Source organism: Dunckerocampus dactyliophorus, chromosome 19 (genome assembly GCF_027744805.1).
Source record: "Dunckerocampus dactyliophorus isolate RoL2022-P2 chromosome 19, RoL_Ddac_1.1, whole genome shotgun sequence".
Taxonomy (NCBI): Eukaryota; Metazoa; Chordata; class Actinopteri; order Syngnathiformes; family Syngnathidae; genus Dunckerocampus; species Dunckerocampus dactyliophorus.
The window spans coordinates 16,835,314-17,342,089 of NC_072837.1; the positions used below are offsets into that span (position 1 = coordinate 16,835,314).

Consider the following 506,776-nt stretch of genomic DNA (forward strand, 5'->3'; position numbering starts at 1 on the left):
AGACAGTGGTTGGCTGGGTAATCCGACCGATTGACGGATGATGATGATCGTTCCCAGAAGTTACTTTACTGTTTAAAGATAATTTATGACATTTATCCCTCGTTAATATTGAATATATCCACTCAAAGCTATGTGTGTGCGCGTGTTCAGATCAGCCATGTAGTGAGGAAAGCCTGACATCTAGTGGCTCCTAGCATGCAGTGCAGCTGTGCTCAACTGTAGTCGTGCCTCATCGATGTATTTGAAAAGCTTTCTTTAGACTAAAATATACATAACAATATAGAGTTTATAATATAAATTACAGTCGTCCATCGCGGTTGGAACATTGCTCCCTGACTCTATTGTGTTTTTTCAAAAATTAATTAATAAATGATCGCTGTTTCGTGGTTGACTACATACAGCCTATTATTAGCCCAACAAAATTCACATTTAAGCAAATGTTGGGTATTGTTGGCTTAAATTAAGCATTTGCGAGTATAAAAATCTTCTAAATGAACTAAAATACAAATGCAGTTTAATGCACAGGTGTCAAACTCAAGGCCAGGGGGCCAAATTGGGCGGGTCGTATTTTATGTGCCCCGCAAAAGCCTGGAAATAATGCACATCAAGGACACTTTTAAAAAGATATATATATTGTATTTGTATTGATTATTTCATTTTTTTCATTGTTTTATATACGTATATTACATGAAAAATCATTTTAAAAACTAAAATAAAAAAATGTAAAAACACTTACCGTAATTGTTCATACTAAATGTGTGTTCCGTCAATTTTTTGAGAACATTTGATCTGTTTGCAATTGGAGTCTATTATTTTTATGTTGTCAAAGCCCATTTAAAATTAATTATGCAATACTTGTATACTCCAATTTCTGCGTGGCACCTTGACTTCTGATTTCAAGTCAGTAAAAAAATAATATAAGTGTTATAAGTGTAAGTGTGTAATAATATCATGAGGCACTTATACTTACACATATGCAGAATATGCTCTTACAGTTACAGGCAGCCTTCAACCGCCCTGGTTTGAAGCAATACAAGACATTGATGGACTACTTTGGCCACTAGGTGGCACTAGAAACGCACCAGAATTGACTGCCAACGACAGGCGTTTATTATTTTATAATCATTTATCTCATGACATGGCTCGCGACCAGTCCAGGGTGTAGCCCGCCTCTCGCACAAAGTCAGCTGGGATAGGCTCCAGCATACCCGCGACCCTAATGGGGATAAGCAGCATAGAAGATGGATGGATTTCTCTCACAACAGACGCGATAATATAATAATAATAATCATCATCATGACACCGGCTCCTGTTGTAGCCGTACTCCAGCTAAAACACAACCGAGGTCACTTCCTGTCCACATGTCCAGAAGACGTTTCTAGGAGTGCAAAGGTGACTATAGGGGTGTTACTTCATGTCGAGAGGGCTTTCATGATGGTAAAAATTAGGGGTATGGGCCGATATGAATTGTGACATCATACTGATGAATCCGATATCAATGAACTGATAATAAAAATTTAAAAAACCTTCCAATGAGGCGAGATTACCCATACTGCGCAGGTGTGTAAATCCAGTGCTACTTTTTTCTCCTGCCTGTGACGTTAACGGCCTGTCGTAACTTCCCCTGAGCTCACTTGTAAGCAAACATTGACTTTAAGAGGAAGGACGTCGTACCAAATGCTCCGCCATGAGGGGGGAAAAAACCCATCGAGCACACAAAAAAACCTTATCAACCACCCCAAACGCCAGCGCTGCGGCTTTTGAAAGATGCAAAAGATTTGCCAGAGATTTCCATGGCATCAGACTGGCTGCTCGGAGCGTGTGCCCGAATACATTGCACCTTCCTGGACCACAGCAGGTGGCTCCCTCCGCTCTACACTCTGGTTCTCCTGATAGTAGTGATGTGGTAGTAGTAATGTCATGATATCTGATTAGGACAAATCAACAGGTAAAGTTGGTCAAATCCTAATTAGTTCCAGTCCTTACCTGCAGGTGTGCACAAACTACACTTAAAAAAAAAAAAAGTAGATTTAAAAAAAAAAGCTATCAGCTATTAGTCTTGAGAAGCAGAAAGTTGTTGGTATCAGTTCTCTAGTAAAAATGACATTTAGAAAGTCATAAACAGGGTTTCTATGCTCTACGAAATTACAAAAATATCCCATTTATTAACACGGAATTGTGAAAATTGGCTTATTGTGGTCGGGTCTGCAACCAGTTAGGTATTACTCTGCTCACTCAAGTATTTATCATATTATTTTGTTCAAAACACTGCAAAGGTCATCATATTTGTGAAAACAATTTAATAATTACAATATACATGACACACGCACATCGTAGTAGTAGTAGTAGGAAGTACACGTTAGTCCAAAATACAAAAGCAGGATAAAAAAAAAAGCTAGTGGAGAGGACAAAGTACATCTTTCATACAGTACATGTTGAGCTAAATTGCCAGATTTCTTGTACAAATCTTTTGCTGACATCACACAACATCTGTGATGCTCTGCAGCAGCAACGACCGAAAAACAGCTCTTAAATCTCCACATTACCATCACAAAGACCGACGTGGCAGTTTCAAGTCCAAGCGTGGTGTAAACATCATTGTTCTCCAGCTCCATCTTTCAGCACAATCATCTAACCTGGCTTTCACACTCTGTCTGGGGAGCGTTATTTCACACAACACACACACACAAAAAAGACACGCATCAGTCCCACGTCCTTTGGTGAAGATCAAGCTCTTTTTCACGTGGTTTTTGGCAAATGAGCTGGCAGTTTAGCAGAGTTAGAGGCGAGCCGTGACAGCCGTGTGAGTGGGCAGCTTCCCTCCTGCTCGCAAACGTGACATATGGAATGAATACTCATGAATAAACAACATAAACATGACTTTTACTAACATGCTTCTTACCCAAAGTGTCTTCTAGAGAGTTGAGCATCACCTTGTTGACACTCAGGGAGTCCTGCTGCGCTCTGAAGAAACACAAGGGGGCATCACTACAGGAAGTACTACTTAATATACATACTACTTAATACACTAACCTTTCTCATAATGCTACTACTGCTATTTAATAATATTATCATCTCCTGTACCACATGCAATGTTAAAAAGTCTCAAAAATAGCCTGCATCCAGTCTAATGATATTCCAATCTATCTATCTATCAATATGTATAGATCATATATTTCGTATGTTTTTAGGGATGTCCGATATTGGCTTTTTTGCTGATAACCAATATGTTGATATTGTCAAACTCTCAATTTCCGATTCCGATATCAACCGCTACCAATATGTGTACCATCACATACTGTATATCAGGACTTTTTCTGACGTCGTCGGGGAGTTTTTTAATACGCTGAAAGCACATATTGTTCTGCATTTTGTGTTCTCACTGAGCAGCGGCGGGTGCTGTTGACAGGTCCGCACCCGCCCTAAATGAAGTCACAAGCCATGATGTGGAGCTCTACCATCCAAAGTGCAAATGAATTGCTATTACACATATTCACCAGAAGAGTGTGCTATACCAAATGGGACAAAATGAAATAAACAAATCTTTAAATAATTAATTAAATGTGCCATTAATTAAATATTTTTTTCACAATAATTAAAGATCTAATTAATTAATTAATTAAATAATTAAATAATTGATTGATAGTCATTAATAATAATAAAAAATACCAGTTCATTTAATGTAAAACCGTATATAATTATTTCACTATATAGTTTATGATTTCTGTAATTATTTCACTATTTAATTATTTCATGGACTTGTGTGTGCAAATTCATGAATTAATTTTATCTGGTCACAACCACCCATCAAAGTCTGTGGGCGGGACTATCCCGAATCTAGTCCAGTGATTGCATTGGTTGAAGCTCCGAAGTCGGTTAAATTACTCCAACTTCCTCGGGAGTTGGTGTGAGATCGTTTAAACCTTGCGGAGTACGTGGAAGCGGGATCTGCTGCCCCAGAGCATGGGGCAATGTGATTTAGTGTCAGGTATTCACACCGTCATGATCTCTTGGCGGCAAAGGCAAAAAAGCTTTCTCTCTTTGAATACGGTGGGATTGTTGAGCTGCATAAGCAAGACCTCTCACAGTGCGCCATTGCTGCTGAGGTTGGACACAGTAAGACAGGCATTTCAAACTTCTTTAAACATCCTGAGGCTCATGGAATAAAAAAGTTAAGTGGTCGACCCAAAAAAATTAGCCGCAGGATCCCATTGGCTGTCCGTCAAGACTCGGGACCATCCTCGGTCCAAATGAAGGTTGTTACTGGTGCCGAGTGCAGGTCAATAACCATCAGACGCCATCTGCCAGAGAAGGCTTTTAAGAAGAAAAAAGCTCTTCAAAGGCTTCGTCTGCTTCAGGGTTTGCAATTTGCAGGAGAGCACCAAACATGGGACATTGAAAGGTGGAAGAAAGTTTTATTCTCCCTTGATGGTCCTGATGGCTTCCAGCGTTACTGGCATGACAAGGAGATCCCACCTGTGATGGTTTCCGCCATCATGATCCTTCAATGGAGCAATGGAGCATGAGGTTGTGCAGGGGCGTCAAGTGGCAGCCGGCTATATAGAGATGTTGCAGGGGGCATCTCTTCAGACTGAAGGCCATCATCTGTGTGGTAATGACTGGCTTTTTCTACAGGACAACGCTGCACAAAGGACTTCTTCCAGAGCAATCAGGTCACTCTTTTGGAGCATCCTGTGTGTTCCCCTCATCTAAATCCAATGGAGAACATTTGGGGATGGATGGCAAGGGAAGTTTACAAAAATGGACATCAGTTCCAGACAGTGGATGCCCTCCGTGAAGCCATCTTCACCACTTGGAGCAACATTCCCACTAGCCTCCTGGAAACACTGGCATCAAGCATGCCCAAAGCCATTTTTCACCTCATTAACAAGAATGGCACAGCTACTCATTACTCACTCCTTTTCTCTACATTTTATTTCTATTTTAGGGGGGTTTCAGGCTTTTTTTGAGCTATGGTCTTAAACTTTGGATCGGCTGATGAACAGACTATTTCACTTCACTGCACCTTTGCAATAAATAGTTTTTTTTTGTCTCACTCCCATTTCTTCTTTTTGCATCTTTAAGCTCTACTTAGAACCTCCTTAAGAGCCAACAGTTTTTTATATTTGACATTTTTCCTGCACATTGACGTATTATCTGCCTTATTAGATTATGTACATACAAATAGTTGTGTGTTAAATGTCTTACTGTATTCTTTGAATGCTTTGTATTTTAGTTAGGGTCTGGGCTGGTTGTGTTGTGTGTTACTGTATGGCCCAGGGAGACATGAGGGTTGTGAAAACAAGCGCACCTGTGGACTCTGTTTATGGCTTTTAGTCTTAGCAGAGCTGCCAGAGCGTTCTTGTGCAGGTCCGAAGACAACACCTCCAAGTGTCTTATCCTACCTACCAAAAAGATACACACATATGTACTGTCAGTCATGATGTGTGTGTGTGTAGTCGTAGATTATAAGATGCCGTATTAAAAAGCCAACCTGCCAGCAGCTGTTTGATGATGAACTTGCGTACAGCTGGTATGAAGGACTTCTGTGTCAGAGCCTCAGTGGCCTCCTCACACAGGAAGCGACAAACCACCTGCAATATGTTTGGCATTATTATTTGTCATAACCATACATCAGTATGACTGACGCGACCTGGTATCCTTGCAGGAACGGCTCCAATGCCCCAGTGAGGAAGTTGAAGGTTCTCTGCCCACCTTCCATCACGAGAACCTCCTGCCGAGTGACCTGCAGTGCTCCAGTCTTCTCCAGCAGGTAGCAGGCCTCCTCAAAATCCTACCAGCGTGACACAATTGTTTGATTTATGTTTGACATTTCAAGATGTTCTCGTCTTCCACCCCCCCCCCCCCACCTGCACGGTGGCTCCGGGACACAAGATGAACTCGTTGGAGAAGACGTTCCTCAGGAAGCTGAAAGTGTTGAAGACGTGCTCTGGAAAAACATCATCAAACATCAACACCATTGCAGGTTTAATCCACTCATGCACTGACTGGTCGGGACAACAGGCTGCAGAATCCCAGCGTTTTGTCCAAGAGGAGAAGAATTACCCTGAATTTACCCTGTACACCTGATATACAGCATGGAGTGTTTTTTTGGAAAGCCCCTTAAATGAGCAGGCTAGGGCCCCTTTAAAAGGAAAAGTGCACTTTCCACAACCCTTATGTGAGGCCTGAAGACACATCTTTCTCTTTTCTGTGCGTTCTAAAGATATAAAAACAGGTAAAAAAGCGGCAGGTAATTAATACGTAATGGGACACACCTATCCCGCCTAGAAAGGCTGCTATTAAAACACCTCCAAAAATCTCCAACAAGATTTTATGGTTTTCTATCCCTGCTGTGAGCATGTAGTAACAGGTACATTCATGATAACATGGAATACTTACAGTATTTTGGGAACTTCCTTCCTGGGTGCATTGATTTCACATAACAACATAGAAAGGAACGCTACACCTAGCTTTAACTTCTCCAAAAACACAGCAGCAGTGGCGGCAGCTCCAATATGTAGCGTTACCTTTCGCTAGCGGCCTGAGGCATTGTGAGTGAGTGTGTGGTGAAGCTAGTCGCTAGCCGGCTAGTAGCTAGCCAGTGTGGTGTGGTGTGGCGAGGTGTCACTACGGCAGTAACGTAGTTCTTGGACATAACAATGTTAATAACAATAATAAAACTATGTGGCTGTAGCTTGGTTAATATGCAGGTCATATTATGGAAATGGAGCGTTGTTGGCGCTTTTTGGAGGTTTTTTCAGAAGGCTTTATCAGCAGAATAGGTGTGTCCCATTAAGTGCATTAATTACCTGCCTCTTTTTACCTGTTTTTATATCTTTACAACACACAGAAAAGAGAGATGTGTGTTCATGTCTCACATAAGGATTGTGGATGATGGGCAAAATAAAAAATATGGACACTTTTCCATTTAGCACCATCTCTAATATTATAACTCTCTCACGTTTTTGCTTGGATGCGGCAAGGTGGACGGCTGAGGCGAGCAGTGCTGGCCGCAGGAAGATGTGCAGCGCCTGGTTCCTGTAGGAGGCGCAGGAGAGCACCAGGACTGCCCGGCCCAGAAGATCCTCCTCCGGTGAGACAGCACGGCCAGGCTCAGCAGGATCTGAACACACGTATGGAATATGACTGTTCTGTCAACTGTCAATTAGGGATGTCCTGAAGAATATGCGCTCATGAGAGTTCGTTAAAAAAAAAAAAAAAAAAAAAGTCATATATTCTAAATCACACCACAAATGAATCTGTAATTCATCTGGCGTCACAACGGCTGTTCGGAGTGTGTGCCCGAATACGGTGCACCTTGCTGGGCCACAGCAGGTGGCTCCCCCCGTGCTATACTCTGGTTCTCCTGACCTCCGTAGCGGCACACTGGCTGTTCGGAGCATGTGTCTGAAATATTCTCCTGATAGTAGTGATGTGGTAGTAGTAATGTCATGATATTTGATTCAGACAAATCAACAGGTACAGTTGGTCAAATCCCAATTTGTTGCAGTCCTTTCCAGGTGTGCACAAACTACACTTCAATCTTTTTTTCTTTTTTTTTTTTTTTTTAAGTAGTTACAAAAAAGTTATCGGTACCATATCGATCTTGAGAAGCAGAAAGTTTATATGAAAAGAAAGATATTGTGAATCTCTAATAAGAACCATAACAAACCAGTGCAATTCCATTAAAATTGAAGCACATAGCCCTGAAGATGGTGTGTGTGTGTGTGTGTCTAAAAGAATGTGTGGGCGTGTGTGTGCACGCATGGAGTATTTGGAAGTGGGGCACCGGTCCTAGTTGTGTAAACTACTGACTCTTTCTATTTTTTGTAAGTTATCTATTTTAGGTACAATTGTTATCGAGAAAAACTGCTATCTGCAATGTGCCTGTGAATATTCTCATTTATCCAGGTGATTGTATTCTCAGAAGACATTTTGCCTCTCATCCGAGCAGGCTTCATCAGTTCATACTCAAAGACTTGGCGGGACACACACCAGCTCTATTTATTTATCTGTTTATTTATTTATTTAACTATGGACGAAAGGTGATTAAATATGTTTAATTGATTGACAGCCCTAGTCTTTATGCTTCACTGATAACATTTTGATCAGGTGATAAAAATAGACATTTTCATGAGCATATCAATAACTGCTGTGAAAAGCGGGTCTCTACTGTACATTCATGCGCATAATGAAGACAAGTCCTAAGAAAAGTCAATTCATTCATGTGATCGTGTCTCCTGAAAGCAGATGAGTGAACCCTTGTAGCATCTGTTAAGCTACGTGCTCGTTCGACTGCATTTGTCATGGGCACCGCTGATGACTACAAAAAGGCCAGATATGACCTGAGGAGGTCCATACGGGAGGCCAAGAGGCAGTACAGACAGAAGCTGGAGGGCTACTATTCCACCTCAGACCCTCGGCGCATGTGGGCGGGGCTCCAGCACATCACAGACTATCGACAGCAGAGTAGCGTAGCCACGTCCAGCCAAACCACACTTCCAGATGAGCTGAACGAGTTCTATGCCCGCTTTGACACCCAAACTCCTGATGAGCAGAGAGGGTGGCTGAACCTGGGGAGCACACAGGACTCACCTCTCATGGTGACATCAGCTGATGTGCGCAGGGTTCTAAACAAAACAAACCCACGAAAAGCAGCAGGGCCAGACAACATCTCAGGACGTGCACTTCGGGTTTGCTCATCAGAGCTAGCTGATGTGCTTGCTGACATATTTAACCTGTCGCTTGCACAAGCATCTGTACCGACCTGCTTTAAGTCCACCACCATAGTGCCCGTACCCAAGAAGAGCAACGTGACCTGCTTGAATGACTATCGCCCTATAGCACTCACTCCTATTGTTATGAAGTGCTTTGAAAGATTAGTCATGACCCACATCAAAAAGAGCATCCCGGCGGCAACCGTGGACCCTCTACAGTTTGCATATCGCCAGAACCGGTCCACGGATGATGCAGTCAACACTGCCATCCACACAGCCCTTTCTCACCTACAGGGCCAGGACACATACGTCAGAATGCTATTTATAGACTATAGCTCTGCATTCAATACAGTCAGCCCCCACAAACTCACAGATAAGCTCCTCACACTTGGCCTGTCTCCCTCCCTCTGTAACTGGGTGTTTAACTTTCTCACAGGCAGGCCCCAGTCAGTCAGAGTCCACAACCGCACATCCAGCTCAAGAATTGTGAGCACTGGGACCCCACAGGGGTGTGTGCTGAGTCCACTCCTCTACACGCTCTTCACCTACGATTGCGTGGCCTCCCAGAACAACACCAGCATCATTAAATTTGCAGATGACACTACAGTCATCGGACTGATCACTGGTGGTGTTGAAACATCATACAGAAGAGAGGTGGCGGACCTCATAGCTTGGTGTCGTGATAACAATCTCCTTCTCAATACAGATAAGACTAAAGAGATGATCATCGACCCAAGAACAAGGGAAAAGGAGCCGCATAGACCCCTGTTTATTGATGAGACTGAGGTGGAGAGGGTGAAAACCTTCAAGTTCCTTGGCACACACATCAGCGAGGACCTCACCTGGTCTCACAACACCCAACAAATTCTGAAGAAGTCCCAAAGGAGACTGTACTTCCTGAGAAGACTGAGGAAATTTGGCATGTCCACCACAATCCTGAGTTGCTTCTACAGATGCACTATCGAAAGTGTCCTTACCGCCTCCATCACTGTTTGGTACGGTAACTGTACAACACGTGATAGGAAGGCACTCCAGCGGGTGATCAAGACCTCACAGAACATTGTTGGGGCAGCCCTCCCCACACTGCAAGACATTTATAAATCTAGAGTCCTACGAAGAACACACAACCTCATCAAGGACAGCACACATCCACAACACTCACTATTCACACTCCTACCGTCAGGCAGACGCTACAGGAGTTTGAAGTCCAGGACCACAAGGCTGGCAAACAGTTTTTACCCACAGGCCATCAGGCTCCTCAACGAAGCACTCGCACACGCCGCACGCAACACACGCACACACTCATAGCACTTTATTTATTTATTTATTTGTATTATTTACTTGTATTAATGTCTCGTCTGTTGTTGTTGCTTAATTTATTGGTATATATGTTTATGTGTTTATGTTTCTTATGTTCTTATTCTTTCATTTGTTTTCTTTCTTTTCTTGGGAGAATGAACAGAATAAGATTTTCATTGCATGGTATAACTGCTGTTTTACCATGCACATGACAATAAAACTCTCTTGAATCTTGAATCTTGAATCTGTTGGTGAAGCAGCTCTTTATAAGGCAATGCTGTATTTAGAAATGCTAAAGTGCTGTTAGTGTCAATTGATACGGCATTTTTTGTGTGCAGCCCTCATATTTGTCCAATGGAGGTCCGTGATCCTGTAGTTGCAGTGGGAACAGAAAAATGCTCCTCCCTCGAGTGTTCCCACAAAGTTGGAAGCATCCAATTATCCAAATGTCTTGCCAAGATGAAGAAATGACAGCAAAGGACTTGGGTCCAACCTCTGAGTGATTCATTGATTAAGCTGTGTCCTGATACTTTAGTAAAAAAAAACAAAATAACAAACCTTGTTCCAACGCCAGATGGACTCTCCCCTCAGAGACTCTCACCAGACCTCCATGCAGGGACAAGCTGGAGGACACAACCTCTAAAGGAGCTTGGTGGTCTAAAGGAGAGAAAAAGTTGTGAATCAATCAGCTCAATGTCACCATGACAACAAAGCCCCATTCTGTACCAGGCCAGTGGAGGAAGGCTCCGTACTGCCGGGTGAGGTCGCGGAGCCACACGGCTTTGTCCGTCAACTCATCCAGCGGCATCGCCGCTTCCTGACTCGCCGCCCCTGCCGCTGCCTGATTCTGGAGCAGCAGCGACGCCAGCAGCACCCACGGCTTCAGGACAGCGTTCTCCTCCTGAGCCCTCACCAGGCTGTAGGCGGCGTCGTTGACGAAGCGCTGAGTCTCCTCGCTGGGCCTCGCTGGGATGTGTCTAAAGAAAGGACAAAAGTATTGGGACACAGCTCGTAATGAGTCAGTCAGAGGTTGAACTAAACTCCTCCATCTTATTTCTTTATCTTAGCGAAAGACAGTTTGAATAACTGCATGCGTCCAAGAATATGCACATAGATGCGGCCAAATCTTACAGAAAGTTAAAGCTGTAACACATTTCCTTCATTTTTCACCTCCTCTAGGTGTCCCAATACTTGTGTTCTGTGACTAAGACAATGAAGGCAGGAAAAACTGCTGAACAAAACTTGTTGTGTGACATATATTTTCATCAGTGTCTAGACTGGTACCTTGGTGTCAGGTTGAACTGGCAGCGGTCCACTCGGCCGTGCGCTAAACTTCTGACTGACACAGGCTGACCAAAGTAAACATGGATGCTGCCGTAGTCTTTACGCAGGATCTTTCTGGCCTTAAAGAGACCCTAACAAGGAGAGCCAAGTCAGCACAGTTGTTCCATACAGGCAAATGAGTGCAAATGCTTTCAACTTGAATGGTACAGTAATTCCTCTTTATCTCTAATAATAATAATTATCTATACCATTGTCATACATTTTGTATCATGAAATAACACCTTTAGACACCTTTACCCTCCTAGTACCCAATACAGTAGACATAATCGAAGAAAATAAGCCATTTAAGGCTGTTTACCTTGTAGGGGAGCAGAATATGTGGCAATATGTGAGGTCGGGGGTCAGATTGAGTTTTATCTTGTTGTGGGCTATGGCCTCTACAGTAGCCCGTGTTATTGGATGGATTAGAGTTTATATAGCGCTTTTCAAGGCACCACAACCTAACATTCATTTACATTCATACACCAGCGTGGGCCGCAGGGTGAAGTGTCTTGCCCAGGGACACAACGACAGTGACTGGGTGGAGGGAGCGAGGATCGAACAGCCAACCTTCCGGTTTCTGGACGACCTGCTGTACCTCCTGAGCTACTAAATTAAATGTCTTGTATTCTTCATGTTTTGACATGAAATAGACAACCTTTTCAAATTTACCAGGCACAGTTGGCGATTTTGCACAAAGTATGGGCATCACGATACCAGCTTGAACTTTAGCAAACAAAATCAGCGGTATTATGCTAACCAGTAGGCCACCACGTGTGCCCCTTCCCTCTACCTCCTGAGCCACTGCCGCCACCATGATGACTATGATTATGTATTTGTATGTATATTATGTTTGTTATTATTATTGTGCCTGTTGTGACTGAATTTAAACCTGCAACAAAAGTCACTTGTTCCATTTCTGGTGCTTGTGTCACTGAACAATTGCTGGCACTTGGTGACCAAGAATACTACATTCACAGGTGGAATGGCCGTCTTAATGCCTTATGTTTGTATTTTACTTCATGAGCCTTTTTTATGCTTGAAAATGCTTCATTTGGGAAAAAAATACATACAATTTGCTTAAATATGCATATTTATTTACTAATAATAGGCTGCAGCCAACCACTAAACAGCTATCATTTATTAATGGATTATTTTTTTGAAAAAGCGTAGTATAGCGAGGGAGCGATGTTCGAACCGCGACAGACTGAAAGATTTCCAAAGTTGAGGTGTTTTTGGGGGCGACTCACTGAAGTGGATTCTTTGGGTTTGGGGACGCCGAGAAGTTCCCGGGCGTACAGCGCCTCCTCCAGGATCCTCTCATAGCTGATACTCACCGGGACCAGACACACGTCAAACACCTCCCCTTTGAGGAAAGGCTCCATCACTGTGGTCAACAAGCCTGCGGCAATGTGGGACGATTCACGGTGAAGCCGTAACACAGATGATTTATTCCATTGCTCGTTTTTCCTCTCTTCTGACTTACCTAACTTTGGCGTTAAAGACTTAGCCGTTCGACTTCTCGTCCCCTCTAGGAAAAATTCAACTGGAGCATGGCCATTCTAGGGAAAAAACAACAAACAAGGTGAATCAGGAATGTTCAGACTTTTTCTACCGAAAATTAAAGGATGCGGGGGTCACTTTGCTTCTGTCCATGAAAAGATATTGCTAAAAGCAATCCAGTACATGCTAAGCTATCTGAACTATTTATCTCAACAAATTATTTCTCACACAACATTCTTCCACCACATGCAGTGTTGCCAACTTGGCGACTTTGTTGCTAAATGTGGCGGCATTCCAAACCCTCTGGGCAACATATTTTCTCAAAAGCGACTAGCAACAAACCTAGCTACTTTTTCTGGTGTCATTGGAGAGTTTTCTGGTATTTGGCAACGTAAAAGTGAAAGCACGTATTGATCTGCAGTTTGTGTTCTCACTGAGCAGCAGCGGGTGCTGCTAAGACGTCCGCCCCACCCCCCCCAAAGCAGTCACAAGCCGTCAGTGCACTGTCAGCTCCCGTGGCACACAGAGGGGCTATCCACACAGGAACATTTTCAGGTCAAAACAGCAAAGAATTTGATGGTTTCAGCCTCTCATCCACACAGAAACGGCCTTCTGGGCGCCCTGAAACTGTTTTGTTTTGTTTTTTTAAACGGCTTCCAGAGTGGGAAAATCTGAAAACGCCGGCTTGTCGTTTTCGTATAGACAGCCACACTTCTGCTTTTCAGAAACGATGACGTCACCGAGCCGTCAGCCACCCTGTCGCCGTCACGTGACCAGAGGTGAGCTTTGATGACAAGCCAACATAATATCTGACGATCTGGACGGACATGACTCAACCCAGTCATCATTCTCCTGATATTTTGTCGTCTTATTCTCCAAAATGACTCTTAGAAGTAATTCCATTTTGTTGTAAATCTAGATGAGCCTTGGAAAGTGGAGGATGACGGACTTTCACGCATGCGTTCGTTCTTCTTCTATAGTTTGGTGTGTCACGTGGTTCTGTCTGCGTGTGTGCCTTGTGTGTTACATCCTTTTCACCCAGTGATCCGTTCCCATCTGGATGCAGCTATTTGCTAATCCGGCACAGTGTGGACACACATTTTTTTCAACCCGCCCAAAAAATACAAAAATCCCAGGAACGTTCCCGTGTGGACAGAGCCTGACAGCATAGTGGAGCTCCACGCATGCATGAATCACACATGCACGAGGCGTCGAGCCGGATCTAAAATGTCAAACGTTTTCTCATCTTCATTAAATGGCTACTCGTTACACTCAAGCCTCACTTACCTGTCAATGTGTGAGAACGTGTGATGGAAGAACGCTGTTGTGATGAGTTAAATAAGTAGTCCTAACTACAAGATAAAAGGTGGAGCCTGGAGGGGGTCCGGATGTAATTATTTCACGCTGTCTAGAATTTGAGAGGCGCTAGCTGAGATATTAATGAAAATTATTTTATTTTTATGAAGTGATGGCCAATTTTAAATTAACAAACTAACAATCAAGTTTATTTGTAGTTCTAAACATGATGGTGTTTTTACTCACTTTTTTTATCTCTTGTACAAAGTTATGCTTTTTTCCTACAGCATCTCTTACATCATATGCAAATAATATGCAAATTAGCCAATGATATCATCTAGCGACTTCTAATGAGGCTTGAGTGTAACGAGCAGTAATTTCATGAAGATTAAGAAACATTTACCTATTAGATTCCGCCCTGTGACCCGCCCCGGCGGCATCGCACCTTGTGGTGTGGCGTGATTCATGGATGCGTAGAGCTCCACTATGCTCTCTGTGTGCCGTGGGAGCTGACTGCACTGACAGCTTTGTGACTGCTTTGGGGCTGGGCTGACCAGCGGAGCAGCACTCACTGCTGCTCAGTAGGAAGAGAAGCTCAGAACAATATGTGCTTTCAAGTATCGGCACGTGCCAATACCGCGCTTTTTCACGGAAATCGGCCGACTAACACAACAGATGAAATGCTAGTAACGTCACCTTGACGATGGTCTTGACGTACTCGGAGAAGATGGCCCAGTAGAGTTTGTCGCCACCAAACGAGCGCCGGATGAAGAAGGCGCCGGACATGCGCAGCATCTCGCCCACAAATTTCATCCCCATGAAGTCTGCGGGACAAAAAAAGGCGGCCATGTTCAGTGCTATGATGCGCTTCCTGTATTCGAGTTGCCATTACTACATGGTTGACTTTAAGTTTTGCCTAATTGTAAACACAAAATGGATGACTTTTTGTTGCTATACAAGTTGTCCTATAAATAATGGTGGGGAAGCTAGTCGCTAGCCGGTGTGGTGTGGTGAGGTGTCACTACGCAGGTAATGTAGTTCTTGGGCGTAACAATGTTAATAACAATAACACTGTGGCTGTAGCTTGGTTAATATGCTGGTCACATGATGTAAATGGTGCGTTGTCTGAGGTTTTATCAGAAGGCTTTATAGACGGAAAAGGTGCGTCCCATTACGTGCATTCTTAGCTGCCTCTTTTTAACTGTTTTTTATATTTTTAGGACGCACAGAAAATAGAAAAAGGTGTGTTCATGTCTCAGATGAGGATTGTGGATGATTGGCATAATTCCAAAACAAGTGCACTATTTCTTTAACAGCTGATGCCACAATTGATGGTTGGTTTTCTTTGAGTTAGCACACTGCAATTAACAGCAAGCGTACTATGTGTGGGAAATAAATCTTCAAATTAAACGTACTTGAATAAATAATACCTTTATAATCACTCCAATAACTTCATGAATTTGTCAATGTGGGAATTCACAGACTCCTTAGAAATAAAATAGTGTAACCAGCAAGGAGGATAAACTGTAAAGACCTTGGCGGAGGTACACACGTGGACAAAATTGTTGGTACCCTTTGTTCAATGAAAGAAAAACGCAGAATGGTCACAGAAATAACTTGAATCTGATAAAAGTAATGATAAATAGAAATTCTATGAAATGCAACCAATGAACGTCAGACATTGCTTTTCAACCATGCTCCAACAGAATTATTGAAAAAAAAACTCATGAAACAGGCCTGGACAAAAATGATGGTACCGCTAGAAAAGACTGAAAATAATGTGACCAAAGGGACATGTTAATTCAAAGTGTGTCCACTAACTAGCATCACAGGTGTCTACAACCTTGTCATCAGTCAGTGGGCCTATAGATAGGACTACAGTCAGTCCCTGTGCTGTTGGGTGACATGGTGTGTACCACACTCAACATGGACCAGAGGAAGCAAAGGAAAAAATCGTCTCAGGTGATTAGAAAGAAAATGATGGACAAGCATATTAAAAGGTAAAGCCTATAAGACCATCTCCAAGCAGCTTGATGATCCTGTGACATCAGTAGCACATATTATTCAGAAATGTAAGATCCATGGGACTGTAGCCAACCTCCCTGGACGTGGCCGCAGGAGGAAGATTGATGACAAAAGAGACGGATAATACGAATGGCAACAAAAGAGCCCAGAAAAACTTGTAAAGAGATTGAAAGTGAACCTCAAGCTCAAGGAACATCAGTGTCAGATCGCACCATCCGTCGTTGTTTGAGCCAAAGTGGACTTAATGGGAGAAGACCAAGGAGGAGAAGACCAGTGTTGAAAGCAAGTCATAAAAAAGCCAGACTGGACTTTGCCAGACTACATGTTGACAAGCCACACAGCTTCTGAGAGAATGTCCTATGGACAGATGAGACAAAAATGAAACTTTTTGGCAAGACACATCAGCTCTATGTTCACAGACGAAAAAAAGAAGCAGATCAAGAAAAGAACACTGTCCCTACTGCGAAACATGGAGGAGGTTCTGTTATGTTCTGGGGCTGCTTTGATGCATCTGGCACAGGGTGTCTTGAATGTGTGCAGGGTACAATGACATCTCAAGACTATCAAGGGATTCTAGAGAGAAATGTGCTGGCCAGTGTCAGAAAGCTTGGTCTCAGTCGCAACTGGAGACAACTGGAGCAGTTTGCTCATGAGGAGTGGACCAAAATACCTACTGAGAGGTGCAAAAGTCTCATTGACAGTTACAGGAATCGTTTGATTGCAGCGATTGCCTCAAAAGGTTGTGCAGCAAAACATTAAGTTATGGGGTACCATCATTTTTGTCCAGGCCTGTTTCATGGGGGTTTTTTTCTCAATTATTCTGTTGGAGCATGTTTGAAAAGCAATGTCTGACGTTCATTGGTTACATTTCATAGAATTTTTATTTATTATTACTTTTTTCAGATTCAAGTTATTTCTGTGACCATTCTGAGTTTTTCTTTCATTGAACGAAGGGCACCAACAATTTTGTCCACGCGTGTACCTATTAGCCAACAGCAGTGAGTAACAAACAGCTACGACGTACCCATGCCGGCAGCAATGACTGGCAGGGCGAGGTCGTAGGTGTACAGGATGTACGACATGAGCAGGAAGTCCATGTAGCTCCTGTGACTCGGGAGAAGAACCACTGGGTGCTCCTGGATGGCCTGCTGGAGCTAACAACAAGGCGGGTGATAATTGTTAGCACAGATAGCAGCGTTCGAGTAGCACTCGCAAGGTCGGCGTAAAGGCTCACTCGCTGGATGCCCTCCTCGTTGACGCAGATGCTCCTGAACAAGCGTTTGAAGACCTTGCTGAGGGTGAAGGCGAAGAAGCGAATGGTGCTGAGCTGCAGGCGGTGAGCCATCTCCTCCACGATGGCCGACGCCTCTGCTTGGACGTCCGCCACCTCTTTGCCCGTCTCTTTGGAAACCTACCAAGGTGAGCAGAGAACATCAGAGTGGTGTGCAGGTCTGTCAGAAGCCCCGGGGCCGCTATTTACCTGATGGATGACAAAGTGAACGTGATCCGAGTGAAGGGTGGCACTCTTCAGCACGTCTGCTTTGCAGGGCGCCAGTCCTTTGTAAAGGACGGGAGTGAAACACTTGACAGCATATCTGAGGTCACTGGAGTGCCTCCTTTCCTCCAGGATGTCTTCAAATTCATCCCTCTTCTTCAGCATCGGATCCCGATGCTTAGAGGAAAAAACAGTGTTGGACACAGGCAGGCTTTCTATAGTTCTAAATTTGCTGTCTGAAGTCTCCCTTCTAATAAATGCCTCACCACAAGTGCCAGGTACTCTCTGAAATTGAATAAATAAGTATATGGCTGGGGGCAATGTGAGGAAACAGTAACCACCTAGACTACATAAGAAATACACCTACATAAAAAATAAGTAACTTTAGTACAGTATCACACGAAGTACAGTGGTTGCACGTTTGTAGTAGTATTTAAAAATATGCAAATATTTGTGATGAATCACAGGAGTCCTCGCCAACTTGCAGACCAAGTTCAGATTAACAGTACACATCGACAGAAGTACAGCTGCTCCCCCAACAAGTCGTTAAATGGCGTTATTAAAAATACACGACCTGCTCAATGAAGACGCAAGCGGAATTCTGGATCAAATGTCAAATGTCACAGGCTACTGGGAGTGCTAGCTTAACTTCCACGCTAATCGAAGAATACATACCGAATAAACCGCTGTGGATGCCATACTTTATCCCGCAAGCACGCACGCTGCATCCAGCGAGGTAAGGGACGTGTTTATGACGCGGGTGTTGTTAAAACAATAAAGCGACATCAGCTCCAGACTTGAAGGAACTTCACATGGGCGTTAGCCGCGACTTCCGGCATTTTGACACACTGCTACGGGAAGTCGGGAAGGACAAAATTTTGCGACGACGTCGCCATCATGCACGCGATTCCTTCTAGTGATTCGATTCTACTATTCTACTGACTGGATTTCTTCTACTATGAGTCACTCACTAAAGTCACTCAGTAAAGCAAACACCTCATTGAGATGGTTATTCTGTTGCTTTTTCCACGGGGCTGATTCATACAAACGCAGTTAGAGTAACAGTTGCACATTGACTGCAATGTTACCAGCGTTCCTTATTATGCATATTTAGCTAGTGGCAGTTGGCAGCAGGGTAAGTGAACGCGTTAACAGAGACGACTACTCGCGAGTCCCGGTTCAGTAAAAAACACTCGTGAACTACGAACGACTCGGTCAATACTCGACCATTTCTAGGTAGCACACCGTAGCACACGTGCGCTCCAGTTACATTTGTTGTCATCCTAAAAGACTATCGCCTCCGTCCACAGTTCATGTAAACCTGCTGGAGCATTTAACTTGAAATGAATCCCAAAGTGAACAAGGACGACGACTGTGTGTTTCTGGAGCAAGTTTTGGACACATTGTACGACTTTGGTAAGTGTAACTAGCTTGTTGGCTACCTTCTGTATCATTTCTGTCACTAATAAGATAGTGTAACTGTTGCAAAATGTCTACATGTAGTTAACGAAACTATTTGTCTTTTAAATACGGGAAGATAGAACAGCTTCCCTAGCTAACTAGCAAGGCTATGTGTTCTGACTCAAAGTCAATGGACGATGGATGGTGGCTAATTGCAAACAGCTAACCGTTGTGGTTAAGATTGGCCACCCGCCTGCCACAATATTAGATACGCCAACGATAGCCAATGCAAGAACTGCCTTAAGCAATACAAATATAGTTTTAACCTAATACCTCTAATAGTGTCCACTTAATCACCATACTAAAAAAATAAATTAGAAGACTGGAATAAGAAGTGTTGTGTGTCTGTCATCGTTTCTGCAGGAAGTGGAACCAGATCGAAAACTAGGAAGAAAAAGCAAAAAAGTTGCGAGGAAGAGGAGGTGCCAGAAGGTGATGTAAATGTCTGCGGTGTCGTAGAGGAACATCCCTCAGAGATGAACAACACTGTACAGTGTGACGCTACCATCAAGCCAGTAAGGCAGGTTGAGGTTGTGACCTTCCAGGATCCTTCAAAGAAAAAAAAAAAGACTAAAGAGAGCCCAGCAGCTGATGGCACGTCTGTAGGTTTATTTACTTCCTTCCGCCTTCCCAGTGGCTGCCCTACTGGTGTTAAATATGTTTTTTCTCTGTTCATCTCCTGCCATCTTGGTCACCTTTGGCTGGCGTCGCGTCCAGCTGCCACAGACATCAGAGAAGAAGCAAATTGGTCCACATGGTGATCTGGATTTGGAGAAGGTAACAGCTTTTTCTCAGGTTTAACGCTGTGTTTTCGGTTGTGATTTTGTGTGCTTGTGTTAGGCTCGCCTGGAGGTGCATCGCTTCGGAATCACGGGCTACAAAAAGGAGCAACAGCGTGTTTTTGAGCAGGAGCGTGCCATCATGTTGGGAGCCCATGTAAGAACACCTGAGTGACGTATAGATAAATAGTGTGTCGAGCGGATCCCCGCACATCCGCCATTCAGCATTCACGGCCCCGCAATTTTGCCGACTTTTAGTAAGACCATTTTTTTCTCCTCCGAAATTACACCAGCAGAAAACACATCTCATTTACCATAAGCTCGCGATCATTTGTAAACATGTGCCACTGTTAAAAAAATAAGTCTGTTTTTTTACATTTTTTAAAAATCAATTACTGCCGGGTTTGTTTTTTTTGTTTTTTTGCAATGATCTACTGTCCTTGCTAAAATTGTGACCTGGCTCATTGTGGTTGGTCCTGCTGTCCCGCTCAGCCCCCAACAAAGGACTACGTCAACTACAAGGTGCTGCAGCAGCAAATAAAAGACAAGAAGAAGAAGGCGAGAGAGGAGGCCCAGCCGGTAAGACCCTCAAGCAGTCCAAAAATGACAGTTAAATTCACGTTATTCACTTGTTTTTGTTCGTTTTTTTGCTCTGCAGGATCTGAAGAGAAAAAAGAAGAGTCAAAGGTGTGTAAATAATTTCACTCCTTAGACATTTTAAAGAATTGAAATGATTGCGAGCACTGTTTTACCTTGTAGTGCCAGTTTTGTAAGATACTGTATAAATTAGGGATGCTCCGATCAGGGTTTTAAGCTGCCAATGCCGATACCGATCATCCATGAGTGAAATCGTCTGATACCGATCACATAAAGTGTCAATTTTTCAATTTTGTTCATGATGAGTGCTATTGGCCAAGGGTGCCTTATAAGTGGGGAAAGTTAGGACAAGTCAAAGGTCCTCTGACTGCCATGGGGGCCCAAAAATAGGGCATTATTAAAAAATGAAAAAACGGAGCCCCAAAATGAGTTTTTGTTTTCTTTGGGCCTAGATTTCCTGGCTGCACCCCTGCTATTGGCTATATGATACAGAAAAGGGAACCGTAAAATCATCTTCATTTAGACAAAAACCTACGTTTTCAAGAGAACATATATCACTGGTGAAACTTACGGAGGATGAGACGCCTTCTTTAACTCATTCAATCCCAGCCATTGTTGGCTATGTAAAGATAGAACCTACCAAAAGAAAGGTTAGACTCCCATCTTTCATCAGGAAAAAAAAGTTTGTTTCTACCTTTTTCCGTTCTTTAGTAATCAGCAGTAAAAGATAGGCAAGTTTCAGGAAAATATCAGTTTGAGACTAGAAAAGGGAAAAAAACAGCTTTTTGTGAAAAGATACATTTCAGCCATAACTTTTCCTTTTTTTCTTGCGACAGCTCAAATATCTAAACAACTAGGCTGCAAAAGTACGAGCCAGAGGTTATCTGCTTTTGTGATCGCCGTTGAAAGGCATTTATCAGCATGCGCTGATCACGTGGTTTTCACAGAAATCAATACCGGTCGGTGGCCGAACGATCGCAGCATCCCGAGTAGGGATGTAAATCTCTTTACGACAGACGACTCGATTCAAATCTAGATACACAGGTTACGAAAAGATTAAAAAACGATATATTTTGAAAAACAACAATTCAATTCTACGGTTCATGTTTGTTAATGTAGATATTGATCTTACATTACAAAATAAAAGTGGCATTCTTACAGTATTTTCAAATTGTACGTAATTTTTGCCCAAATTAAGCCTTTTCAAGTATCAAAATGGCTAAATGAAGCAAAATAAAAATACAGCGTAAGCCAATTAAGATCCCCAACCTGTGAATGTAATATTCTGCGTTGGTCACTAGGTGTCAGTAATTGACCACTGAAGCACCAGACTTGGACAACCGGCTTTTATGGCAGGCTTAAATGATCTCACAACAGGCGTAATAACATAACAATAATCATAATCATAACACGGGTTACTGTTGCAGCTCAACTCTGCACCCCCAACACCACTTCCTGTCCACCAACAATTCTGCTCCCCTCCAACGTAAACTGTCTTAAATGTCTTATTTTCTCTGATTATGTCTATTTTATTAGGTAATACGAATGTAAAGGTGACAATAGGGGTGTTATTTCATGTCTAGATGGTAAAGTTTTCTATGACATTAATGTGAAAATGTTCCATTTATAAAGAAGGAATCCTACTTTGTGGAAATTCACTTATCACAGTCGGGTCTGGAAGCAATGAAACGCCATAAATGAGGGTTTACTGTACACGTAATGTTTACACAAGACCATTTTAACTTCATTGTTGTGTATGTACAAAGTGGCATCGCCACCTGTGGGCCTGGCATGCACATTACAGTGTTTGGAGCTCCCCAGGCCTTTTGTCGTTTTGGCATTGCCGTCTCTTTAAAAACAGCAAAAACCTCCAGTTTGTGTGCATCATGTTTCTGTTCAGTGACATTGCCAATGACTGGCTTGGCGTGCATATTACAGCATTTATCTACTTGGTTGTCATGGGAACATATCCTAAAGTGCAGTAGTACATCCGTTGTTGACAGAAACCAGTCAATCTCATTGGCTAAATCAAACATACATATGCGTCCATCTCCAGCAGGGACAAGAAGACCACATCGGGTTCTTCGTCGGCTCCCACGGGACAGGTGGGCCGCTTCAAAAATGGCATGCTGATCCTCAGCCCCAAGGAGATCCAGACCATCAAGGGCAAAAGGGGAGGCAAATAAGGTGGGTATGTCACGGCGGGTTAACGCCATTGGAGGGGCGGGGCTTCTGCACATCGTGGTCTAACGCCCCATTCGGGAGACGTCACAAGTTGTTGACATGTTTGTCCAGTGTTGGTCACGGAGAGGAAGAACAACAGACACGTTCACCCTGCTGTGACTAGCGTGACTGTGTGAAACATCTCATTAGGACGATGATGGCGTAAACGCCCCGCCACTCACCTAAACCCAGGTGAGATGGCATCTGACACGGACAACAATGGGGGGGGAACACTGGATACACGTCACAGTGGGAGCCTGACATCCAGACTCAAGCTCGTTTTACCCCTCATCTGTTTTTAAATACACTCACCTCAGTGGCTATGATGAATCTATGGCTCTGATGAATCATCATCACAATATGGAAAATGGAGACAAACAAGTGTGACTAACATGCTAAAGACTCAACGAACATTATGTGTGGACTCCTATTCCACAGTGGATGCTGTTTCAAGCTTTATCATGGACATTGGAGGTGATGTCAGTGCACCACGACAGACACGTTTGTCATCACAGGTCATTTATTTCTGTTTTACAAAGGACCAAAAAGAAAACGTGTGTGTGCGTGTGCGTGCACGCACGGTGTTTGTTCATTAAATGATGCTCATATAGAAACCATGTAGTCGTACAAAACATTCACAGCTTGGCAAGAAGGGTGGAGGGCTGAAGGGGGGGAGGTTGTTTATAGGAAAAGTGCAATTTTTTTTGGGCTTCTGCCCATCATCCACAATCCTTACACATAAACACACATCTTTCTCTGTTCTGTGCATTCTAAAGATATAAAAAGAGGCAGGTGAGAATACACGTAATGGGACGCACCTATTCCACCGATAAAGCTTTCCGAAAAAACCTCCAAAAAGCTGCATTTCCATAATGTCACCTGCATATTAGATTATATTATATCAGGCCACCAGAGAAAGGTAACGCTACATATTGGAGCTGCCGCCACTGCCGCTGTGCTTTTGTTTATGAGTGTGGAAAAGTTAACGCTAGGTGTAGCGTTCCTTTCTACGTTGCTCTGTGAAATCAATGCACCCAGGAAGGAAGTTCCCAAAATACTGTAAGTATTCCATGTTATCATGAATGTACCTGTTACTACATGCTCACAGCATGGATAGAAAACCATAAAACCTTGTTGGAGCTTTTTGGAGGTGTTTTAATAGCGGACTTTCATGTGTGTCCCATTATGTGCATTAATTACCTGCCTCTTTTTATCTGTTTTGATACCTTTACAACTCACAGAAAAGAGAGACACGTGTTCATGTCTCACAGAATGATTGTTGTTGATGGGCTAAATTTCCAAAAAAACAAAAGTACAGTTTTCCTTCAAAGAATGAACATACAGTAAATGCTAATTGAGCTCCTTATTTACATCACTTGGTTAAAAAGAAAGTCATCAATATCAACAGCAGCAACTTTATAACAACAAACAAACAAGTATTCATAAATATATGTACATACTTGCTAAATAAATGACTTTTAAAGTTAGATAGCAGTGACATGCACCATCTCCCCACCCCAAGCACCATAACATAAATAATACATATATGTCAAGTTTAAGACATTCACGGGTGGGCAGGTGTGAGGTAAAAGGGACATGCTGCACAATGACTCCACGTTAATTATGTAGCATCCACACCACAGTCAACATGTCAAATCAGCATATTATGGGCTGTTCTTGAGTCGGAGCTGTTTGTAAAGTTTGGAGACGTGATGTCGTAAGCCCTTTAATGAAGGTGGTATCTGGCAGATCACATTCAGCCCCGCTCAGCAAATAATACACTGCACGGACACCTGCAAGAAGTCAACGTGTGTGACCTGTGTGGTTTTTAATGGACTTACTAAATCATAGTTTATATTCCAATGTTTGACCATCATAGTGTTGATTTAAATTATATATATATATAAATATTAAAAAAAGCAAATATAATATATTGATATATGTATTGGGGGTGCACGATAATTATTGGACCGATATGAGGGATTTATGGCATCATACCGATAAATGCAATAACATTAAAAAATAGCTCCGATAACCAATAATTTCAAAAGAACACTCAAATGAGGCGAGACTACCTGTACTGTGTGGGTGAGCAATTCAAGCGCTCCTTTTTTTCCCCTGCCTGTGATGTTAACAGCCTGTTGTAACTTCCCCTGAGCTCACTTGGAAACAAACATTCACTTTCCGAGGAAGACAAATCAACAGGTACAGTTGGTCAAATCCTAATTTGTTTCAGTCCTTCTTACCTCCAGGTGTGCACAAACTACACTTAAATCAATTTTTTTTCAAGTACATTTTAAAAAGTTATCGTTATCGGTTTGGAAAAGATACCGTGCGTCTCTAAAATGTATGTAGAAGATGTGAGTGTACAGCGATGGCTTCGTCACATTTTATGCCGCCTGACTCGGAGTCGTGATTCCTCCGTCGGACAGCAGAGGGCGAGTTTTCACAGCAGTTGGCAGTAAACAACACAATAAATGCACAAACTATTTTCAATGCAGCTTGAGAAGATTGATGCTCAGTTCATGCTTCACATTGCACATCATTTGCATTCATTTTTGTATTATTTGCATTTGTCCCAAACACACGGCCCGCATTGTAAGACTTCAACCCATTAGTGCACTGGGATAACAGCACTTGAATCTGTTTGGCAGGGCAGCGTCTTGTAATATTATAGGCCGTTTGTTGGGAAACTACCATTCTTTCCCAGCGCCTTCCTGTTTTAATAGTTTCTCCTATTTCTCAATATGAATCTTGATAATGAGCTAAGTTGGTCACAGTGATCGTTCATGGCAGCGTGTTTACCCGATGCCACTTCTTGTTGTTTGAAGGCAACACTCAGAGAAACTAAAAGAGGAGAATGCTATAAAATTACCATGAGAGAAAGCTCACTCTTCTCCCAGACATTACATATAAAATATTCACTTTGTGTCTCCAGAGACAACAAAAAAAGCTCAGTTCCTTTGCTTTTTCTGCTTCATCCCCTCACGCTGAAGACATTTGTGATTCTGTTTGAGATGCTCTGTCTTGTTACTTCTCTTCTCTAGCATGACTGTTGTTTTGCCTATGTTTCTTCTTTGACTGATTAAGCTTAAACTGTCTCATTTCACGCGGTCAATCAGTCTATCCACGCTCATAAACGACAACAAAGGAGGGTGACAAACATGTCTTGTGTTTACCACAGCAGGGCAACAGATGTTATTCAGGAGGAGACTGAGGGCAGCAAGGAAACGGATCTGGTGTCAGCTCAGCACACTTTGTAACTTGACTGGCTGGAAATAGTACCTTGTAGTACCTGCTTTGGTAATGGATAATCAATAGCGAGTAGTTTAAACTAAACACACGGCTCATCTGTCATCCTCATGCTAAATGAAGCTAAGCTAACCGTCAAGCTTCTGGTGTGTCGCAAAACTGCCTTTTTAAGAAAAACCTGAAGTGCTTATGACACAAAAAACAATCACAAAATGAAAGGACAGTTGCCACTCACTATATCGCAGTTTTGCCCCCAAAAAAGTAATAAATGATGGCTGTTTCATGATTGACTATGGCCTATTATTAGTCCAAAAACATTGAAAGACAAGTTATACGTAGTATTCTACACTGGTCACTCGGCATCAGTTAGCTTTCACACTGCATGGAGAGTGGCTACTGAGCCAGCGGTACCGAGCCAACATGCCATGGCTGAGACGGACGTGCCATGGCTGAGACTGTACTCCGTGTGGAAGTGGTAAGTTTTTGGCTTCTTTGTCCTTCCTGCCCACTCCTGTGGAAACACTTAAGTTTATAATAAGTACATTGGAGAGGCTAACTAGTTAGTTGGGCAGCTTGCTATGTTAGCAACGGCCATCTGTAATGTCCCTGCATTGATCCCATAGCCTGAGCAATGTGATGTAAACAAAGAATAACAGGAGTGTAAAGATGACTATAGGGGTGTTATTTCATGTCTACAGGGCTCTAATAATGATAAAAAAATAAAACTGCATTTAGAATATCATAAACAGGTTTTCTGTGCTCTCACTACAAAAATATTCTGTTTATTAATATTGAATCCTATTTCCTACTTTCGAAATTCACTTATCGCAGTCTGGTCTGGGACCAGTTAACCGGCATAAAAGAGGGCCGACTGTATTCACTTAATAAAACATTTTTGTCAAACTGCTGATGAACAACTATGGAATACGAGTGACTTGAAGGGGTGATTTTGACACGGCCCCCTTCAACTTTTCGGAACCGACACCATCTTGGCTTTCACGTCATGACCAGAACACGCTTCGGGAACCAGATGAAAACACATGCTTCAGCTAGGCCTGTCACGATAATCGATAAAACGATCAATCAAACGATAGAGAAAAATAGTCTGATCATTTTGTTGCGTCGATAAATTGACATGTACGTATGCTCGTTCCATTTCCTCGTCTCGCTGTAGCACACAGGCTGGATAACAAGAGGGTTCACTCTGCTTGTATCTGAGCACATTGGTTGTATAGTCAAATGAAGAGAAAGAGTGAGCCTTCCGTCAGCTTTTCAGCGTTTTAGTACAGTACGTGGCTAGCTACTGTACGTAGTGATTGAATACACTGAGTGCTAGCTGGCAGTTAGCAACAAACGCTAATATGCATGAAAGCAGAAAAGTGATCGTTTCTAAGCAGAATGCCACAGTTCCAGTGTGGATGTTCTGTGGGGCATTCGTTCCGGCGGTTGGCGCTTGCTGGGGCGTTTGATCGGCTAAGTGAATGTAAAGTGCCGGGCGGCGCGAGCTTGCGATAGCCAGCGTATGTGACGTGAAGAGAAAGCCCATACTATTATACTAAGATTCCGAGAATAGATGTAGTCAAAAAATATGGATTTACTTACTGAAACTGACGCATGGACTGCAAAACAGGCTAGAAAGATGAGTAACTGCAATCCATGTTTTGCTAACAATTCAGGTCTAGGACACTTACGGGTGACACCGGCAACCAGTTGCAAAGAAGCACAGCCATGAATGTGTGACATATTGACAACAATAACAACATTGGCTAATATTGTGTTGTGAGGACTACGATATGTTTTACTGGCAGTGATAGCCACTGACGACTACCAGCTAACTCTTAGCACACCGCACAGAGCTAAAAAACCATAGACAATCGGCGTTTAGCAAGCAATTTCCCATGAAAACCAATATTATTATTTTAAGATTTGTAGTGACGCTGCAATCAGAGACAACGTTTTGAATTTACAGTACTGTTGCGCGCTACAACAGATAGCACATTAACCACTAAGCTAGCACGTCATAACAAACCAGATAGGAATTAGCACTGCATTAGCCACCATGAGTACTAGACTGCTTCCAATTGAGAAATGGTACAAGAAGTTTGGATTGACTTACTGCCACCTTGGCACGCTTTTCCAAACTCCGTCTTTTTACTTTATTTCCATCTGCGGGGCAGTATGGAAACATTTGTCCCACGAAATTTGCCAATCATCTGATGAGGCGAATGGTGTCTTTGGAAATGCGAACAAGCTCACTCCATCTCCTCGAGGGTTCCAACAAATCCTTCAACTCAACAAGCGGGCATGATATCAAAATATATAACAAACAACACAAGTTCATCCAGAACTAGACCGTAACAGCGGCGAAAGCATTGCAGTGGATGAGAGCTTCCGGGTGGGAAATTCTGGTGTAAACGCCACTCCTCCTCCTCCTCCTCCTCCTCCAGTCCCGGAAAAAGTGACGAAAAGTGTACAAAAATGGTAAATATTTCAACATTGGAGCACACATCTAACACAGGAAATATGCCTTTCAATGTTATTTTTCAAGGCGAAAATAAGATTAACGTGCTTTGGTGTCATGAGCACTTTAAGAGACGTAAGTGTAGACAGCCGTGATGCAGTAAAGTAAACAAAGGTCACCGAGGACAAAGCCTATAAAGAAGGATTAACTTTTGCCAAGCGACTGAAACAACTTCGAAACGGTCTTTCTGCTACCTGGGCTGCAACAACGGATGATGACACTTCCATGCTCAATCCAAAGTGACAGTGCTGCTGCAGTTGCACTCAGTATGTCATGGCTGCAACAACCCCAGTCGCCTCTTGAACTCCTGACAATAGTAGAGTCTGCTCTCTGCTTGCCGTTTTGCTAGTCCACATTCAGGGGAAACGATCAAGTCTGAGTGGTAGTGTTAGAAAGGAAGTTAAATCAACAAGAATCTCTTTGGGGAAGTCTCTGACACCTAAATAACGGAGCATACACGCTGAGGGGAACCTGTAGAGGACAGTGTTGTTGAAATCTTTCGCACCAGTCGCCTATTGTTTGCGGTTTTTCGGCAACTCCAGACCTGTTGATAAGGTCACCTGTAGCGAGACAGAAGTTAACGATTAGACCAGGCTGCTTTCGTCTAGCATGAATCCCGTCATAAAATGGCCAGTGAAGCCGAGAACCTGCACGTTTCTGTTGAGGCTGACGGCGGGCATGAAGACCCCGTCCAGGCTCTCAAAGGCAGTCGGCCCGTGTTGTTCCTTGTTGATGAAGAAGGTCAGTGTGTGCTTGGTAAGGTCCAGGAGGACGCCCACGGTTGAGCCCTTAGTGATGCCTCCCTCTGCCCTGTGCACACAAAACGTACAAAAATCAACTGAATGCTTCTTTGTGGGAACCATTTTACCCAAACTGCACTAAGTAGGGTTGTGAAGGATAAAGCTATTCGACCGGATATCTGGTTTGACAAGCGAGAGATACGGCTGCATCTGCATCAGCCTCCTGGATGGATAAGAATCAGCCATAGATGAATGGATTGTAGAGACATGCACCAGGTATCGCAAGACTAGCAACCGACAGTCCGTCTCTTAAACAACGTGAGAGCCTGGGCTGCCGGTGAAGCGTAGCTCGACTGAAGACCAGAATGGATGTAAACAGCATTAGCAGCGGTAGTGTCTGGTGGTTTAATGACAGCATTATCTTGTATGTGTTGTAGAACTCCAAATGTGTTCCAGGTATGTGAGGTTCTACTGATGAGTTCTACCAGCAGCGTGAATAGTAAGCAATATTCTATCAGTTTTAGACAGCATAGTAAATCCGGTGCAATAAAACCTCACATAGACACAAAGAGTGACCTCTGGGAAGAGGGTCCCATGAGACCCACTATAGGGTTTTAGTGAGGCCCCTGCTCCTTTTTCAGGCTTTCCAGATGTGGGCAATGTTTGGGGAAAAGGCCCAAAGTCTCAAAGATGCTAGACTGATTGGTGCCATGATTCAATAGACGTGACAGTTGTTGGTTAACATCAAAACAACATGTGTCTTTACCATGTAAGGAAAGAGCCCAACCCCGAGACAGCAGGTTGACGTAATGGTTTGCAAAACCTAACTTCTGATCTGACCTAGCCTTCTCACAGGGTGGCCGACCTGTCACGATGCGCTCTAGTTGTAATAAAGTTGTCTTTGTTCAACTGGTTTGCCTCATCAGCTCTGCTTCTTCATCACAACATCATCTTCTAGTTTGGGAAGATGGAAGGCCTGAACACACATCACAGCGCTAGCATCAGCAGCGCGCTAGTTAGTGTGGGCAGATGGTCAACACATCTGCAAAACATATGTACATTATAGCGAGCAAATTGATCTCATTTATTATGCATGGTGTAAAACTAAGACAGGAGCAACATCAAATTAAAAACACTTAACGAATACAGAGCCACCCTCCACCAGTACCAGCCTGGACTTTGTTTTTCAGAGAGGTTGTGTACCGAACAGATTTGCACATTAGCACTCAATAAGGTCATGAAATCTTACCGTTATGCATTCCCACATAGTATCAGCATTTGGGAGCAAATATGAGGTGAAAGAAAAAGGGTAAAAATACAGTATAGTAGTCTATTTGTGCTGTGTGGGACAAGGCCAACTCAATGGTGCGTTCAAGGACCAGTGAACAAAGTGGGACAAGTCGCCACTGGCAAGAAACAACATAAATTTATTTATTTATTTATTTATTTGTATTATTTGCTTGTATTAATGTCTCTTCTGTTGTTGTTGCTTAATTTATTGGTATATATGTTTATGTGTTTATGTTTCTTATGTTCTTATTCTTTCTTGTGTTTCCTTTCTTTTCTTGGGAGTATGAACAGAATAAGATTTTCATTGCATGGTATAACTGCTGTTTTACCATGCACATGACAATAAAACTCTTGAATCTTGAATCTTGAATCTAAATATGCAAAAACTGGGGGATTTCTAACTATATTATTTTTGAATAAAATAATAGCCCAAGATGCGTATGGAATCAACCGTCACAAAGAGATTTGCATCCCGAGTACTAAGCAGTACATACCTGTTGGTATGTGAGTTGTTGTGCATGAACCAGGAGCGGTTGTTGTCCACATACATGGCCCAGGCCTTGTCGTCCTTGCCCAGCATCATGTCCTTCATGGTGTTGATCCTGGCTATGCCAAAGGCGGGGTCCGGGTGGTTGTCGTAGCGGTCGATACAAACCTCCCAGTAGTGGACGCCCTAAGATGGAAAGGATTACGGCGTGTTGTCGTAACACTGCTTGCTAGCATATATCCTCTTGGTGGTCACCTTGGAGAAGGCGGCGGTCCCCAGCACCACACGATCGTCGTAGCTGTTACATGACACCGTCTGGTTCTCGTTGGACAGCACAATGTCCCGGTGCGCTGAGGTGGGATCAAAGGCAAACCAAGCCACTGTGGGAGGAAAGAAACACACAGTCGTCATGATGCAGAATCACTGCCTACTTGCACTGTTTGGGGAGAAGTGAAATCAAGAGTCTGGCGCTTGCCATGAATCAATGAGCCATCTAGTGGGAATATTTTGCCGCGGGAAGGACTCACGATGTGGGCGCGAGCGTCAGAGACACATTTCGTGATTGGGCCTGAGGACGGAAGCGCTTCGTCATCAGTCATCACACACAGGCTGGACGATTAGTACGCAACACATCACATCCATTCACCTTCACTGCTTATGCTCCGGAGGCTCACAGGGAAGCTGGAGCTGGTGAATGCATCACACAGATGCTCGTTTGAAGTTTGAAACACGACAGGACATGACCCAATAATCCAGGTTGAAAAAATAGTAATAATGGTCAGATTTGGAGAAAATGTCTCATTAGCACTGACGACTAGATAAGTAAGCAGCCTACACACCTTTTATCTCAGTTCCCTGCACGTGCAGTGCCGGGATTGGAACATGCAATATCATGCAGCCCTGTGACTGCGTTTTCAGGTTGGGACAAAATGCACGTGACAGCTGGTGAAGTGTTTTTATGTGGACATACATTTTTTTTAAACTTCACTCGTGTGGATGGACTTTTTTTTTATGTGGGTGTGGGGGAAATGTGCTTTTTGTGTCCATTTATTCCTGCTTGAAATATCCTATGGTTGCTATGGTTGCTTTGGCGTAGCAGTTCATTTCAATCAAGTGATTGTTGATTTTTAATTATTTTGACTTTGGTCTGAATCTGGCACCCTTATTATTAAGAATGGTTGTGAATTTCGTGCTATGTACAATATTGTTTACACTTTTAAAATTTAAATACCAGAGGTGTAGTTTCTAACGGAGGAATCGCTTTTTACGCTGATCGCTGTAAGCACTTTGTTTGATAAGGTCCGTGAGGCGGGCCAACTCAGTTCTATTTTTAAATAGTTCCACGGGCCGGATGAAATTGCAGCAGGGGCCAGATATGTCCCCCGGGCCTGAGTTTGACACATATGCCTTAGATGAATAGATTGTAGAGACAGGCACCACGTATCGCAAGACTTGACAGTTGACATTTTATACAATTGGATTCTTTATTTTATAATGTAAGATTCACATCTACCAGGGGAGTCACGAGACACCCAACTCATGAGACGAGGCGATGCACGAGATAGGACGAGATGAGACAAATTCGGGTTCACTTTGCTCATCATAAATATAGCCACACGGGGGCTGTGGCATTTGGCTTTGTAATCATCTTTTTTCCTCCTAACTTCCAGTACATTACCAGACATTGCTCCTCACGAAGCTCCCTTGCTGCAGTCTGTGTGTGTGTGTGTGTGTGTGTGTGTGTGTGTGAGAACCCCCCTTCTCCGGTGCATCCAGGCCTCTTATAGTCTCACAGAGAAAGAAGGACTTATGATGCGTGTTGGCTTAGCGAGCGCCATGGCAACAAAACTGCTTCCTATTCCGTACATGCAAGAAAGAAAACAATTTCCCACTACTTTCTTGTGAGCCCATCATCTTAGTTAACTCCATCCCAATTGTTAAGTAGTTTGTCTGTAGTTTGAGTGATTGTGACCCCCCGAAGGCAGCAGAGACTTCATACCGTCAGAAGTCTTGAGCACCACCGTCTTGCTGTACGGTCCCACTCCGATGGCGCTGTAGGCCTTCACTCTGGTGTTATAGGAGCTGTTGAAGTGGAGTCCATCCACCGTGCACACCGTCTCCTTCCCCACGTAAACCTCCTGTGCGTGTGCACACACACAACCAGCTGCATTACGTATAATACTACAGTATGTTCATAGTCTGTGTTTCAGTGTGTGCGTAACGTTCCTTTACAGCATAATAATAGTACATTTTAGAGTGTTTGATTTGAGTGTGTGTCTGCGTGTCATACAAACCCTGTACTGTCCTCCGTTGCCGTCATCCAGCTCCAGTATGTAGCCTTCGATGGGATTGGCTTGTGCCGCAGTTACCCTCCAGGCCAGGGTGGCACTGTTGTTCCTGCTGCAGCACTTCTCCAGCTGCAGGAGGGGTGCCGGCGGCACTGAGGGTCCGGTCTCCACTGAGATAATCAGTAGAATGTAAGCATATTAGAGGAAATGGACGGGACAGATCAAAGGCAGAGGGCTTGATCCCATCCCCTGGATTGTCTTTCAACAAAACGGTACAGGAGCTTTAGTGTGGATCAAGCGGATTATTAAAAAAAAAAAAAAAAAAAAGGTTTCAAGGAATCAGGATCCAGGTTCATTCATGTGGCAAACATTGGAAATCAGTGGTGGCTTATACCACATCTTGTAAGAGTCCACGACAAAGGTTGTCGGATATCATCCTTTTCAACTCTAGTTGTCCAATTACGCCAGAACAAACTATGGAGGGTCGTTTCCACCACTGCAAGAAAACAAATATCCCAATTGTAAATCATAATTATGAAATAAAAAGGCATCATTATGAGATACAATGTGCGCATGTGCCGAGTGCCATGTGACAAAGGCTGAAGAATGCATGTAGGCCTATCTCTTCATTTCCACTTTCGTATTGAGTTTTGATCTCATTATGACTTTTTATCTCGTAATTTAGACTTCTTATCTCATAATTTAGACTTTTTTTAATCTTGTAGACTTTTTTTATCTCGTAATTTCGACTTTTTATCTCATAATTTTGATTTTTTTTATCTCATAATTTTGACTTTTTTATCTTGTAATTTTGACTTTTTATCTCGTAATTTTGACCTATCTTATAATTGACTTTTTATCTCAAAACTTACTTCTCGTAATTTAGATTTTTTATCTCATAACTTAGACTTTTTTTCATCTCGTAATTTTGACTATCTCAAAATTGACTAATCTCGTAATTTAGATTTTTTTAATCTCAATTTAGACTTTTTTTAAATCTTGTAATTTTGACTTTTTATCTTGTAATTTTGACTTTTTATCTCATAATTGCCTTTTATCTTAAAATTTGCTTCTTGTAATTTAGACTTTTTTTTAAATCTCGTAATTTTGACTTTTTATCTAATAATTATGACTTAGCTCATAATTTAGCATTTTTATCTCAAAATTTACTTCTTGTAATTTAGACTTTTTATCTCATAATTTAGCATTTTAATCTCAAAATTTACTTCTCGTAATTTAGACTTTTTATCTCATAATTTAGGCTTTTTTCATCTCGTAATTTAGACTTTTTATCTCAAAATTATGACTTTTTATCTTGTAATTTAGACTTGCGATTTGCGATATTGCAATTGGCTGGCAACCAGTCCAAGGCGTACCCCCGCCTCTTGCCCAAAAGTCAGCTGGGATAGGCTCCAGCATACCCCCACAACCCTAGTGAGGATAAGCAGCATAGAAAGTGAATGAATCTCGAATTTTTATGTTATGTTTATGATTTTCTTATCTCATAATTGTCTTTTTTAATCTCTTAGTTTTTATTTTTTTCTCATAATTTAGTTTTTTGTCCTCATAATAATAACCTTCTTGACTTTATGTCATAATTATGACTTATTATCTTGTAATTTAGACATTTTATCTCATACGTCTGGCTTTTTATGTCATACTTATGAATTCCCATTGGGGTATTTTTCATGCTTGCATAAGAAAGTGACATGTTTCTAAGAAACATGTCATGTTGTATGGGGACCCAAACGACCACACAGACACAGGGAGGGGAGAAGGCAGCAGTCAAGACAGACAGTCAGGTGGTCCTCGTGCTACGACGTTTGGTGGTTAGGACGCACTGCCATCCATTATTAATACTGTACAAAAAGAAAAACAACTAGTTCTGTGCGTGCGGCGGAATAATACACAGTCACACTTTGCTACACTGACGAGGGGCAAAGTCCCTTTTTTCTTTTTAGTTAACTTTGCCCCTTCATTATGTGTCCCCAGCGTGAGGCAGACTCTTCTTGTAGAAGTGCGTCAAAAAAAAGGAAAGTGAAAGTGATGCTCAAAGTGGAGAAAGGCCAGTCGGCATCGGCTGCATGCTCCATGCAAGCCGCTCAAACACTGCGACCGTCATGAGGGATAAAGATGGGGTCTGCTCCTATGAAATGGACAGTGATAACTAAGCAGTGTAATGCTGTCGTTATTGAGACTCCTCCTCCTACTTAGCCTGTCTCCCTTCCTTGCAACGCCCTTACCAGTGACAACCACACTCTATTTTTTTTTATTACTTTTAATTCTTGTATTTAATCTTTTTGTGTGTACTGTGTATGTCCTTCATGTGTTGTGTATACAGTTTGAGTGACTTAGGTGTTCATTTCGGTACAGTATAAGTTAGGACTTACACTAAAATTTGACTTTCATCGCTGTTGTAGGAACGGACCTAGTACGTATACTGAGGACCTCCTGTATTTGGATATTTAAAGGAACAGTGCACTTTTTTTGGACTGTGGCCCATCACCCACAATCCTTATGTGAGACATGAACACACATGTCTTTCTCTTTTCTGTGCGTTCTAAAGACATAAAAACAGGTAAAAAGAGGCAGCTAAGAATGCACGTAATGGGACACACATTTTCCTCCTAGAAAGTCTGCTATTAAAACACCTCCAAAAAGCTCCAACAAGGTTTTATGGTTTTCTATCCCTGCTGTGAGCATGTAGTAACAGGTACATTCATGATAACATGGAATACTTACACTATTTTGGGAACTTCCTTCCTGGGTGCATTGATTTCACATAGCAACATAGAAAGCAACGCTACACCTAGCGTTAACTTAACAAACTCAATAACACAGCGGCAGTGGCGGCATCTCCAATATGTAGCGTTACCTTTCGCTGGTGGCCTGAGGCATTGTGAGCGAGCGTAGCTAGTAGCTAGCCGGTGTGGTGTGGCGAGGTGTCACTACACAAGTAATGTAGTTCTTGGGCATAACAATGTTAGTAACAATAATAACAATGTCGCTGTAGCTTGGTTAATATGCAGGTCACATTATGGAATTATGGAGCCTTGTTGTCGCTTTTTGGTTTAGTTTGCTTTTTTCAGAAGGCTTTGTGGGCGGAATAGCTCCGTCTCATTACGTGCATTCTTAGCTGCCTCTTTTTATCTGTTTTTGTATCTTTAGAACGCACATGAAAGAGAAAGACGTGTGTTAATGTCTCACATAAGGATTGTGGATGATGGGCAAAATTCTAAAATAAAGTGCACGTTTCCTTTCAGGCTTTAAGGATAACATTAGCATTTATAGCCAAGGTAGTTGTGTGTTGTTGCAACCATGACAGTTTGTTTGCTATTTCTGGTAAAAGAGTCCTTTTTGGATCCACATTTCAATGGTTAAAAGCTGAACAGACAACAACTTGAGGCTATAAATTGCATTACTGGAGGATCTTTTTGGTGCCTTCCAGGGTAGGAAGTGCCATCTTGAATTCATTGATTGAAGAGGAGCTTAAAAATAACAAATCCATGCGTAGGTGGTAGCAAGACGGGCATATTTCCAACCGGGATGGCTTCCGGAGGGGGAGTGATTGATAAAGGACTGACTGGAAGGGAGTGGCCAAGTCAGTTTGGGGAAAGGAACGGAGAACAGAGGATTTCTATAACATGTAGGCTCTCTCAAATACCTCCTGGGCTTTCTGTCTCGCTGTCAGCCTCACCACTGCCTGCTGCTGCCTGCTGCATTTGTTTCAATAAGGGGCTCTCCTGCACATCTGGAAATACCACGTCTTAATGGCACACATCACGATCAACATGCATCACTTACAAGTCCCTGAAGTGCATCAGCTTCTTCTTAACAGCCTCAGTTAGTGTCAGCATCGGCGTTCCCACCGTGTGTTTACCTACAGAGGACTCCACTGCAGCAACTCTTACCACAGGGGTGTCCAAACGTTTTCCTTCCATTTTTATTGTTGAGTGTGTTAGATGTAGTTACACATAGGCCTGTCTTGGCACACGTTAGATAGCGTGACCGGAGCAGACTCGTCTATCCACTCTATCTGTATCAGTTGCTTTTGGCCTTATCTTATCCTTTATCACAACCTTTGGCACACTTAGTATTGACCGGCTCCATCCCGCTATGTCACACATAGACATGCGACAGGATGGCCTACCCCCATACGAGGCGGGGCTAAGCTGGGTCAAAGGACTTGCCCTGTACTCATGTAGAAGACGAGTCCTCGCAGCTGTGTATCATTCTTCCTGCTATTCAAATTGAGCTATCGTTACTAAGACTTATTTGGAAGAATTAAAGATAGCGAAAAAACTGCAGTGTGACTGCTAAATGACTCGCCACGGGGCCAAAGAAAGTTGTAAAAATTGCCTCAGTTTTTGCATGTTTCGCTTTTTGTCCTTGATCCTTTTGGAACAAATGAATGATGAAAACGGTGGTTCCACTTTATTTGATGTATTTAGTGTGGCACAAATCCATTTTCCTTTGTAATGTTCTAATGCGGGCCGTGGTTAATTATACTTTTGGACTTTGGACACCAGTCTCTCACCAGTTGATAACATAATATCCATATTTAAAATGTTCTTTTTGCAATGTAAATCACAACATGGTCTTAAATATTGCGAGCCTGCATTTGGCAGCGTGATTAAGTCAACCAAGTGTTCTTTTTTGAAAGAAAATGGGAGGCATTTTTAGCCTACAATCAACCTGGTGCATTATCACTGCCAGGTCTCTTATTATGTAACATTTAATTACACAGCGATGAATTTCATCTCTGGCGCTGGCAGTCGTAGTGGAATATGCTTTAAAGGAAAAGTGCACTTTTTGGGGGAATTTTGCCCATCGTCCGCAATCCTTATGTGAAACGTCTGTCATTTCTAAAAAGATAAAAACAGCTAGCATGAGGCAGCTAACAATGCACTTAATGGGACACACCTATTCCGCCTACAAAGAAAAAATAAATGTAGCATAAAGTTCAAAATAGTCATCGTCGGCTCTCACGAAGTCTGCCATTAGTGATAGCAAACGCTCTCTCTATGTTGCTTTGTGAAATAGCCGCCTTTCTAGGCGGGATAGGTGTGTCCCATTACGTGCATTAATTACCTGCCTCTTTTTACCTGTTTTTATATCTTTAGAACACATACAAAAGAGAGACGTGTGTTTGTGTCTCACGTAAGGATTGTGGATGATGGGCAACATTTCCAAAAAAGTGCACTTTTTCTTTAAAGGGTCCCTGACATGATTTATCAACTTTGCTTAAATATCTAATATATTGTTTGTAATTCTACATTGTTCCATTTTTTAAAAGCAAACAGTAAATTTGCGAAAATGACATTTATAGTTGATAGCACCGGCCACGACGAGCTCGCTCTCGCAGTTCAGCTTCATTTCCGGAAGTGACGCCATCAGGGTGACACCTCTCAGCTAAAGCAGAGTAAACAAACGCTTCCCGAGGTAGATGGTCGATAGGCCTGTCACGATAAGAAATTTTGCTGGACGATAATTGTCCTACAAATTATTGTCGATAATTTTTTGAGACCATTTTTTCAGGATTTAAATGGCATAATAATTATAACAATGAGAGCACATTGTATCAAGAGCAATCATTTTAATTTCTCAAGAGTATTTAACATTGGAAATGGAATGTAAAGAGCTTTTAAATAAACGAAACAAAAAAAGACGAAAAATAACTCAATGAAAGAGTCACTTTTAGCAAAAATTGCAATTAAATAAAAATCAGTCATGACAAAAAAAATAGACCCTGTCTCTGTTAAGAAAAAAAAACACTACAATCAAAACCACACACATGCACATGCAGTTGCGTAGTGCATTGTTGAACAAGTGTAGGGGGTCATATTTGAGCTGGGCCACATATCTGGTGGCGGAGTGAAATGCAGTGTTTCCTATGTCCTTCAACACGTCTTCTTTCACTCGGTCATACGGTTGAGGAATTGCTATTTGTGACAAGCACATGCACGTTCTCCCTGGCAATTCCAACTGCCTGTCAAACATTTCTAACATTTCCACAAATGTTGGCTTTTCAACCGTATTGAAAGGTTTCATTTCTTGTCCAAAGGCGGACTGGAGGGTTCTTTCAGTTCATTCCACTATAGAACCAATGCGCACAGACACATGCAGAGTGAAGCCTCTTGTCATCCAGCCTGTGTGGTACAGAGAGACGAGGAAAACAAACATGCGTACATGCACATGTCAATTTATCAAGGCCGGCAAAGTTGCCGACTTTGTTTTTTTTAAATTGTTAGATGAATCGATTATCGTGACAGGCCTAATGGTCAACTTGTTTCAGTATATTTTTAATCAAAATAATAGTCATCCCAAAATGTTGTGTTGCTGCTGGATGTTTGTAGTATCCGAGTAAGTTTGTTTTCCTGTCCAAAAGAGGAAGTCTTAAGACAACAAGTGCAGAGAACGAGAGACAGATGGATGCCCACTTTGAGTTCTGTTCTTTGCAGTGATCATTTCACTGATGACTGCTATGAAGGTATATAAACGCATTTTGAAAAAGGATGCTATTCCGCCAGTACACAGGAAAAAAAACAAGAACGATCAACACTTCAAAGTTGGCACAAGAGAGTAAGTCACGTCTTGTCTACATGATGTCTAAACACTATTCCATGATAGCGACAAGGCTGCAAAGCATTTTGCATATTATATAAACATCTTTTCACAGCCACATGTGTACTGTGGGGGGCGGCGACAAAATATACAATCAAAGAGGCTATAAAAAGCCCTTAACGCTCATTAAGCAGATTTAAAATAATAATTGAAGGATAAGCAACTCCAGAGTAATTTACTTACCATTTTGTGTTTTCAAGGCCTTAAGGTTTAAGTCCATGTTCTGCAAGTTCTCGATTTCATCTCCAAATGTTTATTGCTCCTCCAAAACTATTGACACATCGCTCAAATCTTTGCTATAATCACTGTAAACATCCTCTGTCTCGCACGCCGCCATGTTTGTTTACCTGAGTGATATCACCTCGATGGCGTCACTTCCGGAAATGAGGCTGAACTGTGACAGGGAGCACGTCATGGCTGGCGCCATCAACTACAAATGGAATTTTTATGAATTTACCATTTGCTTTCAAAAATGGAACAATGTAGAATCATGTCTGGGACCCTTTTAAGTATAATTATTATTACCATGCACTTCCAAGTCATTAAGGGTATTATTTACACTGCAAATGGCAAAATCCTCATAGTGAAATGTCTTAACGCGTGCACCAAGATGCTACACAGGGCAGGATTATCGATATTTAATGTTGCAGTACCTGATTGCTACGGCATTTTGGTGCTTTAAATCTGTCCTGTGAGCGTGATGGTAGTATTAGTGCAAAAAGCGTAAAAGGCGAGTTTGAAAGGTCCACTTTACCTTTGCCCTGGCAGAAGTCCAGCTGCAGGATGGTCTGGAGCAGCGAGTCGGTGTTGAGGGTGAGATGGAATTCGGGGCCGACCTTGGCTTCCAAGTTACCTTTGACCCACTGGTCCTGAGACGACGTCACCCGCTTGATGAGGGCGTCCGAGATCTAGAGTGAAGATAAGACATTAGAGAGAAGGGAAAAAACACAGGAAAGGAAACGAGAGCATTTTCATTCAATATTCATATTCAAATACGGCTGGCAACCTCCATGAATGCCAAAAAGCTCCTCTGTCCTGGGATACGCTCCATTAGTATGACTTCATTCCATCTTGCAAGGCACTGTGAATGTGAGCCTCTCATTTGCACATTTCAAATATTTAAGGACACAAATAAAACACATACCACTACAAAAGCCATTTTCATATCAAACACAGCTACACAGCGACAAAATAAAATGTAAGAGGCCAACGCAGGGGCGTCAAAGGACGTGGGGGGCCATTTTGGTATTTTTAGTTTTCTAAAACGCCTAAAACCAATCCAACGTAGATATACTAAATACGGCTGTCAAATGATTACAAATTGTAATCAAATTAATCACAGTTTTCAAATTAATTAATCATAATTAATCACCATTTGCAACATGCCCGTTTTTACCGTATTTTATGACCAAAAAGATAAAAATGACAGGACAGGATTATATGCATACAGTGGTATGAAAAAATGTTTGCCCCTTCCTGATAACTTGCAATGAGTCTCTTACAGCGCTGTGGAGGAATTTTGGCCCACTCATCTTTGCAGAATTGTTGTCATTCAGCCACATTGGAGGGTTTTCCAACATGAAGTGACTTTTTAAGGTCATGCCACAGCATTTCAATAGGATTCTGGTCAGAGGTGGACTTGCTGGTGTGTTTTGGATCATTGTCCTGCAGCAGAACGCAAGTTGGTTACAGCTTGAGGTCACCAACAAACGGCCAGATATTCTCCTTCAGGATTTTTTGGTGGACAGCAGAATTCATGCTTCCATTTATCACAGCAAGTCTTCCAGGTCCTGAACCACAAAACAGTACCAGACCATCACACTACCACCACCATATTTTACTGTTGCTATCATGTTCTTTTTCTGAAATGCGTTACTTTTGCACCAGATGTAATGGGACACACACTTTCCAAAAAGTTAAACATTTGTCTCGTCAGACCACAGAGTATTAACCCAAAAGGCCTTGGGGATCATCAAGATGTTTTCTGGCTAAATTGAGACAAGTCATAATGTTGTTTTTGTTCAGCAGTGGTTTTGGTTTTGGAATTCTGCCATGTGGGCTGTTTTTGCCCAGAGTCTTTCTTATGGTGGAGTCATGAACGCCGACCTTAAATGAGGCAAGTGAGGCCTGCAGTTCTTTGGATGTTGTCGTGGGGTCTTTTGTGACCTCTTGGATGAGTCGTCACTGCGCTCTTGGGGTCATTTTGGTTGGCCGGCCACTCCTGGGAAGGTTCACCCCTGTTCCATTTGTGGACAATGGCTCTCACTGTGGTTCGCTGGAGTCCCAAAGCTTTAGAAATGGCTTTATAACCTTTTCTACACTGATAGAGCTCAATTAATCTCAGTAATGTTTTAACAGGAGGGGCAATCACTTTTTCACACAGGGCCATGGAGGGTTTTTTTTGTCCGCTTAATAATAAAATGTTGCATTTAAAAACTATATTTTCTGTTAGTTGTGCTGCCATTGACTAATATTTAAATTTGTTTGATCTGAACATTTAAGTGTGGCAAACATGCAAAACAAAAAGAAAATAAATTTTTGACACCGCTGTATGTGTGAAATACGTATGCCCATTTTTGCTGTATTTTATAAACAAAAACATAACTGACAGCACAGGATTTTATATATATGTTTGTACGTATTAGCAGCTCCAGATGAACTGAAAATGTAACTTGTGTGCTAAACAATAACACATATGTCTGGAAAATCAATTTGCCTAATGCTAGTAGTGATGTGCTGACACTGAAGTATCGATACTGCTGGTACCAGCCCTTCATGCTCTGAAATTGATTCTCAAATCGAAATATTGATACATTGAAACATTTGTCTGTTGAAAGGATGACCGATCGTAAACAGAGCCATATTTGTGAATTGTGATTAAAGTCTTCATTTTAGTTCTTAATAATTCATCATTTAGCGTTTTTTTTTTATTTATTGTTTATTATTTTATTGTTTAAAATACAAGTTTCACACACTTTATATGATTTTGCCGTTTTTTCTCATGTTGTGTATATTAGCTTGGCTATATTGTAACTCACCCTGCTACATCAATATACATCATTGTTTAAAAAGCAGGCTTTATTTAATTAATTAGTTAAATATCTTGTATTCATTATGCTATGATATGAAATACATGACTTTAAATTTACCAGATACATTCGGTGAATTTGTAAAAGTATCTATTACCGATACCAGCCTCAATTTTACTCAGTATCCGATCGGAAAACAAATCCTTGGTATCGCACATCACTAAACGCTAGTCTCTTTAATAGTAGCACAGTATTTGACTCAAACTTTAACCGTGTTATTGTGAGCCATGAAGAGTTGCCTTCAAATACACCAAGTAATGTAAGTTGAATTCACACGTTTTGAGTGTAGATGTATTTTTGGGGATTTCCGAGCATACTTAAATGCATCAAGTTATACTTCTGCGGTAAGTGTTACGCTAGTGAGTGATAAGATTGTTTTTCTTTGTCTTACTGTTTATTTAGACCACACATACGCGCATAACAAGGACGTTGTTGTGATGTTCGGCGTGTCAGTGAACGCGTCTCGCGGCCGTCTTGTGACAATGAGGAAGTGTCGTTCCCGTGACGAGCTGAATAGATGCCGTGTTTGTGAGTAGGAGACCCATGCAGTATTTGGTGCTGGAATTGCACTGCTGGTGATGTGCTCAGGTCAGAGTAAAGTTATTAAAAAGCGTCACACTCTGTGTGACTCAGTAAGGACGCTGCCATCAAAACAGAGGGCTGTGGCTTGACATGATGCACATGCGTTAATGACGCTAAACATTGAACATATTAAATTAAATGGCCGTTCACATGCTATTTTTGACAGCCCTAATACTAAAACAACGTGCTCTCAGCTTTGTGTTAAAGGTGTACAAAGCGTATTGTTATTATCATGATATAACAAGAGCGATATTTTGTCCCATTTTTGGGAAAAAGCTGCAGGTATGAAATGGGCCACACTTCTAATGAGATGCAAACATCCTAATGCTCAGCTTTGATTGACACTGTCAGCGAGGCCCTCGCATAACGTTCTTGATATTGTGCTCGTGCAGAGAAGGTAACAGGCTACAAAAACATTAACCGCATTAATAAACGTTGTTAACTGAATCGGTAATAATTAGGTCTGTCAAAAATAACGCGTTCACGGCGGTAACCAATTTACAGTATTTCATTCATTACGTGTTTTTGTGTAAGTGACGCACGCGCACCAGAGCCAGCACGCCGCTCTGTTATGGCGGCAGACGGAAGCGCAGTGGAGCGTCCCCACACAGTCACACAGAGTCGGCGCTCTTTTATAACTTCATTCTGACCTGAACACATCCGCACACCGTACACCGTATGTATCTCCAACTCACGACACTTCCTCATAATTATAGCAAGAACGCGAGATGCATTCAGGGACACCCCGAACATTACAAAACGGCTTTAGAATGCTTGCGTGTTTGTGTGCGTGTGTGTTGTAAATATTCTTATCACTTATTTCGTAACTTTTAATTCCGGTGTACAATTAGCTACATTTAAGTGTGCTGGAAAATACACTGAAAACAAGTGCATTTACCTTAAATGACGCGATGTCTTTGAACGCAACCCCTCATGGCTCATAATAACGGGGTTTAAAGTGTGATTCAAATGTTCTGCTGCTATTAAAGAGACTAGTGTTAGACAAATAGTCTGGTATCTTTTAGCTTGATTGACATATTGAGTTGATTTGGAGCTGTTAATACGTACAAACATATAGAATCCTGTCCTGTCGTTTATCTTTCTGTTCATTAAATACAGTCAAAATGGGCATATTTCACGCATAGTTGCTAATGGTGATTAACCATGATTAATTAATTTAAAAAATTGTGATTAATCTGATTAAAATTTTTAACCATTTAGTAATAATAAAACAGCATTATGATCTTTGTCAAGGACAGATTTTAAATATTTGTATTGCATCTCATTATTAGCCTGTGCCAGTGTGGCCATTTTTGAATGTTTCTGACATCTTGTAGGAGTTTCCAGTCACTTTTCAGCGTATCAACATGTCATGAATTATCCAGGCAAACTATGTAAATGATAGTTGGTGCGTACCCCTCAGGAGAGTATTTTGATCTACACTTGAAAATTCCCGCTTACCACCTTCACTCGGCGTTTGACTACCGTGACTGAAGGAAACTTCATGCGACAGTTTTATTCCTTGCAGGTTGCAGTTAACCATCTCAGTGGGAGCCGCCCTGTAAAAATCAATGGCTATCAAGTCGCTAAGCTTGTCATCGCTCTGTAAGATCAATCTGTAGTGCAGACGCGGGCTCGTCACTTGCTTGATTTCTTCTTCTGGCTTTAAACTTCGGTGCACATGTTTTGTAGTGGGGAAATATTTCACACAAACGCCACAAGCGCCTACTTAGAAATTTGACAAGACTTTGATGACAGCGTACACATGTACAGTATCCTCAGCATCCAAGAGAAAAATGGTGCCTTCATAGACACGCTAACGACGTGGGCTTACCTGGAGGAAGCCGCTTGGGTCGTTCTCCTTGAGCACCTCCAGGCAGTACTCCATCATGCCCGTGGTCTGGCGCAGCTTCATGGTGCAGTGGGTGATCTGGTCACGTGCCACCTGGTAGTGTCAACACAGGAAGTGACATCATTGGCTTTTCAGTAATAATAATTGTAACTAGAACAATTTCAGTCGTAATTTTGAATGGACCTGTCTTTGCAATTACCCCCGTTACGGCACTGTATTCTTGGGTGTCACTATGTTATCACATCCTCCACACTGGGATCAATTTGCTCACTGTATCGGTAATGTCGACATTGGGATTGTTCCGCCCACTTAGCATACTAATGTTAGCATGCTAGCAATGCTACCATGCTAACGGTAGCACGTTAACCCCTACCCAGCTGTCCACCTATGAAAATGGCATAAATGATACTATGCTAGCATGCTAACACCAAGCAGGATAGCGTTAAGTGTCTGCTTAAGTTCATATTCACGAAAATGGCAAGAAATGCCAGTCTGTTAATGTTAGCATGCTAGCAATGCTAACACCTAGCATAATAGTGTGTACCTTTTGAAAATGGCTAAAAACAATATTATGCTAATTTTAGCATGCTAGCAATGGTAACATGCTAATACTAGCATGCTACCACCTAGCATAATAATGTGTACCTATGAAAATGACTAAACATGCTAGTATACTAATGTTAGCATGCTAGTAATGACAAGGTTAAGAGATTGCAGTGTGATGTAATGACTAAATATGAACGTTTTAAAGAGTTGTCTGTTAAAAGCAGTGCAGAACACGTGTGTTTTTAAGTCAGGCGGAAGTGAGTTCCAAAGGGAGGGGGCGGCAACAGAGAAGGCTCTGTCCCCCCGGGTTCAGTACTTGGTCCTAGGGACAGTCAGGAGGTTTTCGTCTGGGGAGTGGAGGGTACAGGAAGCAGTGTTGGGGTGGAGCAAGGCTTTAAGGTCAGAGGGGGCCTGGTTGAGGAGTGCTTTATGGGTGAGTAAAAGGATTTTGAATTCCAGAGTTCCACCTCTTACTGGGCCATTCATTGAATAGAAGGTGTGTCCCAACACTTTTGTCCATTAAGGCCCTGTCCACACTGTGCCAGATTAGTAAATAGTTGCATCCAGATGTGAACGGATGACTGGGTGAAAAGGATGTAATACACAAGGTACACCGACATGTGGCGCTGTACACACCAAACCATAGAAGAAGAAAGAACGCGTGCGCATACGTCCGTTGCCTTTCGCTTTCCAAGGCTCAGCTAGACTTACGTGAAGTGGAATTATGCAAGTGGAAAATATTTATGGTACATTTGTTTGCTTGTGGTGGTCGGCCTTGTTCGCCCTCACTGATAAACACATTAGAATGGGACTCTGTGACTGTAGCTTGTCATTACAACCCTGTGCAGCAGGTGGCGGTATGGATGGCGACTTAACACACCTCAATCACACCTGGTCTGCCAGGGAATAAGAAGGTGTAGCAGGAGGGATTGATGTTGCAAACTTTGTGACCTTGTTGCTACTGTGGCGAGTCACAGAGGAATTAATCAGAGGAAAACTTGGGCTTTCTTAAAGGAAAAGTGCACTTTTTTAAAATTTATTTTCCCCATCATCCACAATCCTTATGTGAGACATGAACACATGTTTTTCTTTTTGTGCATTCTAAAGATATAAAAACAAGTAAAAAAGAGGCCACAAATGAATGCACGTAATGGGACACATTATGTCCCCATTATGGGACACACTATTCCACCTATAAAGCCTTCTGAAAAATCCTCCAAAAAGCGCCAACAAGGCTCGTTTTCCATAATGTGACCTGCATATTAACCAAGCTACAGCAACATTGTTATTATTATTATTGTTATTGACATTGTTACGCCCAAGAACTACGTTACTGGCGTAGTGACACCTTGCCACACCACACCGGCCAGCTACAAGCCGGCTAGCGACTAGCTTCACCACACACTCGCCACTAGCGAAAGGTAACGCTACATATTGGAGCTGCCGTAACGCCGCTGTGTTTTTGTTTTTGAGTTTTAAGTTAATGCTAGGTGTAGCGTTCCTTTCTATGTTGCTATGTGAAATCAATGCACCCAGGAAGGAAGTTCCTTTGTTCAGTTATACTGCACAAAGCACCAGGAGGTCACAAACCAAAGACCAACCTCACACATGGCGCAAACAACAACAGCCTTATCTAATAAACACCTACGCACAAACACGCAAAATAACACCCTTTACACACCACAAGGTATGCTTGGTAACCAGATGTAGCAAGTAGTCAGACCCTTCTACATGCTCTGTTTCAAAAAGGCAACTCGCGACAAATCCAGCAACTTTTTCTGGTCTTCATGGACACTTTTGGAGACTGACATGAAAGCACAAATCGCTCTTCTCGATGAGCAGCGGGTCCCGTTGCGGCCCCACCCCGATTTTAAAGCATCTAAAATTTTGTGTGTGACATTTGGGGGGGGAAAGAATGGAAAAAAAGAAGCGACAGAAGAAAGTTCATTTGTGCATGCGTCATGGCCAGTTATGCAAATTAGACAATGATGCCGTGGCCCCCGCTGCCACAAATACATTGCAGTCCTGTGGGAAAGACTGCATGAGCAGCCGGTCTCAAACCACGCACGTTTTTAAATGCTCGGGAAATCTGATTTGAGGTTTTCCACACTGTCAGACGCTTTAGGTTCGATTTGGACGCGTGTCAGAGGGTGTTGGTGTGGTTTGTGGTTAATTATCTGTCAGCCCGATCGCAGCACAGCACATCAACGTGACTTTTTATGACAAATGCAGGCTCCAAAAAATAAAAAAAAGAGCTTTCATCTTCAATTAATTGCGGTGGTAACAAGCCGTGGCCAAAACATAGCAGCGATTTGAATTAGCTGGAGTCACGGCCGTTAATTGGCCCACTAATGAGATGGCAGCCAAATGATTCACCTGTCAGCAAGAATATGACGAGCACCGTGAAAGAGCTTCAGAACTATCTAGCCGTCTTTATTCACCCTCGTTGGCCGGAAGTGCTTAAAACAGGGGTGCAGCCCGTGGCTCTCCCTTTTTTTTATTGGGCCGCGGCACATTCAAAAACTAAAAAAAAAAAAGCAAAAATGGCAAAATCAGCAGTAATTGTACAAGTATGAAGTCAAAATATTAACAAACGAAAAACAGTTGTAATTTTATGAGAATAACGTGATACTGTGAGGAAAAGTAGCGTCATTTTAGTAGCATAAAGTGGTAGTTTTGGGGAAATCAGGTTGAGGAAAACGTTCTAATGTTACGAAAGTAAAGACTAAATATTGAGAGAAAAAAGGTTACATTTTAGAGCGAATACAAAGACAAAATTTCAAGTGAAAAGTCGCAATTTTACGAGAATAAACTTGTGATATTATGAGGAAAAATAATGTCATTTAAGTAGCACGGTTGAAATATTAAAGAATAAATTGGAACAATATTTTTTTTAAGTTGTAATATTATGAGAAACAACGAAATCTAAATAAAGTTGTCATTTTTGGAAAATTAGGTTGGGGGAAATAAAGTCCAAATATTATGGGAATAAAGTTATAATATTTCAAGAAGAACATGTACAAAGATTATTTAAAGGCTTTCTGACATGATTCATCAACTTTGCTTAAGTATGTTACACATTGTTTGTCATTATGTTCTGCACTGTTCCATTTTTGAAAGCCAACGGTAAATTAGCAAAAATAACATTTATAGTCGATTGCGCCAACCATGACAAAAGTAGCTCGCAGGTCAGGCTCATTTTCGGTTCCATTTTCTCAGCTAACACAGTAAACAAATGCTTTTCGAGGTAGATGGTTGACTTGGTTCAGTATATTTTTCATCAAAATACTGCATAATTTTTGACATGCCAAAATGTTGTGTTGCCGCTGGATGTTCATAGTGTCCGAGTGATACTGTTTTTCTTTTCCAAAAGAGGAAGGTTTAAGACAACAATGACACTACTGACACGTCACTCAAATCTTTGCTATAATCACTGTAAAGTGATAGCGGTTGTACTCCAATGAAATGAGGCTGAACTGCGAGAGCCTCATTATGGCTGGCGCCATGAACTATAAATGTCATTATTGGCTTTCAAAAATCTAACGATGTAGAACATAATTACAGTACAAACAATATAGAACATATTTAACAAAGTTGATGAATCATGTCAGGGACCCTTTTAAGAAGGAAGTTGAAATATTTGGAACAAAAACAGTAAAAATGGGGGGAAAAAGAGCAAAGAGTGAAGTTGATATTAACTCATTCAATCCCAGAATTTTTTTCAAATGACAACCCCTTTAGTACCAACCATTTTAGATGATTTTGACTCATTTTTCAAGGCACACCGAATGTTGTTGTTGTTTTCTATGGCTATATAAACATGCAACCTACCAAAGCATAGATTATACTGCTGTCTTTCAGAAAAAAAAATATTTGTTTCTCCTTTTTTCAGTTAGTAATCAGCAGTAGTACATAGGTAAGCTTCAGGGAACTATCACTACAAAAGGGAGAAAAAGATACTCAAGCATAACTTTCAGCATAACTTTCACTTTGACACAAGTCCTTTGCTTTTGTGACAGCTCAAATATTTAAACAGCTATACCACAACATAAACAACACAAAAAAAGGGTTGTTTTACATCAAAATCATTTATTTACAAATATAGCACCATGAACTACAGTCAAACCTGTCTTAGCGGCCACCTTTATAGAAGGGCCACCTGCCTATAGCAGCCACTGAAAAATCCCCCCCCCAGCAAATTTACATGTTATAGACCCTGTGTATAGCAGTCACCTGTCCAACACAGCCAGCAGCCACCCATTTTGTCTCCCTTGGTCAATATCTGACTGCATATAGCAGCCAAATTACCGAAGCTTCATGCACGAAAAAGTTGTGTTTTTCAATCAATGAAGGCGTCGTGTGTAGACACTTTAATTACTGAGTCCTAGCTCAGTCACAATCATTCACAAGATCCACACAAACTGTCAGTTGTTCCACATAAAAAAGCCGTCTTCTTTTGAGCTTGCTATTTCCTGGTCAAACATGTAACTTTAAGAGCATTTGCACCAAAACATGGCTGGGAACAGGACGTGCTCCCAGCGACGCTACAATAAAAAAAAAAACCATATGCTAGCATGCATGCGGCAGCGGGAGCAAAACTGAGTTTGGTTGTACTTAACTGAAGTATTTTATCAGTTATCAGTTATTATTAAGCTTCTAGCTTCCTTTTAGTAAGTAAAAACCTTGGCTATGATTGCACTACATTGTCATGTAGACCTACAAAGTACACTTGGAAGAACAAGAGGTGAATAAATGTATTGCAACTGATGTGAAACTGATGAGGGGTAGGATTAAATAAGCTTTGCTTCTTCCTACTCCTTTTTGGACATGCAAAATTGTGAATTGTACTATGTGATGTGCTACTGTTTGACTCATGCATGTTCAGGATTAAAACCATGAACCATGATAATAACAAGCCTAGTAGTGCTGTACAACTTTTATCAGCAGGCCGCAGTGCCATCTGCTGGTCAACATTATTATTATTTTTTTCCCTTTTTTTCTTTTTTTTCCTCTACTGGTCAACATTCAAACTGGACGCCAACCTGTCTATAGAGGCCACCTGTCTATAGTGGCCACTTTTGCAGACTGCCTCTAGTGGCCGCTATAGACAAGTTTGACTGTATTTACAATTTTCACATTTGGAACTAAACTGTGTGTATGCATGTGTGTGCACACGTGTGCGCGCACATCCGTTAAAATTTCCCTACAACGCGTAACCTTCTGCACGCTACACTCCACCACGCTCTTCCACTTCCTCCTTGCTGTCCAGCGTGTTTTTACAATGCAAATGATCCATGCCGAGCTCTGATCAAACGCACTTCTGCCACCTTGTGGCCGTTTTTTATGGCTTAAAACTGCTTAAACAGTGACATCTATTAGTGTGCAGTTGCGTCATCCCCTGTTTTTGCCTCTCGTATAAATAAATAAAACGTATAAATACATATTTGGGATTGGGCGTTCTGGCTTGCGTTAATAGGCTTTTTCACCGATATGACAACACTGAGATGCAGTTTTTGTTGAAATATATATAACTTGTTAGCATAGCTCAGGGGTGGCCAACTAGTCAGAGACTAAGAGCCACTTTTTTTCTGTGTTACTGCAAAGAGCCACATCATACACATGGGTACACATGAACATCATCTTTTAATCATGTTTGCACGCATACACAGACCTCTGCTCAGCCAGATCTAATGAAAATAACCACACCAACATGATAATATCAGTAATTTTCAACAGTTAACATTGTGTGCACTGTCTCACACACACACACACAAACTCTCAGTTCAAGCAAGTCCACAAACAATAAGAGAATAATTTTCAATAACATCTTTCTCTTACTATGCTGCTTAGTGAGACTTCTGGCATTCCTTATCTTGAACAATCCTCTTCAAATCTGGCTTGTATTCTGTTGTTGCCACTCTAAGCAATTCTTTCAAATGAGTGTCAGTCAGAACAGATCGATGCTTTGATTTCACATGTTTCAGGGTAGAAAACACAGACTGGCAGACGTACGTTGACCCAAACATGGACAGTCTCTTAAGCACAGCTCGTTTGATGTTGGGGTATTTTTCAATTGGCACACTTTTCCAGAACTCAACGGTCCCTTCCCTTAAAACAGCTTTCAGTTGATCCTCCTCACAAAGTTCGATCATCTCCAACTCAGCCGCAGCCTCATCTGTGACGAGCGGGGCTTTCAAACAGTCTGTCTCCGCATTAAATGGGTCCACGATATGATGCAAGCGTTTCGGTCTCCGAGTGTTTCGTAAATTTTTGGAAAAACTGCACCTGCTTTTCTGCTTGGCTTTTCAAAGCGACCAACTTGTTCTTGTGAAGTTCAGTCCCTTTTGGAAATTCCTGTTCGATGTTAGGGTGGAGTGAGCTTAAGTGATGCTAAAGATTTGAAGCTTTGAAACGCGCTAATGCTGCGTGACATATAAGGCAGATCGGCTTGCCATTACGTTCAACAAAAAAATATAAACTCTCCCACTCTGGCAAAAACGTCCTGTGTTCTTCATATTTTCGTTTGGCTGTGCTTTTTTTCCCTGCCATTTCAAGAGGTAACTTGACGGAAATTGTTTACAACACAAATGATGTCACACCAAAGATTCTCTCGTCGCTCGTTTGACGTCACTCAAACAGGCTTACATGGTCAGTGTGCCATCTAGCTGTAGGGGGAGTGAATGACAGCGCCAGCCAAGCATTTTTGACGCATGTCATGTGACAGCTCCTGAAGAGCCGCATGAAACTAGTTAAAGAGCCGCATGAGGCTCGCGAGCCGCGGGTTGGCCAGGCCAGGCATAGCTACATGTGTTGCCTTCCAAAATCTCAAAGTGGCGAAGTTGCATCCTTTCATTTTTCACTCTGTGGCCCTCATTGGAAAAACCTTTGGACACCCCTGGCTTAAAATGATGATCACACGCATCATTTCCTAATTTCACCTCGTTTAGACAAAAAATGACTCAATCTGGAACCGGAGTTACCATTTGTGAGTGCTCTTTGAAAGAGGAAAGTGTTGGCTTTTAAGGGATTAGCTTCCAGCTTGGCTGAATTCTGCAAACATCTGTCTGTTTTTGCCACAATTTCTTACGTCCACAAAACAGTACGTGAGCGTAAAGGCCGTGCAAGAAAACACACATGTGGTCAAAATGGATGTTACAGCCGTTACATAACCACCAAAGGCAAGTTCAGCCGTGACACGGGTCCACAGAGGGACTGCAGCGAGGACTTGTGAGGACTCGTGCGACGCTGAAGTGTGAAAATAAAGTGAACCCGACTGACGCGCTGCTTGGTAATTAGCCTGATGGCCTGCTGTCATTGGAACGAGGGAATGCTCTAATGTAGAAACGGTCTAAAAACCACAGCACACAAAGAGCTTTTCTAGTCGGCACTCTAGCAGTCACAATGATCAACTAGATGGTGGCCATGTCACAAGACATTGCATGTGAATTAATTGAGGTGGAAAGGCACAAATGTCGAAATGCGGAATGAATATAAGAGTAGTTTGGAAGCAGAAGAGCTGGAGCCGTGCTGAAACGTAAAATGAATGAATGTATGGATGACACCTAGTATGATAGCAAGTGTTTATTGCAGGCAAGTTTCTACTTATGAAAACAGCTAAAATGCTACATTGATATGTGTTAGCATGTTAACATGCTAGCAATGCTAACATGCTAAAACATATCAACGTATCAGGAATGCTGAGTTGTGCATTCTGGCTTTGGAATGGTTTAAATCGGTTGGGAACAATTGTTACATTTTTACAGAAATGTGTGAATTCAGCGTAAAGCAAACATTTTAGTGATGTGAAAAAGGTGGCAGCTCGAATGTCCGGAACACATTGGACAGTTTGATGTTGGAATGGCTTCAGTCGGTTGAGAAATGTGGTAGTAGAAACAACTGATAGGTTTTTACTGAAAATGGAAAATTTTGCGTAAAACGAAAATGTTTGTCATGTGAAAAATTGGTAGCCTGAATGTCCGGAACAACAGTTTGATGTTGGAATGGCTTGAATGAATTGAGAAGTCTGACATTGAAAGAAATCTTAGAAGTGGGAAAAAGTGTGAATTTTCTGAAAAATAAACATTTTTGGAATGTGAAAAATGGTTCGTTTGAAAGCCCTGAATGAGTGGAATGGTTTCATGGTGGAAGGATTGGAATCAGTTGAGAAATGTGCAAATGGTGGTCCAAAATAAGATGAACATATACTGTATTCTTTATTTATGTAGTCCATATGAAAACCTTGTAAACACTTCCTGAATCTCTGTTTCTTCAAAGCTTTCTATGTGTAATCCTGTCCTGTCCTTTATCTTTCTTTAATTAAATGCAGTAAAAATGGGCATATTTCAGACATTGTTGGTAATGGTGATTAATCATGATTAATTTATTTTAAAACTGTGATTACATTTTTGATAGCCATAGTTAATACCTAGTCATGATGCCCAAAGCGATGTCTTCTAGTCAGCAAATCCCTTTCCCACACTGTCTGTGTCTTTTTCCTTTCTAGTTTATTGCCTCCTCCCTGCTCTTTGCTCATTCTCTACCTGCAGCTGCGAGAAAATCCAGACTTACCTTTCTTTACGGCATCAGCTTCTTCTCTGGAGCTGAATATCTTGCCGGTCCCTTGCGAATGGAGGAATTAATGAAGCCATGGGGTGATGCTTTCTGTTGTGTGGTGTCCCGCGGGACCAAATAATGCCAGGACTGCTTCACGGATGTGGGAAGTGGTGGTGACAGTGCATCTCCATGCGGGAACAATGCGTGTCGCACATGCTATTGTCGTACACTGGACATAAACACTACTTGACGAGGTGTAAATAAGTTGTGTGGGAGCGTGGTCATTTTCGTCATTTGCCATTTTTGGTCACGGCTCGCCTGCCAAGTGCGGAACTTATTCATAAACAGCAAACAGTGCACAAACTAGTCTCCACGCTTTTCAGGTGTGCCATTAAGAAATGACATGTATTGCCGTGGCAAATCGAAAGACAATACGGAGGCAAAATGCGTGCAAGTGTAAGAGAGAGTGGTGTTGTTTCCCTGCTGTTAGGTGTTGTTGTTGTCAGTGCAGACGTTGATGTTGTTACCTTAAGTTTGTACTCCTTCTCCTTGGTGACTTTGGTGAGGAGTTTGGCTTTCTGACGCGTCAACGCCTCGATCAGCGAGTCGCACTGGGCCACCAGGCAGGCTTCAAACTCCACGCCGCTCTCCTGACATCACACAAACACACACACACACACACACACACACACACACACACACACACACACAAAAACATGCATCATCACATGTGAGCTACTGATTCAAAGTGGCGTGACTTCACAGTGAAAATCTCCTCCAGTGGCTTTCTCTCACAGCTCAACTGCATTTCATGGGACCAAAATGCATCTTTTACAGAATATTCTCATTCGTCCTTTCAGGAGATTGTATTGATTGCAGTGCGACTATTCCGGTGTTTGCTCCACACAGTGTGGGTACAATGTAGACAGCAATGTGCAATATACTGTATTTTTATTTGGTATGGCTCAAAACAGGGCCGCACGGTGGCCGAGTGGTTAGCATGTTGGCCACACAGTCAGGAGATCGGAAAGTTTGAATTGAATCTCCGTTGGGCATCTCTGTGTGGAGTTTGCATGTTCTCCCCTTGCACGCGTGGGTTTTCTCCGGGTACTCCGGTTTCCTCCCACATTCTAAAAACATGCATGTTAGGTTCATTGGCGACTCTAAATTGTCCATAGGTATGAATGTGGGCTGGCGACCAGTCGAGGGTGTACCCCGCCTCTCGCCCGAAGCCAGCTGGGATAGGCTCCAGCATACCCCCACGACCCTAATTGGGCGAAGCGGCATAGAAAATGGATGGATGGCTCGAAATAAAGAATTCTGAATATGAATCTGAGTCATAGAAGACGTTTGACCTCTCATCCTAGCAGGCTTAATCTGTTCATGCTCTAGCACTAGGTAGGACAGCTCTGTGAGGGGTTGGTACAGGATCCAAAGTATTTATCCTCTAAAGGTGGAGGCAAGTTCAATCATTTTTACTTTAAAAAATGTTTAAAAGGATGGGAAATTACACAGAATAAATGTATACCGTGTTCCCTCATTTATCATGCTTGAACTCAGACCGATTCAGTCATTGATTAAGATGCATGTTAGTTACTGCAGTGTTGCTAACAGGATACTGAGAGCTGCTGGTGAAGGACAATGGTCTGCACACAAATGCGGAATCACTCTTTTATTTTTAGCTTGTGTGTGTGTGTGTGTGCGTGTGTGTGTGTGTGTGTGTGTGTGTGTGTGTGTGTGTGTGTGTGTGCGCGTGTGTGTGTGTGTTTTCCCTGTGGACACCATGGCTGTGTAGCTGACCTCCTCCACAGCATCTGCCATTCATGCGAAAGGAGGCAGTAAAGTAGTACTGTACTGTACTACTGTTCCCTCAGTAAAGTAAGTAAAGTAGTACTGTACTGTACTACTGTTCCCTCAGTAAAGTAAGTAAAGTAGTACTGTACTGTACTACTGTTCCCTCAGTAAAGTAAGTAAAGTAGTACTGTACTGTACTGTACTACTGTTCCCTCACTCAGGTCAGGGAGCACGGTGGAGTTAGGAACAGAAAGAAAGACAGAGAGAGAGAAAAGGACTACAATGTAGACGACGTCTTTTCCTCTGGGTTCTCTCCTTCCAAAAAGGCGTCCCAGAGGAGCGTTGCCTCATTAACTTCCTGCTTCTTGGTGTGCATGGAAATCAAGCATAGCTCAGCAGCAACCTCTGCAAAAATGGACAAAATTCCACACTCCAAAATATGATAGAAAGTCTTCCCAGAAGAGTGGAAGCCCTCATCACTGAATGTATCCCATTACTTGTCTGAATGTATCCCACTACTTGTTTGGATGTATCTCGGTAATGAAGCGTGAAGTGACTTCTTTAGAGTCTGGGTTTGTCACATGACTTTGTACGTGGAATCGCATACAAATCGGTAGTATGGTGTCAACAAAAAGCCTTGTGTGCCGCTCGTCACACAACGCCCTGAGGCAACCACAATAATACACGCAATACACATATTGTATTGTTATGTCTTTGGGATGCACCCAAGTAAGCGTGGCGCTTACCTGGATCTGTTGCAGCATGTTCTTCAGCTGGACCAGGAACTCTTTGGCGTCTTTGGCTTTGTCCGAGACGCCGTTGAGGGCCTGCGAGAGCTGACACTGCAGGAAAAATACAATCATAAACGTTAGCCTCTCTCTCTCCTGAATGCCCCAAAATAAACTACAGTCGTTTATGGTGGTTTCTGGCGGTTCATTGGTTCCACACCTGACCATGATAAGTGAATTTCCGCAAAGTAGGCTTCAATAAATAGAATAAATAAAATATTTTCATAGTTAGAGCATAGAAAACTTATGTAAGAAATCTGTTTTTTAGCATGATTAGAGCCCTCTAGACATGAAATAACACCCCTATAGTCACCATTACACTCCTATTACCCAATATAGTATATATAAAGGAGCAAATATATCGAAGCCCGTTTCCACCACTAAAAGAAAAAAAATATGCCAATGGTAAGTCATAATTATGAGATAAAAACTATATAATAGTACATAAATAATACTATATATGTGAAATATACCATTGAGACATTTTTTTCTCTTAGTGGTGGAAACGAGCTTCTGTAATAAGATATCTTAGACATAAATAAGACTTACACGTTAGCATTGACAGCATACTTGGTAGTCACATTCCTGACACCTAGTGGCCGGTGTATTAGAATACTACTGCAGTGGTGCAGCGAACATTCACACAGGAGCTGCTGTCGGCCACAACTCACACCAGTCGCTGGCACTCTCCACACGTGCAAAGACTCTACGATAGCTAGCTGATGTAACACACGTCACTCCCCAGGCCCCGCCTCTTAAAGGTGCACACAACATCACAGATGTTACACTAAATAACATGTCTTCTAAATGCCTAATATATGGATTTTCCATTTTTACCATTGAAAATGCTTAATTTGGGCCAATAATATGTACTATTTGCTGATATAGGCATGTGTTTTGACTAATAATAGGCCATTTTCTAACAGTGATTATTAATTAATACATTTTTAATCAATATAGCGTAGGATGACTGTTGTGTATAATATGGAAAAGGGCAAACCACTGACACTTGGTTTTTGTGATTTGGGAACATAGGTGCGCATTTTGGTTACTTTGCAGTGTACAGTACATTAGTGTCCCCTAAGGAACACAGATGGACTCCTAGGAAGATCATCAACTTCCTTTTAATGAATCAACAAACAATATTGCCCAACGGGGACGCATCTTTATGAATGAAAGCAACCCTCCTTGTCTAGTCAGCTGGTATTGATGCTAAAACAATAGTCAGTAGATTTGCTGGATTTATTGACACATTTATTGTTCACAGGAAAAGATTTGGAAGAAGCGCACAGGGACCCTTTTGTGTGTGAATATTCATGACACTTTAAGGCAAGACAAAGGAAACACACACAGCTACACACACTGGGGCCCACCCTGGCCCCGCCCACATTCCCACCTGCTCCCCTTTCTCCAACATACTCGCACACACAATAGACGTTTTTATTCCCGAACGGTTTCATACATTTGCGGCAACAATGAATGCCTCATTGTAGAGGAGCCCGGCAAATTTGCACATTTTTAGTTACAAAAAAATGTAAAACATTTTTTTTTTCAACAAAAAGTCCCTTTTTTCCATCGAAAACACATCTCATTGTATAAATGATGACTGTTTCGTGGTTGATTACGGCCTATTATCACTCCAAAAAATGCATATTTAATAGAGGTGTGACGGTTCATTCACTACATCGATGCATCGATTTATATTCCTATGATTCAACTACATCGACCTGCGTTCAGCAAGTTTTTGTTTTTATATTGATCCAACATCGTTTAAAAGGCAATCGATTGAATCCATACTGGGAAATAAAGCATTGGATTTAAGCCCGGCAGCCTTTATATGGATGTGTGGGTTTTTTTAGCACTTGTAATGATAAAGACTCTGTAAAGACGTTCGGTCTGTGTCGGTGACGTGATCGTCTTCCGGCTATGTGGTGGTGGATTATCAGCACGAAAGAAAAAGCCCCTGCTTCCATCGGCCCGTACAGGTGAGTAGGTTTCAACGCCTAATTGAAGACAGCATACCACATTCATTTCACATTCATAATTCATCATGGCAAGCTATACCACCCTCTGGTCATCCTGATTTTGTATTGCATTTTTAACTCATTTTTCTGTACTTGTTGATAATTTATTCTTAAGTATGTCAGCATTATGAATCATTTATACCCGATTCCTGTACAGAAAAGCGGGAATCTAGGAAACTTCGCCTGGGCTGTCCAGTATCCAGGTATTTATTTGACACTCACGGTGGTTGAATTTTTGGCCAAAAAGTTACTGAATCGATTTAAGGTTACTGAATCTTTTTTTGTCTTTTTTTGTCTTTTTTTTCTTTTTTTTCTCAAAAAAAAAAGTTACTGATTCTTATTGTTCTAAATGAACCAATATCGTCCTTGAATTGCATCTACAACCACGAATCGTGATACGAATCGAATCATTATTAAAACCAATCGTTACACCCCTACTATTTAAAACAAATGCTAGGTATTCTTGGCCTAAATGAAGCATTTTTAAGCATAAAAATGTTGTAAATGAACAAAAATGCAAATACAGTTTAGGGCAATACAAGACGTGGATTAACTATAGTCTACCAGCCACTAGGTGTCACTAGTAACACGCACCAGACTTGATCGCCAACGACAACAGGCACAATAATAATCATAATCTGCTGTGGCCGTAAAACTCAACTCTGAATCCCCAACGGCACTTCCTGTCCACACGTCCGGAAGACATTTATTGAAACACACACGAGTCCGAGTCATATTTATGTCTTAAATGACTTACTTTCTGTCATGATGTCTACTATATTGGGTAATAGGAGTGTAAAGGTGACTATAGGGGTGTTATTTCATGTCTACAGGGCTCTAATAATGTTAAAACAAGTATTTACAACGTCATAAACAGGTTCTCTATGCTCTAAGTGTGAAAATATTCTGTTTATTAATATTGAATTCACTTATGGCGGTTGGGTCTGGAACCAATCAACCGCCATAAACGAGGGATGACTGCACGCGATACAGTAATACAGGCCAAATGTACTGCATACATGTACCACCATTTGATATCAATGTCTAGGTCCCAGGCCATCCTACTGTACAGTGAAGTATTTATGATGTAGATGTTATGTTTTATTGATCATCAACGTGATATTCCCCTTCCCCACACGTGCCCTCCCAGCAGCGGCATCCCTCCCCCATGCACATCCGGGATGGCTCACAAATCACCCAAGTCCACCCTTCTGGAGCTCGTTGCCATGGAGACCATCTGGCCCAACAAGCTGTCGGCCGGCGTGAGGTTCCACGCCAAGACGATGCTAACGAGGGGATGACGGATGAGGACTTTCCTGGATCATCATCATCATCATCACCATCATCATCACGGCTGCCTCGCCTGGAGTTTGTTTGATTTGTTGACCGGCGCCACCTGCTCGCCTGTACTCACTCATTCATTTATGTTTCCTTCCTCAGTGGCAGCGGACAGGAGGGGGAGGGGGAGGCGTCCCATCACGCACCAAGGAGGAGGTCATACATTTCCTTCTTCTTTTTTTATTGCTGCATTAGCAAGCATCATTAAAGCAGCGGTGCCAAGGAAAACACACCACTCATTCTAGACCAGTAGGGTTCTCAACTGGTGGGTCATCCATGAGTGAAATCAGTGTACATTTTTCAATTTTATTTATGATGAGCGCCATTGCCCAGGGATGCCGTCCCCCTGACTGCCAGGGAGCCCAAAAAATAGGTCATTATTTAAAAAATAAGGCCCAGCGTGATTCTTTTTTTTTCATGGGGCCCAGAATTCCTGGTTGCACACCTGCTATTGGCTGTATGATATGAAAAAGGGAAGCATAAAATCACCTTCCTTTAGACAAAAACATATATGACTGACTTTCTCAAGAGAACATATCACTGAGGATGAGACAGTGGGAGAGAGACACTGGCTACAGGCTGCATGCTGCATGCTGCAGTAGTACCAGCCACAGGTGATCGCCGTTGAAAGGCATTTATTGGCACATGCCGATCACATGATTTTTCACGGAAATGGGCCGATTTTGATCGGTGGCCGATTGATTGGAATCCCTGCTTAAAGGTATTAAACATAAATAGAAATAAACGGAGGAATATATAAATAGAAATATATAAATGACTGAAATAAGTGTTTAAAAAAAAACAAACAAATGAAAATGACTAAATAAAAGTGTAAAAAATAAAAATGACTAAAATAAAAATGTAAAAAAATAATACAATTTAAAAATGACTTCAATAAAATTGCAAAAAAATAATACAAATAAATGAAAATGAAAATGACATAAATAAAAGTGGGCCGTGACTTTGACCATTTGGAAATGTGCATGCCAGGTTGACACCATTTCAGAACCCCCTGTTCTAGACCAAGCAAATCATTTAAAAAAGGAGCAAAGCAGCAGCAAAAGATTAAACTGTGCTATTTTTAATCCCCTAAAATGGGTTCTCCGAGACCAACTGTGCTTGTTGACACTGATCCTAAATAATGAGGAAAAATCCTCACCTTCCTTTTTTTCTACTAAGCGTGTCAGTCATCCCACAAGCTTCAGCCATCGTCATCCTTTCATTCTTGATGGGATTTCATAGCCACGTTTACGCTACTTCATTCCACATTTCCTCTCTCAGTGACCTCATAATTGACTCATTTCAGACCGAGACACCAATGAAATACTGTATGGCTCAGGAAGTTACCCTGATACCCTGTTACCCTGGCAATATTAAACTTTTGGACTGTTTTTCACATTTTATGACGTGCTGAATTATTTTTTTTTATTAGCTGTCAACTATAATCAGCAAAATGATAAATATATTTTTTTGCAAATATTTCACTCTGTATGAAGTCAATTTATAGAATATAAGTTTCTTTTTTTTTCATTGAACTACTAAAATTAACTTTTCACAAATATTGTAATTTATTACTTGTAGTAATTATTAGAGATGCACAATGCCTTTTTTTTTTTCAAACCGCTAACTTTCTGCTTCTCAAAACCGATATGGTATTGATAACTGATAACTTTTTTTATATCTACTCTTTTAAATTTAGATTTAAGTGTAGTTTAGACATTACTACTACCACATCACTACTATCAGGAGAACCAGAGCATAGAGGGGAGGGAGCCACCTGCTGTGGCCCAGCAAGGTGCACTGTATTCGGGCACACGCTCCGAGCAGCTGGTGTGACACCACAGAGGTCTCTGGCAAACCTTTTGCACTTTTCAAACGCGCAGCACCAGACTTTCAGGTGGCTGATAAGGTTTTTTGTGTGTTCAATGGGTTTTTTTTTTCCCCCTCATCGCGGAGCATTTGGTACAACTAGCAAACGAAATGTCTTCCATGGAAAGTGAATGTTTGTTTACAAGTGAGAACAGGGGAAGTGACGACAGGCTGATAACGACACAGGCAGCAGAAAAAAAGGAGTGCTTGATTTGCTCACCCGCGCAGCACGGGTAATCTCGCCTCATTGGAGCGTTTTTTTTTTAAATTGTCGGTTATCGAAGCTATTTTTAATGTTATTGGATTTATCGGTTTGATAATTATTGTGCACCCCTAGTCATAATAACCATTGATGTTTCAAAAAAGTCTTTACAATACATCATCTTTGTATAATATTGTTAAAGTGAAAGCCACTTTTAAAGCCAGAAGCCAGATGTGTACACAAATGAGGTATAAGCTGAAGAAACAATGTACCTATTTTAGAGCTGTCAAATGATTCCAATTTTTTAATCAGATGAATCCGTTTTCAAATGAATTAATCATAATTAATCACCATGTCACACTATGTGTGAAATATGCCCATTTTGACTGTATTTCATTGAAGGAACAATAAATGACAGGGCAGGATTTTATATATGTATGTATATATGTATATGTGTATATATATATATATATATATATATACACACACACACAGTATATACTGTAGACCTCCACCAAGGCCACATCAGCCTCATTTGTGAATTCTATCATGACAAATGAAGGACAATTGAGGAACAATATGTGCATCTTTATCTGCACCAAAAAATCACTCGAGATTTTTGTTTTTTAGTCGTGCATCCAAGAATTCACTGGAAAAAGTAAGAATTCTATCGATTTTGAGGGTACCGGTTGATGATGATGATGATGACCACAATCATCATTTAGGTGTGACCCCCAGCAGAGTGCTGAAAGGTAACAAATCTTCACTCCTTTGTTCTCCTCCTCCAAGCTGGAGGAGTCCTTTCTCTTCCCAATACTTTTGTCCGTATGGTGTATTTGTCAAGACGAGTCAGTGTGAACCCCCCCCCCCCCCCCCCCCCCCAAAAAAAAGACAACCACAGCACAACAAAGGGCTGTCTGACCCCCGAGTGGTTAACCTTGTCCAAACGACCCCCGAGGGACATCCACATGAGTGGAAACGGGGGAGGGGCTGCACTCCTCGTCTTTTACACCCCTGCCCCTGGCCCCGCCCCCTTTTGTCTCCCCTATGGTGCGTCTTCACACCCCACTGTCCTGGCTGGTCCACCTCTCATGTCAGTGTAGCGTCCACACGCTCTTTGAAACTACAACTTCTACGTATTGTGTCTTTGTTTGTCTGCACGTGACTTGCTGTTCAGCTGGATGACGTCCCGTCCTCAGCCAGCTGTGTTTTGTTTTTTACGAGTGTTAGCCGTTCACATAAAGCCGGAGGTCAAAAACAATCTGCTTCCCCCTTCCCTACTCTTCATCCTTTCATTTGGCCTCGCCTGGCAATCCTCCGCCGCTGTGTCAGCATCGACGTACGCACTGTTGGCCTCCATGTTGACCCGTTTAGTCCTCCCAAATAGACTTCGGTTAGCACGTCTCGCCTACATTTTGTGTTAGTTTGCGTACATTTTCTGGTAAGCGTACAATACGGCGAGCGTCTTGTCGTGTTATTAATACACTGCGTGAGTCCAACTGTGTTCTTAATGTATTTTTTATGACAAAACATTTGTAGCTTCCAACAAAAAGGCTAGCTTGCTAGTTTGCAATGGAAGTCAGCTACGTCACCCATCTATGATGTCATCATCGGTTGACTCTGAAGAAGCTAACACAAAACAGGTTTTTATAGTTTTACATGCATTTAAATGATGAATGAAAGGGATAAATGAACATTTAAGTTTACTTTTACCTTCAATGAAGACGTGAGTCTTAATGTGAGTGTTCCCAAAGACACCACGTGGCAGGGAGACGCCACATGGACGCCACCTTATGGCTTATTTCCTCAATTCAACAGTGTTTCTCACCTTCTTTACCAAAAAGTCGGCACTGTGGCTCCATTTTGGGTTATTGAGGTCAGAAACACAATTGAATTCGGGAAACAACTGTTGGCAAAACAGGAAGGTGGTGTCTGTGTGGTGTCTCGCTGCCACATGGTGTCTTTGGGAACAATCGCGTCTTCAGTGAAGGTAAAAGTAACCTTAAATGTTCATTTATCCCTTTCATTCATGTATTTGGGACGGCTTACTACATGTAAAATTGTAATTGTAAAACTATAAAACATGTTTTGTGTTAACATTTTTGGCTTTCTGGAACGGAATCGTTGGATTTACGTGATTTCTTATGGGAAAGACGGATTCACGTAGCGTCCGTTTCGGACCTTCTGGAAGGAATGAATGACGCTAACCAGCCATGAACTGTAGAAAGTCAACTTCTAGAGGTGTGTCACAAGACACCGAGTTCACGAGACGACACGATACACAAGATTGGGTTTAAGGGATGAGATTTTAGCATTACTTTGAAGAAAAGTACAATGAAAAAATATTTAAAAAATAGATACTTTATTAATATATTGCAATCTACTCGTAGAAACGCGCCAAGGTGCTGAAACCAGTGCAAAGAGTGAACCCTCCTCCTGCCTGTTTGGAGGCGAGCAAAAACAGACACGCACGCACATGGCAATATATTGAGGCGGGCAAAATGATTGAGTTCACTTTCGTTTACTGTGTGATGAATTCATGACTTTATTATCGCCCCACAAGACGTGTGACACCCGTAGTAGTCAGTGTACAGCTTGTGTTGCGCCAGTGCTATCGAGCACTGTCCTTGGAAACGGGTTGTTGCTGGAATCTTTTTTCATCCCTCCTCCTAATGACATCACTGGCGGGGCTGCTGGATGTCACAGTGCATCTTTCCCTCCATGAACCGCAGCTGTCCAGCACCGGCAGCACTCGTGCACGCCACCAGCAGCATGCTTGGCTGTGGGCAAGGCACAGCCATGCAGATATTTACACAGTCATGGCTGTGTTGACTCATTCTCACGGGATACTTAGTAAAGATAAGTCTTTACTGCTATCCAAGCTGGACACTGACTGCTCTGAAGTATATCTTTGTGTCGTACCGTCCCCTGACAAGATAGACTGACATAAAAATGCATGATGAAATGTGAGGGGTACTCATTAAGTATGAAATAACCTGAACCCAGCCTTCACGAGTGACTGGATCAAATCTTCTCAACAGGTTTCACTCCCGTGACGAGAGCCTTCGACGCCTTCGCGCCGCGAAAGCCAAACGGCGTCTCTCGGATGAGGAAGAGTGACTCACACTTTTTTAAACAAGCAAGCCTTGACTTCTTCCCCAGACATCACCACGGCAACAGAGGAGCACTAGCAGCTCCCCCCGCCCCCTTCTATATGTATGCACGCAGGAGCAGGAGGTGGGTGCTTTACGAGGTTGTCATTCTCGTCATTTTGCCCAACTTTTTCCAACATATTCATTTATTCCAGCCTCCTTTGAAACGCACGGTGGCTCGTGTCCATGGTTACGCGGCTCATTGTCCCACCACGGGATGCTCCTCCTACACGGTCTGGCGCACACTTGCCAAAAATAAATCTCACACACGCGCTCAGCTATATTTGGTTGGTTACTCTTACACACACACACACGCAAGCACACACGCACGCACGCACACAGTGTTTCCTGTGTAACGCGCTGGTTGTGTACAATAAAGGACAGGAAGCGCATTAACCTACATACAGTGTTCATATCCAGCAGCACAACTTTCACTTACGCAAACAGTGCGTGCACGTGTGTGTGTGTGCGCACGCGTGTCGTTGCAGAAGTCCTCAAAAACCTCCCCCTCAGCATTCTTTTCAGATTTGATAGAATAATATCATGACTAAATGGTGCATTCCGTCGTTTGCAGTCGTCCTCGCTCCATCTCAGTTTGAAAATCGCTACCTCGTCTATGGCATTATTTCCTAAATTAGTCTGGTTTTAGTTTGGTTTACTTTAGTTTATTTGAACATGAAGGTTACAATGGAATACATCTCATGAATCATCCTTTCACACTTCCACATGTCCAAAAGGAGTAGGAAGATGCAAAGCTTATTTAATCCCAGCCCCATCCATTCCACATCTAGTACAGTACATATTGTTCACTTCCTGCATTCCATGCAATATAATTCCATATAATAATCAGTGTAATAATAAATGAACAAATTGATAAAATGATGACTGTTGACTACTGCCTTTTATTAGTCAAAAAATGTGTATTTAAGCAAATGTGAGGTATTCTTGGCCTAAATGAAGCATTTTCAAGCATAAAAATGATCGAAATGAACTAAAATACAGTTTAAAGGAAAAGTGCACTATTTTTGGAAGGCGGCCCGTGATCCACGATCCTTCTGCGAGACATGAACACACGTGTCTTTCTCTTTTCAGTGTGTTCTAAAGCTATAAAAACAGGTAAAAAGAGGCAGCTAATTAATTCATGTAATGGAACACACCTATTCCGCCTAGAAAGTCCGCTATTAAAACGCCTCCAAAAAGCTCCAACAAGGTTTTATGGTTTTCTATCCCTGCTGTGAGCATGTAGTAACAGGTACATTCATGATAACATGGAATACGTACACTATTTTGGGAACTTCCTTCCTGGGTGCATTGGTTTCACATAACAACATAGAAAGGAACGCTACACCTAGCGTTAGCTTAACAAACTCAAAAACACAGCAGCAGTGGCGGAAGCTCCAATATGTAGCGTTACCTTTCGCTACCTCCAAACTGCAAACCTCCTCACGTTTTCATCTTGCGAGATCTCGCGACCTCTGTGAAACACGCAAATCCCTCACCAAGCAAAGCTTCTCTCTCGACAAGTTTTGCTGAGCGCCAGGCTCAGCCCACCTTTACATTCTCCCTCACGGTGCACAACTAACCACACACACGCCCAACGCCGAGGTCACAGGCGGGAATCACACATTTCTTATCACAATCCAGCTTCAGCTAAGCCTCTCGGCAGCTCGGTCAGCCGGACGGCCATCGTGAAATAAGTCCACTGGTACAAATTGTGTGTGTGTGTGTGTGTGTGTGTGTGTGTGCTTTAAATAGATAGCAGTGTGTTTTCTGCTCGACTGATCAGACAAAAGTGGATCAGTGTGTCTTGTGCAAATGAAAGTTCATCTGCTTCACTTTTGAATATTTATGCCCTCTCTCCGTGTGTATGCGCCTGTGTGTGTCTGTGTGTGTGTGTGTGTGTGTGTGTGTGTGTGTGTGTGTGTGTGTGTGCGTGCGTGTGTGGTTCCAAACCGTGAAGCTGCTTTCCTCATGTTTGCTCCAAACATCTCCTTCCAAATGCTTGACATCTGTTTGTGTTGGTAAAGTTCCAAATAGGAGCGTTTGTCCTTCATTAATCAAACGTGTCATCTTTCATGCTAAAACACATGCTAAGGACACGCACACACACACACACACACACACACACACACTGCATGTTGATCATTCATGCTAAAACACAAGGACACACACACACGCTGAATGTTGATCATTCAAGACTGTGAAATGATTACAGTTTTTAATGAAATCAATCAGTTTTCAAATTAATTAATCACCATTTTTCCTGTATTTTATGAAGAACAAAAGAAATGAACAATTAAGAACATTTAAGTGTGACAAACAAATAAGAAATCAGGAAGGAGGCAAACACGTTTTCGCACCACTCAATGCCTTTTTTGTTTTGTAATATTTTGACTTTATTCTTTTTAAACTACAGATAATATTACAAAATAATAATTGTGACTTGGTTTCTCCTTTTTTCTAATATACTTTTTTTCTAATATTTGGACTTTATTGTCTTTAACATTACAGCTGTTTTCCATTTCTGCTGAGTTTTTTTTTTGTTTTTACATTTTCCAATTATTTCATCTTTATGCTACTAAATTGACGTTATTTTTCCTCATAATATTACGACATTACTCTCGTAAAATGACGACTTTTTTGTTAGAACTTTTTTCTCTTATTGCATTGACTTTATTTTTGTAAAATTACTGCAGATTTTTCCATTTTTCCTGTTTTTTTTTGGGGGGGGGGGGGGGGGGGGTTGTTTTTTTTTGTTAAATTCTAGTCTGAGCATGTGCTGCGGGCTGCAAATGGCCCCCGGGCCGCACTTTGGACACCCCGCCTTGTAAAATGAAATGATGTTTTGGGGAGAACAAGCATTAGACCTGAGAATGGACCACCCGCTATTAATTTGGAAATTGTGCTAAACGAAGGCCGACGCAATTGCAAAGATGGACCGTTGAGACGTTTGTCACTTGATGAAATGATGGACAATTCACTGCTGCTGCTTGTCCGTGTTATTTTGAGAATGTCATTTGTGTCTGAAGAAAGGAGGAAACGTGTAACTAAAGAGGCGAGCGTGTCTTCTTCTTCTGCTGCTCATTTACTTATCGCCGCCCCCTCACCCGCCCCCTCGTCCCCTGATGGGATTTTCACGGTCCATTTATGGGAACGTCTGGCGTGTAAAGAAGGGAGGGGGTGGGATTGGGGAAGGGGTGCTGAGGGCAAAAAGGAAGGTAAACATGGTGAATGGATGAAAGGTGAGGATTTGTCCCACTGACCTATTTGGCTGCTAGGTGGACAAAAAAAACTGCAACTTGACTCATACTGACCAGGATGAACCTCATTTAACCAACAATTAGAGCAACAATGGAGGACAAGGAAGGTCTCCCGCAGGCTAAAGAGATTTTGTTTGGGCAGATGCAGGAATGTGGAGACTGTGGACTTTAATATTGCAGTGTTATGCGGCATTAGCATTAGCATGCGTGGTTATTTCAAGCCATGTATCCTCTCATGTTACAATCACGCTTGGAATCTCCAATGCCCACGCACTACAAAAGTGCCTCATATTCAGGGGGCGGATAGTATCTATCTATCGCTAGTCCTCCCGGAGCCACACTTGGTCATTGTCATCAGACAACCGCAAGATGCATTCACAGACACTCCGAAAATCACAGTGTCTTTATTATGCGTGTATGTGTGGTCTAAATAAGCTCATTTGAAGCAGTAGCGGAACTTCCTTCCTGGGTGCGTTGATTTCACATAGCAACATAGAAAGGAACGCTACACCTAGCGTTAACTTAACAAACTCAAAAACAAAAACACAGCAGCAGTGGCGGCAGCTCCAATATGTAGCGTTACCTTTCGCTAGCGGCCTGAGGCATTGTGAGTGAATGTGTGGTGGTCGCTAGCCGGGTAGTAGCTAGGCGGTGTGATGTGGCGAGGTGTCACTACACCATTAGCGTAGTTCTTGGGCGTAACAATGTTAATAATAATAATAATAATAATAACAATGTCGCTGTAGCTTGGTTAATATGCAGGTCACATTAGGGAAATGGAGCCTTGTTGGCGTTTTTTTGGAGGTTTTTTCAGAAGGCTTTATAGGCGGAATAGGTACGTCCCATTACGTGCATTCTTAGCTTCCTCTTTTTATCTGTTTTTATATCTTTAGAACACACAGAAAAAAGAAAAATGTGTTCATGTCTCACATAAGGATTGTGGATGATGGGCAACATTCCCAAAAAAATTGCATTTTTCCTTTAAGTTTCGAAGAAATACATTGGAGGCTAACTAGTTAGCTCGCTCACTAGCATGCTAGGCTTAAAGTCGTGGCGGCCTCTTGCATCCCTGCAGTGATCCTGTAGCGTGTGCATTACAGTTGAGCAATGTGACGTAAAGAAAGAATAATAGGAGTGTAAAGGTGACTATAGGGGTGTTATTTCATGTCTACAGGGCTCTAAAAATGTTAAAGATTGTATTTAGAATAATGTTCCATTTATTAACATTGAATCCTACTTCACAGAAATTCACTTATCGCGGTCAGGGCTGGATACAATTAACGGCCATAAATGAGGGATTACTGGCCTTGGAACCATTTTTCATAGAAATGACCGAAATGACTGTGTGGATGAGCATGTATGTCGGTTTAAGCGGGCACTTTTTAGTAACAATAATTACAGAGTGGACCAGGACTTGAGGAGCTGTTGGACAGAGACGGGTTGGCGTCATAAGCAGGATCATCTGCTGTACCATAACCAGTTACAGGATGCCCACTGGGATACATTGTGGTTGCCTTTCTTCACGTGGCCTGTGGAAGTTGGACATGCAAAAAGGTGATAGGTGAGGGTGTAGTGTGCGTGCTGGCTTACTTTGTGTTGCTTCCACATGAGGGCCAGCGGCTTGACGTCGTGTTTGGCGTGCCTTCCCTCCTCCACGCACTTGGCGCACACCGGGGCTCTGCAGCTGCAGCAGTACATGACGAAGTTCTCCGCTTCGTGCTCCACGCACGTCGCCGGCTTGCGAGCGGTGGCCGGGGGCTGCCCGGCCGCCGCCGAGGCCGCATGGCCCGGCTGGTGAGTCGGCGGCGGTACGAGGCGGTGCTTGGCGAGCGGGCCGCGGGACGGGTGGCACCGCTGCTGGCACGCGTTGCAGTAGAAGACGTCGCACTGCTCGCACATGACCGCCGCGTCCACCGGGTTGCGGTCACACAGCTGACACTTGGGAGCCCCGGAGGAAGAGGACGAGGAGGACACGGCTCGGTGCTGCTGGTACCGCGACACGATGGCCTCCAGGAGCCGGTTCCGAGGCAAGCCCCGCAGACCGCGCTCGTCCAGCGAGACGCTGCGGTGGCACAGCGGGCAGGTGAGCGAGCAGAGGCGCTGCGCGGCGGCGGCGGAAGAGGGGAACACCCGGACGCCGTTGGGCGACTTGAGCTGGCAGGGCGTGTACGAACCGTAGCCGCTGTCCGTCTCGCTGTACAGGCTCATCTTGTCCACGTCCAGCAGGTAGTCGTAGTCCGAGCTGGCCGAGGCTCGGCTCTGTTGCACCGGGGGCTCGCCGTCCGGGGTGTGCACGCTGATGCTGCGCGCACACGCCAGACACACGTTGTGCGAGCAAGGAAGCAGGATGGGCTCCTTGAACACAGAACCGCACACTGGACATTTTAACTCTTCCTCCATTGTGTGTGTGTGTGTGTGTGTGTGTTCTGTCCAAACACTCCAGCACCGACTGTCTTTGGACAGCTCCCTGGAAGGCTGCCGTACGCATGCGCCAGAGAGAGGCGGAGCTTGTAGTGGTGTTGATTGGTGGATTTGATTTAAACACAGCTGCAAGGAAGATTATTGTATAGCTTCCTTTGAGGATATTCTATACATCGTAGATCTATCTCACGCCTACTTCCAACAAAATGGGCCTAAATAAAAAATGTGTTTGTAATCTCTTTGCAACACATGAGTAATATCCTCCTCTGTGTTTCCTTCCTTACTTGCGTCAATTCCTTTGCTTCTTTTCCCACTATCATCCCGGGAGGGCTGCACCGCCTCCGTGATCGTAACCAGATGAGCTGCGAGGCGGAATTACGTGCTGCATGGGCGAGTAGAGACTCAAAATATCCACACACACACGCACACACGATGCCACGGTCACACAAACTCAGCCTTTGCTTCTTCTCAATGAGTATCTTCAAGTACTGTAATAACAAACAAGAAGGATATTTTATTTGTGGACAAAACAACCATTTTAATGGCCCTGTGAGAAAAACCACAAACCATTATCCACAAATGGGGGGGAAACATGAAACAGTGTTGAACCTTCCCAGGAGTGGCCGGCCAACCAAAATGACCCCAACAACACAGCGACGACTCATCCAAGAGGTCACAAAAGACCCCACAACAACATCCAAAGAACTGCAGGCCGCACTTGCCTCAGTTAAGGTCAGCGTTCATGACTCCACCATAAGAAAGACACTGGGCAAAAACGGCCTGCATGGCAGAGACCAAAGACCAAAACCACTGCTGAACAAAAAGAACATTAAGGCTTGTCTCAATTTTTCCAAAAAACATCGTGATCATCCCCAAGACCTTTGGGTAAATACTCTGTAGTCTGACAAAAGTTGAACTTTTTGGAAGGTGTGTCCCATTACATCTGGCGTAAAAGTAACGCCGCATTTCAGAAAAAGAACATCACACCAACAGTAAAATATGGTGGTGGTAGTGTGATGGTCTGGGGCTTTTTTTCTGCGGTGAGACATGCTGTGATAAATGGAGCCATGAATTCTGCTGTCAACCAAAAAATCCTGAAGGAGAATGTCCGGCCATCTGTTGGTGACCTCAAGCTGAAACCAACTTAGGTTCTGCAGCAGGACAATGATCCAAAACACACCAGCAAGTCCACCTCTGAATGGCTGAAGAAAAACAAAATGAAGACTTCAGAGTGGCCTAGTCCAAGTCCTGACCTGAATCCTATTGAGATGCTGTGGATGACCTTAAAAAGGCGCTTCATGCTGGAAAAGCCTCCAATGTGGCTGAATGACAACAATTCTGCAAAGATGATTGGGCCAAAATTCCTCCCCAGCGCTGTAAGAGACTCATTGCAAGTTATCACAAACGCTTGATTGCAGTTGTTGCTGCTAAGGGGGGCCCAACCAGTTCTTAGGTTTAGGGGGCAATCACTTTTTCACACAGGGACATGTAGCTTTGGGTTTTAATTCCTCCTTCAATAATAGAACGTTTCATTTAAAAACTGCATTTTGTGTTATGTTGTGTTATCACTGACTAATTTAAATTTGTTTGAGAGATTTAAGTGTGACAAACATACAAAAAAATAAGAAATCAGGAAGGGGGCAAACACTTTTTCACACCAGTGTATAAACTGTAGTCAGAAGGACTGGAACAAATTTGGATTTGACCAACTGGACCTGTTGATTTGCCCTAAGCAAATATCATGACATTACACTAGACATTACAGTATAGAGCAGGAGGAGACACTTGGCGTGGCCCAGCAAGGTGCACTGTATTTGGGCACACGCTCCGAGCAGCCGGTGTGACGCCACTGAGGTCTCTGGCAAACCTTTTGCACTTTTCACACACCGCAACACTGGCGTTTCGGGTGGCTGATAGGGTTTTTTGTGTAACATTCACTCTTAAAGTGAATGTTTGCAAGTGAGCTCAGGGGAAGTTACGACAGGCCGTCAACATATTTGCTCACCCGCACAGTACGTGTAGTCTTTCCTAATTGGATCATTTATTAAAAATGATTATTGGTTATTGGATTTATCGGTATGACATCATAATTCCCTGATATCAAACCGATAATAATCATGCACCGCTACTAAAAATAGTTGTGAGACTCAAAGTGTCGTCTAGCATCAGCACTGACCAGAAGAGGAAAGATTTGACGTACAAATGCTGCATCACTGGCTGACATTTAAGTTGAAATTGGAGCACTGTTGACAAATCATTTATTTCCCTGCGCATTTGATCAATACAGCATTTAAATATGCATTCACTTGTCAGTCATCCCTTTTGATCCAATGATAATCTAAGCATCCAAAATAATAATAAATGTTACATTGTTTGCTGCTCAATAGTTTGAGAGCGAGTGTTCAATTGAGCAGACGTTTGGCAGCAGTTGGCTTTCTTTTACACCTGACATAAGCAGGTGTACCTAATGAAGTGGTGGGTACCTAATAATATGGCCAACCAAAATGACATTGTTTCAAACGAGAGATGTGGTGCTCTCCGGGTTGATCCGTACGGGCCTAGTGCTCTTCCTGAGGTCCTGCAGCTGCTTGGCGGGCTTGCCCACGCCCTCCTCGAAGCGGCGCTCCACCTCGGGCAGCACAGTGTCGTGGAGGAAGGCGGCGTTGAGCACGATGAAGGCCTTCTTCTCGGGGTCCTGCTCGCAGCGCAGGCTGTAGTCCACGTGCTGCACGGCCACCAGGATGATCTCGCGCAGGCTCTCCAGCAGCACCATGTGAAGCTCGGGGATGTAGAGCTTCAGGCCCTCCTCCAGGAAGCTCAGCATCTGCTTGGTGAAGGCCACCACCGTGTAGCTCAGGTTCACCCAGCAGTCGACGCCCGTGTACATGTCGAACGTGCTCATGCCGCTTGAGCGCATCTCGTCCTGCGTGGGAAAAGAACACACGGACAACGGTTACTATGGGGAAAAACTGCTTGGTATTTTATTTCTACAGTAGTATTTTTTCGCTGAGTGTAATTTAGCAGCAGACTGCACTTCTGCAGTAAGAGTTACTGTATGTTCGTGAGCGATAAGAATATCCACTTACTGTACCACACGTACACGCATAATAAAGATGTCTTTGTAATGTTCAGAGTGTCAGTGAGTGCACCTCGCCGTCGTCTAGTGACAATGAGGAAGTGTGGTCCCGATGCTGAGCAAACTCGAGACGTGTTAGTGAGTTGGAGGTACATACAGTATATGGCGTCGGAATTGCACTGCTGTTGATGTGTTAAGGTAGCAATAAAGTTAGCGCTAGAGAGCGTAAGACTCTGTGTGACTGTGTGAGGACGCTACTCTATGCCCTACTTTTCCCATTGAGTCTGTGAGGCGTAATGGATGTCATATATCACACACAACAATCTAACATTGAGGAGGACGCCAACGTTAGCGATGGCTAGCATAGCTCTGTGAGCCACATGCTATCATTACAACCGCATCTTAACAGGAACATCATGCTAGGTGAGCTTAAAAGAAAAACACACGGATCAAACGTCCTGCCCCCACGTCTGTAGCAGGCTGACATACAGTTGGCAGCGATCCATGCTGTATTTTAAGATGTGTAGCGAAGCCTGGTTTTCGTACAAAATGGTAGGTTCTTATTAAATATATGTTCAGTTTGTTATCTCATATATTATATATATTTTTAGATTCTTGCTAAACGACAAGTAAAGTCATGAGAAGACACCCTTCTAAGTGAAGAGCACCAGCGTGAAGTCCAAAGGGTTACCTTGAGCTTGGCCAGGGCCTCGGGTGTCATGAGGTTCATCCTCCTCCACATCTCCTCAGAGTTGCGATGCTTGGTGGCTTCCATGATGATGTCCTTGTAGCTGAGGAGCGCCGCCTTGATGTCTTTGACCAGCAGCGATTGCAGCGTGAAAGTCAGGTCCAGGCCGATCTCCGTCAGCTGCTGGCAGTGCTCCTTGGCCACCTTGACGCACTCGGCCGCCGTCGACAGGCTCTCCTTGCTGTCAAACACCTATCAGAGACGCAAGTTGGACTTTTACACGGACAACCACACACGCCGCGACTGTTCTTCCCGTTCCCTGCCGTCGTGTGCCCACCTGCTTGCTGAAGGCGTCCACAAACATCCTCATGGCGGACCTGGACCAGACCACAAACGCAGAGTAGCAGCCCGTGTTCCCGGCAAAGTCCATCTCAAACTCCTTGGCGGTCTCCAGCAGGCTGGTGAAGAAGATGTTGCACAGCTTGTGGATGTAGAGCAGCGTGGCCCCCTCGATGCGAAGCTGGCGTATGGCCGTCTGGACCGCCACTGCCCGGTTCTTCAGGAAGAGCTCACAGGCCTTGGTGGACTGGCCTGGAAGAAAAGATCACATTGAAGGCACACTTCTCCGCACCAACACCACATTTAATAGGATCAGAACCTAGTCTGATGAGCTGGGACACGGCCCGCCTGGTGGCTTTGGGTCCACCTCGAAGGGATCGATCAGGAGACAACTCAAAGACCAGGACCTCGGTCAGCTGCCGCACACGCTCGTCCACCTTGTTCCTGAGCTCTTTGACTTTCTGCGTGATCGGCTGGTCTTTGAGGTACTCGTTGAGCTTGTCCAGCAGGTCCACGGCGCCCTCAAAGTCCCTCTGGGCGATGCACACGTCCAGATCCTCCGGAAGCTCCTGGATCCACTCCAGACTGAGGTCCACACTCTCCCCAGTGTCAGCTTGCTCGCTGTCGTCCTCGTCAAAGGGGTTGGTGGACACCTCGGCCCTCACGGGGGACGTCGGGACCTCCTCCTCTTTCTTGCGTCTGTCCTTGCTGGCTTTGTTCTTCTTGGTTTCATCCAGGATCTCCAGCCACTCCTTCTTGATCTTGCTGTTCTCCGCCTGGAAGATGCGACTGTCTGGGAACATGAGGATCTTGAACATGTCCTTCATGGGAGGGTTGTCCTTCACATTGACCACAGCAAAGCTCTCCAGGTCGTACAAGGCGTTGTATTTGTACTTGACCGTGCCGCGCCGGTTGGGCAGCCAGGTGGCTATCAGCAGGCAGTCGTTCATTAGAAAGGCGTGCACCTTCTGGATGGGGGACATGTTGTCCACATCGTACTCCACAAGGTCGCCATTGTACACCAGGTGCCTTCCAGGGGTGTCCATGATGTTTTTACCACCCTCCACTTTCTCCAACAGTGATGTCAGGGTCCTCTGCTTCACCTCCTCGGTTTCTTTGGGGAATGCAGCCTGCATCTCCTTGGAAGTCTCGTCCTTGTCCGTGGACAGGAGGGCCTGCGTGACGCTCTCCATAATGCTCTTCTGCTCCGTCAGGATGTGGCTCAGCTGGTACATCTCGCTCTCCAGGTACGATATCTCCTTGGCTGTCTCAATGAACTGCCTGTAGTTCTTGTAGACATTTTTCTTCAGGTTTTGAGCCGTTTCGTCGGCCAGGTTTTGGATTTTCTGCCTATGCTCCTGCAGGTCTCTGTCGCCATCGGACTGCTGGGACAGTTGCTTCACGTAGTTCTGCGGGTCGAAATTGGGCGACTCGAGCAGCCTTCGTAATCGATTTCCCGTTTCCGACATCTTGCTCGGCGTTTAACTTTAACGTTCTGTAAAATTAACGTTTGACAGAACAACCGATAACTATACACTAAAATAAGCAGAAGACAGTTCATCCACGTCTACTGGCAAACAAAAACAGGAAGCAGTAAACTGGGTGACACCCTGTTACGTCACAAGATTTGGATGTGAGGGGGGAGCTGGCCAACAAAAATATATACAAACGTTTTTCCAAAACGGACACAGTCGCACAAGTGTTATCACCAGTTGACTGGTTAGTCTGTTTCATTATATTATATTATAAAATGGCCATTAAAAGCACTTTTCACTTATTATTATCACAACTCGTAATCGTCGTGTTACTTTTTAACTGCAAAGCAAATTTCCGACAAGATTAGATCGGAAAAGGAAGTGTGTCTACCAGAGTAAATGCAAAAAATGTTTACAAATTACTCCCATTCAAGCTAAGGCAGGTGAACATTGAGCAATTGTTCCTCGTGTATGCAAAGTAGAAAATAATTGGCTTAATTATCTGATACCTGCTGAATCACGATAAACGCCGCCTCTGTGTTTAATGAGTTGTATTTCGAAATAGACACCGGAAGTGTTTGGGGTGTTCCGCCATGATTACGCACTGTGGCGGCAACAGACATTTGGTCAACACAGCATATAGACGTAGTCGTAAATGTTCACATAAATCCGTTATGCCCACGCAGCATACAGCTGACAGACACTATCCGGGCTGCGGTGGCTGGCTCACCTTTGGGAGCACTGCACAGACTGGAGTTGTTGACCGGTTAGCAGCAGGAAGCTAACTGCTATTAGCCTTTTTGTGATGGATGAAGACTACCTGCTAGCCCTTCATCTTCAAGAACAGTTCAACAACGAGTACGATGCTCCTATTTTGGCATCCAACGACGTCGGACAAAGTGCCAATAAACGGAAAGTGGAAATCAACGGCGGCGCACTTGTGCCCTGGAAGCGAAGTGTGAACCCTGAGAGGCCACTGTCCATCGTGGATCCGTCGTGGGAGACGCTGGACCCGACTCCGGATGTCAGGGCCATGTTCCTGGAGTTCAACAGCAGGTTCTTCTGGGACAAGCTCAGCGGCGTGGAGGTTAAGTGGAGCCCCAGGATGACACTGTGAGTAATTGACCTACAGTCAATGAGTGGTGAGTACATCGCAGCATATCATACAAGTACCTGTGTCCCCAGACAGATTAGGGGGTGGGTAGGTAGGTGTCATGAACTATAAATGTAATTTTTGAGAATTTACCGTTCGCTTTCAAAAACCGAACAATGTAGAACGTAATTACAAACAATATATAACATATTTAAGTAAAGTTGATGACTCATGGGGGAAAAACGAGCTCTGAATGAGCTTCATTGCTTTTTGTTTTAAGACAAAATGTCACTGTGGTTAAAAAAAAACAAATCTGGAGGATATGCAAATTGTCATTATTAAAAACTGAGATTTCAGATTTCACAGGCAGTTTTTCATTCTCATGCTAATACGGGACATCCCTTGTCAACTCAATATGGGACGCATACTTTTATCTGGTCGCACTTAGTCACAAAATGCGACTATTTAGTTGCAGTCTGGAGCTCTGTAATGCTGGCCTGGATGCTGCTAAGCCTGTCTCAATGTGTCCTGCCGTGTTGTGCTGCAGGTGTGCGGGTGTGTGTTCATACGAGGGGCGAGGCGGACTGTGTTCTATCAGGCTCAGTGAGCCTCTTCTCAAGCTCAGACCCAGGAAAGACCTGGTGGAGGTGAGCCGGACCCTTGCACTTGGGACTTTAATCCAGTAGATGTAAACCTTCAAAGACCTGCCGTTGTCCTCACAGACTCTCCTCCATGAGATGATCCACGCTCTCCTGTTTGTGACCCACAACAACCGAGACCGCGAAGGCCACGGGCCCGAGTTCTGCAAGCACATGAACCGCATCAACAAGGACAGCGGGACCAACATCACAGTAAGCGTCTCGTTCGTCAACCTTTTGGAGCTCTACTGAAATATCCCCCCAACCCCACCCTTCCCCAGGTGTACCACAACTTCAACGACGAGGTGGACGTGTACCGCCAGCACTGGTGGCGTTGCGACGGGCCCTGCCAGAACCGAAGGCCCTACTTTGGCTACGTGAAGAGGGCCATGAATCGGGCCCCCTCAGCCCTGGACCCCTGGTGGGGGGACCACCAGAGGACATGCGGGGGCACCTACACCAAGGTGAAGGAGCCTGAGGGGTACGGCAAGAAGAAAGGCAAGAAAGAGGTTGAAACAAACGGGAAGACGTCTGCCAGGGAAAAGCCTTCAGGTAAGAAAGGCTTGATTGGAAAAGTGACTTTGTTGTCAAATTCCATATCATAGTCAGTTTTCAACATCATTTTATTATGCATCATTTAATGCGGGGGGAATCACACAGTAAATAACTTGGGGCAGTGTTACCAAGTTATGGCTCGGGGTGCCATTTGTGGCCAGCGCCTCTTGTTTTTATTGGCCTGCAGCATATTGTAAAAATGGAAGAATACTCGTAAAACTGTAAAATATTAATAATGCTCCCTGCTGTTATGCTTCTTGAGACATGTGTATAATAACTTTATGTAAATAATCACTTTTTTACCAAAATAAAAAATATCCCAAAGGCCCCCACACTTTCATTTTTTAATATTTTTTTGTTTGTAAATAACTTTTTTAATTGTCTTTCATATTTTAATATTTTATTATAGTTATAATGTTTTACATTGTATATATAAATTTAAAAAATTCTCTAATAATAGTTGTTTTATTATAATTGTTTTTAGAGATACACAATATATTAACAATATAGTAACTTTCTGCTTCTCTGGACCGATATGGTAAAGATGACCAATAACTTTTTTTTTTATATCTGCTTTTTTAAATTTAAACACAACTTCTATAGATTTAAGTGTAGTTTGTGCACACCTGATGGTAAGGACTGTAACTAATTAGGATTTGCCCAACTGTACCTGTTGATTTGTCCTAATCAGATATCATGACATTACTACTACCACATCCCTACTATCAGGAGAACCAGAGTGTCGAGCAGGAGGAGCCACCTACTGTGGCCCAGCAAGGTGCACTGTATTCGGGCACATGCCGGTGTGACGCGACGGAGGTCTCTGGCAAACCTTTTGCACTTTACAAACGCAGCACTCGTGGTAGCGATGTTATCAGGTGGCTGATAAGGTTTTTTGTGCGCTCGATGTCCCCCCCCCCGGTCGTGGAGCATTTGGTACAACTAGCACACGGAATGTCTCTGAAACAGTAAATGTTTGTTTACAAGTGAGCTCAGGGGAGGTTATGGCAGGCCGTTAACATGACAAGCAGGAGAGAAAGGGAGAGCTTGATTTGCTCGCCTGCATAGTACGGGTAATCTTGCCTCATTTGAACGTTTTTCTAAATTGTCGGTCATCGGAGATATTTTTAATGTTAGCGGATTTATTAGTATTCCCTCACATGGGCCTGATTGATCATGCACCCCTAATTATTTTCTTAAAATTAAAGCTAAATGAATTTGTTTTTTTATTTTTGACAATTTTTTCCCATTTAGCAATATTTTTTTCCAATGTATTTTTCCTTTTATGTATTTTTAAAATACCTTTCTTTGATTTTGCTATCTTTTTTGTATATGTTTTTATTGGCTTTATTGCATAAAAATTGCTTTGGGGGGATATTTAATAGTATCTAGGGCTGTCAAATGATGAAAAATGTTCATCAAATTAATCACAGTTTTCAACTTAATTAATCATGATTAATCATCATTTGCAACCCTGTGATTAATGTGCCCAGTTTTACTCAATTTTCTATTTGATCATTATTATTTTTTATTTTCTGAAGAAAACGATAAATGAGCAGATACATTTGTGTGTATTAGCAGCTCCGAATGAACTGAAACTGTAAGTCAAGCTGAAAGATAGCACACATGTCCGAAAATGAATTTGTCTAACACAAGTCTCTAACAGTAGCACAACATTTGAACTACACTTTAACCGTGTCGTTACGAGCCATGAAGAGTTGCGTTCACAGACAGTAAGAGTCAGTAAGAGAATATGCACGTATTGTTTTTCTTTGTGTTTTGGTTTACTTAGACCATACATACACGCATAATAACGATATTGTTGATTATTGATGATTTTCGTAGTGTCCGTGAATACATCTCACGGTTGCCTAGTAACAACGAGGAAGTGTGGATCCAAGGAAGACTAGAGACGTGTTTGTGAGTGAGATACATATATGGCGCTGGAATTGCACTGCTGTTGATGCGTTTAGGTAGGAATAAAGTTATAAAAGAGCGTCAGACTCTGTGTGACTCTGTAAGCATGCCGCCATCATAACAGACATAATGCACATGCGTTAATGATGCTAAACATTTCACGTAATTAATTAGTCAAATTAATTAGCTATTTTTGGCATTAACACTAATTTGTTGTGTCTCTCAGGGTCAGGGTTTGTGTCTCGGGATATTCGGGACATCATCCCATTCAGCGGAAAAGGCTTGGTCCTCGGCGGGACGCCGTCCAAGGGCTCAGCCCCTCCACCTACCTCCTCATCTGGCCCCGCCTCCTCTGGCAGTCCTCCCCTGAAGCGTCCTCACAACATGACAGGAGGAGGGTTGTTTCCCTCGCTGGACCAGAAGACGCTCCTAAAGAAGTCTGTAGCAAACACCAAAGTGTTCGTCAGCATCAACGGCTCGCCTGTGAGGATCTCCAAAACTTCTCGTGGTGCTGATAAAAGTCAAGGAGCAGAAAGAGGCACGCAGCCGTCCATTGAGGATCTTTTCACCAAGTCAGCAAGACGCTCGTCCGCCGCAGACTCACAAACTGATCTTCGCGCTGCCGCTTGTAATGGCAACAATAACAGCATCCCAGTGTCCTCGGCGGGAACATCACAGCGTCCCAAATGTACTTCATCCATCCCGAGCGGCAGCACCACCACCGTCGCCGAGCCACCCCAGTCCAAAAAGAGGCCGCCGGAGGACTCGTACAGCATCTTTGACGTCTTCAACAAGAGGCTGAGGATCGAGTCCAAAGAGACGCTACCTGCCTCAGCGCCGCAAGCTAGCTCCGCCTCCTCCTCGTATTCCTCTTCTGTTGTGGTGATGGTCAACTGTCCCGTGTGTGAGGCCAGCGTGCAGGAGACAAACATCAACCAGCATCTTGACTCCTGCCTCTCCTGAACCAGCACCACTCCGGGATGTCCACTTCATTAGGTACGCCCCTGTCACTTTAACGTGTATCCTTGTGCTTAGAATATGTGCTATTTTATACAATGTGTACTAATTGGGTATAAACAATTTATTTATCCACTATTTTAGCTGCAAATGACCCAAGAAAGTAGCAAAATGAGAGAAGACCTTGTCTTAAAGGAAAAGTGCACTTTTTTTGGAATGTTACCCATCATCCACAATCCTTATGTGAGACATGAACGCACGTTTTTCTTTTCTGTGTGTTCGAAAGATATAAAAAACAGGTAAAAAGAGGCAGGTGATTAATGCACGTAATGGAACACACCTATTCCGCCTAGAACGGTCGCTATTAAAACGCCTCCAAAAAGCTCCAACAAGGTTTTATGGTTCTCTATCCATGCTGTGAGCATGTAGTAACAGGTACATTCATGATAACATGGAATACTTACAGTATTTTGGGAACTTCCTTCCTGGGTGGCACATAGCAACATAGAAAGGAATGCTATACCTAGCGTTAACTGAAAAGCTTCCTGCTGCTCTGTTAAAAACAAAAACACAGCAGCAGTGGTGGCAGCTCCAATATGTAGCGTTACCTTTCGCTAGTGGCCTGACGCATTGTGAGCGAGTGTGTGGAGAAGCTAATTGTTAGCCGGCTAGTAGCTAGCCGGTTTGGTGTGGCGAGGTGTCACTACGCCAGTAACGTAGTTCTTGGGCGTAACAATGTTAATAACAATAATAATAATAACAATGTCACTGTAGCTTGGTTAATATGCAGGTCACGTTATGGAAATGGTGCATTGTTGGTGCTTTTTTGGGTTTTTTTTTCAGAAGGCTTTATAGGTTGAATAGGCGCGTCTTATTACGTTCATTCTTGGCTGCCTCTTTTTATCTGGTTTTATATTTTTAGAACGCACAGAAAAAAGAAAGACGTGTTCATGTCTCATGGATGGTGGATGATGGGCAACATTCCCAAAAAAAGTGCATTTTTCCTTTAAGAGATGTTCATTATATGAAACACGGTAGAATAATATCTAGTATTCTTAATGTGCCGTTGATTAAAATGCTCTACATCACACTTTTCAACGCAAGACCCCAACTGAATCTCCTCCCAGGGCGCAAATAAGAGCACATGTTGCTGCAATATTAATATTTGCTGCATGTGAACACAAAAGGCAAACATGAAAAAAGCAATATGATCTCATTTCCAGTTTAAAAAACCCAGATGAACTTGAAATTGTCAGAGTAAGGATAATGTGTGTCCATGAGAGGGGTCAGTGTGATAAGCGCAATCGTCAACATTATTATTAGTGTGAAATAAATGCATACTTCTCATTCATTTAGAAAGCCTGCCGTAGCTTTGGAATGGAATGAATATGTCAGCACAACTTCTATTACACTCTTTTTGACACTTTCCCGTGTGCAAAATACCAATTGCACAAATAAAAAGTAATTGTTTTTATCCAGATTAAATAACGATTCAGGAAAAAAAGGTGTCAGTATGATGCGCTCCAAACCACAAGCACAATAATTAACATTACTACTATTAGTGTTGAATGAATGCATATTTTTGCATTTGTTGCAGGGGTACCTAATGAAGTGGCAGGTGAGTTTTGCTCCAGAGTGGTTTTTATAGTGCAATGTTTGCCCACTGAGGATTTTCAAGTGCTGTGTGTTTTATAGCTTGGAAACAAATCGCCTTCATTCCCAGTCAAGTTGTGCCTTAGCGAAATTGACTTTTGACTTGAAGCCCGTTTCATGTGTGTTGTTTTTTTTACTGCTGTTTTAAAAGACTGTTCTGCTTGTTCTACAAATAAAGCTATTTCTATTCAAAATATATTTGAAATGAACACTTATCGTTAGGTACGTGCGTCTCGTATACAATTGCATTGAAAAGCCCAGACAGGAGCTGTTTTTTTTTTTAATCGTTATTTGCTAGCGATGCTAACTGCTTGTTCTTTTTGGATGAGCAGAAGCCTGCCGGGGTTGCGTGCATCCCCTCCACTCCGCGGGGGGTCCCGGCACACATTAATCTCCTGTGCGCTGTCAGCGTACAGTGATAAAAGTGATGCGGGTCCTGGATTATCCCCTTCACGCTGTGCAGCTAATTGTTCCAACACCAGGAAGATTAGTTTGGCTTTCAAGGACATAAAACAAAAACAAAAACGCTGTCGTAGAAAGTGCGCAGTTCCTCACCAGGCCAGCAGGGCTCAGACATCAAAGTCAGAACATGCATGAATGCACTTGATGAAACTAATAAATGATATTAATATATCATAGTAGTTTGTGCACACCTGGAGGTAAGAAGGACTGGAAGAAATTAGGATTTGACCAACAGTACCTGTTGATTTGTCCTAATCAAATATCATGACATTACTACTACCACATCACTACTATCAGGAGAACCAGAGTATAGAGCGGAGGGAGCCACCTGCTGTGGCCCAGGAAGGTGCACTGTATTCGGACACACGCACCGAGCAGCCAATGTGACGCCACGGAGGTCTCTGGCAAACCTTTAGCACTTTTCAAGCACCGCGGCACCACAAGCCCCAAGCGTGGTAGCGATGTGGCGTTTCAGGTGGCTGATAAGGTTTTTTGTGTGCTCGATGGGTTTTTTTTCCCCTCATCACGGCGCTTGTGGTACGACTAGCATACAAAGTGGCTTCCTCTTAAAGTGAATGTTTGTTTACTAGTGAGCGCTTGATTTGCTCACCCACACAGTACAGGTAATCTCACCTTATTTTTTATTATTATAGTTATCGGAGCTATTTTTAATGTTATTGTATTTATCTGTATGTCATCATAATTCCCTCATATCAGCCGGATAATTGTGCATCCCTAATTTACATATTATTCAATATGTATTATTCAATTATTCTGTTAATAGTCTTTCTTGGTGCTTAACTAGTATAGTAAAAGTAGTTTATATGTATTTAATTTTTTGTGCAAGTATCAATACTTTAACAATTTTTGTAGTTTTACTTTCTGTGTTAACCAATCAGTGGCATGCATTGTTTCTAGCTCCGCCCCTCTCCAGATGCTACAACAACACTAATGTGCCGGAAAGTGAAATTAGACGTCCATGTTTTCAGTACCCCTTCACACTACTACTACTTTGGGAAGTGAATCAGATTTCGCATCAGATTTAAAACAGAAAAACATCTCTTTAGGTTTCATGCGTCTGACTGTGTGTGTGTGCTGCTTTCATTGTTATTGTTGCGTTTATAGTCGTGACGGGGCTGCAGGCGGGGCTGGAAGTGAAGCCCACCATCTGTCCTTTGTACCATTGTCTCTCACACACACACATTAGAGGAAAAGCTATCCATTTGTTTTATTGCTTGGAGTAACTTTGCAGACATGAAGGATTATGTATTTAAAAAAAAAAACATTATCAGGATATCAACTCAGATTACAAATAATGTTACTCTTCCAAAAAAAGGCAGATTAAGCAATAATTGAAAGTGGATTAGAATGCAGGGTGGGATGGTGGCCTCGTGGTTGGCATGTCTGCCTCACAGTCAGGAGAACAGGAAATTTGCATGTTTTTCCGCGTGCTGGTGTCGGTGTTCTCCTCCCACATCCCCAAAACATGCATGTTGTGACAGACAGTATGTTGCGTGTGATTGACAGGTGACCAGTCCAGAGTGTACCCCGCTTCTTATAGCCAGGCGGGATCGGCTCCAGCTCTAGCCTAAGTGCTAGAAAAAATGAATGGCTTGATTAAAACGCACTACTTTATCCTTCATGTTGATATTTTGGTGCATTGTAAGGTGTCATAAAACACTTTTTTAAGGCTGTTTAATTTGTTTAAAAGACAGTATGGTCATAATAACAGAGTGAATTGCCACATGGTTGAAAAAACGAAATGTTCTTTTGCTGCCTGCAAGGAGACGCCCAGAAGCCACAGCATTAAAAGACCGGAAGTTGATTTAATTTCACAGCCACAGCGTCAAACGTTACAGAAAGGTCGACAACAGCACCAGGGACGTCGACTTCAGAATAAAAGTAAAAGGTTTGTAATAAAGTAAATTGAAGAATGAGAATGAGTGAGTTAAATATGTTTTAATTTGTACTGGATCACTCTTCGTAAGGAAATACCCATCGGCTTTTTAAAAATGTTTTCTTTTTTTTATTTTAGATTTGTGTGGCTTTCCCAGCAGTTATTTGTGTGAAGTTCACACCGGAAGTAGCTCTTTCTGCCTCCAGTCCGGAAGACTTGACATGGCGTCTCCAGTGTCCCCAGGCGGAGGCAGTTGCTGCGTGTCCCACAGAGGTGTCTCCTTGTCGCCGTCTTTTGTGTGACAAACACAACAGCGCGACTAACAGACAGGTGTTAGTCACAAAAGGTGACGTTTTTTTTTACTGTGTCGCTGGGCCGCTACACGTCGCCATGAACGGGAAGTCGTCCAATGGCACGGCGGGGGGAATGGCGTGCATCGACGGTCTGCCACCGCTACCCAAGAGCCTGAGCGGCTTACTCAACTCCAGCGGCGGCTCCTGGAGGGACATGGAGAGGATGTACGTGAAGAAGACCATGATCCAGGACGACCTGAGCCGAGGCAGGAACAACGCCGACAACCTGCTGGCCAACAAGCCCGCCAGCCTCGACGCCGCCCTGGCTCTCCTGCGGAAAGAGATGGTAACGTATGCCAGACTCCCTTAAAGAAAGTCACACTTTTACGTATCACCCTACTCTTGCACACTTTACCTTCCCTCACAGCATAATCGATAGTATTAGCTCATGAATAACATGTTCTGTTATATTCGGCTTCATTATTATGTGTAATTCACACTCTTCATCAAATCGAATGAGCAACTTTCCAATGTGTTCGGAGTTCATTTTCACTGCCAGGCGAACAATCGACCAACCCTCAAATTACATGTTTTGTCATTTAATCTTCATTAACACTAAACGTTATAATAACTACACTAGTTTTGCTGTCGATTGGTTAAAAGACCCCACGTTCTTCACGTCAACCGCTTAAAATACGTTTCGTCATGTAATCTCGTTTTTTTTCCACATGCTTGCGTTACAAACTTGCATTTGTTAAGCGACGTCTGGCACACGACATGGCTTGAGGCTTGTGTTCCTCCTGATACGTTGTAAAAAATGTATACATATATACATATTTGTTTCGCTATCAGAAACCAGATTCCTTCTGGCAGCTCTGGTCAATGTGTAACATAACACTTGACGCCAAGCACCAGATGCCTGCAGAAACATCATCTCTTCTTCTCCACGCCGGCAGAGCTTTGTTAAATCCTCTTCCTGCTTTTGCGTCCTCGGGTCGAGGCTAATCTGGGAGTGTTTTTCACTTGAGGCTGCAGTCTTAAATTGTCAGCGTGTTTTCCAAAGAGTCCCTTCCCAGTTGACCAAGCGACTAGCTCTGTTTGAACAACTCTGACTGGCGCGTCTGTGATTTGTTTATGCAGGGAGCGCAGTGACCCTGCGGTCAAACAATGTGCATTGTCAGCTGGGTGGCGTGCAGCAGAACGGCATTTCAAGCTCCTCTGCGCTCTTGTTTGCGTACACTAATGGCATCCATTACAATGGCTTCGTCAAACATTCCGCCTTTGACTGACACAGTCGGAGACGTGTTAAGTTGTGGTTATTCCTCATTAAAACAAGCAGAAAAGACGGAAGGCCAATGTTTTTTTGCATTCAGATGCACAAGTCGGGTATCGCAAAGTTAAGTTGTAAGCAAATGTATTCATGCGCCAACTCCAGGACAGATTCCAACCAAGTGGTGGCGCATTTCACACACATCCTGCAGAACACAGCAAAGTGGAAGATAAGTGTGTGCTGGCGTTTTAAATACTTGTCGGACAATGTGGGGTGTCGAACGTCCCGTCCTTGTCCTACCTTTTTGGCGTCCCCTTGCACACAGGCACCATCCCACATCTGGTACTACCTCCAGAGGTGCAAAATAGCCAGGTTCAATTCGTCTGTGGAGGTGCCATTCGTACAGGTTTTACCGGCTGGCATGTTGTCTGTTAGCGGGTCTTTAATCGGGTTCTCGTGGCCGCCCCCTGTAGGTGGGCTTGCGCCAGCAGGACATGTCCCTGCTGTGCCAGCTGTGGTCGCTGCACGAGTCCATCCAGGAGTACAAGGGCAGCTGCCAGGACCTGAGCGCCGCCTCCAGCCTCAGCATGATGGACAACGGATACTTCGACGAGGACGACGAGTACTACCCGGACGCGGGCGCCACGCCCACCGGGGACCAGCCGGGCGCAGAGGCCGGGAGCGAGATGACGGCGGCGGCAAAGAACGGCGGGAGCATCGGCAAAGACGACAGCTGGGAATCGTTTCGTGTCACCATCTGAGGCCTCGTTGTGGAGAAGCGGTGGTTGTTTGGACGGCAGAGGGAAGGACCGGGACAACCTGTGGAATCTTCTTCCCGTCCTGACTGGGAGCGCCTCCTCTGGTGTCTGCTGGTCCTGCAAGGGGCGTGGCTTCCACACCTGGCGCTAACAGTGCCGCCAAACATTCCCAACGGACTATCTATTCTTGGAGACTCGTTTACTAAAACAAATTAGTAATATACATTTTTTGAATTTTTATAAACTGCTGCCTCATCCAGCGTTTTTTGCCGTCTTATATCAATGTATCAACAAAGTTTTATTATTTATTATAAAGTATAAATAACACAGCAGCCACTCTTCTGTCGGGCTGCAAACATCAGGAAGAGTTTGTGGCCTAGAATGAATTTATTTAGCCAAACAACGTACAGCGCCGTCGGGTGATTTGGTTAGCTGCGCAAATGTAGCCCCGCCCACAAAAAGCAGCAGTGGAATACGTGGCAAGAGGTCGCCGACCGGGCAACTGCGCGGCCGCGGACGCTGCAGTGCTCGCCGAGTACAGGGTCTTTTTCCTATCTCACGTGAATGTGCGTCATGCTAGCGACACTTTTCATCCGATGCGGGTGCGCTGTTAGCACTCGAACCATCCGCTTCTCATCTTCCTTCCTTCCTTGCATCCGTCGATGTCGTGCGTGTGTAATACGTGACCAAAGAGACGCTCGGCACCAAATGTTTCCTCCATGCCGAGCGCCTGAAATAATCCAGAGCTACTCCAGCAAATGTAAAAAATATCTATAAGAATGTCTCCACGCCGTCTTGCACTGAGCCAGAACATCTTCACCGCAGGGTTAGCTGTGCCTTTAGCTCACGTTAATAATAAACGCCTGGCGTGTTCACCTTCAAACGCATGCCACTGTTGTACAAAAATCTGATTTACATATTGGTAATGGACACTTCATTGGGTACACCCCGTCCATCTCAACATGGGCCAGAAATGGTATTATTATTATTATTAATATTAATATTATTATTATTCGTTTTGTTGAAGTTATGAGTTGTGCATCGGTCTATACAACCGGAATTGACCACTGGGTAGAGCAACGTCTGTATTTGGACAGCATGGGGACGGTCCAGAAGCTGCCCGATAGGATGCATTGTGGTGATCTTTTGAATTTGCGTGGCGTTTTCTGGTGTACAGCCGTCCCTCGCTACATTGCGGTGTTTCAAAAATGCTCACGGTTTCGTGGTTGGCTACGGCCTACTATTAGTTTAAAATGTAGGAAAATTGTACTTACTCTTTGCCCAAATGAAGCATTTCCGAGCATAAAAACGGCAAAGTGAACTGAAATCCAAGTTAAAACCAGCATTCAACTTGTCAATGTAGTGTTCTACATTGGCCACCAGGTGTCAGTAATTGTTTGGTGAGACAAGCACCAGACTTGAGCAACAGGCTTTTATTGCAGCTTTATATGATCTCACAACAGGTGCAGTTATAATAATAATAATCATAATAATAATGCGGGCTACTGTTGTGGCCATAGCCCACAAGCTAAAACTCAACACTGAACCCTGATGTCACTTCCTGTCCACCCATTCTGCTTCACTACAAGGCAAACTATCTTAAGATGTCTTTACTATATTGGATAATAGGAGTGTAATGGTGACTATAAGGGTGTTAGTTCCTGTCTAGAGGGCTCTGGTAAACAGGTTTTCTATGCCTTAACTACAAACATATTTCATTTATAAATATTGAATCCTACTTTGTGTGAATTCACTTGTCGCGGTCGGATCTGGAAGCGATTAACCGACCACCATACAGGAGGGATTACTGTACCTCATGAAGCGACAATTCTGTCCACAGATACTGACCTTGACTGGCCCGGCGAGCCACCAGACGCCAAAACACGAGTGAATATCCTTCCAGAAAATCACATTAAATGACTGTAATTCATATGAAAAACAGTGGGTATCACACTGAGAAACTTCACAATGAATGACGACGCCATCACGGATGTGTTATTGAATGTTTTGTCGTACACGTGATTGAATTTGACCTGTGCAGTAAAGCTGACTCTTACCAGTGATGCAGTTCAAACACTGATGATGATGATGATAATCATAAATTAGGGGTGCACGATAATTATCGGGCCGATATGGGGCAATTACGCTGTCATACCGATAAAGCCGATAACATTAAAAAAAAACAAACCCTCTCCAATGAGGCGAGATTACCCGTACTGTGCGGGTGAGCAAACCAAGCGCTCCTTTTTTCCTCCTCCCTGTGACATTAACGGCCTGTCGAGCTCGCATTTAAACAAACATTCACTTTCCAAGGAAGACATTTCGTGTGCTAGTGGTACCAAATGCTACACATTGGGAGGGGGGACATCAAGCACACAAAAGACCTTATCAGCCACCTGAAACGCCAGCACCGCGGCATTTGAAAAGTGCAAAAGATTTACCAGAGACCTTCGTGGCGTCACACCGGCTGCTCGGAGCGTGTGCCCGAATACAGTGCACCTTGCTGGGCCACAGCAGGTGGCTCCTCCTGCTCTATACTCTGGTTCTCCTGATAGTAGTGATGTGGTAGTAGTAATGTCATGATATCTGATTAGGATAAATCAACAGGTACAGTTGGTCAAATCACACCTGTTTACCTCCAGGTGTGCACAAACTACACTTAAAACAAAATTAAAAAGAAAATAGATATAAAAAGGTTATGGGTACCATATCAGTCTTGGGAAGCAGAAAGTTATCAGTGTCGGTATCGTTTAAAAAAAAAAAAAAAGCTATCGTGCATCTCTAATAATAATGATAGACTATCAGTGCCTTGCAAATCATCAGACTTAATTGACGACGAGGACACGTCACAAGCGACGCTTCACAAGACACGTGCTTTGCGTGTGAATTGCTTTCCTTCGGTGCAAAGTTAGGGAAACAAAGCAGTCATGTAGCGCAACACTCACAATGTCCACGTTGAAGCTCGTGAAAGTTCTGTGTAGCATCTTTTGGTGCGCCTCAGGTACAACCCTCCCGAAATAAACGACCTCGACGAATGCACAGACGCAGCGCGGCTCCAAAACAACAGCATTGCTTGGAATGATACACCAGCTAAGTGCTAACATGTTAGCTCCTGCTCGTATCAACACATGAACTATGTTGTCACGTGTATCCCGTGTATCAGTGTCATATGTGATGTTTTTACTCTGATGCTGTTTATGCTAAGTCTTAATATGAAATATCTGTGTGGTTAATCCACTGACAAATTCCACTTGAGCTCACCATACAGCTGCTGTCGTAGCCCCGCCCACACGTTTCGACCACGCCTTTTAATAATGCTCTGAAAGTCATCCTCCACACCAGTAGAGGGCAGCCTGCAGTGAAAGGCCGTCATTATTGTGCTTTCCTCACTACAAACTGTTTGTACTTTGGCTGCAAAGTGCTTGTTTGAAATCTGTCTCATGTTTCTGTCCAAAAAAAAAATCCAAAATAAAATATGTGAGTTGAGTTTGAGCTTAGAAATGAGCCTTGCAAATATGTTGGACATGTACTATATTACTACATGTACTACAAATGTTGGACATGTACTATATTACTACATGTACTACAAATGTTGGACATGTACTATATTACTACATGTACTACAAATGTTGGACATGTACTATATTACTACATGTACTACAAATGTTGGACATGGACTATATTACTACATGTACTACAAATGTTGGACATGTACTATAGTACTACATGTACTATAGTACTACATGTACTACAAATGTTGGACATGTACTATATTACTACATGTACTACAAATGTTGGACATGTACTATAGTACTACATGTACTACAAATGTTGGACATGTACTATATTACTACATGTACTACAAATGTTGGACATGGACTATATTACTACATGTACTACAAATGTTGGACATGTACTATAGTACTACATGTACTACAAATGTTGGACATGTACTATATTACTACATGTACTACAAATGTTGGACATGTACTATAGTACTACATGTACTACAAATGTTGGACATGTACTATATTACTACATGTACTACAAATGTTGGACATGTACTATATTACTACATGTACTACAAATGTTGGACATGTACTATATTACTACATGTACTACAAATGTTGGACATGTAGTATATTACTACATGTACTACAAATGTTGGACATGGACTATATTACATGTACTACAAATGTTGGACATGTACTATAGTACTACATGTACTATAGTACTACATGTACTACAAATGTTGGACATGTACTATATTACTACATGTACTACAAATGTTGGACATGTACTATAGTACTACATGTACTACAAATGTTGGACATGTACTATATTACTACATGTACTACAAATGTTGGACATGTACTATATTACTACATGTACTACAAATGTTGGACATGGACTATATTACTACATGTACTACAAATGTTGGACATGTACTATAGTACTACATGTACTATAGTACTACATGTACTACAAATGTTGGACATGTACTATATTACTACATGTACTACAAATGTTGGACATGTACTATATTACTACATGTACTACAAATGTTGGACATGTACTATAGTACTACATGTACTACAAATGTTGGACATGTACTATATTACTACATGTACTACAAATGTTGGACATGTACTATATTACTACATGTACTACAAATGTTGGACATGTACTATAGTACTACATGTACTATAGTACTACATGTACTACAAATGTTGGACATGTACTATATTACTACATGTACTACAAATGTTGGACATGTACTATATTACTACATGTACTACAAATGTTGGACATGTACTATAGTACTACATGTACTACAAATGTTGGACATGTACTGTAGCATCTTTCAAGCAGACCGATTAAATATGAATCCATGAAGTCATTCATGTCCAATGAAGGTTTTTTTTTCCCCCTGTGGCAACGACAAAACCATTTATCAGCATTGTTTACTGTTGTTTCTCTGTGGAAAAAAAAAAAAAAAAAAAAAAAGATTGAATAAGAGCAGTTGAAAATGTGAGGAATCTACATTTTGCACTGTTGGATCTAAGTAGAGCAGGGGTCACCAACGTTCTTCCTTGTGAGAGCTACTTTTACAAAATGAAGATGGCCAAGAGCTAATCATTTTTGTAACATTTATTTTCAGAGCTTATTTTAAACCCAAACAAAGCGAATATGCTTGTTTTACCAGAACATGAACAAAATGCTGGTGTCCACAACTCACATGTTGTATTTCACAATGCATTTCTTTCTACTGTTCTTTCATTATTAACTGAAAACCTGAATGAAAAGCAGGCTTGCGGGCACCTCATGTGGTCGTGGGGGGCTACCTGGTGCCCGCGGGCACCACGTTGGTGACCCCTGAAGTAGAACTTCAAAATGCAAAAAGAAGAAATGGGAGTGAGACAAAAAAGTAATTTATTCCAAAGAAGCATTGAAGTGAAATAGGCTGTTCATCAGTTGATCAAAAGTTTTAAGACCATAGCTCAAAAAAAGCCTGAAATCCCCTAAAATAGAACTCAAATGTAGAAAAAAGGAGTTAGTAATGAGTAGCTGTGCTATTCTTGTTAATGAGGTGAAAATGGCTTTGGGCATGCTTGATGCCAGTGTTTCCAGGAGGCTAGTGGGAATGTTGCTCCAGGTGGTGAAGATGGCTTCACGGAGGGCATCCACTGTCTGGAACTGATGTCCATTTTTGTAAACTTCCCTTGCCATCCATCCCCAAATGTTCTCCATTGGATTTAGATGAGGGGAACACACAGGATGGTCCAAAAGAGTGACCTGATTCCTCTGGAAGAAGTCCTTTGTGATGTGCAGCGTTGTCCTGTTGAAGAAGCCAGTCATTACCACACAGACGAGGACCTTCAGTCATGAGGGATGCCCCCTGCAACATCTCCACATAGCCAGCTGCCGTTTGACGCCCCTGCACAACCTCACACTCCATTGTTCCATTGAAGGATTATGACGGTAGAAAACATCTCAGGTGGGATCTTCTTGTCATGCCAGTAACGCTGGAAGCCATCAGGACCATCAAGGGAGAATAAAACTTTCTTCCACCTTTCAATGTCCCATGTTTGGTGCTCTCCTGCCTTTGAAGACGTTTTTTCTTCCTAAAAACCTTCTCTGGCAGATGACGTCTGATGGTTATTGGCCTGCACTCGGCACCAGTAACAACCTTCATTTGGGCCGAGGATGGTCCCTCCGGCTCATTTTTTTGGGTCTACCACTTGACTTTTGTGTTCCATGAGCCTCAGGATGTTTGAAGAAGTTTAAAATGACTGTCTTACCGCGTCCAACCTCAGCAGCAATGGTGCGCTACGAGAGGCCGTGTTTATGCAGCTCAACAATCCCACCGTGTTCAAAGAGAGAAAGCTTTTTTGCCTTTGCCGCCAAGAGATCATGACAGTGTGAATACCTGACACTAAATCACATTCAGTCCACATTTTTAACAACATTTTGCTTTTTTGATCAACTGATGAACAGCCTATTTCACTTCATTGCTTTTTTGCCTCACTCTCATTTCTTTTTTTTTTTTTAGCATTTTGTATCTCTACTTAGAACCTCCTTAAGATCCAACAGAGCAAAATGTACATTCTTGACATTTTTCAACTGCTTCCTTTTAAGATTTTGATCAGGAGTGTATGCTTCCAGGCAGTTTTGGTTTATCTTTTCGTTGCACAGAAGGCTGCTAGTTTACTGGATGAATGAAAATGCGTCTTTTCCTACCACGGCGATGCTAAGTTGTATTTTATCATTGAACAATATGCACTGTGTCGTACCGAGGGCTGCTTGTCAGGTTATATTTTGAGCTCCCTGTGAGAAACATCGGTCCACTGCAGACTACAACAACAGTAATAAAACTTATATTTGTGGCTTAAAGCGATGAAAAAGACGACTCCACGTGAACTGTGCATGATGTTCTCCTCTTCCTTCATGTGCATCTCTGACCTACTTCTCTCCGCTTCCTGTTCCCCGAACGCATCGCAGCCTGCCTTGCATTTAAATGCGCCAATTTGCATGTTGCCTTTGAAGTTGCAGCCTCTCTTCACGGGGGGGGGCGCTTCTTCTTCCACCATCCACGAGACACGTTGTGAAAGCCAAGACACAAAACAAGTGTTGTGTCGCAGACGATCCGCCATCTTTGCATGGTACAGCATTGGGTGCTTGCGACTGGAGGCTGCTTTTAGTGACTCGTGCGCTCGTGCGCGTCTGTCAGCAGATTAGAGCGGATTAACGTCATCTTGACCGGGAGAGCAAATCCAAGGTGCGTCACTCTCTCTGCCTCTGCGCATGAATAAAGGATTTCCAGTTTGAACCAGAAAACACTGATTATCAAGAATATGTTCCCCCTCGTTTACTTTCCAGGCGACCTGCAATCAAGCAAAAACAAAACAAAAAATGCCACAAACAACATGACAAAACACAAAAACAATACAACATTTAATACGACTTTTCTGCAGAGCTTTGCCATAGAAAGCTTGCTTCTCTGTCCCCCTCCGTCACACTTTAAACAAACCCCCGCTCTGCTTTGTATCAAGGCCTCGTCTTCCCGGGGCGGCTGTGCCGCGGTCGCTATGATTACCGTAATGCCCCGTATGTCGCTGGAAAGCACAATCAGAAACGCTCGGAATCATTTACAGCTTCAAAGTCTTTGGCTCATTTGAAACTAGCATCGCATTTCCTGTTTCCGCATCAAAAAATCATTAGTTTAGTAGTTTTTCTCCACGTCTTGAGCTAGCATGTATGATATAGTAAGTAGGGGTGTCAGTAGACACCCAACTCACAAGACAAGCCGTTGTTCTATGAAGCGTTAAGGTGCTGAAAGCAATGCAGAGTGAACTCTCGCCCTGCCTGTTTGGAGGCGAGAGAGACGCGGAAAACGGACACGCATGGCAATATATTGAGGCAGGCAAAATGATCCAGTTCATTTTCATTTATTGTGTGAACAATTTATTATTGTGAGACTTATTTTTTTCTGAAGGAGAAATCTCGTCATGTTTTAATCCTGCGAGGTCTTGTGACACCCTCAATGATAAAACAAAGTAGTGTTGTTTTTCTGGCATGCAGCCTAGCAAGTTTGTTTATAAGTCAAACCAACTGGTTGTGTGACTAAATGCAATAATGAGCTGCTTTTTTCAGCAGTTAGCTGCACTGGCGCCCCAACCTGATAAATGGCTAAGTTGTTGTTGCAGTAATCTGATTAAGTGGGATTAAACCACTGCATGCAAGCCACAGTGATGGACCAGCACTCTCTAAAAGAGTCTCTCAGGGCTTCCAATATTTGCTCTTGGACTCTCAAGCACGCTCGTTTCTGCTATAAAAGTGCTTTTATTTCTGTTTCACTCCAAAATAAGAGCTGTGCTGATGTAATGGTGTGTTGTATCAGGCCAGCGTTCAGCTTGGGGATCAAACCTGCTGCCTTTTGGTCAGAGGCCACATTCTAAACCGCTCAGCACCTTTCGATTGTTTCACGTCACAAGGACAGAACGCTCACGGCCCGAAAGGAGAGACGAGCTTGGGGTAAGGCAGGAACAGGTCCTCCCAGGGTGAGGACGCTAAAAAAACCCAAAAAACATTCCACACGTGTGCGCCGTCATCCGCCACGCGTGGACGGACCTGCACCGACACGCACAAAACACACAGCAGGCCTGTTTACATTTTATACATTTCACATTGCTTGCTGGTTTATTTCATTTTGATGTACTTTTATATTTTGGATTACTATTTTTAACATCTTAGTTTTATTGAATCAATGATTTCATGTCTTAATACCGTGAATAGCTTTGTCTTGTAATTCCACTATGCACCACGAGGCAAACCTAGCGTTCTTTTGGTAAACCACTAGAGGGTGCTGTTTCACACGACAGCGTATTAGGGCCACATTGAAAAAAAATCTTGAGATTTTGAGAATAAATCCGTTAATTTACGAGAACAAAAGCCGTAATATTATGAAAAAATAAGTCGTAATATTACAAGAAAAAACTCATAAATTTTCGAGAAAAACCTTGTAATATTGTGAGAATAATGTCCAAAATTTACAAGAAAAAAGTTGTAAATTTATGAAAAAAAGTCATAAAGTTACAACTTTATTGTTGTAATATTTTCACTTTTTTTCTTGTAAAATTACAACTTTTTTTCTTGTATGACGACTATCGTAAATAAAACATAAATTTATGAGAAAAGTAAAAATGAGAATAAAGTTTTTCTCGTAAATGAAAAAAACGACGATTTTTTCCGCGATAATGTAGAAGTATTGCGCCGTTTTACTGATTATTGTGGCCAAATGTTTCGTCCACAATAGCAAATATATCAGTAAAAGAACAATTTAAATTTATTTCCTCAAAGATGTTGAGCAATATATTCAACTTATAAACAAATCGTCCAACAAAAAGGCTCCCAGGACTTCAACAATTTTTCTGATTTAAATGTTTTTATTTAACGTAACCCGTGGCTATGTTCTTTGGTTTCTGTTATGTGTACCTTTGTTGAATACGTTATAATATATAATATACTGTTAAAAATAAAAGATTGCGACGTTTTATGACCCCATATTTGGTATGAAGTTGTTCCTCAACGACATAATTACATTATTAATTATAACATTCTCCGATTCATTGGGCAATTATCAGATGGTATACATTAGATACTCTTAACATGTAGGGATTAAATGTGATTAAATGATGCTGCGTCAACCTCAGTTAGTAGCGGATGTTGACACTGAATCTTCAAATTAAGAGCAGTACATTCCTTAAGTTCCTGACATGACGATGTTTACTTAAGAGGACAAGCACTGAACACATGTGAAAGCGTCTGATGAATGGCTAATTCCTTTCAGGTGCCCTAAAAGACGTGTTTCCAACAACACTAGCCACGACCGACCGGATGTTAGCATTTTATTTTGAAAAGACGAGCCGCACAACCACCGCGGATTGAAAACCTGTTCCTATAGTTACAATATCACCTTATACTTCTACGGTTGTGCAGTATGGGGTGCCCAAATGCTTAAAATGGAAATTAAATTATTCATTTCCAACCAATTTTCGCTTTGTGGAAGCAAGCTGTTACCGGAAGTGTTGTAAAGCTTCACAACAAGAGTCGTACAATCATCACAATACATTGCTAGAAATGCCGTAATGTTTTACAGCTAAATAACACGGATTAGAATTTCGTCCCCCCCCACCCCCACACTGGGGCTGTGTAGCAAAGAACTCTCGGTGTACTCACTTTTGTTGCCAGTACTCTTCAGTGTTGACTCAAAAAAGAAAGTTGCAGAAATGTGACGGGTGTATCGCAGTTTGAACATCATGCCCTCACTCTACGGCGGGTTTTAAAAGATCAGTTAAAGTTGTATGTGGTCTATTATTAGGATATAAATATATTCATAGTTAAGCAAATTGTACATATTCATGGCCTACGTTTAGCATTTTCAAGCTTAACAATGGCTAAATGTGTGACTAAGATAGCTGGAGTTGACTGTAGCTGAGTGCTAGCAGCAGGTTAGAAGTGTACAAACCGGCCGACAGCAGCTCCTGTGTGAATGCTCACTGCATGTGTTCTCTGCTTGTTAATAAAGCCATTCAAGTGCTTTGTGAGTCTCTCCTTAACCACAAACAGTATTCTACGCTGGTCACTAGGTGCCAGTAATGCTACATTGATGGGCTAATAGCACCTCAGGAAGCATGCTGCCAATGCTAATGTGTGAGTCTATCTTATCTTATTTATGTCCGAGATGGCTTATTTTCTATTATGTCTACTATATCGGGTAATTAGAGTGTTAAGGCAACTATAGGGGTTTTATTTCATGTCTACTCGGCTCTAATAATGGTAAAAAAAAAAACATATTTAGAAAATAAACATGAAAATATTCCAATTATTAATATTGAATCCTACTTTGTGGAAATTCTTATTACGGTCGGATCTGGAACCGGTCAACCGCCATAAACGAGGGGCTACTTTACTGACATGTGAGGCAATGTATGGCTGTCAAAGTTCATTGGATCGGGTCGTTATTTGGTGTGTTTAGTGGTGCAAATGTCAACTTTTCAATTCAAGGAAGCAAAATGTCAATTGAAAAAAATCATGTACCAGCATGATTTCAGAGGGGAGAAAAGTCTGTGCTTCGCATTTGAAAGAAAATCCATCAAGATGTTCCCAGTGTCCATCCTCCCTGAGATGAATAAATAACGTGTTCAATCAAACATGGCCTCCGTGTCCTGGATGCTCCACGCCAGCCTCTGAGAGGCCCGAGCGGCCAACATCTCTGACAGCAGCCCCACGCCGACAGCCACCAACGCCAGACGCCTTCTGCAGTTGAGGATCACTGCGGGAGAGATGGCAGAGTCAAGCACACTTCCCGTTGACCAATCACGCCCTACTTGCGGTGCGTTCGCTGACCTCGGACAGCCTGGCTGTTGGAGGTGAGCACAAAGAGCTTGATGAGGCCCAGGCAGAGCGGCGAGAAGTCGTGCTCCCAAATGACGGCGGGGACGAGGAGCGCCTTGCCGTAGCAGGACAGCAGAAGCGCTCGTAGGAGGAGCCGCACATGGTGGCCCCGGTGACGACCCGGCACGGCCCAGAGGAAACACAGCACGCCGCCGCAGAACGCTGACAGCTCTGTACAGAAACCACAAGAAATGCGGCAGCTGGACTCTATTTATATTTACTTGAATTGGTCTCATTGTCTTACCCAGTGATGCTAAGGCAACCATGCCGTAGAATTCCCATTCCTTGGTGTACCTGATGATGTCAGCAGGGTGGCCGCTCGGCTCTGAACTGTGCAGCAAAGACCACCGGAGGTAGGCCTCGCACAGCACGCAGAACGCGCACAGCTTCCAGTGGATCTACAAGAAAGTAGTCCAATCAGTATTAACAAACACTTTTCTTCAATCCGCATTTCTGGAGACGTTTTCTTTCCCCCCCTTGCTTGACTTACATCCAAGCTTGTGTTGAACAAAATGTGTCTGAACGCCTGCGTCTTGCACAAGATCGCATCAATCAGGATGATGACTGGATCATATTCTATGTACTTGTCCACGGGCTTCTGACAAGACCCCTACAAGCAAGGACAGTTAAAAGAATGCCAACACATCAAAGAAATGGCACATGTTTCCTACTATTATAAAGTCAATACATCATATCATACATCACAGTTTGCCTTGCCAATTTAAAGTAGTGTCAAGTCCGGTTCTCGACTGTGTTCTCAGTGTGTGTTCACATCAAAGGTGGCGTTTGACGTCTTATTTATTCTACTTCTGCTCAAAAATGGAGCCATCCCGGCTGGTGCAGTTTACAAAAAATGAGGAAGTCATTATTATACGAGGAGTACCCTAAAGATTATGACGGCTAAAAACAAAGCTGTCGCCGCCAATAGAGCGAGGGAGGACCGCTGACTGTAATGTTAACACTGATTTATGATACTAACTATACCCTACTAGTCTTTTCATTTATCAACGCTCAACACTGCACAACTTTGACATTTTAACACTTATCCTTTTAAAAAAATAAACACACTGGAGCCACAACTGTCTTTTTATAATCTTTGTCTTATTGTTGTATGTCGTTATGACCACTAGATGGCAGTGCTGACATGTTTTGTGGAGACCTTTTTTATTTTACAATTTTGTCCTTGTGAACAGTAACAGTAGGCCTGTTGCAAAAATGGATAAATCGATCAAAAGTGTGTGAACCCTCCTGTCAGCCTCTTTGTCCCCCAGTACGTGGAGGCGGGGCTGCTAGTGAGTGGATACACAGACAGAGTGCTAGCAGCAAGCTAGCAAGCAAACGCTAATATGAACAAAGGCACAAAAGCGATGGTTTCAGTGAAGGTGCAGCATAGCCTTCGTCCCGACAGTCAACTCTTACTGAGGCGTTTGGCCGGCAAAGTAAATATATCATTAACATTTCATATTGCATTTTATTCCTTGTGCTCGTGTGAGCACATCTAGCGTATTCCCTCATCTGAAATAGCTATGTGTCGGTCGCGAACGAATCGGCTCTAATAGCCGGCTCTTTGAAATGAACAACAGGAGCCGGTTCTCGTCGTTGGGAGCCAACTGGGAGCCGATTGTTTTTTTCTGTTCAAGGCCAATGTCATTGGTCAAGATGTGTGGCGACGTCTCTGTGTCCACACTGAGCAGGGGGAAGGGCGGGAATGACCTGCAATTTCCACGTGTTGCGTTTGCATTGTTGTCCTATTTTCAATATAGATGCCTTGATCGTAAACATAAAAGCAAATAAAATATGGATCATTTTGATATCCATCCGTCCATTTTCTATGCCGCTTCATTATAAGTCAATCATGCTAAAAAAAACATGGATGGAGTGGATGTCGGTGGATTTTATACATTCCTGTCATCGATGATAGCTAAGTGGTTAGTGTGGGGTGAAAACGAATACACAGGAGGCATACACATGAAAAATATGACACGTTATTTTCTTCCCTGGACTTTTTGATGATCAAAAAATGGCAATGCCTACTCTGTTAACTTTTTAAACAGATTTTCACAGCCTAAGTTATGATATATTTTGTAGTACGGTTGTACTTGCCAAGGTCAGTGAGTCGACCACAGCTTTTGTCTTGACTCAATGTTAAACCAATGGGGACCAAAGGAAATCTGCTCAAACTTCTTTAATATTTGGGGTAGAGAAGTGAGTGAGGTATCAAATTAGAGTTCAGGTCATGCTTTATCCGACAGAAGTGATCAATTTTACAAATTTCAAAACTTTGTAACATTGCTACAGTTTACTTTGAGAAGTCTGAGCAGTATCGGATTGATCCCAACATTTGCTGTATCGCCCACCCCGACAGAGTAGCGACACTTATTTACTGCATCCGGCTAGCGTCGTTAGCTAACTCCAAATCGACAAGTATGAAAATGTAACTCACACATAACGTGATCTTCAGTATGCCGTTCCTGTAGTCTCTGTGCAGCTCCGTCGCCGGTTCATTACATTCTATGCACCTGAAGTCCGCTCGCCCCATTCTTTCCAGCTAGCACGCTGCACCGGAAGTAAATAGTGTGCCCAATGAGCCACCACCTCCAAAATAATAGCACCATTCTATGTTGCCCATTGAAATTCCCAATAAAGCGTTCCCATTTTGTCATGTCGAAATCAAAGTTACAAACTAAGATATGCTTTTTTGTGTTTGCTTAATTCTCATAAAACAAAAACTATGGTGCCCGATAAGTGCAAAACACGTTCACAAAAAACAAAATACATACAAATTACATCGCCTGGAAGGGGAATGTACCAAATCTCAAGAGTTATAGGAAGTGATAACGTTCTCACCCATCAGCTCCGAGGAGTTGGTACATTCCTTGTACAAAGGTGGCTCTCTTTTAAATCAGCTATATCACCATGGTAACTTTATGTCCAGACTTTCAGCTTCAAATGGGCTAAGAAAGCACCGCTGCTTCCCTGTGTAACGCATTCGGAGATGGTGTCAGTATTTATGGAGAAGCCGGTGGATGTAGGACTAAGAATAATTTGGGCAGCACTACGATGAGAGTGGCTACTTTGAGATCACACTGATTCGCTAGCATTCCCTGATGAAATTCTCTATAAAGATAAAGATCTTCAGCCGAGAGGATATGCTGCATTTGCTCACTTTTTGAGCCGAGCATCAGGAATGAAATGTAATATGAAATATTAATTGGGCCAATGTTAGTATACGTATGTCACAGCAGTCCTTGTGTGAGGACTCAGCCCGGTAGTCTTAAATTGCAATATTTTAGCACTCTTGAGGCTTCAATCAGGTGGAAGAAAACACTTTTTTATTAGAACGCAAAAGAAAATATTGGCACAAAGAAAAAAGTCACCCCAAACTTTATTCGAACACAAAGGAAGATAATGTCACAAAGAAAAGTCACCACAAAACGCCAACACTGCCACCTAGTGGTCACCACGAAATCTTTTTGAATTCCCCGTAACGCTCCATAATAAATACTTGCTCATCTTGTGTAAAATACACCGGCTGGGGTCGCTTCATTTTTGTGCGGAAATAGAAAAATATGACGCCAAAAGCCCACTTTCACTGAGCACAAAGCCGAGATCCGGCCTATAACCACCGTCGCAGTGCCGTTTAACTCTGGGGAACTTAAGTTTTGTTCATCACAAAGCCCGGGTTTGTTGAGCCGTTTTCACAGTATACCCCCTTCGTTGAAGTTCTTTATGACACATGCAACACATATTTGCCAACTGCAAAAGGGCTGGCGGGAAGCAAAGTACGTGTCAAAGACATCAAGGAACTGCAAAAAATATTAAAGTGACACGTTCCCGGACAAAAAGACACGACTCATAAAGACTTCCGTTGGAAATATTAAAGATGACATCCTCTTGAATAAAGGACACACCTCACAAAGACTCATAATAACATTAAAGATGACATCATCTCGGGCCGCACAGTCAGGAGATCGGGAAGACGTGGACTCGAATCTCCGCCTGGGCATCTCTGTGGAGTTTGCATGTTCTCTTTGGGTTTTCTGCGGGTACTCCGGTTTCCTCCCACATTCCAAAAACATGCATGTTAGGTTAATTGGCGACTCTAAATTGTCCATGGGTATGAATGTGAGTGTGAATGATTGTTTGTCTATATGTGCCCTGTGATTGGCTGGCGACCAGTCCAGGGTGTACCCCGCCTCTCCCGGAAGTCAGCTGGGATAGGCTCCAGCATACCCGCGCGACCCTAATGAGGATAAGCGGCATAGAAAAAGAATGGATGAATGGATGACATAATCTTGACAAGGAAATAAACAAATCCACTGTGCTTCTTCCTACTCCTTTTCGGACATTGTGCAAATGTAACTACGTGATCTTCCTTCATGTAACTTCCTAAGCATGTTTGAAACAAATGCACCACACTATAGTTTTGAAAATGACCACTACAAAGGAAATATGACGTTGTGCATCACGTGATTATTGAAAGGGCGGTTTGACAGCCGCAAGGGATGCTGGGAGAGTGGGCGTGCTGCGGCAGCTCACTGTCGGCGCCACTCATGACATGTAGCCCAACATGGCCCCTGCCAGCCGGGCTGTTGTTGTGATTGCGCTCTCGCTGCTCTGCTGCCCTCGTCGGCCGGTCCTCGCCACCGAGTTGTTCTCCACGCTGAGGCTGTTCAACAGCGAGCTCCACAAGCAGGGATGCAGCTCGCTGTCCGAGTGGGAAGAGTACGCTGCGGACTGCGGTAAAAGTCTTGCTGTTCCTCCGCCACGTCCTCCCCGTTCAACCGTTGCTAGCTAACACACTTGCATGCTTACACAGCCAAGCTAATGACAACAAAGCCTTTGACAGCTCTGAAGCTACTCACTCGGGTGTTTCCATATGTCTTAAAGTGTTGCTCTAACGTTTGTCATTAAGTGTCAACGATGCTGTAAATGTAAAAAAACCCAAAACTTAAGAAACTCGATATGTCCCTATTACAAGTGTCAGTTAGCTTAACCCTTTGGGGGTCAACGCCAAACTCCATTCATAAAATTCGCAATTTAAGAGCTAGCGTTGCTACGCTGAAGTGACAGGAATCAGTCATTATCTTGTAGTTTTGTAAACGTTACCGTGTAATTTAAGACAAATCAGTTCAGAATGAACCGGTTTTACAAGTTGCTCATCCCTGGAATGATTTACTGGCAAGTTGTGGTGATCAGTTGAGAAATATCAACACGATCCTTTTATTTGTGCTTATTTGACAGGGACATCGCACAATACATATATTGCACTGTTGTCCCTGGTCAAAGGCAAAATGACCACAGGTTAAAAATACATTCCATGACTCTAATCCAAGAAATTAAATCAAATTGAAATCAGAATGAAAAGGACCATGAACAAAATGTAAAACATGGATGAATAGAACAACACCCAGTAACAAGTGCCAGCAGAAAGATCAGATCATCAACAGTCATATATTTACACAGCAGAGACAGGACTAATAACGACACACGTGGTCAGCCTATAACCATTTATTTACTTTAAGCTTAAAGTGTTTTAAAGTACTAGGGTCTCCAACACGTGATGGTAGAAAATTCCACATCCCTGCTGCTCTAATTGAAAAACATTGGATGTAAAATTAACATAATAGTCTCCTCTAGAGGAGGTTCTGGCGGACCTAACACCTGCTTCAAACACATGGCACATCTTATACAACAAACTAACAATGGCCAAAAAAAATCAACTCGTTAAAAGTTAACAATTTGTATTTTTCAACAATGTTACAATATCGGCAGGAAGGGGGGGTTTTGTGCAGAGCCTTGAGTGCCTGTTTATACAGACTTTGAAGTGGTTGTAGTGCTGTGTTGCTTGAATGAGCACAAGTTGTTATGCAATGTTTCAAATGAGAAAGCAAATCCCAGAATGCATATAGCGCTTGGCCGCATTTGTACTCATTTGATGGCGAATGAATGGAAACTGAGCGAGATTGAGTTTCACGGTTTGAGAAATATGCTCAGTGTTCTGTCCAACACCACCCGTAAATATTTGACACATTCTACTGTTAGAGTTGACGAGAATGAAACGATAGAAGTACTGTTATTTGAATCGTGCTTGGTAACCTTATCTGGCTGCAGCAGCGTGCACACATAGAAGGTACACGCCTACACCCTTGAGTGACACAAGTTGGTGCCAGTAAGATGCAGACACATAGCCACACACCACTGATCCACATAGGGGGAGGGTACCGTGCATGTGTGGGCGGGACTTGAGCACAGCATAACAGAAAAGGCCCTTCCTAGTTTGAGGCTTCTTTGTTGATGGACTGAAATCCAGCACTGAGCTTTGTGTCATCTTGCAATTACTTTGCTAAATATTGAAAATACGGAGAAGAGTGTCCAACTGCTCTCTTCTCAGGATGAACAAACTCGTACGTTTTCACTACTTCCCATATATTTTGCATATTGTCTCTGTCATACTACAGGTGTTTTTTCATATAAAGCATAACAAAGAGTATTCAGATTTAGTGTTAGACATGAATGCATCATCAAGGCCTGTGTGCATGTCTTTGAAATTAAAGGAAGTTTACTGGAAAAAGGATAAATTCCTCCCCCCCGTTACCCAGAAGGGTCGTAAGTGAGATTTTCAAAGTAAAAATGTTTGAAATTAAGAGTCACCGCGTAAACTTTAGTTTCAAATTTGTTAGTGGAGGTCCGCCACAAATAAATGAATGTATAGGAAACGCTGCGTTGTCATTGGTCTCCTGTGGAAATGCTGGTCATGTGAGCTCTTCCCACCGCAAGAAACGCTGACGTTTCCTTTCAGATTCGTCTGTTTTGCAGTTGGACGACCCAGACTGCGAGGAGGGAAGCAACCCAGCCTGCCAATCAGTTTTCTCGCTGAACGCAGAGAAGATTCTTGTGAGAACACGCATGCTCAGAACCTGTTGTTTGCTGTTGCATTGTGTCAGCATCGTGTATCTTCCCATCTGGTTGGTGACAGAATCAAGCCAGGCTGTTTATCGAGCAGAAGAAAATCCCCTTCCCTGTCGAAAACGCCAACACAAATGAGGAACTCGGTAGGTTCTCGCCCGGCTAACGTGCGATCAATCATGAACCCTTCTTGGCAGTCTGCTTAATCGCCTCGTTATGTGTCTTTGCAGCCATTGGCTACGTCCTGATCGGCAACGGCCTTTATGACGAAGCAATAAAACACTTGTCGCTGCTGCTGCAGGTGCATCTGAACCTCATCTACTCATATTATCATCATCATAACCTCTAAAGCTGAATGATGCTATGTGCTTTTGGGGGCGGTGGGGCTGCAGGGCGACCCAGAGCTGGTTAGCGCCATCTACGGCCGAGGCATCGCCTACGGAAAGAAAAGTCTCCAGGTGAGTGCCACAATGATAAGTCAGCACCAAAGCACCTCTTCCAAGCTTTCTTTCCAAATGTTGAGGTTTGTCTTGATTTGCGTTGATATTAGAGATGCACAATAAGACCGATAGGACACCGACAACCGATTTAATTTAAGTGTAGCTTGTGCACACCTGGAGGTAAGAAGGACTGGAACAAATTAGGATAGTGACCAAGTGTACCTGTTGATTTGTCCTAATGAAATATCATGACATTACTACTACCACATCATTACTATCAGGAGAACCAGAGTATAGAGCAGGAGGAGCCACCCGGCATTGCCCAGCAAAGTGCACTGTATTCAGACACATGCTCCGAGCAGCCAGTGTAGCACCACAGAAGTCCCTGTTAAACCTTTTGCACTTTTCAAACACCACGGTGCTGGCGTTTCAGGTGGCTGATGAGGTTTATTGTGTGCTTGATGGGTTTTTTTCCCCTCATTGCGGAGCATTTGGTAAAACTAGCATGTGAAATGTCTTCCTCTTAAATTGCATGTCTGATTTCAAGTGAGCTCAGGGGATGTTAGGACAGGTCGCCACAGGCAGTAGAAAAAAAGGAGTGCTTGATTCGCTCACCCGCACAGTGTCTGACCTCATTGGAGCGTTTTTAAAAATGACCATAAATTCCGTTGTATAAGCCGCAGGTGTGCACGTCATAAAATGGAATATTTAATGCACAGAAAGATGTTGCACAGAAAGATTTTTTTTTTTCCTAACTTTTGAGAATTTTTTTTTTTCCCCCAACAGTGCCTGGCGGACAGAGCAGAACAGTACACAGCTAGTTAAACAGTGCATGATGTAGATAGATAGATACTTCATTCATTTCCAAGAGAAATTCAGATAACAATAGCCTACCAAAAGAGTTGTTCATTGCCGTCCTCTTGGGAACTAAAACCACTAAAGCCTTCCTCTTCCGTGTCAGAATTGAACAGCGTCCTAATTCCTTCATCACCAACGTCTGTCTTTCTCTCTGTTGGCAGTAGTTGCAGCCTTTCGAAACCCGTTGAAAATAGTGTTTTAAGGGTTTGTACGAGACTTGTGCAAAAGTTTTCTGACAGTCAAATCCATCACCTTTAACTTGAAAGCAGCATCATATTCATTTCCTGGTGTGTTTTCTGTGATGGAAATATGTGACGACCAGGCATACCGGTACGTGCACAACGTGCTTGCATTCCGGTACAGTAGATGGCGGTATGCACCTAAACGTTGGTTGCGACCCGCCATAAACAAAAACAAGAAGCACGCGGTCAAATCCTAATTTGTTCCAGTCCTTCTAACCTCCTGGTGTGCACAAACTACACTGAAATCTAAATGTAAAAATATCTATCAGTTAAAAAATAGATAGTTATCAGTTGTCGGTGTTGATATTGGTCTGGAGTATCAAAAAGTTATTATCGGCTTGGAATTTAAAAAATTGTGCATCTCTAATAATAACCCGAGCCACATGCCACAAATGGCTCCTGGGGCCAGACTTTGGACACCCATGATTTAAGCTTGGAGCTGTGTGCGGTGAGAGACACATGTCTCCATTCACTGTTGTATTATTATTCCCTTCTTTTCAAGTCCGGGACCCGTAATAACTGCTGTCATGCAATCCTCTGGCCCTAACAGGACATCAAAAATGCTGACCTGGCGTTGTATGAGCTCAACAGAGTCATCACCCTGGAGCCCAACTGGCCGGAAGTCTATGAGCAGAGAGCAGAGGTGAGGTCACACCAGACAGGTCCAGTTTCCTGCTCTCAAAAACGAATTTTTTTTTTTTTTTTACCCATGTTCAGTTACACTAGCATTGGTGCGCTTGTGTGTGTTTAGATCCTGTCTCCTCTGGGTCGCATCAGCGAGGCTCTGGCCGACCTGACCAAAGCCATCCAGCTGCATCCGTCTGCTCGTCTCTACAGACACAGAGGAACGCTGCTCTTCATCTCAGAGGTTTCAACCATCAGTGCATGTGTTTGTGCGTGTGTGTATCTTCATCCTGACCTACTGACTGATCTAAAAGGACTATGTGGCGGCCTCAGAGGATTTCCAGCAGTCCTTGGAGCTGAAGAGGAATCAGCCCATCGCCATGCTCTACAAAGGCCTCACCTTCTTCCACAGAGGCATGCTCAAGGTGGGAGAATCTTTGTATCCATCAGTTTCATGTGCCACTTGCTCCTTTTGTGACATGTTTGTCCTTTGGCCAGGAGGCCATAGAGACGTTCAAAGAGGCGCTGAAGCTCAAGTCTGACTTCATCGACGCTTACAAGAGCCTGGGACAAGCCTACAGGTACCGACCGCTCCCTCATGTCCTCTTCATGTTTGCCCTTGATGTGTTTTACATCTTCGTGCAGAGAGCTGGGCGACTTTGAGGCGGCCATGGAGAGCTTCCAGAAGGCCCTCTTGCTGAACCAAAACCACATCCAGTCCCTGCAGCTGCGGGGCATGATGCTCTACCACCACGGCTCCCTGCAGGAGGCCATCGGCAACTTCAAGGTGGAGATGCTTCCTCTAGTCCTCTTCTGAGAGCTTTACTCATGCTGCCAATTGGCTGAAATTATACAACGATAAGATGATAAAAACTCCAATTGATAGCGCCAGCTTTTTTCTTGGTGTGCACATGACAGCCTGCAAATTGAAGGAATTGACTGTTGTCTCCTCGTGGGTTGGTGTGCAGAGGTGTCTCCAGCTGGAGCCCTACAACGAGGTGTGCCAGTACATGAAGGGCCTGAGTCACGTGGCCATGGGTCAGTTCTACGAGGGCATCAAAGCTCAGACTAAAGTCATGCTCAACGACCCCCTGCTGGGACAGAAGGCCAGCTCAGAATACCTCAAAGTCAAATACCTCCGAGGTTGGTGCCGCCAGTCTGTAGTCAGATGTTACACATGATTCCAAGTGACATCTTTTCCCACCAGAGTACTCTCGCTACGTGCATTCCCACCTGGACGTCCCGGTCGCCGAGTACAACGTGGACCAGGACTTGCCGGGGAACTTCAAGAATCACTGGGCCAAGAACCTGCCCTTCCTCATAGAAGACTATGAGGAGCAGCCTGGCCTGCAGCCGCATATCAAGTACGCTCGATACTAGGGGTGCATGATAATTATCGGGCTGATATCAGGAAATGATGTCATAACGATAAATCCGATAACATAAAAAAAAAACGATAATTAAAAAAAACTTGAACAGCCTGTCGTAACTTCCCCTGAGCTGACTTGTAAACGTTCATTCACTTCCTGAGGAAGACATCCTAGTTGTACCAAATGCTCCGCAGTGAGGGGAAAAAAAAAACATCGAGCACACAAAAAACTTTATCAGCCACCTAGAATGCCAGCGCTGTGGCGTTTCAAAAGTTCAAAAGACCTCAGTGGCGTCACACCAGCTGCTGGTAGCGTGTGCCCGAATACAGTGCACCTTGCTGGGCCACGCCAGGTGGCCAATCCCTCCTATATTGTGATTCTCCGGATAGTAGTGATGTGGTAGTAGTAATGTCATGGTATTTGATTAGGACAAATTATGGCTGGGCGATATATCGATATTTCTTTTCAGCACGATATAAAAAAAAAAACATCGTTATAGACTGGATATGCACTGTAACTCCGGAGAAGCTACACTTCGCTACAGGTGTCAACTCCCACTCCCACAGAGGCTAGCACCGTGCCCCGGAACAGGTACCCATTGCACCAAGAGTGGCTGTGGCTAGCTAGCACAGGGCTTCAGAGAAGCTACGACTGGCAGCGGCTAGCACTGTGCTTCGGAGAAGCTACACCTCTCACCAAGCACCATCTGCGGCAAACACCGAGGCGTGGCTACATTTAAGCCACATTTAACTGACCGACAACATTTGAGATGTTACCGAAAGGTAAACCTAAGAAAACTACAAAGCCAGTTCATGTAAATGGTGGTGCAGCATCGTTTCCTGTGGAAAATGGAGACAATGTGCTAATTGTAGCCTTTGTGCTGTGAAAGACAAACAAAATGCCAAGTATTTTTGAGTTGCTGCTGACATTTAAAAATTTCCTCTTGAGAAGGGCACTGATGTCATATTTTGTTCTTTTGTGCTTTTGGTATTAAACTCATATGGTGGACAAAATATTGGGTTATATATCGTATATTGATAGTCAGCATAAATATATCAGGATATGAGTTTTGGTTAATGTCGCCCAGCCCTAGGACAAATCAACAGGTACAGTTGGTGAAATCCTAATTTGTTCCGGTCCTTCTTAACTCCAGGTGTGCACAAAGTACACTTAAATCTAAAAAAATGTTACTGGTTATTAGTATTGGTTTGAAAAAAAACACAAACATGCATCCCTACTTGATACCAAAGTAGCAGCTGAGATGAAAATTTTCGTTTCTAAAATGTCTTTTCCCCGCTGGCAGGGATGTGCTGCTCCAGAACTTTGAGAGCTACGGCGCCGACATCCAGAAGCTGATCTGCACGGCCGACCACCTGGGTGCACTGATGCAGTACGACACGCCGGGCTTCTTGCCCAACAGGAGGATACACAGAGGTGACCCACAATGCATGACCCCCAGTGTTTAGTGTCTTTCCCAAACAAGCACTGGGGGCGGGGTTTATTTGCTTGCTTTGTGCAGCCATGGGTTTGGCCACGCTGGAGGTGATGCAGGCCATGCAGCGCACGTGGAGCAACGCCAAAGTGCGAGTCAACGGCAAGACCAGGCAGATGCAGTGGAGGGACATGTTTGACGTCGCTGTCAAGTGGAGGAGGTGGGAACTCCTGATGTGGTTATTTTAGGTACACAGGGGAACAGGCTGTTCCAAATAAGGAAGAATGACACTGTATAGTAACAACCAGGGGATGACTAGTGGATGTCGTGGTTGTCTACAGCAGGGGTTTCCAAATGGTTTCCCAGTGAGGGACACGTAGTGTAAAGGATGCAGCTTAGCCACTTTGATATTTTGTGGAGAGGGTCCAGTTTGGGGGCCTTAGGATCTCTTCTCTGCTATTGCAGACGATGTGGTCCTGATGGCCTCATCGGGCTGTGACCTTCAGTGTTTACTGGGGCGGTTTGCAGCTGAGTGTGAAGCTTCTGAGATGACACTCAGCACCTCCAAATCCGAGGCAATGATTCCCAGTCGGAAAAGGGTGGATTGTACACTGCGGGTTAGTAGCAAGGTCTTGCCCCAGGCGGAGGGGTTCAAGTATCTCGGGATGTTGTTCACGAGTGAGGGAAGGATGGAGCTTGAGGTCGACAGACGGATCGGCACAGCATCTGCAGTAATGCAGTCTCTGTACCGGACAGTTGAGGTGAAGAGAGAGCTGAGCCGGACGGCTTAGCTCTCAATTTACCTTTTGATGGCCATGAGCTTCGCGTCGTGACTGAAAGAACGAGATTGCGGATACAAGCGAAACGTACGGTGAGGAGCTGAGTCATCCGGGAGAGGCTCAGAAGAGCCACTGCTCCTGCACATGGAGAGGAGCCAGTTGAGGTGGCTCGGGCATCTAGTCCGGACGCCTCCCGGGTGAGGTGTTCTGGGCATGCCCAGCCGGGAGAAGGCCCCAGAGCAGACCTAGAACACGCTGGAGGGATTACGTCTCACAGCTGGCCTACTATTAACTTTGCTCTCTTTTTTTCCATTTTTTCATTTCCATTTTTTTTTTTTTATTTAATTTAATGTTTCAGCTTTCCTCTTCTTAAATTGTCTTCTCGTAATGTTATGGCTTTATTCCTATGGTACAACTATTGCCAAAAATTCCAACTTTATTGTTGTTTTATAACTCATTTTAATCAGGGCTTTCAAAAATAGCATGTTAACAGTGGTAACTAATTTATTTCATTAATGACGTTAACATTTTAGCGTCATTATCACATGACGCATCAAGCCACATCTCTGTTTGACGGCAGATGGAGCCACAATAGCATCCCCACACAGTCACACAGAATCTGCTGCTCTTTAATAACTTTATTCTGACCTGAACACATCAACAGCAGTTGAATTCCAACACCATATACGAATCTCCAACTCACAAACACCTCTCTAGCCCGCTCATCCTCGGAACGACACTTCTTCATTGTCACTAGACGACCACGAGATGCAGTCACTAACACTTCGAAAATCACATCAACGAACAGATTAACTGGATCCATGATTTTCTGTGGGAAAAATTGCCTCATGAATCGTTTTTTGTTGAACCTTTTAGAACAAATTAAGAACAAAAAAGTGTTTCCACTGTACTTTGACATAAGTGAAGTAGTTTTGTTGCTACTATCAGCGTTATCAATCATGTGATGCAATGATTTTGGAATATTTGTGACGTCTGGCAGGATTGCTGATCCCGACCAGCCGGTTCTGTGGTTGGACCAAATGCCCGCGAGGAGTCTGAGTCGCGGATTCAACAATCACATCAACCTCATCAGGTGACCTGACAACTTGGCTACACTCGGGCTGTGCCACTTAATCTTAGATAATCACTTTTCAAGGTGTGTGTTCCGCCCGGCGCCACGTTTCATTCATTTCCTTTCATTCCTTCCCTCAGGGGTCAGATTATCAACATCAGATACCTGGCGTACTTTGACAAAATCCTGGACTTCATCAAAGACCGAATCCTGGTCTACCACGGGTACTCCCACTCGCTCACATTTCATATTCCTTTGTGTCCCTTCTCTCCCACCAGCCGTATCATTTCCACGCCACAGCTAGCACACGTCTGACAGTTGTGTGTGGGTGTGCGTGACTCACTTCTGTGTCCATTTGGTCTTTCCCAGGGCGTACAACCCCAGAGGACTGGTAGAAGTCCGCCAAGCCCTGGAGAATGTGAATAAAGTGGAGGACCTCCTTCCTATCATGAAGGTAAAGATGAAAAGGAACTTTGGAATTTCAAAGAAAAGATGCTCTATGTTGGCTTTCTTATAGCGTAATCCTTTGTTTATGGCCGTTAATTGGTTCCAGATTCCTAACTTACCAATGGAATATTTGTATATATTTTCTTGCAAATACGTTTTTTTTAAACATTGTTGGAGCCCTCTAGACATGAAATAACACCCCTATAGTCACCTTTACACTCCTATTAGCCAATATAGTAGACAGAATAATAACAAATAAGACATTTAAATGGATATTGGATACTGATAGTGATAGATGGCATCTTTGAGATGAGGGCTGCACGGTGGTCTCGTGGTTAGCATGTTGGCCACACAGTCAGGAGATCGGGAAGATCTGGGTTTGAATCTGTTGGGCATCTCTGTGTGGAGTTTGCATGTTCTCCCCATGTGTGCGCATTGACTGGTGACCAGTCCAGGGTGTACCCCGACTCTCGCCCGAAGTCAGCTGGGATAGGCTCCAGCATAGCCGCGACCCTAGTGAGGATAAGCGGCATAGAGGATGGATGGATAGATGATCGGATGCATCTATGAAATTCAAGGCTTAATGAGCTCACAAAACCCAGTGTGTTTTCCACTTAACCAGTGCTAGGTAGATAGAGATATTCAAATCAACAAAACGACGGGGGTGCCCAGAATTCTACACCTGTCTAATTTTGTTTGGATGCATATTGCTTGTGTTAATCCAATTAACCTCATTTCACACCTGCAATACTACTGTGTCCATCACAATGACGTGATTTATCAAAATGAAATAGCAGATACAAACACCCAATGTTTTATTCATGAAAATGATGGAAATTGTCAGGGGTGCCCAAACCCCCGACAACTAACTTCCCCCCCCATATGGTGCCCCTGGCCAATAGCACTGATAAATACATTGAAACATTTACAGTTAGTCATGTAGATCGGTATCAGATGATCTCACTCATGGATGATCGGAGTCGGCAGCATAAAACCCTGATGGCCGCATCAGGGCTGTCCATTCCTTACCCCCACCTGTGCATCATCAACCATCTTCTCTCCTTTTTTAACAGTGAATTACAACCACCGCACTTGGTCCTTCTGCATTTTACTCTCCTTGTCAGTGTGAACGCATTCGTGCACTTAAACTGCAGCCTTTTTCTGTTTTGTTTCCTGAAGCAGTTTAACAGTAAAACCAGAGATGGCTTCACAGTCAACTCCAAAGTGCCCAGTGTGAAGGATTCTGGGAAAGAATATGACGGCTTCACCATCACCATCACTGGAGACAGGTATGTAGCGGCCGCTTGCATGTCAAATATCAGCTTGCACACCGATTCATGGCCTGCGTTTGTGCTGGGCCTGGCAGAGTGGGCAACATGCTGTTCTCAGTGGAGACGCAGACCACAGAGGAGCGCACACAGCAGTACCAGGCAGAGATAGAGTCCATCTACAGAGAGCTGACGGCCAAAGGAAAGGCCTTGATGCTCTCCACCGAGCTCGGGGTGATTATCCGATTATCTCATGAGAGATTAGACTGACTACCTTGTGTTCCACCAGAGAGAACATAAATTGTTACAAACTAGGACCGCCTGTCTGACGTCTGACTCTGTGCAGCAGAAAACAAAATGAAAGATCAGATTGAGGCTTTACTGATCCACAAGGGAAATTGCTTGGTTTATTGTTCCAGAAGAAGGTGTGCTTTTTTTTGGACTGTGATGACCTTTGCTCTTTTTTTTGTTTTAGGATGCAGATGCTGTGTGCAACTTGATCCTCTCTTTGGTTTATTACTTCTGCAACCTCATGCCGCTCTCCAGAGGCTCCAGGTAATCATCTACCAGTGATGTAGAAAAAAAAGACACACATCTTAGCAACTATGGCAGTCGTGTCCAAAGTGCGGCCCACACCTGTTTTTTTTGTATTGGCCCACAGCACATTCTAAAAATATAATTTAACAAGAACACTAAAACAGCAAGAAGGGGTTGTTTTACATCAAAAGAATTTATTTACAAACATAACACCATTAACCATTTACAATTTTCACGTTTGGAACTGAATGTGTGCGCATGCGTTAAAATGTCCCTACAGTGCGTAATCTTCTGCACGTTTTTCTGGCATAAAAGTGCTCTGAAATGTGAATACATTAGTGCAGAGTTGCATCATCACCTATTTTTGCCTCTCGTGCAAAAATACATAAAAGACGTATAAATAGGTTGTTCAGGATTACGTCTTTGGAAATGAATGAGTTAAGAGGATAGCCAAAAAAAAAAAAAGAGTAATTTACTTTGGTTCAAAGAAATGTTTCGAGTTTATTTTTGTAATAAAACTATTTGAAGTACATGCAAGCCTTTTCTTCTCCAGGAAAAGTTCTGGTACTTAAAGTCTGATGTAATGCTCCATCTTGGCAGTCACATTCATTCATTCATTCATTCTTTCAGCAGAGCATAAGAATATGTTGAATGCATGTGCCCCCACCCCATCAGGATGCATGTGTACTGCTAGTGCCTCCCGTATGACATTTCTGTGTATTTTGTGGTCTGATTAGCCAGAATAATAATGTCACACTTCCATAAAAGACATTGCACAGGCTGGTGTATAATAAATGTTTCTGCAAGATATTATAAGATATTATGCACTCAGACGGTAGGCGGAGCTTGCACACTAACCCGAGAAGCCACACTCACAGTGGCCTCATCTTAGGTTCTGCAATCTGCAAATTAAGAAAATGTATGTTTCTAAATTTGTTCTGTTCTGCTAAAAAGAAAATGTTAAAAACGATTGGAGGCATACTGAACATTAATAATAATAATATAGTTCAGTGGACAAATATTGATATTTTGTTATTTTTTTGTTTTTGTGTTTTTAATCATGAGGTTCACCTGCCTCACCTGACCGCACATCACGTCTGGTCAAAGTATATTCCTGCTGGAAAACCTGGAGTGAACTGCTGGATTCATAGCCGCAGCACTCTTTACATTGCAGATAGTGCCGTCAAGCGGTCAAAATGAGTTTTCTCCGTAGGGCGGCTGTGCTCTCCCTTAGCGATAAGGTGAGAAGCACTGTCATCCGGGAGAAGCTCGGAGTAGAACCGCTCCTCCTCCACACTGAGAAGAGCCAGATGAGGTGGCTCGGGCATCTACAGTCAAACCTGTCTTAGCGGCCACCTTTATAGAACGGCCACCTGCCTATAGCAGCCACTGAAAAATCCCCCGCAGCAAATTTACATGTTATAGACCCTGTGTATAGCAGTCACCTGTCCAACGAGGCCAGCGGCCACCCATTTTGTCTCCCTTGGTCAATATCTGACCGCATATAGCGGCATATAGTGACTCAAGTAGAAGCTTCATGCACGAAAAAGTTTGGTTTTTCAATCAATGAAGCCGTCGTGTGTAGACTTTAATTACTGAGTCCTAGCTCAGTCACAATCATTCACAAGATCCACACAAACTGTCAGTTGTTCCACATAAAAAAGCCGTCTTCTTTTGAGCTTGCTATTTCCTGGTCAAACATGTAACTTTAAGAGCATTTGCACCAAAACATTACCGCAAAGTAGGCTGGGAACAGGACCTGCTCCCAGTGACGCTACAAAAAAAAAAAAAAAAAACATACGCTAGCATGCATGCGGCAGCTGGAGCAAAACTGAGTTCGGTTGTACTTAATTGAAGTATTTTAGAATGTACTCACGTTATTTTTCATCCATCCTCATCCACAAATCCATCAAAGTCCTCATCTTCTGTATTCGACACAAACAAAGCCGTCTTCTTTTCCGTTCGCTACTAGTCTGTTAACTTCCATCCATCCGCTTCATCCTCATTAGGGTCACGGGGGCATGCTGAAGCCTATCCCAGCTGACTTCGGGCGACAGGCGGGGTACACCCTGGACTGGTCGCCAGCCAATCGCAGGGCACATATAGACAAACAACCATTCACACTCACATTCACACCTATAGACAATTGAGTCGCCAATTAACCTCACCTGCATGTTTTTTGGGAATGTGGGAGGAAGCCGGAGTGCCTGGAGAAAACCCACGCGCACACGGGGAGAACTCCACACAGAAATGCCCAGGGGAGAATCAAACCCAGGTCTTCCTGATCTCCAGGCTGTTCCTGTATTGGCCAACGTGCTAACCACTAGACCACCGTGCGGCCCGTCTGTTAACTTGTCAGTGTTATTCAGCTCCGAAGCAAAGAAGGAAACTTCTCCTGTTGCTTCTGCCAACTTTATTTATTGAACGCGGCCACCAGACAGCAGCTCAGAACACACACACATCTCTCAGCATCGTCTCTCCTTCCTGCTTGCCCACAAGGCAAAGGTTAAACAAGCCCTACTACATAGCTGTCCAGCCAATGCCTGTAAGAAATGACACCGTTTATTTCCTGGTGTGCACTGGTCAATACTGTAATGCCGCTTGTTGTGGGGAAGGAGAGACTCACGTCGCCGATGCACTTTAATGGCTTTATTAACAGCGGAGAACACTGCAGGACTTTACATCCACGCCAACATAAACACACTTCCCAACTCTCTCAAAACTCACAGCTAGCACTGAGCCTAGCTCTCCTGCTCGGGACGCCCACCATCACTTCCTGATGAACTAAAGCTGTAATGACACTGCCGTATAAAAAGTAAAATATTAAAAACAAGCGTAAGACATTACTAGCACAGCTTTGTTCTGTGGGTCGTGGATATATTCTATCAGTTATTATTAAGCCTCTAGCTTCCTTTTAGTAAGTAAAAACCTTGGCTATGATTGCACTACATTGTCATGTAGACCTACAAAGTACACTTGGAAGAACAAGAGGTGAATAAATGTATTGCAACTGATGTGAAACTGATGAGGGGTAGGATTAAATAAGCTTGGCTTCTTCCTACTCCTTTTTGGACATGCAAAATTGTGAATTGTACTATGTGATGTGCTACTGTTTGACTCATGCATGTTCAGGATGAATTAAAACCATGAACCATGAACCATGATAATAACAAGCCTAGTAGTGCTGTACAACTTTTATCCGCAGTCCACAATGCCCTCTACTGGTCAACATTATTATTATTATTATTTTCCCTTTTTTTCCCTCTACTGGTCAACATTCAAACTGGACGCCAACCTGTCTATAGAGGCCACCTGTCTATAGCGGCAACTTTTGCAGACTCCCTCTAGTGGCCGCTATAGACAAGTTTGACTGTAGTTAGTTTGCCTCCCGGACGCCTCCCTGAGAAGGTGTTCAGGGCACATCCAACCGGTAGGAGTCTTCGGGGAAGACCCAGGACACGTTGGAGAGACTATGTCTCTCAACTGGCCTGGGAACGCCTCGGGATCAGCTGGGAGGAGCTGGACAAACTAGCCTGGGAAAGGGAAGTCTGGGTTCCCCTGCCAGCAGATAAGATACCCGACCTCAGATAAGCGGTAGAAGATGGATGGATGGAGATTAGCGCCATCACACCATCAATATGCTGAGCCATGAATGTTTACTCTATACAGTCCCAGCATGAAGTGAAATGAAGTGTAGCTATAAGTGTATAACAGCTGGTGTGTGTGTGCGTGTGCAGCGTGGTGGCCTACTCTGTAGTGATGGGGTCGCTGATGGCCAGCGGGAAGGAGGTCAGCGGTCGGATCCCCAAAGGAAAGGTAATGTCACTTTTGTCTTAAATTGGTGATATATCTATGAAAGCGCTAAGATGAGCCTTCATCATCTACGGGTGCTCCCTGAACATGCAGTGCTTCAATCGCTGATTTAAAAAACAAAAATGGTGTCGACCCAACAGTTCTTGCTAAATACAAGCCAGTCTCCTATTTGCCTTTTTGTTCTACAATCTCTTGAGAAGATAGTTTACAGTCAATTGTTAGCCTTTCTGGAAGAGGTTTTCCAATCTGGGTTTAAAACATTGTACAACACACAATCAGCACTTGGCAAGAGTTTTGAAAGATAGATAGATAGATAGATAGATAGATAGATAGATAGATAGATAGATAGATGTATATGTGTACAAACTCTGGTGTGCTTTTAGACTTAGATAGATGTATATGTGTACAAACTCTGGTGTGCTTTTAGACTTAACTTCAGCTTTTAATACAGCGGACCATGAGTTGTTCTTGTCCGGCTTAGAGCGGTTGGTGGGCATCAGGGGTACGACACAGCTCTTACTTGGCAGATTGTTCTTTCCGCGTCCGCCTCGGTGAGTCCGTATCCTGCTCTGCACCTCTCTCGTGTGGAGCTCCTCAGGGCTCAGCGTGAGGCCCTCTTGGCTTCTTTATCTATCTGCTCCCACTTGGCTCAAAACCAGGGCTGTCCAAAGTGCAGCCTGCCGCTGTTTTTTGAATTGGTCTGTGGAATATTCTCCAAAATATCAGTTAAGAGGAAAACTAAAAGAGCAAAAATGAAAATATTAGCAGTAATCTTACGAGGATGAAGTGAAAATATTAAGTGAAATTTGTAATGTAGAAGAAAAGGTCGTAATTTTACAGGAATAATGTCATAATATTATCAGGAAAAATAACATTTTAGTAGCGTATACTGTAGTTGAAATATTAAAGAAAATATTTTTTAAGTCCGAATATTATAATAATTATTATACCTAATTTTTGGCAAATTAGGTTGAGGAAAATTTCTAATATTATGGGAATAAATTCCAAATATGATGAAAATAAATTCAAAACCGTATGGGAATAAAGTCATAATACTGCGAGAAGAAAATTTACAAAAAGTTGAAGTATTTGGAATATATAAAGAAAATAACAGCACTAATGGGGAAAATGAGCAGTAATTTTCCAAGAATAAAATGAAAATATTAAGAGACAGAGTCATTGTATTACGAGAAAAACTACAAGAAGAAAATGGAAATATTTAGAAAATGTACAGCAAAATCTTATTTTAGAATAGGGATGCTCCAATCAGGGTTTCATGCTGTCGATTCCGATACCGATCATCCATGAGTGAGATCGTCCGATCCCAATCACATGGATTAACTGTAGATTTTTCAATTTATTTATGATGAGCACTACTAGCCAGACAATTCCAAGGGCCCCTGGCAAAAAGATAATTATTAAAAATAAATGGGCGGGAGTGAAAAAAGACAAGAAGTGCGTTTATTCTTGCACACAGCTCATCTTAGACATTCTCAACTGTGCTTGTTTTAAAGTGCTTCACCAGTAAAGTTGGTTTGGGTGAGGAGAATATGTGAATTTAGCAATTTGATTCTCTACTTGGGGACAGCGCCTCGGCCTTACTTGATGCTCCATGCGTGCGTCACGACAGCCATGCGTCCTTTGCGCATTTGCTGAGAATGCATCCCTTCCGCAAACTGGGCCCCCCACCATGGATCGTGGGGCCCTACGCACAGCATGTGTCCTACGTGTATAGTTGGGTGGGGGGTGGGTGGATGGGAGGGGGAAGATGGGGGGATCACTGTGCCAACCCGCCCTGTCTGCTGTGCCTGCAGCGCCATGTTCCCATAGTTACCAAGGCAACATGCAGCAATAAAAGCAAGAAATAAGCAGCTGTCAATCAGCCCATTATACTGATCAGCCCATTGGGAAAACTCCTGATACTCCCGAGGGCCAATACTCCCCATCTTGACCAAACGGAGGCTAACCAGAGCATAAATGCCAAGTGTGAACGCACTCTTGCTTTCTTCTGATTTTTGTTTTGGTGTAGCTGGTGGACTTTGAGGCCATGACCACGCCCAGTCCAGACGGCTTCAGTAAAACAGCAAAGAGCTGGATGAACCTCAGGAGGTGAGTCATTTATACATTCAAGGTTGTTTTACTATATATACAGTACACTCCTGATCCAAATCTTAAGAGCAGTTGAAAAATGCACTGTTGGCTCTGAAGCAGATTCTAAGTAGAGCTGAAGGATGCAAAAGAATGAGACAAAAAAGTAATTTGTTGCAAAGAAGCATTAAAGTGAAATAGACTGTTCATCAGCTGATCAAAAGTTTAGGACTATACCTAAAAAAAAAAAAAAAAAAAAAAAAAAACTGAAACCCCTCTACAGTGGAGATAAAATGTATAAAAAACGAGTGAGTAATGAGTAGCTGTGCCATTCTTGTTAATGGGGTGAAAAATGGCTTTGGGCATGCTTGATGCCAGTGTTTCCAGGAGGCTAGTGGGAATGTTGCTCCAGGTGGTGAAGATGGCTTTACGAAGGGCATCCACTGTCTGGAACTGATGTCCGTTTTTGTAAATCCATCCCCAAATGTTCTCCATTGGATTCATATGAGGAGAACACGCAGGATGGTCAAAAAAAGCGAGCGTATTCCTCTAGAAGAAGTCCTCCTGTTGAAGAACTCATTACCACACAGACGAGGACCTTCAGTCACGAGGGATGCCCCCTGCAACATCTCCACATAGCCAGCTGCCGTTTGACGCCCCTGCACTACTTGAAGCTCCATTGTTCCATTGAAGGATCATGATGGCGCCCCCGCCACTGTGCTGCGTGGTAAACATCTCAGGTGGAATCTCCTTGTCATGCTAGTAACGTTGGAAGCCATCAGGACCGTAAAGAGAAAATAAAACTTTCTTCAATGTCCCATGTTTGGTGCTCTCCTGCAAATTCCAAACCTTGAAGGAGCCTTTGAAGAGCTTTTTTCTTCTTAAAAGCCTTCGCTGGCAGATTAATGGCGTCTGATGGTTATTGGACTGCACTCGGCACCAGTAACAACCTTCATTTGGGCTGAGGGTGGTCCCGTGTTTTGATGGACAGCCTCTGGCTCATTTTTTTCGGTCTACGACTTGACTTTTGTGTTCCATGAGCCTCAGGGTGTTTGAACAAGTTTCAAATGACTGTCTTACTGCGTCCAATCTCAGCAGCAAAGGCGCGAGAGGCCTTTGTTATGTAGCTCAACAATTCCACCGTGTTCAAGGAGAAAGCTTTTTTGCCTTGGCATCGAGAGATCATGACAGTGCCTTTTTTTTTGATCAGCTGATGAACAGCCTATTTCACTTTAATGCTTCTTTGCAATAAATTGCTTTTTTGTCTCACTCCCATTTCTTCTTTTGCATTTTGAAGCTCTACTTAGAACCTCCTTGTCTCACAAGGAAAAGTACACTTTTTTGGAGTGTTGCCCATCATCCACAATCTTTGTGAGACATGCATTCTAAAGATAAAAAAAATAAAAAGAGACATTAATGCACATAATAGGACACACCTATTCCGCCTAGAAAGGCTGCTATTAAAACACCTCCAAAAAGCTCCAACAAGGTTTTATGGTTTTCTATCCATGCTGTGAGCATGTAGTAACAGGTACATTCATGATAACATGGAATACTTACACTATTTTGCTCATTGTATTAGCAGAAATTCCTTCCCTGGTGGATTGACTTCACATAGCAACATACAGTAGAAAGGAATGCTACACCTAAAGTCAAAAACAAAAACACAGCAGCAGTGGCGGAAGCTCCAATATGTAGCGTTACCTTTCGCTAGTGGCCTGAGGCATTGAGTGAATGTGTGGTGGTAGCTAGCCGGTGTGGTGTGGCAAGGTGTCAATACACTAGTAACGTAGTTCTTGGGCGTAACAATAGTAATACCAATAATAACAATGTCGCTGTAGCTTGGTTTACATGCAGGTCACATTATGGAAATGGGGCCTGTTGGAGGTTTTTTCTGAAGGCTTTATAGGTGGAATAGGTGCGTCCCATTATGTTCATTCTTAGCTGCCTCTTTTCATCTGTTTTTATATCTTTAGAACGCACACAAAAGAGAAAGACGTGTTCATGTTTCACATTGGGATTGCAGATGAGGGCAAAATTGCAAAAAAAAAAGTGCACTTTTCGTTTTAAGATCAAAATGTAAATTCTGGTTTTAAAATCTTGATCAAGAGTTGAACATTCAAGTCATAAAGTTATTTTTCATTTTATATAAATTTTACAAGCTCTTTCTGGCCCCGCAGTTTACCCACTTGGTACCAGAATCTTCCCTCCGTGGCAGAGACCTTCCCGTCCACCAGGACCATGATCGAAGTCCTCAACACGGACTCGTCTTCGCAATGTTCAAAGACGTCTTAGCACAAGAGCTGAAGTCTCCACAGGTGGTCGTCTTCTGGAGCAAAGCCACATTCCACAGTTCATTCAAAAAAAAAAAAGTTGCACAGTGGAACCTCTAAAGTCCGACACAATCCGTTAATCTGCCTCTCCTTTGTTTGGAAGAAATAATCAGAAAATGAATTAAGGAATCAAATAAATCCTTACAAATAAATCTCAAGTCCAGTCAAGCTGTCCCCTTGTAATGAAAAATGAAGTGGAGGTCAAAGTGTAAGATGATCTTAATTATTGCTGTTCCAGTCTTGGTGACAGTCACACATCTTTTAACATTTGGAATATTATAAGTCTTTGAAATGAAAAACAATACTGGTGCTTTTGCTGAAAACGACGAGTGTCCCATTTTTAGAGTTTCCGCTGTTCGCAATGATTTGGTTCCCCTTAAAGCTGCAGCACATGTTTTGGTTCATAATCATAAAAGCTGCACAAGGACAAGGAGGCTGACGGCACGGGTAAAGTTCTACTTGGTTCAGTGTCAGCTTGAACATGTGGTACCAGTGGAACCACCTGACTTGGCTTTTCCTGACGTTTGAGATCGCTGGCACATCTCCAGGCTGTCGGAGACAAAGCACAAAGTAAAAGGAGCACACCGAGTGAGGAGCACACATCTTTCTAGAAAAAAGCAGAGCGTTGCGTCATCGCCAACGTTTACCTTTGATTGTCATGCTCATATAAAAAACCTTTTAGTTGGGAGGTTGAACGTGTCAAAAAGTGGAAGCCAAGCGATGACATTCAGTGTATTGTGAACAAAGAAGTGATGTTTACATGCGGTTATACTCCAGCTGCTATCAAGGTTGGTTGAAGCACAGCAACCAAGAAGTGTTCATTGCAATTCAATTTGTTTTTTGACGTCTAGTGTGAATTCTCCTCTGAATGTTTCATTTCCACAGCAGCGGCTGACAAAGAAGTATTTATTGTTGTTTTGTGCATTTCCATACAGCACTTAAAAAGTATCAAAGATTGTGTGGTTATACCGCAAAAGAGAAACTTGAAGGAGTGAATGTTCCCCAGCCAATAAAGTGCTTAACCATATTTACTGATCTCACGCTCGCTCTCTGGGATTTCATCTAAAGCAGGAAATGCATAGCAGAGAATGTTAAAAAATGTTTCCAGCCAGGTCCACATAGTGACAAATGAATGTACAGAAATACGCTAACAATTGCATCTCAGCTTTGTGATAGAGCTGAAAAAGCCTACTAGTATCACCCCCCCCCCAATTCTTTGCAGAATTGTCATTCAGCCACATTGGAGGGTTTTCCAGCATGAAGCGCCTTTTTAAGGTCATGTCACAGCACCTCTATAGGATTTAGCTCAGGACTTTGACGAGGCCTCTCCAAAGTCTTTTGTTTTTCTTCAGCCATTCAGAGGTGGACTTGCTGGTGTGTTTTGGATCATTGTCCTGCTGCAGAACCCAAGTTGGTTTCAGCTTGAGGTCACCAACAGATGGTTGGACATTCTTCAGGATTTTTTGGTAGACAGCAGAATTCATGGTTCCATTTATTACAGCAAGTCTTCCAGGTCCTGAAGCAGCAAAACAGCCCCAGACCATCACACTACCACCATCGTATTTTACTGTTGCCATGTTCTCTTTCTGAAATGCGGCATTACTTTTACGTCAGATGTAATGGGACACATACCTTCCAAAAAGTTCAACTCGTATCTCTCTGGCAAAATTGAGACAAGCCTTACTGTTCTTTTTGTTCAGCAGTGGTTTTGGTCTTGGAACTCTGCCATCCAGGCCGTTTCTGCCCAGTGTCTTTCTTGTGGTGGAGTCATGAACGCTGACCTTAACTGAGGCAAGTAACTGAGGCCTGCAGTTCTTTGGATGTTGTGGTGGGGTCTTTTTGTGACCTCTTTGATGAGTTGTCGCTGCGCTCTTGGGGTCATTTTGGTTGGCCGGCCACTCCTGAGAAGTTTCACCGCTCTTCCATGTTTTCGCCTTTGGTGGATAATGGCTCTCACTGTGGTTCGCTTGAATCTCAAGGCTTTACAAATGGCTTTAACCTACTTCAGTCAATTTGTGTCTGCTCGTCCTGACTTGGTCTTTATGATATTTGAATTTCGTTTTTTTTTTTTTTCGTTTTTTTTTTTTCTCATTTGAAAACAATGGTTTATTGAGTGGCCTCTTTTTATTTTGAAGGCCAGGCTAAGCAGACCGAATGCTGTGCTTTTCCGATAGAAACCAAGAGATTTTTTTTTCATGAAAGTTCCAAACAAGGAAACTATTAAAACGAGAAAGAAGAGCAAAATACGGTCTTGTGGAAAACGGGAGGGTTGACAGGTGTGTCCCTGGCCACTGTTCCGTATACCATAAGAGAAATCTGCTTAAACTCAAAACTGCTCATCTTTGTTCGTCAAATTGAATGTGAAAACGCTCATTCTAAATATTTTTCCACATTTATCAACAACTTAGTCCTTAGTCCTTAGTCCTTCTTGCAATTGTTGCCTTTCACCACTAGAGGGACCAACTCCTGACGTTTGACTTGCAGCTGCTCTCCGATCACATGATTAATCCGGAAGAGCTTGATCTTGGACTTCGGACGTGTTTTATTTGAAAGCGTCCAGAAGTTCTTCTTTGGACATGGATGAAGACGTGTGCCAGGAGGTGGAGACCCTCCTGGTCGGCCTGAAGCAGCTCGTCAACCTGGGCAAAGTTCTATTGCAGCAGGCCAAGAAGGACTCTGAAGGTAAGACAAACTTTGTTTTTACGCCATTAAATGTACAATAAACTCACTGTATATTGTTGGGACACTTTTGGCTTCATTCGTCGTAATGGAGGACACAAATAAATAAATAATAAATGCCACAATTACCGATAATTGTGACTGACAGTGCTGGTTGAGTGTTGACCGAGTTGTTCAAAACTCGTGAGTTCTTCACTGAACCGGACTGGCGGGCATTAGTCTCTGTTAACTCGTTCACCTACTCCGCTGCTGCTAGCTAAATTAAAAAAAAGCAAAGCATATAACATTACATTGATTGTGCAACTTTTACTGTAACTGCATTTGTATTAATTAACCCCGTGGAAAGTAACCGATCTGCTTCTTGGCTTAAATCAACTCTCCTTTGCACGTCCTGTTCCAGCCTGAGCTGCTCGCTCGCTAACGCCGAGACGAGCACTCGAACCCGGGAACTCACAGAGACTCTCTCGCCAATGGCGGCATGAGGGCTCACGGGTTTAGTGCATCGGGTAGGTGGACTTGTTGCGCATGTGCAAGTTTCTCGAGTGACCCAGACGCCGCACTGAGCGCTGAATCTTACGCGGATGTCACCTCCATATTGGATGTGGCAAGAGAGAACGGGGAAGATGCCTCATTAATGTTCTGCATGGAATTATACCAACCGGTTTACAGTCCAAACAAAATCTCACGGCATTATCTTTTACAGGTATGGCTGAAAAAACACGTTTGATTGTATCTGGCCGTTATCATTTTACCAACAGAATTTGTTGACTTTGTGGCATAATGCTGCGGTGAAGCCAGCCTCCAAAAACTTTGTAGACAGGGGCTTTATTACGTTCGGTCCATTTTCTTGCATTTGTTAAAGTGGCAGATCTGCCAAGCATATTGCTGAAACAGGCCAACCATCTCAATGAGGTATTTGTAAGGATGTCTATCAGTGACATGCGGATCGATACTGAAATGTCGATACTTCCAATAAAAGCTCTTCATGCTCTAAAATCGATTCTCATATCAATACTTTAAATACTTCAGTCATTTGAGGTAATGTTTGTCTGAAATGCCTGTCTCTTGAAACGATGACCAATCATAAAAGGAGACGGAAACTTTATTGACAATTCACACATGTGTGAAAGCGATCACACAAGAGGAAACACGGCAGTTTGGCATGAAGAAGATTGATTGACAAAGGTCTACAGCCAATAAGGATGCAGAAGACAATGGGCTTGTTCTCCCTTGGCCAATAAGGACGCAGAACACGATGCGCGTTGTTACTTTTCTTCCCTGTCCAGTGATCTCCTAACTGCAGTACAGAGGCTGAACAAGCATAAGATGTCGTCTTATTGCACAAACCTTATTAGCCCCAAAACAGACACATCACTCAGAGCGTCGCGGCACTGCAGGCGGTGCAGACAGAAGAGAGAGACACACAGCCACCTCGCGCTAAAGCACAGAACTACAACACGAAACTTCCCACAATGCAGTTCTTCTGAAAGGGCCAGCCTCTTGTAACAGCGTTCATATGCTGTGTAAAAAAGCTGCGAGGCCGCGAAAAGTGAACCGTGATGGAGCAAGGGAACACTGTATACGCTTGGGTTTTCTTGTTTAGTCTAGTGTTGTTGTTGCTGTGGGAAACTAGCGGAAACCTGCTGAAATGGCAATGTAATTTGGGTGTCACTATATCTCTGGTTTTAGACAAGCAACAACATACTTGTTGCATTTATTAAAATGTCATGTGTCATGTAATGCTCGTTTTCATTCTAGTGTGCACAGTGACTTTGCAAGAAGAGCTAAAGCATCTCTTTGTTGTCATTCAGCCTCGCTGGAAAAGTTTGTCCCTCACAAAATCGCGACTTTATACGGCCTGATCGCAGCCGGAGCAGACTTCTACAAGAGGTAAAAGAGGAGATAAGAGGGGAGATACACTTTTGCTCTTCAGTGATGAGAAAAAAGCAGTTGTGTGCACTAATTAGTGGCGTGTTGTGTTCCTGCTGAACAGCATCGGCGTGAAGAAGAAGACGGAAGCCGAGGCCTTGTGGAGGAAGTGGTACCAGTAAGTTAGCTTTGCATCCCTGGGTAGCTACAAGCTAATGCCTGCTCTTAGCACGAGGGACACGTCGCAGCAGTCCTTGCATGCATGATTACTCGTCCAATTGGCCTTCTGATATTTCAATATTTACTGGAAGAAGCAGCACACTGGGGTATCCGTCAACTCAGGGGTGTCATTTTCCAGCGAGCGCCACAAAGTGGAAAATTAAAGGATATGCAAAGAAGTTACAGTGGTGTGAAAAAAGTGCACCCCTCCTGATTTCTTTTTTTTTTTTTTTTTTTGCATATTTGTCACACATAAATGTTTCAGATCATCAAACAAGTTTAAATATTAGTCAATGACGACACAAAATTAAGGGAGAAAAAAAATTTACAGCTACATGTCCCTGTGTGAAAAAGTGATTGCCCCCTAAAGCTAATAAGTGGTTGGGCCTCCCTTAGCAACGCCTTTCTTCTTACCTTTCTTCAGCCATTCAGAGGTGGACGTGCTGCTGATTGCTGCACAGTGAGAGCCATTATCCACGAATGGCAAAGGCATAGAACAGTGGTGAACCTTCCCGGGAGTGGCCGGCCAACCAAAATGACCCCAACAGCACAGCGACGAGTCATCCAAGAGGTCACAAAGGACCCCACAACAACATCCAAAGAACTGCAGGCCTCTCTTGCCTCAGTTAAGGTCAGCGTTCATGACTCCACCATAAGAAAGACTCTGGGCAGAAACGGCCTGCATGGCAGACTTCCAAGACCAAAACCACTGCTGAACAAAAGGAACAATAAGGCACATCTTAAAGAACATCTTGTTGATCCCCAAGACCTTTGGGAAAATACTCTGTGGTCTGCTGAGAAAAAAAATGAACTTTTTGGAAGGCGTGTGTCCCAGTAGAAAACACACCAGCAAGTCCACCTCTGAATGGATGAAGAAAAACAAAATGAAGACTTTGGAGTGGCCTAGTCCAAGTCCTGACCTGAATCCTATTGAGATGCTGTGGCATGACCTTAAAAAGGCACTTCATGCTGGAAAAGCCTTCAATGTGGCCAAATTACAACAATTCTGCAAAGATGATTGGGCCTCCCCAGCGCTGGAAGAGACTCATTGCAAGTTATCACAAACGCTTGATTGCAGTTGTTGCTGCTAAGGGGGGCCAACCAGTTATTAGCTTTAGGGGGCCATCACTTTTTCACACAGGGACATGTAGCTTTGGATTTTTTTCTCCCTTAATAATAAAAAGTGTCATTTAAAAACTGCATTTTGTGTTCAGTTGTGTTGTCATTGACTAATATTTACATTTGTTTGATGATCTGAAACATTTAAGTGTGACAAACTAAATATATTAAAAATAAAAAATCAGGAAGGGGGCAAACACTTTTTCACACCACTGTGTGTATATAAGAACAAAACTGCATTTCAGCTTTGTCATGTAGGTGAAAAAATTAATATCAGCTTCACTCTGCCCGTTTTTGCTGTTTTTTTAATTTTCCAAATATTTCAACTTTCTTCTTATACAATCTTTGTAAGTTTTATTTATTAGTCATAATATTAAAACTTGTTCCCCAACCTCATATTTTCTTTGTTTTGTTTCTCATAATATTACGACTTAAAAAAGCATTTTTATTTCTTTAGTATTTCAACTAAATGCCACTAAAATGACATTATTTTTCCTCATAATGTTACAAGTTTATTCTTGTAAAATTCCAACTTTTTTCTAGTTAGATGTTTTTTTTCTCTTAATATTTTGACATTATTCTCATAAAACACAATTTTTAAAAATCATGTTCAAACTATTTTAACTTTCTTCTTCTAAATAATCTCTGTAAAGTTTATTTTCATAATATTATGACTTTAGTCCCATAATATTCAAACTTTTTCCCCAACCTCATTTTTTAAAATTCTGTTTTGTTTCTCATATTACAAATTTTCCAACTGTTTCAACTTTCATCTTAGAAATGTTCTTCTAGTTATGACTTTATTGCCATAATATTTTGACTTTATTTTCATCACAACTTTTTCCGCAACCTAACTTTCCAAAAATGACAGCTTTATTCATTGTTTTGTTTGTTGTATCTTCTTCCCATAAAATATTGACTTTATTTCAATAACATTATAATTAGATTTTTCCCCAACCTCATTTTCCAATAATTCCAAGTTTATTTTGTTTTGTTTCTCATCGTATTACAGCCTTTGAAAAATAACATTTTTCCTCATATTTCAACGTTATTCTCAACACTGCCAACTAGTGGTCACCGTGAGGTACAGCATGTGAAATCACAAAAGGGATGCTAATGTTTAGTGCTGGGTGACATGCTAGCTCCGTCAGTGACTGGTAATGTGCTTTTTGTGTTTTTGCAGCCGTGCAGAAGTACGGGAGCAGGTGGACGAGCTGCTGCAGCTCGAGGTTTGTACAAATAAACGCGCCTTTTCAGTGCCATTGCTCCATTTTGGTTTTGTTGCTGGTCCGGACCTAGCATCTGCTCTCACTTCGTTGTTTTTAATTTCACTCGTCTTGTTTTGTTGACAAATGCTCAAATTGTCGTGCATTTTTATACCGTAAATGTTGTAACTCGGGGGTGTCCAAAGAGTGAAAAATGAAAGGATGCAACTTTGATATTTTGCATAGCAACACATGTAGATATGCTAACACATTATGTACAGTATATGGCATCCCAGCTTTGTCATATAGGTGAAAAAGCCCATTATTAATATCAACTTTCACCCTTTTTGCTTTTTTTCCCCCCATTTTTGCTGTTGCTGTTTATTTTGTTTAATTTTCCAAATATTTCAACTTCTTGTAAATTTTCTTCCCATAATATTTTGACTTTATTCTATGATATTATGACTTTTTCCCCAACTTAATTTTCCAAAAATTACAACTTTTATTTAGTTTTCTCAGCATATTATTACATATTATTAATTGGCTTTGATGCACACGCAAAAAGTGAGTAAAAAAAAATCCTGAAAAGCAAAAATGTTCAGAACTACAAATGAAAACTTTATTGTGTCGCTTCTTTGAGGGGAAGGAGCCTCGTTGAGAAGAGCCATACGTGCTTTCGTGTCACACTCTCCAAAAGTCTCTTTGCTGGATTTGTCGCTAGCTGCTCTTTTAGGGAGAGAAAAAAAGAAAGTCTCATGAGTAGGGCCCGATGATTTCCATGGAACTGGCCAATAAAAACGGACGGAATTTACTGTTAAACACTGTAAACGTTTGTGTCGGGAAGTATTTCCTTGGCGGACCTCCATTACAAACACCAGCCCGCCCCCTCCTGGACTAAACATGTCGAAATGGCGACCTGAAACACCAGCCAAAGTTGGCAGAAAACACCTTTTTTTCTTGTTTTTTTCTCGTACATTTCCGACTTTATTTCTCGAAACCTGTGATTTTTTAATTTTTTTTCCAATGTAGCCCTAATACTTCCTGTTTAATGCCAGAATGTTGTGGAAGAAGACACTTTGTATTGTATTGTATTGTATTGTATGTACTTTATTTATCCCACAGCGGGGAAATTTACTTGTTACAGCAGCAAGACAAGTAAAGAGAACAGTGTAAAGAAAGCATAGTGTCTACAACATGGTTCAGGTGGTGCAGGTGTTGTAGAGCCTGACAGCGGTCGGTATGAAGGACCTGCGGAACCTCTCCTTCTTACACCGTGGGTGTAACAGTCTGGTGCTGAAGGAGCTGCTCAGGGAAACAACAGTGTCATGTAGCGGGTGAGAGGTGTTGTTCATGATGGATGTCAGCTTAGCCAACATCCTTCTCTCCCCCACTTCCTCCACGGAGTCCAGAGGACCGTCCAGGACAGAGCTTGCTCTCCTGATCAGCCTATTGATCCTGCTCCTGTCCCTGTCCGTGCTGCCCCCTCTCCAGCAGCCCACAGCATAGAAGATGGCTGAGGCCACCACAGAGTCATAAAAGGTCCATAAAAGAGTCCTGCACACACCAAAGGACCTCAGTCTCCTCAGCAGGTGAAGGCGACTCTGGCCCTTCTTGTAGAGGGCGTGGGTGTTGACGGACCAGTCCAGCTTGTTGTTAAGGTGAACACCCAGGAATTTGTAGCTGTCTACCAACTCTATGTCCGCTCCCTGGATGTTCACCGGTGTAAAGTGAGATGTTTTCCTCTGGAAGTTAATGATCATCTCCTTTGTCTTGCTGGTGTTGAGCTGCAGCTGGTTAAGCTCACTCCAGCTGACAAAGCTGACGCATCCTGGTGTGTACAAACACATCAACACGCATTTTTTTGGGTGGTTGTGACAGATAAAATTAATTCATCAAGTTGCACACACAAGTACGTGAAATAATTAATTCATTAAATAATTAATTAAATAAAAATAATTTAGTAGTAGATCATTAAATAAATAAATAAATAAATCTTAATAATTAAATAGTAAAGTAATTATATATGGTTTTACATTAAATGAACTGGTATTTAAATTATTTAATGACAATTACCTAAAGAATAATGTATTGATTTAATTAATTGACACATTAATTAATTATTTAAAGATGTATTTATTTATTTAATTAATGACACATTTAATTCTTTAAAGATGTATTTATTGATTTAATTAATTAATGACACAATTAATTTAAAAATGTATTTATGTAATTATTTAATGACATTTAATTATTTAAAGATTTATTAATTGATTAAATTTATTAATGATACATTTAATTATGTAAATATTTAATGACACATTTAATTAATGATTTAAAGGTTTATTTATTGATTTAATGAATGACACATTTAAATAATTATTTCATGATGTATTTATTGATTTAATTAATGACACATTTAAGTAATTCTTTAAAGATGTATGTATTGATTTAATTAATTAATGATACATTTAACAAATTATTTAAAGATTTATGATTTCATCAGTTCATGACACATTTAATTATTTAAGTATTTATTTATTGATGTAATTATATAATAACACATTGAATTCATTATTTAAAGATTTATTTATTCATTTCATTTTGGCCCATTTGTTCCTCCGTACGGGCCGAAATCAAATTGTTTTTTTCGTTGAGCTTCAGCAGGTCGCTGGTTAGCTTGTCTTACTATCAGCTGTCGGCGCTTATAACTTCATTTATTTCGGCGAGTTCGTGCCTCTCACCAGTTGGAGTGGAAGTCAGAGATGGCAGCGCACTATTCTGGTTTTGTGATCACCAAGTGTGGCCAAGAGGATGCCAGAATAGTTTCAAATGGACGCGTTACAGGCTTTATTTGCATGATGAGGTGAGCTTTCACTGCTTGTCCATCGTCTGCTTTTCTACTATCTGATGTTGTCATGCATCACACCATGTGCACACACAACTGGAGCAAATCATTTCGACCACATGCGTCGTTATTCGCTTTCAACTCCGAAATAGTCGTAGCTTATGCTTGCCCCTCATCTGCCTCTAGGCCGCGTGCTTGAAACCCAGCAATAACACAGCAGCAACACAACCCATGTGGTCATAGCCGTAATCACAGCCCCCGCCCGTCATCTGCTTACAGAGCGAGTGGGACTCCTTCCTGCAGTTTGTGGACGAAGGCCTTCCTCCGTCGTGGAGCGCCGCAAATGCGGGGGTAGACATCTTCAGCCGTGAAGCTTTGCTTACCGATGGACGCAGCGGGAAGTAAGTTTACTCTTTCAAAGGTACTGATGCGGACGTTTGATGTTTCATGTTCCAATAGGAGCGTGACGCTGGACCAGTACCGCTCTCAGGGCCAGAAGCTTCTGCTGGTCCTCATCAGACACTTTGGATGACTGCCGTGACGCGACCACGTGGCCGAGCTGGAGGGCAGCCTGGTCAGTCTAGCCCCCACCATTTAGGAGTGGAACGCTTTAAAGCAGGGGTGGGCAAACTGCGGCCCAGGGTCCACATCCGGCCCGCCAGATGTTGCTAAAGTAGTTAATAGAAACTTGAACAAGCTTGCAATATGACTTGCAGGTAGTCTGACACAACAACCTTTTGATGGCTTAAGTAGCTTTTCACACGCAGCGATCCAGACAAGTACCTCACCCACGGTGCCAAACAAACAAGTCCACACGTACAGAATGTGACACACAACTTAACCTGCACACGGCGCTGCCTGGGAAGTCAAAAAAAGGAGAGACGTTCACATAGTCTTAAAGGAAAACAGCATTTTTTTAATGTGAAACATGAACACATTTATTTCCCTTTTCCGTGAGTTCTAAAGAGGGAAATCGAGTTAGCATGAGGGAGCTAACAATGGACGTCATGGGACGCACCTACATTACCTGTACGTTAAAAAAAGCTATTGTAGCAGCTAACACCAAGAAGTATATGTATCTGGCGGAGTAACACAACGCCTCGCTAGTCTCAGCCTCACAACGCCTCAAGCCAGCCTCTCGTGATGGAAAGTGGCTCCTCAGGTTTTTTGGTTGTCTCAAATTAATTTATTTCCAAATTATTGTCTTGTGTAAAAAAATACATATCAAATGTTTGTTATTTAAATGGATTTATTTAAACGTCAATGAAAAGCTACAAAAATATATTCTAATGTAATGTTATATGTTATATTATAAAATACAAAAACAAACGGCCATCTCAATAGACATATTTGGTCAAAATAGGTCAAATCTCTTCCTGCAAATTTCCCACGAACGAATCGTCCTCTAAGAGCACCACAGCGTGTTCAACCCCGCCCCTCCCCCTGCTCTAGTGTGGACACAGAGACCCCACCGCACATCTGCCAAAGTCTGCCATGATTAGTAATAGCAAACACTCTGTTCCTATGCTGCTGTTGTTGACGGACGTAATGTTAGCTCCTACCGGCTACATGAAAACAATGCACCTAGGAAAGAAGGTCCGGTAATGTTTACAGTGCTCCTGAAAAAGGGACACAAGCACATATAGCAGATGCTATGACACTCCAGATAAAATAAGACAAATGATTCCAGGTGCACTGTTATCATACAGGTAGCTGTAAAAAACAATGTGTGTGTATCAAATATATAGTCTGGCCCCCCGCACAATTCAATGCAGCCCATGAGTCAAAAAGTTTGCTCACCCCAGCATGAAAGGAAAAGTGCACTTTTTGGGGGGAATTTAGCCCATCATCCACAATCCTTATGTGAGACATGAACACACGTCTTTCTCTTTTCTGTTTGTTCTAAAGATATAAAAACAGATGATAAAGAGGCAGCTAAGAATGCACGTAATGGGACACACCTATTCTGCCTGTAAAGCCTTCTGAAAAAAACTCTAAAAAGCACCAACAACGCCCCACTGCATAGTAACCAAGCTAGAGCAACATTGTTATTATTATTATTATTATTATTATTGTTATTAACATTGTTACGCCCAAGAACTACGTTACTGGCGTAGTGACACCTCGCCCCACCACACAGGCTAGCTACTAGCCGGCTAGCAACAAGCTTCACCACACAGATGCTCATAATGCCTCAGCGAAAGGTGACGCTACAAATTGGAGCTGCCGCCGCTGCTGTGTTTTTGTTTTTGAGTTTGTTAAGTTATCGCCAGGTGTAGCGTTCCTTTCTATGTTGAAATCAATGCACCCAGGAAGGAAGTTCCCAAAATAGTGTAAGTACTCCATGTTATCATGAATGTACCTGTTACTACATGCTCACAGCAGGGATAGAAAACCATAAAACCTTGTTGGAGCTTTTTGGAGGTGTTTTAATAGCAGCCTTTCTAGGCGGGATAGGTGTGTTCCATTACGTGGATTAATTAGCTGCCTCTTTTGACCTGTTTTTATATCTTTAGAACACACAGATTAGAGAAAGACGTGTGGTCATGTCTCACATAAGGGTTGTGGATGATGGACAAAATAAAATAAAAAGCACTTTTCCTTGAACGTACTTTTTATCTTGTGGGCAGGCTGCCTTGGAGGCTCGGTCCGTGAAGGTCTTGGTGGTGTGTTTCGGCTCCCAGGAGGGGGCTCAGCTGTGGCTGCAGCAGACGGGATGCACTTTGGACATGGTGCTGGACTCCCAAAGAAAAGTATTTGGACATTTTGAAGAGTTCATTCATGTCAGATATTCTGATGCACGTCTTCTCTGCTGCAGATCTACAGGAGTTTTGGGCTCGTCTCGTCCTACGCCAAGGTCTTGAGCTTTGGCACCCTGCTCCAGTATTCCCAGTATCCAGTTGTGGACAGAGATTTCCCTGAATTCCCCCTGCACCTCCTGGAAGACCTCTACCAGGTCAAAACCCAAGGAGCTTTACATCTGTGAACACGCTGACGTGGCGACACGTTTATGTGCTACGTAATCCTGCTAACATTGTGAAAAAGTTACGAGAAGTTGTTGCAACTTAACACAACCTGATCATTTTCGGTACAGTCATCCCTCGCCACTGCGCGGTTCAAACATCGCACCATCACTCTATCACGGTTTTTCAAAAATGAATGAATGAATGACGACGGTTTTAGTTGACTACAGCCTGTTATTAGCCCAAAATAAGCTTATTAAGCAAATCTGATGTATTCTTGGCCTAAATGAAGCATTTTCAAGGATTAAATGAAGTTAAATACAAATACAGTTTGAGGCAGCGTTTCCTAACTTTTTTTGTGTTGTGTACCCCAGCCCCCACTCGTACTCCTACTCATCAACACAACTGATCACACGTTTTGTCTCCCTGGGGAAGCTAGCTGTTCTGCACACGTTCCATTTTATTGTCTGGCTTAACATGAAATGACGGAAAGTATTTACTTTTCACCTTGGAAGTTATTTCTTAAAAGAAAAGAGCACTTATTTTGGATGTTGGACACACGTCTTTCTCTTTTCTGTGTGTTCTAAAGATATAAAAACGGCTAAAAAGAGACTGCTAATTAATGCATGTCTAGAGGGATCTAATAATGTTTAAAAGTGTATTTAGAGGGTGGCAAACATGTTTTCTATGTCTTATATGTCTTATAATATCTATGATATTGTGTAATAGTGTTAAGGTGACTATAGTGGTGTTATTTCATGTCTAGAGGGATCTTATAATGTTAAAAAGTGTATTTAGAAGGTGGTAAACACCTTTTCTATGTCGTGTATATGTCTTATATATGTCTTATGTCTACTATATTAGGTATTAGGAGTGTAAAGGTGACAATACGAGTGTTATTGCCTGTCTAGAGGGATCTAATAATGGTAAAAAGTGTATTTAGAAAGTGGTAAACACCTTTTCTATGTCATATATGTCTTATGTCTACTATATTAGGTAATAGGAGTATAAAGGTTACAATAGGGGTGTTATTTCACGTCTAGAGGGCTCTAATAATGGTAAAAAAAAAAAAAAAGTGTATTTAGAAGGTGGTAAACACCTTTTCTATGTCATATATGTCTTATGTCTACTATATTAGGTAATAGGAGTGTAAAGGTTACATTAGGGGTGTTATTTCCTGTCTAGAGGGCTCTAATAATGGTAAAAAGTGTATTTAGAAGGTGGTAAACACCTTTTCTATGTCTTATATGTCTTATTTATGTCTTATTATGTCTACTATATTGGGTAATAGGAGTGTAAAGGTGGCTATAGGGGTGTTATTTCAAGTCTAGAGGGATTTAATGGTTAAAAAAAAATGTTTTTAAAAGCTGGGGGTTTTTTTGCACTAATTACCACAATATTTATTTGGATTTTTAAAAAAGTAATATATTGTGATAATGTGTTCCTGGTTTGTGTTGTTCCAGATGGGAGGAGACTTCCTACTGAGCGACACCAACCAGATCCTCCTGTTCCACCAGTGCAAAACCCCGATGGACAGACCCTCCATCAGCCGCATCCTGCAGGCGTGCGACTCCGCCAGCTAAGAAAGCTCACATGCAGGCCTGCCAGATCAGGTCAGACCACTTTCAACACGAGGTGAGCGGCGCTTTGACCCACCTTGATGACGTCACGCCTTGCCCTCACGCCAACGTGATGAGGCGCGACCGATGCCGAAGAGTGAGGCGAAGATGTCGACTCCTTGTTGTTAGGTCAGTGCTTTGATCGATCTGTTTTTATGTCCAATCATTGATTTGAAAGTGGAAAAAAACCTGAGGAGTTGAAGTTTGGCGACCCCGTGTGGTCATGACGGGTAATACAGATTGTAAGACTTGATTTGCAAATGAAATACGATTTGGATAATCAACTGTTTTGAAGTCAAATGATATTTGAAGTCAATGATAGTACAATTTGTCTGGGCATGACGATATTTAATAATGACTCATGCCAAGGATGCATACTTTCATCTTTTATTGTGCAATTGTTACATCATGGGCAGAGCTGAGTCAGCCGTCCAACACGAGAGTCACGCCCTGCAACCGACCTTGCTGAAATATTTGTAAATATCATCTCAGCCCTCAGACACCCAAAAGCCACCTTTTAGCAAGAAAAAGTGTGTGGAAGTACAACATTGCAGGTTAACATAATCAGAGAAATACTAATATGACATTGCTAGAAAACAGGCTTTAAAATCATTTATTCAAAAAAACTATTAAAACATTCTGTGGTGCATAAAAAAGTGTCCTAAACGTGCATTACTTTTTTTTTTTTTTTTTTTACTGCATGATGAGCAGTGTTGGGAATAACAGTGTTAAAAATAATAACTAACGGCGTTATTGTTTCCAGTTATTAAGTACTATTTAATAACAGTGACATGTGCTGCGTTTATCATCATGCACTGATATCAAGCATCTGGATGTGTCTTCAGTCGCCATTGTTCACTACTACTACTACTACTACTACTACTACTACTACTACTACTACTACTACTACTACACAGGAAGCTACTTAAACTACGTAGTCAACCAGACTTGTGGTTGCTCACACTCAGGAAAACACTGCCGCCCTAGCGTATTGGCAAAGAACTGCAAGTCACAAGCTCAGCCCTCAGCCGTCATCTCACCAAACACTCCACATACAGTACACATACTGTATACACAATAAATACTTCCTGTGCTAACTAATCACGAGGGATGTAAATCTCTTTGTGGTAGGCAATGCATATATTTTAAAAACAGAATGATTCGATACAGTGTACAAACGATACAGTTTGATTCAATTGTTACATTAATGGATGTAGACGGCAATTAATGCCAGTTGTGTAAAAGTGTCATTCTTACAGTATTTTCAAATGTGTAAAAGAACACATCACATCCCCAAGCATGCTGTAAGGCAGGGGTCCCCAACCACCAGGCCGCGGGAAACCTTCAGGCACAACGATTCAAAGAAAACACTTAAAATTAAAATAATTAGTAAATAGCTACATCGGATTTTATGTAAAGGGATAGCAATTTTGGAAATATGGGCCATTATTTTATTTAGAAAATAATATACCGTTTGAAATCCCACAGTTTTTGCATTTTTATGTTGTTTGTTGAGAGCGGCGACCCATGAACACAGCATCTAACTTTGTCCCGCGCTGCACAGATAGACTACTATACTGGATTTCACCCTTTTTCCTTTCACCTCATATTTGCTCCCAAATGTTGATCCTACTGCGATTGGCTGGCGACCAGTCCAGGGTGTACCCCGCCTGTCGCCTGAAGTCAGCTGGGATAGGCTCCAGCATGCCCCCGCAACCCTAATGAGGAAGAAGCGGTATAGAAAATGGATGGATGTTGATACTATGTGGGAATGCGAAAAGGTAAGATTTGATGACCTTACTGAGTGCTAACGTGCACATTAGCACATTAGCTAATGTGCTAATGAGTGTAAAGTCATTGAAAAAGAAAGTCCAGGCTGGTACTGGTGGATGGTGGCTCTGTATTCATTTACTACTTTTAATTAGATGTTGTTCCTGTCTTACTTTGACACAATACACAATAAATAAGATCAACTACATGGCTATAATATACGTATGTTTTGCTGATGTGTTGAACATCTTGCTAATACTATTTACATCCATTCATTTAAGGATTTATGGCTGATTCTTATCCATCCAGGACGCTGATACCGGTCACATGGGTTCATCCTTCACAACCCTAATGATTACATTTATGAAGGACTCATTCCGCTACTGATTTTTGGGAAAGTAACAAGAATGACGTCTTGGAAGTAATTTGCCCAACACTGATGGGAACTACTCAGCTACTGACGCTTTTCCACTGGCAAAAGCAGGTACTATTTCTAGTCCCTGGTCCCTAGCTGGGGGGGTGCTGAGCTGATACTACATGGGCCACATAAAGCAGTGCTGGGAGCAGATCGTAATAAATGTAAGCCGCACGGCGAGAAAGCTATCGTTAGCTTACCTTGTTGCTGCAGTATTCTACTCCTTCCCCATTGCTGCCCTCAGTCTCCTCTTGGATAAAATGTCTCCTTACTAACTACAGGCGCTGCTGGTTTCCCTCCATTCTATGTTGTATGGGAGCGTGTGTGATGTGCAGCGGGCCTACTGTTTGAAACTTGGTGTTGGGATGCTAGCATTGCGATAAATGTTGAAATGTGTGCTGCCATCTTGGCTTTGTTGTTGCCATGGTTACGGACGTGTTTACTCATGGAAAGCCTGTGAACTCCATCATACTAAGTGGGGGTCGACGTCTGTCCGTGTCAAAGTCCAAACCTAGAGCGCCACCCTGTCGTCAAACTCGCACAGATAGTTCATGGCGCGATCGCAGTAGTGGTCCCACCAGTCTCCGTCGTCCGACGACATGGCCACGCAGTTCTCGCGCTTTCCGCCGTCGGGCTGGCTGGACAGGAAGTGCTTGCGCCACTGGAAGTAGGAGACCCGCGTGCCGTCGTCGTAGATGTACTGGCCCTCGGCGCTCAGGTCGTTGACGCCCAGCCACACGGGCCAGTTGCCCGGATGGAAGAAGGACTTGACGTAGTCGGCCAGCGCTTCTTGCTCGCGCCGGTCGCGGGGCATCGCCATGCGCCCCCCGCGCTCCTGGCACTTCCTGGACGCACCGGCGTAGTCCTCGTAGCTGTTGTAGACCAGGTAACACTTGTAGCCCACCCTCAGACCCTTCTGGCAACCTGATTGGCAGATAACAAAAGCGTCACAAGTGAGGCATCCTGGTTGGATTGTATGGTCCCAGTGCTGGGGGGCACACCTGCCAACCCCATATTTGAACTTTCATGAACACTCAGGTAACCTAATGCATGCCATAGCCGGTAAAGTCAGACCTTCAAAATAAAAGAAGCACACCAGTTGGCATAAATGGCCGACTGCCTAACTTGGTGCAACCCATTATTGTACTTGTGTCCCGCTTTTATTTTGAAGGCCTGACTTTGGATGCGTTGTGTCAATGTTGCAGATCTGTTGGAAGACCAAGATTTCCCTCAATTTTTGAAAATTCTGTTGTTGTGGCTCCAAAGAACCCTGAGAGAAGATTGGGGCGGAAGCAGCAGTGAGAATAAACAAGCTACCTTCCAGTCTTCCCATCTGCTTGCGGTTGTCTTTGCTGTGCTGGTAGACGTCCCGGATTTTGTCCTCCAGCTCCACCACCTTTGCTGCCATGTTGGAAAGGAAGAATGGCAAAATAGTTGTACACTAAAGCCAACCCTCCAGCGCAGGAACCTTGTTTGGAGGTTCCTTACCGTCCATCCTGGACAGATGCTCCATCAGCTGTCCCACTTTGACATCCAGGGTGTAGTGCCCCACGTTGAGTTTGTGGATGGCCTGGTCCATCCCGGCCAGCCTGGACACTGCGGGACAGAAGAGACGCCCAAGTAGCATGTGATGCTAATAGTGTGTCTGAGAGGACGTGAGGACGTACAAACGTAGTTGTAGGAGTTCTCAAAGTCTGACGTCAGGTGGGTGGGCTCCGGCTCGTTCACGGGAAGGATGTCGGGAACATCGCCTCGCGCCTTTTTCACGTCCGGCTGAGACGCCTGACAGAAACGGTGTTTGACAGGCAGTTGAAGAACACTTGAAGGACATTCAGCCAGTTAACGTGAGCTAGCCGTCTAGTTTGTCGGTGTCAGTGTGTGGCAGCCATGTTGGAGAGGTATAGTGTACTGTAGGTCACCTGTGGCAAACAAACTCAAATCCTTAACCAGAACACGTCAACGTCCGAGGTCGGAGCAGCTTTGTTTTGGGACTGGGGCCAGTGGGAAATGTAAATGATGTAGATATCATGTACACTAATCCATCGTTGACGGTGGTTCATTGGTTCCAGACCCCACGTGGAAGTTTTTGTATTTATGGCATAGAAAACCCTTTTACAATCTTAAAAGTACGTTTTTTTAACATTATTAGATCCCCCTAAACATGAAATGACACCCATAAAGTCTCCTTTACACTCGTATCACCCAATGTAACGTATCAAAAGACAAAATAATACAGTTTACCCTGTAGGGGAGCAGAATGGGTGGCGGACAGGAAGGGTGGTTCTCGAGGGTTCAGAGTTGACTTTTAGCTTGTTGTGGGCTATGGCTGCAACAGTAGCTCGTCTTATTATCATGTTTGTTATTCGGGATGCTCCGATTGATCGGCCACCGATCAGTATCAGCCGATTTCTGAGAAAAATCACGTGATCGGCATGTGCCGATAAATGCCTTTCAACGGCGATCACAAAAGCCGATCACCTGTGGATAGCACTATTGAAGACCGCAGCGATCCATGCGTGCAGTGTAGTGTCGTGACCTAACAACGTCTTGGGCATCATGCTCCTCCCACTTTCCTTCACAACAAAGACATCATGTCTGCCGTGTGGAACGTAACTACCAACACACGCCACCAAAACTACCTTGCAGGGGCAGCACGTTCAAAAGCTGTCATTTAATACGGCAATTAAGGAACAAACACTTGACAGAGTACGGTGACTTGGAGGCTCACGGCGTGATCATCAGTGAAACGGCAGCTAGCGCAACCATGTGGACACTCGCCCGTGTGTGTGTGAGAAGGCTAAGCTAATAACCCGAAAAATAATTGAATTCATCGGACGAGATGAGCAGCCTTTCACAGCGGAGGATGACACTGAGTGCTCTCTCACGCGCCTGGAAGTCCTGCTGGGGCTCCACCGATGTACTCTCATCCAAAGTCTCCTTAAGAAGGCGTCTCATCCTCTGGAAGTTTCACCACTGACGTGTGTTCTCTTCAGAATGTAAGTACATTATGTTTTTGTCTAAATTAAGTTTTTTTATGCATCCTTTCTTTTATATCATATCATATATAGACAATAGCACTTATCATGAATAAATGGAAAAATATATAATTAAACCATGTGATCGGCAGGATAGAACCCTGATCGGTGCTTCCCTATTATTAGGGGGGTCACAAGATCTCACGAGATTAAAACGTGACAAGATTTCTCGTTCAGAAAGAGCGGTACCCTCCAGGGTTTGCCCAACCGGTCTGCATGTGTTTGGAGACTCAGAAAAGGCATTGGACCGTGTCCCTGGTATTGTCCCGGGTGTACGGGATTGGTGGCGCATTACTATGTGCCATTCGGTCCTTGTACAAGCGGAGCAGCAGCCTGGTTTGCACCGTCAAGGCTGCCCTTTGTCACCGATTCTGCTCATAATTTTTCATGGACGGAATTTCTAGGCGCAGCCAACGCATCGAAGAAGTCCGGTTCGGTGGCCTTAGGATCTCGTCTCTGCCATTCGCAGACGAAGTGGTCCTGATGGCCTCATCGGGCTGTGACCTTCAGTGTTTACTGGGGCGGTTTGCAGCTGTGTGTGAAGCTTCAGGGATGAGACTCGCCACCTCCAAATCCGAGGCCATGGTTCTCAGTCGGAAAAGGGTGGATTGCTCCCTCCGGGTTGGGAATGAGGTCTTGCCCCAGGTGGAGGAGTTCAAGTATCTCAGGGTCTTGTTCATGAGTGAGCGGGAGGTCGACAGATGGATCGGGGCAGTGTCGGCAGTAATGCGGTCGCTGTACCGGACCGTCGTGGTGGAGAGAGAGCTGAGCCGGAAGGCGAGCTCTCAATTTACGGATCGATCTATGTTCCCACCCTCACCTATGGTCATGAGTTTTGGGTCGTGACCGAAAGGACGAGATTGTGGTCACAAGCGGCTAAAAAGAGTTCCCTCCGTAGGGTGGCTGGACTCACCCTAAGGGATAGGGTGAGGAGCTCCGTCATCCGGGAGGGACTCAGAATAGAGCCACTGCTCCTTGGCACAGGCATCTAGTCCGGATGCCTCCCGGACGCCTCCCAAGGTGTTCCGGGCATGCCCAGCCGAGAGAAGGCCCCGGGGCAGACCTAGGACACGCTGGAGGGATTACGTCTCACAGCTGGGCTGGGAATGAATGCCTTAGTGGAAGAGGTGGGGACCGTTAAGTCTGGACTTCCCTACTGAGACTGCTGCCCCCGCGGCCCGGACCAGGGTAAGCGGAGGAAAATGGACAAACCGTCTTGTGGACACCTGGCCTGGCACAAGAATAAATAAATGAATCCGTCACACAATAAATAAAAATGAAGTGGCTCGTTTTCAATATGTTGCCATGTGCATGCGTGTCTGTTTTCCTCGTCTCTCGCCTCCAAACAGGCAGGAAGAGCAGCAATTACTGATTAATATTTGAAAAAGCGTGCTAGAGTGAGGGATGACGGTATATTTATTCATATTTAGCACATTGCTGCTCCTGAAGCCAACATACTGACCCTTCGCAGGGCCTCCACTGCTATGACAGGCGTTGGACTTGTCAATATTACTCAGCAATGACGAGCCAACAAATGTTCTCCTTCAGCGCCTTCATTTGCATTTTTCAGCAACATTTTCACCCCCGCCCCCACCGTATTGTAAGTTTAGCACGGTGACTGCAACCTATGATGGCAAAGCGTTTACTTGGAGAGAACTCCTAAAGTCCTGACCTGGGTTGGTGGCGGCGTCCCGGCAGGAACACACGAGCCCAGCGAGCATAAACACAGGAGTGCAAGCGAGGTGGTGACTGCTCCCATTTTCAGCCTCCCGACTCCTGAAGGAAGGAAAGAAGAAGAAGAAAAAAACCACCCACACTTCTCTCTCTCTCTCTCTCTCTCTCTCTCTCTCTCTCTCTCCTTCCTTCCCGCCTTCTTCCCTCCTAGCCAGCGGGCCTCCCACAGAGACGTGATCCAGAACCTGCCCAGGCCGCAGCAGAAATACTGGAAAACATGATCCAAACATTTCATGCTAGCAACCCCTTCTCCTTTATTTGCTTTTTTCAGGGCGTCGCTTCAGTCTTTGCCAAACAGGAAAGCCCTCCATGCTACCACCCCCCACCCCCACGCCACCACCACCACACCCCCCAATCTCATTTCCTTTCCTTCTCTGTTTGAGCTACGCTTTCCCCACATGCAGGTGCTGCCAACTGGCTCATGGGAACTAGCTGGTGTGATTCCACTTGAACGTCAGCCGCTTCATCAAAGCTAACCAGCGTGGAAGCTAAGAGTGCTTATTGTTACTCTTATTTATTTGTACTGTGATTACTGTCGGACCAGTATGCTCGTTGTGTTCATTTATCTTCAGCTCTATCGTATTAAAGCACAGGTGTCAAACTCAAGGCCCAGGGGCCGGATTTGACCCGCCATATCATTTTATGTGGCCCGCGAAAGCCTTGAAATAATGCATGTCAAAAGGACACTTATTTTAACATTATTTTAAAAATATTTGTATATATATATTTGTATATATAGTCAAACTTGTCTATAGCGGCCACTGGAGGGAGTCTGCAAAAGTGGCCGCTATAGACAGGTGGCCTCTATAGACAGGTTGGCGTCCAGTTTGAATGTTGACCAGTAGAGGAAAAAAGGGGAAAAAATAATAATAATAATAATAATGTTGACCAGTAGAGGGCACTGCGGACTGCTGATAAAAGTTGTACAGCACTACTAGGCTTGTTATTATCATGGTTCATGGTTTTAATCCTGAACATGCATGAGTCAAACAGTAGCACATCACATAGTACAATTCACAATTTTGCATGTCCAAAAAGGAGTAGGAAGAAGCAAAGCTTATTTAATCCTACCCCTCATCAGCTTCACATCAGTTGCAATACATTTATTCACCTCTTGTTCTTCCAAGTGTACTTTGTAGGTCTACATGACAATGTAGTGCAATCATAGCCAAGGTTTTTACTTACTAAAAGGAAGCTAGAGGCTTAATAATAACTGATAACTGATAAAATACTTCAGTTAAGTACAACCAAACTCAGTTTTGCTCCCGCTGCCGCATGCATGCTAGCATATGTTTGTTTTTTTTATTGTAGCGTCGCTGGGAGCACGTCCTGTTCCCAGTCTACTTTGCGGTAATGTTTTGGTGCAAATGCTCTTAAAGTTACATGTTTGACCAGGAAATAGCAAGCTCAAAAGAAGACGGCTTTTTTATGTGGAACAACTGACAGTTTGTGTGGATCTTGTGAATGATTGTGATTGAGCTAGGACTCAGTAATTAAAGTCTACACACGACGGCTTCATTGATTGAAAAACAAAACTTTTTCGTGCATGAAGCTTCTACTTGAGTTGGTAATTTGGCCGCTATATGCAGTCAGATATTGACCAAGGGAGACAAAATGGGTGGCTGCTGGCCACGTTGGACAGGTAACTGCTATACACAGGGTCTATAACATGTAAATTTGCTGGGGGGGATTTTTCAGTGGCTGCTATAGGCAGGTGGCCGTTCTATAAAGGTGGCCGCTAAGACAGGTTTGACTGTATATATGTATGTATGTGTATATATATATATATATACATACACATATACTGTATATGTGTGTGTATGTGTGTATATATATATATATGTGTATATATGTATATGTATATATTGTAATTTTGTTATTAATATAAATTTTGTCTTTTACACTATTGTAAAATTAGATTTATATTATTGTATTTGTATATGTATGCTGTAATTTCATTATTTTGACTTAACATAAATATATTTAAATAAGTAAAAATGTTAATATAAAACATATTTTTACAATAATATAAAAAATGTCATATTTAAAACCTATTTTTACAATAATTTAATAAACATTTACCGTTACATTCACAATAAATAATAAAATAATATATTAAAGTCAAAACAAAATTAATATTACTAACACAAACAACATAAAAATATATATTTTTAAATCAAAAAGACAATCTTTCTTGCTAAATGTATTTGTCAATATTGACAGAAAACCTTATATTTTTTTGTTGTCAAATCCAATTTAAAATGACCATTTTTTTAATTAGTTATTAATGTAATAATTATTAACGAATTTCTCAAATAAAATCCTAAAAAGAGTCCCTCTGAGGATGAGCATAATAGCGATGTGGCCCACGGTGAAAACGAGTTTGACACCCCTGCATTAAAGTGTACTAGCTAAGATGCTGTATACTTACCTTTTTATTGGTTTATCAATTGAACATTTTACACAAGAACTCTCGCAAAAAGATGCTGAAATAATGATTAGTGAAATCCGCAGACCTGTTTGGAAAATAGCATTGAAATTGCTCGCCTCACGCGCCTCATCAAACTCAGTGCTTACAGCAATCGGCGTAATTGACTGACTCCTCTGGCGTTAACCGCTCCTCACTTCAGTTTTCAAACACGGATGCTTGTTTGAGGTTGCCAACACGACAGGGCATGACCCAATAATCCAGGCTGGAAAAACAGTAGTTGCTGTGGGCAGGCTTGGAGAAAATGTCTCAGCAGCACTGCTGAATAGATAATAAGTAAGCAGCCTTCACACCTTTTATCCTGGTTCCCCGCGCGTGCGGTGCCGGGATCGGCGCATACGACACAATGCACCCCTGCGGTTGCCTTTTCAGGTTAGGGTGAGACGAAACGCACATGACAGCTGGTGATGTGTTTTTATGTGAAATGTGCGTTCCTTTCATCCGTTCATTCCTGCTTGAAATTTGCACTTTGGGACCGTCCGCAGACATACGACTGTGGTTGTTCGTTTCCATTACGTGATTGTTGATCGACCACCTCTTCGTCATTCTCTCCATTTCCGGGCAAAAGCTGCATTATTTTATATCAGCACAAAATCGAATCTCTGTTGGGCATTTGTGTGTGGAGTTTCATGTTCTCCCCGTGCGGGTACTCCGGTTTCCTCCCACATTCCAAAAACATGTTAGCTTCATTGGAGACTCTAAAGTGTCCATAGGTATGAATGTGAGTGTGAATGGTTGTTTGTCTATATGTGCCCTGTGATTGGCTGGCGACCAGTTCAGGGTGTACCCAGCCTGTCGCCTGAAGTCAGCTGGGATAGGCTCCAGCATACCATTCCATTTTCCTCCGCTTATCCCGGTCCAGGTCGTGGTAGGTCTCAGTAGGGAACTTCCCGGTCCCGCGGCCACCCCCAAGGTGTTCCAGGCCAGCTGTGAGACGTAATCCTTCCAGCGTGTCCTAGGCATGCCCGGAACCCCTCACCAGGGGGGCGTCCGGGAGACACCCGGACTAGATGCCCTAGCAGCGGCTCTACTCTGAGCTTTTTGGAAGATTTGTTGCGTAAAATGTTCAATTTATAAAACAATAAAAGGTAAGTATGCAGTAGATGAAGTTACACAAAAAAAGGTAATACACCTCAATACTCTACAACGGAAGACAAATAAACAACTGTTGGATGAGTATGCTAGTTATCATAGTTAGAGTAAAAGAAGAGTAAGGATAAGCGCTCTTAGTCCAGTGCTAGCCGTGCATGAAAGATGTCACCGACAGACACAGACTTCGTATGGGGACTCTTCTCCTGGAAGCTGGCAGGAAATATTTTGTCAATTCCCGTAAAAGTGTTACAGTTTCAGTAAATACTCTCATTTTCTGTAAATATGGCAATATAACACATGCTCCTATATATATATATATATATATATATATATAGATGACCTGAGAGACCAATGTCACGTTTGTGGGGAACAGGAACACAAGTCAGATGTAAACGGGGTAACCTCAGCAACTCACTAACAAAGAAGTGATTTGTAAATGTGGAATGGAATGCTGTCAGGATTATTCTTTCATTTCTTTCAGCACACGTGAAATAATACTTGTTGAATCCTAACAGCCTAGCTTGAAAGCCTCGATTCCATGTCTTTCACATTCAGTGGGATGTTTGCCGTTGGTGGTTTCATCAAGTATGCACAGTATTCAAGGCCCACCAGCACACATGGAATTTGTCTGTCCTGCTCGTTGGAGTCCTTAGCAGTAGCGGAAGAGCGCTCCTCGTTGCTGTGACTCTTAACTTGAGCTGTGATTAATGTCGCTACTCCTCATTCACAAGGTTTGTCCTGCATGATGACAAACATCGACAGAATAATCCACCTGATGATCGTAATAAACCTGAGGGTCGTCAGGCGCAGTTAACATAACGTATCCCATAGCTTCGACTGTGGTGAAGGAAACTACTTGTACTCCTACTTCACACGCTTCGTCATTTATGATCACAAGCAGCTGCACGATCATCTACATCAGGGGTGTCCAAACGTTTTCCACCAAGGGCCACATACTGAAACATCAAAGACTGCCGGGGCCACGTTTCCATTTTTTAAAGCAGCCCATGTAGCTACACCACGTCTTTTCATTTCACCTAAACCGCTTGCGTCTCCGCTTTGTGTTGTCACCGACGAAGCGCATCACAGGTATGAATTTGTTCCGCTTTCATTACCCTTTTTCTTCCAAATATCTAAACTTTTCTTCTTGTACTTTTTTTTGCGTAGTTTTATGACTTTATTCTCATGTTTTGACTTTATTACTGTAATATTCGGACTTTTTCCACACTTAATTTTTTCAAAATGTCAACTTTTTCTTTGCTTTGTTTGTTTCTCACATTACCATTTTTTACCCTTTTCATTTTTCAACTCTATACCATTTTTTCTCTTAATATTAGAACTTGAATGTCTTAATTATATAATTATAATAATTACTGCTCTTTCATTTTTGCTGTTTTTTTTTTTTTTTTTTTAGTTTTCTTGTTCAATTGTATTCTTTGGAATCGGCCCAGGGCCATTAAAAAAACAGCTGCGGGCCATAAATGGCCCCCGGGCCGCAGTTTGGACACCCCTGATCTCCACGATGATGGTCATAAATCTGAGGATTGGAGGTCTGTACAAAGAGTAGAATTGCAACGATTCCTCAAGTAATTGGAGTACTTCGATTACAATAAATAACCAAGGTTTTTTTTTAATTTTTATTCTGGCAAACCTTTTGCACTTTTCAAGCGACATGGCCCTGGCGTTACAGCTGGCTGCGTGCGCTCGATGGGTTTTTTACCACTCATGGTGGAGCATTTGGGACAACTAGCACGCAAAATGTTTGTGTACAAGTGAGCTCGGGGGAAGATGTGACAGGCCGTTAACATCACAGGCAGGAGAAAAAAGGAGCACTTGATTTGTTCACCTGCACAGTACAGGTAACCTCACCTCATTGGAGCGTTTGTTGTTGGGTTTTTAAAATATTGCTTATCGGAGCTATTTTTAATGTTACCGGATTTATCGGTACAATATCATAATTCCCTCGTATTTTACCAATAATTATCGGCCCCCCCCCCCAGGTCCTAATGATGTGCGCTGGCCAGCATGGCTTTCTGACATGATCAAGAAGTAAAAAATGACAACTTAAAGCAGGACATTTCTTCCTTTTATTCTAATGTGTGACTTGAAAATGAAGTACAATGCGAGCACACGTGTGGAGTGTAAACCAGCTGATTTATAAACTGGAGCAAGATAGCGTTTATATACGCATCACAATTGCCTACAAAACCTTCAACATTAGGGTTGGGCATCAAAACCGGGGCTAACGTTCCGATTCTCCCGGAATCGTTCATATTTTTTTTATTTCGATGCCTGCGTTGGGTGATTGACCGGCCCGTCGACCGGGAAAAATGGTGGCATAACAAACGATTCAAACGATACCCAACCCCACTGAACATGTCGCAGCACTTCATCTTCTCGCTGGTAAATTCCAAACATACAAAAAGATGCAGATGAGCATGCGCCGTGATGATAGCGTGCGTGTGTTCTGTACCAGCTAATCCAGGGGTCTCAAACTCATGGGCCATTTGCGGCGCTCCGAGTCACATTTGGAGGCCGGCGAGGTCTGAGACGAGCCAACGTTACTCGTAGGAGGCTCGCATGAGCCTACGCTCAGCTAAGACCAAGGGAGTCACTTCAAAAATGTGGTCACTTCAAAAAATACTAATCGTAGGCCGTAGTCGACCACAAAACAGCAGTCATTTATTCATGAATTCATTTTCAAAATAGAGTGAGGGGGCGATGTTTGAACAGCAAAGTGGCGAGGGACGACTGTACTCATCTTGGGAACAATCCAATATAAAAAGAGTGGAATTAGCAATACAAGCCAGCTGGTTGTTGATGCTGTTTGCTCCCATTTCTGCTAGAAAAACTTCATAAAGTCAGATGGTTTGCTGTGCTGAAAACTCTACCTTTACAAACATGAATGCTTTTTCGTATGAAAGACTTTCTGCACTGAGAGCTGTTGATGTTTTCACCCTCTAATGTAAGCAAGTATACTAAATAACACCACATGGATTTCCTTGTGAAGAAAAGTGCAGCGATAGCTTAGCATCTGGCTAGCAGGCCACGTCAACGCAGGCTTGGCGGGAAATTGTAGGCTCACGCAAAGCAAGCTAAGGAGCCATCACTGCTCTTGGAACGCTTCGTTCATTTACTCTCCAAGCACAAGGCGCTTCCATTGGTGTCACTGCGACATTCTTGTCTGACTGTGATGACGACGGGGGAGGAGCAAGGACCGTGTGATCTGAGTGCTAACGAGGTGGACGAGACAGCAAATTGGGAGAGGTCCTAAGAGGAGTCCAGGTGCAGGAAGTGTTCCAAGCTAACTGGGGAGGGACGATGATGCGGCAGATGAATCTGGCTGTGGAGTCGTGAAGTGGTGCTGACGGCGTCTTTCACGCAGCAGCTCGACTCAGCTGCTGCTTACCAGTTGTCCAGGAAGTCAAACCCTGTCTTCAGGATGTTGCTGCTGGTGTTGAACTGCAGGGAGAAGGCAGGGAAGCCAGGATCAGACACTCCAACTTTTACAGTGAAAAATGCAACTTTGCCACTTTGGTATTTTGTAAATATACAAAATATGTAATATATTTTTTTACATGTTTGTCGTGTGTGTCCCAGTACATCTGGTGTAAAAGTAATGCTGCATTTCAGAAAATACATGATCGTAACAGTAAAATATGGTGGTGGTAGTGTGATGGTCTGGGGCTGTTTTGCTGCTTCAGGACCTGGAAGACTTGTTGTGATAAATGGAACCATGAATTCTGCTGTCTACCAAAAGTCCTGAAGGAGAATGTCCAGCCATCTGTTGGTGACCTCAAGCTGAAACCAACTTGGGTTCTGCAGCAGGACAATGATCCAAAACAAAGACTTTGGAGTGGCCTAGTCCAAGTCCTGACCTGAATCCTATTGAGATGCTGTGGATGACCTTAAAAAGGTGCTTCATGCTGGAAAACCCTCCAATGTGGCTGAATGACAACAATTCTGCAAAGATGAGCGGGACAAAATTCCTCCCCAGCGCTGTAAGAGACTCATTGCAAGTTATCTCAAACGCTTGATTGCAGTTGTTGCTGCTAAGGGGGGCCAACCAGTTATTAGCTTTAGGGGGCAATCACTTTTTCACACAGGGACATGTAGCTTTGGATTTTTTTTCTCCCTTAATAATAAAAAGTTTCATTTCAAAACTGCAAGTGTGACAAACATGCAAAAAAATACGAAATCAGGAGGAGGCAAACACTTTATCCCACCACTGTGTGTATGCTAAGAAGTTATATTTCAAGAAAAAAAGTGCATCTCAGTTTTGTCATATTGGTGAAAAACCATATTAATATCAACTTCACCATTTTTCCCATTTTTCTAAATATTTCAGCTTTCTTAATCTGTTTTGTTCTGTTTTGTTTGTTTCTCATAATGTTGCAAAAATAAAATATCTTCCCTGATAATATTACAAGTTTATTCTCATTAAATTGAGCCTTTTTTTCTGGTTGGAACACAATTCTTTTCTCTTAATATTTTCACTTTTTTCCATTTCTGCTGCTGTTGCCTATTTTTTTTAATTTTCAAAATATTTCAACTTTCTTCTTATAATAGAGATGCACAATATCTTTTTTTTTTCCGATACTGGTAACTTTCTACTTCTCAAGACCGATGCGGTACCGATATCTAGTAACTTTTTTATATCTACTTTTTAAAATTTAGATTTACGTGTAGTTTGTGCACACCTGGAGGTAAGAAGGACTGAAACAAATTAGGATTTGACCAACTGTACCTGTTGATTTGTCCTAATCAGATATCATGACATTACTACTACCACATCACTACTATCAGGAGAACCAGAGTATAGAGCAGGAGGAGCCACCTGCTGTGGCCCAGCAAGGTGCACTGTATTCGGGCACACGCTCCGAGCAGCCGGTGTGATGCCACGGAGGTCTCTGGCAAACCTTTTGCCCTTTTCAAAACGCAGCAGTGCTGGCGATTCAGGTTGCTGATCAGGTTTTTTTGTGTGCTTGAGGTATTTTTTTTTCTTTCCGCTCATCGTGGAGCATTTGGTACAACTAGCATGTGAAATGTCTTCCTCGGAAAGTGAACGTTTGTTTACAAGTGAGCTTAGGGGAAGTTCGGACAAGCTGTTAACGTCACAGGCAGGAGAAGAAAAAAAAAAGGAGCGCTTAATTTGTTCACCCGCCCAGTATGGGTAATCTTGCCTCATTGGAGCATTTTTTTTAATTAGCAGTTATCTGAGCTATTTTTAATGTCATCAGATTTATTGTTATGAAGTCATAATTCCCTCATATCGACCAATAATGATGGTGCACCCCTACCTTGTAATTATGTAATTATTCTTGTCATAATATTTAAACTTTGTTATAACATTAGAACTTTTTCTGCAACCTAACCTTCCAAAATGCCTTTGTTATTCTTATATTAGAACTTTAAAAAACTCTCATTGTTACTCTTTATGCGACCAAAAGGATCTCATTTTCCCTCATATTACGTCAAAAATTACAGAAACTTCAAATTACATTACTTTATTATTAATTATTACATTTAATTGCTCATTACATTAGTTTTGACTTCTCTGTCAAAAAATTACTGCTGATTTTTCCACTTTTGTTGCTGTTTTTTTTTTTTGTTAAACTAGATTTTTAGAATGTGCTGCGGACCAATAAATAAACAGCCGTGGGCCGCAGATGGTCCCCGGGCCACACTTTGGATACTTGAACTAACAACTTCCCTTTTTCTTGTTTTAGATGGCATGTCTGTATGATTTTGATACGCTCTGCTATGTGCGGAGATGAGCGGCCGTTCTGTTGCATCGATCGTTTGTTGTCTGTTGCTGCGTTCAAGGTCACCTGGGAAAAGACGGGACTGCTGGGCGAGGCCTCATCCTCCTTCTCGAGGGCGGGGGACTTGGAGAGGATGTTGGAGGAGTACACCTCATCCACGGTGTAGCCGACGACCGGCAGCGTGCTCTGAGATCGCTCCCAGCCCGCCACCGACGACGAGACGCTGACCGGAGGGGCGGGGCTGGGCGTGATGGAGATGGACGCCGGCGTGGCGCTCACAACGGCAGGAGGCTGCGGCGCCGGGGGCTTGGGCGCTCGCTGCTTGGCCGGCCTGGACGGAGGCGGAGGGTGGGGATCTGCCGCCGCCTCCTGCTGCTCTTTAGCAGGGAAAGATGATTCCTGTGGAGAAACACTTTCACGTTAAGCCAATGGAGGAAAACCCATGTGAGCGTCGCTGAAGGCTCACCTGGCGCAGGTAGGAGGGCAGTGGCTTCTCTCCTTTCTCTAGGGATTTGATCTGACTGGGGGTCAGCGACTGGAAGTCAGCTTGCTCCCCCTCCAGCCTGGAGCGTTCTGCACTGATCTTCCAGAAAGCAGACTCCTCCTCAGGCCTCCTGCTCTCGCTGACGGACACCTTCACAGACACACCATCATCAGCTTCACCTTCACCTTCAAATGCTCAATAGAAGGACACCACTGCTGCTAATGTCACCGTGGGACGTCTCATCTACGAGGTCATCCAACTCCACCATCCTTACCTTTGTTGCAGCCGTACTCTTGCCAAGATGATTGGAGTGGGGGGTCTTTGCAGTTTTTGGGTCCCCCTGAGAGACCAACACTGCCGGGTCAGCAGCGCCTGATGTCAAGCTGAATTCCAGCTGGCTCTAAAAGACAGTATTAACTCATTCAATAGCGAAGACGTATTTATAGCGTTTTTTAAACCCCAACGCTCGCTCCCAAAGACGCATTTGTACGTCTTTTACGTTTTTTTTGCACGAGAGGCAAAATTGTAAATAGTTTGTGGTGTTATTTTGATGTAAACAGCACTTTTTGTGTTGTTCATGTTGGTGTTGTTTAGATATTTGAGCTGTCACAAAAGCAAACAATTTGTGCCAAAGTGAAAGTTATGCTTGAAATGTATCTTTTCACAAAAAGCTGGGTTTCTTCCCCCCCCCCCTTTTTTTTTAGTCAGGAACTGATATTTTCCTGAAACTTACCCATGTTCTACTGCTGATTACTTAAGAACGGAAAAAGGTAGAAACAGACTTTTTTCCCTGAGAGTCTAATCTTTCTTTTGCTAGGTTCCATGTTTGTGTGCCTTGAAAAATCTCTCAAAAATGTCCGGTACTGAAAAATGGCTGGGACTAAATGAGTTAATAACAAAAGGTTTTCATGACAGCACGTAACGACCGTGGAAATATAGAACTAACGAAGCTAACCAAGGACGCTCACTTCTCCTAAAGGCAGAACCACCAAAGTGAAGGTGGAACTGACGTAATGAGCAGTGCGAGTGTTGGTCCTGATGGTCTGTTTTTGGTCACACTTCATGTGAAAACATTTTAGGTAAGCCTGCCTTTACTTGACACTCACTGTTTTATTTGTGAAACTTTTATTCTACAGTCATGGAAAAATGATTAGAGCACCCTTGTTTCTTCAGTTTCTCGTTCATTTTAATGCCTGGTACAACTAAAGGTACCTTTGATTGGACAAATATAACAATGACAACAAAAATAGCTCATAAGAGTACATTTTTTGGCAGTACAATGCTATAGCTATTCATGTAAGAACTTAAGTGATTTTGGTTATTATCAAGAAAACCATAGAAGCTGCTGGATATCAGCTCTTCAATGGATCTATATTTGTTATCATCGTTATATTTGTCCTAAGAAATGTACCTTTAGTTGTACCAGGCATTAAAATGGATCAATAAACTGAAGAAACAAGGCTGGTCTAATCATTTTTTCCATGACTGTATTTGTGAAAGTGCAATAAAAGCACATTTACATGTTTTTTAAGCACCTAGTCCATATTAGACCTGCTTCTGTTCGAAAGCCACTAGACCTAGACTTTTCAAATCTGGATTGGATTCATCTACGGATTAATCTGTTTGTGAAAATGCAATAAAGGCACAACACAGAGAAACAGAGAAATGCACCCTTGTTGCATTTTCACAACCAGAATAAAGGTTTACTGTTTCACAAATCACAAACTGTTTTTTATGAACCTTCAAGGTCTGGAGATGAATCCAGTCCACATTTGAGAGGTCTATGTCTAGTAGATTTCCAAGTGGACCACATCTAATATGGACCACGTGCTAAAAAAAAAGGCCTTAATGTGCCTTTATTGCACTTGCATGAATAGAAACAAGGTTTCACAAAAACAATAGCGGGTGCCAGGCAAAGGTAATTTTTTACCTAAGATGTTTTCACATCCACAAGTGGCAAAAAACAGACATTAGGTTAATACCACCTTAATATCCAATCACAAGTAGTGTTGCCAACTTGGCGACATCCAAACAATGTTGGCGACATATTTTCTCAAAAGCGACGAGTGACAAATCTAGCTTCTTTTTCTGGCATGGTTGGAGAATTTTCTGGTATTTGGGGACTTAAAAGTGAAAGCACGTCATGCTGTGCAGCTTGTGTTCTCACTGAGCAGCAGGGGGTGCTGCTGAGACGTCCGACAGCTCCTGCACACTGAGAGCATAGTGGAGCCCTACGCATCCGTGAATCACGCATGCGAGGCACCGTGCCGCTGGGGTGGCTCTCACCCTGTTTTACAGAGCGCAACCTAAAACGTAAATGTTTCTTAATCTTCATGAAATTACTACTCGTTGCACTCAGAAGGTGTGATGGAAGAATGATGTGTGATAAATAAACAAGTAGTCCTAACTACAAGATCAAAGGTGAGGCTGGAGGCAAGTAATTATTACTCTGTCGAGACGTTGAGAGGTGCTGGCTGCAATAAATATTGAAATGATTTTATTTTGATGAAATGATGGCCAATTTTACATTAACAAACTAAAAATTAAGTTTATTTGTAGTTCTAAACAGAATTAATGTGTGTGTTTTTACTCACTTTTCTGTCTCTTCTCGGTGGTTATGTTTTTTTCCTACAGCATCTCTTACATAATATGCAAATTAGCCAATGACGTCATCCAGCGACTTCTAGGACAGCCAATAACTTACTGAGGAGTTGGCAACAGTGATCGCATGCCAACGTCAACGTCATAAAATCAGACAGTATTCATTTAAGGTCATGTTTACCTTGGTTTCCCATGAGAAGGGGGCTGAATGTTCATCTTGCCACGTGATATCCTGGAGACACATGCAAGACTGCTTTATTTCACGATATTTGTCATAAATATTTAATAAATCAAAACGCCCACAAGGACTGTAGCAATGGCATTGCTACGTAGCTAGTCGTTAGCAGCATAGCCAGCAGGCGATTGTCAACGCACTCATAAAACTCACAAAGTTTCCATTTACACTGTGACATCTTTATACTCACCTCTTCCCCGAAATGGACAATCTTCTGCCCGGTTTGTATGAGCAGTTTAGGGTAGCAGACCACCTCCTCTCGGTCTACTCTGTGCATCGCGTATCGGCCTCGTATGTGAGGATCCATCATCCAGTTGTCGATGGCGCTGTCTTGTTCCTGCGGCGACATTTTCTCCCACGTCGAGCCATGCTGGCTTTTGATTTTCTCCCGCTCCTGCATGATCTTCTTGGCCATGGAGTTGATGGACGAGAAATATTCGAATTTCTTGTCTTCCATATTGTGGGCTTCGAGCCCCGCTGTGGTCGCAGCGGCCATCTTGGATTGCTTCCAGATGTTTTTGTTGTGTGAAGGCGGGGCGTGTGGCATTCCATGATCCCGGAGACTTTGGGAGTTGGTACTGCGTCGTCCCGTCTCGTTGTTTTTTCGAGCGGCGAGAATGAAAAGGCTAACTACTAAACGATTCTGACATTTTTATGGGATATGTTACGGTTGAATGTTCTTACTTTTAAGCTACAATTTCTTAAATCCTCCGCGTTTTTCGGTAGTGTCTCAGATTTACGAATGTAATGGAACGCAACATTTGGCATCGGAAACGCGACGTGTCATTCCTGTTAAACCGGAAGAGACTCAACGCTCGTCTCCTGTGAGCTGGTGAAAAGTCGCTTTCAATCAAATTGATTAAAAAAAGCCAATAACGTAAGTAACCGCAGCACTAAAGGAAGTCAATGTCGTCTTAATTGTGCTTGTTTGTTCCAATTTTTAATGCGTGAATTGCTTGTGGTGTTTACTAGCCAGCTAACTAGCTAGCTAGCTAGCGAACCGTCCAGTTTTCGTACGTTTCCCGACCACGCGTTTCTGTCTGCATAATAGCATTGTATTTGTTATCATGTTTCATAGAATGGTGACCGACGTACAGCTGGCCATCTTTGCCAACATGCTCGGCGTGTCGCTGTTCCTGCTGGTTGTCTTGTACCACTACGTGGCCGTCAACAACCCCAAGAAGCAGGACTAGAACCGGACCTGGGAGGTAGGTGCATCCTTAGCAGACACAATCGTCTAATTTACATTATTGGACGTGGTGCATGTAATTTATATGGGCACTATGAGAGTCAAAAAGTGAGCAAGAAACATGAAAAGCAGTTTCAACTTTCTGTTGTTGCGGTTTGTTTTTTTGTTCCAAGCAAGATGGGACCACGTGAGTGCTTCACTTCACCTCAGAAGGGTTAATGGGAATGGAAAAGAGATATCTTGCTTTTTTTAAAAGGAAAAGTGTGGGGTTTTTTTGAGAATTTTGCTCATCATCCGCAATCCTCATGTGAGACATCAACACACACGTCTTTCTCTTTTCTGTATGTTCTAAAGGTATAAAAACAGGTAAAAAAAGAGGCAGTTAATTAATGCGCATAATGGGACACACCTATTCTGCCTGGAAAGGTTGCTATTAAAACGCCTCCAAAAAGCTCCAACAAGGTTTTATGGTTTTCTATCCATGCTGTGAGCATGTAGTAACAGGTACATTCATGATAACATGGAATACTTACAGTATTTTGGGAACTTACTTCCTGGGTGCATTGATTTCACATAGCAAAAAGAAAAGCCATTTATTCAGGAGATCTCTCAGCACGGGCCGCACGGCGGCCTAGTGGTTAGCTTGGAAAACATGCATATTAGGTTAATTGGTGACTCTAAATTGTCCATAGGTATGTATGTGAGCGTGGATGGTTGTCCATATGTGCCCTGCCATTGGCTGGCGACCAGTCCAGGGTGTACCCCGCCTCTCGCCTAAAGTCAGCTGGGATCGGCTCCAGCATACCCCCGCGACCCTGATAAGGATTAAGCGGCATAGAAAGTGAATGAATGAATATCTAATCACATCAGTGGTGTTTCTTCTCTTCCACAGATATTGGAATCACCACCCAGGAATCAACAACATTCCCTCCCCACCCTAAAAATGATTTCCCAAAGATCGTGCAGTAGTTTCTTTAAATAAAATGTAAGTACTCTGATGTTTGAGTGATTTTCTCTACATGTGTGTGAAGTGTCGAGGTGTGTAGTGCTGCTTACAATACGCTGTGTGCACAATTATCAGGCGTCAGTATTTTGACCATATTCTCGTTTTTATGCATGTTTTCCAACCCCAAGCTGAATAAACTTGAATGCCTGTTGGGTTTAAGCATACCAGGTGATGCGTATGTGTGCACTGAGGGAGAGTATGTTTTAGGAGATCAACACCCTTTATTAGGTGTGCACAATTATTAGGCAGCTTCTTTTCCTCTGGCAAAAAGGGCCTGAAAAGTAAAGAACTGTAAAACATCTTTCATAGGGATGCAGCACTCTTGAAATTACCAAGATATTCGGACGGGACGACGGAACCATTAAATGTTTTGTTGCAAGTGCACAAAAGGATCGCAAGAAACGTGGCGAGAGAAAAACATGCAAATGAACTACCAAATATTTGAGAAAAATCAAATGTGAAGTTACCAGGAACACATTATCCTCCAGTGCTGTCATATTCCAGAACTGTAATCTACCTGGGGTGTCCAGAAGTACAGTACATGGCGTTCAGTGCACAGAGACATGGCCAAGGCAAGACAGGCTGAAACTCGACCACCACTGAACAAGACACAAGTGGAAAGGCTACGACTTGGCCAAAAAATATCTGAAGAAAGATTTTTCGCAAGTTTTATGGACTGATGAGACGAGAGTGACTTGATGGACCAGACAGATGCGTCAGTAAGGTGGAGGAGGGGTACTGGTAATTATTAAGAGATGAGCTTGTCGGTCCTTTTCAGGTTGAAGATGGACTCAAACTCAACTCCCAAACCTGCTGCCATGTTTTTTCACACAGTTGTACAGGAAAAAGTGTGCATCTTTCAAGAACACCATGATTTTTATGCAGGATAATGCTCCATCTCATGCATCCAAGTACTCCACTGAGTGGCTAGCTAGTAAAGGTCTTGAAAAATAATGACATGACCTCCATGCTTACCTGACCTAAACCCTATGGAGTACTTGTGCACCCTTTAAACGTAAGATTTACAGTAAAGAAATAAGGTACACCTCTCTGAACAGTGTCTGGGAGGCTTTGGTTGCTGCCGCACAAGAAGTTGATGGTCAAAATGATCAAGAAACCGACAGACTCTATGGATGGGTGATTTTCTGTGTTATTGAAAAGAAAGGTGGCTGTACAGGATGTATACAAAAAAAAAAAGTAGACTCTCCAAAAAGTAGCCACGAAACTCATAAATGAGTATTTTCATGACATTTCATGAAATTATTTTTCATTAAGGGCATCATCCTTTGGTCCATACCTAAATTTATTGCATAATTGCATGCATGACCGAACACAGGCCCGTTTTCTGGTGGGCAAAAAAAAAAAAATTCCTCCAAAAAATTTAAGTGTTAAAAGTTAAGAAAAAGTCACACTGTGAAGCAAAATGCAAATTTTAGTTCTACGCTGCGATACCCAGATTATTCCTACAAGATTGGTTTAATTGTTGGAATGTACTTTTTCCGCTGCGCTTTCGTCTTCAAGGGAATGGTCGGTTGGCGCGTGCTCGGTGGGCCCAAGAGAGCGCTCCACCACACCGCCGGAGAACGATATTGTTTTGATCCGCCTGATGGAACGGCCCCCACGGTCACCCAATTTGACACTGCTGGACTTTTTTCTGTGGGGCCATCTCAAATCAAAAGTGTAGTATGTGACACCAACACATGACCTCGATGACCTTGAACAGCGAATCAGAGTTGCAGTTACGGGAATGAACAAAAATTCTCATTTTGCATCACATTTGATGACTTTTCTTAAATTTTAACCCTTTAATTTTGTGGATTTTTTTAATTTTTTTTGCCCACCGGCCTGTATTCAGTCATGCATACAATTATGCAATTCATTTTAGTATGGACTAAGGGATGATGTCCATACCAACATATGCAAATAAAGACATTTCATGACAATATTCAATTGTAAATAGTGGCTTTTTTTTTTTTTTTTTGGAGACTTTTTTTGATATACCCTGTATTGGTCACCGATTTATTTTTGGAAATGCCATAGACATATTTGTAAAGTTTGTGTTTATCATTCTGACTTTAAAAAAGTGAAAATAAAAGTAGTGAGATGGGAATATTTTTGTTTTTCTTTCAGTTGCCTAATTGTGCACAGAGATTTTCTCAACAAAACCTCACATTCACTTCCTTAAATATTCCAGTTTGAGATGTATTAACATTTTTGGATTGACCAAGAGCAGTTATGGTTAAATAATAAAACTAATCATGCAAATTGCCTAATTGTGCACACTGAAAACATTCAAAATCACAACATCCCAAAGTTTGCTTGACAGAATATTTTAATAGCATAATATGAAACATTTATTGGTCCACACAGCAGTTGGTACGTACGGGAGTGTACTTGTACAACCTTCACACGTCTTTCATTACTTTCAGTTGACAAGTAACTTGTTTCTTATTGGCAAAGCCTTTAGAATAATACGAGACGCTGATAGGCTGCTCATCAGTCACAACAAATGGTGTGGTGGATATTAATGTGGTGCCTGGCTGCTTGCTTATACGTTTGCTGTGGTGAAGGCACACTGAGTAGGTAAGAATAAATAACGTACAGCCACTTCATTACAAACACCTGCACATCTAACGTCCACAGATCTATCAAACTCTGCATTTATATCATGACAGCTAAAATACAGGAAACTACAACCCCTGACAAGACTGATAGAATCACCAGTCAGGGAGGATCCTCATTCATTTTTCATTTAGTCGAAAAAAAGCACATCACAGACTCTAGACTAAAGACACTAAACTAAACTCTCTGGCTTTAACCCTCAGGGGTCCCTGAAGACTTTTTTTTTTTTTTTTGCTTAGATCTCTCAACTTATGTTCTCATAAAAAAATACTAAACATGTAAATATTTGTATTATTTTACTCTTCTAAATGCCCTTTTCATTCAATGTCAGTTTTTGCTTGGAAAAATACATAATAGATAATACATATAATAAATGTTGGTGGGCTGGGGTTCTATGTCAAAGATCAGGCTTAACTATGCATACCATTAACAGTAAAATTGATTTTGATGCTTTACTTTTTTGCAGGGTCAAATTCCAAAATTCCCACCCTTTTGGGTCCCTAGAGGACAAAAAAGTCCCATTGACTTCCATTATAAGCACAAAATTGGACAATAGAAATATGCATTTTTCTCATTTCAGGGTTTGCAGGGTCAGTAAGTTACTTTTTGACACCACGCAGGTGGAAAAAATGATGGAATCATGAGAGACAAAGCAAAGAACACTTGAACACACCACTAGTACTTTGTTGCACCACCTCTGGCTTTTAGAACAGCGTGTAGTCTCTGAGGTATGGATTTAATGAGGGACAAACAGTACTCTTCATCATTAATGAGGGACAAACAGTACTCTTCATCAATCTGCTGTTGCCACATCAGCTTTGCAGGTTGGACCATTTTCTTCAACTTCCACCAGATTTTGCATTTGCTTGAGATCTTTGTTTTCAGTTTTTTGCTCTATGGTAAGATGCCTTATCGTCTCGAAAAAAGATTTCATCGTCCCCAAACATCCTTTCAGTTGGTGGGTTAAGAAAAGTGTCCCAAATGCGAAGGTAGACTAGTTTCCTATTTGTTTGTTTTGCTGTACATTTTCTATTAAGACCTACTGCTTGAAGTTACGTCTTGATGCTTTGATGTCTTCCTTAGTGTGTTTGCCTTTAAAACCTTCCCGGTCCAGACCTTCTTGATAATCCTCTCCTTTGTTCCAAGTGACATCTGTGGCGTTGGAGCCACGGTTCACGTCAGTCCACTTGGTGCAACAGCTGTCTACGGTGTGATCACTCATTTGTAACTGCACATCTAATCGGATGCAGGTGGTAGTTTTGGGAATGAAAACTTCCAGGGTGATTCCATCGCTTTGTTCTCAGAATTGAGTGATTCTAGAATTGTTTTCTGCTCGGTCTAAAAAAGTAACCCGTTACTGACAACCACAATTTTTTTTTGTTTCTTAAAGCCACAAAGTTTTTGCTTATGTCTGTGATCTGCTTTTTTTCTGCACAAACAACTGAAAGAAGATCCTCCAAGATTGGTGATTCCATCATTTTTGCCAGGAGTTGTAATAAAAGGGGGGAGTAATGGCAAAATACGGGAGTTTCCTGGGGTGAAATGGGAGGGTTGCCAGGTATGGTACCCAATGATGTGGTCAGTGAAGGTCACTGGGTTGCTATTTTACAACATGGGCTCGGGCGGTGGTCCTCTTGAGGGCTTTGCAGGCCTGCGGCTTGGCTCGCTCGTCAGCTGAAATGTCAAATGTACAACTCAGATGTATGCATCCAAATGATGGCGGATGCTACAGTTTGTCATTTCTCGCTAGAAACATGATCTTATCGTGTGACTTCATAAAATGGAGACCTGACCTTGAAGGATTAAATTAGGGCGGGTCTTGCTGTGACGTGCGGCGGCACTTTCAGATGACACCGCCTTCCTGTTGGAGGCGCGGCCCACGTGCGGCGGCAGCTCACACCTGCAAGGGCGACACGTTAATCCGAGTGACTATAAAAAAAATGTCCCTGAGAATCACGGGCTGCTTCTTCAGCCGTCACCGTTTGTGTGATCATATTTTTATGTCATTACGATCAATCTGCCAATTAAGTATGAAAATGCTGATAATGAGATAAGATGTTGGACTCACTTGCTAAATTTGAGGGAGGCCAGGATGTGCTGGGGCCCACAGTCTTGCAGAGTCTGTGACAGATGGAAAGCAGCGTAAGAATCACTAAAACAAGACAACCCTTGTATGGTTGGCGAGGGAGTCAGACCGCTGTGGCGCGATGGCCCGGGTGGAGGTTAGGATTTCGGCACCCTCGCCCTCCTCGGCCGGGGCGGGCGGTGAAAGGCGCTTTGGACCGAGCCGCCGTAGTGAGCGCGCCCGCCTGAAAGTCTGCACAGCCGAGGCCTGCCGAGCACACGCAGGGACACACACAGCAAAGCGTGGGTGACACAGGAAAGAATACGACAGGAAACGGATGCTTCACAAACACGTTGATCTTTATTGAAGAGCAGCACAAACAACGTCTGTTCCCACATAAAAGCAATCTTTTATTCCTCCTACTTTATTATCCACCATTTAAAAGGAAAAGTGCACATTTTGGGGGGGAATTTTGCCCATCATCCTCAATCCTTCCTCTTTTCTGTGCATTCTCAAGATAATAAAAGAGGAAAGTAATAAATGCACATAATGGGACAACACCTATTCCACCCAGAAAGCCTGCTATTAAAACACCAAGGTTACTCTAACTAGCCATCTTACACTCACTGTTCGGCACTCCTTGGGGAAAAAGCAATTAATTTAATCAAAAGTTAAACAGTCTGTGTAACATCTTTCTGTCTACTAAATATCCCATGTTACAAAACGGACACCTGCAACAGGCACATTAACACTACTGAGATGAGGCAGCGCTGAATTGTCTTCAACTCTCACATGAGCATACAACACCCTCTACTGGTAGCAGTAGTAAATACAATAACAGACACACAACATAGCACTGATAGATCACTAATACGCCACAAGAACGCAGAATGCAAAGCACGTTTATACACTGTTAAAAAATATATATGCTAAAGTGCACTTACAAAAACAGCAAATTCGCCAAAAGTAAACAGCAAGGTAGAGAGGGAACACTGTACTCTATCCTCCTGTACTGTATCCTTCTGTACTCTATCCTCCTGTACTGTATCCTCCTGTACTGTATCCTTCCACAGAAGTGCCCAGACAAAGCAGACTACGTGTGGCTTACGATCCGTGCATTTTTTTATTGAGTGGGACTGCTAAATAACCTGCCATGGGGCCAAAGAAAGTTGCAATTGGCATCAATTTCATCAAGATGGACGGCAGTGGCTCGGGAGGTAGAGCAGCTTGTCCTGAAACCAGAAGGTTGGCAGTTCGATCCTCGCTCCCTCCATACCAGTCCCTGGGCAAAACTTCACCCACCTTGCCTCCAGTGCTGCCCACACTGGTGTATGACTGTCAATCCGTGTTTAGTGGTGGTCGGAGAAGCCAATTGGCGCCAATGTTAGCATTGCTAGCGTGGTAACATTTGCATATTAGCGTTTTTAGCCATTTTCATAGCTGGACGCGTCTATAAACATCACCATTATGCTATGCATTAGCATGCTAAGATTAGCAATCTAAATACGTAGATAAAATAAATGTAGGACTAATATTTATGGTGTGAATCACAATATGGGGGGAACTATGGCGCTTGGCGAAGTGCTTTTCTAGTAAGAAGTTGTATTGATTGTATAGCACCAGTTTAGTAGACAACATGTTAGCTGACAAGTCCAGCAGTACCGTAGCTTCCTGCATATTCACCAATGTCTGTCCAAATTCTTAATACTTTTTAACGGTTACTTTTTAAAAGTTAAATAGAAAGTGGTTTGATGGGTGCTGTGGCTCAACATTTTCCAGCAGGAAGATGCTTTGACAAGACATCGTGATGCACAATAGCAAATTCTGTACTACTACTGCCTCAATGTGTAAAAGTCAACGTTATAATGTGGTTAAGCATTTTTAAGGCATTTTCAGGATTATTCAAATTTTTTCGCCATTCACGGAGGAATGTAACCCCTGCATATAATATCAGCACCTTTAGTGGACCCTTACGTAACACGCACACCCAAGTCAGATTAGTCCCGCTTCTCCCCAGCAGAGGTGTTGGCAGCTGGCAGCGGCGCCCCCTGGAGGAGCTGTGGGCTGAACTTGGGCAGCAGCCCTGGGCAGGGGAGGGCCTGTAGGGAGGGGAGGAGGGCGGACAGGCTGGGGGTCTGGAGGGAGTACACACCTGCCATACTGATGGAGGACGGGAGAGGACAGGAGCCTGCTGCACACACTGACGAGGAGGAGGAGGAAGAGGAGAAGGAGGAGGGGGGTGAGGAGGGCGGAGGAGGAGCGCGGGTGGGCACATGGCTGTTGCCGGGTGAACGCAGGACGGTACGCTGCTGAGGCGGGCGCCACTTCTCCGGAGGTTTAGTGTCTACGGAGACAGACACACCTGCTGAGAAACATGCGGGACCCATGGTCGGGTGGGGGCGAGGTCATGCCAGTGGAGGCGGAGTCATGCTTTTAGGGGCAGGCAGGGGTTATTCATGCAACAGCAGACGAGGCCAATAATGGTGACTCACCCCGCACGGACCCGAGGGACTTGTGGCCGCCACGCACGCCGTGGTTCTGCGTGTTCACCATGGGTGGGGGGCACCCGAAAGTGAAGCTGGGCGAGTTGTGCATCTTTGGGGAGGGTGTCAGGCTGCCGCTGCTCTGGCTGTTGCAGCGAACGCGACAGAAGGAGCCCTCGGCGGCCAAACCGCTCAGACCGCTGCCCGCCATCACCAACACAAGAGGAGTGAAAACGGCGCTACAAGGCACACGCGTCTTTTGTGTGTGCGTGAACTCACTTGTGGAAGATCTTGGGCGGCGACGCCTTGCCGTGGTGGTTGGCGGTCTGGGTGGCGGTGCTGCGGACGTGCTTGAGGACCCACGCCCGCAGGTTCCCGAGGCAGCTGTGCTCAGACAGGACCAGACGCGGCCACGGGTTGCACTCGGCCATGTCCAGCGCCGAGATCGCCACGGCGCGCCCCACCTGGTGCCACAAAGCAGTTTCAAGTCAGACCCCTCCCCCAGTCCTCTTTCTCACCCGCCTCCACTGTGAGCCACACTTTCAGTCCGGTCAAGCAACCTTCAGCTTTGACGGGAGCAAAGACTTTTCTGACCTGTTCGAATATTTCTGGCGTGTACTTGGGTGGGAAGGCGGGCATGGGAGGGGGCGTGGCCCTCCCGTTGTCATGGCAAGCTGCAGGGATGGTGTTCAGAGCTTTCCCGGTGTTGTAGTTGCATTCTAAAGTGTAGCTAGCAGACAGCAAGGAGACATAAGGAGCGTGATTTGATGATTTGCGTGTTTTGAGCGCGTCTCACCTGTGAAGAAGCCCGATGGCTTTGTGGACGGCCACCCGCCCGCTGCCTTCTTTCGACTGACCGTCACGCTTGTCCCGCGCGTACATGTTTTTCTCAGAAAAGTTGCACCCCACAAAGTCAAAGTGTGGTGAGTTGATGGCAATCAACCTTGGGTACAGCATGTTCTCCACCTGCACGCACAGGAAACACAACGCTTGACTTCCTCCCTGGGGGCCAACACCGCTGCAAACAAACCTCACCTGCTGGCTCTCGTCGGGAAGATTGTTTCCATACATGAAGCAACCCCGCTTGGAGGCGTGGCCGTGCAAGTCCACATAGTAGGCCACGCCCCCCTCCTTTGGCGGAATGGACTCCCGCTCCTCGTCCTCCTCTGGCTGCGCTGGCGCCGGTCCCTCCGGTGGCGGCACGGAGACCGTTTCAGAGGAGCTGGACAAGCTGCTAAGGTCCTCCTTCGCCGCCTCGACTGCGGCCCCCCAACCGTTTTCTTCCGTGGCCATTACGACCTCGGGCTGCGCCGGGCTCGCGTCCTTCTCCGTGTTGCGCTGGTTCAGGCTGACTTCCAGGGCGGTGAGGGGGAGGGGGGTCTGGCGCTGGTTGGCAGCCTCGGTGTGGCTGGGCGGGGCCTGGCCGTGGGGGCTGCTGGACTGTGTCCTGTGTGCACTGTTGTGCACGTGATGGTACAGCAGCAGCGTTTTGGCCGCATAGATGGACGGGTGCAGCTCAGGGCTGGGCTTCAAGTACTGTCTGTTCAGGTTCACGCCCCGAGAGTCCGTCCTACACGTTCAAAGCAAAGAATGGAACACCTTCCACATTTAAATCCAACAAAACACTCTACTCTAATTGGTCACAAAATGTTCATGTTTAGTTTTTACTAAATGTAATGTCTTTTTTTGTTGTTCAATTACAATCTTAAAATTGTCTTAAAACTTTAAAATTACAACTTTTTTTTGGTTGAGATCATTCATAAAAGATTATGACTTATTTATGCTGGTAATATTTTGTACGCTGAAACAAAATGCATCTTTTCATTCACAAAATATCACAGCCTTTTCTGTTATATTACAACTTCTTTGGCTACAGAATATATTCAGGCTTTTTAATGGCGAAATGACCTTTAAATGACCTTTATTTCTCTGGCAGAATTAACTCTACTTGTCATTAAAAATATGCCTCATTTATTCTTGTAAAATGAAATAAAAATGCACCTTTTATTTCACAAAATAGTACAATTTTTTCTGTAATATTACAAAATTTGGGGGTGGAAAATTACAACTTTTTATTGGTAAAAATGCCTCTTTCTGGCAAAATTAACTTTTCATAAAAATGATGACTTCTTTTGTCTTGTGGAATATCACTTTTCCGTAATTTTTTATTTTTTTTTTTTAGATATTTTTATTGCTTTTTCTTGTGAAATGACTTCTTTCTGGCAAAATTAACTGTATTTGGTGTAAAAATGATGACTTCATTCTCAAAATTTAAAAAAGCAACTTTTTAATTCACCAATTATTAGAACTTTTTGTGTAATATTACAAATTTTTGGGGGTGGAAAACTACATCTTGTATTTTCTTGAGCTATGAAGGTTTTTCTGGCAAAGCAAACCACTTTTTGTAAAAGTGATGGCTCGTTTATTTTCGGAAAAAGTAAAAAATGGACCATTTCCAAACGCTTCCAACTTTCGGGTGATATTGGGACCCCCTACTGACCTGTAGTGTCCTCTGACGACGCCGTCGGGGTTGAGCATGGGGATGAGCTTGAAGACAAACATGTTACGGAGCGCGTGGGCTCGTGGGTCGTCTCTCCTCAGGATGAAGCTGAGGAAGCCGTTGAAGACAAACGAGGACGGGGTCTCGCCAGGGTGCACGCGGCTGCTGAGGAAGAACACCTGCCAGGGCGGCGTGTCAGATTATGGCATTGGTTAGGTGGACAAGAGTAGAAAAGCATTTTGTGACGTACTTTTTTGTCAGCGAAGCGATGTGGCCGCGGGGTGTCGGCGTCCGGAAACAGCTGAGGCAGACGAGGTTCCCGCTCGTCCTGCATCCCTCCGCAGTTGGTCACAGTGAGCAGGTCCACCCTGTTGCCGTCCAGAGAGCGGCACAGCAACTCTCTGTGATAGTACACAGTGCCAGGGGGGCTGAGGCGAGAGGCGGGGTTAGCTAACCACCAAACCGCTTGGCACCGCCGTCGTCTTACCTGCCGGGGCTGAGCTCAGCGCCGTTTTGGTAGCTCTTGTCCAAACGCTGCATCATCTCCTGGCACTCTGTGTACGAGAAGGGGAAGCAGAAGGAGAAGAAGGTGGTGGCACCTCGCACATCCGGCAGCCGGTGAGTGAAGGACAGTATGAACTGGTTCCGTACAATCTTGAAAAGCAAAAAAAGAACATTGAGGATGTTAGGACACCTCGGAAGCGTCAGGGCCATGAAATGTTTCCGTACCTCAGTCGTCGGCCTGTCGCGGACCCTCTCCCACCTGTTCTTGCCAGGTACGGTGCGTACGAGAGGCGCCATGCCTTGACTGTAGAGCTTCCTCTGGTTGTTCATGTTCATCACGTTGACCTTTAGCAGCTTGCCAGCTGCTACACCCTGCACGCTAAAGTGAAACCAGGACCTGAAACACACAAAACACAACGTCCATTTTTACTATGTTCATTGTTAAATAAAATAACTCTCTTTACAAAAGTATGAAGGAAAAAATTACATTATACTATTTTCTTCATTTATTATTATTTATGTCTTATTTATGTCAAATTGCGATTTTATTCTTGTAAAATTATGACAGAACACTCTTGGAGCTTGGGGCTCGAGCTAGGTTTAGTGTAGTGTAGGTCAATGGCTGACGGTGGGGGTGGGGGTAGGTCTATGGCTGCGGTTGAGAGTAGGACTATGGCCGAAGCTGGAGGTGGGGGTAGGTCTGCTGCTGAGGCTGGGTTTGAGGGTATGTATATGGCTGGGGCTGGGGGTAGATCTACGGCTGATGATGGGGTTAGGTCGATGGCTGAAGGTGAGGTTGGGAGTAGGTCCATGGCTGGGGTTTGGGTAGGTTTAGTTTTGAGCTGGGTTAGAGGCTACTCAGCAAAACAGGAAGCAACACGTGAAGCTAGGAGAATAATATTGCTTAAATACTGTATATCGTGTAGCATACCACAGGGGTCAATACTGGGACCAAAACTGTTCACTGTAAATTCCCCAAAGATCTAAAGGTACTATTATTTGCAGACAATACAATACATTACCACTGTGTACATACAATACGATGTCTAACCACTACTATTAATTTTTGGTGAGTACCATCATCTGTAGTCACTCATTATCCAACTATGTTTCTGTCAACTGTTAACCCTTTTATCAGTTATTATCTACTTATTATTATCATTAAGCCTGTTGTATCATTTCTTTACAGTAATTATACACTTTGACTGTCATTGCACCACATTGTTATATTTGGACTACAGGAAGTGAATAAGTGTACTGCAATGGAGGGGGGGGAGTAGTAGTATTAAACACGCTTTGCTTCTTCCTACTCCTTTTTGGACATGTGGAACTGTGAATTGTGCCATGTGATGTACTCCAGTGTATCTTGCATGCATGTTCAAAACGAAACTATGTAATATTTTGATTTCATTACAGTAACATTTCTAAATTCTCCTAAAATTGCAACTTAAAAAAAAATATCACATTGTTAAAATGATGAGTTTATTCTCATTAAATGTAACTTTCATTCCCTATACATTGCACCCTGTATGTACAGTGGTATGAAAAAGTATCGGAACCCTTTGGAATTTCTCACATTTCTGCATAAAATCACCATCAAATGTGATCTGATCTTTGTCAAAATCACACAGATGAAAAAACTGTGTCTGCTTTAACTAAAACCACCCAAACATTTCTAGGTTTTTATATTTTAATGAGGATAGCATGCAAACAATGACAGAAGGGGGAGGAATAAGTAACTGAACCCTCTGCCTAAGGAGACTTAAAGAGCAATTGAAACCAATTTTTACCAAACAATTCAAGTCAGGTGTGTGCCCAATCACTGATGAGTGGTTTAAAGCTGCCCTGCCCACTATAAAACACACAGAATTGCTAAGAATTGTCTTGATGAGAAGCATTGTCTGATGTGCACCATGGCTCGCTCAAAAGAGCTGTCTGAAGACCTGCGATCAAGAATTGTCAATTTGTATAAAGCTGGAAAAGGATACAAAACCATCTCTAAAAGTCTGGATGTTCATCAATCGACAGTCAGAGAAGTTGTCTACAAATGGAGAGAGTTTGGCACCGTTGCTTCTCTCCCAAGGAGTGGCCGTCCACCAAAGATGATGCCAAGAGTTCAGCGCAGAATCCTCAGAGAGGTAAAAAAGAACCCGAGAGTGTCTGCTAAAGACTTACAGAAATCACTGGCACAGTCCAATATCTCTGTGCACACATCAACTATATGTAAAACAATGGCCAAGAATGGTGTTCATGGGAGGACTCCAAGGATGAAGCCACTGCTGTCTAAAAAAACATTGTTGCTCGTTTAATGTTCGCAAAAAGGCACTCGGACACTCCACAGAAGTTTTGGCAAAATATTTTGTGGACTGATGAAACCAAAGTTGAATTGTTTGGGAGGAACACACAACGTCATGTGTGGAGGAAAAATGGAACAGCTCACCAACATCAACACCTCATCCCCACCATGAAGCATGGTGGAGGGTGCATCATGGTTAGGGGCTGTTTTGCTGCCTCAGGGCCTGGACAACTTGCAATCATTCATGGAAAAATGAATTCAAAAGTTTATCAGGATGTTTTGCAGGAAAACCTGAGGCCGTCTGTCAGACAGTGGAAGCTAAAAAGAGGATGGATGCTGCAACAAGACAATGATCCAAAACACAGAAGTAAATCAACTTCAGAATGGTTTCAGAAGAACAAAATACACGTTCTGGAGTGGCCAAGTCAAAGTCCACACTTGAACCCCATTGAGATGCTGTGGCATGACCTCAAGACAGCGATTCATGCCAGACATCCCAGGAATCTGACTGAACTACAGCAGTTTTGTAGAAAAGAATGGGCCAAGGTTAGTCCTGATCGATGTGCCAGACTGATCTGCAGCTCCAGGAAGTGTCTGGTTGAAGTTATTGCTGCCAAAGGGGGGGGGCACAAAATATTAAATGTGAGGGTTCAGTTACTTATTCCTCCCCCTTCTGTCATTGTTTGCATGCCATCCTCATTAAAATATAAAAACCTAGAAATGTTTGGGTGGTTTTAGTTAAAGCAGACACAGTTTTTTCATCTGTGTGATTTTGACAAAGATCAGATCACATTTGATGGTGATTTTATGCAGAAATGTGAGAAATTCCAAAAGGTTCAGATACTTTTTCATACCACTGTAAAATTGATCCTTAACCCCCCCAAAAATATTACAGCTGTATAAAATAGATTTTTTCATGAAATATATTTTTCTCACAACAAGTATGTAAAATTCCAACATGATTCCTTTATTGTCATAAAATGTTACCTTTTTATCTTGTAAAATTGCCGCTTTATGCTGAAAAAATGCTATAAAATGTGGGGTGTTTTTATTAAAAAAAAAAAAAAAAAAAAACTTGTGCCAACTCCCATCCCACTTTCAGTACGTGTAGTCCATGAGAATAAAATAGTGTTTATGTGTCACTGATGTCACCTGTTGCCGTTCTCATGCTCCGTGCCAGCACAGTCCGGCTGCGTCCAAACATTGAACTCATAATCGGGGATGTTTGGCGCTGATGCGGGCCCCCCTACAGCAGCTGTGGTGGTGGCATCAGGAATAGGGCTGGGGGTGGTCTTGTTCACCCTCTCCACACGGGCCAGGTTCCCCGAGTCAAACTTGGAGCTGAAGACGATGCTGCCAAAGCGGACCTCCATGGTGAGGAGCCCACCCACCCCTCAGAGGCGCTTAGTCAGCTTCAAGTTGTTGTGACGTCCCAGGCCCTACATGGACACAAGATGTTGGGAGTTCAGAGGTCAAAGCACACCTGTATATCCAGCGTTGCGTGTCATAATACAGACAACAGCGACCCTCTGTGGCAAACACACGAACTACAACCAAGCGGATCAATTTCACACATTTTTATCGCCAACATGACCTAATTGTCCATCAATCAATCATTGAGATACATATGTGAATGACACGTGTGTGATGATTGATCACTAACCAGCTCATGTTTACGCAGTTGTCCTGCAGGAAACAACAATGGAACAGCTGACCCAGAAAAGAGGCGCACACATCCGGAATGGGAATAAAGCCTCTCCCACCTTTGTCACAACCACTGGTCAGTTTCAAAATCGATACATTGAGGCTTCATGTGATGAACGGCTGTTAAAGCTAACAAGACGTCACTAGGCTACATGAGGACAGCTAGCGGTCGTCGTTAGGAAAAGGACGCCGCTTTGTACAAAAATACACGACGTGTCTTCGTCACTTTGCGGTCGGAATAAAACCCGAGCAAGTCTTACTGTTCGACACGATCGATTGCGCGCTTTGCAGATTGTGTCCTCGATCGATATCCGTGCGTGTTTGTTGTCTTCGTCCTCGTTTTTAACTCTTCACTTGGTCACAGAGCCTGCCACGTTCAGGGGCATCACGTAAAAATGAGTACTATCGCATTTTCACGTATAAACTATTGCTGTATATTTGTAATCTTTGTCATGAAAAGCTGTTACGTTAAGTCATGGATCAAATTGTCTTCAGAAGGGTATCGCTCGTAGAAAGCATTTTAACGTCTGTTTTCTCACCTTTGTCCTCTCTGGAGACAAATTGGGTGAGGGGTGTCTTCTGATAACAAGCTAACAATTGCAAATCTTATAACTGTGGTGCCAATGCTTTATGACACCCACGATCCAGCAAACACTACACGCCGAAAACGTTTTTCCTTTGCGCCGGTTGCCAAGGCAACAAGGTGATGCTTTATGATGAAACGCTGCCCCCTGCTGATGAACCTGTATTTACATGAGTATCTAAATAGATGCAAATTCAAGTCAAACGACATGAGTTGAATTTGCTGCTCATTATCAGGAGGGTTACTTTTCAAGCAGAATTTAGTAAAGGAAACCAACCAAACCCAGGCTCTCGGGGGCGGACATCAGTCTCGACTCTTGGGTTGAGCTGGAGAGCTAGAGCGGATCGACATCATAATAAATATAAAAACAATTTACTACTACTAGGGGTGTCGCAAGATCTCGCAAGATTAAAACGTGTCAAGATTTCTCGCTCAGGAAAAAAATGGCTCGTGGGCACTAGGCCTGAGACGATAATAAAGTAATTAATCAATCACGCAATCAATGAAAATGAACTGGATCATTCTGCCAACCTTAATATACTGACATGTGCATGTGTGTCTGTTTTCCTCGTCTCTCGCCTCCAAACTTTCAGCACCTTGGTGTGTTTGTTCCATGGAACAACGGCTTGAACAGAGCGAGCCCTTTTGTCAGTCATAGGCTACGTTCACACTGCAGGTCAATTCCGATTTTTTTTTGCTGATATGTGACCTGTATCTGATTTTTTTTGAACAGTACAATTCCCATTTTTTTCAAATGTGACCCAGGCCTCGTTGGTATGTACTGTAGATATGAATCCCATATGTATCTGATGCACTGCAGTCTGAACGGTCAGGTTGCATATATCTTACCTATACGTCATGGAAAAGGCGTGCTTCATCATGTGAGACTTTATGGGATAAAGCACGACGGATTATTAGAGCCACATTGAAAAAAATAATAATCTGAGATTTCGAGAATAAAGTTGTAATATTCCGAGAATAAAGTGGTAATATTTGGTGTCATACGTGTCAGAGGGAAAATAGAGCATAGCTCTTCAGGAAGGAAAGAAACTTTCCTCTTGCTTCAGGCAAGCTTTTATTTGTAACGTGGCAGCAAAACAGGGCAGTTGAGCACAAACAGATTAGCATGTCTAGCCCTTCTCACTTCCGCCTTCCTTACCCCGACCACTCCACATGCCCAAGGTCAAAGGTCACATAAGTCCCACCTTTTCATAGCTGTCTCAGGCAATGCCTGTAACATGAATCACCAGTTTTTTCTCGTAAATTTACAACTTTATTCTAGTAAATGTACAACTTTATTCTAGTAAATTTACAACTTTATTCTAGTAAATTTCCGACTTTATTCTTGTAATATTACACGTTTTTTCTCGGGAATTTACGACTTTATTCTTGTAAATACTCACATTCATACCTAATTCATACCTATGGACAATTTAGAGTCTCCAATGAACCTAACATGCATGTTTTTGGAATGATCTCCTGACTGTGTGGCTAACATGCTAACCACTCCTTTTTGTCTTTCCGTCAGCATCGATTATTGACATTTATGAATTTATTAATAATCGTCAATGTCAGCATTGCAATGCATCTGGGAATCGATTCTCTCTCTCTCTCTCCCCATATATATATATATATATATATATATATACAGTATATATATATATACGGTGCTGAGTCAGGATGCGGACGATTACCAACTCGAAGTCGTGCATCAATTCACATACCTGGGATCCACCATCTGTGACAACCTGTCTCTGGATGCCGAAATCAACAAGCGCATCGGCAAAGCTGCGACAACAATGGGAAGTCTCACCACCCGCGTCTGGGAGAATCAAAAGCTGACAATTCCAACAAAGATGGCAGTATACATGGCCTGCATTATCAGCACGCTCCTCTATGTGAAACATGGACAACATACTCCAGGAGAGCAAACTCAACAGCTTTCACGTGCGCTTACTTCGTAGGATACTCGGCATTCATTGGCGTGACAAAGTTTCCAACGCCCAGGTTCTGGAGCGTGCAGGACTTCCCACCATGTTCACTCTGCTTAGACAACGCAGGCTTCGATGGCTTGGTCATGTTCGAAGGATGGAGGAGGGACACATTCCAAAGGACATTCTTTATGGAGAACTTGCCTCCGGCAAGAGAAGTGTTGGTCGGCCCTACCTGCGATTCAAAGATGTCTGCAAGCGTGACATGAAAGCCCTGAACATCAACACCGAGAACTGGGAAGAGGCAGCAGCTGACCGCAGCAAATGGCGTACGATTCTCCAGAAGCAACTCAAGATCGGAGAAGAAAAGATACACGCTGCCGCCAAGGAGAAGAGAGCCAAGTGGAAGGCATGTACTCCAGCGATGCCATCAAGCCACATGTGTTCCAGATGCAGCCGAGATTGCCACTCCCACATTGGTCTTGTCAGCCACAACCGGAAGTGCCGATAATAAATGACTTTCTCTAGTGCGCGAAATCCATAGTCGACTTCGACTGAAGGAGGCCTAGTAGTACTATATATACGGTATATATATCAGGGGTGCTGTGATTGTTCGGCCGCCAATTTCCGTGAAAAAGCACAGTATCAGCATATGCTGATACTACTTTTTAATGCCGATCACCTTCGCCGATCAGCTCTGCCCCCATTGCAACATCCAGCCTGTAGCAACCGCCCGCTTTCCCCCCACAAAGCAAAAACAAACATGTCTGCCGCGTGGGACTTCCTGTTGTGTGATAAAAGTTGTAAGAGTGATATAAGTTTTGCACCCTGCAAAACATGCCACGAAAAATATCTTGGTGCCTTAAAAAGCTTTAGTTTGGTGCGGCATTTGGGTGTGGTGAGATGTGATCATCGCTCGGGTGATGGCTACTGAGCCAAAACGCAGGACACGAGCCCGTGTGCACGTGGCGGCAGTCGAAGGTCTAAGGCGGATAGCCTGAAAAGTGTTAGGATTTGTCGGACTGGATGGCCGGCCGTCGTTTGCGGACTCCTGCTGGAGCGCCATCAAACGGCTCGCACACTCTTAAAATAAGCTCCTTAAAGAAGGCGACTGATCCTCTAAGTTTCACCAGTGATTTTGAAAATGTAAGTCAAATATGTTTTTGTCTAAATTTTGTGGTTCCCCTTTCATATCATTTAGCCCAGAGGTCACCAATGTGAGCCCCCCACATGAGGTGCCTGCAAGCCTGCTTTTCATACAGGTTTTCCTGGTGGCCATCATCCTCCTGGCCTTCATCTTTGGACTCATCTTCATCCTCACGGCATCGGCACCGCCTAACCTGCAGAACCAAACAGAACCCGTGGACGAGCAGCACACTGATGAAGCAACAAAAACTGAGGAACCTCAGGTAAAAAAAACACATAGATACTTTAGTACTTTGTGTACATGGGCAGGAAGTACTAGAGCAGGGGTCACCAACGTGGTGCCCGCGGGCACCAGGTAGCCCCCCACGACCACATGAGGTGCCCGCAAGCCTGCGTTTCATTCAGGTTTTCAGTTAATAATGAAAGAACAGTAGAAATAAATGCATTGTGAAATACAACATGTGAGTTGTGGACACCAGCATTTTGTTCATGTTCTGGTAAAACAAGCATGTTCGCTTTGTTTGGGTTTAAAATAAGCTCTGAAAAGAAATGTTACAAAAATGAGTAGCTCTTCGCCATTTTGATTTTGTTAAAGTAGCTCTCACAAGGAAGAACGTTGGTGACCCCTGTACTACAGTATTACTACTACTTGTGCTCCTACAGACTCTGAAAGCACACGAGGAGAAGCTGGTGGTGGTGTCAGTACAAAAAGAACTCTGAAATGATGATCTTGGACGTAGTGTATTGTTTGGTGAGGGTGGGAACGTAGATCGACCAGTAAATTGAGAGCTTTGCCTTCCGGCTCAGCTCTCTCTTCAGCACGATGGTCCGGTACAGCGACCGCATTACTGCAGATGCTGCGCCAATCTGCCTGTCGACCTCACACTCCATCCTTCCCTCACTCGTGAACAAAATGCCGAGATACTTGAACCCGTCCGCCTGAGGCAAGACGTCATTCCCAACCCGCAGGGTACAATCCACCCTTTTCTGACTTGAGGTGCTTACTCTCATCCCAGAAGCTTCACACTCAGATGCAAACCGCCCCAGTAAACGCTGAAGGGCACACCCCGATGAGACCATCAGGACCACATTGTCTGCAAATAGCAGAGACGAGATCCTAAGGCCACCGAACTGGACTCCCTCGATGCCTTGGCTGCGTTCTGTCCATGAAATTTATGAACAGAATCAGTGACAAAGGGCAGCCTAGGTGGAGGCCAACGCTCACTGGAAACAGGTTTGACTTACTGCTGGCAATGTGAACCAGGCTCCTGCTCCGGTTGCACAAGGACCGAATGGCACATACAGTAGTAGCGCGCCACCAATCCCGTACTCCCAGAGCACCCCCCCAAAGGACAACCTCTCCCACAATTTCGGGTTCTTTCCCCACCAGAGAAGTGACATTCCATGTCCCAAGAACCAGATTTGGCCACCGAAGACCAGGTTGCCCAGGCGCCCGCCCTTGACCGCCACCCAAAACACACTGCACCGGCCCCACGAGTGAAGACCCGACCACCAGGCGCTCACCTGGGAGCCCCTCCCTCAGGCCTGGCTCCAGGGATTTCCGGAGTGTCTATGAACGCATCTCGCGGTTGTCTAGGCTTGACGTGATGCGCAAGCGTTACACTAAACATTAACTTTCAGTAATTAATGAAATACATTAGTTACTACCGTTAACACAATATTCTTGACAGCTATAACAATTAGTAAATAGAACAATTGGTGGAATACGTACGAATACTGGGCCTCATTCACGAACATCTTCTTAAAAGTCTTCTTAAGAAGTGTACTTAAGGCGCGGGTTGGAAACTGCGCCACATTCACGACACGTTCCTAAGTAGGGATAATCGTTCGCACCGGTGTTCTTAGGTTGATGAATGCCAACTGCGATGGCCGTGCATGTGAGCCCTAATTTGCATAGGTCACCGCCTATTATTTCCTATATAAGGTAAAAAATGTGCCGTGCGCAACAGGCAGCTGGAGGCGGAGATGGCAACGCGCAAGGGCAAGACTGAGAAGCAGCTGGACAACAATCGAAAGAAAAACTTCAATTCTACTGAAATAGAGGTGCTTTTACAAGGAGTGAGCGAACACAAGACCACCTTATTTTCACGTGTATCCACCGCTCATCAGGCCATCCAAAAAGAGTCGGCATGGAGCACCATTGCAGGAAACATAAATGCCGTTTCCACGGAGAAACGCACCACCACAGAGGTTAAAAAGAACTGTTTTGACTTAAAATAGACTCAAAAAAAAGATTGGACTGCACCGGAGGGATCTGGAGGAAACGGGAGGCGGGCCATCAATCAGAAACCAAACCATTTCGGAAACTCTAGAAAATATTTACACAATCATGATGGAAAAATAAAGTCAAAATACATAGTTTGTGTGTGACAATGTATTTTTTCTGTGGTTACATTTGATAAGACGCTGCCGAATTAATACAGCAGCCCCGTGCTCTGGCTCAAGACGTGGCTGGGGGCGCATGTCGTTATCTGGGGGTGCTAGGTGCGCAATAGACACACCACGTTTCATTGCGATGTTATTCTGATGATCCTGCACACCTGCAAGAACAGAGAGGGACGCCTGAAGCCTGAAGCAGGACATCAAATATTCGTCGCTTTCAGTAAATAAATCTAATGGTCCCTTTACATTCTCTCTCTGCGCAGCGCACGTCCAGCCAGCCTTTTTTTATGAATTGGGATTTGAATATATATTTATCCATGGAGTATATTTTAGTTGTTTTGATGATAAATAATTGTTGGGATATTTTATTTGCACTACATTTTTGGGGATCAGGTTGCAAAATCCATCATGAGGGCGATTGTGCATTAAAAGTGCAAGCTTTGCTTGTGCGTAAGAGTCCTCCTGAGCGTTCGTAGAATTTCTTCTTAGATTTAAGAACTGTGAGTTAAGAACATGTTTCGTGAATGCCAAAAATCTTCGTAAGAAGGCTTTAAGAACACATTTGTGCGTAAGAACGTTTCGTGAATGAGGCCCACTGTCTTCTTGTGTTTCTTCGTGGAATAGTGTGTGGAAATGTGTGTGTGGTCCCTTGAATGAATGGTGGATGTGGTCATCCAGGCCGGAGGCGGCGGCAGAGAGCGGATGGGGGCGTTCATGGTCACCCATGCCAGAGGTGGCGGTAGTGAGCCAAGGTGCTCTCCTTGTCTGCAACAGCAGGAGCGGCTCATCCGCCCCAGTGTCGAGCGAATGTGTTGAGTGTTCGATAGAGTCCGCCGGTGTGGCTCCATGATAACTTGACATCGCATCGGCGGCTACACCTTCAACATTTTCACCACAAAAAGGGAGTAATCGGCTGTTTATCGTTATCGCGGCGCCGGACTGCTCCACAATGGCTCTGTACGAGTACGTGACCCAGGAGCAGCTTGCGGGCTTCGACAAATACAAGGTGTGTGACTTAGCCTCGCAAGCTAGCCGCTATCCGTGTATGTGTATGTGAGCGTTCACAATCTGCACGTCATTTTTTTTAAATCAAGACGACGAATTAAAGTCATACCGGACATTATTGTACTTTTGAAAAATAACAAAACATAGTTTGAGGTCATACGCGGACTGAAAGTTACTATCTACTTAGCCACCAATGTATGTAATGATTACATCCACGAACCATCGTCGTTTATTGTGTGTGTGTTTTCTTTTTGGAGCTGAAGGTTCGTTTGTTTGAGTTTTATTTTGCAGGCGTGTCCCGGAAGTGCAATTTCGTATGTCATGTTTCGCCTGACTTGTTGGTCCAAATGCTAACAGTTAGCTCGTCTTTTGACTATGTGTCATATCTTTTTAGACTTTCTTTCTACTGTTAGACTATTTCGACGCTCAAGACAATGTTGTCCCTGCCATACAAAACGTTCAACTGCTGGAAAAGCTTTAAAATGGAATGTTTGTTGTGCAGGCACACCCCGAGAAGTAAATGGGGTGTGCACCTGACAGCAACATTAACACACAATCTTGTTATTGAATGCTTTTAGAACCTTACGTTATTATTGTGTTTTATTGCCTGCACCATCGAGAAACCCTTGAAAATTGCAGGTAATGTTTTTAACATGTATTTACCAGTCAAACTCTTATTTGCATTCAAGCAAATCTACATGCGCCCTAAGCATGATTTATTTGGCTAGTATGTGCACTCAACACAAGGATGGGGCGTTCAGGTTTGAATAGTGTTAACAAGGTCATGGACTTAGAAGATGCACATGGTTAGTTTGCAACACGACATGCAGGCTGAGAGGGAAGTGTGTCTAATAAAAGTCATACAAGAAGTACGTTCTTTTTTTAAAAATGTGCTATATTAAGGCATAAGGCAGCAGTTTGATGCTGAAGGTGTGATCACATGATGGCTGTACTGATAATAGTGTGATAGTAGTGTGGTTTGTCATTCTTCCGCTTTGCATGATTAGCATAGTGCCAGCACGCTTCAGGTTTGTCTAGTAGTGAATAGGAAAATAATTGCTGTCACACGCCACCGTGTTAGTCTCGGTTGACTGAGCTTGGTAAGGCAGTTAACACATGTGCTGACTGTCATGTGTTTGTGTCTGCAGTACAGTGCCGTGGACTCCAATCCGCTGTCCGTCTACATTATGCACCCTTTCTGGAACTTTGTGGTTAAGGTGAGAACTGTACGGTGGCCAACGGGCGCAAACGTGTCCAACACTCCAAACACAGAAAAGAATGAAAAACCAAAAACACATGCAACTGGAAATCTCCACTTCAACATTTTGTGCCGTTAAAGTGATCTTTAGTCATTATTTGACCTTATTATGATCATTTTAAGACTCAAGGTCATCTGATGGTGTTTCTCTTTCTCTAGTTTCTACCAAGGTGGTTGGCTCCAAACCTCATAACCTTCACAGGCTTCATGTTCCTCGTGGTGAACTTCCTCATGTTGGCCTTCTATGACTTTGACTTCAGTGCCTCAGGTACGCTTCAGCAGCAGTAACACCACACCAGCTCACACGATCCGTTGAAAAGACACTCCCTATAGTCAACTTTACACTCCTATTATACATTGGTTACATTGCTAATGCACATGCTACGGGATCACTGCTAGCATAGCAAGCTGCCGAACTAACTAGATAACCTACAGTTTGTTTATTCTATACTCAAAGGAAAAGTGCACTGTAAAAACACATCTTTCTCTTTTCTGTGTATTCTAAAGATATAAAAAAAGAGGCAGGAAATTAATGCACGTAATGTGCAGCACTTTGGTCAACCCTGGCCTGACTTTGCTTGAATATGCATTTTGTCGGTTTCAGTTTCGACCTCAGTCTCTACAGGTAACGTGAGATGCAACTCCAAAGATGTAACCTCACACGACGGTGCACTGGACCGTAAAGGCTGTGAATGGTTGTCTTTTTTAAAAATTATCATTTCTATAGTTTCTTGTATATTATACTCCGTTCAAAGGGCGCGGGCAGATTTCAGATCTACAATTGCAATGAAAATGAGTGTTGCAACTAGGGATGCCCCGATCCACATTCTTCTGATTGGATCTGATTTTTTTCTATAGTCTTGCTGATCCGATCTGGTACCGTTTTATTTATTTATTTATTTTTAATAATAAGCTTTTGTTACAAACATTAATTTGTGGAATTGAATATGGTTATGAAAATAGCTCTTAAAGCATTAAAAGTAATGCAACCAAAGTATTGCTGTACTTTTTTTGTTGTTGTTGTTAACACAGCAGACCAACAATATTGTTTGGCTTTTGTAAGAAACCTCTGTGAGTCAGCTCCCTAACCCAATAAAAGATCAAATTGGAAAAAATGGACGTGCAAAATACTTTTAGGGTGGGACTAATCATTTGATGCGGTGATAGACCAATTTGTAGTGTGATTTAGAATATGTGACAACAAACTGTCTTCAGTGCAATAGGTATTTATTGACGGTCCCTAGTATAAACAACCAGCGGTCAGAGCAGCACTGCCCGTACGAGCAGTGGCGGAGCCAGAAATGTTTCATTGGGGTTCCCAGGTGAGACCATTACTCACATGGGGGTGACAATAAGTTGACACCTGACATGTCTAGATGGCCAGTGAGGTGGTCAAAGAGTGATCAAGCGATCACGTGGCCACCACGTACAGTAGCTCCCCGCACAATGACACAGCAGTACGGGCACAACGAGGGGGAACCACGGTACACCGCGGACATGTCTGCATGGCGCTGTTGCGTTTGCTTCTTCTTGCGGGTGGCGGGAGTCGAGTGGCGACCAGCTTTGAGGCGCATTACCACACCTGCCATGTTGGAGTGTGGCTCAGAGTTACGAACGTGATATGGTAACCGGATTGGCCCGATCTCGTGGCAGATATGGCCGATATTATTCGATCTTCAAAATACAGCAGATCGGCAGTTGATCCCAATCCCGAACATCGGATCGGGACATCCCTAGTTGCAACGCATGCTACAATTGTCCCCTTCTCTCTTTAATTACCTCTGTTTGCACGCTACAAACAAAGCTAACAAGCTAAATGGTCAAGGATCTATAAAAGCAGTTAACGTCTGTTGAATGAGGGCAAAGTGTCCCTGAACACATCAGTGATGTTATGGAGCATTGTTAAAATGTGTTGAAGTGTGCATGATAGGACGTTATACGGATTCCTGCAGACACGCTATCACTTACAGTAGACTTTGTTGTTTGAAGACAGCAGTCATTTGTTGTCATTGCTGTACATACAGTCTGAGTACACAAATTCTACAACCCTGCAAATTGTGGATTTTTGGTCACAGAAATCACTTTCCAAAATGTTTCCTCCCTGAAAATACGATGTGTTTTCCGCAGAAAACACATCACACTCAAATATGTGATAATACAGGTGAAATGTACAGCCATTTTTACATGTTTTACAGTATTGAACTTCTATGTGTTCATCTTATTATTGTTAGTGGTGAGTTGCTGAGTGCTTGTGTTTCACAAGTGTGTGGGGCATATTGAAGAGCTGAATCTAATTCAATGATTACAACTACAGATGCACGATACCTTTTTTTATTTTTTTTAAACCGATACCAATAACTTTCTCCTTAGCAAGACCAATATGGTCCAGACAACTTTTTTTTTTTATATCTGCTTTTTTAAAATTTTAGATTGAAGTGTTATTTGTGCACACCTGGAGGTAAGAAGGACCGGGAACAAATTAGGATTTGACCAACTGTACCTGTTGATTTGTCCTAATCAGATATCATGACATTACTACTACCACATCACTACTATCAGGAGAACCAGAGTATGGTTGTATAGTCAAATTAAGGGAAAGAGTGAGTCTCCCTTCAGCTATTCAGCGTCTTTGTCACAGTACGTGGAGGCGGGGGCTAGCTACGTAGTGACTGAATACACTGAGTGCTAGCTCGCAGTTAGCAAGCAAATGCTAATATAAATGAAAGCACAAAAGCGATAGTTTCTAAGCCGAATGCCACAGTTCCAGTGTGGTTGTGCTGTGGGGCATTCGTCCCGGCGGTTGGAGCTTGCTGGGGCGTTTGATCGGCTAAGTGAATGTATAGTGCCGGGCGGCGCGAGCTCACGATACCCAGGGTATGTGACGTGGTGACGCCATGCGATTCGTAAGTGCTATAGTAGGCATCTTCTGTGCCTCACAGAGATACACTACACTTTAATACCATCTCGTGGCTCAAATGTGACATGACACAGTGATCACTGAGTGATAAACTTAATGATAATATGGTCTAAAAAAGGTGGAAATGATCGATTATCGTCGATAATTTATAGCACAATTATCGACCAGCAAAATTTGTTATCGTGACAGGCCTCGTGATAAGATTTTTTTTTGTCTGCTCGATGGGGTTAACGTCACAGATAGGAGGGGGGTAATCTCGCCTCATTGGAGCGTTTCTTAAAAATGATCGATTATCAGGGCTAGTTTTAATGTTATCGCATTTATCGGTATGATGTCATAATTCCCTCATATCGGCCCAATCCAATAATAATCAGTCCGATAATGATCATGCACCCTAATTATTAATCATAATTATTAATATAACACTTTATTGCAAATGTTGATCCAAAATCAGAGGAGATGTGAAGGTCAAGCCAGCAGGAGGGTTTGAGGATGGACGGGGAGTGAACCATGTGTTATGTGCATGTGTTTGTCATTGGCTGGTGGTCCTGGAAGGTAATCCCTGCAAAAAGCAGAATCTGCTGTCCTAAAAGGCAAAAGGTGCTTGGCAACATGAATGTGAATGTTGCAGCTGACCCAATATTTATCTTCTCGCTGTGGTAGATGTTTTGTGCTGCTCGGCAGGCAGACGGGTCAGGAATGTAGCAAGATGATCAAACGTGTGATTAAAATTTCAACATTTGTGTTGCAGCCGCTGGCCATCAGCACGTGCCTAGCTGGGTGTGGGTCACTGCAGGGATCTTCAACTTCTTGGCCTACACGCTCGGTGAGGAGCGTAACATGTTGTCATGTACTCTGACATGAGCTGGCCCCTACGTGACGCCGCCTCTTTGTGTCGCACAGATGGCGTGGACGGCAAACAGGCACGCCGCACCAACTCCTCCACACCACTGGGGGAGCTGTTTGACCACGGGCTGGACAGCTGGGCATGCATCTTCTTCGTGGCCACGGTTTACTCCATATTTGGGCGCGGGGAGAGCGGTGTGGGCGTAGACACGCTCTACTACATCCTGTGGGTGGTGCTGTTCTCCTTCATCCTGTCACACTGGGAGAAATACAACACAGGAATCTTGTTTCTGCCTTGGGGATATGACATCAGCCAAGTGGTACGCACGCACACACACACACACACACACACTGTTGCCATGTGAATGCCTGCCAACACATCCCATCTCCTTCCAGACCATCTCCCTGGTCTACGTGGTCACCTCCGTGGTCGGTGTCGAAACATGGTACCAGCCGGTCCTGTTCCACTTCCTGTACAGAGACCTTTTCACCTTCATGATCATTGGTGAGCTTTGATGGCAAAATACATCACATGTAGCACTTTAGCGCTTTAAGTCACCCATCTCCTCATTTTCAGCCTGTTCCTTCACTGTGACCTTACCCATGAGCCTCTACAACGTCCTCAGGTACCATTTTCACCTGTCGCCAATTAGCATGTAGCTGTAGCACTAACAATGTCATCTTGCTTATGTACGCATGTATTGATTATGTTAGCATGTATCTGTGGCACCAGTAATGTAATTTCACTCATGTTAGCATATACAGTAGTTGCTACACTAATGTAATTTTGCTTAATTTGACATGTAGCTATAGCACTAAAAATAAAATGTTGCTTATGTTAGCATGTTACGGTAGCACTAATAATGTCATTTTGACTGTCACCATGTGGCTGTAGTACTAACGTAATTTTGCTCAAGTTAGCATGTAGCTGTAGCACTAATGTAATTTTGTTTATGTTAGCATGTAGCTGTAGCACTAATGTAATTTGCTTATGTTAGCATGTAGCTGTAACACTGATCATGTAATTTAGTTATGTCAGCATGTAGCCGTAGCATTGATAAGGTCATTTAGTTGCTGTAGCAGTAACAATGTAATTGTGCTTGAGTTAGCATGTAGCTGTAGCAGCAGTGTGACGTTGTGGTCTGTGTGTGTTCAGGGCTCATCGCAGTAACTCCCTGAAGCACAGCAGCTTGTATGAAGCTCTGCTGCCTTTCCTCTCGCCCACACTCCTCTTCCTCCTGTCCACCACGTGGGTGCTGTTTTCTCCATCCAACATCCTGGAGCTGCAGCCCAGGGTCTTCTACCTCATGGTGGGGACGGCCTTCGCCAATGTCACGGTGGGTGTCCACCTCCAAGTCCAACAATTAGAGGAAAAGCTGCATCTAAGTGTGTGTGTGTGTGTCGCAGTGCAAGCTGATTGTGTGTCAGATGAGTAACACGCGTTGCCAAGCGTTCAGCTGGCCGCTGCTGCTGCCCATGGCCGCCGTGGTGGCGCTCGCCCTGTCCGGCTTGGCGTCCAACGAGGTGCTGCTATTGCACCTGTGGACGGCCGCTGTTGTTGCAGCGCACGTACACTACGGCGTATCAGTGGTGAGATTTTTGTCTGTTTTCAAAGTGAAATGCGTGGTGGGCTACGTTGTGGTGGTCTGTGACCGTGCATCCCACCTTCCTGTTCCATCTGAAGGTCCAGCAGCTCAGCGGCCACTTTGGCATCTCAGCCTTCTCTCTGAAGAAGCCCAGCAGTGACTGACAGGAGGAGGAACGAATCGGCCTGAAAGGGGCAGAGGTTTAGACTCCTCCCCCTTTCTCTCTGCTCAGTGACGCGTCACTCTCGTCACCACGGAAACCGCATCCTCTCCATCTGTGGAGGACCAAGTGGAACTACACTGTGCCCCACCCACCCTCACACACACACACACACACACACCTCTCGTTTCTGTGATTGGGCGAGCTCAGGGGCTCTGGCTTCCTTCATTGGACAATTGGTGCACATTGTTGAGCCAATGAGGTGCAAGTGTTTCCTAGGGAAATTACACACACACACACACACACACACATGCGCGCACACACGCAGATGATATTAAGAATGTATAAAACGCCACATTTAAATGAAATGTAATTTTTGTGTTGGGAAAGCAGACATGACTAATGGATCTAATGATTATTCCCTCTACGGTGTTTTCTCCAACCTGGGCAAACCTTGACCAACGTGACCTCTGACATTTTTCAGCTTTCCCCCACACCCCCTCCCCCTACGAGGTGTCGTGTCTTCATGCTGATTCGTCCAATTTCTTTGTTGTTGTTTACATGTTCTGTTGCCAAGGCGATTGCGTTTTAATGAAGAGTGCGTCCAAAAGCCGTACGACGGAGCGGATTCACTCTGAGGGGAACAAGCCGACGCACGGGACACAACGCCAGCACTCTGTCGCTGTCACGCGTCTTATCTCCTTTTTTTTTTTATTTGACATTTTTGTAATTTTGTCACTTTAACACAAAATATTTTCGTCGCCGGCGAGTGATTGTGTGCCCTCTGCTGGCCCATATGTGAACGGATGGAAATCTATGTTTTGTGGTGCAGAGCAGCTAGTAATGTCTGCATGCGTTTCAAGCACATAAACAGGAGAGGGCGCTGTCCGGGGGTGTACGTGTGGGCTACATCAATCATCTTTACGTTAACTTCAGCGTCTCACCTCCTCTGCTCACATGGTGGGTCAGAACCGGGCCTTTTGTCCTGGTTTTGCTTGGAGCCATACAGGAAAGCAGACCAAGAAAAGATGAACAAAAAGTTAATTAGCACACAGACTTTGTTGAGATGATGAAAATAAACAACTTTATGATCAACCGTGTAAAAAAGGTAAAAGTAAACTTTGCGTATGTGTGCTTTTATTGTGAAGACGGAAACGGTAAAAGGAAATACTTTTCTATAGCAACGGTGAAGAAAGTTAGGACCAAAAAGGCTCAAAATGTGTATTGAAACGAGCAGGTTGGTTTTCCCAAGACGAGATCAGGCAGACACGCTTTTCTGTCATTTTAAATCTTTTAAATTAGAGCATGCTGGACTCCTGCTCACGTCAACAGGTCGTGATGAAAACCAGGAAGTGTCTAAGTGCTGCGTACTCCTTCCCGAGTGGATCAGATGTGATTTATGTGTTTGCATCTAACTGGTCCGGGCTTGTGTCAATCGAGGGCGCACGGCTGTGGTAAGGTGGCCTCACCCCCACCCTCGCAAAGAAAGGCGGGCAAGCTTGTCTCGCCGAAGGTGAAAGCGAAACCAATGCAAGCATAGAATAACTAAGAATGCTTTATCTAATACTATCAACTCTTACAGTATCTAAATGTATTGTTTCTTCTGCACACTTGGCCTTCAGCTCTAACGTTGGTCATTGGAGCCACGGGTGGTTCATCATCTGTCGCATTTCAACCAAGCCGCAATGATGCTCCACGTGCTCTAACGCATTACGTCCAGCAGGTGGCAGCACTTGGTCTGGAACGGCACGGCACATTAAAAACATAAAAACTGAGAATAAAGGATATTAAATGAGCAAATTGACTCTATGTCAAAGGATTTTTAGCGATACAAAAGATTCCTTCATAGTGTGACTGAAAATAGGCAAGATGTTAAAGTGGCAAACAAAAAATGTTGGCTGAACTAAAATGTAGAGATTTGTTTGCCTATAAAAGATTAGATGAATGAAAGGGGAAGCAAGTTCATCAGCTCATATGAACAAGACAGGCTTAAAGGAAATTTAAAAATTTTGCCCATCATCCACAATCCTTATGTAAGACATGACACACGTCTCTCTTCTGTGTGTTCTAAAGACATAAAAAGAGGCGGCTAATAATGCACATAATGGGACGAACCTATAAAGCCTTCTGAAAAAACTGCCAAAAAGCCCCAACAATGCTCCATTTTCATAACATGACCTGCATATTAACCAAGCTACAGTGACATTATTATTGTTATTAACATTGTTACGCCCAAGAACTACGTTACTGTTGTATGGACACCTCGCCACACCACACCGGCTAGCTACCAGCCGGCTAGCGACTAGCTTCACCACACACTCGCTCACAATGCCTCAGGCCACTAGCGAAAGGTAACGCTACATATTGGAGCTGCTGATGCTGTGTTTTTGTTTTTTAGTTTGGAAAAGCTAATGCTAGGTGTAGCGTACCTTTCTATGTTGTTATATGACACCAATGCACCCAGGAAGGAAGTTCCCAAAATACTGTAATTATTCCATGTTAGAAAACCATAAAACCTTGTTGGAGCTTTTTGGAGGTGTTTTAATAGCGGCCTTTCTAGGAGGAAAAGATGTGTCCCATTACGTGCATTGATTAGCTGCCTCTTTTTACCTGTTTTTACATCTTTAGAACACAAAAGAGAAAGGCGTGTGTTGATGTCTCACATAAGGATTGTGGATGATAGGAAACGTTCCAAAAACGCACTTTTCCTTTAACCACAAACACTATTCTAAAGTGGTCACTAGGTGGCAGTAACGTTACATTGATGAGATAATGGCCACCACAGGACGTACACTTTTAATGCTAAGTGTGAGCCTGTACAGTATTATGTATTATTCATGTTTAAAGGGATAGATTGAATTTTTTGACATGAAGTTGTATGACAACCCCATCAGCATTGTAGTCCAATAACAGCGACTTACCCCCCACTTGGTCTCCTAAGTCCAGTTCTGGTCAGATTTCTGTGATGAAGAACGTAGTTCCGCTTAGTTCCTGGGGACATTAAAGTAATAAATGAATTAAAACAATATGCGTTGAAAAGAGTAATACATCACAAAAAAAAATCAGACCTCACAGATCGCTCGCCGTTATATTTGTCTCCTGCCGTCTCCCTGCGGACTGTCGCCTGTGCGTTCTTGCGTATGAGGCGAAGATGCTTGCATCTTCGTCCGCTGTGGAACACACGTAAACAAGAGGGCCGCGGCGCTCTGTGACCGCCGTAAAACAGATGGATGGATGACGTAGAGCAGTGGTTCCCAAACTTTTCAGTCGCGTACCCCTTCAGACATTTAACTTGAAGCCATGTACCCCCCACTGCTGCACACTTAAACGCATAAAGCATTTTTAATTTTCATGAAATAGAAATATTAAGCATGATTAATTGGTTAATTCATTTTTATAGTAAGCAAGTAATTCTCGTTCAAAGTTTTACATGAGCACTGATGAATAGATAAGATGTGAATTTCCCTTGGAAATGAATAAATTATCTAAGTATTGGTCCAACATATCAGCTGGGATAGGCTCCAGCATACCCCCACGACCCTAATGAGGATAAGCGGCATAGAAAATGGATGGATGGATGGATGGATGGATGGATGGTCCTACACATCATTTATTCCAGCCAGATGTTGGGATCCTTCTGTTCCAGTGGGTTGAACTTGAGCTTCACTTTTGTCCACTTGCAATGGCTATGATTTCAGTGTGCATGTTAATTTGCTACCAAAATGGAAGGGAAAGTTGAACAAACATGATAAAGCAGTATCCAAAGCGCAAAAATACATCCAAGCAGCGATAAAGCTTCATTTTCCGGGGAATCTCCACGCTCTCATGCTGACAGCACGTACACTGACAGCTTTTCACAGTGCGGGGATTGGAACACCAATATAAATTAAACCTTGAAGATTAAACACTCTTAATACACAACGGAATTATCAAATTGATTTACTTTTTCATACAACTCACAATGAAGAACCTCGTGCCGCGTTTCCTTCCTTCTTTCCGCTATGACCATGCGCTCTGTGCTATGAGGCATTCAGGTGCGCTCGTAATTGCGAATGTTAGGCGCTAATTGTTTTTCATTTTTATTCAGTACCCCCATGACAATTGGCGTACGGCTAGGGGTACGTGTACCCCACTTGGGCAACGTAGGACGTAGAGTTCACATGCGTAGTACAACTTGGCTTGCCTAACACATGATTACCGAAAAAAGGCCGACCGGATGTAGACGCAATCTGCACATGCGTAGAACCGATCCATAGTGGCAGTCACTATGGAAGGCCAGGAGGAGAAGCAGCAAAGAGGTATGAAACAATGTCTTCACCTTCAAGGAAACTCATAAACACAAGTCACACGTTTAGGAATACTAAAATGTTTTTAACTCTGGTACACCAGCAGATGGCGTAGTAGATCTATCTTCCGTGTTGATTGATGCTTCTTGCCCACATGAGATTAAATCAGGTTATTCAATCAACGTTTTTCAATTGACTTTTATTATTTAGTAGGGGTGTCACCAGACACCCAACTCACGAGATGAGACGATGCATGAGATCAGGCCCACGAGAGCAAGACGAGATTTTAACATGAACTTTAAGAAAAGTACAGTAAAAAAATATGACTGGACCAACAAACTTTTATTTACCTGCTTCGCAAAACAAGGCAGGTGTGTTTTGAAATGGTTATTGGCCCACAAATTGATGCTAAATGATATTTTTGCCAACATTTTTGGAGACCAAACGAACAAATAGGGGCCTAACGATTCGTTTTAATAACGATTTGATTCGTATCATGATTTGTGGTTGACGATACGAGTCAAGGATGACGTTGGTTCATTTAGAACGATACGATCCGAATCGATGCAGTAACTTTTTAGCCAAATATTCAACCAGCGTGGCTGTGAAGTAAATACCTGGATACTCGACAGTGCAGGTGACGTTTTTTAGATTCCCGTTGTTTGTTTTGTAAGGGAATCAGGTGTAAATGAATAATGGATATAAACAAACAAGTAAACAACAATTAATCGCAAATGCTTTCACATTTTATTTGAATGAAGTGCATCCAACATCTCTTCAGGTTGAACAAACGGGAGGTTTCCCTGCTACTTCAGGGAAACCTGCGTTGTGTGAAATCCCATGGCGCCTTAGGGGGTGGTTGGAGACATTTGTCGTGTTGCCGTGGTATTTTACTTGACCTTTACATAATCTTACAAACACTTATTTACAACACCTCCCTCTTTACCAAAGCCAAAGTGTTTCCACAAACTGGGCCGCAATGGCGGCTTAATTATTTCTTTGCTCTGCCGTCCGCCATGCTACGTTTTGTTGTCTGCTGGCGCTGACGTCACAGACAGGCAGACTCAATCGAGTAACGTGTAACGTCTTTATCATTAAAAGTGCTAAAAAAAAACCCAAAACACGTCCATATAAAACCTGCCGTGCTTAAATCCAATGCTTTATTTCCTAGTATCAATGCAATCGATCGATTACCTTTTAAACGATGTTGGATCGATACATGCCATCCGGAATGGATGGCAGATCGATGGAGTTGGATCATAGGAATATAAATCAATGCATCGATATAGTAGATTAATCGTTACACCCCTAATAATAAATCATAATAAATATGTCATTTTTCACACTTGTAAAGCTGTGGAATTGTCGCTTGTGAAATGTGATTGTGTATATTGTGTATTTTGTGTATTTTGTGTATTTTCTCACATTTCTCACAATAAATGATTACGTGTTTTGGCCCAATTCGAAGACCTCGTTAGCTGCACCCACGCCAGAGCATCACAATTGCGAGGGGCGGTGAAGGGGTCAAAAAGGCGTTGTGACCTTCTCCCCACGAATTAGCCGCTGCAGATGTTCATCGGATCACACAGAACAGCCGCGGGCTCAGGTTGCTGCACGCCAGGACATCATTTTGTGTGCCGCTGACCCTCTTTGACCTAACACCGTCACGCCAAGTCAGCCAAGATGGCCTCCTGGAGCTAGCTTGACCCCTACGCCCCCCTCACCCCCCACCGCACCTCAATTATGGATGAGCGTCATTAGAAAGCAGACACGCTCTGCAGTAACATCATCCACTTTATTGAAGGAGCGCCACACCTGCAGTCATGTGACCACACGCTCACTGGCCACTTGATTAGGTACACATCTACGAGCTGAAGCTTGCTGATAAGTAACTCACTCAGTCACATGTCCATGCACACCTTTTAAAACCTTTTTCTTCTATTTTTCCAATCTTATTTTAGCAATAATACAATTTTTCCCTCATAAAATCATTTTTTTCTCATTTTATTCTGGCTTTAATCTTCTAATGACATTTTCTTTCTGTAAATTCAAACCTTGTTCTCCTTACATCAATCCTTGCACTGGATCGGATGACTACATTGTCATAATCTTAAAGGGGACCTATTATGCTTTTGCTCTTTCCTGACCTATAAATGTTGTTACAATGTTGTATTCTGGTGTTAAACGATGCCAACACGTCAGATAATGACGTTTGCACATGTGGAAGTGAGACCTGAAAGCAGTTTTGGACGGCTCTGCACGCTGTGTTTTACAGTTTTTTTTAAACATCGAGTTCCACCGACGTCAACGCAACCCAGACTTCCTTATATGGGCATGCCCAGCACCCCCGCCCTGTTAGCACATCGAGCAATGGCTCCCAGGGAATGTTTGTTGGGGTGTGCCTGAAGAGGCAAGCATCAGGAAGAAGTGGTCGGAGTTGCTGATTCTCGGCCAGCGAGAGAAAAATATGCTCATCATCGTTAACGGCATTTCACACGGGACTGTTTAGTGAACATGGGCCAATACGAAGCCGGACCATCCGCTTCTTGCTGAAGTCCGACGCCTTTCCAACGTTACTTGGTCGTGTTGAAGAGTCAGAAGAGCGAGCCGTAAGTAAGAATTCATCAGTGTCCTAACTGGGTTTATTTTGAGCAAGTAATCGGACAAAAGGGGTTCGGCGGCTGTCCCGAAGTCCTCGGGAGCGCTTGGGAGTGTGACCAATCACAGCGGAGTGGGATCGGCGGGAGGAGGGCCGGGGGTGGAGTAAATTACACAGACCGTTTGGGCGGGAGGCAGGAAACACCGCAGGAAGAGGTGCTGAGTCTGGAAGATCTAGGAAGCTTTCTGTGCGGGTTATGGTGCGTAGCTGCTCTATATAGAACTCAATGAAAAAGGCCCGAAAATTAGTACAATAGGCCCCTTTGAAGATTATTTTGTCATAAAATGTTATTTTAGTAATAACTAATTGTTTGGTTGTATTATGACAACTTTATTCTTATAATCACAAATTTTGTCTAAAAAAAAAGAAGACATTTTGTTGGTAATATTTGACTTTCCCCCCTCCTACTATTATAAATTTGTTGCTGTAAAATACATTTTTTTGGTATTTTTCTGACTTTATTTTACAAATGTTTCCTCATCAAATAAAATAATTCCAGTATTTTCCAAACTTTATGTAATAAAATTCCATCCATTCATTTTCTATGTCGCTTATCTTCACTAGGGTCTGGGAGGTATGCTGGAGCCTATCCCAGCTGACTTCGGGCAAGAAGCGGGGTACACCCTGGACTGGTCGCCAGCCAATCACAGGGCACATATAGACAAACAACCATTCACACTCACATTCATACCTATGGACAATACGGGAGTGGCCAATTAACCTCACCTGCATGTTTTTGGAATTTGAGAGGAAGCCGGAGTACCCGGAGAAAACCCCCCCACACACGGGGAGAACATGCCAACTCCACACAGAGATGCCCAAACGGAGATTCCAACCCAGGTCTTCCCGATGTCCTGCCATGCTAACCACTAAGCCACCGTGCAGCTGTAATCACCTTTTTTTGCAAATGCGTTTACGTTTTTTTTATATTTCTATTTGATATTTTGCATTCTTGCAACTTTATTTTCTGAATGTAGAATTAAGATGCTATTTTTGTAATAATATTTTTTCTTATAGTGTACATTTTAAAATAATATTTCTACATTTTCCCCCTCCTAATATTATGATTTATGCCTGTAAAATGATGACTTTATTCTTGTAATATCACAACTTTTCTCATAAAAAACACTTTATTTTGATAATACAGTGACTTTATTTTATTTCATCATTAACAATAGACGTTCTTACGACTAACTTGTAATATTACCATTTTTGAATGATGAAAATCATGACGTTTGTGTTAAAAAAGTCATTTTTTGTTGGCGTGACATGCAGTAAAAACCTGGAAAAGATTCGCAAAAAGGACATGAAAAATGTTTGTTTGTGACCTTGACATGCCCTGCAGGAGGACCCACGTTGATGGTTCCATGCTACGAGTGCATGATAAGCTGCCTCATGTATAATGGACTGCTTTTCCACTTGTAGTAGAGTATGTACAGTACATGCACATGCAGAGTACCTTGTGAAGCCTTCTTTAGCCACAAGTGTGTGTTTGAGAGGTAACTGGAGTGTGCGAGGCTGGCGGGGGGCGGAGGTGAGTATCTGGTAGCATGTTGAATTATTGAGGAGGAGGAGGAAGGTCACGGCCAACAATGCGGCGTTAAGGCTTGAAAGAGACGAGAGGGCGCACGTGCGAGTGGAAAATGGAGATTGTGTGGTGGTTTCATAATGACGAGTCATCCAAGCCAAACAAACACCACAAATAGCAAATCCATTTTATTCCAAGCAACAAGTCATTTTATGTTGGGAATATTACAAAAGCAATTATCTGGCGTAGTCTTGTTGACAAAAGTAGGAAAACAGCTTTTATTGACATAAATAATGTTATATAATAAATTATATACAAGTTTGGCTAGAATTATACATATGTATATATGTATGTGTGTGTATATATACATACTGTATATATTAGTAGGGATGTCCCACAATATCGTCCCACCGCATATGTATGTGTGTATATATATATATATATATACTGTATTAGTAGGGATGTTTGATAATATCGTCCCACAGCATATGTATGTGTGTATATATATATATATATATATATATATATATATATATATACTGTATTAGTAGGGATGTTTGATAATATCGTCCCACAGCATATGTATGTGTGTATATATATAGATATATATATATATATATATATATACTGTATTAGTAAGGATGTTTGATAATATCGTCCCACCGCATATGATGAAGTCATCAAACCATCTCTCAAGTGTGTGTAAACAACTGTGGGTGGCTAGTTGCTTATCCTCACTAGTAGGAATGTAACAATTCCCGGAAGTAAGAGACGGTCAAATCTGACACTGTGTGTGCGCGCGCTAGGAGAGTCCGTTTGGACGTTTGTGAAAATGTTGCTTTATCATGTGATATTGGGTGTATTTTCATTCGTATACATGTTTATCAGGTAGATTACTTCTTCCTCTTCAATTGTGATTTATACAGAGTGTTGGACCACCTCGACTCATACGAGTGCTTCAAATGCTGTTGCTGCCGATTCCAATGCCGATCATCCATGAGTGAAATTGGCCGATACCAATATTAATCACATTAAGTGTACATTTTTAAATGTATTATCGGTTATGTGATATGAAAAAAGGAAACATAAAATCACCTTCATTTAGACAAAAACATATTTGACTTACTTTTTGAAGAGAACATACTGTACTGTAGAGATACTGTACGTATATCACTGGTGGAACATCCAGAGGATGAGACGTCTTCTTTAAGAGACTTTGGATGTGAGAGCACATACTTGGATGGCGTTCTAGCAGGACTTCCAGGTATCAGCAGCAGGGTTCCAAGTGAGAGAGCAGTCGGCAAACCCGGCGCTGGCCAAGGATGGTCATCTGGTTCCATGAATTCAATAATTTCTTGGATGATTAGCTTAGCCTTCTGACTGTCACGCACATACGGGTGAGTGTTTTCCAGCATTTTGGTGATATCAGCTGCCGTTTGACTCATGATCACATCGTGAGCCTCCATTCTCCTCACCATACTCCGTCAAGTGTTTGTTCTTCAAATGCCGTATTAAATTCAAGCTTTTTAACGTGCTACTTGGCGTTGAAAAGCATTTATCATGTGCTTTTTCACAAAAACTGGCCAATTTTTATTGGTGGCTGATCGATTGGAGTATCCCTACTATATATACATATAAATAGATATTAGAGGTGAACAATATCTTTACCAATTCTGATAACTTTCTGCTTCTCAAGATCGATATGGTACCAATGACCAATAACATTTTTATATCCACTTTTTTAAAGTGTAGTTTGTGCACACCTGTTAGTAAGAAGGACTGGAACAAATTAGGATTTGACCAAGTGTACCTGTTGATTTGTCCTAATGAAATATCATGACATTACTACTACCACATCACTACTATCAGGAGAACCAGAGCATAGAGCGGAGGGAGCCACCTGCTGTGGCCCAGCAAGGTGCACTGTATTCGGGCACACGCTCCGAGCAGCTTGTGTGACACCACGGAGGTCTCTGGAAAACACTTTTGCACTTTTCAAACATCACGGTGCTGGCGTTTCAGGTGATGATAAGGTTTTTTGTGTGCTCGATGTTTTTTTTCCCATCATTGCGGAGCCTTTGGTACAACTAGCATGTGAAATGTCTTCCTCGGAAAGTGAGTGCTTGTTTCCAAGTGAGCTCAGGGGAAGTTACGACAGGCCGTTAACGTCACAGGCAGGAGAAAAAAAGGAGTGCTTGATTATCTCACCAGCACAGTACGGGTAATCTCGCCTCATAGGAGCCCTTTTTTAAATTATCGGTTGTCGGAGCTATTTTTCATGATATCGGCTTTATCGGTATGACATCATAATTCCCTCATATCACCACCCTAATTATCGTGCACCCCTAATATGTATATACTGTATGTATATATTATATTTGGCATTAGAGCTTATAAATGCTGGTGATAACAATATTTACTGCATGGGAGGCTCATTTTAGCAGATTGACTAAAATGTATGGAATGAAAGGTATTGCCTTGTAATACCATTTTATTCCTAGGGAGGCGCCAGTGAGTCAGGATCATCGTGAAGATGTCACCGCAGTAAACGTAGTTAGCATCGCTAAGGAAGTACAGTAACTCGCCCCCTGCTGACTTCGCGTGTAAACGTGGAAACCTTCAGTTTGGTTGAGAGTTCTAATAATTCAGAATAATAGTTAGCATCATTTTCTAGCCTGCTGTAAACTCACCTTTTGTTGGTATTGTAACTATTTTCCACGCGTCCCTTCTAGTCTTTGTCCCCACGAGGACGGCGACGTGATGGTTAGCATCGCTACGTGTGTGTCAGTAGTTCACGCTGTGCAGCTTCCTGTCCGTCTTCCTCTGCAGCGCGGCAGGAAGTAGCGGCAGATTGACGTCCGTTACCCGTCGGCGTGGGGTAGAGCGTAATTGGCCAGAGTTCCTCTTGGACCCAACCGTTGCCGCCGTCCTCCCTGCTGGCTCCCCCCGCTGTCCCCTCACCACCAGAGGGTGCCTCTCCGAGGGAAGGGTTTTGGAGCCGTTCACCTGGAGTCCAGTGGAGCCAGAGACCCACACCACCTTCCTGCCATGACCTTCTTTCAGCCCTTGATGGCGGAGGCGGGGCAGCGTGGTGGGCGGGGCTCTCCGTGCGTGGTCGTCCAGGTGCATTCTGGGAGGAGCGCCGCTTTTCTCCAACGTGTTCAACCTGAGGAGGCCCTGGGCCGCATGGTGGCCTCCACCACCGTCTGAATACGTTGTCCGGAGATGCTGCGTTTGTTGGACAGCTCCTGAGGTGCCGCTGTCTCCAAATGGCTCAGCAGGTAAGGGGGCGGAGTCACAGAGGTGCGATACAGAAGTTTTAGGAGGAGAAAGATGGATGACTTCCTTGTCTGGCAGAACAAGATGGGACAAACACATATCAGCATCATCAGGTCTGTTTTATGCAAAGGTGACTTGTTACTGATGCTAACAGTAAAACCTGAGGAAAATCTATCGACTCCTCACTTGTTTGCTCCACTTTTGAGAAAAGAGGCACTCAAATGCTCGCTTCTGAAGTAGCAGCGTGAAAAAAAAAAACTCCTTCAGGCTTCGCTACACATCTTACAATGATGCATGGAGCTCTGCTAATTATTATTAGGCTAACCTAGCATGATGCTGCTGTTAAAGTGTAATGTTATCAGTGTGTAGTCGTTCAAAACTCCCAAGTTTTTTACTGAATCGGGACTCGCGGGCACAGAACTCCGTATATTTATAAACATGAGTATTAATAAGGGGTGCGTGCACTTTTTCAGCATGCAACTTACAAGTCGACATGATCGATGTATAAAAGCGGTGAAACTACTCTACTGAATACTAATGATTAGTATTTCATAGTCGTGTAACGAATCATCTACTACATCGATGTATCGATTTACTGTATATTCATTCCTACTGTATGATCCAACTCCTTCAATCTGTGTTCAGCAAGCTGCCATTCCAGACGACATATATCGATATAACATCGATTAAAAGGTAATCAATCGGTTGCATCGGTACTAGGAAATAAAGCATTGGATTTAAGCATGACAGGTTTTATATGGACGTGTGTTTTTCTAGCACTTTTAAAGATAAAGACGTTAGACGTTACTTGATTCAGTCTGCCTGTCTGTGACGCCATCGTTACGCGCCAGCAGACAACAAAACGTAGCATGGCGGACGGCAGAGGAGAAGAATAATTAAGCCACCAATGCGGTCCAGTGTGTGGAAACACTTTGGCTTTTGTAAAGAGGGAGATGTTCTAAATAAGCGTTCGCTGTTTGCAGGATAAAGTAGAGGCCAAAGGTTTGGAGACACCTTCTCATTCACTGCGTTTTCCTTATTTTCATGACTATTTACGTTGTAGATTCTCAAAACTATCAATGAACGCATGTGGAATTATGTACTTAAAAAAGTGTGAAATAACACTAAATATGTCTTATGTTTTAGGCATATTTTATACATATACACACACCAGGTAAACATAGTCATATACAGGTATACACAGTGTGTGTATATGTCTGTCTTATGTTTTAGACATATTTTATGTCATATAGTTTATTTTTGATAGCGCTGCAACCCTTTGGTGTTCTCTCAATGACGCCTCACAGGTGTGCCTCGTCAGGGTTACTTAGTGGAATTTCTTGCCTTATTAATGAGCTTGGGATCGTGGGGTTGTGTTGTGTGTGTCCAACCGTTTGGCCTGTACTGTATGTAAAGCTCAAGTAAAACACCACAAATCTCTCCGACCACCTACTAAGGCGCCATGAGATTTCACACAACGCTGCCCGTCCAGGGACCTCTCGTTCCCTACAGTGTGGTTGAAAATCCGGAGTCCTGTGAAATGACTCAAAGATTGGAGCCACGGTACCAGATACCGAGCCGACCGCTCTTCCCAGAGAAGGTCATCCTTGCATTGCAGGAAAGTACTAAGAATGATGTGAAGCTGTCGCTGAAGGAGGAGCGATAACGACGGATGGCTGGACGTCACGCTCAAATCAAGGGTATGTGACGATTACCTCTCATCACATGGATATTAATATTGTCTTATTTTTATGGTGAAAAACAAAAGCAGAAGTAGCAGGTAAACTGTTGAATGTTGGTAGCATTAATTGTACCTGGATTGAAAATGTATTGAATGTTGAAAATGACAGCAGAAAAGGTTAACCTGTTAATTCAACCTGAAGTGTTGGTTGCACTTTATTCAAATCAAATGTGAACACATTTGCCATTAATTGTTGTTTACCTGTTTGTTTATATCTGATTCCCTTACTAGGAATCTAGCAAACCTCACCTGTACTGTCCAGTATCCAGGTATTTATCGATTCGGATCATATCGTTCCAAATGAACCAATATCGTCCTTGAATCGTATCGGCAACCACGAATCATGATAGGAATTGAATCGTTATTAAAAGGAATTGTTACACCCCTAGTATTTCACATTCACACTTTCAAACGATTGCAGGTAATCAAAATAGTTGATATCATTCACAATTCAATTCAATCTGGCAATGGAGATGATCACACGTAATTCCTCAATAGCGGTGTACATAGCGGTGTAGTAATACGGGCTTCATTAGACACACACTTCATTTGTTACGTCCAGTTTGCATTTGAAAGAGTGAATCAGGAGGGGAGCTTAATGTTAGCTGACTGATTATCATATGACAAAGAGAAGTTTATGCGATGCGTGATTGACCATTAGCTTGCAGTCGACGTAATGGGCACCCCTGCTTTAACAGCATTGGTATAAATGTATCAACCTTGTGGAAAAAGCAACACATCTGCTCGTTGCCTCAAATCAACTCTCCTTTCCACTGCTCGCTTGCTAACGCCAAGCCGAGGACTCAAAGAACCCGAGCGCTCGCAAACATCTACTCACTAGTCACTCGCCAACGCCGGCATGAGGGTGCTGACAAGCGAATCGTGAACCTGACGTGGACTCACGAGTTTAATGAGTCGGGTAGGTGGACTTGCTGCATCATGTGTGAGTTTCTTGGTGACGTGGACGACACATTGAATGCCGAATCATACGTGGACGTCACCGCCATATTGGATGAGGCAAGAGAGAAAGGGGAAGACTCCCGATTCATAACACCGCATTTCAGAAAAAGAACATCACAGCAACCATAAAATATGGTGGTGGTAGTGTGATGGTCCGGGGCTGTTTTGCTGTTTCAGGACCTGGAAGACTTGCTGTGATAAATGGAACCATGAATTCTGCTGGCTAGCAAAAAATCCTGAATATATGTCAGTTTACCTGGTGTGTATATATGTCTAAGTTTACCTGGTGTGTATATACAGTATGTCTATGTTTACCTGGTGTGTATATACAGTATGTCTATGTTTACCTGGTGTGTATATATGTCTATGTTTACCTGGTGTGTATATACAGTATGTCTATGTTTACCTGGTGTGTATATACAGTATGTCTATGTTTACCTGGTGTGTATATATATGTCTATGTTTACCTGGTGTGTATATACAGTATGTCTATGTTTACCTGGTGTGTTTAGTATGTCTATGTTTACCTGGTGTGTATATACAGTATGTCTATGTTTACCTGGTGTGTATATATGTCTATGTTTACCTGGTGTGTATATACAGTATGTCTATGTTTACCTGGTGTGTATATATGTCTATGTTTACCTGGTGTGTATATACAGTATGTCTATGTTTACCAGGTGTGTATATACAGTATGTCTATGTTTACCTGGTGTGTATATACAGTATGTCTATGTTTACCTGGTGTGTATATATGTCTATGTTTACCTGGTGTGTATATACAGTATGTCTATGTTTACCAGGTGTGTATATACAGTATGTCTATGTTTACCAGGTGTGTATATATGTCTATGTTTACCTGGTGTGTATATACAGTATGTCTATGTTTACCTGGTGTGTTTAGTATGTCTATGAGAGTCTCCCTGTGGGTTTTTTTGAGTATGCACACCGTTACACCCAAATTGAGTAAACTGAGCATCCATTTCACTTTTGAGAGTGAATCATAAAAAGTGGAGCGAGTAAAAGTGGACTCTTTGGAGACAAAGCAGCTCATTAGCATTAAAGCTGCAGACACACAAAAGTACTTGGAAACTGGCTAACACACTTCCAGCACACTTCTTTCAAATGATTTCAAAAACTAATATTGGACCTTGAATGTTGTGTTACCGTCAGGAAGCAGAGCCTCTCTGGTGACCAAGATGGCGGCCGTCTCCTCGTCAGTGGCTTCCCGGGAGGCGGCGCAGAGGAGAGGAGGAAGAGAGGGAGACGGGCGACGATTGTCATCATCTTCTCGTTCATCCTCATCGTGCGGACGCTCTGGTCTCGTCCTTACGCGCCGGCTCTCCGCCACTTGGCGAGCCTTGGGGCGTCTGATTGGCGGCTTGGAGCTGTCACTCTAAAAGGAGGAGGCGCATGAGGGTGTTTTTTATACACCACACCTTCACTGGTGCGTCTGCTGACCTGGTGGATCTTCACCCCTGCCAGGCTCCTCTTTTGTTTGGCCAGCAACAGGTGATAGGACGCCATGATGGCGGAGGGCCGGTTGGTCGTCAGCGTGTGCGTGGTTTCCGAGCGCGAGTAGCCCAGCTCATCCGTCATGTACGCCAGCACGGACGCGTCCAGATCCTCCTCGCGCAACCTGTGAACCAAGATGAAGCAGTCTCGTGTAAATGTTACTGACAAGACCGAGCAGTTCAGAAATCTAACTTGCAAACTGTTTGAAGTTGACACAGATGTTATCTCAGCTCGTTAATTAAGGGTGATTGTATCTGCCAGCAACTCAAGCAGTGGACTGTTCAGATAAATAAATATAATCAGGATCCTATCATATGATATCGGTGGCCTAGTGGTGAGCATGTTGCCCACACATTCAGGAGTTTGAACATCTCTGTGTGGAGTTTGCATGTTCTCCCCGTGTGTGTGTGTGTGTGTGTGTGTGTGTGTGTGTGTGTTTTCTCTGGGTAATCCATCTTCCTTCTACATCCTAAAACATGAATGCTAGGCTAATTGATGGCTGTAAATTGTCCACAGGTGTGAATGATTGTTTGTATACAGTACATATATAATATATAATATATAATATATAATATATATAATGAATGTTTCTTTATATGTGTCCTGCGATTGGCTGGCAACCACTTCAGGGTGAGCCTCGCCTCTTGCCCAAAGTCAGCTGGGATAGGCTCCAGCATACCCAGCAACTCTATGAGGACAAGGACTTGCAAAAATGGATGGACGGATAATGGAATAAATATTAATAATGCAATAATGAATACTATTCATATTATTGTGAAAACGATTCTGTTCCCTAGTGGGGCATGACAAAAAGAATTGAGAACCACTGCTTTACGTATTCATGTTAGCATCATATTGAAAGTCCCATTTTCACAATAGTTGTTTCACTGTTTTACTTTTTCTTTGGCTTTTTGCTCTCTTTGGATGCCACCAGAGAAGGCTGTTCGCGATGGTGAGGAAGAAAAGTGTGATGATAACCACAGAACATCTCTGCCCTGGCTGCTCAGTACAACAGTGGCTATCACTGAGGCAAACGTCATGTTTTGAGATACAAAGTATGCTAAAAGTGGTCCTCACTGAGGCAAACGTCATGTTTTGAGATACAAAGTGTGCTAAAACTGGCCATCACTGAGGCAAATGTTATGTTTTGAGATACAAAGTGTGCTAAAAGTGGCCCTCACTGAGGCAAATGTTATGTTTTGAGATACAAAGTGTGCTAAAAGTGGCCCTCACTGAGGCAAACGTCATGTTTTGAGATACAAAGTGTGCTAAAACTGGCCATCACTGAGGCAAATGTTATGTTTTGAGATACAAAGTGTGCTAAACGTGGCCCTCATTGAGGCAAATGTTATGTTTTGAGATACAAAGTGTGCTAAAAGTGGCCCTCGCTGAGGCAAATGTTATGTTTTGAGATACAAAGTGTGCCTTGCTGATGTAAGAGTAGAAAATGTGACAGTGATGGTATTTCCACACTGCATGATAAAAGGCCTCCAAGTCATAGTTTAATACACAAAAGTTGACCACAAGAATTTTCATTTGCTTTCATTTCCCGGCTGGAAGGTCTGCAGCAGCGTCTCACGTTGCAAACATGCTGTAAAGTCATAACCTGTTATTGTGTGAGAGTGCGTTTCGCAGCCTCTTGGCGTAGCCCTCGTTGATCCATCTCGCCTGCATGGCCGCCCGGACGCTGGGTCTCTTCTCGGGGTCCGGCTCCAGGAGAGACATCACAAACGTTGCGGCACCTGCGGGATGGAGGTGGAGATTTTAAGGATGAAGAATCCTCACGACATCATAACTTGAGTGCAGACGTCTGCCAAGACCAAACAATCTTAATCATCGGACAAATCACGACGAGTCGCGTAATACAGTCCCACTCCGGTACTGTAGGTGGCGGTAATGCACATTACAAAGCTGCTGACAACATCGCTGCCTCACTTGGCCCCAATGCAAGCAGACTGCAACAGCAAATTGTGAACCAACCATGCACCTTTATCCAGATCAGCACCGAAACTTCAAGAAAGTTTTGTGAAAATCAGAAGTGTATCAGAGTGATACATCATCTCGCTGAGACCTGTGCTGACGTCGTCGGGGATGCTGTTGATGTCGCCGGTGACCATCTTGTGGTGCAGATGTTTGATGTTGAACGGCTCCACGGTGAAGGGCAGCGTCCCAGTCAGCATGGCAAACATGCTCACGCCTCTGTCCGCATATGCGCACCCACACGCACACACACACACACACACACACACACACACACACACACGCAGACCACTGTATTAGTACAAGTAATGAGTACCACTGTAATGAGACCCAATAGAAGAACTGAAATGGTGTTGGGTGTTGTGTCAGAGATGTGAAAGCGTTTCCCTTACATGGACCAGACGTCCACCTTGGGTCCGTACTTCCTGTGGGCGAGCAGCTCGGGGGCGGCGTAGGCGGGGCTTCCGCACTGAGTGGTGAGCAGCTCAGAGGACAAAGACTCCGCCTTCAGGGTGTTGCTCAGGCCAAAGTCTGTGTGGGAAAGCGTGTCATGTGAACATGTTCCGATCCATTTGAACTCAAAAGTGCCCCAGTGGTGGGGCTTCCCGTACGTACCGACGATCTTGATGTTGTTGTGCTCGTCCAGCAGGAAGTTCTCAATCTTTAAATCTCTACCAGGCAGAAAAAGAAGCTTTTATATTGGAAGGGACGTGGAAATAATGCAGAAAAACACTTTTTCTTTTTGGCTGTTCTGGCACAAACGGTGCCTCATGAATTCTGCCCAGCAACAACTGGCCACATGCCACCATAACTACCATTGCTGAATATGTTTATAATTAAATCTAAATGTTTTTATGTTGCATTGGAAAGATATATACTGTACATATGTTGTTTTTTATTTATTTATTTATGATTATTATTTTAAACTGAATTTTCCTTTGAGGATTACAATTTTTATCATTAAAAGTAGAAATGCAAAATAGCTTTTTTTTCAAACCGATAGTGATAACTTTCTGCTTCTCAAGGCCGATGTGGTACCGATAACCCATAACTTTTTTGTATCGACTTTTTAAATGTAGTTTTAAGTGTAGTTTGTGCACACCTGGAAGTAAGAAGGACTGGACCAGATTAGGATTTGACCAACTGTACCTATTGATTTGTCCTAATCAGATATCATGACATTACTACTACCACATCACTACTATCAGGAGAACCAGAGGTCAGAGCGGGAGGAGCCACCTGGCGTGGCCCAGCAAACTACACTATATTCGGGCACACGCTCCGAGCAGCTGGTGTGCCTCTCCGGAGGCCAGGAGAACCAGAGTACAGAGCAGAGGGAGCCACCTGCTGTGGCCCAGCAAGGTGCACTGTATTCGGGCACACGCTCCAAGCAGCTGGTGTGACGCCACGGAGGTCTCTGGCAAACCTTTTGCACTTTTCAAACACCCTGGCACAATAAGACCCAGGCGTCACAGCTTTGCTAGCGTTTCAGGTGGCGGATAAGCTTCTTTGTGTGCTCCTCGTCGTGGAGCATTTGGTCTTCCTCTGAAAGTGAAGGTTTGTTTACAAGTGAGCTCAGGGGAAGTTATGACAACGTCACAGGCAGGAAAAAAAAAGGAACACTTCATTTGCTCACCGGCACAGTACGGGTAATCTCGCCTCATTGGTGCGTTTGTTTAAATGATCAATTATCGGAGCTATTTCTAATGTTATTGGATTTATCAGTGTAGCGTCATACTTCCCTCATATCGGCCCTATAATGATCAGTCTGATAATTATTGTGCACCCCTAATTAAAGGTAATGAAATGAAAATGATGTCATAAAAATGCATAGAAAAGGTTTAGATTCCTGAAAAACATCTTAAAGTGTCTCTGAGGTGAGCAGGCGAAATGAAAATGTGCGGCTGAGTGGGTGATCCCGCCTGGAAATCATCTGCGTTCCCTTCAAGTGCCTTCATCCAAACAGCAGATGCCCAAAAATCCAAACAGGAGCCATCGGACAAAGCCAGACTGAGGACAGAGGAAAGCATTAAGAATCAGAAATTAGAAAACGTTTGTGGTAAACGTGGGAGGGGGGGGCACTGATGTTCCACTGATTTCATTTGGATCATCATCATCATCTGTCTGCGTGCGTGTGGGAGAGGAAGGTGCACTGGAGAGCGTCGGCGTTGAGGGACTTCATTAGAGAGGAAGTCTATGATGTCGTGATGATGTGTGAATCATGGCGCCGGCCGGCGCTGCGTGATGAGGTCATTGCCTGGTAATCACATTCCCACCTTCTGAGGAGCCAAGCGAAGCCCACTGCTGTGTTTGTGTGTGTGTGTCTCACACCTTCCACTCCCACACCACATCCACATTCTGCAGCACTTTCCTTCTCTGTGGCCTGTTAATATCCTGTCAACTCCTTTGTGTGCGCACGTACGTGCACAGTGCATGTGTGTTACACTGACGGACACACAACTTTGCACAATACGTGTTATTACCGTCATGTCGATTATTGTCCTTGTTCAATAGCACCAGAATGAGGGGTTCCTAATATTTGGGCCCCCTGAGTGGCCAAATGATGAGGAACCACTCTGCAAACCCCAAGAACAACAGTAAAAAAAACAAAACATAAAAAAGTATCTCAGGGCATTCAATCGATCGCAACTGGACTGCTCAGGTTGTCTAAGATGTCGCCTCTCATCCGAGCAGGCTTCATCAGTTCATGCGCAAAGACTAGGTAGGACACACACCAGTCGGACTAGATAGGACAGCTCTAGTCTAGTTCATGCTCAAAGACTCGGTGGGACACACACCAGTCAGACTAGATAGGACAGCTTTGGTCTAGTTCATGCTCAAAGACTAGGTGGGACACACACCAGTCAGACTAGATAGGACAACTCTAGTCTAGTTCATGCTCAAAGACTAAGTGGGACAAACACTAGTCAGACTAGATAGGACAGCTTTGGTCTAGTTCATGCTCCAAGACTAGGTGGGACACACACCAGTCAGACTAGATAGGACAGCTCTAGTCTAGTTCATGCTCAAAGACTAGGTGGGACACACACCAGTCAGACTAGATAGGACAGCTCTAGTCTAGTTCATGCTCAAAGACTAGGTGGGACACACACCAGTCAGACTAGATAGGACAGCTTTGGTCTAGTTCATGCTCAAAGACTAGGTGGGACAAACACTAGTCAGACTAGATAGGACAGCTTTGGTATAGTTCATTCTCAAAGACTAGGTGGGACAAACACTAGTCAGACTAGATAGGACAGCTCTAGTCTAGTTCATGCTCAAAGACTAGGTGAGACACACACCAGTCAGACCAGATAGGACAGCTTTGGTCTAGGTCATGCTCAAAGACTAGGTGGGACACACATCAGTCAGACTAGATAGGACAGCTCTAGTCTAGTTCATGCTCAAAGACTAAGTGGGACACACACCAGTCAGACCAGATAGGACAACTTTGGTCTAGTTCATGCTCAAAGACTAGGTGGGACAAACACCAGTCAGACTAGATAGGACAGCTCTAGTCTAGTTCATGCTCAAAGACTAGGTGGGACACACACCAGTCAGACTAGATAGGACAGCTTTGGTTTAGTTCATGCTCAAAGACTAGTTGGGACAAACACTAGTCAGACTAGATAGGACAGCTCTAGTCTAGTTCATGCTCAAAGACTAGGTGGGACACACACCAGTCAGTGTCCTCCTCATTCAGGGAACGAACAGCCTGAATTAGGTGGTCCGTGTCCAGGCGAGGGAAAACTTGGTCCAATGGTTTTCCTCTTCATAGAGGTCTATTGAGCTACTCTTTGGCTGGTCCCTTCCCAGGACCTGCTTGTCATGGGTGACCCTGCCAGGGTCATGAAGGACAATTTTCAACACAATTCTAAATTGTACAGGTAACCAGCGCAGTGATGCTAGTACGGGTGAAATATGATCTCTTCTTCTGGTTCTGGTTAAGACTCGTGCAGCAGTATTTTGGACCAACTGAAGAGTCTTCTTAGGGTAACTTACTAACAGAGAGTTACAATAATCCCACCTGGAGGCCACAAAAGCATGAACAAACCTTTCGGCATCTGGTCGTGCCAGGAAATTTCTGATTTTTTGAATGTTTCGTTGATGAAAAAATGCTGTTGTTTGGGAACTAAAGGAAAGGTCCTGGTCAACGATGATGACAAGATTCCTGACTATGCTATCGGGGTGAGTGCAAGACCATCTAGGATAATGTTCTAGGATAATGTTCTAATCTCTGTATTAGAATTTGGTGATCGATTACATCGAATGCTGCTGTAAGATTGAATAAAAATAGCACTGAGCCTTTTTAACCCTTCCTGTTTCCTGCATCACAGCCACTGAAGCGCATTTGAACTTGATGAGCTCATTTAGTGGAGTGCTGATGTTTAACACAGAAGCTGCAGAAAGCGCAGAGAGGAGGAAACCAGAAGGAAGCATCAGCCGAGTATGTGTGTGTGTGTGTATGTGTGTGTGCACGTGCACACTCTTACCTGTGCACAATGCCGTGCTTGTGCAGGTGCTCCACCGCCGAGAGAATTTGCCGGGCGTAGCGGCGCACCTCCCTCTCCTGCAGCCTCTTCCTCTCGCAGATGCGGTCCATCAGGTCCCCCCCGGCGCACATCTCCATCACCATGTAGAAGCTGTTCTCCGTCTCCAGAGTCTAATGTACACACACACACACACACACACACACACACACCGTGTCAGGAAGCATGCTGGGAAGATGGAGCTCAGGCCACAGGAGAACCAGGTGAGCATTACTATCAACAAGGGTTTACTTCTTTTTACACTTACTAAGATTACATTTTAAAAAATCATAAAGCTTTTTTCATGCTTGAACAGATGATTTCTATTCATGATGTACATAAGGTATGAGATTGTAGAACATATTAGCGGTTGTGCAGTCAAAGATAAAAGTAGAAGCCTTTTACCTCCAGCAGGACGACAATGTGAGGGTGTCGGATCATCTGATGGACGTGAGGTTCTCTTTTCATGTTCTTTTGCACATAAGCGTCCTGGCGGGCTTTCTTCTTGTCAATCACCTTGATGGCCACCTGGACACGTGCACACGTTAGGGTTGTGAAGGATAAAATAATGTGACTGAATGTCCGGTTTGACAAGCGAGAGATGCGACTGCATGGGTATCAGCATCCCGGATGGGTAAGAATCAACCTTAAATCCTTACATGAATGGATTGTAGAGACATGCACCGGGTATCGCAAGACTAGCAACCGCTTGATAGTCCGTCTCTTAAACAACGTGACAGCGAAAGGAGTGTAACGCATGCTCCGTAGCTTAGCATGACTGAAGACCAGAATGGACTTAAATAGCATTAGCAGCGCGATAGCTAGTCACTGGGAAAGATGTTCAACACATCAGCAAAACATACGTACAATATATAACTATAACTTTACATACATTTGATGTAGTTATTTACATATTTTACATATTTGCATATGTGAAAATACTGTAAGAACGCCACTTTTATACAAACTTTTATACTTTATTTTGTAATGTAAGATTCATGTCTAAATTAACAAACGTAACCGTAGAATTGTATCGTATCAAATGGTTGTGTGCTCTGGTTTTTGAATGATATCGTAACCTGTGTATCTAGATGCGTATGGAATCGTAAACCACAAAGAGATTTACATCCCTTGCACACGTGCACACAAATACGCTGAACACAACTTCATATTCACATGACAACATGGAGAAGTGCGTCCTTGCTCTGGATTAGAAGATCACACTCATAGTCTGCGATATTAGCAGATGCCATCTTCGGCTAGTCGGCCACTTTCATATTTACATTTTTTACTGCTAAAAAATGTTATATTTAATATAGAAAACAGCCTTTGTGCTGTTTTTTGTGTTTGCAGAGGTGAACAAATCATACATTCAAGCTGCCCAATCACAGCCTTTGGGGGTGCACGTCATGCTCGGCAAAAGGGTTTGCAGGCAGGTGGCAGAGCGAGGCGGCGTAGTCTACGCTGCCGCCTCCACGCAGGAGCAAAATCCAGGTTTCAGAGACTGAGCTCAAAACTGAAACCGGAAAAATGTAACAAAATGCATACCTGGCGAGCTGGGAAGCGCGCATGCGTATTGAAGGGAAAAATGTGTCAATGTTGGCAGGTCTGCGTGACAAATAAATAAATAAAAATAAATAAATAGCTTCCATCCTAAAGAAAAGAGCTAAAACTGGAAGATAAAAACTGTAAACTGCGAATCTACAAGTTTTAGAACAAAAAGGACCTAATTTCCTCTTAACGCTTTGCTTGTCGCCATGGCAACCATGTCCCAAACATTCCAACTGGGATTTTGTTTGCTGTCATTTAGCTGCATGAGCCCGCAGTAAAAATAAACAAACACTTTTGGATTGTATTAGGTGTGCCTAATGAAGTGACCAGTCTCTGTGTGTGTGTGTGTGTGTGTGTGTGCGTGCGTGTGTGTTGTTATGAGCACAGACAGACCTTCTCTCCCGTGCCGAGGTGGAGCCCCTCCATCACCTTGGCGAAGGAGCCCTTGTTGATCATCTTGCCCACCAGGTAGGAGCCCACACGCTTGGAGTGTGGGAAACATTGCAGCAGCTCCCGGGGGGGCGCCAGCAGGGGGACGCGGCCCGGCAGCGACGCTCCTCCGCCTTTTTCATCCTCTGTGGTCTTCTTCCCCGCCAAGGAGGGCTTCACAGCGGCGGCCGGCATCGGGACCCCATGCGGCAACCCCACTCAAACGGGGCGAGGGCAGGGGTCAAAGGTGGATGCGGTCTCTCCCCGCTAAGGAGAGATCCAAAGCTGTGGTCAGTCTGCTTGGTGTTCTCATAGAAACTTTGAGCTGCTGGTGGATCATTAACTCTTCTTTCTTGGCTCGCCTTCAATGATGACCATGACATTCTACACCATAATTACCCCCCCCACACACACACACACACACACACACACACACACACACACCCAAAGCAATCCCTCCCTCACTGTCTCTTCTGAAGCGCTTAGTCACAGTTACACAGGAACCAGTCCACTTCCTTTCACACCTGATGTTCACATCACACATTCTACACCCTGGAACCTCACGTTTCCTTTTTCATTGCAAAAGGAACGATGGAATGAATGGATGGGTTTTGACTGACTGACTGAATGAATGAATGGATGAATGCATGAATGAATGAATGAATGCACGAATGAATGAATGAATGGATGGATGAATGGATGACTGCATGAATGAATGAATGCACAAATGAATGAATGAATGAATGGATGGATGGATGGATGGATGGATGAATGAGTGCACGAATGAATGAATGAATGAATGGATGGATGGCTGAATGGATTAATTCTAAAAGGTCTGACGAAAAGCAAAATGTACAAAAAGCGAAGCAATTTCTCCCAAACGAAATCATGCAAATCCAATCAATCCCTTCCAGATTAGGAAAAATATGAAGACAAATGTCATTTTACAGAGAATAATGATATTTTTATACGCAGAAAACCACGCCAAATCATTCAAAATGAGGGATGAGATGGATACATGAATATTTCACATAACTTTTACTTCATTGAAGACTGGTGAATGATGAGGAGCGGAGAGGGAGGAGTGAAGTTCTCTCTGGAGTTCAATCGTGTTTCTCACCTTCTGCATCAAAATGCTGCCACCTGCAACTCTCCTTGGCCCCATGGTGGGTAATTTAGCAGTTGCACTCTATAAAAAATGCACGGATGCATGTTTGACATGGAACCTTACAGCACAGGGCAAATGGAGTTTGTTACGTGCAATATTGTACCACGAGACAATGTACGAAAACCAAAGCAATATTTGGGGGAAATTTATTTGTCAAAAAAGGTATTGTACAAAAACTGGGGCATTTGAAAACCAAGGTATAACTGTTATCCAAAAGTACGTCATAAGTTTCTATAAAACCTTGTACAAGGGTGGGGCTCTACTTTTAAAAAGCAACAACATTTTAGTGCATATTAGCATTTGACATGATTGTGGTGGAGGAGTTTGCGTGTCCCGACCATCCTAGCAGCTAAGTTGTCGGGGGGGATCAGCCATGACAAACAGGTAACAGGTGAGGGACTCAGCAGACCCCTATGAAGAGAAAAATCATTGGAACAAGTTTCCCTCGCCCGGACGCGGGTCAGCAGGGCCCCCCTCCTCGGCTGCAGTGGCAGTGGTATGCTGTGGCATATTAGTGACGTTGTTTCATGTTTCATTCATGGAGACGTTTGTTCCTTTCAGCTTCCTTCCTTGTTTCAGCAGTGCAGCCTTGAATTTCCTGTTAGTGAACTTGACGATGGTGTTCCTGCCATGCAGCGGGATGGGTACAAGTGTCAATAGTTTGGATGCCTACGTCCACCTCCTTAGCTTGCAAAAAGTGACTTGTTGCTCCGTTGAGGTGATATCCATTTCGTCTGGTTCGTCCTTATTGGCCACTGCCCTGGCAAAGGACCTAGGCTTGACCCGAAGCCCCGTCACGACCACATCATTCATTCGTCTGTGTAGGCTCTCAGTCGTACAGGAGTTGTCCATCGAGGAAAAGGCTTCTTGAGACGTCATCTGTACGTGGATGACACCTTTGTCATAATCAAAAAACAAGAAATTCAGTCTTTCACAGATCACATCAATGCGGTGGACACCAATATCAAATTTACTCGCGAGGACACTAAAGAAAACCAACTAGCCTTCTTAGACTGCAAGGTAATTATAGGAAAGGACAGACAGCTACTTACAGAGGTCTTTAGAAAGGCCACACACACTGACCAATACCTGCTTTTTGAATCAAACCATCCACTACAACATAAACTAGGGGTTATTAGGACCCTCCAACATAGAGCGGAACAAATACCAACTAGTGCTGAGGGAAAGAAAAAGGAGACACAACATGTCCAGAGAGCGCTCTCAACCTGTGGGTACCCACGGTGGGCTTTTAACAAATGTCAAAAGAAGAGAGTAGGGAAAGAAACCCAAAAGCCCACAGAAGCTAAAAGGAGAGGAGTGGTAGTCCCTTATGTAGCGGGGGTCTCCGAAAAACTCCAGAGGATCTTATGGCAACACAAAATTCCTACCTATTTCAAACCAGTAAATACCCTGAGACAAAAATTAGTGCATCCTAAAGACAAGGCTCCAAACCAGAAACAGAGCAATGTGGTCTATTCCATCCACTGTAAAGATGAGGAATGCAAAGAGCACTACATTGGGGAAACTAAGCAAATGCTCCAAAAAAGGCTTTATCAACATCGCAGGGACAATGCTAGTGGTCCTCAATCAGCAGTACATCTACACCTGAAAGCTACCAATCACTCTTTTCAGGACAGCGAGGTAAAGATTTTGGCCAAAGAAAACAGATGGTTTGAAAGAGGAGTAAAGGAAGCTATTTTTGTCAAACAACAGAACCCATCATTGAATCGGAATGGTGGTTTGAGGTTCAATTTGGACCCTGTGTTCAGCAGGTTACTGAGACCAAAACCCACAGCTCTTAGTCTTGCAAATGAGGTGAAGGCAGGGCCGAGCCAGAACAATAGATGCTAACAAGCCAGTATCAGAGTCGTTCATACCCAATTCAGGGAGCGACACTTCCCTTTTATCGTAGGTGTGAATAACAGGATAGGATTATACCACTGTAAAGATGAGGAATGCAGGCTTAGTGTAACGAACCAATAGGAGGAGGGTGTTGGCACACCAATTCCGCCCACTCTTACTGTATTTAAGGCCTAAGCTACCAGCACTTATTAGTTTGCTGACGAAGCTCTTCGGATGAGGAGCGAAACGTCCGACACCTTCTACACAGAAGTACAGATGACGTCTCAAGAAGCCTTTTCCTCGATCATTCATTCGTGTGTTCTGATCCATGTCATCTATGGAGGTTTTCAGTTGCTCGATGATTTCATCTTTTTCTTCAGTCTCTTTTTTGTGAGTGGTTCTCCGTGCTGCATTCATTTCCTGTGACTCTTTGTTCTCCACTCTCAGACTTTGAACTTCATCCGTCAAGTCCTGGACCTTCTTCATTCAGGAGCCCGTGTTTTGTTGCAAGGGGTCCAGCATCTTTACCTTCTCCTCCGTGTGCTCCAGCCTCTCAAGCTTGTCAAGTTTCAGTAGTTTTTGCGCTATGGTATCTTCTTGCTTTCCTGTGATCTCTTGCTACTTGTACAAAACCTGCACCTTCCATGCTTATAACCGAAACCGGAGCGCTTGGACCCGAACTGCTCGAGCCACCATCAAATCCTCTTCTTTTCGCTTTTATTTTGGCAAGCAGCACCGTCTCGCTGTGTTGCCAATTAGCTGTTAGCTTGTTTTACACTGCCTTCGTTGTTTAATATTCGATGTAACAGCGAGTTTGTGTCTCTCGCCAGTCCTTGTTACAGCCGGAGATATCTCCTCAAAAACACTCCAAGGTACTTTAAGAGTCCCGCTTCGTGAGCAGCCGTCGACACAAAGCCGCGGCGAGCCTGATGGCTTGCCTGATGGCTTGCCTGTAACGGGTGTCGGCTCCTACTATTCGTTTGTTTTGGTGAGTTCAGTCCTCTCGCTGGTCCGAATTAAGGCAGAGATGTCAGCACTCACGTCTAGAGTTGTAATCACAAGCTATGGTCAGGAATAATCCCAAAAAGTTGAAAACTCCGATAATAAAAAGCGGAGGTCTTTCCGTGAGCGTCCTTTCCGTACAACAGGAAGTGACGAGAGGGCTGTAATAAAAATGCTGTTCGTAATAAACATCCCCTCCAACTTTTACCATCGTGAGACAAATATGCTCAATGACTTATGGGTAATTATTTGCTATGTCAAAGACGTTTTGCTTGATGGCGGCCATGTTTGTCAACCAATCTTGCTCAAATTTGTCACGCAGGTGCTCGCCAGTCCCCTAAAGGTGTGTTCCTAATTTTGTGGCGATTTGGCTAAACACCCAAAAGTTGCAGTGGTTGTGTTATGTAGAGCATTGAGCTGTGTGAGTCCGACTTACGGGGGTCAAACTTTGGGGTTTAATAACCACCATGTGGTGCATTTCCCATACAAATAACAGCAGAGCAACGTAGTACAGGTTCATATTTTTGCACACGTTCACCCTTTAGTTGACATGATCAACAACATCAAATAGTGGAAACACACTCGCACCTGCCATCCTACTTGGGCACAGTCTGTGTGTGTGTGTGTGCGTGTGTGTGTGTGTGGCTCAGATTGCAGTGTGTCGTCCTCACTGAGCTTCGAGGCTTCTATCCGCTATGCAACATGACACACGCACGCACGCACGCACGCACGCACGCACGCACGCACGCACGCACGCACGCACGCACGCACGCACGCACGCACGCACGCACGCACGCACGCACACACCGTAGTCTCTTATTCTGTGTGATGTGGTCTACTCTGATTGGTTACTCAAGCAGAAAACATCATTAAGAGCCAGCCTATTTCATTCTTTTTAGTTTGTCAGTTGCAATGCCTGCTTTTTAATTGGCTGATGGGGCAGCTGACATTGAGCCCCATGAAGTCTGCTTAGCAACAAACAAGTTGCAGTTGCAGTCTTGCACACGTTTACACTTGATGGCTACCACTAGATGATTACATGCTTGACCTTGTAAGGGTCAAAGGAGGACGACAAGGGCTCGGAGGATGTCCCATACTTCATAAAGACCTGGACAGGAAGTGAGTGAACAACTACTCTACTACAAGAAGCTGATTAAGTGAAGTTTTTTAGTGTGCGCCTGTTTAAATATATAAACACCCTCCATGATGCAATTCATCATCACAGCAACTCATTCCACACACCAAACCATAGTCGTCATCTTCATATATCGTTGTGTAATTACTTTTCTGTGTGTGTGTGTGTGTAGGACTTGGCAAGCGGCTCGGCCGGCGGCGGTCACATGAAATGAGAGGAGAAAAACCTTCTCTGCTTCCTGCCCGCACACGAATGGATCCCGGGCAGCCATCAGGGGCGTAGTGTAACACCAAATAACTCCACCAAACCACACGAGCACAGAACACCCCAGCGTCTAGCCCTGCTTCTGTCCTTCCTTCCCGTCCACGTGATGAGATGAACATGTCACCTGACGCGCTCAAACTCATTTCTGATCAAAGCAGAAGAAAAAGAGGAGCTTTGATGATGCTGACTGTGACAAAAACCCATCTCATGTCATAATGGCAACAATGTTTTTTGTCTGAATGTTTTCCTCTTGTCGTTTGTTCTTCAATCACGTGGCACTGTCCCTGCCGCCCTCTAGTGGACGCAGCACAACGGTGCAGTAAAAGAGCAATAAAAGAGGAACGTGAAAGAGGAGGTGAGGAAGTGAATAAGGAAATGATTAAGTGCACTTAATGATGCCGCTGGAGAGAGAGAGAACACTTAACACTTGGGTCACGAGACGATACACAAGATTGGGTCTACGAGAACGAGACGAGATGTTGACATTACTGTTAAGAAAAGTACAATGAAAAAAGACAATATATTGCAACCCTCTAATGTAATTTCTACTATGTAACACTCTTCCACGCTCTGTGTGTATGCCAGCGGCCCCGCCTGCACCCACCGCGACAAAGAGACTGTATGACTGACAAAAGGGCCGTTTTTGGGAGGCAAGAGACGAGGAAAACAACATATTGAGGCCAACAAAATGATTAAATGACAGAAGACATCATTTCCGTTGGTTTTGTTGACAGGACAACATTTATGTTTAAAGTGCTCATGGCCACAAAACACGTTAGTCTCGTTATTTCCGCCGTGAAAAACAACATTGGAAGGCATATTTCGCGCGTTAGATGTTGAATGTTTAAATATTTGTCATTTTTTATCATCTCCGTCACCTCTTCCTGGTGTGGGGGAGGCGGAGCAAGCGACGTCAGGTCCCAACAGCCCCACCCGGAACTTATGCTTCACTACAACGCATTGTTTGATATTGTCCTCCACTTTTTGGTGAATTGCTGTTGTTTTTTATTTACATATTATTTTTTAAATTATGCCTGCTTGTTGTGTCGAAGGCGTTTGCTGGAACACTCGAGATTGAGTAAAGCTTGGCCACATTTCTGAAAGACACCATCGGCAGACTTAGCGGGACAAAGGTTACTGTCCCGCAGATGGAAACAAAAAGTAAAAAACCCACAAGACGTCGGGCCGTGGAAAAGCCTGCCAAGGTGACAGTAGGTCAACCTACATTTATTCTACTAATATTCTCCATAGTAGCCATTCCAAAATGAATGAATGAATGAATAAATGAATGTTGACTGACTGAATGAATAGATGAATGAATGAATGAATGTTGACTGACTGAATGAATGAATAGATGAATGAATGAATGAATGAATTTTGACTGAATGAATCAATGAATAGATGAATGAATGAATGAATTAATTTTGACTGACTGACTGAATGAATAGATGAATGAATGAATGAATTTTGACTGACTGAATGAATAGATGAATGAATGAATGTTGACTGACTGACTGAATGAATAGATGAATGAATGAATGAATGTTGACTGACTGAATGAATGAATAGATGAATGAATGAATGAATTTTGACTGACTGACTGAATGAATAGATGAATGAATGAATAGATGAATGAATGAATGAATGAATGGCTGGCCGACTGAATTCCAAAAAATCTGACCAAAAGCAAAATGTACAAAAAGCGAAGTGATTTCTCCCAAAGGAAATCATGCAAATCCAATCAATCCCTTCCAGTAACAGAAACATATGAAGACAAAATGACAAATGTCATTTTACACCAAATCATCCCCAATGAGGGGTGAAGTGGACACATGAATATTTAACAGAAGTTTACCTCACTGAAGCCTGGCGCCAATTCCTGTCTGGCTTGTCTGCTTGAGGGTCGCTGGTCTGTGATTGCAGCGTCTACTGCCAATCTTAGAATAATAATATCGGCTTTCATGGCAAAATGCTTGCTAAAGAACAACGGTTGTCTGTGGGCTTCAGCTCCGTGCAGCGTGCAAAGAGCTAGCTGATGGCCGTCAGTGGCTATCACTGCCAGTAAAACGCATTATACTTTTTGGACTAGATCTATTCTAGGAATCTTAGAACAATAGTAGGGGCTTTCATTCCAGGGCTAGATAAGCACCGATCTGGTCTTTTATTTTGTGTCACTTACTGACAGTCAAAGAAAACACACTTGTGGCCCTTTTTGTGTGTGTGTGTGTGTGTGCGTTATATCACAGTGATCACAACACAATATCAGTGAATGGTATTATTGTCTTATTGTTGTCAGTATGTCACTTTCTTGGCTTTGGGTGGGTGCATGTGTTTGAATCTGGTTCCCGGAACCTCGTCAGTCCGTGATGGCGCGGCCAAGATGGCGTCGGATCAGAAAGCTCGCCACTTCATTTCACTCCTTTTTCATAATTGTTTTATTTATCTGTGACAGACGTGTGATAAAAATGTTTTATTAAGTGAGTACTTTCATTTTCTTATTGGTTTTTTCAACCTTTTTTGGTGTCGTGACCACTTTAAAGTTGCTGCTTTGTGTTGCACGAGCAACGACAGTATTGCATCATAATACAACTTCCTGACTTACTTATAGCAGGCACTTCATTAGGTACACCTGCACGGCCTCACTTGTGAGTTGTGGGTCACTAGGTGTTGTTCCAGAACTTCCCTCCTGACAGCAGTGTGCGGGGCGGAGAGACCCGAAGAAGTGAGGAAAAAGAAGCGGAACCAGCAAAAGCAAAACAAGCATTATTGCTAATGTAGACCGTGTGTGAGCACACATGTGCGCATTGTGCGTGCGTGTGTGCGTGCGTGCGTGTGTGTGCGTGTGTGTGAGTGCTGCCTGCTGTGCCGCTCCCAAATTGAAAGGTGAAAGAAACGTGTTGGAAGGTGATGACAAGAGTGAAGTGAACCAGTCATTTCCTGGCGGCCCGACCCAGATGTGTCTCTCTCACACACACACACACACACACCTACACACACACACCTACACACACACACACACACACGCACGCAGAGCTCACAAATCTGCAGCACATTTTGCTTTAATAAGTATGGGATGGGGGCGGGGTCTGTGGCCGTGTGTGTGTGTGTGTGTGTGTGTGCGCACAAATGTTTGTGTTTGCTTGTGGGCGTGGTTGAGGACTGTAATTGGATTTTTCACTGCAGAGGATGAAGGACGCAGAGTGGGAGGAGCCTCGGCCACGCCTCCTGTCACTGCACACACGCACACAGGCGCGCACACGCATACACACACGCGCGCGCGCGCACACACACACGACCACTTCCTCCAGCAGGCTTTTTAAACAATAACAAAGAAAATATGCACTTCCGTAAGGCCATGAAATGTCATGATTAGCGATGATTGATAGTTGATGATTGATGATCCTTGGATAACCCAATTATCAAACATCCAAAGCAGAATGAGCTTGTAAGATTTGACAATAAAAGAATCTCACCAGAGTACAGTTCAGAGAGCAGTATTCTTTTTCTTTGGCTTTTTCAAGTAGCTGATACACAGGAAGTTCCAAGCTGTAGGATAAGCTAAGGATAAAATGTGACCTCAAACATTGCCTGTGCTTGGACTAGCGGCATAAAACTGAGGTATGGCTAGCAGCCTGCTAGTAAGACTAGCGGCGTAAACCGGAGGTATAGCTAGCAGCTAGTTAATAAGACCACTGGCATAAAACTGAGGTATAGCTAGCAGGGTGCTAGTAAGACTAGCGGCGTAAACCGGAGGTATAGCTAGCAGCTAGTCAAAAAGACCACTGACATAAAACTGAGGTATAGCTAGCAGCCTGCTAGTAAGACTAGCGGGGTAACCCGGAGGTATAGCTAGCAGCTAGTTAATAAGACCACTGGCATAAAACTGAGGTATAGCTAGCAGCCTGCTAGTAAGACTAGCGGCGTAAACCGGAGGTATAGCTAGCAGCTAGTTAATAAGACCACTGACATAAAACTGAGGTATAGCTAGCAGCCTGCTAGTAAGACTAGCGGCATAAAACGGAGGTATAGCTAGCAGCTAGCCACAAGGACTAGCGGCATAAAATGTAGGTTGTTTGGCAGAAGCCTTCAAGTATTTGAGTGTTCTGCTGCCAGCGTGTGGCGGCTTGTGGCGTCCGTTTGGGGCATGAAAGTCTACTTTGTGAACTTTGTGCTGCCACCAGAAGAGTCGCTGCTTGTTGGGGCCGAGAGGAATGGCGCTATTGACACGTCGACGGGTCTGCAGTGCCGTGTGCTTAATTGCTTTGGCTTGTGTGCGCGTGTGAACATAACGACGCTACGTTTCTTCTTGCCAGCGTTTTAAGAAGGGAGCGTTTGTAAAAAAAAAAAAAAAAAAAAAAAAAAAAAAACACCAACGCCAAACATCCCCCCTCACTTCCTGCGCTCACCTCCTTTGTGGCAGAATGGACCAAAGTCGTCCTTGCCTTCTTGTCTTTATGTAAGTTGTGTAATGTTGTCACAAATGCTTGCCAATGAAGTGCTAAGTGTTGCTTTTATGGGGAGGAAACATACTGAACAGTGAGTGTGTGTGTTTTCTCATGCCTGCGACACACGCACACACGCACACACACACTAATAGTGCAACACATGAAGGCTAATGACCTACTGAGAATAACCTGAAGGGGCATCCCGTCAATCAACAACTTGTAACTCCTTACATATTCAGCCTGCGTGTGCATGTGTGTGTGTTTATTTGCGTGTGAGTTATAAAAACAAAAAGTCTGGTCCCAATTGTTCCAATTGCATTGCTAGCAGTAAAGCTAGGTCAGGATGCTACGCTCATGCAGGCAAGTAGCGATGGCAAACATCAAATTCAGCGCCTGAACACGATTTGATTTTTAAAGTAAAGCATTCGTACGGGTGATATTTATGGTGTTGAAAAGCACAACTAAATACGCTCTATGTGCACGCCGCATGTGCTGTATTGCGTTTAGTGACTGCGAGCCGTACTTGGTGCCACGTCGTACACGTCACGTGTGCGTGGATGTCCGTTTTTGTGGCCACCTTGAAACTGACTTTTTCGCAGTTTGGAGGCGGGACCCGCCAGAAGCACAGAGCTGCCTGGGATTGCTTGATTTCCAGGAAACGCCGTCCCCATGATCGACACCGACAGCGAGCTAGCTACCTGCGCCATCGTCAAAGCAGAGGAGCGGGAGTGGGGTAAGGGTGTTTATTAGGGATGTCGAGCTCTTTGTGATGCATGATTCGATTCCCATCTTGATACAGGTTCTAATACAATTCAAAAACGATCTATTTTAAAAAACAGAATGATTCGATAGGATTTGATACCATGTACAAACCATACGTTTGGATTTGATATGATTCTACAGGAACAATGTTGATGTAGACACAATATTCAGTTAGAAATCACACCGTTTTGCATGTTTAAGCTGTTTGTTGGGCGGTCCTTGAACGCACCATCTAACTTTGTCCCACACTGCACAGATAGACTACTATACTGTATTTTTACCCTTTTTCTTTCACCTCACATTTGCTCCCAAATGCTGATACTATGAGGGAATGCGTAAAGGTTGTCCAGGCTGGTACTGGTGGATGGTGGCTCTGTATTCATTTAGTGCTTTTAATTGGATGTTGTACATAATCCATAATAAATAAGAGCAATGAATTGCTAGAATTGCTACTATTTGCATCCATTCAGGTATTCAGTCATGCTAAGCTATGGAGCATGCGTGGCGATCCTTTCGCCGGCAGCCCAGGGTCTCACGTTGTTTAAGAGACGGACTGTCAAGTGGTTGCTACTCTTGTGATAGCCGAACCGGAAGGTTGGTGGTTCGATCCTCGCTCCCTTCTGCCCACTCACTGTGGGTGTGTCCCTGGGCGAGACACTTCACCCACTTTTCCTCCAGTGCTGCCCACACTGGTGTATGAATGCAAGTGAACTTTTGATGGTGGTTGGAGAGGCCGCAGGTGTGAATTGGCAGCTGCCTATTTCAGTGGTCCACGGTACCAGGCCGCACAGAAAGAAAAAATTATTTCCATGATTTCATTTTTTTTAATGTTTTATTTTGAAAAGTGGCTGTTACATCCGTCTCACTTGACGCACGTCCATTGTGGGTGTGCTAACTTTCTCCCGCCGCACAGATAGACTACTACTGTATTTTTACCATTTTTCTTTCACCTCATATTTGGTGTCAAATGCTGATACTATGTGGGAATGATAAAGGTAAGTTTTGATGACTTATTGAGCGCTAATGTGCACATTTGTCTCAAGTTAATTCATGCTAGCACACTGCCTTTTACCACACACTCAAACAGCCATGTAATCATCTCTTGAACTGGTGGATGGTGGGTCGCCATTCATTTTGTGCTTTTAATTTGATGTTACTCATGTCTTAGTTTTACACAATACATAATAAATAAGATAAATTAGATCGCTATAATGTACGAACCCCCCCCACTGGTCCGCGGGAGATTTGTGGGAACACAAGCCGGTCCGTGGGGACCACTGGTCTATTTGACTACCGTCAATTTCTGTCAGACTACCCCAGGGCAGCTGTGACTACAGACGTAGATTACCACCAGCAATGTGTGACTGAGGAGTGAATGAATAATGGCTGCTTTGGGTGCCTTGAAAAGCGCTATACCAAATGTAATCTATTATTATTATTATTGCTGTGATGCGGACTTCCCGTACATCCTGGTGAGATGGAATCTAATCGTGCTTCTCACCTTCTGCGTTAAACTGCTGCCACTTGCTTGGGCCCGTGGCGGGTTATTTAGCAGTCACAGTGCGTCAGCAACGTGTCGCGTGCTTTGTTTGGGTGCTCCGTTTAGCAGAACCATTCACACTATTGTACCAAAAGGGAGGCTAAATTTGGACCCAAACCAGTGGCTGTGTTTTCCGTGTCACACCACAAGTTTGTAAACAATCCTGCTCAGGGTGGAACAAGAACACTATTGATTTACAGACCCGTGCGTGTGTAGCGTGCGCAAATGTCAATTCAACGACAGTTATTGGTGTGAAATTAAACAACGCAGGCAAAGCTGGCAGCCAAGTGTCATCTTTTCTCTTTTCCGTGGGGTGGTGCTTGCATGAGCAGGGCGGAGCGGAGGAGGAAGAGGAGTGACAAGCGTTACGTCGCGTCACTTACTGCACGGCTGCTTTGCGGAACGTAAAGCAGATGTTGAGCAGGATGGCGCTCTTCCTCCTGCACAGACAGGAAATGGAATTAGAGCAGATTATATTCACACACCTCACTCACTCTCACACCTTTCTTGTGACACGTCTCGTAAAACGCCACCGTGCGCTACGGACGAGTGTTGGCTGCTAGTAAAGTGCGTTGGCCTTCATTACTGTGTGTGCGTGTGCGTGTTTGACCGCCTCTGCGTTAATTGGCTGTGTGTGTGTGTGTGTGTGTGTGTGTTCATTAAGCATGTGTTATGTTGTTAATAGCACACCTCGTAGGCTGGCAAAGTCAGGTCGTTAAAGTGGCGCACAACTGTGCTTGTGTGCACCGCACTCCCCAAAGACAGGCCTCTGTGTGTGTGTGTGTGTGTGTGTGTGTGTGTGTGTGTGCGTGTGTGCGTGCATGCGTGTACAAAAACATGCAAGCCGAGTCCACATGTATTTTAAAAATGATATTTTTGCCCCATTGCAGCCAGAATTGTTCTTTTTGACAATAAGAAGACATTTGCAGGCTGCTAAGAAGGTAGCAAAGCAATGGGCGGTGCTCTACCCGCCACCGAGGAAGGCCTTTTCAGCCAATCACAAGCTGGAAGAAAGTCATTCCAAGAAAAGGCAGAACAAGAACAAGAACAAAGTACAATAACCAATAGTTCATAAAAAGCAAACAAAATCATTTTAAAAAATGTCTCACGTAAAAGAATAATTTAATTATTTTTTGTTCAAATCATAAAATAACGACCGTAAATAAAAGAGAAATAATACAAATAAAGATAAACGCAAGAAAAAAATCTGCTTTTTCTCCTGAAAAGTTGAAGAAAGTAAAAGATTGTAAAAAAATAAAATACAATTAATGTGGACAAACCTGATTCCACATGGTGTCCTTCTGCTGCATCACTCCATAACAGTCCTACTTTACAATAATAATCACCATCATTATTGTTATTATGATATTTGATTTCATATGTGTTAAACTACACCTACCCTGGACTTGAATTGTAATATACGCTGGACCCCTGCACACTTGCAACCCCCAGCTTTGCACATTTGGTCAGACAATTAATAAATTGCATTTTAGTTCTCCAAAAACAGGCCGTTTTTTTCCACAGAAAACACGTCTCATTCACATGGAGTCAGATGGGGAGCCACAAGCAGGAACACATATTGATGAGAAATGGAGAAAGGAAACGTTATTTAAACGGTACGTTTAGCTTCAAATGTAACACACTTGGGAAAGAGTTAGGCACCAAAAACAATGCGCTTGTTTTTGTTTTTGTACAATGTGATTTTGATTGTTTTTGGCAGCTAACTGTTTCCCGAGTACATTAGCGCGTGTGTGAGGGTATAAACCACAGGGATTAACTAAAATGTTATGAAACTTTATGAAAGGAAGTACATTTACTTGTATTCATTTACAGAGCAGACTTTACACGTTCCAATATGGCGGCGATGCTGCCGTATCGCAGCAGTGGACAAGCCCGCTCGATGCGGCGTCCATCTGTGTCTGTGGACATCGCTGTCTCGTGCTAAAGCGCAGAACTACAACGCTCAACTTCCCACCAAGCAATTCTTCTTAAAGGGCCAGGCTCGGCACAAACAAAATCTGCGTAACAGGAAGTCCGTGGAAGGTGAACAGTGACGGAGCGAGGGAACACTGTAATACAAATACAATGTACAGCCCACACTTTTTAATGTTTATGTCTTTATGCTTCACAGATCATATTTTTCTGTTGAGCACTGAGATGGCGCGCTTTGTTTGGCAGTCCTTGAACACACCATAGCTATGTGCTGTGACTGTCGTATCGATCATCTTACATCTTACGTTATCATCCACGCGTAATGAATTACATCTGCTACTTCCAATGTGTTTCATATGTGTTGCAAGTGAACAATGGTAGGAGGATTTGGGGGGGGAGGAGTGAGCCGTTTCTGAGGGCGTCTCAATTGCTCGCATTTTTTCGCCATTTTCTGGTGAGTCTGGAAGAGAACACCCGCAAAAAGCGAGGATCTACTGGACTCATCATTTGTTCCAAATGTGCTAGTAGAAAATAAGGTGCAAGCAATATCATAGTAATACAACACGTGCAAAAAGTCAAGTATTAGTATCTACAGTATCGTAGTGGAAGCAGTGAGATCTTTCCAAAGCTACGTCAGCGTCTATTGAAGGTTTTTCGGGAGTTTTACACACAAGGCATTTAATAAGTGTCATAAATGCTTTCCCAGAATGGACGCAGCTGGTGGCAACGCTGCGGTGTGGAATATTTGAAAAGTTATGTATGTGAAAGGTTTTTGGATTGCAGTATTAGTATTGCAGTAATTGCGTGTGGAAAGTGGCATCTCTGCTGGATTTTCTTCATTTTTCACTTCAGACCACAAAGCGGCCGGGCTCCAACGCTGGAAACCAGAACCCCCCACCACCCCCCCAACCCCCATGTGAGTGTGGGGGTATTTTCTACAGTGTAAAACTTGCTGCTGGCGCAAGCAAAAAAACACACGTCGTGCATGGGAACATATAACTTTTTACAGCGTGTTAATGAAGGCGGATGGAGCTCGTCTTTAATTTAGCCACACTTTTTTACGTTGGCAATCCTGCATTTGGCGCTAAATGTCTGGCCTTTCTTGTGGTGCCTGCTGGCCCGACTTGCCGTGCTAATGTGCTAATCTGCTGTTTAGTCCAACCAGATGGGCCTCGCCCCTCCTAAACACGGGAGGTGGAAGCAGGAAGTTACCTGTGCAGATCTACAACACCACATGCACCAAAGTATTGGGATTAGATGAGCTCCATATTGCTTATCCAATATGCTGATATCAACCAACACCAATTCCCTCAAACTAGTGTCATGTATTGAAGACATGATGCTTCTTTTGTTACTGTGATGCCAGTACTACTACTACTACTACTACTACTACTACTACTACTGTGATGCATTCCAAATAGGGGTGCATGATAATTATCGGACAGATATGAGGGAATTATGATGTCATATCAATAAATCCGATAACATTAAAAAGAGTTATGATAACCAATAATTTTAAAAAACGCTCCAATGAGACGAGATCCGTATTGTGCAAGTGAACAAATCAAGCGCTCCTTTTTTCTCCTGCATGTGACGTTAACGTTAACGTTAACGTTAATGGCATGTTGTAACTTCCCCTAAGCTCGCTTGTAAACAAACATTCACTTTAAGAGGAAGACATTTTGCTTGCTAGTTGGACTAAATGCTCTGCGATGAGGGGAAAAAAAAATAAACATCGAGCACACAAAAAGATCATTATCAGCCACCTGAAACGCCAGCGGCGTTTGAAAAGTGCAAAAGGTTTGCCAGAGACCTCCGTGGCGTCACACCAGCAGCTCGGAGCGTGTGCCCGAATACAGTGCACCTTTTTGGGCCACAGCAGGTGGCTCCCTCCGCTCTATACTCTGGTTCTCCTGATAGTAGTGATGTGGTAGTAGTAATGTCATGATATCTGATTAGGACAAATCAACAGGTACAGTTGGTCAAATCCTAATTCCTTCCAGTCCTTCTTACCTGCAGGTGTGCACAAACTACACGTAAATCTAAATAAATCGGTTATCGCTACCATATCGTTCTTGAGAAGCAGAAAGTTATCGGCATCAGAAAATAAAAAAAGATATCGTGCATCACTAATTTCAAATGAAAGCAATGTTTGTGCAAAATACAACATACTGCAATATGCAATACAAGTTGTGGAAAAAGTGGCATAATTGTTTCAAACATTTTGTTGGATCAAAATGGTCATTCAAAAAAACTATTTCCAATCGTCAATTACCGTAATTTCCGATGTATAAGCCGCAACTGCTAAATTTAGAGGAAAAAACAGATTTGTTCTTATATAAGCCGCACCGGTGTATAAGCCGCGCGTATCCGCGTCATAAAGTGAAATACTGTGGCGCTCACGAGTCCGTGAGGACCAGTCAGCTCTTTATTTGACATGAGCCAATCATGAGCTATGAGTAAACTCACGACGAGCTCGTCAGCGCATTGGAAATGGCAGGAGCTCATTACGCAATACAACAGTCTCACTCAGTTTCATCTTACAAGCAACATTAAACTCATCACACAGCAAACAACACTCAAACGTTATACCTCAGAAATGTAGAAACATGTATCAATACGAGTTTTAGATGAAACAAAAACAACATTTTAAAGTGTTCCTGTAATGCATGTCGGTTGAAAAAAACATTTCACTGGAGGAGAGCATAGAACGCATACTTGTAGAAAATGGCTGCACTGCTGCCAGAGGAAGCCAGAGGACCAGAAGACAGGTAAACGGTGACGGAGGGAAGGTGACGTCACTGCAGTCGCCCAATGAATGCCTTGCTCAGCCGCAATGCATCATGGGAAACCTTTAAAATGTTGACTTTTTCTTTATTTTAAAGTCACACTGGGACATGTTTCGATATTTGTACATACAGTGTCCCTCGTTTATCGCAGGGGGAAATCCCATTTATTTGTGTTCAGCGCTCATCAAGTCAGGATGTGTGGCAGCGCTCTCTACAGGCTGGGCACTCACACCGCCAGACGTCATGAAATGTCCACCACGTGACCAAACCAACCAGAGCACGGGGGTCTCACTTCACCGCTGTGCCTCAGCCCTCAGGTTAATTGTATGGTTCTAAAAAGTACATTACAACAGTAATTGCTCAAAAACAAAACATATTTCATTCTTAATATCATATTATATTCATTATACCGCAGAGCAAGAGTCTCAAACATGTTATTTCACTACTAAAATGTGAACTCAAAAAGAGGGAATTGTGAGTCAATGAGTTGGTTTAGCCTTGACTGCAAGTTGAGTGACGGTGGGAGATGACAATTAAGTGTCGTTATTTTTGTCAACAAAACATCAAAAAGAGAAAGTCAAAGCCATCAGTCGCACAATTTAGAAAGAAGAGGAAAGAAGAAGAGAAACGGGGGCCAAAGGTGTAACTTTATAGTTACAAAAAATAGTTTTTGCAGAGTAAATGTGTCGGCAACAACGTGTTACATTGAAGTTGAGGTTTGTAAATTGCATAAAGTGCAGTTGTCATACGGTATAGCATACTATTTGTCTGTGCTTAAGTATTCTTCTTCCTTGTACTTCGTAAACATCAACTGCTTGTAGTGTTTCATCAAATGGATCATTTTAGTGCATTGTTGGACTTCGTTACTCAATCCGTTTCATAATTTGATTCCACATGCTGATATGCTGAAGGTTTTTAGCATTGTGAGGGTTTTAAGTTTCATTTTTTACTAAGGTCATACAGTAGACGCCCCTACAACGTAAATAATCCGTTCCGAGAGCGTTTACGTTTTAGAGTTTTTACGTTATACGAAGCGTAAAATACATTTAAATAGCCTAATCCGTTCCAAGATGTTCCCAAACTCACCCCTTTGGCCCTTCAAAATATTCAAGAAGAGATTTCAATGTGTGCAAAGTAATTTAAGGGCGACTACGATTTGGAAGGTACGTTGAAGGGAGAAGCCTGTCTCTCACACAAACTCACGTACGCGCTGTATAAGTCAGCCAATGAGATGAGAGCGTAGGCGGTGCCCTGATAATCAGCCAATGAGGGCGTGAAGCGTCAGAAAGCGTCACCAAGTGTACTCTGTTAGTCATGGAAAATGTTTCCCTCTGTCGTGCGAGCTATTCAAATCGAATTTCTGAACTTGCACCGACTTGATGCTTTACGTTATATGGAATTTCTTACGTAATACGATGCAAAAACTTTACATAAATTCTTTACGTTCAGTGGAATTTAAGTAAAAGGAGGTTCACGTTATGCGAGGTACTACTGTCTCTTGATAAAAAAAATCGCATTACGCTTTTGGGTAGCAGTTGATTTTTGGCTTTATTCATAATTTTAGCTGTTTGAAGGCTTACCAGGTCAACAAATTGGAATAATTGTGGGGGTTTGTGTGTTCTCTATAAGCGGCATTATGGATGATTTTTTTGTTCGTATGAAGTTTTTTCGTACCTGACAGTTTCGACTGCCCACTTGCAGTCTTCCTCAGAGTGGTCACGTGATGTTCCTGTGACTGTCATGTCAGCTGACTCATATAGATGATGTTGCTGTCTTCCTGTCAGTGAAGGCAGGGCCACAGCGCCATCTGCCTTCTTTCGGACCACATCCCAGGTGTGAGAGTGCAAAGGTCCCCTCTTCCCGGATTATGGTCCTGTGGGCATGTTTCCCATTTTCAATTGCCTCTTTGATGCATCGGTGGTGTTTGTTGTCCTCTGTCCCAATGATGTTTGCTCCATTCCAATCTTGGTGTGGTTCTCTCTTTTGCAATGGTCAGAAGTGACGGATATGAGTTGTTCCAGCTCTGCTTTGTGTTTGGTTGCTCGTGTGCACGCCTTCGTTGTTTCCTTCTCACATTCTGTCCTATGTTACTTTATTCTTGTGTTCAATTCCCTCCCTGTTTCCCCAATGCATGTTTTATTGCAAGGAACATCAGGAACATCACGTGACCACTCTCACATGACCACTGCAAGTGGGCAGTCCAAACTGTGAGGTATGAAAAAACTAGCTAACTCTGGTCTGTAAAAAGAAGAGTTTAGAACGCATGAATGTTAGACCACATGAACCTCATTGGACTGTTATGGATGATCCTAACCGTCTGTAGTACAGTGTTCCCCTGTTCATGGCGGGGGATAGGGTCCCAAAATAGCCCGCAATAAGTGAAGTAGCCAACTTTATTTGTTCACAGTTATTCAAAATGTTTTAAGGTTGTAAAAGCCCTCACAATACACTTTATACACAGTTCTTGGACAGGCAGACATTTTCTCACATTTCTCTCTTGTTTAAACACTCTCCATGTTCAAATTTCGTTTGAATTTTAATGATCTCTTGCATACCAGAAATTATTAAGTGACTCACTGTATTCACTCCTCTGACGTGCCTCGTCCCAGCTGTAGCGTTTTTGTATCCTTGTTAAGACGTATTTCTCCTGTTGCTCCGGGAAACACGGCAGTGGTGCGCAAAGGAGATTGGTTAACAATGGTCTACGGCCAATCAGAAAGCAGAACACAATGGGCGGGTTCTCCCTTCAGGAAGCCAATCAGGACTGGCTCTATATTTAGCAGGCTAAGGATGTGGAGAGTAATACAATAACAGACAGGTACAACAGAGCATCGATCGATCACTGTAATACACCACAAGGACGCAAAAAAAAAATAAAATGCAAAATTGCACTTAAAAAACCCGCGAAACAGATAATCCGCGAAAGGTGAAGTACGATTCAGCGGGGGAACACTGTACAGTTAGTGAGTGAAGGCTGCTTTTAGAGTTATTCCCCACATCTCCACACAAGTTAGAGTTGGTAAAACTCGAGGACAATAGAGACTATGGAGAGATTTTTGTTTTTTGCTTTTCCATTACCATTCATTGAGTACAGAAGTATTTCTTGCCACTATATGTTGTATAATTGTAATGTCGGATTTCCAACTTATTCTATCATCTATTATAACGCCTAGAAATTCATTTTCATTCACTCTGTCAATGCCCACGCCCTCTACTTGTATTTGCGCGTGGGCATTCTTTCTGCTGTTACCAAATAGCATTATTTTAGCGTCCGAGGTTTGACATCACACATGCTGCCAAGGAAATTCATCCATCCATCTTCTATGCCGCTTGTCCTCAGTAGGGTCGCGGGTACGCTGGAGCCTATCCCAGCTGAACTGGTCGGCAGTCAATCGCAGGGCGCCAAGGAAATTGTAACTATTTTTATTCATAAAGATAAAGTAACTTCCATACATCAGAGTAATAAGAAAATGTGTTTAGTATGACATACTAAAATACAAGCACATAAACAAAACATTAGGGAAATGATGTCACCTACAGTGCTGTAAACAAAGCTGGAGTTTCACAACTGACACTTCTTCCCCGGTCGCTGTCCTCACCTTCCCTCTCCTGGACACCATCCTCACCCTCCTGGGTGTCCTCACACTGATGTCTGTCTGATCACACGTTCTCATCCTCATCACAGTGCACCTTCTAGTTTCACGTGACAATGAACCAAGAGATTCACTTATGGTGTCCATGGCATGACACTATATCACTTTTGACAATGGAACAGACTATTGTGCATGTGATGGCTTATACAATGAAATGGTGCCGACCATTTTTATACACCGGTATACCAGTATAAATTCTTCCAATGATAAGAAAATGACTTGTAATGACGGTATACATGACGGTATACATGATAAAAGGAAAAAAGCAAGGCTGATGACTGCGCGTCGCATGAACCGCATGTGAGGCCAGGCCCCCTCGCAGGCCCAACATCAGTGACCTGTGACATCACAATAAAGCCCCACAGACACACTCCCAAATCTTGGAAGAGAAGAAGCCGGGGGAACAAGTTAACATTTTCTTCACTTTCTCTACTTTCTGTCCATCGCGTGCAGCCTGAGCCGTCGTCTTTCCCGCCTTGGGCAGGGTGTTCCCCATGGATGGCACGCAGATAGCGTGCTCATAGCTTGGCATGGACACCACACACCTTCACATTAAAGTCGCACAGGCGCTCGCCGGCCCACCACGACAATAGAAATCAGAGCTGCAGATGAAACACGACGAGATTGGAGCGCTCGGATGCAAGAGGAATTCTCCGCTCACTCCACTTGCTAATCGTCACGGCCATCACGCACCGAAGATGGGAAAAATCCCCCAGCATCACGGGAGCAACACAACAGCCTGATATGAAAGATTGAGCTTGTGGAGGAACATGTGACCAGGATGGCCACTCTCGCTCTCTCTCACACACATGCAATTTTTCATCACAAGACAATGAACTCTCTTCTTGGAATGTCTACACAAGTCCAAACCAAAACCACCAAACTAAAAAAGGCTGCTCGTGATGGTCTATTAGGCTCCCTTTTATTGTGTAAAAGATGCTCCACTCCACGCTGGTCATGACAACTTTGCTGTGAAGACATCCACAAATGTCCAGCTACATTTGTCACGTGACATGTCCATTTTCATTCCTGTTCCGACAAAGAGGCTCGATCAATGTTTGTTTTAAGAGCTGAAGTCTTCCACCAATCAACTCTCTCCGTCAGTAGCAGAAGCAATGAAAGATCACATGACACATTCAATACACATATGCTTAAGCCCTTATCATCAGTACACTAACGCTCTATGACTCAAGCCCACTTATGGAATCATTAGCTGTGCAACAGCAACAGCATTAGCAAACATGGTTTTCATGGACGTCTCAGTCCCCTCTTAAAGGTGTTTACCACAGTTTCAAATGTGTGTACCACATTCTAAACGTATATACCACATTTTAAATGATGGTCTGTACCACAAAAGGTGTGTACCACATTCTAAAGGTGCCACAAAAAGTGTGTACCACATTTTAAATGGTGTGTACCATATTTTAAAGGTAAAGGTGTGTACCACAAAAGGTGTGTACACTAGATCCCCAACTCACGAACACCCGACGAGCGAACGCTCGCGGATACGAACACTGGTTCACCGACTGGTCTATATTTTATTTTATTTTGCCTTGTAGTCAGTGGCTCCATCAGTATTTCTACTGCTATTGTACATGCTAGACCAGTAGAGGGCACTGTGACACTGCTAATGCAGCCTTAGAGCTAATGGGACCAACAGAGGAAGAGTTAGGCTGGGGAGATAAAGCTAAATGGAAAGCTAAATTGTACAACCCGGACAGAGCGTGTGATTAAAGTTTATGAAGAGTTAATAGGCCTGCTTAATTCTACACCACCCATAGAACACTACCTCTTTTAGAAGAGTCTAACGACGACGATTTGTCCTTTTTTTCAATATCTCCTCCTCCAACTCCTCCACAACAAGGTATGCTCGACCACTCCTCTTCAAAGGTAAATAACATTTATCATTACCTATTATTATAATATCATTTTTATTATTGTGTTTTTTCATTCATTATCCTCGTTTAATATTACTACTGCATCCAAACTCATATTTCCATACATACGCATATACTGTATATGTATACACGTACATGTAGTACCTATATCATTGGTAATATTACCTTTTCCCCGACTTAAGAACAATTCGACTTAAGAACGGTCGTCTGGAACCAATTGTGTTCGTTAGTTGGGGACTTAGTGTACCACATTTTAAAAGGTAAATGTGTGTACCACATTTAAAATGGTGTGTACCATATTTTAAAGGTGTGTACCACATTTTGTGGTTATTTCACGAAAGAGCCCAAAGTTCCAGTGGGTGTTTTGTAGAGCGCATTGCGCTGGAGCTGTGTGAGAAATTTCAAGTCAATCCAACCATGGGGATTCCGCATTTATGGCTCGGCAAATTTGTGGTCCAAAAAAATACACGTTATATTTTTTCCTCTAAAAATAGGCTTTTTTCCCCACAGACAACACACCTCATTCACCAGAAGTCAGTCATCACTTGTAAATAAATGATAACACAACGACCTCGTCACTTCACACTTTGAATTGCGGTACTTCACTCTATCACGGTTTTTCCAAAAATAGATGAATTCATAAATGATCACTGTTTCATGGTTGCATACGGCCTATTATTATTACAAAATATCCATATTTAAGTAAATTGTACGTATTTATACTTAAATTAAGAACTTTCAAGCATACAAATGGTTAAATGAATAAATAAATAAAATACAAATGCAGGCATGGCCAAAAATATTGGTATGCCAAAGATGCCAATGGTTTGGTCGTGACTGGATGAATACTCCATGGCCGTGACCGCATGAGTACGCCAATGTTTTGGCCGTGACTGCATGAATATGCCAATGTTTTGGCCGTGACTGCATGAAGACTCCACGGGCATGACTGCATGAATAGACCAATGTTTTGGCCATGAGTGCATGAATGGATTAGGCTGATTTGGTTTTATTCCATACAGGCGTGGCCAAATACGTTGGTATCTTTGGCATGCCAATATTTTTGGCCATGACTTTTTCAGGCATTTGGAAAACGCATTCAAAGGCGTTGTGATGATGTAGTATTCTACACTGGTCACAAGGTGCCAGTAAAGTTACATTGATGAGACAATAGCCACCAAAGGAAGTACTGTACAGAAACAGGAAGTACAAAAGGAACAAGAAGAAGGAACTCTCCCAGTGTAATGTGTATTATTTATGTCTTATTTTCTCTTATTATGTCTACTATGCTGGGTAATATGAGTGTAAACGGTGACTATAGGGGTGTTATTTCATGTCTTGAGGGCTGTAATTATGTTAAAAAGCATATTTAGATGATTGTAAATAGGTGGTCTATGTCTTATTTTCTTTTATTATGTCTACTATATGGGGTAATAGGAGTGTAAAGGTGACTATAGGGGTGTTACTTCATGCCTAGATGGCTCTAATGTTACAAAGCGTATTTAGAAGGTTGTAAACAGGTCTTCTATGTCTTATTTTCTCTTATGACGACTATATTGGTTAATAGGAATATAAAAGTGACTATGGGGGTGCTATTTCATGTCAAGAGTGCTCTAACAATTTTTGAAAAAATGTATTATTATGTAGAAGGTCATAAACAGGTATCCTATGCTCTAAAACATGTATAAATACTTCTTAGTGGAAATTCACGTCGGGTGTGGAACTGATGACCCACCATGAACGAGGGATTACTGTGCTGGTTAAACTCCAAAGCATATTCCCTGCAGGGAATTCTTCATTCGTGATATCGTTTCTTTAAAAGGACGGTTCTTTGCCGCCTTCGCCGTCCACAGTCGGCATCTTTTACAGTCTTTTTGGAGCCCGCCCCCTTATTATGCAAGAGAGAAGATTTGGCACGCAGCAGCAGGAAGAGAAGGATGGAGTCAAAGTTGGAGGACGACACAAAAGCAAGATTTTTCTTTTTGTCATCACTTCATCCGTTCAGTGTGGCCCCGCCCACTATCTCCCTTTCACCTTTCATCGTGCAAAGAAATAAAGGGGGGGTAAACAATCCTTCTTCCCCTCGACGCATCTTTTATGAATCTCAGCAACTTACCTTCCGTACTCGCTGCACCTTGGATGCCTCCTTGCATGGCTCCTTGGTGGCGACCCCTGTCTTCCCGTCAGTCACACAAGCACGCAACGTGCACGCTCGCAGGCCAAGCGGGTCTTCTGGGTGTTGTTCCAGGTGTGGAGTCATCGGGGTCTCCATGCTGTGACCCTGTTACCCCGGGAAGAGAGGAAGGGACGCTCGATCCAAAACACATTTAGGACCCGAGGCTGTATCACTGCTGTTTAATAAGCTTCCAGACGAACCAGGCCAGGAAAATAAGGTCCTTTTGTTGTCTTCTGGCCGTTGCTGGGGTTTGGCAACGTCCTCCATCGCATGATGTACAATGTTCACGTGCAACCGCAGGAAGGTCAAGATGTTGGGTCTTCCAGCCTTTGACTTTAAAAGAACATACAAAGATATTTTTTCATGGGATATGTTGTACAAGATCATGTTTTCATGACAAAATATAAGATTTTAATACAAAGATATGGTGTGCAAAATACATATAGCGCTGTCAGGGCTATATAAGGGGCTTTTGTGTGAAAATATAACATTTAGAAAAAGGAAAACGGCGTCTTGTTAAAATATATACATGTAAAAATGTGTTGTTATCTTGATAAAAACGCCTTGTGTGGTAAAATGTGCCAAAAAGTGAAATATGATGCTGATGTGTCAAAATAGAAGCTTTTGACACTTTTAAAAAGTGTATTACTGGCAAAAATATGGCAATTTTAACGACAAAATATGTTATTTTCTTGACAAAAAATATCGTGCTTGTGATAAATATATGCCAAAAATGTGTTTGCATGCCGAAATATGACGCTGAGGTGTCAAAATATGACATTTTGAAAACTGCATTCTTGGTCAACTATAATGTAGAGTAATACTGGACGCGTGTATAGTATGCATTATTAGAGAAATAAAATGTGTTCATGTTAAAATGGAATATTATAATGGCATTTCAAAGACCAAATATGGCGTTTTACAGGGCAAAACAAAGGAAAATATGACTTTTAAATATGATTTCATGGTGAAATGTAGTAAAATGTGATATTGCTATGCCTTTGTGGAAAAAATGATATTTTTCTGAATGACAAGTTGTTGTAAAATAGCTCCTTTTGGTGTCAGGGCACTGCATTGCAGAAAGATTTTTTTTTGTTTGAAAAGCTGTCATTTTAATCTCAATATATAGTGTTCTCATGTCAATATGTAGAAGCAAGAGTAATCCATGCATTGATTAACAATAATAATAATCTCAATGTATAGCGTTGTAATGTAAATAGTAAGCAATCAATCCGTGAATATAGTGAATATGTTAAGGCGCGTTTTTGTGCTTAAACTTCAAATGGAGTCATTGTGTCAAAATAGGAACTGGCGCGCAAAGCTGGAACACATGTTTTTTTTTTTTATTCCCGAACCGCGGCAATAAAATAAGCGGGCATTCCTTCAATGGGCGCGAAATGCCAGTCAGCGGCGGCCTGCCAATTCTGCCTTTTTAACCACTTTGTTCTTTGATTAAAAAGCACTTAAACGTTTCCAGATCAAAAATAAAATAAAAGCCGACATGTGAAGGATGAAAATAACTTTTTTTTTTTTTTTAAGGCACGTGTGCCCCCCAAAAGCCTAAAAGTTTACGAGCTGCAGATGTTTGCTCGGTTTTGGCTGATTGGTGTTACTTTCAACAATGAATGTTATTTTGCCCTGATGAGATTTACCCTCGTTAAAAAAACAAACAAACAAAGAAGGAAAGCAAGTGTTTGCCTTGAATGAATTCGGCTTTGATGACGCGCACGCACATTAATGTGTGCGCCTTTAGCAGCTCATTAGGAAGCCCACTGACAGGAAACTATGGAGGTGATTACACACGCACATCATCAACACACACACGCACACACACACACACCTTGGCAGGGAAAATGGAGGGGGGCAATCAACCCCTCTCTTCTAGACTAAATTCACATCTTTGTGGGCTTTTTACGACTTATGAGAGGAGAAAAAGTTTTCACCTCCATAAAAACAGCACCTGCTTGCTCTCAAGCACACCCCCGTCCCCCATCCCCCGTTTTTGAGGGGCATGATGAGGCAGTGGCGTCATCACGAGATGAGCTGATGGAAGTGTTGCAACCACACATGTACACCCTGTAGTTAACATCTACAGCAAATACGGTGGTGCCTTGGTTAACACCCTTCATCCCTAGCGTTCCATAAGGTCCGACTCAAACCAAAACGGACTCTAACCAAGCAAATTTCCCCATAGAAAATAATGTAAATCCAATTCATCCCAAAAATGTGAACACAAAACACATTTTATAGACAATAATTATAGTTTGACATGCAGAAAAATATGTGTCACAGCGTGTGTTTGTCATAATATGTCGAAAACTGTAATTTTTCTAGTGTTAAACACTTGCAGCAAAGTGTACGGTGATAATACGACAGCAAAGTATGGTCTTTTACTGGCACCACCATATTTTGGATGGTGGATTGTACAGGTGTACCTAATATTGTGGCCAATGAAAGTGTATGGGTAGATGTGTTGCATTACGCTACTGACTTTTATACTTCTTGTTTTGCCTGAAAGCCACAAGCAAATCTGTTACATCTATTTCTAGCATAATTGAAGGACGACTGAACTAAACAAGCGACTGCAACTCAACACTAGAATGTATATATATCATATGTGTCTGTATATATATATATATATATATATATATATATATATATATATATATATATATATATATATATAGCATGATATGTGTAGAGCTGATATCCAGCAACTTCCATGCTTTTCTTGATAATAACCAAAATCACTTAAGTTCTTACATGAATAGCTATAGCATTGTACTGCCAAAAAATGTAACTCTTATGAGCTATTTTTGTTGTCATTGTTATATTTGTCCAATCAAAGGTACCTTTAGTTGTATCAGGCATTAAAATGAACAAGAAACTGAAGAAACAAGGGTGCTCTAATCATTTTTTCCGTGACTGTATGTGTATAGCATGTGTGTGTGTATGTGTATGTATAGCATGTGTGTGTATACTGTATGTATAGCATCATATGTGTGTATATGTACAGCATGATACTGTATGTGTGTATATGTATAGCATGTGTGTGTACAGGTATATGTACAGCATGATATGTGTATATGTATAGTATGGTGTGTATGTATAGCATGTGTGTATACTGTATGTATATGTATAGCATGGTGTGTGTGTATATGTATACAGTATGTATAGTATGATGTTCGCATATGTGTAGTATACTGTATGTATAGCATATGTGTGTCTATGTATATACACATCTATGTATATACACGGCTGTGTATATATACATAGACACACATCCTATGTGTGTATACTGTATATGTGTATAGCATGATATGTATGTACTGTATATGTATAGCATGATGTGTGCATATCTATAGCTATACATGTCTATAGCTATACATATACATATCTATGTATATGTATAGCATGATACTATATGTATGTATATGTATAGCATGATATGTATGTATATGTATAGCATGATACTATATGTGTGTATATGTATAGCATAATACTATGTGTGTATATGTATAGCATGATATGTATGTATATGTATAGCATGATACTATATGTGTATATATATAGCATATGTACACCTGTATGTATATGTATAGCATGATACTATATGTGTGCATATGTATAGCATGATATGTATGTATACCTGTATGTATAGCATGTGTGTATATGTATAGCATGCTATGTGTGTATATGTATAGCATGATATGTGTGTATATGTATAGCATATGTGTGTATACTGTATGTATAGCATGATACTATATGTGTGTATATGTATAGCATGATATGTGTGTATATGTATAGCATATGTGTGTATATGTACAGCATGATATGTGTGTATATGTATATCATGATGTGTGTACAAGTATAGCATATGTGTGTATATGTATAGCATGATATGTGTGTACATGTATAGCATATGTGTGTACATGTATAGCATGATATGTGTGTACATGTATAGCATATGTGTGTACATGTATAGCATGATATGTGTGTACATGTATAGCATGATATGTGTGTACATGTATAGCATATGTGTATATGTATAGCATGCTATGTGTGTATATGTATAGCATGATATGTGTGTATATGTATAGCATGCTATGTGTGTGTAGGTATAGTATGGTGTGTGTGTGTGTGTGTGTGTATAGTATTGCGTGTGTGTGTTGAAGCAGAATAAGAGCCGATGCACACAGAAGTCCAAATGAGTCATGAGCAGATGCAGATCCTAAAAAAATGTGAATAAAAGGGTCAAAGTTCAATCACGCATCACCTCATTTTTCTCAAGGTGGGGGTCACTTTGCTCGGATGGCGAGGGACCGCAGGGACTCACAAAAAAAAAAAAAAAAAGGAGGATGACGCTCCACCGCATCATCTTCATTATGAGTGTTGGCACAAGTGCAAGCGGACACCGTGTTCCAGCCATGACGCTCCCGCTGGAGCCGTATAAGATGGACGCGGCCATAAACGTCAAAATACGCTGCAAGGCTGTGACGCCAAAACATACACATGTCTCTGTTATTACTCATAGCTGCTTTAGTACTTCAACTATTACTGATATCCGCTTTAGGAGTTTGATTATACAGACATGTGCTTTAGTGTCTCAGTTATTACTGAAATGTACTTTAGTCGCTCAATTATTATTAGCATGTGCCTTTGTTGTTCAAATATTACTGACATGTGCTTTAGTAGTTTAATTATTACTGATATGTTCTTTAGTACTTTAATTATTTCTAAGATGTGCTTTAGTACTTCAATTATTACTGATATGTTCTTTACTAGTCTAATTATTTCTTTAGTAGTTTAATTATTTCTAAGACGTATTTCAGTAGTTAAAGTATTTCTGAGATGTGCTTTAACAGTTCACTTATTACTGAAATGTAATAGTAGCTTCATCATTTCTGATATTTGTTTCAGTAAGGAAATTATGTATGTGCTTTAGTAGTTTAATTATTACTGATGTGTGCTTTAGTTGTTTATCTCTGGCTTGTGCTTTACTAATTAAATTATTCATATGTGCTTCAGTAGCTCAGTTATTACTCATACGTGCTTCTGTTGCTCAGTTATTCCCGACATGTGCTTTAGTTGCTCAATTATTACTGATACGTGTGCTTTGGTACTTTTTCTGACATGTGCTTTAACACTTTAATTATTACTGATATGTGTTTTAGTAATTCAGTTATCATTTATGTGCTTTAGTAGTTTAATTATCACTGATATGTGCTTTGGAAGTTCAATTATTTCTGAGATGTGCTTTAGTCGTTTGACTATTTCTGATATGTGTTTTATTAATTCACTATATTATATTTACATTGATATCATTATATTAATATATGTGTTTATAGCACAATTATTACTGATATGTGATTTTGTAGTTAATTTCTGACATGTGCTTTAGCAGCTCAGTTGTTACTGATGTGTGCTTAAATAGAGGTTGGAATGGAAAGGAATGAAATGAAATGTGCTTTGAAATAAACTCACTGGCCCTTATAAATGAGGTGCACAACCTAATGAGATCCAACACGATCAAAAAAGATGCTGAAAGTGACTTTTACGGTATGAATTTAACAATCAGTTGATGATTTGATTTGCCAAAGCATGCTGCAGCTAAATATGAGAGAAAGCTGTCAGAAGTTGGAATACAAAGTGCAACAATTACAATATTGGATCTCATTAGTGTAATTTTTTTTTACAAGAACATATTTATCGACACGTGCTGTACAGCATGCCGTTAGAGTCACTTGTCTTATTGCCGATATTTCACGATGTTGAGGCAGGCATAGAAGAAATCAGCATCATAAAGACGAGGTGTTGCATCTTTAAAGAATATTTCATGCAAAAGCAATGAAAACAAACTGTTTTGAGAAAGGAAGACGGTCCTGGCATGCCGTAAAAGGCCCTGATTTCACGTGACCATTTAACACGTGCACGCATCCATAGACTTCATTTCTTCAAGTTTGTTTTTTTAAGCAACTTGTTCGATTCTGATTGGCACGCAAATACAGGTGCGCAAACATCCAAAGTACCCCCCCGCCCAGGGAAATATATTTAGATATGTTTGTTGGAAATATATAAATACACGTGCTTGTTATTAATTCGTCATCAAATCCCAATCAATGAAAAAAACATTTTCACGACGGGGAAAAAAGTCAAAGAAGAGTTGAGTTGAATTGAATTTTCTTTAAAGCCACATTATTAGTGGAAAAAAACTGTTTATATATTATATTCATAATTAGCAATGTGTTAGACAGATTGTAATCATAACAGAGCACCGGTCGTGATCCTAAATATGTGATATGAGCAAGAAGAAAACGAATAGTTAGTGACCTTCTTTTCAAATATGGATATATGTGATGTTAATATTTACATAAGCAAATATACTAAATATTACATACAGTCAATTATCTTTAAAGCTAAAAAAATGATTTACATTGCAACACAAGAAAGGCGAGGGGACAAAGACAAAAACATTTTGAAAATTTGACTTAAATCACTGAAGTGGAATGACGAGACCATCTTGTTTAATGTCAGCAAACTATTTCCTGTGAAGCAAACCATCAGTGACAGGATAGCCCATTTCGAATCGCAATATGCAAATTGAGTAAGACAATGCAATGACGAGCCAATCAGAAAGCTCATTTTACTTTCACTGACATCCACATTTCGCTTGAAATCCTGCTTTCAAGATACTGCATGTCCACAACCACTACTGCTGCCTTCAAATATAGCCTATTCTTTCACTGCGGGAAACATCATGTCATACTGCATGTTCATTTACTACTACTACTATTACTATTACTACTTTCAAACTGTCTATCCCGTACATACTTTCATTGAGGAAAAACTTGCAGTATATTTATTCCAAAGTACCTGTCACCTCTTTGACTTGAACTTGATGGTGGACTCACACCGTCACCGCAGCGTGACAAGGAGCAACAGCAACACCACTGAAGCAAAAAGAAACTAAACAACTCATTAAAACCTGATTTCAAATGCATATTAACGTACATGTTAAAACACGAGGACGACTGCTTTGTATTTACTAAACACTGCAGGGAATTGAAAGATATTTAGTACTACTTATGTCATATTTTATCACACATGCACATTACTTGAACTATATGAATTGCTAATGTGATATTTGATCTTGATACTTAGATGTACAGTACTTGTGCAGTAATATAATGATGTGTGACATTTTGCATGTGTTATGTGCAATATTGCATAACTAAATGTGTATAGACATAATAATAATTGTGATAATAATAATACAATAATTATGACTTATACGAAATGAAGTTGTTAAATTTGGCCATTGAAGGATTCTTACCTTCTTTACATTTTGATGGAATAGCTCATAATTCATTCGTGGCAAGGCGTGCATGTAGCGTGCACGCTGGGGTGCACGTGTAGCCGCAGCGCGTGAAAAAAGGCCACAAATAAAGGGTTGGATCCACTCATCATCATCGTCATCATCTTCATCATCTTGCTCCACTTGTTGACCGCACAGGTCATCATAAGTGGGCGGGGCCAAAGAGGGAAACGCTTCCTGAGGGGACGCTGTGATGACTTCTGATTGGCTGTTCCGTGCTGTGATTGACAGATCCATAGAGTTCCTCCCCCCCTGCAAAAAGTCTCGCTGGTGGGTGACTGAGACGTCAGCCTGGTTTCCTCGCAGGCTCTCAGACGGACAAACTTGCCGAAGAGAACACTTCGTTTTTGGGACCCGTCTTCTGCGTGACTCGCAGACCACCGCCACTTCCCCGGAACCGGGTCGGAGCCATGGCCGTCGAGAAGCGTCGCTCGCCGTGCGCACTCAGCGTCAAGGCGCACGCCTTCTCGGTGGAGGCACTCATCGGGGCGGAAAAGAGACGCCGGACGGCCGGGGAAGACGTGACGTCCGCCGGCTACGACCACGGAAGCGATATCCCTCCAGTGCCCGACAGCCCGGAGCCTCTGGCGGGCAGAGCGTGTGCCAGCGACCGCTGCGGCGAGGGGGAATGTGCCAGTGACGGATCCCGTAAGTCAAGTATCACAAATAAGGAGTACTACCACACACTGTAACCCAAGATGGACCAATATCAACAAAAACTTGCACACGTATAGAACGTCATCCACAATCACCATCGGCTAATACTAATGGACACAATGTACACATTTAACTTTAAACATTTCTTGTTAGTGAAACGCAGCAACTTATTATTATTACTACTAAACCTCATTATTGCATGCAAGTCTGCAGCTAAACAAAAGTGCCGAGGTTCTGGCTACATAGTGTGAGTGTGTGACTATGACTTCATTATTACTCTGACTGCTTTATGGGTTTGGGCTGCTATCATAAACACGCCAATTAGCAGGGAATAAATGCATGCATGCACCCTCCATTGCAAACTTTCAAACTGCAATGCTTCTGCGCTCATTCTGCTATGTGCTAATAATACCTCAGAATAAGTGCACTATGCAAAACATTTACTGTATATGATACATACAAATACTATGTCCTGTCAGTACTATTCAAGCTATAAGAAATATCAAATTTAAAGAAAAGTACAGTGATAAATGTGCAATAAACATCACATTTATCACTGTATATGTAATATTTTATTGTATGGATATATCCATACGATGAAATATTCTTATCATTTAAAGAAAAGTACAGTGATAAATGTAAAATCCATACGATGAAGTATTCTTTCAGTAACATTTTAAATAAAGGGCTTGGTGTTCAGTCACCTTTTTTTATGCAACAGTTAGTTTTGATCATGTAAAGTGAAGTGCAACAGTAAATAACATTATATTAAAAAAAAAATATTGTTATATTTTAAAATAAAGACTATAAAGTTAATTGAAGTCTTAGAATCACGAGGCTTGTTGTGTTGCGTCTTCCTCTGATTACATGCAATGAACGAGACCGTTATAATGCTGTACGTGTTTGTGTGCAACAGAGAGCGAGGACGCGCTGCCGGAGAGCCCGCGGCCTGCAGCCGTGCGCGGCAGCGGCGAGGACACACGCGTGGACCTGCAGGGCTCCGAGCTGTGGAAACGCTTCCATGAGATTGGCACGGAAATGATCATTACCAAGGCTGGAAGGTGCATTTCTAGACATTTTTGTGTCTTTATTTTTACAAATATCATAGAAATGACAAATTATTATGCTCATCTTGGAGGAATTTTTTGGAACGTTTTTTTTTTTTTTGCGTGGTTGTAGTTTTTAACGCGTGTAATATTTTGGTTACGTAGCTGTGCACGAGGAAGAATAATAAAGACATTGACAGAATATTTTTAGCTTTTCTTTCTATTGGATTTAAGGTACCTAATGAAGTTTCCTGCGCGTGTGTCCTTTTTTCTACTTTTGCTGTGCTGTGTGGAATACTGCAATATCAATATTGCATGCAATATTAATATTGCTATATTAATATTGCATGTTTGCAATCGGTTCCGGCAGGTGCTGTGTAGTGTCAAAGGTGTTGCTGATGATGTGTTTCGGTTCCAGGAGGATGTTCCCTGCAATGCGTGTGAAAATCTCTGGTTTGGACCCACATCAGCAGTACTACATCGCCATGGATATCATCCCCGTGGACAACAAACGATACAGGTAAGCTGCAATGTGATTCCATACACGCTGGAAGTAGACGTCAAAAAATATCAGGCGCTGTGCACAAACGGCGCATGGCACTGTTGTTTAGTTGTTCCTTTTGGACAAAAATAAAAGCCTTTTGGACTGTTAACCTCTCCCTGTTGGAAGGTCAACGCGGCAAATGTCGCTGGAACGCGCCAAAAAGGCCTTTTGCGGCCTTTTTTAAAAAGCAGGTTCTCGAGTCAAGATTCTAGAGGGAAGTCTGGCCACGATGTTTTCGCAATATGACTTCACTTAAACCCAAATGTACAAATAATGCACTGAAAGAAATACATGCATAACATTTCAGTGATATATATACTGTATATATATACTGTATATATATATATATACTGTATATATGTATGCTATCTGTACGCGCGCACGCGACGTCACAGTAACACGCTATTTATTTGATTATTGACTTATGTCACAAAAGCTGCTCACGTAGGTGTTTGTGCCGTCCGTGCAGGTACGTGTACCACAGCTCCAAGTGGATGGTGGCAGGCAACGCAGACTCTCCGGTGCCGCCGAGGGTGTACATCCACCCGGACTCGCCTGCATCGGGGGAGACGTGGATGCGTCAGGTGGTCAGCTTCGACAAACTCAAACTCACCAACAACGAGCTCGACGACCAGGGACATGTAATGTATTATTTATCATTATTATTATTATTATTGTTCTTCTTATTATTATTGCATTACATCATGCATGCCTTGTTTTGTATTTTCAAGTTTTAATAGCATAATTTATTCTCATTTGGATCCGCACCAAAATGTATTTTGTACCTAGCCTGAATTAAAAAATAAAAGGCTTACTACACTGAAAAAAATAAGGAATAAAAATGTATAAGCATAGAAAAAAGGAGCGTGTTCTTCCTTGGCATCCCGTTTTGTTGGATGGCTCCCCCAAAAAGGCTGTATTCATATTTCCATATTTTTCCTCACGTGCAAAATGAAGATAATGGTACTATTCACTGAGATAAAAAAAAAAAAAATGCATCCACACCTAAATGTAATGTGTGCAAAAAAAAAGCACTGCATTCTAAAGACGTTACAAAAAAGTCAAAAGTAAACATTTGCAGCCTAATTGCTACCATTGTGCTCCTGATTCAGATCATTCTGCACTCCATGCACAAGTACCAGCCACGTGTCCACGTCATCCGGAAGGAGTGTGGTGAAGAGTTGTCCCCAGTGAAGGCCATCCCTGGTGGGGAGGGAACACGCACCTTCTCCTTCCCCGAGACCGTCTTCACCACCGTCACGGCGTACCAGAACCAGCAGGTAAGCATGAAAACACTGGTACATGTGACTGAAACATGATTGGCTCAAACTGGAGATAACACGTCCACATTCTCACATTTCAAAAAAAGAAAAATGAATTTCCACTCATTTCCACTCTATGTCACAATTTAGTATTTAATGCAACAATAAGGACATGTTTTGGTCCAGAAACAAGAAAAAAAAATCATGTTTATTAGCTTGCTGATTTTTAAAAGATGTCAAATGATTTTCTGCACAGAGCGATGATAAGGTTTTGTGTAATTTTTGTCATGATCTGACGTGAGTACCTTGAAAAAAATGTATGAGTGCAAATGTTGATCTGAAATTGGAGGCGAATGCGTTGATGGAGATGTGCTGCACGTCCTCCCAAAGAGTGTGTACACGCAGGAAATAAGGTTCAATCACGGATCAATCACAGTCTTTATGGTTTGCAGGGTTAGATGTATTTTTTTTTGGAGGTGCCCGACTAAGATGGTTTGCAGGGGGAGGAGTGAGCCGGTGTCGCGTACGATGGTGCTTCCACACAGGAGCATAATCCATCCCATTTTTTATGAGTGGTATTGGCCCGGGGCACCGTTAGACAATTCCAAGGGCCCCTGGCAAAGGTCATTATTAAAAAAATCCACTTTCAGGTGGATTGCCTTTATTTTTGTACTATTTGACAAAAACCTGAATTTAATTTAATGTTTTGGAGAAATACCAATACATGGCAAGTAAACTGTTCAATAATGATCTTTTGGCTCAAGGTAACAAAATGAACAGACGATCACAAAAGCTGATCGGCGTGCGTCAGCAAATCCTACACGTGTGCCGTGTCACGTAGGGTTGCCTACCAAATGAGGCCTCTCGTATTTGGGCTTGACACACGCTACACCAATCCATGCCGGCGTGTTTGATCACTCCCTTATCAAACCTATTGCTCTACCACTTTTCTTGCACCTTTCGTTACACGCTTTGCCTAGCTGTCACTAGCTAGCTGGCTAGAGTTATCCGCCTAGCTCAGGGGTGGGCACACTGCAGCCCGCGGGCCACATAAGGCCCCCCCAAGCGTCTCAATTTGGCCCACCGGGCATTTCCTAATTATTTTTTTTAAACCTCTAACATCCAAACTGTAACCTGCGACATGACTTGCAGTGCTATTGTGGCACGCTTCAGTCGTCAAAATAGTCAGATGCAATCTATAGCTTGTACAAAAAGCAATCCAAACAACACGTCCACAGACACGACGCACAAAGTAACCTACCTACTGCACCAAGTGAGCATACAAATAAAAACCTACACACAATACCCATGCCAAAAAACAACCATATGTTCAAGCCTCAAGGCATGCTGGGTAGCTTGTGGTACTCTCTCAAGTACACAAGGAGGAGTTAACATACTCTTCATATCGAATGTTTTATTGTTCATAGTTCATATTGTTGTTGCAGCCGGCCTACCCAGCATGCCTTGCGGGCATTTGGAAATAACCGTTTTAAGTTACATGCTATGTTTAGCACTTAGTTGTTGTTTATCACCCGCTGAGTAGTAGTAGTTCATTTATGTGATGCGTTGCTGTGGATGTGTTTTGTTTTGTTGCACCGTGAGCAAGTATGTCATTCTGTTTGAGGATCACCTATACAGTATATAGACGGCCCCTCGGCCAAATTTTAAATTTAACCCAATGTGGCCCACAAGTCAAAAAATTTGCCCACCCCTGAGCTAGCTTCTGGTTCTCGGACTCCAAATGTGACTTTTTAGCACAGTGACATTTTGTTTTTAAAACAAACAAGCAATGCGGTTAGTTGGGAGCGACTTCTTGTCCCACGGAGAAGCGGATATCACGTTCATGGGGTACGTACTAACTTTTTCAAGTATCACTGAACAATTTAGCTGTCTTGTTGTCATGATATTATAACGATGCTTTGTCCTCCAAACACTATTTGCGTGTGTTTGTTTAATGAAGATAAAGCCTGATGATGGTGATGCCATTACAGGCGTCTCCTAGCTGATTTTGAGTAGCACACCAAAGCCTCAAAGAATATTTGCTTCAACTCTTAGTAATTTTTGAATTAATTAAGTGTTGAAGTCAGACTTTATGACTTTATATCATGACAAATGAGCACAAAATAGCATAAAGACTGTTTGATCTGCTTGGTAAATAAAGTAGTGCACAATTGAAACGTTGCCAGTCAGAAGACAAATAGTTGACAGCTCTAATAGCGATGAAAGTTGGACACCCCTGCAACCTGGACATCCTATTTATTCAATCTCACTCATGTATGATCGGTATCGGAATCAGCAGCATAAAACCCTGATGGGATCATTCCTAAAGTGGACAAATACGTATATATTAGGGCTGTCAAAACTAATTTATTTCATTAATTACATTGAATTTTTTTAGTGGAATTAATGCATGTGCACCAGAGCAAGCATGCCTCTGTTATAACGGCAGGTGGAAGCGCGGTGGAGCGTCCCCACACAGTCTCTTTCATAACTTCACTCTGACCTGAACACATCAACAGCAGCACAATTCCAACACCGAACACCGCATGCATCTCCAACTCACACACGTCTCTAGTCTGTTCATCCCGGGAAAGACACTTCCTCATTCTCATTACAAGAACGCGAGTTGCATTCAGGGACACGCCGAACATCACACTGCGTGAGTGTGTGAGTGTGTGTAAATAAATAGGAAGATAAAGAAAAACATGAAGTGGATATTGTTATCCCTCACTTCATAACTCTTAATAACTCTCGGATGTACAATTTTCTACATTTAAGTATGCTGGAAAATACACTGAAAACAAGTACATTTACCCTAAATTACGTGATGACTTTGAACGCAAGCCCTCAGTGCTCATAATAAGACGGTTTAAAGTGTGATTCAAATGGTCTGCCACTATTACAGAGACTAGTGTTAGACAAATAGATTTTTAGACTTGTGTGGTATCTTTTAGCTTGATTGACATATTCATCTCATTTGGAGCTGTTAATGCATACAAACGTATAGAATCCTGTCCTGTCAGTTATCTGTCGGTTCATTAAATACAGTAAAAAATGGGCTTATTTCAGACATAGTTGCTAATGGTGATTAAATCTTGATTAATTAATTTAAAAACTGGGATTAATCTGATTAAAAATTGTAATCACTTGGCAGCCCTAGTATATATAGAGTTGCCCCTTACTTACAGAAATATGATTTCATGACGAATATATCACTCATTTTTGGTTCATCTTGCTAATAAATATGTCACGTAAACCTAACTTTGCTAATTGGAGATAAAGTTTGAGTGCAAGATGGCCAATGGGAGTCACAAGGTCAGCCTTGGACGCCACAGTCCCGTCCGAGTGCTGAGGAACACAGCACACTTTAGTCTACTAAAAGGCAGCAGACAAAAAAAGCCATGCTGATGTGTACCAGTGAGCAGTACACAAACAGAACGCTATTTCTCCTGGCATGCCTTACGTGTTAAACATTTTCTGGGATTTTTGTGGGTTTTTTTCAGATAACGAGGCTGAAAATTGACCGAAACCCTTTTGCCAAAGGCTTCAGGGACTCTGGCAGGAACCGGTGAGTTGAGCTGGAGAGTTTCACATCATCTGCTGCAAGTGGGTCATGTTTGATATTCTTGCACGGTTGTGGCTTTTTTGTCACGGCTGTTTGAGTGGGGATATTACGGGAAGGGAAACGCATTTATTTATCCTTCTCTCACAGGAAGCGCATGTGCAAACTGAAAATCCACCCAGAGTGGAACTAATCAACTCTTACCACAGTATCGAGCAGATTTAATCTGGAAGTGTGAGTCATTCTGTCACTTGGCGTCGTTACGGGAAACATGGGCCACAGATCCAAACGCAGCGTCCAATCCCAGCCGGGCCTCTGAAACATAAAGCAAAATAAGAAGAAGAATCTGTACAAGGACATTTGTGGACGTAAAGCGTATAAACACAGCATTAAAACAACACTGCAGTCAACCCCCAACACTTTCCAAACAGCGGAGGGGGTGGGAAAGCAGCGGGGGACCCGAAAGACGAGCCTGTCCGACTCAGGGAAGAAATGAGTATGAACTATTACAGGAAGAGTTAAGCAGTTTGCTAAACAAACGTGCACTCTGATAGGCTGCTTGCGGGGCAGCTTGTTTAAATTATCACCGTGGCTACGACCCCATGGGTGTGTGCGTATGTGTGGGAGGGGGATGCCGGGGGGAGCGACTTTTATCGTCACGCTAACGAGGGCTAACAGAGGACTTGAATTAGGCCGCCGTTCCCCACCTTAAGAGGACGCGGAGAGTGGTGAGGGCGGGTGTGGGGGACGGGGTGGGGGTGGGGGGTTTAGTCCCACCTCATAAATCCTCCCTGTGGCTTCCTGCTCCTTGGCCCTGATTGGCCCGTAAAAGCCGTGTGAAAGCAATTACCTCTGTGCGCCTGGCCAGCAAAGCCAATGGCAATGTGGCGTTTATGCCGCTCATTACCTGCGGTCTCCATGGAGATGGAGAGAGTGGGGGGAGGGTTGACCAAGATGGCTGCCAGGTGGTTGGCGTACAAGCTGGCGAGGTGGGGTTAGAGTACAGATGTATTCACGTGATGCGTTTGCAGGATGGGCCTGGAGGCGCTGGTCGAGTCCTACGCCTTCTGGAGGCCATCTTTGCGGACACTCACCTTCGAGGACATCCCCGGCATGGCCAAACAAGGTACTGGAGAGTCCAAATTCTTTTGTCTGTACAATCAGCCAGTGAGTTCTCACAAGTGGTCCTGTTTCTGTAGGAGTCCCAGGAGCTCATGGAGGTGTGGGCGCGTCATCTCACCTGCTCTCCCCGCCTCCCTGCTCGTCGCCCTTCCAGGTTTGCCCTCTCAGCCCGAGCGACTTCACCTGCAGCCGCCCCGCTCTCCCCCTCCACCGCTACAGCAACCCACCTGAGCCATTCCCCCCTCCCCGAGGCCCGCCGGCGTACGAGGGCGAAGCGTTCTGCTCCCTGCCCCTCTCGACGTCTCAGCTTGGCTACCTGCCCGCCCCGCAGGGCTATGCCGGCCTGCGCCTGCACACGCCCCCTTACGGCCTGTACGGCTACACATTCCCACCGTCGCCACGCCTCGCCGCCAGCCCTGACAAAATGGCAGCCGCCAACCAGCAGAGCGCCCTCTTTGGTACGCCTCCAAGCGGGACGCTAACGGACAGTCTGGGCGTGCTTGCCACGGGACAGCAGGGCTTCTTGTTTGACTCTCGGACTTTGGGGCTTGGTGGGAGTCAGCCAGGGGGCGGTGCCTCACAGGTCACCGCCCACATGGGCTGAACTCGGACATCTACAATTCTGCAGTCTCCAAAATCCAAATGCCACTCGGGAATGGATCCGGGTGGATGAAGCTATCGGGTGATGTGATAATACACCACGTTCTGATCCAACAAGAACCTTCTGTCACATGTCCAGCCACACAGGAAGTGAGGTCTGGATGTTTTGACTGTGGCCTGACTGGAACTGATTATGGATGAAGGGAGCCCAGAGACTTCAAGTGAGCACTTGAGCCACTTTTTCTTGGAAGGTGATCTCTGTGAACTCTGCCTTGTTGTCAAGGAGGAGCCCGGCACGCCTCAGATGATACAAAGCTACACATTCTTCTCCGCACACAACAAGAACCTTTTGGACTTGCATTCATCACCAGCAGCCTGTTGCATATGACGTGAAGGACCACGAGAGGTCATAGGAAATGTTGCGGAAGGGAAAAAGAGCAATATGATTTGCTCACTCTGTAGCGGCAGGAGGCGGCGTGGAAGGCGAGGATATAACGGGCACTGCGACCCTTCGCACTTATGCACCTGCTTGGGCTCTCCAGATCAGGTCAAGTAGCGCCGACCTTAAACTTTGTGGCCGAGGAACTCTCTCGCTCTCTTTGGCCCCGCCCCTATAAATTTTATAAAGTATATGTATTCACGCTAGAGCTTTTGTACGCAACTAATTTAACTGACTGCACGCGCTGCCATTACACAAGAGCAGCTTTGTTTCATCGGAACCAATGAGAAGGTTTAGCACATACTGTAAACGGATGCTAATGGTCTGTCTGTGCAGTGATAACCAGTCACACCACTCACCACTTATTTCATCACTTATGCAAAACCTTTTGAAAAAATGGATTCAGGTCAATAAAAAAATATTGTCACTGTTCGATGATGTCACACTTCCATTTTTTTCCCCGGTTGCTGTAAAAGTCACATTATCAAGCAAATGATTTCATAAAAACCCACCACAGAAAAAACCCCCCACCAGAAACCTAAATCTATCTTTTTGCAGACTTCACAGTATCAAATGATTCAAATGCTTACAAAAACATCCAAAGAACAACATACTGTGTACTGCACCACACCTAATACACCTTTACAGACTCTATACTGTAATACACCTAATACAGCTTTACATACTGTATACTGTAATACACCTAATACACCTTTACATACTGTATACTGTAATACACCTTTACATGCAAAGAACAACATACTGTGTACTGCACCACACCTAATACACCTTTACAGCCTCTATACTGTAATACGCCTAATACACCTTTACATTCTGTATACTGTAATACACCTTTATGTACTGTATACAGTACTACACCTTTACGTACTGTATACTGTAATACACCTTTACATACTGTATACTGTAATACACCTAATACACCTTTAGATACTGTATACTGTAATACACCTAATACACCTTTACATACTGTATACTGTAATACACCTTCACATACTGTATATTGGAATACATATACTGTACTACACCTAATACACCTTTCCAAACTGTATACTGTAATACACGTTATACACCTTTACATACTGTATACTGTAATACACCTAATACACCTTTACATACTTTATACTGGAATACATACGGTATACTGTACTACACCTAATACATGTTTACATACTGTATACAGTATACTGTAATACACCTTTACATACTGTATACTGTAACACATGTGATATATCTTTACATACTGTATACTGTAATACACTTTATACACCTTTACATACTGTATACTGTAATACACTTTATATACATTTACATACTGTATACTGTAATACACTTTATACACCTTTACATACTGTATACTGTAATACACCTTTATATACTGTACTGTATACTACAATACACACAATACACGTTTACATACTGTACCTGTATGTGTAAACGTAATACACGCAGGCATCAAAACAAAGACATCATGTCTGCCGTGTGGAACGTAACTACCAACACATGCCACCAAAACTACCTTGCAGGGGCAGCACGTTCAAAAGCTGTCATTTAATACGGCAATTGAAGAACAAACACTTGACAGAGTATGGTGACTTTTGGAGGCTCACGGTTTGATCATCAGTCAAAGGGCAGCTAGCGCAGCCATGTGGACACTCACCTGTATGTGCGTGACAGTCAGAAGGCTAAGCTAATAACCTAAAAATAATGGAATTCTTCGGGCGACATAACCAGCCTTTCTCAGCAGTGGAAGACAACAGGTTCACTGAGGGTTCACTGAGTGCTCTATCACTTACCTGGGAGTCCTGTTAGAGCTCCACCAATGCACTCGGTATCGGTATCGGCCGATTTCAGTCCTGGATGATCGGAATTGGCAGAATAAAACCGTGATCGGAGCATCCCTTCTGAAAACGTAATATACAGTATGTTTACATACTGTCGTGTGTAATACTCTACATACTGTATATGGTAATACATGTTTACATACTGTACACTGTGATACACGTAATACAAGTTTACATACTGGAGGTGTAAACATAATACACATTTAAATACTGTACACATTAATACACGTCGTACATGTTTGCATACGGTATGTGTAAACATAATAGACGTTTACATACTGTATGTGTAAAACTAATACATGTTTACATACTGTATACTGCAAAACACGTAACACATGTTGACATCTTACATGTTTCAATGAACTTGAGAGCGATGCCATCAGGAGTTTTCATGGGCCTAGGCGGGCCACCCGTGGCGTAAAGGTCGAGGGGGAGGATCCAGTGGAGGACAACGGCTCATTACGATTGGGAAGGTAGATGAAAGGCTGCAACAGGGACGTGTCTCCAGTTGGCCTGGACTCCATGCTACTGGATCCAGACCCAGAACCGTGCGGTGGCTGACCAGCCCCCACACACTAAACCAATCCACGCACAAGTATCCTCTTAAAGGAATCCACCTTAACATCCCGGTTCATGTCCTCCGGTGATCACTAAGTGATCCAGTTTGTGAGATCTGGAAGCCCCTAGTCATTACCTGGCACAGACGGCGGACAGAACTGTTGCTGGGCTGTTGGGACAAGGCAGGAGAGCCCTTCGGCAGCTACACCCAGCAGCCCTATTCAGGATTCACTCTGCTAAACCCTCCTGTGGAAGGGGCTAGAAAAGGTGCCCTACAAATAGTCTGCCTCTCACATCCTGTCTGGATTACAGAGTCCAGAGGGATCAGTACTGTACATGTGGTCGAAAACACAATACAATTCATTTTGGAGCCTGGAACTTTTGCATGCTGATTGACAGTGCAACGAGTGAATGAACCCAGAAGAGAACTGCCATCATCCCCAGAGAGCTAAGAAGATGCCAGATTCATGTGGCACGCTCTCTGAAACCTGACCGGCAGGTGAAGGGCATCTAAAGGAAGAAAAGGGGGGGCTACACCTTCTTCTGGATGGGCAAGCCTGCTGGTGAGCCCAGAATTCAGGGAGTTGGTTTTTCCATCTGGAATGAGCTCATCAGGCACCTCTCTGAGCTTCCAGTGGGAATCAGTGAGCATCTTATGACTCTCCGTCTGGCACTAACCAACAACCAGATGGCCACTAACTTTAGACTCCGATGAGGAACTAAAAGAAACCTTCTATGCAAGCCTTGATAAAGTTCTGGCTGAAATTTCTAAAGAAGACATGATCTTGTCTTCCTGCCAGGGTCGGCAGGGATCATCACATGTGAAAGGGCACCATTGGGCGAGAGAGCACTGGGAAGACCAACTCCAATAGAGCTCTGCTTCTCAGCAAATGCGCTCATCATGGCCTCACCACTAATACTCTCTTCTGGCAGAGGAAACACCCTTACTCCAATCACTGGTATCTCATCTTATTGCGAGAACTAGAGATAAGCGAGATGCGAACATCAGAAGGGCCATGTCTGCACAGAAGACTGCTAGACAGACCATCGCCTTATTCGTTCCACCATGATCCTCAAACTAAAGAAGAAAAGACGGATTCAGAAGACGCAGATCAGACAAAGGCTGAACCCTGATAGCCTGCAGTTACCTGCCACCCAGCAGCAACGCCAGGCCTCCTGAGGAAAAAGCCGCCAACAGGAGTATCTAGACAGCATTGAAGGCCATTGGAATGCTCTCAGATGCACCATCCTTAACATCTGTAAAAATACTCTTGGCTGTCAGCATAGGCAAGAAACATCAGGACTGGTATGATGAAAATGATACAGAAATCCAGCAAATCATTCACAAAAAAAGAGAAGCCTTTCGGTCATGGCAAAACAACGTCTGCTATACGGCCAAAAGAGTGGCTCATACCAGAGTCAAAGCAACAGTCCAGAGGTGGGTAGGAGATCTCAAGAACTCCTGGTGGAAAAACCAAGCACTGGAGATCCAGAGACTGGCAGACACAGGCGACACCAGGGGTTTCTTCAGTGCGACCAAGGCCATTGCTCAAAAGGATGGCAAGCAGCTCCTGAAGGATAACAACTCTGTAAATGCATGGTGGAGGTAGCGCTTGCAGCCATAACAGCACATCTGAATCTGATATCCTTGGCCACATACCCCAGAGCCCTGTAAGAGAAGAGATGGGGGAACCTCCTACCTTGACACAAGTGCAAAAGGCCATTAGGTCTCTCAAAAACAACAAGGCGACTCGTCCTGATGGAATACTCGAAGAGATCCTAAAGGGAGGAGGACTTGAGCTTGAGAGCCGTATGTAAAGGTATTAGTGTACATACTGTACATAAAGGTAATAGTGTAATACTGTACATAAAGGTAATAAGCAGCAGCAGCAGGGCCAGACAACATCTCAGGACGTGCACTTCGGGTTTGCTCATCAGAGCTAGCTGATGTGCTTGCTGACATATTTAACCTGTCGCTTGCACAAGCATCTGTACCGACATGCTTTAAGTCCACCACCATAGTGCCCGTACCCAAGAAGAGCAACGTGACCTGCTTGAATGACTATCGCCCTATAGCACTCACTCCTATTGTTATGAAGTGCTTTGAAAGAATAGTCATGACCCACATCAAAAAGAGCATCCCAGCGGCAACTGTGGACCCTCTACAGTTTGCATATCGCCAGAACCGGTCCACGGATGATGCAGTCAACACTGCCATCCACACAGCCCTTTCTCACCTACAGGGCCAGGACACATACGTCAGAATGCTATTTACAGACTATAGCTCTGCTTTTAATACAGTCTGCCCCCACAAACTCACAAATAAGCTCCTCACACTTGGCCTGTCTCCCTCCCTCTGTAACTGGGTGTTTAACTTTCTCACAGGCAGGCCCCAGTCAGTCAGAGTCCACAATCGCACATCCAGCTCAAGAATTGTGAGCACTGGGACCCCACAGGGGTGTGTGCTGAGTCCACTCCTCTACACGCTCTTCACCTACGATTGCGTGGCCTCCCAGAACAACACCAGCATCATTAAATTTGCGGATGACACTACAGTCATCGGACTGATCACTGGTGGTGTTGAAACATCATACAGAAGAGAGGTGGCGGACCTCATAGCTTGGTGTCGTGATAACAATCTCCTTCTCAATACAGATAAGACTAAAGAGATGATCATTGACCCAAGAACAAGGGAAAAGGAGCCGCATAGACCCCTGTTTATTGATGAGACTGAGGTGGAGAGGGTGAAAACCTTCAAGTTCCTTGGCACACACATCAGCGAGGACCTCACCTGGTCTCACAACACCCAACAAATTATGAAGAAGTCCCAAAGGAGACTGTACTTCCTGAGAAGACTGAGGAAATTTGGCATGCCCACCACAATCCTGAGTTGCTTCTACAGATGCACTATGGAAAGTGTCCTTACCGCCTCCATCACTGTTTGGTACGGTAACTGTACAACACGTGATAGGAAGGCACTCCAGCGGGTGATCAAGACCTCACAGAACATTGTTGGGGCAGCCCTCCCCTCACTGCAAGACATTTATAAAACTAGAGTCCTACGCAGAACACACAACCTCATCAAGGACAGCACACATCCACAACACTCATTATTCACACTCCTACCGTCAGGCAGACGCTACAGGAGTTTGAAGTCCAGGACCACAAGGCTGGCAAACAGCTTTTACCCACAGGCCATCAGGCTCCTCAACGAAGCACTCGCACACGCCGCACGCAACACACGCACACACTCATAGCACTTTATTTATTTATTTATTTGTATTATTTACTTGTATTAATGTCTCTTCTGTTGTTGTTGCTTAATTTATTGGTATTTATGTTTATGTGTTTATGTTTCTTATGTTCTTATTCTTTCATTTGTTTTCTTTCTTTTCTTGGGAGAATGAACAGAATAAGATTTTCATTGCATGGTATAACTGCTGTTTTACTATGCACATGACAATAAAACTCTCTTGAATCTTGAAGTGTACATACAGGTATTAGTGTGCATACCGTACGTAAAGGTATTAGTGCAATACTGTACATAAAGGTAATAAGTGTACATACAGGTATTAGTGTACATACTGTTCGTAAAGGTATTAGTGTAATACTGTACATAAAAGGTAATAAGTGTACATACAGGTATTAGTGTGCATACTGTACGTAAAGGTATTAGTGTACATACTGTACATAAAGGTAATAAGTGTATATACAGGTATTAGTGTACATACTGTACATAAAGGTAATAAGTGTACATACAGGTATGAGTGTACATACTGTACATAAAGGTAATAAGTGTACATACAGGTATTAGTGTACATACTGTACATAAAGGTAATAGTGTACATACTGTACATAAAGGTATTAGTGTACATACTGTATGTAAAGGTATTAGTGTACATACTGTATGTAAAGGTATTAGTGTACATACTGTATATAAAGGTAATAAGTGTACATAAAGGTAATAGTGTACATACTGTACATAAAGGTATTAGTGTACATACTGTATGTAAAGGTATTAGTGTACATACTGTACATAAAGGTAATAAGTGTACATACAGGTATTAGTGTACATACTGTACATAAAGGTAATAGTGTACATACTGTACATAAAGGTATTAGTGTACATACTGTACGTAAAGGTATTAGTGTAATACTGTACATAAAGGTAATAAGTGTACATACAGGTATTAGTGTACATACTGTACATAAAGGTAATACGTGTACATACAGGTATTAGTGTACATACTGTACATAAAGGTAATAGTGTACATACTGTACATAAAGGTATTAGTGTACATACTGTACGTAAAGGTATTAGTGTAATACTGTACATAAAGGTAATAAGTGTACATACAGGTATTAGTGTACATACTGTACATACAGGTATTAGTGTACATACTGTACATAAAGGTAATAAGTGTACATACAGGTATTAGTGTACATACTGTACATACAGGTATTAGTGTACATACTGTACGTAAAGGTATTAGTGTACATACTGTACGTAAAAGTAATAAGTGTGCCGCTACTGAGGTCAGGAGAACCAGAGGAGAGAGCGGGAAGAGCCACCTGGCGTAGCCCAGCAAGGTGCACTGTATTTGGACACATGCTCCGAGTGGCCGTTGTGACGTCACAGAGGTCTCTGGCAAACCTTTTGCACTTTTTTTTCCCCCTCATCTCGGAGCATTTGGTAAAATGTGAAATGTCTTCCTCAGAAAGTGAATGTTTATTTACAAGTGAGCACAGGGGAAGTTACGACAGGCCTTAACGTCACAGGCAGGAGGAAAAAAGGTGCGCTTGATTTGCTCATCCACACAGTACAGGTAATCTCTCCTCTTTGGAGCATTTTTTAAAAAATGATCGGTTATCGGAGCTAGCTTTAATGTGGCATACAAAATGAATGAATGCCAGATAGATTTCTGTCGTGTTCCTTTTCCTACATTTCTGTTTTGTGTTTTTTTTGCTGTGGAAGTGCTGCTAACCTCGCTGGAAAATAACCCAGTTAAGAAGGTCATATATTGCACAGCTTTTGTACGATTTCCTATCCACTAGTTCTAAAACATAGGACCTACACGTGATTGTTTTCCTTGCTGTACGGGGTAATTACTGCAGGGAGATCAAACTGATTTACACACTGACAACACGGGGAATACCTCGCACATAGATGCCCATGCATGCGCGCGCGCACACACACATGCGCACACACACACACACACACACACACACTTGGCAGGGATGTGATACATCAACCTAAACCTTGACATCACAAGCGGACTCGCCCTAACACTGATCTATTTCTAAGCCCAACGAGGTCTTAAACCAGAAACAGCAACGGATCAAACTTTAGTGTTGCATAACTGCGTAAACGGACACCCCCCCAGATCACATGAGAGCGGGCAGACACCCATGCTTCATGTGGGTGTGAAGGTGTGAATGTGTGTGGCAACAGGTGGTTGAGACGTCAAGGAGCAGGTGACCTCATCGTCTCCAAAGGTCACGCTCATCCCAGAAAATCCCAAAGAAGCCTCGGCACCCCGCCCCCCCTTTTACTTCTACGCAGGCATACCCCTCTGATGACAGAACCAGTCAGGCTTGCGCTAAAACATGTTCTTTGATTAATAATGTCACTCCTGCAGCCAATAACACGTTTTGGACATGCTGACATTCTGGAAGTCAGTCTGACTGCTCCAAATGTGAAACACCAGACCCCACCATGACAAAATGACACCTCCAGCTTTTTCATACTTTATTCTTACTGTTGGAATCTAAAAATGGACATTTGATTATATTTTCTGGATTGATTCATTGCAAGATGAGTCCATTTAGCAAACTCTTGAGACAGAAACAACAGTGCCTCTGCTGGGGCAGCCCAGTATTGCACTCTCACTCGACTTCGCTGCAGTTGCTTCAAGATGCCATTCATCAACAAACAATTTCACCAAACATTCAATACTTAAAGGAAAAGTGCACTCATGTGAGACATGAACACACGTCTTTCTCTTTTCTGTGTGTTCTGAAGATTTAAAAACACATAAAAAGAGGCAGCTAAAAATGCACGTAATCGGATGCACCTAATCCGCCTATTAAGCCTTCTGAAAAAAACCTCCATAATTCCATAACATGACCTGCATATTAACCAAGCTACAGCAACATTGTTATTATTATTATTATTATTAACATTGTTACGCTCAAGAACTACGTTACTGGCGTAGTGACACTTCGCCACACCACACCGGCTAGCTACAAGCCGGCTAGCGACTAGCTTCACCACACACTCGCTCACAATGCCTCAGGCCACTAGCAAAAGGTAATGCTATATTGGAGCTGCCGCCACTGCTGCTGTGTTTTTGTTTTTGAGTTTGTTAAGTTAACGCTAGGTGTAGCGTTCCTTTCTATGTTGCTATGTGAAATCAATGCACCCAGGAAGGAAGTTCCCAAAATACTGTAAGTATTCCATGTTATCATGAATGTACCTGTTACTACATGCTCACAGCATGGATAGAAAACCATAAAACCTTCTTGGAGCTTTTTGGAGGTGTTTTAATAGCAGCCTTTCTAGGCGGAATAGGTGCATAAATTAGCTGCCTCTTTTTACCTGTTTATCTTTAGAACGCACAGAAAAGAGAAAGACGTGAGACATGAACACAAATGTCTTCCTCATCCACAATCCTTGCTGCACAAAATTCCACAAAAAACTTTTCCGTTAACCACTGTATTTGTTTTTTCTGCATTTTACTGATTTTGATGTCCAGCCCTTTGTTTTCAACTGTGGTTAAAGGGCTTTATAAATAAAGTTGCTATGGTGTGGTATGGAATGGTACAACATTATTCAAATCAAATCAAAGTTTATTTGTATAGCACCTTAAAACATCCCTATGGTGCCCGAGGTGCTTCACAAGACTAAAAACAAGTTATAGCAAATAAGAACAGGGCAAATCGAACAAGATATAATAAAAACAATACAAATACATGCGCAGAATCACATCTAAAGTACATATAATCATCACGTGTCGAAAGCCAGTCTGAATAAAGAAGTCTTTAAATGAGATTTAAAAACGGATAACTCTCTAGTAGATCGTAGTGCAGGTGGGAGGGAGTTCCAACGTGTGGGGGCAAACGCAGCAAAAGCACGATCCCCCCATTTTTTGTATTTCATCCTCAGAACTTCTAATGTTGTGTGTTGAGAAGAGCGCGAAGAGTGGTGACGGACAGTTAAAAGCTCAGCCAAGTATGCTGGGGCAAGGCCATTAATGACCTTGAACACAAGTAAAAGGACTGATTCTCGACTGTACGGAGAGCCAATGGAGATAAGGGAGAACAGGAGTGGTATGGGCGTATTTTGGAGCATTAGTAAAGACGCGAGCAGCTGTGCTTTGTACCAACTGGAGCCTGCGGAGGAGGGACTGATTTACTCCAGTGTAGAGGGCATTACAATAAGCAAATGATTAAAAGTACATTTTGAGCAAAAGTAAAAGAAAAAGCACAAGGCCTTGCTGGATTGCGGATTCTTGCAAGTGTCATCAAATAGCCGTGAACAAGTCAAGTAGCAGACGGTAAGGTCCTGTCCACATGAAAACGTTCCTGGTATTTGTGTCCACACTGTGCAGGATTAGTAAGTAGTTGCATCCGGATGTGATACACAAGGCACACCTATGTGTCGCTTTCTAAACAGACACACAGACGGCGCCACATGACACACCAAACACACCAAACAAGTCCGTCCTCTTCCGCTTTCCGAGACTGGTCTAGACTTACGATGAAGTGGAATTACTTCTATGAGTCATTTTGGAGAAAAAGACAACAAAATATTAGGAGAATGTGGACTGGGGTGAGTCACGTCAGTCCAAATATTCACGTGCTATGTTGGCTTGTCGTCTCAGCTCACTTCTGGTCACGTGACGATGACATCATCGTTTTTGTAAAACAGCGGTTTCGGCTGTGTCCATGAAAACAACAAGCCAGCATTTTCAGATTTGTCTAACCACTACTACACTTACTACTAACCACTGTGTACATACAATACAATACTATGTCTAACCACTACTACACTTACTACTAACTACTGTGTACATACAATACAATACTATGTCTAACCACTACTACACTTACTACTAACTACTGTGTACATACAATACAATACAATGTCTAACCACTACTAATTCTTAATTTCTGGTGAGTACATGGTCTCTCATTCATTATCCAACTATGTTTCTGTCAACTACTAACCCTTTCATCAGTTAATATTATTATTATATATTTAGTATGATCATTTACTATGACAGTTATATAATCTACTACGGTGACAAGAACCTTGCCAACTATTGCACCACCTTGTTACATCACCTCATCATTTTCCTATGTATTTAAAATAGCAAGGAGTACATTTCAAGATTCAAGATTCAAGAGAGTTTTATTGTCATGTGCATGGTAAAACAGCAGTTATACCATGCAATGAAAATCTTATTCTGTTCATTTGGAATACAGGAAGTGAACAAATGTATTGCAATTGATGTGAAACGGATGAGGGGTGGGATTAAATAAGCTTTGCTTCTTCCTGCTCCTTTTGGACATGCGGAACTGTGAACTGTTCAATGTGATGTGTTCCAGTGTAACGTGTATGCATGTTGAAAATGAATGAAACCATTACACTACCTTTTGACTTGGAAACGTTTCTGTGTGGCCATTAAGTGAGCTGGGCTGAGCAACGTCCTCTGCACACCCACCATGTCGCTGGCAACATACCCCCCCAAGAAGAGCACAGGTGCACTCCCAGGCACGTCTTGAGACCTACACTGAGTTTTGGTCTTGAAGACTTTTTCATGTATGCGTGTAAGGTCCTAAAGCTGAATTACTGAATGCTGAATTCAACCGCATTTGAAATTCAGAGTTGACCATTTCTGCGCTCCTTCCTTTCACCAAACTTCGCTCCGTGCCCACAGAAACGTCCAACTTGCTGCCCACTATGACCTCATCTGCGGTTTTAATGCTCAGTCACGGACCTTCTAGCCGCAACCGCTCCGCTGGGCCCACTCCACCGCACGGTCGCGTCCGAGGCCCGCAATGCTAATGTGCACGTCAATGCCAAGCGATGCTAAAAACCGCACAACTGGCCTCTATGCAAATGCTAACTACTGTGTTGAGAGATGAGGTTAGCGGCTTCCCTTAGGGGGGATGGGGGGGTACATGCTAAATCCTTTTGGTACACATTCTATTCTCACTGTTTCAGAGCTTTTGCATTTGATTGAACTTTTGATAGGAAACACTGACATTGACACACTCCTATGTGTGTGAGATAAACAAGCTAAATATGTTTATATGCTGTTACACGTGGCTTCTAACCGGTTTGATACCATTTCCGTCATATCTTAAAAGTTCATTTTCATGGAACTAACACAGTAGATGGTGCGCGCGCGCACACACACACACACACACACACTGACCGTGGCTGTGCAAACCCCCCGCCCCCGTGTCAGATGTGTCACATCGGCACCTGGTAGTGAACAAGTGTCAATGTCCCCCACCCACCGACACACTCTATGGAAATGTATGGCCGTGTGTGCGTGTGTGTGTGTGTGTGGGGGTGTGTGTGTGTGTGTGTGTGCGTCCGTGTGTCTGTCACCGCAAACTTCATAAAAAGATTCTTGCATTTTAAACCAACCCCCACTTGTGTGTTTATGTTCTCTGTGTGCGTGTGTGTGGTACATACATATAAAGCATGCTGGAGGGGGGGTCCGTCCCCTGTCCCTCAGGAACAACAAGGCAGTCATTCCTGCCTGCTAAAATAAGCTCCCCACCCTCGCCGCTCCTCACATGTGCTCCTCTCATCAGCGCCTCACGCCCCCACGCTGACAGCGGGCAACTGGAGAGCGAAGGAGGAAGCGAGCGATGAATTCCTGCGAGGATATCTGAGGCCATAGACATTCTTTAACTTGGCAATTTGGTAGGATTTTTCATTTTTGATTTGTGCTCATTTAACCATTTTTGGCTTACTTGAAGAGGCTACAATTTGATTGTTATATTTACAAAAAAAAAATCATTGAAATATTTTATTCTAATTTTTGTGATATTGATGTTAATAAGTGAAGGGAGTATTGTCATTTGTATTGATTTCCAAGTCATTGGTATGAGAGTATATGTTTATATATTATATCGACATATAATATTTATGTTTATATCAGGACTGTCAAAAATAGCACGTTAACGGCGGCAACAAATTTATTTCATTAATTCTGTTACATTTTTTTGCGTAATTAACGCATACGCATCACGGCAAGCCACGGCTCATTATGACGACAGACTGCGGCACACTGTATCTCCTCACACAGCGCCCCTGACGCTCTTTTTAACGTTATTTTTACCCGAACACATCAAGAGTAGTGCAATTCCAACACCATATATGTGTCTCCAACTCCAAACAAACACGCCTCTAGTCCATTCGTCATTGCAACGACACTTCCTCATTCTCACTAGACAGGCCGCGAGATGCATGTGCATGTATGTGCGGTCGAAATAAACAGAAATGCAAAGAAAAACACTCATCTTGTAACTCATAATGTGGAAATACAATTTGCTGCATTTATTTATGCCCGGAAATCCCAGAAAATTCACTCAAAACATGTGAATTCAACTTAAATGATGTGTTGCCTTTGAACGCAACTCCTCATTGCTCATAACTGAAGCAGTTAAAGTCGGATTCAAATATTCTGCTATTATTACAGAAAAAACAGTGTTACGTAAATAGGTTTTCAGACAAGACTGCCATCTCTTAACTTGATTGAAATTTTCTGTGAATTTAGTGCTGTTAATACATCCAAATATATTAGATTGTATTTTATTTATCCCACAACAAGGAAAATTAGATGTTCCAGCAACAGAATATATATATATATATATATATATATATATATACAGTATATACTGTGTATATATATATACACTGCTCAAAAAAATTAGAGGAAAACACATCAGATCTAAACTGGGGGGAAAATGATGTTGAATATGTTTCCTGATAATAAGTGGGTGATGTATTAGTAACAAAATGATGCCACATCATTTGATAGAAATGAAAATGATCACCCTACAGAGGGGGGAAATCAAAGACACCCCAAAAATGAAAGTGAAAAAATGATGCAGCACACTGGCCCATTTTGCTAAAATGTCATTGTAGCAACTCAAAATGATTGTCAGTAGTTTGTGTGGCCCCCACGTGCTTGTACGCATGCCTGACAACGTCGGGGCATGCTCCTAATGAGACTACGGATGGTGTCCTGGGGGATCTCCTCCCAGATCTGGACCAGGGCATCCATGAGCTCCTGGACAGTCTGAGAAGCAACCTGGCGGCGCCGGATGGACCTAAACATAATGTCCCAGATGTGTTCTATTGGGTTCAGGTCAGGTGAACATAACATTTCCCCCCTCTATAGGCTGATCATTTTCATTTCTATCAAATTATGTGGCATCATTTTGTTACTAATACATCACCCAATTATTGTCAGGAAAGATATTCAAGATAATTTTCCCCCCCAGTTTAGATCTGATGTGTTTTTGAAGTGTTCCTCTAATTTTTTTGAGCAGTATATATATATATATATATATATATATATATATACACACACACAGTATGTATAATCCTGGCCTGTCATTTAGCTTTCTTTCAATAAAATAAAGTAAAAATGGGAATATTTCAGGCATACTGTGATATGATGATTAATCATGATGAATTAATTTGATAATTGGGATTAATCTGATTGGAAATTGTAATCATTTGACAACTCTAGTTTATATGTATAATAAGGCCTTTGATCTTCTGAAACCAGTGTTTTTGGCAGCCATTTTATTTGTAGTCTTAGTCTTTGGTCTACTTTTTAACCACATTTTAATCATTTGCATATGTGAGTGATGATTTCTGTAGTTTTAGTCCAAATTTACTGGACAAAAACGCAACAAAATATTTTTGCCAACAAAAACTGAAAACCTTTTAGCCTAGTTTTAGTCCGTTTTAGTAAAAAAAAAAAAAAAAACTAATACAAATATCTAATTGGATGAAATTGGATGAGGAAAAAAAAAAAAAGAGGGTATGTTGTCACGCTCCGCGAGGTAGCCCGTGTATCAGTTTGGTTTATTTTCCCTTTTATGTCTTAGTTCCTGTTTCATGCCCTTATGAAACCTATGATTGCGTGGCCTCCCAGAACAACACCAGCATCATTAAATTTGCGGATGACACTACAGTCATCAGCCTGATCACTGGTGGTGTTGAAACATCATACAGAAGAGAGGTGGCGGACCTCATAGCTCGGTGTCGTGATAACAATCTCCTTCTCAATACAGATAAGACTAAAGAGATGATCATTGACCCAAGAACAAGGGAAAAGGAGCCGCATAGACCCCTGTTTATTGATGAGACTGAGGTAGAGAGGGTGAAAAGCTTCAAGTTCCTTGGCACACATCAGCGAGGACCTCACCTGGTCTCACAACACCCAACAAATTATGAAGAAGTCCCAAAAGGAGACTGTACTTCCTGAGAAGACTGAGGAAATTTGCCATGTCCACCAAAATCCTGAGTTGCTTCTACAGATGCACTATGGAAAGTGTCCTTACCGCCTCCATACATTCTGCTATTTATTTATAATGAGTGCTATTGGCTCGGGGTGCCGTATATATAAGGGGGGAGGTCAGGAGAATTCCAAGGTCCCCTGACTGCCACGGGGGCTAAAAAATAGGTTACTAATAAAATTAGTAATTAATAAGTTTTTCAAGAGACACCTTCTGTGAGACTTTGGACATGAGATTACGGTACATTGATGGAGCTCTAGCAGGACTTCCAGGTAGCACATAGGTGGGTTCCAAGTGAGAGAGCAGTTGGCTAACCCGGTGTCTTCCACCGCTGAGAAAGGTTGGTCATCTCGGCCGATGAATTTAGTTATTCAGTTTTGGGTGATTCGCTCAGCCTTCGGACTGTCACGCACATAGGGGCGAGTGCTGTCCAGCGTTTTGGCTGCATTAGCTGACTGACGATCACACTGTGAGCCTCGGAAACTCACCTTACTCTGTCAAGTGTTTGTTCTTCAAATGCCACATTAAATTAAAGCTATTTAACATGCTACCCCCGCCAGATACTTTATTTGTTGGCAGGTAAGTTCCACACGGCAGACATGTTTGTTTTTGTTTTGGTACGACTGCGCAATGTGAAGGAGGGAGGACGCTAGCCAAGACACTACACTTCATGCAGGGATTGCAGTTTGCAATAGTACGAGCCACAGGTGATCGGCTTGTGTGATCGGCGTTTAAAAGCGTTTATCACCATATGCCGATCACATGATCTTTCACGGAAATCGTCCCATACTGAACGATGGCCGATTGATCGGAGCATCCCTAGTTTACACTTGTAGGACTGCTGATACACAGTACAGTTAATTCAGGCTTTTTGATGGCCACAGTTTAACCTTGGGACAGATCATTTTTATTTACGTTACGTCCTACGGAAGAAATTGTTTGGAAATACGTACAAATATGTCTACACATGTCCCGTAATGGATCACAGTGTCAGAGGTTCTGCAGTTAAGCTAAAGCTGAACGGAAGGCTAAAATAATGCAGATATTTCTTCCAACACCATTGCCAACATCCATAAAGCCATGCCATGAACCTCCATGTGTTCATGATGTCGTCTTCTGGTTTCCTATCTCAACAAGCAAGCAAAGTCATCTTTCCAGAAACCAACACAGTTTGCACACTCAACTTGAACCAGGTCCAGGGCCGGAACATTCCTGGGCCCGTCCAGCTCCAATGCATCGGCTATTTTTAGACGGCAGATACGACGGATAAGGAAGAAACCGCACTTCACTCAGCAGATAGAAGCTGAAGTCACGCGAGTGGCAAGACAGGAAATGAGCGCGAGTGGCGAGCTCGGCTTTCAAATAAAAGCATTTGATGATTAACCTGCAAATTTCCATCAGATAAAATATTGGCGCAAGAGGAGCTGAATTTCATGTGACCATACCAACTTTACTGATAAAGTAACTACAGCTGAAAAACATCAAAAATAAGTAAAGCATAGGAAAAACATAAAAAAAGCAAACAAACATTAGAGTTCTGAAACCTAACCCTAACCCTAAATATAAAAAGGTTCTATAAAATATAAAGTGAAATAAAATCAATCCAAAAAAATTAAAATGAGTGAAAAGCTAAGAAATAAAACTCTGGGTTAGGCCTGTCACCATAACAGATTTGCTCGGCAATAATTGTTCTAGAAATTATTGCCAATAAACGATATTATTGTAAACATTATTTTTTGACGATTTTTTTATGACTGTAATGATAAAATATGGCATATAACTCGAGTACACCGTATCAAAAGCAATACATTTTCATTTCTCAAGAGTAGTTAACATTCAAATTAGAAATTCCAAAAAAAGAAATTAAACAAACAAAGACAAAAAAAAACACGATGAAAATAAAAACGATTCTCAGCAGTGTTATTTTCATCAGTGATGACGACAACAAAATTATTTTGTGGACGAAGCTTTTTTTCATGATGAAAACGAGACGGTGATGAGCGAAACATGGCGCTTTAATGACTAAAATGTGAAGAGTCCTGTGTGAGTTTTTGTTGACGAGATGAGACTGGATGAAAATGTTAGTGTGTGGTCTCAGATTTTTAAAATGCATGACATTTCAGCCTATTTTGTGTGTAATCTTTCAGTCAAAAACTAAAATGTAGCAATGCATCCTAGCTTAGCTTGCACCGGCAACGGGAGCAATTTTGGTGTGAAACTAAGCACTGATTTATGGATATTAGGGATGCTCCGATCAATCGGCCACCAATCAGTATCAGCCGATTTCTGTAATGCTCATTTTTCCGGATTGCTGAATACCTTTGATCTAATTAGCAATTATCTAATTAACAATTTCCACATTTCTCAACAAATTCCAACTGTTCAAACATGAAACCATTCAATAATTCAGGACACTTGTGCCATTATCCACATCACAGCAATTCTTACTTTTTCCAGACATTCTTATTTTTCCAGTATGATGAATGCCTTTGATCTAATTAGATCAAAGGCGTTCAGCAAATACCTCCACATTTCCAACCGTTCCAACATCAACATGGACACTTTCCTCCTCATTTTTGTTTTTGTCCCCACTGACGAAGCTCACATGTTCACACGCAATGTCTGCTGACATTGCAATTGTTTAGTTAATTACTAATTTTTATTAGTAATTACTTATTTTCGGGGCCTCTGGCAGTCAAGGGACCTTGGAATTGTCTTGACTTATCTCCTTTATACGGCACCCCTGGCTAATAGCACTCACAAATACATTGACAAATATCTAATTAATCCATGTGATCGGTATCAGCTTATAGATTGGTGCGGTTTATGTAAATGCACAAATAATTTTTTTCCTCTAAATTTGGGGTGCACTGCACACCGAATTTATGGGAAATAAAAATCACAATTAATCACAATGTTTCAGATTTTGAATCAGTGTCACTTTCGTTATTGTGTGAATATTAAAAAAAACAAAGAAATAACCCGGAAATACTGTGAAGTCGACATTGTGTGTCAATGCAGACGCCAGCTCATTTGCATATACACTTCCTGGATTGATGTTTGACTGAAATTGACACTAGATGGTGTTTTTTGCACAACCGTCACCAAGAAAGTATTCCATTGTCTGGCACACGACACACACAGCTAGCGAGTGCATACTTGCTCGCTCCCCGCCTCTCCCCATTGGGACAAAGAGACTGAATGACAGGAGGGTTCACTCACTCCATTCATTCTGCTATAGAACCAACTCGCCCAGGCGTTGAGTCAGATGCACAGAGTGAACCATCTTGTCATCCAGCCTGTTTGGTAGAGAGAGGAGGAAAACAAACATCCATGCCTGTGTCAATACATCCATTATCCACCTCCGTTTTATTTATCATGTGGTTCATTGATTTATTGATTATAGCGACAGGCCTATTCTGGGTCAAAGATTTTAACTGCTGACCACTGCAACAGGTAGACTATATGGGGAAAAATATTGGGGACACCTTCATGACATATACAAGTACAAGGGAAAACCCACACCAGTAGATGGCTGGATCTGCAATTGAAAAAGACGACTTACTTTACATCTGCATCAGAGTGGCTTTGTTTGGATGCGTGACGTGTTCTGTAACCAAAACACAGGCTTATCACGACCGCATCACCTGTCAGTGCGTGCGTGCGTGTAGCGCTAACACGTCTCAGTCATTTATAGCCAAGCAGCCCATCAATCTCAATAGTGGAGAGCAGTGCAAAGAGCTGATGAAACGACAGATATGATCACTATTCGGTGGTCGAGTGAGAGGGGGAGGATGGAAGCAGGGAGGGTGGGGAGGAATGATGATGATGATGATGAGGAGGAGGAGGCGGGGTGAAGGACTGAAATTAGGGAGGGCAAAAGAAGGATGGGGTGAGACAGTGCGGTCACAACTTGTTTACCCCTGAAGGTGATGATATTGATGTGTTTGAGGGACAGCTACGTCTTAAATCAACGGTCCTTTATGTGTAATATGATATATATATTTCAAGTTGTCAATAGCTATAACACACACTAGTTTTAATGTACACACACACACCAAAGATGGGTCACATGCTGGGGCAGATGACATTCTGTGACTGCGTGTGTGTGTGTGTGTGTGTGTGTGTGTGTGTGTGTGTGTGTGCGCGTGTGTGGGCATGGGGTCGTCCAAGAGGTGGGGAATGAGGACGGAATATTTGTCAAGGAGCTGTGAAGCAGTGCTGACACAGGACAATGCATCTTCATACGACAACATAAGCATCTCACTCCCAAGGTGCACAATGGCTTCTCTGCGCAAACATTCATAAATATGGACAACTTTTTTCTATCTACTTTTTAAAATTTAGATTTAAGAATAATTTGCGCACACCTGGAGGTAAGAAGGGCTGGAAGAAATTAGGATTTGACCTGTTGATTTGTCCTAATCAGATATCATGACATTACTACTACCACATCACTACTATCAGGAGAACCAGAGTATAGAGCGGAGGGAGCCATCTGCTTTGGCCCAGCAAGGTGCACTGTATTCGGGCACACACTCCGAGCCGCGGTGTGACGCCACGGAGGTCTCTGGCAAACCTTTTACACTTTTCAAACACCACGGCACCCACGTTTTCCAAACTCAAAAACAAAAACACAGCAGCAGTGGCGGCAGCTCCAATATGTAGCGTTACCTTTCGCTAGTGGCCTGAGGCATTGCGAGCGAGTGTGTGGTGAAGCTAGTTGCTAGCCGGCTAGTAGCTAGCCGGTGTGGTGTGGCGAGGTGTTACTACGCCAGTAACGCAGTTCTTATGCGTAACAATGTTAATAATAATAATAATAATAATAATAATAACAACAACAATGTCGCTAGCTTGCTTTTTCAGAAGGCTTTATCGGCGGAATGGGTGCGTCCCATTATGTGCATTCTTAGCTGCCTCTTTTTAGCTATTTTTATATCTTTAGAACACACAGAAAAGAGAGACGCGTGTCTTTCTCATGTCTCACATAAGGATTGTGGATGATGGCAAAATTTTTAAAAAGTGCACTTTTCTTTGAATGCCACAAGACTCAATGTACCAATGGATAAAATACAAACGCAACAGCCAAGTGAAAATGAAAATCGAGGTGTGTATTTTACTCTGGATGCCACGTTTGGCAACAACAACCACAGAGCCTTTTAGCAATCGCCATCTTGAGTCTGTGCCAACGTTTTGGTGAAATAGAAATGGCTTCCTAGTGTCCCACTACTGGCCGGTAGAAAGCATTTCCAGCACACGGTGTGGTCAAGTCAGGATGTGCGTCACGGCCGAACAGCGAGCACCAAATTCTGACAATCAGACATCAAAGCAGTTCAAATACTGAAAATCCGAGCCGTCTTCTGTATATTTTGCCTGCAGGTCCGACAGACGGGTGGTAGAAGCGCTAGAAGTTGATGGCAGCTGCAAGAAAGCGTCAGATGTGCCATTCCTCACACTTCAACAGCCAACAAGACAGCGATTTATGGTGGCCGGCGTGGGACAGACGAGGGGAGGGGGAAAAAAAGCAAGGCGGACATGGGAGAAGGAGACATAAACAGACAGCAAAAGAGGGAAAAGCAGTGAAATAAACAAAGGGAGAAAGAAAGAGATGACAGGAGGCGCCATAATGCCAACAAAGTGAAGGGAAGAAGGAAAGATAAATAGACACCAGTAGGAGAAGAAAGTGACAGTGAAAAGAAAAAAGTAACAAGTACGAGACAAAGTTCTATTAAGTGATATATATTGACTCATCTTATCACTTTTTCACATCAAGTGAAAAAAATGCACTTTTGGCAAAAAAACCCCCAACAAAAAGTCAATCACTCGGGCACTATGGGTGTCATGAGACACTCAGTTCATGAGACGAGGCCAGTTTTTATCATTGCTTTTAAGAAAAGTACAATAAAATAATATAACAATATATGAAAATATATTGCAATCTACTAATATAATTTCTACTACTGTATATTACACTCTTCCGCACTCTGTGTGTATACTAGCAGCCCCGCCTCCACCCACTGAGACAAAGAGACTGTATGACAAAATGTTCCCTCCGTTCATGCCGTTGTTCAATGGAACAAAGGTGCTGAAACCAATGCAGAGTGGACTGTCTTCCTGCTGATCCAGATGTTGTGACCCCCCCCAATGGGCACGCTTTGCTTTTTCTTTGGCTTTCTTGCAACACTTTTTCCAAAACAATGTACAGTCGTCCCTCGCAATATCGCCCGATTAGCAAGATTACTCTATCACTGACAGACATGACCACAGACACACTGAGGTGCGACTGGCTGGCGGCCTGTCCAGGGTTTGTACCCCGTCTCTCGCCCGAAGTCAGCTGGGATAGGCTCCAGCATACCCCTGCGACCCTAATGAGGATAAGTGGCATAGAAGATGGATGGATGGATGGATGAATGGACACAGTGAGCACCAGTGTGTGACTGAGGAGTGAATAAATAATGACTTCACTCCACGGTGAAGCACTTTGGGTACCTTGTAAAACGGCGCTTTATAAAATCAATCCATTATTATTATTATTAGTAGTAGTAGTAGTAGTAGTAGTAGTATTATCACTCCCTTGCTATACCACCGTTTTTTAGAAATGAATGAATGAATGAATGAATAAATGATGGCTGTTTGGTGGTAGTCTATGGTCTATTATTAGTCAAAACATATGTGAATACAAGTGATATGTTGTATTCTGGTCACTAGGTGGCAGTAATGACACAAAACATTGATGAGACATTAGCTTACATGACACTGTGTGAAGTCAGGAAGTTCTCCTCCCATTGTGTGGAAGCGGTACGTTTTTGGCTTCTTAGGTTTAGAAGAAATAAATTTGAGGCGCAGCATCAGAGGTGTGCAATGTGGTGTAAACAATGAATAATAGGAGTGCAAAGGTGACTGTGGGGTGTTATTTCATGTCTACAAGGCTAAACAGGTTTCCCATGCTTTAACTACAAAAATATTCCATTTATTAACATTGAATCCTGTATCGCGGAAATTTGTTTATCGCGGTCGCGTCTGGAACCAATTAACAGCTATAAACGAGGGATTACCGTATGTAGAAATGTGTTCAAGTGCTCACGTCACCAAAACAACAAAATCAAAGTACTCACTTCATAAAAAGATCATGTTCTGCGTCCTTATTGGTTAAGGGAGCACCCGGCCATCGACTTCTGCGTCCTGATTGGCTGTAGACCAATCAATCTCCTTCGTGTCGAACTGACGTGTTTCCTCTTGTCTGATCGCAAGCAAACCACTTGCACGGACTCTGAACTCGGTATGTTTGCACGTTTTTCTCCCCGACAAAACCCACCACGTCGACAAAACGTTCTGCATCCAAGAGGCAGGGGAAGATGCTAACTGTTGCAGTTGGACTTCTGGACATGCTGAAGGAAGGTAGACGCTACGCAGCTGTAGGGCGCCGTTAAGGAATAAATGACTCTTCGGTTGGAGGAGGAGGAGGAAAATAATTATACCTGTATATATATTATTAATAAAAATCACGGATTTCACTTATTGCGGGCTATTTTGGGAACCTATCCCCCCACGATAAACTGCGGAACACTGTGTGTGTGTGTGTGTGTGTGTGTGTGTGTGTGTGTGTGTATATATATATATATATAGCTGGGTCCAAGGAGCACTCTCCCATGACATTCATGTCAATGATCCAAAGACGGAGTGGACAGAGGACCACAGCAACTCAACACGTATAAATATATACAGTATATAAACATATGTGCATGTGTTCAGCCCGTGTTGTGATGGATCCCCAGGGGCGCTCGCTGATCACCTCGCCAGCCTGCTGTGTTTGTTGCCACAGCGACTGTACTGTCGCTGCCTCACTGCCACCCAGGTAGAGCTGTCAATCATGCCGGATGCTCACACCCCCGGCAGCCAATCAGCACATCCAAACCACTGCACCTCTTTCAAGCGACTTAGCGTGAAGGTGGAAAGAAAGCTAAACTCAGTAAAGACAAACTGAAAGCAGACATTGCTTCATCACATGTTGGCATCTGCGGGGGGAAAATGATCCGTATGGAATTTGGTCATGACGAGGATCGTCCTAAATCATCTCTACCTCTTTGCTGCCGCGCTAATTTACGACATCGGCACTCAGAGAGTGCGTTTGCAAACAATTATTTCCATACGTGCTACTTGTTGACGAGTTTAAGAGATGAATATGTTTAGAATGCACAGCATCCACCATAAAAATACATCTCGTTCGCTGTGATTACTTGACATTTACTTTGTTACCAAGCGTCCAATACACCAGGGCGACATCAATAATCTTAGGCCATGTCCACGTGAATACGGATTTTTAAAAAACGCATATTTTGCTATGCGTTGTGGCCTGTCATTCACACGCAAATATACGTTTAAAAGCAGTGCTTTTGGAAAAGGGTGAGGATTTTGGAAAACGCCCCCTTCAGTGCATGCGTGAGGACGGCGAAGACGGAGCTTTTGGCTCGTTGCTGACAGATGACGTAATAATTATGTGCCGTCATGTCCACATTAGATAAGTAGGATTGAATGTGTGCAATGGCAAACATTACATTGCTGCCTTTAAGCATGCTGAAATGACTTTGTGTGTGTTCAACGCCCTGTCCACACAAGTACGGATATTTTAAAACCGCATATTTTTCAATGGCCTCACACACATACAGAAGTTTTTGTCCTTAAAAACTGAGCTTTTGCAAAACGCCAGCTTCAGCGTATTCGTGTGGATGGCGAAAAGTGAGCTTTGTGGGCTTGTTGCCGACAGATGACGTAACGATGTGCTGTTATTTCCACATTGGATAAGTATAATTTCATGTGTGCAAAGGCAAACATATTTTTCTGAATGCTCGCTAAATGGCTACGACACCCTCACCAACGATGGCAATTTGGGACAACACGCGATCGGACTTCTAGCTGGTGGGACAACTTTCACAAGCGTGTCGTTATTTTGGAAGAATGGCGTGGGAATGTTAGCGTGGCAAGAAGATGTGGTTGTGTGTGACTGAGCTGCTTTGCAACGCGCATCGAAAGCTTCCCTGTTAAATATGCCTGCATAGCGATTGTCGTGGAGGCAATTAAACAAGGACAATTATTTCAGCGATGATAGCGTCACAGCCAGTGGAGTTCTTTCTTGATCGATAAAATGAGCTACACGTCACAGCATGGTAGTGCTGACAAATGTGAAATAACGCACTGAAAAGTAATGCTACTTCGCTAGCAGTCCACATGTAGCACGTTTGTTATGATATGTCGACGGAAATGATGTCATCGGCGCCTCTGATTGGTTGAAATTGCCTTAACAGACCATGGCTGCAGCGCCCCCTTACTTTGGCATGCGCATGACAGCTGCGTGTGCGTATTGGTGCGGACAGGAATAGTTTTAAAACGTCACCGTGTGGTTGGACAGTTTTTGGACACCGGAGAGGGACAGATGTGCATTTTTGAAAACATCCATGGCCTAGGAGTAAACTTTCCCTTTACACTGACAAACAATGGTGCCTGCTGCTGCTGCTGTTTTGCTCTCTGTAACTAAAATTGCTACGAGGTTCCCGCCAACAAGACCCGATCGGACCTCTAACTGGTGGGACAACTTTTAAAAAAAACTAGTATATACGTAAGTATTGGGTCAAATATTAGAACAATCCCTCAGCATGATGCAGGGCAGTTGTGCACTAATACAAATTACAATAACAAAATAGTATTTATTGACGCCTTGCTGACAAAGCCAGTCTGATTCAAGTAGCGCCCCAAAATATCTGTTAAGAAAATGATTACTTTTTGTGCAAAAATCCTATTCAACTCCTGTGCAAAAATTACTGCTGACTCCAGACTTAAAATAATATTCTTTCATTGGGAATGTGTTTGTTGACATTTGTGTGTGTGTGTGTGTGTGTGTGTGTGTTTTGTCTTAATCCTCGTCCTTGCAGACCAGTCACACACACACACGTTTGTCCCCTGTGGGCTACAGTAGTTGCTGCAATGTGTTTGTTGAGCACGTGCTCAGCTGAATACAGTAAATCCCGTCCACTGTAATCACCGATCAATAGCAAGTGATCAATTACAGACACACGCTTCCATCTGTTGGCTGTTTGCTCGTAGAAAATAGGAAAACAAATATTTTACCTTTACAGCTGCTGCTTCAAAGGCTTCATTTTGACAATGAAAACACACACACACACACACACACACACACACACACACAAAGTCTACATTAATGCACTGATCCGGATGTTGCTGTGACCTTTCTCTTTTTAGGCGTGACCCCAGCAGATGACCCTGGAGAGGGATTAGTGCCTGATACCCTAATTAGCCCACCCAACACCCCCTTTACCCCCACAGCACTCACTATACTTGTTCCTTAGGCCTCAGCACTTCCTTGTTGTAGAATCCAGACAACACACACAGGTCACTTTATTAGGGACCAATCGTGCCGGATCGTACCTCCGTCTTCACCCGCTCTCCGCTCTCCCCTGCCTCGTGTTGTTACTCGCTTTGTGAAGCATCTTTCTGGTCACCTGTTTTCCTGTACAGTGAGTTATTTCCCCTGCTTGGCTTCTCCAAGAGTGGCGTGCTCTGTTGTACCTTTTGCATAGTAACGTTTCCTGCTCGATTTGTCAGCAGCGCCCTTAGTTCTTGTCGTGCTAGTTGTTTTTCCCTGCCAGACTTTTGTGTTTTTCCTTTTTGTGTGGCTTAGCCCTGTTCTTAGTTTTGGGCTCCGTTTACCTGCATTTTCCTTTGTTAGTGGTTCTTACTCTTTTTGTATTAAGTCTTGTTTTGTACCAGATTGTGCCATCTCTGCATTTGGGATCCAATCACTGGCTTACGCCACCTCGTGACAATTAATCCGCTCCAGAGGGTCCAACTCAAACCAAAACGAACTCTAACCAAGGCAACCTGTAATTAATTCGTTCCAGACACACAAAAACATCAACACAAATCACAACCATTTACATTTTTACATGCAAAAAATGATGCAAAAATAATGGCAAATGAATGGACAAGTGCCACAAACATGACGTATGAAATGGAGAAATGAACATCTAACATAATTTTACCTGTAGTGTGCGCCCTTGGCTAAGTTTGGAGGCACGTTTGTCTGCACTTGCATACTCGACATGCCTGACGACAATGTGTATGCCTGTTCTTTTTTCATTTTCGAATCAGCCTCTGCTTGCTTTCAATTGATCAACAGACTCGTTGCAAGCAGTGATGTGCCATACCACTGATTGCCTTTCCGATCCGATACTGAGTAAAATTTCAGGTTGATATCGGCAATACTGATCCGATACTGATACTACAAATTCACCGTGTCTGGTAAATTTTAAAAGGCTGGCTATTTGATATCATAGCATACAGAATACAACACATTTAATTATTTTATTGATTACATTATTTTTAAAATACAGTCAAACCTGTCTTAGCGGCCACCTTTATAGAAGGGCCACCTGCCTATAGCAGCCACTGAAAAATCCCCCCCAGCAAATTTACATGTTATAGACCCTGTGTATAGCAGTCACCTGTCCAACGCAGCCAGCAGCCACCCATTTTGTCTTCCTTGGTCAATATCTGACTGCATATAGCAGCCAAATTACCAACTCAAGTAGAAGCTTCATGCACAAAAAAGTTTTGTTTTTCAATCAATGAAGGCATCGTGTGTAGACACTTTAATTACTGAGTCCTAGCTCAGTCACAATCATTCACAAGATCCACACAAACTGTCAGTTGTTCCACATAAAAAAGCCGTCTTCTTTTGAGCTTGCTATTTCCTGGTCAAACATGTAACTTTATGAGCATTTGCACCAAAACATTACCGCAAAGTAGGCTAGGAACAGGACGTGCTCCCAGCGACGCTACAATAAAAAAAAAACATATGCTAGCATGCATGCGGCAGCGGGAGCAAAACTGAGTTCAGTTATACTTAACTGAAGTATTTGATCAGTTATCAGTTATTATTAAGCCTCTAGCTTCTTTTTAGTAAGTAAAAACCTTGGCTATGATTGCACTACATTGTCATGTAGACCTACAAAGTACACTTTGAAGAACAAGAGGTGAATAAATGTATTGCAACTGATGTTAAACTGATGAGGAGTAGGATTAAATAAGTTTTGCTTCTTCCTACTCCTTTTTGGACATGCAAAATTGTGAATTGTACTATGTGATGTGCTACTGTTTGACTCATGCATGTTCAGGATTAAAACCATGAACCATGATAATAACAAGCCTAGTAGTGCTGTACAACTTTTATCAGCAGTCCGCAGTGCCATCTACTGGTCAACATTATTATTATTATTATTATTATTTTCCCTTTTTTTCCCCCTTTTTTTCCTCCACTGGTCAATATTCAAACTGGACGCCAACCTGTCTATAGAGGCCACCTGTCTATAGCGGCCACTTTTGCAGACTCCCTCTAGTGGCCGCTGTAGACAAGTTTGACTGTACATTAATTTAAATAACTTCATAATTAATTTAGGTATTGATTTATTTATTTTAAACCCTGAAGTATATTTAGGTAGCGGGTTGATTTACAATATAGCCAAGACAATATACACCAAGAAAAAAAACAAAGGACAAAATCATGTAAAATATGCTAAACTTGTATTTTAAACACTGAAAAAACACCAGTAAAATAACAAAAGCATTAAAATAATGAATTATTAAAGGGGACCTATTATGCTTTTCCTCTTTTCTGATCTACAGTATAAATGTTGTTACAATGTTGTATTCTCGTGTTAAATGACGCCAACACATCAGAGTTCCATTGACGTCAATGCAACCCGGACTTCCTTATATGCACTCTCGCAATGCTTCGCTCTGTTCACGGTGTTCGCACGTCGAGCAATGGCTCCCAGGAAATGTTTGTTCGGGTGTGCCTGAAGAGGCAAGCGTTGGAGTTGCTGATTCCCGGCCAGCAAGAGAAAAATATGCTCATCTGTCAACGGCATTTCACACGAGAATGTTTTGTGAACATGGGCCAATACGAAGCCGGACTGTCCGCCAAACTGTTGCTGAAGTCCGACGCCTTTCCAACGTTACTTGGTCTTGTTGAAGAGTCAGAAGAGCAAGCTCTGAGTAACAATTTATCAGTGTCACTCACAACCTTCTTTGGACTCATAGTGGCTTATTTAGAGTTGGTCACATTCAATTAAAAAATGCACGGACAGTAGTCATCAACGCCGAAGGTCCATTGTTTGTCTGGATGCCTTACATGTGCAGTATGTGCCTTACAGGCTGCCGTAGTCAAGAGTGAACTAAGATTTCATCTTGAGCATGTGATCCAAGACGGCTGCGTAAACAAACCGAGCACAAAAACAACAGTTCCCTACACGTGCCATATTGCACGCTAAACAGGAGGGCAAACCCAAACCAAGGCAAAATTTGGAAAGGCAACACCACCCTTACATTTTTTGTCCACCTGCTAAATACATCTCAGAAACCACTACACATTGAAATATGTGTCACTAGCTCTCCAGAAGTACCCTTCACAACCCCCTCCCACCAACCTTGTTGTACCATTTGCTAATACAAGCGCGCGGGTATAACCTGTCAAATCCCTGCCAAGCCTAAACACGTCTATTTTGACTGTGGTTTGAGGAGAGGAAGCTCAGATTGGATTTCCACCAGGGCTTTAAAACAGACAAAAACATCCACGTTGGAATGGGCGGGAGTGATCCTGTTAAAAGCACACACACACACACACACACACACACACACACACACACACACACACACACAAACACAAACACACGCACACACTTCCACTGTGCACTGGAGGAATACATTCATGAATCAATTTCTTAATCAAGAAAATAGATTGATGTGTGAAGGAAAAGCAGTTCCACCTTTTTCTTCTTGCTGGGGTGCCACAGTGGTGACATACAACACGAAAACTACATAAAAAGTCCATGCGGTGATCATGTAGTTTCGTTCAATGCTATATATATTATACTAAATACTAATGATTAGTATTTCACATTCATACTTTCAAAGTTTGCAGGTCATCACAGTAGTTGATATTCAATAATTCACAATTAAATTCAATATGATTCACATAATGACACATAATTCAATAGTTGTGTACACAACCTAAGTTATATGTCAGTCAAAATAGCTATGTAGCGTTCATTACACACACTTCATGTATTATGTCCAGTTAGCATTTGCTATCAAACATCACAGATGGACAAGAAATGAAAATGATGATGCAAAATAATGCAGCCCAAGTCAAGGCAACGTATTAAAAAGCTTTCAAGCAATGGGCGCGTTTTCCAATTCATCATGAAGTAATAGTTCAAGAAACCGAAGTGTAGAAAACACGCATTTTCTATAGTGGAGTTCATGAGGTGAAGCAAAGCCATCAAACAATACACTTTTTTTCTACATAACTAGCCGCTACAAGCGAACGCTACCGGGCAACGCCTCCTCAGGCTTTTATTTTGAAGAGAAGAAAGTAGTGCAGTATTTTACTTGATCTGTTAGAAAGGTGTCTCACATTACTGCAATGAATTCATTATTTGACACGTGCCAACTTCAAGCCTGTTCCCACTTCCTGATTTGTCACTGTGTGTGTGTGCGTGTGTCTGTGGTTGTGTGTTGATGTGAGGGGGAGACATTTTTTTGAATGAATGTTTTTTTTAGAGCATTTTTAGACTGTTTACTTATTTTGTGGCAGGGAGGTCAGTGAGCTTTGTTTAATTTTGTTGTTGTTGCTGTATTAAAGACAGCACACGACTATGTCCTTATAGCTTCTCAGCTTCTGTGTGCGCGCGTGCGTGTGCGTGCGTGCGTGCGTGCGTGCGTGCACGTACCTCCTCAGAGACAAACCTATGGGTGCCTCCCTACAGCTGCAACTTCTCCGAACATGTCATTTTCTTTTGATAACAAATTGCTTGTGAATGAATTTCTTTGTACGCCAGTATTTAGTGTGTGTGTGTGTGTGTGTGTGTGTGTGCGTCCGTCACACAAGTGTAAAGAAAATAAAAAGAGCTGCTCACAGGCATGCATATACTGTATTGCTAGTGTGTGTGTGTGTGTGTGTGTCAAATACACTCAAATACTGTAAGTGGTTCTTACAGGCAGATGGTTGAACAGTGTTCAGAGTAACACAGCAAAAGGCTGTAAAAGACCTATGGGAAACCCATGTGGAGACGACCCCCCCCCCCACACACACAAATGCATGTAGTGTAAATACAGTATTTGTTAAGTGGGGGATCAACCACAAGGACACACATGGATATGCTGTCATGGGTTTTTTTAATATTATATGGCATATTATGGATTATTGTAGCATAAAAAAAGAACAATAAAACCTTTTCAAGTGATCCAAAAAAGTCATTTTTCAACTAAAACAACAGCCCACTAAGTTGCTGACAAAGCTGCCTTGGGAACTTGGGAATGGAATCAGGCTGAAAATGTGTACATTGCCGTACATTGTCGTCAAGTAAGAGTACTGTTACTTTAGAATAATATGACTCATGTGTAAGTAAAAAACAGTCCCCAAATAATGACTTCAGTAAGCGTAAATATTCAGTGAAAAACTGCAGTTTTTAAAAAAAAAAATCAGAGCATGAAGGTGAAATACCCAAAAATATAAAATAGTAATGTTCCAATTCAGATATTTAGTAGATGGACTCTTCTGAACGTATTCACACATTCAGATGGTGACTGAAAGCAAGCCAACGTGTGGAAGAATAGCCGGCAAGCTGGTGGATCTAAATGTTGGATACAAACAAGCAATGTGATGAAAAGCTGAAGAAACTTAAAAGGAAAAGTGCGCTTCTTTGTGGAATTTTACTCAGCATCCACAATCCTTATGTGAGACATGAACACACGTCTCTCTTTTCTGTGCCTTCTAAAGCTATAAAAAGACTGCATGTAATGTGACACACCTATTAAAGCCTTCTGAAAAAAACTCCAAAAAGCGCCAACAACGTTCCATTTCCATAATGTGACCTGCATATTTACCAAGCTACAGTTATTATTATTGTTTTTAAACATTGTTACGCCCAAGAACTACGTTACTGGCGTAGTGACACCTCGCCACACCACACCAGCTAGCTACTAGCCAGCTAGCGACTAGCTTCACCACACACTCGCTCACAATGCCTCAGGCCACTAGCGAAAGGTGACGTTATATTGGAGCTGCCGCCACTGCTGCTGTGTTTTTGTTTTTGAGTTTGTTAAGCTAACGCTAGGTGTAGTGTTCCTTTCTATGTTGCTATGTGAAATCAATGCACCCAGGAAGGAAGTTCCCAAAATACTGTAAGTATTCCATGTTGTCATGAATGTACCTGTTACTACATGCTCACAGCATGGATAGAAAACCATAAAACCTTGTTGGAGCTTTTTGGAGGTGTTTTAATAGCAGCCTTTCTAGGCGGAATAGGTGTGTCCCATTACGTGCATTACTACTACTTCTTTTTATCTGTTTTTATATCTTTAGAATGCACAGAAAAGATGACGTGTGTTCATTTGTCACATCCTGCATGTTCCCTTCATCTAAATCCAATGGAGAACATTTGGGGATGGATTTACAAAAACGGACATCAGTTCCAGACAGTGGATGCCCTCCGTGAAGCCATCTTCACCACCTGGAGCAACATTCCCACTAGCCTCCTGGAAACACTGGCATCAAGCATGCCCAAAGCCATTTTCACCTCATGAACAAGAATGGCACAGCTACTCATTACTCACTCCTTTTTTCTACATTGTATTTCTATTTTAGGTTTCTTTTTTTAGCTATGGTCTTAAACTTTTGATCGGCTGAGTGCTAAGTGCTAAGTGTAAAATTGAGAAGCATGTTGACAAAAAAAGCTTTGGGTAAAAGGATTTCCAGGAAGTTCAGTAGAAATCCATGAAGTCAATGTTGTGTAATCCTGCTGACGAGCAAATAAATGGAGATTAACCCACCGAGTAAGATGCCTCCTGTCAGCACCCACAGCGTTTGGGTGACACATCAGCTGTGCAGCCACAGACAGGCGCCAAGGATGGAGCTAATCTGATTACACGACTCTTGCGTTGATGCGCGCCGCTCACTTGCACGCCGGCAGCGAGGCTTATCAGCCGCCACATTGCATCAGATGTGGTTGGCCCTCGAGCAGGAGGAAGAGGAGGAGGGTCATCATTTGTTTCCTGGGTAACAAGTCAATACGTGATGGTGGTTGTTTTGGTTCCTGGTGGTTCCTCTGGTCTATTTATACAATGTGTGCGTGCGTGTGTGTGTGTGTGTGTGTGTGTGTGTGTGTGTGTGTGTGTGTGTGTGTGTGCGTGTGTGTTGTCATCAGGGTTAACTGATGACACTATAAAACACCTCCATAACGATGAAATATAGATTTGAGATCATTTATATCTCCTGTATTTTTTTTTTTTTTTTTTTTGCACGCCAGCTTTCACCTTTAAACGCAGATGACTTCCTGCCTGCCGCCATTCCCACACCCGACCCACTGCAGGGAAGGACACGGCGTTCGGATGCCAATGTAGCATGAGCCCAGCATAACCACCACACTGACACTTGTGTGTGTGTGTGTGTGTGTGTGTGTGTGTGTGTGTGTGTGTGTGTGTGTGTGTGTGTGTGTGTGTGTGTGTGTGTGTGTGAGTGTGCGTGTGTGTGATATCATCTCCCAGTGCTGCCGTTGCCTACACCTTTCTGTCCGGTTGAGACCCCATGACCAAATAAACACGCTTCACACTCCGTTTCAACGCACATGTACACACATGGATGCACGCGTACGTGCACACGGTGATTGAAAGAAAAAGGTGTGAGCAAAGGTTCCACTCCCTGGCATTGCCACCGCTTTTGTGACTTATCTGCAATGTGCAATGCATCATGGGCGACATGGAAAATGGAACGTCACTTCACTTGCTGCAGGAAGTTCCACATAGAGAATGAATCCAGTTCTTCAACCCAGATGGATCCTATCAGGCCATTGCCACTCTGTTAAGCTATTCATGATATTTGAAATAGAAAGAACTGGAAATACGAGTCTGTCAAAAAGGTCCATCATGTCTCCGAATCCAAATCAATGGTGCTCTTGCAAGGACAACGCTTCAACAAGCAACAGCGCCATAAAACTCCTCCACATGCAGAGAGGAGACGTTCCCATGCATGTCACCTCTTCATCTTCTCGCTCGTTTGTTTTCTCTTCCAGCCAAAATCTAAATTCCTGGTGAACGTCTTCCGTCACACTCCAGACGATCCGTGAAAACATCCTCCCACCCCCTCCTTGCAGACAAAAGCTTCATCGCTCCTGTGACACACGCTGGCATTCAACGCACAGCGGCCGTGACCTCTCATCCCAATCGCCATAATTCCACCACCTTTGCGTCCCCCTACACGTACGCACATTAGCTTTAAAAGGAAAAGGGCACTTTCCCTTTAAGTCTCACATAAGCAATGAATGTCTCTCTGTCTGTGTGTGCGCTATTCACATGCTATGCTAGCAGGCTGTGTGTGGTCACGGAAGCGCTCCCCTGTGACACTTTTACTGAATTTAGGAGCGTTTAAGAGCACCAACGACTCCCTGGGCTGCAATCAAGGATGCACACAATGTATGCAAATAAACAGTAAAATAACAAACAGGGCCACGAGTGAGGAGACATGGCTAACAAACTAAACAGTCCCTAAAAAGTGGAAGCTGTCATATGCTGGATCATATGTCCCAATACTTCCCAGTACAACGCATTTGTGCACTTACTCAAAATGTTCATTAAACAGTCAACTACAGTCAAAACAGGAATTGGTACATTGGTTTTCATTTTTAATTCTCATCAAAAGGTCTTGATCGGATTGATGGGCCACGTGCATGCTATTTTCACACTTTGTGATGAGGTCTTTCTTGAATTTGATCGTGTTTCTCACCTTCTGCATCAAATTGCTGCCACTCATAGCCATTCTTTGGCCCCATGGCGGGTTATTTAGCAGCCGCACTCAAAAAAAATGCTTCGATGGTGAGTGAGAGACACGTATGGTACTTTGTTTGGGCACGCGATTGCGTGGAATAATAGATTACAATGCAGACTAGTTTGTTAGCTCAATATCGTACCAAGACATTGCACGAAGAATGAGTTAGGTAGCTTTCTTAGCTAAAATTAAACACATTCTAAATATAGTGTTCCCTCGTTTATCGTGGGGGATAGGTTCCCGAAATAGCCCGTAATAGGTGAAATCCACGAAGTAGCCAATTTTATTTTTTTACAATTATTATATATGCTTTAAGGCTGTAAAACCCCTCAGCATACACTTTATACACTTTTCTCAGACAGGCATTAATATTTTCTCACATTTCTCTCGTTTAAACGCTCAAGTTCAAATTTCGTTTGAATTTTTAATGATCAACCAGGTTGGACAGAAGAAATCATGAAGTGACTCACATGTATTTCACTCCTCTGACCGTGCTGACAGTGATTACTTTATTCCGTAATGGCACCCTACAGCCTAAAGGCCAGCTTCCTCTGCCTTTTGGGTACAAAACGTTTTGTCTTGTGGATTTTGTCGGGGAGAAAACTTGCAAACCTACAGCGTTCAGAGTCACACGGTTAGCTTCTTCTTCTTGTTCTATTCTTTATTGCAGGTTAGCAAGCAGCTCACACGGTTAGCTAGTTTGCTAGCGATGACCACAAAAAGGATACAGCACAAAGGGGATTGACAAAGGTCTACAGCCAATCAGGACGAAGAAGACAAGAGGCGGTGCAGACAGAACAGAGGGAAGAAAGAAAGACACAGCAACCTCGTGCTAAAGCACAGAACGACAACACTCAACTTCCCAGAATGCAATTCTTCTTAAAGAGCCAGGCTCGGCCTGTATCAGCGTTCATACGCTGTGGAAAAAAAAACAATACTAAAATTGCACTAAAAAAAAATAATCTGTGAAAGAGCGATGGAGCAAGGGAACCCTGTAGACTAAATTAGCCGACACAGTCGGGTGTAACTGTGCAATAAAATCCCCAAATAACCTTATTCCACATATCCTAACCTGTCGCCTCTGATGTCACGTCAAAAGACCAGCGAGCTCGCATGTGCGACGCATCTGTCGTCCTGTGTGAGCATTGCGGCGAGTCCTCGTAAACACTAAACATAGCGGGGCTGAGGCCGGCGTGCTTGTGATTAGCATCTTACAGCAGCGCGATCAGAGAGCGCAGGGCCAGCGGAAATGGGAGAATGTATTGGCTTTTTTGTTTATTTTCACAAGAGCCCCCGTTTTTAGAAAGAGCGACTCCAAATTAGCTCTACTTGCGGATGGCCTAATTTCAGATGAGGGGATATAAACACTAAACATAGCGTCAGCAAACATCTGATTCAAGGACAAGTAGGTGATAAAAGGCACATTAGCAGATGCATGGCTGTCTTTTAAAGAAGATTGACAGCATAAACACAAACAAGCGGGTTGGCACGTGCGGAAAACATGCAGGCTTGTGTTGGGGCCAACGCCAGCCTTGAAAGGTCTAAAGGTGCCTCATTATCACGTTCAGACAGCAACACTTCCTAGCATGCAGAGGTGCCAAGCGAGGTGGTGTGGACCATCAAAGCAGAACCTCCACGTACGCAGCCCATTTGAGGAAAACACAAGCACACAAAGAAAAAACAAAGTAGTGTCCCTCTGGTATTTAATTACATTCCAACCTCCAACATCAAAGGCATCATTTGGAATTAAAACCAAAATTTTGGAGTAAAAAGTCGCACAAACCTTCTTTTACTGTGATATTAACAGAGGTTAACTTCTTTATACACTTCATTTGATGAGGCTGCGACGCAAGTCATCGTAGCATTACGGCTTAAACGAGCATTTTATTGATTTTATGTCCTAATATTAATAGCACTCATCTTGATTTGATGCCCGAATGACAATCAAGAATATTAAAAAGTTACAAATGGCGTCTTTCACCTGGGGTTCTCCCATGAGGAACAATCATGAAGTTAAATAATTTAAGCTATAGTGAAACAAACGTAACGAGTGATTGACCGACTCAAAAAGATTCTTAATTGAACTCGGTGAGCGTCCATCTATGTCCCATTTCTTCCCAGCACAGCAACATTCCACATATTGTTTTAGCATTTACAGCCAGCTTTTATGACGCGTGATAACCTACACACAGGAATCATAGGTAATTGAATAAAAGCTTTCCCTAAATGCAAGTATGGGGGCTTTAAGGGCTGATGTATTCTTTATGGGCCGGAGCGAGGCTTCGTAGACCAGGAAGAGGGAGATGGAGCAAAACTTCCTGGGCAAGTGGACCTTAAACTCCCACGCTTGCCTTGCTCTACGGTGCTCTACGGTGCTCTAGGGTGTGTGCGTCACTAGCTACTGTCTACGTGAATTCATATAAACAAACCCTGCCACATCTGCAACTTGCAAGCTATTTAGTCCAGCACAGACCTTTGCTCAGACCATATTTCGATCAAATTTAAGCTTTGATACTTTCAAAAAGGCACATTTCCATCACTCCAGTGTCATGCAAAACTGTCATGCACTATATGACCAATCAGAAGCCTGGAAAAGCAAGCACAGTTGACTAGTTTGCACATTCTAACGCCACTTTTCATCAACATAGTGCCATAGAATTACATGTTCAATGATGTGCACATTATCTTTCAAATTAGGGATGTCCCGATCCTTTCTTCAGGATCGGGTTTGGCTGCCGAGCCGCTGTATTTTGAAGATCGGATAATATCGGCTTCCGCCATGAGATCGGGCCGATCCGGCTGAAGTGTAACGTTCGTAAGTCTGGGCCACACTCCAACATGGTAGGTGTGGTAATGCGCCTCAAAACTGGTTGCCACTCGACTCCCGCCACCCTCAAGAAGAAGAAAATACAAAACCGCCATGCAGACGTGTCCGCGGTGTACCGTGGTGAAGTTAGTTTCAGTTGGACGTTGGATATTCGACTCCGTAGCTACAGCGTTAGTTCCGCGTCACTGTGCTCGGACTGCTGTGTCATGGTCCCGGAGCTCACACGGGAAGTGCTGCTGTACAGCGCAGAAGTCACGAGGCGGCCATCTGGACATTTCAGTTATCAACTTATTCCCACCCCTATTTGTAACGGCTGGTTGTTTATACTAGAGACCATCAAAAAATTACTATTGTCATGAAGAGAGTTTGTTAAAAAAAAAAAAAGAAGTAATACAGTCATGGGAAAAAATGATTAGACCACCCTTGTTTCTTCAGTCTATTGATCCATTTTAATGCCTGGTACAACTAAAGGTACATTTGTTGGGACAAGTATGACGATAACGAATATAGCTTATAATGGTTGAATTTAAGAGCTGATATCGATATCAAGCAACTGCCATGGGTTTCTTGATAACAAGCAAAATCACTTAAGTTCTTACATGAACTACTGTACATGGTCGGCAAAGTAAATCCAAACGGAACAACGCAAAAAGATGCGTGCTCACAGAAAGTGTACTATGCAACGTGGCAAAAGAAATGCTGCTTTGTGACACAGTTGAAAAGTCAGCATTTCCAGAAATGCTGCAAACGTTTGACAGACAGTACAAATTGCCTATGAGATAATGTTGTTTATTGTCATGAATTTGTGGGAAAATCAACATTTTGAAATGCACCTGCATCGTTTTCTGTTAAATTTAAGTCTAAATAAGTCTAAGAAAAGTCTATCCAGTCATACACTTTTTAAAAGCAATATTAAAATCTCATGTATGTGTCTTGTAATCTAAAAGAGAATCTAAAAGAGTTTTTTGAGTGTAAATGAAGGTCAGTTTAAGTCACTTCCACTTCCTCCCACCCTCCACACCTCCTCTACATTCTCCCAGCATCCTTATCACGCCGCTACTCCTCCCCGACCCACGAGAGGCCAGCGTATCTTCACAACCTTCATGTGAGCTGGCAAGATAAGCGCCCGCTGGTGTGCATGCGTAATTAATGGGTCTGCGGGGGTGAGGACATTCCGTCAGACGTCTGTCTCCGGGCGCAATCAGCCGATACCTGAGAGACGCCTGCGAGGAAAAGCATAACCGCCCTCGACTCCAGCAGTCCAGCATTTTAGCCCATCACTGACCTCTTACAGGCGCGCAAGGCAGAATTATCACGGAATAGACGCCAACTTCCTCCGCGTTGGGAAAGGCCAACCCCGGGGGCCACTCAAACCCTCTTTGTAGTCAGTTGGATTCGGTCCGGTTTCCGTCCGCTCAGCGAGGCGGCGGTTATTTATCACGGTGAGATGGAGCAGGCGCTCGCCAGGCGCCCAGACCTTATTAGTCAGATTTACAACGTGTGCGAGGAGCTTCTCAAGCATGAGCGCCATCAGTTGTTCATCAGAAGATGGTGACGCACAACTATGATAACCTGTTGCCTTGAATTATTATTATTAATACCTCCAATAAAACACTTGTTTTTTCCATTGCTTTTCTTCTTTTGTTTGTCTACACCAGTGGTTCCCAAACTTTTTACCGTTGTGTACCCCTTCAGACATTTGAACTGAAGCCATGTACCCCCCACTCGTACACACTAAAAGAAAATAACCCTTTTTATTTTCATTCAGTTCAAGTACTGAACATAATTAATTGGTTCATTCATTTTATAGTAATTCTGGGTTAAAAATGTGTATTTTGCATGGTGACATTTTGATAAAGTGGTCACACTTTGCAATAAGGTACACAAAACTACAGTAGTTAATGAGGAACCAACCTACCTAACACTAACCACTACTCATTAGTTACTCGTTAGGTCATCAGTAACGACTGTATTTTTGTGTACCTTATTGTAAAGTGTGACCGATAAATGTTCACATAGATAAGTACTCATCCTACATACCGTATATTTTATTCCATCTATATCTAGTATATCTTCCCTTTGAATGCCTTGAATTTTAGCTTCACTTTTTTTGTCCACTTGCGATGGCTGTGGTTTAAGTCGACATATTTAACAACGATAAAGCCTCATTTTCAGGGGGATCCCCACACACAGTGACAGGTTTTCACTGCTGATGAAACACTCTTAATGCACAAAATAATCATCAAACTTACTTATTTGTTGATATGATGCACACTTCATGCTGTCTCCTTTCTGCTCCGTTCTCCTTGCGCCGTGAGGCGTTCAGGCACACTCGTAATTGTCATTGTAACTGATCTTCATTTTTATTCACGTACCCACTATGACAAATGGCGTACCCCTGGGGGTATGCGTACCCCGCTTTGGGAACCCGGGGTCTACAGAATCTGCTAAGCAAATTTATTTGAAAATTGAAACTCAACTCCATTTGAAAATTTGAGGTTAAAAATTAAAAACCAAAACATTCAACAATGGGCGCTACTTTTTTGTAAACAATGCCACTGAAAAATAAACCAAGTTCACATTTTTTGGCCTTTAATTGAGACTCTGAAACGCTTTTTTGATCGGAAATTCTTTTCTTCCATTCCCACTGTTTTATCAGTGTGCATGTCAAATACACAGTCTGGATTGTCTTCAAGGAGTTTTAAGTCCCTGTACACACAGAAATGTTCCTGGAAAAAAATGTGTGTCCACACTTTGTGGGATTAGTAAATAGTTGCATCTAGACGGGAACGGATCGCTGGGTGAAAAGGATGTAATCCACAAACAGACACACCGACGCAACCACGTGACACACCAAACTACAGAAGAAAGAACCCATGCACATAAAAGTCCTCCGTCTTCCGCTCTCCAAGGAAGTAGAATTACTTCTATGAGTCATTTTGGAAAATAAGACAACAACATATCAGGAGAATGTGGACTGGAATGCGTCATGTCCGTCCAAATATTCAGATATGATGTTGGCTTGTCGTCAAAGCTCACTTCTAATCACATGACGGCTCGGTGAGGTCATAGTTTTTAAACATCAGGGGGTTGCTTGTCTACTTGGAAATGACAAGTTGGTGTTTCCGGCTCTGGAAGCCGTTTCCAATCAAATTCTGTTTCAGGGCACCCAGAACGGCGTCCGTGTTGATGAAAGGCTGAAATCAAGGATGCACTGATCAGGATTTCATGCCGATTCCGATCATCCATGAGTGAAATCGACAGATACCGATCACAAAGATTACTAAGCGTAAATGTTTACATTTGTTTATGATGAGTGCTATTGGCCAGGGGTGCTGTATAAGGGGGAAAAGTTAGAACAATTTTAAGGTCCCCTGACTGCCAGGGGGCCCAAAAAATAGGTCATTATTAAAAAATAAAAAGGGGTTGGGCACCAAACCTGATTTTTTTTTTTTTTTTCCCATGGGGCCCAGAATTCTTGCCTGCTATTTATTGGCTGTATGATGTGAAAAAGGGAAGCTTAAAATCACCTTCACTTAGACAAAAACATATGTAACTTACTTTCTCAAGAGAACATACTGTACATCAGTGCTGAAACTTCCAGAGGATGAGACGCCTTCTTTATGGCTTCCGTGTGGATAGACCCTAAAACCTGAAAAAGTTGTCTGGGGTTCTGCTGAGTCTTTTTGAAGTAAAATTAGTATACAATCAAAAAACAGCCTTGAGGTACTGTTTGCTGTGATAAAACCTAGGATTTTCATAGTCGAATCTGATTAGTTAGACTTTGTCCACAGCTGAGGAATATTCAAATGTATTTTTTTAAGAGTAGCATAGTGAGTCGTAATGGCGATCCCAACAAACAAATCTCATTTGAGGCTTTTTCCACCTAAAAAAGGAACGGGCTGAAACACTCAGATAAATAAATATGAAATCTGTTTTATTTTTTCCCAAATTCTGTTTTATTATTTCCAAATTCCACTTTTTCCATTTACATTTTTATTCTGTTTGTTATCTTTTACACTTATTTTACCAGCATAGAGTGTGTGCTTTTATGGTTAGTGACTAAAATGCCTGTGAATGAAATGCAAACATTATTATATTTATTGATGCAATACATCATTGGACAATTTTGCTCGGTAATTGAGAAGCGGATGTAGCTTTGCTAACTTTTCTAATGTCTGCCAACATTTCTACAAAATCTTCAACAAGTTGTACTGCCCGTGCTTGTGGTTAAGGATGACATTCTGCCACAATTGAGCAGTCCGCCGGGGAAATAGTTCCCAAAAAGGTTCCTTCTCGCCATGATGGCAGCATTTCATTCGCATGATGGCGAGATTGATGGTTGAATCAGACTCCTGCTAATTGAATTGTCAAATAATTGACTATCCTTAATAAAAACATTAATTGTAAACGGCTAGCATCACACCTGCAGTACAAAGTTCTCCCATGAATGCACTGCTGCCGGCCTCCATTAAGCCGACGGTGTCAAAGCTGACAAGAGTGCTCGTCATATCTTGTCACTATTAGATGTAGGCTCTTATCAGGCCTCTTAAGCGCTGGAGAGGGCGAGAAAAGACAAGCGAGGCTCTCTGTCGAGTGTCTCCGTCGCAAACATTAGCATCTGGTGTGATAGCGATAGTCGATGGCGTCATTAGTCACGTAGTTGATGCACGAGTGTCGCTTGATTTATGGTGCTGTTCAAGTTTTTGTGCACATTTTAATTTTTATTTTGCCCATCATTCACAATCTTTATGTGAGACATGAAAATACGTCTTTTTCTTTTCCGTGTGTTCTAAAAACATAAAAACAGCTAAAAAGAGGCAGCTAAAAATGTTGGTAAATCGACGCACCTATTCCGCCTATAAAGCCTTCTGAAAAAAAATTCAAAAAGCGCCCACAACGCTCCATTTCCATAATGTGACCTGCATATTAACCAACCTATAGCAACATTATTATTATTATTATTGTTATTAACATTGTTATGCCCAAGAACTACGTTGCTGGAGTAGTGACACCTCACCACACCACAGCGACTAGCTTCACCACACACTCGCTCACAATGCCTCAGGCCACTAGCGAAAGGTAACGCTACATATTGGAGCTGCCACCACTGCTGCTGTGTTTTTGTTTTTGAGTTTGTTAAGTTAACGCTAGGTGTAGCGTTCCTTTCTATGTTGCTATGGGAAATCAATGCACCCAGGAAGGAAGTTCCCAAAATACTGTAAGTATTCCATGGTATCATGAATGTACCTGTTACTACATGCTCACAGCATGGATAGAAAACCATAAAACCTTGTTGGAGGTGTTTTAATAGCGGCCTTTCTAGGCGGTGGGTGTGTATAGGTGTGTCCCATTACCTGCATTAATTACCTGCCTCTTTTGACCTGTTCTTAAATATTTAGAAGGCACAGAAAAGAGAAAGACATACTGTATGTGTTCATGTTTCACATCAGGATTGTGGATGATGGGCAAAAGTCCAGTCCTTTAATTCGTCACCAGTGGTGACCAATCTAAAATGACCACACTATTTCCAAACCTGTAATCAGATTAAAGTCACTCATCCAAGTCACTGTGCATTACTATTGTTGTTGTTTTCCGGAGTAAAAACAAATACTGTATTGTATTTGCTTTCTGAGTGACGTTTACGACAAGTCCCGAGGACAATTCACATGCAGCAACACAGAGAAAGCAACACAGCGGAGAGAGGACAGAGATGGGCATTTTCTGGACAGAAACACAGACATTATTTTCAGCAGGGGTAGCCAACGTGTTGATCTTTGGAACTTTGTGAAAATATTAGTATAAATCATTATCGCATCAGTGCCCTCCCCTCATTGACAGTGGCAGGCAACACTAAACAGACCCGTATGCCTCACCGCTCAACAGGCACACACCCCGCTAGCCCACAAAGCCCAGCCAGAGGTGGAAGCACACGCCACACAGGTACACATCGCCCTATAAGCAACAAGCATTACGTGACGTGCGCCTCCAAAACAAATCTTGCGGACGGTTAAGGCTGACTGTTGTAACACATCAATCTCTCTCAACCACCATCACTCGCCCTAAACAGTAAACCATCAACCATTTAGAGCTGACGACACGCACCCAACCCCAAAAAAGAGCCACAATGGTGGGTTGCCCAAAATTCGGCCCAGGGGCAATCCGTGACCCGTGGCTCATTTGTCATTGGCCCGAGGCAAAACTGCAGCAACAAAATGAAACAAAAACAAAGCAGCAACTAGTAAAAACACAAAGCTTTGTCTTTAAATATGTATCACTTTTTTAAAAACCTTTCAACAAAATTAAAAAAAAAAATCAAAACCATTACTTTCAGGAAATATATATATAATATAATATATTATATATATACAGTATTATATAATAATATATATAGTATAGGGCAGCCAGGAGCCAATCAGACTGAACTATGGCACGGATACTATGAATGATAATACGATAATATGGAAGTGGCAGTGTTGGAAATATTATTGGAATTTATGCACACCTTGCAATCCAACCCACCTTGGTGTGCACAGCATCATCGAGTGACGTGTGGCTGTTTGTTCCATGGGAGTTAAACAGCTGCTTGTTACTTGCTGATGCTCAAGCACAAGCTGGAGTAATTCTAGACCAGGGGTGTCAAACTCGTGCCATGCAGGGCTGAGATACTGCGAGTTTTCTTTCCAGCTGGTCACCAAAGCAGGTGATTTTAATGATCAACACCACCTTCAATTTGAGGTAAGACTTTGGACACACTCCTCCATCACTTGGCAACACCTGCTGGTGAAACACGCATGGGTGTCCAAAGTGTGGCACAGGGGCCATCTGTGGAATGTGGCTCATTGCAGAATTAAAATAAACACAAACCCATCAAAAGTGAAAAAATACAGCAAAAATAATCATGTAACTAGAAAGAGCTCAAATGTTGATACTAATAACTCATAAAAACACATAATTTTATGGTGTTTAGCCCAAATACCATGAAATTTGGTATCTTTAGGGGACTGTCAAGCACGTGTGTAAAATTTCAGTAAGATTGGTTGAAAAACATGGCCGCCATCAATCAAGACGTCTTTGCAGGGGAGACAAGGTGGGACTAACTGTCCATAATTCATGAACCATTTGTCTAACAGTTATAAAATGTATGTTAGCATGCCTTCCAAAGCATTTCTAATTCTTATACGGGATATTAAGAATGTGTCTACAACACTAATATAGTGTGTGAAAACCCTTCCTGATTTATTATTTTATTTTATTTTTTTGCATGTTTGTCACACGTAAATGTTTCAGATCAAACAAATTTAAATATTAGTAACAACAACTACTGAACACAAAATGCAGTTTTTACTTTTTATTATTAAGTCATTCAATCCCAGCCATTTTTCAAAAGAGAACCCCTTCAGTAGCGGCCATTTAAGACGATTTTGACTGATCTTTCAAGGCACACAAAATATTGTGCTCTACGGCTGTGTACTTTAGATGGAACGTACCAAAAGAAAGATTAGACTCCCGGCTTTCATCAGAAAAAAAAAAGTTTGCTTCTTCCTTTTTCTGTTCTTTAGTAATGAGTAGTAGAACATACAAATATTCACACTCACATTCATACCAATGGACAATTTAGAGTCGCCAATTAACCTAACCTAACCTTTTTGGAATGCGGGAGGAAACCAGGGTACCCGGAGAAAACCCACGCAAGCACAGGGAGAACAAGCAAACTCCACACAGAGATGCCCAACGGAGATTCAAACTTAGATCATCCCGATCTCCTGACTGTGCGGCCAACATGCAAACCACTCGGCCACCGTGCGGCTCCCTTAACAATAAAAAGTTTAATTTAAAAACTGCATTTTGTCTTCAGTTGTGTTGTCATTAAATATGTAAATTTGTTTGATGATCTGAAATATTTAAGTGTGACAAACATGCCAAAAAATAAATAAATCAGGAAGGGGGCAAACACTTTTTCACACCACTGTACATCCTACAAGGCGAAATCAGCCGTGGGCTGGACGTCTTCCAGAGAGGATCAAAGCCAGTGATGTTGTTGTTTGAGTTCCCTTTTATGCAAGAATATGCTTAAGTGTGAATATTTTAGAGCGACTTCCTGTGCTCTGAAAGGGGCAGGAAGTGCGCCACCAAGATAGAAAACCACAGAGGAAGTGTCCATTGTTTGAAGTGCAAATTTCGGTGTCTTAATAAAACAGTGTGTGTGTAAAAAAAAAAAAAAAAAGAAAAAGATGAAACCATAAAAAATGTCTTCATGGTGGAGGTCCTTCATCTCATCCTTCTCCATCTTGACTTCTTTCACTACTTGTCTCATAGCAGCAGAATGATGAGGCTCGCCGACTCCAGCGCTCATAAATTTGATAACGCAGTCTTCTTCGTTAATGTGATAACGACTCTTCCCCTAATCTCGTCATCCACGCGTCCATTAAGACTGTCTTCGCTCTTATCTCACGCACGTACAAGCGGGCCAGTGGGCCAAAGATTACGTAAACAAAACTAGCTGGAGGGAGCCAAAGATAAATGGAGGGGATGATAGCGCAGAAGACGAAGTCTCCATGCTGGAGAGGGTAACTAGATCCAAGGGCTCATCCTGGAAGACCGCACAGGTGTTCCTAATGTCGCGGCTGCTGTGCGAGTGTCAGCCATCAGTCACGACCGCCATACTTCCCCCTGTGACCCCACCCACTTTACATCATCCTGAGGGATATTCCATAAAATACAGTGCAGGTTTTTCACTAAACTAAAGACGTCTTGTAATATATTTACAGATAGAGACAGAGCGAGATGGACAGATGGAGCCTGGATGGAGAGGAGGGGAGTCGGATGCATGGCGGTCATGTCTGAAAGGCTGACATCCCCCCACCCGATAAAAGACCAAAGCTGGTTATTCTCAGCAACACTGGGAGGACATTCAGTGTGTGTGTGTGTGTGTGTGTGTGTGTGTGTGTGTGTGTGTGTGTATTAAAGACACTGCAGTACAGTGAAACCTCTAAAGTTGACATTTTCAGGAAAATAAGTAAATAACCCCGTCTTCTTTCACTTTACTATGACAGCAGCAGTAGCTTTACAGTTAAGATTGACCGTCTAATTGTTTTTACATGTTAATAGTGACACCGGCTAAGAATGTTAAAATGTTACTTATACCATTACCTGTAGATTAATAAATGTTACAACACAACGTCACCCTGCAAGTTTATTTATTTCTATGTACATTTCCAGTGGGAACAATTATTTTTGGGGGTGTCATGAGACACTCAGTTCACGAGACGAGACTTTTAAGAAAAGTACAATGAGAATATGACAACATATTGCAATCTATTAATTTCATTACTACTACGTTACACTCTTCTGCACTCTATGTGTATACTAGCAGCCCCGCCTCCACCGACCGAGACAAAGAGACTCTATGACTGACAAAAAGACTCACTCCCTTCATGTCGTGCCAACGCGCCAAGGAGTGAATCCTCTTCCTGCCTGTTTGGAGGCAAGACACGAGGAAAATAGACATGCATGCACATGGCAATATGTTGATTATCCACTTCATATTTTCAAATGCAAATATTGACAGGTATGTACAACACTAGGAACAGTGTTGTACATACCAATAATAATGTCATTAGGCACACACAAGCCATTGCCTTGGGCCGCAACACTTCCAGGGGCCGTCAGGGGGGGCCCTAATAAAAACTGACCATTGTTATTTCTTTCTTAGATTTCAAGCACGTGTTACTGTTTTAGTCCTCGTTCCTGTGCTTAAAACTACATGAAAATGTGTCATCTATCATGATCGTTTCCACCGCTCCCCCCTCCCTTCTCATGCTATGGAGTATTCCAAGTTACTGTGCATGTGCACATTGAAGATTCAGGAAGACGGTAGGTAAACAATCTTGTTGGCGCGGTTTGAAAAGTGAAGCCGAGTTACCCCAGTTCAGCGGAGAAGAGGAGAAGGCGAGAGGAAAACAAACAATTTTTATCATAACTGCCAAAGATGTCAACCTTTTTCACAGCCATAACAAACGTAGACACACGAACACAGCAGCACTGCTGCAAGTGTCAGCCAGGGAGAATGCAGTAGTTCTAGAGACGAACGTGAGAGTCACGCTTTTCGTCACAAAGATGTGAGCATTAAAGTGGTCATCTCTATTAAATGTTGCTTCATGTTCTTATCAATGACAGTAAAAGTGTTCAGTTGTTAGGTAAATAAGAATCCCCAGGAGGATTTTAAGGACTTTACTTAGCTCAATCGATCAATCAATCAAAGTTTATTTATATAGCGCTTTACAATAGCCCACAGGCTCCCAAAGTGCTTTACAATAAAACGATACATAAGAACACATAAATAAAAACAGAACATAAACACAAAGTAAACACAAAAAAAAAAAAAGCTCAGGAAATCTGAAAATTTTCTCATGTTCCAACTTGTTAGTAGATGATAAAAATATTTAATTAAATACAAATTACTAATAATAACTAAAAAAAAATAAAGTAAAATAAGATAAATGCCTCAAAAATAGAAAGAAGAAGAAGAAGAAAAATTTTTGTCAGTACAAAACAAGGATGTGGAGGGGCCCCAAAGACTGGGTTTGCCTTGAGCCCCCAAATAACTAAATACACCCCATAAATACCAAGATTATTATAAACATCCTGCCAGCAGAACCAAGCAAGTATTGGAGGGATGCTAGTAAGTGAAGGAAGAAAGAATCAAGGCAATGAAGTTCAGAGAGGAAAGCCCATGCAGATTGTCTTTAAGAAATAAAAAGTCTTCCAAAAAGAGAGACTCTAAAATGGCAATGATCCGGTTGGCTGCACCACATGAAACACTTGTCATTAAGTCAATCTCCCGCCCTCTTCCAGCCAATAACATGTTTTAATCCTTGCCTCACTTGGGCGGCGATGCGATTAAAAGAAAATCTGACGACAGTCCAAACATGTGTATTGTTTTTAAAAACTTTAAATGTGTTGGTCAGATTGTATATCCCATCCGGCCTGATGGCTTCCAAACTTTATGTCAGCGTGCGGTCTGGAGGTCGGGTTATTTCTGAACACAAATGCAGCAGAACAATTTGAAACATTTTAACAGGCGTTCTTCAAAGGAAGCGGACTCTCTGTTGAAGCTCATTAACAGACACAATCCACGTTGGCCGCAAACGCTTTGGATTTTTATGGGCCTTTTTCCCCAAATGGGCCAAATCTTTATAAATGTAATCGGGATATTTTTGGTCTGCTGGCATTTTTGCACCCAAAAGCTTGAATCTGGAGTTTGTGAGAGGTTGGGATACAAATATAAACATCTGATTAGTATGTATTTGAAGTAAATTCACAGAAATGCGGTTTCGAATCTCTGCTTGGGCATCTCTGTGTGGAGTTTGCATGTTCTCCCCGTGAGCGCGTGGGTTTTCTCCGGGTACTCCGGTTTCCTCCCACATTCCAAAAACATGCATGTTAGGTTAATTGGAGACTCTAAATTGTCCTTAGGTATGAATGTGAGAGTGAATGGTTGTTTGTCTATATGTGCCCTGCCATTGGCTGGCGACCAGTCCAGGGTGTACCCCGCCTCTCACCCAAAGTCAGCTGGGATAGGCTCCAGCATACCACCACCAACCTAATGAGGATAAGCGGCATAGAAAATGGATGGATGGACGGCACAGAAATGCACAGCGGGAGAATTTTTTTTTTATGATTTTAGGAATCACCTGCAAAATGATGAGATAAATGAGCAACAAAAGACAACATATACAAAACTAGAGATGCTCGATATTGGCTTCATAGCTTTTTGCGAACGAAGATTATGAAGGGAGATGTCCACACCAACTGCAGGCCCGCTCACGGATGACAAGGCTGAACCAGGACACGCAGGCTCGCGTGCAATGGTGGCATCTGAAGGTCTGATCAGGGTTTACGTACCCTGAGGCAGCAGCAGCTTTGGTTTTTATTTAAGGGCTCCATGAAGTATGGGTTCAAAGTTTTTGACAGCTGTGTGGACTGTATGGCGTCAGTCATCTCGCTCGGCAGCGATGGTTGTCAGCTGATGGGAGTCGATGTTGCAGGGTTTGAGTGACTTCTTGAGGCAGTCCTTGTATCTTTTTTCCGGTGCCCCTCTGTCTCATTGGCCAGTTGACAGTTCGCCATACATGATGATCTTTGGAAAGCAATGTTCCTCCATTCGAGTCACATGCCCAGCCAATCGGAGCAGGCGTTTCAATAGCATGGCTTCAATGCTGGGAACTTCAGCCCGTTCAAGGACCTCGACATTGGTGACAACGTCGCTCCAGTGGATGTTAAGGATGGTGCAAAGGAAAGTTTACCAGAGAAGGACAGAAGGGTGATCCCCCAATAGTTGCAACTGTCTGATTCTTCTCCCTTGTTCTTGTACAGCGTGAGGATGACTGCGTCTTCAAAGTTTTTGTCGTTTCTGGTTCGCCATCTTCAACTCATTCTATACCAAAGACGTATTTATACGTTTTTATACACCCGAGCGGCCGATCCCAAAGACATATACATCTTTTAAGATTTTTTGCGCAAGAGGCAAAAAGAGATGATGACACAACTGCAGACTAAAATAAGTCACTTTTCAAGCAGTTTTAAGCTTTAAGTTTTAAACAGCCACAAGTTGGCATAAGTGCATTTGATAAGAGCTTGGCATGGATCTTTTGCATGTATTTACACACGTGGAAGAGCATGGAGGAGTGTAGCGGGCAGGACGTTACGCATTTTAATGCATGCACACGCACACATTTGGTTCCAAATGTGAAAATTGTAAATAGTTCATGGTGTTGTGGTATAGTTGTTTACATGTTTGAGCTGTCAACGTGAAAGTTATGCTTGAAATGTAAAAGCTGTTTTTCTCCCTCTTTTTTGTTGGGAACTGATATTTTCCTGAAACTTACCTAAGTTCTACTGCTGATTACTAAAGAACGGAAAAAGGTTTCTACTTCAGCCCCCCTATCGCACAGGAGGGGGTGGCCATCCTGCATGTCTTCTATGTGTGACACAGAGGTCTTAGCTGGTTGGTGCGGGTAGCTCCTAAGTGTGCCAAAGGTTGTAATAACAGAGGAATCTACCATGCACCAAGAGAGGCCTACAAGACATCTAACAATCCCCCTGTCAACTAAGACCTGAGAGCGTGTAAATTTAGCATCTCCCCCTGTGAAACTGGCCTAATGGTCAGTTCACAAATCCCTCCCCGTTTGTGTGGTGCGAGTCCTATATGTGATAACATGCAACCACCTACACGCCAGAAACGATCTCACCTGTCCCCCCTCAGGTGTGGCCAATGACTGTATAGACAGAGAACTAAAATAGCAGCAGGTGTGAGAGACAAGTGAAGCAGACAAACGAAGAACGGAACACAGGAAAAAGTACAAAATAAGAGCATCAAAATGGGAACTAGGACATAAAAAAAGGGAAAATAAGCAAATTGTCACGCAGACAAACACCCAGGGCGTGACAAAAAAAGTTTCATTTGAAAACTGCATTTTGTGTTCAGTTGTGTTGTCACTGACTAATATTTAAATGTGTTTGATGATCTCAAACACTTAAGTGTGACAAACATGCAAAAATAATGAGAAATCAGGAAGGGGGTGACACTTTTTCACACCACTGTATGGTGTTGGGGTCGCACTGCTGTTGATGTGTTCAGGTCAGAATAAAGTTCTAAAAGACTGTGTACGACTGCGTGGGGCGCTATGGTGCCTGCTGTGTGTCATCATAACAGGTGTGGCTTGACATGATGCATATGCGTTAAATACGCAAAAAAACTTCACATAATTAATGAAATAAATGAGTTACTGCCCCTATTTTTGACAGCCCTATCAACAACTAAAAGAAAGAAAGGACTGAAAGAGTGTAAATGTCATGCTAGAGAAAAGAGGTGCTTCTTTGGTGAAAAACTAATCAGATGAAGGGAAGGTGAGTAAAGGAGAAGGACAAAGACAGCATGAAGGTGCATGTGGATGAAGGTATGACGTCATGGTGGGTCTGAAGTGCGGTAGAACTTGAATAGCATGCTATGGATCACAATTACTGATCCTCAAAGGACACACACATCTGCTTTGTTCCTTTACGTCCCACAGCTGGAATTCCCATTAGAGCTTTTCGATCGTAAAGTTCCCATCGTCATCGTTTCTGCCTCTCTGCCTTTATTCTTCTAACGTCTTCTCTTTCTACATCCTTCACACATGATTCTCTTACACTATTTATAGAAGCGCATGGCACACACAGCTTCTTTTCATTTTCACATTTGCAAACTTCTGCAACGCTTGCAAAGCTCGTTAGGGCACGAGACGCAGCGTGACATGAGGAAGATGATGGCGCCGCCATTTTGGTTATGTATTTTTGCGTCATAGAAGTGACGGCGACAAAAGAACACGCACACACTCATGAAATGAACCCCCGCTACGGGAGGTGACAAACGACCGGGATTCTTCTCTTCTCTTCGCCAATGCGTACAAACACCTGTACATGGGAGGTGAATGAGCGGCTGTGGCCAGAGACACCGGTGAGCGATGCCAATTACCAGTCTCCCACGGTTTTGATTGGCTGTCATATTTGGGGGGAATTTGGGGGTCTCAAAGTAGTGTTGATCGAGTACTCTTCCTAGTACGGGATCTTGCTAGTATAGGTGACAAAGTTACATAAATGTACGTGTAAACTAACGTAAACTTAACCGACATGTTTACACTGCCGCCAACAAGTTAGTTCCTGTGCCGCTGTTTTTTTTTTTTTTTTTTTTTTTTTTTTTTTAAATCGCTATATTCTTTTTTTTACAAATGTCAAATAGGTGCGGGAAATCTGACAAGACATGTATTATTTGTTCCTCTCATGTTTACCTGCGAGAGAGCACTGAGAGCATCCTGTCCACTCACTGGTCGATCAATGAAACTCCCGCTGATTGGTCCTCGTTTGGGCGACAACGATGAAAAGTTGAACATTTTTCAACTTTCTGAGATCGTGTCACAGAGTGGTGAACCACAGAGTGATCACACTTGGTCACTGTCCAGCCACCCCAGTGGCCACCCCCACAGCTGGGGGACCATTTTGACAAACACGGTTCTGTGGTGCAGAACATTAGTTCAGCCTAACCGCTGTTTCCGCTTGGACGCATTTCACTGCAGCACACAACTTTCCGAGGAAGAGCTGCCTATTTTGTGGAGGAGCTGTCAATAAAAGTGCGTCTTGCATGAACTGCAAGCAGTAGGTAAGTTTTCCATGATTACTTTGGTCGGTTTTCTCACTATGTTGACTTTCACTTAAATTCTGAAGCGTTGTTCAGCACATACAGTAAATGTGTTGACATTGGAAGCTCTCTGCAGCAGCATGAGTGGGCATGTACACCAAGGAGTCTAGAGTTCAAACAGGAGTGCCGATCGGCATCCACTTCCGTATTCTGCCCTGCCCTGTTTGGCCACCATGATGGGGAGCAGAATCCAGAAACTATGCATTGAAAACATGTCCTTGGCACACTGCTCAGCTATTGATCGTTCTAATAGACAGTCCAAACGCAGTGGCGGAGCTACGGGGTGGCCATGCCCACCACCCCACTAGCCATCTAGACAATTCAGGTATCAACCTATTGCCACCCTTATGTAATGGTGTCACCTTGGCCACTCCAATCAAAAATTTCTGGCGCCGCCACTGGTGTCACAAGCCAGCGTGTGCCTAATGAAATGCACGAGCACAAAATTTAACACACGCAAGTTTCGCTTGTTGCTTGGCAGAGTGGAGACTCGCCCTGTCGCGCAGGTTCCATTGAAAATGAATGAACCAGAGGCAACATCGCCTCCTGCATGTGGGACCCATAACGATTTAAACCATCAAAACCAGGACCCCTCAGTTTAATGCAGTGACGTGTGGTCAGAGGAGGTAGGGGAGGCTGAGCCTCACCTTTCACGGTGAAAAAATGTTAAAAACTAATAATGATAAATAGCCATTGAACTGTTATAAATGTACTCTCTGTATGATTGCAACCGCTTTTAGCATTTTGTGTGTCCCATTACGTGCATTTATTAACTGCCTCTTTTTACCTCTTTTTATATCTTTAGAAAGCACAGAAAAGAGAAAGACATGTGTGTTCATGTCTCACATAATGATTGTGGAATATGGGCCAAATTTTTAAAAAGTGCACTTTTTTGCAGAAAGCTAAGATGAGGCTGCCGCCAGTGTCTCTTCTCAGCTTAGTGTGAAAGCCCCGCCTACTAAGCGCAGGTTGTCAGCATGCGTCCAATTATATCATTATCATGTTGCAGATGATCATTTATTATACAACATGACTTTCTACAGTCCGTGGAATGTCTTTCATATAAGTGCATATCATTATTCTTGCTAATCCTACAGTAAAGTACACAGAAAGGTCAAACGAGAGGCACTTGATGGGTTGGGGGCATTCATGAGCTGGAAGGGGCTTGTCACAGCTGTCGCCATCCTTGAAAAGAGAGGAAAATTTTTTTATAGATACATAACAATTTAGAATACTAGATATTTTTATGCTCTGCTGAATAAATGAATGAATTTGACTACCAAGATGGAGGATTATAGACTAGGGGTGCACAATTATCGGACCGATATGAGGGAATTATGACATCATACCATTAAACCCGATAACATTAAAAATAGCTACGATAACTGATCATTTAAAAAAACGCCTCAATGAGACGAGATTACCCGTACTGTGCGGGTGTACAAATCAAGCGCTCTCAAAAGGTTTGCCAGGCATCACACCGGCTGCTCGGAGCGTGTGCCCGAATACAGTGCACCTTGCTGGGCCACAGCAGGTGGCTCCTCCTGCTCTATACTCTGGTTCTCCTGATAGTAGTGATGTGGTAGTAGTAATGTCATGATATCTGATTAGGATAAATCAACAGGTACAGTTGGTCAAATCCTATTTTGTTCCAGTCCTTATCTCCAGGTGTGCACAAACTACACTTAAATCTAAATAAAAATAAAAGTTATTGGTTATCCGTACCATATCGGTCCTGAGAAGCAAAAAGTTATCACTATCGGTATCGATTTGAAAAAAAGATATCATGCATCTATTATAAACCCAAACTCAGCAAGAAGTGACTTTTACAACAAAGTATCAAAAGTTTTCCTTTAGAAGGAAAGTCTGCATGTACTTTATCTACAAATAAAAGGCAAGGACACAAATGTTTTTCAGTTAATTCAAAAAATGAATAAGTGGAATTTTTTTCAGCCATAGTGAATTAGTTATCCTCAACGAGCAACCTGTATTCACATTTGAAAAAACTCCACAGCAGTCAGTGCACTGAAGTTAAACGTATAGCTGCCTCCTGTTGCCAGCGCTTTATCTGCTGTCTAAAACGACGTGTCTTTATGTCCATAAAAATGCCACCGTCCTGAGTGCAGGGTGAAAAGGTGGCAGGTCAGGGTTGGGGTCAGCGGGCCTGCTGACATGCTGCTGACTGCTCCTTCAGCCAATCATCAATCAGCGTCCGTCGCCAAGTCGCATAAGTGCAGCAATGGGCTCTGTCAGCAACCAAATGGGAGCACTGGTGTGTGTGTGTGTGTGTGTGTATGCGTGTGTGTGTGTGTGTGTGTGTGTGTGTGTGTGTATGCATGTGTGTATATTCCCAATCACTACTTGATGACCACTTAACTCTATTTAAGTGACACGAGTGTAAAGAACAAAGCACTGTAAAGAAACACATGCCTATCAGCTAATTTGAACAAGGCTCAAACACAAAGGTGAACATGTTGGGTTTTAAGCAGAATGACTTGAGGCTGACTCAGTGCTTCATGCCATCGATGTGCATCCTTTGCAAGAATGCGCCTTCTTGTGCGAGTCACTTGAATGCATCATAGAAGAACTACATTGTAGGTTAATACACTGATTCCAGTAGCCAGAAGGGGGAGACTTTTTGCTTGGCATACTAATACTAGTGTTAAATGCTGTATATTGGTCCTGAAATAATATTCAATTAATAGCTTCAATGTAATTATTATAGCTCACAATTGAATTATTTGGCTGGTGAATCTCATTCTTTTGGTACATTACAGTCCTAATATTGTACCAGTCAACGCAAACTTGAACTAATTAGTTCATTCTAGGGATACTCCAATTAGTTTTATGCTGCCAATTCCGATCATCCATGAGTGAAATCGGCCGACACCAATCTCTCGTTCTGACTGCCGATTGGATGAGCAAGGGAAGGGGGCCAGTTTGTTCAGTCAGTGAGACACGAAAAAGATGTCTTTACAGTGGGCTACCCCGTGCAGTAATCTATCCATTACCATGAATACGTCCCTCAAAAGAAAATATGGGAAGAAAGTAGAGAGTTGAATTGTGAATGGATATATTCTATGGATGTCCCGATCCGATGTTCAGGATCGTCTGCCAAGCCGCTGCATTTTGAAGATAGAGTGGAGCTTTCCTAGTTATGAATTCATGATCTATCACCCTATCATCATCATTATTTTGTACAGCAAATCCTTTACCCAGGAGTCTAAAGTTGTAGCCAAAAAGAAAAAATTAAATTAGGCCCGTCACATCCCTGCTCTGAGCATATTCCCACAGTTTCTTCAAATTAGTTGTGATATACATGTCAGTGTGTAACATCTGTACTTCCATGTAGAAGCCCCCGGGTGGAGGAACCGCCTGCCCTTCTGCGCTCTCTGCTCTTTCTCCGCTTCAATTTCCTTTCACTATATACATGTGTTATGATACACACACACACACACACACACACACACACACACACACACACACACACACATATACGCCCACATGCGGCCGACTCCCCTTGCTCTGCTTTAAAGCGTCACCTATCCAAACAGGAAAGTGGCCTCTGCCCCGGCAGCAGTTGAGGCTGTAGCAGTGGAGATTTCATTAGTCACAGCTAACAGGCTAATTATCCGCTTCGGCGCACCTGTAAAACTTTACTGTGTGTCAATCTCACACGGGTGCAGACGCGGCACGTAGATGTGTGCAAATGTGTGTGTGTGTTCGCAGTAGCAGCAGGTATGAAACAACTCAGTCTGTGGCCTGTGTGTTTATGGGGGAAATGTGTGTCAGGGAAACTTTCCGTGCTTTCTCCAAAATTGCATCAAAAAAAAAATTCTAAAACCTGATTTAGTTTAGGGTAATGGCCATACATTGATATCTGGCCAGTTGGGGGCAGCGAAAACGAGTTGTGAAGGCACCTGTGACAGTTACCTGGTCACCTTATTAGCACATATGCAGTCCTTTTACATTTTAGTGCACAGCAGTCACAAGTAGAACAGTGCAAGGACTGGCAAAGGTCAACATTTACCCGGAAAACGTTTCCTGAACACATCCTTAAATTGTTACATTCAAAGTTAAAAGACTTAGAGCAGGGGCACCCATTATGTTGATCGTAAACTACCGGTTGCTCACAAGGTAGTTTGGGTCGATCACATAAATGTCACTTTGTACTGTGGATGTCATATGACATCAGTCCGCTGACATTAAAGAGATAGTTGGGATTTTTTTCGTATGACATCCCCATCGGCAGTGTAGTCCATCAACAGTGACTTACCAGCATTTGGTCCCGTGAGCCCAGTTCTGGTCGGATTTCGTGATGAGAGACGTAGCTCCGGTTAGTTGCTGGGGCTACTTAAGTAAAGAGTTTGGCTTCTCAAAACAATATGCGTCGTTGCAGAATTGTGTATGTGAAGAAAAATCACTGTGGATGCACTACACTGTCATACAACTTCATGTCAAAAAATCCCAACTATCCCTTTAAGCTCAGCTCCCCCGCAGCAAACATTAAGTGGTGAACAGACATTTCAAGCTCCACACAAAGATGTAACTTTCATAGATAAACTAAGTGAGTGGATGTCTATATCTATAACAAAAGTTATCTGTTCACTTGTAGCGGCTAGTTATGTAGAAAAAAAGTCTATTGTTTGATGGCTTTGCTTTGCGTCACGAACGCCACTATAGAAATGTGTGTTTTCTACACTTCCCTTTCTTAAACTATTATTTAATGATGAATTGGAAAACGTGCCCATTGTTGAAAACTTTTTAATATGTCCCCTTGACTTGGGCTGCATTATTTTGCATCATCATTTTGATTTCTTGTACATCTGTAATGTTTGATAGCGAATGCTAACTTGACGTAATACATGAAGTGTGTGTATAATAAAGGTTACGTAGCTTTTTTTGACTGACATGTTACTCAGGTTACGTACACAACTATTGAGGAATTGTGTCATTATCTTTATTGCCATATTGATTTGAATTGTGAATTATTGAATGAAATCAACTACTTTGAGTTCCTGTAAAGTTTGAAAGTGTGAATGCGAAGTAATCATTAGTATTATGTATAGTAGTTTCTAAGTTTACTGCTTAGATTTGATAAATATATTATGTTTTATAGTAAGAGATACTGTAGATCATGTCAGCTTGTAACTTGCATGCTGAAAAACAGCGTGCACCCCAATATACGTACACGTACAACGTACATAAATACTCATATTTATAAATATACTAAATGTATATATTTTCTATATTTATTGCAGGAGGTAGATCTTTGGGACTGACTGAAAACAAGTGTGCACCCCTGACTAAGGGTAAAGTATGTGTTATAAAATGCATGTACTGTAAAGGCTCCAATTATATCTGTTTTTTGTTATTTTTTTACCTACCTGTGAGGATGGGGTGTTAAATTGGAAGCAGACAATAACTGCAGAGAGGCTGTTATTTCCAACATTTAAACTCATATCCATCCATTTTCTACGCCGCCTGTCATCACTCGGGCTGTGGGGGTATGCTGGGGCCTATGCCAGCTCGTTAAGGGAGAGAAGCGAGGTACACCCTTCACTGGTCGCCAGCCAATTGCAAAACTCATTACATAAAATATGGAATTAAAAAAAATTAATAATGACTTGAGGTGCATGAGACAAGTTACAAGTCTACCTCTTTCAGTATAAAGTATATAACATATATCAAATCTAAGCGGCAAACTTTGAAATACTATTGTAAATATGAATGATTAGTATTTCACATTTTTCAAGGTTTACAGGTAATCAAAGTACTTGATATCATAATTATATCCAATATGGCAATAAAAATAATTACACATAATTCCATTAAAATAGTCGTGTACCCGAGTACTGGTAATATGTCAGTCAAAATAGCTACATACACAATGGACAATGGACAATGGACACATTTTCCAATTCATCATGAAATAAAAGTTTAAAAAGCGGCCGTGTAGAAAACATGAATTTCTATAGTGGAGTTCAGGACGCGAAGCAAAGCCATCAAACAATTCACTTTTTTCCGACTGTAGGGAAAAAAAATAAAGTTCCTTAGTAGGTAAATAATTATTACAAGTAGATTTTAGAATAACTGTTTGCATTGATGTCTATTGACTGAATTATTGTTGAGTGTCTTAAAATAAGTACAGTATAGATATAACTGTTTAATCAATTAATCTAATAACTTAGTGAATGATTACAAGTAGTTTATAGAAATAATGCTTAATTAGCTAGTAGATGAACATCTGTTTAAGTGTGTCAAAGGTTAAACTGAAATACTGCTGGTCACAGATTCTACACACTAAGGTTACCAGGCTGATCAGGCCCAGAATTAAGTCAAAACAAAAATTATGTCAACAACTACACTAAGTGTTATCGGGACAGTGAAGGGGCCGGCTATCATCTGTTGGCGTCACAAGCTTCGCCAAGGAATTCAGGAGAAAGTTACGTTTGGTCTGAGCAAGCAAGTATAAAAATGACTGTGGGACAATCAGGCGGGAGCTCTCTTTCATTTTCAGCCGGGAGATGGGTACAGGTGAAATGAAACGGGGTCCGGGTACCCGTAGACTGCGGAAACTATCCTGTCTGACTTATTTTTCAATTATTATGTCTGACTTATTTTTCAATACATTTGGAAATCAAAATTGTGTGAGAGTCTTTCTTCCTTCTCATAACTGGAGATTAAAGAGCGGGAGGTCAAATTGGCTTAATTAATTTTCCAAAGTGGTCCTTTGACCTTTAGGAGGTTGTGGAGAATTTCATCTCCAACACTACGTAACTCGCCGCCACAAGTGAAAGGATAACATTTGTTATAGATAGAAGCAACTCACCACTCAGTTAGTTTATTTGTTATCAGAATAATAAAGAAGTTGAATCTTTGTGTGACGGTTGAAACGCCGCGGGGAGGCAAGATTGAATCAGGAGGGGAGTGTAATGTCAATGCTTAATGATTGCGGAAAGTGACATTTACCCAAACTACCTTGGCGATCTACCCGTAGCTCCCGATCGATGTAATGGGCACCCCCGTTTTATATAACATTTTAAAGCACATGCAGAGGTAGATAAGGATGATGGATGCTGACCACTCATATTTCAAAAGGCAGCTACATCCATCTCGTGGAATTAATATTTTAAAAAAAACTACATCAGGAGGTTGCCTACAGCCACAGCTGTTTGTTGTTTCACTTGGCTCTAACATCGCAACTGGACTTTTCAGGTTAACTAGAGCTGTCCTTTCTAGTCTGAGTGGTGTGTGTCCCACCTTGTCTTTGTGGATGAACTGATGATGCCTGCTCGGACGAGAGGCCAAAAGTCCTCTAAGACAGTGGTTCCCAAACTTTTTACAGTGGCGTACCCCTTCAGACATTTGACCTGAAGTCATGTACCCCGTGCTCCTGCACACATCTTTTGATTTTAATTAACTTGAAATATTGAACACAATTAATTAGTATTAATTTTAAGGTAATTTCGGGTCAAAATTGTGTATTTTACATGGTCACATTTTGGATAGCGTTTCATATGAGCACTGATAAATAGATGAGTAATCATCCTACATATCTTTTATTCCAGTCTGATGTTGGCTTTCTTCCGTTTCAATGGCTTGTATTTGAGCATCACTTTTTTGTCCACTGACGATAGCTATGGTTTAAATCTGTATACTAATTTATTAGCAAATTGAAGGGCAATGTACGATAAAGCAGTATCTTCAGTACAAAAATACATTCAACCAACGATAAATCCCCACTCACAGTCACAGGTTTTCTCCACTGCACCGTGCGGGGACTGGAACACCGAAATAAATAAAACCTTTCAGATGAAACACTATTAATGCACAAAATAATCATCAATCTTACTTATTTATGTTATCCGTTCTTCATTGCGCCATGAGGCGTTCAGACGCACTCGTAATTTAGTTTTTTTTAGAATTATTATTATTTTATTTTTTTCATTCACGTGCCCCCTATTACAATCGGCGTACCCCACTTTGGGAACCAAGGCTCTAAGAGAACCTGAACAGTCCAGTTTCCATCCAGTCAATGTTGAGAATCAACTTGAGGTACTTCTTCCCATGTTTTACCACGGCCCTGTACACACAGAAATGTTCCTGGGATTTTTCACTTGGCGGGTTGAACAAACACACACTGTGCCAGATTAGGAAATAGTTGCATCCAGACAGGAACGGATCACTGCGTGAAAACCATGTACACACCAGACTACAGAAGAAGAAAGAACGCATGCGGATAAGTCCGTCTTCTTCCGCTTTCCAAGGCTCATCTAGACTTACGACAAAGTGGAATTACTTCTGCGAGTCATTTTGGAGAATAAGACCACAAAATATCAGGAGAATGTCGACTGGGGAGAGCCATGTCATTGGAAATATTCAGATATTATGTTGGCTTGTCGTCAGAGCTCACTTCTGGTCACGTGACGGCGACGGGTCGGTGACGTCATCGTTTTCATAAAACAGTGGTTTCGGCTGTCTCCATTTTCAGATTTTCCCACTCTGGAAGTCGTTTTCAAAAAGTACCGTTCCAGAACGCCGTTTCCGTGTGGATGAGAGGCTGAAACCATAAAATACGCTTCCGTGTGGATAGCCCCTACAAGTGCCCAAAAACACCCTCATCCTGCCACCCCCACACACCCACCAGCGCCCCTGCCTGGTGGCCTCTTCTTAACACCATTGTAACTGCATCAGATGTGTGGGCCATAAAGCTTTGGAGAACGGGGAGGGGGGCAATGTGTTAAACGTGTAATGTGCTTATGCTGGAACTGTGGTGACAGGAGCTGCACAATACTGCTGCATGGTCACACCACAGGGGAGGGCAGAACGCGAGTACCCTGAACTCCTTTCATCCTGGTGAAAGTGGTAGCGAGTGCATCGTTTCCTGCAATCGTGGTGAGATGCAGAACCGTCTACATCCTGTGTAGGACCGAGGTTAGTGAGCAACATGATATGTATACTATAACACAACCAGTTGGCTCATTAGCGTAGCTCGCGTAGCGCCGCTGGGCCGCCATCCCAGCTACTATTTTGTTGAGGAAGCATGCAACAACTGCGGGACCCTTTAAGACCACATGGCTCAGCCTCCTTATGTGTGGGTGGCGGCGCAGGTCCTGGAGGGTCAGCGTGCAGCAAAAGAGCAAATGGTGTCACTTCCCTCAACACCAGGTCGGAGGTCAGAGGGGTGATGCCGTGGCAGACTGTTACGACAGCGCTTTTTACCTACAGCACGCTCACATTAAAGACTGGAAGCCGTGTCCTGTTTGTTTTCTTTTACGGCCACAAATGGCATGCCAATTTTTGACTCTTTTTCTCAAAACATGAGGCTAACTGATTGATACGCAGTTGGTGATAACTGATTCATAGAAACAGGACTGTGCATGATATGCTGCGGGTTGAAGTCTGACATTAAAGACATTAAATCTACATTAGGGATGTCCGATATTAGCATAAAAATGAGATATTGTATCATATCGGTATGGTTTTTATGCTGGTAATGATATAGTGCGCAAGTCAGACCTCACAAAACTGCAACAAACTCAGTATGTCTGCAGTCCATGATTATTTCCAAATTTCACCCTTGGATTGTAAAGATTTAATTTGCGATGAGTGTAAGTGGTACGTTTTGCTCCTTGTGCGTAACAATGCAGGTTCACCTAAACACCAGCGCTGATTCCTAATGACAAACAGGCACCCCTGCACGCGCTTCCCAGCGATTGCAAAGCAGCTGCACATCGGCTCAAACAGGAAACAGAAAACCAAAATAAGAAAAAAAAACAGGAAAGGAAGTGGCAACAACAAAACCAAAATCCGATCTATCCAAGCTGCATTGTAGTTCTGTGCTTTAGCACAATGTGGCGGTGTCTCTCTCTCTCTCTCTCTCTCTCTCTTCTGTCTGCACCGCACACTGTCTTCTCTGTCCTGATTGATTGGCTGTAGACCATTGTCAATCTCTTTCGTGCCGTCTTCTGTTGTCGCCATCACTAGCAAACTAGCTAACCACTGGAGCTGCTTGCTAATGGCCAATAAACAATAGAAGAAACAGAAGAAGCTAACTTCGTGACTCTGAATGCTGTATGCTTGCAGTTTTCTCCCGACAAATCCCACAATGTCAACAATACATTCTGCACCCAAATGGCAGTGGAAGCCAACCTTTGCACAAAAAGTTGGACTTCTGGGCATGCTGAAGGAACGTAGACGTTGTGGCTGTAGGGCGCCATTACAGAATAAATGAATCTTCGTTTCATGGAGGATGAGGAGGAAGAGGAAAATACGACGACAGAAGCAATATGTTTTAACAACGATACAAAAACGCTACAGCGGAACAGCACCTGGACGAAGAGACATGGTCAGAGGAGGGAAATACATTTGAGTCACTTAATAATTTCTTGTGTCCAGCCTCACAGGTTGGTCATTACAATTCAAACACAATTTTAACTTTGATAGTGTTTAAACGAGAGAAATGTGAGAAAATGTTAATGCCTGTCTGAGAATAGTGTACATAGTGTATGGTGAGCGGTTTTACTGCCTTAAAACATGTATCATAACTGTAAACAAATACAAAGTTGGCTACTTCACGGATTTCACTTACTGCGGGCTATTTTGGGACCCTATCCCCCGCGATAAACGAGGGAACACTGTATATTGCGCAAAGAGTGTTTCTTTGTGAAATGCATCCAGGAGAAGACGCATAATGTGTTCATTGCACCACACTGGTTTGAGAGAAAGGCTGCAGATATCGGTGTCGCTTGATACTGTGTCAATATCGGTAAAGTGCTGCAGAGTATTGGTCAAGCCTCGTCCATAGTTGTATGCACTTTGTCCCAACAGTGGTAAGTATGCCTAAACTGGGCAGGGCTGTATCACGCATAATTTCCGTGCATTTTTCTGTCGCGTATATCTTCCATATGATTTTCTGTACATAAATGATCATAATGCCCAAGGCAATGCCCTTTCCCACACTCTCCATGTCTCTTTTTTTTCTCGCTTATTGCCCCCTTCCTGCTCCCCTTCCTCTCTTTTCTCAACCTGCAACTGTGAGAAAATAGAGACTTACCTTTCTGGGGTGACGCCTGCTGTTGCATGCGCCAGTTTCGCTCACAAACTGCATGCCAAGTGCGTAACGTATGCGTAGACAGAACGCAGTGTCCAGAACAGTGTGCAAGCTAGGCTTCACACTTTTCAGGCGCGCCATAAATAAGTAAATACATGATATACATTGGCACGGCAAATTGTGGGACAATGCGGAGGCAAAATGTGTGCAAATATAAACGCTACTATCACGCATTGTTATGCGAGAGTCACATGATCATTATTTTGATGACATTGTAGCACAACAAGGAATATTTATATTCTTTTCAGCAATTCCTTTTTTGGACTACTGCACTTCTATGGCCCGGTTCACTAGCACTGTTGTAACTTATGTTTCAAACAAGCTTAAGAACACTAAGCACACTAGCACACTAAAGCATGGAAACTGTATCTTGATTAGCATGATCCCAGCGTGACATGCTAAAACTTTTGGCGACTGATTGACAGCAAGACTGGGACGCTAACATACGTAGCGTGCTAGTTCCGTAATGCGACTCCCGACATCGCCTCCTGGGGACAAAGCGGGTTTTACAAGGCAAGATGGAGCAACGCTGGCTTTGTAAAAACGATGGCTTTAAAAAAGGTTAGATTTCACTTTAGTCAAACCAGATGGACGTAAGGTTACAACGTCTCAAAGCCTCAATAATTCAGCTGAAATCAAGTTTACTGCAAACTCCTGTCACCTTCACTCCGGTCCAACTCTGCTGAATGTCCGCGGGTTAAGAAAATAGAAGATATTTCATTGTTGCTTTGCTAGCGAAGGCTTTTCTTTTCCCACTTGAACCCGCTGCCTCGCTGAGGTCTGACGCGCAGACGTGCTGACTGCGGTGATTTTGTGGGTGCAGTGGACCATGATGCACCCTTCACCACTCGCTGTATATACAACGCTCCGCATACGGGTGTGCCGCTCAAGTGGAGACGCTGCAAAAGCTATCTTCTCTCCCGACGGTGCTGCCGCTCGCTGGAAAGGCTGCTGACTTATGATGTGGCACGCCAGACACTGTGTCAAATCAAATCTATTACTGGACGGTTTTGTTGTGAGGTATATTAAATGAAACAGCAACACTGTTTTCATCATGATGCCGCACACTTCTTTATGCAGGAAAAAAAAGTCAAAGTCTGCAACAGGCTTGGTCATGCAAAAGCACATAACAGAAATGTGTCATAGCAGCACAACCAATCACTGTGTGCGCACTTGGGGTGTCACGGGACACCCAGTTCACGAGAACGAGACAATACACGAGATTGGGTTCACGAAAACGAGACGAAAATTTTCATTTCATTCATTTTCAAAAAAGTACAATAAAAAATATGACTGGACTTTATTTAGCCGAGTCACAATACAAAGCAGGTGCGTTTTGAAATGTTTACTGTCCCACTAATTCACACGCAAAGATATTATTGTCAACATTTTTTTGAGACCAAATAAACCACTGTATAATAAAAATAACGATAATAATACAGCTCACTGTTTTCTCTTATCTGCTTGTCTTTGTCTATGTACATCAGAGCTGTCTTTGATATTTAGAATTAACAAAAACAATTTATAATTAAAAACACATATAAATACATTATCCACACATATACATTTAAAGACAAATCTTTGTTTTTATTAGTATCAACATTTTAACATTTTCTAGTTACATTATGCCTTATTTTTCTATTTTGCCATTTTTGTTAGGTTTTTTGTTTCTGCAATGAGCTACGTTCCACAAATGGCCCCCTCACCACACTTTGGACACCCATGCATGTTTTACCAGGAAGGCGCAGCAAGACGACAGAGGAGTGTGTCCAAACTCTACTTTCTTGGCGATGTTGGTCATGGGCTGGGTTTGCATTATGGAGGGGTTTTTTACAGCTTTCAGAGGTACGGAGGTAGAGCTCACTCCCGCTCACCTGCTCGGCAGATTCTTCACCTTTGTATAAATGTATGGTGCAAGAAACACTTCTATGTGCACCCTTACTCACTAAATATATCGACAATGTGGCTAAATAGTCAACATGGATCTCTTCCGTGAGGTATGTTCTGAAAGGAAATAGGTGATGGCCTGTGCTTGAAAGTTGGCACTGAGCCAAATGTATCGAGCATCAATAGAAGCGCTCGGTGATTAAGGGTGCAGACAAGTTTCAACATCTACGTTGGTTGATGTGATAAATCTTTAAGTAAAAGTTGATGAAATGTAGAATTATTACAGCTTCTGCTTGGAGATCAATTATTTTGGAATCAGAACGACAGGATGTCCGCCTCCAAATTGTGGGAAATCTGGAGTGTTGGCATCTCTGTGAAGGCCATGGATCATGGGAAAAAAGCTAATCCAGTAAAGAGAATGTAAAGTCAAACAAGGAATGTGTGTGTTATGTATGTTATACTGTACGTGTTAAACATCACCTGACAACTATGAATTTGTTACGTTCTCCTGTTGCACACCTGCTGTTCCTATTATTTTGTTGCTGCCTTTTCCTCCTTTCTTTTTTGCCCACAGAACTCCCTTCTCTGGCAGGAGGCGGTTCCACTAGGCACACCTGTAATTGATTGCTGCAGCTACTTAGGCTCAACGCTGCAGTTCACAATGTTGGCTTCAGGGAGAATAACATCACTCTTTTGGACCATGATAGACCATGACCTGATCTAAATCCCATAGAGAACATTTGGGGATGGATGGCAAGGGAAGTTTATAAAAATGGCCATAACTTCCAGACAGTTGATGGCCTTGGTGAAGCCATCTTCGCCACTTGGAGCAATGTTCCCACTAGCCTCCTGGAAACACTCTGCCCAAACCAAACCATGCCCAAACCAATTTTTGAAGTGATTACCAAGAATGGTGGAGCTACTCATCACTGAGTCCTACTGAGAACATTTTTTGTTCTGGTTTGGAGAGTTTTTTGTTATTTTTTGAGAGATGGTCTAAACTTTTGATCAGCTGATAAACAGCCTATTTCAGTTTAATTGTTGTTTTCAATAAATTGCTTTTTCAAAGTGCTTTTTGTCTCACGCCCCCTTCTTGCTTTTGCATAATGTAGCTCTACTTAAAACCTCATTAAGATCCAAATGTGCAAAATGCAAATTCTAGGAATTTTTCAACTGGCCTTTAGATTTTGATCAGGAGTGTATCTTTTAGATAGAGAAAAAAAGAGAAATGCATGTTCATGTCTCAGATAAGGATTGTGGATGATGGGCAACGTTCCAAAAAAAAAAGTGCACTTTTCCTTGAAGGTGACATACACACTGTTGCTTTAATCCAATCATCTGGATCATCTGGACCTAATTCATAAGTTTAACTTTTATACACGTATTCTCTGTGTCAAAGGATGTCCTGATGCTCACAGTGTGAAGTTGGCTCTTGGCACAGTGCCGGAGTCAGCCGGTGGGGAGTGTTTACACACTTGCGCTACCTCCGCCGCTAAACACACACACACATACACTGCTGGTGTACCTCCTGTCCCCCTCTGCTTCCACATATAATATATCAAAGCATCCCAGTGTGTCTGCGGATCTCAGTGTGTCGGCCATCACTTCCTTAGCTGCATTTTCTTTGCACACACACAGACACACACACACACACACACACACACACACATAAAAACAATGCAAGGTGATGAAGGATGGTACCTCTCTGCAATCCAGCTGATTCACACACACACACACACACACACAAACTTTCCCTGACCAAACACCTGCAATAACACGCAATAACAATTTATCCCTCACATGTTGCAGCATGTCATGAAAACATAACTGCATAGGAGTGAAATACAATTACCTCGGCCTTTGTTATTTGTTTTAAAAAGTAGGACCAAAACCTAAATGTACAAAAATCTAACCAATTTTTCCACATAGAAAATAATGTAAATCAAGATTCCACAGCCCAAAGGGTAAAATATAACAGCTGTTACATGCAACATTGTACGGTAACAGAGACAAGAACAAGAAACGACGCAAAATGTTGGTGAAATTTTTGTTGAAAACTTCATACAAAAACTGTGGTGTATTTAAGCAGAGTTTTGACTGTATATGCAAAATGTTATGCACTTTTTCCCCATCCACAATCCTTATGAGAGACATAAGCACATATTCATCCATCCATCCATTTACTTCCGCCTATCCGGGTCCGGGTCGCGGGGGCAGCAGTCTCAGTAGGGAAGTCCAGACTTCCCGGTCCCCGGCCATCGCTTCCAGTTCCACCGGGAGGACACCAAGGCGTTACCAGGCCAGCTGTGAGACATAATCCCTCCAGCGTGTCCTAGGTCTGCCCCGGGGCCTTCTCCTGGCTGGGCATGCCCGGAACAACTCCCCAGGGAGGCGTCTGGGAGACATCCGAACTAGATGCCCGAGCCATCTCAACTGGCTATTCCCGATGTGAAGGAGCAGCGGCTCTGCTCTGAGCTCCTCACCCTATCCCTTAGGGTGATTCCAGCCACCCTACGGAGGAAGCTCATTTCAGTCGCTTGTATCCGCAATCTCGTTCTGTCATGACCCAAAGCTCATGAATATAGGTGAGGGTGGGAACATAGATCGACCGGTAAATTGAGAGCTTTGCCTTCCGGCTCAGCTCTCTCTCCACCACGACGATCCCGTAGAGCAACAGCATTACTGCAGACACTGCGCCGATCCGCCTGTCGACCTCACACTCCATCTTTCCCCCATTTTTGAACAAGACCCTGAGATACTTGAACTCCTCCACCTGGGGAAAGACCTCATTCCCAACCCGGAGGGAGCAATCCACCCTTTTCCGACTAAGAACCATGGCCTCGGATTTGGAGGTGCTGAGTCTCATCTCTGAAGCTTCACACTCAGCTGCAAACCGCCCCAGTAAACACTGAAGGTCACAGCCCGATGAGGCCATCAGGACCACTTCGTCCGCCAATACCAGAGACGAAATTCTTAGGTCCCCAAACTGGACTCACTCAACGCCTTGGCTATGGCTAGAAATTCTGTCCATGAAAATTATCAACAGCCTTGGCGGAGCATGTAGTAAGAGGTACATTCATGGTAACATATTTACAGTACGATGGGAACTTCCTTTCTGGGTGCATTGATTTCACATAGCAACATAGAAAGGAACGCTACACCTAGCGTTAACTTTTCCAAACTCAAAAACAAAACCACAGCAGCAGTGGCAGCAGCTCCAATATGTAGCGTTACCTTTTGCTAGTGGCCTGAGGCAATGTGAGCGAGTGTGTGGTGAAGCTAGTCGCTAGCCGGCTAGTAGCAAGTCACTACGCCAGTAATATAGTTCTTAGGCGTAACAATGTTAATAACAATATAATAATGAGAATGTCGCTGTAGCTTGGTTAATATGCAGGTCACATTATGGAAATGGAGCACTGTTGGCGCTTTTTGGAGGTTTTTTCAGAGGGCCTTATAGGTGGAATAGGTGTGGCCCATTACGTGCATTCTTAGCTGCCTCTTTTTATTTGTTTTTTATCTTTAGAATGCACAGAAAAGAGAAAGACGTGTGTTCATGTCTCGCATAAGGATTGTGGTTGATGGGCAAAATTCCTTTACAACAAGACGTCCCAAAATGGGAATCAATCAACAAACAAATATGGAGGCAAAAATCGTCTTGGAATTGTCAAAACCTTAACGTAAACATGAAGAGTCACATGATGCTGCTGTCCTTGTCATGTGTAATATGTCATGAGTAATTGCATTGGCCTATCTATGTTGATAAAGTCTATCTGGGCCTACTTCCTATAGTGAGAGAGTGGGAGAAGGAAGATGAGGAATAAAAAGATTAGAGGGAAACAGTGGAGCCATTCATGGAGAGGGTTCCTCTGGGATTGTGGTGCTTTATACGGACAAGCACTGTGTGTGTGTGTGTGTGTGTGTGTGTGTGTGTGTGTGTGTGTATGTGTGTGTGAGAAATGTCAGGGTCAAGAAAAAAAAAATCATTAGAATAGGTGCCGGAATCCAATAGAGCAGAACATCACAGATGTATTTGATCCATATGTAGATATACATGCAGAGAACACAGAGCCCAGCGCGTGTGGTCTCATCCTCCCATCCTGTTTGGGGAAAGAGGGAGATGGAGTGGGGGGATGCTTCCTTTGGCTCGGAAGCCTCTGTTGTGACTACATTATAGTCTGACACCCTGTGCAAAAGTGGACGGTAAAAACAACAGTAACCCTCGTCCTGTAGGTGGCGGTAATGTGCAAAACAAAGTGTGCACTGTTACTACCAGAAACACCATCCCTTCTTTGACTTGCACTTTGTTACAGCGGCGCTTCTACGACGTAGCGTGCCATCATATTAATTTATTTATTTTAGTTATGAACATAAATGGTCACTAACCGTACTTCATATAGACATGGCAAACGAAGGGGAAAAAAACAATGTAACTACATAAATAAATACAAATACAATAAACAATATAAAGAAAAGAGAAAATGCTGTGATATTTCAATGTAAATGACGGTTAAAACGAGTGTAAAATGGATTCATCTGTGTAGCAGCAGCTACAGTTTTCACCAAACAAACACCAGCCGTCCATCCATTCACACATATCTTGCTTGCAAATGTTTTCGTCTGCAAGATAAATAAAAACAAAGTGGATAATTTTGCTGGCGTGGATATATTGACATGTGCATGCATGTTTGTTTTCCCCCTCTCTCTACCAAACAGCCTGGACGACAAGAGGGCCAACTGCTTGTACTGTTTTTTGAATTCGCTCATCTCGGTACATTGTTTGAGTTCCTTGCTCAATCCGTCCCATATTTAATTCCGCATACTGAAATGCTGTGGGTTTTCAGCGTTGTTCTCGCATAGAAGTGTTTTAAGTTTAATTTTCCTCTAAGATCATATTTCTCCTCTCTTATAGAGAAATACTGTGTGATGTTTTTGGGTGACAAGTTGTTAACTTTATGCATTATTTTAGCAGTTTGAAAATGTAGTAAATCAGCAAATTGTAATATCTGTAATTAATGGTTTGTATGTTCTCTATACGCGGCATTATGAATTGTCCTCACCGACCTTTTTTGCAGTACATTGAGTGAGTGAAGATTGCTTTTATAATTATTGCACCATATATCCACACAATAAGTTATTTATGGTAATACCAAAGAACAGTAAAGAATGTAGTGTGATTTTTGATCAAGACCAAATTTCTCACCACCTTTTGTTGAATATTTTTGTAATGAGATTTCCAACTCTTTTTTCTATTATGATGTGACAAAGACAATGAAATAAATAACACAAAAGGCTGGAACTTACGTTTCAGCTGCTCTGATTCCCCCCCAAGTATAACACCTCATTGTGCACCAAAGGCATTTTGCTGCTTCCAAAACATGTACTTTGACCAAACTCCCACAAAACATTCCACCTCGTTAAAGGTAAACAGCGTACTCCACACATAATGTTGCTAAACGTCGATCAAGGAAGTGTGTATGCAAATGAGCTGACGTCTGCATTGACACACAATGTCAACAGTTTTTCCGGGTTATTTGCATTTTTTTTTTTTTTATAAAGAGGCTTGATACTCCATTTTATGTATTGTTTTTATCGTGTGTGGTTTTTAATTCAAGTGTTCTTTTCTTAACTGAATCAGGGTTTATTTTTTATTGTTTTTGGTTATGATTGGGGTGTGAAGTACTAAAAAGTCCATTTTATTTTCATTGCTGTTTTTTTTTTTGTTTATTATGTTTGTTTAATTTATTTTATTTAAAAGGTTTGCGATATTCCAATTACAATGTTAAATACTTGTATACTTGCTTTTGATACATTGTAATGGCATAATTATGCCATATATTATCGTTACATTCCTAAAAAATAATGTTGACAATAATATTGTTTAAGGAGAACCGGTATAGAAAATGGATGGATGGATGGATAATATTGTTTATCAGCAATAATTTGTAGGACAAATATCGTCCAAATATGGTCCAGCAAAATTTGTTATCGTGGTACGCCTAGCACCGTATCACGACCACGCACACATACAACCTCATCAAGGACAGCACACATCCACAACACTCATTATTCACACTCCTACCGTCAGGCAGACGCTACAGGAGTTTGAAGTCCAGGACCACAAGGCTGGCAAACAGCTTTTACCCAGCAACACACGTACACACTCATAGCACTTTATTTATTTATTTGTATTATTTACTTGTATTAATGTCTCTTCTGTTGTTGTTGCTTAATTTATTGGTACATATGTTTATGTGTTTATGTTTCTTATGTTCTTATTCTTTCATTTGTTTTCTTTCTTTTCTTAGGAGAATGAACAGAATAAGATTTTCATTGCATGGTATAACTGCTGTTTTACTATGCACATGACAATAAAACTCTCTTGATCTCTTGATCTTGATACATACACTACTAGTCAAAAGTTTGGAGACACTTTCTCATTCAATAGCAGGAGGAAGTGTGTCCAAACTTCTGACTGGTAAGACACGTAGGCCATGAGGCTGAAAGTCACAGGAGGAAACCTGGAATTAATTTCTTTGTGTTTACCCAAAATATACAGACCCCGGACTCCCTCCGTCCCAGCTGAGCGCCGACAAATCCGCCGATCGCTTATCAAATTAAACCGCCATTAGCAGCGTAAACACACAAGCTGGCGTGCGCTCACAAAACACGCCTGCAACGAGGACACACATGTTCCACAATCCTTCCTTCCGGCCCCCAGAGAGGGTCCTGCCAAATAATCCTGACATGTTTCCAGCGCTAGACGAGGGCAGTCAGTGCCTGTCACCACACGCCCGGAAGGGGATGCGGCTTGGGGCTCGTAATATCACACCCGACGAGGACAGCGTGGCATCCGGGCTAATTCCTTCCATGCGTGCTTGTTAATGTGGAGGATTCTCTTTGCAGCCGAGCACAGGTAACAGTCTTGTGAAAGTTGGCCAGCTGTTCGAGGGATTTACCTTGTAAGGGTGGTAAGGTAAAGTGTGACAGTAAAAAAAAAATTTTTAAAAGAAAGTACAATTCCATTCACTCTCTTTTCCTGTGTGGTCCTGAGGGAACGCCTGACCGGAGTATATGGACGAGTCCATCAGCGTAAAGCAGTCATCAGGCAAACAGACTACATGCATGAACAAAGGGCCTTCATGGGCCATGTCCCATGTAGGGATCGAGAAGAAGTTACCAAATTAATTATATCTGGAAAAAGGAAGAAGACATTCCACAGGTCCCCCAAGGGGGCCATTCCCAGTAATGACAGCATTAGCAGCTGGGGACACAGAGTTTTTCTTCCCAGTCATTTCAAAGACAACTCCACTCAGTCCAATGCAGACCTCTACCAAGGCAACCATCTCACGACTCATTTCATGATGCTGTTTCACCCCCATCCTGTAGGTGTCACAAGTGCCTGCACGTGTCTCTGAGCTGGTAAATGTTGCATCAAGACCACAGCCGTCTTGTCAAAGCGATGAATACAATGAGTGTGCGAGACAATCCAGAACGTCGTCTCACATCATCAGGAAGAAGTCATCCAGGCTGCTGCTTCACTTCTGCACTCACGGTCATCTTCTTGTTTACATAAAGTCAAACGGGCTTCAGCTGAATGTCAAGCACATTGACTATTTATCAGAGCTCAGAGAATTGGGATCTATTTTCACTTCTTGCGTCCTTCATTGGAATCCACTATTTAAACCTTTCTAGGCTGAAACGGATCCAGACAGAAACCCAATTGTCCCCCGGTCCCTCTCCGGAATTCCACCCAAATCTGAGGGGGCCTTCCCCACTTTTACAGGAACAGCAGGTCATTAAATGGTTGATTTCCGATGGCAGTGCATGAATGTTTTCAGTTAACTTTATTGATCTGCGGCACGCAGAATAACGTTAGTTCCCCTCCAGCATTTTGGGCCGGTGGATTCACACCTCTGACATTTCAGAGACACCTTTTAAAGCCAGATGGCCGGCGGCCCATGCTCCCCTACAGCGCCCCACACACACACACACACACACACATAGTGACAACCACAATGGTGCGCAGACCTCGGCAGCAGGTTTAATAGAAGGAATGGATGTTAGACCGCAACCTATGGTATGTTTTATGTTTCAAAATAATCAACACTATTCACACAAAAAAAATATGACAAATTGTTCCACTCCAGGCCTATAGTATCACTAATGCCATTGTGAAAGCAGTTTTTGAACATTACAAAAGTCCTGGGCTATCATCTATGAAATGTGCGTGGAATTCTGACTAAAAGTCTCCCTATGCCAGAAATCCAAAATGTGCGTACAGTAGGAGGGTCATGAGACACCCAACTCGCAAGACGAGACAATACATGAGATTGGGTCCACGAGAACGAGACAAGATTTTAACATGACGTTTTTTAAAAAGTACAATTAAAAAATATGACTGGACAAATAGACGATTTTTATTTAACCAAGTCACAAAACAATGCAGGTGTATTTTGAAATGTTTATCGTCCCACAAATTCACACACAAACGATATTATGGTCAACATTTTTTGAGACCAAATAAACCACTGTTATGATATTATATAGTTTATATTAATAACAATAATAAGTTATTATTGTATCGCTCAATAATAATAATTATTATTAATATTAAAAAAACAACATACATATACATACGTTATACATATTTAAAGACAAATCTTTGTGTTTTTATGAATTATTAGTAGCAACATTTTAGCTTTTTCTGGTTACATTATGCCTTTTTGCTCAATTTTTCACTTTTGTTTATCTTATTTCTACAATGAGCCACATTCCACAAATGGCCCCTGTGCCACACTTCGGACTTTCTGTCCAAACTACTTTCTTGTTCATGTTGGTCAAGGGCTGGGTTGCATTGTGGAGGGTTTTTTTTTAAACAGCTTTCAGATGTGCATTGCACACAATATGGAGGTGGATCTCACTCCTGCTCACCCGCTCGGCGGATTCTTCATCTTTGTTGATTTTATTTATCTCATTGTCTATATAGCTTGTGTAGCACTTTGGTCAACCCTGGTTTTCAAATGTGCTATATAAATAAAGTTTGACTTGACTTTGTTGATAGCTTGTATTTAATTACCCAATAAATGCATGGCACAAAAAACACTTCCATGCGCACCCTTACTTGCTAAATAATGCAACAATGGACCCCTTGCTACACTACTTGCCCTCGGCAATGAAAAAGCCGCAACGTCGTTTTTTTTCTTCCCACAATTGCATCATCGTGCCAGTGACGGCTCTGCTGTCATTCATATCCACATCAAATCAAGCTGGCATCGCACACGCACACATGCGCACACGCAGGCCTTGCCTTTTATCTTATTTACTCAGCCTTCCCCCATGTTCCCTCCAACAATGCTAAAGCTACAACTTAATTAATAAAGGTGCCGTTGGAGGGAAACCGTTTTCAGTGCGTTTTTTCTCCCTGATGACGTCACAAATTGTGATTAGCCTCATTTAAACTCTATCTTTGATATGATACATTTGTTATGTATGTGTTTATTTAACAGCAAAACATAACATGATCACATGTAGGCAAGGACGTTTTCATGAGTGGGGAAGGTATTCCTTTTACAAAATAATACATGTTGACTTGAGAGCCGCAACAGCTTTGGGGTGCACAGTTACGCATTCAAAACTTCTCAATTAATATCACGTGTTTCTTTCCACACAGACAAATTAGAGGCAGAAACCACGGTGTGCTCCATCATTACGCCAATAACAGTTCACATTCATCTCAGCACGCGGACGACTATTAGCAAAGCAGCGCTGCACCACAGAGGCTCTGGAGGGCCAACATAGTAGCCGTTAGTTGGCGTGCGCTTTGTGATCACCTTACAAGGGACGCTGAAAGAGTGTCGGTGTACAAACGGCCTCATGGCGAGCACATGCACAAAGGAAAGCATGGTGCATTTAGCCAAGACTTATTAAAACAGGCTTTTTTTCTGCTCATACATCAACTGATTTAGACCATAACGATCCGCTAGAAGGTTTTGCCAGTAATTAAATGTAACATAAGATCTTTGAGAAAAGCTCTCTGGAGCACAAGAATGATAAATCTTTGCTGTTTTTCCTTCACTAAGCATTGAGAAGGTATAGTTGGTTTGTCCGTTACTTTGTTAGCTCGCAGAACTGTACGCAAAAACTACAAACTACGACACTTTATCAAAGAAAAAACAACTAGGTAAAGATCTGGATAAAGAGTGTGTTACCATGCGAGCTCTTCTGTGCTCACGACTTCTTGTGAAAACGAAGCCTTGCATCCATAAAGCACTAGCCTTGGGACTTCACCAAACTTTATTGATTGGGTGTGCATAGATTCCAATAAAGGACACAGGAATGAAGTTTCATAGTTTGAAGCAAGGACGCTAGAAAAGAATAGGACTGTCAACTCGGCATCCACATCCGTATTATACCCTGTGCAGGTTTGGCCGCCATGATGGTGAGCAGAATCCAGAAGCATTGCATTGCAAACATGTCCTCAGCACACTGCTCAGCCATTAATTGCTCTAATAGACGCTCCAAAAGAGCACATTTGTCATTTTTCAACTTCCCAAAAACAAAGACAGGTATGTGGACAAGACTTAAAGTGTATATTGTGTGAGACTCCCACACAATATCGCTTAAAGCTAATTTGTTTCTTGTTTAGGTGATTAGTTGAATTCATGACAAGTCAGTGATGATGATGATTTAGGTTATAGTCGATCAAATGTAGGAATGTCCTGATCCGCATGTTTTGGCTTTTGATCTGATTTTTTGCATAGTCTTGATTAAGTTCATTATATGTTTGCAGGGCTGTTGGAAAAGTGATTTTCTCAGAGATTAATAAAGTATCTATCTATCTATAAGTCCATCCAATTAAAGTTCAAATTGGAAAAAATGGGCGTGCAAAATACTTTGAGGGTAGAACCAATCATTTGACATGGTTATAGATCAATGTGTGATTTAGAATATATGACTTTTTTTTAACAAACTCTTTTCAACACAACAGTCATTTATTGACAGTCCCTCGTATAAACAACCAGCGGTTAGTGCAGCACTTCCCGTCAGTGATGGAGCTAGAAATGTTTCATTGGGGTGGCCAAGGTGAGACCATTACTCACAAAGGGGTGGCAAAGAGTTGGCCTGAAATGTCTACATGGCAGAGCAGAAGCCCGACATCTCCAGTCGAAGCGACAGCGTCTGCAGTGGAAAAATTAGTCAGCAAGGAATAAGCGGCAGCTCAGTAATGTCTGCGTACATCGAATTCAGAGCATTAAAATAAAAAAAAAAACTTTTTCACTATTTTAAAACTTGGCACAAACTCCAATACGATGAATGTGTGAAGCTGCGCGCTGAAGTTTGTTATATAAAATTATATTTGACCTTTTCTATAGTTCAAAAAGAGATTGGCCTACTTTATTTTAGCTCATTTAGACCTTTTTTTTATGTGCATCTTGCATGAAGCTTTGAAATTAGTATTTAATTTAATTTTAAACTTTAATTTTAGTATTTATTAAAGTTTATTTTAATAAAACAACTTCACACGCATGTTTGGCTTTGATTTTGTCTAAACTCACAAAACAATGGGATATATAGCGATAGTCAAACTAAATACTGTATATCAATTCATGAGTTTTGATTCATAATCGCCCAGCCTTACTTATACGGCAACCGGATCGGCACGATCTCGTAGCAGAAGCCGATATCATCCGATCTTCAAAATACAGAGGATCGGCAGCCGATCTCGATCCTGAAGATCGGATCAGGAAATCCCTAATCAAATGTATTAACAATGCCATTACTGAAATAAATGTTGCATTGTGTAAGTACTTCCAGTTAATTATCCACATAAGAATAAGATTTTTACACATTTAGCTTTATATGCCTGTATATATTCATTGTATTCAGTAAAAACACTATTGTCCGCCTAGCCCTGCCCACCTCTCTTGCCAACCATCATGGCGGACTTTCAGCTCCCTGGCGTACTACACTCTCTTCCATTCATTTATGGCCGTGTTGACAGTCCTATTCATTTAGCATGATTAGTTTGAAGCTTAAAGGCGTGCAGGTTTTCAGTTTGAGTTGTGTGCAGATGTCGCCTTAATTACCTTTATTTACGATTATACTGGAAGCTAAATAGCGACTCGTTAAAGAGAAAAAAGGTTGCAGTCCCTCATTCTCAGGAAAACATTGCCCCTAGCGTTTTGATAGAGAATTGCACATCAAGCGCTAGCTATAAATGGATCAAAACGGCGTCTGAAGGGTCGGCATGACGACTTCCATTTAGCAATTTAGCCTTCAATCAGACAAGTAAAGCATTTTATGATGAATACTTTTTAATTTTGGCCTTGCCGGAGGTTTGCAAGTTATTGATCGTAGTTTAAAGGATGTGCTGAATGCCATCTTTAAACGTGTTGAAAGCAGGAAGGGGGAACAAGGGGGGGTGGCAAGCCCTCGTCTGTCTGGACAGGAAATGGGCTGCTTTACCCTTTGACCCCAGTCCACTAGGTGTCTTTGTGTGTGCGGCAGAACAGGTTCTTTTCAGCTGGACGGACAGATGGTGGTCACGGCAGCACGTGCAGGTGCTGTGCCCCCAGTTGGAGGTGGATGGTGTTTAGTCCCAGCTGGGGACTCACCGAGGGGATGGTGCGGTCAGGTGACACACTTTGGAGGAGTGTCCACTTTGATCAGGCAAGCGTCGGTTCTTGGCGGGCAAAAGTTGTGAGGTTTGTTTGGTTGGCTGCTGGGCTGCAATAAAAGAATACTGCTTCAGCAAGCTTCCCGGAACACAAGCTCAGATATTGTTCCCTTGAAAACCGTTTGTTCTGCTTTCAACATTCTCAAAGCGGACCGCAAATGCTCAGCGGGCGGAGGAGAGTGGGGGTGCAGCGTGAAGGCCCCCCTCCCTTGCTGCCTGAGCAGTGAGGCCAGGGGTCACTGCTGGGGACTCTCCCCTGAAGGCGAGTCAAAGTCAAAAGGGGTAATAATAAACGCTCCGAGTTTTGGGTTTCTGGACCTCATGGACACGCTGGCCTGCGGGTCTGCCTTCAGCTCCTGCCCAAACTTCTCATTGAAGAAGTTAGCGATGAAACCTAAATGTAAACAGTAGATTGCTGTAACTGTAACCCTAATGATTGCTCATTGTGTTTGGTTGGAGACAAGCTTTTTGATTGATAAACATACAGAATCATCACATGCGCTTTCAAACAAGTACAACAAATCAAACACAAACACACACAGTGTTGGACCCAGTCTAAATAACTCCATTCCAGACGGCTAATCCCAGGCTTTGTTTTTGTGTTTACAGAAGAATGTCAGCCGTCCAAGGACATGGCAGAGAGGAAGGTCAAGCCGCAGGACCCCGAAAAACTCCACTAACACGATTCCATTCTAATTTGCTGTAGAAGGGATGCAGAGCACAAAGCAGTCAAACCATTTACCATCTCACTGGCCCTACATTTTGTATGATGCAACATCAACCTGCGCTGGTGACATTTAAAAAAAAAAATCCCCCCAAAAACAACACAGGAAGACTAGGAAGCTGATTAGCACGTCAACGTCCCGCCAAAATATTTCCTCTACATATTGGTTAACAAACACAAGCTCTTTTATTTATGTACTTTCATTTACTGCTGCTCACGTTGAAGCTTTGTTTAGAAGTGTGCTCACTAATTGGAGCAAACCTTCCACCGCGAGATCTTCATCGGGTCAGGGAGGACAGCGGCCGGGTTACTAGGACGCAGACAACAAACGTGGACGTGGGGTGCTGAAAGGCTGTTAATCTATGATGGATCTTTGGCTCTCCGCCACGGTGATGGTGTTGGTCGGGAATGCCGCCTGCATGAGGAGAACATGTGTTGCTCTGTGTGTGTGTGTGTGCGCGCGCTCTATGTGGTCCGTGCACTCATTAGTGTGAGTTGCACTGCAGGCTAGCTCCAGTTACAGTACTAAACAGGACTTTTGAAGTTTTAATAGGAGGCCCAAAAGCCGAGCAGGCCTGAGGAAAAGCTCAACCTGCAGGAGAATACTGGGACAAAGAGGTGGGAATTATTGAGCAGAAAGTGAGGGGGACAAGCAGGTCATGTGACCACAGAGGACGTTACAATAAATGATGCACAACATGCTGTGTGCACCTGTTGACTTAGAACAAAACAAAAACAAACTTTGTTTTGTTCAAAACTGTCGATGCAAATTTTCTAATTTCAAGGCACATTGCCTCCAAGTTTTATTAGGATTACCCAATCAGAAGCATGAAGAAATGCACATGCGGAATAGGCACAGCAACAATGGTGAAGGGATACCGAATATCACATTTGAATGCAAAAGAAAACAACCAAGGATGCATTTTGAAAAAACAGCTTACTTTAGGAGAAAATGGCACACAATGTAGCGCCAAGCAAAACAGGTAAGCAACCATGTGACCAAAAAAAAAGACACTGAGCAAGATGAGGCGGGGTTCCTTGAAGCTTAAAATGATGCAGTTTGCATGTGGACTAAAGGACAAAAGAAAACCAATCCAAAATCTCTCTTTAAAAACACGTCATCATTTTGGACAACACCCAACCCAAACACCTGTTTGGACATGTGCATACGTACAAAGTCGTCATCTTTCTCCAAAAATGCAGAGCATTTCAGCACATATGCACACGCTTCAGTGGGTGCACGTTCATGTGGGTGGGGGTCTGTGTTGCCGAATCGGCAGGCTGGAGTTGCAATAAACAGATGTTGAGTCTTTATGAGGTCTTTACAACAGGTTCAGCTGTGCCCAGATGTTTATGTACGCTGGTGTGTGTGTGTGTGTGTATGTGTGTGTGTGTGGATGTGTGCATGCAAAAGCCAACACAGGCCCAACATGGAAACCTCTCATTAGTGAAGCGTAAAGGGACCACGGATGGACTAGGCCGCAGGAAAGGTTGGGTATAGTCACTTAAAAGAAATAAACATCCGCATAACTCAGTCACGGCCAAGCGGGCTGCTTGTTATGAGAATGCTCTCATATAAAAAAAAAATACATGATGATAACCTCGTCACAATCTTTTTCTGCGTGAGCAGCACCGACGCAAAACTGGGGGATGAGGTCGGCCTGCAGGTTTTTCTGGATTCATAGGTAGTACCAGGGTCACAGTAGAGGCCGGGCGGCGCCTGTGTGAACACCACAAAGATGGGACTGGAGCAGTTTCTGTGTAAAAAGGCACAGGCGGATAAATTCCAGATCTGGTGCAGGATTGCTACACTCTTTCACACAGAGATCCTGCATATTCGAAGCATCAGAGCCATAACAGTAGGTCCACAACTTACTGTATACACTTGTGCCTTTTTCACAGAACCCAGCAAAGTGGAGTGAAACCTCATGACAGAATAGTCTTTCACACAGGCCCCATTAGGACTGACTCTACTTGCAAAGCTGGAAAATTGCCATGTCGACTCTAGAGCTCGACGGATTTATCAGCGGGCCGATTAATTGGGCCAATTACGACAAATCAGCAATTAATCGATATCGGTGAATATGTAACTGATATTTTAACTTTTTGTTTGCTGCGCGGAGATTCCCTTCCTGTGTGTCACTCTTTGCTGCTCCCTGCCAGGTAACCCGCCCCCCTAAAACACACACAGACAGAACAGCGAGGAGCCGCCCTGCCTGCCTCACTCACTTTCATGCAGGAGAGAACCACTGAAACAAACTACATTATTTTACACCATAATAAGCTGTGACTTTGCAAAACAATATAACACTACACTTTAGTGCCACTAATGTGTCAGGGACCGTCTAGGACAACATTCTACTTTTTTTCAAACAAGTTTTAGAGCGTGTATTACAGTTTTAAAGTTGTGCAAGTTGCATGTCTGTGAGATAAACAAAGATAGATGCAACTCTTAATCCACATGTCCACCATGATCTAATATAAAACAGTGTTGTAAGTAAAATAAAGATATATGCAGATATACACACCTCACCTCATACTTCCATGCAGGATTTCCAGGGGCTCATACATTCACAACTTCATGTCTTCATTGAAATCATTTTGAATACTGTATGTTCCAAGTAATGTATTTAGTTGTCATTTGATAAATTGCATGTTTTGAAAGCAGCTACATTGTCACATAAAATGTTAGTCCCTTGTGTTAAGTCTCATGACGTCGCGCATCTTTTCCTTATTTCTTATTTCCTTTGTAATCAACTTTTTTTTCCACTTTTTAATGTTTGCTTCAGCATTTGTTTTTCAGCTGTTTGCAAATACTCAGTGGCTGCAGATGGAACTTTTCAATAGCTAGTAAATATGACTCATTGATATTGGTAAGATGTTTTTTTTTATGAACACATCATGGATTAGTTGAAAAACACCTGACATTAGCCTATGTATTACCGCTTTCAGCCCAATGCAGCCACTTGTTTTTATTTTTAAATGCTCAACATTCTGTACTAATGAACAAAATGCACTAAATGTATATATTTTCATTTGACAGGCAGAAGAGAAGAGTAAGGTGTGGAGGCGTTACGTTAGATGCAACATGTGCAGTGTGCAAGTTAGCCAGGGCTTCAGAACACTACTCATTTGTGGCATTTTCTATGCCGCTTCTCCTCATTAGTGTCGTGGGGGTATGCTGGAGCCTATCCCAGCTGACTTTGGGCGAGAGGCGGGGTACACTCTGGACTGGTCGCCAGCCAATGGCAGGGCACATATAGACAAACAACTATTCACACTCACATTCATACCTATGGACAATTTAGAGTCACCAATTAACACATGTCCATATGAGGCATGTCCATATGTTGACAGTCTTACTAATTCAATTCCTTATTTTTATTTAGTAGTCTTCTGCTTCTTTGTGTTGAATCCTATTTTGGCTATCATAAGAATTGATGTTCATATACAGTCTATATCCTGTCTATAGCAATGCTCTTATTTCATATATGTCGGATATTGGCCGATATATCAGATATTGATATATTTTTCATCCCCCAATATCGGTATCGGCCCCAAAAATCCAATATCAATCAGGCTCTAGTCGACTCAGTAGTGCCATTCACACAGAACAGCAAGAAAGTAAGGAGCCAGGAAAAAGATGTCTTTAGAGGAGGCCTTTTATTTTGAATGGATGTAACATAAATGGGTACAAAGCGAGATGTTAAAGGGAGGAAAAATAATCAGAATGTCTCCAACTTGTTTTTACAGTTTACTAATCTGGTTGGGGAGCTTCTCTGATGTAGTTGAACTCGTACACGAGATATACCAGTTGCTTTATGGAGCAAATCAGGCAGCGAGATAGGAAAATTAAACTTGACTTTTCTTCCTCCTTTTCACAATAAAGTTTAGAGCAAATGACATGTGGACACACTGACTCCACACAAGTTTTAACAAAAGCCGAGTGGAAGAACGTAGAGTGAGAATAAAAGCATCAGGCGCAGGAGGGGAGCTGGGAGATTTTAGACAATATGAGAATAAAAATGCTATAAAGCTGCGCTGGGCTTGATTGTGGTCATCACAGGGACGTGGCGGCCGTCCAACATGGCCGACTTTATTGCTACATCTGAAAAAGCAAGCGAGCGCAGGAGGGAGGGACGTCAACAGATTCAGAGACCATTAGAGTCAAATCTTTTTCCCGATGTGGCCGCGGTCTCCGGCCAGGAAAAAAGAAGGACCCCCGGCCCCTTTTCAGGCCTCACTTTGGTTTACCGAGCTTTTTATCAACACCTTTTTTTCCCCCCCTTCTTCTCTGGCTGAACATAAATCCTTACATCACATCGTAGCTATTAAAAGGGACTTTTATAAACATCATGAGGGAAGCAGGAATTTGCGCTTTTAAAGTAAAAATTGACTCATATACGCAAATAGTTGAGCGCTATTTCCATTTACCACAACCCTTGCCGTCAAGTACGATACACTGGTGACTTTAAATGACCAATAAGGACAAATACAATGGAACCTCTAAAGTCCAATGCCACTGAAGTCATACAATTCAGAACTCAAATGAACGTCATAGAAAAAATAGGCCTCTAAAGTCACCCAAACGCATCGCCTCTGTGTCTTTTCATCATTCCGCTCTTGTCATCAAAGTTAAGACTGCGTGATTTGGCAATTTCGCGTTTTACCAACAGCAGTGATGAACTTATGACAGCCTGACGGTTGTAAAGTCTATTTAAGTGACGATGTCTTACCTGTACGAAAAAAGGGCCAACACTGCTGGACGGTGCTGCACATCAGAGGCCGTGTTTCACGGGTGGCACCAGGGAAACGGGACAACTGGGGACAATGGCAACAAATATGGCAGTCCGGTATAAAAGAGAAAAAAGAGCCACTTTTCACACTTTCATACTGACCTAAACAAACTGTGGCCTTCTGAATCAAGAGCGTGACGACATTAGAAAGATAGACATCGAGTGGATGAAGACAGTTTTTCTTGTTTAATTAGTAAACAATAACTTATGTGCAGAAATCAACTCCAGTACTCAACTGTTCACCGCAGTCATCAGGGATGTCCAAGCTTTTTTTCCACAAAAGCACATACAGAACAACTGCAGGATACTTTAATACGTTTTCTATTAAAAACAATCCAACGTAGGTCAACATATCTGAACAAAACAAACTCTTTGCTTTGTGTTACAGGCGACAAAACTAATTAGTGCAAAATCTGATGACAGCTCATTAATAATTAATTTATTTTATTTTTAGAACATACTGTAGACCAAAAAAAACAACAAAAAACAAGCTGCGGCCTGAGGGCCCGCGGGCCATACTTGTGACTGAGTTAGTCACATTGTTTACATATGTTTTATTCATATCATTATCATCACTTATCTACTAGATTTCTTCACATTGGTATCCAACATGAAGCTCGTTGTGTATAAGGACTTGTGGTGATATCTTTCACTTCAGGGATTCAGGAAAATAATAGTACATTTTAAATGGATGTACTGTATGGCGGTGTGAGCGTTATTACTGTTAGTTTGCCGCCACCTAGTGACCGAAAGAGAACGTTGACAAAGCACAAGGGGAAATTAATGCACAAATAACACATTTTGTAATAATTCATTCCGTTAAAGAAGTGAAAACACTTCTAGCGCTACACAATTATTTGTAGTGAGCAAATTTGTCACTAAGAAACAAGTATATAGAGTACTTTTTTAGTCAAAGCATATTATATGCGCATAATTAAAAATGTGGCCATAAAACATATATATCGTGAGCTGTTGTTTACCTGGGATATGACGGTATCCATTTTGAAACGACGTCGTCTCAAGTAGCTTAGCCATTTTGTGATATTCTGTAGGGGAAAAAAACAACCAGAAAAAACACAATTACTGTGACCTCACGACATGTGTAACTTTCCCTTTAATATTGCAACTCACTGTTGTCTTTCAGCGCGAATTATTTGGGCGTCGCCTCCAATTTACGTCATCAACTAATCTAGGGAAAAACCACAGGTGTGCTGAGAGGGATTTTAATAAAGTTGGGTCGTCATTATTATAGAAAACAAATGTCGTTGCACTGATCTAAAAAAAAGACTGGATCGAGCAACCTATTGTTTTCACGCGCCAAAATTTGAAGCCAGATTTTTTCGATCGCCGCCATCTTGGTGAGACCACCTTACGCGCCACAGCTTTGTGATTGTACTGGTATACGAACGCAGAATTAGTGAAAAATCATGAAAAACATCAGGAGTGCCAGTGAAGGAAGCGAGGATGAGGAAACACAACTTAAAAAGCACTTCCCAAGAACCTTCCACTCGTAAGTACTTTTACTTGGCACCTTTTTTTGACCTGATATATGTGCCACTACTTGAACGGCTTTGCTTTGAAAAGTTCTCGAAATGTAACCAAAAGTTAAAGTATGAACTTTGATGGGTGGTTTTGCAAGAATTTTCTAGTTATACCTTCCTGTAACAACTAGGCCTTTTTTGGTGCCTAGCCTAGCAATCAATGATAAAATTATTTCTATGTAGTTTTTTACAGTAGGCTTTGAGTATTTGCACTTATCTAATGTCTTTTTGTACCAAAAAACAGCTTTTTTAAAAGCTACCACAACTACCAAGTTACATTAATTCTGATACCACACATGATTCACGCAAAGGTAGAAGACATGTGACAAAATTTCTGCTTTCTTCCTGCCTTAACCTTATCCTGAGATTAAAAAAAAATAATAATGGTTTACCGTAGGAAAATAATTAGACAAAGATAGACTTTAAATTCCGTACGTAAACAATGTTTGCAGGCTGCCACACAGCCAATTTTTCGTCCGTCTCGAAGCTAAAATACATCTTACTAGCTTGATAAATGACACAAAAGCGTATAAATCTGAGTAGTTATAACCTTTAGCGGTTGATTTTGGTGGCTATACGATCAATCGAAGTTTTACCAGTGCGTTGCCATACTGTTGTCTCGCAGCAAAGTGGTGTCACCAAGATGGCCGCCGCAAATTTCCATTGGCTTCAAAAATAAAACAATAGAAGCTCGATCCAGTCTTTTTTTTAGATCAGTGTGTCGTTGTCTTTGCAAACACTTTCACTGTTGTCTATTACCTTTCATTGGTTAATCGCGAGAAGGGTTTTGTACCCAATCAGTTTCAGACCGTGTTACCAGGTAAGATACGTGTGGCAACTGCACTGATTGACAGATGCTGTCGCCAATCAGAGGAACGTCAACTGCTTCCGTTCCATCAATGCTATATACTGTAGCTATAGCCAATGCTGTGACGCCAGTAGGGCGTATTTCTGTTTAAGTATTTATTTATATCCCCATACTAAAATACATGGTTATGGTTTAATGTATTTGAACATGCATAAAAGTTACATTGCAATACACCACATATTACAATTTACAGTTCCATATATCCCTGAAGGAGTAAGGAGAAGCAAAGCAAAATGCATGGTTGTAATTAGGTTTAATAAGCCTAATAATTACCCTCTTCGCAGAATAAGCGATCTTTGTTTTGTGGCGGAAATAAACTACGCATCCCATCGAGCAGTTCGCGCATTGCCATGACAGCAGCAGGACGCTATGGCGGTTAGCTAGCGACAGTAATAATTAATATTAATAATGAACTAATGGACAACAGGATGCGAGGGGTTGCGGGGACTCCGTCTGCTTCTGTCGCTAACGATGCCGAGCAGGGGGTCGAGGGCTGGGCCGTGAATCGACAGGGCCTCGTTGGCCAAGCGAGGGAAATCCAGGTGACCGGGGCGGCAGAGGTTTGTTGCCCGGCCGACAGAGCGACGGTGCGGTTCATGGTGGGCAACAGCAAGGCGTCTGTGAGCGATGTCACCAGTCGTGTGTCAAAGCGGGTGGAGTACATTTTACAGGCTGCCAGGTGGGAGGAATACACAACTAAAGGAGTGTAGACAATGCTAATGCTAGTTCTGCTAAGCTAACTTCCCTGCTAGTGAGTGGGAAGAGTGCTAACAGTATGAGTAAGAGTAGTGATGCTTTGGTAGTCTGTTCGTTATTTTCGAGTGGTTTGTGTTTGTGTTTGTGGCACAGTTTATAGTGCTCCCTGCACACCCGTTTCACTCCTGGAGTTTATAAAAATCAATTCATTTTGCCTTTAAATATAGCTGAAGTTAGCTTACAGGTGTGGAAAAAATATGTTTTCCTTTATTTTTCGCTACTTGCTTTACCTCCCCTGAACATTTGTGGTCCTGCGTCACACTTTGAAAACCCCTGCTTTACATTGGACTAGATACAGTATTTTTTTCAAGCTTATGTTCCATTTGAGCTGATCTTCAGGTGACTGGTGATGGGGAAAAGTGTTCACATGACAACATGATTATGATATCATATTCTTCCTCTTTATGAGCAGACAACATGGAGTGAGAGAAGAAGACGTCACCGTGAGGAAATTTCTCCACCGGGATGAAGAACTGTATCACATGAACTCAGAGGTAAGGTGCAGTGAAAGTTACATAAGTGGATATGCGCACGTACACTCCAGTGCACTTTCTATGTTTCAATGGATTGTGCAAGCGTACTTAACGTTGCGGCCTCTGAGTGTATGTATGTGTGTCTTTCAGGTGACGGTGACCTTCTCGGACTTTGAGAAGATGGAGCAAGTGTGCATCATCCTGTTGGAGAAACTGGACAAGAGTGTCTCCGTGGGAATGCCTCGGTTTTTCCACAGCGCGGAATGCCTAAATCGCATCAGGTAAACACATTTTGCTGTCTTCTCGATGTTATCTGCCGTGGTTTGTGTGTGTTTATGTGTGATACATGTACAGTGGTCTGAAAAAGTCAATTATGAGTTAGCTAAGCCCTAATATACCGTACGTATACTGTGTGTGTGTGTGTGCGTGCGCAGGCAGAGTGTATGCGTGTCAGCAGTGGACAACGCCCAGCAGAAGGCCAGCAGAGTCAGCCAGCTGCTGGGACAAAGTCTGGGAGCACCCACCCTGATCCGAGAGATGGACACGCGGGAATGGAGGGGCAAGGACGAGGACGGTGCCCAGTGGGGTGAAGACACCTCCCATGCTGCTGCTGCCCTTCTTCCTCGAATACCCACCATCACTGCCACCTCACTGGTGTCCGTTTACTTCCGGCTGCGGGAAGGAAGCAGGAAGAAACTCTAAAATGTTGGGGGGTAAAAGGCTTGCAACAAATACACTCCTGATCAAAATTCATAAGCATTTGGAAAAATGTGAAGAATGTACATTTTGCACTGTTGGGTCGTAAGCAGGTTCTATGTCGAGCATCAAAATGCAAAAAGAAGAAATGGGAGTGAGACAAAAAAGCAATTTATTGTGAAGAAGCATTAAAGTGAAATAGGCTGTTCATCAGCTGATCAAAAGTTTAAGAGTATAGCTTAAAAAAAGCCTGAAATCCCCCAAAATAGAAATCAAATGTAGAAAAAAGGAGTGAGTAATGAGTAGCTGTGCCATTCTTGTTCATGAGGTGAAAAATGGCTGTGGGCATGCTTGATGCCAGTGTTTCCAGGAGGCTAGTGGGAATGTTGCTCCAGGTGGTGAAGATGGCTTCATGGAGGGTATCCACTGTCTGGAACTGATGTCCGTTTGTATAAATCCATCCCCAAATGTTCTCCATTGGATTTAGATGAGGGGAACACGCAGGATGGTCCAAAAGAGTGAGCTGAGTCCTCTGGAAGAAGTCCTTTGTGAAGTGCAGCGTTGTCCTGTAGAAGAAGTCATTACCACACAGACGAGGACCTTCAGTCATGAGGGATGCCCCCTGCAACATCTCCACATAGCCATCTGCCGTTTGACGCCCCTGCACAACCTGAAGCTCCATTGTTCCATTGACGGATCATGATGGCGCCCCTCCACTGTGCCGTGTGGAAAACATCTCAGGTGGGATCTCCTTGTCATGCAGTAACGTTGGAAGCCATCAGGACCATCAAGGCAGAATAAAACTTTCTTCCACCTTTCAATGTCCCATGTTTGGTGCTCTCCTGCAAATTCCAAACCCTGAAGCAGACGAGGCCTTTGAAGACGTTTTTTCTTCTTAAAAGCCTTCTCTGGCAGATGGCGTCTGATGGTTATTGGCCTGCACTCGGCACCAGTAACAACCTTCATTTGGGCCGAGGATGGTCCCGTGTCTTGACAGACAGCCAATGGGATCCTGCGGCTCATTTTTTTGGGTCTACCACTTGACTTGACTTTTCAGGATGTTTGAAGAAGTTTGAAATGACTCTTACTGTGTCCGACCGCAGCAGCAATGGCGAAGAGAAAAAGCTTTTTTGCCTTTGCCATCAAGAGATCATGACGGTGTGAATACCTGACACTAAATCACATTCAGTCCTTATTTTTAACAACATTTTGCCTTTTAAAGGCTATGCTCTTAAACTTTTGATGAGCTGATGAACAGCCTATTTCACTTTAATGCTTCTTCACAATAAATTGCTTTTTTGTCTCACTCTCATTTCTTCTTTTTGCATTTTGAAAGGCTACACTGTTTTTGGGATCTTTATGTGAGACATGAACACACGTCTCTCTTTTCTGTGCGTTGTAAAGATATAAAAAGGCAGCTAACGCACGTAATGGGACACACCTATTCTGCCTATAAAGCCTTCTGAAAAAAAACAACGCACCATTTCCATAAAGTGACCTGCATATTAGCAAAGCTACAGCGACATTGTTATTGTTGTTGTTAACATTATTACGCCCAAGAACTAAGTTTCTGGCGTAGTGACACCTCGCCACATCACACCGACTAGCTGCCGCCACTGCTGCTGTGTTTTTGAGTTTGGAAAAGTTAAGCTAGGTGTAGCATTCCTTTCTATGTTGCTATGTGAAATCAATGCACCCAGGAAGGAAGTTCCGCTAATGTTTCAAATGAACAAAATAGTGTAAGTATTCCATTTTATCATGAATGTACCTGCTACTACACGCTCACAACGTGGATAGAAAACCATAAAACCTTGTTGGAGCTTTTTGGAGGTGTTTTAATAGCAGCCATTTTAGGTGGAATAGGTGTGTCCCATTACCTGCCTCGTTTTAGCTGTTTTTATATCTTTAGAACACACACAAACGAGAAAGACGTGTGTTCATGTCTCACATAAGGATTGTGGATGATGGGCTAAATTCCCAAAGAAGTGAACTTTTCCTTTAAGATCCAACAGTGCAAAATGTACATTCTTGACATTTTTCAACTACTCTTATGAAGTGTTTTTTTGTTTTGTTTTAAGGTAGGGGTCAGCAACCTTTAGCATCAAAAGAGCCATTTTGCCTCCTCTTCCAGTAAAGAAAAATGGTCTGGCGCCGCAAAACATGGCAGCTTATAAACATTTTAAAAGTTTTAATCTTTGTCAGATGTTACCTTTTAGAGCAACAGAAGTGCAGAGTGCACGTGTAGGCCTACTTTGAAATCATTTCAACACTCAACTATGTAGGCTTTCTTGAGTCATTCCTGTGTTTGTGTCAAATGAAAAGGAAATGTAGCCAAGTTGAACATAAAAAAGCCCGTGAGAGTTGAGTGCATATCAGTACGTCTGCTCATCATCATTTCCATCACTTGACTCATCACAGGCAATTCAATATGCTGGCACTGAATTCATGGCATCAATTTGCCTCCTGGTGATGTTTACCATTCTACTGGTCCTGTTCTTCTTTATTTATTTATTGGGGCAATAGATGCTGTGATATTTTTCTATTCTTCCGTGTTCGGTGCTCAGAAGCCACAAAAAGAAGCCTGAAGCCCTGCATGCAAATTCGGAGCCGCGGGTCGTCGACCATTGATTTAAGGTAAGATTAAAAATTTTAAATGCATCATTTATTTGCACTCACACATTCATAGTTATACATACAGCCTGTCTTTGGATGTTATTGTTTCTTGGCACATTTTGGTTGAAAATAGCAAAACACAGCACTTTGCAAAATGACTGGGCCACCATGAGATTAATAGCAATTCTATCATGATCGTTTCCAATGATTTCTCACAAAAACCAAAAGCAGGTAGCGTCTTTGAGGTGAAGTACAACATGTATTTAGCCTGCTTACATGTGGGCAAAAGCAGAAACGATTGATATTTTCAAATACAAATTAGTTGCACAGCTTCAAAGTATTAACTCTTTAGCTTTTGTGCTTTTAGTTGTTCTTGAGCAAAAGAGCTGTTTCACTATAAATACCAGTTTAATTCATTTTACTTAAAGCATTGCGGTCAAAAATGGTTTGATGACCACAGTTTGACCCTGGAACAGATTGTTTCCATTATGTAACCATTTGACTTTATGTGTTCAGCCTCACAGGTTTACTAGTACTAGTAGTAATAGGTAGTAGTGACCCAGTACTGTACTGTAAAATACATCAAGCTCGCTGGTGCTTAGACGGGGAGTCGTGAGTGGACCCATCCCATCACAAGTTGGCTCAGGCATCCTCCGTTTCGTCCTCGGGGAAGATCTTTCTGAGCCAAGGCAGCGGGACGAAGCGCTCGCCGTCGAAATGTGAAAAGTACTTCTCCAAGGTGGGAATGTCCGGCTAAAAACATCCCAGAGTGAATCCACGGCACAGCTGAAGATGTGTTGCCATGTTTATCCTGCTTCGTACCTGCGTCCCTCGGATGCGCTTGAGTTGCGTTTGAGGCAGGTAGGCCACAAACAGAGACGCCGGTCTGGGCCCGCCGAACAGAACCTTGTAGTGTGGCGTCTTCTCTGCTGCGTGGGCCTGAAAGGGCGATCACAGTGACCGTGGGGGTCATTTATTCACATGACTGGAAAGGACGTTTATGGCGCCCCCTATGGCTTGTTGTCAGAAAGACCTGCTAGCATTTACAGTGGTGTGAAAGTGTTTGCCGCCTTCCTGATGTATTTCTTTTGATGTTTGTCACACTTGAATGTTTCCAATCATCCAACAAATGTAAATATTAGTCAGCGGCAACACAACTGAACACAAAATGCAGTTTCGAAATGAAACTTTTTATGATTAAGGGAGGAAAAAAATCCAAACCTACATGACCCTGTGCGAAAAAGTGATTGCCGTGTTTGTTTGTTTCTTTTACTAATCTTGCTCAAATTTTATGCACGTGTGCTTGTCAGTCCCCGAAATGTGCACCAAATTTGGTGGCGGTTGGGCGAAACACCCTAAAGTCACAGCAGGTGTTTTTGTGTGAGAAAATTTCAAGTCAATCCCATTTATGGTGTTTAATAACAGCGCCACCATGTGGTGTGTTTGTCAGAGAAATTAGTGCCCACACTGTGCCGAATTAGTAAATAGTTCCATCCAGACAGGAACGATCAGTGAGTGAAAAGGATGTAATACGCAAGGCACACCTACGTGTGGCGCTGTAAACACAGACGGAACCACGTGACACAGCAAACTATAGCAGAAGTCCGTCATCTTCCGCTTTCCAAGGCTCACCTGCACACTTACGAGAAGTGGAATTACTGCAACAAGTGTGGACTGGGGGGAGTCACGTCCGTCCAAATATCCACATATTATGTTGGCTGGTCGTTAGGTGTCACGATAATCACTAAAGCCATGAATCCAACGACAAAAACAACAGGTTGATAATTATGACACCCTGGATAAATTGACGTGCATGTGCGTCTGCTCGTCTCTCTGCGCCACACAGGCTGGACGACGAAGAGGGTTCACTCTGCATCTGTTTGTGCGCATCGGTTCTATAGTGGAATGAACGGAGAGAGTGAGCCCTCATCTCATTCAGCCTCTTTGTGGAGGCGGGGCGTTTTCAGATTTCCCCACTCTGGAAGCCGTTTTTAAAAAATAGCGTTTCAGAGCATCCAGAAGGCCGTTTCCTTGTGGCTGAAAGGCTGAAACCATAAAATAGTTGACCCTTTTGACCTGAAAAGGTTTCCGTGTGGGCAGCCCCACAGAGTGTTAGCTCCTGAGGCTACACGCCAGCAGATTACAATCATGAAGCGTTCACACGGAAGAATCATTGTATGCCTGATATTTGTCTGCACACGTGATCTATGCATAGCTAGCATTCGCCACCCCGCAAATTTTTGATCAAAAATTTGTCGGCAAATTCGCCCGATTTACAAAAAATTATTTTTTTTTTTCAGAAAACCCATTTCATTCACCCTACATCTGCAATCATTTACAAATATGTGATAATGAAGCATAACATGTCAGAATAACCGGATTATAAACAAATACGTATATGACATAAACACACAATAACATACTGTGGCAAGCTTGAGTCAGACAGCCAACGCAGCATAAACGAACAAAAAGGTCATCGACTCCAACCACTACGTCATCACCGTGCAATCAACACAAGTGTGTGTGTGCGGCATATTTCAGCTTCTGTGCATTTAGCTTGTTAGCTTCCGAGCAAACAATGGCACAATTACAGACGGGGAAGGTTGCTCAATGAAAATGAATAAGACGTTGGAATGTATCGAGATGCACGTGTACACTAACAAACTTTGAAAGTGTTTTTTAGTCAGGTGAGGTGCAGGCGGGTACTGACCTCCACATCGCTGTACATCCTGTCAACCCACTCGGCGGGGGCCCGCATCTCAGAGTCCCAGCTGACCACCACCCCAACCCGGTGCCCCTTCCTCTCTATCACCACCTCGCCCACCCGCAGGAAGACGTAGGGCGGCCGCGGACTGCGCACGGCCTTGGAGGCTGCGGCGGCAAATGAATGAAAAGTTAACTTTACGGTCTTTGTGGCGGCTGCGCCTAATATTTTGGCCTGAAGGATCATCGCTGTGGGGGTACGCTAACCTCCAAAGAATCCCTGATTGTTGTCACGCAGCATGGTTTCCATGGCAACCATCTTCTTGGCCACTTCGTCTTCCGTCTGGAGACCGAGGAAGGACCTTCACAGGAGCACAAATGGCGGTGTGTTCGGGTGCTGCGGGGAAACAGCACGTCGGAAGCTGGAGGAGGCGTCAGATGGAGGAGACTCACCACACTTTGGACACCTGCCGCTCTCCCCACTCTGTCCACGCACTTGCATTGAGGTACGACTTCCTCCACTCGTTCCACACTCGAAGAAACCTGAAATGATCGCTTTTGTCACGTCTAGCGCTACAAAGACGGATTTTGTCCACGTGTCTAACAATGGCAATGGTTGCCTTGGTTGCACTTCAACTAGTGTATTTGTCCTGCACATAAAAGGGGGCATTTGACGTCACATTATTCTACTTCCGCTCAAAAATGTAGCCATCCCGCCTGGTGTATTGTACAAAAAATGAGGAAGTTATTTTTATGGAGCGTTATGATGAGTTCCCAAACGATTATGACTGCCAAAAACAACGCTGTCGCCGCCAATAGAGCGAGGAAGGACTGCTGGAAAATTAAGTATAACTACAGGTAACTATATAGTTAACTACAACTATACCCTGCACCAGTAGCTATACGCTAACCTGCAAAAGACAGCGGCATGTTCTACATAACGTGCTGTTAATGAATTGATTGGCTGCGGAAGTAAAGACGCGGCAACAGGATCTCATCATTCATTGGCTGGACAGTGTTGGCCATTGTGACGTCACCGCTGGTTGTCGCCTGTCACTCACGGAGTTGCATTGCTACAGAAATGATTGCGTGTTCATTTCATTTACACTTCGGGTTGGATTTCATTTTGCTTATTCCACTCAACACAGCTCGCTAAACCACCAAACTCGCTTGGCAGAATACCCCCTTTTATTGAGTATGGCTGCTAAATTTACACACCACGGGGCCAAAGAAAGAAATCTTCATGTAAAACTAGAATGATTATTTGTAAAATGAGTTATTGTTGTGTGAATGCTTTCAAAGACATTCACACTTATAAAATTCTGCACCAATTCTTTTTTTAAAATTTCGGACGCTTCCACAGGTCACATTTTTCAACTTATTCCAAATATTTCAACACAAAAATGTTCCACTTATTCACGCAGCGTGCGCTCTCTTTTCTCCATGTTTCAAAAATGTCCACATTTCCCAAAATTCTAAAATTTTCGCAAAATGTTCCCATTAAAAATGAATGGGCCATTTTTCCAAACATCCACAGTTCCTACATTTCTCAACGAATTCAAAACATTCCAATTATGAAAACGTTCCACTAACTAAGCACTTCAAAATTCACTATTTTAGACATTCAAAAAATTCCCGCTTTTTCCAAATTTTCCGGAACCCACATTTTTCTTTTTGTAATTCCAAAATTTTTGCAAAATTTAAATTTTTTTCCTAACGCTGCTTTGTTTCAATGGGCTTTTTCCAGTGGACGGCCGATTATTTTTATGGTTGGACACATATCAACACTTAGCAGTACTATGCTAGGTGTTAGCATGTTAGCATTGCTAGCATTCTAACTCTTCCTCTGTTCATTTTACATTTCAGCACAATTCCGCATAGTCTACAAATGTTTACATGCATTCTACATTCTAATAACGTTCTTGCATTTTTCCAATTCTTGCGACACTTCCACTCATTTCTACCTTCATTTAAAAACTTAGACATTCCTGCTCCATTTGAACATTCATACATTTCAACACCATTTCAGTTTGGCTTCAGCTCACCTTCTAAAATATTTCTACACTCATTCTGCATTTTGACAGCATTTCAGTACAGCTTCAGCTCATCTTCCAAAATATTCCTGCAGTCATTTTACATTTCAAAATTCATTCTACAATATTTCAGTTAAGCTTCTGCATTGCAGGCATTCACATGCAATTTTGACAGCCGAAATTGCATTCTCTAGTTATTATTATTATTAGTCTAGAATGGGTTAGTTGGTTTGACATTATTTCTTTCCTATGGGGAAATTTGCCTTAGCTTACATTTCAGTTTTGGAGTGAATTCATGTTGAAAATGGAGGTTCCACTGTAGTTGAGTGTTAAGGCGCATGTGTCAAACTCGTGCCCTGGAGGGCCGAGACGCTGCAGGTTTTCTCTCCAACCAGTTTCTTCAGCAGGTGATTTAATTGATGAGCTCCTTCCCTCAAACTGAAGGTGTTGATCATTAAAATCACCTGCTTTAGTGGCTGGCTGGAAAGAAAACCTGCAGTGTCTCCGCCCTCCATGGCACGAGTTTGACACCCCAGAGTGCAGTTGACCATATTGGCCACTAGGTGGCGCCACTGCCTTTCTATTGCTGCATTCCAGACTACTATGAAATAGGAAATAGAAGAAAGCATTCCAAGTCAAGTATAAACAACGAAGCGCAACGACAAGCTAGAAATTATTTCATGTCGTCTGTTGCAGTAACATTTTTACATTGTAAAAATATGTTAAGTGGCGATATGTAGTGTTGGATAAGGAATAAATACAGATGTATGTAGTCGTGACAATTTTGTTGTACGACACCAGACTTCACACCTCGATGACCAAGTGAAAACGAGCAAATGTTTCTCGTTTTTGAAATAAACGAGAGAACAAGACTACATCCACAACGATTCGTGATTGAAGTGCAGCGCAAGCTGCACGATGGAGTACATTGTGGTTGTCTACTAGAAGCGAGTACTGGCTGGCATACTCATTCTCATATTGACCATGAAAGTTTAAAGTAACATTACTGCAGTGACTCATTTCCACGCCCCTCCCTTCCAGTGGACCTTTCCCGCCCCACGCGTAGACCCTGCAGTACTACCGTGTGGACGTGTGGAGGCGCTGCGACGCCGTAGAGCCGCTCCAGCGGGAGATGAAGTACTGGGCGGGCAAGGCGGACAGCAGCAGCGCCAACTGGAGAGCCGCGGTGGCCGTCAGCTGAGGCATCACCTGCGGGCACACACCGTGGGTAATAAAATCTCCATGCGCCAAGCTTGGGCATGGCAAACACAACTTTAAGGAAACAAATTAACTCGTGTGTGGAAGTTTAGTCCTTACCTTGTTTTGGATAAAATTCTACTCTGTTGTCCGACTAAAACATGGCTGATTAAGCAGTGTGTGTGCGTGTGGTTTATTGATAAACCAACGCCGCTGCCACCTGTCTGTTGACATGCCACAGCTGGGCGAGAGATGAAAAGGCATTAGGCTGCGTTTCGTCCAATCAGGGAAGCCCACGGAGGAACCAGGCGACCTCTCGTGACGCGCCACGTCAGAATTAAAACAAGCCTCCTCGAGGAAGCAGTGTAGTGACACGTCCTCGTCACCAGATGGGGCTGTTGCTAAGACACAACGATCCTTTTATTATTCGTAGCTTTATTTTATTGAATTAAAAATATGTAGTTAAAGTAAATTAAACTTTGCTTGTTTTTACATATGTGGATGGCTCTGGAGAACTGCGTACGGACTTCCATTTCATTCATCATGCTGTATTGAAAATAAGTCAATCCAAGTCTAAAACATCACCCAACTAACTCTCTTAGCTTTTAAACACCATAAAAGAAATGTATCTTCTGCAAATATAAATAAAATTGAGTTGTAATTTCATCCACATTGCACATTTGGAAGCAGTTTCCCAAATGTAGCGTGTAAAGACACCATTTAACTGAACATGAAGGCACGCATGTCTGTGCAGCGTCAACTACATTATTGAAAAGGTGCATTTGGTTTTATTATGCAGCACTTACCTTCTCTTTACACTCGTGCAAGTGTGAGGAGTTTGTAAAACGTGTGACGCAAAGTCAACTTCTCCCGAAACCAAGCAAAACTCTGCTGTCGTTTTAAAGCAGGTTGGATCCAGATCTGATCCAGATTGCACAATTGGCAGCAATTTCACAAATGCAACAAGCAGGAGCAAATTTCACTCGACATTAAAAGACACTTGAGTCTTGGTGTTGCATCTTTTTACAGTTCCTTCCCTCCGGGATTAAACTTGAGCAGCTTTCAATGACAGACGACAAAATTAGAACATCAAGTGTATACAGAAACACAAGTGTTTATTCCTTCGAAATATTGGTATGAACTAACAGGACAGCAGTACTTTGCCTACACGTGTATGTACGTACATTCTACCTGGTAGGCTTCCTTTCATCTTCTCTTCATACTGTGTATATATATTGTACATTTATAAAAAAGTATCCAAACTAACAATTAAGTTCTCTTTAAAATGTGGAAAACAGAAAGGCCCCCCTACCTTCACAACGCCACCCCACTCTTAGAACTGGAAATGCTAACGCACGCACGCGCTCGCGCTCACACACACCCACCCACACACACACACACACACACACACACACGTGCAGACGCAGACCATTGAGGGTGATATCGACAAACATAGCAGTATCCCTTTAAGGCCCCTTTGCGATCATGTCAGTTTGTCAGGAACGGCACTGCAGCCGTTCGCATTTCATTTCCTAAAACTGTTAACATGTGACTGAGATTGGAAAGAAATGAAAGAGACTTGAAACACGCATGACATCAAAACTGAAAGGTCGGATTTGCAGCATGTCTTGTCGAACACACAGTGGAACCTTCAAAGTCCAAACACCCGTAAAAAGTCACACAATTTGGACTTACTGCTCATCATGGTGAGAGACTTTTGTTGTTTTGCTTTTTCTTTGGCAACAGGAAATGGTGGTGAAGTAGTACACAGCAGAAGATGTGACGAACTCATCAAGTGCAACATTTGGAAGTTTGACTATAAAGTGGTTCACTCCTTTTTAAACTTGCAAAAATGTAAACAAAAAAACACGATACATGACGTTGCCTTCAGCAAAACTCCCTTTCCTCAGCTTCCACGTTTCTTATGCATCGTTTACTAAACAGCATTTCACTTCTTTTTAAGCCTGCGAGACAAAAAACAACACTGCCTGTTAGGCCTGTCACGATAACAAATTTTGCTGGTCGATGCTACGAATTATCATCGATAATTGATAACATCGGCAATGGTGTTTGTGATAATTTAAATAATTTTCATGTACCTTGTGTGAGCCACATTAGCTTGACACAGAAGATGCCTGTATCATACAGGCCCATTTTTTCATTAATTATATGGCATAAAACACCTGTCATCATAACACATTTTGCTGGTAGATAATTGTCCTACAAATTATTGTCGATAATCAACAATTTTTGCATTATTTATATGACATAAAAATGGGAGTGCATCGTATCAAATGCAATAAACTATTATAATCGGAATGTCAAGAGGTTTCTATCTGCGTTCGCTTCTGTGCCTTCATTCATGTTAGCATATGCGTTCTCACGAGGCTAATTTGATGCTAGCACTCCACTCACCAGTAGCCCCGCCTCCACAAAGAGGCTGAATGGCTGACAAGAGGGTTCACTCTCTCCGTTCATTCCATTATAGAACCGATGCGCACAGACAGATGAAGAGTGAACCATCTTGTCATCCAGCCTGTGTGGCACAGAGAAACGAGCAGATGAAACACACATGCATACATGCACATGTCACTTTATCCAGGGTGTCATAATTATCGACCTGCTTTTGTTTGTTTGTTTTAATTGTTCGATTGTTCGGGACAGGCCTACTTCCAGTACAGGTTCTAAGATTGCCATCATTTAACCCTGGAACAGACTAACTGAACAGCCTTGGAGGTTCCACCGTGTTGCTGTGACACCCGCGTGACACTGGCCAGAACAACATCAGTGGGTTCATCGTGAAAGGAAATTAGAACCCGCACAGAACATCCATCATTTACACCACAAGGAAGCAGCACACATCAGATGGACCATCGCATCCACACACAAATACAAATGCACCCACGTCACGCTAATTACACACTTTGCTTTAAAAGTTCCGTGTGTGTGTGTGTGTGTGTGTGTGTGTGTGTGTGTGTGCGTGCGTGCGTGCGGAGTTCACGAGAGAAGCAAGGTTTAAAAAGAAAAACAATTGTTTTAAAGTCCATCCCAGGTTAAACACACAGCATTCAAAGAAAGAAGCTGTACGTGCATCCTGATAGCACTGATTCCGAATAACACAACACTGCTCATAAATACACAACTTTGTATGACACACACACAACATAAAAGGCACAAGGTATTGCTAATGCGCACATGCGCATATGCTCGCTCACACACACACCATCAGTAAAATCCTTCAGAGCACGAGTACCAGCATTTTTACACCATTTGGTGTTTTAGCACACACACAGACACGCGCACACACACACACATTCATGGTGTATCATTGCTGTCCAAAAAAAAAACATATTTTTTTGGTTTTAAATCATGACAAGTGGGGAAAAAGCGGGAAAAAAAAAAGCTCCATGTTATTCATTGGACAGTGATGCCACATGCGCGCGCGCACGCACACACACACACACGCACACTTAAGACTTCCATGGGCAGGATGAGCGTCACATACAAATGTTAGAAAAGGGAAACGGGGGTGGGGGTGGTATAAAAATGAGGGAGGAGGGGCCAAGGCTCTCAGCTGAAGTGGGCTTCTTTGACTCCGCCCACAAAGAAAAGTTCCATAAAAGGAGTTCTCCTGGCGTCTTTCTAGAATCACCGGGGTTGCACCCCAAAGGTGGTTAAGGTCTGATGGGCAGGGGGGCGGTGTGTTTTTTTTGGGGGGAGGATGGGGGTCCAACATGGACCAATATATGAGGGGGAGTAGTAGGGGGAGAGGATTAGCAGCAGCTGGGCTAACAAGCGCTACCAGCCAATCAGGTTGGCCTTTGCCTTCTCGGTCAGCTTGCGGACACGCCCCTTGGAGGAGGTCCCAAAAGTGATGGAGGAGTCCTCAAAGAGCAGCTGCCTCTGCTCCTCCTCAGAGTCCTCCTCCATGTACCAGGTGGAGCGTCGCCCCTGGTTGCGTGTGCGCATGGAGCCTGCTGCCCCTTCCCCATCGTCATCCTCCCCGTCTGCCGCTGCTTCCTCCCTCCGAGTGCCTCTTTGCGTCCGAGGAGGAGACGTGACATCATCGTGCGCTCGCCTGCTGCTCCTCCTCAATGAAGGCTCGGGAGACTCCTCTGGCGGAGGAGGAGGAGGAGGAGGCGGTGGAGGTGGAGGAGGAGGCGGAGACACCTCTTCAGTCCTGACCACTCGCGGGCGGCCACGCCTCCTGGGAGTGGAGGCGGTGCCAGAGTCTGACAGAACGGACGTCTCCTGTGCTGAGGACGCTCCGCCTTCGTCACCCGTAGATTGGCCCAGCTCGTCGTCAGGGGTGGAGCTTGTGTAGTGGACGCTCTTGTCTCCATCGTCAGGCTCCGCCTTGCTCTTCCTGCCTTTCTTCTTGCTTGGGGGGCGACCTCGTGGCCTGGATGGGCTCGCTGGAGGACTCTCTGGCGGCTCCGTTCCGGATTTACGGCTTCTCCTTCCAATGCCGGCACTCGTGTGGCGACTGTGGCCGTTCAAGTGGGCTGTACCCTGGGAGGGGGGGCTTTCAGGAGAGGCTGGGGTGGGCGGAGCATGACACATCAAAGGCATTATTACACCCTTTGGCCATTTCATTAGGCACACCTGTCAAACTACAAGATAGGTACAAGAGTATTATAGGTGTTCCTAATATTGTGTCTTACCTGACAGGCGCCTCACAGGCGTCCTCAGTTTCCGCCGGGTGCTTCCCCCAACGGCGCCGTCCACGGCCACAGTAGTAGGCGTCGTTCTCTCAGCAGCTGGCGGCGAGGAGGTGGAGACCGAGTTGTGAGTCCGTAGTGAGCGTGTTGACTCTGACGGAGGAGGATTCTGTGAGTCGGTGGATACAAGACGTCAATGTCATGAGGTGATCTTACCTGCTGCGCTCGCTGTCTGGCCCGTGGCGTTGTGCGATGACGCCGGCGACGAGTGTGCAAAGTGGCGTGCAGCGCTGCGCGTGCGCCCCATGGCCGGCGTGTCCGTCTTGCCGTTGACTAGCTGAGGCGAATGTTTTACGGAGAGGTTTTGTCTTAGGGAGGGCGGCCGTGAGGGAGGCGGCGGCGGCGACGGCTCCCGGCGGCTCATCACGCGGGACGAGACACGCCTCTTCCTCTCTGGGCTGTGAGGCAACATGGCAGGTCACATGACAGTTGTCATGTTTGACAACAAGTGCACGTTGGACTCTTACCTCGATGCTGTGCTGCTGCCGGGAGACTCGCTGCAGCGCCGCCTCTTCACGTTGTGTCGAGTGGGGCGGTCGCTGGCGTGTCGGGCCTGGTGCTCGGCAGCCCGTCGGGTCAGTTTGTCCGACAGGCCATGGATGGCCCTGTAGTCGGCCAAGATGGAGCTCACGTGCTCCTCAAAGAGCGCGGAGAGCCTCAGACTCATGCTGTAGATCTGGACACATGCTATTGTTTGTACCCGGACGTGCACGTGTGTGCGTGCGTGTATCACTCACCCGTGACTTCTTACTAGGTGTGTACGCTTTGGAGTTGCTGAAAATAAGGCGGACGTCTTTGCAGAGCTCGATAGGTGACTGGTACTTTCCTTCAACCAGCGTGTTGAGGACCGTGCCAAAGTCCATGGGGGAGTCCACAATTTGGAGGTAATCCTGAAGCACAGGAAAGCCAGCGTCATGAGGCTATGGCCACACAAACATGCAGCGTTGGTGTCCCTTCATGTAGGCCTGTCATGATCACAAAATTTTGCTGGCCGATAATTGTGCTACAAATTGTCAATAATCAATTTTATTAGCAACATTTCTTGAGACCATTTTTTCATTATTTTCATGTGGTGTAATTCACATTTGAACTACTAGATGGTACTTAAGTATAGCGTACCTGAGTTAGCCACATTAGCTTGTCCGTATGTTTAAAATGTATGTACTGAACGGTTGCATTTCTTTTGCAATGTAGCGAGTGACACTGCCTGTGAGCGCGCACCATTTTGTACTGTTTTGTTTATATTTGCTGACCAAACGCCTCAGTAAGCGTTGAATGCCGGGATGAAGGCTCCGCTGCCCGAGGCAGGTCCATCAATAGTTGGCCCCACCCCCAGTTGAGAAAACTGTCCGTGTCGGTCGTCGGTGTTCCTACACTCACCTTGTTCATTCAGTTTAAAACCAGAATATTCCCACACTGCGGCTGTGGCATTCGCCATCGCTTCTGTGCCTTCATTCATATTAGTCACAAAGCTAACTGCTCTGTATCCACTCACTAGTAGCCCCGCCTCCACAAAGAGGCTGAATGAGATGATCGAGGGCTCACTCTCTCTGTTCACTCCACTATAGAACCAATGCGCACAGACAGATGCAGAGTGAACCATCTTGTCATCCGGCCTGTGTGGTACAGAGAGATGAGCAGATGAAACACACATGCATACAGGCACATGTCAATTTATCGAGGGTCTCATAATTATCAACCCGTTTTTTTTGTTTGTTTTTTTAATCGTTCGATTAATGGATTTATTGATTATCGTGACAGGCCTACCCTCATGGAAACTGTCATGTCATGTGCATGCCACTACAGTAGGTGGTGCTCCAACAGACCCCAAGAAAAAAAAAAAAAACAGCTTCTCTGCAATTCTTACTGCATACAACAAAACATGTGTAGTATCTGCCCATGCTTCTGTACCGGGTATTCCTGCAGGTCCACAGGTTCTCTGAAGGGTTCAGAGTCTTCGCACTGAAAGATGAGGTCCAGAAGCTCCTTGCAGCGCCCTCGCCACGCTTGAGGGTCATACGAGTGAGGTCGGGTACGCAGCTGGCGTCGCATGGGCCGCCGCCCCTGCAGGTGATAGCAAACAAAAAAGAAATATGACGTCGCTCATGTGCTTTGGATGCTAACAGAAGACAGGAAGAGCACCTGGTGGTTTTGTGCCGAGGTTCCAGGTGTGTTAGTGTCGTCATCCTCCTCCTCCTCATCCTACATGGACAACACATGTCTGTTTTTGTTTTGTTTTCCTTTTTTTGTTTTTTTTAGGCACACCAACAATAAAATATTTCAAGTGTTGGTATAGCATCTTCTTCTTGAAGTGACAAACAGTAGTTTACACATGAAGCGAGCACCTTACTAACACCGTGTTTTGCAACAGACCTCGTCCTCAGAGTCGGAGAAGGTGGCCTTCTTCATGCTTTTGTAGAGAGGCATGAGGTCCATCACACTTTGGTCCCTATGCCAGAAAGAAATACACGTTACTTGGAGATGACGGGGCTTGGAAGGAATGCTAAACCCTCATCAGGATGCTTTCCATTGTGTCATACCCAACACAATGATGCCAAATAGTGATTTTGATGGATTAGGGGCAAATGGCGTTTTTTTTTTTTTTTTTTTCCATATGTATTTTATATTATACAGCAATTCAATGGCTTAATGCGTCTCAATCCTTGTAGTGTTTTCACCCCACTTCACCATGCAAACATGTGACAATGCAAGTCATTTTTGTAGTCTACGCTACTTGTATTACCATATTTTCCAGAATATATATATATATATATATATATATATATATATATATATATATATATATATATATATACACACACACACACACATACATACACACACACACACACACACACACACACACACACATATATATATATTAATATTATTTTAAATGTTAATAATTCATAATGACTTGACATGAACCACGGAGTAAACGTTACTGTCGAGAGCCACAAGAGTGTGTTCTACGCTACCCATACTGAGGTTGAAGGATTCGGTGATGTGGAATGAGATTGGGAGCTTGGTGAACTTGCTTGTTGGACTCGCTGGCTTGTCATTGTTACGTTCACATACTGGACACGTATTCAGCCTGTTGTTCTGTGTGCTATTGTGTAGTTTAGTAACTTGCCTTTCCAGATTCAATGTTTTTCTTGCGCTTGAATTTTGTGAAATCAATTTGTAAATAAATGCGACTTATAGGTTTTTTTCCTCTTCACGATGCATTTTTGTGTGACTGATGCAACTTATAGTTGCTCCTCGCCACTTCACGGTTTGAATTTTGCAGCTTCACTCCACGGTTTTTCAAAACTATACTCCAGAACATTATGTAAAGATGCTAGCAGCTTTCTTTGAGCTTTCCTTTCTACCGTATACTTCACCATACCGGGATATCAGCATCATCACACGTAAACTTTTGTCGATACATTAACGACATTATTGTGAAATGTTTGTCAAGACTATCTTTTGGTAGACTATAACATTGGTGTGAAAACAGTGCCATCATGTGGTGGAAAGTATGAACTGCACATATTACTTTGCAGCATACCACCTTTGAGCCAACACAGTCATTCTGCGTATGAAAAGCACATATAATAACAATAATAGCTTTTAGTATTCTCACCTGAGCGAATCATCAAAAGGCAACGTCCGTGCCGTATGACGCATTCTAAAACTGTTCACAAAAGCAACAAAGCCCAAATGATTTGAGCGTTTCGTCTATTGCACGGTTACGATTTGGTCTCATTTGGTCTCATTTGGTCAAAGTCTGTTGGGCGAATTGGTCAGAATACAAGTTTTGTTTATTCTAACCCAAATAGCCGGCTTTCTGTGCGTTTTAGAACATGGCCTATGCAGGCTGTTTTGTTTATCCCACCATGACAGATATTCTCCACCAGATTTCATGTCGATCCGTCAAACTGGTGGCACACTGTGGGGCAAATATCTCAAAAGTGAAAATGGCCCAGTTCCGAGTGAGTTTTGGAGCTCCGGGTTCCAGACCACCAAAATATAAACATTTTGGCCGGTCCTGACACATCTGAAATTTTGGTGAGTTTTTCTACACATTTAGTACCCAAAACCAGGTGATTATAGGCCGAGAGGAACAATAATAAGAAGAATAAGAATAATAATAATAAGAAGAAAAATAAGAATAATAATAACAATAATAAGAAGAAGAAGAATATTACATATAACAAACAATTACAATATGGCCTTTGCACAACCGATGGGTCTCAGTGCTCGGGTCCTAATAAACAGCGATTACAATAGAATTAATGTTGGGTGAGACACACAAGCACCAGACTTGATTGCTAAAACTACAGGCTTTTACTGCCACTTTTAATTCTCACAACAGGCACAATAATACCTAATAAAAACACAAGCTATTGTTCCAGCTGTAACACACACCAAGCTAAAACTAAACTCTGAACCCCAAAACTCACTTCCTGTCCGCCCACCACTCAGCTCCCCTAGGGAACACGTTTATAGCAACACACATGAGCACAAGTATTATTTATGTCTTACATGACCTATTTAGTCTACTATATTGGTTAATAGGAGTGTAAGGGTGACTATTGGGGCGTTATTTCATATCTAGCGGGCTCTAATAATGTTAAAAATCCTATTTAGGTGGTAAACAGGTTTTCTATTCTCTGTGAAAAGAATCAATGTATAAATGAAAAATCCTACTTCATAAAAATTCTCTTAACCAATGAAGTGCGATAAACGAGGGATTACTGTATACTCCGGAGAAACTTATAGTGGAAAAAATATGGTAACTTGTTTTTTTTTTTTTTTTAACGTATCAGGACAAAAGTACTTTCGCTTTGTGTCCCCCCCAATGACTTGCGACAGCGATGAGATTCATTGTGGTTCTAGAATACTCACTTAATGAACTGCAGCATGAGATCAGAGACAAACTTGGCTGTGGTGACGATGAACGACCCCGGCTCATTAAACGTCTGGGCATTGTGCTCGATGTAACGGACCTCCCACATCAGAGATGACACTCGTCTGCGTCAGAAATGCACATTCGAATTGGTCTAGTGTGCTTAATCATGACACACACACACACAATCACAGGTACCTGTAGAAGCAGTTGACCAGCCTTTGGCGTATGGTGCTGAGGTCAGTGACGTAAGCCACCACCGTGCAGTACGTGGGGTAAGCTTGCAGGTCGACGGGAAAAGCAAATGGCGCTGCAATGTCTGAAGATGACAAGTTTTTATAAGAAAGACACACGACGTGACCACAATGTGACAGCAGCTCCTGCAGTTACACTACATAGCCGCTAGAATGTGTGTGCAAGTGTGTTGAAGCCACAGCAGCACTAAGATACAGTGCAGTGATTCCCAAACAGGGTAGTGATATGCCAGCAAATTGCAGGGGGTACGTGAAAACATTTACTTTCCAAGATGATTAGTAAATATTCTCAGCCGTTTCATAGTAAGACAGACAATAAAAAAGGACGTGTGCACTACAAACAGTTTCCTCAGGGAGACAATAACCAAAATCATACCAGTTGTGTTCCATTCTACTTTTGGAGAATAATTATCAACACATTTGAGTGAGGGTGTTCTCATGGTATGACAATTAGCAAACACTGATATAGTGAGCTGACGTTATGTTGTGTTACAAGAAGCAGCATTGTTTACATGGCGCAGCCGGAAAGAGGCAGCATGATATCATACCCAGGGTGCAGAGCTGGTCGATGGCTTTGATGACGCGCTCGCACTCCTCCACGCGCGTGCGGCAGCCCCACTCACCATCCAGCGGCACGTACAGGAGCTCCCGATGCTCTTCCTCCGTGAGCGGGACACTCGTGCCCAACTCGTCTGGAAAGGAGGCTAAGGTGGGAGGGTGTGACAGGAAAACACCTATCGGAAAAGTTTGTGTTTGACTTTAATGAGTGTGTTACAAGGGCTCACCTTCATCAGGGATGAGCTCCATGTCCCACGGACTCATCTTCTCTGTGTCTCCGTTATCCCAGCTGAATGAAAGGAAATAAGATCTTTTTCACCATTTCACACAATGACCATCATTTTCCACACAGAGAAGATGCCATTTTTGATGATGTTAATTACCAGACATTGTAGCAGAGAAACAGGCTGTCAGGGTACTGTGATTGGTACGGCTCTTGACTCTCGATGGTCCCAAACCACCAGGCGTCGTCGATCACCGAGCGAAACCTGTCACCTGTACAGAGATAGGGCGTGGCTCAGTGGATCAGTCACCTGTGATGGTAAATGTATCCCATGCACTACAAAACACAGACTGCATACCTATACTCCACAGCCTCTTCCGGGCGTTGTCAAATTGCTGCCGCAACACCAGGAAGTCGATGACGTCCGGCATGTCGTGGTACCTGCAACATGCCGCCCAAAAGGATCAGGGTGTGAAAGGGAAACAAAAAAAAAAAAGCAGAAGCAGAAGCAGAGATGCAGCTCGGGATCTTACTTCATGGAGAAGGATCCTCCGGTAAGTTTCCCGGTGTCCGGGTCAAGGAAGGCAAGCTTGAGGCAGCAAAGTGTGGGCAAGCCTACCTCGTACTTTATACCCACAATCTTCATCAGCTCTTGCTCCTGACACACACAAGAAAAACACCTTCAAGCAAACTAATGCACCTTTCCCCCCCATACAATGACCTCCATTCCGCACATCTACGGACTAGAAACACTCAGACAACCATCATGTAATAACAGTCAAATCATAATCAATAAAATATTAATATTAAGGTTATGTCAGCATTTTTCAAAATATTACACCTATAAATGCAAACAATAATAATATTTTATTTATAGAAAGCTTTTGCAAAACAGCAGAAAATAAAACCAAAAAAGCATGAAGTTCGGAACAAATGCAGTTAAAATTGCACACAAAAAGGTAAGATTCAAAGACTACAATGTGATGTATGACTCAATATGTACGCTATAAAGCGCTATCAGTGTGTTTGTAAGGTCAGCAGTGTGGCCCATGTGACTTCCAAAGGGAGGGCACGGCAACAGAAGGTTCTGTCCCCCCAGGGTTCAAATGTCAGAACATCTCAAATGCAAGAATTCACCATTTAAATGAAATCTCTTTAATCTGCTCAATAAACTGGACACTAGAAAGATTTTAAATTGCGGAAAAAAACTTCTCTCAAGTTATTTATGATTTACAGTGGTGTATACACTTTGTAATTAGAGTGAATTTGCGTGTAGTGGTGAAGTTAGCATGTTAGTTACATTACTTGTGTGTGTTGTAGTATTAGTAGTACTGTTTTACACAATAAATAAAACTGGGACTTGTGCTCATGTTTCAGTCGGTTGTGGATTTATTGTGTACTTTTTTCTGCTCTATGATGAGGAAGAGTGAGCACAGACGTACGAAATGTTGTAGTGGCATATTCTATACAGTAAAAGCTCATAAGAATAGGAATATGACTGGCCAGGGTTGCTGTGATGATTCCTGTTCAATGACTACTTGTTTTTTTTGTTGTTGTTGTTTTTTTAATAAGTGATTCTAAGGAAGAAAAAAATATATATATTTTTACCCGCAGCTCCATCTTGTGCCAGGGTTGCTTCTTAGGGTTGATGCTGTAAATCTTTTTCTGTTTGGCCATCTCCACATAGGCCTCGTGGCCTTGCCGGAAGTAGTACAGCTGCACAAACAACACACACAATTAAAACTAAACAGCATCAATAAAAGCTGTTCATGTGTACCAATATAGCAAATTCAGTGTTCTGGAGTGTTACAAATATATGTTATTGCATTTTATGTTATTAAAAGCAGTTTATGTTTTCTTTTGTACTATCAAGGCCATGTGATTGACTTCCCTTATGCTGGGGGGGGTTCCTCAGTGTGACTCTGCCCTTTGCATCAGGTTTCATTGAAAGGCCTTCTTTTGAGTGTGAGTGTGTGTCCTTGTAAACCAACGGCCCTTATCTTGACTGTTCAGACATCTTTCTGATCAGCCATCTTGCAGGCTGTATTGAGTTGTTTTATTGTATCACTTATTATTCTGAAAGAGATGACCCTGTGTCTTGTGTAATGAGGGGTTAACATGTTTTCCTTTGACACCGAGGCAGCTAGTGTACATGACAGGTATTGCATTTCCTTATACAGTGACCTATGCTGTAATAATAATACTTCAAACACTTTATTCCAAAAATATATCCAAATCACTTGTGTCTGTTGACTTCATGTATGTTGAAGAATTTTCAGTGTTTTAAATGTTTAGAAAATATGTTGGTCATTGTTATCCTATGTTTGCACTGTGGTCAATTTTGTATGCACACTCTTAACAGGTTTAGATGCATCTTTTATGTTTGCATTGTTTTAGGGCAGTGGTTCTCAATTTTTTTCTGTCATGTCCCCACTGGGGACAGAAATGTTTTCATGTTTTCAAGTGTTGGACCTCGACTCATACGATGGCTTCGAATGTTAAGTCCAACTTGAAGCCTTTCATTTTCATTTTGGCCTGGAATTACTGTGTACATGCAACTTGTAGTATGGCATGGAAACGGACACAGCGTGCTGCTGCAATAAAACTATACATGAAAATTCTGACACATGACTTTTTTCCCAGGACTTTTTGATTATCAAAAAATGTAAATGGCTACTCTTAACTTTTAAAACCAATCTAAGCCTTAATGGCAAGAATTTCTCAGATGTTTTGCCATGTTGTACAATGTCGTTTACAGCCACGTTGAGAAGCTAATTGCTGATGCTGTATCCATTAGCTTCACAACAGATGTGTAATTCTACCACAGGAGATATGTTATACTTATTGGTATCGGCATCGGAAATTGAGAGTTAAACAATATCGGCATATCGGATGTCTGCAAAAAAGCCAATATCGGACACCTTTACAAAAGGCATTTATTTCATTAAAAGTAAAATCTGTATAACATCATTCTGTGTACTAAATATGTCGGGGCTCCAGACTAACTTTTTTTTGTTTTTGTTTTTTTTACTAGGACCCACAATGGGACCTAACTTAAAATTGTAGGGGGTGCACACCGAAATAAGTATTCTCGTTTCCTCTCATTTTCACTGCATTACTAATAAATACTTGAGCAAATGGCAACTGTCTTCTCTAACCACTCTGTTTCTGTCCCTAGCTTGTGAAAGGCCTCTGTGGTGGCATCATATTATTATGATGCCATCCATCCATTTTCTATACCGCTTCTCCTCTTTAGGGTCGCGGCGGCATGCTGGAGCCTATCCCAGCTGACCTATGATTATTTGATTATTATTATTATTATTATTATTATTATTATTATTATTATTATTATTATGATTGTTAATTGTTATTTTACAACACAGCCACCTGTGGCTTTGCGGCTTATCTAATACGGATACAAATTTTAAGACCAGTTAAAAATGTGAAGAATGTACATTTTGCACAGTTGGATCTTACAGAGGCTCTAAATAGAGCTTCAAAATGCAAAAAGAAGAAATGGGATTGACACAAACAATGTTTAGAGTAAGCAATTCATTGCATTCATTACAAAAAAAAGCATTAAAGTGAAATAGGCTGTTCAGATGCTCAAAAGTTTACGACCATAGCTAAAAATTTAAAAAAAAAAATTTAAAAATTAAACCCAAACCCCCCTAAAATAGAAATATAATGTAGAAAAAAAAGAAGTGAGTAATGAGTAGCTGTACCATTCTTGTTAATGAGGTGAAAATAGCTTTGGGCATGCTTGATGCCAGTGTTTCCAGGAGGCTAGTGGGAATGTTGCTCCAGGTGGTGAAGATGGCTTCACGGAGGGCATCCACTGTCTGGAACTGATGTCCATTTTTGTAAACTTCCCTTGCCATCCATCCCCAAATGTTCTCCATTGGATTTAGATGAGGGGAACACGCAGGATGCTCCAAAAGAGTGACCTGATTCCTCTGGAAGAAGTCCTTTGTGAAATGCAGCGTTGTCCTGTTGAAGAAGCCAGTCATTACCACACAGACAAGGGTCTTCAGTCATGAGGGATGCCCCCTGCAACATCTCCACATAGCCGGTTGCCGTTTGACGCCCCTGCACAACCTGCAGCTCCATTGTTCCATTGAAGGATCATGATGGCGCCCGTCCACTGCGCCGTGTGGAAAACATCTCAGGCGGTATCTCCTTGTCATGCTAGTAACATTCGAAGCCATCAGGACCGTAAAGACAAAATAAAACTTTCTTCAATGTCCCATGTTTGGTGCTCTCCTGCAAATTCCAAACCTTGAAGGAGACAAAGCCTTTGAAGACGTTTTTTCTTCTTAAAAGCCTTCGCTGGCAGATAGATGGCGTCTGATGGTTCTTGGACTGCACTCGCCACAAATAACAACCTTCATTTGTGCCGAAGATGGTCCCGTGTCTTGACGGACAGCCAATGGGATCCTGCGGCTCATTTTTTTGGTCTACCACTTGACTTTTGTGTTCCATGAGCCGCAGGATGTTTGAGGAAATTTGAAATGACTGTCTTACCGCGTCCAACCTCAGCAGCCATCAAGATATCATGACGGTATGAATACCTGACACTAAATCACATTCTGTCCATATTTTTAACAACATTTTGCCTTTTTTGATCAGCTGATGAACAGCCTATTTCACTTTAATGTTTCTTTGCACTAAATTGTTGTTTTGTCTCACTCCCATTTCTTCTTTTTGCATTTTGAAGCTTTACTTAGAACCTACTTAAGGTCCAACAGTGCAAAATGTACATTCTACATTTTTCTACCATTTTTAACATTTTGATCAGGAGTGCATATGTACACATCCTTTTTTCTCTGTAAAATCCAGTGAGTGCTGCTTGTATTCCGGTGTGCTCAATAGTCTGGAAATTTTGGTATATAAAACATGTTTTGTAGCTTTTTACCATTTTATTTTATTTTTTACTAAAATGTCCCCCACAGCACTTCGTCATAAAAGTTGCCAGGGTCCACTTGAACAAATAAACACCTCACACTAGTGTCAGGTTTGATATTATAGGCCTTTTTCGACCATGGGAACATAGAGTGTATGGCCACCAGGGGGCCTAAAAGGGTTGTGTTTTGAATATGAAACCATGTGCTGGAGCTGCTATAAACAGTTGGAGCCTTGTACCTCGTCTCCCATCTGGGGAATATAAGGACACCTGCGGGGGAGTAAGTCCGTGATCCAGGAAGAGGGAAGCCACTCCTCCAGGGTCAGTCCCTGCTCCTGAAGCTCCGCCCTCTGAGAGACACACGCATCTACATTTATGCATTGCCTTCCAGCAGCACATTCTGATTGCTAAGCTTTTTACAGTGACAAACCTTCATCTTCTCCTTTGGCTTCTTCTTCTTTGGTGAGGCACCGTCCTTGTCGGCTTTGTCTTTCTTGCGTTCCTTCTTGGGGTCCCTCTTCTTGTCGCCGTCCTCTTCAGAGCTGCTACTCTTCTTCTTCACTTTTACGCTCTTCTTGGGTGGCTCAAGGTTGATGCCGGCATCAGCCGTCCAATCTGAGTAATCGCTGGAGTAGTCGCTGCACATACGTCGTAAAAACACAGAGGGGACGATAAAATGTTGGTGCTGTGCGACGTCGCCCGTGTCCTCATTTGCATACATTACTGTGTGCGCTAGTGGAGATGATAAATGTGTCCAACCTTGAACTACTGTGATCATCCGGCCACGGCTCTTTTTCCTCCTCGTCCTTCTCCTTCTCTTCCTCTGATGAGTGTCCATTTACCTGTCGCACCTCCGCAACTTCGCCCTGTTAACACACGTTTTGTGTCAGTATTCATTACAACAAACATGCACAATGTGACACACCTTTGTTTTAACTGTTACTATTATATTATTGTTATATATATATATATATATATATATATATATATATATATATATATATATATATATATATATATATATATATATATATATATATATATATATGTGTGTGTGTGTGTGTGTGTGTGTGTGTGTGTGTGTGTGTGTTTATTATCCTCTACTTTGAACAACACATGTTGGAGACTTGTTGATAGCACAGGGAAAATATTCCATTCCTAACATAACATTCATTCAAACATATTTCTTTGATTGCTATTTGTTCGTTATTTGGTGAGCAAGAGTAAGCTGTTGAAATCAAGTGATGATCCAGATTAAGGTGCAAAAATGATGTACTCTTTTTGATGTTACAATCTCCATCCATTGAGGCTAAGTGGGGCTGGACCCACCAGATCCAGCAGAATCTGGAATCACAGGAATGGCTGACAGCTGAATCTGCATCCACCATTAATATAAAATATCATTAAGTAAAAATATCCGCGGCCACCTTGTTTACATGTCTTCCACAGCGGAAGAAGATGCGAGCGTCTTCATCACATACACACGAATGGAGAGGCGACAGTGCGCAGGGACACGGCGGGAGACAACTATAACGCCGAGCGATTTGTAAGGTCTGATTTTTTTGAGGAGGCATTTTTGTGATGCAAATATACAGTATTACTCTTCTGAATGCATATTGTTTTGAGAAGCCAACCTTCTGACCCCAGCAACTAAGCAGAACTACGTTCCTCGTCACGGAAATCCGACCAGAACTGGACTCGCGGGACCAAATGGGGGGGTGAGTCAGTGTTGATATAGTCCACTGCTGATGAGGAACGTAGTCCACTGCTGATGAACTTCATCTGAAAAAATCCCTTTAGTGTCACGATTATACACTTCTTAATACAGACCAAGTTGTAAGTGCTCGGTTGTTTTTTATGGTCTATTTGTTACGAGGAGTGCATTTTTTTATTTCTTTTTTGGTCTTTCCCCCTTTTTGGAACAACAAATCACAGCTCTTACAAGACTGCATCACTCCTAGCAACGTGGTCAACCACACCTCCTCCCTAAGATAAAGGTTTCTGTCCCCTCCTTGCACAGAGTTGCTCTCAGGAACTTCCTTAATCACTCTTAAGCTTAAGAATTTTTTCGGCTAACCTAGGCGCTTTCTGAGAGGACTCTGAAAAGCTTTGTGAATACGGGCCCTGGTGTTTAGCTTAGCTCAGCCTCAGTGGAGGTCTGCATTCTACAATATCACAGGTGTCAGACTCAAGGCCAGGGGGCCAGGTTCAGTCTGACAGACAATGTGTACTGCATGAAATTGGAGGGATTTTTTGGGGTTTTTGTGGTGGTTGTGTGTTTGAAATCTGGAACTGTCCTTTCTAGTCTTAGAAGCCTGCTCGCATGAAAACATTCAAAGACAAACTGCAACAGTCCAGCCACACCCATTTCAGGAAAGGCTGCAGTCCACTGAGGGCAACCATAACTTCAATGTGGAACCCGATGAAAACAAGTTTGACACCTCTGTAACAGTAGCATTTAATACACGTCACATTACTTTATTAAAAGAAAAATGCAGCATTATGTACCTCAGAGGCGCTCTCATCGTCATCAGCAGCCTCGGCACTCTGGCGGCTCGTCTCTTCCATGGCAGCTCGGGTTTGGTAACCGTGGTTACCCTGACTCCGCCTCCCTTCATCAGCTACGCACTCTGATGTGGGCTGAACCTGCAGTCGAGTCTTAATCAATATGGTGCTCATCCAAATGTCTTTTTTCTTGATATCTGCACTCTGTTGAGTCCCATTCTTGTGTTCTGGCTATTTAACCGTATGCACGTGACGTGTGTATGCTCATGTTCTTACTCTGCTTTCCTTGGGGAGAGAGTGGATGGTGCGTCTCCGGCGCTCTGACTGGTAAATATTGATCTCTTCCTCCCCTTTAGCCTCTCGCCAGTTGACCTGTCTCCTAGACAACCAACGCACACAGTCACCGCATGCATGATGCTTTAACAGCAACAGTTTAATGTAGGTTGTTTTCTTTTTTTGTACCTGACGGAGGCGCCCTCCAGCTCGGGCACCAGCACCCGACGGCTCCAGGCCACCAGGTCTCCCTCAGTGGCCATCTGGCTGCGGGGGGCATTGCTGTGCATCTGACGGACGCCCTCAATCTGCCCGCTGCGACGGAGACCCACGTTGGGCGGGGAGTGGACTTCTGTTGGAGAACCCACCGACCCTGAGGGAGGAGAGTTACAACAATGACTGTGATTTATAATAATAATATTAACTCATTCAATACCAAAGACATATTTAGTTTGTTGTTTTTTTTAGACCCAAATGCTCACTCCCAAAGACATATTTATACATCTTTTACGCTTTTTTGTGCGAGAGGCAAAAAGAGGTGACTTTTCATGCAGTTTTAAGGCATAAAAACAGCCACAAGGTGACAGAAGTGCATGTGATAAGAGCTCAGCATGCATCTTTTGCATGTATTAATGGGCTCGACAGGAAGCAGGGCGTGAAAGAGCATGGAGGAGTGAAGCGTGCAGGTTACGCATTGTATACATTTTAGCGCATGCACACACACACACACACACACACACACACACACACACAGTTTAATTACAGACGCAGCAGCAGCATGACACAGTGGCGGCCGCGTCCGCCCTCCCATGCAGCCCAACACCACCGCTTCAAAAAAATCCTAGGGCAAACCCTGTAAAATGATGGCCACTCTACAACTAACAACCAGGATGTGAGAGTCTTCACTTCTACCTCTGCTGATTCGGGTGCTTGCAGTCGCGGCAGCAGGAGCAGCAGGAATCTCATTGGAGCCCAGTCTTTGGTCCTGTTCCTGCTGCAGTCTTTGGATCATGGTGTCCAGAGGACTGGGACCGTCCACCGCCTGCTCGCTGACCACTTGGTTCAGACCTAATAAGAAGAGGAAGACCAAAAGGGAGTAAGGAAGTACTATCCATTTGCCTTATCTACAGTGGTGTTAAAAAGTGATTGCCCCTTCCTGATTTCTTTCTTCTTCTTTTTTTTTTTTTTTTTTTTTTTTTTTACTTGTTTGTCATACTTAAATGTTTCAGATCATCATCAGGACTTTGACTAAGCCACTCCAAAGTCACCATTTTGTTTTTCTTCAGCCATTCAGAGGTGGACTTGCTGGTGTTTTGGATCATTGTCCTGCTGCAGAACCCAAGTTGGTTTCAGCTTGAGGTCACCAACAGATGGCCTGACATTCTCCTTCAGGACAGCAGAATTCATTGTTTCATTAATCACAGCAAGTCTTCCAGGTCCTCAAGCAGCAAAACAGCACCATCACATGACCATCATAATATTTTACTGTTGCTATCATGTGTTTCTTCTGAAATGGGGCGTTACTTTTACACCAGATGTAATGGGACACACACCTGCCATAAAGTTCAACTTTTATCTCATCAGACCACAGAGTATTTTCCCCAAAGGTCCTGGGGATCATCAAAGTGTTTTCTGGCAAAATTGAGAGGAGCCGTAATGTTCTTTTTGTTCAGCAGTGGTTTTGGTCTTGGAACTCTGCCATGCAGGCCGTTTTTGCCCAGTGTCTTTCTTATGGTGGAGTCATGAACACTGACCTTAAGTGAGGCAAGTGAGGCCTGCAGTTCTTTGGATGTTTGTTGTGGGGTCTTTCGTGACCTTTTAGATGAGTCGTCGCTGTGCTCTTGGGGTCATTTTTGTTGGCTGGCCACTCCTTGCAAAGTTCACCACTGTTCCTTGTTTTCGCCATTTGTGGATAATGGCTCTCACTGTGGTTCGCTGGAGTCCCAAAGCTTTAGAAATGGCTTTATAACCTTTTCCATAATGATATATCCTAATTAATCTCACTTATGTTTTAACACCAATCACCTTTTCACACAGGGCCATGGAGGTTTGGATTTTGTTCTCCCTTAATAATAAAAAAGTTTCATTTAAAAACTGCATTTTGTGTTCAGTTGTGTTGTCATTGACTAACATTTAAATTTGTTTGATGATCTGAAACATTTAAGTGTAACAAACATACAAAACAAAAAGGAATCAGGGAGGAAGCAAACACTTTCTCACACCACTGTGTGTTTTTTTTCTTATGGTGGTGATTGGGAGTTGTTTGGGTCTGTACCTGAGGAGGTGACGCCCATCTGTGGTATGAGCTGCTCGTCCCTGCAGCCCTCCCTGCCAGGCACCAGCCGCTGATATCTGGGCGGGTGGGGGTTCCCGTCCACATCCACCAAGAAGGGAGGGGGCATGAGGTGAGGCGCCTGCTGAGTCTGCTCGTCCAGTACGTAGTTGTTGGCATCGCGGATCAGCGGCCGGTAGTCGGTGTGGAAGAACATCTGGTCAGCAATCTTGAGGCAGGAAAGGAGGTACGGGATATGAATTGAGTTTTAGTTCTGCCACAGTGACATAGACGACATGCATATGCATCATCATCATCATCATCATCATCATCATCATCATCATCATCAGTGTGTGCATATGTGCCTCACCTTGTCGTACTTGCTACTGGAGCCAAAGCCAAAGATGAGCAGGTGACCGTGGGAATCGGTGGCGGCAAAGTGTTGGCCGTCCGGACTACACTTGCAGTCAAACAACGCCCCGTGCCCTTGACCCTCGATCTATCAGAGCAACAAGTGGAATTCACCTTTAGATTCCTCCTCTTTGTTCCATCCAACGCCAAGTAGGGGTGTCACTATACACTCAACTCAGGAGACGAGACGAGGCCCGATATTGGGTTGACAAGAACGATACGAGACGATATTTGACCATTACTTTTATAAAACTACAGTGACAAAATATGGAGCGGAAAACAGACCTTTTCATTTAACTGAGTCACATTTGCATGGATGATCTAAGCATGATGCTTTTAACTGTTGAACTTTTTTCCACAAATTGGAACAAAAACTAAAAATGATACGTTTAAATAATGATGGCAGTTATAGCTACTACTACTACTACTACTACTACTACTAATCACTTATGTTAATGTTAGTTATGTAAAGACACATGTAAAATAGACTGTAGATTGCAGTACAATAGATCATTTTTATTGTCACACTAAAAGAACGACAGTTCCCATTATGCTTAGGGCACCAAACCAGAAAGTAGTGAATGCATGTGACACACTTGTATCACATATTTTGATAGAAATCATATCCAGCCACGGTGTTGTTAGCCTCATATGGCTTAACATTAAGTACGTTTGATGAAATGTAGAATTACTACAGCTTCTGCTTGGACATTTCACCGCCACAGCTGTTCATTGCCAGTGGAAAAAAAAGCACCCACCAAGTGACGAGTGATGCTGGGAACACCGAGGCAGGTTGGACTGCAAGGTGTCTAGTGTGCACAGAGAACTAAATGTGCGCTTCCAATCCTGCCTGCACTTCCATATTATGTGTATCATGATTCATAATAGCCATGCTATAGTTATGGCTGCAATGCATTCCTGTAAACAAGAAATATCATCACGTTTTAATCTGGCGACACCCCTAAGTGCTACGTGTATTCATTTTTTCATGCAGTCCACAGTGGAATTCAAACATTACAGTAAACATCTGCATCACATGTGAGCAGGAAGAAGAACAGCAGATTCCTTTCAGGCGAGTTGGCCAACTCACCATGTTGAAGTATGAGCGGATCTTGACTCCTCTGGCCAGGTCCCACACGATGCAATTCCCGTCATGCCCCGCTGAGAAAAGGATCCTGGGATCAAAGGGGTGTGGCTCCAGGACAAACACCTCGTCCTCGTGACCCTGTTGAGATGGAAAAACTAGATGAAGATTTAAGTAAAGGCAAGTAAAACATTCCCATGTCTGCCTGTCCTTGAATGCACCACTGGCGTATTTGAACTTCCCCTGTTACAATTTGGCAGCATGGGTATGTAAATTCAGTCAGTTTATATTTTTGTGGGAAAACCCACCCGTTTGTGCTTTTTCTCTCCAAAAATAGTTTTTTCCACAGAAAAAGCATTCACATTCACCCACCTAAGTATATAATCATTTATAAGAGTGTGATAAAGCATAAAATGTACAGCATGATAATACAGCATACACGTACGTAACAACGTGAAGATGTAGGCGCTCTTTGTGGCTTTCGACAGTCAACTTTTTTACAATCCAGCCTCAAAACTTGGAGCGAGTGAACACAAGTTAATATGTGATGTTACATCGTTGCTGGAATCACAGCAGGCAAGCAGTGCGGATTATGGAGACGCTACTTGGAGAAACGCCCGTGTCAACTGCGACTAGTAACCCCGAGAACCCAGCGGCCTACGGAGCAATGTACCACTCTCGCCGCTTAAGAGGGAGCATGAGGCAGCGCCACAGGAGATGGAAGGGCAGTGGTAGCGGTAAGCTGACAACCAGGCTGAAGGCTAGACTCTCAAATTTCATCTTCTCTTTCATTAGAATTCATTAAGGCGAGTGCCTATACATTTTACAATGAAAAATGGGTTTAATAAGTGTGTCACACATATTATAGGGCTTAGAGCAGGTGTGTCCAAACGTTTTCCAGCGACTTTGTTATTTTTTTTTATAATTTTCCAAATATTTCAACTTTCTTCTTGTTTATTGTCTTCAAAATATTTTGACTTTATTCCCATGTTATAAATTTTCTCCCAACCCCAACCCAACTTTCCAAAAATTACAACTTTATTCATTGTTTTTTTTACTTAAAAAAAATTAAATACATCTTTTTTTCTTTAATATTTCAACTTCATGCTACTAAAATACATTTTTTCCTCATACTAATACTTTATTCTTGTAAATTATGGCTTTTTTCCTTGCTAGATTACAACTTTTCTGTTAATATTTTGACTTTCAGTGGATTGATTTTCCCATTTTTGCTGCTATTTTTTTTTTTTTTTTTTAAGTTTCCTTGTTAAATTACATTTTTAGACTGTGCTGCGGCCCCTTTTGGCCACCCCTGCTTAGGGTGTAAAAATGGGCATTTTTATGGATGTGTCAACTATTTGCCATTTTTCACCATTCGCTGGGGTTCTGGGAAAGTAACCACTGCCAACAGCAGGATATCTCCTGTATCCAGGATCAAGTTGGACAGACAGTTTACACTAACATGGTGCTGTGCTGAAACATACCATCAAGACGTGGACGAGGTTTCCACTGATGGAATTCCACACTTTCAGGGTCAGATTGTTGGCCGCCGTTATCACCGTGCCGTCGTGGCGATCCCACGCCACCATGGTGACCTTCAGCTTGGTCACCTTGTCCTCCAACGGAGGTGGGTTGTACTTCCTGGAGGAAACGCCATAAATGCTAGTAAAACCATTGTGCTGGAGAAAGCTGCGACTGGTAGAATGTTTGTGTCACCTGCTGTAAATCTACAACTAGGAGCAGTAACTCAAAAACTTCCTTCTTTTTTCTCCATCTTAATGATTTATGCACATCTTCAACACACACACACACACACACACACATCTGCACTTCCTGCATAGCAGAAAATGTAGATGTTGACTGACGTACCCTGGCAATTTGGTCTGCATGTCCAGCAGAATGCTCCTCCAGCCCTGCGGCTGCAGCTGCCAGATCCGCGCTGTGCCATCCCTGCTGCCACTCACAAAGCTAAAATAAAACCCAGAAAGACACACATTCACACAGCAGCCACAGTGCTAACACAACAACTATTCATGGTTTTATTTCCACAACAGCTAAACAAACCTAAAATACTTCAACCCTCCACCAAATGCACAATTCCAAACTTAGCCTGAGTGCATGATGGAGGTGCATGTGTATCCCATGTTTTGTTTGGTTTTTTTTATTGTGGATCCCAATTAGTCCTTATTGTAGCAAAGACCACTCTTCCTGGGGTCCACTGACACGTTACATTACAATCATTACAGTTAGGATTGGGCGATAATTTTTATATCCCGGCATAAATTTTTCCAATGATAAGAAAATGACTTATAAATGATAGTTGATGACGTGTATTTCCTGCGACTTCGTGCCGCGGTGCACTGTATTTGAGCATGGCTGAAGGCAAGGCGGAGGAGAAGCGAGGACAGGGAGGTACCGCTGTAATATGGAAGTGGTTCGGTTTCGATGGAGCACGCAAGAGACCATAATATACCAAGTTTGCAAAGCAGCGGTGACGGCAAAGGTACAAACACGGCAAGTACCATCTACCATCTCAAGTGCAAACACAGAGTTGTTATGAAGTGTGAGACAGAGTCATCTAGCGAGCGCTTACCCAGTCAAAAATGCAAAACGCTTTTGTTCATGGCCTTCCTTACGACAAGAAAATTAAATGATGGCATAAACTGACTGATACAGTGTCATATCATTTAGCCAAAGACATGATGCCTTTATACTCAATTTTCAATATTCAGCTGTATTCCTGTTTTGCAATTGCTCCTAAACTGTACACTCGAATTCTGAATACTTACTGATCTACAAGTAGTTTGGTAGGCACTAAATGCACTTGTTGTATTGCACAGTTTGTTACCAATAATCAATAAATGTGCTTTACAATTTGAGATAAGCGTATTTAATTATATGGGTTAAGGTTTGTAGCTTTTTATACAAGACTCAGCTGAATTTTATTATATCGTCATATCGTGACGATAGAGAGTGACGTGACGTGAGAGTACATACAATACCACATGACAGTTTTGTATCCTTATTAAAATTAAATCCCATATTTACAACAGCAAGAGTTATAAACTTTCGACATATTTGTGTGTGTGTGTGTGTGTGTGTGTGTGTGTGTGTGTGTGTGTGTGTGTAAGAATGTGCACATGTTCATGTAGCAGCTCCTGAGTGAAGGTGGCACTTCTGCTGACAGTATCAAGCCAGTTAGTGCTTACAACACCCAGCGGCGCCATAATAACAAACTGCAGGCCACACAAACTTACCGGTCGCTGCAGTGTGAAAACTGGATGCTGTCAACTTTGTCCTAGTTCACAGAAACACAGGAGAACACCGAAATAGTCAACAGGAGTCAGACGGCTTTGACAAAATATGATATAAAAATAACTTCATTGTTTTATGGAAATTATTTTTTGTAAATTTTTTATTTAGAAAAATAAAAATACAATTTTAGTATATATAAGTATATACAGTAAAATATAAAAACATTTTATTAAAATATTTTTATAAGTAACTGGAATGTGATCATTAGCATGACCTCAACATTTGTATATACATTTTTTTAATTCAATGGAATTCAAGGCATTAGAAATAACTTGCTGAAGGTCGCTATGGGACGGGGGGCCCTCATTTACATTTATCCAAGGGCCAAAATAAAAACATCGACTTCCCCACTGCAATTTGGGTAAATGAATATTTTGTCGTCCAGTCGCTATTAAAAGTTTAACCAATGTTCAGTGTCCGCTTTTGTCGTTACAGCCATATTTGTTTAAATGCAAGTGGGTCTTCTTCTACTGCTGCTTTATTGTGACGCATACGCCTCACTGTTGCCCCCTGCAGCGTGGAGGAAGTACTGCATCAACGAGCAAATCTCTACTTAGACTGAATGGTTACACCACCGAGTGAAGACTAGTGGGGCTTCAAATTGCACATTTGATGGTGACTCACAGTATGGGACTCTAGCTCTGAGATCTTCTCAGGTTGCCCTGAACCAAAGTAGTACACCCTGATAATGTGATCCGTGCTTCCTGTGGCAAGGAACATCCCACCTGCACATGACAGGACACACACAGGCATGCAGGATAAGCATAGTTCCTTCTATTTTAGAATTTTAGGTCATATGGGCTTGAGTCAGCATCACCTGCACTAAAGGATGAGCACATCATCTGGACGCCAGGTCTTGAACGCTCTGTGAACTTACTAGGCCTCTGGCTGCATATGTGAAGGGAAAGACAACCAACCCTATCATCTGCTACAATGTCACATAGCATTGTGAAAGCACAGGACAAATAAACTAGGTGCCAATAAAAAGTGTGCACTCGTTATGTGCAGCTGTGTCTCACCCAAACTTGAGTGTGCGTGCATCCCACTGCCAGAAACAGATGGTACCATCAGCGCCCGTGGAGGACAGGTAGCGCTTGGAGCCGCTACACAGAGGAGAAAACTGCAAACACACGTAGTTTAAGAGGTACATGTACTTATCTATAATAAATCATCAGTGGTTTGGATTTCAATGTAGTCAGGCAGGCACGCCTCACCTGCAGCGAGGTGATGGACGCCGCATGGCCCTCCAGAACAGCCAAAGGCGCACATGTTTGCAAGCACCACACCCTGATGGTCTTGTCACAGGAGCCGGCAGCGATCATCGTGTTCTCGTAGCTCACCGCCATGTCGGAGATCTCGGCGGCATGGCCCCGAAGCGTCGCCAGCAGACGCCCATCATCCGTCCCCCAGATCTTCACCAGGCAGTCATCGGAGCCCTAAAAAGGAAGCCGAAAGACTTCAGTACATCAAATATATACATTTTTTGTAAGCTGTGTTCATATGTAACGAACGTATGTACTAGTTGATTATTAAAACACTCGAGCGTACCAAAATTCGTTAGGGTGTAGAACTGTCATTTTGGTACCCATTCACAGCTTTTGGCAATGGAAGTACAAAAATGTACGGGTGCTCAAAAGTGCTACAGCACCAATCTTTTTTTGGTACCCTTTGCTACTTTTGAACCACATGACTAAAAGGAACCACAAAACTGAAAGGTGCCGACTATCAGTCTGTTACAGATGTGGTGTTCTGGTTAGCGCATTCAAGAGGTTAAAACAATAGACAGATTCATTCATTATGATCTCTAATTACCTGATCTAAATCTCGTTTTTTAACGTCACCTAAAAATGCTTAGAAAAGCCCTCACCTTGAGGTATTTTCATTTAAATTAATTCCATTATTGTGGCAGATCATAACATTGATATATGATATATAAAGTGGATTTATAAAGTCGTATTGTTATTTATGTGTTTATTTTTTGTCCTGTCCAGCCATTCGGCAAATAGTATTGTTGATGTAGATGCCCTTACATGCTAAACAGATTTGTTATGATGTTTATTGTTCTGCAAATTTGGGAGCAGGAGACGATAGAGAAGATGAGAAAAGAAGACAGAAGGGGGAGCGCGGGGACAATACAGAGAGACACAACAACAATTGCAACAATAACAAAACAACAGGACTACATCAGCAAAAGTCCATAATAGAAATAACAAAATAATATCAACAGCCACAGTGATACTGTATTGAGACAGCTACACCTATTAATGATAACAGTAGTAATGAAAATAACCACCACAGTAATAAGAGTGACAATAACTTTTAGTAATCTTCTTGCAGACATCATCATCTGTTACAAAAATAACATGATAACGCCATGAATAAATCAGTGGGCTATGTGGGGAAGTACGCATGTACTGTGAGTGTGTATATGTATGCGTGTACAGGTATCTCTGTAGGTGTGTACGTGTGCATGGCTGCATGTATATACTGTATACGCGCATATAATGTATGTACGCACATGTGCGTACATGTAATTGTCACTGAGAAGGTTTGAAAGGTGAGGGAATGCTTCCTACCACCGGGAGACCAGCGAGCGGGGCCGCAGAGAGGCAACCCCGACCAGAAACAGTGCGCCAGCAGGACAACCAGCCTCCGAGACCGGCGAGAGAACACACCCCACAAGGGGCCACACACCAGCGAGCCCAGAGCCGCCCCCGCCACCAGGAAAGAAGCCGGCCCACGACCGGAAGCGGAATGCCTTAGTCTTTCACTAAACTTGGATCTGCCTTGAAGCCAGCAACATTATTCTCTGCCTGGGGAGGTTTCCCCAAATGTGGTAGTTGTCGGCGGCTCTCACAAAGTCTGCCATGATCAGTAAGAGCAATCACACACACGTCAACTGCCGCTGTTGTTGACGGAAGTAGCGTTAGTTCCTATCAGCTACTGTATGTGAAATCAATGCGCCTAGGAAAGAAGCTCCGGTAATGTTTAAAATGATCAACATACTGTGTTACATGTTATCATGAATGTACCTGTTAAGGCTGGGTTATACTTTCCGCTGGAACGAGCCGCACGGAAATCCGCTCAAAAGAAAGTGTGTGACTTTATAGTCTGTGCGGCATCTGCTCCCAAACTGCAGGGGGCAGTGTATCGAAAACACACGTCTACCACAGTGCTAAGATAGAGCGGAAGAAGTTTGCCATTGTTTACTTGATGTCCAACATAGCGATACTTGCGCGTCTACTTCTTGAAGAAGTATTTATTTGCTGCTGCGACAAAAGGAAGAGAAGGTGGTCCACTCGTCCTTTGAATAGGAGTGCTGCAATCACAGCTCATCATTCTTCCTACCACAGGGACTTGTACCGTGGCAGGAGAATGTGCTTACAAAAGGCATGCTGAACACGGATAAAGAAAATAAAAAACAAACAACTTGACTTTACACAGCTTGTTTCAGTGTTTCTTTATGCTTGCACTACTGCGCGTCAGGGTAGGCTGCCTTATATGACTGCCGGTATTTTGTACTTCAGCTGCGAGGATCTCAGGCTCAGCTGCCATTTTTTCCCCCGTGTCTCCGTCCGCGTAGTGAGAAAAATTTGGAGGTGCACGGAGTGGGAATTTTCCGCATGAAAAGGGCCGCTCGAGGGGGCGTGGGTGCGAAAGTGACGTCATTGCGGGTGCGGAAAGTATAAAACAGGCTTTAATGCATGGTCACAGCATGTATTTAAAACCATAAAACGCTGTTAGAGGTTTTTTTAGAGGGCTTTATAGTCAAAATAATGTGTCCCATGACGTGCTAACTCGTTTTCTCTCTTTAGAATACAAATAAAAGGGAAAGAGATGTGTTCATGCATCACATAAGGATTGTGGATGATGGGCAAAATTCCCAAAAAGTGCACTTTTCCTTTAAGGCTCGACTAAATTTTGCCAGAAAACATCTTAATGATCCCCAAGACCTTAGGGAAAATACTCTCTGGTCTGATGACACAAGGTCTGTCAAGGTGTGTGTCCCATTACATCTGGTGTAAAAGTAACGCCGCATTTCATAAAAAGATCATAGCAGTAACAGTAAAATATGGTGGTGGTAGTGTGATGGTCTGGGGCTGTTTTGCTGCTTCAGGAACTGGAAGACTTGCTGTGATAAATGGAAGCATGCATTCTGCTGTCTATCAAAAAATCCTGAAGGAGAATGTCCAACCATCTGTTGGTGACCTCAAGCTGAAACCAACTTGGGTTCTGCAGCAGGACAATGATCCAAAACACACCAGCAGGTCCACCTCTGAATGGCTGAAGGAAAATAAAATGAACATCGCAAGCCAGCGTGTGCACGATGACATGCACAAGCACAAACTTTCACACGCACAAATTTCGTGTGTGGCTTGGCTGGACAGTTACTCACGATAATCGCCCTATCACGCAGGTTCCATTGAAAATGAATGGAGTAGTGGCGATGTCGCATCTCCTTTGTGGCGCCCATAAGCGCTGACTGTCTGGACGAAACCTCCGCTGCCCGAGCTCCTCCATCAGTATTTTTTTTTTTTCCCCAGTTGAGAAAACTGTCCGTGCCGGTCGTCGGTGTTAATGCGCTCACCGTATTCGTTCTGTTTAAAACCGAAATATTCCCACACTGACCTAAGCATTCCAAATCATGACGACTCATCCACTGAACTTCCTGGCATTGGATATTATTTTTGATATAAATCATGACACCACCACCCTTAGCACCTACTCTACCTCTCCTGAAAATATTACAGCCTGGAATGTTCAATGCTGCAAAAGGTGCATTTTTACAAAGCCAGGTCTCAGATAAACAAAAGTAGTCCGGATTTGAGTTAGGTCAGGGTGCAACGATACACAAAATTAATTACCCTGCCTTTTTAATTTGAATTTCATTGAAATTGCCAGCATTTTTCATCATTTTCAGCACGGTATGAATGTGGGAGGCGGAGCTCAGCCTCTCTGTGCTTGACAATGCAACCTAAGCCAGAGTAGTCGATCGCAGATACACCGAGCTTTCGGCACAGAGCGCCGTCAGAGGTTGATCAAATAAATATGAAACTGCGTATTGTTCGATACTGGGGTCACGGTTCGGTATGCATGTGTACTGAACGGTTTGATACAGATACACGTGTTGTTGCATCCCGAGAGTTGAGTGACAGGTGATTAATCTCATACATTTTAGACATGATGCTTGTTATATTTAAGCAGATGAATCGATTTATCAATTATCGTGACAGGCCGACAGAAGGGTGTCAAAAAGTGGTACAGCTCTGTTACTTTGGCACGCTTTGCTACTCTTGGAAGCGCAACAAATTGGTAACCAATATTTTTGACAGAAGACACCAACTTCAAGCACTGCTTCCAGAAGTCCATGCAGCTGCCATAATTTGCCCTCCCAGTCATGGTGAACCCTGAGCCACCTCAAAAGACATGACACACAACAACAATCAACATGTCTATCACTGCCACAAAGCCACAAAAAAAATATGGTCTCATGATGAAAGGAGGGCAAAGAGAACGAGGGGAAAGTTAGGGTGACGGCAGATGAATCTTAATTCTGTGAGGAAACATGAGCAATAGCGGGGGGTGGAGCACGGGAGAAGACTGAGGACAAGAAAGATGGTAAGAGCGAGCACAGGAAGTGTGAAAGCGAGATAACAGAGGAGTCCCCCCAACCACCACCACCACCACCACCACCACCACCACCACCACCACCACCACCTCCCGCTTGAGCAGACAGCCATTTTTAGACAATTTAGAAACGAAAGCTGAAAATGCAGAACAATCAGCAGGCATTGATTATTCCTTTTTTTTTGTAACACTTCCTTCCTTCCCCTCCTAGGACAACAGCCCCATCACGCATGAACTCATCAACAATAACGAAGGTGCTCAGCTTACAGTGAATATGCGGCGTCCCGTCCTGTCGAAAGTGACGCAGTAGACGGAGGACAGGTGCCCCAGGATCCTCTTGTGCATTTTCATGTGCTGGTAGACGGCGGTGGGCACCAACTGCTGCAGGCGGTACGAGCCGTTCAGTCGACGGCCGTGACTCGTCTCCACTGGACAGCAAGGAATGACAATGTCATTACACGGCACACCTTAAGGTTTACATCACAAAAAGGCAGATGGCAGCGGACCTTCGACTTGTCAGGAAAATGAGCCCATAAGAAGGAATCACAATCAGAATCAGTTTATTGGCCATGGATGGACTTTGGCTCCGGTCAAAAAAATTTAAAGGAGAACACTATACTGTATGTATTTACATCAAATTATGGTATTTACAGTGTTATGGAGTGCAAATAGCAGTGGTAATAAATGGAATAAATGATAAAGTAGCTTGTTAAATCATGGGAGCAGGTTTGTCTGTTACAGGGTCAAACATCGTAAAGCAACCTCAGCTTTGGCGTGCTCCAAGTTTCGTCAAAATGTTTCACCAAAATTTGGCGTCAGTTTTATTGACTCTCTTGGTTTTTGTCCAAAATTGCTCGTAATAAACTGGCCTGTGCTGTTCCGCGTCATTCTGTTCCGTCGTTCCGCGGAATGGAGTGCCCAAACAAAGCACCCTACGCGTTGCTGACTCACTGTCCATACTATCCTTTTATTGAGTATGAATGATAAATAACACACCTTGGGGCCAAAGAAAGTTGCATTTGAAAAAGAAGGTGAGAAACCTTCTTGAATTCAAGCTGGCCAGGATGTGCAGGGAAGTCTGCATCCATTCCTCATTTATATTAATTTTACATTGTTTTCTGCATGGGAAACTCAAATTATTCTCTGTAAGATGCATTCTTTGGGTTAATACTTTTGGGTGTCTGAATTAATTGGATTTACATTATTTCATTCAGGAAAAATATTGTACATTATGGTTTTTGCCAAAACTTTTGTAAAGAATTAATAACAAAAAGCGAGGTGCCACCGTAATGTTTTAAGTAGCAACTTAACATAAGCTCCTTTCACACAGACAAAAACAAAACAATATGTATTGATTTATTGTCCTTGAATTTAATCTAATCAAACTAACTCAAACTGGAGGCATGTAAAATGAATCCAATCCTTTAAAAATCCATGGTTAAACCTAGATTAGGTTTCTGCACGGTCACTCCCATCCCTGCGAGGCCTTCTTTATGCTTTTATAGCAATTCTCTGCTGAAACACTAGGGGCAGTGTTTGCCTTGCTGAACTAATATCTTTGTCCCGAGTGAACAATGGTAACTACAAAAGCCATCAAGCGCCGTAGTTGTTGTGATTTACACCATAAATATTAGTCCTACATTATGGCATTATGGCTAGCCGTGCTAGCATGCCAACACTTAGCAAGTGTCTACATATGAAAAAGGCTAAAAAAAATGCTACTATGATCATGTTAACATGCTAGCAATGCTAACATTAGCATGCTAACACCTAGCATGATAGTGTTGAGTATTTATATATGTGTCTACCCATGAAAATAGCTAAAAATGCTAGTATCTTAACTAGCTAGCACTGCTAACATGCTAACACCTAGCATGATAGCACAATGTACCGGGAAGGCTAAATGTCCTGAATAAGTTGAGAAGTTTGACTTTGGAACGGTCTGAATCGGTTGAGAAATGCGGAAGTTGCTAGAATATTTTAGATCAAAGGCATTTTGCATTCCGAAAGAAAAAATGGGGGGATGTTTGTGCTGTGGCTAATAGCATGAATGTCCAGACTTAGTTGAATGCGTTGATGTTGGAATGAGGTGAATCGGTTGAGAAATGTGGAAGTAGTCGTAGGTATTAGCAGTTTTACAAAAAAAGCGTGAATTTGGGGAAAATTTTGAATTTTTGAAATGTAATCATTTCTTCCATGTCCCATTTCCGACAACTCCTGAAAATTTTATCCAAATCCGTTCAAAACTTTAATTTATTTTGAACACAAACAGACTAACGCCGGCAAAAACATAAACCCCACGCTGCGCTTGCAGCTTTGCGCTGTGCTTGGCGGAGGTAATTACATCCAAAAAGGATATAATGCAGAGAGATAGAATGTTATGTATCATCTAACAAACAGTCAAGGCATGGGCTGGTATGAGATTCTGATGCTATGATAAGCTTGGACAACAATATCACAGTTTGACAGTTTCATGGTATTACAGCTCTATATGTGCTTTTTTTTCCAAATATCTTTACTCAAAACAGTCATTTTTTTGAAAAATAACTGAATTCTCTGTAAATAAATAATAAATACGTTGTCAGTGCAGTCTACTGTGGCAAATCCTGCAACTCGTCACAATAAAAACTCTTAGTGTTAAAGAAAAAAAGAGCTGAGCAAAATGCAAATAAATGCAATGAAGTGCCTCAAGAAGGTCACAGCATTTTTTCTTAAAGTCATAATGTTACATTATTATTTCATAGTGGCAGGCAACACTTTTCCACAAACTTGCATTTGCGGGTCATGTGATTGTTGATGGCAACTGAGACGTTGTTAAGCGGTTGTTGCTTGTTGTTCAGTGGAGAATAACCGCTTTATACTAGGGATGTTCCAATCAGGGTTTTATGCTGCCAATTCTGATAGCCATCATCTAAACTGAAATGCCGATACAGATACCGATCACATGGATTAATTATTTTAATTTATTTATAAGTGCTACTGACCATATGATATGAAAAAAGGAACCATAAAATCATTTTCATTTAGACAAAAACATCTTTGGCGTACTTTCTGAAGAGAACATACTGTATATCACTGGTGAAACTTCCAGAGGATCACACGCCTTCTTTAAGGAGACTTTGGATGAGATCATACATCGGTGGAGCTCTAGCAGGACTTCTGATTGTCACACACATACAGGTGAGCATGCACATGGCTGTGTTAGCTGCACTTTGACTGATGAGCACACCGTGAGCCTCCAAAACTCACCATAGCCCGTCAAGTGCATAGTGCAATAGCTGCAATAGTGCAAGCCACAGGTGATCGTCTTTTCCGATCGGGTGGTGGATTGATCGGAGCATCCCTACTTTATGTCACTTATCCTCCATTCCTCTCTCCTCCTCAATCACATCTCCACATTTGGTGACCCTCCACGTGGGTAATATGTCCACCCACAACAGCGACAAGAGCGCAGCCGTACCGGTGCCGCTCATTGCTAACGCCTGTGCTAGCTATGCCCAACATATTGCAACACAGCACACGCCTGTGGTTTCAACCCAGACCAGCCTTGACTACAAGGAATAAGACAGGACGTAAGAAAGTATTTCCACGTATCAGCTGCGCTGGACCTCCACTTTCTCTCATATCGTAGAAACGCAATGTGGCACAGTTTTAGTGGTATTGAAACCATGACTTTTTCATACCGTGGTATACCTTGGAACCGCAAACCAGCCCATGCCTAATCCCGTCACACACAAAAAAAAAACGGGAAGATCAACAGACGCTACTGGATTTGAATTGGCAAAATCAAAGCTGTGCTTTACCGATGTTAGGTGGGCTCCCGTAGATGATGGGAGGCTCTGGTGGTCGCCCACAGTGAAGTGCCGCCAGTGCTGAACCCTTCCACACCACATGCTTGCAACCTGAGCCACACAACAACAAAGAGTTTGAAAAAAACGAAGCATTTGCATCAAGAATTTGTAAACTTGCAATGTCTGCATCCTCTCACTCTTGTTGGTGCGGAGGAGATTCTGCCGTCCTGCCCCAAGCAGGCTGGTGAGTCCCGGAACACTGGCCGGGACATCCCGCTCTAGGAGAGGACACACTCTGGAGCACACCTGCAGCAGGTGGTCGGGACTGATGTGCCGGTACAGCTTCACCTGTACATACAGTACAGTATACACACACACAAACAACTTGTGGACGAGCCGTTTAAAAAACATACACATTCACTAATGTAATCACATTATGTTAGGGACCATCAATAAAGTGTAAATGAATACGTTCCCTCCAAAGCAAAAAAAAAAAAAAAAAAAAAAAAAACAATCTCCAAACAGGAGCTACACACAAATGGAGCATATTATCTTTGCAACATAACGCAATCATGAATTCAACAACACAAACACCCACCAGAGTTCATATTGACAACTTCAAAAGGACAAATTCAAACACTTTTCAGAAGCCTCCAAATTATATTATTATAAGTGTTTCCAGAACCTTTTGCTTTTTTTTTTTTTTTTAACATATTCAAAGTTATTCCTGTTGGTTTTACCTTCAAAAGAGACAATAATATACAATAATATCATGAAAACAGTTTGCTTTGTTATAGTCCGGGAGAAGAAATGAAAGGAGGCAAAATTCAAATCCAAGGATTTTCAACAATTTCAGAGACACGTTGAAACCTGGAAAACCAGAGATTTTCCAAAGAGATGACCATGAGGGGTTAAAAAGATGATTTGGGTATTGGTAATGAATAGCCCCATTTTTTAATGACAGCATAATGATTTAGCCAGCAAGTGGTCTCCCTTGTGTTGCACATTGAAAAGAAATTGTCTTTAAATAATCAAATGTGGATGAATTACATTTGATTATATAAAACTGTGTAAACAGCCTAAATTCATATAATGTGCATACACTTACTGTAAATACGAGGAGTGCGACGAGACGAGACACGAGATTGGGTCTATGAGAACCAGACTTTAACGTTACTTTTAAGAAAAGTACAATGAAAAAATATGACAATATATTGCAATCTACTAACATCATTTCTACTACTTTACACTCTGTGTGTATGCTGGCGGCCCCGCCTCCACCCACCGAGAAAGAAAGACTGTATGACTGACAAAAGGGTTCACTCCGTGCATGTCGTTGTTCTATGTAACAAAGGCGCCAAGGTACTGTAACCAATGCACATTTATTCATTTATTGTGTCATTTATTTATTATTGTCCAAGGCCGAGTGCCCACAAAACATGTTTTTTCTGAAGGAGATATCCTGTCACGTTTTAATTTTGCAAGTATATACTTGCAAGTTACTGCTATAGTAGCATAGGCACAGCAGGCCTAAAGGATTACAATCTACTACTTTGAGTTGCTAAAATATATTGTGATGGTCACAACAGATGACTTTACCGTGTGTGTTTGCAAGCAAAAGGCCCCATTTTTAAACGCAGGCCAAGTGCTTTTAAATGAGATTACATTGTACACTATTGAGCCTCACATGACCTACTTCTGAAATGAAAGTAAGCAACATGCAATATTGTGTGCACGTTTACATTAGACATGCAGCAGTGGGCGATGCTAATTTAAACACACCTGAACACACACACACACACACACACACACAGTCTCCATTCTCTTATCAGTGCAGCCTCACACACACAATTACTGAATCCCTATAATTACATCCAACATCATTGCTGGTACACAAGACATGATCAGCGTTTCTTAGCTCACATCAGAGCCCAGCGCCACTTACTCAGGTGCACACAGCCTTTATACATAATGGCACACATTCATAACACACAGCAATGCCAATACCACAACAAACACACACACACACGCCCAGCAAATATGCAAAAACAATAGATAATTCTACAACATGAAATTATCTTATTGGAAATATATTGCTGTGGTTTCATCATTTAGTCCAAAATATATGTAAATAAACTACACTGCATATGTTCCTCTTTTCACTACGTGCTCGATAAGTGCTTAAAAAGCATGCAACTAATTAATTTGCCATAATTAATTAGCCCCAATTAATAGTGTTAATTAAGGCACCATCTCCATGCCTCCTCCTAGTACGTGCAACCACCTTGTGCAGCAGCAAAGACAAAAAATATACTATATAAACAACAATAACAGCATGCTTTCACGTGTGCAAACGATTCACAATTAAAAAACTAAATATTTGCAGTATTTTTTTTTTAAGATAGAGAAAACAGTATTCAAACGGAGGTAGGCTTGAGTGGCAGGGAGTGGGAGGGGCACACCTCAAGAAAGAGCACATGCTGAGAGGCAAAAAAATATACTCAATAATTCCATAAACATTCCACTTTTCATCCTCTACTAACTCTTTAAATACAATGTGCATATGTTGCTGTGAGTGCACCGTGCACAATGTGCGTGGCACGCCTTGCACGTGACACATTCGGATGCCATTATTTGTTGCTAATAATGGATTCAATTGGATTTCATGATTTAAAAAAATGTGGATGGCACACGTCCCTGAGCCGCTAAATGTGTACATCATGCAAGAGTAGTTAATTCTCTCCACGACTCGATGCGTCGTAAAGCTCGCCTTCGTGTGCTTTAATCAACACATGAGTATGTGTGTGTGTGTGTGTGTATACAGTATATATTATTTTCATGCACTTTACCTCTCATCCTCGTGTGGTATGTACTTCCACTTTCAGGTCGAAAAGAAAATAAAAATAAAAATATGCCTCCGACAATATTATGCTGCAGCCTGGGAGCTCCTGTTTTCCAGTAGCAGACGTGTTGTTGTGTTGGCAGCGGGGCAGCAGCGCCTCCTCTCCAGGCTGGAGTGTTGCAGGGAGTCCCTCCCCCGGATCCATGCTGTCTCACAGCCACAACGCCAGTGACGTATCAACATTTCCACGCACTTTTCACTTCACTTTTCCTTTCAGGACACGCGTGGGACACAACCTGCACTCGGAGGACAGGCCAGGGGACACAGTGTTGACCCCCCCACTCCCAGTGCACGTCCACCCCCAGCTAGTTTGTCAAATTAATAAAATATTCTTTTTCCTCCTCGCATCTGACTGAAAAATGCGGGAAATTCAATTTCTAAGTTGCTGTGTGAAAGTTTCACCTATCCAGGGAAGCAGCCTTACCAAATTGTCATATGTTCCTGGGTGGTCCTGCCCGGTCCAGTCCAGCCTTTTGGGCAGCAGCTACCAGAAAAACAGCAATATTGCGTTAGAAGCATAAAAGCTCTAAGCGTTCTTTTAAAATGTCAAAAGATGTAAAGGAGAGTTGAAAAGGCGACAATGCAGCATCTCTCCACACAACCTGCTTACCTCCTGATCTTCCACCTCTCTTATCAGCGTCTGGAAACGGGTTAAAAAAAGACAACATTATGCCTCATGGCCGCCTCAGATGTTTTGCAAAAGATGGTAAAATGGATCAGCACCAACCTGGGCTGCTTTTTGGCACGGCCCTGCCTCCAGAAAGCGGGCGATTAGGAAGTAGAGCTCTGGTGTGGTCGCAGGCGGAGAGAAGAGGCACAGGGTTACCGATTCGTCGCGAGGGAGAAGGGGGGACATTAACGACAACCTTGGCGCATTTCTCCCGAGCTCCACTACTCACCAGAAGTCAACTGCGCGATGTGGGGACTGTCTGAAGCCATGTTTGTTGGCGTGGTTCGGCGAGGCGGGCAGCAGCGCCGGAGCCGGGCCGCTGGGTGTCGGTGGCTGCCCTGTAGCTGTCACTGTTTATCCACCAGGAAGAGACTGCCTCCATTCAACACCATAGAAAACAGGCCCGGCTCTGCTTAACGTGCTCCTCCGCTCGGCGCCGAGTCTAGTCCCCATGACACGGGTTAGCCCTCCAAACCTCACAAAAAAACACTAAACACAAAGTACACATACACGACACGTTTGTATATGTTCTAATGGAATTTTTAATTGTGGATTATAACTCAAATGGTGGTGTTTTTGTCCACCACCACCCCCCACCCCAAAAGGGGGGAAATGCGGAAGGATATCAGCAGTGTGCTTCACCAGCGTAGGAGAAGGCAATAATGGCAGCCGATTCGACGTAAAGATACTTTGCGAAAGCGGTCGCTGTCTAAATGCTCGACGGCATTTGGCGCGTTAATAATGACATTCGTCGTATTGTACAGTTTATGTGGACACATTTTAGATTCTTACACGTCACACAGTCCGCGCGCGCGAGTGTTTTATATAGCCGCTTAGCTAGCGCTTGCGCCTTAAAAATCCAACATGTCTATGTTTTTTGCTTGTAAACGGTGGTATTCCTCGGCTAACACACTCTCCGAGAGACTCCTCGGCGTGGAAGATGTCCATGAACATGTCTCTTCCGAACGCCGCCTGGCTGCAAAATGGGGGAAGGGTTGTTTGTGGTGGAGGGGCAATGCAGCCTAATGAAGGAAGCCATGTGAGTTAGTGGAATTCCATGGAAACCACACATTGTGACATTTAGCACAAGTATCATGACAGCACACGGCTTCTCAGGTGCCCTAAAAAGCATTTTCACTTAATAAAAAGTCCCATGCGATACACATATTGAAGATGTTGACCAGAGTCTCCGACTCCTGTACATTGAGGTGGGCAGATCGATCCAAATATCGATCGTATCGATACTGTTTGAATTAGTATAGGTACCAGCGTGATGAGTGATATTTTTCAGTTCTCTTCTGTTTGTCGTTGTGAGGTTTTTGTGTCGTTCATATGGTTACGTTGTTGATACCGTTGTGCGGTGGCCAACGGGACAAACACAAACATGATCCAAAAACAAACACCATAAAACAGATGCAACGGGAAAGTGCTGCAATCACGTAAACGCTGCAAGATCAAAAACAACTGCATGAGAGAACTTGTGCAAGTTGACGGAACAAAACAGACTCCCAGGCATCTCAGACCAGAGGGCTGTCCATCTTTACAGACACGAGCGGGACACCCAGAAGAAAGTTTGAGTACTTTTGAAGAGGCGGAGTGAAAAGCTACATTTTTCTTTATGTTTTTGTTAAACACTTGGTTGTACTATTTTACAGCACAACATAGAGAAATCTCGCTCACGTCGTCTTGTTCATTATGTAATTGAAGCATCTTATTTTTGCTGCATTTTCCCATTGTGTTTGTCTTGTGGTGTTTGTGTTTTATTGTTTTTTGATCATTTCTGTGTTTGAAGCGTTCAGACGCTGCTGCAACCATACAGGAGGGCTTTAGGAGCAAAAAGATGAAGGACTGAATGAGAGGCAATAGTAGTTTGGGATTTAATTTAGTTACACTATTGGCTTTTTTGCTCAAATTACTGTATGCAATAAAAGGCAATAAGGGGGATTCATTGTATTATTTCTAGTATTACTAGTATATACTTGGTATCAGATTTGCAGTATCACCCAACCCTTCTGTACACACCTATTAGCTTTGTGTGGCCTTTTGGATGTAGACCAAAGTAACTGATTGCCAAACACTAACACATAGATACTTGATTGTCACATACAGCAGGAAATACTTCCAAGTAAAAGTGCTACACACTTAGCTAAGCATTGTGTAACTTACTGACAATCAATGATTCACTTTTTTGATCTCTGTGACTGATATTTCTGCATCCGTATGAAAGCACACTAGTTGGAGATACAGTGGTGTGAAAAAGTGTTTGCCCCCTTCCTGATTTCTTATTTTTGTGCATGTTTGTGACACTTAAATGTTTCAGATCATCAACAAATTGAGATATTAGTCACTGACGACACGATTGAACACAAAATGCAGTTTTTAAATTAAACTTTTTATTGTTAAGGGGAAAAAAAATCCAAACCTACATGGCCCTGTGTGGAAAAAGTGATTGCCCCCCTTGTTAAAACATAACTGAGATTCATAGAGATCAATCAGTGTGGAAAAGGTTATGAAGACATTTCTAAAGCTTTGAGACTCCAGCGAACCACAGTGAGAGCCATTATCCACAAATGGTGAAAACACGGAACAGTGGTGAACCTTTCCAGGAGTGGCCGGCCAACCAAAATGACTCCAAGAGCGCAGCAACGACTCATGTACTAGATCACAAAAGACCCCACAACAACATCCAAAAAACTGCAGACCTCACTTGCCTCAGCTAAGGTCAGTGTTCATGACTCCACCATAAGAAAGACTCTGGGCAAAAGCGGCCTGCATGGCAGAGTTCCAAGACCAAAACCATTGCTGAAAAGAATTTTAAGGCTCCTCTCAATTTTGGCAGAAAAACATCTTGATGATCCCAAAGACCTTTGAGAAAATACTCTGTGGTCTGATGAGACAAAATTTTAAATTTTTGGATGGTGCGTGTCCCATTCCATCTGGCGTAAAAGTAACACCGCATTTCAGAGGAAGAACATTATACGAACAGTAAAATATGGTGGTGGTAGTGTGGTGGTCTGGGGCTGTTTTGCTGCTTCAGGACCTGGAAGACTTGTTGCGATAAGTGGAACCATGAATTCTGCTGTCTACCAAAAAATCCTGGTCTGATTTCTGTCATGAAGTTTGATGATGATGTGATGATGTTTGCTAAATACGAGGCAGAAGAGTCTTGATCATCACAATGATTGTTCTGTCATGCTTGTTTTTTTGTTTTTTTTACTGTTATTATTTATTATTACATTGATTATTATATAAAATATGATATGGAATGCAGGAAGTGAACAATATGTACTGTACTAGATGTGGAATGGATGGGGGGTAGGATTAAATAAGCTTTGCTTCTTCCTACTCCTTTTGGACATGTGGAACTGTGAAAGGATGATTCATGAGGTGTATTCAATAGTAACCTTCATGTTCAAATAAACTTATTTGAATAAACTATAAAATAAACTAAACCAAGGGTGTACCAACCAGTTATTAGGTTTAGGGGCAATCACTCTTTCACACAAGGACATGTAGGTTTGGATTTTTTTCTCCCTTAAAAATAAAAAGTTTCATTTAAAAACTGCATTTCGTGTTCAGTTGTGTAGACTGACTAATATTTACATTTGTTTGTCACATTTAAGTGTGACAAACATGGGGGAAAAAAATCAGGAAGGGGGCAAACACTTTTTCACACCACTCTACGTTACGCCAACATTCATTCATTTAGAGACCAGTGTACCTAATATTCTGCTGTATAAGTCAGTACAGTAGAGTACAGTATACTGTATAACACGAGCAGTGGACCCTACGGCCACAAGGAGGCAGCCTGTCTCTGTGTTGACATGCCGTCACATTTCTCTTGCTGGACCTTACCTGCTATGAGTCGTCATCAGTGATGCAACACCGGAACAGCGCCGTGCTGTAAAAGGTCACGCGCTGTTAAACATCCTTATTATATGCTGATTCATCACATGACAGTTACTTATATGTATATATATTTGTACAGTACTGTACTAACAAAAAGTTAGGGATATTGAGCTTCCAGGTGAAATTTCAGGATGAAGCTAAAATGCACTATAACATTTACAGGTGAACATGATTTGACCCTTTACTAAAGATGAGCATACCGTCTGCCTTTCTGTGACACTCGAAGTTCAATGGCCACTTCCCTCTGAGGACATCCTGTGTGAAGGTGCTGTGGATCAATTGCTAGGGGTCTTCTTGGTCTCATCGTGTCAAAATGTCAACAGCAGGATGAAGAGCCTTGTTTAAATACCAGTTGTACGTTCCAGTTTTGGTACTGCTCCCATTTGACACGAGCTCAACTCAGAGATGTAAAAGGCCCGTCTCTCTCAAATCTGTTAGTGAGAACTCATCCACATCACAGGTGTGGCATCTCAAGATGCTGATTAGGCAGCATGATTAGACTGATTACACAGCAGGTGTGCCTTACGTTGGCCACAATAAAAGGCCACTCCAAAATGTGCAGTTTGTGTGTTTCAAACGGGTCAAACGGCGAGCATCATTCCCGTTCTATTTATTATATAATATTGGAAATTACAACCAGAAAGAATGCATTTTTCTCGCATCTTTAGTTATTTTCACCTTCATTCTAAAAAGATATCTAACATGCTGCGCGTGTGAATGACAGCTTGTCGTGCATCAAAGCGATGGTACAGTTGGGGTGGAGGCCCTGCACGCCAATCAGGTGAATGCTGACCTTTCACTTCCTGACACAGCAGTTGTATTTGTCTCAGCCACGTGACCCCTGGCGACCTCACACACACACACACACACACACGGCTGCACAAGCGCTGGCTTTGTGCAGGCCCAACTCTTGTCAAAAGGCACTCTGGAACACACGCAACAGTCCAGTAGAACCTCTGAGATGGAACACGACGGCGCTGCTCAACCTCTTATGTGCTGCAATAGTAACTGTCATACAAGTGTAAAAAGAAGTCAACCACTGTTACTATATGGTGTAAAACATACAAACATATAGTTACGTGTACTGGTGTACGTCCCTTACGGAGGTCTGACTTTGGGTTGACAGCATGGGCTTTTAGCTCGATGCTTAGCGCCCTCGACGATCATTCTGTGACAGTGGTTGGTGGTTGGAGCCCCGGCTGTGCCCTGCGGTGGACCGGACGGGTTTGGCAGGCAATGTTTGAAGTCACATTTGAACATTTTAACTGTCATACAAGTGCAAAAAGAAATGAACCACTGTGCTAGCGTAAAACAAAACATCCGGTTATCCTTAACTTGGATCACAAATGACATCACCGTTTATTGTGATACAGCCATATTGTACTGAGCAGCCAGGACAATGCCGCTCTTCGCTATGTCACAGTAAGTGCCATTTCCTGTTCCACGGTTATCATATTTTCCCTCTCTGCTGCCAGTTCTGTGAAAGTTGAATTGTCAAAATATTTTTCTTGCGTCAAGTTTTGTGTGATTTTGAGGGCTTTTTTTTTTCCTCCTTGAAAATGTTTGTTAAAAATCAAAAACACAGGAATGACAAAAACTTTTGAAGTTTAATCCGTAAAATAAATCAAAGACAAGAAGTAAACTTTTTCTTTTATTTGAAAATACTCTCCCAACTGAATGAGTATCCCAGTGACTAACACAAGCACTGCTGCTTATTGCTATGTCACTGTGCTGGGGGGGTGGGGGGTATAGCCGCATACAAAAGGTGCTAAGGGCCATTCTAAAAACCACAAACTGTAAAAATGCTGCGCATGTTCTCCATCTTCCTCTTTCCTCAGAGCTCTCAAAGCACACGTCCTCCCAGATACAACAAAAGTTGTAAGCAAAATTACTTTAGCCATCAGGGTGAAGAACATCTGCAGCTGTCTAATAATAAAAAAAATAAACGCACACTTTGATTCTGCGCCGCTAGATGTTGCCACGTAAGCACGTAAGTGAGAACGTGGTGTGGACATGAACGGGGTTTAGGGATGCTGGTCGTTCATCTCTACCAGAAGTCTACAAAAATCAGCATGGTACAAAAAATAGTTGTTAAGAAAAAAAACAAAAACTTTTGCTGCCGCGGAACAGAAGGCGGGAACAAGTGGCCTCTGTCGACTTCACTCCTTCTCTTCAGTCGCCTCCTCAGCTGCTTCACTTGCCTGCAGGCAGAAGAAGTGCAAGAATGAAACATCACAAGTCAAAAATACACACGGCAACCACTTTGTTACATTCTCGTGTTAAACCTTACACATCCTGCACTTCCGACAAATACTCCACATACACGGGGGGGTACATCACAGCATATCATAGCAAGAAAACATGCCCCCTAGTGGCTGTTAGCTGCATAGGAGGTGACAGAGCAAAGGAATGTTTTTGCAATGGAATGACATCACTGTTTTTCTGTACATGAGCTCCCACAGTCCAATATTTCCAAACCAGCCACAGATTTCATTTTTAAATGTGTTGCTTTCGTAAACGTTATTACTTTAGCATGACTAGCATGAATGTAGCGCTGCAACTAACCATTATTTTAATAACAGATTAATCGGTCGGTTGTTTTTTCAATTAATCAGATTTTTTGTTCAGAAATCGAAGATTTGAACTGCCAGAGCAAATGAGTGCACAAACACCAGGTTGCCGCATGAATATTCAGTTAAAACAGAGGTGGGCAAACTACGGCCCAGGGGACACATCCGGCCCGCTAAAGCGTTGGAATTCGGCCCGCCAGTTGCTTCCAAAGTATTTAATTTTAACTTTTAACATACAAGCTGGCAACATGACAACAACTGGCAACAACTTGCTAGTAGTCAGTCAATCTGAGACAACCTTTTGATGGTTTAAGTAGCTTTTCACATGCAACGATCCAAGTACCCCGCCATGGTGCCAAGCAAACGCAAGTCAACAAATACGACACACAACCTAACCTATCCACTGCACGGTCGGAGAAGTAAAAATAGGAGGGACGCTTGCATACTCTTTAATAGTCAGTGTGTTATCGTTCATAATTCATATTGTATATCACACATCCTTTATCCATGGAAATTCGGGGTGTCTTATTCAGTAAAAAAACCTGTAAGATTAAATTTTGTCATTTGATGTGGTCTGATGTTGAAAGTGCTCCTGAAAAAAAGCGATTTTTTTATTAAAGTGAAATAGAGTGTGATGAACAAAAAAAGGCAAAATGTTGCTAAAAATGTGGACTGTGATTTAGTGTCAGGTATTCACACTGTCATGATCTCTTGGCGGCAAAGGCAAAAAAGCTTTCTCTCTTTGAACACGGTGGGATTGTTGAGCTGCATAAGCAAGGCCTCTCGTAGCGCGCCATTGGACGCAGTAAGACAGTCATTTCAAACTTCTTCAAACATCCTGCGGCTCATGGAACACAAAAGTCAAGTGGTAGACCCGAAAAAATGAGCCGGAGGGACCATCCTCGGCCTCGATGAAGGTTGTTACTGGTGCTGAGTACCGTCCAATAACCATCAGACGGTGTCTGCCAGAGAAGGCTTTTAAGAAGAAAAAATGTCTTCAAAGGCTTCGTCTCCTTCAAGGTTTGGAATTTGCAGCAGAGCACCAAACATGGGACATTTGGAAGAAAGTTTTATTCTCCCTTGACGGTCCTGATGGCTTCCAACGTTATTAGCATGACAAGGAGATTCCACCTGAGATGATCCTTCAATGGGACAATGGCACTTCAGATTGTGCAGGGGCGTCAAACGGCAGCTGGCTATGTGGAGATGTTGCAGGGGGCATCCCTCATGACTGAAGACCATCGTCTGTGTGGTAATGACTGGCTTCTTTAACAGGACAACGCTGCACTTCACAAAGGACTTCTTCCAGAGGAATAAGCTCACTCTTTTGGAGCATCCTGCGTGTTCCCCTCATCTAAATCCAATGGAGAACATTTGGGGATGGATGGCAAGGGAAGTTTACAAAAATGGCCATCAGTTCCAGACAGTGGATGCCCTCCGTGAAGCCATCTTCACCACCTGGAGCAACATTCCCACTAGCCTCCTGGAAACACTGGCATCAAGCATGCCCAAACATATTTTTCACCCCATTAACAAGAATGGTACAGCTACTCATTGCTCACTCCTTTTTTCTACATTTTTTTTCTATTTTAGGCGGGGTTTCAGGATGTTTTTGAGCTATGGTCTTAAAAGTTTGATGAGCTGATGAACAGCCTATTTCACTTTAATGCTTCTTCACAATAAATTGCTTTTTTGTCTCACTCCCATTTCTTCTTTTCTTTTTGCATTTTGAATATCTACTTAGAACCTCCAACAGTGCTAAATGTACATTCTTGCAACTTTTCAACTGCTCTAAACATTTGGATCATGAGTGTACAGTATGTATATAAATTTAATGCTTTTTAAAATGATAGATTTTTCATTTTGATTGATGAACTTTCTACAATTTTTTTCATAAAAATGTTTGAACCGCCTTAAGATCCAACAGTACAAAATGTACATTCTTGACATTTTTCAACTGCTCTTAACATTTGGATTAGAACTGTATTTATTGTACAGTGTCCCTGTCAGATATATAAATAAATAAAATATCTTTGGCAGACCAGGTGTGTTTCATAATGTGTTTATGAGGGCGAACAGGTAGCGCCGAATGCATTTGTGGCAGTTTAAATGAATGTGTGAGAAATACCGCAATAGTAATAGAAAAAGTAAAACAGGAGCAATGAACGTGTAAAGAGGGGAGAATGGCACACATCCTCTTTGCCCTCATCAGTGTCCTTATGAAAAAAGGGCAATGCTTACAGCGCTGCAAACACGGTAGCTGCTCAATTCCAGCCGATAGCAAGGATTGTATCGATGAAGCAGTGAGTTAGTATGGCACAAACACACTCGCACACAAAGGTGGGTTAGGAAGACTCGGCCATACCCTTAACTCTGACTGTCTCACTCTGCCCTCGCACTGACATCAAGGAGGGCGCTGTGCTTCTGGTGGAAGACACACTGACAGACGGACGACACACAAAGATCTGCGTGCACATGCGTGTGTGTGTGTGTGTGTATGCATATATGTTTTCAAACACAAATCGACACAATAATCATTAAACAGCTCCTTCTTAAAAATCTCCTTTTTCGATGTTTCAAAGATCATTTTCACATACCTCATTAGTCTTGGCGTCTCCATTCTGGGCCGGGCCGTCCTTCTTCCCCTTGGTGGTGCTTTTCTTCGCCTTCACCCCCTTTTCATCCGCCACCTTCTGCACAGAACACATCCTTTCAGGAAGTCATTCAAAGCTCAGCAAGATCAACAGATCATTAAGACTTCTGGGTACCACAGAGGGTGCTGTCACTTTAAGGGGCATGACACACAGACTACAGCGATTTGAAGATAAAATCAAATTAAAATATACTGCAAAGATAATGCATAAACAGGAGAGACTGTGTTAAATATTTTCTTGGTGTCTGTTTTGTTATAAAACACCATCTGATGTCAATTTCAGGCCACCATCGCACATCACCATTTTGTGACATGCGAGTTTGTTACAAAGACGATGAAAGAAATAATAGAACAGGGTGGAACTTCTCTTTCAGCTGCTGTGATTTAAGCTGTGTGTGAAGTACAACACCTCATTTTACACCAAAGGCATTTTGCTGCATCCACAACATGTACTTTCAAGACCTAACCAGCATGTAATCTCACTACAATGAAATATACTGTATATTCAAGTGACACTTTATGTAAATTGCTTAGAAAACATCTTTCAATTTTGCTTGCTACGTTACGCCCTTTCAGGAGACTGACCCATATGCAAATGAAAATTAAACAATAACAAAAAAAAAAAAGAGCACAGACAACGTCTCGACGCACGAGGAACGTCATGACGCAATGCGCGTCATTTTGGCTTCTTCTTCCTGTATCCAACACAGCAACAACAGCGGCAGTACGGCGGTAATGAACAGCCCAGGGTTGGTAGCAGTCGCCTTTGTTTGAGCTTTTTTGGTGCTGCTACTGACCCCCCACCACCACCCATCACACTATTCTGTCACACTTTCTTCATTAATGGAAGACGAGAATGTAAAGAAATAGGAAATGGAGCCGGAACTGTGCCATCCATGTCCATGCTACCCGTTTCCACTAGCGCCCCACGAACACTTTGCATGAAGGTGCGTTCGTACAAACCCTGCTTCACGTAACTTCTCGCTCGCCTTCTGATAGATTTCGCTATGGTGGTACTTCCTACCGTCTACAAAAGACATAATGTTCCTGTCTTTCCCCACACTAACAAGGTACAGTGCATTGTTTCTTCCTCGCTCCAAAGGTCTAGGGTTTTGCGCGTCGCCATGTTTACAAGTATTTCCTGCCAAACACACAAGATTCCTTTCTGATAGAACACGCACAGAACACAAATTAATGTTCCTTTCCATCGGGATATCCCGATAGGCGTGTACATGACCCAAAATTCGGGTTAGAAAAGGAGTAACCCAGGAGTAATGTTTAGGTTTTTAAAAAACGGAATATGAGCACATTCCGTTTTTTCAAAACAATTGTTGGTGTTGTTATTGGCCGTGTGCAACCGGGTTATTGCTAATATTCCGGTTATGCGTGTAAACGTACTGATTCACAATCATAAATATGGCATAGCGTCCATGATACGCGTTACGTTTTGGTTTTCTACTGATCTAATCAATGCACTTTGGGGAACAAGTGTTTTACATCACATTTCCGTGGAAGGTGAAGTGTGTTACTCTTGTGCTGGGTAACAATGCATAGAAGGACACAGTGTTGAGTTTATAGCGTGATCCATCCACTAGCTCTGTGCTACGGCATAGAAACACCACCACTGCATCACATCCTGTACTGCCCAACACCAAAGATGGGAAGCTGTGAAAAGAACTTCACAGAAAAAGTTGTATCATTGTATCATCAGTTGTTTCATTATCAATATAATTTTCCCATGACTGTTTATGTGTATGCACAGAAAAAGTACAAAAACACTTGCTCATTTTCCAAAACCTTCAAACTTATTTATTTACTCATACAAAGTGCAAGTCAAGCATTTATCCAAAATAAGAGGAAGTAAATACATTGTGGATGTAACTGAGATTTGAGTAAACAGTGCCCTGCTGTCATGAAATATACCAAAATGTCAAAGTTTTTTTTCATAAACTGAAAGAGAACAAGTAATATTTTTTTTAAATATGCAAATTGGTTAGAAAATAACATTTGAATTTTGCTTTAGGTAGCCCTTTCTACAGAATGACCTATTTGTCAATCAAAGAGTTTGGATCTCACTTAATTCATAGTGGACGTTAATGCAAAATGTGCTGTGTAAACGGGTTGTGGCACGCATAAAACATGAACGTAGCTAGCCCGTACAATAAAACTGTCATTAGACCACTTTTAAATGCTTACATGCACTTTTTCTCAACAACAATCATTCCACTAGACTTACTTGATTGTGTTTGCTTGACTTTACGTCACTCTTTTCTTTACTTTACTTTGAATGAGAAAGCTCAGTTGGAGTACATCTAGATCAAAAACAATAGCTGTCCTGTTATTTAGCCAGACCAGACTGGGGGTATTCTGTGAAAGTGGCTCAACCAACCCGGGCTTTGTGCTCAAGATTCAGCTCAATAGAACCTAAAATCCACTTGCTTGCTTTCGTGTTGATGTGTTTTGTGTTGACCTTTTTAATTGTTTTCTTTTACAATTTTTTCCTTGTTATTATAAAGACGTGTTTTCTTCCAGTCGATTGATGCCTCAGAGTGCATATTTCCTCCAGCAAATATTGTAATGTAAGACCAGCGGGCTGAGTACTGCTGTGACATATACGTCTGCTAACATTGGCCTAATTATTAATATTGCATTGATCTCGCTTATGGTTAGTTAAGGTTTACCCTATTTCGAACATGCATACAGTTTACATTGAATGCGTCATGTTGCAATTCACCACATCACATCAATTGCTAATACAATGCATATGTTCACTTCCTGTATTCAACATACTGTACACTAATTCACTGCTTATTTATGCTTCCATACAACCAAAGCAGATAATATAATTATTATTATTAGGGATGTCTGTCTATCTATCTATCTATCTATCTATCTATCTATCTATCTATCTATCTATCTATCTATCTAACACATATTTGCTGTGAAGCTATTAGCTTCAGCAATTAACTTCTCGAGCGACTGTAAACAACATTCTACAACTCTTGTAAGCAAACATCAGAGAAATACTTGCGATTCGATTGGGCATGGCAAGTACAGGTATGTGCTGCGTGTGGACTTTGTCGAGCAGACTCGCTGCTGCAGCAGCTGAAGGTACACGGGGCTCAAAGTCAATAAACTCCTAAACTTTGCATAGAAACGGCCACAAATGCTGCTAAGATTGGAAGTTACAGATGTCCGCCGTCTCCAGGTGTAAAGTATTAACTACATGAGGCAGCAAATTCAGCAATGTTTGGCGACTTTGGCATTCAAGGGCTATATCGGCTTTCATTTAAGGGGAAAAAAACGACACCAATCTTACATTTTCACGCCAATATCGGTAAAATATCGGTGGGCTGATATTATCGGACATCGCTAATTATTATTATTATCATTACTACTACTATCGTCACTATTATCATTACTATTTTTTTTTAACAAAAAAACCCCAAAACAAGTTCTTGCTTTTTTTCCTGTTGATATCCAGATCCACTTCCTGCCATCTTTGGTGTTGTACTGTGAGTGTCATTGAATGTACAGTACATACATGGTTCCCAATTCCAGTACTTCGTTGAGCAGGCCCTCGCAACAAAGTTATCAAAAGTCAAATATTATTGAATGCAATAGCTTTAAAATAAATTCAAAAAAGAAAAAAAAAACTCAAATGAAAATAAAATGGACTCAGTCTCTTTTAGCAAAAATCGCACGCAAAATAAAAATCACAATCATAACCCAAAGCATTAAAAAATAGAGCCTGTCCCTGTTAAGAAAAAAAACACTCCAATAAAAACCACACACATACACATGCAGTTGTGTAGTGTATTGTGAAACTAACATAGGTGGTCATATTTGAGCTGGACCACAAATCTGTGGTGGCGGAGTAAAATGCAGTGTTTATGTCCTTCGGTTATACGGTTCAGGAATTTCTGTTTGTGACATGCACATGTACGTTCTCCCAGGGAATTCCTACCGTCCGTCATTTCACAAATGTTGGCTTTTCAACCGTATTGAAAGGTTGCAGTTTGTTTTGCAATGAAGAGAGCGACACTGTCTGTGAGCGTGCACCATTTTGCGCTGTTTCGTTTTATATTTACTTTGCCGACCAAACGCCTCAGTAAGCGTTGACTGTCGGGACGAAGGCTCTACTGCACCTCCACACTGGGGCTGTGGCATTCGGCTAAGAACTCTTACTGTGGAAGTACAATTTGATGCATTTAAGTATGCTTGGAAGTCCCAGAAAATACATCCATACTCAAAACCTGTGAATTCAACTTAAATTCCGTGTCTTTGAACGCAACTCTTCATAGCTCATAATAACACGGTTAAAGTGTCAAATGTTGTGCTACTGTTAAGGAGACTAGTGTTAGGCAAATACATTCTTTTCTCTCGAGTTAAATTTTTACTTGTTTGGACAAATATAATGATGATAACAAATATAGCTCATAAGAGTTGACTTTAAGAGCTGATATCCAGCAACTTCCATGCTTTTCTTGATAATAACCCAAATCACTTAAGTTCTTACATGAATAGTTATAGCATTGTACTGCCAAAATATGTAACATCTTATGAGCTATTTTTGTTGTCATTGTTATATTTGTCCAATCAAAAGGTACCTTTAGTTGTATCAGGCATTAAAATGAACGAGAAACTGAAGAAGCAAGGGTGGTCCAATATTTTTTTACATGACTGTATATACTGTAATTCTGTCCTGTCATTTATCTATTTGATCATTTACCTTTTTGTAAATTGCCCATTTTTTTACAGTAAAAATGGGCATTTCACACATAAGCCTGTCAAATAGGCCTGATAAATCAATTAATCGAACGATTAAAAAAAAATAAAGTTGATCATTTTGCCGGCCTCGATAAATTGACATGTGCGTGCATGCGTGGTTGTTTTCCTTGTCTCCTTTACCACACAGGCTGGATGACATGAGGGTTCACTCTGCATCTGTCTGTGTGCGTTGGTGCTGCAGTGGAATGAACCGAGAGAGTGAACCCTCCTCTCAGACAAATAGCGTCTTTGTCCCAGTAGGCGGCGGGGCTACGAGTGAGTGGATACAGAGTGCTAGCAGCAAGTTAGCCTCATGAGCGAGCATACGCTAACACGAATGAAGGCACAAAAGCAATGGTTTCTCAGGCGTATGCCACAGCCCTAGTGTGGGAATATTTCGATTTAAACAGAATGAACAAGGTGAGCGCTTGAACACCGACAAACTGATATGTCGCATTTGTTCGAAAGTAGGGACGAGGAAGAAGGGCAATACGACCAACTTGTATGCACACCTGAAACGCAACCATCCGTTTCAGTTTTCCCAACTGTAAAAAAAAAAAAACTACCGCTGGGGGTGCAGCAGAGCCTTCGTCCCAACAGCCAAGGCTTACTGGCTGTTGGATGGCAAAACAAATCCAAACAAAACAGCATAAAATGGTGCGCCCTCACAGTGCGCGCTTACAACATTGTTACAAATGTTACAAATGTTTGACAGACAGTAGGAATTGACTGGGAGAACGTAAATGCACATGTCACAAACAGCAATTCCTTGTGCAACAAGCACCAGCTCTGACAGAATGTTTAGTACAGCTGGCAACATTGTTACAGACAGATCCTGCATTAAACCACACAATGTCAACATGCTACATCCTTCTTCGCAGTCTGTCAAATTAAGTGGCTACAGATTTGCATATGGCCTGTGGCTAGTCTGCAGTTTTTTGTTTACCTGTTAAGGAATAACAACCAATGTTCATTATTTAGTGAAGTACAATTTTGTTTACAGCGACTTGATACTCCATTGTATTTATTGTTGTGCGTGCTTTCAATTCTGAAATGTTTGACAGACAGTAGAAATTGCCTGGGAGAACGTGCATGCACATGTCACAAACAGCAATTCCTGAAGTGTATAACCCAGTGAAAGAAGACGTGTTAAAGGACATCAGAAACATTGCATTTTACTCCACCAGCACAAATATGTGGCCAAGCTTAAATACAGTATGACCCCCTACATTATTTTAACAACACACTACACAACTGTGTGTGTGTGTGTTTTTATTGGAGTGTTTTTTTTTCATAACAGAAACAGGGTCTATTTTTTTATGGTTTTTGGTTATGATTTCAATGGGTTTTTTTTAATTTATTATGTTGTTTGTTTAAAAAATCTCTTGACATTCCAATTACAATGTTAAATACTCTTGTGAAAGTGTATTGCTTTTGATACGATGTACTCGCATTATGCAATATAATTAATGAAAAATGGTCTCAAAAAATGTTGTAAATAATATCGAATATCGACAATAATTTGTGGGACAATTATCGCCCAGCAAAATTTGTTGTCGTGACAGGCACACCTAGTTGCAATTGGTGATTAATCATGGTTAATTAAGTGGAAAACTGTGATTAATTTGATTAAAATTTTTAATCATTTCACAACCCTAATATTTACATGAAAATTTTGATTAATATGCACTGTCCCCGTCTTTCGTAAATAAATAAATCTACAAATCTGGAGTGGCCTTTTATTGTAGCCAACCTAAGGCACGCCTGTGCAATAATGTTGACTAATCAGCATGTTGGTATGCCACACTTTTGTGGTGGATGAATTAGGAGTTATGAGGGCTCACTTACACAGGTTTAGACAGAACAATATTTAAGAGAAATAAGCCTTTTGTGTACAATGAAAAAAGTTTTACATCTTTGAGTTCAGCCAATGAAAAAGAAGAGTGTTTGTATTTTTGTTGAGTGTATGTATTTACCTTGATGATGACCTTCTTCGGTTTGGCCTCGGGCTTTGGTGCCGCAGGTTTCTGCAGAATCAACAGAACCCTGTTAGACTGAGCCACCTTGTTGGGATCGTTTCTTTTCAGCAAGTCCCTTCAGTCGTACTTGATGAAAAGATTGTCCAGAAATGAATTCAACCTTCCAATATGACCAACATTTTTATAGTTAAAGTAATAATGACTTGAATGCTTTTTTGTCATGTGCACTGAAACAGCTTATCAGGTCTTTTCATGCTTTTAAAAAGGTATAATCAAGGGCTACCAGAGGTGACAGCGTGCGTCACACCAAGGAACATGCAACAGTACATAACAGAACACGGGCACAAACACCATGCAAAGAATTCCACATGCAAAGAAACAAAGTGTGGTGAAGTTGCATGATCTTGGACTGCAAAGCTCAAATGTCCACTATCTGTGCAGCAAGAACAGGTTCCACTCCTTTAGGAAGACTTTCAACAAGATCCTGGAGAACAGCTTCTGGTCCTTTAGGAAGACTATCAAGGGGATCCTGGAGTGCGTCCATATGTGAGGTCACTGATGCTGGACGTGAGATATGTGAGGTCAGTGTGAGGTCAATGAAGCTGGTCCTGAGATTGGGTATCTTTGTGTCAATGGGCTTTTTCCACACCAAAATCCCACAAGCATGCCTTTATGGATGTGGCTTTGTGCACTAGTGTTCTTCTCTAAACTGTTCCCACAAAGTTGGATGCACATAATTGTCCAAAATGTCCTGTTAAATGTAGAATTAAGATTCAGGGCTCTTGTTCAACCTTTGATTCATTAATTGATGCTCTTGCAAGTGTTGCCGACCTAAAGCACTCAATCATGCAGCCTTCCGTATCCACAAAGTGTTGCTTACACCAACTTGGACCATGAGTGGACAAAAAACAACAAAGAAAAGACGACGATAACAGACAATTGTTGACGTCTTGGGTAACCTGGAGGACTGGACACCAAGCATGTGTAACTGGGAGGAAGGAGAGGATAGAGGTGAAGACAGTGAGGGTGAGGGGGACCAAACTTACCGATGACAATCTCTCCGACTTTCTGGTGGGCTACCGGAGCAAAAGGTGATCATTGTGAGAAAAAGAGAGAGACAGTGACAGAAAGAATGAGAGGAGACACATCAGTTGTGCCACAGCAGTCTTATCTTCAGCTGTTCTGCTCGCTGACTGCAAGTTATTCCAAATCAAGCACACTGACATATACCTTGCCAGCACTGCACACATCAAACACACACAAAGACCCACATACACGGCAAGGTTTACCTCTTGTTTTGTGACCTTGGTTCCCTCCTTGCCTTCAGGGCTCTCAGGAGACTGTAGGAGACACAAGAATGGATGGAGAGAAGGTTAAGACAGCGAGGCTAAAGACCAAACATCTTGTAGATAGTCAACAATATGAGAGAAAAAGCATGTAAGTAAACACTAAACCTGCACGGTGGTAGACAACCACAATGCAACCAACCAGACATCTTCTGCGTTTTCACATCCATTCTTTTGCACAAGACGGTACTTTACACTTAAAGTGCTCATTAGGGATTCTCCGATCGATCGTCCACCAATCAGTATCGGATGATTTCGGATATACGACCACCTGTGGCTCGTACTATTGCAGTATGCAGCCTGTAGCGAGCGTGACCCGCCTGCTTTACTTTCCTTCACACTGTGCAGGCCCTGTCAAAGTGAGCACTGTAAAAGTGTAATACAGTCATAAAAGAAAACTATTTTTCCCAAGTACTGCTACAAACACAAAACAATCACTACATCCTCCAATATACAGTAACTGATATGTGTTGGGGGGCTAAATGCTCCAATTACCACGCAGATTTATCTAACTCGGCTGTTGGTGTGAAAGTCATGCATGTTACACCTGCCGTACAGTTGTTTACTTAGCGCTGTTACAACATTAGTTCTCTTGCTGCTGCGTACAATATACTTGTTCAAAACTAACCATCAAAGAGAGATACCTTTTTCTTTCCACTTTGTCATGCACTCCAAATCATTGTGTCATCTTAATACTATATCATCATTTTCCCATTTCAGGAATAACAGCCTCTCTCTGTCGTCACTTTGCGGTTTAGCTAATTAAACGCTTTACAATTACGGCATTTACAGTAGGACAAGCACTGCATTTCACTTCAATGATCACAGCATTTGGGGCAGGTAGGATTGTGCCCCATGCATTGTGCCTGGCAGCTATAGTGACACATTAACTACTTACCTATTTATGTTTTTCTCAGCATTTAACAATCAGAAGCAAAGTTCCTTACTTTATCATTGCATATTCAGCAGACATTTTATTTCTTCTATAGATATTGGCATGAACCTGTGTATGTTTAACAATCACAAGTATCAATAGCACCATGGGTATTAAGCACTATGGATCAAATCATCCCTAATTTTCAACCCCCCCCACCCCAAAATTGTGTGTCCTAACACACGCGCGCGCACGCACGCACACAGACACACACACACACACACACACGCACACACAATGGTAGCATCCAGGTGGTCCAAAGACGGCTCGGCCTATTGCATCACATCGAATGGCTCCTGAACCTTCCGTTATGTATTTTTTTTAATCATTATAATAACGTTCTGAGTGGTCACGTGTCCTCCATCATCACATTTTAGGCATTTACCCGTAAGTCATGTCCTCGTGACATTGTGCACTGTCCACGAAAAACAGCACCAAAAAACCCCCAAAAACACGGTGACATGAGAATGAAAAACACGAAGGTAGAGAGGAGTTCAAATGCAAAAAGACGCGTCTCGAAACTTCCACCTCACTTATCTGGACGCGTACCGCTTGTTTTTTTTTTGTCAGCAGCTCCAATCGTGCAAAAATGAGCAGCCGACACTCACCTTCCTCTTCGGCATGTTGCTCGTCAACTACCCCGACCAAACAGCGATAAAAGGTCGAGCTCTGAAAAAGGTCCACACGGTGTGAGGATTATGAGTGGCTAGCAATGGAGGATCGATATGTAAAAAGCACCTTGGCTCAGATGTTCATTATGATGCACTCCCCCCGACTCAAAAAACCCTCTTAGCCTCGCCACACTATTGGCCGGCCCTAGCCAAATCCTCTCCCGTGCTGACTCCTCATTGGTCGACACTGTCTCCATGTAAATATTAGCGTCACGGCTGCTTGATTGACATCCATGACAGCCTGCCTCTGATTGGCTGGGTGCCTTCGCGTCGACCCCGCCCCCACCTAACTCTATCCTCAAGGCAAAGCGAGCAATGACAGCAGCCTGGGTCTCGGTGGTTCTGGGTAATGTAGGACTGTATTGTTGCAAATAAAAGACGCAAAAGGAGTAGAAAAATAGAGACATAATGCCAGAATATCTCCAGCTCCAGAACATCAGCCATTGTGTGCTCTGCATTTTCTACCCAGTCCACTGATCTCACTGTTCATATTATCAATAACATACACGAAACACGTTCAATAATTTGTTTGTGCTTCATTCACATGACCTCAATTAGTAAAGTAACAACCTCACTTACTAAAACTCAAATAAATACTAAAACTCACATACTAATGCTTAGTTAGCCTTTCATGACCACAAACTACAACCATAATGATAAACATATTCATTTAATACCTTTCAAATAAACTCAACATAAATATGACTGTTAGAAGACAACACTTTTATTTTTGTCTTTCATGAGCCCAACTCAAAGATGTCAAACCTTTTGCTAGTGTTTGCCCCCTTTCCTGATTCCTTATTTTTTTGTCACACTTAAATGTTTCAGATCATCAAATTTAAATATTAGTCAATGACAACACAACTGAACGCAAAATACAGTTTTTAAATTAAACATTTTGTTATTAAGGGAGAAATCCAAACCTACATGGCCCTGTGTGAAAAAGTGATTGCCCCCCCCTTGTTAAAACATAACTGAGATTAATTGAGATCTATCAGTTTGGAAAAGGTTATAACGCCATTTCTAAAGCTTTGGGACTCCAACCAACCACAGTGAGAGCCATTATCCACAAATGGAACAGTGGTGAACCTTTTCAAGAGTGGCCGGCTAACTAAAATGACCCCAGGAGCGCAGCAACGACTCATGTAATAGATCACAAAAGACCCCACCACAACATCCAAAAAACTGCAGGCCTCACTTGTCTCAATTAAGGTCAGTGTTCATGACTCCACCATAAGAAAGACACTGGGTGAAAACGGCCTGCATGGCAGAGTTCCAAGACCAAAACCATTGGTGGAGAAAAAGAACATTAAGGCTCGTCTCAATTTTGCCAGAAAACACTTTGATGATCCCCAAGACCTTTGGGAAAATACTCTGTGGTCTGACGAGACAAAAGTTGAACTTTGTGGCAGGTGTGTGTCCCGTTACTGAGAGTAACGCCGCACTTCAGAAGAAGAACATCATAGCAACAGTAAAATCTGGTGCCGTTTCGCTACTCCAGGACCTGTAAGACTTGCTGTGAGAAATGGAACCATGAATTCTGCTGTCGAGCAAAAAATCCTGAAGGAGAATGTCCGGCCATCTGTTGGTGACCTCAAGCTGAAACCAACTTGGGTTCTGCAGGAGGACAATGATCCATAACACACCAGTAATGGCTGAAGAAAAACAAAATGAGGACTTTGGAGTGGCCTCGTCAAAGTCCTGACCTGAATCCTATAGAGATGCTGTGGCATGACCTTCGAAAGGTGCTTCATTCTGGAAATTGCAACAATTTTGAAAAAATGAGTGGGCCAAAATTCCTCCACAGCGCTGTAAGGCTATGTTCACACTGCAGGGTGTGATGCCCAATTTTTTTTTTGTTTAAATCCGGGCTGTGACCTTCAGTGTTTACTGGGTGGTTTGCAGCTGAGTGTGAAGCTTCAGGGATGAGACTCAGCACCTCCATATCTGAGGCCATGGTTCTCTGTCGGAAAAGGGTGGATTGCATCCTCCGGGTTGGGAGTGAGGTCTTGCCCCGGGTGGAGGAGTTCAAGTATCTCGGGATCTTGTTCACGAGTGAGGGAAGGTTGGAGCGTGAGGTTGACAGGCGAATTGGTGCACCGTCTGCAGTAATGTGGTCGCTCTACCGGACCGTCGTGGTGAAGAGAGAGCTGAGCCGGAAGGCAAAGCTCTCAGTTTACCTTTCAATCTATGTTCCCACCATCATCTATGGTCAAGGAGATCCTGGATACAAGCGGCAGAAATGAGTTTCCTCCGTAGGGTGGCTGGACTCACCCTAAGAGATAGGGTGAGGCGCTTGGCCATCCAGGAGGGGCTCAGAGTCGAGCTGCTGCTCCTTCACATGGAGAGGAACTTAGTTGAGGTGGCTCAGGCATCTAGTCCTGATGCCTCCAGTGCGTCTCGCTGGCGAGGTACTGTATGCCCAGCCGGGAGAAGGCCCCAGGGCAGACCTGTCTGGACTTCCATACTGAAACTGTTGCCCCCGTGACCCGCACCCAGATAAGAAGATAAAAATGGATGGATGGATGGATGTTTAAATCCGATTTTTTATGTGCTCGTTCACATTACCAAACAAATGCAACTTGTTACTGTGAACGCAAAGCGACTGGAAAGTGACGTGCATGCAAAAAAGCACAATATCGCTCGCATATCCGTGTGTTTATGGAAGTAAAGATTGCTGCAGTGTGTGCACTAGTGATGTGCGATACCATTTAATTAATTTCCCATCCGATACTGGGTCAAGTTTAGGCTGGTATTGGCGATACCGATCTGAAACGATGTGCTAATTCTCCTAATGTGCCTGGAAAATGTTAAAAAGTAGCGTACAGTATTTCAAATTATAGCATAAAGAATTCAAGACATCATAGTAATTGATTGATTTATTTAAAACCCTGAAGTATACTGAGGTAGTGGGGGGATTTTCAATACAGCCAAGCTAATATACAATATCAGAAAAAACAAAGGACAAAATCATATATCTGAAGTATCAAAAGTATTTTGATTTCAGAATCAATCGAAGTATCAATATTTCATTATCGATCCGCACATTACTAGCGTGCTCTCCTTAACGTGTTTGTGGCAATTTCAAGGATTTTGTGCAACGGGAGTCAATATTTTCTCAACCAAATGATTCCGTGTAGGAGATGAAGAGGAAAGCGGGCAAGAATTTTGCCTATGGCCGTCCGTAAACAACTTGCTGCCACGTCTGTTCCAAGGCGGCTGTGGGTGGATGTCTGAGGCAGGAGTGGTGAGACGTTGACGAGAGCTGCCTCACTGACACCTTTGAAAAATAATTTTTGGATGACAAGAACTTTGGCCTACATCCTACCTGATAAACCACGCCTTTCCAAGACTGCCTACATCAGTGAGTACCGTTTAAAGTTTCAAGCACGGCAATACACGCCTTTTGATGACGTATAGGTCGGATATATGCGACCTGACCGTTCATACTGCAGTGGCATCGCACACGTATCGGATTTATATCCACGTGCGAATGAGGCCTGAGTCGCATTTGAAAAAATCAGAACTGTACTGTTCACACTGACATGAAAAATTCAGATACAGGTCACACATGCGCAAAAAACCCCGAATTGACCTGCAGTGTGAACATAGACAAAGAGACTCATTGCAAGTTATCACAAACGCTTAATTGCCGTTGTTGTGCAAAGGGTGGCCCAACCAGGGCCGTGTGGGTTTGGAATTTTTTTTCTCCCTTAATAATAAAAAGTTGTAAAAACTGCATTTAGCGTTCAGTGGTGTTGTCACTGACTAATATTTAAATTTGTGTGACAAACGTACAAAAAATTAAGAAACGAGGAAGGGGGCAAACACTTTTTCACACCACTGCAAATACATGATCCAAAAGATAGTATGCTTCAGTCCCATTTGTGTGATTTTCTGATGTATAAGTCTTAGTATTAGTAAAAGCAATATAATTAATGAATATTTCTATGAACGAATTACAGTGTAATCCAAGTGGACAATGCGTGGTACATCTATTAACAAGCACAGTATTGGTTGTACATGATGGATTATTTATTGCACATACTGCATGTGTGTTCTCATGCTGCCCCCACAGTGCCAATCACTCATTTATGCCGAGGAGGGGCCTCCAGCTTTTTCATATTGTCACTCAGTAAGCATGTTGTTGACAAGATGGCCATTATAGTTTTACAAACTAGGATATCTTCATGCCTTTACAGGGCGATAAAAAGTATTAAAGTTGCTCACCAGCTCAGCTTTAAAACATATTTGCCCAAAGATACATTACACTCAAAACATTTCCTCCTATTAAACGGAGTAATTGTGATGGCGTGGGATCCATTCTATGCACTTCATTAGAACAACAACCAGAACTTTTGAAACTCGACACACAGCCTTTTGTGTAAAACATCACATGAGCAAAAGGGAGTGAGAGAGCACAAAAAAACCCACAATAGCCCAAACAAACAAACCAAAAAAGGAATCCTCCTCATGTGTGCACGGATGTGAATGCACCCGGAAGGGTACACGTGCACAAAAACACACAGTCAGCTAAATGCACAGCAACAATGAGGAGCACACATGTAAGAAAGACGTAGAATCCACACCATTGCCTCTCTCTTCTATCTTTTACCAGAGAGTGGCCGTCTTTTAGTGGCCGGCCCAACCAAATATGTCATCCAAGGCAAGATTTGAAATGGCGCCCCGCCTCCATCGGTGATTTACATACGCTTACAAAAGGAAGTGAATGGCACAGTTTTACAGATTTGTAAAGCAACATGGCACGTTCACGTGGCTAACAAATGACAAATAAATACAAAAAAATCTGAAAAACAATATAAATACCCTAACCTCAAAATACAACTCCTGGAACTAAGTGAATAAATAATGATAATAACAGTAAACTATAAATAGTTATTTAAATAAATAACCACTAGGTTTTCACGCAGTAAGGCTGAATCGCAATTCTACCACTAGCCCAGGGGTCGTGAACCTTTTGGCTAAGAGAGCCATGAAAGCCACATATTTTAAACTCTATTTCCCTGAGAGACCTATCATATTTTTTTAACATTTAATACAACTAAATGTGTGCATTTTCAAGCAAGACCAACAATTTCAAAATGTAGTTATTCTCTTTAATAACATTGTTATACTGAAGCTCAGTGAAGCGCCTTCTGGTGCTGCATGGTTTTGCACCGTATGCCGTATCTTTCTTTCTTTTCACCATCTTCTTCGTCAAAAGGCTTTGCTCTGCAGAAGTTTACTCTCTCAATGATCCGGGTGGGCTACGGCGTTATCCACTAATAATCAGTAACCGCATCGTGGTTGAAAAAGGATGGATGGATTAAAATGCATAAGAAAGTTTTATACTTTGAACGCTGTTGTTAACACTGTGATTTCTGTGATGTTTTACTTTAAAATGTCAGCGTAAAATAAATAAATAAATAAATTTGATTGTGTTAAATGTCTGAGAGCCAGATGCAATCATCAAAAGAGCCACATATGGCTCCCCAGCCATAGGTTCTCTACCCCTGCCTTGGCCCTTCTCCTTCGTCTTACCCCTTAAAACCCCTTAAAAGAAGCCACTAAAAAATGGGACACCACTTGATTGCCGTGCATCATCACCCTTCACCGCTTGCTGGCTGTGACATAAGCAGATGAGATAATTCAATTGTTGACAACAAATGTTTCCTAGCATAAAGTAAGGTGCATACATTTCTACATTATTTCAGTGTTACATAGCCTACGTCACAACACTTTTTTACAAACTGTTACATTCATTGCAAAACAACAAACCACTTTAATAAACAACAGCTTACAAGCGGCACCATAACATTTATAAAAAATAGAAAATGTATCAAATATATATATATATATAAAGTATATGAAATAGAAATAACAATTTAACAAACTTTATGAACACCAACAAATGTATAAACCTTATCAAGCATCATTTCAAGGTTTAAAAACCTCCCTGTTTTGGCCTCGCTCTCCTCCTGTCGTTGATGTTCTCCCTCACATTGTTTTGCAAGAAAGTCCAGAATGCCATTTTGTTGCATTTGACTTTTCCATACTGGGATTGTAGCTTTTGAATGGTACTGGAGGCTGTGTGGTGTAGCAGAGGGCTGACTTCAGTTGGCTCAGCGTCTCCTGCAGGAATGACACACGTGCATGACTGATGGGCTACAACTATTAACTCTTTGTAAATACAATCATAATAGTAATAGTAGTATAGTAATAGTGTGCTGAAAACAAATATAGAATAATGGTAAAAAAAATAAAATAGCTGGGACAAGGTTATATTCCAAAAGTTGAATAAGGTTTGATAATGTGGCCATTTTGTTTACATCTTTTATTTAGCTCACTTCCTGACCACCATACTGTGTGCTGAATAAAAATAAATATGAACGTACAAAACCCAGGGGTACGAGTTAAGATAAGGTGTAAGGGGTAGAATTGGGACAGGCGCTAACTCTGTATATAAACTACATATATGCTGTGCAATAACGACAGTGGTGTGAAAAAGTGTTTGGCCTCTTCATGATTTCATATTTTTTTGCATGTTTGTCACACTTAAATGTTTTCAAATCATCATTTTAGTCTATGACTAAAACTGACTTTTTAAATGAAACATTTTATTATTAAGGGAGAAAAAAAATCCAAACCTACATGACAAAACCTGCGTGAAAAAGTGATTTGCCCCCCTGCTAAAACACAACTTAACTGTGGTTTATCACAGTGAGAGCCATTATCCACAAATGGGAAAACATGGAACAGTGGTGAACCTTCCCAGGAGTGGCCGGCAAAAGAAAATGATCCCTAGATCAGCGACGACTTATCTAAAAGGTCGCAAAAGACCCCACAACAACATCCAAAGAACTGCAGGCCTCACTTGCTTCAGTTAAGGTCAGTGTTCATGACTCCACCATAAGAAAGACACTGGGCAGAAACGGCCTGCATGGCAGAGTTCCAAGACCAAAACCACTGCTGAACAAAAAGAACATTACGGCTCCTCTCAATTTTGCCAGAAAACATTTTGATGATCCCCAAGACCTTTGGTCAGAAGAGACAAAAGTTGGCCTTTTTGGAAGGTGTGTGTCCCGTTCCATCTGGCATAAAAGTAATGCCACATTTCAGAAAAAGAACATCATACCAAAAGTAAAATCTGGTGGTGGTAGTGTGATGGTCTGGGGATGTTTTGCTCCTTCAGGATCTGGAAGACTTGCTATGATAAATGGAACCATGAATTCTGCTGTCTACCAAAAAATCCTGAAGGAGAATGTTGCCATCTGTTGGTGACCTCAAGCTGAAACCAACTTGGGTTCTGCAGCAGGACAATGATCCAAAAAACACCAGCAAGTCCACCTCTGAATGGCTGAAGAAAAACAAAATGAAGACTTTGGAGTGGCCTAGTCCAAGTCCTGACCTGAACCCTATTGAGATGCTGTGGCATGTGGATGATATTTTGTTTTTATCCAGGATCCTTTTTAGTATTTTCTCTTATTTGCTACATGGTAATTTTGGTTGTACTTTATTAGCTTCCTGGTGACCTTTTGTCACCGACGTGTTCTATTCTACTTTTCTCCTTTGTGAGCATCTTTTTGTTGTTAAATACCTTTTTGTCACCATACTGTTTGTCTCTACTCTGGGGTCCACAAACTCCCGCATACGTGCTAGCTCCCTAACACATACAAACATGGTGGAATCACGATAGCGAGCGCGGCAAAAATGAGGAGATGATTGACCCTCAAAAAGATGGCAGAAAAAAGAAAGAAAACATATAATTTTCACAATGAATGGGAGGTAGAGGTTTTATTTTGCACGACACAATGTGGAGAGACATCTCACAACGTGTCACACAAGCTACCATGCTAACCACCCACAGGGCAGCAGCGCACTACGAGCGGAAAGAGCTCGCGAGATAAAGGCAACTTTGTGCGAACAGTAATCTTTTTTCACGTGACCGGTTAAAAACTCTCAAAAAGCAACAGAACGCTCATTTAGAGCTACGCAACTCTTGATTAAGAAAAAGAAGGCCTTTTCAAACGGGGAGGTTGTCAAAGAAGCAATGATGCTAATTGCTAAAACTGTACTTGAAGACAAGAAATACGGAACCGATGTAATCTCCACTCTCTCGGGTGTTCAACTGCAATGGTAAGAAGAGTGTCGGCCGTGTTTCACATGATGTATTATTTGTACAAACAATGTGCAAAGTAGTTCATGATTTGTGGAAAAAATGTTAGTGGCTAGTGAAAATGGGACATTTCCTGATTTCTACAAGTGTTGTAGAAGTGATCATTTGAAAATATTCAATTTGAAAAACACTCGCACTTAGTGAAAATATAGAAATAAAGTGTTGCATATTGATATTTATGTTTCTTTTCTTATTAAATTGTTGTGAGAAATCATTAACATGATCAGTGCCTTCCCATAGATGAATATCATTAATTATTAATAATATCATATAGTTAAAGGTAAATTGAGCAAATTGGCTCTATCAGAAGTGTGTGTCAAACTGGTAGCCCTTATGAAGAAGTAGCTTTCGGTTTCAAAAAGGTTGGTGACCCCCTAGACACACTCAGACAGGACGTGAGTGACACCCTGCGGACACTCACGGTAGTGCAGCGGAGTGCTTTCGCCATGTAAAACACACCAAGCTATGCACTCGTGTTGAATTAAGCTCTTCAATTTGAATTTACAGGGTATAACTTTATGATGTTTCTTTTTCAACGTGGACCTTATTATTTCAACATGCACGGTTCTCACCTTAGGGGTAAAAATAAACTTGATTGCCAGCACAGATGTCTATTTTTACCATTATCTATTTTTAACCTCCTCTCGCGCCTGATCCTTTATGACGTCATTGTCCATCACGGTGCATTCGAGGATGCATACTCATTCAAGCATGCATCAAGTGACTTGCAGGGGTTGCTTCTTGGCTACATTGTTGCTGCCATCTCGCTGCCGTCTGCTCTGCGATCAGCGCAAACAGACAAGCAAACAAATAAAGAGACAATACGTGAAGGCAGCTGAAAGGCGGGACTTCCTTCCGGCTGTCACCAGAGTTGAGGCTGTTTATCTCAGTGCGCAGACACACAGTCCAGCCCAGTGCGGGATCAGATAGCAAAGGTAAGCTCGGCGAGTTGTGTGTTTTTGCTTGCACGAAGCCTGGAGCGTTTTCTCCGTTTCACGCACTGCTTGCTCGCTTGCTTGCAGACGGCGCACAAATGTACAAAGGTTGTCACGACCGAGTCATTGATGTATGTGTGCTCTTTGCGTTGACGCATTTGTTGTCATTATATCACCCCCACCATTGCTCGATGACGTCACCTCCATCGATGACTTCCTGGTAGTCACATAATGGAGGCTGCTTTAATCACACTTTTGATAAAATGGAGTCCCTTTTAGGATCAATATCTGTGACTGTGTGAGAACCAAGCTAACTACTGCAGTGTGTGTGCAGCAGGGAAGTGCAATGGTGCCAAGGTGCATAGTTGAAGCTAAAAACACCTGAGGGTAAAAGGCAGGCTGCAGGTAGTTAAAGATTGTCTTTCAAAGTTTGTGAATCAGGGTTAAAATAGTCAGTGTTTGTGGTTCTATATTGATTGTCTGATTTATTCTTAAAATAAGTTAACCGCTGTAAACCAATAAAGCACTTGGTCTTTACAACAAAGGCGTAAAGTGACGCGCAGAACTGTATCTCAAATTTACTGTAAAAATAAGTTAACCACTATTAAAGCTGCTCACCAGATCAAGATGAGACACCACCACTGGTGACCAGTAGTGGTTTAAAAGAACAGATTGTACCAAAAAATGTCTATATTTTTCACAGTTACACATTAAACTGCCTAAAATGTGTGTGGTATTCACGTCCATAGCACATAACACAAAAGCAGTTCGGGAGAAGCATTTGCAGTAGGGCTGCAACTATTGAATATTTTACTAATCTAGTATTCGACTGAACATTTTTTCGATGAGTCGAGTAATCGGAAAATCCATATTTTTGCTTTGTTAAACAGCAATTCCAAATACCCAAGCGAAAGTAAAACATTTCACTAAATAATGAACGACCAAGTGGTTTAGTTTTTTAGCATTTTATTTGTTAAATTCACATGTGCATAGGAACAAAGTGTATTTTCTTGGGTCTGATGGTCTACGTACATGACGGTGCTTTTGTAGATGAGTTTATCCATCCCAGACTGTAACCGTTTGCTGGGAAAGGAGAGAGATAATAATGACATTATTAAGACGAAATGACATATTACCTGATGTTGATGGCTGTGCATTTATAAATCCTAAACTTAGGCTGACTAGAAATAATACAAATATTCTTTATCAGGTATTGAGTTTTTTTGTGTTCAAACAAAAATAAAGACATCATCTGTAGTGGAACACATTACCCTCAAATAAGTGAGTGAGACACGCACTTCCTTGTTCCGTCACACAGTATTGTCTGCTAGAAATGAACAGCTACCGATGAGTGAGCTAAAGTGTTTTTATTTTCCATCTTGTTAAGTCACAGTGCTGTGTTTTTGCGGATGAAATAAACCCTGTATGATGTCACGTTACCATCGTAATAAACTGACGCGCATTCGACAGTAGTCATAATAAAGAGAAGGTTAGCCCTCCACACGTTGGTACATTAACCTTAATCTCACTGATTTGCGCTACATTCATTTAACCATTTCTCAGATCTTCCGCTCCATTGGGGAGGAGACGATGCAACATATAGGATGTGCTGTTGTGCTATGTACTGTATGTGCCGCATTACAAGGATAGACTTCTGTTTAGATTGCTGTTTAGCCACATTTTCTGTCTCTTTTTTACATGTTTTCCTTCTCTTTCGTTGCCTTGTCGCTTTCTCTTGCCTCTTCAATCTTCCCTGCCTTCAAACATCTGCTCCCTTCTTTGTCCTCTGCGTGGATGACGTAACTGCGTTGGTAAAATGAGCGATTCCTCGAGGTAGATCAAAATCCTTGGTTATTTTTTTTGTAATTTGCAGTCACTGTTGTGACCAAACGTTATAAATTCAATGATAGCTAACATTAGTAGCGAAACTTTGACAAATTGCAATCAATTTGGTAAGCATGGTTTGCATGCCCAAGGCAGGAAGATTGGGATATAACTAAGCCTGTCATGACAATCGATAAATCGATTAATCGAACGATTAAAAAAAAAAAAGTTGATAATTTTGCCGGCCTCGATAAATTGACATGTGCATGTATGCGAGTGTTGCTCGTCTCTCTGCGCCACACAGGCTGGATGACAAAAGGGTTCACGCTGCGTCTGTCCGTGTGCATTGGTTCTGTAGTGGAATGAACAGAGAGAGTGAGCCCTCGATCTCATTCGGCCTCTTTGTGGAGGCGGGGCTACTGGTGAGTGGATACAAAGCAGTTAACTTCGTGAGGCAGCATACGCTAATATGAATGAAGGCACAGAAGCGATGGCTTCTGAGGCGAATGCCACAGCCGACAGCCGCAGGGTAGGAATACATGTGAACTCATTATAAATGCAGAATGGATGAAACTTGGAACAACGCGTATGGTGCTTTGTTTGCGGACTCGATGGAGTATTGGGCACACGGACTAGTTTTACTTGCGGTATTGTACGAAAACTGAGGCAGAATGTTGGTGGAAATCTTTGGTGAAAATTAAACCACACAAAAGTGGAGCTTCCACAATACGTGTATACGCTGACTTCCTTCCTGTTGTTCGCAGCTTCCTCTCTCCACACAATGCTGGTCCAACTGCTGCTCCTCCTTTGCGCCCTCCTACCGCCTGTCTTTTCCCTCCACCACCCGACAGAGCGTCCCAAACTGCTCCTTGTGTCCTTTGACGGCTTCCGTTGGGACTATGTGGACCGGGTCCCCACGCCGAACTTCCACCTTCTGATGCAGGAGGGCGTGACGGTGGAGCAGGTGGAGAACGTGTACATCACCAAGACGCTCCCCAACCACTACAGCCTGGTGACGGGCCTCTACGCCGAGACGCATGGTATCGTGGGCAACGATATGTATGACCCGGTCCTCAACCGCTCTTTTTCCATGGACACAGACAGCATGTATGACCCCGTGTGGTGGGAGCAGGCCATTCCCCTCTGGGTCACCATCCAGAACTCTGGAGGGCGGAGCGGCGCCGCCATGTGGCCCGGATCTGACGTGAAGATCCACGGGACGTTCCCAACACGCTACCTCTCGTACAATGTCTCCGTTCCATTCGAGACCCGCGTGGAGCACATCATTCAGTGGCTCTCGGCGCCCGAAGAGGAGGTGGTGGATTTTGCGGTTTTGTACTGGGAGGAGCCAGACGAGAGCGGACACAACTTTGGACCCGAGAGTTCTCACATGGATGCCGTCATCGCCGACGTGGACGAGAAACTTGGCTTCCTTAGGAACGAGATGAAGAAGGCGGGGCTATACGAGAAAGTCAACCTGATCGTGACCAGTGACCACGGCATGACACAACTTTTTTCTGACAAGATCATAGAACTGGACGAGTATGTGAGCCGAGACCTGTACACATGGGTGGACAAGAGTCCAGTGGTGGGAATACTGCCCAAAGAAGGTAAGACTAAAACTTGACCCCACTAAGTGGGATTGGGTTGAAATTTCTCTCACAGCTCAATGCATTCTACGAAACCCCCTCTTAACTTCAGGGTGTTTCGTCACTGCTAAATTCGGTAAACACCTTTAGCGGACTGACAAACACGTGTGTAAAATTTGAGCAAGATTGGTTGAAAAACATGGCCACCACTAGGCCTGTCACCATAACAAATTTTGCTCGATGATAATTGTCCTACAAATGATTGCCGCTAAACGATAAGAGCATTTTTTCCTGATCGTGGTGATAATATATGGCATAATAATGCCAGTGCACCGTATCAACCTCAATAAACTTTAGTTTCTCAAGAGTATTTAACGTTGGAATTGGAATGTCAAGAGCTTTTAAACTTAACACATTACACAAACATAATTAAAGTAAAATGGACTCTTTAGCAAATATTGCACTTAAAGGCAAAGTGCTGTTTTTTTTTTGGAATGTTCATCATCCATAATCCTTATGTGAGACATGGACACACGTCTTTCTCTTTTCTGTGTGTTCTCAAGATATAAAAACAGGTCAAAAGAGGCAGCTAATTAATGCATGTAATGGGACACACCTATTCTGCCTAGAAAGGCTGCTTTTAAAGGTATAGTTGGGATTTTTTGACATGAAGTTGTATGCCGTCCCCATCAGCAGTGGACTATTTCAACAGTGACTTGTGTATATGATGAAGACGCTTGCATCATTGGACAATTTTGCCCAGTAATTGAGAAGCGGATGTAGCAAGGCTAACTTTTCTAATGAGATTTCATATTCACAAAATCCTCAACAAACTGTAATGCCCGTGCTCGTGGTTGAGGAAGACAGGCACCCATGCAATTCCAATTGGAATGTAAGATATCTTTTATCACACCCTTATTTTGTTTGCACAATTAGACAGGATGTGGGGCTCTTATTGTGAAGGCTGGAAGTGTATTGTGTGTTGAGAATGTTTGACGATGGTTAACACGAGCCGGTTGAGTAGAAGTAAGTATAAACGCATCTCTCGCCTTATTTCACTGAAAACTCATCTGCGGGCATGGTAAAGCACTCAATTACATTAACCGCAGGTAAAAGACAACACGGCGTAAACACACGCATACAGCCTGAGTCTCACACACACACACAGGCAGCCACACTCGCATGCTCAGCTAAACTAAGCTAAGCCAGCTAGCTTCCATTCATGCTCCATAAGATGACCTGTTGGGCAGAGAGAGGGGAGGAAATCAAACACACATGCACATGTCAATATATCAAGCCTGGCAAAATGATTGGGTTTGTTTTTAGTTATCGTGCAGTTAATTGATTTACTGATTATCGTGACAAGGCTAACCACCACCAAGCAAAACATCTTTGCAGGGGCATGAGTGTGACAATAAGGCATTGACCATTTGTAATGATTATAAGTCTACCATCTTGGATGTCATTTAAGATCAATATATTTCTTGGTTTGTTGTGTTGAATGGTTAGAATTGGGCATTTTTGACTTTTGGCCTTCAACATGATTGAAAATCAATAAGGTTCTTGTGGCATGAGTGCTGTCCTCATCTATATCACATTAAGCTGGTGTCTTGCAGGGAAGCTGGAAGAGGTGTACAACAAGCTGGCAGATGCCAACCCCTACATGGCGGTCCACCGGAAGGAGGACATTCCACAGCGCCTCCACTATCGCCACAACATCAGGGTCATGCCCATCCTCCTAGAGGCCACGGAGGGATGGACCATCGTGCAGAACAGGAGCACTTCGCTCATGCGTATGTCTCTACACCAACCGATCTGACTTTGTTATTAGTCAGAACTAGAACTAGAACTTAGTCAGAACCTGTTTTGGTCTGACAAATTTTAAGTAACTTTGATCAAATGTAGAATTACTATAGCTTCTGCTTGGACATTAACACCATGACAGCTGTTAGGGTTAGGGTTTCGGTTGGTATTAACCCAAACTCTGATGGAAAAAAACAAGCAAGTGACACTGTTAACACTGAGGTCTTTTGGATTGCAAGGTGTACAGTATGCGTAAAGTACGGAATATGCGGTTCCTATCCCGCTTCGCGCATGTAACATATTACGTGTTGTTATTATTCACAGTAGCCATGCCATAGTTCACTGTCAGGTTGGCTTCCAGCTGCCCGCAAAGATAGCTTTTCTGCAAATGAAAAATATCAGCACGTTTTAATGTCATGAGATCTTGTGATAGCCTTCGTCAGAACTAAATCTCAATTGTAATTAACAAAGAAAGAGCAGGAGTGTTTCTTCTTTATTAAGCCCCCACATGGGGAGTTATACTTGTAGCTATTGTTATTGGGCTAGAATCACGGTTTTCGTACTAATGATCGATTCTTGTGTAGCCAACATCAGCAAATTTTAACCGTTGTTGTTATCAGCCAACATGAAATCCTTAAATGCCACCTTTCTCTATGGAGTTCTGAATGGATACAGCCAGCACTCTTGTGATAACAAATAAGTCCCTGTGCCCATTATTTTTGTACAATTTTGCACATAATGTGGTTGTATACAGTAATCCCTTGTTTATTGTATTGTATTGTATTGTATGTACTTTATTTATCCCACAGCGGGGAAATTTACTTGTTACAGCAGCAAGCAAGCAAGACAAGTAAAGAGAACAGTATTTATGGCGGTGAATTGGTTCTAAACGTAGGATTCCTATTTTATCAATGGAATATTTTGGTAGTTGGAGCATAAAAAACCTGTTTACAACCTTATAAGTACGCTTTTTAGCATTATTAGAGTCCTAACCCTAACACCCCTATAGTAATCTTTACACTTGTTTACCCAATATAGTAGACATGATATTAGAAAATAAGACATACTAGACATAAGAAAGACAAAACAGACTCCCACCTTAGGATTGATGGCATACTTCCTGCAGTGGCTATTGTCTTGTCAACGTTACTGCCACCTAATGACCAGTGTAGAATAGTGTTTGTAGTCAAGGAAAAAGTGAGGATATACTGGAATGGTTTTATTAATAAGCAGAGAACACATATGCCGTCAACATTCACACAGGAGCTGCTGTTGGCCACAACTCAAGCCAGTCACTCACACTGTCCACACTGCTAACCACGCTAACACTCATCTAAACACAGGCAACTCTTACACTACATATCACATCTTCTGAATGCCCTATTTTTATGTTTGAAAATGCTTTATTTAGGCCAAGAATACATATGATTTGCTTAAATATGCATATATATATATATTGGACAGCATCAGATTGTTCAGGTGTACCTAATGTTGTGTCCAGTGAGAAGGCTTACCAGTGACTGTCGTCGTGTCTCCTCAGAGGGAAACCACGGCTACGACAACACCTTGCGCAGCATGCAGCCCATCTTCCTGGCCCGTGGCCCCGCCTTTCGCCAGGACTATGTCAAGAACTCCATGCGCTCTGTCGACCTTTACCCCCTCATGTGCCACATCCTGTCCGTTCAGCCTCGCCCCAACAACGGCTCCCTCGCACACGTTCAGGACCTCCTGCAGCTGGAGCCCACGGTGTCCACGCCCAGCATCACCCCCAGGACACAGGACGAGCGCTCCTACTCCCCCGTGGTGGGTTCCCTCCTGGGCGTGGTGCTGGTGCTGGGCTTTCTGGTGGTCTTTGTCCAGCAGGTGACGCGCAAACAGCTGCCCTTGCTGAAGCACAGAAGCAGGGAGATGTCTCAGCCTTTACTGCAAGAGGACTTGCACCTGTAGCTGCTTGTCATCGTCCTCCTGGATGCAAGTGAGACATGCTGGACTTGGACGCCTTGTGGAGGTCCAACCAAGTGTGAGTCAAATGTGGCGTAAACCTTTACATACGCTTTTAGTGGCTTTGCTTTGTTTGTCAACGTCACATCATTGTTTGCCGTTAGCTTCACATCACAGCTGAGAGCCAAGTCCTTGGTAAGTAGGGGGACATTACACCAGTGGTTCACAACTGGTTTGCCTGTGGGACCCACCATCACCCCTTAACATCAAACCTCAACCAAAATTGCAGACATTTTTCAACTCCGATATCTAATATTTAATGAGAAGACATTCAAGTACAGTTTGAATTTGAGGTAGTGCAAAATAAGGCTGTGTGCCAGCGCTAAACACGTTTCATGATCATCCATCCATTTTCTATGCCGCTTCACTGAGGTCGCGGGGGTACGCTGGAGCCTATCCCAGCTGACATTGGGCGAGAGGCGGGGTACACACTGGACTGGTCACCAGGCAATGGCAGGGCACATATAGAAAAACAATCATTCACATTCACATTCATACAGTACCTATGGACAATTTAGAGTCTCCAATTAACCTAACGTGCATGTTTTTAGAATGTGGGAGGAAGCTGGCACGCACACACGGGGAGAACATGCAAACTCTAACCATCCATCCAGCCATCTGTTTTCTATGCCGCTTATCCTCATTCATACCTATGGACAATTTAGAGTCGCCAATTAACTTAATATGCATGTTTTTGGAATGTGGGAGGAAACCGGAGTACCCGGAGAAAACCCACGCACGCAACGGAGATTCGAACTCAGGTCTTACCGACCTCCTGGAACAATATATTTTCATACACAAACGATTTGAAGAAAACGTGACTTGAGTACATGGTATATGGGAGGAGTGCAGCACTCTTCAGATAACCAAAAAGTGTATACAAATTCAACTTAGTTGCCCAAAAACATGGCGTGCACCTGGTGACGGCGTAGCAAGCAAATACCCAGACAAAGACCTGCGACCCACTGAAAATGGGTTCATGACCCACTTTTGGGTCGCGGCCCACCAGTTGAGACTCACTGGTTTACGGGACGCTGTTTTCAATGCAACGTAACAGCAGCAGCACTGTTGTAGTGCTTCATACTTGTATGTATGTACGTATCACGTGACATGTAGGCGTACATACAGTATGTCAAACTCTAAGCCCACGTCAATAATATATGGTAATATGGCAATTCCAGTGTTTTTAATGGTTATTCTGATGGGGTGTTGTGTTGCTAATGCTGCCATTTAGACAGGAATGTCAACGTAGCCTAAGTACTATCTGGACAAGTTGAGTAGGAGGGGTTGTATGACCACACCCGTCGTCATCGTTAAGTTCACCAACAGGAAAAGGCGTGAGGAATGGCGAGTGTCGGAGCAAGACTTGTTCCCTCCTCCTGTGTTGAACCAGAGTAGACCAATTAGACGCCAGCAAACCTATGCAATGCAGATTTGTGTGTCGTCGTTGGTCAGGCATCACGTGATCGGCTCCGTGGAGCTTCTTGAATGTCCATGTAGCTTCTCCGCGTGACGTCTTTTTGCGTGTCGTCTGTTCTTTTTGACATATTTCTGCGTAGCTGGTTGTTTTTCCACGTCGTCATGGCCATCGACGTTTGTTGGTGAAATGTGCAGTGATGTCGTTATTGTCAGTATTTTCCTATTTGTTCTGTTTCGGTGTGGCTTCTGACTCTTTCAAGAAAGAGTCGGAACTGTTCCTGCGATTTGCACTACATGACCGACGGGGCAGCAGTGGGGTGTTTTGTTTTTGTTTTTGTTAACGTTATGTACACTTTACACTTCATCTCGTAGTTGTAAAAAAAACCCACAAAGTTAGGTGCCTCTTGCCAAAAAGCTTTTAAGTCAGTGTAGTTCTAGAAGTTCAATAAATACGCGAGTATTTTGACAGCATCTTGTAGTCTAGATGTGGTTATAGTAAGATAAGATGCATTACCAAATTACAGTACCTGAGCCTCCCCAAAAATGCCAACACTGTGATTGTTTTTAAATTCCAAACATTTCTATGGAAATTGTTCATTTTGAAATGGTTTCATCAGTGAAAAAAAAAGTCTCTTGCTTACAGATGAAACAATGAAATCCACAAATATTTGAATTATTTGTGAAAAGAATGAATGTCCAATCAGTTGTATTTTGTCGCGACCTTAATTTGGTGTGAAGATGAGCTACCTTTGCTATGCTACGGATTAAAACAGCCTTCTGAAATAAAAGGGACTTTAAATAAAGTTGGCATTTTGTTTTGGGTTTTTTTTTGTGTACGCGTTTGCGATAATTAGATGGTCAGAAAACGCTCACAATACGAGTTCATCATGTATCAACAAATGCTCATTTTTTTATACTTAAACTTACTTTGGTGGTTGTAGTTTGCATTGGGGTGCATTATTATAATAGTGATTTTTTTTAAGGTTTTAAAAACATTGACCCCTCAAAGTTCTTAGGTTCACATTACAACTATGAATAAAAATATGGAACACATAAATACTGAAAATACTGTATTTATATCCACACAAAAATAGAACAATCAACTTTGTAAAAGCAGGGGGGGGGTTGTTCATGTTGTGGTCTGTAAGTGTACAGTAGATTCACGCTTTTTTTGGGGGGGGGGTTACGTTTGGAAATACACCACCGAATGGTACTTCGTAATTGAGAGACCCATAAAAATGCCTCTTTTTGACACAACACTCACCGAGATGTCACTTCCTGTTGATCAGAAAGGACATGCGTGGCAAGAGCTCCGCTTTTCCTACCGGAGTTTAAAACTATTTTTTAACCTTCCTTGACCACACTTGGTGATCACAAGGCTAGAATAGCTTGCCGACATCCCCAGCTTGAGCTTTTGTTGAAACAAGTGCCGACAGCTGTTAGCAAGTTAGCGCTAACCAGCCAACCACTGAATTTCAAAGCGGTTGCCTAGCAATAATGCTACGCAACAAACAAAATGATTCAGCTGTGAAATTTTCAGGTCCGGACGAACCTCCCAGGCTGGTCTCTGTGATTTTTTTTTTTTTTTACACAAACGAAGAGGAAATGTCCGTTTTCAAAAAGAGTTTGAAATATCCGACTCCCTGAATACATGGCCCGTTTGGTCAGTCAATGAGACACAAAAGACGTCTTGACAGTGTGCTACCCCTGCATAAGCTATCCATAACCATAAATACGTCCCTAAAAAGAAAAATATGGGAAGAAAGTAGAGTTGAATTGTGAATGGATGTATTCCTTTGTCTTCGGTGCCAATGACGCTAGCTTACCCACTCGTGTGCTTGATATGTGGCCAGAAAGGAGCCAACAACAGAAAACGTAACATTTGCAAAACAAGCACTCAGCTTTTCCTGAAAAGCATCCAACTACTGATGGGCGTAAGGGAGCCATTGGGGAACTACTGCGGACAGTTGAGCAGAGCAAACATACTTTCAGGAAGTGGATGAAGGATCCAAAATCAACTACAGCTGCTAGCGTTGTGACTGCACTGGAGATCGTACAGAGGAAGCCATTCACAGATGGACGATACATGAAAGAATCACTCTTACAAATGTTCACAGCGTCTATTGTCTCAATTAAATAAAGAAGAAATGATAATAAAATGAAAGAACTGGAGGAAAAATGGCTTTTTTGATGCTGAGGGTTGCCCACCCCTCGTATGACAATGACGGGGTGAGCAAAAGTACATTTCCAGGGTTAACTATAAAGGTAATCTTGATTCGCTAAATGTACTCCAAAAAAGATGAGTTAGGATCATCCATAATGCTGCGTATAGAGAACATGCAAATCCTTTATTTCTAAAATCACTAATATTAAAATTTGCTGATTTAGTCAACTTTCAACCAGATGAAATTATGCACACAGCAAACAATAACCTGCTACCCAAAAATGTCATACAATACTTTCCTACAAGAGGAGAAATATCTCAGGGGTAAAACTAAACTTAAAACACTTATACGCGAGAACAACGCTAAAAACCCACAGCATTTCAGTACGTGGGATTAAATTATGGAACGGATTAAGGAACTCCGCAGTACGAGCAGTTGATGTCTGAAAAATATAAGGAGTCTTGAACGTGCTACGTTTATTTGTATTTATTATAGGGCTGTCAAAAAAGCGCAAGCTAATATAGTTAATTACATTTTTTTTGCGTAATTAACGCATACTCATCATGGCACGCCACAGCTCTCAGTTATGTCAGACCACAGGGTAGCTCCCTACAGAGTCCGACACTCTTTTATAACTTTATTCTTACCTGAACACATCAACAGCAGCGCAATTCCAACACCATATATGTGTCTTCTACTTCTAACAAACACATCTCTAGTCCATTCATTGCAACACTTCCTCATTATCACCAGACAGACCGCGAGATGCATTCAAGAACACTCCGAACATCACAAAAACGTCGTCATCATGCGTGTATGGGTGGTCTAAAACAGCAATGCAAAGAAAATCAATAAGTAGATATTCTTATCACTCCCTTTGTAACTCTTAATGCGGAAGTACAATTTCATGCATTTAATAATGCTCAGAAATCCCAGAAAATTCACTCAAAATGTGAATTCTACTTAAATGACGTGGTGTCTTTGAACGCAACTACTCATTGCTCATAAGTTAAAAGTCTGATTAAAATATTCTGCTATTAAAGAAACGGTAAATGTTAGGTAAATAGATTTTTAGACGTGTGTGCCACCTCTTAACTTGATTTAAATTTCAAGTTAATTTGGCGCTGCTACATAAATATATCAATAAAATCCTGCACTCTGATTTATCTTTCTTTCAATAAAATACAGTAAAAATGGGCATGTTGTCAGGTCCGGCTATGGCCAGGGTTTGAATCCCAAAGCAGAGGAGAACAATCTGAGTAGTAACCAAAAATTTTTAATACAAAAAGTGTCCTCACAAAGAGGTAACAAATACAGACAACAAAAGGTGGCAACAAGCTGTCCTAAAATGTAACGAAAAAATCCCAAAACACTGAGAACAAAAAGCACTTGCAGAAAAGGTGCAAGGGAAAAGGGTACACGACTGAAGTAAGACGCTGCTGAGGAAAAAGTCAAGCAGGATAAAGAACGAGTGGTACTTAACTGAAAACAGCTGCAGGTAACACAAGGCGAGGAATAACTAGGCAGCGAGGCAAATGCTAAAAGCCAGAATACAGCGTGAGCAAGATACACCACGAGGCCGGGCTGAGCGGAGAGCAGGTGCGCATGAAGGTACGATCTGGCGTCGACGAGCTGTTCCAGCCATGCTTAAAAGCCAGTGGAGATAACTGGAGGCAGCTTCGCCCCTGCCGGACCAGCGGTGCACTGCAACATATGGCAGACAGGCGGCAGCAAAGCAACACCACAGCACATGACACGTACTGTATTTCAAACATGACGATGGTCATGGTTTAATGTATTTTCAACATGCATACACGTTACATTGGAATACATCACATAGTACAATTCACAGTTCTACGTGTCCAAAAAGGAGCAGGAAGAAGCAAAGCTTATTTAATCCTACCCTCCATCCGTTTCAAATCAATTGCAATACATTTGTTCACTTTCTGTATTCCAAATGTACTCTTTGCTAGTTTAAAATATATAGGAAAATGATAATGTAATATGATAAGGTAATTTGATGTACTGTACGTAGTGTGACATGGTGATTAATCATGATTAATTAATTTGAAAACTGATTGATCTGATTACAAATTTTAATCATTTGACAGCCCTAATTTATTATTGTTTATTTATCATTACATTATTATTTATGATTACTATTTGTTATGATTGTTGAAAAACCTTGACAATTACATTACCATATTGTTACATTACCTTATCACTCTTCTGTGTATTAAAAAAATCACACATGAAATACAGGAAGTGAATAAATGTACAGCAACAGATATGAAACGGATGGGGGGTAGGATTAAATAGGCTTTGCTTCTTCCTGCTCCTTTTGGACGTGTGGAACTGTGACTTGTATTATGTGATGTATTCCAATGTAACTTGTATCCACGTTCAAAATACATGAAACCATTACCAAATACCTCGGGGTTTTGTTCACGAGTGAGGGAAGGATGGAACGCGATAGCGACAGCCGAATAGGTGCGGCGTCTGCAGTGATGAGGATTCTACTTTATTTTATTTGTATAATTTCTTACCAACGTAGGGTGAAGGAGATGTGCTTTCTGTCAAAAAACAGACTGTTTTCAGAGAAAAAAATGTCGAAAAAATTAATTTACTTTTTTTTTTTTTTACCAGAAACCCGCTAATTTGCTGAATGGCAAATGTGCAGGTGTCACTTTATAAGCAGGAAAAAAATAGGGAGTTGAATTTGAAACTTATATTTGAGAGGGAAGACAAGAATTGTGCTTTAAAAAAAGATGATTTTGGGTCCAGTGTGAATGAGTCTCGCTATCTTTGTCGTGTCACCTTCGCACATGGTCTCAATGTGGCTGCAGGTTGTTGTGGTGGTAAATCATCAGTTAAGCCACTGGCTCAAAGGTCCTCTGGGAGGTGTCTCTGGAATTTGCCCGTTGCAGACATTCACTCGGTGCGGAACCACCTTCTTCTCCACTCCTTGTCCTTGAAAATCACACAGAACATCCAATTCAACATGGACGTCTCAGCCGATGATGGAATTATGCGACGTCATCATTCGGACAACTCGGACTCGGAGCACGAGAGGCGTGAGATCAGCCAGGTGCAGGTCCACGTCTCCGCCGAGGAAGAGCATACCTCCCCGGACTACATGGACACCAGAGACGGAGACACACGCAGCCGCTCTTCCTCTTCTTCTTCTTCTTCATCTAGTAGCCATGAAGAAGAGGAGGGGGAGGCAGCATTGAAGATGGAAGACGTTCCCAAGGAGCCAGATGTTGTCCACAGGGAGGAGGTCAAACCAGAGGAGGTGAACCAGGCCCAGTCCAGGCGCTCTTCCACATCCTCTGCGTCTTCCGCCTCCGCTGAGGAGGACAACGCCGAGGATGGTATGCTGATGGCCTACAAGCACTCGGACACCAAGGCGGAGGAGTCTGTGGACTACAGCCTGAAGACTCTGGAGAACGTCAGCCTAGACGAGAGCAGCCTCGCTGACCCTGGACATCCTGAGATCTCGCTCTACGTCAAGGTAGGAAAATGTCAAAGTTTGTCATCTTTTTGACCCATTTAGAAGAAGATTCATTGATATCCAAACCAGTGATGACATGAGTTGAACACCCATTGCCACCATGTTGAACTCATGAAGTCATCTTCATCATATGGACCAATTATGATCAAGACCTGACCTCGTGGAGTTGAGATATTAACGTTTACAGTTTTGCGGCAAATAGAGTGAGAATGAAGCCCCACACACATTCTAGGGTTGCAGTTTGTCATCGTCCACACGTCTAGAATGCGTGCTTTTCATTTGGGTAGATGTGGTCTCCGTCTCTTGGAGGAGTTTGTCAAAAGACCATCGCTGATTTTGGCCAAAATGGCGAACTTCCTGCTTGTTTGGAAACATACTGTAGCTTCTCAAGACTTTTTTGCGCATTCTGTCATGAAAGCCGTCTCCACCAAATTTTGTGATGGGTGGCAGCCACGGAGTGGTGGTGGGGGCTCATTTAAAAAAAAAAAAAGTATACGATGCACTTCTGAGTGAGTTTTAAGGGGTTCTTTTTCGGGACATTTTTCACTGGGCCTGACATGCGTGCAAACTCTGCTGAGTTTGTAATGCAAGTTAAGGCACCCTAAAACACGAGAAAAGGCAGAGAATAATACAATAGCAGTAAACATTGCAGATCCAATAGGGCATTCACGGGACTTGGGCCCGAATAAATAAGTACACTCGTAAAACTGGACATCCTCCAGAAGATAATGTACATAATAAAAACAAGTAAAGTCATTTATAAGAGGTCATTGTTTTAAAACAAGTTTATTGGCGTACTTGTACTTGCACTGAGGGCCATTTCTAATATTGTGCTCATTTGCTGCTGGTGGCTGCAAACGTAAACAAATGACTGATACTTTTAATAAGGAACTAGTTTAGTGGCTCGTGGAGGCCTTGCATGAGCAGGTTTCTTCTGCGAATGTGTGTGTAGACTCGCGCTCGTATGTTTGCAAAGCCATGCTTTGGGAGTGCCCATATATTTATGACACAGCGAGCAAGGATGGGTTATCTTCTTGTGTTGTGTCACGCTGCTAATAAACGCCGAGCAGAGGTCACTGCATCACACCCTGAAACATTTCTCAACAACTCTATAAAACTACGAGGGAACATCTTCTCAAAGTCAAAGTTTGTGGTCCAATGAAAAGTGTTTCAGTGTTACTGTTTGACATGTGAGTGAATGATTAGCTCAGCAAGTCACTGATTTCTGCTGCTTTTGTCTCCCTTTCCTCTAAAACTTCTGATGATTTTTATCACCATCCTCTTCCAAAGGATTATTTCCTATAATGGGGGTGGCAACACTATTTTAAACAGGGGGAGTTACACATTCTGGTTTTAATTCTGCAAAAGGTGTGAAAACAATAAGACACACTGTATTATCGTATGCTCGAGGGTAAGTTCATGCTAAGATGACAGCTCCTGCACATTTTCTAGGCACCAAGCAGGATTTCTTACTTTAAAAATTCTAATTAATGCTGAGGTAAGGTTTTTAGGTGTCTACATTGTAGCTCATCCGACGTTGACTCACATTTTATTATCAGTGCTAAAAGACCTAACGGTGAGCTCATGTTATTTTCTATTGTGTGCAGGATGTGAAGGCTAAACAGAAGCCTCTATACCGTACATAGACAAAGAAAGCACTTCATGATGAGAGCCGGGACAAGGGCTGTATCAAAAGTGGCTTCCCCAGGAGAAAATGAAACGTTTTACAATGGTTTTCCAGACAGGCCTTAAGCTACCTGAAAATGTGTGGGGTGACCTGAAGGGAACTGTCAGTGTGATGCCCTCACAATCACACAATTATTTGGAGCACTTTTGTAAGGAGATGTGTTTAAACAAACATAATCATAGACTACTAACCCCCCCAAAAACGTTTTAAGTAGGGCTGTCGATCCATTAAAATATGTAATTGAGATTATAATCGCATGTGTCCATAGTTAACTCATAATTAATCGCATTTAATTGCAGATGAAAAAAGTTTGTATCTATAATAAGTAGGGCTGTAAATCTCTTTGATACGCAACTCCAACGATAACGACATAAAATGTTATGTAAAGGAATGTACGTTTTGGAAATATGGGCCATTATTTTATTCAAAAAATAATATATAATTAGAAATCCTACAGTTTTTGGTTGTTTGATGTGAGTTGCATTTTGTCGCACTTTGTTTGAGGGTCCTTGAACGCACCTTCTAACTTTGTCCCACGTTGCACAGATAGACTACTATTTTCTGTATCTTTACCCTTTTTCTTTCACCTCACATTTGGTTACAAATGCTGTTACCATGTGCATATTTGTTCAGTACACAACCTCTCCGAAAAGCAAAGCCCAGGCTCGTACTGGTGGATGGTGGGTTGAAAAATTATATACAGTTAAAAATCCCCCACTTTTTGAATGCTGAATGTGAGCGGTGATTTGTCCCACTTTGTTTGACTGTCCTTGAACGCACCTTCTCCAGTTGTCACACGCTGCACAGATTCATCAACTTTATTTATCTCCTAGAGAAGTTCACACAGATGGATTACTATACTGTTTTTTTCCCTTTTTCTGTGACCTCACATTTGCTCCCAGGTGCCGATATTTGTGGGAATGCATGAAGGTAAGATTTGATGACCTTATTGAGTGCTAATGTGCATATTTGTGGTACCTCTCTAAAAAACAAGGTTGGTGGGTCTGGATTAATTTCGTGCTTTTAATTTGATGGCGCCTCAGAAAGGGGAAGCAGTGCCCGGTCCACAATGGGGACGGGAGCCTGCTGACCTCGACTGAGGATATAGTTGGGCGGTGGAAGGAATACTTTGAGGCCCTTCTCAATCCCACTGACATACCTTCCATAGAGGAAGCAGAGACTGAGGATACGAACGCGGACAGTTCCATCACCGTGGCTGAGGTATCTGGGGTAGTCAAAATGCTCCCCAGTGGCAAAGCTCCGGGGGTGGACGAGTTTCGCCCTGAATTCCTCAAGGCTTTGGATGTTGTGGGACTGTCTTGGCTGACACGTCTCTTCAACATTGCGTGGAAGTCGGGAACAGTACCTCTGGATTGGCAGACTGGGGTGGTGGTCCCCCTTTTCAAGAAGGGTGACCGGAGGGTGTGTTCCAACTATAGGGGGATCACACTCCTCAGCCTCCCTGGGAAAGTCTATTCCAGGGTGCTGGAGAGAAGGGTACGACCGTTAATCGAACCTCGGCTACAGGAGGTGCAATGTGGTTTTCGTCCTGGTCGCGGAACACTGGACCAGCTCTACACCCTTGCAAGGGTCCTGGAGGGTACTTGGGAGTTTGCCCAACCGGTCTACATGTGCTTTGTGGACCTGGAAAAGGCATTCGACCATGTCCCTTGCAGTGTCCTGTGGGAGGTGCTCCGGGAGTATGGGATTGGTGGCGCGCTACTACGTGCCATTCAGTCCTTGTACAACCGGAGCAGGAGCCTGGTTCGCATTGCCAGTAGTAAGTGAAGCCTGTTTCCAGTGAACGTTGGCCTCCGCCAAGGCTGCCCTTTGTCACCGATTCTGTTCATAATTTTCATGGACAGAATTTCTAGGCGCAGCCAAGGTGTCGAGGGAGTCCAGTTCGGGGGCACTAGGATCTCATCTCTGCTATTTGCAGACGATGTGGTCCTGATGGCCTCATCGAGCTGTGACCTGCAGCGTTTACTGGGACGGTTTGCATCTGAGTGTGAAGCTTCTGGGATGAGACTCAGCACCTCCAAATCCGAGGCCATGGTTCTCAGTCGGAAAAGGGTGGATTGCTCCCTCCGGGTTGGGAATGAGGTCCTGCCCCAGGTGGAGGAGTTCAAGTATCTCGGGGTCTTGTTCACGAGTGAGGGGAGGTTGGAGCGTGAGGTCGATAGGCGGATCGGCGCAGCGTCTGCAGTAATGCGGTCGCTGTACCGGACCGTCGTGGTGAAGAGAGAGCTGAGCCGGAAGGCAAAGCTCTCAATTTACCGATCGATCTATGTTCCCACCCTCACCTATGGTCATGAGCTTTGGGTCATGACCGAAAGAACGAGATCGCGGATACAAGCGGCTGAAATGAGTTTTCTTCGTAGGGTAGCGGGACTCACCCTAAGAGACAGGGTGAGGAGCTCGGTTATCCGAGAGGAGCTCAGAGTAGAGCCGCTGCTCCTTCACATCGAGAGGAGCCAGCTGAGGTGGCTCGGGCATCTAGTCCGGATGCCTCCCGGACGCCTCCCTGGTGAGGTGTTTCGGGCATGCCCAGCCGGGAGAAGGCCCCGGGGAAGACCTAGGACACGCTGGAGGGATTATGTCTCACAGCTGGCCTGGGAACGCCTCGGTGTCCTCCCGGTGGAGCTGGAGGAGGTGGTCGGGGACCGGGAAGTCTGGGCTTCCCTACTGAGACTGCTGCCCCCGCGACCCGGACCCGGATAAGCGGAGGAAAATGGAATGGAATGGAATGGAATTTGATGTTGTTCCTGTCATAGTTTTACACAATAAATAACAAATGAGATGAATTAGATTGCTATAATGTACGTTTGTTTTACTGATGTGTTGATGACTAGCTAGTGCACTGCTAATTCTAGCCAGCGCTTCTAGCTGCATTGACAAAAGCCCCTACATAGGTGTCCTCAGCTATGCCTGCGGTTAACTAGTAGCTCATACCCAAATTTAAGCTCGCAGTGCCAAGCAAAAAATCAGCCCAGAGACGGCTCGCATCCAAAAAAACCTCTCGTTAATTGGGACACTCGTATGCCTAGGTACCACTGTATCAATGGAAAAAATATCGCCAGCGCTGAAGTGCCTTCCTGCTTCTCTCTGGCAAGTTGACGACATCGTCCGTGACAATTCCAATCACAGTTACAGTACATACAAATAACTTTGGTCTTGTTGCGAGAGCCATCTGCCAGCTCTTTGAAGCTAAATTTACCGATCAAAATACCCCTTTCTTTATTCATTTCTGCTCAATATTTGCTCGGCTTGTAGCTCCACGGTGACCGCTGCGTCCTCAAACTACGGCGTCGGCCGAGGGCCAAACAGGACGCGCGCATGTTAATTGTCAAAAATATAGTGTGTTAATAACGCGCTAACTTTGACAGACCTAGTTTTAAGCCATGCACATTATATTCTTCCTATTTTCTGTGCTGCTCCTAGATATGTTTTTTGTCTATCAAATTGTGGACATTAAACAGTAGGTCACAAAAAAGGTTTTAAATGATTTTTTTAATATTTGAAAACATTTTAAAGAACAAATATGTAGAAAGTTGATAAAATGTATAAATTGAAATATTTATAAAATGTTAAAAGTGTCCTAATATGTAAAAAGAACGATAAACATATACTTTTAATCAAAATTTTAAGACCATTTGAAAAATGTCAAGAATGTACATTTTGGATGTTAAGGAGGTTCTAAGTAGAGACTTAAAATGAAAAAAAGAATAAATGGGAGTGAGACAAAAAAGCAATTTATTGCAAAGAAGCATTAAAGTGAAATAGACTGTTCATCAGCTTGTCAAAAAAAGGCGAAATGTTGACAAAAATGTGGATTGACTATGATTTAGTGTCAGGTATTCATACTGTCATGGTCTCTTGATGGCAAAGGCAAAAAAGCTTTCTCTCGTTGAGCGCGGTGGGATTGCGCGCCATTGCTGCTGAGGTTGGACGCAGTAAGACAGTCATTTCAAACTTCTTCAAACATCCCGAGGCTCATGGAACACAAAAGTCAAATGGTAGACCCAAAAAATGAGCCAGAGGATGTCCGTCAAGACACGGGACCATCCTTGGCCCAAATGAAGGTTGTTACTGGTGCCGAGTGCAGTCCGATAACCATCAGACGCCATCTGCCAGAGAAGGCTTTTAAGACGAAAAAATGTCTTCAAAGGCCTCGTCTGCTTCAAGGTTTGGAATTTGCAGCAGAGCACCAAATATGGGACATTGAAAGGTGGAAGAAAGTTTTATTCTCCCTTGACGGTCCTGATGGCTTCCAACGTTACTGCATGACAAGGAGATCCCACCTGAGATGTTTTCCGCCGTCATAATCCTTCAATGGAACAATGGAGCATGACGTTGTGCAGGGGCGTCAAACGGCAGGCGGCTATGTGGAGATGTTGCAGGGGGCATCCCTCATGACTGAAGACTGTCGTCGTCTGTGTGGTAATGACTGGCTTCTTCAACAGGACAACGCTGCACTTCACAAAGGACTTCTTCCAGAGGAATCAGGTCACTCTTTTGGAGCATCCTGTGTGTTCCCCTCATCTAAATCCAATGGAGAACATTTGGGGATGGATGGCAAGGGAAGTTTACAAAAACGGACATCAGTTCCAGACAGTGGATGCCCTCCGTGAAGCCATCTTCACCACCTGGAGCAACATTCCCACTAGCCTCCTGGAAACACTGGCATCAAGCATGCCCAAAGCCATTTTCACCTCATGAACAAGAATGGCACAGCTACTCATTACTCACTCCTTTTTTCTACATTTGAGTTCTATTTTAGGTTTTTTTTAGCTATTGTTTGAAACTTTTGATGAGCTGATGAACAGCCTATTTCACTTGAATGCTTCTTTACAATAAATCGCTTTTTTGTCTCCAACAGCGGAAAATGTACATTCTTGCAACTTTTCAACTGCTCTAAACATTAATATAAATATATATAAATATATATATAAATATAAATTTTATGCTTTTTAAAATGATACATTTGTCATTTTGATTGATCAACTTTCTACATATTTTGTCATGAAAAGGTTTGAAAATGATTGATGTGTTTCTGTATGAATAAAGTATTATGGAAGCGTGTTAGTATGAGCATTTGGATGGGTGATGGAGGAGTAGGTGTGGTGGTATTGATGGGGCTCCGCCCCCTACAATCCAGCACTGTGGTGCAGGCTGACACCTGTATCAGCGTCAGTGAGAGCTTGTCTTGCTCTTCCATCTGCTTCTACAAATCTGATCTCTGAGCTGCCACCTGTGTGACTTCGCAGCATCACATGACTTTGACGGACACCGGAGAGAATATGACATTTGAGTATGTAGGATGTAGGCTGCACTAGACCGACTGTGCTTGGGATGAAAGAAGAAATGTCAGGTGCTGACAGAGAACCTGATATTGAACTTTTTGTTAAGGTAAGACTAAAAAACATGTTTAGTGTGTCAGTGTGTTGTGTGCTGGAAAGGCCGAGTAACACAATAGCAGAGGTAACGTTACCCTGGATGCTCATGCGGTGTGGAGCACAGCCACGGCGGCGCTGGTGCAGCTCCTTCTTGTGTTTGTTCTGCCCCGCTCCTCCTGGGACACCACAGTGTACCTGAGGCAGGTGGGATGGAATAAAAAAGCAATTAGTAAAAGGCAGCCTGCTGGGAATGCTGGCCAGCTTGCTAATTGAAATGTTTATATATTCGGTACACTTTAAAATGGGTCTGTCAAGGTTTCCACTGCAGATGTGGCCTAGATTGGTCTGACCCCAAAACAGTTTGACAGCGAGCACAAAAGGACACACAAGGCGACAACAAAATCCAAATAAATAGCAACACTGATGACCCACTTTATTAGGTACACACTGTAATGAGTTCTACTACAAAGATTTGGCCTTTACAAAGAGTCTGCATCCAAACAACTCTTGCATTAACTCTATTTGCAAGCCAAACAGGAAGTGCCTTCACAATAAAACAGGAAACAAGATTGATATTGAGTACCTTATGGCACGTGTCAGTATAAAAACCAGCTATTAGTCTGAGCCCAGTCATATGTCCTCACTGATTGGCCATACAATCCATTCCTCATGTACGTGATGTGTCATGTGATCACCCTGTAGTGGTTCAGTGTTGTCAGTGTGTTGTTGTTGGAACAATAACACAGGCATGGCGGTGCACACACAGCTGACTCGGCATGTTTGAAGAGCGTTCTGGTGTTTGCTGGGAGTGTGTGTGTGTGTGTGTGTGTGTGTGTGTGTGCATTATCATGTATAATTCAACAGGGAGGTCAGGTGTCACATTTAGCAGTGGAACATGAGCGCACCTCATAGACAGGAAGTGATTGACGTGTAGGACACCACCACAGGCACATGACCTCTTAAATTGGAATTATTTCAACATCAATAGGGTTCTTGCTCTGACATGGACCTGCCATGCCCCAAACTTTGAAGACTTCCAAGTACAGGTGTGCCTTGGTTAACGTCATTAATCCGTTCCAGAAGGTCCGACTCAAACCAAATCGGACTCTAACCAATGCAAATTTTTCCATAGAAAACAATGTAAATCCAAATCATCCGTTCCAGACACCCAAATATGTTAACACAAAACACATTTTTAATTAACAATTATAGTTTTACATGCAGGAGATGGTGCAGAAAGAATTACAAATGACAACTGAACATTTACCACCACTGTTACCGAGTTTTGCAAAGAGGGAGGGGGAAGAGATAAGATTGTGCTTGGAGGGCAATCCCTTTTTTTTAAACTTTTTTGCCACTCATGCCACAAACAATCTATGCTGAGAGGTCTGTTAAAGGCTTTTTAATGTGCGCTCCATGCAAGCATGACATATGAAATGGAGAAGTGAACATTTAACATCATTTTTCCTGTAGTGGACACCCTTGGACAAATAAAGTACAACAAGCAGTGGCGGTTTTAGCTTGACCAGGGTGCTATTCCCTCGGGTGGCACTGCGGGCTGGGGGGGAGTGGGGGAGCCGGGGTGTGGGGGGTGGAGTTTGGGGATTGACAATGGTCTACAGCCAATCAGGATGCAGAAGACAATGGGCGGTGCAGACAGAAGAGAGAGGGGAGAGAGAGAGACATCTGTACTAAGCACAGAACTACAACAGTCAACTTCCCACAATGCAGTTCTTAAAGAGCCAGGCTCAGCCTGTAACAGCGTTCATACACTGTAAAAAATTTTTTTTTTTAAATGATGGAGCAAAGGAACACTGTACCATCAATGCGGCTTCTGGTGCTCCGTATCTTTCTTTCCTTTCACCACCTTCTTTGACAAAGTCTAGCCAAGTCTTGCTCTGCAGACTTAGCTAGCTCCTATAAAAAAGGGAAGTTTACTTCTTGGCCTCTCAGTGACCCGGGTAGGCTACCGCATTATCCAGTAATTATCAAGTTTTAGTGTCTGGCCTGGAAGGACAGCTGGCATTGGCTCTGGCCACCCGCATTGCGCTAGAAAAAGGATGGATGGATTCAAATGCATAGAAGTGTTATTATATTTTGAACGCCTACCCCTGCTTTAAAGATTATTGATGAAGACAAAGACCTCATTTGAGTAGTCAGAATCAGCAGGGTTCTTGCTCTGACAGAAACCTACTGTTCTTGATAGTTGAAGAATGAGTGTTGACTACCTGGCCTTTGAACCCAGCTACACTGAGAAGCCACAATCAACAGGGTTCTTGCAATAACAGAAACCTATCGTTCTTGAATGTTTACCAATGCAAGGAATAATTAAGCTCCTATTTGTGGCCTTTGCCTAAAACGGATAGGTTTCTTGCCAATGAGAGTGAAGTATAATCCTGTGCTTTATTAATAGTACATCCAGTTCATGAAGGCTGCCGTAAATAAATCCAATTTCACTTATGTGCAGGCCGGCAGCGATGGGGAGAGCATCGGCAACTGTCCCTTCTCGCAGCGTCTCTTCATGATCCTCTGGCTCAAAGGAGTCGTCTTCAACGTCACCACTGTGGACCTCAAGAGGTAAGTCAGCAACCACAGTCATGATGTCATGGATCTTCTTCTTCTTCTTCATGTCCATCGTTTTTTTTGGGTTTTTTTCCCACTTCTCGTACAGGAAGCCAGCGGACCTGAACAACCTGGCGCCTGGCACGCATCCGCCATTCCTCACCTACAATGGAGAGGTCAAGACGGACATCAACAAGATCGAGGAGTTCCTGGAGGAGATGCTAGCACCTCCCAAGTCAGTAATGTGCCCTATGTGGACACTTTATTAGGTACACCATGGAGTACACTTATTTAACATATTGTTCAATAAATATGATGCAACTAGCTTTATTGTTAATATAGTATATTATTAATGTGCATTTTAGTTGTACCTAATGAAGTGTCCAGTGTGTGCATGCACTCTCTCATACCAGAAAATAACATATTCAATAGTGATAATATTATCATAAAATATATGTTAATAATATTATTTATATATTATATTAATGTTATAATATAATATATATTATAAAATACCAAAAAAATAATACATTAGAAAAAAAGAGTATGAATAAAAGTAAGAAAAGTAAGAAAAAGAAGATTTGATATGATATAAATACAGCACAAAATAAATAGGCATACTTTATCAAACATGATTAAATGTAACTGAGCAATGTTTGTGTTTGCAGTGTTTGTCATATCAACAAAAGCCAGACGAGCCTTCATGAAAAGTTGCAGAGTGTGAAGTCAATCTTTCTTAACATGATTACAAATGGCCATCAGTTACAGGACGAGGGTCAGCTGGGCATGTAGCATCTTCTGGTTGTGGTTCTGAGTGTTGATGTGATCCAGATGTGTGACTCCTGCCTGCTGTCAGGTATCCCAAACTGGCGGCCAAGCAGAGAGAGTCCAACACGGCCGGGAATGACATCTTCGCCAAGTTCTCAGCCTTCATCAAGAACACCAAAGTGGATGCTAACGATGGTGAGGCCGCTCGCTTTAAACATTTCCCAGTGTTGCCATGTGCTTATTCAAAATATCTCAAATGAAAGACACATTTAACTGTGGAGGGCAGTGTGAAATGATAATAATGCCCACTAGAGGGCAGCAAAGGCCAGTATTTGCCTCTTCCAGGTCGCTTTGCTGCCATCTGGTGCTCATCTTCCCTCTCGCATATTAGACAGGGCTAGCAATTTTGTGTTTAGTGTTTGTAAACTGTGTTTTTTTTTTCTCCCAGCATTGGAGAAAGGTTTAACAAGGGCGCTGCAGAAGCTGGACGACTACCTGAACAGTCTCCTGCCTGACGAGATTGACGCAGACAGCATGGAGGAGGAGAAGGCCTCCAAGCGAAGCTTCCTGGACGGGCACGAGCTGACCCTGGCAGACTGTAACCTGCTGCCTAAACTGCACATAGTCAAGGTCAAAAGAACACAACAAACCACAATGAATTCCTGGAGAGAACAAAAAACGATGTCGACTATAATTCAATTTCGATGTCGTGTTTGCTTGTCTTCTACGTTGACAAAAGCAGTGTTAGCTTCATTGAAGATGCTAAATTGGGTTCAAGGCTAAGTTGGTCCATATTTGTGAAAACTTTTGTTAGATTTGTTGAAGATTCAAAACTATCCACCATGTCTACCAAACATGGACCTACGTTTGGTCCAAAAACTCCCAACGAAATTGTCCAAAAAAACACATACGATACAAAAGCTAAATTGTTTTGAATGTTGAAAAAGGCATACGTCTAAAAAGTGTATACATTAGTTTAACATATATACAGGGTGTCCCAAAAAAAAAAACGTGTACACACTTTAAATCATTGTAAACTAGTTTTTTATTATAATTTGTTGTATTTTCAAGATGTAATGGAATCTACAAAGATCACTTTATTGTTTTGTCACTGCCTTTTCTCAAACTGACATCCCTTCTGGTCCAGGCACTGCTGGCAACGCAAGCGTTGGAATCGCACGCATCTCCAAACAATTCCGTTGATATTTGCGTGCGTTCACGTTCAGTGACTGCACTCATTTTAGTGACTGTTGCAGATCTCATAGCGTAGACTTTTGGGTGTCCCCATAACAAAAAGTCTAGTGTTGGTCTGGTGAATGAGGAGGGTATGCGATGAAGCCCCTCCCTCCAATCCACGGGTTTGTCAAGATGTCATCAAGGAAGGATCTGACATTGCGATGGTAGTGTGGGGATGTCCCATCTTGCTGAAAGTCTTCTCAAATACTTGGCCTGACAGACTGTTGCAGCAAGTGTACACATTTTTTTGGGACACCCTCTCTATGTATGTTTTTTTTTTTACTTTATTGCAATGAACTTAACATGGATTATATATTATATTATCCTTTAACATACTTATATTTATTTAACATACATATCCAAAACATAATAAATCAACCAACAATGTTAACTCTCTTAAGGTTGGCATATTTTATGTTTTTTTTTTTTTTAACTCTAAATTGTCTGTGATGTTTGCAAAAACATGAATGTTATGTTAGTCAAAGACGATACGTTGGGTTTACTGCTTGTCTCTTATGCTAACAAAGTGAGGGGGAACTACCGCTGTCACTATGGAGCCAAATATCCAACGTGAAAATAACTTCTCCACGGTACGCCGCGGGCGTGTCTGCGTGGTCGTGTTTCGAGGCGCATTACCGCACCTACCGTGTTCGAGTGTGGCCCAGAGTTACAAACGTTATACGGCAACCGGATCGGCCCGATGTCGCGGATCAGCAGCCGATCCCGATCCTGAAGATCGGATGGGGTCATCCCTAAAATGAATCTGCAGACTTAAACCGTCGCCATCATCAGTGGACAAAAAAAGTGAAGTTGAAATTCAAGCCATTCATATGCAAGACATATGGAATAAAAGATATGTAGGATGATTACTTATCTATGGATTAGTGCTCCTGTCAAACTTGATCAAAATGTCACCATGCAAAACACCCGAAATGAGTATAAAATGAATGAACCAGTGAATCATGTTGCTCATGCTTTTTTCCTGATAAAGTCTTACGATCCAAGGTGACCTGTCAGGGAGAGCCGCACCCACTTTAGCGCTCTGTGTGTCTTCCAGGTCGTGGCTAAGAAGTACCGAAACTACGACATTCCCTCGAACATGACAGGGATCTGGCGGTACCTGAAGAATGCGGCGGCACGTGACGAGTTCACCAACACGTGCGCAGCCAGCTCAGAGATCGAGATGGCGTACAAGGACGTGGCCAAGAGGCTGGCCAAATAGATCCTCCTTGGATATGACCAGCGTGTGCCCTTCACAGAGTTTATGTCCACGGATGTCACATGTGACACAGAATGTCCTTGGCTGATATGTATTTATTTTCTATCACGACACACAGCAGCCTTTCATGCTTGGTAAAGCTTTGAATCCCAGTGACGTCCAGGTGCTTAGCTTTATTTATCCTTCCACCCACTAGTCTAGTCTGACTCCACTGTTTATTATTGATCTTTGTCTGACACACTAACATCAACATGGTCCTCATCCAGCTCATTAAAACTTTACTCATTTTGTCTCCTCAGTCTTTCTCGTCACTCCCCACTCTGCCCCATATCTTACAAGTGCTTAGAACCTTCAGGAGTTGAGAGTTAGGATTATTGGTTAGGGTTGGGGGTTAGGAGTGAAGGGCAGCGCCCCACCCCCTCCGACCCGGAGGGAGCGAAAAATGCACGGGCCCCCTCCTGGCTCCACATCTTTCACCCACCCTTTCCCAGGAAAAATGAGACAACATGTTTCCTACAGTGTGGACAGCTGTCCATCATCAGCTCCAGAACCTTCATTTTCCACGACAGCGGCCTTCCACAACCAACCGGCCTATAAGCTTCATTAATGTATGCTTTCTGTATTTGAAATTTTGCTGCACTCTTGGGTTGGGCATGGTAAAAATGTTTGTGCTTCATGATGTTTATATTATATACACACACACACACACATACATTATATATATATGTATATATATATATATATATATATATATATATATATATATATATATATATATATATATATATATATATATATATATATATATATGTGTGGGGGTCCTCGTGGGTTCTCCAGGGATATACAGGTATATGTGTGTATGTATGTATATAGGGACTGGTGTCACAATTTATTTCAAGTCCAAACAACAGTTTACATGGTTTCACCTTCAAAGTAATCCCCCTCAAGTCTAATGTACTTTTCCATCCTTCTATGCACTGCTGGAATGCTCCTTAGCTCCGTCGTTACAGCCCTCTTGATGGCCTCCACGTCTTCAAAACGGGTACCCTTGATGGCCCCCTTAAACTCGGGGAAAAGAAAAAAATCACACGGAGCAAGGCCAGGTGAACAGGGAGGTTGTTCCAGCACGGTGATGTTCTTCTCGGCCAAGAACTGCCGGTTGCTCAGGGCATTGTGAGCAGGTGCGTTGTCGCGGTGAAGCAGCCACGAGTTGTCCCGCCACAACTGAGCGAAGCAAAACTGAGATTACAGTTACAATCCCTTTTATGCTAATCCCTCTTTTGCCCATAGCTCATACAGCACACTCAGCCCCGTTACTTTTCAGACACACCTGGTACATATACACTGTATGTACATTGTTGTGAAAAGGTGTTTGATTTTTTGCATGTTTGTCACACTTAATGGCGTCAGATTTTTAAACAAATTTAAATATTAGTAAATAACAACACAAATATTAATAAATGCAATTTTTAAATGAAACTTTTTATTATTAAGGGAGAAAACAAATCCAAACCTACATGGCCCTGTGTGAAAAAGTGATTACTCCCCTATTAAGATCTCAGTGTGGAAAGGTTATAAAGCCATTTCTATAGCTTTGGGACTCCAGCAAACCACAGTGAGAGCCATTATCCACAAATGACGAAAACATGGAACAGTGGTGAACCTTCCCAGGAGTGGCCAGCCAACCGAAATGACCGCAACAGCGTTATGACGACTCATCTGAGAGGTCACAAAAGACCCCACGACAACATCCAAAGAACTGCAGGCCTCACTTGCCTCAGTTAAGGTCAGCGTTCATGACTCCACCATAAGAAAGACACTGGGCAAAAACGACCTGCATGGCAGAGTTCCAAAACCAAAACCACTGCTGAACAAAAAGAACATTAAGGGTCGTCACAATTTTGCCAGAAAACATCTTGATGATCCCCATCACCTTTGGGAAAATACTCCGTGGTCTGGACAAGACAAAAGTTGAACTTTTTGGAAGGTGTGTGTCCCATTACATCTGATGTAAAAGTAACGCTGCATTTAGGAAAAAGAACATGATAGCAACAGTAAAATGTGGTGGTGGTAGTGTGATGGTCTGGGGCTATTTTTGCTGCTTCAGGACCTGGAAGACATTTTCTGATAGCATAGCACTACGTAGATAGTGTAGTGGGCAATGTCACTTGGCTAAAAAAGAAAAACCCTACTACACTATCCTACCCCACTGCTGCACACCAAAGGGTGAACATTTGTCAAAACGTGCACCCCTACTGTGTTGCCTGTGCGATTATTTTTCTGAGCCCGAGTGAGTCGGTTCTCACTTGGAAAAGGTCGGAGTGCCATCTCCGAATCGGGGATGAGATCCTGTTTAGGCTGCTGCGCCCGCGACCCGACCTCAGATAAGCGGAAGAAGATGGATGGTTGGATGTATGGAAGCTGTATTGACTTGAAATTTCTCACAGACCTGGATGTGCTCTATGAAAAAAACCCAGTGTAACTTTAAGGTGTTTTGCCGAATCACCACGCAATTTGATATACAGCTTTAGGGGACTGGCAAGCACGTGATTGGTTGACAAACATGACCACCACCATCAAGGAAAAATGTCTTTGCAGGGGCATGGGCGGGACTTAGCAACTAATTGTCCATAAGTCGTTGACCATTTCTTTAACAATTATAAAACTTTTGAGTGTATATGTATTGCATGTATGCTAGCATATCTTTCACAGCATTTTGAACACAACCCATAGGGGGCGCCACAAACGTGTGTTCTACTTCACAACTGCTACAATATTGTTGGGGTCTGCCATTGTTGTTTTGTGACACGTGCCCCAGTACTATTTTTATTTATTTCATTGTTGGAAACGTGTAAGGTCGTGGGTAATTAAAGATGAAAAAGAAGATAAATGCATACTGTGTAGTTAACCTAGCCACCTGCTTCCATTATGCAAGCAGATGATTCCGTGAGATAAATTGTAACAAATGGCCAATCATCTAAAGGCCCAGTGTTCTCCAGATAAAGACCCATCCGATGCTTTATCTCTACTGGCTTGTTTTTTTTAATCAAGATAAGAAGACTGTATGCCTGAATCTTTTGGTTTTCTTTGGCTTGTTTCAAAACGTCGTTCGAGCTCTTCCTCAGCATGAAGAAAGCAGTCTTACCTCATCCTTTTTTTTTTTTTTTTTTACTGAAAACGGGAATGAGGGGAATAAATCCAAACATTTATTACCCTTGCACATAATAGTCTCACATGTTTTTCTCCCTTGTGTTTAATTTTGTCCCGCATTGCGCCTCAAAGCTTTTTTTTAGCAGCGAACTTGTATTTAGATCTTGACCCAGCACATCCTTAGAGAAAACTCCTTTGATAAAGGTCCCTTTAGGTATAAATACAAGTTATAACAGTCAAAAGGAATTTCCTCTTGGCAATATATATAGTTTTTGAAAGCCTCAATAGATAAATGGACAAAACCCAAGCGAATTACATCAGCAGACATGTAACTAACTGCAGTGACGGTTGCGCCACCAAGTGGATGCAGGCCGACCTCCTGTCCGAGAGCGGCGCTGTTTTCAATCTTTCAACAAGCCGGAAGCGAGCGAACAAGGTCAGGAATCAAACATGGCGGCGTCCGTTGTGTTGAAGTCCGTGTGGAACTCATTTGCGGCGTTAAACTGCGGTATTAACGGGAACTTAAGTGTTCTACAAAGGATAACGATACCGCAGTTATCGTCTTTAGTGACCCATAGGAGAGGAATACGCCAAGGTGAGACAGCTTAACGCAGCGATGTTAAATATAAATGGTGAGCTAGTGCTAGCCGGCTAATAGTGCACCCATTTCTAGCCTCTTATAGAACAATATGGATTTCACCAGATAGTACTATTTATTCTATTAGTATGGTCTGTATATTGAGTTAATACAGAATTAAATGTCTGTTTATTTCTACAGTGGTGGAAAAACGAGAGAACAAGACAGTAACTGTAAGTACACCTTGTAATAACCATAAATGATGTCTGAGCAGTGCATCTCCATTGCAAGACTTTTGTGTTGCATGGACGGTATTTTCTCTATGAAACACGATGGCATCTTTTTTTTTTTAGCCAGACATAAATAGAAGCTGTTTGTGTTCATTCATATACTAGCTAGATGACGTTATTGCTGGGAGTTCAGAGTTAAGTTAGATGCTTTTGCAGATGATTGGGGACACTTCGCATGACTTAATTTAAATGAACGACTACTGATGATTATGATATGGATGATTTTAATGTGACAATCTCTGCCAGATTGAAGGGAAAATCCTGGCTCTTCCAGCTGCACCGCAACCTCCAAACCCCACAGCCAAGTGTCCTATCTATAGATGGAACCTGCAGAACAAATACAACTACACGGTAAATAAATATACATTACTCACAAAACGTTAGTGATATTTGGGAGAAATTCCAGGATTAACCTAAAATGCACTATAACCTTTTACAGGTGAACTTAATCTGACCCTTTCCAAACGTTTGAATTCACCTGTCGAACTGATCAGCGTTTCATTGCTTTTTGCACAACGTGCTGCTCTCTAACGGGGAGCTTGTTTGTTGTTAGCGCTTAGTGTTGGGAGGGTGGTACATTGGAGGGCGGCGGTGGCTCAGGAGAAACCGGAAGGTTGGCGGTTTGATCCTCGCTCCCTCCACCAAGTCGTTGTGGGCGGGTGTCGTTGTGTCACCCACCTCCAGTGCTGCCGACAACTAGCGTATGAATGTATGCTGGTGGTCGGAGAGGCCGAAGGTGCGAATTTGCAACCACATATCCGCCCATTTCCAGGGCACTTGTAGTTAGAGATGTAGATTACCATACGCTTCATCCACTTCACTGTGAAGCGCGTTGGGTGCCTTGAAAAGTCCCTGTTACCCACAAAGAATGGTTGTGCTGTATATTTTTTTGGTGCATATTGTGAGTAGGACTGTCATTCTGTTTGATGACCATGTCTGTGTCCACTGTGTTGTCAAGCTGGTTGATTGACGAGCACCTTCCTTAAACAAGCCGACGTGCCTCTGACCATGTAGAGTAACAATGCTCTACGTCTACTGTACAGTGTTTTAAGCACAAGCCAGACAGTGCTATCATGTGGTTGTGAGTGCAGGGAGCACCACATCTAAAAAAACAAACAAACAAAAACAGCAGTAACATTTTGTGGAGGTCCATATTTATTAGTGGTGGGCAGCCACTTATAAATGAATGTATGGGAAACAATTAGAGATGCACAATATCGTTTTTTTCACACCAACACAATAACTTTGTGCTTCTCAAGACCGACATTGTAAAGATTACTGATACCTTTTTTATATCTACTTTTTTATTTAGATGTAACTGGAGTTTGTGCACACCTGGAGGTAATTACTACTACCATATGACTACTATCAGGAGAACCACAGTATAGAGTGGAGGGAGCCACCAGCTGTGGCCCAGCAAGGTGCACTGTATTCAAACACATGCTCTGAGAAGCCGGTGTGCTGCTACGGAGGTCAGGAGAACCGGAGTATAGAGCAAGAGGAGCCACCTGGCGTGGCCCAGCAAGGTGCCCTGTATTCGGGCGCACGCTCCGAGCACCCGGTGTGATGCCACGGAAGTCTCTAGCAAACCTTTTGCACTTTTCAAATGCTGCGGCACTTGGCGTTTCAGGTGGCTGATAAGTTTTTTGTTTGCTCGATGTTTTTTTTTTTCCCCCTCATTGCGGAGCATTTGGTACAACTAGCATGTGAAATGTCTTCCCCTGAAAGTGAACATTTTGTTTACATGTGAGCTCAGGGGATGTTACAACAGGCCATTAACATCACAGGCAGCAGAAAAAGGAGCACTTTTTTTTTCGGATTTATTGGTATGATGTCATAATTTCCTTGTATCGGCCCGATAGTTATCGTGCACCTGTAGCAGCAATCATTCATTGCTGTGGTGTTTTTGTTTTTACACTTTTTAGGATGTGCTGCTGCTCAGTCAGTTCATCAGGTCAGATGGAGGGATGCTGCCCAAAAGAATCACTGGCTTGTGTCCACAGGAGCATCGCAAGATCGTCGAATGTGTGAAGATGGCTCACAGAGCAGGTTTGTTACCGTTACTTTGCTAGTCGTGATGTAAAGACAATGACCTTTTGTGTTGTGGTCCAAGGTCTGCTTCCTGACCACAGGCCCAAACTTCCAGAAGGCCACGTCCCAAAGCCTAAGCCACAACTCAACAGGTGATGTTTATTTTTACACACTATGCTTCCTGCCGTTACCCAAACTAAAAGCTTGTTCTTCCCTGTCTGTTTCTCCTGCGCAGATACCTGACCCGCTGGTCCATTAAGTCTGTCAAGCCCATCTATAAACGCGGACCGAAGTGGTGCAAGAACCGCATGTGCGTTGGAAGCCCGCTGCTCCGGGACAATGTGCGTTACGGTCCCAGGCCCCTTTACATAAAACACTGAAGGATACGAAGCCTGCACTTGCAAAATAAGTCTATTGTACTCTATGTGTAGTGATATTTTTGTTTATAAAGATGCGACACCAACCCGGACTACATCAATGTTGTTTATTGCCAAAAAGCCCCTAGAGAGAACTAAAAGTGATACTATTCAGATTTTTTTTTCTGCATGCGTGCAAACTGAATGAAACAAAAAGGTTTATCCCTTTAAAATAAACTTCTTTTTAAAGCATGAAGGGTAGGTCCAAGTTCTTGGTTCCATATCCGATGTAGACGCATCCGTGCAGCGGCGTCATGGTCACGTGGTAGAAGGTCAGGCCCAACCACAGCAGGCTGCGAATCACGCACACTTTGTTGGCACCTTCAAACTGAAGACTCCATGATCCTACACATGAACACACACGCAAAGATGATCACAGTGCCTACTAGTAATTCACACAGCACTTTCCCTTGTTACCTTTTGGAATGTCCTCACTCAGCGGATCCAGGAAGTCCAAGGCGGGGTTCAAATCGGCCATCTCCAGGAGGGTCTTCTTCTTCAGGTGCTTAGGTTGAGTAAAGTGAAGAAAGTGTTCCAGTTTCCCGGCTTGAAAGTAAGAAAGACCTGAAGGACAAATCATTTATTTGCAAACAACCATCCGCGTAGGTCCTCAAGTAAAAGCTTGATATGTAGTCACCGCCAAAGCTTCGATTGATCTGGACCACCCCGTGCGTGGTATTGATGAAGGCGCCCCGCGGTACCACCGATGCTTCCTCGTTGATGAGGTGAACTGTCACGGCGAGCCTGGTTTCCTCGGTCACTTTCTTCTGAACACACCAAAAAACCCCAAACAAACCGCTAAAAAGCCTGTGGTGTGTCCTGAAGGGGGAGCTGTTGACAAGTGCCCTCCCAACCCCTGATACGTTCAGAGCGCCCCTGCAAGGCAAGCCTGACTCAAGTGATACTCACAGTTGACTCCTCGGCTGAAGCGTCAAATTTGTCTCCTTGCTTTTGCTCGTACACAAAAGACGGGTCACCTTCGAATCGGCCCTTGGCGGTTTTGGAAACGTCCTCGATCATTTCAGTCGTGGTGGAGGGGATCAGGAACCATTCGATGCAGTTGAAGCTGGAGGCACCCCACACCGCAATACAGGATAAATACAGCATCAGTCGAATTAATCTGAGTTGCATTGAAAGGTAGTGGTGGGCCGATGCATCCAACTATCAAATATCAATCTTGTTACATAGCCGCATAGTTACTGTATTTATATATTACATAGTAACCAAATATGTTGCTGAAAATATAATTATTATTTATTTAAAATTGTTTTGCCTTTGATCTTTGACCTGTGTTTTAGTTTGATTTTAATTAAAGGCAAAATCATTCAAGTAAAAAGTATCAGTATCGACAATATTGACCAGACTTGGTATTGGATGGACACCAAAATTTACAGTATCGCCCACCGCCATTGGTTACCTGTAGAAATGCTGCGTGTCCTTCAGCTCATCGCCCCTTCTCCCTTGAGCGATAAAGTAATGCTCTTTTAATCCGAGTATTTTGCCCCAAAACAACACCCGGTTGAATTTGTAGTTCTTTTTCAAAATAATCAGTGACGTTTGCAGAGCTGCTCTTTGCTCCGAGTTCAAAATGCACCCGCTCCCGGCTACCAGCTCCAGGAAGTAGGATAACGAATTGGCGTCCATTGGTATCGACGCAGGCGACACTTCGCTTCGCTTGCTAGCTAACGCAAGGCAGCACCTCCGGACATTCCGCTCGGTGACTGTAATGTCAATAAATCGAGTAGTCACACATTTTTATCATTTGGTTAGTCTTTTGCGTCGCTGTCGTCGGGTTTCGACTCGCAGGTGAACTCACTGAGCATCACTTATCGAGTGCTGCCTGGTTGCCATAGCAGCGCTTAAACAAAGCATCTGATTGGTGTGTGCGGGGCGTCTTCCGTGACGAGCCAGGCCGTAAATATAAAAAAATGGCGTCGACAGACTTTTCGATTATAACACGTAAAATGCATCGCTGTGAGCCACTGTACGGTCAACGGTAAACACTGGAATGTGTCTAAAAATGGTCAAAATGTGCCCATACGACATTGGAATATTTACTAATGAGGTTCTAAGTTTGAAATTAAATCAAAATGATGTTGAAAACGGCCACTTTATTAGGAATCCACCCTTCATGCCATACGGTGCCCACAACATGCTAGCAACCGGCAAGGATACAACGCTTGGTTAGAGGTATGCAAGAAGCAAGTCCATTTAAAATTTCCCAAAAAATGTTTCTAGTGTTTATTCAGTTTGTTGTTGTTGCCTTTTTGGATACAACCGAATGGTCCTCCCACCACTATGTCACATCTGATGTGGCCAAGCTTTAGACGGCGCTCTACTGGGCCACGTGCCACCAGGTAACCCGAGCCCCTCCCAGCTCTGGTTTCCTTGGCACTTCTTAAATCGAGTATTTCCATTTTTATTTTCATTTATCAAAACTGCATTCGTGTCGTCATAGCACCACAACTTTCACTGTGGGCCTGCATGCAGAGCAATGCAGGCACTCATACTTCTTGCTAGCTGTTAGCATGCTAGCTATTAACACTGATAAGTTGACCATTTTTGGGATTTCCCCAAAATTAAAATAGGTGACAGTAGGCAATAGGTGGTGTACAGCACTCAAGATTTATTTTCATTTGCTCTTTGCTCATGAGGGATACAAAGCTTAAAAATAAGCGATACAACACCTAGTTTATGTGTGCTAGTAAGCTATAGTCGTTAGTGTTATTGTGTTATTTGTGGCGATGTACGGATTGATACTTCCGATATAAACTCTTCATGCGCTACAATTGATTCTCAAATGGAAATATTGTCACTGTATCTAAATATTGATATTCATATGTTGGTCTGTTGAAAGAATGACCGAGCGTAAACAGAGCCGTGTGTGAATTGTGAATAAACTTTTCATTATTTATTTGAATGGTTTTATGATTTCACTTATTTTCTCTTTTATTGTTTAACATGCCATCCATTCATTTTCGATGCCGCTTATCGTTATTAGGGTCGCGGGCATATGCTGGAGCCTATCCCAGCTGGCTTCGGGTGAGAGGCGGGGTACACCCTGGACTGGTCGCCAGCCAATCACAGGGCACATATAGACAAACAACCATTCACACTCACATTCATACCTATGGACAATTTAGAGTCGCCAGTGAACCTAACATGCATGTTTTTGGAATGTGGGAGGAAACCGGAGTACCCGGAGAAAACCCACGCAGGGGGAGAACATGCAAACTCCACACAGAGATGCCAAGTGGAGTTTCGAATTTTCCAGATCCCGACATGCTAACCACTCGGCCACCGTGCGGCCTGTTGAACGTACCATTTTCACATGTTTAATGTGTTATCCGTTGGTGTATATTCGCTTGGCTATACTGTAAATCTCGCTACCTCAATATACGTCAGGGTTTAAAATAAATCAATAAATTATTTGAATTATTAACATTTATTCAAATTAATTGTATTGAATAAATTCATTAAATGTCTTGTATTGTTTATGCTATGCTATGAAATACACTACTTTATAAAATTAATATCTAACGTCCACAATCGAATTACACTCAGTTTTCACATGCTCAATAAGCCCAGCAGAGCCACGTGGTCCTCCTATTAAATACTCATTCAACTCGGCTCAACAGCCTCTCTTTTGACAAAGCACACTCATTATGTCAATGTTTGTATTTTGGAAATGCATGGTTTAAAAACTTGGATCTGTCCAAAGCGTGGATCATCAGTAACATGATTACATATTTAAAACAACAACAACAGCCTAGAACCGTGTTAAATGCAACAGCTTTGGATTAGTTTTAAACGTCAGCAGTACTAGCATAAATGTGTCATCACTGAAGTAACTACAGTAGGCACTTGTTGATTAATAACAAACAGACCTCAATGTGTACAAGAAAGTGCATCATTAATTATGGCTAAGCTTTAAGCGCTTCCCTTGGCAGGTGTTCACTTGTCTTTGGCATCAGTTAGGCTGCTGATTTTCTTCTTATGCAAGACTTTCATCATTCCACAAGAAATGGAAAAAAAAAGCATCCCAGCATTGTCTTCCAAAACAAAAGTGCCTCAGCGTTTTGCGGAATGTTCTTTGATCATTTGACACCTGTTGTAAAGGCGCACTAGTGTGCTTTCGTGTAAACATGTTATGGGGTTCTCACGGAAGGGACCCCCCCCCCATCCCGGCATGCTGTCTTCATTCTAGCTCGGTTTTGAGTGTTGAACTTCAATGCCTTTGTCTTCTACAGGACTGAAGCCGTGTGCCGGGCTGCCCTCCGTAGAACCGTAAGACTGCTGGGCTTGTGACCCCTTTGCAGCCTCCGCTGCCGATTTGGGATTCAGCACTCTGGGAAGGTAAATCTGTAATATAGAATACACGTGTCAGAATGCTCAATGGTGTGGCTAAATAGTTATTATTGTGAGTGTTGTGTCGGATATCGAGCCAATATCAGCAAAAAAAAAAAAAAAAAACAAAAAAAAAACCGAGCATCGGATTATATCGGCCTGCCTCTAAAATCTCTGATATTGGTACTTCGATACAAGCATCCGATTCCAGACTCCACTCCAGCACGTCTATCCAGCAGCGGCCAGATAGAGCCCACGATATCACAACAACGGCGTGTGCCAATGTGTTAAGCGTGCAGTTGGAGGGGTCAGCCGTGTCTATTTTACATGAAAGGCCGAAAAAGACGTTGCAGTTGAGTGCAGCCCTTGTCATGCACAAGTCTCCTTTTAATACGACCGCTCATGGCGCATTTGAAGCAGCGTTACATGGGAAACTCCCACGGGACAACAAGGTGTCATCAGCTAGAACAGAAAAGATGACCCTGTCGATGGCGAGTAAAGTGGGGTTTAAACGCTTCACTAAGCACGTCGAACCTTGCTGTATTTGGCCGAGCTGTCACTATGAAACGATACCCCATATCCCTAAAAAAGTAAATCGGTCTGTTTTTCCCATACCTAGTTTTGCTGATTATTGTTCGGTGTTTGTGTAATATCGCTTGATCAGCTTTTTCCAACATTCCACACTCCAAAAGAAGTAATAAAAGTATGTATGATTCGTGCTGCTATAGGATTGACATCGGTTTTGGCTGATATTCAAGGCTGCAATTATCGGTATCGGATCGAAAGTGAAAAAGTGGTATCGGGGCACCCCTAGCGAGTGTCCTCACGAGACAAGTGCAGTACCATGGCGTTTTCCTCCACTTCCTCAGGTGTGCCCTCATCTTCCTCTTTCGCCTGCAGAAGAAAACAAACCGTCAGCATGAAAGAAACACGTAAGTCATGAGGAGCAACTCACCTCATAATTGTGCGGACTGAGGTACTGGAAATGGCCGAAACAGGTGTAGCTGAGGCAGATGAGGATCGTGATGACGAGCACCACCAGGGTGAACAGAGACGTGGGAGTCCAGAAACCTGAAATGTCACATTATTTATTATCATTTCCTCGGGTTAAGGATGTCTGCTTGGTGATCATGTGACCTGACAGGCTTGTCACTCACCGGTCCTGAGGACGGAAAAGAAATAAAGCCATATTAGGCAGATGATGGGCGCGGCCAGAGCTTGATTGACAGCCTTCAGGTGGACTTGACGGTCGATGCGTGTCGGCAAGTAGGTGAAGTACAGGTTGTGTTTGTCCACCAGGTGCTTCAGCATCATGTATAAGAGACCTGGTGGAAGACACACGTACACGTGAGACATTTAGTATCCATCGTGTGGTCCCTTCAGAAGATGTACTGTAGTAAAATGTTGAAATGCGTGAGATGTGCACACGTGCTTAGAACTCACCGAAAGGCACAATAATGGGACAAATGACACTGTATGCCATGATGACAGTAAAGACGCACAGGATCCAGCCGTACATGGCCCCGTATTCAAACTCATAAGCCTGGTTCTGTTGATAGAAACACACACTTCAAGGTTTCGCTGTCATTCTGTGATATCTGTGGAAAGGAACCTTCCTCAAGCAAAAAAAAAAAAAAAAAAAGCGAGACCCCGAGGTTGAGGTGTCTTGCTTACCTGTTTGACGTATTTCCTCTCGGCAGCGGAGCGAGCCAGCGCCAAGCGAATGGTGTAAAGCAGCAAGCCAGGCAGCCGTAACAGATCCATGGCCGAGCCCACCAGGCCTGCCGCGATCACGTAGTTGACGAAAAAGGCCCCCTGGTCAGGTAGGAACACGCACCTTGGTGCACAGACAGCAAAGGTAAGGAAAATCGGTTCAGTGTTAACAATGACATTATGGTGAGGAAGTGTAAATTCAAAAGGACGTGTGCGAATGTGAGACTTTCACACAGAAGGGGAACTTACTCAAACCTCAGTTTCCCATCTGTTAGAAATTCTTTGTCAAACAGCCAGCGGAAAAACAGCGCAAGACTAAAAGGGAGAAACAAAATGAGATGACCAAACAAGCGTGGAGAAATGTTGGGTTGTCCAACGTTCACTCTTAACCCAAGTCAGTCCAGTATAAATCAGCATATTGTCTATGACGGCAGAAGTGTATGATGGTAGGAGCTCAGGTGTCAGTCGTAATTACCTGGTGAGCCCCAGCGAGGGAAGGATGAGCACCATGAAGAGCAGAAAGAAGTAAAGCTTGTGCATCATGCTCAGCTGCTCACTGGACCTGAAAGAGCACAGACCGTTCAATCCAAACCCTTCCCAGCATTACCAATCTGAATGTGTCACACCTGCCCCAGTGTGCCTCTCCCAGCGTGGAGTAGTAGACGATGGTGGGCAAAAGGGCAGAGAAGGACCACAGCAGGAACGTGGGGAAGAACTGACTGACAATAGGGCTCTATGGTGGGGGGTGTGGGGGATTAGACCTGTAGCACAGAGGGGCAGCATTCCTAAAAATGTGTTAGGCGAAAAGTCATACGTTCAGATAGTAGATGGGCTTGGTGACGTTGAATTTGTCTATGGTGTTGATGATGATGGTGGGCGTTGTGAGGAAGGTGAGCAGGAAGAAAAGCAGGAAGTTGAGCATCACGTAGCGGATGAACCAGGAGAAGCCCTGCACTGAGAGGTGGTCCCTGGATAGAAAAGGAAAACGTGAGGACGTCATTCTTTCATATGTTAAGCGATGGCAACAATAAACAAAAGAATAGTTAAACAGCTACATTCAAAAGAAGTACAGTGTGCAGTCGTAGTTTGGAATGCAGTAATCCCTCATTTATCACGGAATTTCCACAAAGTAGGATTCAATAAAAGGAACATTTTTGTATTTAGAGCATAGAGAACCAACATTATTAGAACCCTGTAGACATGAAATAACACCCTATAGTCACTTTTACACTCTGTTATTCTTTGTTTACATCACATTGCGCAGGCTACGGGATCGCTGCAGGGACAAAAGATGGCTGTCGCTAGCATAGCAAGCTAGTTAGCCCCTCCAAATGTACTTATTGTAAACTTCAGAAAGTTACCACTTCCACACGGAATGAGAGGAAAATCTTTTCTTTCCACTCGATCTCAGCTATGGCGTGTTAGTCTCAGCCATGGCATGTCAGATGGGCTCTGCTGGCTCAGTAGCCAGTGTCCATGCAGTGTGAAAGGTAATGTAATCTAACGTCATGTCTCATTACTGATGCCTAGTGACCACAATACTGCAGATAACATTTCTTTCAATATTATTTGACTAATAATAAGCTATAGTCAACCATGAAACAGCAATCTTTTTCTATTTAAAAAAAAAACGTGATATAGTGAGGGAGCAATATTCAAACTGCGATGGGTGACTGTACACTTAGAAATACAACTGAGAGTTACTGCATGTTGCAATGAATTGTAAGTGTAAAAAGAAGCCGTATACATAACTGTTGGTAACTGTAACAACTAAAAAAAGATACAGTGACGATTGTGACTTTTGGTAACAATGATTACTTTGCTGGTCTAGTGGTTAGCACGTTGGCCAACACAGTAACAGCTTGGAGATCGGGAAGACCTGGGTTCGATTCTCCCCTGGGCATTTCTGTGTGGAGTTTGCATGTTCTCTCCCCGTGCGTGCGTGGGTTTTCTCCGGGTACTCCGGCTTCCTCCCACATTCCAAAAAACATGCAAGTGAGGTTAATTGGCGACTCTAAATTGTCCATAGGTATGAATGTGAGTGTGAATGGTTGTTTGTCTATATGTGCCCTGCGATTGGCTGGCGACCAGTCCAGGGTGTACCCCGCCTGTCGCCCGAAGTCAGCTGGGATAGGCTCCAGCATGCCCCCGCGACCCTAATGAGGAAGAAGCGGTATAGAAAATGGATGGATGGATGGATGGATGGATGATTACTTTGCGGCATAGTTACTATTTTCCTCTGACTTGAATACTAGTACCCTAAGCAACATTTTTGTTGGAGTTCAGAATTTCCCCCCCTACTTTAACAGCTTATTTTCGTAGAAATTTTTGGTTAAATTCTGACTTGCAAGTACAGTGTGAAGTCATAGTTTTGAGAAGACCTATAAATGGAACTGTGTTGAGTTTTAATGGATGTTATGGAGACTTGTAAATGCAGGCAAATGTGACGGTATCTGTTGTATTATTGCACGTTGTAGATCAGGGTTGTCCAAAGTGCGGCTTGCCTGTGGCTTTTCAAAAATATTTTTTAATTGGCTCTTGGGACATTCTAAAAAATATAATTTAACAAAAAAAAAAAAAAAAAAAAAAAAAAAAAAAAACAGCAAAAATTGAAAAATAAGGAGTAATTTTAAAACAATAAAATCAAAATATTAAGTGCAAAGTTGTAATCTAACGAGAAAGTCGTAATTTTCTGAGAACATTGTAATAATATGAGGAAAAATAACGGCATTTTAGTAGCATAAGGTTGAAATATTAAAAAAAGACATTTTTTAAAGTCATAATATTATGATAAAAACAAAACAACATAAAAAGTTGTAATTTTTGGAAAAAATAGGTTTCTTAAAAAAGTTATGTTAAAAACAGCTGTAATTAGTCAAAAATATTAAAACAAAAAAGTCATATTCTAACAAGAAAAAAGTTTTACGACAAACTCATTTTAAAATTAATGTCATTTTAGTAGCGAGTTGAAATATTAAAGAAAAAAGACATTACTTTTAAAAGACATGAGAAACAACACAAAATAGATTTTTGGAATTTTGGGTTGGGTAAAAAGTTATATTACAGGAATAAAATAAAAATAACACAATAGGAAAATGTGGCCGTCACTGCACATCCTTGTTGTAGATCGATGTGCAAAAAGAAGTTGTGCACTTGACTGTTGTTAATAGCTATAGCTAACTACAAAAGACTGAGTGAAAGGTTATGGCTGTAAGTAGCAATGTTTTTATTTTCTGTGTCCTAGTTACTAAAGCACTTTCCTCTGAAGCCATGTAAAGGTGGCACTTTTGTTCAAAACAAATCTTTTTCCTGACTTTTTGACCATATTTTCCTTGAAATGTTTGGGTGAATTCCATAACCATCTAAACGATGGGGTTGCAAGGCTCCACAGCAACGGTTGTATGAGATGCCGGGTGCTCACCAGTAAACGTTTCTGGGATGGGGTGCGACGCTGACCCTCCACTTCCTCACTTTGAGACCTCCGCTGTTGGTGGAAGTCTGAGGCTCTCTGCCACAGCAACAACTCCTGCTGCTGCATTCCAGCGCATTGAAGTCTTTGAGAATGCTAACGATAGCAGAGTAAAGTTAGTGATGAGAATGAGGGACTTTTCTTTTCCTCTTGTGCAAAACATTCAAAACTAAATTGCGAATTTGGAATACATTTCGCTAAATGACTACTCACTACTTGGCCATAGCCTCTGTCTGCAAGGTGACAAAGGCAAGCCCCAGGGGGCGCTGTGGCACCACCCCCACCTGCTGCCTCACCTCCTCCAGCAGATCTTTTTCTTTAGCGCTGTAGTACTCGATGGCGTCCACCTGAGGGAGCACGAACATGAATGCTTCTTGTCCTGCATGTACATTTGGTATGACTAATACAGGATTAAAGTCACACCCCACTGACAAGGAGTTCAGGAGAGGGATTCTAAAACCAGATTAGCCTTCACTGTTGGCAAGAATACACACAATTATCTCTCAATGACAACAAACCCGCGTGGGCTCCAGTATTTGTTTTAGATGACGCCATAGGACACCTTTTTCATGACGACGACCTGAAGCCTTCTGCTCCGTCTTACCTTCTCACAGTTGGCGCAGCAACAGAGGTGACCGCACGGTCGGGGGTATATTGTTTCACGCTTCCCCGTCTTCTCCAGGACGCGCTCGTAGTAGCGCAGGTTTTTTCCTGCTCGAAACCTGGGGTGGTAAAAGAAAAACTCACTGGTGCGATTGACACACCTTGCAGAAAATTGTATTAGTTATTTATTTGTTTGTTTAATGCCTGAACAAATATTGGCTTGTAATCACATTTCTCAGGCATGTCAGTGTAACATAGGCCTTGTTTTTCTTCCAGTTTAAATCTTACTGCTAACTTGTCTCTTTCACTTTGTTTTATCTTTGTAGTTACCTCTGCATGCTTACCTTTCCTTGTCCAGACGCATGAGCTTTGCCACGTCGTAGGCAATGGTCACAGCACACACCCTGCAGGTGGGGTACGCCTCTCTAGACAAAAGCAGAAAGGATTAAAACCAAGGTGTAAATAGTGTGCAATGCAAACTGTTTAGTCGAATTACATGAAATGTGTCCTTAGGTCCTCCTCTGTGGCCGTTTTTGGCACACCCATCACAAACAAGGTGTTTCTGGTCTGCAGACATAGTTAGTAGCATCGAGTTACTGCATGTAGCTCCTGGAAGTAACAGACGAGGAAGTAGGAAACTCACCGTGTCTTTTTCCATGCCTTTCATTTGCGATGTGTGTCGTCGCAGCAGAATAATGGTCAGGGCCAGATAGAGGACAGCAAACACGGTGTGCAGCCACAGCAGGTCGTTCCTGAAAACAACAGTAAAGTGCTATGTTTTGTGAAAAAAAAGTCTGAATGTCATTCAGCAGAGCCAGGAATCCGTGGAGTGCCATATTTGTGGCTCCTTCCTGAATTATTCCAGCACCTTTATCCAGATCTTCACCAAAATGTAACGCTTCCTTCCTTGACCCGTGTACTACTTGCGTACAAAGTTTTGTTTAAATTGCATTTCTATTTTTTTGCGTGATCCTGCTGGCTGTATGTGTCCTACTGTACACAGTTTCTGTGCAAACAGCTCATTAAAACAACAAAGCAGCTGGTAGCGGCCTAAGACTTTGCACACAGTATTGTAGCTTTAATGGGGTTGCGTTCTACAGCCACAGTTCATTACCCTTTTTGAAGATTGCCGATAGTCGTCCTTCCAAAACTCTGCGGATCGTTGCCTGAAAGACATGATCATGTGATCGGGAAAATGTGAGACGCACTTGAGAGCGAATGAATTTGCCACACCTCTTCAATAGCTATGTTTAGGGTGTGTGTTCACACATGAATCGTTGTTTTATATTGACAGTTCACACAGTAGAAATTAGGGGAAGTTAATCTAGTATAGCGTGTTCACACACCAGGGAAAAGGCTGACGAGCCACTCTTGGCTTCATTTGTATGGTTGGAGTGTAAAATGAAAACAACCTCAAAACCAAACTCACCCAACAGATCCCCCGTCAGGTTGACAGGCAGTATGATTGACAGGGAGGTGACGGTAATGACCAGCAGCAGGATGATGAGGTGACGCTGGAAGGAGAGGTAGTGAACGGCGTCTATGCCGCACCGGGCTTTTATTTTGTCGTCACTGGAATGCAAAACAGATTGCGTGAGATGCAATCATGTCATGTGCGAACATTAGGTCAAATGACTTACTCCATTCTGAGGATGTAAGGCAGCCAAGAACAGAAGCCCTTTGGGGAAAAAACATATTTTATGTAAGAAAGTAAGTAAACATTGTTTGGTTTTCCTGTTGTTTTGCATACCATTTCGTACTCCTGGTCATCCCCACTGGATGCACACGATGACAGATGCCTGTAACGAGGGCGTCCAGACTCAGTGACCCTAAAAGCCACACACAATTCATTTGATAAAATTCATCAAACATCATTTTGTTTAATTTGCTACTACAGAAATTAACTCTGGACTGTTTTGCAGCTCTCAATCAACAATACATTCGTTCCTTAATTTAATTTAAGTTAATTTGTTCCAGACCCGACCGCGATAAATGAAATTCCACAAAGTAGGATTCAGTATTAATAAATTGAATATGTTCGTAGTTATGGCATAGAAAACCTGTTTACAATTTTATAAATGTGTTTTTTTTTTAATTATTAGAGCCCTTAAGACATGAAATAACACCCATATAATCACCTTTATACTCCTATTGCCCAATATAGTAGAAATAATCAAAGAAAATAAGACATATTACACATAAATAAGATAACACAGACTCACACTTTAGCGGTTCCTTGTTTTTTTTTTTCCTGGACAGCGTACTTCCAGCACACAGTACTTCTGCCATTACAATACGGCTTTACACTCGTATTACCCAATATAGTAGACAAAATAAGAGTAAATGAGCCATTTAAGACGTAAATAAAACTACTACTCGAGCAGTGTAACAGTAAATGTGTTCCCAAGGGAACCGCAGTGACGAGTCTAGTGCCTGTCTCACCGAACAATTACTGACACCTAGTGGCCACTGTACAATACAGTACTACGGTCACTGTATTCAACTACGAAACTCAGTTAATTTTGGAAAAAACGAGATAGAGCGAGGGAGCGATGTTCGAACCGCGATGTAGCAAGGGACGACTGTAATCTGATCCAGAATGTGTTTAAACTGGATAGAACTACGCCTGTCACGATAATCGATAAAATGATTAATTGAACGATAGAAAAAAACGAGGTTGATCATTTTGACGCCTCGATAAATTGACATGTGCGACATGTACGTACGCCTGTTCCGTTTCCTCTTCTTGCTGTAGCACACAGGCTGGATGACAAGAGGGCATTGGTTGTATAGTCAAATTAAGGGGAAGAGTGAGGCGCCTGTCAGCTATTCAGCGCCTTTGTCACAGTAAGTGGAGGCGGGGGCTAGCTACGTAGTGACTGAATACACTGAGTGCTAGCTAGCAGTTAGCAAGCAAACGCTAATATGAATGAAAGCACAAAAGCGATAGTTTCTAAGCCGAAGTTCCAGTGTGGTTGTGCTGTGGGGCATTCGTCCCAGCAGTTGGCGCTTGCTGGGGCGTTTGATCGGCTAAGTGAATGTATAGTGCCGGGCGGCGCGAGCTCACGATACCCCGGCTATGTGACGTGGTGACGCCATGCGATTCGTAAGTGCTATAGTAGGCATCTTCTGTGCCTCACAGAGATACACTACACTTTAATACCATCTCGTGGCTCAAATGTGACATGACACAGTGATCACTGAGTGATAAACTTAATGATAACATGGTCTAAAAAAGCCAGCAAAATTTGTTATCGTGACAGGCCTAGTTAGAATAAACAGAAAAATGCAATACATTCCATGTTTTCAACATGTGGCATAGTGAGCCTCCCATCAGAGAACATAATAGAGGTGGAGTCTTCGCAACTGCCTGAAAAACTGATTTTTAGGAGCATATATTGTGGCTTTTTCTTCTGATGCCAGGCTCTGTTTACTTACTCCATTCATTTTACCTTTCACATAATTTAAGTAAACTTAGCAGGGGCCTCCTGCTCCTTGTCCACAGATATCCCTTAAACCGTCCCATCTTTTTGAACCTTTGCGCCTATAAATCTAAACCCAAAACTTTAGAGTGTCAAATCCAGAACGAACCCTTCTTTGTCTGCCACCAGCGCAAGACGTCCATAGTCCCAGAACTTCTTCCGTATAACAGAGAAGAGGATCAGCAACACCTGTAGTTGTCCAAAAGATTGCAACGGTCCATCAGTCCTATTCAATCCAAATAAAATGACAGACCAAGCTAAGATGTACCAAAAAGACGCTAAAGTTGAGCAGCAACACAACAGGCACGCCGCCAAAGCTGACTCCGTTCAGCACGGTGTTCTGCGTGCCATTGAAACAGGTCTTGTCATCCGGCCCGGTGGAACGCCGGGTTTCGTTCGGGCCCAGCAGCGACCACTGATCCCACCACCAGGACGACATCACTACGAGAGAAGAAGCGACAGTTTTGGTCTGCGCACAACAGTGTTTCCCATCACACACACACACACACACTTCTGGATAGTTCCTTTTAACAAAATGATGGAACAACAAACTTGTCCAGCACATAAGGCATTTGGCACAGTACCGTGCCTGAGTGTGACGAAACCATATTTGAAGTCGCTGATGTCAGGTTCTATACTGTCAATAGCATGACAGCCAACACTTCCTCCTTGCACTCCCTGTCCCTCAGGGCGCTTGGTTATCATTCCTCAGCCCATGGGAGGAGCGATCACATTCATAAATTGATTTTTCGTTTGACTTGTCTTTACTGTGTGCATGAATGTACTGTGGCGTGAGCGAATGTGCCATGTTTTGAACTTGATGAAATATTTTCAGTCTTTCTATTTATTTGTGGTAACAAAGTCCCCATCATCTGTTCTTCCAGGACCTCTGATGTGGGACAGCCGTTGGAAGTTTCTTTTAAGTTAGGAAAACTGCACTTTCTTTTGGAATTTTGCCCATCATCCACAATCGTTATGTGAGACATGAACACATACGTCTTTCTCTTTTCTTAGCGTTCTAAACGTATAAAAACAGCTACAGAGAGACACACCTGTTCTGCCGAGAGAGCCCGTTATTAAAACGCCTCCAAAAAGCTCCAACAAGGTTTTATAGTTTTCTATCCATGCTGTCAGCATGTAGTAACAGGGGTACATTCGTGATAACATGGAATACTTACAGTATTTTGCCCTATTTTGGTCATTTTTAAGCATTAGTGGAACTCCCTTCATGGGCGCGTTGATTTTACATGCATAGCAACATAGAAAGGAACGCTACACCTAGCGTTAACTATTCCAAACTCAAAAACAAAAACACAGCAGCAGTGGCGGCAGCTCCAATATGCAGCGTTACCTTTTGCTAGTGGCCTGAGGCATTGTGAGCGAGTGTGTGGTGAAGCTAGTCGCTAGCCGGCTGGTAGCTAGCCAGTGTGGTGTGGCGAAGTGTCACGACGCCAGTAACGTAGTTCTTGGACGTAACAATGTTAATAACAACAATAATAACAATGTTGCTGTAGCTTGGTTAATATGCAGATCACATATAAATGGAGTGATGTTGGCGCTTTTTGAAGGTTTTTTCAAAAGGCTTTATAGAGGAAATAGGTGCGTCCCATTACGTGCATTCTTAGCTGCCTCTTTTTAGCTGTTTTTAGATCATTAGAACGCACACAAAAGAGAAAGACGTGTGTTCATGTCTCACATAAGAATTGTGGATGATGGGCAAGATTCCAAAAAGGTGCACTTTTTCTTTAAAGCAGAATAAGAGCAGGAGTCTCATAATAATGATGATAATAATAAAAATTGTGATTATGCGAGCACAAAAAAATGGTCCCAGAGAACAATGACCTTAATTTTAAGCAAGAATAACGTGATGTTCATTTTTTTGTGCAGCCCTGAAATTTCTATACCTTTAAACGGTGGTTGGGGTCTCCTGCTTCAGGGTTTCTTTTCCTACAAAGTTTTTGTTCCACTTAGTGTTGAACTTTTACGGTTCCTTATCTCTGACCACGTCATGTCACGCAGTGTCGTGAAATGGGAGGAGGGATGCGGCGTGGGGGGTGGGGCCTGAACAATGTGACGTTTTGACCCGCAACCGTGTCAAATCCACCCGACCCGCCACGCCTCAATTTAAAATAGAGCCAACACGCCGTGAGTCACGAGGACGTAATGCAACATTACCGCGCGGCTCCGTCTAACATCTGCCGTTCCTATTCAAGTGGACGTGTGACTGCATTAAGTGACAGACGTGGCCACCATTTTTTTTAAACATTTGAAATACAGTACATTATTTGTTTTTAGCTGGTTAGCAATGTCTGTCAACTGTAGTTACATGGTGATATGCTGCAAGCTACGTTGCGGTGGCGGTGATAATTTAAAAAAAGTTAGAGTAGAAAGATATTAAGAACCGGACACAACATTGCAACTTTTCCTTCAGTGACAAGTCACCACTGTCAACATCCGCCATTCATTAACGAAACTTGCTTGGTCGAAATGGCGTGTTTTGACTTGTTTACGTGGACAAAGAGCAAAAGTAGAGACCGTCCTACCTGTTGTGTTTGCGACTCTGGGTTAGCCGTAAAATTAACTTCTTAACGCTGAAAAGACGCCAAACAACGTCAACATTATTACAAGACTTCCTCTACCGCCCGCCTCCTTCTTCATCTTCCGCACATGCGCATTCTGCCTAGATGTGTTGAGTTGACATTGGTCATTTTGACAGCAGTCCTGTAGGGTTGGGCGATACTGCACAGTTTTGGTAGCGATCCAATAATAAGTATAATTTTCATCATCTTTGTATGATTTTGCCTTGAATTCAATCTTAACAATATCGAGTCGTATTTAACTAAGAAGCCACCGTTAAAATAAATCTGTTTGTCTTTTGTTATTCAGTAAAGCATCAACGTTATTATATTTAACAACATGATATTTGCGACTCACCAGTATTGTCATCTTTTTAGGAGGCAATGTGAGACTTCTGCGTATTTGGTTTTGCTTTTTGTTCTTTTTTTTTGGTGATTCCTCCATAGACTCTGAGACCAGTGAAGGCAAGTTGTATAACTTCAAACTGAATAATCAAACCGGAAATGGAACTTACAGCAATGTGAGTGTCCATGGTCTATATGTGCCCTGCTATTGGCTGTCAACAGGTCCAGGGTGCACCCTGCCTCTCGCCCTAAAGTCAGCTGGGATAGGCTCCAGCATAGAAAATGGATGGATGGATGAATGAATGTAACTTACAGAGACATAGCAGTATCATCAGGGAGTAAGTTGACAATAATACTACATTTCGAACAGCTTGGTCTGTTATGTAAATTAGTTACACAGTTAGTCATCGTTTTACACTTACATGATCAAAATTACTTACAGGAAAAGCACACTTTTTGGGGGGAATTTTGCCCATCATCACAATCCTTATGTGAGACATGAACACACGTCTTTCTCTTTTCTCTGCGTTGTAAAGATATGAAAACAGCTAAAAAGAGGCAGATAAGAATGCACCTATTCCGCCTATAGAGCCTTCTGAAAAAACACTCCAAAAAGCGCCAACAACGCTCCATTTACATAATGTGACCTGCATGTTAGCCAAGCTACAGCGACATTGTTATTATTATTATTATTAACATTGTTCCGCCCAAGAACTACGTTACTGGCGTAGTGACACCTTGCCACACCACACCGGCTAGCACAATTCCTCAGGCCACTAGCAACAGGTAACGCTACATGTTGGAGCTGCTGACACTGCTGCTGTGTTTTTGTTTTTGAGTTTGGAAAAGTAGCGTAGGTGTAGCGTTCCTTTCTATGTTGCTATGTGAAATCAATGCGCCCAGACAGGAAGCTCCGCTGTTGCTTAAAATGACGAAAATATGGCACAATACTGTTGGTATTACCTGTTACTACATGGTCGCAGCATGGGTATAAAACCATAAAACCTTGTTGGAGGTTTTTGGAGGTGTTCACTTTCTAGGCAGAATACTGTAGGTGTGTCCCATTACATGCATTCATTAGCTGCCTCTTTTTTTAGCTGTTTTTATAGCTTTAGAACACACAGAAAAGACATGTGTGTTCATGTCTCACATAAGGATTGTGGATGATGGGCAAAATTGCAAAAAACATGCCGCAGTTTGAGTACAAGAGGGGGTTATGTTTGGGAAGCAGTGACTCAGGAGGTAGCGCTGGTTGTCCAGAAACTGCAAGTGTGGTTGTTCGATCCTCGCTCCCTCTACCACTGTCACTGTTGTTGTGTCCCTGGGCAGCACACTTCACCCACCTTAACTCCAGTGCTGCCCACACCGGTGCATGAATGTTTAGTGGGGTCAGAGAAGCCGCCACATTTCCGTCAGGCTACCCCAGGGCAGCTTTGGCTACAGATGTAGATTACTACCACAGGTGAACGAATAATGAGTTCACGTCACTGTGAAAGCGCTTTGGGTACGTTTCTTTGTTAAAAACATGAATCCTTGTTATGTTCGACCTTATCGTGTGCTTATTTGTTGGAGAGAAGTTTTCTTGTCGTGCAAGGCCAGCGACATCAAAACTGCTAGCACTGTAGCAGTTAACGGTTAATTTCAACAACACAAAGCCTGCAAGAAAATTCTTATCTAAAAAGAACAATCCCTGTCATGTGACTGCTGACATCTGCTGGCAGTCAGCAACGGTGAAACCAGCAGCTCAGTGTTGGGGGCAGCAAGAATAATAAGATAATAATTAGATTTTTCTTGACTTCACTGTCTGTCTGCCAGGCTTGACTAAAAAAGAGATCAGGAATTAGCACAGCATCCGACACGGCGGGCAGAATGTGGTTCGTTCCGCATTTGGGAGATGTGTAGTGATCTGATTTGAGCAGGACGAGCCATCACTAAGCAATGTCACGGGCGCCTATCAGAAGGTCAAATTAATGAATCCAATGCAATTAGTCACTCAATTTACTGTAACATTCTGTGGTTTCTTCTCCAGCTTCCCACTATGGGATGTTTATAGGTTTTCTCCCTTGGACTGTTCATTTTCTTCCTGCTGTGTGTTTTTGTCTCTTTGTGTCAATGTATACTCACAGTGATGTCCATGTGATGTCCTGTGTGTGTGTGTGTGTGTGTGTGTGTGTGTGTGTGTGTGTGTGTGTGTGTGTGTGAGACCGTTCATGCCTCACTGTGGGACACGTTGATTAGCGCTTGCCGCGGCTCAGCTCCCAGTGGTCCTCTCGCCTGGCCGCTGATTGAAACCAATCAGGCTTGCGATGGCCCCATCCCAATGACCCCTCACCCCTCCCGCCCTCAGCCTAATCACCTGCTGATTGGCCCACGCAGGGCAAACCCCCTCCGCTCGCCTCCCCTTGGCACGGTAGGTTAATTTGACCGGCGGATGAAGCCTCCAGGAGGGAATAGGAACGTGTGCTGAGTGATATTGCGTGGATATAGCCCGCTTGCCAATCCCGGCCACTTAGGAGGGAGCGGGAGGGGAGAACAGTGACAGTCAGGAAGTGAGGCAAGGATTAGAAATGCTCGTGCCATCTTTAGGAAATAAACACCGTATCGCATATTACCATATAAGGCTTACACACTAACATACAGTCGTCCCTCACAATATGAATTCATTCATTCATTCATTAATGATGGCTGTTTGTTGGTTGACTATGATCTATTATTAGTCAAAACATAGTGAAATACAAGTGATATTTAGCATTGTGGCCACTAGGCCACAGTAATGACACCAACCGTTGAGACATAGAGTACATTACATTACCTTAGCACCATGGTTCTCAATTATTTTCTGTCATGCCCCCGTTGGGGGACAGAAGTGTTTTTGCGCCCCCTGATTTGAAATACTATTGAGAATTAGTTTATTTATCTGCGCTGTACAGAGACTGAACTTGAAACTGAAACTAGCAAACGCCAACAAAATGGAGAGCAGTGAAGCATACAAGCATATTCAGGAGTCAAATGCATGCAGAGTACAACAGATTCACGCATGTTGGCACGTCTGCACTAATATTGAAAGTCCTCCCTGACTCTCACGCCCCCACTCAGGGGGGCTCGCCCCACTATTTGAGAAGCACTGCCTGAACACTGCGTGAAGTCATGAAGTCAGCCATGGCATGTCTGACTTGATAGAGGAAAAAAATGTTCCCCTTCCGTCCCGTGTGGAAGTGGTAATGTTTTGGCTTCTTAAGTTTAGAAGAAATAAATTTGAGGCTCGCTGGTTAGCTCGCTAACTAGCAGCCATCTCGAGTCCCAGCAGCATAAGAGTTGCGCAATGTGTTGTAAATAACGAATAATAGGAATGTAAAGGTGACTATAGGTGTGTTATTTCATGTTTACAGGGCTCTAATAATGTTAAAACCCGTATTTAGAAAGTCATAAACAGATTTTCTGCGCTCCAACTAGGAAAATATTCCATTTATTAACATTGAATCCTACATCATGATCAGGTCTGGAACCAATGAACCACTATAAACAAGGGGCGACCATACATGCATAACTACACCTGCATCTACAACCCGCAAGGCATTCAGGGTAACCTTTCAGTAGCTACTCTTCCCCTACCCTTTCACACTGCACTGTCTTTTCATTCATATAAACATGAGAAATTTGGGTTTTAAAAAATTCCGCAATTTGGGTGGTCGCTTGTCAGGTGATGGTGGGTCCCGCAGCCAAACCAGCTGAGAACCACTGCTTTAAACCCTGGTGTCCTGGTAGGATATGGTTGTCCAGAAGGGGGCATTGTTGCATTCAATCTTCGTACTGTAGTAATAAGCGCTCAAGATGATTCAGTGTTCCTTCTCTCCTCTCTTTTTTCAACTTGTACAGTCTCCTGTGTGTGCATGTAATTCATTAATATTAACAGTGTGTTCATTGGTTATCACAGGTCAAAAGCTTGAACTGAATTGAACGCACACATTTTGTCAAAGTTTGCATCACTGCGCTTCCTCCCACTGTCAATATTTTGACATCAACTTAGCCAACTCTCCTTGGCTTTGTGTGTGTGTGTGTGTGTGTGTGTGTGTGTGTGTGTGTGAGAGCAGTTTGTGGCAGGTTCCTCCAAGTCCCCGGTGGGCAGAATATTGTTGCCAGATTAGCATCTCATTTGCATTTCATTTCCATATCATTATCCCAGTAACACCATCATGCAGTTGTGTGGATGCGTGTGTGAACTTTGCATCAGATCAACTCTTTCTCTTCATCTGACACGCACACACACTGAATACACACCCTCCCCACAGGAGTGCACACACCCCACGACATGCCTCCTTCACTGTCACACACTCCATCTCTTTATCTTTGCCCTACACCCATGTAAACACATCCTAATTCTCCATAATCTGCCGTTCATAATCCTGCTTGCTCTTTTGTTTTCTGCAGTTAAAAGTTATGGGCACCGAAAGGAATATAAAAACAATAGGAAATGTCATCGTTCACTAATATAGTCTGGCTAAATGACGACTAGTTAGCATGTTTGGAACATGGCATTAATAGCCATTCTGGCTCGCCACTTTGGCGGTGGTGGGTGTTGTGTGCAGCTGCTTGAAAGAGCACGTTTAGTGAGGGCGGCATGTTTGGGGTCGCGCCCTTGTTTACAAGAGGGAGCCAGAGCTGATGGTTTTAAAATGGCGTCCAGATGGTGACAGAGGCTTGATTGCGGCAGGGCTCTCAAAGTCCCGCCCCCTCCTGCTGTCCAGCTAACCGCATCTCTTTATGTTAGCCCACTCGCTTTGCAATAACTCTCCTTCCTGCATTTGCCGTACTCTGACGATCACGGCTTTCATGTGTAAGCAACTTGTCGTCACGGGATGCCCCTCCTTGTTATCGCTGCGTCGTTTCGTGGCACGGATGCTCCTCATCATTCCATGCAAAACACAGAAGACTGAACACAACCTGTTCCTCGTTTTCCCATTGGAAATAATGGGAATAGAATTATGCAGTATAACCTTTAACTGGACAGACAATATTTTAGAGCAGTCAAACTCGTTTTCACCGTGGGCCACATTGCAGCTATGGCTACCCTGAGAGGGCCGCCTGTAACTGTGGAACCATATTAATGTACTGTATAATCTCCTCGTGATATTATGACACATTTGATTATTAGCATTTTCACTTTGTATTGCTCACATTTCACTGCCCACCTGTTGCAAGGCAGAAAGGCGAAACGCACACCATGGAAAACACTACAAACATACCATAATACTAAGGATTATGAGACTAGGAATACCTGTTCAGATTGATTGAGTGTATTAAATACAAAACACCAAGCTATTTTCAGGGCCATCTGGTGGATCTAAAGCAAGAAGTCATTAGGAAGGCATTAATGTGTTAATATCTGTTTGTAATGCTGTACATTTCAAGATAGTTAGGGCTAAGGGTTAGGTTTAGGGTTAGAGATTCGTGTTAGCCACCTGTGAAATGAGTCTATTCAGCACGAGAGTGTCAGGAATCGGTATGAGGGTTGGGGGGTTGAGGTTAGGGTTGGTGTTAGGTGTTAGGCTTAACCACATGTCGATTCGGCATGAAAGTGTCAGGAATCGGCATGAGGGTCAGGGTTTAGGGTTAGCGTTAAATTTCAGGCGTTACATGTGGTTAGGGTTAACCGCATTTTAAATGAGTCGATTTGGTGTTAAAGTGTCAGGAATCGGCCTGAGGGTCAGGGTTTAGGGTTAGCGTTAATTTCAGGCGTTACATGTGGTTAGGGTTAACCGCATTTTAAATGAGTCGATTTGCCGTTAAAGTGTCAGGAATCGGCATGAGGGTCAGGGTTAGTTTTAGGGGTTCGGGTTAACCACATGTTAAACGAGTCGATTCGGTGTTAAAGTGTCAGGAATCGGCATGAACTTGTCTGCATAAGTCCAGCGTAACCTTTTTGTGTGTTTTGCACATTCTCCCTTTTTGCCATTTTATGCGTGCAGATGTTAATAATGCACGTGGTGCTGGTGGTGGCTGGCTGAGCTCCAGCATACAGCCCTGAGGAAGTTGGGAGGGAAGTAGCCAGAGAAACAAGCAGAGATAGAGAGGGGTAGAATGAGAGTGAGGGGCAGTGGCTGTGTAATTAGTCGCAGGTTTTAGCAGCCCCCCCCTCCAAGCTTCAGCTTAATTAAAAACTGTAAAAGAGATGATGGAAACAAGGAAGCGGGAGTGAAAAGTGAGTTCTGCTTGTAGTTATTCCAGTCTTGCCAGGGGCAGATGTGTGCTTGGCGCCTTGGAGAGAAGCCTGATAGCTCCAAGCTTTTCCGACTTGGCTTCTGGAAGAGGCAAAAAAAAATATCACCCTCTGTTTTTTTTTTCATTTAAAAGTGGAACATGTGGTCCACTTTTGGACAAAAACACTGTGACGCACCTGAATCAGAGGTTGAAGACCCATAAAGGAAAAGTGCACTTTTTTGGGGAATTTTGCCCATCATCCACAATCCTTATGTGGGACATGAACACACGTCTTTCTCTTTTCTGTGCATTCTAAAGATAAAAAACAGCTAAAAAGAGGCACCTAAGAATGCACGTAAGGCTGCACACCTATTCCGCCTATAAAGCCTTCTGAAAAAACCTCCAAAGAGCGCCAACAACACTCCAGTTACATAATGTGACCTGCATATTAACCAAGCTACAGCGACATTGTTATTGTTATTGTTATTAACATTGTTACGTCCAAGAGCTACGTTACTGGCGTTGTGACACCTCGCCACACCACACCGGCTAGCTACTAGCCGCTAGCGACTAGCTTCACCACACACTCGCTCACAATGCCTCAGGCCACGAGCGAAAGGTAACGCTACATATTGGAGCTGCTGCTGCGTTTTTGTTTTTGAGTTTAGAATAGTTAACGCCAGGTGTAGCGTTTCTTTCTATGTTGCTTTGTGTAATCACTGCACCCAGGAAGGACGTTCTGCAAAATACTGTAAGTATTACATGTTATCATGAATGTACCTGTTACTACATACAGGCATGGAAAAAATGATTAGACCACCCTTGTTTCCTCAGTTTCTTGTTCATTTTAATGCCTGGTACAACTAAAGGTACCTTTGTTTGGACAAATATAACAATGACAACAAAAATAGCTCATAAGAGTACATTTGTTGGCAGTACAATGCTATAGCTATTCATGTAAGAACTTAAGTGATTTTGGTTATTATCAAGAAAACCGTTGAAGTTGCTGGATATCAGCTCTTAAATGAAACTCTTATGAGCTATATTTGTTATCATCATGATATTTGTCCCAACAAATGTACCTTTAGTTGTACCAGGCATCAAAATGGATCAATAAACTCAAGAAACAAGGCTCGTCTAATCATTTTTTCCATGACTGTAGTCACAACATGGCTATAAATTCATAAAACCTTTTTGGAGGTTTTTGGAGATGTTTTAATAGTGGGCTTTATAGGTATGTCCCATTACGTGCATTAATTAACTGCCTCCTTTTTTAGCTGTTTTTATATGCACAGAAAAGAGAAAGACGTGTATTCATGTCACACATAACGATTATGGATGATGGGCAAAATAAAAAAAAGTGCTTTTCCTTGAAGTCTCTGTTTATGCTCCTGCGTTGAGGCACCAGCATACAATACGCCAGCTCGCTCCTCCCCCTCTGAACCCTCCTTTGTAGTTTGATGTGCATCTCCAATGCGGACCATAAGGCTGTGGTTGGTCGGCTTTTAGTATGTTGTTTCCCGTATGAATACAGCGTGTAGCGACTGTTGTAACACGTGGATTAGTTCCAGCTCCAATAACTCTCCTCATGGCTTTTTAACTGTTCACTCGCAACCACGGAAGCTAACAAGTTGACTCATGAGAAAACACCGCCCCCTAACGTTTCGGAAAACTGACCAAAATAGCATTCCGTTTTGCCAGAAGAGTTGGAGTTGTTGCAACAATAATGTTTACGATATGATAACTTTCTGCTTCTCAAGACAGATATGATACCGATAACCGGTTTTATTTTATTTAAGTGTAGTTTGTGCACACCTGGAGGTAAGAAGGACTGGAACAAATTAGGATTTGACCAACTGTACCTGTTGATTTGTCCTAATCAGATATCATGACATTACTACTACCACATCACTACTATCAGGAGAACCAGTACATAGAGCGGAGGGAGCCACCTGCTGTGGCCCAGCAAGGTGCACTGTATTCGGACACACGCTCCGAGCAGCTGGCGTGATGCCACGGAGGTCTTTGGCAAACCTTTTGCACATTTCAAATGCCACAGCGCCGGCCTTTCAGGTGGTTTTGGTTTTTGGTGCGCTCAATAGTTTTTTTTGGTCCTTCCTGTTAAAGTGAATGTTTGTCTGCAAGTGAGGTCAGGAGAAGTTACGACAGGCCGTTAACATCACAGACAGGAGAAAAAAGCGCTCGATTCGCTCGCCCGCACAGTACGGCCAATCCCGCCACATTGGAGCGTTTTTAAAATTATCGGTTATCTGCGCTATTTTTTTATGTTATCGAATTTATCAGTATGACATCATAATGCCCTCAAATCGGCCGGATAATTATCGTGCACCCCTAATTTTTTCTTTGTCTCTTGATTTTAATATGAAGCTTTTGCAGGTGACCGGGATGTCCTCCATGCTAACCGACAAAAGGCTAACTGGACTGTAGCATCTCTCAGGCAGTAACGCTGTTGTTGCAAAGCTTTGTAGTGCCCCCCACTGGATAGGAGGGGTGGTGCGTTGGACTGACCTGCCCGCTACTGAGCAACTGATGAGTGACACAAAGCCCCACAGATGCCTTCTAGTCTCTCGTTACAGAAATTTCTGGTATTTTTGGTCAGAATGAGACTAAATTGTTTCCCCGGATGCGTGTCGTCATGACAAGGATGATGAATGTCAGGCAGGGTGACGAGGATGGCAGTGATGAAGAGTGAAACTTCTTTTTTTTAATATATTGTGCTTCACATTAATGATGAATCAGCGGTATTGGCAGCCGCTGAGGTGCTGATGAAGACTTCCTTGTCTTCAATAACCTCCAGATCCATATTGCTGAGCCAGCTTCTTCACCTCAACTTTTTTCTTTGTCTTGTTGCTTGGCCTTGCTGGGAGGGACATCGCTCTCTGCAGTAACAGCGTCCGCCACACGAGGGCGTCACCACGGGATACACGATTACCCTTCAGACGTGACTGGTTGGCTGGATGATGGATTCACAGAATAATCATAACTTTGATGGCATGATAGCTCTAGAAAATTAACATAAGCCTTCCCTGGAAGTCATTAGTCTTGTTGCCAGATGAATGGAGCTCTATTAACCACTCTTGGACGTGACTGCTCTCATTGGTAGCCCAAAAAGAACAATGATTTTTGTACCCCAAACTTGGAAATACAACCAGTTGTGTACTCAGCTGACCCAAACTACAGTGTGATGGAAATATGGCTGTAGCGATGCATCGTTGTACAACAGTTTGCCTTTTCTGTGGCCCCACACCCTTAAAAAATACCCCTATAAAATATAAGATATAATATTTCGGTCTAAAGATGAAGATACACTCAATTTGAGTGGAAAAAAAATCCCAAATTATCTTTTTTGCAGTAGTCGTTAAGTCATGACGTGCTTTTATTGGCGTCAAGTGTAGGAATTGTTTATTAAAATCGCCGCTGGCACGTAAATACTTTTAATTACTTATTAGTAAGGAATTAGTATGAACATAACAGCAAGCATAAAAAAATAGAAAATACACTAAATAAGGAAGGTATATAATATAATAACATAATAATAAAAATAATTTAAATCATACAAAAATAATTCAGTTAGTCATCAGCTGTTTATCAAATGGTTTCATCTCATTTTTAGACCAACTGTCCTCATGATTGTCAAACTGTGGTACATGTACCACCGGTGGTACGCGGGCTTCATCTAAGTCGGGGGTGTCCAAATGTCCTCCACTGAGGGCCGCATACTGAAAATCAAAAGATGCAGGGGGGCAACTTTAATATTATTTTTATGTATTTTTGAATGTTGTAAAAAGGCAAAAAAAAAAACCCTTTATATTCAGTCGTCCCTCGTTTATCGCAGTTAATTGGTTCCAGACCTGACAGTGATAAGTGCATTTCCGTGAAATAGGGTTCAGTATAAAAAAAAGAACAAGAAACAACTACTTAGCAACAATTCCTAGACACTTGTGGACAAGTTCTGACCTTCACATTCACCACGCTATGAAATAGTAACCTAACATTATGAGGGTTTTTAAAATGCTTCTTAATGTTGTGACCTTTTTTGAGCCAGTGATTGCATTTATTTGCATTTTGCTTTTTTAAAAATTTTTATTTATGGTCTGGTGCCATAAGAGCCAGGATTAGCCACTGTAGACTGCATTAAGAACTGCATTTTATTTATTAGTTAGAAAGAATGGAGTTATTTTATGTTAATATTTTAAACACATACATTCCACTTGCATCATGTATATTCTTTAAAAATAACTATTTATCAGAAAAGCTTTTATCGCTTCTTTTCAATGAAGATATTTCAATATAGCGCATTTTGCAGCTGTAATTATAATACTGTGAAACTGTGAGATTTTTGCCCAAAGTTATCATACAGTCAGAATCTCATACCGGCCCATGCCTAGTGTAAATGAACAATACAGTATACATATGCAGGGATGTCCAAGCTTTTTTGCAGCTTTGCTACATTTTGTTCATTAAAGATGCTTAACAGAATCCATTGTCCACTAAGTTAAAAAAAAAAACGACCACATCTTCGCTTTGTGATATAGGCGACATTAAATTGAACCTAAAACACTTTTATGCACGGACAACACTGAAAACTTTCAGCATTTCTGTAAGTGGAATCAAGTTGTGGAACGGATTTGGTAAGGAACTCAAACAATGCAGTACAATGAGCGATTTTAAGAAAAAGTACAAGCAGTTGATGTTCACAAAATACAAAGAAGAAGAGACCTGAACGACTGTGTACATACAATACTACAGTATATCTAACCACTACTACACTGACTACTAACTCTTCATTGTGGTGAGTACCTGGTCTGTACTCACTCATTACCAATCACACACTCTTTCAACCATTCAGTTATTATTAAGCCTGTAGCTTCCTTTTAGTAAGTAAAAACCTTGGCTATGATTGCACTACATTGTCATGTAGACCTACAAAGTACACTTGGAAGAACAAGAGGTGAATAAATGTATTGCAACTGATGTGAAACTGATGAGGGGTAGGATTAAATAAGCTTTGCTTCTTCCTACTCCTTTTTGGACATGCAAAATTGTGAATTGTACTATGTGATGTGCTACTGTTTGACTCATATGCATGTTCAGGATGAATTAAAACCATGAACCATGAACCACGAACAAAGCAAATTAGTGTAATATGTAATACATCTCAATAATAAATTAATGTTATTTTTATAACGCGCTGAGGGCCGATAAAAAACATGCTGCGGGCCGAAAATGTCCCCCAGGCCTCACTTTGAGCACCCTAGTGTGGCATACGTTGCTTTCCCGGGTACAGCACCTTACATTTTGTATGAAATCCTTGTAAATCTTTTTTTTTGCTGCCTAAATCCTTTGCTCTGATGTTTAATAGAGCGTGTTTTCTAGTTTTAATTGCATTGTAGGAGAGTAGAATGGTGCTGCGTGGAAGCTGCACAGCTGCAGGGATGAGACTTTCTGGCGGCATTCCAGCATAAAAAAAAAAATCTGCACAGGTATATGAGCACTGCTGTTCCTCCCCCTCTTCGTGTCTCTCCCCCATCACAACATGTTGTTTTTTTCTTATATCTTGCCTTTGCACAACGTCTTTTTCCTCTGCGGAGGACTTGTGATGAGTGAATGCGGCTAAGAGGAACTGACATTTGGTCAGGTATGAGGATCTGGGGGGTGTGCAGCAGGGGGGCTGCAGGGAAGAAGGGGAAGAGAGGTTGAGCTGCCAAAATCAGTCACTTGGGGGTGAGAGTGAGGAGTGAGGAGATAAGGAGACAGCCACGGAGCGGCAGCGAGCAGCCCCCCCGACAGAAAGACACTGATACCCTTTCTGCTCTCCCCTACCTCCACTCCCAGTCATCTCTCCTCCTCCTTTGTGAGGCGTCTCTACGGAGCTGCGTTTGATTGGCAGGCCGTCACGCATCAGCTAGCAGCTAAAGCCTTGTGTGTACTTGTGTGTGTGTGTGTGTGTGTGTGTGTGTGTGTGCGTGCACTAGCCCATGCAGGGGTCTGCCAGCCCAGAGCCAACAGATCAGGGGAAGAGTCTAAAAGTGGGGTTTATCAGTGCCGCTGAGAGGCAACACACTAACACATGAGTGCTGCACAGTCAAGAAACAACAACAAAATGCATTAGAATTATGCACACACACACATCCACACACTCATGCAGGGAAAGAAAGGGGAATTAGAGCAAAGCAAAGCAAACCTGTGAGCGTGAAAGCGCCTTACTGCCTGCCTGCTAGCAAGAGATGTGACTGGATTCTTAAGCAGCCAGAGCAAGAGTGAGGCCCTCTGCACACACACACACACACACACACACACACACACCCACACACACGTACACACGTACGGCTCATATCTCAAGGTTCAGATGAAGGCTGGTGTCTCATTCCTCTTGTAGCTCCGTGCCTCCGAGTCCCAGCGTGCTCGTCGAGGTAGCGATCATCAGGGTTGTTTGCACGCTTTTTCTGCGTATGCATGTATGTGTGTGTATGTGTTGTGTGATTTCCCATGGTGTCTTGACAGCTTTGATCATGTTTATTGACCTTTTAGGTGAAATCTGACGGCGAGGAAGTGTTTGTTAGTGTGTAACACCAAGGGAACAGTGTGTGCAGGTTCTTTAAATGTGATTAAATGGAGGTATTTGGCACAGGAAGGGATGAAATTAGTTGGGAGGGTGTTACTCGTGTTATGCACTCATGTCGATGGAAAGATCTTTGATCAACTCCACCGTGTTCCCTGGTGAATTTACAAGTAAACCTTACAAGAGGTTTAGCGTTATTTTGCAGGGGTGTCACAAGATACGAGTCTGTGCCTCCGAGAACGAGACGGGACGAGATTTCCTGCCGGTTTGGAGACAGCGGACGAGGACAACAGTCACGCATGCACATGGCGATAAATTGAGACCGGAAAAATGATCCAGTTCATTTTCATTTATCGTGTGATTCATTTATTAATTATCATCCCAGGCCTAGTGGCCATAAGACATTTTTTTTCCGAACAAGAAAATTTGGCACGTTTTAATCTTGCGAGACGAAATCTTGTGACACCCCTATTTTATTGTGTGTGAGGGGCAGTGGCATCACATGCATGCAACAAACCCTGCAGCAGGCATGGCAGGCATGCTAAAACTGCCATATTTTGCTACAGAACTGCTGATTGTTTTGCCATGACTACAATATTGTATTTGTCAGTCAGACATGTATATGACAAAAACAAAATGTTCCACACGATTGTATTTTGCTAGTTAAAAAAACAAAAAAAAAATTTGTTAAACTAACAGAAATTATAAAAATGTTTAAATAACGCCCACAAAGTATAATTTTTTAAAACAAAGTTATCATTTTGTAGCTTTTCAATGTAAATTTGTATGATTTTGTTGCAAAACGTCATGTAACAGTCGTTTAAAAAAAAAGAATTCATTAATAAATGATCACTGTTTGTGGTTGACTATGGCCAATTATTAGTGAAAAACTATTGACAGACAAGTTATATGTAGTATTGTGGACACTAGGCATCAGTAATGTTATGAGACATGATGTTAGATTACATTACCTTTCACACTGCATGGAGGCTGGCTAATGAGCCAGCACAGCCGAGCCGACATGCCTAAAAAAGGTTCTCCTCGCATTCCATGTGGAAGTGGTAAGTTTTGGGCTTCTTTGTCCTTCTTCCCTACTCCGTTTGAAATACTTTCTTAAGTTTAGAATCAGTAAGTTGGAGAGGCTAACTAGTTAGCTCGCTAGCTTGCCATGCTAGCGGTGGCCGTCTGTTATGTCCCTGCAGTGATCACGTGGCCTGCTTAATGTGATGTAAACAAAGAATAATAGGAGTGTGAAAGTGACTATAGGGGTGTTATTTCATGTCTACAGGGCTCTAATGATGTTAAAACCCGTATTGAGAAAGTCATAAACAGGTTTTTTGATGTTCTAACTCTGAAAATATTCAATTTATTTACATTGTCATTTATCACGGTCGGGTGGCTGCATGTACAAATTATATCTATTCTCTATAAAATGCATTTTTGGTTTATTTTGGGGTGTCTGAAATGGATTAATTTGATTTACATTATTTTCTATAGCAAAAATTTCCTTGGTTTTTGTTTGTTTTGGTTTTCATCTGACCTTTTGGAACGGATTAATGACCAAAACTAATGTTTCACCAGTTAGAGCCTCTTAGCATCTCTACATGAGTTGGTTTTATCTTGTTAAAAAAGAAAACATTTATCAAAATGGGCCCTGAATCCTTTGATTTCTCAATATGGTGGAAATAGTTTGGACTCCCCTGCCTTAAATTGTCATAAAAACACGCTGTGTTTCACCTCACATTTAAAAATCTCTTCTTGCCGCTTCTTAGTCGAAAACAAGGCATTATCTTTGTTCCCAAACACATATGTTATGTGTACACACTTCAGATGCTAATGCTAATTAAGGTGCGTATGTGTTTGCCCGTCCATGTGTGAACCTTCTCATTCTGCAATATCTCTTTGCACCGGCTCCGGAAAGAAAGAAACAAGCCTAATTACGTCTTTAAGTGTGTAATTAGGAGGCGAGCGTAATTGGTGGTTTGCACACACGGCACGCTCTTGGTGGGGGGAAACACAAATCACGCCTGACATCGTGCCTAATGCGGCCATTTAGCGACTGTAACGACAGGTGTTGTTACGTAGCGCAGGCTCTCAGCAGACACGCCAAACCCAAAGACAACACGCTTTATCTATCTGGACCTCTTTTCTTCTTTAGAAATCTCACATTTTAATTGTTCAGAACATTTGTCTTGAGCTTTATTTTCTCCATCAGTTTTAAAAAAAGTCATTTTCACCTTGGGAAGGCTGGAACTCGACTACAGTTGACATTTTCCCTCATAAACAGACTAATATATTTCAGGATGTGACAATTTATCTCACGGACATGATCAGACTTGCCTGTCGGCGTGACAAAATATTGGTGCAATTTAATCATGTAGTTCAAATGTGCACACGACTTGGTGTCCAGTCCCGCTTCTTCATAGATTTAGTCCCCTAAATTATGATTCACCTCACGAGCACCTTGCGTTTGTCCACGCTTGTGTGTCTCATTGAAGCACCGTCATGCACTTTATCCGCTTTTTACACACACAATCAAACTTGTCCACTGTGGTACAGGTTATATGTCACATACAACAACGCAACATTAACGTGCTCACGACACCAAAACACATGTTGTTGTTGCCACGTCGGCCACCATTGGCCGGTACGTAGTTCCGCCACTGCAAGTAGAAATGTCACAAAATGTTGAAATTTGTAAAATGAAGTCTGTGATTAATTTTATCTGATAAAGCATACATTTAACTTTCATTTGATATCTCTATCACTTGTCTACCCCAAATATTAAAGAAGTTGGAACAGAATTTTGATACAGCCAAGATGGCGGCGGTCCATAAAACTCGCTGTGCGCGGCGTGTCAAAATCACTACTTCATTTTACTCCTATATCTTAGTTGTTTGTTAATCTATGACAGCAGTATGACAAAAATGTTTCATTAAGTGAGTACTTTCATTTTGTTATTGTTTTTGTTTCAAACTTTTTGGTGCTCATGTCAGAGATGAAGTGGTGATTTTGACACGCCCCCCGCCCCTGGCAAGTTTTCTGAATGACATCATCTTGGCAGTGACATCACAACCAGAAGACGTTCCAGGAACCAGATTCAAACACATGCAAGCATCAACTCACAACAAAGCCAGGAAAGTGACATATTCACAACAATAACACAATAGTAACGTTCACTGATATTGTGTTGTGATATCTGTGATGTAACACACACAAAAAAATTGCTACAAGTTTTTTTTGACTGTCAGTAAGGGGCACTGACTGACTCTGTTAACACTGCAAAATACAATATCAGTGAGCAACGATCGATGCTCATTTAGCCCTGGCATGAAACCCCATACTATTATCCTAGAGAGTCCTAGAATAGATCTGGATTGGATTTACTTACGGAAACTGACAGATCGACTGCAAGATAGGCTAAAAAGATGAGTGACAGGGATCCATGTTTAGCTAGCAATTTGGCATGGAAAACCATATTATTATTCTAAGATTCGTCGTTACGCTGCAATCAAAGACTACCCTTTGGATTTATTGTTGCATGCAACAACTGGATAGTACATTATCTGGATAGCACATTGTTAGCACGTCACCACCAAGCCAGTTACTAATCAACGCTGCATTAGCCGAGCACTAGGCTGACTACTATCGAAAATATTAATAGAAGAATTGTGGATTGACTTACTGCCACCTTGGCACACTTTTTCCACCGTCCAACGTCTTGCGGGTTTTTGACTTTATATTTCCATCTGCCAAGCAGTATGGAAACATTTGTCCCACGAAGTTCGTCGATGTATCTGATGAGGCGAATGGAGTCTTTTGGAAATGTGAACCAGCTTACTCCGTCTCCTCAAGTGTTCCAGCAAAAGCCTTCAACACAACGAGCGGGCATAATATAAAAAAATATACAACAAACAACAAAAATTCATCCAGAACTGGACTATAACAGTGGGGAAGGTTCCGGGTGGGAAATTCTGGTTCACTTGCTCCTCCTCCTCCAGTCCTGGAAGAAGTAAAGAAAATTGTCCAAATTGGTAAATATTTCAACATTCGAGCACATGTCTAACACAGGAAATATGTCTTTCAATGGGATTTTTTATGGAGGAAGTAGCAAGATTAACATGTGCTTTGGTCTCATGAGCACATTAAGGAGTGGGACAGGACACAGATGTTAGCAACACTGCCACAGCGACAGTATGTGCGCTACAGTGCTAACATTACATGCTAGGCTAGCCTGTTCACTGTAGTGAAACAGCATGATCAAACAAACAGCTCCCACAGCTGACGGATAGTGGGCAGAGCTCCGACCTTGACTTTAACATGTGTAGCAAAGCCTGGGAAGGAAGGTTTCCTTTTTCTTTTTTGAGCTCCTCTTCTCTCAAAAGTGGATCAAACACGTGAGAGGGAGATTCTAGATTAATCTCATTTTTAGTGCTCATAAACAGGCTGTAGGGACACATATTCCTGGTAGAACAACATTCCAAAGCCAATTTTGGATGAATGTTAACAATTTGGACATTCATTTTTAAACTTTTAGGAAATTTTAGTGGCATGGATGTCATTAGTTCATGAAGGTGTTGATATAATGTAAATATATTTTTCTCAATGCAGTCTTCATTCATTTTAATATTAGAGAAAGGTCAGAGAAGTCATGTGACCTCTAATTTCATGACACCCACGCACACACACACACACACACACACGCACACACACACACACTCCTCTGAGGGCTGTTTGTTCATAGGAAATGACACGTGTTGCCGAGGAGGAAATGATCTGCTTGCCCCCACCACACACACACACCACCCCACCCCTTTTAAGATCCTCCCTGGCATCAAGAGCGCTGCACTCAGCTCTTTTTCTCTCCTTCCGTCTCTCTCTCTGTTTCTCTCTCTCTCACACACACACACACACACCTCTCTCTCCTTCATCTTCTCAGCTCCCTACATTTATTGCTCGTCTGTCACGGCGGGAGTGCAGCCAATCCATCACGGGTCGAGCCGTTTGGGGCCTGCCAGCGTGCGCGTGAATGACCGAATTTGGGAGTTTGTGTATGAAAAGTGCAGCTGTATGTTTGTGATGCTGTAGTAGTGCATTGGTCCATGGGGGAGACGCGCCTTATGATGAAATATCACATTATGGAGCGGAGGCATGTCTGCGTGGGAGGCCTACACGCACACACACACACACACGCACACACACTCAATTGTGTACCGCCACACGCCTAATCGAAGTGTTAGCGCATTCCGCTAAAAGTCCCCCGTCGAGTCATTATGATGTAGCGGGTGGCAACGGGCCAGCCTTACTGATGATGTGATGGCGTGTTGTTTTATTTACACAGCGCCAGTCATGTGGTCTCCATAAAACCCTCTTTGGATTTACGAGGGCCATTCTCTCGCTTGTTACCGCAGGAAATATGAATGTCGATCAGCGTGTATTAATGAGCGACACACAAACACACACACACACACACACACACACACACACACACACAAGACAAAGACTCAGCTTCATGATACAATTTGGAATACAACCTGAAACGCTTCTCAATTTGCACAAAGCTTCAGAGTTTGGGCGTAACTTTGGCCATATTTTTGTTTTCTTTTTTCTTTTTGGCTTTTTGTGTTCGTTTTTGGTGGATGTCAAGTGAGCAGATGTTTTAGTAAGCACTAAGACGGCACGCATCATCACTATGAGCAGGGGTGTCACGAGGATGAGACAACATTTTAACATTACTTTTAAGAAAAGTACAATGAAAAAAATAAATGACGATATATAACTTCTACTACGTTACACTCTTATGAACACTGTGTGTATGCTACCGGCCCCGCCTCCACCCACCGAGACAAAGAGACTGTATGACTGACAAAAGGGCTCACTCCGTTCGTGCCTTTGTTCTATGGAACAAACACGGCAAGGTGCTAAAACCAATGCACAGAGTGAACTCTCTTCTTGCCTGTGTGGAAGCAAGAGACGAGGAAAACAGACACGCATGCACATGGCGATATATTGAATCCGGCAAAATTATGCAATTTATTTTCATTTATTGTGCGATGAATGAATTTATTATCGTCCCAGGCCAAGTGCTCACGAGACAGTTTTTTTTCTGAACAAGAAATCTTTTTATCTTGTGACACCCCGACTATTCGGGTAGACTGTATTGTTGTTGTTGTTTTGCTTAGCTTCTTTTTACAATTGTTTGACGGTTAAGAGCGTACGGAAGCCGCACACATGAGGCGCATTGTGCGGAGTCATTATCCAGTGCCTTTGTTGGTAAAGTTGAAAGCGATTGTTTCACAGTATCTTCGTCTCACTAACTTAGCTTCTTTTTACACTTTGGAGCAGTTAAGAATGTACAAAATGGGGATGCACGGGCCCCCAATATGGCAACACAACTCACTACTACACACGTTACATTTTTCATATTCAAGTAAGGCTGATTGTTGCGTTGCTTCACTGTTTTATGTTTTTTATGTCTTAACAAGTAGCTAGCGCCAGTTAACTTCTTTTTACACTTTTGACAGTTAAGAATGTACAAAACGGGATATGTAAGACACATTATCCTGCGCTTTCGCCACTAAAGATTGTTCTTATATTTGACTCATAACGCTCATTGGTTAGCTTCTTTTCACACTTGACAGTGAAGAACGTTGAATGTGTTGTGGGGATGTGCGAGGCGCATTATCCCAAGATGCGACTCATTATCCCACACCATTTTCATCAAGGTTAAAGTCAACTGTTTCATTGTTTTAACATGTTACTAATAGCTACCAGTGGTTGGGGTATTTTTGCACTTAAAAAGCCACTTAAAGCGTTGCCTTTACAGTACATGAAGGATTTATGGCCGATTCTTCACATTTCCATTATTTGTGAACAGATCACCAGGATAAACCAAAGGCTGCGGGGGCCATTTGATATTTTATATTTTCAAGACCAACCCATGTAGCTGTGCTAAGATGTTATGTATATTAAAGAAAAAACAGCCCGCATCTCAGCTTTGTGTCGTAGGTGACAAAGCGTATCATTAGTATGAACTTTGTCTCCGTACATTACACGTTTTTGTGCTTTTTTTTTCCATCCATTTTCTATGCCGCTTCTCCTCATTAGGATCGCGGGGGCATGCTGGAGCCTATCCCAGCTGACTTCGGGCGACAGGCGGGGTACACCCTGGACTGGTCGCCAGCCAATGGCAGGGCACATATAGACAAACAATCACTCACTGTCACATTCATACCTACGGTCTCCAATGAACCTAACATGCATGTTCTTGGAATGTGGGAGGAAACCGGAGTACCTGGAGAAAACCCACGCATGCACGGGGAGAACTTGCAAACTCCCCACAGAAATGCCCAAGGAAGAATCGAACCCAGGTCTTCCCGATCTCCAGACTGGGACTGTGTGCCCAACACGCTAACCACTGGACCACCGTGCGGCCAAAACACATTTTATCGACAATAATTAATAGTTTTATATGCAGAAAATGATTTTTTTTCATTTAAAAAAATGTTCCAAATATTTTACCTTTCTTGTTGTACGTTTTCTTTTTCTTGTAATAATATGACTTCATCCCCATAATATTGTGACTTTATTCTCATAATTCTCCAACTTTTTTCACAATCTAATTGAATTTTTTTTTACTTTGTACTTTGTTTTGTTTTCTTTGTCATAATATTACGATTTAAAAAAAAACTTGTTTTTCTTTAATATTTCAACTTTATGCTTCTAAAACGATTTTTCCTCAGAATAACACCGCTTTATTCTTGTAAAATTCCTGCTCTTTATCGATTTTTTCATACATTTTCCTCACAGAAGTTTTGTACTTTATTGTCGTAATGTAACTAAACCAACTTTATTCTTTGTTGTTGTTTTTTTTGTTCCTCTTAATATTACACCTTTTTTCTTTAATATTTCAACTTTATGCTTCTAAAATTAGCTTTCCTCATACTAATTTGAATTTATTCTTGTAAAATTACTATCCATTTTTGCTGTTTTTTTGTTTTGTGGGTTTTCTTGTCTAATCATACATGTGGTGCTGGCTAATATAAATAAAAAATAAAAAATAAAAAAACAGCCGCTGGTCTCAAATAGCCCCAGGCCATACTTTGGACACCCCTGCTCTATACAGTATTTATATTTGCAGAAAGTTGCAGGTTATGCTCTCTCTGGACTCTTTGCATCAATATGCATCACTGCAGTCTCGATGCTGTGTAGAATTCCTGACCTGACACATTTATACATGTGCCTTTCTGTACTCATTTTCACCTTATTAAAGCCTAAGGGTGTAGAAACTCCTGCTCGAGGTCACTCGGTCAAAACAGCTTAACGCCACGACGATGGCACAAAACTGTGTGACATGAATTCTAATGCAATGTAGCTGACTTTAATGTTTCCACTCCAGTGCACCTCATGCAGTCCTCAATTAATGTCAAATTATGCTTTATTGCAATAAAAATGATGTATTGGAGCACCTAGAATGCCCATGAAGCCTGTTGCCTTCATACATACATCATCTCTTGGGGTATTTATATAATTATCATATCAAATGAACAATATTCAGCCCAACTCATGCAGCTAAATTACCTAAATATTAGAAACAGCTCTCATTAAATGCAGAATTTCCTATCCAAAAATCCACATTTTATGATAAAAAGTAGAGATGCACGACATATACTTTTTCAACAGATAACTTTCTGCTTCTCAAGAACAACATGATACCGGTAACCGATAGCTTTTTTATATCTATCATTTTTATTTAGATTAAATGTAGTTTGTGCACACCTGGAGGTAAGAAGGACTGGAACAAATTAGGATTTGACCAACTGTACCTGTTGATTTGTCCTAATCAGATATCATGACATTACTACTACCACATCACTACTATCAGGAGAACTAGAGTATAGAGCGGAGGGAGCCACCTGCTGTGGCCCAGCAAGGTGCACTGTATTCAGGCACACGCTCCGAGCAGCCGGTGTGACGCCACGGAGGTCTCTGGCAAACCTTTTGCACTTTTCAAACTCCGCAGCGCAGGCATTTCATGTGGCTGATAAGGTTTTTTGTGTGCTCAATGTTTTTTTTTCCCCCTCATCGCGGAGCATTTGGTACAAGTAGCACGTGAAATGTCTTTCTCGAAAGTGAATGTTTGTTTGCAAGTGAGCTCAGGGGAAGTTACGGCAGGCCGTTAACGTCACAGGCAGGAGAAAAAAGGAGCGCTTGATTTGCTCACACGTACAGTATGGGTAATCTTGCCTCATTGGAGCATTTTTTAAAATTATCGATTGTCTGAGCTATTTTTATCGTCATTTCCTCATATCAGCCCGATAATTATCATGCACCCCTAATGAAAAGCTATGGATAACATCCTAAAATGACAGCTATTCCTAGTAATGCAATGATTGAACACATTTTACTGTTGCCAAACCCCAATCTATATGTTGAAAATAGCCTCTCTCATGTAATGCATGCAAGCACAGCTCTCAATATGACAAGAGGGAAAGATTCACGGCGACTTTTGTGCCTTTCACCGCCCGGCCAAACAAACACACCCGGCGCCGTGAAGCAAAAAGCAATCTCGGTATGGACGGTTCATGTTTTAATAAAAATCAATGGCGCTTGCCTTGTGTCAGGTGGGGTCAACTCTCCAATTCAATTTCCTCCTGGGATAGAGCCATACGGGCGTGATGTACAGTGTGTCCTTATAGGTCACATCTCATGCTTGCTCCTCTCTGGTCATGTATCACAGCGCAAACCTTGCATTCATACACTCACAATGCCATGCAATGCAAGCGCTGTATTACAAAGAGAATAATGGTCGCTGATATTTTGAGCCTCACGTGTGGGTAAGAGCCGAAATGTTAGAAGAAGAGTTCAGTGGAATGCTACACCAATGCAAACTTCAGGCACAAAAATAAAAAAAAAAAGTACAATCCCCGCCAAAGCCAAACCATCCTATTTTGGATCAGAGTCACATAACGTAGTACCTTGGTTTTTGGAATCGATTCCAAAAGGTCAAACGAAAAATGACTTGTATGAAAGCAATTTTTTCCATTAGAAATCATCTCAATCCAAGTAATCCGGTACAGACACCCAAAAATACACATTACAAAAAAATACAATACATATACGGCCGTCCCTCGTTTGTTAGCGGTTAACTGGTCCCAGACTCGACGAATATAGGATTCAACGCTAATAAATATAATATTTTTGTAGTTAGAGCATAGAAAACCTGTTTATGGCTTTCTAAATACAGTTTTTAACATTAGAGCCCTTTAGACATCAAATAACACCTATGGTTGCCTTTACACTGCTGTTATTCATTGTTTACATCACATCACTCTTATGCTGCAAGGACTCCAGACGGCTGCTAAAGAGTGAGCTAGCGAGCTAACCAGTTACCCTCGAATGTATTTCTTCTATACTTAAGAAGCCAAAAACTTACCACTTCCACACAGGGAGTGGGAGTGGTAGGACATGCCATGGCTGCCTTCATGCAGTGTTAAGGTAATGTCTCAATGTTTTGTGTCATTACTGCCCCCTAGTGACCGGAATACTACATATCGCTTGTATTTTCATATGTTTTGACTAATAATAGACCACAGTCTACCAAATAGCCATCATTTATTCATTCATTCATTTCTGTATAATATAGCGAGGAAGCGAAAATCCAACCACGATATTGCGAGGGACGACTGTAATACAATACAATACAAAAAAGCATTTTAGAGAGAATAATTATCATTTTGATGAATGAAATGCATAAATGAATGTTTGACTTTTACCTTTATTGAAGACTGCTGTTGGCAAAGAGCGGCAAAGGAGAGGCGCCTTCATACTTGGCTACCTTTTTGGCCCCATGGTGGGTTATTTTGCAGCTGTACTCAATTTTAAAAAAGCACAGCGACTAAGCCACCAACGTGTGGGATGCTTTGTTGGTCCCACGATTCCACAAAATGCTACGCCGACAAACTGACTGAGCTTGTTATGTGCAATGTTTAATCCTACCCAGCTAGGGCAAAATTTTGTCGAAAACCGAATCCTACGAAACGTGCGGAGTACAAAAACCGAGGTACCACTATAATGTATATCCACCTCCAATTTGTCATTAAAACATTAGGCACTGAAAATTTTGAAAAAGGGGGTAAGAAAAAGTCTTGCACTGTCAACAAAAGGTCTTTTGCCAGACCTGCACCAAAATTCAGCAGATTAAGACTTTACCCAAACACCACCCTTTCTCGAAGTTTTGTGGAAATCATTTTGGTGGTTTTTGAGTAATCCCACTAACAAACAAACAAAACGGCAATCAAACCATTCAGATCTGCACATTAAAAAAGGAAACATTAATGTATTGAACCTCATGACACTTAAGTCGTGTGTATATGAGCTAATTGTTTTATGCTACGTCTACAAATACACTGTCATCAATTGGAGGATGCCCAGTGGAGGTACATTGTGGTTGTCTCCAAGCATGTATTTCTAGTTTTAAAAGTCTTTCTGCAGCTGTCAAAAAGTAGCACCGGTGCGCTTTGTGTCAGTGCTGCCACACGATTGACACTTCAAATGTGGTATATTGTTGTTTTAGTGGGGGAGGGTGTTGTACCTGTGTGTATTTTTAGCACCCATTTTCCATTTTGAGGATTCCATAAGCGCTTTGCCCCTCTTTTAAAAACACTCCCTCCTCTGAAGCGCCAAGTGTGTATTGATGAGCAGTCGGCAGTTTGCACGTACGGCGTGTGGGCGTGAACCGTGTCGTAAAAGCACGTTGACTGACGACTAAACTGACGCATAAATACACCCCGTTTACTGTTTTATCTTCATTTGGAATGCACTGAGACCTTTTTAAAGGGGGGGGGTCACCTTTATTTATTTCGCACACACCATTACGCTGTTGTACTAGTGAGCTGCTGCAATTCTCCTGGGCTGTGCACATAGAAAATACATCACATATGAAATATAGCCCTGCCCACTAGAAAGAAGGCTTACACACACACACACACACACACACACACACACACACACACACACACACAGGAGGGGGTTTGCAAACAAAGCTTCTAGTGATGGGAACCAGACTGAGAGAGAGATGAGGAACCCCTGCCGTGCTGAGGATTGAATCTTTATTCTCTCATCCACATACAGCATGTACTATACTGTATATATGTACAGGTATACTGTATAGTGCGTGTACTATACTGTATATATGTACAGGTATACTGTATAGTGCATGTACTATACTGTATATATGTACAGGTATACTGTATAGTGCGTGTACTATACTGTATATATGTACAGGTATACTGTATAGTGTATGTACTATACTGTATATATGTACAGGTATACTGTATAGTGCGTGTACTATACTGTATATATGTACAGGTATACTGTATAGTGCATGTACTATACTGTATATATGTACAGGTATACTGTATAGTGCGTGTACTATACTGTATATATGTACAGGTATACTGTATAGTGTGTGTACTATACTGTATATATGTACAGGTATACTGTATAGTGTATGTACTATACTGTATATATGTACAGGTATACTGTATAGTGTGTGTACTATACTGTATATATGTACAGGTATACTGTATATTGCATGTACTATACTGTATATATGTACAGGTATACTGTATAGTGCGTGTACTATACTGTATATATGTACAGGTATACTGTATAGTGTGTGTACTATACTGTATAGATATGTACAGGTATACTGTATAGTGTATGTACTATACTGTATATATGTACAGGTATACTGTATAGTGTGTGTACTATACTGTATATATGTACAGGTATACTGTATATTGCATGTACTATACTGTATATATGTACAGGTATACTGTATAGTGCGTGTACTATACTGTATACTGTATATATGTACAGGTATACTGTATAGTGTATGTACTATACTGTATATATGTACAGGTATACTGTATAGTGTGTGTACTATACTGTATATATGTACAGGTATACTGTATAGTGTGTGTACTATACTGTATATATGTACAGGTATACTGTATACAGCATGTACTATACTGTATATATGTACAGGTATACTGTATAGTGTGTGTACTATACTGTATATATGTACAGGTATACTGTATAGTGTGTGTACTATACTGTATATATGTACAGGTATACTGTATACAGCATGTACTATACTGTATATATGTACAGGTATACTGTATAGTGTATGTACTATACTGTATATATGTACAGGTATACTGTATAGTGTGTGTACTATACTGTATATATGTACAGGTATACTGTATACAGCATGTACTATACTGTATATATGTACAGGTATACTGTATAGTACATGTACTATACTGTATATATGTACAGGTATACTGTATAGTACATGTACTATACTGTATATATGTACAGGTATACTGTATAGTGTATGTACTATACTGTATATATGTACAGGTATACTGTATACAGCATGTACTATACTGTATATATGTACAGGTATACTGTATAGTGTGTGTACTATACTGTATATATGTACAGGTATACTGTATAGTGTATGTACTATACTGTATATATGTACAGGTATACTGTATAGTGTGTGTACTATACTGTATATATGTACAGGTATACTGTATATTGCATGTACTATACTGTATATATGTACAGGTATACTGTATAGTGCGTGTACTATACTGTATATATGTACAGGTATACTGTATAGTGTGTGTACTATACTGTATAGATATGTACAGGTATACTGTATAGTGTATGTACTATACTGTATATATGTACAGGTATACTGTATAGTGTGTGTACTATACTGTATATATGTACAGGTATACTGTATATTGCATGTACTATACTGTATATATGTACAGGTATACTGTATAGTGCGTGTACTATACTGTATACTGTATATATGTACAGGTATACTGTATAGTGTATGTACTATACTGTATATATGTACAGGTATACTGTATAGTGTGTGTACTATACTGTATATATGTACAGGTATACTGTATAGTGTGTGTACTATACTGTATATATGTACAGGTATACTGTATACAGCATGTACTATACTGTATATATGTACAGGTATACTGTATAGTGTGTGTACTATACTGTATATATGTACAGGTATACTGTATAGTGTGTGTACTATACTGTATATATGTACAGGTATACTGTATACAGCATGTACTATACTGTATATATGTACAGGTATACTGTATAGTGTATGTACTATACTGTATATATGTACAGGTATACTGTATAGTGTGTGTACTATACTGTATATATGTACAGGTATACTGTATACAGCATGTACTATACTGTATATATGTACAGGTATACTGTATAGTACATGTACTATACTGTATATATGTACAGGTATACTGTATAGTACATGTACTATACTGTATATATGTACAGGTATACTGTATAGTGTATGTACTATACTGTATATATGTACAGGTATACTGTATACAGCATGTACTATACTGTATATATGTACAGGTATACTGTATAGTGTGTGTACTATACTGTATATATGTACAGGTATACTGTATAGTGTATGTACTATACTGTATATATATGTACAGGTATACTGTATAGTGTATGTACTATACTGTATATATGTACAGGTATACTGTATACAGCATGTACTATACTGTATATATGTACAGGTATACTGTATAGTGTATGTACTATACTGTATATATATGTACAGGTATACTGTATAGTGTATACAGTAGTGTGCTGGCTTTTTACTCTATTTTATCACAACTTCCAAATAAACCCTGAGTAGGACAAGTACCGGCGTTAGGGATGGCATAAAGGTTAATAAGGACAGACACCTCTTCCGCTTTTTGTGTTTTCTGACACGTGTGGAGCCTCCGTATTGCAACACAATTTTCATTTGCCGCCGCCAAGATGTTTTGCTTGATGGCGCCCATGTTTTTCAACCAACCTCGCTCCAAATATGAAAGACATGTCCTAACCCGTCCCTTAAAGTCGTGTGGCAAATTTCGCGGTGATTCGGCAAAACGCCCCAAAGTTCCTGTGGGGGTTTTGTGGAGCGCGTTGAGCTGCGTGAGAAGTTTCAAGTCAGTCCAACGTATGGGATTTAACAGGAGCGCCGCCACAAGCAAAAGCACAGCAACTCAGCAGGTGTGCATGTTTTCACAAATTAGAATTTTTATTTTGAAACATTGTATTTCTAAATGGGATATTTTGCTATTCCGAGAAAGGTTCCCATGTTAAAAGAAATGGTGACTCCCCCCAGCAATGCACTCCCACACCCCAATTTTCCCATTCTATTCCAATTGTCTGCCCATTTCCCGACTGATCCCAGCCATCTGCCTGTGGATGCGAATGTCGGCGCCTCATCCGTGCGGCAGGCGTCGACACACTGGAAGGGCACAAATGAAAATGAGCCTCGCATCTCTCTTCTTCTCACTTGCTACTGATCCCGCTCTCTGCTCAATCTCATCACCCCATCCCTCCCTGCATCCCTCCATCCTTCCATCCTTCCTTCGCCTATGTATCATCCGCCTCCCTCCTTCCATCTCACACTCCCCCCCACCCTCGGGTAATCAGTGTGCTCCCTCATTCCGTGGCTCACAGAGACACATTGATCTGGCAGCAAGCACTCGTGTGTCGGCATGCCTGCGCGCACACACACTCCCCCCCGCTGTCTTCTCACACACACACGCATTGATCTGGCCTGCGGGTCAAGTTCAATAGGAACAGCCCCCCCCACTCCCTCCCTGCGCACTATTACTCCCCTCCCCCCCCTTTTTTCAATCCTCCACTATCACACAAAATACACACAGTTGAGAATTGACAAACCACTTCCTGCTTCAGCGCCTTCCAGCCTTTCCCATAAACAAGTCCAATCAGACTGATGAAAACAACAACGGAATACTACATGCTTCCTGCAGAGCAGAACACCAGACAAACACAAAAATAACAAATACAACACCCTGCCAAAGCCAAACCATCCCGTTTTGGGTCACATTCACATTAAGTAGTACCTTGGTTTTCGCAATCGGTTCCAAAAGGTCAGACGAAAACCGAATTGTGCAAAAACTGTAGCAATTTTTCCCACAAGAAATCATGTCAGTCCAATTCATCCGTTCCAGACGCCCAACAATACACATTACAAAAAATGCAATACATATCATACAATACAATACCAAAAAAACACATTTAAGAGAGAATTATTCTTATTTTTACATGTAGAAAACAATACAAAGTAATTATAAACTACAAAAGCACTCGGAGAGCGCAGACCTCCACCAAGCGCCATGTTTCCCCCGTATTGTGATTTACACCAGAAATATTAGTCCTACATTTATTTTACCTACATATTTAGATTAATAATGTTAGCATGCACGCAGTGCTAACATGCTAACATTAGCATGCTAACACCTAGCATCATAGTGGAAAGTGTTTATATATGTGTCTAGCTATGAAAATGGCAAAAAATGCTACTATGCTAATGTTAACACTCTAGCAATGGTAAAATGCTAAAGTTAGCATGATAACACCTAGCATGATAGCGTAATTTACCGGGAAGGTTAAATGTCCCGAATAAGTTGAGAATTTTGACCTTGGAACGGTCTGAATCGGTTGAGAAATGTGGTTAGCATGCTAACACCTAGCAAAAGAGTGGTGTTTATATAAGTGTCTAGCTATAAAAATGGATGAAAGTGCTGCTATGCACATGCTAGCATGATAACGTTAGCTTGCAAGTAGCTAAGTGTTTATATACAGTTATGGAAAAAATGATTAGACCAGCCTTGTTTCTTCAGTTTATTGATCCATTTTGATGCCTGGTACAACTAAAGGTACATTTGTTAGGACAAATATCATGATGATAACAAATATAGCTCATCAGAGTTTCATTTAAGAGCTGATATCCAGCAACTTCCACGGTTTTCATGATAATAACCAAAATCACGTAAGTTCTTACATGAATAGCTATAGCATTGTACTGCCAACAAATGTACTCTTATGAGCTATTTTTGTTGTCTTTGTTATATTTCTCCAATCAAAGGCTCCTTTAGTTGTATCGAAGAAACAAGAGTGGTCTAATCATTTTTTTGCATTTGTTTCATAGAACAGCGGCATGAGCCCTTTTGTCAGTATCATTGTCACGGTGGTTGGAGGCGGGGCCGCTAGCATACACACAAAGTGCTGAAGACTGTTAATTTAGTAGATAATTTTTATATTTGTTCATGATACTTTTCTCAAAAGTACGGTAATGTCAAACTCTGGTCTCGTCTCGTCTCGTGACGCCGCTATTTAACATCACTTTTATCTTTATTGAAGACTGCTGTTGGCGAAGAGCGGCAAAATAGGGATACCTTTGTACTGTACTACTCTTCAATTCAACAGTGTTTCTCACCTTCTTCAGCAAAATGCTAGCAGTCGCAACATTTTTGGCCCCATGGTGGCTTATTTTGCCGTACTCAGTGAAACAAAGCGCGGAGACCCAGTCAATGAATGATGTGCGGACAAACTGGCTGGTTTGTTCCGCGTTTGGTCGAATGAGAACTGAACCAGGGCGAAAATGTTTGTCGAAAACCGAATCCGACGAAAAGTGGGGCGTACAAAAACCGAGGTACACCTGTACTGTACTGCATATCCACCTCCAGTTTGTTATTAAAACATTAGTCACTGAACATTTTGATGTAGGTAAAAAAAAAAGCCCTTGGTTTGCCAGGCCTGCACCAAAATGTGGTGGATTCATGGAGCAGAAAACCATCCGTGTGGGGTTGGTGTGGGGTGGGGGCAGGCATTATTTCTGCATCCCCATGCAGAAAATAAAAACGAGTGCAACACACCGGAGACACATGCTATGATTATTTAGGAAAGGGAATCCCACTTGAGTGAAATTTCTGTGTAATTTTCTGCTCTTTTATGATGCTGAAGTAATTTATCCCTCAGAGAGGGGACCAAACAGACAGACAGACGGGGGAGGTGGGGGGGGGGTACCACTACGTTTGGCGCTACACTTTGATTTACCAAAGCAAATTAAATTTTGTTTGCACGCAGGCTCCTGCCTTGATTTCCACCGCAGGCAGAGGTGACGCTAATGGGAGTTAGCGCCGCGTGCTACGGGGCTGTACGCCGCTTGCCGAATTAGCCTCATGCATATATTTAAGGCCGAACCTGCTGCACAAATTAGCTTGGCAGTACATTGTAGCCTAGCACCTCTCCACTGGAGCCTTTGAGATCTGAGCTGCAAATTAATTGGCGAGGTTTGCCTCTGAGAATGAGAAAGAGTGTTTTTTTTCCACCCCCCATCCCCCAAACCACCCCCACCCTAAATTATGCTTTCCAAATGACTGAAAGACGTTTGAGATGCATGGAAAAGGGCGCGTAAAGCAGCGTTACTTTGACTGGAGCGATGTTGTGCTTCTGACGCTCATAATGAGAATAAAGGTGGAGGACGCAGCGCGACTGTCAAGCTATGCTTTGACAATTTATTTCATAGAAAACAATTTCTCAGGTGATTGGCGTAGCTGGGAGCGGCTAATAGATTTCTGCAAGTCCCAGGGAAACAGGTCCCGCAATAGCGTATTGGAAGCGTGTTAGCCCTTGATGCTGGATTTTAGACTGTTTAAAAGAGCTTTTTAGTAAGCACGACTAGGAACACACTGCGGCTGTCGCAAGATCTCGTCTCACAAGATCCCACGAGATTAAAACGTGACAAGATTTCTGTTTCAGAAGTAAAACGCCTCGTGGGCACGAGGCCTGGGGCGATACTAAATTAATTAATCACGCAATCAATGAAAATGAACGTGATAATTTTGCCTTTTCCATGTGCATGCGCGTCTGTTTTCCTTGTCTTCTCGCCTCCAAACAGGCAGGAAGAGAGTTCAGTCTGTGCATTGCTATCATCACCATGGTGCGTTTGTTCTGTAGAACAATGGTTTGAACGGACTGAGCCCTTTTCTCGGTCATACAGTCTCTTTGTCTCTGCACAGAGTGCAGAAGAGTGTAACATAGTAGAAATTAAATTAGTACAAAATATTGTCATATACTTTTCATATTTTTTCATTGTATGTTTCTTAAAAGCAATGCTAAAACCTCGTCTTGTCTCATTCTCGTAGACCCAATCTCATGTATCATCTCGTCTCGTGACCTGCTTGTCTGGTGACACCCCCAGTAATTGGCCATAGATTTTAGGAAAAGGGTTTCCTCTGAGCATTGCTTTCTGCGCCTTGGCACATTTGTCTCATAGAACAACACCATGAACGGTGTGAGCCCTTTTGTCAGTCATGTAGTCTGTTTGTTTCAGTGGGTGGAGGTGGGGCCGCTGGCATGCACACAGAGTGTAGCCTCATGAGGAGCAATGCAAGGTAACATTGGTAGATTGCAGTATATTGTCATATATTTTTGTATATTTTGTATATTTTGTCGTGGTCATTTCTCATTTCTTAAACTTAATGTTAAAATCTCATTTCGTAAACCCAATCTCGTAAACCCTTTTGGGTGTCTGTAGCTTTAATGCTAATGAGCTGTGTTCTCCAACAACTCCCCCCCCCCCCCTCCCCACACACACACACACACACACACATACACACACATTGACCGTAGCGATGCACTTATCACATACAGCAACGTCACATCAAGGAGGGAGACAGGAGGACACAAACATTAGCAACACTAGCATAGCAATGTGAGCTACGGTGCTCACATTACGAAAAACAAAATGATTCAACTCACAGCTCCTACCGGCGGATAGCTGGCAGACCTTCAGGCTTTAGTTCAAGATGTGTAGCGAAGCCTGAAGCCCCCCTTCACGACATCATGAAAAGGTGCATCTTCTCTCCAAAGTGGAGCAAGCAAGCGAGGTCGATGATAGATTTGTTTTACTTTGAGAACATCATTAAAAAGTCATTTTGTTTTTGGAGAGAATGCCAAGGCTTTGTGTGGCGGGAGGGCGCGGTGGTGGCACCGTGTTCATCTTTTTAATAGTCTGAAAGATGAAAACGTTACAAATGGCTGGACACAAAAAATGGGCCATCGAAGTGGTGGTTGTTATGCTGGGCGCATTGGGAATAACCTTTAAGAGTCACGCTGGGCCAGTTGACAGTCCGGCTTTTTGGTTTGAGCCCACGGCATCTGTCGTTCCAACCAGAAAATGGACTTGTACCTTTTTATTATGGAACTAAAGTCCTAAATCTGTCCAGTTCTTCCTTGTGTGTGTGTTCATGTGATTTAGAAGAGATGCTAGCGTTTCTACGTCCGTGTATACAACCGCATGGATCGGTTATCGGCGACTGACATGCAGACGTGTGCCTCGTCACACTCGTCACAAGGACTTGTGTCAATCTCCCATTATGGGGCGCAACAAATCGTTCATGCTCATTGACACTTTTTTTTTTTTTTTTTTTACTATTTGAGCCAACGGAAAACACTACTTTTACTAATTACCTCAACCCCCCCAATTGAGAATCTGTATTTACAGCTTTAGTCTTCAAACACTATATAGACAAAAGTATCGGGACACACACAGCAAGCGGTCGAGGTTCATTTGCAGTGATAGCTCTTTGTCCGTTTGGGACGTCACAGCTTCTTTCGCACCAAAGTCACCCAGGCACGCCTTTTTAACCTTGCTGTGTGCACCGGGGAACGAAAAAGGGCCATTCCCATAACATTGCAAGCACACAAATGAAGATTTGAAAGGAAAACTGCACTTTTTGGGGGGAATTTCCTTACATGAGACATGAACACATGTCTTTCTCTTTTCTGTGTATTCTAAAGACATAAAAACAGCTAAAAAGAGGCAGGTAATTAATGCACTTCATGGGACACCCCTATTCCACCTAGAAAGCTGGCTATTAAAACACCCTCCAGAAGCCATGCTGTCAGCATGTAGTAACTTCCTTCCTGGGTGCATTGATTCCACATACTGTAGCAACATGGAAAGGAAAGCTACACCTAGCATTAACTTTTCCAAACTCAAAACCAAAAACACAGCAGCAGCTCCAATATGTAGCGTTACCTTTCGCTAGTGGCCTGAGGCATTGCGAGTGAGTGTGTGGTGAAGCTAGTCGCTAGCCGGCTAATAGCTCGCCGGTGTGGTGTGGCGAGGTGTCACTACACCAAATATAGTAGTTCTTGGGCGTAACAATGTTAATAATAATAATAATAACGATGTGGCTGTATGGAGTATATTTTTCAGAAGGCTTTATATGCGGAATAGGCGCGTCCCATTACGTGCATTCCTAGTTGCTTCTTTTTAGCTGTTTTCATGGCTTTAGAGCGTACTTAAAAGAGAAAGACATGTGTGCTCATGTCTCACATAAGGATTGTTTTTAAAAAGAGCAGTTTTCCTTTAAAGAGGCCAACTCCTGATTGATTCATTAATTGATTAAGAGCTGCATCTCTACACTTTTGTCCATAACGTAGTATGTCGCAGCAGGAAACCCAATCAGCGCTCGTTCATATTGACTGCGCCGGCAAAGCGAGCTTTGGTGTGTCCATTTGCATGGCAGCATGCAGATTTATCTGCAGCGGAGGCCGCGGTGCAGACGTGAGTATGGACATGTATGGAGATTTACTCCTGTTTTAACCCCGGGGTTAGCCATCAGTATTGATCGGAACAGACTTAGCCTGATTTTAATCCCCGCTCAGCCCGGGACTATCGATCGGGGGCGCTGCGCTTTCAAGTAGGTTTAACGACTTACCTGCACCGCCTCCTCCTCCCCCATCTTGGGAAGGGAAGAGACTTTTCGTTATTGCAGCCTCCAAAGCAGACACGACACAAGGTCTTACATGCAGCAGCCCCCCACCCCCCATGTTACCCTCATGACAAGCTGCAAACTGCTTGTAAAATATGGCCGCACTTACACGTGGCGCCTGTCTTTTTGTGTGTGTGTGTGTGTGTAGGGCGTTATAAAGCCAGAGATGAGATGGATCTGTGCTGGTGTGCACCAGTGTCAGGCTAAAAACACCTGCTGGTGACTTACGAGCACTCATCCCGAGCTGGGGAGCCTCCCTTTATGTCTTTATGGGGCCTCTGAAGACACTTACATGATACAACACGGGACGTCTTATAGGAGCCGCGGGAATTTACGGTTGCACCGAAATGGTCGCCACCCCTTGATTGGTGCTACATGATAACACAGCGGATGGAGTACGCATTTGTGTGTTAGTGTTTCTCCTCCATTTGTCCTCTCAGAGGCAGTTTGGGGCGAAAAGGGGAAATAGATAGAAGAAACAGTAAATCAGCGTTAAGTTAGCGAGCCAAGGTTCCTTCCATTCACTTCCATTTTGTCCCGAAACCTTTCCTCTGTGTGCACAAGCATCGGGCAACTGATCATTTTCATCATTTTTATGCATATTTCTCAACTCCAAGATGTGTGAACGTGATTCCTTGTTTTTGATTGAAGCACGTTACGGTAGGTCTACTTCCAAAATAGCCTAAAATTCCCATGTCTTGGAAAGAATTCACCCAAATTTTTGAACAACTCAACAAATCAGGCGGAGTTTTTAAGACGTTTATTGAAGAAAAAAATCACACACAAAGTTTGACAACTTGACTGGGCCCACGTTGCTTGGAAAGATGGCATACAGTATACGCTATCTCCTTGGCAAAGTGAGCCCCGACCCCTGGACACGCCACCGAGGGCGTCTTATCTTGATCCATTCCATGGTTCAGGGTTAGGGTTAGGATTAGGTTTAGGTTTAGGGTTAGGGTTAGGGTTAGGGTTAGGGTTAGGTTTAGGTTTAGGGTTAGGGTTAGGGTTAGGTTTAGGGGTGAGGGGTGAGGGTGAGGGTTAGGGTGAGCGTTAGGGTTGAATATAGAAATGACCCAAACCAATACAGGCACACTCTTGAGTATTCGGGTTCTCAGACTTATTCCCACACCTTAATAGTGTGAATACAAGTTAACTACCATTAAAGGTCTCCTATTAGGCAAAATGTACTGTTTTAACGGTAACATGTGTCCATAGAACTCCAAACATGATAAAAACCTACCATTATCCTCACTTGTTTGCTCCACATTTGAGAGAAGAGGCCCTCAAACGCTTGCTTTTTTGCGTCATCATGAAAGAATAATGCCCTCCCTCAGGCTTCGCAGCACGTCTTAATATAAAGCCCTGACCTCTGAGAACTAATCCGTCTGTCAGATCATTTGTTTTTCTTCAGTGAATGGGCCAACCCAGCGTGATGTTGCTGTTAAAATGTGGATGTTACGTGCCAGTGTTGCTATCATTTGTGTCCTTCTGTCCTAATAACGTTGTGTTGTTGTCTGTCAGGCGCGTCCATGCCGAAAAATCAAAGAGACTTTGAGATTTTTAATTTCGGAAAAAAATATTTTTTAAAATGTACACAGAGCACATGAAGGACATAAAATACAGAAATAAAAACACGAAATACAAGAATTAAATGAAACAAAAAAAATTCTATGTTGCTTAGTTATTACTGTCACTTTCATAGGAGCAGCTCCTTGAACATGCGCAAGGATGCTGTAGCGACAAGGCAGTTACGTATGCGTAGTGTTAAAGAGTTTTGGGATTTCTGTGAACGTGACAGGTCGGAGGGCCAGTTGAGTTTGCTGATGTTGTTTTGGCGTGGTTCGGCCGACGTGTAGCCTGTTTTGTTTTTGCAGTAAAGAGATTATTGATTGATTGTAGACAATACGATCTTTATCCGAAATATGGTCGCAAACGGTCCAGTGTTGAGAGTGGCATGTCTGCGCGTGGATTCTTCCACACTCAGTAGTTCTTGGGCGAGTCACCTTTTTCATGAATTCATCAGAGCGTGTACATAACCACAAAACGTAACAGTGTAGACAGAGCCCCACCTCAGAGCCCCACCTCAGAGCCCCACCTCAGAGCCCCACCTCAGAGCCCCACCTCTGTAAACATATTTAAAGACAAGGCTTTGAAGCATGAAGTTATCAGATTCAACATTTTAGCTTTTTCTCGTTACATGATGCCTTCTTGCTTCTTTTCCATTTTTGCTGTTTTTTTTGTGTGTGTTTTATTTTATTTCTACAATGTGCCAATAAAAAACGAGCCACGGGTCGCACTTTGGTATGTGATATACACTACCGCTCAAAGGTTTTAGAGCACCCCAATTTCTCTGGAGGAAAAAGCTACATTTTTAGTGTTCGGATGGTCTGTCTCTCTTCCACTGTTAAATCCCTTTTCTTTGCCGTTTTTGCAGCAACAAATGACTTTCTGCAGTACAATGCTGTTCAATTGACGTTCACAAGGGTGTGGTGCCACAGTGTGTTCTGATCACTGTCTTTATGCAGACAGAGGAGGTAGTAAGTACCCCAGAATGTGGAACACCTGTAGGAATTATTTGCAAGGCTTCATCAGCCTCCATTTCTGCAGAACAGGTTTAAATTGTTGACCCATTTTGTGGTTCCTTTTTGCATCATTCTAAAATACATATTATTTTTCAGTTTTGGGAAACCTTACCTTTTTTTAACCCCTGTCACGTCACCACTTTCAAGCTATTCGTTGGACGTGAACGGCTGGAATTTCCATAAATAACTGGAACGACTGGGGTGTTCTAACACGTCTGACCGGCCGTGTATGTTGTCCATTGCGTGGGACGAGGGCAGGGGTCCAGTGTATTTCAACAAAGCGGCACCACTTGGAGACACGCGTTCGCGTTCTGTGGGAGACAAACGCAGCTCGTGAGCATTAAAGCTGCGCACACGCAAAGCAGAGCTTACAAAAACACTTTGAAGCTGTCTAAAATCCAGCATCAAGGCTAACACACTTCTGTTGTTGCTCTTCTGACACTAAACAAAATAGGACTTTTTTGTCTCCGAAATGTACTACATTGCTACCACAGCAGCCGTTAGACTGTACAACGTTGTTGCTGCTGCTGCTGGTTGCTGTGTGTGTGCTGGGGGGGCACCGATGGAGCCAAACGGTGGTCGGTTGGGGGCAGAGTGAATGTGTGGTTTGGGATTATGGGTGGGGGGGTGCGCTGGGGAAAGGCTCTTGAGTGTGTTTTCTATTCAACCTTAAGTCTTCTAAGACCTCCTCATCGCTCGCCAGTGCGGCACGCTGAGATCTGATCTAATGCCGAGTGCCACATGGGGAGGGGGGGGTGCATGTACTTGTGTGAGCTGTGACTCTTTGAAGCAGTGTGTGTGCGTGCACTCTCCTTCATCCCTGAAGGGTTGTTTGGGGTATTCTGCACAGGTTTCCCTTCTGGGGGGGGGGGGGGTGAGTTCTCTGGGTTTAGCATTCAGATGTAATTAGCCGCCACAATGGCCTGGTTAAAGCTGGAATCCTCCAAGCTCCACTCTCTCTTTGATTGTGTGGGCCAGCTGTGGAGGAATGGCCATTATCTCCATGTGTCCGGCAGCATAATGGAAACCCCCCCCCCAACACCCCACCCTCTTTGCTCTAGTTAGCCCAGCGTTTGGGTTCCCACAGGGGGAGGGACACGGGCCGGTCACACAAAGTGAAAGCCCCCAAAATGGTGCTTTCTTACTGTCTTAGTGTAGAAGGATGAATATTTAACACGCATCTCCTGTGTGTGTGTGTGTGTGTGTGTGTGTGTGTGTGTGGTTGCTCTGTGTTGTGTGCATTTAATCATAAACGTCCGATAAATAGTTTGGGGACACTTAGGCACAGAAATTGAATCTTTACTGCATCGGCGCCATTTAATTAGTGTTAATTTAACGCTCAGATTCTCCATCATTAAGCCACTCTTGGACACAGAACAAGAGGCTGGGCAAGCTGAGACACAATAAACACTGTATATATACATGTGTGTGTATATGTGTGTGTACGTGTGTGTGTGTGTAAGCAGTGTTTTGACAGCACAGCCAGTCCTCTGACTCGAATTAGCGGCGACCTCTTCGTCTTGTAAGAGCAGGATTGGCATCGTTTATGCGTTATTAAGTCCCCTAATTGGGCAGCCAGTAGTTTGCATATTAGACCATTAGGCTAATATGTTTTGCTTCTCGCTGCACACGCTCCCCCAACCCCCACCTCCCTCCTGCAAGTGCTCCCCCCCCCCCGGCGACGCATTTGGTGATTCTCGGAATTACGCTCTAATCATAAAGCAGTGTTCTTTTGATCCGCCATAACTCCGTGGCGTCGGCGCGGCGTCGGCTTGATTTGATTTAACGTGTTTATTAATTAGCGCGTCCTCGTTTAGCATTGGTACGGCTATCTTTTTATTGTTTTGGACACGTGTCCTTTCTCACACCTCCTCGACTGGCTTTGACCTCTGCTAGTTTGTCCTTCAGCGTTCATTTAACCACATCGTATTTGTTTTGTTTTACATTTGAAGGCAATAAATCAGGTTTTTCTTCACAGATTCTGCGTTCTTATGTGTTGCCATTTGTGGTCCCCAGGGGGTCGGTGACTACATTTGTAGAATTTTGCCCCTAAAACCTCAAAAATGCTGTACTATAGTGTTTCAAGTGCATTCTAGCATAGGTGACTGACATTTAAGTGCAAAAGGAAGTTGTACACCTAACAACTGATTATCACGTTGATTGATAAATCCTTTTTTTTTTTTTTTTACTTCTATCAGAGGTGTCCAAACCTTTTCCACCGAGGGCCACGTACAGGAAAATCTCAGGATATTGGGGTGGGGGCCACTATGATATTTTTCTATATTTGTATTTATTTATAAAAAGGCAAAAAAAAAATTCAAATATATTTCAAGTCAAAGCTTTGCGTTATTAATTATGATTTAGTATCAACATTTCAGCTTTTTTCTTCACACTGTGCCTTTTTGCTCAATTTATTTTTTCATTTGATCAGTTTTTTTAGTATTCTATTATATTATAAATTTATATTGTTATAAAATAATATTGTATTATGTTATAAATTATATATAATTTATATTTTAAATTATATTGTATTATCATTTTATTTCTACAATGTGCCACGGGGCCATAATAAACGAGTCACGGGCCGCACTTTGGACACCCCTGACTTAGATAACATTGTGAAAAGTTATAAATGTAAGAAAAAAGCCCAAAAAGACCTTTATAAAATATGTTGTAATATTAATAATAATTATTATTTAGTATTTGTTATTATTATTATTATATTTTTTTAATAATGTTTTTGCTATTTTTGGTTGAAATCCAAATTGCCTGCTAAACCATCGAAGTCCCGAATAGGTAGGGTTATTTTTGAAAAAGTATTATTTTATTGATAAAGTGGGCGGCCCTTTTATCTCCAGTAGTTTGCTGTCATTGCTGGCTTTTTAAAGGGGAAGTCGTGCATCACGTACGTCAGATCCTATTAACTGTTTTTTTAATCATCACAATACCGGGACTTTCTTTTAAAATGCAAGCTGTACTTGGTTGCATTAAATGTCGT

The 506,776-nt window shown here is 42.7% G+C and overlaps 25 protein-coding genes across 53 annotated transcripts; 12 read left to right on the plus strand and 13 right to left on the minus strand.

Moving 5' to 3' along the window:
• Window positions 1-2,302: 2,302 nt before the first annotated feature.
• Window positions 2,303-18,526, minus strand: gnpat (glyceronephosphate O-acyltransferase). Its single transcript, XM_054760954.1, has 17 exons — window positions 18,337-18,526; window positions 17,647-17,838; window positions 17,401-17,577; window positions 17,191-17,320; window positions 14,838-14,965; window positions 12,829-12,904; window positions 12,593-12,744; window positions 11,304-11,434; window positions 10,746-10,996; window positions 10,578-10,676; window positions 6,965-7,126; window positions 5,871-5,950; window positions 5,654-5,794; window positions 5,495-5,594; window positions 5,312-5,405; window positions 2,903-2,964; window positions 2,303-2,823 (listed from the first exon to the last, which is right to left on the minus strand). The coding sequence occupies exons 1-17, from the start codon at window positions 18,358-18,360 to the stop codon at window positions 2,780-2,782; spliced, it is 2,043 nt and encodes a 680-aa protein (XP_054616929.1). The 5' UTR covers window positions 18,361-18,526; the 3' UTR covers window positions 2,303-2,779.
• Window positions 18,527-18,615: 89 nt separating this feature from the next.
• On the plus strand, window positions 18,616-23,335 carry c19h1orf131 (chromosome 19 C1orf131 homolog). Of its 4 annotated transcripts, XM_054760957.1 has the most exons (9): window positions 18,616-18,897; window positions 18,972-19,077; window positions 19,486-19,724; window positions 19,840-19,899; window positions 19,963-20,058; window positions 20,394-20,480; window positions 20,560-20,588; window positions 22,555-22,685; window positions 22,794-23,335. In XM_054760957.1, exons 2-8 carry the CDS (start codon window positions 19,005-19,007, stop codon window positions 22,682-22,684), a joined length of 714 nt encoding a protein of 237 aa, XP_054616932.1. In that variant the 5' UTR covers window positions 18,616-18,897; window positions 18,972-19,004; the 3' UTR covers window position 22,685; window positions 22,794-23,335. The 4 variants fall into 4 exon arrangements, with proteins under 4 accessions (XP_054616932.1, XP_054616933.1, XP_054616930.1 ...); XM_054760955.1 differs by having other exon boundaries at window positions 18,866-19,077; XM_054760958.1 differs by lacking the exon at window positions 19,963-20,058 and having other exon boundaries at window positions 18,865-19,077.
• LOC129171878 (tripartite motif-containing protein 67) lies at window positions 22,662-71,466 on the minus strand. Of its 3 annotated transcripts, XM_054760950.1 has the most exons (12): window positions 70,563-71,463; window positions 57,086-57,181; window positions 55,073-55,195; window positions 45,429-45,539; window positions 40,678-40,831; window positions 36,964-37,050; window positions 33,306-33,469; window positions 33,011-33,149; window positions 31,267-31,391; window positions 31,019-31,197; window positions 29,142-29,304; window positions 22,662-29,054 (listed from the first exon to the last, which is right to left on the minus strand). In XM_054760950.1, the coding sequence occupies exons 1-12, from the start codon at window positions 71,370-71,372 to the stop codon at window positions 29,007-29,009; spliced, it is 2,199 nt and encodes a 732-aa protein (XP_054616925.1). In that variant the 5' UTR covers window positions 71,373-71,463; the 3' UTR covers window positions 22,662-29,006. The 3 variants fall into 3 exon arrangements, with proteins under 3 accessions (XP_054616925.1, XP_054616926.1, XP_054616928.1); XM_054760951.1 differs by lacking the exon at window positions 36,964-37,050 and having other exon boundaries at window positions 22,663-29,054; window positions 70,563-71,462; XM_054760953.1 differs by lacking the exons at window positions 22,662-29,054; window positions 29,142-29,304; window positions 31,019-31,197; window positions 31,267-31,391 and adding an exon at window positions 31,422-32,866 and having other exon boundaries at window positions 70,563-71,466.
• Window positions 71,467-71,877: 411 nt separating this feature from the next.
• exoc8 (exocyst complex component 8) lies at window positions 71,878-77,721 on the minus strand. The gene is made up of 4 exons (XM_054761930.1): window positions 75,816-77,721; window positions 75,495-75,748; window positions 75,161-75,409; window positions 71,878-74,316 (listed from the first exon to the last, which is right to left on the minus strand). Exons 1-4 carry the CDS (start codon window positions 76,963-76,965, stop codon window positions 73,909-73,911), a joined length of 2,061 nt encoding a protein of 686 aa, XP_054617905.1. The 5' UTR covers window positions 76,966-77,721; the 3' UTR covers window positions 71,878-73,908.
• Window positions 77,314-86,398, plus strand: sprtn (SprT-like N-terminal domain). 2 transcript variants are annotated; one of them, XR_008566976.1, is made up of 7 exons: window positions 77,314-78,084; window positions 78,612-78,711; window positions 78,787-78,915; window positions 78,984-79,254; window positions 81,401-82,170; window positions 86,031-86,155; window positions 86,282-86,398. XR_008566976.1 is itself a non-coding variant. In XM_054761931.1 (6 exons), the coding sequence occupies exons 1-5, from the start codon at window positions 77,777-77,779 to the stop codon at window positions 82,135-82,137; spliced, it is 1,545 nt and encodes a 514-aa protein (XP_054617906.1). In that variant the 5' UTR covers window positions 77,314-77,776; the 3' UTR covers window positions 82,138-82,170; window positions 83,729-84,060. The 2 variants fall into 2 exon arrangements, 1 of the variants encoding a protein (XP_054617906.1); XM_054761931.1 differs by lacking the exons at window positions 86,031-86,155; window positions 86,282-86,398 and adding an exon at window positions 83,729-84,060.
• On the plus strand, window positions 86,379-91,950 carry fam89a (family with sequence similarity 89 member A). The gene is made up of 2 exons (XM_054761932.1): window positions 86,379-86,782; window positions 88,180-91,950. Exons 1-2 carry the CDS (start codon window positions 86,534-86,536, stop codon window positions 88,465-88,467), a joined length of 537 nt encoding a protein of 178 aa, XP_054617907.1. The 5' UTR covers window positions 86,379-86,533; the 3' UTR covers window positions 88,468-91,950.
• A 3,836-nt stretch (window positions 91,951-95,786) lies between these two features.
• arv1 (ARV1 homolog, fatty acid homeostasis modulator) lies at window positions 95,787-103,094 on the minus strand. Its single transcript, XM_054762476.1, has 6 exons — window positions 102,769-103,094; window positions 102,365-102,477; window positions 100,412-100,531; window positions 100,166-100,319; window positions 99,874-100,092; window positions 95,787-99,799 (listed from the first exon to the last, which is right to left on the minus strand). The coding sequence occupies exons 2-6, from the start codon at window positions 102,458-102,460 to the stop codon at window positions 99,669-99,671; spliced, it is 720 nt and encodes a 239-aa protein (XP_054618451.1). The 5' UTR covers window positions 102,461-102,477; window positions 102,769-103,094; the 3' UTR covers window positions 95,787-99,668.
• Window positions 103,095-104,438: 1,344 nt separating this feature from the next.
• On the plus strand, window positions 104,439-125,160 carry ttc13 (tetratricopeptide repeat domain 13). 2 transcript variants are annotated; one of them, XM_054762285.1, is made up of 23 exons: window positions 104,439-104,663; window positions 106,724-106,818; window positions 106,901-106,976; window positions 107,061-107,131; window positions 107,223-107,288; window positions 108,921-109,013; window positions 109,122-109,238; window positions 109,309-109,419; window positions 109,493-109,575; window positions 109,640-109,781; window positions 109,963-110,137; window positions 110,202-110,358; window positions 111,668-111,798; window positions 111,884-112,016; window positions 113,576-113,668; window positions 113,788-113,871; window positions 114,017-114,101; window positions 115,274-115,383; window positions 115,461-115,596; window positions 115,838-115,917; window positions 119,637-119,715; window positions 121,742-121,821; window positions 123,981-125,160. In XM_054762285.1, exons 1-23 carry the CDS (start codon window positions 104,492-104,494, stop codon window positions 124,093-124,095), a joined length of 2,484 nt encoding a protein of 827 aa, XP_054618260.1. In that variant the 5' UTR covers window positions 104,439-104,491; the 3' UTR covers window positions 124,096-125,160. The 2 variants fall into 2 exon arrangements, with proteins under 2 accessions (XP_054618260.1, XP_054618261.1); XM_054762286.1 differs by having other exon boundaries at window positions 115,277-115,383.
• Window positions 125,161-126,613: 1,453 nt separating this feature from the next.
• Window positions 126,614-139,334, plus strand: selenol (selenoprotein L). The gene is made up of 9 exons (XM_054761320.1): window positions 126,614-126,815; window positions 128,624-128,702; window positions 128,806-128,859; window positions 131,203-131,248; window positions 134,349-134,470; window positions 134,529-134,643; window positions 136,700-136,822; window positions 136,888-137,025; window positions 138,496-139,334. The coding sequence occupies exons 1-9, from the start codon at window positions 126,710-126,712 to the stop codon at window positions 138,613-138,615; spliced, it is 903 nt and encodes a 300-aa protein (XP_054617295.1). The 5' UTR covers window positions 126,614-126,709; the 3' UTR covers window positions 138,616-139,334.
• Window positions 139,007-150,401, minus strand: clec11a (C-type lectin domain containing 11A). Of its 2 annotated transcripts, XM_054761319.1 has the most exons (6): window positions 149,601-150,401; window positions 145,544-145,647; window positions 142,504-142,618; window positions 142,325-142,432; window positions 142,154-142,237; window positions 139,007-141,760 (listed from the first exon to the last, which is right to left on the minus strand). In XM_054761319.1, the coding sequence occupies exons 2-6, from the start codon at window positions 145,628-145,630 to the stop codon at window positions 141,348-141,350; spliced, it is 807 nt and encodes a 268-aa protein (XP_054617294.1). In that variant the 5' UTR covers window positions 145,631-145,647; window positions 149,601-150,401; the 3' UTR covers window positions 139,007-141,347. The 2 variants fall into 2 exon arrangements, with proteins under 2 accessions (XP_054617294.1, XP_054617293.1); XM_054761318.1 differs by lacking the exon at window positions 149,601-150,401 and having other exon boundaries at window positions 139,008-141,760; window positions 145,544-145,885.
• Window positions 150,402-151,257: 856 nt separating this feature from the next.
• Window positions 151,258-158,778, minus strand: c19h1orf198 (chromosome 19 C1orf198 homolog). Its single transcript, XM_054761317.1, has 6 exons — window positions 158,461-158,778; window positions 158,217-158,267; window positions 155,709-155,834; window positions 155,417-155,584; window positions 155,017-155,349; window positions 151,258-152,647 (listed from the first exon to the last, which is right to left on the minus strand). Exons 1-6 carry the CDS (start codon window positions 158,764-158,766, stop codon window positions 152,591-152,593), a joined length of 1,041 nt encoding a protein of 346 aa, XP_054617292.1. The 5' UTR covers window positions 158,767-158,778; the 3' UTR covers window positions 151,258-152,590.
• Window positions 158,779-159,133: 355 nt separating this feature from the next.
• Window positions 159,134-162,589, plus strand: ost4 (oligosaccharyltransferase complex subunit 4 (non-catalytic)). Of its 2 annotated transcripts, XR_008566888.1 has the most exons (4): window positions 159,134-159,147; window positions 159,349-159,478; window positions 160,352-160,444; window positions 160,775-162,589. XR_008566888.1 is itself a non-coding variant. In XM_054761322.1 (3 exons), exon 2 carries the CDS (start codon window positions 159,350-159,352, stop codon window positions 159,461-159,463), a length of 114 nt encoding a protein of 37 aa, XP_054617297.1. In that variant the 5' UTR covers window positions 159,134-159,147; window position 159,349; the 3' UTR covers window positions 159,464-159,478; window positions 160,352-160,457. The 2 variants fall into 2 exon arrangements, 1 of the variants encoding a protein (XP_054617297.1); XM_054761322.1 differs by lacking the exon at window positions 160,775-162,589 and having other exon boundaries at window positions 160,352-160,457.
• On the minus strand, window positions 162,458-175,309 carry agbl5 (AGBL carboxypeptidase 5). Of its 6 annotated transcripts, none has more exons than XM_054761314.1 (16): window positions 175,179-175,309; window positions 174,088-174,374; window positions 170,865-171,036; window positions 170,623-170,789; window positions 170,386-170,563; window positions 170,136-170,314; window positions 168,671-169,205; window positions 168,432-168,601; window positions 168,230-168,365; window positions 167,915-168,099; window positions 167,645-167,835; window positions 167,305-167,496; window positions 165,283-165,419; window positions 165,156-165,208; window positions 164,881-164,987; window positions 162,458-164,761 (listed from the first exon to the last, which is right to left on the minus strand). In XM_054761314.1, the coding sequence occupies exons 2-16, from the start codon at window positions 174,306-174,308 to the stop codon at window positions 164,688-164,690; spliced, it is 2,697 nt and encodes an 898-aa protein (XP_054617289.1). In that variant the 5' UTR covers window positions 174,309-174,374; window positions 175,179-175,309; the 3' UTR covers window positions 162,458-164,687. The 6 variants fall into 6 exon arrangements, 5 of the variants coding, with proteins under 5 accessions (XP_054617289.1, XP_054617288.1, XP_054617287.1 ...); XM_054761313.1 differs by lacking the exon at window positions 175,179-175,309 and adding an exon at window positions 174,900-175,006; XM_054761312.1 differs by lacking the exon at window positions 175,179-175,309 and adding an exon at window positions 174,599-175,001.
• A 6,154-nt stretch (window positions 175,310-181,463) lies between these two features.
• selenoi (selenoprotein I) lies at window positions 181,464-191,044 on the plus strand. The gene is made up of 10 exons (XM_054762645.1): window positions 181,464-181,708; window positions 182,856-182,924; window positions 183,125-183,233; window positions 186,634-186,708; window positions 186,786-187,048; window positions 187,125-187,233; window positions 187,306-187,354; window positions 187,885-188,065; window positions 188,136-188,318; window positions 188,413-191,044. The coding sequence occupies exons 1-10, from the start codon at window positions 181,652-181,654 to the stop codon at window positions 188,518-188,520; spliced, it is 1,203 nt and encodes a 400-aa protein (XP_054618620.1). The 5' UTR covers window positions 181,464-181,651; the 3' UTR covers window positions 188,521-191,044.
• A 7,906-nt stretch (window positions 191,045-198,950) lies between these two features.
• On the minus strand, window positions 198,951-339,658 carry LOC129171903 (hormonally up-regulated neu tumor-associated kinase). 5 transcript variants are annotated; one of them, XM_054760997.1, is made up of 17 exons: window positions 339,579-339,658; window positions 338,410-338,467; window positions 338,259-338,324; window positions 337,219-337,303; window positions 252,188-252,298; window positions 237,738-237,870; window positions 237,478-237,642; window positions 212,896-213,198; window positions 211,357-211,479; window positions 210,916-211,085; window positions 207,038-207,093; window positions 206,815-206,953; window positions 206,514-206,641; window positions 206,049-206,184; window positions 204,389-204,566; window positions 204,095-204,323; window positions 198,951-200,297 (listed from the first exon to the last, which is right to left on the minus strand). In XM_054760997.1, the coding sequence occupies exons 8-17, from the start codon at window positions 213,124-213,126 to the stop codon at window positions 199,732-199,734; spliced, it is 1,956 nt and encodes a 651-aa protein (XP_054616972.1). In that variant the 5' UTR covers window positions 213,127-213,198; window positions 237,478-237,642; window positions 237,738-237,870; window positions 252,188-252,298; window positions 337,219-337,303; window positions 338,259-338,324; window positions 338,410-338,467; window positions 339,579-339,658; the 3' UTR covers window positions 198,951-199,731. The 5 variants fall into 5 exon arrangements, with proteins under 5 accessions (XP_054616972.1, XP_054616974.1, XP_054616973.1 ...); XM_054760999.1 differs by lacking the exon at window positions 339,579-339,658 and adding an exon at window positions 339,416-339,439; XM_054760998.1 differs by having other exon boundaries at window positions 237,478-237,870.
• Window positions 245,212-254,550, plus strand: tbx18 (T-box transcription factor 18). The gene is made up of 8 exons (XM_054761002.1): window positions 245,212-245,560; window positions 246,486-246,630; window positions 247,034-247,135; window positions 247,629-247,800; window positions 248,272-248,439; window positions 251,925-251,989; window positions 253,015-253,109; window positions 253,183-254,550. Exons 1-8 carry the CDS (start codon window positions 245,323-245,325, stop codon window positions 253,707-253,709), a joined length of 1,512 nt encoding a protein of 503 aa, XP_054616977.1. The 5' UTR covers window positions 245,212-245,322; the 3' UTR covers window positions 253,710-254,550.
• irak1bp1 (interleukin-1 receptor-associated kinase 1 binding protein 1) lies at window positions 338,515-351,557 on the plus strand. Of its 5 annotated transcripts, XR_008566857.1 has the most exons (6): window positions 340,004-340,366; window positions 340,856-340,937; window positions 341,067-341,197; window positions 341,351-344,246; window positions 346,909-347,434; window positions 350,003-351,557. XR_008566857.1 is itself a non-coding variant. In XM_054761003.1 (4 exons), exons 1-4 carry the CDS (start codon window positions 340,104-340,106, stop codon window positions 341,616-341,618), a joined length of 744 nt encoding a protein of 247 aa, XP_054616978.1. In that variant the 5' UTR covers window positions 340,004-340,103; the 3' UTR covers window positions 341,619-347,912. The 5 variants fall into 5 exon arrangements, 1 of the variants encoding a protein (XP_054616978.1); XR_008566859.1 differs by lacking the exon at window positions 340,004-340,366 and adding an exon at window positions 338,515-338,788 and having other exon boundaries at window positions 341,351-347,434; XR_008566858.1 differs by having other exon boundaries at window positions 341,351-347,786.
• Window positions 344,231-350,962, minus strand: si:dkey-261l7.2 (uncharacterized protein LOC569751 homolog). Its single transcript, XM_054761005.1, has 7 exons — window positions 350,279-350,962; window positions 350,043-350,170; window positions 347,382-347,471; window positions 347,196-347,290; window positions 346,936-347,096; window positions 345,048-345,164; window positions 344,231-344,978 (listed from the first exon to the last, which is right to left on the minus strand). The coding sequence occupies exons 2-7, from the start codon at window positions 350,165-350,167 to the stop codon at window positions 344,868-344,870; spliced, it is 699 nt and encodes a 232-aa protein (XP_054616980.1). The 5' UTR covers window positions 350,168-350,170; window positions 350,279-350,962; the 3' UTR covers window positions 344,231-344,867.
• Window positions 351,275-389,519, minus strand: phip (pleckstrin homology domain interacting protein). Of its 3 annotated transcripts, none has more exons than XM_054760993.1 (40): window positions 388,789-389,519; window positions 388,617-388,675; window positions 388,500-388,529; window positions 388,314-388,373; window positions 385,185-385,335; window positions 385,000-385,098; window positions 381,464-381,624; window positions 376,783-377,004; window positions 376,588-376,688; window positions 376,386-376,456; window positions 376,193-376,293; window positions 375,511-375,551; window positions 374,123-374,221; window positions 373,738-373,894; window positions 372,260-372,394; window positions 371,129-371,257; window positions 370,762-370,987; window positions 369,399-369,554; window positions 368,676-368,859; window positions 368,490-368,592; window positions 368,217-368,354; window positions 366,468-366,574; window positions 366,139-366,346; window positions 365,948-366,058; window positions 362,414-362,521; window positions 361,339-361,463; window positions 361,164-361,246; window positions 360,966-361,077; window positions 360,810-360,871; window positions 360,573-360,758; window positions 359,969-360,089; window positions 359,770-359,895; window positions 357,253-357,328; window positions 357,022-357,081; window positions 356,791-356,943; window positions 355,617-355,769; window positions 355,347-355,555; window positions 355,036-355,277; window positions 354,823-354,972; window positions 351,275-354,696 (listed from the first exon to the last, which is right to left on the minus strand). In XM_054760993.1, exons 1-40 carry the CDS (start codon window positions 388,826-388,828, stop codon window positions 353,957-353,959), a joined length of 5,595 nt encoding a protein of 1,864 aa, XP_054616968.1. In that variant the 5' UTR covers window positions 388,829-389,519; the 3' UTR covers window positions 351,275-353,956. The 3 variants fall into 3 exon arrangements, with proteins under 3 accessions (XP_054616968.1, XP_054616969.1, XP_054616970.1); XM_054760994.1 differs by having other exon boundaries at window positions 351,276-354,696; window positions 360,573-360,728; XM_054760995.1 differs by lacking the exons at window positions 381,464-381,624; window positions 385,000-385,098; window positions 385,185-385,335; ... (2 more) ...; window positions 388,617-388,675; window positions 388,789-389,519 and adding an exon at window positions 378,601-378,749 and having other exon boundaries at window positions 351,276-354,696.
• Window positions 389,520-394,106: 4,587 nt separating this feature from the next.
• On the minus strand, window positions 394,107-407,514 carry hmgn3 (high mobility group nucleosomal binding domain 3). Of its 3 annotated transcripts, XM_054762505.1 has the most exons (7): window positions 407,329-407,512; window positions 405,730-405,780; window positions 405,487-405,516; window positions 404,438-404,488; window positions 397,636-397,731; window positions 397,404-397,503; window positions 394,107-394,669 (listed from the first exon to the last, which is right to left on the minus strand). In XM_054762505.1, the coding sequence occupies exons 1-7, from the start codon at window positions 407,341-407,343 to the stop codon at window positions 394,662-394,664; spliced, it is 351 nt and encodes a 116-aa protein (XP_054618480.1). In that variant the 5' UTR covers window positions 407,344-407,512; the 3' UTR covers window positions 394,107-394,661. The 3 variants fall into 3 exon arrangements, with proteins under 3 accessions (XP_054618480.1, XP_054618481.1, XP_054618482.1); XM_054762506.1 differs by lacking the exon at window positions 405,487-405,516 and having other exon boundaries at window positions 407,329-407,514; XM_054762507.1 differs by lacking the exon at window positions 397,404-397,503 and having other exon boundaries at window positions 407,329-407,504.
• Window positions 407,515-416,255: 8,741 nt separating this feature from the next.
• enpp5 (ectonucleotide pyrophosphatase/phosphodiesterase 5) lies at window positions 416,256-426,270 on the plus strand. Its single transcript, XM_054761923.1, has 4 exons — window positions 416,256-416,502; window positions 419,091-419,936; window positions 421,532-421,708; window positions 423,259-426,270. Exons 2-4 carry the CDS (start codon window positions 419,108-419,110, stop codon window positions 423,663-423,665), a joined length of 1,413 nt encoding a protein of 470 aa, XP_054617898.1. The 5' UTR covers window positions 416,256-416,502; window positions 419,091-419,107; the 3' UTR covers window positions 423,666-426,270.
• Window positions 426,271-429,639: 3,369 nt separating this feature from the next.
• On the plus strand, window positions 429,640-444,294 carry LOC129172314 (chloride intracellular channel protein 5-like). 2 transcript variants are annotated; one of them, XM_054761920.1, is made up of 6 exons: window positions 429,640-430,817; window positions 440,368-440,477; window positions 440,572-440,697; window positions 441,319-441,425; window positions 441,679-441,860; window positions 443,524-444,294. In XM_054761920.1, the coding sequence occupies exons 1-6, from the start codon at window positions 429,969-429,971 to the stop codon at window positions 443,686-443,688; spliced, it is 1,539 nt and encodes a 512-aa protein (XP_054617895.1). In that variant the 5' UTR covers window positions 429,640-429,968; the 3' UTR covers window positions 443,689-444,294. The 2 variants fall into 2 exon arrangements, with proteins under 2 accessions (XP_054617895.1, XP_054617896.1); XM_054761921.1 differs by lacking the exon at window positions 429,640-430,817 and adding an exon at window positions 437,714-437,913 and having other exon boundaries at window positions 443,524-444,293.
• A 2,972-nt stretch (window positions 444,295-447,266) lies between these two features.
• On the plus strand, window positions 447,267-450,345 carry mrps18a (mitochondrial ribosomal protein S18A). Its single transcript, XM_054762237.1, has 6 exons — window positions 447,267-447,430; window positions 447,614-447,645; window positions 447,949-448,053; window positions 449,628-449,751; window positions 449,816-449,885; window positions 449,969-450,345. Exons 1-6 carry the CDS (start codon window positions 447,286-447,288, stop codon window positions 450,111-450,113), a joined length of 621 nt encoding a protein of 206 aa, XP_054618212.1. The 5' UTR covers window positions 447,267-447,285; the 3' UTR covers window positions 450,114-450,345.
• Window positions 450,229-452,045, minus strand: rsph9 (radial spoke head component 9). Its single transcript, XM_054762236.1, has 5 exons — window positions 451,567-452,045; window positions 451,059-451,215; window positions 450,787-450,916; window positions 450,567-450,713; window positions 450,229-450,494 (listed from the first exon to the last, which is right to left on the minus strand). Exons 1-5 carry the CDS (start codon window positions 451,791-451,793, stop codon window positions 450,334-450,336), a joined length of 822 nt encoding a protein of 273 aa, XP_054618211.1. The 5' UTR covers window positions 451,794-452,045; the 3' UTR covers window positions 450,229-450,333.
• Window positions 452,046-452,659: 614 nt separating this feature from the next.
• On the minus strand, window positions 452,660-466,423 carry tmem63a (transmembrane protein 63A). Of its 2 annotated transcripts, none has more exons than XM_054762235.1 (23): window positions 466,307-466,423; window positions 464,032-464,204; window positions 463,873-463,952; window positions 462,032-462,080; window positions 461,922-461,959; window positions 461,711-461,853; window positions 461,396-461,447; window positions 460,925-461,033; window positions 460,778-460,848; window positions 460,626-460,706; window positions 460,283-460,400; window positions 459,892-460,025; window positions 459,631-459,774; window positions 457,024-457,177; window positions 456,836-456,942; window positions 456,685-456,771; window positions 456,459-456,524; window positions 456,171-456,333; window positions 455,940-456,045; window positions 455,654-455,821; window positions 455,452-455,567; window positions 455,340-455,390; window positions 452,660-454,511 (listed from the first exon to the last, which is right to left on the minus strand). In XM_054762235.1, exons 2-23 carry the CDS (start codon window positions 464,200-464,202, stop codon window positions 454,353-454,355), a joined length of 2,367 nt encoding a protein of 788 aa, XP_054618210.1. In that variant the 5' UTR covers window positions 464,203-464,204; window positions 466,307-466,423; the 3' UTR covers window positions 452,660-454,352. The 2 variants fall into 2 exon arrangements, with proteins under 2 accessions (XP_054618210.1, XP_054618209.1); XM_054762234.1 differs by having other exon boundaries at window positions 452,662-454,511; window positions 462,032-462,110.
• Between the last annotated feature and the right edge of the window lie 40,353 nt (window positions 466,424-506,776).

What these genes read in the sequence shown, in the direction of transcription:
- gnpat (XM_054760954.1), bottom strand. Translation starts at nt 18,360, where the DNA reads ATGGCATCCACAGCGGTTTATTCG. An exon ending in TTCACTTTGTCATCCATCAG is followed by an intron (nt 17,578 to 17,646) that starts GTAAATAGCGGC and finishes TCACCTTGGTAG; the next exon opens with GTTTCCAAAGAGACGGGCAA. An exon ending in AGCCTTCCTCCACTGGCCTG is followed by an intron (nt 10,677 to 10,745) that starts GTACAGAATGGG and finishes TCTCTCCTTTAG; the next exon opens with ACCACCAAGCTCCTTTAGAG.
- c19h1orf131 (XM_054760957.1), top strand. Translation starts at nt 19,005, where the DNA reads ATGAATCCCAAAGTGAACAAGGACGACGACTGTGTGTTTCTGGAGCAA. An exon ending in CCATCATGTTGGGAGCCCAT is followed by an intron (nt 20,059 to 20,393) that starts GTAAGAACACCT and finishes TGTCCCGCTCAG; the next exon opens with CCCCCAACAAAGGACTACGT. An exon ending in CGAGAGAGGAGGCCCAGCCG is followed by an intron (nt 20,481 to 20,559) that starts GTAAGACCCTCA and finishes TTTGCTCTGCAG; the next exon opens with GATCTGAAGAGAAAAAAGAA.
- LOC129171878 (XM_054760950.1), bottom strand. Translation starts at nt 71,372, where the DNA reads ATGGAGGAAGAGTTAAAATGTCCAGTGTGCGGTTCTGTGTTCAAGGAG. An exon ending in AGAAGGAGTACAAACTTAAG is followed by an intron (nt 45,540 to 55,072) that starts GTAACAACATCA and finishes TGACACTACCAG; the next exon opens with GTGGCACGTGACCAGATCAC. An exon ending in GGTGCTCAAGACTTCTGACG is followed by an intron (nt 31,392 to 33,010) that starts GTATGAAGTCTC and finishes TTCCTCCCACAG; the next exon opens with TGGCTTGGTTTGCCTTTGAT.
- exoc8 (XM_054761930.1), bottom strand. Translation starts at nt 76,965, where the DNA reads ATGTCGGAAACGGGAAATCGATTACGAAGGCTGCTCGAGTCGCCCAAT. An exon ending in GTCCCAGCTCATCAGACTAG is followed by an intron (nt 75,749 to 75,815) that starts GTTCTGATCCTA and finishes CTTTTCTTCCAG; the next exon opens with GCCAGTCCACCAAGGCCTGT. An exon ending in AGGCCCTGGCCAAGCTCAAG is followed by an intron (nt 74,317 to 75,160) that starts GTAACCCTTTGG and finishes TTTCCCACGCAG; the next exon opens with GACGAGATGCGCTCAAGCGG.
- sprtn (XM_054761931.1), top strand. Translation starts at nt 77,777, where the DNA reads ATGGATGAAGACTACCTGCTAGCCCTTCATCTTCAAGAACAGTTCAAC. An exon ending in TGGAGCCCCAGGATGACACT is followed by an intron (nt 78,085 to 78,611) that starts GTGAGTAATTGA and finishes GTTGTGCTGCAG; the next exon opens with GTGTGCGGGTGTGTGTTCAT. An exon ending in CCAGGAAAGACCTGGTGGAG is followed by an intron (nt 78,712 to 78,786) that starts GTGAGCCGGACC and finishes TTGTCCTCACAG; the next exon opens with ACTCTCCTCCATGAGATGAT.
- fam89a (XM_054761932.1), top strand. Translation starts at nt 86,534, where the DNA reads ATGAACGGGAAGTCGTCCAATGGCACGGCGGGGGGAATGGCGTGCATC. An exon ending in CTCTCCTGCGGAAAGAGATG is followed by an intron (nt 86,783 to 88,179) that starts GTAACGTATGCC and finishes CGCCCCCTGTAG; the next exon opens with GTGGGCTTGCGCCAGCAGGA.
- arv1 (XM_054762476.1), bottom strand. Translation starts at nt 102,460, where the DNA reads ATGGGGCGAGCGGACTTCAGGTGCATAGAATGTAATGAACCGGCGACG. An exon ending in TACTGAAGATCACGTTATGT is followed by an intron (nt 100,532 to 102,364) that starts GTGAGTTACATT and finishes CCTTGCTTGTAG; the next exon opens with GGGTCTTGTCAGAAGCCCGT. An exon ending in CAACAGCCAGGCTGTCCGAG is followed by an intron (nt 99,800 to 99,873) that starts GTCAGCGAACGC and finishes TCTCTCCCGCAG; the next exon opens with TGATCCTCAACTGCAGAAGG.
- ttc13 (XM_054762285.1), top strand. Translation starts at nt 104,492, where the DNA reads ATGGCCCCTGCCAGCCGGGCTGTTGTTGTGATTGCGCTCTCGCTGCTC. An exon ending in ACTTGTCGCTGCTGCTGCAG is followed by an intron (nt 107,132 to 107,222) that starts GTGCATCTGAAC and finishes GTGGGGCTGCAG; the next exon opens with GGCGACCCAGAGCTGGTTAG. An exon ending in AGCTGGATGAACCTCAGGAG is followed by an intron (nt 121,822 to 123,980) that starts GTGAGTCATTTA and finishes CTGGCCCCGCAG; the next exon opens with TTTACCCACTTGGTACCAGA.
- clec11a (XM_054761318.1), bottom strand. Translation starts at nt 145,840, where the DNA reads ATGAAATGTTTGGATCATGTTTTCCAGTATTTCTGCTGCGGCCTGGGC. An exon ending in GAACTCCTACAACTACGTTT is followed by an intron (nt 142,433 to 142,503) that starts GTACGTCCTCAC and finishes TCTGTCCCGCAG; the next exon opens with TGTCCAGGCTGGCCGGGATG. An exon ending in GCATCTGTCCAGGATGGACG is followed by an intron (nt 142,238 to 142,324) that starts GTAAGGAACCTC and finishes CCAACATGGCAG; the next exon opens with CAAAGGTGGTGGAGCTGGAG.
- c19h1orf198 (XM_054761317.1), bottom strand. Translation starts at nt 158,766, where the DNA reads ATGGCCGCTGCGACCACAGCGGGGCTCGAAGCCCACAATATGGAAGAC. An exon ending in CCTTCTCATGGGAAACCAAG is followed by an intron (nt 155,835 to 158,216) that starts GTAAACATGACC and finishes ACTGTCTTTTAG; the next exon opens with AGCCAGCTGGAATTCAGCTT. An exon ending in GCAGTCCCGTCTTTTCCCAG is followed by an intron (nt 152,648 to 155,016) that starts GTGACCTTGAAC and finishes TTCTCCCTGCAG; the next exon opens with TTCAACACCAGCAGCAACAT.
- ost4 (XM_054761322.1), top strand. Translation starts at nt 159,350, where the DNA reads ATGGTGACCGACGTACAGCTGGCCATCTTTGCCAACATGCTCGGCGTG.
- agbl5 (XM_054761314.1), bottom strand. Translation starts at nt 174,308, where the DNA reads ATGGAGGTCCGCTTTGGCAGCATCGTCTTCAGCTCCAAGTTTGACTCG. An exon ending in GTCGTCAGAGGACACTACAG is followed by an intron (nt 169,206 to 170,135) that starts GTCAGTAGGGGG and finishes TTGAACGTGTAG; the next exon opens with GACGGACTCTCGGGGCGTGA. An exon ending in GTCCTCCATCAGTATGGCAG is followed by an intron (nt 165,420 to 167,304) that starts GTGTGTACTCCC and finishes TGTGCTCGGCAG; the next exon opens with GCCTCGGCTGTGCAGACTTT.
- LOC129171903 (XM_054760997.1), bottom strand. Translation starts at nt 213,126, where the DNA reads ATGCCGGCCGCCGCTGTGAAGCCCTCCTTGGCGGGGAAGAAGACCACA. An exon ending in ACCTCGGCACGGGAGAGAAG is followed by an intron (nt 211,480 to 212,895) that starts GTCTGTCTGTGC and finishes GCACGTGTCCAG; the next exon opens with GTGGCCATCAAGGTGATTGA. An exon ending in ACATTGTCGTCCTGCTGGAG is followed by an intron (nt 211,086 to 211,356) that starts GTAAAAGGCTTC and finishes TGTGTACATTAG; the next exon opens with ACTCTGGAGACGGAGAACAG.
- tbx18 (XM_054761002.1), top strand. Translation starts at nt 245,323, where the DNA reads ATGGCCGTCGAGAAGCGTCGCTCGCCGTGCGCACTCAGCGTCAAGGCG. An exon ending in AGGGACTCTGGCAGGAACCG is followed by an intron (nt 251,990 to 253,014) that starts GTGAGTTGAGCT and finishes ATGCGTTTGCAG; the next exon opens with GATGGGCCTGGAGGCGCTGG. An exon ending in CCCCGGCATGGCCAAACAAG is followed by an intron (nt 253,110 to 253,182) that starts GTACTGGAGAGT and finishes CTGTTTCTGTAG; the next exon opens with GAGTCCCAGGAGCTCATGGA.
- irak1bp1 (XM_054761003.1), top strand. Translation starts at nt 340,104, where the DNA reads ATGGACAACAGGATGCGAGGGGTTGCGGGGACTCCGTCTGCTTCTGTC. An exon ending in TGTATCACATGAACTCAGAG is followed by an intron (nt 340,938 to 341,066) that starts GTAAGGTGCAGT and finishes TGTGTCTTTCAG; the next exon opens with GTGACGGTGACCTTCTCGGA. An exon ending in GAATGCCTAAATCGCATCAG is followed by an intron (nt 341,198 to 341,350) that starts GTAAACACATTT and finishes GTGCGTGCGCAG; the next exon opens with GCAGAGTGTATGCGTGTCAG.
- si:dkey-261l7.2 (XM_054761005.1), bottom strand. Translation starts at nt 350,167, where the DNA reads ATGCCTCAGCTGACGGCCACCGCGGCTCTCCAGTTGGCGCTGCTGCTG. An exon ending in CAATCAGGGATTCTTTGGAG is followed by an intron (nt 347,097 to 347,195) that starts GTTAGCGTACCC and finishes TTGCCGCCGCAG; the next exon opens with CCTCCAAGGCCGTGCGCAGT. An exon ending in AGCGCATCCGAGGGACGCAG is followed by an intron (nt 344,979 to 345,047) that starts GTACGAAGCAGG and finishes GGATGTTTTTAG; the next exon opens with CCGGACATTCCCACCTTGGA.
- phip (XM_054760993.1), bottom strand. Translation starts at nt 388,828, where the DNA reads ATGGCTTCAGACAGTCCCCACATCGCGCAGTTGACTTCTG. An exon ending in CGTCCATCACCTCGCTGCAG is followed by an intron (nt 376,689 to 376,782) that starts GTGAGGCGTGCC and finishes GTGTGTTTGCAG; the next exon opens with TTTTCTCCTCTGTGTAGCGG. An exon ending in GGCACAAGATGGAGCTGCGG is followed by an intron (nt 361,464 to 362,413) that starts GTAAAAATATAT and finishes TGTGTGTGTCAG; the next exon opens with GAGCAAGAGCTGATGAAGAT.
- hmgn3 (XM_054762505.1), bottom strand. An exon ending in AGTCGGAGAGATTGTCATCG is followed by an intron (nt 404,489 to 405,486) that starts GTAAGTTTGGTC and finishes TTGATTCTGCAG; the next exon opens with AAACCTGCGGCACCAAAGCC. An exon ending in CGAAGAAGGTCATCATCAAG is followed by an intron (nt 397,732 to 404,437) that starts GTAAATACATAC and finishes TGTTCTGTGCAG; the next exon opens with AAGGTGGCGGATGAAAAGGG.
- enpp5 (XM_054761923.1), top strand. Translation starts at nt 419,108, where the DNA reads ATGCTGGTCCAACTGCTGCTCCTCCTTTGCGCCCTCCTACCGCCTGTC. An exon ending in GGGAATACTGCCCAAAGAAG is followed by an intron (nt 419,937 to 421,531) that starts GTAAGACTAAAA and finishes GGTGTCTTGCAG; the next exon opens with GGAAGCTGGAAGAGGTGTAC. An exon ending in CAGGAGCACTTCGCTCATGC is followed by an intron (nt 421,709 to 423,258) that starts GTATGTCTCTAC and finishes GTGTCTCCTCAG; the next exon opens with AGGGAAACCACGGCTACGAC.
- LOC129172314 (XM_054761920.1), top strand. Translation starts at nt 429,969, where the DNA reads ATGGCAAATGTGCAGGTGTCACTTTATAAGCAGGAAAAAAATAGGGAG. An exon ending in CAAAGTGGATGCTAACGATG is followed by an intron (nt 441,426 to 441,678) that starts GTGAGGCCGCTC and finishes TTTTTCTCCCAG; the next exon opens with CATTGGAGAAAGGTTTAACA. An exon ending in CTAAACTGCACATAGTCAAG is followed by an intron (nt 441,861 to 443,523) that starts GTCAAAAGAACA and finishes TGTGTCTTCCAG; the next exon opens with GTCGTGGCTAAGAAGTACCG.
- mrps18a (XM_054762237.1), top strand. Translation starts at nt 447,286, where the DNA reads ATGGCGGCGTCCGTTGTGTTGAAGTCCGTGTGGAACTCATTTGCGGCG. An exon ending in AGAACAAATACAACTACACG is followed by an intron (nt 448,054 to 449,627) that starts GTAAATAAATAT and finishes TACACTTTTTAG; the next exon opens with GATGTGCTGCTGCTCAGTCA. An exon ending in CCTAAGCCACAACTCAACAG is followed by an intron (nt 449,886 to 449,968) that starts GTGATGTTTATT and finishes TCTCCTGCGCAG; the next exon opens with ATACCTGACCCGCTGGTCCA.
- rsph9 (XM_054762236.1), bottom strand. Translation starts at nt 451,793, where the DNA reads ATGGACGCCAATTCGTTATCCTACTTCCTGGAGCTGGTAGCCGGGAGC. An exon ending in GACACGCAGCATTTCTACAG is followed by an intron (nt 451,216 to 451,566) that starts GTAACCAATGGC and finishes GGGTGCCTCCAG; the next exon opens with CTTCAACTGCATCGAATGGT. An exon ending in GATCAATCGAAGCTTTGGCG is followed by an intron (nt 450,714 to 450,786) that starts GTGACTACATAT and finishes TTTGTCCTTCAG; the next exon opens with GTCTTTCTTACTTTCAAGCC.
- tmem63a (XM_054762234.1), bottom strand. Translation starts at nt 464,202, where the DNA reads ATGTCGTCCTGGTGGTGGGATCAGTGGTCGCTGCTGGGCCCGAACGAA. An exon ending in GCTGCGCCAACTGTGAGAAG is followed by an intron (nt 460,026 to 460,282) that starts GTAAGACGGAGC and finishes GTGCTCCCTCAG; the next exon opens with GTGGACGCCATCGAGTACTA. An exon ending in AAGTGGAGGAAAACGCCATG is followed by an intron (nt 454,512 to 455,339) that starts GTACTGCACTTG and finishes TCTATATTACAG; the next exon opens with ATTTACCTTCCCAGAGTGCT.